This window comes from Arvicola amphibius, chromosome 5 (genome assembly GCF_903992535.2).
Source record: "Arvicola amphibius chromosome 5, mArvAmp1.2, whole genome shotgun sequence".
In the NCBI taxonomy this organism is placed as follows: domain Eukaryota; kingdom Metazoa; phylum Chordata; class Mammalia; order Rodentia; family Cricetidae; genus Arvicola; species Arvicola amphibius.
Window position 1 is genome coordinate 26,799,660 of NC_052051.1, and position 569,113 is coordinate 27,368,772.

Sequence of the window (569,113 nt, forward strand, 5' to 3'; positions counted from 1 at the left end):
ACGCAGTAAAATCGCTGGACCAGGCCACTCCACGGGTGGAAGAAGGCTTATTTGGGAAGGTCAAAGCTGCCATGGCTACCTCTTGGGAGCAGAGAGAAGCAAAAAGCATTTGGAGGGGTCCAAAGCTGCCATGACTAATCCTAGGGAGGCAGGGAGGATAGCAGAATGATGGGGAAAGCCTTGCGTATCTTTAAGAGGTACGGGTAGCTTCAGGGAGGGAGGTGTGCAGGCCAGAAGATCCTGGAGGGTTAAAGTAGTGGTGGGGGAGTTTGTGGGCCAGAAGAGACCAGGATCCAGCATGGTGCTTTGGGATGCTACAGGTATGTGCTACTCATGGGGTCCTAGATGCCCCATTAGCTGAGGCAGGGGGAGATAAGGGAATTGATAGGTCTTCCTGGCAGGCAGAATCCCATTCCACGGGTTTTTGAGGAATGCTGTGTGTACATAAGTAATCCTTCTGTTTAACCTGTCCAGAGTCTAGGCTGAGCTGAGCCCAGACTGTCAGGACACCATCAGTGGCACTGCCACTTTGGGGGATTGGGACTCAATATTACAACCCTTTGCTGATGACAAGGCCTGACTGTAGCCATTTTCTGACTTCTTCAAGCTGAACTGGGATGTTGTAGGGGTTCCAAGAAGGCTGGGAAGTGGCACCATCAAGGCTGGGGGTAAGGAGCAGGCAGGTGGGTGATAGTAGGGGACTCAGGGAAATTTTTTCAGAAGTGTCTGGTTTATGTTCCATGATCTAATTTCCCCAGTTTTCCCCTCAAAGAACCTGAAGAGATAGGGAGCAATCATTATTATGTGGCACAAATAGATTCCACCTGGGACAGCTTCAAGCATGGCAGCACTGACACCTGGGCAAAAAAACTGTTTTTTTTTGTTGTTGTTGCTTTTTTTTTTTTTTCAGGAAGCCTGTTGGCCTTAGGAAGCAAGGCTTGATTTAACATTTGACACCAGTTTTTGGCAAGCAGGTTTTAACCTCAGTTTCAAAACTTTTATTTATTTATTTAGATTTTTTCCAGATAGGATTTCATTATGTAGCTTTGGAGACTGTCCTGGAACTTGCTCTGTAGACCAACGTGGCCTAGAAGTCACAGAGATCTGTCTGCCTCTGCCTCCTGAGTGCTGAAATTAAAGGCATGTGCTTCCACCACCCACCAACATTTTTTTATTCAAGAGGCTCATGTAACTTAAACTTTCCTTAAAACTCTCAAATTTTTATCATCAGCAAGCGGTATGTCCATCTTTTGCACCCGAAGTTATTGTAAATTTAGCCAGAAAGTTTTTGAGGAGGAAGCACTTTCTATGAACGGACTGATCAGGCAGCTGCAGTCTCTAGAGAGGAGCTGGCTGAGGTCAATTTGCTGCTGTAGCAGCAGGTGGCCTGGCTGCTAAATTGTCAGGAAGACCCTAGGACAAGTTGGGATTCAACATCCCATTATAGAAATATGAGGATACACTTTACTGGAATAAGCCCGAAGGATAGACTAAATGCCTCCATATCAGTTAAAAATGACAGAGACCTATCTGTTATTCAGACAGTCAGCCGAGGCACCTCCATGGTGCTCACAGTGGTTTTGTTGGGGGCAGAGGTCCCAGGGCAGCAGCAGTTTTGGGCTACCAGGCTCAGAAGATCTGAGAAATTTTCCTGTGGAAACTCAGAGGAGGTGGGAGCCTGAGCTCCCTTGGCAAGGCACAGTCGGTGAGCTGACCACCAAAGTTCTGTCTGTCCAGAGTTTGCACATTTCCCAGCAGCAGGTAAAGTGTGGGGCAATTCTCTGCCCAGGTGCCAATGTTGCCACATTTGTAGCTGGTCTCAGGTGGAGTCTGTTTGTGCCACATCATCTTTGGAGGTGGCCTCAGGGCTGCTGCCAGAAGCTGGCATTTCTGTCTATTGGGGAGCTCTTCCCAGCTCCTCCCTTCCACTAAACACCATATTCAGCTGCTTTCTCTGAGCTGTTTGAGGGCCATTATCTAGTCTCTGATTTTGAATATTATTTTACATTAAGTAAACTTGTTTTCAGTTACTTTAGGCTTAACTTTGACAACATGAACATAAGGCCAATGCTTGTCCTTATAAAAATTACATTTATATTTATCATGACTACAAACATAGTTCTAATCATATTAAAATAGTTGATCATTTTAAGGTAACAGACCTGTAGCTTGTGTGTCTTAATTATCTCTAACAGTTTATGCGTTGGTACCTTTAATAAGATTAGGATTTTTTCATTGAAGATATTTGTTATCAAAATAAACTTTAAACTATTAATACAGTCCATGGAGAAACTGGGAACTTTATTTTTTTAGTTCTTCCATTGTGTAATTTTATAAAATATCACAACTTTATATGACTCAGTTTATCCAAACAACTAAAGCTGAACACAGCAAAGTCATAAGTGGTTAAAAATATATCTTTAATTCAGCTTTTGCCAACTTAAATAGATCTTAGAAATTTATCAAACATATATTGTTCCTTATCCAAAAAAATCTTAGAGGCCTCTTGATGCCTCCTTAGTTCAAAAAAAATCTATTTTTCTAAACAAGAGTTGAATTCAAGTCTATATATACATACACACACACATACACACATACATATATGTATGGTGTGCTGTAGCAAATAAAGATTACCTATACATATATCAGCCCCCCCCCCCACACTTTTGGTTTTTTTTTTTTTTTGAGACAGGGTTTCTCTGCCTAGCTCTGGATGACTTGTAACTCACTCTGTAGACCAGGCTGGCCTCAAACTTACAAAGATCCAGTTGCCTCTGCCCAAGGACTGGGACTAGAGGTGTATATCACCATTGCCCAGCAGTGTGATCAGCTGTTTTATTACAGATTTTAAGCTAACTTTTTGCTTAGGATCTTACAGATTTTTTTTACTTCTTTTTTTAAATTTATTTTTAATTAAAATTTTCTACCTCCTCCCACTTCCCTCCCCCCTCTCCAGTCCAAATAGTAGTCAGGGTTCCCTGCCCTGTGGGAAGTCCAAGGTCCTCCCCGCTCCATCCAGGTCTAGGAAGGTGAGCATCCAAACAGACTAGGCTCCCACAAAGCCAGATTTTTTTAAAAACAAAAAAAAAAAAACAAATGAACTTTAAAATCCTGGGATAAAGTCAAAATTTCAGCAAAAGTGTCAAAAATAGGAAAAAAAAAAACCAAGAAAAAGAGAGGGTATTCAGCAAGTTAAACAACTGTGATTTTACTTGGTCATCTGTAACCTCTGTTGGGAATAGTTTACCTCTTAGCCGTCTCAAGCACGTGGTCTTTATTCCGTGGTTCTGTTTTGTTCTGCTCCCTGACCCAGACAGGGGCTTTGGAGGAAACCTTTAAACAAACACGCTTGGGTCTAGAGTGAGCAAGCCAAATCCCAACTCCAGAGCCAGACTTTGAGTCGAGTAGACCTGCATGTGGGAATCTATGGTGAAGCTTTGTCCATCTCAGCCCCATTAATGTTAATAAAACTCTCCGATACCATACTTTTTCCTTTCTATCAATCAATCAAAGTTTACAAATGGTAATTGAGTAGCTTAGTGATATGATAAGAATTGTAAAAACCAAAAGAATTACTAGAGAATAGTAGAAGCAGTTTGAAAAGTCCACTACAGCATCATACATGTCTACTACCTAACTAGAATATAACACAATGAAGTATAATCATTATCCTCATTATCTTAAGTCCTTGTTATGGTTGGATGTGGAACGTCAAGGACAAGCTCATGTGTTTGGCTACTCGGTTCCCACCAGGAGTTGCTCTTTTCAGGAGTTGTGGGACCCTCAGGAGGTGTGGCCCAGATATACAAACAGGGTCAGTGAGGGCATAAGTGGTGTTATGTGACTTTTCCTGGAGAATCACAAGCAAATGTCTACTCATCTCAGATAGGGAACCAATGACAGACCAAAGTAACAATTCTACCAAAGTCCATCATGATAAATCAATGTGTTTATTGGGTTTAATTACAAGAATCTGGGGCTAATTACAAGCACATGAGTGACTCATAAGCAACTACAACACTGAAATGCCCATGCTTCATAGGTGATAACTCACAAGAGCCACAAACTGGAGCTTTCTACAGGGTTTGCAAACAGCTCCATAGGTAGGAGGATCTCTCCCCCAGTAGTTGTGTCTTATATTTGTAACCTTGGGGAGGGGGTCTTGTGAATCCTTTTAGCTTCAGGGACTTCCTCAGATTTGTGAATTGTTTATTTCTTGAGTTTGGTGAGCCTCCCACTCCCTCGTAGAGGTAACACTTCCATTCTGGGAAAAACAAACAAATGGTACACAATATTCTACCCCCTCCTCTGGCTCTTACAATCTTCCCGTCCCCTCTTCCGCAATGTTCCCTGAGCCTTGGAGAGGGTGATACAGATGTGTGCCTTTGATTAAGTATTCAGTCCCTACGACACAGTAATAGTCACTCATTCTCAGGATCTTCACCAGTGGTTATGAGTCTCTGTCACACATCATCATTTCCAAAAAGGAAGTTTCCTTCTGTGATTGATTGCAGATGACAGCAACAGTGGTCTATGGGGTAAGGAAGCACAAGTATTTAGAGGGCAGTTTAGGAGACAGACTTATGATCGTCCACTTAACCAAACAATAAGAGTTGCTTCCCTATTGGGGCTTTGGCTTTGCAGCCACAGGGTTCTGCTTTGGCTTATAGTACCAGACATGAATTTTTTCTGGTCAAGCAAGTCCTAAATTTAATCAGAAAGCTGTGGTTGTATCCATAATAGTCATCCAAATTGTGCCAGAAGGCAGATACTGGTATTGTAGCATACAGGGCCCATAAATGAACAGACACTTCTCCCCCAAACACCTTTCAATGCTATGAATGAAGGTCGGCCAGTGAGGAGGGAACTGCCAGGTCAGTCTCAGCTTTCTTTCTCTATGACCTGTAACTAAAACATATGGCGTCTTCAACAACAGGGCCTTATCAAATAGTTCTGGCATGTACTCAATAACAGTGCCAGAACCCTTTGTAATTTGTGTGCCACAGGAACCTCCCAGGTCAACAACCCACAAAGAGGTAGTCTACTCCTAGCACTAGAATTCACTCAAAATTCTGTAACACCTGGGAGTGCCATTTTTGACCCATGAAAGGTACTTCCTGTACTTAAACCACTTGGCTGCTGTTTTAAGAACCCATTCTTTCATTCAGTTACCCCAACCCCAGCAGAAGCAAAGTTGGTGGGGGTATCATTATGACCTGGTTGTCTTCATCCCAGTCCCATGTATCAGATTTTAAGAAACGACTATTCCTGTCACTGTCAATTTTCTGTGGGTGTGCAAGCCATGCTGAGTGGGGGAGACACTGATGGTGGCTCCACCTCTTGCTTGCTTGCATAAAAATGCATGAAATAAACCTGTGCTGATATCCATGCAGGTGAGGGTAGATTTGCATCCCTCACTGGCAAGCTTAGGCCCTAGAGAGGCTATTTGCCACTTACTTCCTGGGCAAACTTACATATGCATGGGCCCCATCATAGCATACATGTGCTGAGCCCACAACTGGGAACAGGATTCACGTGACAGGATGGTGCACAGTATCATGATGCTATTTTATAGAAATGCCAGTAGCTTTAGCTATTTTTGATTCCATGTTGACTCCCTCTGTGACCAGACTTTACACAAACCCAATGAGCAGCCTCTAGTGGCACCTGAGAGCAGACGGCCTGTACTTGGGTAAGGACATCTGCTTCCTGGTTCTCAGGATGTCTCCTTAGGCTGTGAGCTGACCCATGGAAAACTAGCACAAGTTCTGATTCCTGGTGAGCTCTATTATATTCTTCCTCCCACACCTCTTGTCCTCACTGTGGCTAAACCAGCACTTGCCGGTTTTCATTTTCCTGTTGGGCCACCTCTAAGTATAGCTCATCTGTCAGGACAGACTGACACAGGCCATGTCTCATGAGTGACTACTAAACTTACTGTTCTTAATAGACCCACGGGCTATACTTTCCTTCTTTCTACAGCCACACAAGGTTTATGTTCATTTGTATGCTACCGCTACCTGTTTCTACTGATGCTTCTACCCATACCATACCCGTGCCAGGTATTCACAGCATGGGGGTGCCCCTTCTAATGCATGAGCTGCCATAGTTGCTGACTCAGCTGGTTGGAGGTGACTCAGTGGCTTGGATGGAAACTGCTGCCGGGGCAACCACAGGGTGACAGGACTTCCAGACGCCACATTATTGTAAACAAGCAAACTACCATTGTAGGGTTTGATTCTGTGCCACCCTGGAAAGAGGCTCTATCAAAAGGCCTTCACTACAATTCTGAACTGGATAAGCTTATACAGTTCTGAGACGGAGCCACGGATGGACGCCATCTGTTGCTGTGCCTTCTATGCTGGCTTCCAACCCTCTTACTAATATTGTTAATAAACAATTTGTACTGCAGGAATGTATAGCTATAAATGTTTCTCCAAGACCCACTTTTAATTAAGTTTTATCTTGCATCACTAGTTGGTGTTGATACTACCATCAACAAAGATGAGGAGGTGGCAAAGAACTCAAGACCTAAAGTCCCACCCCTTTGGTGAAAAGGTTTTAAAAGAACACTATGAAATCTTGACAACACTTGGCTGAGTGAGGATTCAGGGAAGTAAAACTGGCTAGCCATCTACTTACCCACACAAGGGTAGCAGTAAAAATTCTTCCAAAAGGCAGAAGGAACACATTCATCAAATCAGAAATTGAAATTATGAAAAACCTTGACCACCCGAACATTATTAAACTTTTGCACATAATAGACACCACAAATAACATTTACATTGTTATGGAACATGCCACGGGTGGAGAGCTAATGCACAGGATTATGGAATTCGGCTACCTACCAGAAGAGGAGTCCTGGAGGCTATTTAAACAGATGGTATCTGCCCTCAAGTACTGTCACCAAAAAGGAATCACCCTCAGGGATTTAAAACCACAAAATATTCTGGTGGACCACAAAGAAAATATAAAACTTAGTGATTTTGGTTTAGGCACCAAACTTCTCATGGGACAGAGGCTGGCAGCTTTCTGTGGGATCCTCCCTTATTGTGCCCCAGAACTGTTTGAAGGTCAAGGCTACAATGGCCTTGCAATTGACATCTGGAGTCTAGGTGTTGTGCTCTACTATATGTCCACAGGGTGCCTGCCTTTCCAGGGAAATACTTATACCGGACTGAAACAGAAGATCATGGCAGGGAAGTATTCTCTTCAATTCAAGCTGTCACCAGAGCTTTGGGACATGATTGCCAAGTTATTAACTGTAAACCCTGGACAAAGACCAAGAATAGATGATGCTGTGAGCCTTCCATGGCTAAAGCATGGCAGTGAAGGTCCTTCAGAGAGAGTGCCGACAGCCACCCAGACCCCACTGTAATGGTCATCATGGGTGTAATGGGATATAAGCAACGGGAGATAAAGGAAGCTTTACAGGAGAAGAAGTTTGATCAGGTGATGGCTACCATGTCCTTGAGGCTCACTTCATGAGCAGCTCCTGGGGGGATACAGAGAGCAGCAACACCTCAGATAGAATATGTACCCAAATGTCTTCAGTGTACAAACCACCGGGAACTCACTGCAACCAGGCATCCCTGGATGTGTCCAAAGCTGACACCAACAATTCAGAGATCAAGGTGTCCTCATGGGATGCTTTATCTCATCACGCCTTTACGGAGAAAGTCCAGTGTGAGAACACCAACACGCCAAGTGAAAAGATGAGCCTATCTCTCCCACAAATCTCACCTCAGGAGTAGCTCAGGGGACAGTCCCACAGTATGACTGCAACTGGTTCAAAGAACAACATGAGCTCACGGGATAGACCACCTCCATTCTCCAGCAAGGAGGACCAGGGTGAGGGTCCTACTGAACAAGAAAAAGACCTCAGCTCACCCTCCCCAAAAACACCCCAGGGACGTATCAATAGCCAGTGCCGGATTGCACCCAGAGTCCCCTTTAAAAGGCGGGTTTGGAAGAGCATACAGAGTAGGATTATTAAAGGACTGAGAAGTTTATGTTGTTGCGTGACAACTGAAAAGAGGGAGCACCTAGGCAACAATAAAATCCTGCCTGTGAGCTATACACACTGTGGAGGCAGCCATGGTAACTGGTAGGTAGAGAGGCAACAATGCACTTCTGCATCTAGGCCGCACCCCCCCTTGATGTCTTTTTCTTTAAAGAAAAAATATTTACTGTATATGTATGGAAGTTAACTTGCAGGAGTCAGTTCTGTCTTTATACCATGTGGGTCCTGGGGAACGGATTAAGGTCCCCAAGCTTGGTGTCAAGTGCTGTGTCCATAGCACAGGCTGAAACTAAGGGCCAAGCATTCCTGTGTCTGCAGATGAAGACTGGGGAGGACAGGGCATGCCATGCCCTTCTCAGATCCCCTGGGACGCCGAGGACAGAGAAAGGGCTCTGGGAGGCAGGTCTGAGCTCATGACCATCCTGACTGTGCCCTCTAGGTAGATTCATGATGGCCGGTGACGCCACAGTTGTGCCAATAAAGTGAAGTGCTCCGTGGAACTCGGGTATCCTGTAAACAGGGATCCACGAAGTGCTGGTGACCATCAGGAAAACAAGCCTCAGAAGACCTTCCATGCACAGAGATGGTCAGCCCAGTTTCCTGTCTCCAGGGGTACCTGTCAGTCATTAGAAGAGAGAGCGCCACAGAAGCAGAGGACCCCCAGAGGACATGACCAGTTGGTATGTGTTCAAGATGAATATTGCTGACCAGCTTGGAGGCAGAAACAGAAGAATGAGATTACAGGAAGTGTCCATGTTGTGCTCACAGGGAAGGTAGAGTGTACGGGAACAGGTGGGTCCATTGGTTATGGTGCAGCTCTCAGCACCACCCTGGCTCATTGGACAGCTTGCTTCCTACACCCACCAAGATCAGAAACCTTCACAACTCACCCGGCACTATTATTGGTGCTTGTTGCTTTGCAACCTGAGTTATGTCTATGGATGCAGTCTTCTGTACTATTTATCTGGACAGACAGACACACACACACACACACACACACACACACACACACACACACACCTCCCAATGTACCTCATGCACAGTTGACACTAGTGAAGTTTGCTTGAACTAGAGATGACTTCCATTCCAAACAAGGTAGTTTTCATACTTCATGTGATTTCCCTCCTGGAAACGTCTCAAAATTCCTCTAACTCACCTTGTGCCTGTCTCCATCCCAGCCCCAAAGACTCCCCACCCTGTTCTACTGCTTCACAGGAGCCATGTGCAGCCAGCATATGCCATGGTGTGCACGTTGCCCCAGGGCATCCGGGAGTGTGCAGGTGAGGCCCAGCATCTGTGTGTTGAGTGAAGCAAGGTGAAGACTGGAATGTGTGAAGGTCGAACTCAGATGGAGTTGGTTCCAAGAACGGTCATGGATAAGAATCTATTGGTGGGAAAACAATGGAGACCCCCCCTGTCTGACAGCGAGGGTGTTCATTTGGGTGGTCCACAGTCTCCTGTCACATTCTCACCTTCTGGGAAAAGTCAGAGACACTTAGGGGGTCAGATTCATACCCCTCCTTAGACCCACACTCTAGTATACCCCAAGATACTATTTTCAACATTATCTCACACAAAGATCCAAGGTGTTTTCCTTCTGACACTCTGTTAGGACATTGATGCTGGTGACACTTTATGGCCCCAGGCAGCAGGCTGGCCAAGTTTGGTGCCTTTACTGCCTGTATGACTCTATGCTGGGCTACCAAAGAGACTCTTGGCACTACACTCAGCAAGGTACAAAGCCTGAGTCCAGCTTTGCCTGCATGGTCCTTGGGGCAGGAGATGCCACTCAAGTCCTAACACATTGGATGGAAGAGGGACACACAGGTGATGTTACCTTCCATGGGGAGGGCGGGATTGGTTCCAGGGTGACGGACAACTGAACATTTGGTAATTTTACCAAAATGCCTTGTTTTCAGGTCTCCTAGATGGATGAGGCTCCTTCTGATTTCCCACGTATGTTCCTCAAGGAGACCAGCTTTTTGTTGTTGCTGCCATTTTTGTGTCTTCATTAATTTCTACTCTGGGGCAACCCTGGCCTCACATGATGAGTCTGGAAGTTCCTACCCTTTCTATGTTTCAGATGCACTCATGAGAACTCTTCCAGGCAGTGGCAAAGCCCATCAGTGGCCCTGACTGAACTAGGCTGTTCTTTTTCGTGTGGTTTCTGTTCTTTATTTTGTTATTTCAATCTTGTTCGTTGTCACTTATCTGCTTGGGTATTCCATATCCTAAGGTTTAACTTTGGACTGTCACTTCTGTCTAGAAAGTCACCCATCTGTTTAAAAGCTTCCAGATAGTGAAGTATAAGTTTTCAAAATATTCCCTGCTGATCTGTGGCCTCCGCTGACACCCCTGTCCTGTCACTGTCTTCTGTGTCTGAGGCTACTAAACTTATGTCTTCTCTTGTTTTTAAAATTATTTTTTGCCACAAGTACGTTGGTACTTCTTATCACAGTTAGCAACCTCCTTTTTCTATTGATCATTGTGCTCTTGTGGATGGCATTTCATTACTTTCAATTCTGATTCTTATTACTTCTCTCTGCAGTCTCTGGGTTTGATTTGTCTTCGTTTTCATATGAGCATCAAGTACATCATTATGTTGTTTATTTGAGATATCTCTGATTTTTAGTGTAAGGATTTACAGATATAGACTCTCCTAGATCTGATTTTAATTTTCTTCATCTGCCTTCTTTAGCTGTTGCTGCTGCTAAATATTTCTGCCAAGGGAGGGATGGTGATGGAGAAGGACCTTAAGGCCAACATCTCTAATGACCACACCCTTGAAAACTATCATCAGCACTGGGCCAGGGAGCAATGGATAACTCGTCTGACTACGGATCAGAAGATTCTAGGTTTGATTCCTGGCTGGTTTGATATGTGCAGTGGAAGTGCACACCTTTAATCCCAGCACTTGGGAAGAAGAGGCAGGCAGACCTCTGTGAGTTCGAGGCCAACTTGTCTACAAAGAGAGTTCCAGAACAGACTCCAAAATTACACAGAAAAACCCTGTCTTGAAAAAACAAAACAAAACAAAAAGAACCCAAGACTGTTATCACAAAACTTGCTTGGCCCAGGTGCCTTTGGAGGGATGAAGTCGGCCTGGTCCTCCTCATAGAGACATAGGTAGCGGTGTGTTGAAACACGGTCAAAGGAATGACCCATGGTGAACAGTGACTTTGGGAACTGTTAGAGAGGCTACAGGAAAAAGGCAGAGGGCATTATTACCTCATATACATTTTGTTCTTGGATGTGATTTTGTTCCTCCTGTGTAAACATTTACATCCAATTTACAAGACAAGTTTATTCTTGTTGGATGTCAGAACATAACACCCAAATCTGGTGAAAGGAAAAGTTGAGTGTTGCCTCAGTTTACCCTGAATCTGGATATGGCCTTCAGTCTTTCTTTTATGCTGTCCCAGATATAATCTACAGTACACGCCAGACAATTGTGTTTAAACTGCTCTGTCCTGGGAAAGTTCTGGGAAAGGGCTGCTCTATTCATATTTAGTATGTGCTTCCTGGCATCTTTACATGTCTTTTAAATCAAACAACCTTCCCTGGATCATTGCATTCTTTGCTATATTTGTGTATAAAGTACACTGGAAATGAAGTAAAGTCTGCCCCATTCTTTCAGGTCCTCAGGCCCCAGGTTCAGCAGACAAGATCTACACAGGCCAACATAAGCTGACAGTGGTAAAATCCTGAAGTGGGAAAGAAGAAAGCCTGCTTTGCCATGTATGAGGTTGAGATAACAACAGCTTTAGACCATCCCAACGTTATCACACTCTACCACACCACTGACCTTACACAACACCTGTATCGTCATGGCGCATGCCTCGTAGGTGAGCCAGGTCAGTACAGAGTGCCACAACAGATGTACTATGTCATCGTTTAGATTCTGCAGAAGGATGAGGCCTATAGACAAACTATTCAAGCAGGTAGTATGCGTTCTCCAGTATTGTCACAAAAAAAGGAAAGAGACACAGGTAATTAACAACAGAAAACATTACGGTGGACAACCAGTGGGTATGAAATAAGTAATTTTGGTGCTCGCTTTAGCAGCACATATACTAAATCTGGAACGATACAGAGAAGCTTAGCATGGCCCCTGTGGAAGGATGACACTCAAATTCGAGAAGCGTTTCATGTTTTTTTAAAAAGTAAGTGATTTTGGCATGAGTAGCCAACTGAGTGCTGGGGAGAAGCTGGTGGCCTTCTGTGGTACTGCTGCATGTTGTGCACCTGAATTCCTTAGGAACAGTGTATGATGGGCTTGCTGGGGACATCTGGGGTCTGGGAGTAGTGGTTTACTTTATGGTTCCTATGTCTGTCTCCCTTACTTAAAAAAAAAGGAAATGTATATGTAGGTAGATTATAAAATATTGTATTATCCCTTCTTAACTTTCTCTAGAACTTTATGACATGATCAGTCAGTGGCTGGGCAGAGTCCCACCTAGGCCACATAATAAGACACCTGTGTATGAACCATGGTGATCAACTTCCCCTGGGTTCTGTAACAAACAAATTCCCAACCAACTAGAACCCTACATGAATTTACAAATAGGTTTGTGGTGCAGCCTTCAAAAAACCCAACCTCTTTAAGACAGAGAAGCAGGAGGAGATAGCACTTAACTGTGCAGCAGTTGTCTCCATGGAGAGGACGAACTGACAAGCATTTTAAGACTTGGAAGCAGGGTAGCACCATCACCTCTGCACATCCTCCCACCTTCCTTCTCTGCCTGAGGGGACCCAGTTTCCCTGCCACCCCACTCCCACCTTGCCCACTAAAGGCAAGCTTCCATCATGACGGAAAGGGAGAAACAGTGCACGGCATATCTGCAACTCTGTGCAGCCAGAGAGGAGCCAGCCGGCATCATACTCTAGCAGAGCATACCCGAGGCTAGCCAGGAGGCCTTGCGGTGTGAGCGGCAGCTGGAGGGAGATGGGCAGCACCACCATGCTTAAGGATGTACTATGGACCTGCCCATCTTCAGAGAGTTCATTATCAGAAACCTCCTTCATCAAGACACCCCAGAATGTGACCAGAGCTGGGGCTTAACACCCAAAGAGTAGCACCCACTCCTAGGACACAACACCTCCCATCTCCAGGAAGGAAGCCCAGAAGAGAACATGAGCACACAAGACACAGACAGCAGTTCTCCTCACAACCCTCTGCAGACATCGACTCAAGAACAGCTCCATGGCCAGCCCCAAGGGGTGACAGAGTCTCGCTAAAAAGGCATAAGGCCTAAAGAATCAGATTGCAAATTGCTTGCACAGATTATGTTACTGCCCTCTGACCCCAAAGAGGCAGCGCTGACCAGGAAGAGACACCTGTCAGTGAATCAGAAAAACAGTGGCAGCGGGGGTGGGAACAAATAGAGTGGCCACATGTATGTCTGCATTTTCTCTGGACACTTTTAATATCCTTTTCAAATACGCATATTTTAGGAATGGATTCACTTAACATACCTGTCCCCCAAGAAGGCAGTTCCCACAGCATCTCCCTTCTGAGGACCGTGAAGTAGACTAGACAACAGAAAATGGTGACCGCAGGCTAAACAAGAACAGTGGAGAAGCTGGTGAGAGAAAAGGCCACCCAGGAAGAGTCAGCCAAGAAAACCATCCCACTGCAGGGCCTGCATAGTCAAAGAGAAAGTCCATGTATTTAATGTCACCCAACATCCTTTTCCCATATCTCTCTGCTTTTAAGTGTTGGGGGATTGGCCGGGCCCCCTGGTGGCTGACATCTGGTATGGATACCGATAGCCACAGCAGAGAACCCAGCCTATGTCCAGGCAGCTGGTGCCTGCACCCTGGTCGAGAGGATCCCGTCTAGCACAAAAGGGATACAAACTACTGTATGCTTGTCCTCACAGAACCCCACTCACAAAATCATTGCCTCAGTGCTGGACCTCAAATATGTCCTCTTGAGAGCACATGTTAAGTCAAAAGGATGTCCACAGACATCTGGTCCGAAGAGCCCCTGTGAATCCCTGAACAGAGAATAGAACACACTGGTGCAGAGACATGTCCACCCGATACTCCTCTGTCCATTCTTTATGTTTCTGGGTAAAGGGAGATAGTTTCTGCATGAAATTATCCTTCCCAGTCAGACTATCCCACCATGGACAAGAGAGGCTACAGGCGATGCAGGCTTGCTCGGGCCATGGAGCTTGTAGTTGTTGGTTACAGAGTGATAGATAATTGCCCAGATTTCATCTCTTTGTGCAAATCTCCATCTTCAGATTCCCATGAGCAGTAAAGCGTCACTTTACTAAGGGAGAAAGAGGATCAGAACTAGGGAGAGAGAAGGTGGACAGGCAGGGAGATGGAAGAAAAATGACCATCCTGAGAACCCTCATCACCTTGCATTGGCCCTTTATGTACAACAACACGGTCAGAAGAATTGTTACCATCATGGAATCACACATAGGGACCCGAGGAGAACATTCCAAGTTATACATGCCTCTTGTGACACAGGAACCATTTTTTCTGCAAGGGAAATTCCCAGGAATCCACAAGGATGACCCCAGCTAAGACCCTAAGCAATAACGGAGAGGGTACCTGAACTGGCCTTCCCCTGTAATCAGATTGATGACTTCCTTAATTGTCATCATAGAAACTTCATTCAACAACTGATGGAAGCAGACGCAAAGATCCACAGCTAGCACTGGACTGAGCTCCCAGCGTCCAGTAGAAGAGAGGGAGGAGCGATAATATGAGCAAAGGGGTCAAGACCATGATGGGAACACCCACAGAAAGCAGACCTGAACTCGTGGGAACTCACTGATTCCGGACTGACAGCAAGGGAACATGCAAAGGCCCAAACTAGGCCCACTGAATGTGGGTGACAGTTGTATGGCTGGGGCTGTCTGTGGGGCCAGGATTTATCCTAGTGCTTGAACTGACTTTGTGGAGCCATTCTCTTTGGAGGGATCCCTTGCTCAGCCTAGATATAGTGGGGAGGGCCTTGGTCCTGCCTCAAAGTGATGTGCCAGATTTTGTTGAGTCCCCACAGGAACCCTTATCTTCTCTGAGGAATGGATGGGGAGGTGGGGTCGGTGGAAGGTGGGGAGCAGGAGGGGGGAAGGGGAGGGAACTGGGATTGATATGTAAAATGAGAAAAGATTGTTTTAAAAATAAATTTTAAAAAGATTTTCTTCTTTAATTTTCTTTTATGTATTTAACTACACACTCACACAATGGTGTGCTGATACGTGTGATAAAATACATGGCAAAATGTTTGATGCCAGAATATGCCCATAATCTCAATGTACCATTTGCCCTAGGGGACAAAAGCATTGGTAACTCACTATAATTTACTAGTCTTCATTATGAATATTTGATCTCAGACTTCTTTCTTCTACTTGCTTATCTACATCTCCCCACCCTATATTCATTTCTACATGTGTATCTAATATTAAGCAGGTTTGCAATATTTTTCTTATGCGCTTATTTTCCTTAGCAAAATGTGTTCAATGTTTACCGATTTTGCGATAAATGGCAGAACCCTCCCTTGGGTTTTCTAACACATGTTCTTGCAGTGTGGCCTAGGCTTGCTGAGAATGAGAGCTCTTTCTGCCTCTGCCTTCAGAGTGCTAAGCTTACAGGGGACTTCCCCTCCATTTATGTCTCAATAATGACCTTATTTGCTAGACATGTGGATGCCATAGGTGAGTATTCTAAAGATTCGAATCCTGCTTGAGTGGGCTTTGATTTGGTGAGAGCATTTCCATGGCTGGCGGTCCTCTGTTGATCTCCAGACTCATTATCTTCAACTGCTTCAGTGTTGATCTTTTGAAGATTCTCACAAGGGCCTAGGCTTCTGTCCCCAGGGCACTGTCCCTGAAATATAACCTTGCTTTCCCCTAGTTTGCAGGTCTCTCTCGAAGAGGAGGCCTAGGTAGTCATACAAATCCTGTTGAAGCAGCCCTTCTGTATTAGTTGGGGATCTATCTGTAAGGGAGCAGAATGAATAGACTGAATACATAGACTCAATCTGTTAGAGTGGCTTACTGACTGTAGGTCAACTGGTCCAACAAAGGCTATCTACCAACTGAACGTTCAAGAATCCAAGTGGCTGGATGACTCAGCTGGATGACTCTTCTGTACATTCAGATCCCAAAGAAGTAGGTTTGAAACATCAGTGAAATGGGGGTGGGGACAAGTAGACAGGGAGCACAGACTTTCTTCTTCATTTGATTTAAACACGGGCTGCCACCAGGACATATGATTCAAATATAAGGTGGGTCTTCTGACTTCGAATGAACCAGATTTATAGTGGGTCTTCCCACCTCTAGTGATCTGAATTTAAGGTGAGTCTCCATACCTCAAATGATCAAATTAACTAAAAATCCCTCACAGATATGCCCAGTGATTTGAGTTTTTAGCTAATTCCAGATGTTGTCGAGTTGACAACTAAGAACAACCATCACACCTTCCTTCAAGGACACAGTGGGGTCTGAGGTTAAGTGGTCTTGATCTCCTGATGCTCTAGAGAGTCCTAGCCCTAGCCCCTCTCATGTCAAACGATCCCTGTGGAAAGAAACATACGTCGCTCTGCCTGGAAAACTCCCTTATTACCGTCCAGAAACCTGGGACTCAAGATCATAGAGTGGTACAAGCTTTAAGGGAGGTGAATAAATGGGTAGAAACCATCCCCCAATTTCCCAACTCCCTATATCATACTCAGTCTGTTACCACCAGGATGTAAGGTTTACATAGTACTGGACCTGAAGGACACGTTTTCCCCATCCTTTTTATCAAAATGAAGTCGGCCCATCTTTATATTTGAATGGGTTGATCCTGAAATGGGGATATCAAGGCAACTAACCTGGATCGATTATCTCAGAGGTTCAAGAATTCCCCTACCATCTTTGATGAAGCTCTCAACAAGGAGTTCAGCCATTTTCACAGTAAGTATTTAAGTTCCCAGAAGTTACCCTACTTCAATATGTGGATGATTTTCTGTTAGTAGCCAAGGACAAGGAGGACTATTTAAGAGCTACTCAGGGTCTCTTAGAAACTCTGGCTCAATTACAAAGTGCCCACAAAGAAAGCTCAAATTTGTTCACTCCAGATTACCTATTTGGGTTATAATTTTAGAGAAAGAAAAAAGGCTTTAGTCTAAAACATGCCTAGAAGCCATAATGAAAATATCACTTCCAACCACTAAGAAAGGAATTCCTGGGGGCTACTGGATATTGCCACTTCTAGATTCCCAGGCTTGCTGAAATCGCCAAGCCTACACCTGAGTACAAAGGCAACACCCTCTTGAAATGGACTGAGGAACATGAACAGGCCTTTTAAGAACTTGAAAAAGGCTCTTGTACAGAACCTCTGCCTTCACCTCCCTGACATCACAAAGCCCTTCCATTTTACATACATGGAAGAAAAGGCATTGCTAAGGGAGTCCTGACCCAAACCTTGGGTCCCTCAAAAGGGCCGGTAGCATCTATCTCAAAAAGACAGATCCTGTGACCTCAGGATGGCCTCCTTGTTGGCAAGCCATAGCAGCAGCTGTGATCCTGGTGAAAGAGACAGACAAACTTATCCTGGAGTAGACTCTAACCACAATGGCCCCACATCCTACAAAGACCCTAGTAAGAGATGCCACTAACTGTTGGATGTCTAATGCCCACCTAACCCAATAACAGGCCCTTCATTTGGATAAAGACAGATTGGTTTTGACAAATGCATGACCATCAATCCTGCCATCTTGTTCCTGAATAACTACTCCGAGGAACACATCCATAACTGGAGATACCTGAAGATGCTGGATGTCATCCAGGAGACCTGACCAGACCTGACGGAAACTCCCTTCTCCAGCAGAGACCCTGACCTCTTCACTGATAGCAGCTTCATCTGTGAATGAATAAGGTACACAGGAGAAGTGATATTTACAAGTTAAAAGGAAATAATTTGGGCACAAGCCCTACCTAGAGACAGATCGTCCCAAAACACAGAAATAATAGCCCTAATGTAGGCACTGAAATGGGCCAAGAGATAGAAAGTAAACATGTATACAGATAGCCAATACCATTTTCCATGGCTCATGTTCATGGATAAATAAACAAAGAGGACTGCTAAACTCAGAAAGAAAAAACATTAAAAACAAATAGGAAATCATCTAACCATTGGAGGACATCTCGTTGCCCCCTGAACTGGCTTATTATACACTGGCTGGGACACCAGATGGATAGTGGCCTTCAGACGCAAGGAAACAATTTTACAGTAAAGCAACAAAAGAGGCAGCTCTTGGGGACCTTTGTCCCCAGACCATCTTGGAGCTATCAGGTGTCCCTGAGACCCCACTCCACTTCCATAAAGATACCCCCAAATACTCTCCAGAAGAGATGGAATTATACTCCAGCATGGGGGCCTGCCAATATTGCCATGGATGGTGGATCCTACCAGATGGAAAAATCTTCATTCCTATGCTATTAGAAGAAATTAGCTGATGGCTCTCCACACCCCCTTCCCATCCAGAAAGTCTCAGAAATTATCTCCCATCATGTTTGGTTGCCTGGACATTGGGAGATACACAAAGACATTTCAGATTCCTCTTTGACCTGCACTCGGGAAAATGACAAAGAACTTACGCCCATGAGGACAGCAGAGTGAAGGTGCCTGGTGAACTCTGGGACCTGGACTTTACCCAAGCCAAACAAAGACCATGGGACACAGATACTTGCTTGTCTTTGTCAGCACTGTCTTGGGATGGGTAGAGATCTTTACAACCCAAATGGGAATGGCTCAGATAGTAGAAAAATTAATAATTGAAATTATCCCAAAATTTGATCTTCCATTAACCCTGGGGTCCGACAATGGCCTGGCCTTCATGGCCAAGTTCTCTTAATCTCAAAGGTTCTCAACATGATCTACCGTATGCATCACCGTCAGAGTTCAGGAACGATAAAAAGGATGACTAGGACTTTAAAGGAAGTTTTAATTAAATGCACTCTTGTGACTGGTGATAACTGGGTTGATCTCCTGCCTTTTGCACTCCTAAGGTCCATTGTATCCCCTACTGGAAAAAAAATCATCCCCTATGAAATAGTACATGGATGTTTACTGCCATGATTTCCTGGGCACATCAAGAGTTGCTAAGAGAGTCTCCTGTCTCTGAATTCCTGAAAGATTACAATTAACTCTGGATAAGATCTTTTCTCAGGTCCAGACTGACCAATCTGTACAGCATGGCTCACCTGACCAGCTGTTCCAACCTGGTGATATTGTACTGAAATATCACAGCAAAACTTACTCTCAAGCCGAGGAGGGATGCCCACCACTGTTAAGGTTTCTGGTATTCCTGCCGGCATCCATCACTCTGATCTCAAGAAAGTACCTGAGGATCCCTCAGATAGAGAAACAGGTATAGATATAGGGTAAAACAAGAACCTAAACCTATAGGCCCCAACAGAGACCTCCTCCTGGTGCCTCAGGTTTCCCCAGTACACCCACATCCTAAGAGTCCACTAACTAACTATCTCACCTATTCTAATCTCTGTTGAGCCCCCTCCACCCACCTCTCCAATGGAAGTCCCTCTCCCAACAAGCTAACAGCAATCTTTCCTTTCCTCAACCACTCTACACTTAACCTGACACAGGACTGTTGGCTCTGACTTGACCCCAAACCCCCTTATTATTTAGGAATGACCTACAATCTGTCACTTGCACAACTGCTACAAACCACTGCTGATGCCTATTCCTGGCCCCAGCCCAAAATAACCCTAGGTGACTTATAAGGACAAGGACTATGTGTCATGTCAAAGGTATCACGTTGCTTGGCTTCTCCCTATTTGGATAATTGTGCAACTATTACCTGGAACCTAACTGCCACAGGTACCAACAGTCAACAGCTGTTCTTGTCCTCTCTGACACCTGATGGGCTTGTATCAAAAGTATCAGGCGATGTCTACTGGTCTCCCACAATGCTCATGAGACACATCCTGTCTGTTGTGTCCTTACGCACATCCGTCCACAACTTTATAACTATGATGAGGACACAGGCCACCTACATCTAGCCATGATGCCAGACCACTCTTGACTAAAAGGAGCAATCTCCATACTAACTCCTTTCTTAGTGAGTTCAGGGATTGGAGGATCTGATGCACTAGGAGCGTCAGCCCTGATACTATAAGATCAAGGGTTCAGAACCTTGAATGCCCAGGCTAGGCAAGATTTAGAGTTCTTAGAAGACTCGATATCCAGGCTGGAAAACCAAGTAGACCCCTTGATAGAAGTAGCCTTGCAGAATTGGAGAGGTCTCAACTTGCTCTCTATGAAACAGGGAGGACTATGTGTAGCCTTAGGAGAAACCAGCTGTTTTATGCCAACCAGTGAGGAATAATAAGCAGGGCCACCTTGACCATGATAAGAAACAATATAAAAACTTAAATACTAGCTGGCAGTGGTGGCGCATGCCCTTAATCCTAGCACTTGTACGCAGAGGCAGGCGGATCTCTTGTGAGTTCAAGAGCAGCCTGGTCTATAAGAGCTAGTTCCAGGACAGCTAGTACTGTCACACAGAGAAACCTGAAAAACAAACAAACAAAATTTAAATACTGAGACCAACAGGAGTGAAACAATTGTTATCAACCACTGTTACTGCTTGTTTCAGAAACCGCAGGTGCCCTAATCCTCCTGACGATGCTCCTCACAATCGTTACATGTACCCTAATCCTCCTGACGATGCTCCTCACAATCGCTCCATGTACCCTAATCCTCCTGACGATGCTCCTCACAATCGCTCCATGTACCCTAATCCTCCTGACGATGCTCCTCACAATCGCTCCATGTATCTTTCCACATCACATAAATTTTGTTTCCCACCAGAAAGAAAATGTTAAAATGCTTGTCCTCTGTCCTACACTAACAACAACTAGAAATGGAGTTCCCTATCAAGGATTTGAAAAGGACACTGAGAAAAGGGAAGAATTCTGGGCAGTGGTAGTGCATGCCTTTAATTCCAGCACTCAGGAAGCAGAGGCAGGCTGATCTCTGAGTTCAAGGCCAGCTGGTCTACAGAGGGAGTTCCAGGACAGCCAAGGCTACACGGTGGAACCCTGTTTCAAAACACACACACACACACACACACACACACACACACACACACACACACAAACCAAAAAAACTTGGGTGGGGGAGATTAGGAAGAGTCATTTTTGTATTCTACTTCTTTTTTTTTTTAGAAACAGGGTTTCTCTGTAGCTTTGGAGCCTGTCCTGGAACTAGCTCTTATAGACCAGGCTGACCTTGAACTCACCATTACCCAGCAATACTCTACTTCTTAACAATGTAAACTCAGGTTGAGAGAGAAAACACACAGCAGGTGTAGCTTTAGTGCTATCCGGTTTGACCCAAAAATGGCCTGCTCTGGTACAGACCTGCAAATGGCTGAATTCTATCAGCCAGATTTCAGACAATGACACATCCAGTAACTATCACACAGGTATACATCCTAACAGCAGAAGCAGAAGAGGATGCCATCAACAGTTTCTACATAAATCTGTAGAACAAGGTTAGCAAGGAGCATAAGAATGACATACTAATCGTTATGCAAGAGTGTGATCCAGAGAGAATGGACTGTTACAGCATCATGGGAACACATGGATTCGGAGGACAAAGGGACGATAGAAGGGAATGACAGCTTGACCTCTGCTGTGCAAATGATTTGTACAGATCCAACACAAAATTCAAGCAGGACAAACCATCAAGATGCTGATGTGTGAATCCCCTGACAAACGCACATACAATCGCATTGACTGCATGAGTACACTGTGGTCAGCAGGAAACTCTTAGCCAGCATCCAAAACAGCCAATCATTTCCTAGTGCTGACTTAGGGTCAGATCACCAACTTGTTACAGCCAACATTCAACTGAAATTTAGGAGAGGAACACCAGGCAAAATGAACCAGAAGATCGATCCTTAACAACTGATGAGCCCAGCTGTACAGACAGAGTATAAGAGAACCACTGGGAAAAAAAAGATTAAACAACCCTTTACAAATATAGAAAGCAAATGGGTTAAAATCAAAAGAGCTATACAGGAGGCTTCAAAGGAGATGCTTGGTTATGCAAAAAAGGGCAACACCAGTAGAATGCTTACTGCAGAGATAGATGATCAACCTGGTAGAAAAAGGAAGGAAGCTGAAGAGCAAATGAAGAGGAATCTGCGGGCAGCAAAACACCACAACCGTCTGTGCAGGGCAGTCAAAAGAAGAGTGAGGAAGGATGGAGAGCTGTACGTACATGGCATATGCAAGGAGGCCAAAGAGGCGAGACTCCATAATAAACCGCATCTTGTCTATGAAGCTATCAGATGTGCTCCTCAGATTCGGGTGATTATAGATGGGCAAGGTCATTTATTAACAGAACCAAGGGAAGTAAAGCAAAGACAGAGGCAATACTTTGACACCCTGTACAATAACCCTAATGCTGTCAATGTAGACTACAATGAGAAAGACTTCCGCAGCCACTCCAACACCAGAGACGATGGGGAAATATTAAATATTGACAGGAGCGAAACAGAGGAAAATATAAAGAGAGCGAACTTCAGGAAGGCCCAGGAGTGGATGACATCACGGTGGAGGAGATGAGGCAGCTACAATAGGCTCAGGGGTGAAGGTGCTTCTCGGGCTCTTCAGAGAGACATGGGAACACAAAGTGATTCCCATGGAATGGAAGCACTCAGCCATAATTCCCGTACACAAGAAGGAAGGACAAGCTGGACTGCTCAAATTACAGAGGCATTAGTTTGTTGTGCCATAGCAGCAAGATCTTCTCCTCCATTGTCCTGCAAAGGATCAAGGGCAGAACAGAGGCAATCCTAGCAGAGGCCCAGTGTGGATTCAGAGCTAACAGAACAATTGATCAGTTCTTCAGTTTGAGGCAACTGACAGAAAAATGTGAAGAATTTGGAGAAGACTATATGTCTGTCACATTGACCTCAGGAAGGCATTTGAGAGCATTTGGAGGAAAGGACTTTGGAAAACAATGAGGGTCTAAGGGACCCAGAGAAAGTCATAAGAACACTAGAAAACACCTATAAAGACACCTTTGCATCAGTCACAGTCTGTGGAGAACTAAGTGATCGTGGAAGACAATCGTGCTGCAGGGATGCGTCCTCTCCCCCCTGCTCTATAGTACAGTCCTGGAATTAACAACAGCAACAGCCCTGGAGGAAGAGGAGACAGGCGTGCAGACAGGCGGTGTGTGAATCAATAGCTGTGTTTCCCCAGTGACACAGCACTACTTGCTGAGAGTCCACACGAGCTGCAGGCCTTGGAAAATAGAGCGAGTGAAATGGTAATAGTAATGGTGATAGCAATAGTATTAGTAATAGTGAATAGTAACAGTAACAGTGAAATAGTACTAGTAATAGTGAATAGTAACAGTGAAATAGTACTAGTAATAGTGAATAGTAACAGTGAAATAGTACTAGTAATAGTGAATAGTAACAGTGAAATAGTACTAGTAATAGTGAATAGTAACAGTGAAATAGTACTAGTAATAGTGAATACTAACAGTAACAGTGAAATAGTACTAGTAATAGTGAATAGTGACAGTGAAATAGCAATAGTGAATAGTGAGTGAAAACCTTGGTATGATATAAACATGGAGAAGACTGAGATTCAACACATGGGAAGGGCACAAGGATTTTAACACTGTAATAAAGAATCAGAACCTCAAGCCAACAGTCAACTTTGTCTATCTGGGAAGAAACTTCCTCAGTTCAAAGGAGGGAACTATTTCAGATGTCAAGAGGTGGATAGGGATAGCGAGGGCTGCAATCCAGGCACTCGGAAAGGTTTGGTCAGCAAGGGATACTAACGACAACAACAAAATCACAAGTGCTTGAGACGCTTGTCCTGAGCTGCCTTCTCCACACCTCTGAAACCTGCGCAAAGAAACACAGGAGCTGCATATGTTCGAGGTGGCATGTATCAGGAGGATTCCAGGCATGACACGAAGAGACAGGCCGTGCAACGATGACATAAGAAACATCCCCACCTAAAGAAGGTGTACAGAAACTACAGGGTACGGCGATGATGCTTGAGATCCTTGGGCCATGTTAGGAGAATGAATGACGGCAGACAGCTAAAGACAGCACTGCTTGGAGGAGAGCATGGGACAGGTGAAGAGTAAGACCCCCAAAACCCCGGACAGACAGCATAAAGGAAGACTGTGGAACCTTGGGTATGACAGTAACACAAGCATCTAGGACTGCCCAGGAGAGGAACAACTGGAGAACTGTCATAAACACTGCCCATGTATGCTTAAGCATTGCTGGGGCAGGTAGATAGATGATAGATAGATAGATAGATAGATAGATAGATAGATAGATAGATAGATTAGATTCTGATGTTCTAGTTCAGCTAGGTTTCTGTTTACTGTACAACTTAAGTTTCTGTTTCTCAGAATTAGACTGTGCCCCACCCCCCATGACCACAGAAGGTTCTATAGCAGATGTTCCAATAAAAATTCCTTAACTTCCTGGTCTCACTTCTATAACCATGCTTTCCCCCACCTTCTGGATTTGCCATATAAAAGAGATATGGGAAACTGGCTCAGGGTTGTTCTCTAGAACCCCATCCTAGGCTGAGCCTGAGCTGCCAACCTAGCTCAGGCATACGCCAAATAAAGCTTGCTTTGATTTGGCCATAATTTGTAGTGGGTGGTCTTTCTCCTTGCATCTCTGGTATGAACAGCACCTGGGCACACCCTAGTGGCGATGCCTGTCTACAGAAACTTGACTAGGAACCAATCCCCTGACAGTCAGTAGAGACTCTGGCACACCGGAGAGGAAATCCAGAGATGCTGCTGCAAGTCCTGAGCCAATGTCTGAAGAGCCATCAGTATCTGAGGGAAGCAGAGGGTACAAACAGCTTGCCCTGAGAGACACCTGGCCTGCAGCTGTCCACGAGCTGCCTAAACAACCGTAAGGGCTGGCATGGCCCCTCACAGAATCATCACTGTAGATACTCATGCCAACAGACTATGTCAGGGCTAACCCAAAAGGACACCCAGGATCCTGGCTACCACTTTAAGTTATCCAGTCAGCTGAGGGACAATTGTAACCCCAAGAAACTGTTGGGCTATTTCAGCAGTGTTCACAGTGCACCAGGGTGGAGATGGGTGGTTAGTAACAGTGCCTCTAATCACTGAAAGGCATCTACTGGAACTAAAAAACCTAGGCTCAGAGCCCTGGAGATGAGGGTCCCTTTAGAAGTTAAGGAGACTTCTAGGAGGGTCTGTTGCATTAAAAACACTGGCTCTCATACAACTTCCTGAAATCAAAGCTTCAGGAAATGAACCCTTTGTTGAATCCCTGGCACACAGGAGAACCAGGAACAATATATGCAACTGGGAGGGAAACGTGCTATGAGCTAGCTTCCAGTATCTGCAGGAACGGGAACAGAGTCCAAGGTGTCAGGAGCAGAGGTGAGTGGTGGAAATTTAGTAACAACTGAAGGAGCTCGTTTTTGAGACAAGGCAAATAAGAGAAAAGGTTCAGGGGATGGAAACATAACTAAACAAATGCAGAAGCTAACTGTAGGTGTACACATGGGTATGTGAAAATCACTGAACAGTATATCCAACTTCTCTGAAAAAGGCTTAACCCTTTCTATAAAGAAATGTGGCAGGAGTTCAGTGAAGAACTGAGTCAGGGGAGCTTCCTTCCAGCTGGAAACAGGAGGGTCCAGGGATATCAAAAGCCAGTCCTTGTGGTTGAGCAAACACTTAAAATGGGTAACTTTGAAACCAGAGAAAGTGGCTCAAGTGTGGTCTAGCAAGAGAAGAGTAGAATCCATGCCTAAGCCTCATAGAAACCGCTGCTCAAGGACCAGTGAGGCCCTCGAGCTACAGTCTAGAGACTTCACAGAAGGACCCAGTAAGGCCTTCAGGCTGCAGTCTGGATAGAAACTTCACAGAAGGACCAGGGAGGGAGGAAAATTAAATGATTCTTCAAATTCCCCCAGGTTGGGCAATAGATTGGGTTATGTATACTGAAATGAGTGTCGGTCATTGTCAACATGACCAGAATCGACAAAGAGCCCAGGCAAGTGCAGAGAAACCCTTGGCCAACACTGTCCCTGGCTCAACATCAACTTCACCTATCGGTTGCTCCCAAACAACACAGCAATTATTGGCCAGGCACTGTGACAACAAGTACCCAGTCTCTCTCCCTCCCCTGCCTAAAGACATTTGCCACACACTATGACTTGGGAATCCAGGCAGGAATGACTTTTGTAATGAAGACCATAAATTAGAAAACCTATCTGATTGTACTTTGCTTTTATTGATAGCATGGCAAAGTGAAGCCGCTCACGGTGATCTTACTTCAGCTTCAGTACTGTCGAATGAATCTCTGCCCTATGGGTTAATAAATGCAAGCAGAAGTGATGCAGCTCAATCTTTTTGCATTGCCACATTTAGTCCATTAGCTACTATGGTAAGCCTCACGAATTTCCATTCATTCGCTGACACATCTTTGCGGGCTGCAATAACGCTTGCTGCTATTTTAGTCTGAAAGTTAGCCAAATCTCGATTACCATCCTATCCTGATTGCATCTGGTGATCAAGAGCAGACAATTCGTCAAGTCTACTTTGGGTTGCATCAAGACCGAAAGGCCCAATTTGAGTCAGCTTTATGGGGCAAGTGGGATCGGAATACCTTAACCACATTTTTAGGACAGCATTTATGGTTCTGAAATCTTGTCCCTGTGGAAGCTCACAAGCAGTGCAAGCTGAGGTAACACATCTCACTCAAATGTTGTGTCAGGCAAAAGACGATTCAACAAAATGTTCAGGGCATGAAACCTCCTCAACACCTGAGAATGTGCCACTAATTAAAAACAACTAACCTAGGCTCAATTTCTGTGAGGTTCACTTTTAAGATTTTTAATCCATGTGGTTTTGGTATACTTCAGATTAACCTGTTGACCAGGTTTAGAGTAAGAAAAAAATAGAAGGACCAGTGAGGCCATCAAGCTACAGTCTAGAAACTTTGTTCAAAGACTGTGGAAGCTGATGATGGAAAGGAAGGAGGAAGACACAGCCATTCGTGGTTAGTGACAGCACGAAACCAAGTCAACAATGCCCAGAGCTGCAGGCACTCCCGGTAAAAAGACATCCTAGGCTTCCTAACAGAAGGGCACTGAAGTAGAAGTGTCACCTCCACGAAATGAAGAGTCTCTGAGAACGAGAGAGCCACGATGAAAAGAAGGTAGAAGACACATCTGCCAGAGGCAGAGGACAGGGAGGCAAGCAATGAACAAAGGGTTAATTCCCAGGTCTTCACCAGAACTGCTGTTCCTGGGATCATGGCAACCTGGGGGCCTGAATTTTCCCAGAGAGCCAGTATGGGCACAAGGAAGGCCATCGGCAAAGGCACACAGGCACTGCTCCTGGTCTTCCACACCCAGTGTCTGCATGGGGTCCAGCACTTGTTGCTGGAGGTTCCTTTGCGACACTGGCCCCTCTGCTTACAGGGGTGGGTATGAAACAGCTACTAGCCATGAAGGGAACTGCAGAATGGTCTTCTCCAAAACCATCATTTGTTCCACCTTGGAGTGAGTCTTCCAGCTTGACCACTGGCCCGCAGATCCAGGGCAACATGCTGGGGCCTAATGGCTCCACTGCCAGATCCAGCCATATTATAGAGCAGCCCTGGCACTCTACCAAGCAACCCCCTGACACCTCCATGCTACAACCTTTGCTCATACTGTTTTCTCTGCCTGTGCCCCATCTCCCTGCCTTCCTGGAAAATGCTTTTCTAATATTTCTCAAAACCACACAAACATATCCTCTAAGATACTGCACCCCACTCAAGGACAAGATGGCATCCTGGGAACAGGAACCTGAAGGGAAGGAGTTGCAGAAACTCTGGGGCTCCCATGGGCCTATGGAGATGTTCTGCCATGAGCAGGTAGTCAGCAGCTCAAGAAAGCCTATAATCTTGAGTCAGCTAGCTCTCTTATGGCTAGAAGATTCCTTCAAGTGCCAAGTTTCCAGTAAGGAGTTAGCAGAATCAATGCCAGTGATGCCAAGTGCTAACCAATTAGCCTAGGCAAGAGCAGTTCTCCTGGTGACCTTATGAGTGGCACTTCTGGCTGAGCCTTGGGCATCTTGAATGGACTTTGGTTCACGCTCAGGGAAGGCACAGAGAGGTTGTCAATAGAGATACTGCCTCCTTTTCCACTTTTAGACTGGTGAGAAGCTGCTGTGTCTTTTCCAGTCTCTCAAAGAATAAGGTTGGAATGATACATCAGAAAGTCAAGGTAGCTGGCCCCGGATGACTCTAATAAGTCAGAGCTCAACCTCTATGGCTACATGTCAAGCCCAGAATCATGTCTTCAGGCAGGACAACATGACCTGAATAGGTTTGAGAGTCACAATTGTAAAAGGTAAGATGAGCAAAGAACCCTAGATAACAGGTGTGGCCCCTGTTCCAATGACCAGGACAGAGCAGCACTTGCTGTGTGGTCAGCTTGATTGACCAGAGCTCTTATTGGGGAGTTCATGGACGTCACTCTGTCCTACTCTGCTTCTCCAGGCCACCCAAGTGCACATTTGCCAGATTTAGAAGACAGTCATTTAGCTTTCCTGCTGAACACACTGGAGATGGGGGAGATTTCTAGCGTACAGTAAAGTCACACCCTGGCAACCTTAAATACCAAGGATGCTGGAAGCCCCACCATGCTTCAGATGCCTCTGAGGAAGCCCCACAGCACTAAGGATAGGCAGATGGGTTCATCAAAAGACAATTCCACTGTGGCTTGAAAAAAATGAACCGCGTGTGCCCAAATAGATCCTGGCACCTGGAAAGCTTCCTTCTCTGGGGAGCCTTGTCCAGCTTTTCTGTTTCTTTTATTTTTAAGCTATTGCACAGGATAACATAGGAAAACGAATCCTGGCTTGGGTGGATAAGTCTCATTCCTCATAGTGTTTTCGGACTCGTGGTAGAAACCAGTAGGGCTTGAAAAAGGATATCTGATACCATGAGTTGAGCTGCTATGAAGGCGATCAGGGAGAACAGAAGTCAAACTAGTGCTGAGCTGTGTGATTTTCTTAGGAATCTGGATGCTTCAGAGAGGTGCTGTTGGCCTGGCCCACCAGCACATAGAGGGAATTAGGTGATGTATGTGAACCAGAGACTCTGACCATGGGTTAGTCTCCAGGTTCACAGAACTTGCATGGCCGCTGGGTATCTCTGTGAGGAAGCTATTCAAAGCCTCCTGGAGCTGCCTGGACAGCAGGCCTGGCGATGGACAGAAGAGGCAGTATTTGTCTGCTTGTCAGTCCTTAGCCAGGTTCCAGACTCCTGTCTCCTGATCAGTTTGGAAGTTAGCCACCTAACCTGATGGAGAGGCATTCCAGGACCTTCCTTCCCAAGAATCTGGGACTTCCCCAGGGTCTTAAGACTGCCTGAAGAATTTGGAAGTGGAAGAGGGGTTTTGGTTTGGGAACGGATGGGTAGGAAACTGGAACATGGGGGACAATTATCCAGAAAGTCCTGGTACTATCACCCCTCACCAGACAGCCATCTCCCTTCCCAAACCTTTCTCATGGGAATCCAGGAAAATTGCTCAGGGTACTTTGAAAATCTATGGGAATAACTCTGAAATGAGGTCCTTCTTCCTGATGACAAACCAGGAAGAAGTACTTCCGCATGCCCACCACCCGCAGCCTGGCTGTTTAGAGCTCATCCCTGGTAATGAGAAACAATGGCTCCACGGCCAGGGTGGACAACTCATTTTCCTGGGCATAGAGACATAGCCGACTGCGAAACTCAGGAGTGGGAGAGCGTTCACACTGCGTATGTGAGTAAAGGGCACTAAACTAGCAAGACAACGAACTATGGGAATAACTGGAAGAACGGTTGGTGCCCACTGATGGCTTTCTTTGTAGTTGCAGCAGGGTTCTGTTTTTTGAGGCCAAGGAGTAATTGGTAACCATTGACAAGTTAGGTGTGCCCATACCTTCTGTACTTAGTTCTATGTAGTTGTCATTCCTGTGGTCTCTATTGAAAAAATAAGCCCTTGTGACCTCATGACAGAATGCTTTGCTTAGTCTTTCAGTCTAGAAAACCTTTGGTGCATTTAAGGTTCCCAGTTGCAAGAAAGACACATATAGCTGCTGCCCCAGTACAGGAGGCGAGTCTTATGGAGGTGGTGTGTAATGCATTCTGCCACATTGACTAGCAGTCAGAACACAGACAATATAAAGAATGAGTATGCTAAGACCTATTAGAAGAAGGGTGTCCTAGGATTAGGATGTCCACAATCAAATTACAAATCACTCACCAGTTAGAGTACAGCAGGTGTGAACACCTGACCTGTAAGACTGGCTGAGAAAGAGATGAAATAGATTGCGGTCCTCGGGCCAGAGCTGCGGTCAGGCTCTACCTGGGGTGATACCATGAGTTAGCAGAACGACAGGGATGAGGTCAGAGCATGCCCTGCACACATCTGGCTGAGGCTTCTATAAGGCTGCTGGGTAGCTTCTGCAATACGTTTCCCTCAAAGATAGAGCTGCTTTGGGGATGGAGCATTGTGTGTGTGTGTGTGTGTGTGTGTGTGTGTGTGTGTGTGTGTGTGTAGTAAGAGTATCTCCTATGGAGGTTGGGTAGACTCTCAAAAAGGGAAGACAGGGCAATAAAAGCTGATAACTTGGCCCATTTTCTCCATGCTCAGGGCAGGGAGATGAATGACACTCGCGGTGACTGACGCCAGCCTCCTCCTGGGTGTTGTGCTGATCAGGCAGTAGGTGGATGACGACAACTAAGGTGGCAGTACAGTTGCTGCCTTGGCTGCTCTCTTGTCAGCTTCGTGATCTGTGAGAGACAACTGGTCATTTTCTTTTGCGGGAGACTCGCAAGCAATGATCACCACCTACCTAGGAGTCTGAGAGTTTCCAGTAAAGCCATGATATTAGGTGGGGCTCTGGGTGGGCTATTTGGTAATCTTTCTGAGTGGCAGCATGGGCATGAACAACATGGGAGCAATAGCTAAGTGGTGTGTGACACCAAGTGTCCTGCTGGCTTGTGGCTGAAGCATAAGGCAGAATGATGGTCAGATTTCGTGCCACTATGGGTCTGGCTAGCCAGGGACGGGGAAGTGTTACAGGGAATCCAACTCCAGTAAGGCTCAAGGTAACCAAGTGTGGTCCAGGCTCTGGCCTTGGCCATAGGTGAAGCACAGGGGCTCAGGACCAGGGAGGATGGTCCTGGAAGTTCTGGCCTGGTTTCATTGGTTTCCAGATAAAGATTCCAGGCAGCAGTGTTGGGGTGAGGGGGCATAGCTTGAGCCTGGTAATGAGACAGCCGGATCAGGGTCTGACAAGGCCTAAGGCCCACTCCACACACATGTGCCAGCCCCAAAGCAGCCTTTTTTTTGTTTGTTTTGTTTTGTTTTTTGTTTTTGTTTCTCAAGACAGGGATTTATCCTGGAACTGACCAGGCTGGCCTTGAATCACAGAGATCCATCTGCCTCTGCCTCCCAAGTGCTGGGATTAAAGGTGTATACCGCCACTGCCCGGTGGGGGTCTAGGGATTCTAAAAGTCAGGTCTGGTGCTTGTGAATGTGGTTTCCAAAACTCATGGAAAAAGCCTTGGGCTTTACTGGATCTATTACCCAACAGGGTCTAAGAACCAAAATTCTTTGAGCTCCTACTACTTCGGAGGTTCTAGACTATGAAAGAAGCTGTGGCCAAGGAGACTCAGTATATAGAGAGCCATCTCTGTGATACTGGGTCTATATTTTTGATGGGTAAGCTACTGGGCAAGAAATTAATGCCAGAACTTGGATGAAGACCCCCAAAGCAACCATCCCCTAGGCATGACAACGCCTATTCCCAATGCTGATCCTTATGAAACTCCTGTCAGCTGGGTCCTTGTATGCAGAAAAACAAAATAAAAATGCAAACCCAATCTTAATGCCCTTAACAGGAAGCTGTCTGAAGTCTCAGGCACCTTGAACAGAAAGATGAGAAGTACAGCTAGACACAGTAGTGTGGCCTACAGTCCAGCTAGTCAGGAGGCTGCAGCAGACGGATCACTGTTGGCCAGGAGTTTGAGCCAAGCCGGGCAACAGGGTAAGACCCTGCTACAAAACAAAACAACACAGCATACTGAACAATACTGGCAATCAGGGAAGAATTACATCCAAATGCCTGGGAGCTGTGGGATGTTGTAGCTGGAATCTCAAGTGAGGGTCCTGTGACCCCATCAACCCCTCTATTAGAAAATGACTAGAGTACACGACCCTGCTACTGAACACCTGTTGCAAGCAGTCGCTGCTGTTCTGATGATGGTGCTGGCAGAGATGCTCAGAAGACAGCATTCTACAGTGACCAGAAGTCTCCAAAAACCTTGAAGACTGCAGATTCTTGATGCAGAGCCCAGCATCACCTCTCTCCCTGCCGCCTGGCCACTGAGCTCACAAACTCATTTGTGTAATGACAGGGTGGGTGGCAGGGATAGAAAGCTGACTAGCAGCCACAAATCAAGTCATTCTACTCACTCAATTATTAAATCCCTCTTCTCCCTACTAAGGCCACCTTTTGGGAACCAGTCATAGGGAACACAAGTAATTTTATATCATTTGCCACTCAGAGAGGTCCATACAGCATCTCATCCTCAAATGTCCTTATCATGCATACAGAAATCAAGCTGAAACTGACCTAAAAACTTCCTCATGGCAGACCAGTTCTCATGGTGCCAGAAGTGCAATGAAGGCCAAAGAGAGGAAAACAACAGTGGCATCCCTGAATGGCTACAACACCAATCTGCCAGGCAAGATGGGCCCACTGGTTCACTCAATAGTGACAAAGGTTTTACAGGTTAACCAAAGACTTTTAGCTTGGATTTGAGGTCTGCTCCACAGGCAGGAGTTCAGGCTTAGTGCTATAATTTTGTCAAAAGCCCGTGGCTTCTGAGTGTATAAGATAATGGCTGAGCCTACTTCTGTTGTTTTACTAAACAATGTATTATCAAACTGCTGTCTAAATAGTCATGCTTACACCCAAACATTAGGGCTGCCTTCCCTCAGCCAGAGAAGCTCCTCTGCAGTGCTCAGCAGTTAGTGCAGAAACTCCTAACTGGTCTAACTGGTCAAAATGCTGAGAATAAGTGTCAATTGAGTGCTCAGCACCAAAGGAGACATTTATATCAACTCCTCCCCCAGCTGCAAGGCTCTGGAAAGATCACAGAAGGAGGGAGGGAAGTTGTAAGAGCCATAGGCTGTCCCCAGAGTGCTGGGAAATGCTATGTCCTTAGGGCACTCTACCACTCAACTAGTGAACTCACTTGCACAAGCTAAGTCAACAAGGTCTGTCAGCACAGCAATAGGCAGCACTAATAAGAATCTGAGTTGTCAAACAGAAAAGGAGGGGACATGGAAGGAGAAGTGATGTGTTGGGAACACCGGGGGGAAAGGGAAGCTGTTGAGGTGCATATGCTGAAGATGCATGGTGTGTATGTATGGAATTTTTGAAGAATAAAAAATCCCGTTAAAAATTTCCCTGAAATCTACATTACGCTTATGCACCAGAGTCTGTGACCCTCCAGAGCTCATGAATTTGGTCATTTCTTCTTACAAGCCAATTGCAAACCAGCTTGTATCTACTGTGAGGAAAGAATATCCTAGGAAGGACATATGCCAAAAAAGGAGATGCTCTAGAAAAAAGGGAGTTCCAGAAATTGGCCGTGAATCTGCAACTAACTTCTTCTTGGTGGTGCCCAACTGTTCTGTCACACAGAACTATCTGTAGACAGGATGCAGGACTCTCTTCCTCTGCGAGATGGGGATATGAGACAGAAGGGAGTGGCATGGCATGTGTCAGGTTAACAGACTACGTGGCTGCCTCCTACTGTAAGGTCTGTCTCACAGAGAGTAGCAATCGTACTCTCCGTGTATGCTGGGACTCCCCTTCTGAGTCCTTCCTGCAACAGTGGTGAAAGCTGTGTCCTTCATACCCTTTATGTGGGCGAGTCTTAAATGACAATCCCCCTTAGACAACTCTCTGCCTGAGTCTTCGAACCCTTAAACCACAGCATGGTAAGCATTTCCAACTCACTGACTAAGGACCAATCTTGTGGTCTATGTATCAACCAACCTAATCTCATATCCAGTGGCCTGCTTAGACTTCTGCTATACACCTAGAAGCAAAGCAAGACTGCAAGGCTGCTTCTTGAGCACAGTCGGCACGGCCTTGCTTGGAGCTGCCTTAGAGAAGCCACGAGAGCTTCCCTAGGACAGACGGGAGACCCCTCTGATGGTGCTAGGCAAAATGCATCACTACTAAGGGAGGATGCTTCTGCCACTGAGGGAAAGAACAGCTCTCCCAAAGAGGGGGACAAACTTCGTTCACTGGCAAAGATTCATCAGAATGCTTCTCACCGCCTACATTGGTCAATTTCTTGATTGACAACTTGACTATATCTGGTATTAACTAAAACCCAAGTGGCAGGATATACCTGTGACCAATACTTTTTGATTAAATCATTTAAAGTGGGAAGATCCACTTTTAATATTTCATACAGATCTCTTGAGGTGAAAAGATACACCTTTAAATCCAGGTCTGTTCAGGTGTCACATCTCCGGCAGCCCATGTAAACGACGTGGAAGAAGGAAGCCTTTGCTCTTTGCCTGTTTGCTCTCACTCCCACTGGAGCCCATTCCTTCACTGGCAATAGAGCCTACTTACGTGGGATTCTGATGGACACTAAAGACCCAGCCCCGTGGACTGAGCAGCTACTGCATTCTTAGATTCTTAGAACGTCTGTGGGCAGACAGTCATTGTTGGACTATCTTATCATGGAAGCTTTATATCGCCGAAGCTCCCAGTGTTTCACCACAACTTCCCAGGAGGGAAGTGAGGCACACAGGTTGTTCCTAAGGTCACCAAGCAAAACCCAGAATTGCTACCTTCCTCTGCTACGCATTCTATATTTTTGCCAGAGATCAAAAGATGACTGAAGATTACAGAATTGTTATTTTTTAATTCAAAGTAAGTAAAATAATTTAAAAGATCTGGAGAATAGTGGGAAAGTGAAGAAAAGTTTTGAAATGAAGTGTAACATTTAAGAGAAATTGGTATCACCAACAACATATCCATTATTTAAAAAAGTCATTTCATGTGTTGCTGCATTATTGTAGTGTACATTTCTACCTCTGATTAAGATACTTATATATTGTTTATGTATTGATATATATTTACCATATTGCAATGTATACTTGTACATTGTTTACATTTGGAGGTCATTGTCCTCATTCATTGCACAGTTGTTTATTGTCTTAGTCTTTAAGTTAGATAGGTATTGAGAATTATATAGATCAATAGTCATGTTTGTCATTTATAATTAGACTAATCAGGTTCTTTAGATACATAGAGATTATATTCAGTATAGATAGATAATCTTCAAACTCTTCAAAGAGCTATAGAAAATGGCCTTTAATCTAACTCAGAGTTCCGTGGTAGTGAGACACAATCGCTCCAGGCAACACCGATCTATTCCCAAGAGAATGTTGAGCACCAAAGACACTCCACCTGGAGCCTTTCTTCTTGGCAGAACTGGCCTTTGGGCAAAGAAATGCCCATACCTCATTCTGACAGAGATACAGAGTATCCGTAAATGGATAAAACAGGACTGTCCTATCCTGCCAAGACAGGGTAAGATAGTTTTGAAAAGTTTCTTGCCTTTGAAAATGGTATGTCAGTTAAGTTAGGCCTTAGCCAAAGTTGGTTGCTTCAACGCTGCAAACATGACTTTGGGTGATTGCCCAGGTAGCCAGTTGTCTCAGTGATTTGTTGCATGTTTTGGAAGTTGTTTGATTGCACTTCCTAATTACTCAAGTAACATTATTTCCCTTCTCAGATCTTTGATGGGGTTGAAGACTATATAAATGTAGTTACTTTCCTCTCATGACTTGGCCAAGTTATTTATTATATAAGACTTAAGCTAATTAGAAGAGGATATTTGTTATTATTGTATATAATTTCGTAGTAGGTTTAGAACTCTCTTACTTAAACAAAAGGGGGAGGTGCTGCGGGAGCTCCTTCTGCTCCTTCAGCCAATAGCCTCTGAGATACCAGCCCACTGGGCCGTGGTCTCTGTCTCTTTAAAAAAGCAGTGACTGCCCTCCACTCGCTTCCGGCTGTGCTTCCCGATCCTAGACTCCTTTCCTGAGCACAGAGGGCTGTTGTCTGGGACAGTATCTGTAAGTTTTCCCCTTTAAATAAATAACCATTCTATTAATCATAATTCCAAACTGGTGTAGGATTGTTTGTGACTTACACCTTCAATGTGTATCCTATGAAAGTCCCTATTCTGGAAACTGAGGCTATACACATCCTTTCCCTGTTTGAACTGGCATTATGTTTAAAGAAGACAAATGACAAATGGTTCTCGTTTCGGTGTGGGTACTCATGAATTTTAGTTGCCAGAGTTTGTGTAACATTGGTCCAACACAAGGCTCAAATCCCCTTCCTCACGGCAGATGTAGTGTTGCAGGCTTCCAGACCTTAGTAGTTCCCCAGACATTAGCACAACTGATGCCATGATGGAAGTACCATCCAGGCCTTGGAAGCCAGCATGTGGGCAGCAGCACCACCTGCTAGAATGAGAACAAAGACGTGATCTATCAAAGTCCAAAGTTCTGGGAAAGTTCTTAAATACACAAATTTTGCATTTTGGCTTCTTTTGTTTGACTTCTGGCTAAATTTTCTTGCTAACTGTGGATTGTCAATCCAGGATGTGGTTTTCAGGCTTAAAAGCTCATTGCACTCAGATCCCCAACACCCAGTGTAGTTGCTGGCTGGCTAATAAAGGATTCTTATTGGTTTGAACATGCCTGAGAGGTCTCTCTGGCAGATACCTCACAAATATAGCATCAGAAATTCCACATGCGCAGACTTGAGTGCTGGCTCTTGACTCCACAAATCAACACACCAATGTAAAATGCTTATCACTGTCAGTGGCCAATCATATGATTTCCTCTAGTGCTGCTGGTAATAGGCTGGTCTCAGAGGGCGTCTCTCTCAATAGCTGCATAACCCAGGAAGCAATATTGTCCCCTTGTCACTCAATGGTGAGGCCTCACAGTGTTTACAGATGTAAACAATTCATAAAATGGAATTGGCAAAAAAGATGTAAGTTCAGAGAAGAAGCAGGAAGAGCTACTGCTGGGGTCAGATGCCATCTCGACCAGCGTGGAGTTAGGGACGGGTAAGCAAGTGACTGTGCAGTGTGGGCACCAACCCCCTTCAAGAGACTCTACTTGGGCAGCAGATAATGTCACGAGGAATGTGGTAGTAGCAAAAGAAGAAAGATGGCACTATCTAAACCTTCACATTAAAGAAACTATTGGAGAGATCTCCCAGCACCAAAAGTACCTACAAGGGATTAGGTGTTGATCCAAAACACACAGAGGATGATGATTAACAACATAGAAAAGATGCCTGCCTTACAGAGCGATGACATAAGAAGTCAATCCCTGTTCAAAGTATTCTTCATATGCTTTTCTCCATAAAGGTCAAAACTCACAATGTCTAAGATTTCAAACTGCAGTGTACTATACTAAAAATAATTGTTTTGTATTATTCTTTATTTACACATTTCTTACCCACAGTATGGTTTTTAATGATTTTTTATTTAAAAAATTTTATGTCTATATGTGTAAAGTGTGTGTGTGTGTGTGTGTGTGTGTGTGTGTGTGTGTGTGTAGGTGCACAGGGAGTCCAGAAGAGGGAGTGGATCCCTGGATAGCTGTAAGCTATGTAGAAGTGGAAGCTGGGAACTGAACTCAAGTCCTTTGCAAGAAGAGTATGCACTTTTAACTGCTGAGCCATGGCCCAGCCTTGAAGGATTTTAATGTTTGTAGAAGCTCATAAGGTTCACAGGGGCTGAGAGGACTCGGGGGTCAAGTGCCTGCTGGCCAACTGTGAGGACCTGACTTGTTTGTCACCACAACTCACATAAAGCAGCTCATGACAGAGGGAGTCTGTAAGCCCTGCTGTTCCTCCAGCAAAACTGGACCCACTTGTATAAAGAGGAAGAAGAATGACTTTTATTCCTAAGTTAGGATGGGGCTTATTTGAAAACAGCAACAAGGTTCTGAGAGTTTGGTTAAACAGGAATCCAGAAAATGGTGTAGCTAGGGAGCAAGAACTGTTGTGACAGTCAATCCCATGGTGAGCGTCAAAAGAACCCCTGAGGTGCTCAGATTGGGCTTATTCCTCACACTCTAGGGGGGTCCAGAGTCAGGGCCCAGAGCCCATTCCTGTGCACCTGCTCAGTACCAAGAATCTAAACCCACCTCTGGGGCATCAAAGCCTATGCAGAGGAACAACCAGATATTATGGGCTGGTTGCTGTCTTGGGAGGGAAGGCATTAGGAGGCAGCAGAAATTAAGGGTCCAATGCCACAGAGGAAGGAGAAATGAGGAAATATGTCCCATTTAATAATTTTCTTACCATTTGTGAATTACCCCTGAACTGATATGCATGCCCTCAGTAGACAAGAACCCCATGGCAGAGAACTGTCACTTCTGTCTCCTTCCCAAGTCATGACCATCTTTCCTTGTCACTTCTTGATCATAAGCAACAGAAACAGCCCTGAAAAGACCACCTATAACTTCTAAATATGTAGATTCCACTTGGTCCACAGACTCCTAGCCATCCACTAATCCAGAGACGGCCTCCACAGAGACCACGAAAGTCAGTGCTCCTTCCATCACCCCATGGTCCACCTCCTTCAGATCATCTAGGATGCTGTGAATACTGTTGCCAAGACCTTCACCTTACAAATCACACACACCTCCTGGGAGCTGGGAACTACCCAAGGTTTCATGAGACTCCTGAGTATGCAGAGCAATGTGTGATCACTCCTCCAGACTCCATAAACCTGATGTTGTGCGGTCTTACCTGACCCTCTGGCTGGCCTTGCCCCTTCTATAACAATCCTTGAACTACCCTCCCTCAAACCTACAGTCAGATCTTCTGTCTCCTGTGGACACAGACAGCAGAGACAGCAACTATCCTCAGGATCACGGAGCTGAGGAGCAGAGCTATGAGGACTGCAGCAGCAGATGCATCCAGATCTGGAAAAAGGGGGTGGGGGGCAGAATGAGTCATTAGAGAAGCAACCGGGGGCTTACTTCAGAGATGAGGACATCGTTCCCTGTTAACATGGACCTGTAGCAATCTATATGGGTTCGGTGTCAATGTTAGGATTGAAAGTAGGCAACCATGCAGTTCCTGCCACCAACATGCTTCCCCTATGCCATGCTAGGGTATGCCACTGTAAACGCTCTGACCCAGCGCCATAGAAGGGACACTATGGTTCTCACTGCTGCCTCTTTCTTGGTTGAATATGGGCTTCTGCCACCACCTGGTCTGTGGGCAGGTGCTTCAGGTATCTGCTGCTCCCAGGGCTGCAAGTGATAAAGGCTCCCACAGCTGAGCTCAGACCTACAGTTATTAAGGAAACATCATGACTAAATTGGTGGCACTGCGCCCTCAACTGTTGGTTCATCCACACGTGGGCATCCCATCCCTTTTTAATTAACTCTCAAATAGTACAGCTGGTTCATGGAACCAAACCCTTGCCTGGCCCCTGCACTACACATCAGTGAACGCCTATACAGAGAGAACTCACTTTCATGGACATCCTGAAGTAGTGGAGCTATTAATGGCAAGAGTTTACTTGGAGTTCACGCTGGTGCCATCAGTTACATTTCTATACTAAAGTCATTGATCATTACAGGCAGTTTCCTGTTTCTTCAGGTTGAACTTCTGAATTAGATGGATCCTTTTGCAGTGTGCACTGCCTCAGCACATCACCCAAACCCTTGAAGAGCTTGGCATCACTGTTCTGAGCGCACCCCAGAAACTGCTTGATCTCAAGAAAACAAGAACCACCAGACTGTTGCTCCAGCAGCTGGGCTCCCGAGGCTCCTAGTGAGTGATACCCACTCTTGTGAGCTTAGCATTCCCACCTCAACTGAAGGCTCCAGTGAGGTTATGATACAGCGTGTGCCCCACCACTTCACAGAGACCACAGTGAGACACACTGCAGTGGCTGCAGTTGAAGCTCAGGCCTGGCTGCCAGGGCCCAGCAGCAAGTGAGCCAACTGCAGACGGTGAAGCTGCTGCTGGAGACGATGCTGCAGGTGATAACCTGGAGCAGCTTTAGTCTGAAGGATCCAACTGGCCAGGGACCGCCCAGGAGGAGGAGCTTTGCTTCCACAACGCACCACAAGTGTTTGTATACTTAACTTCTAGAGACAATGAACTGAATTTCGTAACACAGAAACTATCATATGTGAGTCATGTACACCTTGAAACTCTAAACAGACCAAAAATGAGTGGCAAGATTGAGTACATAATGAACAGTTCAATAAAAAGAAAAATGGCTGTCTACCGTATTAGTCACTTTCTCTTGCTGTGACCAAGTGTGGTGGCTTGAATGAAAATGGTCCCCATAGATTCACAGGAGAGGCATTGCTGGAGGTGTGGCCCTGCTGGAGGAAGAATGTCACTGGGGCCATGGGCTTTGAGATTTCAGAAGTTCAATCCAGGCCCAGTTTCACTCTATGTCAATCCAGGTGTAGAACCCTCAGCTACCTTTCCAGCACCACGTCTGCCTCCATGTGCCATGCTTCCAGCCATGGCGATAACAGACTAAACTGTAAGTCAGTCCCACTGAAATATTTTCCTTTATAAGGGTTGCTATGGTCTTGGTGTCTCTTCACAGCAATAGAAACCCTAAGACTCCTAGGGAACTTAGAAGAAAAAGCTTGTTTGGGCTCACAAACAGGGAGAGTTCATAACTAGAGGGAGGCATAGCAGCTGGTGGAAGCTAAAACATCATGTCCTCAACTACAAGAGGAAAGGGGGAAATCAAAACAGGAAGAAGGAGAAGCTATGAACCCCTAAAGTCCACCCTCAGGGGCACACATCCTCCAGCAAGGCTGCACATCCTGAAAGCTCCCATGGCACCTTATGGTACCATGAAAGCTATACTTAAAAACAAATTTTAATGTGCATGGGTGTTTGATCTGCATGTGGGTGCTAGACCTGAATTGGGGTTCTTTACAAGTGCCCAACTGCTGAGTCATCTCTCCACCCAAATTTATCACACTTGCCAATTTCCGAAATATTGTAGGAGTGATCACTCGGTAGGGATGGCCTAGTGAGTTTTATTTTCTTCCTTTATAGTTAGTTCTTTAAGATGAGGCCACAGTTGAACAATGAGAAATTGCAAATGAAAAATGACAGAAGGAAAATCATCCAGGATTTTGCCACCCATAAAAAATTACATAATCATTTCTCTTTAATTTGTTTGAAATTCTGTATTGTTCCAAGTCATCCTGCCACTATACTTTTACTTGTATAATTTTTGATACAGTGTCAGCTGTAGCCCTGGTGTCAGGGAATGCTCTGTGTTGACTAGGTTGGAGATCCCTGAGACCTGAGACTGAAGGTTATGCACTGCCATACCTGGATAATGATGTTTTTTGGTTTTTGGCTTTTGGTTTTTTTGAGACAGGGTTTCTCTGTAGTTTTGGAGCATGTCCTGGAAACTAGCTCTTGTAGACCAGGCTGGCCTCAAACTCACAGATATCCACCTGCCTTTGCCTCCCGAGTGCTGGGATTAAAGGCTTGTGCCACCATTACCCAGCAATGATGTAATTTTCATAATGTGAAAAATTTTAGCCAAATTTCAAAATTTTAAAGATCCTAAACAAACTGAGAAAATTACAATGGCATTCATGGGATTCATGGGTGAAAGATAGTGCCACTCTAGTGCCACCCCGTATGAGTTTATGGGGGCCAATTGCATTCAAAGAACCACACCAACTGGGGAGGGGGGACTCAGAAAATCAAAACCAAGGATAAATTTTATAACAACAATTTACCACCGAGTTGTTTAATGTGTCATTGTACCATGAACTTTTACCATTTTTAAATGTGCCCCCAGGGGCTGGAGACCTGGCTCAGCAGCCCAGCACTTGCTGCTCTGTTGGAGGACCTGGGTTAGATTTCCAGAGTCTACATCAGAAGGCTCACAACTCTAACTGCCTGTAACTCCAGCTCCAGGGGATCCCTGCCCTCTCCTGGCTGTCATGGGCAACTGCACATATCCACAAGTAAACACACATACATAATTAAAAACACATCTTTAAAAATTAAATGTCTTTCTGTGGTAAGAGAAGACAAAATATTCTTCAGGCTGCGGTGAGAACACTGGTAGTTTTTGTATGCTTTGAAAAGACACTTAGTATGTCTCGGGGAAATTTGCACACAAGGGACTTCAGTTTACAAGATCTGCAATACAGCTGAAAACCAAGCACATTTTCTTCCTTGCAGAAACCAGATACTTTTACATGCAAAATACTACGTGTGTTGTGTAAGATATCATCACTTTTACAAGTCTGTGTTTTAGACTTAACTGTTTTCTCACTTTATAATGTGTCCTCTTTTACTGGATAAATTATTTTATTTATAAGTATCATTGCTTTATTTTATTTATAAGTATCAACTCATTGCTTTTTTTAAACAGTCTGGAGGCCCTCAACAACTGATGACTGGTTCCCTTATCTTAGGACAGTCTGTGTAGCCTGCGTATTTTTTAAATCAGAAGTGGTCTTCACCCTGTAATTCTAGGCTTACTGATTATAATGGATAAACACCGGCCTTGGTTTTCTTACACTGGCCTTGACCTCTACTGCAATGTGAATTAATTACCCTGCTAAGTAGGAAGCTGTGCACCTTTTATTTGTTGTTCTTCACATTTGACTTGTTCTGTAAAGACAATGCTATATTGACACCTTTTACAGACCTTACTGTAGCCTTTTCCATCCATGTAAACAAAATGTTTTCCTACTACACACACACACACACACACACACACACACAAACACAATCACACATGCACACGCACATGCGTGCGCGCACACACACACACACACACAAATACAGACATGCCTTAATTCAATGCGGAGATAAGGGTTGGCAGAGGATGGACTAATGAGCAGGGTAGTTTCCTAATGGGATCATTTCAGTGGTTACAGGTCCATTCTGACTATATACATGGATCAAACAGAAAATCCTCAGCCTCTCCACTTCCATTTCTTCTGCATTAGGCTTAAAATACTTACAGATGAAGAAGCAAAGCATCATGATTTATCTCCACTTTCACCGCTGAATTAACAGTTTCTTCCACCATAGAAACCTAGGAAAGAGTGCAAAGCAAATGAAATAAATTCAGTTTGAAATTATATTTAACAAAATTTATATGTAAATTAATCTCTGCCATGACTGATCTGCCATGATTTGTTAGCAGTCAGACTTATTTCTGTCCGCACCATAAACAAACTTCCACCCCTTGCCTGTCATTTAGCTGAGGAAGAGGCAAGGACAGGGGTCTTGACCCTATTTCCTAGTGATGAAGGAATACTCAGGGCTCTACCTGTTGTGTTCATGAATGCCCAGAGCACTAAGTACACTCTCCCCACAAAGTCTGGCTGTTACAAAGTCAGCCTTAACGTGGTACCTGAGAAACTGGTTTTCAGGAAAGTTCCAACCATTCACTCAGAAGAGTGGTGCACACCCTAAGCTGTGTGCATAATCAGTGTGCTTGTGTCGAACACCTGCTTCTGTGAGAGTCTGGGTTATTGGTGCCTTCTATGAACATGACACCTGTGTGACACATCTGCAATAAACTCTGAGCACTGCATTTGTTTCTAATGTTGTTCACGGGCTCCCACATCCCATGTGTTCCCACAGCTCACTGTCAGAGAAATTAAACAAGTTCTCTGTGACTCCGGAGGAGACCTTGTGGGCTTAGCTCTCCTTTCCTCGTAGGCACCCACCCTCCACTTCTCTGTAACAAATCTTATCCAGGTGTAACTGTGTGCTGAGTCCTGTATATCCTGCTGGAGAATCACCAGACCTGGCACCACTGTGGTGCATCATGGGAAGTGTCGGTGTCTCACCAGCGTCAGGAGCTTGTCATCTGTCGTCCCAGTCACTTCACTTGTGTTGTTTGTTCCTGTGTCTTCCTAGAGATCATGGGCAAAGCACATCATTCAGTGAGTTCTCCAGTGGTCCAGATGTTAGGACAATTGCTCCAATCTTCTCAAATGCTTTTGCTCAGTGTCTTCCTTTGGGTTAGATGATGACTGTGAATCAATTAGTTCTTGTTCATAAGACAGTTCTGGAACATTCTCCAGTTTATTGCTAGTGATTGATACATGTTTTATTTGCTGTGGGACAATGCTCTTGTACACTGTAAAGATTTGTCACTCATATTAGTTTAATAAAATGTTGATTGGCCAGTAGACAGGCAGGAAGTTTAGGTGGGGCAACCAGACTAGGAGAATCCTGGGAAGAAAAAAGACAGAGAGAGTCAATCACCAGCTAGCCACAAAGGAAGCAGGATGAGAATGCCTTATTGAGAAAAGGTACCAAGGCATGTGGCTAAACACAGATAAGAATTATGGGTTAATTTAAGTTATAAGAGCTAGTTAGTAAGTCAAAGCTAATAGGCCAAACCATTTATAATATAATATAAGCTTCTGTGTCTTTGGGACTGATTGTCTGCAGGAGTGGGCGAGAGAGAAACTTCTGTCTACATTTTGTGATGAACTTTGCTTCCAAATTATAGATAAAAAGTTTAATCCCTCCCTGTAAATAAAGCATTGAAAAGTTCAAAAGAAAACCCTATACTATTCAATTAGTCCACAAAATTGCTATTCTGAGCTGGTCAGTGGTAGTGCATGCCTCTAATCTCTGCACTCAGAAGGCAGAGTCTGGTCTATAGGGCGAGTTTCAGGACAGGCTCCAAACCTACAGAGAAAAATGCTATTCTGATTAAATTTACACACTTCATATTGTTTTGATAATTCAGCAATTGGTTCAGAGTACATCATGTGAGTTCTGGAAGTTATGATTATCCTTTTGATTATTTTGGTTTGTATTTACTTAAAGCAATAAAAATTATATCAAGTTATTTAAATCTAAGAATGATAACCAGAATAGTGAAAGATCCATCTATTTTAATCTAAATATGCCCTTTTATATATTTGCATCTTATGTGTGATTAAATCACATCTACAGAAGTCAGGCAGCCAGTTAGTAAGGATTAAGGTTAAAGTTGGAACTTTAAAACACCTACAAATCTTACTTTTATCACACTTTTTCCCAAGTGTTGATACATTTACTATTGGACATACACAAACTTTGTCTATGTGTGTGAGGGGGGAAATATGAAAAAGACTTCAGATTAAAATTATGGATGAATTATTGCTGTGAAGATGGTGACCCCAAAATTAACTCTGGGGAAATTTCAACATGAAGAAAACATTATTGGTGACAACTGAAAACATTTTTAAGCATAGACCAGAGGACTAGGTTGAGTGTTGTGCAAAACTGTCTTCCAGGCCTAGCATGGTTGTGGCGTGTTAAGTTCACAGCAACTGTAATGAATGCACAAGGTTGAGCACATCAACTTCCTACCATGGAGAGACAATTCCCCACTTCTTGAAGGTTCATAGGCAATTAATAGTTGCTACGGGGAAGGGCTCAGGAGACCATGACAGGCCCTAAGGATCTAGAGGCAGTTAATGTTTCTGCGAGAGGGAAATACATTTTCTTCGGTGGTGTGACCACAGGTTAAGGTGCCCAAAGTAATAATAACCTCTTACTTACACTTCTTTGAGAAACTCTAATGAAACTCATTTGAATACATATACGTACGCTCACATACAGGCACAGGTGGGGCACATGAACCTCAACCCTGGGGAGCGATTTACAGCTGACAGCGGCCAGGAGATAGAAACTCAGTTTTCTGTAGGAGTGTGGTCCATGGTGGTAGGCTGAGCATGCTCCAAGGGACAGTCCCACACCCATGTGAATATGGGAAGCACTAATTAAGCTCAATTATTATATAAAAATAGGGGCTATACTCAGTAGCACTTAGGAGCCTTTGCTCTTGCAGAGGACTGGGGTTCAGTTCTCAGCACCCACACAGTGACTCATAACCATCTGTGACTCCCTTTTCCAGTGGATCTACCCTCTGCAGGCACTAGGCACACTGTGGTGCGCATATGTACACTCAGGCAGAACACACACAAACACACACACACACACACACACACACAGAGAGAGAGAGAGAGAGAGAGAGAGAGAGAGAGAGAGAGAGAGAGAGAGAGAGAGAGAGAGAGAGAGAGAGAGAGATTGTTTTTAAAAAGCAAATACATCAGGTTGGGTTGGGGGGAAAGAGAGAGCACTGAGAGAGACTACTGGAAAGTGGGGGCATTTTGGGGTCAAGGTAAAAACTTGGTACCAGGGAATGTCCCAGGATTCTACAAGGATGATCCCAGCTAAGACTCCTAGCAATAGTGGGTATGTAGCCTGATCTGCCATCTCCTGGGACCAGGCAAGACTTCAAGTGGAAGGAGTGGAAAATCAACCCAGCCACATAATTTTCGATTTACATTCTGTCCCAAGTATGGGATGTGCTGGGATAATGGTGGCCTAGAGATTAAGGGAATGGCAAACCAATGACTTATCTAGCCAAAAACCCATACCAGGAGAGTAAGCCTACCCATGAATGGCCTGAAACACCAGGACCTACAGGTTGGGTGATGCAGACCTAGGATAGAACCAACCATGACTAGAGGACAAAATGTCAATGTAATGATACCTAACGATATTCTGCTATACACACAGATTGGTGCCTAGGTCAACCGTCATCAGAGGGGCTTCATCCAGCCACTGATGGAAACAGATGCAGACCCACAGCTAAACATTAGGTAGCGCTTGAGGAATCCTACAGAAGAGGGGGAGAAAAAATTGTAGGGACCAGAAGGATCAAGGCCACCACAAGAAAACTTACAGAATCAACTAACCTGAGCCCATAGGGACTCACAGAGACTGAACCAACAACCAGGAAGCCGCATGGGACTGACCTAGGGACTCTGCATATATGTTAACATTGTGTAGATTGTTCCTCTGTGGGCCTCCCAACAGTGGGATCAGGCAGGGGCTGTCTCTAATTCTTTTACTGGCTTTTGGAATCTTTCATACTGGATCACCCTGCCCAGCCTTAATACATGAAGAGGCTCTTAGTCTGACTGCAACTTGATATGCCATGTTTCATTGCTACTCATGGGAAACCTGCCCTTTCCTGAAAAGAAACGGAGAAGGAATGGTTGTGGGGGGCGACAGGGAAAAGGGGAGGGACTGGGTGGAGAAGAGCAAGGGAAATCTACTGCCAGGATGTAAAATAAATTCATTTAATTTTAAAAATAAAAAAGCAAATGCATCATATTTAAAGTCAGATGTGAGCTAAGCATACAGGGAGGCAGGAAGTTTGCAGGCAGGTGCATGGGCAAAGACCAAAGGTCAACCTGAGGTGTGTTTTTCAGAAGCCATCCACCTTGTCATTGCCCACCCTGTCTTCTGTGGCAGTCTCTCACTGGCACCTGAGTCACCAACTCAGCTAGACTGGCTAGCCAGCTAGCTCCAGAGAAGACTGTCTCCCTCTTCCCAGGGCAAGAACAAACATCACAAACTACCACACCCAGGCTTTACGTAGTTTCTGGGGATCACATTCAGGGCTTCATTCTCAAAACCAAGAACATTTTACCAACTACCACAGCTCCTTGGGTCCAAAGTATTCTTCATAAGAAAAGCTATTAAGATTGTGTGGTTTTGTAGGGTGAGTTGCATGCTCCTGAAAATGTATTAAACTCTAACTCCAGAACCTGATAAAGCAACCTTGTTTGGAATTAGGGTTGTATTGGTTATTCAGCATAACTGGGATAAATTCCTGATAAAAGTAACAAGAGAGATGAGTTAATTATTTCAGCTTCCTAAACCAGTGTTGGCACTGACTTGGCCATGTGAGCTGAGTGAAGGGCATGGTGGTAGGTGGTGGCGGCAGAGAGCAGAGCGGAGCAGACACCGCTGTGCGCACACATTGCAGTGGCCAAGGAGCAGAGGCCATCTATGAGATATGTCCATGGGTTAGAGCCATTAAGAGCTACTGTCCCTTGTCCGGAAGTTTCCAGAATCTCGCAAAATACCAAGGCTGGAGAGAAGAGCAAAAAAGAATTCAAAATATGAGTCTATGTGGGACATTTAGATTCAAATCATAATACAGATTTTTGCAGATGTAACCAAGATGAGTTCATGAGATTAGAGTGGGCTGTAATCTGGTGACTCTCCTATGCAAAGTGCAAAAAGACACACAGGAGGGTTTGACGGGAAGACCAGCAGATGACGTAGTGATGGTGAGTCTACAAACCAAGGGACCCCTGGAATTGCCAACCGGCATCTGACGCTAAGAGGGAGGTGCATACTCTCTAAGCGTTCATTTTACCCAACCCTGACAGGACCTTGATTTTAGACTCTTAAAACCCCAGTCTGTGAGACAGTACATTTGTTTTACTCCGCCAAGTTTGTTCCAGCAGCTCTAGGAAACTCAGTCTCTCCCTTCTCCCCCGCCCCACTCCACCCCACTTCCGCCATGGAAATGACCCCTGGGAAAGCAACAGGACTGCTAGGGATTAAACTGCCCGATATCCTTCAGTAATAAAGAAGAGGAAAACACGAGTTAACCTGCTTCAGATGTGCACAGGTATAACAGGCAGGCAAGGCTGCTTTACAAAACAAGTAAGCGAAGGAGACAGAACTACAGTGTCCCACACCTAGCTTAAGAAACTAAGGAGTGAATACAGGAAGTTCACAAAAAAAGGTGGGGGGCGCCCCTGAAGCGAATACTTGTGTTAGGTAGAAAACAAAGATTTCAGACATTCACTGCATTACCCCCTTTTCACCTAAAATAACAATGGCCCAGCGCCCACGGCCTCGAATTTCACCAAAGTCTTCCACGCCAAGCAGGAGCGCTGCCCACTAACTGCTTCATCCAGAGACCTTTGAGCCGAAGCAGCAGCTCGTCAACGGCTTCACCCAGAGGCCTTTGCGCTCGAATGTAACGTCCACCAACTGCTTTACCCAGAGACCAACTGTTGCTGCCTTGTGCAATACCCGCCCACTTTACCCAGAGGCCTTTGGGCCCCAGTCAGCATGTAGTGCCTATTTCTCCCAGATGCCATTGCGGGGAAAGACTAACGTTATCACTTCCGCCAGAAATGCACTCCAACTTGAGGTGGCAGCAAGCACACAGCGAGCCTCAGTTTCCCAGGGGAGCAAGAGGAATTGCATTGATGATTTCCTGAAAACCTTCAGTGACTTGGAATAAAGTTCATGCCCCATCAAGAGCTGAGTGTTCCAATGTTCTCCAGAACTCCAGATGTGCCAACTGCACAGCTGTTTAGGTTCTAGGAAAGAGAGAATTCGCTCATTTGTGGTAGAAAGTGATATGTTGGCAATCTAGCACAGAAAATGAAGTAAAGTTCCAACAGCATGGCAGAATAAGTGCTGGGCACAGATACACAGTTGAACGTGTGCGCTGTGCCCAGCCAGCGCTTTCTTCAGAAGAAAACCTAGTTTATCGAAAGCGGAGTTCCCAAACTGTTCAGTATAGTCTTTATTCTCAGAAAGGTTTGGAAGATCCAGACACCATGGTTATCGATTGTCACCATAAATAAACCATGGTTTGGAATACAAACACTTGGAGATGAAGACCGCTGTCACAGCATAGTCTCCGACATCTGTGGGGCCTGAATCCTGGGGTGACATTCTGGGTTGTCCACTAAGCAGCTATATGGGCACAGACAAGGTAACTGTCCTGTATTGCCCGGTTCTTCTTTATACTGTCTAAATGTAACCTACCTCCAGTGACGTTACCATATGCACAGTGCTTAGAATAATGCCTCACACCTGTATGGTAGGCCTTGGGAATGCTAACTCATTTTTTTCTTTTTCTTTTTAAATAAATAAATAAATAAATAAATCTTTATTAAATAGATTTTTTATTGATTTTTATTGAACTCTACATTTTTCTCTGCTCCCCTCCCTGCCTCTTCCTCCCCCCTTCAACCCTCCCTCAAGGTTCTTATGCTCCCAATTTACTCAGGAGATCTTGTCTTTTTCTACTTCCCATGTAGATTAGATCTATGTTCTCATTGTTGTCTAAATTCTCTGAGATTGTGGTTTGTTGGCTGGTTTTCTTTGCTTTATGTTTAAAAACCACCTATGAATGAGTACATGTGATAATTGTCTTTCTGTGTCTGGGTTATCTCAATCAAAATAATGTTTTCTAGCTCCATCCATTTCTCTGCAAAATTCAATATGTCCTGAGTGGGTGTGTCTGGAGCCCTCACTGCCCTGGCCCTACACAGGTCTGAGGGGTATTGCATGGCACAAGGAAGGCAATTATGCAGTTCCTGGAAAATCTATTGTCGGGGGGAGAGTGAGAGTGGTTGGGAGACACACTCCCTGGCCCACAGGGTGAAGGTAGGAGTTGCTTCCTGTGTGAGTTCCCTGGGCCCTCTCCTCTCCTGAGTCTCTCCTGCTGGCCCAAGTTGGCTCTGATGGTCACAAACTCCTTTGTGGCCTTGGAGATGAATCCAGAAAATCTCAGAAGAGGGAAGTTGGTAGAACGACAAGGCCAGTGGACCAGACATTTTGGGTGATCTGCTCTCATGGCAGTGACTTATACTCCTCCAGCACTATGGAGAGTATGAGGGTGCTGTTATAGTTTTTCTGGAGCTTAATCTCTGTCCGTTACTCTGCCCTGCCCTTCCAGGTTAGGTGAGTGAATCAGAGGACTCCACCTTCTACCTTCTAATCATTGAGTCTTTGTGGTAACTAGCCTTCCCTGAAGCTACCCATGTATGGTCCCTCAATGCACAGCTATAAATTTAGATGTGATCCAAGTGGGATCATTACAGGTAAGAAAACATTCCTATCCAAGGGATTAAGGGGACTCTGTAACTAGGACAAGAACAAATACATGATACAAGCAGTCTCCCAATCCTATGTGGGTAGGGCCACCCCGGGACTGGTGGTCCTGGGCTCTATAAGAAAGCAGGCTGAACAAGCCGGGTGGAGTAAGTTAGTAAGCAGTACTCCTTCATGGCCTCTGTATCAGCTCCTGCCTCCAGGTTCCTTTCCCGTTTGAGTTTCTCTCCTGAATACCTCCAATGATGAAACACAATGTGGGAGTATAAGCCAAATAAACCCTTTCCTCCCCAATTTTCTTTTAAGTCATGGTGTTTTATAACAGCAGTAGAAACTATGACTAGATAAACAACATTATATCAGTAAAACTTTGATCACTTCCATCCCAAAGGATGCCTTAAACATGACAAGTGTATACACTGTGTAATGTTTAATCAAGGTACAGGTAATCTCTCATCATTTTGAAACAGGCTCTACTGTACAGCTGGAGATGGGATCTAATCTGGAATCCTCTCATCTCAGCATCTGAGGGCTGGGATTGCAGCCATGGAGCAACTTAAAGAGTACAATCAACCCATAATTATAAAGATATATTCTTAAATCTTTAAGCAGCAAGCTTTCTTACACCCCTTCCAAGTCCCATCTCACATCATTAATACCACAATTCTGACAGGTCAGAGAGTTTAGACACCCTTTTCTGTACCAAACTTTTTCTTTTGGATCACCAACCAGCTCCCAAATCATGGACACAGAGACTTACTATGTTCTGAATCCTCAGCCTAGCTTAGGCTCCTTTCTGGCTAGGTATTTGAACTTAAATTAACCTGCTTCTATTTATCTACCTCTGGTCTCAGGGCTTTTACTTGTCTTTCCTTCTATATGTCTTACTTTCACTGCTTCTTGTATCTGGCTGGCTGGCTGGCAGCTGGCTAATTTCTTGCCCTGGGCATCTCCCTTGCTCTCTTCTTCTCTCTCTCTAGTCTAGATTTCTTCTCCTATTTATTCTTTCTTCCCACCAGCCCCGCCTATCCTTTCTCCTGCCTAGCTATTGGCTGTCCAGCTCTTTATTAGACCAATCAGATGCCTTAGGCGAAAGGTGAAACAAATGCAACACATCGTTACACAACTGAACACATCCTTATTTCATTAAACAAATGTAGCATAAACAACTGTAACCTTTGCACAAAGTAATATTCCACAATGTAAACAAATGTAACACATCTTTACGTAGTTAAAATAATATTCCACAACACTCCTCTGCGTTTGTACATTCTTAATACTTTTTCATTAGGTCTAGCCACTGTTCTATTGCTGTGAAGAGACACCATTACCAAGAAAACTATTATAATGCATTTAATTGGGGACTTGGTTACAGTTTCAGATTTAGTTTATTATCATGATGGTGGGCATCATGGTAGCATCAGGCAGGCACTGGAGCAGTAGCTGAGGCCCTTACATCTTGATCTGCAGGCCTGAGAAGGAAACACTGGACCTGGCACTAACCCGGTGACACAGTCTTTAAAATAGCAAGTAGTCCTTTCTTTCTTTCTTTCTTTCTTTCTTTCTTTCTTTCTTTCTTTCTTTCTTTCTTTTTCTTTTTTTCCCTAAGCTGTCTATTCAAGTCATTAGCCCACTTGTTGATTAGCAGTTTTCTTGTCTTGGTATTTAATTGCTATATTTTTTCATGACACACACACAAGCAAACATATGAATGGGTAGAGTATAACGTGTTGAAAGGATAACAAGAAAGGACAAATGTTAGATGGTAAGGAAGGTCTGAACGCAGATAACAGGCACTTCAGCCATAAAAGGTGTTATAAAGCTAACCATTTTTGTTGTTTTAACTGTGCCATGTTTTTGTGGTAGATGTCTTAGTTTGGGTTTTTATGACTGGGAAGAAACATCATGATCTTTATAAGAAGCAACTCTTATAAAGAAAACATTTAATTAAAGGGGCTCTCTTACAGCTTAATTGAGGTTCAACCTGAAGACCAGAAAAGCAAAACAGTCAATAGGTGGCTCTCACCTCGACCTCAATCCGAAAATGGTGATCCTGCCTCCAGGAATCTCAGAATGAGACGGTGTCTGAGAGTTGTCTCCTCCCATTTTATAATCCTCTCTAGGGTTGGGATTTAAGGCATGCACCACCCGGTTTCCATGGCAACTAGTGTGGCTACTCGGATTAAAGATGTGTTGCCACTGCCTGGTCTGTAAGGCTGACAAGTGGGGCTGTTTAACTCTCTGAACTTCAGGCAAAGCTTTATTTATTAAAATACAAATGAAATGCACTACAGTCTTCCCACATCCAAAGATCTGGACTAAAAGTAGACCTTTCCACTTCAAATGATTTAATTAAGAGATAAACTCCTGGTGCTGGGATTCGTCTCTACTGCATGTACTGGCTTTTGGGATCCTATTCTCTTTGGATGCATACCTTCCTAAACCTGGAGGGAGCAGGAAGGGCCTTGGACTTCCCACGGGGCAGAGTACCTTGCCCTCTCTTAGGACTGGGGGAGGGGGAGGGGGTATGTGGGGAAGCAGGAGGGAAGTGGGAGGAGGAGAGGAAGTGGAAATTTTGATTGGTATTATTTATAAAGTAATAAAAAAAGAAATAAACTGGGGCTGGTGAGATGGCTCAGTGGTTAAGAGCACTGACTGCTCCTCCAGAGGACCCGGGTTCAATTCCCAGCACCTACATGGCAGCTTGCAGCTGTCTGTAGCTCCAATTCAAGAGAATCTGACATCATTATAAATAAATAAAGTTTAAAAATAATAAACTCCTCACAGGTGTCCCCAGTGACTTGGGTTTTAGTTAACTCTAGAAATAGTCAAGTTGAGCACCAAGAATAGCCATCGCCCTTCTTATCCCCTCTCCAGCAGCACCAGCTTTGACTTTCTTTGCAGCCATGAACCGTTCTTTTGAATCTCGTGCCATATTTATATGACTCTGAAGGTGAGCATATCAGCCTAGACAGAAACTAAGGAGTTGTACCTAGGGTTTTAACCGTGGAGACACTGATTTAAGAATCTTTGAAGCCGGGCGGTGGTGGCGCACGCCTTTAATCCCAGCACTCAGGAGGCAGAGGCAGGCGGATCTCTGTGAGTTCAAGGCCAGCCTGGTCTACAAGAGCTAGTTCCAGGCCAGGCTCTAAAAAAAGCTGCAGAGAAACCCTGTCTCGAAAAACCAAAAAAAAAAAAAAAAAAAAAAAAAAAAAAAAAAAAAAAAAAAAGAATCTTTGAACTGTGTTTTGGGGCTGAAAGAAAATGGCAGCTCTCTATAAAACCTAAAACAGGAGTTTGTTCTTGGTATTAGATAAATTAAAGTTAGCATGGGAATCTGATTTTCACCCACCACATGAACCATTTTCTGAGGTTTAGGGCTTTTTTTTTGTTACTACATGTACATGCATGTACCTGTGTGTGTGTGTGTGTGTGTGTGTGTGTGTGTGTGTGTGGTATGTTTTCTATGTGCTCTACAAAACAGATTAGTTAACTCATATGGTAAAATAAAACCTTTGTTCCATAAATCCTTCTCATTATTAAACAAACAACCAAATTTTGGACCTGTGAGAAGGCTTAACTGGTAAAATGATGTTATCAGGCCATGTGACCTGAGTTTGATCCCCAGACCCCATGCTGTAGAAGGAAAGAACAGAATCTCACAGTGTTCTCCAGCTTCTATATATGTTCATGCATATATATATATGAACCATATGGTCTGGTTGCACATATATTAGTAAACACACACACACACAAAGAAATGATTAATGTGGATTGGAGAGATGACTCGGTGGTTAAAAATAAATACTGCTCTTTCAAAGGACATGGGCTTAGTTCTCAACACTCACATTAGACAGTTCACACTGACTGTAACTGACAGTCCCCAGGGAAATGACACCCTCTTCTGGCCTCCAAGGACACCTGCATGGACAGGCACACAAGAACGCACACATACATTCAGAGACACACACACAATAAAAATACATATTTTTAAAATGCACACTTTAGAAAAAACATTGTGGTTTCCTGTAGCCAAAATAGCACATCCCATCTGAGGAACATTGCTGGAGACATGGATGTGTGCAGCGCAGCCTCGGAAGTTAGCAAACTGCCACTGCAGAGCTTTGTGGAGAGCAACAGGTGACGCAGTGAGAGTTCACAGGAAGTTTCTTTTTCCTCTACCTCCTTTTCCTCTACCTCTTGCTACAGCCTCTTCCTCTACCTCTTTTTCCTCTACCTCTTTTTTCTCTACCTCTTTTTTTCTATCTCTTTTTCCTGTACTTCTTTTTCCTGTACCTCTTTTCCTCTACCTCTTCTTCGTCTACCTCTTTTTCCTCTACCTCTTCCTATAGCCTATTCCTTGAACTCTTTTTCCTCTACCTCTTTTTCCTCTACCTCTTCCTATAGCCTATTCCTTGAACTCTTTTTCCTCTACCTCTTTTTCCACTACCTCTTATTCCTCTAAGTCTTTTTCTTCTACATCTTTTCCTCTAACTCTTTTTACTCTAACTCTTTTCCCTCTACATCTTTTTCCTCTTCCTCTTTTTCCTCTACTTCTTCCTACAGCCTCTTCCTTGAAATCTTTTTCCTCTACCTCTTTATCTTCTACCTCCTTTTCCTTTACCTCTTCCTACAGCTTCTTGCTCTACGTCTTCTTCCTCTAGCTCTTTTTCCTCAAACTCTTTTTCCTCTAGCTCCTTTTCCTCTACAACTTTTTCCTCTATATCTTTTTCCTCTACTTCTTTTTCCTCTACCTTTTTTTCTCTAGCTCTTCTTCCTCTAGCTCTTTTCCCTCTACCTCTTTTTCTTCTACCACTTTTTCCTCTTCCTCTTATTCCTCTACCTCTTTTTCCTCTAGCTCTTTTTCCTCTACCTGTTTTTCTTCTACCTCTTTTTCCTCTAGCTCTTCTTCCTCTAGCTCTTTTTCCTCTACCTCTTTTTCCTCTACCTGTTTCTCTTCTACCTCTTTTTCCTCTACTTCCTACAGAGGTAGTGGAAAAAGAGGTAGAGGAAAAAGAGATGGACCAAAAAGAAGTAGAGGAAAAAGAGCTAGAGGAAAAAGAGTTTGAGTAAGAGGCTGTAGGAAGAGGTAAAAAAAAGATATAGAGGAAAGAGAGGTAGAGGAAAAACAGTTAGAGAAAAAAGAGTTAGAGGAAAAGAGGCAGAAGAAAAAGAGTTAGAGGAAAAAGAGGTAGAGGAAAAAGAGGTACAGGAAAAAGAGGTGGAGGTAAAAGGGGTAGAGGAAAAAGAGGTTGAGAAAGAGGCTGTAGGATGAGGTAGAGGAAAACGATATAGAGGAAAGAGAGGTAGAGGAAAAGTGGTAGAGGAAAAAGAGGTAGAGGAAAAAGAGTTCGAGGAAGAGGCTTTAAGAAGAGGTAGAGCAAAAAGAGGTAAAGGAAAAAGAGGTAGAGGAAAAAGAGGTAGAGGAAGAAGATGTAGAGTAAAAAGATGTAGAGGAAAAAGAGGTAGAGGAAGAGGCTGTAGGGAGAAGTAAAGGAAAAATAAGTAGAGGAAAAAGAGGTAGAAGAAAAAGAGGTAGAGGAAAGAGAGGTAGAGGAAAAAGAGGTAGAGGACAAAGAGGTACGGGAAAAAAGAGGTACAGGAAAAAGAGGTAGAGCAAGAGGTTGTAGGAAGATGTAGAGGAAAAAGATATAGAAGAAAAATAGGTAGAGGAAAAAGTGATATAGGAAATGGAGTTCGACAAAGAAGCTGTAGTAAGAGCTAGAGGAAAAGGAGCTAGAGGAAAAAGAGTTCGAGGAAGAGGCTTTAGGAAGAAGTAGAGCAACATGCCCTCTGCAAAAATATGGCTGTTAGCGGTCCAGAGCACACATGTTGCAAAAGCAAAGCTGGCAGTCGGGTTGTGGGTAAGCACTGGTAAGCACAGCCAACTGTGTGCCCACTGAAAGTGCCTTTTCTAATCCTCTCGCCTCATGTGGAAGGATCCTGGAGGACCCTTCTTCCCTCCCTCAGTTGTTTCTGGCGGTCATGCAGGCTGGCAGTCTCCCAGTTTGCTAGGCTTTGGTTATATTGTTTCGCTTGATGTTGAGGTCTCTGAGGCTGAAGTTCCATCTGTTTCTTGTACATTTGCAGAACAGTGGCGTTTCTGAGCAAGGCCTCATCTGTGCAGGTACAGCTTATGACCAGGATGTCTTTCCTACCTGGACACTTATAGCCAAGGTCACCATGACTGCCACGAGAGTGGTTTCAGAATCTGGGATGTCAGCTAGTGAGCCCCCTGGTGTCACCGGGGATGGTGCCTGGAACAGGCCACCAGGTTCTTCTGAACACGCCCCGAAGCAGGAGAGAGGAGAGGACAGGGTGCAGGAGGAGAGGAGAGAAGCACTCCCAGGGTATTTGACAGCCAAAAGCATGCAATCAGAAGACACCTTGCAGACTGGATGGGTACTTAAGACTTGGACCCTGCTCTGTCTCTCACCAAACTACGCGACTGAAAGCCAGACCCCTCTCCTCCCGAGGGAAGTCACTGCTCAGATAGCTGACCATCTGAACAGTCTCTCTGAGGTGTGTGGGCCCATTTGACGTCACCAGTTTCATTCTTTGTGAGTTCATGTGCCTGTTATCTACAGAGTGACTTTGTTATTTGTAGAATGGGTCCCTTCCCTTGAGCCAATAGTCAAGAACTGTCCCCACCAGTGGGTGACAATGAACCTCGCCTTGGCATGTGTCCTTTCAGATCTTTTGTTGTTGCTGTTGTCACACACTGGAGTCATTTGGGAAGTAGAACTTACAATTGAGAAAATGACTCCAAATGACAGGGCTGTAGACTAGCCCATAAAGCACCTTCCTAGTCAGTAAAGGAGGGCTCAGCCCATGTGGCTGGTGACAACCCTAGACTGGTGGTCTTAGGTTCTATAACAAGGTCGGCTGAGCAATCCATAAGGAACAAGCCAGTACGCAGCCCTCCTCCAAGGCCTGTGAACCAGCTTCTGCCTCCAGGGTCTCTCCCTGATGGAGCTCCTGCCCTGACTTTCTTTAATGATGAACAACCTGGAGCCCCTTGTCCTTATCACACTTCACTTCTCTTTGGGAGAAGAGGTAAGTAGCAACAGCAAAGAAAAGAAAGTAGAATCCCCTCTGGGAACGTTTGTAGCTAAAACTCTAACATTAAAAAGCAGAGGTGGGCTGGGCGGTGGTGGCGCATGCCTTTAATCCCAGCACTCGGGAGGCAGAGGCAGACGGATCTCTGTGAGTTCGAGGCCAGCCTGGCCTACAAGAGCTAGTTCCAGGACAGGCTCCAAAGCCACAGAGAAGCTCTGCCTTGAAAAACAAAAAAAAAAAACCAAAAAAAAAAAAAAAAAAAAACAGAGGTGGCTGAGAAATAGGATACACTTCAAGGGCACAGAAAGACAAGAACAAATCAAAGACAAACTCATCAGATGCAAAGAATGAAGGATTGAGCAGAAAAGAAAGAAAGGGAATGGAAAGGAAGATCTTCATTTCAAAGGCCAAAATATTGACACAGCTACCTAAGGAGCCCATCAACAAGGTGGACTCTAAGTTCAGTCAAATCAGAAGAAAGGGTGATATTCCATCAGATGTCACTCTGACCCAGAGGCTCCTTAAGTGCAGGCCCATATTTCTGTATGGTATGGCTCTAAGGCCATAGTTAGTATCTGAAGTAGTCACGTTACCTTCCAGACAGACTGTCGCTACCTAACAAAGGGTCAGGATGTTCTTTTGCTCATTTCTTTGTAATTTGGAGGATGCCTGAAAAGAGGTGCTAATTCAGCCTACGTGACAGCTGTCATACAGACCAGGAAGACGTGATAGCAAGCACAGGTAGATGTGGACGTGACTAAAAGTCATTCACCTGGTTACCTAGGAAACAAAATGCTAATGATTTTACCCCCTCAGTTTATGTTTTGATATATAAGGCTGTTTGGAGAATAAAGCAGAGGAATTCTTCAGCATGTGATCTCAGGACTTCATGAGGGATCACGGAGAATCTCCCTCCCGATAAAGCCATGTGAGTTGTGTTTTGGGGATCATGGGAGAGGATAGAAGAAGAGCAGGGAGAAAGGGAGGGAAGCAGAGAAAAATACTTAGCTCAATAAAAATTATTTTAAAGAAATAGAAAACACCATCCTGAGTGAGGTAACCCAGGCCCAAAAAGATGAACATGGGATGTACTCACTCATAATTGGTTTCTAGCCATAAATAAAGGACATCGAGCCTATAATTCGTGATCCTAGAGAAGCTAAATAAGAAGGTGAATCCAAAGAAAAACATATAGTTATCCTCCTGGATTGGAATTCCAATCCTTCTGATTGGAAGTAGACAAGATTGCCGGACAAAAAATGTGAACTTGGGGGTGGGGTGAGATGGGGGATGGGGAGAGAAAAGTGTGAAGTGGAGGATGGGAAGAGCTTGGGGGAATAGGATGGTTGGGGTATAGGAAGGGTAGATATGGGAACAAGGAATTATATATCTTAATTAAGGGAGCCATTCTAGGGTTGGCAGAGACTTGACTCTAGACGCCCCCAGCTAGTTCCTTGGGCAGCTGAGGAGAGGGAGCCAGAAATGTCCAGATCCTATTGCCATACTTATGAATATCTTGCATATCACCATAGAACCTTCACCTGGCGTTGGATGAAAAAAATGACAGAGCCCCACATAGGAGCACCAGACTGAGCTCCCAAGGTCCTGATGAGGAGCAAAAGGAGGGAGATCATGAGCAAGGAAGTCAGGACCGTGAGGAGTGCATTTACCCATTGAGACGGTGGGACAGATCTAATGGGAGACCACCAAGTCCAGTTGGAATGGGACTGATGGAACAGGGGACCAAACCGGACTCTCTGGATGTGGCTGACGGTGGAGGAGGACTGAGAAACCAAGGACAACGGCAATGAGCTTGGACTCTATGGCATGGACGGGCTTACTGTGAGCCTTGTCAGTTTGGTTGCTCACCTTCCTGGACTTAGGGGGAGTTGGGAGGACCTTGAACTTAACATAGTGAAGGGAACACTGATGGCTCTTTGGCCTGAAGAAGGAGGGAGTGGGGGTATGGGTGGAAGGGAGGGGAGGGAAGGGGGAGGAGGAGGGGAGGAGATGGAAATTTTTAATAAAAAAATGAGAAAAAAATTAAAAAAATAAAAAATAAATAAATAAAATTATTTTTAAAAAAGAAGCCTCAGGTGGTGGAGCACAGCTGTGACTAGCAGAGACTTAGAGATGCCCAGAGATCAGCAGCCAGTCAGTGTAGCACATCAGCGATCCCTTGGCTCAGTAAAAGACCCTGTCTCAAATGGGAATGTGGAGTGTGGGAGAAGAAGACAGTGGACATTCACCTTTGAACTCCACATGCACTTACATGGTCCCATGCATACCCTCATATCGACACACACATGCAGAGCGCATGCTCACACGGGGTAGACTCGCACTCACCCAGACACCAAAGAGAGTACTTACTGACTGAATAGTTCACTTGAAATCCAACAGCTCATAGAAGGCCACAGTTCAACATCAGGATGAGTTTACCCAGGATTTCATGGAAGGTAACCTAAACAAACTGACATGCAACGTATATGCAGGAGCGAGGGCAAGAAGCACACAGCAGTTATGAAAAAGAATGAAAATTTGTCATTTTCTAGAGGTACAGGAAGAGCCAAAGTGGAACAAGGGCTGCTTTCTAGACCTATCATGGCACTGGGTTGTGAGTTGCAACATGGTATTGAGAAGAACTGAACCCTGTCTCTCAGGCTATGACAAAGAGCCAGGGGGCAGAGTAAGATATTTACCATACATGATTAAAAGAAAAAACATCTGAGTAAAAAATAGGCACAACTGACAGAAAGAAGCTGGCAAATTCTGTGGGAGACTCATACCCGAGAAGGAATGGGGGACTTCTATAGGTGGGTAAGATTTATTCTATGTATGTATGACATTTTCAAAGAATAGCTTAAAAAATGTAAGAGATGCTATCTGACCTTGTCTCTTGTGCCACTTTTGGAGGGTCATGTTTGAGCAGAGCTGAGGAGCCCACCACATTGAAATAATAATTTCCTACCACCATGATCCTCTCTGTAACTGACTGGGATGAGACCTCAAGCAGCACCGGGACTTAGGGTCCAACTCTTCATTAAGGCATCACTAGGGTCTGATGGTTACAGAGGAGAGCTTTGTTCTGTTTGTTTCTTTTCTTTGTGTCTTTTCCCTCTCTATGAAGGTAAGTACTGGGACTGGAGGACACCCACAGGCCTGCCTGGTCTGCTTGGGCCGGGCAGGTAGAAGACAATCACCAGCCCATTATTGTGAGAGAATATATATGGTGGGGAAATAGGAGAGAGAGAGGCAGAGTGGTTCGTGCGCGGTGGAGCATTGGGGGTCTGAAGAGAAGACGGTGACGAGCACAGGCTGATGTGGATGGCCTGCTTGCCTTTCAGGGCCATAGTGATGCGCAGGTCCAGCTGCTTCCAAGGCCACATATGGGTCTGTAGCCTTGCTCCAGGCAGGGTCTGTATGGATGTCCGTGGATCCCACTACCACTGAAGGCTGCATGGATGCTCAGGATCTGGGCCACCACCGGTGGCCATGTTGGTGTTCAAGGACCATTGCCAGGGCCATGCAACTCTGAGTGACCTGTGCTGCCGCTGGAGATCTGGGCCCCAGCTGCTGCCAAGGGCCATGTCTGGGTTCACAGCCCTGCTTCAGCCAGGGTCTGTGTCCATGTCCGTAACTCCTGCTACCACTGAAAGCTGTGCAGATGCCCGGGTCGTGGGCCATCACCTGGGACCGTGGTGTAGTCCAGGGACCAAGCTGCCTCCAGGCCCATAAAGATCTGAGTGACCTGTATTGCTACCCTAGGTCATGGCGACATCTGGGCCCAGGCTGCTGCTAGGGCCACATCTGGGTCCATGGTCCTACTGAATCTGAGGGCTCTATTGATCTCCGTTGCCCATGTTAACATAGGGACCCATGCAAACCATGCATGTTGAAGTCTGAGACACATGCTGAGCCGGTCAGCTGGCCTCCTCACTGGCCCTGGGAGAGCTGGCCCCACCCCTCACCAGAGGCATGTGAGATCTGGCTCCACCCCTCACCTGATGGGCGGTCCCAACAGCCCAGACTGACCAACTCAGCTATCACCGGGGGACATATCCAGGACTCTGAGTTGGCCCATCCCAACATCTACCCCAACTATGACCTGCTGGAGCACGTGAAGGGACCAGTCCTGCGGAACCATAGCCTCGGGATCTCTGACTTGGGGCCACAGCAGGATATCCGAGAGGAATTTTGGTGAGCGTCCTGTATTGATGGTGTACCAGAAGCCAGAGGCCTTGAACCTGACCAACAACTCATTACACAATGAATGTTCACAAGTAAAGCTGTTTGGACAAAAGGGTCGAGCGCAGCTCCCAATGTCACTAAGACAAACGAAGAGGAGATGGAGAGGTGAGAAAAATGGGGGAACAAAGTGTTGTTTATTTGTTTGCTTTTGTTTTGCTTTTTGTTTTGTTGTTGTTGTTGTTGCTGCTGCTGCTGTGTTTTGTTGTTTGTAATTGACATTTTATCTTAATTTCTTTTTAATTTTTCATTGGGAGTAGCGGGGAGACACAAGGTCAAAATGTGAACATGGAAAGACTGGGAAATGTGTGAAATTGGGATGCATGGTGTGAAATTCCCAAATAATCAATAAAAAATTATGTTAAAAAAAGAAAATATATAAGCCGGGTGGTGGTGGCGCACGCCTTTAATCCCAGCACTCGGGAGGCAGAGGCAGGCGGATCTCTGTGAGTTCGAGACCAGCCTGGTCTACAAGAGCTAGTTTCAGGACAGGCTCCAAAGCCACAGTGAAACCTTATCTCGAAAAACCAAAAAAAAAAAAAAAAAAAAAAAGAAAGAAAAAAAGAAAAGAAAAGAAAATATACCCAAGATCTTTTATTAGAAAAACTATAAAACTTTGATAAAAGAAAGCAAATAGGTAAATAAAAGGAGAAATAGTCTATATTATAAACCCAGGGAGACTCAATATTGTCAAGAAGTCAGTTGTTTTGTTTATGAGCAAACCCACGAATTAAACATTCCACAGAAGCATTCTAAAAACAGTGAGTACTATTGTTTTTCACATGACTTATGACTCTAAGACTCTAAGGCATCCAAAAGTATTAGTCATCCCTGGTTGGATAAGATATATACAACTGCCCAATAACTGTGACTTCAACAGGTTGCCGAGGGAAGTTGGAACAAGGCCCTTCCTTTCTTCGTGGTGATTAATGGAGGGAGAACCATCAGGGGGTTCCCTTATGATGAAAAAACAAAGGAGAAAACAGGAATTCTACTGACTTCTATTGACCACACAGATCTATGGCTCATTTGACCTATACCTTAGGAAACGCCTGATATATTTTTCTGCACTCAAGCCTGGTCTGCATTTATAATGAGGCTGGAAAGCATGGCAGGAAAAAGCAAGCCTGTGTTATCCTGCAGTTCCTCTCTTTTTAGGGAGAAGGATGCTCATTTAGGTTGTCTGCTTCCATTGGTATGCACATACTAGCTAATTGTGGGTATAGGCTTGCAAACAGTTGGCAACTTCCAAATCCAGCCAAGGAGGATCTCAGGCAGGCACAGGAAAAGGCAGATGCTTCTGTCAATTTGATACTCCTTGGTCATGTACTTTCAAGATTCTCTAGCTAGGTCCATTGAGGGGTATCCCAACTGTTATACCCAACTGCTGGTGGCCATGTCAGAGGAGCAACAGGGGGCAATTAAATTTCAGATCAGCCCACTAGGAAGAAAAGCACTGCTGGGTGAATCTCAGATAGGCAAGGCCCAAAGGCTTTGGCTCCAGAATGTCTCTTGCTGCTGCTGTGACTTTACTGCTGCTTTTTTCTCTGGTATCTGGCACGGTGTGAATGGGTGTGGGGATCCTCACTTCCTTTAATGTAGTGTGATTTTTCTCACGGAAATATCCCCTTCTATTGGGCATTTTTACCTATGGGTTCTTATGAAGATGATTTCCTCTTAAGTTGTATTATTTAAGTGAAGTGATGATTTTATACATTATAATAGTGTTAGTTTAAATAGAATTTTGATGTTTATTTAACAAATGCAGTAAGGGATTATGATAGAGGTTAGTTTAGTCAGAAAATTAATATAGGTAAATCCTATATAGGATATATATAGCATTGCCCCCACCCCTGATCAAGCAAGGGCTACAGAGGGTAGAAAATAAGAAAACAGAAATAGAAGAGTACCATGAAGCTAGAACTTATGAGTTTATAAGTTTCTGTTGAAGAGCCATCTGTGTAGGCAGAGTTTTTGTCAGGACCACCAGCTCCAAAATAAAGACATAGAGACTTAATATTAATTACAAATGTTTGGCCAATAGTTCAGGTGCGTTACTAGCTAACTCTTATAACTTAATCTACATTCATCATGTGGAATTACCTCTCTTTTATCTTGTACCTCCTGTTTCCTCTGTGTCTCACTGGTCACTCCTCTGACTCCTCCCTTCTTCTTCCCAGTGTCCTTAGTCGGGTTCTCCCGACTAATCTTACCCTGCACAGCTACTAACCAGTCAGCTTCTTTAGTAACCCAATCACAGTGACATAAATTCACAGAGTGTAAAGGAATAATTCACAATCTAGATTATGGCTTAGGTTAATGGTTAAGGAAAACAATTGAGCCCCAGAATCTAGGCTAGCTCAAGTTCTTTTAATCTTAATGTTGGGAGATGTGTTCATGGGTTTCGGTGTGTATCATAGCTAAAACAACACTTTAAATATGATTTAAGTTTAGGTTAAGATGTTTTTGTTAATGGATTTGAGATAGAAAACCTTGGGGAATAATTTGAAGTTTAGAAAGATACACTTTCAATAGTTGAGAGAGGGACTTGTTAAGGTCAGGGAACAAAAGCAGTAGCAGCTTGGCTATTGCTGGCTGATACACCTTTCTTGCTAGGATAGGCTAATGATCAAATGTGATGATGAATTCCTTGTACCCATTTCTGCCCTCAGCTTCCTGATATAATTTAATAAAAAAAATGTTAATAAGTGGATATGTGCCCTTGGAACTTCAAATAGAGCTGACTTTTTCATATGTAAAAGTTAAGATTTGTGACTCTTTTAAGATTTCTTATAAGATTACCTTTTGAGATAAATAACAAAATGATTGTTCCTTTCTTTGTAACTGCAAAATGCAGCCTCCCAGTAAAAGAACTGGCTAAGGAGAATATCTTGCTTGCTTAAACTTTGTTAATCGATAACGAGTTGCTTGGACATGAATGGATGTGGGTTCTTGGGGATAATTTGTTTTTCACCTGTCATACATAAACTATTTAATAGTTTAAGAGATATAGAAAGCATGCTGCTTGTTACTTGTATTCATTGTAATCATTCAATTTGAAAAATAAAATGGAGCCACATTGTAATTCTTATATTGCTTGAAAGATTCTGCTGGGGGAAGATAAAGAAGCTAGAAGGAAGACATCAGACGGTGGTGAAGAAGGAAGACATCAGACGGTGGTGGAGAAGGAAGACATCAGACGGTGGTGGAGAAGGAAGACATCAGACGGTGGTGGAGAAGGAAGACATTGGGAAAGAGAAGAAGGGAAATAATCAGGGTAGAAGAACAGAATAGAAAAAGTGAGTGGATCAAACCTCAAAAAGAATACTCAAATGAAAAGCTAAGCTTGGGCCCTCAGAAAAGTCCTCGTGTGTCCGTTTGTCTGTCCACCTACTCTGCATCTACTCTTCAGTTTCTCTGGCCTGCTGAAGACTTGCATTCATCAGCGCCCAGAGAATTAAGTTTTACTCCCTCAGAATAAAAAGTCAATTGTGTGATTAATCCCCTGACTCCATGGCGCCCCTCCAATTCCTGAGCTGCTGAAGGACGGTCCTCACAGCTACATTCCAATTCTCTGGGATCAGCAAAAAAAGGGAAACACACACACACACACACACACACACACACACACACACACACCTCCAACACGCAAGTCTATATGGCTCATCAAGAAAAACCTCATAAGTCCCAGCTGCATGATACTTCCTTATTCCTATTTTTTACCCTCTGCAGCCCTTGCTTTATCAGGGGTGGGGGCCATACTATACCCTTCCTTTACCTGTATTAATTTTCTGACTAAATAACCTCTATCATAATCCTTTACTGCCTTTGTTAAAAGCCCTTACTCATCAGCCAGTCAGTGATGGCACATGCAAGCTTTTAATCCCAGCACATGGGCAGCAGAGGTAGGTGGATCTCTGTGAGTTCGAGGCCAGCATGGTCTATAAGAGCTAGTTCTAGGACAGGCTCCAAAGCTACAGAGAAAGCCTGTCTCAAAAAAAAAAAAAAGAATTAATTAAAAATAAAAAATATTTAAAAATCTTAATCATCAAAATTCTATTTAAACTCTATTACTGTATAAAATCATTTCTTCAATTAAACAGTACATCTTAAGAGGAAATCATCTTCATAATAGCCCACAGGTAAAAATGCGCAGTAGGATGAGATTTTTCCAGGAGATGATCACACTAGATTAAAGGCAGTGGGGATCCTCCACACCCATTCACATCTTGCCAGACACCAGAGAAAAATGGCAGCTGCAAGCATGTAAAGTCATAGCAGTAGCAAGAGACATTCCGGGAATGAGGCTCTCAGGGCCTTGCCTATCCGAGATACACTCACAGGAGCCTTGTTTCCTGGTGGGCCGATCTCACAAAGCTCATTAGCCACCTGCAGCTCCTCTGACATGGCCACCACCACCCAGTAATTGCTTCCAAGCAGGAAACAGTAAGGCCGGCCATCATCCAAATTCTTCTTCAGAAGGCTGCTCTGAAAGAAGATGAGAACATGACGTAAAAACTGGCAAGGCCCTAAAAACAGCAGTTCCAAGAAGGTCTATGAGCTCATTAGCACTTCTGTTCTTGTCAGAAATGTCAGAAGGAAGTCCGGGTTTCCTGCCCCCTCCACTGTTCCCGGTGTGACCAGGCATTTTACAGGTGTGCCAGCTGTGTGAATTCCCCGTGCCTCATCCCAGTTCCTTCTATTGGTGCTAGAAAAAGCAGATGCCTGATGGAACTACTTCTCGGACCCCGCTCCTGCCATCCAGAGCTCTGCCTTCTCTCTCCTAAACTCCCAGTAACAAACCTACTTTCTTGGGTTTTTTTTTTTTTTTTTTTTTTTTTTTTTTGGTTTTTCGAGACAGGGTTTCCCTGTAGTTTCTAGAGCCTGTCCTGGAACTAGCTCTTGTAGACCAGGCTGGCCTCGAACTCAGAGATCCGCCTGCCTCTGCCTCCCTAGTGCTGGGATTAAAGGCGTGCGCCACCACTGCCTGGCCAAACCTACTTTCTTAAACCCACCCTCTTGTCCATGAATTTCATTCCTCAGATTCACACAAGAACTTGGAGTTGTCTATGGAAGCTTCATAGGACCATGAGCTTGCAGCGCTCCTGAGTTAAAGTCCACCTGAATGGAGAGAGAAAGCCTCTGTCAAACTCAAAGAAACCACCACTTCTATCCACTTCAGGACCATGCGACAAGTCAAAACTAAAAGGGAAACAACAGTTGAAACCAAGCAATACAATCTGAAAAGCCCAGTGACCCATCCCAGAAGGTCCACAGGGCAGTGGAGGATAACCTGGGTATCTAGACTACCACAGAGGAACCTGAGTGTGCTGGACAGGGGTCTAGGCTTCTAACCCACCATAGAGACACCTCTCAGGTTGCTGGATAGGGTCAGAGTCATACCCACGTGGCATCTCTCTTGCTGTCCTAAATACAGGAACAGTACCAAAGCAGCTGCCTACAATGATACCTCAAGTGTAGATGGATTTTTCTTTCCTGCCAGCCAGCTCCCAAATAATACCACACAGAGACTTTTTATTAATTATAAAAGCTCATCCAATAGCTTAGGCTTGTTTCCAACTAGATCTTATAACTTAAATAAACCTATATTTTTATTACTCTACGTTCTACAACATAACATTTACCTCTATCCCATTTTGTGTGTCTGACTCGTTCTGCATCAATCTGACTTCTCCACCCTTCTTCCCAGCATTATGTCTGCCACAAAAATCCTGCCTAGCTATTGACTGTTTACCTTTTTATTAAACCAATCACAGTGACACATCTTCACAGAGTTTAAAGGAAAACATTTCCCCCTTTTTGTCTAAAGACAAGGGAAAGATTTTAACTCTAACATAATAAAACTATAAACAATAAGAACAATTATCAGGTAAGAATTGCATTTACAATGTCCAGCCCTCTGTATTTGGCATATTTGGAGAAAATACTCCATTATTTATTCTATCTTGATGAGTCCAAAGCTCTGTACCTAATTTACCTTTTCTTACAACCAAGCAAAAGCATAACTATATAGTCTTTAACTTCATCAAAGACCCCAGAAGTATATAATACTACTTGAGTAAACAGGAAGTAAAGTACGAGTCATTTCAAAACTATAGAAATGACAGAGACATCTGGCTGCCTGGACAGTCACCCAAAGTCCCTCTAATTTGGTACCATCCAATCTTTGGCCTACAGGCCTAGAATATCTGACAGACTTTTCTATAAAGCAGGAATTTTGAAGGACTGTCTTGTATTATCTTAGCAAAGTTTGACAGTCATTTTTCTTTCTGTCTTCCATGTCCAGTTTGTACAACAAACTGTCAGCATTCAAAACAAGAGCAATTTCTTGCTCAAATGACCAGTTTTGCCTCATTGAAAGTAAACTCCATATGGAGTTTCTTCAGTGCTCATCCTTTTATGAAGTAGATCAGTGATGACAGGAGCAAACAATCTCATTGTCGTGAAAAGCTCTATGTTAACAAAACATTTTAAATGTCATATTCTGTAGGTCTTTCAAGTGTTTGAAGACCATCTATCTAAAATATATCTTTGTGTGGTCTAGAAGATATACCTAACATGACTATAAACTTGACTGTTATAGATGATTTCTTTATTATCCTCAGTACCTTTCAAGGACTAACACTTTACATTTTTAAATGAGCTGCATAGGTAGAATATCTTAAACAAAAAAGAAACTTATATACAGTATAACAAAAAATCTTAAATTTGTATCAATATACAAAAATTCATATCAATGTAAAATATCTGAGACTAGTGGTTGTTCAAAAGTAGACTCAACAATCTACCCTTATATTCCATCATTTTTATACTATACCTCCCCTTTCTCTCTTCATAAAGAGATCCCTGAATCTAATCTTTTGTTCAGTTTTTTTTTTCTGACCACGACCAGTAACAATTTGTAAGCAACCCCCTAAATGATGACCAACATCCATAACCCATTGAATAACCAAAACCACACATCCCACCTCTTTGGAATGTAGGCATTGTGTTCTCTAGACAGCTTCCTGTTGTTTGAGGGTGCTGGGATCTTTAGGGGACCCTGAGAAATTTTAGATAATGGTCAAATCCTGGCTATAATCATCCATGAGGTTGGATCATCTCAACCAGCAGCCTTGAGGCTGTTCTGGATGTAGAACTCTAAGGAAACTGCAACAGAGGCACTCTGGATCACCTGGACCACCTGTTTTGATTGGTGTCTGGTCCCCTTGTTCTGAGAAAACATTAACTTCAGTAACACAAGTATGGAATGACATAAGTCAGTTAAAGGTGATTTTTGTTTCATGTTTGAGCAGGTAAAATATATGCCACTTGAAGTATTTTAAGTTTATTTCTTTATGTCTGTAGCCAGGATTTATCAGGGTGTCTCCCTCCATCAAACCTGATCATTTTTAACCGTGAATGAATCCACAGCCTTTTGTTTCCTATGGCAAAAGCAAAATCCTTCTCCAATGCAGCATATTTTTTACTTCCATTTTAAAGTTAAGACATTTTTAAGTTTATAGGTTGGTTTAATTTAGCAGTGTTTCTATAAATACAATTTCTCTTAGCAGCTATCGTTTGTTCATTAGCAATCAAAAATTCAAACACAACACAATAATATACAGGATCCAGACTCCCTGTATATTTAACATCTCTACATAGCTTGTTCTTTTTTATTACTTTAATCTTTCCTTAAAAACTCTATTTTATTATTTTTATGACTGTCTATACCTGTTTTCTTTTCTTTTTCTTAAGCCTATGCACATTGTTAAACAAACTGTAACCTGTTTAGGTTTTTTTTTTCCATCTGAACCTGTTTTATTGAGTATCTGTAACCTTTTCTGCATGAGAAAAAAACCTATAACCTGCCACATGGCTTAGCTCATAACACACTGGCAGCTTGAGCACACAGGCAGCTACAGGGAGACATGTCTCTGTACTATGTCTGGCATGAGAGACATGACACTACGAAGCCATGTTTGGCTCTTTTTTTGTGTGTTTAGAACCTTTTTTAAAGCTTTCTCGGGACTTATGTGGATATATGTGGCCGGATGTTGGATGTCATTTATAGGCAAATTTTTCTGTCCTACCAGCCAGCTCCCAAATGACCACATGGAGACATATTAATCTTGAAAGCTCATCCGATAGCTTAGACTTACTCCTAACTGGCTCTTGTAACTTAAATTAACCCATATTTTTTATTAATCTACATTCTGCAGCATGGCTTTTACCTTTATCTCATTTTGGTGTGTCCAACTCGTTCTGTGTCTGTCTGGCTTCTCCATCCTTTGTCTTCCAAGCATTCTCTCTGTCCCAAAAATTCTGCCTAGCTATTTGGCCATTTTGTGTGACATTTCATCATACAGTGTAAAGAAATATTCCACAACACTCAAGGATCTTCCTAGTACTCAGAGACATCATCCATAAAGGCCTCTGTCTAGATCCAGTTCTCTGGTGGCTGCCCACATGAGGAACCCTAGGCAGACCTAGTCTGAAGTATATCTGCTTTAACAGAACTCCCCAGGGCAAGCCTTTTACCAAAGGGGGTCTGTTATAATGCTCATGGAAGTGTCAGTATCCAGGGGGGCATAAGAGGCTGATTCCTAAGGTAGAATCAGTACTCAAGAGGCTTCTGTGCTTATCTGAGAGCAGCTTTCATGCTGGGAACAGTGAGGATCGGTAACAATGCTGTTGACCTCACATGGCCCAGACAGACCCAGTACCAAAAGGGTTATCTACATCTGCCCTTAAGCAAGTCCAGTACCTATGGAGTCAGCCTCCTTGCTGAATTCAGGGCAGGTATCTTATCCTGAGAGTCACTAGAAACTGAACCCCATGTTAAGCCCAGCATTCAGGGGTCAAGCTGCAAACTGCCCACCAGAGTACTGACTGGTACTTGTGGAGCCAACTGCATGCTTTTCAGTTTAAAGTCAATACCCAGGCACCCATGTGCACACTGCCTCCAACTGAAGGCCCAGGATCCAATAATTACAGGCTGGTCTACTTAAAGCCCAGAACCAAGAGGTAACCTCACACTTTGGCCTACTCCAAGCCCTATGCCACAAGATCTACAGGGCCACTTGCACTATGCAACCTATGTATGTGTAGATCCAGTAACTAGGGGATGACCCACACTGGCCAGTATATGAGCTTAGTACCCAGGAGGTTATCTGCATGCTGACCTAAGGACAGGCCCGGTACCTCGGGGACTTCACAGAGGCTGACCTTAATTTAGGCTCAGTACCCAGGGTTGGCCCACTGAGAAAACCACCTCTTTCACTGACAAAGAAGACCCATCAGAATTCATGGACTCACTATCCCTGATCCACTGGACTCTTCCCATATCCTCCATCCCAACCCACAGGATCCCATTCTTTCACATCAGTGTTCTCATTTCAAAAGCTTCCTGCAGGGCTGGAACTTCAATCCAGACAACTGGAGAATGAGATTGTGTATGTGATTTTTCAGCAATCTTAGCTTTGCAGCTACAGGAGACAGTTCTCCTCTAGGACTCCACGGTAGCTTTCTGGTCCTTTATGTAGCACATGGGCTAGGAACTCAATTCCCTGGATCACACTGTCCAGCAATGTGAAGACCAAGCAGCCAGTCTCACTTGATCTACTGCCCAGTTCCCACTTAGACCACTGATGCTCTGGTTACTACTAGAAATACAAAAGCCCTCTTCTATCCTTCGTGGCTATGCTCTGATATACAACCCCTCAGTGGATGTTTGAAACTGAAGTTAGCACTAGCAGTGAATCCCATATACATTGGAGATCTTGTGCCCCAGACCCTAGCAGCCAAAACTGAGGATCTCAAAGCCATTCAGGGAAGTGGTGTGGGAAGTCCTTCTGTATATGAGTTGCCTTTATTGCTTAATGAATAAAGCTGTTTCAGCCAGTGACTTAGCAGAATAGAGCTAGGTGGGGAAACTAAACTGAATGCTGGGATAAAGAAGGTAGAGTTAGTGAGACACATTGTAGCTGCCAGAGAAAGACAGGAATGGCTAGTTGGAATCTTGCCGGTAGGCCACGAACCTCATGGTAAAATATAAAATAATAGAAATGGGTTAATTTAAAATGTAAGAGCTAGCTAAATATATGTTTAAGCTATTGGCCAAACAGTATTGCAAATAGTATAGTTTCTGCGTGATTATTTCAGATCCAAGTGGCCAGGAAGGAACAAACAGTACCCAACAACAGGGAAGGGCCACGGGGGCTGCCATTAGAGGCACCGCTTACTGAACACCACTCACTATGCATAGCGTGAAATACCAAACTCCCAAACAACAAGCCTCAATGCACCCAGAAACCTAGTGGGACCTCAGACTATATAGCTTGTCCATGTCCCACAGACCCTGGCTGCTCTGTTTGAAATTCAGTAGAACCCAGCAGGACTCCCCTGGAGCAGAGCTTCCCCCTGAGCCTCCAGGGTTTGATTACATCTGTATGCCAGACAGTCTGAGAGGCCCAGGGGCCTCCTGAGGAGCAAGTGAGACCCTGTCATCCTTCCAAGCTACCTTTCTCGCCAAGCTCTGAGAGGTGAATGCCTCTGCACACTGAGGCCGCCAGTTAGAGCTTGCTCCACTCCTGCTGAGCCTTTATACTAAAAGGCTCCCGATTACTCCAGCACAGTCTCCCAGGAGGTAACTGAAGCACACGGGTTGTTCCTAGTCTAGTGACAGCAGGTGTCACGAAGCAAAGCCTGGGTTTAGATTTAGATAGCTGGCTACAGGCACCTACACCAAACCACGGGCTGGGCAGGAAGTAGAGTCATGGCCAGAATAAGACCTTTGTCCACACAATTTCCTCTCCTTGCACAGCTTTGAGCCTATAGTGGGCCATGATCCATAACTCAGCTCACATGGTGTGGGGTTTCTGTCAGAGGTACAGAAGCTACATGCCAATGCTCCTCCTTGGGAACTCCAGGAAGTACGAACAGCTTTCCTGCAAGTGAAGCCGCTCATACTAAGGGCAACAGGGTTTCTTGTTTCTCGAGGAGGGCTACTCAGAACGACAGGATGCAGCGGGTAGGGGAGGCTGTAAATTTAGAGGAGAGTCAAGTGATTCTGCTTCCAAAAATCCCCTGGGTTCTTCACACCAGCATCTCCTGCATGTGGTAGGCGGTGGAAAACTCCCTCTCCCCCTGGGCAGGAGGGAGGGTGCTTTGCTCACAGGTCTCACTTCTCTTCCTCCTCCCCCCTGCAAACGATCACAACTTGGCAACTTCTCTATAGGAAGTGGTTGTTCTTGTGGCCCCAAGTCCTGGAGATGAAGTGCTTCTGGTTAAAATGATTCAACAAGAAACCACGCCCCCCATCAAGGATATCCCACCCTGCCTTGGTCCTAGGGCTCTGCTTGCCAAGCACGTCTACCCTGTTAGCCTTGGCCAGCACAAGCTGCCGTTCACCCAGTCAACCATGTGGCTGGCCATTCTGCTTGCCCTCTGCTGCCTGACTTCCGACTCCCATGGGGCACACTCCCCAGGTAAGAGAGGGGTCATCTGGTCCTATCTCAGGGTGCTGTCCTAACCATCTTGTAGTAGTGGAGGCATGGGGACCCTGGCCTGCTAGTCTCGCAACCTTCCTAGGGCACTCTTGAATTCCTGGGAGAGACCCTAGGCAAGGGGCTGTGGATTCTGGCAGTAGCTACTTCCAAGCTGAGTAGATATGAGAGATTAAACATAGCAGCAGACGCAGGAATTGTGAGGACAACTTCTGTTCTGTTCTGGGCTAGGGCCCACCAGAGAGACAGGCAGAGGCAGAGGTAAGGGGCCTCGGTCAAACAGCCTGTATCTGAAAGCTTTTCTCTCCTGACTGTGACTTTACTACAGAGACCTCAATAAGACACTCATCTTTCCCACAATCAGCATGATGGTGGCCAGTAAGGGGTGAAGGCCGCCTGTGTTGTGAAGCTGAGGCACAGGCAAGTTAGCTGACTTGCTAGCCCAGCCATGAATGTCTGTTTGCCCACAGAGAGCTGGATAGTATCTGCCCCTGCAAGCAGATTCAGCACATAGATTAAGTTTGGGGGCCCTGCCTCTAATGGACAAGAAAGCTGATAGCTGACCATCTCCCACCAAAGGAGGACAGCACACACAAAGGCCTAAGACTTCTGTTATTCTTCCTGCCTGAAGTAGGCTAGGTCTAGTCACAGGGGATCGGGCAGAGGGTTCTGGGAACACACAATGAAAGGGAATCCCTAAGAGACACCAGGAATGTGGGATTCCCCTTCATAGCAAATCAGGTATCAAGAAGTCAGTGGAGTGTCTGTAGAGTACACAGCCTCAGGATTCAAGACCCAATGTGTTTGCTGTGAATCGAGCACTGTGGAAATAGCACAAGAATGGAGGGAAGGGGGGAGCAGCTTCTGCTCTGAGATAGGGACAAGCCATGGCAGCCCAAGGGGTGGTTGGCAAACAGGTAGTTAACAGCACTGGTGGGAGAGACAGATGAAGCATAGGTCAGGCCGCAGACCCTGCCTCCCTGTGCCCTGCTCCCTGCAGCTTTCATGCTTGCTAGGAAGCCCTTCCTGCCACCCCGTTCCTTCGTCTCAGTTGTCCAGGGAGAGACATAGGCAGAGTCTGGGCGTTCATTCTACAAAGCCCCCTCAGCCTATGAGAGAGGTCTGGGGAGGGCACTGGCGCCAGCTGTCTCACCTGTCCCAGGGTTTCATTATTCATACTCAGTGTTCAGAAAATGCTGTGCTTGCCTCCTCTGGGACCTCACCGGACAGAGCAGCCACATCTACAGTGCGATCATTAATACCGGTGGGCAGCCTTTGGGGGAGAGATCTGAGAGCTGCCAGTTCCCCATCTCTACCAGTTACTTTCCCACTAGTGTGTGAGGCAGAAAGGAGTCCTCCCCACTCCTCCTGCCCACAGCAGCTTCTCTGGGGCATCCGCTTCTGTCCTCTCCGCTCCAGACCTAAATGAACACCACCCACCCTCACACTGGAAGCTGAGAACATCACCACAGGCCCCCTACCTACCAGCTGGGGATTCTTGAACATCCAGCCTGCCCTTTGAAGTGACCAGTAAACTGGTCCTGACCTGAGAGTCTTAGAAAAAGTGGCTCAGTGATGACATTAAAAAGTGCTCGGAGGCCTGGGGTACGCCTAACCATACCCACCCTTGCTTGCAAGTCTGTGGTCAGGCCTTGGCTCTGCTGTGCTAATGAACACCACCTTCACCCACGGGTACCACCCTTCCTGACACTTCCAGTAAGGGCCTCAGCCACAACATGGGGTACGCTCAGGCCCCTCTCTTAGGACTCAAACAGCGGGGAACCCTGGCTGATGGTCATCACACATACATGCGCACGCGCACACACACACCACCTACCCTACTTCCTGTGGGATTCTAGAGCCTTCTATGAGCTCAAGGCAAGGGCAACAGGGAGGCTGATTATATCTGATCTAAGCACATGGCTTCATTCTATGCCCAGGAGTTAAACCGTCCATACCCACATGCAGGGCCCAGGGAGAGATATCCCCAGTCTTCAGAATTTAGGAAATTGCCACATTCACTGGCTGTTGGTGAGAATGGAGAACCTTCTTTCTCAATGTGTCACCTCTTCCAAGAAGGTTCCCTGCTGCTGCTCACCCGCTCCCTCATCCCATGCCCCTTTCCAGTAGGAGGTTTGTTTGCTTAGGCAAGAAACTCATAGTCATGCTGCCACCTGCTCTGCATAGCAAGGGCTATGGGCATGACCAGGCCTGGGGATGACAGATTCCCTCAGAAGGCTCTAGAAGCTGGTGCAGGCTGGGTCTGGGCCCGAGCAGACTACTGGCCCAGCCTGTGTACTAGGATTTTCAGTGACTACCTTTATCCTCAGAGATCCTTGCTGTGGCCATATTGTACCTGACATGGTACCGAATAACACTGGCACTATTGCTTCGTACCAACTGCCTCATTTATTCTTACCCCGAGAGGTCAGTGTCATCATCAGCCTTATTACAGATGGAACAGCAGAGCCAATAAGAACAGCCAGGATTCTAACACTGGTTGTGTCCCCGTTGGTAATGACAAAATTAACCTATGAAGTACCAGCATCCATGCATGAGGAGGCAATACTCAACAGGAGGGAGATCTGTATACCAGTATCTCGGGAGCCCGTGCACGAGAGATGATGGGGTCACAGGCTGTGCTTAAGGTGTGTCTAAGCAGACATGGACGCAGGCCACTCTGAGAAGGTGGAAGAATGCAGAGGGGCACTAGGGGAAACACAGCCAACCTCAAAACCCAGTCTGGGCAAATTAACACATGTCCTGTCTGGAGTTCTACTGCCTGGGGCCCCATGTCGAGAATAAACCTGGGTTCTGGAAAAAGCCATGTAAGCAGGGACTAGGGGACAGGAACTATGCTATTGTACAGTCCATGGTATCTGTCCTCAGCGTCAGATAAAGAACATAATAAGGATACACAATATTCAGGTGGCAGAGTAAACAGGAGGCAGGCACAGGTGGAAGAGGAGCGAGGGCCGCAACGCTGAGAGGAGTGGGTACCACCAGGGGATGAGACATGACCCATTGACCCAGTGTTTCGCTGACATCAATGTCTTTTTCTGGTTCATTTGTTTCTTTCAGACTTTTGTTGCAAAGATTTGAACATCAGTGTGAAGCCAGGATTTCCCAAAATAATAAAGACCAATGACTCAGAAGTGCTTAAGGCAGCCAGGCACAGTGTGGAAAAGTTCAACAACTCCACAAATGACATCTTCTTGTTCAAGGAGTCCCGGGTCAGCAAGGCCCTGGTACAGGTGCGGAGGACCAAGAGCTGCCACCTCAGGATGGCTCTGGCAAACTGTGTCACATAACACATTACCTACAGCATCGGGGCAGAGTTGCGCTGCAGCTGAGACCAGTGTCCCTCAGAGCTGAGCATGGCAGTTGGGGACCTTTCCTTAGCAAAATCACCAAGCCTCTGGCCAGAGTCCATCAACAGCAACAAGAAATGGTAGCAGAGTAATAAGGGTCCTACAAGGGTATGCAGAGGCCGACAGCCCAGCAGGGAGGGCACAGCAGGACTAATTGGAGCTGCCCTACCAGGGTCCAGGGTCTGGGCCACCTCCAGTCATTATCCCTCATTCATAGTCCACAAAGCCATTGTATTACTTTCCCACTGGATCCATTCATTTTCCTCCTAGAGCTGGGCCAACTCCCTTCTCAGACCCACAAACTCACTCTTCCTCCAGCCTGCTCAAGACTCACCATTCAGAGTCAGCCTTCTTAGTAACTGATATATCCACTCTGAACTTTCCTTCCCTGGCTACCCCAGAGGGGACAGCCTGCCTCACTAATCCTTGTGTCCCAAAACCAAGTGTTAACATCAGGAGGGAGACACCTGGCAACTTCTCATTGGCTATACATAAAGGCCCCATGCAGACCCTGCTGACATGTCAAGCTGGCTTTAGAAGACTGTGCTGGGGCCTGCAGAGAAAAGGCTACAGAAAGGCACTGCTCTGAGGATGATGATAGCGTTACAGCATTCGTGTTTGATCTGGGTTACAGCATCAGGGTGGCTTCTATACTCTACTTTTGGCAACTATAAACTTTTTAAGAGAGTAATGTTTTATTAGAAAGGGATTATCGGCACTCAAGGACCAGCCTCAGACAATGAGATCTCTGGGCCTGAGAGCTCAAGGTCCCCCACAAGGGACACGAGCATTCTCCTTTGTATTCTCGTGATGTTGGAGGCTATTTCACAAACTACTTGCTTAAGACTGGGATCAAAAGTTCAGGAACTTTCCTCCAACCATACAGAAACCACAAACAACAAAAGCGCTAAGTCATGGCTGGGTCCAAGAGGAGAAGGTCAAAATAATTAGTTCCCACAAGAGTGGAGAAGTCAGCAGGCTTGACCTCACGTTTCTCCAGAACACAGAGTTCCAGGCAGAAAGCAGCTACCTAAGAGGGGGTTCTAAGGCACTGCCAGCAGGCAAGGAAGGGGGGTGGCTGAAGTCTGGATCTGCTCATCTACAGCTTTCCCCTAGCAAAACTGAGCGTGCCTCCCCTGTGTCCAGCTCTACAGCACTCTCTTTACCTCACCCCTCAGCAGCTGGAGAGGCAGTGACACCCCCCCCACACACACACACCTTGCATCCTAAGCCAAGTAATCAATCTAGTTCTTGGGTCTTTGGTTTCTTCAGGTGGTGAAGGGTCTGAAATACATGCTGAACATGGAAATAGATAGAACTACATGCAGGAAGACCGCGCACCCCCATCTGGACAACTGTGACTTCCAAACCAATCCTGCCTTAAAGCGGGTAAGACAGAAGAGCCTGTGTATGGAGTCCTGGTCCCCATCACCCAACTCACCTTTCAGGACTGTGGTCCCTTCAGTAGCAGCGGTACCTTCACACCTCATTCCCAAGGAGATGCTCCCTCCCAGCCATGAACACGTGATAGCAGGGGCAGGCACTCTCTCAAGGGGCACAGGGCTGACAGGCAGGATCCTCCCACCCCTCACATGACCTAATCCACCTGGCTTTCACTTCCTGCGGCCTCTGCAAAGAAATACTCTGAATAGGGATAGGGAGATTACAGCAGGTTAAAGTTTTCAAATAATTCAGAAATCATACATAACACCTACATACATAGAACATTAGATATATATTAACCATATATACGTACAATTCATGTGCTATATTATATGATCTCTACAGAGAAAAAGCAAGAGCTGTGTGGGAAACTTCAACATTTCATAACTATAGGTGAGAAACATACACTCTTGAATCACTCCAACTTTTAGTAGGTTTGAAGATTTTTAAGATAAAAACTGAAGGTGGGGATGGGGAAAGCTGCCTGAGCACAGAGTATGTGTGCACACACAGTCACACAGATCCCAGTTGTCTGGCATGCACAAGGGGTACCAAAAGAGCTGCCTGGGCAGGCAGAGTCTCTGGCAGCTGGTTCTCAGCTAAGCCCTTTGCTTGTTTGTTTCAGGTTCTACACTGCTACTCAGAAGTCTGGGTCATCCCCTGGCTCCACAGTTTCGAGGTACCTGTTCTCCGCTGCCACTGACTTCTGCCTCTTCAGCAAGACCAGGGCTGTAATAAACTCACACACATGTGCCCCCTCCTCCTCACTTTCCACCCCAGCCTGGCCATCCTAAAACTGCAGGGCCTTCTTCCCAATGAGCAGATGGAAGAGCAGGCTGGTCATCAGGTGACCAGAATGGGAGATTGCAGTGCCCTCCTGGCCAGATTAACTGTATTCATATTTTCTTCTAAAGTCAACTCTCTGCTGGTACTGCACACCCAGAGTCAGGATGCGGGCATAGAGAGGCTCCTTTGATGGCATGACTGGAACATGGGTAGAGCAAAGGAGACCGCCAACAAGGCAGAAGTGTGGGGGCTTCCTGATACCTGACTGAACAGATTCTGTATCCATCTCTTGTCTACCATTAACATCAGACCACTGCTGTTCATCTCAAATGATGAGAATAGTTCGTCATAAATAAAAAGCTGATCATCTCAAAACAATACTGTGTATGCCACCGTTTATAGGAACCCAGGAATGTGGACAGCCTGTGAAGTTAGCCTCGGGAGGCTTCATGTAGTGATAAGCTATAAGCACAAGTGTGCTGAAGACCTAAGCACCTGGCCCAGACCTGGTCACCGACAGGGTGACAGCACCCAGAGAATAGAGAGGAGGGATTTGTGAGGGAACAGAGCCTCCACGCTCTCTGCTGCCATGAAGGCTAATAGTTTGGGAGTGTTCAACACCTGGGGAGCAGGCTCAACACAAGTGGGGTACATGATGGGACCCCTCAAAGCCATGCACTGGAGACAAATGGAGCCTAGATGAAGGGGGTCAGGGTGGGGATAGACAGGCTGTGTGGGGCCCTGGGAGAAGGCAACCAAGAGCTGCTGGACATTGGCAGCTTGGGAAAGACACCAGCGGAGCTTGAGCTGGAAGGTGCACAGACAGAGCAGAGGGTAGACCCAGAATGGGCTGGTGGCCAGGTCTCAGAGCCTTCATTCCCAGGGAACCCTGAGTACCAAGGAGCTCCAGGGTAGATGGGGCCACTCACTGGACTTCTTCTCTGGGCTCTCAAACTGTAAATGCAAAGCAGAAAGATGTGGGTACCTGAAGCAATACAGACTTGATAGCGACTGGGAAAGCAAATCTGCATCCAATGCGCATGGCAATGTAACCACTGTAGCCCTAAGACAGGACAGCAGTCATGTCCTGTGTCCTTCAAATTCCACCTCCAGGCTATTTTAACTCAGGACGGTGATAACCGCAATGCCACAAGGCAGTGACTTCACTTGGCATTTGTGGAGTCACTAAAGCCAATTCTTGAGAAAGATCCTTGATGCCACATATGAGAGTCACAGGGCACACAGCCAGAGCCCTTGGGACACAGCTGTGTGATGTCCATAGTAAAGCAGTAGGGGAAGGGTCTCATGTCCTGGTTTTCTCAAGTATCAAGGACAGCACATCAAGGTCTAGAGAATCCTGACAGAGTTCAACTCTGATGTTCCAGAGCTTTCTCCAGCCTTACCATTGCCACACATTCCTCACCAGATACAATGTACCAGCTCCTTGCCTGCATGCTTCAAATATCTGCTTCTGCTCAGCTTAGCATCCCTTGCAGGTGGCAGAGTGAGCTGACCTACAATTATTGTTCTATAAACATCACTCTCACCCCTGCCCATGGGATCGCCTTGTACCACTGCTGCCAGGCCACCATATGTTATATGATATTTTGTTTGTGTTCCGATAAATAAAGGGCGGAGCTAGCCACAGAAGCCAGATGTGCAGGCACACACCTTTAATCCCATCACAAGTGGAGACAGGAAGTGAAAAGGAGGGGTGCAGACAGGATCTCAGCCCTTTTGGACTGAGGAAGGAGACAGGTAGGAAGCAAGTGGCATCTGCTCCCAGTTCTCTGATCTTTCAGGTTCTCCCCCCAATATTTTTTATTGATTAAGATTAATTAGATTTACGCCTCAACCACATACACTCTAAGGCATCTTAAAGGACTCTGCTATCCCACCAAGGTCCTGGCTCAAACCTAAAAACTACAGCAGCCACTGCCTCCAAAGCCTTGGGAAGGCCACCTGCCTCCTGTCCAGCCTTACAGAACACTCTTCAATGATTAGAACAAGGACTCCAGCTTAGTCATGTCCTGTCTGTGACCCTGAGCGGTCACCAACCCTTGAGCCTCAGCTCTCATCCATACATGGCCATCCATCCCTGCATCACTGAGTCAACATGTACAAACTGGGTGTGTGGCACACACGGTTTTAGCTACGTAGGAGCTGAGGTAGAAGAATGGCTCAAGCCCATCATGAATCCAAGACCAGTCTGCACAAACATAGCAAGATCATGTCTCGAAAAAATTGGTAAGACAGTCTATGTGGAAAACTCTTAAAATTACACACAACTACTCTGTAAGGATGGATATGTTGACCATAAAAATCTCAAAAGGCATTTCATTACAACGTCAGGCAAAAAACTGACTCTTGACAGAGTTTTGAAACAGTATTGAGGCAAATTATTAATTACCTGATTAATCTTCTGAGCATATTAATAACTCTACGAGAAGATGCCCTTTATGTTCACAAGAAAAGCATGCCACACATTTAAACCTCCTAAGACAACCCTCTTTAGCACTTTGTCATGTCAAATAACCAGATGAACACAGGAAATGACACTTGGGAGCTGAGAGAAACTCTGAGTCAAAATCAAAAGTCCTTTGCTAAAAGTACAAGAAAAAAAAAAAGTATACCTTCACCAGGGAAAACTTAGTCCTAAAGGTAAAATTCTCTTCTCAAACCAACTGAGTCAACTTACAGGCCCAGGACATGCAGAGTTCTTACAGACTCGGCTATTCATGCAAACCTGATGGAGGGGACACGTCACTGCTATTAAAAGTAATCATATGATGTTCCACTTTCTTTCCTATAATGTTCTGTAAGCAGTACTGACAGTTGTTTAGCTGGTGAGACACAGGCTGCAGCCATTGCTCTGAAGTCCATCCTACCACAAACCTACTGACACTTTACTTCTACAAAGCCAGTCCCGGAGAGGTGACGTAAGATTAGGAAAGACAACTCATCAAACTCCAGCCGCTTCTCCAACTGAACATTAGTAGGGAGGGAAGGGGCCAGCCAATGGTTTTTATTTACCGCAGCTACTGACTCTTTTCAATTTTTCTATCATTAACTATTCAAACTCCCTTCCTATCAAGTGATTTCCAACACTTCAGAGAGCCAGTCTCTTCAGCATTTGCACACCAGGAGAAAAGAAAGGGGTGCCGACAGCAGATGACACCAACAGGAGAGAAGGCCACCACCAACTTACCTGAATCAAAGTGGGGAGGGCCGCTTGAGGACCCTGGGAGCCCTGAGGGGTCCCCTAGCTTCAAGTCTAAGCAAATTGATGGCTGTTTAGCATTAAAACAATCTTCTTACCAAAACAGTTTTCATACTGACACCGTTAAACAATTAAAGCAGAAAAATAGAAAAATAGAAAATTAAAGTAGAGAAGAAACTCCCAGGCCACTTCATCAAATAACCAGCAGCAAAGTGAGATTTATATTATTTATTCTTATCAAAATTAAGACCAGTGTATAAACATACTTGCCAAGAAATAAGCAACTCAGAGCTTATTACATCAGCACAAACATCATATTAACAGGCCGCTCCTCACATCTGTAGGTCTAAAGGTAAGAATCAAACCATAAAACCATAAAAAGGACATTGCGTAAGCACCCTGTGCAGGACAGGCTCGCCGGGTCACCCAATTCCAGCGGAGGAGGTAGTCTCAGAAAGAAGCCCAGTGAAATCCTCGGCCACTGAAACAGGAGTCTTGAAAACGCTCTGGCATGAAAAGAGGCTGAGTCACAGCATGCAGAGGTTCAGAGGGAACCCCTTTACTGTGGAGGAAGATCCAAGTATTCTCACATGGCCCTGAGAACAAAGTTTCAGCTTGCGTGATCCCAACCAGCAACCTCAACACACCTGCACTGGCACTTCCATGCCACCCCCAAAAGCATGACCCCACTTTAGAATGAAGACACTGAATGTGGCAGGCAGAGCCGATCACAGCAGAAAGGTCCCTGCATAGCTAATCTTCTACTCTTATCACCAAACCCTGAGCCCTGGGACAAGTGTCTAAAGTCTTCCAAGTCCTAGAGAATTTGTGTACTTAGCATAATTTTTGTAGAGGAATGGCTTCCATGAATTGTCTTCTCCACAGCAGATACACTGTTTCCCTCAAAAAGTGACATCAAGTCCAGGTGAGAGGCACTCTTGGAGACCCACACCTTCTCCAGGTTGCAGCAGCTACTCCCACACGTCCAAGGACTAGCAGGAACACAGGGACAAAGCTGTGTCCATGGCGCCCTCCAGACCGATGGAGGCTGGTGTGATCATTCCTGGCATGCACAGTGGGAGCAGCTGCTGGGCTGGCTAAATGGACTGGAGGCTGAGTCTGCAGATGAAGGGGGATCCGAAGGAACCCAAGTACAGGTGTCCGTCGTGTTCATGGGCCTCACTCACGTAGGTGACCACCAGTCCGTCGGGATCATGTAGGCTTCTCCGGAAGGCACCGCTGTCACTGAGCTCTAAGACCAGGCTATACCGTGGCACAAACTTCATCACAGTCTCCTGACTGAAGAGCTGGAAGAGAAATATCAGGGAGAAGAGCGTATCTTCTGACTGCGAGCAACTTACCACACAACTTCTCATTATCTAAGAGTAGCCCAGCATCTGGGGATAGGAGGTCCCATAGGGCAGGGGCAAAATCATGTCCCCCACTCCCATGAGGATCAGACTAAAGGTCAAACCTGCATAGGGCCAGCAAAGGCTTAGCTAACCACAGAGAAAGGCAAGATCACATTCTAAGAGATCACCACATTGAAGTCAAGCTGAGAACCATCTTTGCTCACCAGAATACTGGGTCAAAATCAGTACAACTTAACCCCAAATCCTCTAGATAGGTTTAAAATACTCAAAGAGTATAAGAGGCATGAGATGGGAGTTTTTTGGTTTTGTTTGGGTTTTGTTGTTGTTGTTTTTTTTTTTTTTCTTTTTTAAGTTTGGAGCCTGTCCTGAATGAAACTAGCTCTTATAGACCAGGCTGGCCTCAAACTCACAGAGATCCGCCTGCCTCTGCCTCCCAAGTGCTGAGATTAAAGGCGTGCGCCACCATCGCCCGGCTGGTGTTTTAAAAGGCTTTCACAGTCACAAAAAGGCCGGCAGGTTTAAGTGAGCAAGTCCATCCTATGATATCACCTCTTCCTTGAAGCCTGGTCTACAGTTCCTGTGGTCATGCCCCTGCACAGTGACGAGCTGAGCACCTCTGAGCACAGCTACAAACAGATGCAGCCTTGTGGAGCTCAGAAAAAGCTTAAGCAGAGAAATCCCTTGGAGGGACATGATTTCTGGCAGTAGAGAAAGACACTGGAGAGGAGCAACCTGTATAGAGTTAGGACCGGGCCTGGGTCTCCTCAGGGAGGGCAACAGCTATAGCATGCTGTACTGTGGGGAACTGGTTAAACAGTAAACACATCTATGCATGGCAGCAAGCACCTGTAACCCCAGCACTTAAGAGACACAGGGTAAAAAATGAGTTCTAGTCGAATCTAGGCAGTTACGTAGTAAATCCTGTCTCAAAAACAAAGGAAAGACATGCAAGACAAGGGGACCCAGACATCTCACTATACGACAAGGAAGGGACAAAGATGGGGAAACTAAGAAAACTAGAATAAAGCCCACAGGGCTCAGTTATACTACAAGTAATCTACATGAACTATGGCCTCAAAATTTAAACTAGCAGGATAAATAAATGTAGGTGCAAACATATGTTTGTTTCCTAGCTTTGCCCTAAGGAACTATAAACAGTGTTGACCAAAAGGATAAATACTTGGCACCCAGAAGCCCAAGTACTCTCCCAGAGAAATGGCCAATTCCAGAACAGGGAAAAATACAATATGGGTGTGTTCATTCCTCAGAATTGAAACATTCCCTTCTGGAGAGGAGAGAGAGGCTCATAAGATCTGGGAAGCCAAGGAAAGTCATGAGGCTCACAGGGTAGGAGGAGGGCAGAAGCAGGCTGAAATAGCCACCATAGACAGACAGCAGCAGGACTAACATGTAGGGGATGGCTCTGAAGTCAGGAAGGTGAAGAGACAAAAACACTCAGAGGCAAGGAAACAGAAGGAAGAGAGGACGAAGACTCAAATGTTTCAACTTGTATTCTAGGCTAAGGAATAAACCCTGTTGTTTATAGTACCAGGGGAGTCCCTTTGTCAGTAAAGTGCTTACCACTCAAGCACCAAGTAAAAAGCCAGAAGTGGCAGCATACACCCAATGCTGGGGACATGGAAACAGGCAGAGCCCTGAAGCTCAAAGGCTGGACAGCCCTGCCTACCCAATGAACGCCAAACGAGAGACCCTGTTTCACAAAATACAGTAGACGGTTCCAAAGGACTGACCCGTACGGTGGATATCTAGCCTTCACACACATGCACACACCTAAATGAACACATACATGTACTTAAAAGTAGGTGTGACAGGTACCAAATATTCTATCTAGAACTGTAAGTTTGAGCGCTATTCAGGCCAATGGAAACAGACCGTTAGACACATATCCATCTTGCTTTCTGGAATCAGCTTTCATAATTACCTTAAAAATCATTCTCTTAATAAAAGGCTTCTCGGATAAGAAATCCAACATGGAAAACCCAGGGTTAGCACGAATTGTCGCAGCAGCAACCCAGTACCCGCCAGAGCTGCTGGGCCGGATATTGTCAGGAAATCCAGGCATGTTCTCCACAAACATATCTGCCCCTCCTTTCATCAAGCCAGACACATAGACTCTGAAAAACATGCCCAAGGAGGCAATATAAAGGAGAAAAAAGTTTAAGGAAAAAAATTTAGGCAAGCACAAAACTGGTCTTAGTTCAAATATATGTACGGAAAATACTATCCATGTGCCTGTCGTGAATGCAAGCAGAGCGGCTGGCACACATCTTGAGGACCACACAGGCAGGAAGAACCAAAGCCCACCGAATAGGAAAATAGACTGCAGGCTACACAGATGGCAGGGACGGCATGGCATCAAGACACACTCTGGACTGTGACCTTCACAAAGGCTGGGGCGTGAGGAAGGAAGCCCACCCGAGAATGGACCCAAAGCATCCCAGACACTCATTCAACTCGCTCCTATCCTGCCACAGCCATGACAAGCTCTGGAGAAGAAGCGACAGCTCTGTTCACACCACACACACACCTTCGTATCCTGGCCATGGTTGTCTCGACAACCAGAACGAAGTCTTCCTCAGGAGACAGCTGAACGCCATTAGGGAACCGCAGCTGGTCCAACAAAACCTTGACTTCTTTGGTCACAGTATCATACTCCAGCAGGCTGGGGAGGGCCCGACACCGCAGTCACAAAAGGGAAGACCCGAGACCTCCCGTGGGCTTGGGGAAGGGGAGAATGACTCAGTTTCCCACTGGAGTGATAAAACCCAAGTCAGGGATCTGTACGGACCTGGTCCCAAGCTGGCTAGTAAGGGCCCTTCCTGTCCACACCAGATCCTGTATCCCTTTTCTGACCGGAGAATTAGGTCAACACAGTGAGGGTCAGCACACCAACCTTTAGGGACATGACCTGAAGCTTAGGCCTGCTGGGGGGCCTCAGCCACTCTGTCTAGAACCCCTACGGACAGACTTCACTGTACTTGCTCTGAAGACACTGAGCCATGACCTGACTCCAGAGCCACCACGGTCTTCTTCCTAGACGCTGACACTGTGCTGAGACCCTACTATGGCTTCCAGCAGAAACTGGGTCTGTTGCCGTCACCCATGGCTAATCTACTAGCTGAGGGAAGGCCTGAAAGAAAGACTTGCCGCCCGTCGTCAGTGCCCTCCATCACCAGGAACAGGAAGTCCCGCCTCTGCCACTTGCTGCTGGAGTCTGTGAAATAGATCTTCCTCCCATCCCGAGTGACGGTGAGATCATTCACAAAGGACATTTTCTTGCCCTCAATGGGCGTCTCAGAGGACAGCAGCAGTTTCACCGCACCTGAAGTTACAAAGAAACCAAAGATGTGCTGTTATTTTGGGAACTTGATCCTTGATAATGTCACAATGTTAATCAACCCAACCAACGTCAAAAGAAAAAAGTAAAATGAGCTTTTCTAGTCCCCAGTGAGAACAGTTATCAGCCATTACACGGAAATCTTATTTTTTAAGATAAAACTTTACCAAAGGCAGAATTATAAAGAAGAACACAGCCTTTAATTGATAACAATAAACTTTAAAAAAAAAAACTATTAAGAGTAATATGTAAAAAACATCTAGTACTATGTCAGTTGGAGAGAAAAAGAGGCAAAATATTCATCTGCTTTACATTAGGTAGCAACAAAAGTGAGTTTTTCAAACTAGCTAGGAATGAGGGACACAGTACAGTCCTAGGCAGGAGAGAAAAAGATTGGAGGGGGGCTTAAACTCAGTAACTGGAGGCCAGCTTGGCCAATGCAATGAGACCCCCCGCCCCAGTTAAAAACTCATATGTAGTGTGGAGCTGCGGGCCGCCTTCCCGCAGCCCCAGCTCCTGGCCACCGGCTAGCTTAAAACCCAAAATAACATCACACAAATTGTATTCTTTTAATCACTGCCTGGCCCATTATTTTCAGCCTCTTACTCACATCTTGACTAACCCATATCTAATAATCTGTGTAACACCACAAAGTGGTGCCTTACCAGGTAGATTCTAGCGTGTGTCCATCTTGGGCTGGAGCTTCATCGCATCTGGCTTCTCTCTGAGGAGAGGCATGGCAGTCTGTCTAACTTAGGAGAGGCGTAGCATCTTACTGATCCTTCTACCTCACTTCCTCTTCCTGTTCTGTCTACTCCACCCACCTAAGGGGCGGTCTATCAAATGGGCCAGGCAGTTTCTTTATTAGCCAATGAAATCAACTCAAACAGAAGACTCTCCCACATCACTCATATAGCAGAAGGGACATATATTGAGTGCCAAGCTTCCTATCTACACTATTATTTAACCCTGTGTAAGAATCTACAGGAAAGGTCCACTATTAATCTTCCCTACGATGTGGAAAAACAGGAACAGAGAGGCTACATAACCTCCCCAGTCTTAACCACCAGAAAGTGGAGACCAGGCTGCAACGCCCATGGTCAAGCCCCAAGCGTGGATCCTTCATGCTGTCCTCCATAGAGAGAGTACACAGCACGTATTATAAAACCAGTTCTAGAGATATCATGTCCAGTTGTGGGAGAGAAAGGAGAAGGAACTGTCTAAGGGGGAAAAAGATTTTCCAACAGGAGGCTGAGGAGTAAATGTTCACAACTCAATCCTGAAAGGCAGTGGCTGGAAAAGATGCCGAGAAAAGCTGGTCAGAGGTCAAGGCAGGCTCAGAAAGGGAGCTCTCTGCTGGCCAACACAAGTATCTGTAGGCAATACTTGTGCTGTTATGTAGTAAGAAAACACGGTAGTTGTCTGTAGACTATATTTAACAACCTTATTAAATTGCTTTATGTGTATACTGTTTAAAAGAGCTGAAAATATCGAAGAAACAAGTTGTCACATACGTTTCTGAGGATTTACTTCGAATAATCCCTTGTATGCATCAACCACAAAAAGAGTCCCATTGGGCCCTGCCCGGATGCCCAGGGGTCTTCCACAGGTAGGCTCATCATCTCGGGTTTCTGGGAAGATAAACAATAGGAATCAGTGGCCACTCCAAGATTCTACCTGTGCCCTCTTCAGTGTCCAGGTATCTCTTCCATACCTCCCTAAACAGACACCATGCTGTACAGAACAAAAAGACCACAGCGTTAGAAATGGACCCGCCCCTGCAGAGGCTCACTGCAAGAAGTTCGGCATGGGTGCTTACTGTAGGTGCTACCACGGCGTGTACTTACAGAATGAGCACACTATAATAAGGTGCTTACTGCAAAAGCTACTGCACCATAAGGGGTGCTCACTGGAGACACTGAGTGCAGGTGTTATATGCGCAGTAGAAAGGGGAGACTGAACAGGCAAATACAGAGTGTGAGATTGGGTGTCCATAGACACAACGCTTCCTGAAAAGGTCCCCGCTGAAACGGTAGACAGTCACTTCTCAGAGAACCCTAAGTGACTTTGATTTTGTATGTTTATGCTTCTTCTATTTTGAAACGAAAATGCATCATTTTCATAAAACATCCCAACTATCAAAAATAATAACTAGGCTATAAATCATAGTGGTAGAACACTTGCCTGGTAAACAGGAAGTCCTGGATTCCACCAGAATACCACAAAAAAATAAGAAATTTATAGTAAGTTAATTAAAAAAAAATGGTAAGAAACCTGTGGACCAGTTTTTAAACAGTGTGATTGTCTGCTCATCCTTTCCAAGTGTAAATGATTTAAGGATTCTCAGACTTGACTAACACAACTGAAATCCCTGAGGAGCAACTAAGGAATCACATGTAAGCCCCGGACAGTTACAAAGCCCCTGCCTTTATAGAAAGCAGCACCCACACCCACAGCAATGAACAGCTGAAGTTCCCACAGGGCAACCAGAGACTGAATGGGAAGAGGAGGGGGTACAGCACCAGAAAATACACAGCAGGTACGTGACCAAAGCCCAACTGGAAAGCTAGGACACCAGAGTGACTGCCATGGACTCCACTGGGCACTCTGAGGACAAAGGACCACCTGGCAATAAAAAATGGAGGTGACACCAGTGTGTCCTGTCTGCCAAATGGTCAGCAGTTTTCCAATTATACAAGTGACATCCAGGAGAAAGGGACATCCTTCTGAATGATGCGTCACCAACTTACTGCAAGGGCCTGAACCAAATCGAGCGATGGTCTCTACTTCCCCATTTTCAAGTTTTACAACTCTGCCATCTGCTGTGCCAGTAAACATCACATCTGTTTAAGAAAACAGAAAGGGAAAGATCATTAAAGGGCTGGCTGGAGAACTATGACCACACTGTCTCTTCTATACAGCAAGCAATTAGGTTGTGTTTCAACAGCCAGAAAGGAAACAGCAATTCTGAAGATGAAGGAGAAATGATGTATGGGAAATTTTTAAATCCTTAAAATTTAAAATAACAAGCCAGCAGTGGTGTCTTTAATCCCAGCACTCACGAGGCAGTGGCAGGCTGATCTCTGTGAGTTCAAGGCCACCCTGATTTACAGAGTGAGTTCCAGGACAGCCCAGCTAGGGATACACAGAGAAACCCTGTCTTGAAAACAAAACAAACAAACAAAATGAATAAAGTAACAAAACTATGGAGGCTCCCTCAAAGGATACAACTGTCCAAAGCTGTACAAAGTCTGTACAAAGGCAGTATGAACAGACCTATGTGTGTTAAAGAAACTGAATAAATAATTAAAATCTTGCAAGACAGAAAGTATCAGTCCCCAATCAGCTGACTCAGTGATGAATTCTCCCTTAAGAAATTATAGCCAGCCGGGCGGTGGTGGCGCACGCCTTTAATCCCAGCACTCGGGAGGCAGAGGCAGGCGGATCTCTGTGAGTTCGAGACCAGCCTGGTCTACAAGAGCTAGTTCCAGGACAGGCTCCAAAGCTACAGAGAAACCCTGTCTCGAAAAACCAAAAAAAGAAAAAGAAATTATAGCCAAATCTCTAAAATTTGCTTCAGAAGACCAAAGTTGAAATAACACATCTTAGCTCATTCTATGAATTGCAACTCTACATTGCCCTAAAGACTTTAAGAGAAACTACAGAGCAGTATCTCACAAACATAGATGCAAGAGGTCTTGAGACTGTATGTTTCTAATGCCACAACATTCTGAAAGGGCGAACAACGCAGAAATTCAAGTCACTAGTAGATGAGTTAAAGAGGGAGGAGAACACAGGTGAATTTTAGGATGGTGAAAATATCCTCTATGATGGCATCAGACAAGTGTCCAAATCCACAGAGCTAACAATGCTAAGGATGAACCCTAATTTAAAAAGACAGTGGGAATAATCACCCAACTATGGTGGGAGACAGCAACAGTGGAAAGGCTAACCCTGTGTGCTGAACCTAACACCCATTCTGATAAAATCTCTACTTTTTTTTTTCCATTACTGTAAGTCTAAAACAGATCTTAAAAATAGTTTGTTCTGGTCAAAAGCCCAAGGCTGGGGAGCTATTCATAGGTCCTAGAGGGGAACCTACTGTTGTTTTGATAAATAGAAATTGTGTCAGACTGCCTTCTAAATATGTATGTTTATACACATAGATTAGCGCTGCCCTCAGCCTTGGCCAACCTTTCCTTTGCAGTGGATGACGGCTAATCCTTCACTGGTGTTAGGGTTCTCAACTGGTCTGACTGCTGGGGATCAATGACTGCGGAGTGCTCAGCCCTCAAAAGTCATCCATATCGCCCCAGGAAACATCCCAGAAGAGGGGACAGAACGGGTGTAAAGCCACAGGACGGAGGAGAATATGCTGTGAAATGCTTTCTTCTGCATGCGGCATGGCTGCTGCAGTCATGAACTACAGTCACCTTCACAAAGCGGGGCTTGTCAACATTTCAGCATGGACGAGGGAGGAAGTCACGAGTTACTCCTGGAGGAGATACTGCAATTAGTGCCTGCTGAGGGAAGGGAGACGTTTTCTTCAGTGATGCAGTTATGCTGCCCACTCTCTCTAATAAATAAGCCCTGCCACGCTCTTTTAGTAAGCCACCCTAGTTAAGCTCAGTGGATCATTTAAAAAAATAAATAATAATAAAAAAATATGTGAAAACATCTTCCCAACTCACTGGGAAGAGCAAAGCTTTCAGAGGGAGTAAAAACAGGAGAAAGAGGGTGAAGGCGTAAAAATGGCATATATACATATGTGTGTGTGTTTGCAATTATTAAAGAATAATAACAATAAATATACAAAACTGGAACCATTTTGAGCATCTTTGACAGAGAGTAAGCAACCTAAGTTTTATAGGTGTTGGGAACCATGAGGCCTAGTATTAGATCAGCATATGAATGCCTATCCAATGGGTTTTCTTGAGGCAAGACCCATGGAGATGGCTTCTCACTTGGCAAGAACCAGTTGACCTGGGCAGCACAGGACACTGTTGGATTTGCGCGGTTGAAGGCTCTTTTCTCTTTCGTTATGATGTTGATTCTTTTTAATTTCACTTCATCGCATGAAAACGAATGTGACAGCTGTAATTGTCCCTGGAAATTCTGTCCTTTCTTGAATGTTTTCCCCCAAGACTTAGCAAGGGCTAATGCTTCTCAAATTTCTTATCTGCAATTACTAATTGCAAGTCCTAATCCAGAGAATTTTTCTAACTCAGTAGAGGCAGTTAGGATGATTGGGTCATGCTTTCATAATTGTTCTAAGGAAAGGCAGATGACACCACCTTGTGGAGAAAGGGACTCAGAACAGTACTGGCAGGAAACAATGGTACGTATGAGGAGACAGCACCTGGAACATTAGTCCTGTCTCACAATTCTGGGAAGATTAAGGTGATACATACACAGAAAAGGGCAAAAGCCTCAGGGACACACATAGTGCCAACTGTTGAGGTTAGGGGCCCTGGATACCAAGCATATGGAATCAATGGTGGGATCTGGTGTGCGGCAAGAGGAAAAGTGCAGTGCAAACTGTGGGGTGGGCGGATCTACCGTTACCATACACAGGGTGGATGGATCTACCGTTACCATACACAGGGTGGATGGATCTACCGTTACCATACACAGGGTGGGCGGATCTACCGTTACCATACACAGGGTGGATGGATCTACCGTTACCATACACAGGGTGGATGGATCTACCGTTACCATACACAGGGTGGGCGGATCTACCGTTACCATACACAGGGCGGGTCTATGGTTACCATACACAGGGCGGGTCTACGGTTACCATACACAGGCGCTTACACTGGGGGAAGAATAATGGTATGGTGGGATGGGAAAAAAGGCCTTGTCAAAGTCTGCCCTTTATAACTTATGCCAACTGGCGTAAGTGCTGCAAGAACAGGATGTGCCTGGCTTGATATTTAGTTAAGCTTGAAAAAATGTTAAACTCTATATCTGGAATGAGGCTATGTAGGAGGTGAGAAAATGTGTTTAATAAATAAACTTTGAGTTAAACAAACTCTCAAGGTTCATCTTGGACTCCTACTGACTCCTACGTGCAAGCAATTCAAATTTTACTGTCTAGAAAGAATTTCTGCACTATTTCTGCTACAGTAGTCGATATCAACGAAATAACAACTGCTGAAAAACATTTTTAAAAATGGATCACTTAAAAACAGATAAAATAAGGCACGCTAATTGGTGGCTCTTCTTGTTGAGCGCCTTCCTGGGGCAGTCAGCACCTGCCAATCTCCCCCAGGATACTCTCCAAACAAAGCTGCACCAACAGCAGCAGCAGCAGCAGCAGCAGCAGCAGGTGTTCTGGGTGCCAACATGTAGTTCACAACCACAAGAATAGAAGCAGAGAGGTCCCCTTGGGTTCACACCAAAAATGGCACCCAGTACATCCAGCTCCTCAATATGGAGAAAGGGAGAGGGCAGAACAGGGGCACTCACTAATGCAGCAAACGAAGACCACCAAGCAACACTTCCTACAACAGATGGGTTCCGTTCAGTGTAAACAGTGAGAACCACTCCTCTTCACTTGGAAATAAAACCTATGCAAAACAAAGACAAGGTGGCAAAGAACTAGGTGCTGTCAACACCTATCTAACCAAATAAATGAACTCAATGGCAGCGTCTGCATTGTCCTTTTGCCTCCTCACAACACCGAGTACAAGAAAACGTTCTGTGGAAACTCAAAATCATCCCCACCCACCCAGCATGGTGGTGCACACCTTTAATCCTAGCACTCAGGAGGCAGAGGCAGAGGCAGAGGCAGACAGATCTCTGAGTTTGAGGCCTGGTTTACAGATAGAGTTCCAAAAGTCAGAGCTACTCAGAGACACTGTGTCTTAAAAAACAAAACAAACAAATAAAACAAACAAAAATGGGATGCAAACCAGACAGAAGAAGAAAAGGGAGTGGCTCCCTTGAGATGTTCATAGCTGAGACACAGCCCAGAGCTCCCCTACCTGGGCGCTGTGTGCCGCTGCAGCTGATCCCACTCACCCCGAGTAACAGCAGCCTGGAAACCAGCCAAGTGCATTCCACAGATCCCTGTTTACTTACCCCCAATATTTACCATGGACTCTGGTCCACTAAGTTGGTTCTCAAATAGCCTTTCTGCTTGTCGCAACTTTGTATTTGGTTGCAGAACACCATACATTAAAGGGGGTTCTTTGTAGCTGTAAAACAATACAATTGCAAGGATTTGTGAATTAAAATATTCAGGAAAGAAAACATTTCCTGAGGAACCGTGGCATGTCTATCTCCCTGTTCTGACACACAGATTCCCATAACACCCTTGAATACCAGAAAAATAAAGGTTAAGGGGGGAAATTCAAGAATATCAGGAAAGATTATAGTAGGAAAAAACTGTGAAAATACAAATATTGCACGGCCCCATACCTCAAGTCACCCTGAGGATCTCAGGACAGACAGACCTCCTCACACCCTCTGATACAGAGAGCCCTCTAGCGAGTACCTACAGCGCGTGCTGTCTGCTGACCTTCCACAGCTGACCACATTCTTGCTTCACATGTAAGGGAAGGGAGGGAGCAAGCCACAGAACAACATCCAGAGCTCACGACCTCACACAGGTACATTCTGCTGAGCCCTGGACCATCCTCCCCTCCCACAGAGTAACTCCAGCAACTTTCCTCCAAACCCATTCCCATCCACAGGCAAAAGTGCCATAGTTCCCAGCTACTGCTCAGGCCACTTTTAAAGAGAGATGATTGCACCGTCCTCCCGGGTCCTCTGCTGCCTCTGCCCCGGCCATCTGCTTCCTGTCTCTACAGTCTATCCTCAGCCAAGCAGTTCACATCACAGCACCTGCCTGCTGATCCCTGCAAACGTCCCATCTCACTCACAACCAGAGTCCTTGGAGTGGCTTCTTATGCTGCCCAGGCTGGCCCTGTCACCTCTGCTACCTTGCTGTTTCTTCTGTTCCCCATGCCAGCCCCCTTTGTAGGGTCTTGAGCACCAGGTATCTTTAGTCCTTAACTCTCCCATAAACTCCTCTTTCTACCTTGGTGAAGCCTACTCTTAGCACCAACTTAAAGTCTGCCCTCCCTGGCCCTGCCCCACCCCTGCTCTAATCTTCCCGTCGCACTTAGCCTTCTCATGTACTTTTGGATTCACTTTCCTGGTGTGTTTGCCTCTCTGGCCCACTAGAAGGGATGCTGTGTGGACCAGGAACTCCTTCCTGCTTCCCTCTACTACATCTCAAGAACCTGGCAGACAGGGAGCTCCCAACGCACACTGCTAAGGAGGAGGAAGAGGAGTTCATCCTCCCCACAGCCTTGCCATTCAGCAAGGAGAGGCAGCTGCGAATGTGGGGATAAAGCACTCTCTACTCTGCCTGCCTCTCAGTTCACAACAATGTACTTTACTCTCTGTTGCCTCTTCTGACACCCCCACCCAGATTAAACTGTCTCTTCTTTCTCCCTTTGCTCAGGCTCTCAACCACGGCTTTCTACCGGCAAAAAAGACAAACCCTTTCAGCTGTTTAAAATCTCAACCTACCTCATTCCTTCACTCTCCAGGGAAACCACACAACCCTTCTACATGCAGTCCAAGTTCAGTGTCAGCAAACACAATACAAGCCTGACTGCCACGCTGTGGTCACAAACATGACTACATGGTAAGGGGTTTTTACCTCACAGACCTCCACTGGTGAATTATAACTTAGCAAAAACAGATACTAATTACACATCTTAAAAATTAATTACTTATAAAAGTTACATGAGCCGGGCGGTGGTGGTACACGCCTTTAATCCCAGCACTCAGGAGGCAGAGGCAGGCGGATCTCTGTGAGTTCGAGGCCAGCCTGGTCTACAAGAGCTAGTTCCAGGACAGGCTCCAAAGCTACAGAGAAACCCTGTCTCAAAACAAAACAAAACAACAACAACAAAAAAAAAAGTTACATGAGGTGAGTGTGCTTCTGCTGCTTCAAATGAGCTAAAATTACTTCTAATGCTTACGCTTCTTTAATTCTGATTTTCATAGCTGGTTTCTGTCACAATGGCAGGGACGATTTCACACATATTGAGTTTGTTAGTATTCAGGCATCTGTACTGGCTGCCCTTGGGGTCCTGGCAGGTTATGTCCTCAGCTGCAGCCACTAAGAGCACCTCCTGTGCACATTCACTATGTTCCCTTTTAAAAGGGGCCTTGCCCACCTCCCATCTCCCTTCCTCTCACCCATTACTCTTGTCCCCAGGGACAGGTCTCTGGTCCCCCGCCCCCTTCTCTGCCCCTTCGCTCTCCTCTTCCAATAAACTTTCTGTTGCATGGTGCGACTTCTTCCCACCGTTTCCTTTTTAAATTATAACAGTTATATCTAATTCAACATGAAACTCAAATGCTAAAGAAATAGAGTTCTCCTATACATAACCAAGTTCCAAACCACACTGATTCTATTGCACACTCCCACTTGACGGGGACGGGGACTCTTTCCCAACACTGCTGAGCACTTACCTGAGAATCTGGGGATCTATGGGGGACTCCAACAGCATCATGGCTCCAAGCAGGGGAATGACAAGGGAAACAGCCAGCATCAAGAACGTCATTCGGAAAACTCTGCCACTAAAGGAGCTGCCAGAAACCAAGCAGAGTGAAATTCAGCACAGCCACACAGTGACAAACCTCTCTGCTCTGAAGCCCTGCTCTGAAGCACACCGCTCACCCAGTTTCCCCACTGCAAGGTCACTGGCTTTGTGATTCATGGCTTAACTTTAGCAGTTTGTCAATCTTGGCAGACAGGACTATTTCTTTGTGTACAATCTTGCAGCTGTGTGCAATACTCTGGTCAGTTATACTCCAGATATTCTTTCTTTTAACAAAATTTCAAAAGAAAAAAAATTGATGAATACAAAATGCAATAGGAAAGCCAGGCACAGCTCACAATTTGTAACACCAGCACTTAGAAGCCTGGCGAGGGAGGGTTTAAGTGTAAGGCCAGCCAGGCCTACATCCCAAGACTCTGACTCAGGAAAGACAGGAGGACAGACTAGCAACGATGCAATGAACATAGTCACAGAGAAGATGAGCGAGGGGGGGTGTGTTTCCTAAGGAAACAGGAGTCCTGCCAACTGAGCCCCTAATTTCTCAAACATTTTATACTTGCCCATTTTAGGAATCAAAGGAAATCCTTGCGCTTCCTTTGGTGGAGCTCAGCATGTGTTCCTAGGGAATGCACATAGATTCTGCAGCTAAAATTCCAAAAAGCTTTATCAGTCTAAGAGGTACCTTTGGAATCTGGGTAGCTTCCAGACAAACAACAGGAGTGACCAGAACTCCTCACACACAGTACCAATCTTACTGATTCTAAAAAGTGACAGTCTTTAGCCTCCTGCTACAGAAACCTCAAAGAATCAGTATCTGCTTATATAAATTATACTGTAAGTCTACTAGCCACTTAATATCCAGATTAACTTAAGAAGGAGGGCAACAGAGGATAAAGGCTCTTGCTGCCAAGGCTGATAACCTGAGTTCAATCCCCAGAACCCACATGGCAGAAAGAGAGAACTACATGCACACTGTGGCACAGATGCCTAACACCTACACATTCACACATTTACACACATACACACACACACACCTTCACATTCACACATTTACACATACACACACACACCTACACATTCACACATTTACACACATACACACACATACACATTCACACATTTACACATACACACATACCTACACATTCATTTACACACAAACCTACACATTCACACATTTACACACATACACACATACCTACACATTCACATTTACACACATACACACACATACACATTCACACATTTACACACACACCTACACATGCACACATTTACACACACACATACCTACACATTCACACATTTACACACACACCTACACATGCACACATTTACACACACACACATACCTACACATTCACATTTACACACATACACACATACCTACACATTCACATTTACACACATACACACACCTACACATGCACACATTTACACACAACACACACAGACACTTTTTAAAAAACAGGTTAACTTGAGCAAAAAAAAAAAAAAAAAAAACTAAAACCATAAACTTCCAAGAAAGTTTCTGTCTGTAAAATTTAAATGTAGACTTAAAGAAAAAATGAGTTCTATCTGACAGAACAGATTGGAGGGTAGGGTTTTAGCTTTGATATGCAATGCCCACTGTCAAAACTGGAAGAACATTATCAGAGCAGAAAGGACTTGAGGCCTGCCCTTATCATTAGCAATTAGCAGAGAGTGGAAGATGCCTGGAACCCTGGAACCAGAGTCCTTAGGGTTTATTAAAAAAAAAAAAAAAAAAAAAAAAAAACTGTAAAAGGCCATGGTGCTGTGTCTCAAGAGTTATTCACGGTGCTGTTTCAAGACTCGGGTTAATGCAACCACCACACACATGACTTTGAGCACCTAGCCTCCCTCTCTAGGGATGCAACTTTAACCCAGAATCATTCACTCTGTTTCTTGTTAGCAGCTGCCACTTGTCCAGCAATTTGTGCAGATGCCTTGGCTCCTGGGTGTCAGCTTGCAGCCCCCATGTTAGTCCTTTCCCACCACTGTCAGTCCCTCCAGGGCTCAGAGGACGAGACAGGCCACACTCTTGAAGCCTCTACTGATGTGGCTGGCCTGATGCTCTTATGTCCTCCTTAGATCTCGGTCATAGAGCCAACTCCATCCCCAGCCCAGAGTTACAGGTGCTGCACTGTGGAAGCAGCTTGTGTGCAAGACCGATTCTCAGAGCAGGATGTCTATGCTCAGTCAGACTGCTGTGTTCACTCCTTCGGGGACTTTCAGGTTCCCGGACCCTTTGAGGACAGTTACTAGTGGTCTAATGACCTCTTGTACAGTAACACCAGGCATCATGAACCTCTGTGCTGCCCACCAAGGAAAGAGAGAACTTCTATGACGTGGCATAAGATCTTTCAGGTTCGTTCATGTATTCATGATATACTGGTTTTTACTGATAGAAGACAATCCCTCCCCACCGTGTATGTGTGTGTGTGTGTGTGTGTGTGTGTGTGTGTGTGTGTATGTGTACACCAAATGTGTTTATCTAGTCATCCACTTAAGGACATCTGTGTGTGAATGGGGAATAGTTTCTTTCACATGCTGTAACTGTGATTACTTATTGGATAAAAGGTATCTTAATGGAAGTAACTGGCCAACATTACAAACACTGTAAATCTACTGAGCGTCACACATTAAAATGCTAACTGCTGGGGGCTGTGGACCCCCAAACTCCGAATTTCCTGTAAACAACTTGTTAGGCTTGCAGCTGCTCTGAGCAAACAACTTGTTTTCCTGTGTTTGCAGCTGCTCTGAGCATGAGACCCTCGGGAGTTCCTGATAGCAAGGGAGTGGTTTCTAGTGGGTTTGGCTGGGGCATGGCTATCAGTTAAGGAAGGATCCCTATATAAGCTGCCCTGGAACACGATAAAGGGGGCATTCTTGTTTCAAGGATGACCCATGTCTCTGTCTGTGTGTTTCAATCTCCAGCCCCTTGCCTAGCTCGCAGATGATCCCACAGTGCAGGCTACAGGCGTAGTACCGTAGTGCAGGCGCTGCAGGACCACAGTACACGTGTAGCAGGTAACGTATGTGTCACATGAATTACATCTCAACCCAAAAAAAGATCTAAATTTATACAGTGGCAAATTGTTGCAAAATTACACCACTTTATAAAACAAACAAAAACCCACAAAATTGGAGATTTTTAAGTAAACCCTGTGATTTGTTCCCACTAAAGGAAAAGAAACTAAAAGTCAGTGGCTTCTCTAAGCAGAATCCACGCTAAAGCCTGGGACACTGAACAAAGGTAATTTTCTTGACGTGGCCAAAGATTTTGACCACAGAGAAATAAACTGAGGTAACTGCTCCAAAAAGCAGGGCTGATTACAAATACCAATGACAGAAAGATGGTTGTTTCAAAACAAGAGTCCCAAAGAGACAAACCTACTCAAAGCACCCAGGGAACATTCAGTCTGACCAGGATATTCTTGTCCCTTAAAGGATGCTAATGCAATTCTCTGCTTCACCTGAACCAGCGGACGAACACTATAATCCAGACCTGTGGTTGTCAGTTGTCACCAAAATAAGCAAGAAAATCTAACCAAAGTACAATTTTCTGTTCTTTATTGCCTAATGAAACAGATCCTCCTAACTTGTGTCAGACTGACATGAACTCTCCTTTACCACACTGCTCCTTACACTGAAAGAAGGGTGTTGAGAACAGAAACCAGAGCCATGCACGTGCTGAGCACGCGCTGTCCCGTTAAGGTCCATTTCCAGCCCTGTTGCTCACATTTCAAAACCCTTAACTTGGTGATTGAGAGCGTGTGATGCTCTACCTGAGTCACTGCCCCTTCACGTCATGGTAAAAGGTTCAATTGTGTCCAAAATAAGTTCAGCCAGGACTCAACACAACAGTGCTTATAGTTGCAAAAGTAGCCAAATTCCAGAAATGGCAAGGAATGGGTGTCCTACTTCTCCCATCTTGTCAAGATCTGGGCAAGCACCTTCTATTATTTTCTTTCTGTGGTCCTGGTGATAGAAGCCAGGGCTTCTTACATGTCAGGTCAACGCTCTTATCACTGAGTGACATCACTGGCCCCTCGAAAAGACTTGCTGGGATCTAACACTACTAGTTTCTTACAGTTAACAGGATCAAAGCTGGAGAAGAATTTAGAAGCCCCCTGTTGGGTGCTCCCACTGAACACTGTTCACAGTTTTGTTTGTTTGGTTTGGTTTGGGATTGGGGTGTTTGTTTAAATACTTTAAACAATGCCTGGAGATTCTCTCTGGGTCCAGAGTGGGCCTGGAAGCACATCTTCCCATCGAGGTTCTTATGAGGAACTGGACGTGGTTAATCTTCTTCAACTTCTGCCTGGACTTCATTATTGAGCTTCTACTAGTATTTTTGCTGGTCAAGTTTTAAGAAAACTCGAGCACCTCTGTCCAGTCTAATCTGCCACGGTGATGAAAATGAAGGCACTGACTGGGCATAGCTACTAAGCACTTGAGATGAAGAGGGTGTGTCACATAAATGAGGCAAACTGCTCTTGCACACTTATTCTGCACACACTTATTTTGGCCTAAGATTAACATTTTGACCAGCCTTCCTCGCTACTGATCCTGGGAATTCAGAGTCCACTTCAAGCCCTCCATGTTTTCTCCATGTGTCTTTCCTCAGAGACTGTGCCCCTGCATAAGTTCAGCTTAAAGAAAGAAGAACACCCCCAACTCTGGTCTCACTCACAGAACACCACACACTCCCCGCCTAAACTCACATAGTCAGGAAAGCTGGCAACTTATTTTCCAGGTGCAGCTTGAGCAACCTACTTGTTTGTCCAAATTTCTTAAGAAGAGCCTAGAGCAATACTTGCTCCCTTGAGGGCATGGGCACCCTGAACTGCCTGCAGTCCCTATGGAAAGGTCACAGTCACAGTGATGCAACCTGTTTTGACAACTTATGAAATCCTCTGCCATTTCACCAGCCAAATCTGAAGGGTATCCTCCAACTCTCCCCGTATTTGCACACCAGACCACAGGGCCTTGAATTAGAGAAAAAGACACCAAGAATCCAAGAAGGAACTGTGAACTCAGTAGGAAAAAAAATCCATAGGCTCCAAATCCATGGGGTACAAGCAACCGTGGGTGTCAAGAAGCACAAAAGCCAAGAGCAACAAGTCCACGGTTTAAGGGAGGAAACCACAAATGCACTCCTTTCACACTCCTTCCTCCTGGAATCACTTTTCCTTCTGAAAAAAAAAAAAAGAAATTACTGTCTTGATGGAGCAACTAGAGAAAAAATAAGTTAAAAGACCCATTTGAAGACACACTCGGGCAGTCCTGAGATGAAAACATCGTAATCCCAAGTCTCTTCTTCTCCATCTTAAATTGGAAAATGGGAATTAGACCTGACAGATACTTCTCTAAAAGCCCTCCACAGCTTACTGAAAACACCCGTTGTCAAATTCTCCATGTATCCTTCACTCCTAAGTAGGTGCGTGTATTAAAAAGCAAAGCCTTCTCTTCCTAGACAGAGAAGTGTTTCAGAAGATAATTTCATCGTGTAAGGATTATTCTTTCTATAAAGGTCCTGAAGCATTGGGAAACCAATGCCAAGCAGTAGCTCTCAAGGGCAGTGGCATGGTAAGCGCCTCGCTCATCGGTGTCCAGCACTGAACAATCAAATCTGCTGTGTCGCTCACTCAGACATCCCGGAGCCTGAGCACCAAAGCTCGCCGCCGAAGCACAGATCTGGAAGATGCCCCCCAACCACTGTCCAACCAACCGCCAGTTCCATCCCTCGTTTACTTGAATCTCATCTTTACACTCTGTGATGTCACTTCCCTCAAGCCATCTCACTCACGGCGACCTCATGACCTCTCCAGTCAAACAGAGTGAATGCTGCTCTTCCTGCAAGTCGGGGAAACTTCCCAAAGTACTGCTAAGGGCCCTTTTCACTATTAAGATCTTTTCTTCTTCTGTTCTGATAACCCAATAATCAATGTTTCCACTACTCCATGCTGAAGCAAGTCTAGCAGAGCGACACTGCAACAACATTCTCACTCAGCTGTGTAATCAAACTTAAAAAAAAGGGAAAGAAACCTCATACTGTTTTAATCTTGTGCTGGGCTTGCATCTTTTAGCAAGTCTACGGTTTAACTTTTTGTTTATACTTTCTTCAGATTCCTTGCTTTATTTTCTGCACTGGATCTGAGGTGTACTAGGCACGTGTCCTACATCTGAGCTCCCAACTTTCAGATATCTTTACTTCCCAAAACGTTCCTGATTCACATTGAGCCCTAGACCCTTATGGTAATCAAGAAGATAACTGGACAAATTACTAGAAATTACCATCAAAAAAAAAAAAACCCAAAAAACAGAACTGCTGATGAAAAAGACATATGGGAATGTTATAATAGCAAGTGTGGAAAGGAAGCTGGGTGACGAGAACTCACTTTAGAAGCAACCATTACAGATCACTAAAGAAGGATAAAAAAAATAATAAACGTATTTACAAACAGCAAATTCAAAACAGTGTAAGCACAAATGTAAGACACTGGAAAAGATCAAGTAGAAAGAGACAATTCTGGATCTAATTTGTAGTCATTAAGGAAGAAATCCCCATAGAGAACTTAAAAAAAAAATTAACCATGTCCCTTTGCCTGGGTCAGAAGTGTCACAGCCCATCTACCAAGGCCCCCAAGTACAGGGTGCCCCAGGCTTCACTGCACCTGAGCAGGCACTCAACTGCTCTATCCCTTTCCCTGGTTCTCCTAGTTTCCACAGCCAGGTTTGGTCGCTCCTTGCTTGGTTACATCCTTAAGACTCGCCAGCCATTAGTAATTAATTCGCAATGTCTACAACAAGCAGGGTGAGCAATCTGTCCCCAAATCTACCCACATTTAGCAAGGTGAATCCTAGAAAATGGGACCTCAAAGCAACCTAAAATGGCTGGTCTCCCTAGTCAAGACCCATGCTAGCACTTCCCTGTTCTTTCACCAACGTCTTTCCAAAGCCAAAGTATGGTCTGTGTTTATCTTACCATCATTAGTCAATAGAACCAACCATCAGAAGCAGAAACTGTCTCTCACCCAGTACGTACCACACGCCTCATCACACTGCTAGTGACCAAGTAAATACTTCCAACATTTCTATCACATGAGTTAACTGCACAACTTCGAGGCTGATCTGGAATTTCACAACATGAAACTCACGTCACAAAACTGGAAAGTGATTTTTAAATGTCTTATATTAGGGTTTAAGGAGCATGCTTCAGCTTTTAGCTAATAGAACGTTCTTTAAAAAACTAAAGGCTGGGGCAAAAAGGAAATTTAATAATCATCAGTAACTACTGTCCCTATCAGAAAAACCGCCAACAATGTCATGTCGGTTCTCTACTTCGCAGCGTGGAATACACACTGCGCAGCGGCAATAGGTGCAGAAGAGGATCTCCGCAGGAGGGAGACCCCGTATCTTTTCTGACTTCCCTTCAAGGAAATGAAAAATGGGAACGCAAAAGCGGCAGGCAGGGCAGTGGCCAGGTGGCTGTCCCAGGAGTATCAGAGGATCTAGCAAGGGCAAGTCGGGAAGATGCCAAAAGGCGATGGCTCCAGCAGCTGGGGTGCGAGGAGGGACAGGGAAAGGCCGCAGCAGCGCGAGGGCGGACAGCCCGGGTGCCCTCGAGGCCTCGCCCCGCAGATGCGTCCCGGAGGTCAGAGCCCCGGTCCTCGGTCAAAGTGGGGTTAATGAAGCGGGTTCTCGTCCACAGAGAGGATGGTCCCAGTCCAGCTCCGGCCTACCTGCCCTCCTTGACCTCCGGGGCTTGGCCATCATCCGTGACGACCTGCGGCCGCGGGGGCCGGCGCTGCCGCAGCCCATCTGCCTCGCTCATTCTGCAGCTGCACCACGGACTCCACCGCCTGCACCGGCAATGAGCGGCGCGGTAGCCAGAACCGCCCCCACCGGGCGCGCGGAAATGACGTAGCGCCTAGCGACGGAGAGGCATGCAGGCCCCGCCCCTTTTGGCACAGCGGTGCTGCACAGCCTTGGCGAACGGCGAAGGGGGACTTCTTCACCCCACCAAGTCTGGGTGCCGAAGCCGCAGCCGGGGTCTCCCCCACCTCTGAGTGTTGGCCTTGATGTCCGCAGTTGACACGCGTGCAAAGAGAGGATGCCACTGATTCTTAACGAACTGTGTGAAAAATTACGCGTTCGTCCTCTTGGAGTGCAATGGTCCCCGCCTAAAATCGTTCTTTCCTGAGACGATTTCAGGAAAGATTCAAAATGTTTCCTTTTGGTTAGGATCAAATACTGACTACTAGATCTTCAAGTGTTTATACAACAGAAATTTGATAAAAGACAGGCCCAAGTAGAAAAGACCGCTAATGGCAAAATTTTAGGGATCATGAAGCCAGCAGCCGGTGGTGCTTCCACAGTATTACAACGAGTCAAAAATACTCCAGGAGTTGGGGTGAGCAGACCACAGGTAAAGCCCCCATTTCTGGAACTAATGGGAGTCTGACTTCAATCAATATACATTTTAATACAGTGATGACTTTAAAGGAAGAAACTTGACCTTGTGGACGGGAATATGGTAGTAAGATTGGGAGGAAGAGGCAAGAAGGAGAAACGTCTTCCGGGCAGCAGAATCCAAGTCCTGTTACTTAGAGCCCTGGAAATGATCTCTAGGATACACGTGTTCAAAGTGCGGCCCCTGAAGTTTTCTTGTTGCACTTGAAGGTTTTGCAGAAACAGACATGGCGTTATCTTTTCAGCACTAGATGGCGCTAGAATGCCATCTTAATCTATTTTCCTTTTAGCTTGAGGGAAGTGGAGATTTCTTACACTTACTCAGTAGGGTTCCCGGGTTATATAATTCAGGCCTAGGCACCATCATTGAAGTCAGACAGTTTAAAAACCGTACCATGGGTAATTTTAACAAATGCTGTGTGGTCGGGAACCTTCCTGCTTGTCTGAATGGTTTACCATTTCTGATTCCATGTCTCTGACCTTGTCATATTCTTTTTCCTTATGATACATTTTTCTTTCACCTCCACCTAAGCCACTTGTTTCTTGAATTCTAATTGGTCTTAATAATAAAAACCAGGAGTCAGATAATGGGGGGGGGGGACTGAAAGACCAGAGAACAGAGCAGCCAACCACTAGTTCTTACCTCTAAGAAATCCTCAGACTGAATGGGGCATCCTGCTTCCATGAATCCTCAGACTGAATCCTGAGCTCCTGTCTCCTCTGGCCTTATATTCCTCTCTCCACCCAGCCATATCTTTTCCCATCTCCACCGCCCTAGTGCTGGGATTAAAAGTGTGAGCCACCACCTCTTGGGTCTGTTTCTTTTTTCGACTGGTTCAAGCTCACATTGCCAAGGGTGCCCTTGAACTCACAGAGATCCATCTGCCTCTGTCTCCAGAGTGCTGGGATTAGAGGTGTGTGCCACTACTGCCTAGGTTCTATGGCTAATTTGTGTGGCTAGTTCTGCACTATGACCTTCAGGCAAGCTTTTATAAAGCACAAACAAAACATCACTACAGCCATTTTTATCATCCAGAATTCACTTCAAGTATTGTTGCTGAAAATCTCTTCTTCAGTCCCCAGAGGATCTTCCTTTCTGGAGGCTCTTTGAACGTTCCTGAACTGTCACCAGAAGCCTATTGCATCCTTGATGTGTAGCCCCTGCCCAGTGTGAAATAAAAAGCACATGGAACAAAGCAGCCAGGACCATGCACACTAGAAATAATAAAAGAGTTGAATACGCTGAATTCACCAGAGAGCCCGTGAGAGCCCTTCCGAAAAGGGCAGCTATGGAAGGACGCTCATGAAATTTGGGGCTAAAGTTAGAGATGGTCTTGAAAGGGATTGGTTAGAATATATAAACCAGGAGGTCACCTGGAAGAGCCAGCTGTCTGTGTAGGCCTTCGTTTCAGTGGACGTAGGCTTCATCTTAAGTCCCAGGATAGGAAGTGGTCTCACCCAATGTTTCTCAACCAAGGGCTATTTTGTCCCTTAGAGAACAATTGGCAATGTTTAAAGATTTTTTAAAAAAAAAATTACATGTTTGTAAGCTCTTATTAGAGTTCTAGGTTGTAAGAGCCAGAAGCTCTTGTTTGTAAGAGCCTGTGGCCATATCTCTGAAACACAAGAGTCCACAAAGCGTTACTGGGGGACACACTCCCGGCCTTATCTTGGAGCACACGAGCTGACGGCGCCAGGGTTAGAGTAGGCTGAGCTTCGATCATTTGTGTTATGCAACACAGCTTAGGAGGTTTTCTGTTTGCGAGTCACGGGCAAGTCCGTTTTACTTGTGTCTTGTTTTTGTGCTCTGTTGTCCCATGTCACCCCCCAGCCCTGCAGCCAGTCAGCTTCGCTGTCTCATTTTGTAACAGTTATCTGCAGAAAGAGGAATGGAACCGCCATGCCTGCTTAGGTCAGCTTTCTCAACCTTTTGGACTGGATAACCCTCTGTTTTAGAGGTGAAGTAGAGGTTTCCTACACAGTATAGGATGCTTAGCACCACCCCAGCCTTTCCCCTTTCGATGCCAGTAGCGCCCCACCTAGTTTTGTGCTAGACTTAACCTGGGACTCCAATGGCCCATGTCAAAGTTTGGCCCTCAGCGTGGGTGGTCCTGGGAGATAATCACTGTACTGAGGGTGGAAGGCCTTGGGGTCACTGGATGCCCGTGATGAGACGTGTGGGACCTTTCCCTCTTCTCTCTCACTTTTTCATGTCTCCACACTGGAGCAGCAATTCCTCCACCGCAAACCACAAGCATAATGTACCACCACAGATCCAAAACAGTTGTGGCCAACCACTGATTGGCTGGAACCTCTAAACCCCAAGCCAAAGTAAACCTTTTTCTCTTGTCTCAGTGTATGTTATAGTGACAAGCGCTTACAAATATGTAATCATCTTTTTTGACATCTTTAAATCTTGCCAAATGTAGCCCTTGGTTGAGAAACACCGGGCGAGAGCACTCTCCATCCTGGGACTTAAGATGCTGATTGCTTCCACAGAAACACTGGCCTACACAGCATCTATCACAACAAAGGGGTCTATCCCAGCATAGAAGAAGATGCCCATGGTATGGAAGCTATCACCCAGTATGCTAAACTAGAAAAAAAAAAGCCAAAATAAACAAACCTGAATTCTAGTCCTAGGCTTTACCCCCTAATCCCTTACTATTTCAATTCCTTATACAGATACTTCCCAAGCCTGCCAGGTCCCAAGTGCTGTTACAAAACAAAGGGTCTAAGATGAGCCAACACTCATTGATGTGAACAGGGAGGAAAGATAGAAAGCATGGTAACTATTGTAAAGGATTATAAATATTATAAAGGGCTGCCACCTTCAGGGAGAAGCTGTGCTGACAGACAGGAATAACCAGAGGCACTTGTACACCAACTCTGCATAAGTGAGATTCCAGTTGGTGAACTGGGAGGATAGAGAAGGGCAGGAGACAAAGTTGGAGGGTTTGTGGAGCCCTGGAATTAATGATCAAGGAAATGATGACCAAGGGTAGGCTTCAGGATACTAATTGATCAAAGAAAAATGGTCTGAAAGATACAAATGATTATAAAGTGGGAAGAGAGGCCAGAGAGATGACTCAATGGTTAAGCACACTTACTGCTCTTACAGAGGACCCAGGTTCAGTTCCCCACAGCCTCACGGCAGCTCACATCTGTCTGTAACTCCAGTTCCAGAAGACCCAAAGCACTTTTCTCATCTCTGTGAGCATTAGGCACACATATGCGTACATACACATATGAAGACAAAATATTCACATTAAATACATAAATAAAAGGGTTTTTTTGGCTTTTCAAGACAGGGTTTCCTGGCTATTCTGGAACTCACTTTGTAGACCAGGCTGGCCTTGAACTCACAGAGATACACCTGCCTCTGTCTCCCAAGTGTTTGGATTAAGGATTGTGCCCCCATAGTCCATCTTAAATAAGTATTTTTTTTAAGTGGGAATAGCAGTGGCCTACTGAGAAAGAGCTTCCAGGAAAGTTGCCATGTCCTAATAGTAAGCTTTGGTTTCAATGCAGGTAGGGCAGAAGAGAGTATAAGGCTAAAGAACATAGAAGTTGAGACCAGTTGACAGAAACAGACAGTCACACGAACCAGCTTAAGATGAAGTTAGGCTAGGCCTGATGATGTATTCCCAACTAGTCAGGAGGCTGAAGCAGAAGAGTCACTGAAGTCTTGAGTTTGAGTCCAACTTGAACAACACATCAAAGTCCATGTCAAACGTAAATAGAAAAGGACAATTAGTAAGGTTTTATTAGCAGGACAAGGGTAGATGTTATAGAACCTGGACATAGAAAGAATAGCCAGGTCTCTTGGAACTGGACGGGGATATGAAGGAAAGAAGGATGAGGAAGAGGAGAGGGAAAGAGAAGAAAAAGAGGAGGAGGAGGGAGGAAGAGGAGGAGGAGGAGAAGGAGGAGGAGAAGGAGGAGAAGGAGAAGAAAGACTACAAAGAGCCAAGTTCCTCTTAACGACTCAACCACCAAGCCCCAACAGGTCTGGCCTTTGCATTTTCCCCATGCTCCCTGCTTCCTTGGCAAAGCCTGCAGCTTGGCTCCTCTCCCTCCATTGTGATGCAGTAAAATCTCAACTGCTGCCATTCTAGTCTGACAGTAAGGTGGCCACAGGTATGCCTCTTGCCTTAAAGTAAATACAGAGGTGTGGGAGTCCTTTTGAAAAGCAATGTTTTTACTTTGTTGATTTAAAAGAAAAGGCAAATGGGACCAATATATCATTGAGAACAGAAAGACCCATGGAATACCAACCCAGTGCCTTCATCACCAACTCTAGGTTTCTCGCCAGCTGAGGAAAACAGTTCCTGATGTCTAAGACAGTCAATAGAGAAATTCATGCTGCCCCTGAGAACATACCATCTGATACACTCTTTATGTGGCTTCAAATCTAGCATTCCATGGCTCTCCATTTCATGTCTCCCACAAGTCTCTGCACAAGTCCATATTACCGGGCAGAACATCTTGTTTCTCAGCATCCACAGAATTCTGTGACCCAAGGAACATGCAGTGAAAAACCCATAGAGCAGACAAGACGCTGCCAGTGCAGGCAGGGCTAGACTGGCAGGCCAAGTGATGAGCGATCCCCCAAGCCACAGGGAGGGGACAAGATGACAATGAAAATGGACTGCCAAGGGAAATTGCTGCTATTGTCCCATCTCTTCTTTCAGCAGCCAGATGCTTAGTTCATTCAGCAGGCGATGTCTCCCAGTGGAGCCGATATTTATGTTTGTTACCTTGTGGAGAAGTGAACTTTACCAGCCCCGCCGTTCTCTGAAATTTTTCTGAATGGCACCACTTCCTCATTACTTGTGTTCAATTACACCAAGAAACCATTTTGGTTTTGTGTTTTATGGTTTGTTTTCCACAGTGCTGGGAAAACAAGCTGTACCCCTGAGCTACATTCTCAGTTCCTGGAAGCCATGCTCTGCTTTGTTTTGAAACAATCTCTGATGGAGGAGAGTTATCTGTCTATGTTTCTTTTATTGGTTAATTAATAAAAAAAAAACTGCCTTGGCCCTTTAAGAGACAGAAAATTAGGTAGGTGGAGTAGACAGAACAGAATTGTGGGAACAAGGAAGTAGAGTTGGGGAGACGCTTCAGGCATTCGCCATAATGAGTCTCCATGCTTCTCCTCTCCGAGATGGACGCAGTTTAAGATCTCTCCTGCTAAGCCACACCTCGTGGTGCTACCCAGATTACTAAATATGGGTTAAAGAAAGATGTGAGAATTAACCAATAAGAGGCTGAAACTATGGGCCAGGCAGTGTTTTAAAAAAATACAGTTTCCGTGTAATTATTTCGGGTGTAAAGTTAGCCGGCGGCCGGGTGGCAGGACGCAGCCCCGCCGCTTCACACTACAAATCTCTCTGTATAGCCTTGGCTATCCTGGAGCTCACTACGTAGACCACCCTGGGCTTGAACTCACAGAGATCCACCTGCCTCTGCCTCCTGAGTGCTGGGATTAAAGGCGTGCGCCACCACCATCCGGCTTAGAAACTTCTTACAAGCAAATTATCGCTGTTATTTCGATGTTTACTATCCTGCCTTTTATTCTTTCATTAACCAACTGATTGACGTCTGTAAGAGTTCAGTGTTTCTGCGATTCCCGGCGATAAGGAGAGAGATGGTTTAGGTTAAGTAATGCCTATCTTTAGAAAAGGAAACTGTCTAAGGTGCGTTTGCTCGTCCACAAAACTGCCACAAATTTATAGGAACAGAGGAAGAGAACGCGGCATCATACAACTGGTAACATTTTATCAAGAAATTCCACCCAGCAGTAGAAGTTGGGGATGCCTGTTCTCAGCAGGGTTCCAGACTCCTCCGACCCTCACTGGCTCATAGATCTGTAATCTAGGAGGACAGCAAACACCTGGCTCTCTAACCTTTCCTACTTATAAGCTTATTGAAGGAAGGATTCCTTCCTCCTGGCTTGTCACCTCCTTGTCCAGTGTTGACACCTATGGCCCAAGTCCCAGAGTCACAACTTGGTGCTTTCATTAGCAACTACATGGCACAGAAAAAGTACAGTCAGTGTGACAAACCCAATCACAGACTCAGAGATCTGATCTGCACCTGGCCAGTGTAAAGGGTGACAGCATGCCTCCAGCAGACTCTCTGGGGAGCAAACCTGGGGTTCCCTGAATCTCCCCACATCCTTAGTAAAGGGAGAAGAGGAAACCCAACACCTATGAATGTGGTGGCCCTTGTCCCTACCCTAGAGAGAGAAATTGAGGCTTCTTCCTTGTTTCCTCCCCCTCTTTGCCCTCCAGAGAATAAGGCAGGTGAAGACAATAGTTCCCCTTTTGAGCTGATGAAGCAGACAAGGTTTTGGTGTTAAGCAGCTAGCTACAGGGCTTTGGTCCAATCGTTGTGTCCTTCACATGTCCGCCCTGTTCTCTCGCACGGTCATTCCCCCTGTATTGTCATATGATCCCAGTTCTCCGTACTAGGGTCACTATCTTAAAATAGAAGCAAACGGGCTTCTTGTTGAGCTTGATAGGTGGTCATCAACAGCTGGTTCCCAGCTGTGTGGTTCACCAAGGAGTTGTTAAAACACAAACTTAGAGACCCCAGCCTTTTGAGATTCGGTCTCCGTGACTACAATAAACCAAGGACAAACAGGGACCTCATATGATCCCTAAAGATATCTACAAGCTCCAAAGACATCTGCACTTCAGGACCAACTAAGGGACTTTGGCCTTGGCAAGCCCATGGACCCTAAATGCCTATAACTCTGAGAGCAGTAATCATTGAATAGCTGAGTTAGAGCTGGTTTGGGAAGGAAATGGAACTGTCATCAGTGTCTTAGTGACTTAAAGCAGAAATCTCCATCCAATGGTTCAGAGGACGAAACGGAGAGAAAAGTTACGGGCTAGAGACTGATCCTCTTACATATTATCGCCTCCTGTACAGCTGATGGCTGGTTTACAATGAGCCTAACTTTTGGGAGGTTGAGGCTGGATAAGCCCTACAAATTTGAGGCCAGTCTCAGCTACGTTAGTAAATTTCAGGCCTGCCTGAGCTACAGCGTGAAACCTCAAAAAAAATCAAAAGTCCAGGTTTCGTAACCCCTTCTCCTTAGATGACAGAGAACAGATAATCCAGAGTCATGTGATAGACAAAATATTTTAAGCATTCACTTAAAGACGCCACAAAAGCTGTAGAGTGGCCCTGATCAGAGCAGGACCTGGGACAGGCCTGTTGTTTGGAGCCACCTTTGCCCTGAGGGTCCAACAGCTAGTTCTGAGAGAGTTGGTTTGAGATACAGTTGATAAGCTCAGGAGTCTAGCAAAATGGAGCCTTGGCTAGGTTTTCCCTTCCTATTGACAAACCCTCCCCTACTCTGAGCCCTCTCCTATTCCCCTTCTGCTGTGTGTCATGCTTGTTCCTGGAATTGTATTCTTTTCTTTTTTGGGGGGGGGGGGTTGAGACAGGGGTTTCTCAACCCCTTTGGAATTTGCCAAGCCTGTCCTGAAACTAGCTCTTGTAGACCAGGCTGGCCTCGAACTCATAGGGATCCCCCTGCCTCTGCTTCCCGAGTGCTGGAATTAAAGGTGTGCACCACCACCGCCCGGTCTATAACTATATTCTTAAGTTACACACCTACATTCAAGCCTTTATCACAACATCTGTTTTCAGGGAAGAAAGAGAGAGAGAAAATAGGATGTGATACTTTCCAACTATGGGAAATCAGGGGTCCTAAAAATAGCAGGAGAGAATAAGCAATAACAGTATTCAAAGAAATGACATTCAAGGGATTTCCAAAACTGACATACATAGGTATCAAGCTAGAGGTCCAAGAAGCCCAAAGCCTAAGCAGGATAAATAAAAATGAATCAAAAGAGCTGTAGAGATGGGTCGGTGGATAAGAGCATCGCTCTTCCAGAGACCCTGGCTTTAAGTCCCAGCACCTACATGGTGGCTCACAATCACATGTAATTCCACTTCCAGAGCAATCCAACACCTTCCTCTGGCCCCACAGGCTCCAGGCTTGCACCCAGTGCACATAGATACATGTAGGCAAAATACATATACACATAAAATAAACCCTTTTCTTAAAAAAATTTATCTAGGTTGGACCGTATGTCAATTAGTCACTTTTCAATTTAAAAAAATTAATAAAATAAAACTGAAAAAATAAAAATATAATAGTGGCTAGAGAAAAGTAGATTGCCTTTAAATCACATCTGATAACTGGCAACAAGAACTAAAGGGGAATAATGGACTCCTTAATATGCTAAAAGAAAATAACTTCAGGTCTGAGTTATTCTTTCAGAGAGAATGTTTTTTTTTTTTTTTTTTTTTTTTTTTTTTTTTTTTTTTTTTTTGGTTTTTCGAGACAGGGTTTCTCTGTGGCTTTGGAACCTGTCCTGGAACTAGCTCTTGTAGACCAGGCTGGCCTCGAACTCACAAAGATCCACCTGCCTCTGCCTCCCGAGTGCTGAGAATATTTTTCAAGAGTGAGAGTAAATAGTTACTCTTAGGTAGACAAAAACTAAATGCGCGTTTTTACCATGACTAATATCACACAAAATATACTTTACTGCAAAAAAAGTAATGTATTTAAAGGACAAAGAGAAAAGTAATAACACAGAGAATAAGCAGAAACGTGGTGCACACGTTTAGGCCCAGCACTCAGGAGGCAGAGGTAGGAGGATCTCTGTGAGCTCAAGCCCAGCCTGGGCTATAGAGTGAGTTCCAGGGCTACATAGAGAGACCCTGTCTCAAACAAATAAACAAACTAACAAATAAATAAGTAAAAGGACAAAGAGGAGCACCTCTTAAAAAGAAATAGTGATTTTATCAAGATATTAATAATGGTTTAAAATAGCGTATAATATACAATGAACTACACACACACACACACACACACAAGAAAACAGACAAATGCACACCCATGGTGAGAGGTTTTGATTGTGTTTCATCCAAAAACTGCAAGTAAAAGAAAACACAGGCAATATGACTGGCAAAACTCACCTGGTAGATCTGTACGGAATGTTTTCCCCAGTCGTTGCAGAATATACTACTTCCTTTTCATCTCAGCTACGATTGTTGTAAAGAAAATTGTCAGTAGAAATTACATATGACAATGTGATATGGGACAGAAAGAAAAAGAATTTAGAAAGGAATTTACTTTTCCTGATACCTATTTTTGTCTCTATCATACCTTTCAATTTCATATGTCTGTATATGTCTATATAACCAATGTTTAAGTTTTCCACAATGAACAATGAATTTTCCTGCAGTAATCCTTTAAGTTTTCAGGAAGAAGATGGGGCCCCACAACAACTCCACCTGGTTGATATGACGTCATGATGCTGATAGCGCTACTACAAGACCTGTTTTGGGTTCCAGCTGCACAAGACGGTTCCGACTTGGTTAGCTGAAATGGTGAACTTTTTTTTTTACAACGTTCTAGTCAGAACTCTAAATAGGAACCTCAGAAAAACCCTACCGAATACTCAGAGACTATTTGCATTTATACCAGACAGTAATCTTGGAACTTAACCATCATTTTACTTTCATAATATCCCATAGAAAGAACATCTCCCGCCCCCATGACAGCTGGAAGTAATTCTAGAAGAAGACGTCCCCTCTCCCAACAAAGTTTGTCCTCAGGGTTAAGGACATCATTTAAGGGTTGATTATAATTGTTATAGGATTGGGGGTTGGGAAAAATTAGGTAAGCTCAGGGATCTCTTTTTTAAAAAAGGGAAATTGGATGGGCTAATAGGTTAGTGTGAGCTTACTCACACTAATAATAGTGAGTAATAGAGTGGATACTTGTGAGCTGTTATTTATAGGCAATTTACATTGGCATAGATTCTTGTATATTGATACAAACTTAAGTTATATTGAACATGTTCCTATTTTTGTCTACAATATTTGTATACATAGGCAACGTTATTTTGTCATATTGTATGCATGCATGCATACCTTTGCTTAAGACATTTTGTATATTGATACAATTTTAAGATATATTTATTACATTGCAATATACATTTCTACCTCTGATCAAGATACTTATACATTGTTTACATTTTGAGGTTATTGTCTTCATTTGTTGCACAGTTGTTTAAAGATTATTTAATATTCTAATATGAAGTCTTAGTCTTTAAGTTATATAGGTATTAAGAATTATAGGTCAATAGTCATCCATGCTTGTCGTACCTATAGTTAGAATAACCAGGTTCTTTAGATACATAGAGATTGTATTCTGCATAGATAGGTAATCTTCAGCCACTTAAAGGAGCTGTAGAATATGGCATTTAAATAGCTTAGGGTTCTGTTGACGTGAGACACGATTGCTCCTGGCAGCACTGATCTATTCCCCAGAGAATGTTGAGCACTGAAGACACTCCACTTGGAGCTTGTTTTCTTCTTGGCAAAACTGGCCTTTGGGCAAGGAACTGCCCATGCATCCACCACTGACAAAATGCATGATGTCCAGACAGGACAAGCAGGATACAAGAAAAAAGACTGTCAGATCTTGCCAAGACAGGGTAAGACAGTTTTGAAAAATTTCCTGCCTCTGAAAATGGTCAGTTAATCTAGGCCTTAGCCAAAGTTGGTTGTTTCAGCGTTGCAAATTAGACTTTGGGTGATTGCCCAGGTAGCCTGTTGTCTCTGTCATTTTGGAAGTTGCTTGATTGCACTTCCTGCTTACTCAAATAGTATTATTTCCCTTCTTGGGTCTTTGATGGACCTGAGACTAGATAGTTGTAGTTACTTTCCTCTCATGACTTTGCCAAGTTATTTATTATACAAGACTTAAACTCGTTAGGATAGGATAATTATTAAAACATTTATCACATGTTTCTTGCTTGATATTGTTTATGCTGGTTGTAATTTAATTTTTATGCCTGATATTTGTTCTTATTGTATATAATTTTGTATTATTAGGCTTAGAACTCTCTTATTTAAACAAAAGGGGAGGTGCTGTAGGAATTGCTACAGCCAATAGCCTTTAAGTTACCTGCCCACTTGGGCATGGCCTCTTATAATATCTATGCCGATGTAAAGTACACATCCGATCTCTCTTCTGGTGGCATGATTCGGTTCCTGTTCCCCATTCGTGCAGAGGACTATAATCTGTGAGTATACACCTAGATAAATAACCCTCTATTATACTCAGTTCTGAGCTAGTGTGGGATTTCTTTTAAACGTCCATCTTCAGTAATGTGTACCTGTAATCTCCAAAATAGTAGCACATGCTTGTAATCCCAATGCTTGGGAGATGAAGTACAAAGATGAGAAGTTCAAGGTCTTCCTATATAGTATACACAGTAAAATCAAGCCCAGTCTGGGCTATATCAGACCCCGTGAAACACACACACACACACACAAACACACACACACATACACATGCACATATGCACGTGTATTTACATACACTCATGCACACACATATTCACACGCATACAGACACACACACATAAGTATATGCACACACACAAAGAAAGGGAGGGAAGGGGCTGGAGAGATGGCTCAGAGGTTAAGAGCATTACCTGCTCTTCTAAAGGTCCTGAGTTCAATTCCCAGCAACCACATGGTGGCTCACAACCATCTGTAATGGGGTCTGGTGCCCTCTTCTGGCCTGCAGCCATACACACAAACAGAATATTGTATACATAATAAATAAATAAATAAATAAATAAATAAATAAATATTTTTTTAAAAAAAAGAAGAAAGGGAGGGAAGTAAGAGAGATGGTTGTCAGCTGATGCATAAAGGAAGCCTCTACCAACTTCAGAGGACTGAAACCCTGACACTGTATTGTCAGGACAACATGTAAATGAGCTAAACCACTGTGACAAAGGCTGGAAAATAGAGATAGTTACACACATCTGAGGCAGAGGTGTGAGGGTCACGTGTAGCAAAAGGAGTGCTGGGCTGCGTTTCCGCCAGGATCCCCGCTCCCTGGCTAGTTTACACCTGAAATAACCACACAGAAACTGTATTCATTTAAACACTGCCTGGCCCGTTATCTCCAGTCCCTTATTGGCTAACTATCACATATTGATCTAACCCATTTCTAATATCTGTATTGTCACTTGACTGTGGTTTGCCGGCATGAGTCTAACCACCGTCTTGGGTAGGAGAAGCATGGCATCTGCCTGACTCTGCTTTCTTTCTCCCAGAATCCTGTTCTGTCTACTCTGCCTACCTAATTTTCTGCCCTATCAAAAAGCCAAGGCAGTTTCTTTATTTAACCAATGAAATCAACACAAAACAGAAGACACTCCTACATCAGTCATGGGTTTCAGGAAAACTTATGCTACATATTAAGATCTCGTCTCAAATAACAACAATAACAAAGCCCTGAAAAATGCACACACTTAGAAATTTAAATGCTCTTCACCTGGTGACCTCACCTATCTCTCAGCACTTGGGAGGCTGAGGCAGGCTGAGCAGGAATTCAAGGCCAACCTGGGCTACCTAGCAAGTTCCACACCAATCTAGGCTAAAAAAGCATAAAAAAAAAAAAACAAAAAAAAAGATAAAAGGTTGTTTGGGTTTTTCCTCTTAGAATAGTCACTACATTAGTTACTTTTGTGTTGCTGTGAGAAAATGCCCCAAAAAAAATGGGGGAAAAGAGTTTATTATGGACTTAAGTTTCCAGAGGGATAAGAATCCATCACAGCAGGGAGGCACGACAGAAAGCAGGTGTGGCAACAGGAGCCGGGAACTGAGAGCCACCTACTCAACCTCAGACACACAGGAACTGGGAAGGGGTAAGGGAGACTGTGAAATCTCAAAGCTGGCCTCAAGGGATGGCCTTCCTCCATCAAGGTCACAACCTCCTAAACCTCCCTGAACAGCGCCACCAACTGGGGCCAAGTGTTCAAATACATGAGCTTCCAGGGGATATTTTCATTTAGACCATAACTGCCTTCTAAACAACCGATGGAGTGAAGAAATGGCAATGCCAGTAGAAATTTCAGAAAGGCCAGGTGCCTCTGCTGGCTGGGCGAGGTTGGAGACCAGGCAGCTCCTCTGTAGAAGGGCAGAGGAAGGGCATCAATACCAAATAAACACAGACAAGGAATCCTGGGCACTAGAAGGTGGAACCATGCCCAGAAGCCCAGAGCCTCTGTTGATTAACTCCATGGTAACCAAAGGAGCCCTGTTGCAGGCCCCCGGAATGTAAACAGTCATCCAAGTGTACATGCAGTTTGCCTGATAATTCCACAACGTCTTTGTATTGAAGTCCTTATCTATTTAGAGGGAGGCAGCTAGCTTATCCTCAGAATTTGAACAGTCTGGAAGCCATCTATCTCTCCGGCCCCCCTTTATCCCCAGTGCGGTATGAAGTAAAAACATTGGGTTGCTATAACAGAATGCTATACACTGCGTGGCTCAAATGGCAGTCATTTCAAACAGTTCTAGACACTGGAAAAGTAAGACCAAGACACTGGCCGACTGCATGCTTGGTAAGAAACTACCTCCTGGCTTGCATGTTTCAATGTCCCAGCTGTGTCCGGCACAGGGAGGAAGTAGGTGCTTCCACATCTTTTTATAATGGCACCGCTCATGAAGGTGTCATCTTCCTGACCCCATCAGCTTCCTCCTAAGACCACCCCTTTAGGTGTAGGGTTTCAGCGTGAGCATGGAGTGGTGTCACAGACATTTGGTTCTTAGTCAAAGTTGTTTATACCTATGTTTGATACCATGGTTAAAACTGAATTGGCAGGGGGCCAGGGCTGTTACTCACTAACGGAGGCTTAGCAAACCTAGGACCCTGGGTTTCATTCCCAGCACCAAAAAAGGAAAGGAGGATAGGAAGAAAAGAAAAAAAAAAGAAATAAAGTATCAACAGACTCAGAAATATCATATTTAATCGGTTTAATCTTGTTACACAACAAAATATTTGACAAAATATGTGAACAAGATCAGATTAGAGGTAGCTGACACTCACTGGCACATTTTCTCAAAAATTAATTAATTAATTAATTAATTAATTAAAAGAAAAATCACCACCTGTGGGAGGTATCCTCTTGGCTCACATCTCTAATGTGGCCATTTGACTAGATCTAGACTGCATTCCTTTGGTCCAGAGATAAAGGACAGCCCCTCAGTCTAGACCTAGAACATACTCCCTCGGTCTGGACCTAAAAACTGTTCCCTTTGGTCTAGATCTAGGCTACTTTTCTATCCAAATTAACCCATTCAGAAAGAACCTCAAAGTTCATAACAAGATACCTTTAAAAATCAAGCTTTTACTAGGGAGAACTGGCCCTGCCCCCCCACCAACTGCGCCACTCTGGAGAGTGGACCCTGCACCTCCCCCAGGGCAGCCCAGTGGAACTGTCCGTGCTGGTAGGGGTGCGAGTGAGCCAGCCCGGAACACACAAGAGTGGGAGAGGGAGATACCACCTTGCTCCTCGTTGCTCACCCCTTGCCACCTACCACAGGCGGGAAAAGCTGGTCGCCAGTCACGAGAGTAGGAGCTGTTCCTGCCCCTCACCAGCTGTGGGAGAATGGGCGCTGCACCTAGCGCAGGCAGCATCAAAGAGCTGACCCTCTGGCACAGGTGATCTCGCGAGTGGGCGATCCGGCCCCACCCTTCATCTACCATAAGCGGGGAGTTAGACGAGGGAGAGGTGACCTCCCCCGTCCCCGCCAGCGGGTGGGAGAGCTGGCCCTGAGGTTATGAGAGTGGAAGAATTGGCACATCCTGCCTCTGGCAGCAGCACTAAGGAGACCAGGCCCTGCTCCTTGCCTGGGAAGCACAACAGAGCTGAATCTGTTGTCGAGGGGGAGACAGGTGCGGGGATGGCCATGAGAGCAGGAGGACTGATCCTGCCCACCCCTCATCTGCCATGTGGTGCCATGGGTAAGGAAAAAAAATGACCCTGCCCCTGGGCCCTCGCCACCTGTAGCAAGGTGAGAGAGCTGGCCACCAGGGTGAAGGAACTGGCCCTGCTACCCCCCCCCCCCAGTTTCAACACACGGGGGAGCAGGCACCTCGCTTGGGCAGCACATTAAAACTGACCCTGTTGGCAGGGGTGCAGGTGAGCCAGGCCTGTGGGTGTGAGAGCAGGAACGCTCCCCTGCCCCCTCCCTGGTATGCCCTGAGATGGCAAGGGTCAGGGATCCTGCCTGGGCAAAACAGTATCGCTGGTCCTGGTGGTGTGAGTGCAGGAGAACTGGCCCTGAAGGCAAGAGAGCAGGAGAACTGGCCCTGCTCCTTGCTGTTGCTACACTGGGTGCTGGAGAACTCGCCTGGGTGCTGAGGACGAGGGAAAGCTGGCAGGCTGACCAACCCAGCTGCCATGCAGGCCCAGAACCAGGACTACAAGATAGCTCACCCTCTATGTGTTATGGCCAATAGAATCTTCAAGGGAGGAATTGCAGGAACCACAGACCTCTTTTTTACCATGACTTCAGCTGCTGTGGATATGCCAGGGATGGAGGCTCCCCAGCATTTCCTGAAATTTCCTTTCGTGTACCTCTGACAGTCAAGACATAAGTGATAGCCATTTCATCACAATACATTTTTGACATTTCTGTCCATTTGCATATGTGTGTCTCTCTCTCTCTCTCTGTGTGTGTGTGTGTGTGTGTGTGTGTGTGTACCACAGTGCACATGTGGAAGTCAGAGGAGAACCCACAGAGGTCTGTCCTCTCCTTCCACCGTATGGGCCCTGGGACTTGAACTCAGGTCATCAGGGTTGACAGCAAGCACCTTTGCCTACTAAGCCATCTCTTCAGCTTCCTTTATTAAATAAAGCCATACATTATTAAAGACTAACTAGGACTGTTAGTCGTGCTTAAAAAGCTGTATTTCCTGAGTGTAGTGGCTTTCGTTTTAGTGACTTTAAATAAAGCATCTCAGAAGGCACAGCTGCTTCCTAGGTCTGACCTTTTTTTTTTTTTTTTTTTTTTGAGACAGGGTTTCCAGGTGTAGCTTTGGAACCTGTCCTAAAACTCGCTCTGTAGACCAGGCTGGCCTCGAACTCACAGAGATCCACCTACCTCCCGAATGTTGGGATTAAAGGCATGCACCACCACTACCCAACCCGAGTCTGACTTTAATTTGCCTTTATGGGTATGAACATCACACACCATGATCTTTTACACTTCTGAGAGACTCTGTTGAGACTGACCAACCTTAAAGTACCCATCTCTACCAGCTGCCTGCTCTTCTCTGCACTGCAGTACCAAGAACTTGGATCTTTATTAGGAATCTCAAGGAGACAAAAACCCAAGAGAGGTAGTTCTCAGAGAAATAGGCAGGTAGCTTTCTAAGGTCGTCACTAATCTCTGGGTCTTTATTCAGACAGGCTATCATTTCTTGTCAAGCAAGTGGTAGATAATAGGCGACTTCCATGCTGTCTTTATGCATTTCTTAGTGACCCTGACAGTGTCACATGACCATACTTGAGCTTGTCACTTAGGCTGGTTCCCGTGATACTCAGGAATGAGCGTTATAATCTCATTCCTATAGACAGAGGTGGCCACTTAACAAAGTCAGAGGGTGATTTCCCTGCAGAAATGGTGGCTTTTCCAGAAGCAGCGTGATAATAGCTTGACTTCCTAAATTGTTTGCCTTGCAAGCATGGGGACATGAGTTCTAGCCCCAGAATCCATAGTAAATAGGCAGGCATGAATAGAATAGACAGCTGTTCACTTATAACCCCAGCAGTGAGGGGGTGGAAACAGATTCTCTAGGGTTCACTGGGCAGCCAGACGAGTCACTTGGTGAGTCCTGGACCCAGTCAAAGACACTGTCTTAAAAACAAAAGGCAGATGGTATTACAAGGAAGTCTGAGGTGAGTGCTGGCCTAGCATTCACTAGGTTCCATCTCCAACATCAGGAAAAAACAAAATAGAACAGCATCAGCTAAAAAAACATCCCCATGAAAAGAGAGTGAATAAAATAAAGCTTTATTTGAGTATTTCTGTAGATCATTCTGACAGCTTGTATCAGCAACCTGGAAACCTAGGCCATTTCCTAAAGGGTATAGTAACTACAGTCAACCAAGTCCATCACAAGGCATTTTTTATTGCTGATTGTAACAGAGGTCTATTTATTCAATATTTATGCATACTACAACCGCTCCACCTCCCGGAAGTGTCAGCGTATTTACCCCATTACCCAAGAAGTCAGCACAGGTTAAACTCACAGTAGGTATGCAGTAACTAAAATACCCCTGAAATACCCACAGAGCTAAGTGCTATGGACCAGATAGAATAGTCTTCCTCCGCCCCCGGGGACCCTGCTCACAGAGCTGTCACACCCTCAGGCCTCCCAAGCTTAGCCACACCTAGCTACAGAATAAGCTTTCCATGACTTCACAATTTGTATCACCCACCAACGTCCAGAGGACGTAAGGCACATTGAGAGAGGACTTGCTAGGGAGCATCAAGTGTCGTCATTGGACCACAGTGGTTCTTGCTGCCTCAACCATAAAAGAAGAACAGGCAGAGTCTTCAGGAGCCAGAACCTTAACAAGACACCTGAGTTTTAGCTGACTCCACGAACAACCTCACATATTTGAAGCGATAGCGATCTCCTACTAAGAAGCACCTTGGGGAAAGAAGCTCCTTCCAGATCACAGCTTAGAGAAACAAACCCAAATGGTTTCACAAGTGAAAGGGAGGACATTCGCCCTGTCTCTGGGGAGTGAGAGGAGCTGGTGTGTGGCTCAGAGGTAGAGTGCTTGCCTAGTGTGCAGGAGGCCCTGAGTGCAAACCCTAACATGCAAAACAGAGGAACTGTCGTGTTTGTTCTATGACATAAACCAAATGAACCGAATATGAAACAGGCACAGGAAGTGGATGTGACAACTAGGACTAGCAACTGTGTGTGAGACAGAGGCACAAACATCTCCGATTTGGGCTTCAAGCACACCAAATTCTAATAAAAAGCACACTCTGTTATCTTCATGTTTCCCTGGGGAGACAAGAAGGGAGAATTTTCCCAATTCCTCTGTGTGTGTACGTGAAAGAGAGAGAGAGAGAGAGAGAGAGAGAGAGAGACTAAATGTTAATGTTCACATTACACTCGAGTGTTCTGTTATTCTCCCCAAATAGAAAAGTACAAAAAATAAAACATCTGCATTTTATATCTCGACACATCTGGAGAAAGCATAACAGCTTTGGAGCTAAGCGGTGAACAGTCCTCTGGCCGCCCTGTGCTGGCTCACTGCCCGTTGTGACTTCACTCTGGAAACCAGATGTAGGACAAAGGCCTCCCCTACAGAATCAGCCCAATGGGCCCCAAAAGGAAAACAGGGGCTTTGGCCCCACATAGGGCAGCAGAGGGATCATAGAGAGGTCATGTGCTCAGATGGAACAAGACACCTTCAAAGGTCCTTTCCCTGAGGACTGCCAGGGGTCTGAGCAGAGACACAGGCACACCTCACTTGGTGGCAGCCCGCTGGTCTTCATACTTCTGGAAGGCGCTCAGGATTTCTGAGATGACACTGGGGTCCTCCAGGGTGGTGGTGTCCCCTAGATCCTGCCCCTTGCTGGTGATGATCTTCCTTAGCAGCCTCCTCATCACCTTCCCAGATCTGGTTTTGGGGAGACGCTTCACCACCTGGCAACGATAGGTGGTGTTAGGATCTGGACAGCCTCCCCTGAGCCGGCGTCTCACTGTATAGAGATAAGAGTTCTCCCGTGGAGGCCGACACTTCTCAATGAGAACTCCGCAGCAGCTGCCTGATATATGAGCCAAACAAGGTCTTAATCCCCCTGCAACCTGACGCTGAAGCGGAAATCAAGCCAAAGGACACAATCTAACCTGTGACAAAGCTTTGCTGACCCCCCCTCCACTCCAGGTCTGACTGCTGGACCTCCTTTGCCTACCACTATACTTGAGTGGGTTCCTCCTCATCCCAAACCTGGGACTTAGTTTGGGTAAAAGCCACTAAGCAGAAAATTTTGTCTTATAGTCTGATGCAAATGGTGATACTTCAAGAGCTGCGTTTGGAAGGTGTGTGTGTGTGTGTGTGTGTGTGTGTGTTTGTGTGGTGATGGCAGTATTAGCTGGAGACTGAATCCAGGGCTTCATGTATATAAGATTTTTAATAATGACTGCCTTTGAAGATAGTCCATGTCACAAGTCCAGCTGGTAGGCCAGCAGTGTGGGCAATATAAAGGGGAGCCGGACTCTTCCTGCCTCAGAGGATCCCAAACCCAGAAATCACTATGGAGAGGTGTCAGGGAAGGAAGGAAAAACCTGAAGAGACTAAGGGGTGGCCCGGGCCTTCCCGCAGGAACTGACCTCTTGCTGGGAATAGGAAACCACGTAGGGCTGGGGGACTCTGGTGCTTCCCATGTCTCTGGAATCTTTCAAATCTGGAATTCGGGTGAGCATAGCTCAGCAGTGGAGCGCATGCTCAGCATTCATAAGTTTCTGGGTTCAATACTCTCATGATTTGAATCTCAAGTGCCCTCCAAAGAATATGTTAAAGGTATGGTTGCCAGTTCATGTTGTTATTGGGAGACAGTGGAACTTTAAGGAGGTGGGGCCTAATGAAAGAAAGTTAGCTCATTCAGGAGAGAGCCAGGACACGTTAGTACCGCAGTTCCTCCCTCCCTCTCAGCTACCCTGATTTAAGCAGCTTCATTTTGCCACATGTTTCACACCAAAACAAGCAATGTGGGCACAGGCCAAAACACAGCCCGACCAACCAACCACAAACTGTCACTGTGAACCAAATAAAACCTTCCCACCACTTAAGTGAATTATCCCGGGCATTCTGTCATAGAGATAGAAAGGAAATACACACCTAGACCCACGAAAAGAAAAAAAGAACAAAATTCTATTTTCCTTACCGTTCAGCCCTGTACCTGAAGCCAGCCTTCAAAGGCTGACGTACAAAAAGCACCTAGCCTTGCCTAGGGCTGTGTCCTAAACAGGTGTGTGCTGTAAACTTCAAATGCTATGACCCTTTCCAGTCTCGGGAAAAACATGCGGGAAACCCAGACCACTGGGGACAGTTTTGACATTGGTGGAAAAGGAGCCCTAGGCTTGTAAAAGTTCACCATTGTTATTTGTGGAAAGCGGAGGAGACTCGAAGAGAGCCATGCTATCACCCCCCCCCCCCCCCCAGGGAGAGCTGACTCACCAGGATCTGGTCAGGCACGGCATACTTGGCGATCTTGTTGGCCACTGCCAGCTTAAGTTCGTTGACTACCACGCTGGTGTCCCTGGTGTCGTCTTTCAGCACGATGAAGGCAAACGCAGCTGGAAAGACAGCAAAGACTCAGCATGCTAGGTCCCAAGTCTGGTTTGAATCTGTGCTCACAGCTGCTGTAACCTAGAGGGTTGCCAAGTCCTGAGATGGCTACAGAGTAGCAAAGGCTTCCCTTCCTGCAACCCTGGAGAAGCACGCCACCGCACAGCAAGTGAAAGCAGCCCCAAGAGTAGCTCTGCCTGCGTCCCGCATGGGTGGTCATGCATGGTTGGGAGTGTGACACAGCAACAGTGCTGATGGCCCTATGTGACCTCAGACATGTGACCTAACATTCTTTCCCTCCGCTGTGAAAGAAGGCATGGTGTTCCGAATCGAGGACCAGGATATTAATCCACACACCTTCGAACACCTGATTTTTGACAAAGAAGCAAAAAATATGAAATGGAAAAAAGAAAGCATATTTAACAAATGGTGCTGGCATAACTAGATATCAACATGTAGAAGAATGAAAATAGATCCATATCTATCATCATGCACAAAACTCAAGTCCAAATGGATCAAAGACCTCAACATAAAGCCAGTCACACTGAACCTCACAGAAGAGAAAGTGGGAAGTACACTTGAATGCATTGGCACAGGGAACCTTCCTAAATACAACCCCAGTAGAACAGACACTGAGAAACAATTAATAAATGGGACCTCCTGAAACTGAAAAGCTTCTGTAAAGCAAAGGACACAGTCAACAAGACAAAACGACAGCCTACAGAATGGGAAAAGATCTTCACTAACCCCACATCAGACAGAGGGCTGATCTCCAAAATATACAAAGAACTCAAGAAATTGGACATCAAAAGAAAAAATAATCCAATAAAAAATATGGATACAAACCTAAACAGAGAACTCTCAACAGAGGAATCTAAAATGGCTAAAAGACACTTAAGGAAATTCTCAACATCCTTAGTCATCAGAGAAATGCAAATCAAAACAACTCTGAGATTCCATCTTACACCTTTAAAAATGGCCAAGATCAAAAACACTGATGACAACTTATGCTGGAGAGGTTGTGGGGTAAAGGGAACACTTCTACATTGCTGGTGGGAATGAGAGCTGGTACAACCCCTTTGGATGTCAGTGTGGGGATTTCTCAAAAAATTAGGAAACAACCTTCCTCAAGACCCAATAATACCACTCTTGGGTATATATCCAAAGGATGCCAATCGTGCCACAAGGACATGTGCTCAACAATATTCATAGCAGCTTTGTTTGTCATAGCCAGAACCTGGAAACAACCTAAATGCCCCTCTACCGAAGAATGGATAAGGAAAAATGTAGTACGTTTATATAATGGAGTACTACACCGCAGAAAAAAATGACATCTTGCATTTTGCAGGCAAATGGATGGAACTAGAAAACATCATTTTGAGTGAGGTAATCCAGACACAGAAAGACAATTATCTCATGTACTCATTCATAAGTGATTTTTAAATATAAAGCAAAGAAAAACCAGCCTACAAACCACAACCCCAGAGAACTTAGACAACAATGAGGACACTAAGAAATACTTACATAGATGTAATCTGCATGGGAAGTAGAAAAAGACAAGATCTCCTGAGTAAATTGGGAGCATGGGGACCTTGGGAGAAGGTTGAAGGGGAGAGGAGAGGCAAGGAGGGGAGCAGAGAAAAGTGTAGAGCTCAATAAAAATCAATAAAATTTTAAAAAAAGAAAAAGAAAAAATAAAAATAAAATAGAAAAAAGAAGGCATGGTGTGGGCTGCCTGGAGAGAGACACAAGATTGTGTTGCTGAGCACTGGTAAGCACGTGGGTCCGTGCTCAACAACACCAAAGCTACTCAGCAAGGTGGCTTTTTAACTTAAAAATGTGTTCCTTGAGGTTGGGGAAAATGGCTCATTCAGTAAAGTAGGTGCCACACAAGGATAAGAACCTGAGTTCAAATATGCAGCACCTGAATAAAAAGGCTGAACAGGCAAGGTGGTGGTGCATGCCTATAGTTCCAGCCCTGGGGAAACAGAGATGGTGGCTCCCTGGAGCTTGCTGGCCAGCCAGCCTAGCCAATCAGTGAGCTCCAGGTTCAGCGAGAGACCATGTCTCAAAAAATTCAGTGGGGGACAACTGAGCAAGACATATGACTTTGACCTCTGGCCTCACATGCATGTGCACTATACAAACATGCATGAGCGTGGCATGCACACATGTGCGCACACACACACACACACACACACACTCCCCCGTTTCATTGCTCATTGACCGTGCTGGGGCTACTGTGTTAGACAGTATTCAACTTCTAGCTTGAAAGACTCCATCATGGAAGAAAGTTCTGCCAGGCTGCAAGGCAGCCTGTGTCAGCACACACACTAAACAACACTTTTCAGGGTCCTGGAGAGGTCTAGAAAGGATGCACCCTGGGTCCTACTGCCACACAAAGATCTAACTTTACTGCTTGCCCTCTGTCCTGACACTATTTCTGATGGCTTGTCCTCCTGCTGCCCTGCAATGCCCCTCCCCTCACGAAGTGTTTGCATACTGTTCAGCTTTCCAGCCACTCATTTGTCTACTCTGCACCGGGTCCCATCTCCCGAACATTTCTTTCCCCTGGGCTTCTTGAACCTGCTTCACTGTGGAATGTCCTTGGTGACCGTGCTTACTGTTCCCTGCCCGTCCCATCCGGTGAGCCCATGATGGCAGAGGTCTCACCTTCTTCACATTCACTGGTGTGTCTTCAGCACCAGAAATCATGCCTGGAGTATGGTAGCTGTGTGTTAAGTATGTTGTCTAAAGGTTGCTTCCTGCACACACTATGTTTCATCTGCGTGTAGAGAGCTAAGCTGCTACTAGAGAGGCTCCCCATCTCCATCTGAAAAGCTCTTATTCATCCCTCAAAGCCCTGCTTGGTTAATTTAAACTGTGTGACCCTTTTCCTGACTCTGTCCATCAGTTAGAGTCTTTGGTCTCTGAGAATGGCTGATAGCTTCACTGTCCCCACCCTATCAGGTTGTGAGGTCTTCAGAGGAAAGAACTGCATTGTTTCATCTTGGCAGTTGACATGACATTGGAGAGAGACCTATATTATTGATTCCAGAGGAGGGATAAAGGGTGGTAGAAGAGCAGATTAAGACCCAGACAGAACTATGCAAGGTCCAAGCGGTCATAAACCAGCAAGACAAGAGACTGGCCAAAGCCCACAACGTTCAGGCCCTAGGCAAACAAGACCGAAGGGCTTCATCGTTCAGAGGGAGTCGGTACAAGCATGCAAGTATGTTCAAGCAGTTTGACATTAACCACAAACTGTGAATGGGTTACCTGTGAATTCCAAATCTGTTAGAAGCCCATGCAACACCTACCTAGCATCACACATACTATATGTAAATTTTCCTCACAGCCCTGTAAGCACTGAAGGACCGACAATACCTATGCTGAGAGCGGCTGCCAGAGCAGGAAGAGGCCAGAGGACCCAGGGAGAGTGTGAAGCATCAGACACCACACTGGAAGTGCCCTGAAGAGCCCACATGTAGGCGGAGAGCTGAGGCAGAGCCCAGCCCATCATAGCCTGCCCAATCTAAAGCTCTCCCTCTGCAATGCAGTTTCTTTGACCTTGTTCACATTTTCTAGGGTTCATCCAGGTACTACAGATAAGCCCCCAAAGGCAAGGCAGAAGGTGTCTGGGTCACAGGGTGCTTTCAGCAGTTCCTTGCCCTCTCAGGTTCAAGACTTAAGTATTGACACTGTCTGGAACCGCAAACTGAACCTTCACAGTTTCCAAATGCTGGGAGCACGCCAGTGCACTGCATATCCCTGTACCACAGAGGTGTAAAATGCTGGGGCCCCAAAAGTGGTCCGGATCCCTATCCAAGTAAGGTACCTTCCCAGCCACCCATGAGGACCTGTTCTCATTGCTAACCACGTCCCACCCTGCTGATATCTAGACACTGCCTCTGCTGGAAGCTGTCCCAACAGCTCTCCCACATGTCTGTGTCCCCCTAACAGAGCCACGGTCACATCAGCAGATTGGTTCTCTGGGAATGAAGGATGCTGTTCTTAAAGCACTTAATTGGCTTTTAAATTTTGCGACAGGCCAATTCAAAGGAAGTTTTTGATGGGGATAGAGATACGTTTGTCTTGGCAGTTAAGAACACCAGCCACTCTTCCAGAGGACCTAGATCCTATTCCCTATGGCAGCTAATAATCATTTGTAAGTCCAGGTCCAGGAACTCCAATGTCCCACCCCAGTGCATGTATGCACATCCCTATCCTCTGTGGGTACTGCACACACATGGTGCACAGACACACATGCAGGTAAAACATCCATAGATGTAAAATAAAAATATAAAAAGAAAAGAAAAGACAGTGTCTGAGGGGCTATGGCGCGGTGGAAGACTGCAAACTTGGCTTGATTGAGGGCTTGGGTTCCAGCCAGGACATGAAAAGAGTTCAAATGTTTGGGACAGCAGCACACACGTGTAGACAAGAAGCAGGTGACAATTGGAGCAAGCTGTAACGTGGAATGTCCCCAAGAGGAAAGAGAACATTCAATCCCAGGCCACTGGGCAGGGCAGACAAGGTCATTTTGTGGGGAAATGACCTTACGCAGGCTTAGGATGTGGCCAGGTCACACCAGTGTGAGGGCCTGCCGTTGCAACACTCAAGTGTCCTTTCCAGACACAGCCACTTAGGAACGGGCTGGCTCCGGGGAGGGGAAATTAAAAAAGGGGAGTATCATTAGTTTAAGACCATTTTGATACCTACTCTGCCCTCCCCTGTCATGTTGAAATGCAGTAGAGTCCAGGACAAGTTTCCCCAGTGTGTCAGGGCAGCACACAGCCTGCTGTAGCCCAGTGCACAGATATGGCCGCAGCAGAGCTGACATTAGTGCCAAAACCAAGCAGGGAGATAGGCAGGAAAACATGCGTGTGGTTTAGAAAGTGCCCCGGAGATATCAGGAACAGAGGTAACTTTCCAGGCTTAGTCAGGGACAGAATAGATCATGACTTCTTGTGGTCTAGTATCCTTAAAGGTCAGCAAATCTGGGCATTTCATAGCTCAGACCCCTAATCCTTACCTTGCTCAGTTTTCTCACCAGGGAGGCAACAGTGTGGCACATAGGGCCTGTCACTGCATCCTCAGAGAACTGTTGTTCCTTCTACTGGAGCATCCTGCTGAGAATGAACCTCCACAGGAGGGAGAAGAGGACACTTACCTTCTCCCTTGATGTCATGTGGGTACCCAATGACAGCAGTTTCTGGAACAGCAGGGTGGTCAGCCTGTGCAAAACAGAGGGCAAAAGGCCCTGGGGTGACTGGGGTGTATACTCTCGCCCTGACTCTGAGTGTATCCTTAGAGTACCAGGCAAAGTGAAAGGCAAGTTGAGTTTACCATTGCATCCTCAATCTCGGCAGTCCCCAGGCGGTGACCACTGATGTTGATGACATCATCCATGCGCCCTGTGATCTGGTAATAGCCACCCTCAGTCCGGTGAGCTCCATCTCCAGTGAAGTAATAGCCTATACCATAATGGGGCATTCAGTGCCAGGGACTCTGACCCTGCCCCAGCACAGTCCAGGTCCCAGCCCCACTCTGGAAGCTAACTCTGAATGTGATTGAGTTATTCTTGGTCTGTGATCTCCCTCCAGCAACTAATGTAAAAACACCTCTCTAGCAGATGCCAGGCTGTGCTCTAATGAGAGGGCAAGGGGCACTGAGACTACGTCCCACGAATGATGCCAAAGCTGCAAATATCCAGAGAGCAGAAAACAGACAGTAGCACAGCTGGGATGCCCCTCAAGATGAGTGTCCACTGTAACCTAGAGACTGAAAGCTGCTAGCTCCGGCTAGGCAGAGATGATAGCGGTCACACCAACCTCCAACCCAGGACCCAAAAGAAAAGTGAGAACAGGGGTATACACCGTGAGAGTGCCCAGTCTGTGTGACCGTTTCCAAGCATGTTTCTTCCCTCATCTCTCCCAGTGTACACCAATATGTCCATCCCAGACCAGAGCCATGTGTTAACAAATATACTCATGTCCACCCAGGCCCTACCGAGGCTTGGCACGGTCACCCTGCCCCCAGTCAAGATAAGGAAGGTCAGGGAAGCAGAGGGGGCTTCAGGGCCAGGCCCGCTTCCACAGAGTCATCACATGACACTCGGTTGCCATCAGTTTAACTGGTTCCCTTATTTATGGAAACATGATTCCAGGAATCCATGGAGAAGGTATGGGGATCTGCCCTAGCTCCTCACCTGGATATGCTCTGAAGTAGGCGTCTATGAATCTCTGGTGGTCACCATAGATGGTCCTTGCCATGCCTGGCCAAGCTTGAGAAATGCACAGGGCCCCAGAGACATCGCCACCCTCCACAACATTGCCCTACAGATGAAGGGAGACATTCATTAGAGACCTGGCTAGCTCTGGGAGAAAAGCAAAGAACTGACCATCAGCACAGTCCTGACTGCTTGGCCTGAGGCAGAAACTATGAAGCACTGAATGGAACTGTCCAGAGCTTTCCTTCTGGCAAAGTCTGATGAGGGCCCTGACTTGCAGCAGACGTCAGCAGGGCTCTTTGGGAAGGGGCTGCAGAGAGCGTGCGAGGACCTGGTCTTTACGCTAGGAACCAGACCCTGCATCTTAGCAAGGGACAGAAAGCAGGGCATGTGGAAGGCTTGTCAGATGAGCAGCAAGGCAGATGTGCAGGAGACAACCTCTGCAGGATCCCACACACCTTCTCATCCATGAGTGCTGGGACGATGCCGAAAAAGGGCCTCATGGCCATACCCGGGAGGATCTCTGCCCCATCTTCCGAGGGCCGTGGTGCGATGCAGATGCCGCCAGTTTCTGCAGAAAGGACGAAGAAACACCAATTGATGCGAGAACCAGGGATGGGTAGGTTCCAGAATATGTCCATCTGGGCTCCAGTGTGGGCACAAGCAGAGCTCTCAGCTCTGCATTCAGCAGACGGGTGAGGGTGCTACCCTCTGTATAACAGACCCTCCCTGGGTCAGGCCTGTGTTTAAAATAGGGAAGGGGAAAGCCACCTGCTTGCATGGGAAGACAGAAGAAATGAACTGCTTGAAGCCAGGACTATTTGACTCACAACAATGAATAGTGAGGCCGCGGGGCTGTTTCTCTGGGACCTGCATCTATCAGCATGTATGGCAGCATCTCATGAGGTCCACTGTGAAAAGTTCTCTGTCCCAAGACTTCCAGCACAGGCAAGAGCTACTCTTTGAACCTGTCTCCTGCTGGCTACTCGCAACACAAGACTAACGATGACTGTGTTACTGTGTAGTGGTGGCCTCTTCCCCTGAACATCCCAAGCAGCCAAATACTCCAAAAAGGACAAATTAAAACAAAACAACCACAGGAAAACTTCCTTTTCCTGCTAACGTTTAAATTCAGACTCTGGTTCCCTCGAACAAAAGGGCTTGTCCCCCTCAGAAATGGCTGTGTTCAGAAAGGGGTGGCTCAGTGGCAGGAAACTATTGAGCGTCTATGAGATCCTGGGCTTGACTCCCAGCCCTGCACCAAAATTAAAAAGGACGGAAGGAAGCCAGGAAAGGGCCGCCGCCTGCAAAGGAGAGTGAACTCCGAGAACTTGTCATCCACTGGCCTTAGGCCACTTGGCCTAGTGTGTCACCACAGTGTCCTCACAATGTAAGAAGCACTTGAAACCAAGGCCCAAGAAAGCATCACATGACCCCTAGAGCCTGGTTGTACCTCGGAGCCTTCTCTCCAGCTGTGTGCTGACGGGACACGGGCCTGGTGAGTGCCATCACAGTCCCTTGAGAACATGAAGAGCCCCTCCTCCAGCCCCTGACTGGTCCCCAGGCCTGTTCCAACCACCCCTCGGGGACACTCACCAGTCTGCCACCAAGTGTCCACCAGCGTACATCTGCCATCACCCACCACCTTGTGGAGCCACTCCCAGGCCTCGTGGTTGATTGGCTCTCCCACTGAAACCACACAAAAGCAAAAATTACTTTAAAATTCAAAACGAACAGTCTTCAGGAAAAGCTCTGTGACCTTGCTAAAGGTTACATCGAAAGACCTGTGTTCCTGTGTCCATAGTCATCAGAGTAATGTACACTATGAAGAGGTACAGTCACCACGACAGCCCAAGAGGCCAAAAAAAAATATTTAAGAGTGGGGGAAACAGACTATCACCCACAGTACAGAACTGAAATTGGCACAGGGCTTCTGAGGAGCAGCTGGCACTTTTGCTGCATTATTTAAGGGAGTAGACAATCCCATACAACCACTTTAGACAACTGTCAGGGGCAGAATCTATTAACGCGAAAGATGTCTTTACTCCATTGCCTGAAATTTTGTCTCCTGACATTCATTCCACAGAACTGAGAGTAGACACCAAAAAAAAAAAAAAAAAAAAAAAAAACCCACATGTACCAAGGATCCATCTGTGCCAGTCTTGCTCATCACATCCAGAGAGAGACTGTCTTTAAGGGCAGAATGGATACGGTGTGATATATCTATACAGTGGAATATCATACAGCCATGAAATTAGCAAGCCATTGCTACCCGTGACAACACACTGTGCGGCCCCATCCACATGAAGCTCAGAACATAAGAATGCACACTGCGAGAACTCCTACAGAGGGAGCCGTCATACCCTCTTCTACCTTCTAGTCTATATTCTTCTCTAGTTGATCTAGGTAGTGCTCGGCCTTGTTATGTATGAAAGGAAGTCTTTATCACCCTGGCTCCTTGGCATCTGTACATTTGAGTAGATGCTAAGCCTCTGAAAAGAGCTAGTCTGCCCTTGCATCCTGTGGCCTGACTTCTCAGTGTCCATCAAAGCTCCCAGGACTAGCACACAAGCCTTGCCCATCAGGTTAGAGCCACCACTGCTGAGACAACAGGGTGTTCCTCTTGCTGGTCACCGGTCAGGACTCCCCAGCCAGCACTGCCTGGCCCTCTGAGCCCCAGGCCCATGCTGAGCCACATAGCGCTGTGCTCACCTGACCCCAGTGTGCGCAGGGAAGAGCGGTCATACTTTTTTACCCAGGCATCCCCGTACTTCAGTAGCAGCCGGACAGCTGTTGGGGCACCATAGAACTGGTTGATCTTCAGCCTCTGCACTGTCTCCCAGTAGCGACCTACAAAAGGGTTATGGTCAGTCAAAGATCCCACTTAGCACGGCCTATTTTACACACATTCAAGCTAAGCTCAGAGTAACTAAGGGCTGGGTCTCTGTGTGTGAATGTAGAAAGGGAAGCTTCTAGACCCAACCGTGGATGACAGCCTCACGTAAGGTGATCCTTCCACGGGAGCCAGCCAGGGATCAGCTTCAGATGTTATCGCTGCAAGTTCTAAAAACTGACGTGGAACTTCGATGGATGGTGTTTAAATGGACCCTAAAGAAATGACGCATCTTCCCTGGGTAAAAACATAGCCACTCATATGTGTGCAGCCATGTCTCCAGGAAACACACACCTAATACTCATGACTCCGTCGCTCACACTATTCCCTGAAGCTGCATTTGGGCAATGCCCCTCAATCCCTGCTATCACCCCGTTATGCTCCTTGAGTGCCGCTGGCGGGATCAAGAGGCATCAAAGAGGAAGTTCATGCCCCAACACCCGAGCAAGAGCCAGCCGCAGAGCTGCTGAAATTTGACTACATTAAAGCAAATATTTGGGGATATTGTGTTGTGTGAGAGAAATACCAAAGAGAGCAGCATGAGGTCATATCCTCAAAGTGAATGAAACTTAACAAGGGTGGCTACAAGCCATGTATGGTCCCCAGGCTTGGGCAGTGAGACTGAGGAGGGTGGGAAAGGCGGGAGCTGGCCCGGGCTTCAAGGAAAGGCTAGATGTAGCCAAGTGGGGTGGTCCAGATATGAGATGGAGAATGTTATAGTGCAATGGGTGGTTTAGAGATAAAACTGTTCCCTGACCAACTCCCTCTGATCTTTCTGCACCCAGCACTAGGCTCCAGTTCCCCTAGTGGGGCTCAAGACTTAGAATCTCTAGTGTCCACTTGGCATCTGGTCAACGGAACCCAAGAACAGTTCCCTTGCCGGATCCAGGTTTCTGTGACTCTTTCCTCCAGCCTTGAGATCCCTCCCACACTACCCAAAGCAGGTCTCACCAGAGTTCTTGGCCCTCACCAGCATCAGGGTAAACCGGGGTGCTCTCAAAAAGGACCGTGGTAGCTCCATTGCAGAGGGGTCCATACACCACATAGCTATGTCCTGTGATCCAACCGATGTCCGCCACACAGCCAAAGACATCACCTGGCTGGTAGTCAAACACGAGCTACGGACACAGGAAAGGAAGGACCCTCAAGGACTTGCCTGACCCAAGTCACCCTTTTCCTACCCACCACTGAGACATGGTCATTTGCACAGCCGTCTGTAACTGTGACTCAAGCACCACAGATGCCAGGGGTGCAGTGTGTGACGGCTGCAGGTGTTTCCCACAGAGCCCAGCAGAAGACAGAACCACCAACACAGACAGCAATATGGCCATTCCAAGTATCAAACAGTCCATGGTACATGAGCCTAGGAAAAATACTCCAAGCCAAATAATGCTGAGCTACAGAAGAAATTTGCTCAGGTGTTTATCTGTGAGGTAAAGATGGCCCATGTCCTGAAACGAGCACGCACCAGGTGGTGCCATTTCACCCCATTAGATAGTTTAAGGTGTGGCAACTTGAAGTGGGAATGAACATTGGCAGTAAAGTTCAGGCTTGTCATGGATAAAGACCTCAAGAGAAGAAAGAAAAAAATCTGGCATATTTCTGAACTACCTTATACCACTGTCTTTTTTTAAACATTTAAAAAATTTTTAAAAAGTCAAATGCAAGCACCCACTGAACACCATCAACTTCCCTTGCTGATCTTGGGATCCTGTTGACCATTTGAGGAAAATAAAGTTTAGAGGGACCCAGTGACAAATGACTAGCAGCCATAGACAGAGCCCAAGGAAATGAAAGGGAGGAAGGGGATAAAAGAGAACCCACAGGTAAAGAAAACATCCAAATACTGCGATAAGCAGGAATACGTGTGTCTAGGGATGTGGTTTTGGGGTGAAGCTTGAAAGGAACATGGGGCAGTGATGATCACACCATAGAGGACGGGACTGTAGAAGGGGCTTCCGCAAAACTAATAGACAATCCATTTCCGCACTACAGTGATGCTCATTTTATAGTAACTCATTGGAACACAGATTGGGTTTTGTTAAGATTTGTATATTTTTGAAAAAGGCCTGAGCTTCTTAGCCATAGAAGTCTGAAGGTCTCTACACCCAATACTCTAAAAAAAATCTCTTAATTATTGAAAAAGATGTCCCCTTCCTATCTGTGTACCCCCTTTATGATAGTTTGGATAAGAATAGCCTATATATTGAAATGTGTAGTTACCAGGGAGTGGCACTATTTGAGAAGAATTGGGAGATGTGACCTTGTTGGAGTAAGTGTGCCCTTGTTGGAGGAAATGTGTCATTGGGGGTGAGCTTGGAGATTTAGAGATTTCAAAAAGCCTACACCAAGCCCAACACCTCCCCCCCCCCATTCACTTACTCTAACTCTGCCTTTGGATCAGGATGTAAATCTCTTAGCTACTTCTCCAGTGTCATGAAAACCACCCTGGCACCATGCTCATTGCCATAGTGATGATAATGGACTAAGCTTCTGAAACTGTAAGCCAGTCCCCAATTAAATGCTATTTTATATATACAAGAGTTACTTTGGTTGTGGCATCTCTTCCGAGCGATAGAACAGTGACTAAGACACGAAACTTGTACCAGAGACTGGGCTATGGCTATGGCAGGCCTCACCTTGCTGTTTGCTGGAGAAATACGGAAGACTTTGGACTAGAAAAGCACTTGGATGCTTCAAGCAGAGTTTAGTGGGACTTTCTAGCAGAAGCATGGAGGACAGTGCTGAGGGTGAGGTGGACTGTGATGGGCCCAGCTCAAGAAGTTTCAGAGGGGAAGCGCATTAGTAAGTGGCCTAGAGACGGACCATTTTTGTGATATTTTGGCAAAGAATGTGGCTGCTTTTTCACTTTTGTCCTAAAAATCTACCTAAAGCTAAATTAGGGCTTCAGATTAATGGCTTTGGCGGAGGAGATTTCAAGACAGCCTATTATTGACTCTGTTGTGTGTTTCTTAATCTCGTGTGTGTGTGTGTGTGTGTGTGTGTGTGTGTGTGTGTGTAATGAAAAGGAGCAAGCTAAATGAAGAGAAGTACAAAATGTACAGTCTGAGGGGAAAAAGCACAGAAAGGTGATATTGTGCTAAGTCTAATGCTCAAGGAGAGAAAAAGCTAAAAGAAAAGCCGGATGCTAAATAGAACAGAGTGGGGTAGGGCAAGACCCCATCCAGATAAGCTTCCAATCTTTGAAAAGGAATTAAGTACCAAAAGGAGCCAGCAACAACAGAGAGCTGATGCAAATATAATTGAAAGAGGGGGCCAAGTTCCAGTGCCAGCAAGCAGCGGAATTTAGCAGCATCAGACACTCGCGTGGTGTTGGTTTTAGAGTCAAGGACACAAGAAAGGGGTTGTGGAATCTCCCTCCAGCTAAGAAAAACTGCTGAGGCCAGGGGTGTGTCAGGATTTTCCCTGCATGGAGATCCAGAGAGGCCATTGCTTGAAGCTGTGAAAGTACAGCCTGCATTGTGTTAGAGCTTCCAAGATGTGGGAGCTGTCAGAGACGGGACACTTGCCAAAGAGAGCTGCTAACAGGAAACAGAACCAGTCCAAACGAGAGAAGTGTATTGTAGACAGCAAAGCTGAAAGGATTTGGAGATCTGAAAAGTGCTTTGACAACAAGCAGGGGAATACAGAATTTAGAGTTTGCCCTACTGGGTTTCAGTCTTGCTTTGGTCCAGTATTTCCTTACTATGCTCCCTTCCCTCCTTTTTGGAATGGTAATGTATATTTTCTGCTACTGTATGTTGGAAGTATGTGATCTGCTTTTTGATTTTGATTTTTTGGAGCATTTATGATTAAGATATTGCCATGTGTCTCAGAGTATTTGGACTTTTAAACAGTGTTGAGACTATAATAGACTGTGGGGACCTTAGAAGCTGGACTGAATGCACTTTTGCATTATGATATGACTACAAGCCTGTGGGGACCAGGGAATGGAATGTGGTGGTTAGGATGAGAATGGCCCCTATAGGCTCATGTATTTGAATACTTAGTAACCAGGGAGTAGAACTCTTTGATAGGATTAGAAGGATTAGGAGGTGTGGCCTTAATGGAGAAAGTGTATCATTGGGGGTGGGCATTAAGGTTTCAAAAGCTCTTGCCAGATCCAGTCTCGCTCTCTCTCTCTTTTTGCCAGTGGATCAGGGTTTAGAACTCTCAGTTACTTCTCCAGCACCATACCTGCCTTTTTGCCACCATGATTATGAACTATACTCTGTAAGCAAGCTTGCAAAAATGAGTCTCTGAAGCAATTGAAGATTCATTCTTAGTACTGCTCATTTCAAAAGTAATTAAAACACTTTTATAAAGAAATCTGAATTAGTAAGTGGAAATTGGACACCAGAGGGGCACCCTTTAGGCATGTGAAATGAAAGATCATGCTTTATTCCAATAAACGTGTATAAAGTGCTGATGTGGTGGAGGACTGTGATTTAACATGGGTGCCTGGTTGCCTCAGCGAGTAGCTGGCACTTCCCAGCTAGGGTTGAGTTTCTGGGTTCCGTTGGTGGACTGGATGCTCTGTTCCCAAGGTAAACTCAGCTAGGACTAGTGGCAACAACAAAGGGAACTAACTCTATGGCCAGGTGACCTGGAAGCCCATGTCTCTGTGAGCAGCCTTAGACACTGTTCTGGCTGGCAGCAACTTTCCTTGCTTGGTCTGTCTTCATGAGGCCAGAGTTCCAGCCAGGCTTCCAGAAAGAACCTTGAGTCCCAGAGAAATCTTGGCCGGTGTTTTAGTCATCACTGCTCTATTGCTGTGAAGACATCATGACCAAGGCAACTCTAGGAAAACATTTCGCTGGGACTGACTTACAGTTCAGAGGTTTAGTTCACTATCATCATGGCGGGAAGCTTGGTGGCGTGCAGGCAGCCCTGGTGCTGGAGAGGTAGCAGAGAGTTCTACCTTTAGATCTGCAGGCAGCAGGAAGAGAACTAGCTTGAGCTTCTGAGACCTGAAGCCCACCCTAGTGACACACTTCCTCCAACAAAATCACTTCTACTACAAGGTGACACCTCCTAATAGTGCCACTCCTGTAGACCAAGTATTCAAATGCATGAGTCCATGGGGGCCATTCCTATTCAAACCACCACAGGGTCTCTAACCCTCAACAAAGACATTATCTGCAATAGATACTCACTGGCAAGGGGAAAATCAGTTTTTTCCAACGGAGTGTCACTGGGTATATCAACCATACTCCAGGGCAGGCCCCATGCCCAGGCATAGTTGATGAAATAATATGAACTCAATGATATTTTTGTGGATTGTTCATTTTGCTTTTGTATTTTTCTTCTTTGTCTCATTGGTATTACCCTTTTTTTTGTTTTGATTTTTGTTTTTGTAGGGGTTTTGTGCTTTTTAGTTTTGTTTTTTGTTTTGATTTTTGTTTTTGTTGAGGGGGTTGCATTTGTTTCTTTTTTAAAAGAGAGAACATAAAGTTGGTTGGTTAGAGGGTGAGGAAGATCTCATGAGAGTTGGTGGAGGGGAAAACATGATCAGACTATATTGTACAAAAAAATTTATAAATAATATAAAAACAAAAAAGCTCTCAAGCAAACAGAAAGTAAAAATCAGAAAAAAAGGATGAACCATAAACTTCTGAGTGGAAGAAAATGTGTATTTTAATATATAATAGTGAATGCATTCATCATTATACCAGGACAGGGCTGAGTTTGGCCTGGCTTTGATTTTCTGCAAGCCTGGAGCTGGAAGCCAGGGCTTCATGCATGTCAAGTGTGTATTCTACCGTCCCAACCCTGGTAAGTTATGCTGTTCAGATCCTTTCTTTTTATAGTGCAGCTATAAGGTACATGTGTAGGAGCTCAAGAAGTCAGAAATGAAAGGGAGCCCACAGGGCCCCATCCCCCACACCTCGAGCAGAAGGAGCTGGAGCAGGAGAGAGGGGTTGATGGGCTACAGCAGGCACAGGTGCACCCAGTTCTCTCTTTCCCACATCCACCCTACTACACCATAGCTCACATCAGCCCCACAGGCCTGCATCTGTGAGATCCTTGCCCGACCCAGAGGCATAGCAGGGGCCATCCTCCACCTCTTCCCCTGGGTTCCTACCTTGTGCGTCGTGGCAGCATACAGTAGATAGCCCGCCTGCGTATGAACGAGTCCCTTGGGTGACCCGGTGCTCCCAGAGGTGTAGAGCATGAAGAGCATGTCTTCGCTGCTCATGCTTTCAGGAGCACACACAGGGGCCTCGCTGGCCATCTCCTGGGAAGGACAGAGCACGTCACTGGGTCAAGGCATTTAACCACTCCCTTCCAGCAGGCCCCTGGAGAGTACCGTTTCCCTAGCAGAAGTCAGGACTCTCCAAGTATACAATTCAAGTTACAATTTCAAATGCAAAGACTCAAAAAGATGGATTGAGGCCGGTAGTGTAGCTTGGTGTTTGAGCTCCTACTTAGCATATACAAAACCTTGGGTTCCACTCCCACTGTGGTGTAAGGAAAGAGGAGGGGGGCACATCCGGGAAACCCAGACCGAGTGCCTAACAATTCCCAGACACAGGTGACCTACTAATAATCTGTATCGCGTGAGGTTACCCACCTGCTCAAGAGGGATGTCCAGCTTTCCCATGTGAACCTTGGCATCTGTCCTGTGAGCCACCAGGACGTGCTGCACCGTCGGGCAGTTCTTCACAGCTTCATCCACTATTTTCTTCAGCTCCACCACACGCCCTCCCCGGAGTCCTTGGTTGAAGGTGATCACGACCTTGCACTTGGCTAAGGAACACAACACAGACTGTCTGGTCAGTGTAGAACCTCACAGCCCGAGCTGACTTTTTTAGCTGGATAATACAGGTCTAAGAGTGTGACAGACGAAGTCCAACCAAGTAAAAAGAACCCACAGGAAAAGAAAAGGTCTGCTTGCGGTGGAAGCTCAGGGTGTCACAGAGAAGTGCCCCATCTTTCTCAAACTCTGAGGGTGAGTGGGGAAAGAACCAGAAACAAGTGACCTTGAAATAAACTGTTCTTGCACAAGTCAGCAACATAAAGGCAGTTTCCCAGCCAGGCTTCGACCCTCTCACCTGCCTCAGAGTGAGCAGCTTTCCCCGAGTGAGGGATGGTCACACTGCCTAGGGTAACCACCGTGGCAGAGAAACAGCAAGAGATGGAGACCAAATCCCAAGGCTTTCACTTAGCCAGCCCTGCTAGTGACTTTTCTAGGCCAAGGCCCTTTGCTGTCTGGAGTATAGAGCCAGCAATCCAGGTGGGTGTCAGGAGTTGTAGCCCTGCCTTGCCTTCAGGAGGGCACTCACTCCCCTGTCACATTCCTCTCTTCAAAGTCCCAGCCAGGCTTCTCTCAGGACTCTCCCTGGAAGCCCACACTTCTACATTCGAGCTGACACCCAGGGCAGAGTGTGAGAGACACAACTTCTGAGGGCCCTCCCTTCACACAACATTAAGGGACAACCCAACAGAGTCCCGTATATGGATGAATTTTCAGGCTGCCACTGTGTAAGAGTCTAGAATGAATACTTGGCAGTGGTGTTGCCTGCAGGGGTTCCCCCACACCCTGGGGGTTATGGATTGAATTTCTCAAGTGCCTCCCACAGTTTTCCAAGCTGGGGGTGATATTTTTGAGAGGTTATAGAAACTCAGAGGGAGAGGCAGACTGATCTTTGAGAACTGAGGCCAGTGTGGTCTACATAGTGAGTTCCAGGATAGCCAGAGCTACATAGTAAGATCCTAACTCAAAAAAAACAAAAGCGGGGGTGATAGTAACCCCTTCATAAAGAAAAGACCAGGATCAGACAGGTGCACTGGCAAGTGAAGAACTGACATTTAACCTTGGACCTTGGACAAATGGAGTCCTATTCAACTAGCACCAATCCTCAAATTCTTTCAGAAATGGAAGGACGGTATGCTTCCAATTTCATTTTATAAGGACAGCATTATCTTAATGCCAATGTCAGAAAAAAAAAGCACTAGCTGGATAAATTTCTGTCCTGAACAATGTTGCAGAACCCTCAGTGCTGTATACCCCACAGGCAGGCAAGGACAAGCATGTCAGACACAATATTAACAGAATAAAGGAAAACCAATGTTTCAATGAGTGAAGGGGAAAGCATTTGACAAATCCAGCACCTTTCATGCTAGAAACATGAAACAACAAGGGGAGAATCCGACGAAAGGTCCTCAGCCCAGTAAAGAGCATCCATGCAATGCCACGGCTGACAGCATACTCAGACTAAAAAAATAAAGCTACAGTCTTCTCTCCCGGATCAGGACCAAGATGAGCATGCCAGCTTCCCCCACCCCTAGTCAACATGGTCACAGGACTTCCAACCAGTCCATTAGAGAACCACACACAAACCATCAAGAGTGGAAAGGAGGAGGTAATGCTATCTCTACCCACGAAAGGCAAGGACTGTAGGTAGGAAATCACATAAAATCCATTTGAAAGCTATGAACATTAATAAACATTAAATAAATGTACAGGATATAAGAATAAAATTTCAGTTACGTTTGATGGACAAAATGGTGTTCACCTAGAGTCCCATCTGAAGAGACTGAGGTTACTAAATTTCAAGTTCAAGGCCAGGGAGAAGACTGTCTCTCCTGAAGCACAGGTGGGGATGTGCTGACTCATCACACACAAGGCCTGGGGACTCCTGAGTTCCTCCCATGCCCGCCCATGCTCACCATCATTGATCCTCCCAGCCAAGGAGTCTGCACTAAAGCCAGCGAATACCACTGTGTGGACAGCCCCAATCCTGGCACAGGCCAGCATTGCCGCCACGGCCAGTGGGGACACAGGCATGTATATGGCCACACGGTCCCCTCGGTGCACTCCATGCCTCTTCAGCGTGTTGGCCAGGCGGCATGTGGTCTCCAGAAGCTCCCTACAGCGTAGAGAAGAGAAGGCCGTTAGGGACAAGAAAGAACCACAGTATAGCACAATGCAGAGCGGGATAAGTCACAGACTACAGATACTGTCTTCCAGCCCAGGGCGGAGGAGAGCAGCTGAACTTGCAGCATGGCAAGATAGCAAGTGTTCAACATTTGTACATCATCAGCTGCATCGCTAAGGCTGACCTCACAGCCATTTCAGTTTCTGAGAGGTCATGTTCCCAAGACTTCTTAAAATGTTGGCTTCCAAAAAAAAAAAAAAGTCAGAGTTCTGGCAAGAAAAAAAGGAGACTCCCAGTTTTCTCCATCAACAGAAGCCACAGCGCCAACAAACTCTTCTTCCACACAAGTGCTTAGACCTTGGTGGGACAGGTGTCAAATCTGTGAAGCCATAGAGACTGGGAAGAGAAAGCAACAGAAAGATGACTACCCTGCCAGTAACCCTCTGGGCAGAGTTGACAGGCAGAGATCCGTGTCAAGCACTGCTGGGCACAAATGACAAATTAGCAACACACACACACACATATACACACACACGCGTGCATGCATACACAAACACACACACACACCTATATCCACATGATTTATGAGTTCCTCACCAGGTCATAACACTTAGCCAGCTAATCAGAAGATAACAAGTTGGGTTGACTCAGAGTTAAGTAATGATTCTTTCATAATCATAGCCCCTGACTAATCATAGCCCATAAAACTAAACTCCAAGAAAACCAGGAGTAGCCGGATGGTAGCGAATGCTTTTAATTCCAGCACTTGAGAGGCAGAGGCAGGTGAATCTCTGAGTTTGAGGTCACCCTGGCCCCCCGAGTTTGTTCCAGGACAGTCAGCGCTGCATAGAGAAACCTTGTCTCAAAAATAGATAGATAGATAGATAGATAGATAGATAGATAGATAGATAGATAGATAGATAGATAGATAGATGAATATATGGATGGATAGATAGATAGATAGATAGATAGATAGATAGATAGATAGATAGATAGATGCAAGGGGGAAATTAAAGGAAGGGAGAAAAGAAAGCCAGGAGTAGAGCATAGGAAAGTTCTCTCACTGGGAAGGCAGAAGAGAAGAAAAGCAGAGTAGGGGACAGAAATAAGCTTGAGGTTGCTCTAACACCTTTTCTCATCAAACTTGGACTTGGAAAATGGATACCCCAATCATTTTTCCTCTTTTTCTGTACATTGTTTGATATTAATTAGCTATTTACAATTTAAAAAAAAACACAGAAAGCTAGAGTAAGCAGGAAAACAAAGACCCCCTTTTCTGGGTTGAGGGAAGCTAAGCATGGGCCACATTCCTGCCCTCTGAATCGCACAAAGATACTCCAAACAAGGCACAGCCAGGCCTGCAAGCAGGCCCAAGGGGGAACCCTACTGCAAGCCCCTCAAAGCCCCTGAAAAGGATAATTCCCTATCCATGGGACTTAAAGAAAGGCTGAGCTCAACAAGAGGCCTCTCAGTGAAAATGCAGCCCCCGTCTCAGGCAGTGTTCAAGGGGCCTTTGTTTCTTCTGAAGCCACCCTGCACAGGAGCCCAAATGAGCCTGACGCCCCGCCACCCTGCTATTGGCCCAGCTGCTGGCCACTCCTGGCCAGCTCAGTCCAGGGCCCCTTGCCGGCTTCCATCTTTTCTCCCTGAAGCTCTAAAGGGGACAAAGGCAGCATTCAGAGGTACTCTGCCTACCCCTTCCCTAAGTTAACAATGAAAGAACACTCCAAGGCCAAGGCCACAGAATCTAGGGCCCAGAAACACCCCTAAGCCTCTGAGATGCCCGCCCAGTGCTAAAAAAGCAATTGTTATCAGTAATGCGTGAGTAAACCAGGGCCCTTCCCACCAACTCTGCTTTCACAGCCCTGGGGCTTATGCCCTGGGCAGAGCTGAGAGAGACTGAGTCTAAAGTGCCATGCCTGCTGACCGATGGTATTGAAAGCCAGCCTTTACCCTGCAGCCTGAGGCAGCAGTTTAAAGAAAGGACTGTGGCCTGTCCTTATAAGCAAGACCTTTCTATAGCAGATGCAACCCGACTACAAGTTCTGTAATCAACCTGACACTTGCCTAAAGACACACAAAGTAAGTGCACCCTCCACCCACAGCAGAGTCTGAGATGAGCTCTAACGGAAACAGCTAGAAAGAGAGTTCAGAGGCAGGAAGAGAAGAAGCAGCTGTATCTACTTATTCAATTTTCTTTCAATCAAAGTTGGGTGTTGTTGTCGTCGTTGCTTTGAGATAGAACCACATAACCCAGGCTAACCGGAAACTCTCTATATAGCTTAGGTTGGTCTGGAACTCTCTACCTCCTGTCTCACCTCGTGTGCGCTAGAATCACAGGTGTGTGCTGCCAAGCCCAGTCCAAAGCTGTTTTTGTTCATGTGTGATATTGAAAGCGTCTTTCCCTCCTACTCATTTCCTGATGTCAGCCCAAGGAAGGAAGGTATTGGTTGGTGCGTGCTGTGTTTAGGAAACAACAAACTGACAGTGGATGGCTTGTCTGTTTCCCACACTGACTTTGGCTATCCACGTTCATGAAATAAACACAAGCTCATTCCCTTTAGTATCTGTCCCACTAGAGTACAAAGACTGCTTAGACATAGCATTGAGTCTTACTCATTGCCTTCAGCTCAGCATTTTATAATAAGGCTGGGTCATAAAAGATAGCCAGTAAATATCTATTATATGAACAATAAGTGAGAGCCGTACTGGTCCAAGGCGATAAGCTACACTCCCTGCAGCCTACTGGCAGGATCTCTACACCCGCCAATCCTTGGGGGGCTACCTCCATGACCTAAGAAGATGCAGAGGACTCTGCTACAATCTCAAGAATATAGTATTCCATTCGTTGCACTTGAGAGAAGAAAGGGCGAGTTTTAGTGATGTAGAATGATGGTGTGGGAAGTCCTTCTGTATACGTGTTGCTTTTATTGGTTAATAAAGAAGCTGCTTTCGGCCAATGGCTTAACAGAATATAGCCAGGCTGGAAGAGATATATATATAGAGAGAGAGTAGGCAGAGTCAAGAGACACCATGTAGCTGCCAGGGACAGACACATCCGCTGGAGCCCGCCAAAACTTTGCCAGTAGGCTGCGACCTCGTGTTGATGCACAGATTAATGGAGATGGGTTAGTTTAGGATATAAGAGCAAGCTAGAAATATGCTTAAGCTATTGGCCAAACAGTATTGCAATTAATACAGATTTCAGTGTGATTATTTTGGGGTCTGGGTAGCCTGGATACGAACAAACAGCCTCTGCCAACAGAATGGGACAAGACTGGCCTTCCTCTCCCAGCAAGGCACAGCAGGTCCCGCGTCCCATCTTTAGGAACCAGCCCAGTAGAACAGTTGCTGAGCCATAAAGCCTGGTCTCATGGAGAAGAGATTCGCTCACTCTGCTGCTCACAACCCCCAGAGAATGGAAGCCACAGAAATGGGCTGGACAGGCTCAGAAACCAGGCTCAGAAACAAGGTACCCTTGTGACCGCGACCTTCAGCACAGAGCTTTGACGAAAATACTGTGGAAAGCCCCCAAAGCTGCTGCCGTTCACCAGTGAAAACCCAAGACACCATCAGGGATCCCACGAGACAGCAGCTGGGTGGCTGGGAGGGATACCAGGATGTCTACTCACTGGGCCACTCTGGCTATGTCTTCTAAATTCTCTCAGAAAACAGATGTGCCTTCCTTGCGGTGTGCTACACTCTGGCAGAGGTACTGACTTCAGCCTTTATCCCCCAGAAGGGTATCTCCCTGGACACCCACTGGTGTCTGAGCAAAGATGAGGCTCTGTTGTGGAACAATGTCCTCTGAGCGTAGCCGCCATTGCCCTGTTAACTGGAGCAGCTGTGGATACCTGCAGAACACCCTCAAGACTTGGTCCTGATGCTTTCTCACAGAAGAGGATGATATCAGACCCTCACCAGAGACTCCAGCCACTCCCTCCTACACCACCATCCCTTCCCAGCTGTGTACAATTCTGCTCCAGCCACTTGTGCTAAAGTGTATAGAGATTGGAAAGTAGCCATCCATGCTGGAGGGGCACTTTTCAGCTATGCAACTGTTTGGGGGTGGGAGGGAGGCTGTAACCAACCCCTTTCCCATGCTTCTGAAAGTAACTCTGATAGGCTTACTGGTTCACCATGCTAGCCTGGGGTGGAACTGTTGTTTTGCCCATCTTCCGTGAGTAGACATATCTACCCAAGAGAAAGAAGCTAATGTGTGTGTGTGTGTGTGTGTGTGTATCAAGATCTCACTAGGAATATAATGACTTTTTAAAAAATATTTATTTAGCCGGGCGGTGGTGGCGCACGCCTTTACTCCCAGCACTTGGGAGGCAGAGGCAGGCGGATCTCTGTGAGTTCGAGACCAGCCTGGTCTACAAGAGCTAGTTCCAGGACAGGCTCCAAAGCTACAGAGAAACCCTGTCTCGAAAAACCAAAAAAAAAAAAAATTATTATGCATACAATATTCTGTCTGTGTGTATGCTTGAAGGCCAGAAAGAGGACACCAGACCTCATTTACAGATGGTTGTGAGCCACCATGTGGTTGCCGGGAATTGAACTCAGGACCTTTGGAAGAGCAGACAATGCTCTTAACCACTGAGCCATGTCTCCAGCTCCGGAATATAATAACTTTATAAAAGAGCCCATCACTAAAGGAACTACAGGACCTAGCTATGATGTCCCAGGCACCTTAAGGGTATCCTATAGATGGGAACGATAATCATTACAGAAAATGAGCTGAGAGGTAGGGAAGGAGTGTGAACACAGACAGCTCCTTAACTGCCTTTTTCTTTTCTGCACTGCGTACTGCACCCAGGACCTCACACATGAAAGGCAATCACGCTATCACACACACATACCCAGTTGAATAAAACTTTACTTATTGAGACAGACTATTTTAAAGATATATTTTTACACTGTTCTGGGGAGAGAAGTCAGAGCCTTACACCTTCTAGGCAAGCATTCTAACACTGACACACACCCTTAATGATTCTTTAGCAGAGATAGGCACCTCATGTGTCTCTTCCCGGGAAGGAGAACATAAAATGCCAGTGTGTCCTATGTAAGTTGCAGGGTCTGATCCTTGACTCTGAGCGACTGTGACCCAAGTGTTTGTGGGGTGACAGCTCACTTGAGTCGTCCACCCGCTACGTGACCAGCAGCCAGTACAACAGCAGGTCTAAGAAGGCTACAAGATCACCCACAAGCACAGCTGCTGCCCTCTGGGGTCAGGCACTAACTGGGGCCTGGGGTTTAGAGAAAGCTAGAGGAAGGCCGGCCCACCCTATACCATCTGAACAACCACCAGCCACCTGCCGTGTGCCACACCTGCTTCCCACTGTGAGCACAGGGAGCCTTCTCCCTAGGCCAGCCACAGCCACCTTCAGGCCCATCGTCTCCGCCTCAGGCTAAAGTGGCTGGCGCCCTTCCCCAAATTCTCATTTCCCTGCTATGGGACAGCATCAGCAGCTAACAACTGTAGTGAGCCCTGTACCCAAGATTGCTCCGAATCCTTCAGATGAAGGAGCTTTTGCAATAGCTTTCTGTTGCTGAAACAAAACACCTGAGACAATCATCTTAATAAAAGGAAAGGTTCATTTGGGGCTCATGGTTTCATACTAATTTATTATCTCGCGGTTATTTCTACTGCTTTGGACCTGTAGTGGAGGCTCAGTACTTCATGGTGACAGTGTGCAGCAAAATCTTCTCACCTCAGGGTGACGGGGAGAGTGGGGAAAAGATGGGTGGGGGGCACACCAAAGTCCCAATATCTCCTGCAAGAGCACACCCACAATGACCCAAAGACCTCCCAGTAGACTTTACTTCTTAAAGGTTCTACCACCTTCTAGTGCCACAAGCTAGACACGGCACCGTCAACATAAGAGTCTCTCAGGGTGGCGGTGGGGGCAGAACGGTCAAGACCTAACCTTCAACTGCCAATCTATGAGCTCTGTTTCTTCATATGAGTGTTGTGGGATATTTGTACACTGTGTGAAGATGTGTTGCTGTGATTGGTGTAATAAAAAAGCTGGACGGCCAATTGCTAGGCAGGAGAGAATAGACGGGACTTCCAGGCAGAAAGAGAGAAATTGGGGGGAGGAATCTAAGTGCAAGATAGATGGCTCAGAGGTTAAGAGCATTGCCTGCTCTTCCGGAGGTCCTGAGTTCAATTCCCAGCAACCACATGGTGGCTCACAACCATCTGTAATGGGGTATGGTGCCCTCTTCTGGCCTGCAGACATACACACATATTCAGAATATTGTATACATAATAAATAAATAAATATTTAAAAAAAAAAAGATTTTGCCAGCAGAGCAAGTTGGATATACCATACTAAGAAGAGCCACATGGTAGAATGTAGGTTTTTTTTTTTTTTTTAAAAAAATGGGTTAATTAAGCTACTAATTAACAAGAGCTAGTTGGGGAAAAGCTGAAGCTAAAGCCAAGCTTTCATAGTTAATACATCTCCAGGGCATTATGTGTGGGCTGGCAGTCCAAAGACAGTCCACCAAGGAAGTCCTGCTATGTGTGGGGAAACGAGGCACATGAACGCTAAGTCACATCTTCCTCAAGGCTATTCAATTAAATTAACCAGGGCAGGATGTAAGCCAAGAATTAGTTCTGAAAGTCCAGCTCTTACCCACCTCTTTCATGAACCCCAGTATCACAACAACTTCTTTTCTTTCCAATATAAAGCTTCCCCAGAGTCATGATTTCCCCCGTCGGCCATGTTAGTGTAATTACCATCCCCTTGAGTTAGTTTGCTTTAAATTATCTGTCAGTTTTGAAGAGGACTAGCTGAGAGGACAGCTCAGCAACAGCCTGTGCTCAGCATGTGTGGGGCTCTGGATTCTATCCCCAGCACAGGAGATGGGGAGGGGAGGGAACCAGAAGCTGACTTGTTCAAAAGGGGATTAAGGGACTGGAGAGATGACTCAGCAGTTAAAAGAACACACTGCTCGTGCTGCAGAGAACCCAAGTTCAGGTCCCACTACCTCCACCAGACAGCTCACAACAGCCTGTGACTCCAACTCCAGAGGGGATTCAAAGTCTCTTGACTCTTGGGTCACCTCCACCTAGGGGCACATATGTTCACAGAGATACACGCGACACACATAATTTAAAAACAAACCTTTTTAAAAACAGGGGGAGAGTAGCAAAAGAACGGATTAAAGTCCACTAACTTGGAGGTTAAAAGAAGCCTTTCTTTGAATCTACAGAATGGAGAAGAGGTGGGGGGGGGAGCACGTAAAACACCATACTCAGCGCCTTCTGCCCCTGGTGTTATCCCAGCCATGTCCAGGGCAAATCCCACAGCAGCCCTGACCAAAGTCAGCAGTCTGTCAGCCAAAAATATCCCCCTGCAGGATAAAAGTAACTAGTCAGACCAGAGAAGGACTCTGTTCTCATTAACGCCTGGTTTCCCTTTGGCCCACCTCTTGCTTCTGGAAAGGAAGTTCTCTCTCTTCCAGGCACAAAGCGCAGCTCACAACCCAGAGCAAGCAAGTGCCAAAGCAGTGAGCACTCTGAAGGCTCTCACTGGCCAGAGGCCCAATGAGCTGGTAGAATCCCAGCATGGAAGCCAGCAAAAACAGCTGGGCCTAGCAGAACACTTTACCCTGGCCTACAGACATGTTTGCTGCTCCAAAGCCATGCAAGGAGTCCTCTTCCTGGTGAGATGTGAAGAGGGATGTAGCTATTAACTTTCTGAAAACGTTCACTTTCCCTGTGGTAACAAATCAATAAATAAATCACCACAGGACGTGTCTCGGGTCATGTTCCTGGTTTGCATGGCTCCCGTGCCACCTGGTGGATTTCCAGCACTCACTCTGCACAGGTCCATGTGGCAAAACAGAGAAGCTGAGTTTCAACAGAAAGTTCCAGACTAGACACAAGCTGGGAGCCACTCTCTTTCGAGGCTTTTCGATGAAGTCCACGGAACACTGCAGTTTGACACTTAGAGAATGACTTCTGGGAAAGATACATTCCAGCAGACATGGTCACCAGGATGCTGCCCCAGGAGCCACAGACTGGGGTGCCTTTCCCTGCTTCTGGGAGTAGCTTGGTAAAGCATTTTACTGTGAGAAGGAGAGACCGCTCTCGTGACCCCATCATGTTGGCAAGTGTTCAAAAACCAACTTCCTTGGGAAAACAGTCCTGTAGTGTGTGCCAGTGCTCACGGCATAAGTCTTGCCTCTCTGGCTGATTTCAAACCTCCGACATGACTCCCTAAACGACGTGTTGAAAGCTGAGCATGGCATGAATGGCATGGGAACTCAAGCAAACTTGCCTTGCTGCAGCAGGCAGCCCCTCGGAACAGCCTGTGCCCTCCGACCTCCCTGAGAATGTGTTTAAAATTAACGTAAGCTGGTTTTTCTTCCCCTTCCCAAGAAGCTGTCAATCATGTCATACTTTCTATTTAATGCCTGGAATGTGGGGAAGAGTAACTGTATGCCTCTTTTTATTCCAGCTATGTTAACTCCTTTTCCACATGCCTCCTCACCCCGGCTTTCAGATAACAATGAGTTCTGTAAATACTGAGAGTTTGTACCCACTGCACTTGAGGACATAGGTGTAAGGGCAGAATGCCCCGTCATTTTTGTCAAGAAGCTCGTCCCTGCTGAGACACACTAGCCCCTGAATGCTGGAAATTTTACCAGATCTGGTACCCTTCCTTGCAGATCCACAAAAGCATCTCCACTTTGCACAGGTGGGAAAGGCTCCAACAACCTCACACTAAACAACGAAATCATCCCCCTCACCAACTAAAGACCCAGATCTCTTCTCCAGTCTTCTCCAGGAAGCTCAGCCAGCTTAGCTGATGCAAAATGCTGTCTCCTCACCAAATCAAGGCAGTGCCAGGCAGAGACAGGCCCCCGTTCTAAGAGAAAGCCAACTGACAAGGCCCACTTCTGCCCAGACACTATGAGCTCTGTTCTTCCTGACTTACAAAACGCTTTCACTCCCTTTGACCTTTGCCCTCTCCCACCTCCCATTCCTTCCTCAGCTAGCTCTCTGTCCTTTTCCAATGTCTCTCAAGTCCTCTGGTGCCATCAACCCTGCTCGCACCAACTGCCCTCCGTGCCTGCTTCTCCTCCAGGACCCAGTAGGTGAGCAGGACACTATGCGCACACAGGATGCTGACCAAGGGGTGTGGCCAGTATGCTAACTGTTTTTCTCATTGCTGTGGTCAAATACCTGACAAGAAGCAACTCAAGGGTAGAAGAGATGGTTTTGTCTTACAGGTGAAGAGATTACAGTCCTAGCAGAGAAGGCACAAGGTGGGAGGAGAGGAAGCTGGAGGGGCACTGCGCCTGCAGCCAGAAAGCAGAGAAGAGTGTGGTGTTCATCTCCTATTCTCTTTATACCCAGTCTGGGCCCCCAGCCTAGGCAACAGGTCTGCTACAGTTAGGGTGGATCTTCCCACTTTGATTAACCTAATCTCCAAACTTCCTTATAGACAAACCCAGAGGTACGTCTGCTAGGCAATTCAGGATCCTGTCACGTTGACAGCCAACACTAAGCAACACAGGCAGTACGTCCCTGAGCTGCAGAGCTGCCCTGAGAAAGGCAAGGGACACCAGAAGAGTTTCCTATGCCTTGCAGAGGTCAAGCTGAGCACAAACCTAATAATGACTTTTCCAGCTGTCTGACACTCCAACCAGGCCCAGAATTTCTCTGGGAGTCCAGGCTGGAACCTTGAGTAGTGACCTGAGGTCATCCCACAGCGGGGGCAGAGAGATCATAGGTTACAAGCAACCGGAGGAGAGCAAGGCTAGAGACTGGACACAAAAGAGATGATAAGAGACTTCTGGAGGCCAGAGGGCCAGGTGGCAGAACCCTCACAAACTGCCCTCACCTTCCCAAAGCTGCACCCTACAGCATGGCATGCTGTGTACCCCACATAAGAGGAGGGCAAGAGCGAGGGGGATGAAAAAAATGTCCCTGGAGGTGGAACAGAGAAGGCAGTGCAGGAGCGGGGACAGTTTCACACTTCTCGATAAGCAAGAGGTCTGTCTGATCCACTCATCTGCTGGTCTAAAGGGGACCCCGCTTGGCAGAGTCACAGGAAGCCACAGCTGCACACAGCAAAGCTGCCAGTCGGTTAACTCGTAAGCTATCGTCTATAGCGGCTGCAGAAAAAGGAAGAAAGACACAAAACAGGAACAAGGAAGCTCTCCACCACAGGCTTCTCAAGCAAGGGCAGAGGCCATGCCCCTCCCCTTGAGAACTGAGTCCCTCTTCTCTCCCCCAGCAGAAGCTTGTCCATCTCCTGCAAGCCGGCCACCGCCACTTGCTCTTGCATAGCAGAGGGGAGCTTGCAGCATGGAGACCCAGCTGCAAGGGAGCTCTTTGCATCTGTGTGCTCTTCAAACTGAACTTTGGTCAGGCCTGCCCCAGAGAAACCTCAAAAGGGCTCCCTCAAAGAGGTTTCCTAAGACATAAATAAACTTTCTTAGCGGTCCAAAGATCCTTCCATCTAAAACATAAACTTCTGGGACCCTTCGTGTCCAAAAGAATGACAAACAAAATACAGCAGTAGTCACATATAAGATTCAAAACATCTTCCAGCTTCAACGTAAGAAACCAAGGTATTGAAGAAAAGTTTGAAATCAGTATATTCAAGACTGACGAGTTGGCTCAGAGGTTAGGACTGCATACTGCTCTTGCAGAGGAACAAGTTTCCATTCCCAGCACCCACATAGCAGCTCACAACTAATTGTAACTCCAGTTCCGGGGGATCCAATGAATTCGTGACTTCCATGGACTCGTGCACACGTAGTGTAGATACACACACACACACACACACACACACACACACTAAACCATCACATGTGGTACACTCAGCACTCAACTCCATCAGACAGAAGCATGATCCCACTTTGCTACTGAGAAAACTGAGAGTCAGGGGACTGATGTGCCTTGGGTCACACACAGTAGGGGGAAAGGCAGCGCATGGATCTGGCTCTCTGAAGACCCTGGCACCAGATTGCCTGTGCAGACCCCTTCACAGTTTGTCTTCCTCTGTCTTTCAACCCAAGCCCTACCAGAACCTCCCCAATTGATGTCCAAGGAATGACTGCCTGTTTCCTATCATTTCAACCCAAAGAGACCAGTCTCTTCTGGTCACATTGGAAAACACTCTGGTCCAAGACAGAATAGGTTCTTAGGGAGATGACTCCAGATGAAGGTTCCCCCATCTCCATTCTGACTCCAGTATATGCTATATGTCAGTCCTGTCACCTGGATAAAGGAAGGTTCCCCCGACAGCCCAGACACCATTCCGCACTTCCCTACTGCCCTCTACAGTAATGCCCAATGCCCAGGCCAGCATGCCAGAAGGACACCCTCCCCTAGATGCTCACTGAGGCTTTGGAGGCAGGCAGGCAGCATCCTATTGGCCCCATTGCAAGTTTGGACCCTGCTGCCTCCTAAGAGTGTGTCCCACCTGCTACAAAGGCCCAGTACAGAATCACAAACATCAGCACCATGAAAACCATGGCACAGTCCCATGGGGCTTCTCCACATGTACCCTGAGTCTCTGCAATGCCCACCTGAGGTGTTCAGGGTTGTCATATGAGAGGCATCCAGGGGGTGAGAAGGGGCATTGTTCAAATGCCATCTGGCCACCTGCCTCAGGAAGGACCAGATTATCCACACTCTGCCTGGTGACGTCTTTCAACTGCTATTCACAAACGTAAGGGGAACTCAGCCTATTGTTTCCCTATGGTCACACAGCCAACTTGCTGGGAGGTGGACCCAGGACACCCAAACAGCACTCCAGTCTCAGGTGCCCTGGGGCAGAATGTTCCAGGGAACTGGCTCCATCTGCCTCACTACTCACAGCTCTGAGTTTATGGCCACATACAAAGGGCCACGTGAAGTGGGTTATTATAGGCCAGGGTGCAGAATACATATTCCTGAAGGGCACAGGTGTGTCTCCCCATAGGCAAAGGCTAACAAGGCACGCAGGGTGTGTCTTCTCCCAGGATGGTGACACAGCCCACACAAAGCACAAAGCAGATCTATAGCTATGCTGTGGGGGTTGGTCTAAAAGGTGGTGGGTGGGAGTGTGTGCACGTGTGAGTTCACATCCACACAAGGCACACTGTGGTGACTCCTGTGAGTTCCCAGGATGGTGGTGTGATTCAGGGTTGAATCCCACCTCCGGGGTAAAGGAGCTGCTAGCTCACCAAACCAGATTCCTCAGAATTACACTTGTCGAGAGGACTCATTAGAACCAGTGGTGAGAGGCCCTGGACACCTGAAGAAGGCAACATATCGGTGTCCATTCTTGACAAGCTTGATCCCAGACCAGATGCTGACACGGCTCATTCTAACAGGCTTCATCTCAGGATCCATCAAGCCTCAGAAACATCTGCTGACGTGGCCCTTAGCGCTTGATGTGGGTTCATGGCACTGAACTTGCTGATGCAGGGTCTAACTGTGGCTCCCCACCCACACCAGGCATTTGCCCATAAACAAACAATATCTCTCTGAATCTGTCTCTTATCTATAGGGTTGGAATAAAAACTATGCCAGAAAATAAAACCTGATCAACAGTATTTGGGGAGCTAGATAGAAAAACTAATAATCTCTGAGGAGTAATTTAAAATATAGGTTTGGGTTACACAGCAATTTCCTTGGCATTTTCCTTGGTCAAAATCCAGCTAAGGGGTTCATTGCCAGTAGATTTTATATCAGAGAAAAATAAGTGTGTCCTGGCTATCCTCTGGTTAATCACATGCATGTTGGAGAGCTTGGGAGGAGAGCACCCGACAGGCTCGAGTGACTATGGCATCCCCTCAGAGACTTGTGTGTTTGGACCCTTGTTTCCCAGCAACCGGTACTGTTTAGAAACATTAGAAGGCAGAACCTTGCTGGGGTAAGTGGGTCACTCGGGAGCAGGTCCTAAGGGTTATAGTCTGGCCCCACTTCCTTCCTGAACTCTCTCTCCCGCCTCCTGACTTCCACACAATGTGACTGTCTCAAGTTCCAGCCCCCAGAGAACAGCCCACTGCTTTTCCTTCACCAGCACGAGACTGTATGCCCTCAAATTGTGAGCCAAAACTAAGCCCCTCCTCTCCTCCTTTGTTTCTCGTCATATATTTGGTGGTAGTGATGGGGGGGGGGGGGAAGTGGCTAATGCAGTACTGATGTTCACAACTCACTTTGAAATGCATCAGAAAAGAGGATGGCTAACAGACAAGGGACAGAGATGCCACACCACGAAACAGCTGCAAGATCTGAATGACAAGTACATGACTGCACTGTCTGAAGTTCTTCATAACGAAATGTTGAAAACAATAAAGACTGGCATGACTATTCCTATCTAATCAAATCATAGTCTTTAAAGCAACCCTGTCATGGCGTTTTGAAGGCTACTCACTGGCTCGTAACCATGGCTAGCTACCATGGGTATTTCTGCAGCGCTAGGCATATGCTTGGGCCAGCTTCCGTGGGTCAAACTGGTAAAGTCATTTTCAGTCCAGTTTACAGAGAGGAAGGTGGTGCCCTGGGAGACCACACAGCTTTGTCAGATCATCGGCCAGGAGGATATTTTGAACCAAAAGGACCAAGATAAAAACATATGACAAAGACCATCGGTGCCCGTCAGGGAGAGTCTCTCTACAGATCACATGAGACTCCCAGGTTCTGTTTGCATGCAGCGGTCTAAGCCACCTAGAAGATTCGTGGAACCAGAAAAACATGTTGCCATCACCATTACCTGTAACAACTACAACCCCTCTGGATTCTCTCCTGTTTTCTTTGCAGTAGCAGATATTAAGTTCAGGGCCCGCTGCTCCACCACTTAGCTGCATCTGCAACCCTTGTGTTTTCTTTCTGTATTATTTTGGGGTGGTGTGTGTGTGTGTGTGTGTGTGTGTGTGTGTGTGTGTGTGTTGAGACAGCAGCTTTCCAAGTAACACAGCCTGGCCTCACACTTGCTGTTTTCCGGTTCCCTATCTTATGTGTTGCGGATGCGGTGTGCACCACCATCCCTAGCCACATGGCGTTTCTTTAAATGGTCAGGGGTAGAGTGTAGCTCAGTGGCAGGGCACTTGCCTGACCTGGCATAACCAATGTCCTGAATTTGACCCCTAGCAGAATAACACACACACACACACACACACTCACACACACACACACACACACACACACACACACAAAGTCTAAGAGTCTGGAGCTTGACCTTTGAGTCTACGGGGCTTGCGACTATCCTGAAGCACCTTGAGTGCCATGCCCCAGGGACATCTAGAAGGAAATCACATTATTTCCAAGGGAATATGCTAAATATGTATGTGTCTGTCTGCAAGTCAAACACCTAAAACGGCCCTGGAAAGCGCTAACTGGCAGCCGGCACACAGTTGCTGCAATTACAGAGTGTGTGTAGCACTTTGTCCTAACGATAGACACAGCCTTGTAGTTCTAAGCCATCAGAGACCAACCAAAGCACCATGAACAAACTCTGCATGTTTATAGAGGGGCAGCTTAGCAAACACTTCACTCGTACCTAGTAATGTGTCTGGCTGGCTGGGAGCTGCTTCGTTCCCATCAATCTCAAGTCTCTCTTGACTTTAATGAGCTGGCTGCAATCCTGAGCATTCCATGTGGTTTACCTTTAACTTTCAACCACAAATTTCAGGAGCTCACAGACTGCCAAGTACCGCTGCTTCCGGTCACAGGGCATTCTTTGTGGCCTGCCTATCAACCATTCTAAGCATACCTGGGATGGGGAGGCAGGGAAACACCAGTCCTTCAGACAGCATTGGGGCAGGACCCCAGCTATCTAGTTAGTGCCTCTGGCCTGCCACACATGACAGTGCCCAAGCGGCTGCTTCTGACCTTTTGTAGAAGGATGTATGTGGATATGCAAATGGAGTGGACCCAAAATCCTCACGAAGCAGCAGCTGAACTAGCCAATTCACACAAGCAGCATTCCCAATGAGCCCCTGTAAAGGAGCCACCCAGAAATCTCTTCATCCAGTCTGGTAGAGTCCAGGCTCCTGGTAGTAAAATCCTGTTGGTTAGGAGGCTGAAGCCAGGTACCAGAAAATAGAATCAACACAGGTCCCGAATTCAGCCCAGCAAGGGAGAGAGTGCCAAAGTCTGCTACAGCCCTGTAGCTATGAAGGCTACCCTATGCCTAAGGACTGGTGGGATAAGTGGATAAGGGATGAGTGGGCCAGTAACACGTGGGCCAGTAACCAGGGGCTACACGTGATTGAAACTGTCACCTTGGGCCTGAAGAGTTGGCTCAGTGCTTAAGGGTGGGCACTGTTCATGCAGAAGCGTTCCGCTCCTAACATCACATCAGGAGGCCCCCAACCACCTCTACCTCTGGCTGCAGGGGATCCAATGTCCTCTTCTGGACTCCATAGGGACCTGTATTCTCATGCACATACCCACACACATACATACATAATTTAAAAATAATTAAAATGCCAATTTTTTAAAGTCACCTTGCTTTCTACAAAAGGCAGCCTGAGCACTTATGCCAGGATTGAAGGTGGTCTGGACTAAAGCTAGAATTCCAGAAGCAAGTGGAAAATGAGTGTCTGGTTGCCCCTCGGTCACCTGAGTGTCCACAAGTAACTGCGGTGCTCAGAACCCTGGCCTGAAACTACGTCTATGCACACTCCTTCCGTGTCCCCCTCTACCAGCCCACCTCCCTGCCCCCAGCACACGGCATTCTCGTGCATCAGTTGAATCTCAACCTAAACAACCTCACTCTGCAGCCCGAGGAGTGCGCCATGCTTTGGTTGTTATTGCAGGCTATTCTAGCCAGCAGTAACTCACTAAAGGCATGAAACAAATCCTTGCTAGATGGCTGACTGGATTTAGAAAGTCTGAAGCTTCCTGGAGGAGAATACTCATACTCAGAAGACCTGATGAGGGAAAGACACAGAACCCATGACTTGAGGCACATGGTGGACCAGAGACATCACCAAACAATTAAACTGTGTCTTTAGCCAGAAGGATATTCTCTTCAGTGCTAGGGATAGAACCTGAGGTCTCATATCTGCTAGGCAAGCATGCTCTCGTTGGGTCACACCTATCTTCAGCTAATGAGACAGCAGTGACAGTGAAAAGGCAATCTCCTCCCTGCTGTGCCACGGCATCAGTGAGCAAGACAACCCAGAGGCAGCAGCTTCCCATAGGCAGTTATTCAAGGACTCATCTAAAGCGCCACCAGTCAGTGGTCATACTTCCCTGAATGATCCCTACTTCATCGAAAACCTTGATACTTTATCACATTCTTGGTACTCGGTGCCCAGATAGTAAATAGGCTCCACTTACAAAACCAAGGAGCAATATCGGCCTTTGAAAACTTGTACTAATTATCACCCCGCCCCCCCCCACATCAAAAGGCGTCTAGAGAAAGGTCAGTAGCTGGCATCGCTGACAGAGTAGTTCTTGGCTTCCAGTTTAGACAAGATAACAAAAGAGGGCAGGATGGTGGGAGGGATCCAGGAGCAAAACTGAGTCAAATCCAGGTCTGCTACCACGTGACTGACCTTGGGCAAGCCACTTAATCTCTGTGTAATTCACTTCAGTGATAAGAGATACTGATAGCGAGTTCCCCGAGGCTTCCGCCCACGTCCAGGCTCCCAAGGATGAATTTGCCTTGTCTCGTCTGGGTATCTTCAACCCAGGGATTCTGTTGGGCAGATGCTCTGTGTGCTTTGATTCCTGCCACAGCCTGCCTTGCCCACATCTCCTTTTCCTGGGATAACAGAACATCCCCAAAACTGAAACATCTTTCAATACTTAGACAATCTCAAGTCCTGAGACAGACACAGCAGCAGAATTGGGCCCATGTCTTCCCAGTCCCTAACATTGCTGCTACAGGAGTACAAACATCAGGTATCAGATATCTTCAAACATCAGATATCACAAAACACCAAGTCAGGGTCCTTCCAGACTGGGAACCCTTTGTGTTAACGGCTGCAGCAGGGGTCATGCACCTTCCCCAAAACCAAATTATAAAAAGGTCCAGGACCCCCCTGGGGTGCTGAGAGTCCCAGATGACACACAGTACCTGTAAGTGATCCTCACTTCAGTCCCAGGCTCATCTCGCTCCCAAATCAAAGCTACGGTCTCAGGGGACTTCCGCACGTGCTGATCCAGGCAGTTGACTACGCAAAGAAAAGTTAACAGATGTTATTCCTGTTATTCCGGATGCTTTAGAAGAGGGTGGAGTGGGATTTGGTCTGCTGTGGTTTACTACTCCTGCAGAGCTGGATCTCCTCCCTCGGGATAGAGTGATGGCCACAACAGCAAAAAATGGACACAATCAAGATCTGTTCTACAAGGTGACCTTCCCCACAGACTCTAAGGTCGTCACGGCATTCCAGCGGTCACCATACTGGCTGCACGTGGCATCACCACCCAAGACTCTCTGCGTGATAGGTACTAATCTAAACATACCTGGCAAGAAAGTTCTGATACCCTCCCCCTCTGTCACCCAAACTCAGTTCACATGACTTACTGGAAAAAACACAAGGTCAGTGGGCTGGTTTACCATAAACCTGAGGATTAGTGGGCTCAGTTCTGCTGACATCCGGTTCACTGATTATTTGATTGTAAAGGTGAGCTTAATCCAGGCTGGTTCAAACAGTGGCCCCTTCTCCCCAGCCACATTCCCACCAGTGGCCTCCAACCTTCTGAGGTGGACTGTGGCAGGTGTCACATAACTTTTTCCACTCTGGGGCTGAAGTTATCCAGACAAGACAAACCCACTCACAGAAGTTAAGAGCAACTTGCAACAGTAACTGCACCAGTCAGCACCTGGATGTAGACAGCACTCTCGGGGACCCAATGCCAGTATTTCTCGTCACCGACAAATGAACAGAGATTGGGCAGCCTGTCCAAGGTCACACAGTCACACCTGGATTTGACTCAGACTAGTTCCAGGGTCCCTCACACTGCCCTCCACAGTCTCCCTGTAATGGCTCAGACAGACAGTCAAGAACTGTTCTAGGCAGCAGATGGAAGCAAGCTGAACCCAGCCTGTGGCAAAGGGGAGAGGGGATGTGAAGAGGTATGATTCCACAGACAGATGAAATTTAGAACTGTGGAGAACAGCGAAACAATGGGCAGATGAGAACAGGTGCAAAGCTGTTGGGGAAGAAACTAGCAAGCTAGCTTCAGACGGCAGCTGACTGTGCTCCCAGGCTGAGTCTAGCTTACCCGTGTGGTGCGTTGCGTGCGTCGTGCGTGCGTGCGTGCGTGTGTGTGTGTGTGTGTGTGTGTGTGTTTCTGTCTGTGTGTGTGTATGTGTGTCTGTGTTTACACGGTTGCCCAAACACCAAGAGTTTTCATTCTAAACTCAGAGTTTTATGGTTTCTAAGCAGCCAGCGGAGAGGTTGCCACTTGGTACAGGGCCACGTCCTCAGCTGCCTGGCCATAGAGGTGACTCTGAGCTGGTCTTGACAAGTTGGAAAGGGTCACCTGAGAATCAATGCTACAGAAAGTCCTGAGAGAAAATCAGGACAGGACTGGTTAAGAGCAGGAAGTCTGCGCTGCTCTAGACACCAGGAAGCTAGCGACAAATTGAAGTCCTTCACCCTCCTAGCTGTGTTGAGAAGCCACAGATGTGTGCCCATATTCTCCCCAGGGAACCTTTGCTCTAACCCACCCTGATTTTTGTCACCCTGAAGAGTGGAGTGGTCAGATGCAACAGGAAGCAACCTTACAGAGGTCCTGATGTCCTAGTGAACCTGCCCAAACCCCAGTCATGAAGCCCAAGGAAGGGGCTCTGACACCACAGAACATTGCCTGCTCCCAGGACAGTCAGGGTACCGGGCATCATTTCTCCCCGGAGAGTGACTAACTCTGAATTGAGACCCTCAGCATTGCAAAGCCCAACAAGGTTCCCGCCTGTTTTATACCAAGAAGGAAGGCAGGTTGAGAAAGGGGATAAAGAAGGCCTGGCACAGGTGGTATAGCTGGGTGGTCCCCTGTACCCCTTCCTGGGGCTGATGGATGGCACAAATCTAGGCAGCTCAGAATAGATCCCCAAATCCAATGTTCCCCCAGAGGAAACACAGGAGCATTAGCCTGTGTTCCTCTCACTGTACATGTCCCAGTCTATGAACCCCACGCTTCTCACACTTGAGTGGCATCAGACTCCCCAAAGAGCTTGGTACCACGTAGGGGCCTAGGCCTCGGGCAGCACACCAGCCCTGGCAGAGTCTGTACATTTTAAGCAAACAGTCCTGCGCTAGCCTGTCTTAGGACCACACAGGGGCAGCTGCCTGTGTGTTTACATGTATACCCACTACATATATAGCTTCCAGATTCAGTGGGGCTTCCATTTCTTTCTCTTCCTGGTTGGGGGTGGGGTGTAAGCAAAGGTCCTTGCTAGCCCTGTGTGACACCTGGCCATGCCTTACTGCCTGGCAGCCTTGAAGCTGCCTGAAAAAAAAAATCCTTAAGTTTGGCCCCTGGCCAGGCACTCACTAACTATGGACAATGTCCTTGCCATTTGTATCAAGTCTCAGCTTTCTCATCCACAGGGTGGTATAGAAACCCCTGACTCTAAGTGAGCCTAAGAATTAGTTGCCCCCAAGTGTGTCTTAAGATTGGGTGTGAGGAAGTCACAGTGTTCCCGAGGAACATACCAACAGAATAATCCCATTCCTTAGAGCCACCACAGTATGGATCTGACAGAATCGTAGCCCTAAAATGCCATGCTCATGATGGTTTTCAGTACATATTTACGATTCCCTCTGCTTCCTCAGTTACAAGGGAGAAGAAGGGAGGGAAGGGGCAGAGAGAAAAGAGAAGAAGCAGAGAGGAAATAGGAGAGAGGAAGGGAAAGGGAAAGGAGGAAGTGAAGGAGGAGGAGAGAGAAGTAGGGAAAGAGGTAAGAGGAAAAGGGACTCATGGGGAAGGAGGAGTGAAGGAAGACATGAAGGATTTACCAAATCTCTACATTTAAAAAAGGTAACAATCCAAAGAACTGGGCAGTCAGACAAGAAAACTCCACCTTCAAGCATTTACAAGAAGATTGGCCAGGGCACATCTGAAGGCAGAACTCAAACCCCACCTCCTACTTTGAGCCTTCCAAGTCTGGAGCACAGAGTGAGCCCCTGTCCTCCCACTTCTTAGTGGCCCACACCATGTAACACTTCCTTCTTCTGCCCAGGAGTGCCCATTCTGGGGCCCAATGCTCCTCCTCCCACCATCTGGGTCATAAGAGCCATAAGGTTCCTTTCTCATGGGGACTGGTTGAAAGCCACAGTTCTTCCCCAGTCCTGTGGAAATCTTGAGCACATCATTCCAATACAGACTTATTTGCTTACTGTATTAAATAAAAATTACAGGAGACCACTGTTTTGGTCTAAGCTCCAGCATAAACCAGATTAAAAATCAAAATGGAGTTGTTCATGCTAAAGTTCACATCACCAAGCTGAAATATGACTGCTCATCAGCCTGTTGAAAAAAATCAAGATGGGAGACACACACACACATACACACACAAAAAAAAAATGGAGCCAAACTTTCAGTGTGCCTGGTTGTGAAGTTCCCCCACCTATATGCTTATACACAAAAGGAAAGCCAAGAGAGCCTAGGTGAGCTGTTCATTATTTTCATATTATCCTGTCTGCCTGTCTCTGCCTTTCAAGGAAAGTGGCTGATAGAGCCAATCGGTTTTCTGATCTCTGTTGGGCTTTTCTTAGCCCTTCTTTATCTATAAAAGCCAACTCTCATTATTTGATACATCCTATGAGACTAAGTGTTGTCCAACAGGGAATGTTAAACCACATCATTGCAATTCCATCTTCCAACCAGAGATTTGTAATCTGTTTCAGTTCAGGTGCTATGACAATGGGCATTTTCCACTGTTTCTGAGGTTGGGCCTTTGTGTCTCCATCTATATAACAGGACACTAACCATTCCATGTTTGCATCATCAAGAATGGAATATAGTCCTTGAAAGTAGGATAGGCACCCTACTACTCGGCCATGGACTCTGTCTCAGTCACTATAGCACATGGCCCAAGCCAGATCCTAACACAATCTATGAGCAGTTAATACTTGTTAATAAACCAAAGATTTTAGTTTTATTTTTTTTCACTTGGATGTTTATATTTTATTTCTTGTTCTCTTTTTAAATAATTTGCTTAACGCTGACCCTCTAGTTTCCTGGCAGTTCTTTTTTTTCATTTATTTATTTATTTATTTATTTATTAAAAATTTCCATTAACCACTCAAAAATTGCAGGAGTGTTGTTACCGCCTTTAGAAAGATGACACACAATAATGTACAAATTTTCAAACTCTCACCCCTAACTCTACAGGGCTAGCAATGGAATGCAGGATTTCCAGCACGCTATCTCAGTACTAAACTCCTAAGCCACACCCCTAATCTAAAAGCTCTGATTGGTTGTTTAAATATATCCCCCTCACTCCCAGCTCAAATTTAAGTGGACCCAGAACACAAAGCTTCAATCATCATGAAAAGAAACTGGAGTTATTACCACACTGAGGGTTCACAATGGCTTTCTTTAAATAGCGAGCTTCCCTGGCACATTTTGAGAAGTTTCGTTCTGAAAGTTGTGTTTGCCAACTTTCCAGAAGCAACTGCTATTTAAAGCAAGTCATGCTTCTGACAAGTGAGAAGAATTCAGATTCTTCCAGAAGCTCCACCTCCATAAGATTGGAGCTACATTTTCACTTGGAGTTCCTTAAAAATCTTAGACAAGCTTTGTCTGCCTTCGCAACATCTCAGCATCAGCATGACATCTGAGTCACTGCCATCGAGGAAAGAACATCAGCAACGTGACTTCTATTTGTGCAGTGTTCCTAAAAGATCAAGAGGGCTGTGGGTAGCACTCAGTGGCAGAGCACCAGCCTAGCCTGCCTGAGACCCTATGTTCCAGTCCCAGCATAAAAGAAGAAGAACAAAGAGCACTCAAGAAGTCTCAGTATTCAATGATTAGTTAAAATAGTTTATTTAAGCCAGGCATGGTGGTAACATGCCTTTATCTCAGTACTTCAGAGACAAAGGCAGGTGGATCTCCATGAATTCCAGGCCAGCTTGATCTACAGGTGAGACCTTGTCTCCAAAATGTTTATGAGCACACTCTTGCTAGTGTAAGAATGCACACATTGAAATAAGTCAGACTCAAGGTCTGGGATTTAGAAAATAGAACTAAGATGTGTGTGGCGAAAGCAACCATAGACACCATGACCCTCTGGTTTTGGATTTGTAGCTTCCTGGCATCCTGGGTGTACATACACAGAGCAAAAATTACTGTGAAGCCCTACAGAGAACAGAGCCAAATGATCAAGGCCAGAAAGAATCCCTTTTACAATGCGACTTTCCAAAGACCTTACTGTGAAACACTTTTTATAAAGCATTAGAGGCAAGTCAAGGAAGGGCCTGAAGACTGGACCATCCCCCAAGCCAAGGGGCTTCCAACATCACAGCTCACTGTCACAGCTTGGGGTGGGTGCAGTCTGTGGCTCCTTGAGAGCCATTCAGGCTCCTGCGTATCCTCCAGCCTCCTGCTTCCCACTCACCCCAGGCTATGGGGCTCAAACACATGGGATCCATTTCAGGTGGGCACAGTACTCAGCTGCATTCCTGAAGGACAAACTCAAGGTCACTGCTCCCACTGAGTGTTCCATTAATGATTACCAGCAATGGGTGACTAGGGTTGTAATGTGCTAAAGACAGTGTCAAGAGCTTTACAGGCTGAGTCTCCTCTAATCCGACCAAGAGCCCCAGCTGGGTATTCTGAGAACCACATCTGATAGGGAACAAGTGCAAACAAGTTCCCTCCCCACCTTCAAAAGGCTGCTCAGAAGAAGCCTTAGCTTCTGCATGATTCTCTTAGCCCTCCGGACGCAGAACCTAGCCAGTAAACTATGAAAAGCCTTGTGTGATTAGGGGAACAAGATTCAGTTGAGCCCAGCCTGAGGTTTCACCCATCACAACTGTAGGAGTCCATTCTCTGACGCCACGATAACAGAGGCTGACAACCTTTACAAAGGAAAACAATTATTTATATCACAGTTCAAAGGCCTGCATCTGGTGATTTTTTTTTCTGCCGACCAAGGGAGTTCTAAGCCAATGCTTCATACAGCATGAGACATCAATTATTCTTCTGACCTCTCCCTCTTATTAAACACCACGACCTGAACCTTATGCCTCTGCCCTGATAACCTCCCTAATCCTAGTTACCTCCCTCATAAGACCTGACAAAGGAACTTTACTGCAGAGTTCAGGGGATGAACCACGTTCTAAGCATAGCACCAACTCAGGCCCTGGTAGGAAGTGAGAAGCAGGCAGGCAGATGACTCCAGCTTTAGCAATCAGGGAGAGTTGACTGGGTGGGCCCTGTCCAGAGTCCTGACCTAGGACCTCCGAGGGCAATAGATGCTCTTGTATCCTGCAGCACCGCTAAATTCAAAGTATGAAGCAGTGATAACTACAATAGGGTCCAGAACACACTCCTCTCTTTAGTTCACAAATAAGGAAACGTGGGAAGCCCAGCACAGTAAGAACTGAGACGTCAATGTAGCGCAAAAGGCATTGCTGAAACCCCCAAACTCTACCTCCAGCACCTGCAGCTGGAAGATGCCCAGCCACTCGGTTTCTAAACCTAAGGGGCCCCAGAATTTGCATTTCTAAAAGCTCCCCGAGAAGGCTGCTGGTCCAGGACCAGGCTTTGAGAAGCATTCATTAGTCTGGAGATCCCTGAAAGGATAATAGTGTCACTCAAGACTTTTTGGAAGAAGTTGGCACTATCACATGTGACAAACAGATCAGTCCCAAACAGTTCAACCACTTCACAACTTTCTCGGTGACTCCCAGGGCAGCTGCAGCCTGTCTCCTTTTCACACTGTGACCTCTGGGCTTTGCAGACTGGTAAAGAACAAAGATGCTGCTGACAGACAGACAGACAGTTGGACATGTGGAGAAGCTGCCTTCCTGCAGGTCAGCTCACTGAAGCTCAGCCTCTGGCTCACACAGCTCTAAAGGTGGAAGAACAGAGGCCAAAGAATCCCTTGAAGACCACACCCAAGCCTCACCAGAAGGTCGACAGCAATCCTTATCAGCTGCAAACTTGGGTGTCCCAGTGCCCTTGGCCTCTTAGCCCTGGGAGGTTCCCAAAGAAGCTGCACGCTTTCTGCCCTCCCCTGTAGCAGGCTGTTTTATTCACTTCAAAGGCACATTCCATCAGTTCTGCGGACCCAAGAACTTCTTCCCCCCAAGTTCATGATATTGCTGACTCAAGTCTAAAGGCAACGCTTATCTAGCAAGAGATTCATTTAGATTAAACTTGTCAAGTAAAATATAATATAGGGAAAAATGACTGGTCCAAAGTTTCTGTAAGGTGGTGTGCTTGAAAATAAAAAGGCACTACCTATAACTTCTGAATATAGTAAATCAGAATTGATATGGCTTATTGATTACCAGTAAGCCTGGACAAGGTTCAGTGTCTCCCAGCGCTGTGTTAGCACAGCCAGCTTAACAAGAGAGCATTACTCTAAATATAAATGAGGACATTGAGATGCGCCAAATTTAATTCAAGTGAACCCGGCAGACAGAAGATTCCACCTCTAACTTTGGTCCCTGAACAAAGCATCACCTTGCCACGATGACCTTCAATTCCTTTCTGAAGCATCTCTCACCCACCCAACCCTCACACCCACCCCGTTGAAGGCAGAACTCCCTGAACCCCTGCTGTGCCCCGGAGGCTCATCTGTCTCTCCAGCCCCTCCTTTAGTTCTTGGCTCACTCAGTGCCTCAGTGACCTGTGTATGCCCCTGCCTCCAACCTTAGCAGTAGGGAATCCAGGCTCTTCAGGAAACAGACACCTAGCGACTGGTGTGTCTCTTGGATAACGAGGAGGAGGCTACATGGCCCAAGCTGGCCTTCAGTCAGCTTAGCTCTGCTCCTTCCGACTCAACCTCCAGAATGCTGGGGTTACTTTCCTTTGACACTGTAGACGTTTGTCTTTGGGGTGCAGTTCTGAGACCCAGAACTTCCTGCCCACACACCCCTAAGGGAGGAGATAAGCAGTTCCCTCCCAGCGGCTGGCGCTTTCTTCTTCCTGCACCCACCAGGGCACTGTTTACACTGCAGGGCTTGTCCCCAGGGGAGCCGCTAACGTTAGCTAGCACCCTAGCACCGTAGCTGATGGTAACAACCTACACAGTGCGCTTATCCCGCTGACCTGGGGGCTCCCGAGCAGAAAAGTCTAGGCTCTTGGAGCATGTGTTCTCTCTACCGAGGCCTATCTCGGGTCGTGAACTGTGTGCCCACCGCGCTGGAGATCTTCGAGGTTAAAGTCTGAAGAAAAGTGCCCCCCAGAATCTGCGCTAGAGTAGGCCACTCTGACCTCCAACCGGCCATCCTCAAGTTTTCCCGCTTGAGCCAGCACTGCAGGTTTGGGCGCGTAGCTGGTGCTCCGCAGGCTGCAGTCTCTAACCGGGTGGGATGCAGAACACGGTGACGTGGCACAAGGATTAGAGTGGGTGGTGAAGCATACTGGAGAAAGGGACCACAGCCTAGGGACAGCTGCTATTGACAGGGGGCCTCCCGAGTCTCGGCGGGACTGAGTTGGTCCCCAGCAACCCACTCACCAGATACATTCAACTGGCCTCCCAGGAACCAGCCGATCTTGCCCGTCCTAAAGTCGCAGTCCCAGACAGTGTGGTAGGGGGTGTCCCAAACTAGTGTGTCACGGGCCAGAGGCCCCCAGAAAGCGGCTGGCTCCTGGGCCGCCTGAGCGCTCAATGCAGGGTACGAGCCTGGCTGCGCTGCCGGGGGAACGCTGCCTAGGAGCCGGGTGGCGGTCGATCGGGACAAGTTCAGCAACCACCCCGATTGTCCGGAGCGCCCGTGCAGGCCACGCAGCAATCTCCCCACACCGCTGCCCAAGCTGCGCGCCGCCATCTCGCCCGACGCCCCACGCGGGTGCGGGAGCCTGGGCGCCCCTAAGAGTCTCCACCGCCCCGCCCCGGCTCCGCCCCCGCGGCCACCACCCACTACTCCCCGGCTTCAGGGAAGCGTTTCCTTGAGCCTGCCCCGGCCCCACCTCTTCGCCGGCCTGGAGAGGGGTGAACGCAGTGTGGGGGTGGGGAGTGGGGGTGGGGTTGCTGTGAGCCCACTGTCAGGCCAGCCCTGGCTCTCGACTTCAGGTTCCTGGGTTTCTGCGATCGCTTTGTGCAAACCAGAGAACTTTCCCCGCTCGCTGCAGCAGCCGCAAGTACTTGGTCTGCCCAGGCTCCCGACCTGGGACGCCGGCCGCGCTCGGAGCTAGGAAGGACCCGATTGGAAAAGCGACTGAGAGCGAAGAGCACAGATGGTGTGGCTCAGCATTCCAGAGACTGAAGTCAAATCTTTCCTCCCTAGGTGATCTCCTGAGACCGAACCCCTCTCCCAATGGTGCGGGCCTGTACCACCACGCCACTCACACAGAACTGACCCCTGGAGGGCTAAAGGGCTGATGAGCAAGCCTGCTGGCCTTCAAGTCGGGAAGAAAGTGCTCTGATGGCCAGAATCCGGTGACAGTTACTCACGTTACCCAGCTGCCGACCCCTGTCCTGGCAGGTGTCGCTTCTTACTCTGGAAACTTTTGCTGCTTGGAGGTGGTGGGAAGCTATGGTGAAGACTACAATCAATGTCCACAGCACGGCTGGCCTGGTTAACACTATGCGCCATCAGCTCCATCATGGAGATGAAGGTTTTATTATTGAAGAATTAAGAATAGAAAGAAATGTGTCTCTACACTAAGTCCTTAAGAAGTGGTATCTATCATGAGATGTATCAATTTCTTTTAGGTTTTCCAATTTTGTGTAGTATAGGTTTTTGAAGTATGGCTTAATGATTCTCTGGATTTTCTCGGTGTCTTGTTATATCCCTCTTTTCGTTTCTGATTTTGCTAGTTTGAATATTCTCACTCTACCTTTTAGTTAGTTTGGATAAGGGTTTGTCCGTCTTGTTGATTTTTCTCAAAGAACAAACTAAGAAATGGATACATAATAAAAACAAACACTAGGGGTGGGGGATTTTCAGAAACTGGTTTGTTGAGTTCTTTGGGCTGGCAAAGACTCCTTCCTGTTGGCTGACAGCTGCAGGATAGGTCATTCCCTTGGAGGGGGATACTGTGGGTGAGCTGCCGAGAAAGGAGGGCGAGAAGGCAGTGTCAAAAGGGAGAGCAGGCACCTGCCCTGCCTTCCCTCAGTCAAGCACTTGTTGCTAATTAGTCGGGCACAGTGGAGCACCCGTGGGGGTCCCAGCTACTCAGGAAGCTGCTGCAGAATTCACTCACTGGAGACCATGAGTTTGAGAGTAGCTTGGACAGTATGGAGAGACTCTGCCTTAAGAAGCAAAACAAAACTAAACCTTGGCGAGGGCCAAAAACAAAACATAGTAGAACAAAAGGTTATACCGTGCTGAAATAAACAAGGAAACAGTCCAAACTAATAAAAGAGACTCACAAAAGAACACGTGGCTGACTAGAGGAAGAAGAAGGTAACACCCAGCACCCCCAACTCTACCATCGAATCCCCTTTGGAAATGGACATATAGAATTATAAACAGGAGAAAGACCTGGCTCGGCCAGGCTGTCTGAGAGCTGTCCACCACAACACTTCCCCTTCTAGTGTGTACTCGGAATTTTCCTGTTCCATCAGGACAAGGAGGCTGAGTTAGGGGTGTGGCCCAGTTACAGAACTTAGGCTTAGCATGAATTCTATCCCCCATGCAGCTAACCCTCAAAAAAAAAAAAAAAAAGATGAGAATCAAGCCTTCCTCCCCTTAAGTCTGGGGATACACCTAGCTTTACTCTGTAGAACCTGGCAGAAGTGATGCTTTGACAGTCTTTGGATAGACCCTGAAGCCTCAGCAGCCCCGAGTACCACTTCTTTGTTTCCCAGTTGCCATGCCTTCTGGAAGCAGCGAGTCCACAGAGAGGAGGGATAGTGCTAGCTCATAGCCAGGACTAGCTCTGCACAGAGAGGCATCCCCTTTGATGCTCTCTACCAGGTCTGAGGGCCTTGCCCTCAGCACAAAATATCTTTCTGGCGATTGACACAGTTGGAAGAAATCTCAAACAGCCTTCACTTTCTGATTCAGCCATTGCTAGCTGACATAGAGATACTCCTAAACTGCAAAGTGCTCTCTCTCTCTCTCTCTCTCTCTCTCTCTCTCTCTCTCTCTCTCTCTCTCTCTCTCTCTCTCTTAACCAGCTTCTACATCTCATTCCTGTACTGGTTGCATTTTCTCTCCTCACCCTCAGAGTGTCAATTTCCAACTGCCCACTTTTCCTCCAGAACCCTGGAGACAAGAGTTAGCTCTCATTCTCCGACTTTTTTTTTTTTTTTTTTTTTGGTTTTTCGAGACAGGGTTTCTCTGCAGCTTTTTTTTTAGAGCCTGTCCTGGAACTAGCTCTTGTAGACCAGGCTGGCCTCGAACTCACAGAGATCCGCCTGCCTCTGCCTCCCGAGTGCTGGGATTAAAGGCGTGCGCCACCACCGCCCGGCTCATTCTCCGACTTTTAAGCTGGAACATGAAACCAGAACTTTTCCTCCAATTTCAGTTCCTATTCAGGTGTTAGGTTTTGGTTTTGGTGTTTTGGGGCAGGATCAGCTGCAGACTTGAATGACCTTGAACTTCTAACCCTCCTCCCTACCTGTATTTCTTGACTATCACAGGTATATGTTGCCATACTTTGTTAATGGGATATTGGTGACCAAACCTAAAGCTTTAAGCATACTTGGCAAATGTTCTACCAACTGAGTGCATCCGCAGCCCCTATTCAAATGTCTAATCAACCTCTTGGATATACAACATCCTGAAGACTCTTTCTCAAACACTGGGCTTCCAGATTCTGATCGGGAAGGAGAATATATTTTCTCATTGTTCAAGTGGCTTATCCCTTGTCATCCTGGACTCCTTTCTCATACATGGCGGTAGCAACATGGCAGCAAGCACCCCCCCCCTGGCTCCCTGCTCAGGGGATCACCTTCAGAATAATGCCCCTCACCCTCCCTCACCCCCTACCTCACTCATCCCCCACCTGAACCACACTCAACTTTTTTTTTTTTTTTTTTTTTTTTTGGTTTTTTGAGATAGGATTTCTTTGTAGCTTTGGAGCCCGTCCTGGAACTCACCAGGCTGGCCTTGAACTCACAGAGCCCTGCCTGTCTCAACATTGTTTTTAATTATCATTCAGTGGACTTCTAGTTGTGTTCACTCCTTCCCTCTATGGTCTAATCACCTAAGGCAGCTTGTTTAAAATAGAAGCTAAGGGCTGTAGCTGTCTGGAGCTGTGGCCCAGTGATAGAGCTACTGCCTAGCATGTGCAAGGCCCTGGGTTCCATCCCCATTATCAGGGATTTAAAAAAAGAAAGAAAAGTAGGATAGAAAAGGAAAGCAAGGGTCCGATGAGGTCTATCTGAACTCAGAACAAGCCAGTGTCTCCTCCCCTAACTCATAGCATCATGGTCCTCCTCTGTGAAGTCTGAGGCATGCAGAATGCCAGGCCCCGTCACAGGCTTGAGATTTACACCCAGCGTGTTTCCACAGTCCCAGAAGACATATGTGCACAGTCCAGTATGAAAAACGCCATGCTGGCCAGGGACAGAGGGTTATGCTTATAATTCCAACTATTTGGAAATCTGAGGAAGAAGGACCTCTTGCCAGCTAGACAATGTAGCAAGACCTTGTCTCGAATCGGAAAAGAGAAGAGAAAGAGAAAGAGAAAGGGAAGAGGTGCAAGAGAAAGGGGGAAAGGGTCTACCTGCTCCAGCCTCGCCTCCTCCGGGATGTGTTTTCTCTACCCTCAGTTTTCTCAGGCTGCAGCCACACTGGGCTCCTGTCCTCCAAGCAGCAGGCACACTGCTGCCTCAGGACCTTTACACGTACTAGCTGTCCTGCCAGGATCACTGTGTCCTAGAAATCCACAATGCACGCAGGCTACCTCCCTCCATTTCCTTCAGACCTCTTGGAATCCCCTTTACCCACAGGTCTTTTCTGTCATCTACATGGGACTCAACGCTTTCACCCACGCCCAGCCTCTGACATCACTGTTCTCTGTAGCACGTGGATAGGAGCTTTTTGTGTGTTTCTCTCATCTTGGAAGTGGGAGGTCTAAGGAAAAAAGATGCCAGTTTCTGTGTTTCCAGCATCCAGAATCTTCCTGGCACATATTGCACAGTCAGTAGATATTTGTCAAACAAATGAATGAGACAGTACAGATGGCTTCTCTGTGATTGGTTGCCATGGGACCCTCTACTATCTTTGCTTTCTAAAAAAAAGTCTTTTAACAATAATAAAAGTATGCTCTCTCTCTCTCTCTCTCTCTCTCTCTCTCTCTCTCTCTCTCTCTCTCTCTCTCTCTCCCCTCTCTCTCTCTCTCTCTGTGTGTGTGTCTCTCTCTCTCTGTGTATCTCTCTCTCTCTCTCTCTCTCTCTCACACACACACACACACACACACTAATTTTCACTAGGGAGTAAACCCAAGTTCTTCTGTAGGCTTACCATGCACTGTAACACTGAGCTACAATCTGGCCTCTGGCTCTATTTCCAAATAAAGAAACACCACCCAGCCCCTGTTTCCTCTTTTGATTGGATATGCACATGAAGCAGAATCAACCAGATGGTGTGAAATTGCACTTTCTACTGCCCAAGTGAAAGGCCATGTGGGGCCCTTCCTCCAGAAGGCAGCCTAAGGCCAAGGGAACTGTAAGAAGGGTGAGCCTTACCCACCCTGTGTCCACAGTTTTTTCCTGGGGCTCTCAGTTGTGAGAACGTGGGTCATCCAGGCAGTGTTGGCCACACTTTTCCCCTTCCGGAGTCTGGCTTTGAAGTCAGCAGAATCCAGGCCTGGAAGCCTCAGGGTGCTGCAGGAGCTGCAGAAAGGGAACCTGGGGCCTTGTCTTGCTTCTCAGCACTGGTTCTTCCATCAGCATTTTTCCTGAACCTTCGAGCCCCAGAGCTAGATGCACTTGTCCTCACTCTGCCTGGCGGCAACAAGGCCAGAAAGGAGGCAGGGGTCACTGGCAACTCTAGGCCTCCAGGGCTCATTGGGTAGTTTCCAGAGGTGTGCTTATCTATCATGATTCCCACTCCACATCATAAAGAGAGGCAAAGAATTCCAATCCATTTAGATATTAAAGAACAAAATCACAACAATGTAAAGATCTCGACCAGCTTTGTTTTCAATTCTTGATCTCTCCTTCCATGAAATACACCAGTTTTCCCAATGGGCCAGGAAGAGAAAGTAGGTTGTGTGGACAGAGAAGAGCTGGAGAAAAGCAAAGACAAAATTCAAAAGGTGGATTATCTTTTCAAAACCCCTTTTCTTGTAAAGTAGGGACAGGAATAGAGAACAATGGGTAAATGACAACAGTGGTACACCCCAAGCCCCTTCAGCTTCCTGTTCTGTGCAAGGAAGAATGTGGATGGAGCTTCACCACCAACCCCGCTAAGAATAGCCTGGGGTGGGACACATGGTTGTTTTCTGGCTGCTTCCTCTGAAGATCAGATTAGCAGCCCCGTTTCATCTTTGTGACATGGACTTTAGCATGAGTAACTCCATTTAAGCTCTACTTGTGGGTAGGGCTGTGGGTGTGTGGGCATGTACATGGTCAGGTATGAGTGATGCATGTGTGTACAAGTCTGCACGTGGAGGCCCAGAGCATGACTTCTCCTGTCATCTTCTGGAGCATCATTCATCCCCTTTGAGACAGAGTCCTTCATTGGCCTGGGACTTAGGAGATAGACTAGACTAGCTGGCCAGCAAGCCCAAGGAATTCTCCTGTCTCCCCAGCTCTGACATGACAAGCACACACACACAGCACACACCCACCATGCATAGCATTTTTTTTTTTTTTTTTTTTTGGTTTTTCGAGACAGGGTTTCTCTGCAGCTTTTTTTTTTTTTTTTTTTTTTTTTGAGCCTGTCCTGGAACTAGCTCTTGTAGACCAGGCTGGCCTCGAACTCACAGAGATCCGCCTGCCTCTGCCTCCCGAGTGCTGGGATTAAAGGCGTGCGCCACCACCGCCCAGCCATGCATAGCATTTTTATGTGGAGTCTAGGAACCAAGCACATGTCTTTGTGCTCGCAAAGCAAATGCTTTAGGGACTGAGCCATACGTGTGGCTCTTTGGGATTTTTAGCTTATCTACTGTGCCAGTGCAAAAGAATCGTTTTCCTGTGATGTTTATGCAAGGTAAGAAACAATCCCAGGCTAAGGCTATAGCACGGTGACAGAACATGTGCTGGCAAACAAAAAGCCCTGGATTCCAGCACTTTGAAAAACTAAAGAAATGATCAACCATTTTGGTTGGTCCTGGATTCTTCGTGATCCCCTCCATTATTAAGGCCTAGCATGGAGTCACCAAATCTGCTCACTCTTGAGTCAGCGGCCCGCAAAGAACTTCTAAAGTTCCTACCTCTTCTTTCCTGCATGGCCTCCATAGTATCCATCCTCCCACTCCCAGCCCACATTTCTTTCAATCAACGCTCATAGGATATCTATGGGGCACTCCTGTATACAGCACCCAGAGCTGCGGGGGCACCCACCAGGCAAAGGTCCTCCACTGTTGGGAGCAGTGAGACCCCAGATCCTGAATTTCTTGTAATCCCCTGATCTGAGTGCCTATAGCTGTTCTGAGCACGAGACCTTCAGGAGTTCTGATGGCAGGAGAGTGGTTTCTGGTAGGTTTGGCTGGGGCGTGGCTATCTCTATATAATCTGCCCCTGAACACAATAAAGGGGGCATTCTTGGGGAATTCAAGGATGACCCGTGTCGCTGTCTCTCTGTCTGTGTGTGTCTGTGTGTTTTAACCTCTAGCCCCCTTGCCCGAAGCTCACGAACTGGTTCCAGCGCACAGAGCACAGACACGGGGGCGCAGTGCGCGGCACTCCACTAGATGAGGTCATAATTTATGTTCAAATCATAGGGGTGCAAAGCAAAACCGAAGCAAGGAGTCCACGACAGAGCATGGGAAGGGGTCAAGGGAAGGAGAGAGCCAGAAGCCAGCATTCTGGGCAGCTTCCAGTTTCTCACAAGCTCAGTGATGATGTGAAGATATGAGGTGTCACCTTATATTCATGTGCCCTATGGTACTGGAGGCCTGGTGGTCCCCACCCAATGGTAGCAGCCCCAGGGTCTCAGCGTACAACACTGTGGGTGTATATAAGCTGTCTACACTCTGCAGGTTAGCCCAAACACTCAGTTAAACACAGGACAAGAGAGCTGACCATCCAGAGCAGAAGCAGGCAGGAGGTGAAGAGCAGAAGCAGCTTCAGGGAGAATGACTGAGTGATGCCTCTCTGGGGCCTGGATTCCCTGTCTTCATGCACTTCTGCCCCGATACTCTGAGAGTATTGCATGAGGCATTCCATGATCAATCAGCCCCAGCTCCAGACACACGCTCACCAAAGCTAGACAACACCAAAACATGCTAACTCTGTTAGCGCTGGGGCGGGGGAGGGGTGGTGTGTGGTGGAACCCAGGGTATTACACACGCTAAGCACATACTCTCCCATTGAGCTACACCCGTGCATGGGAACGCATTAGCTCACTAGCATCCCACATCAATCTATTCGCTTTGTCTTGTTCTCTGAGACAGGGTTTCTCTGTGTAACAGCCTGGCTGTCCTGGAATTCCATTTGTAGACCAGGCTGACTTCAGACTCACAGAGATCCACCTGCCTCTGCCTCCTGAGGTCTCGTGTCAAACTAAAAAGTCATTCCCCTATTCTGAGGACCTGAATGTCTCCCGAGTCAAGACCTTCATAATTTTGTGCTGGGGGGTACGCTTATGCAGCAGCCTGAACGCATGCATTTTTTTCTGAGTCAAAGGTCCTAATACTCACTTCACCCCACCCCCTCACCTGCCCCCCAGGTGCACTACTCAACTCTCTGGTAGATTCTTCTCGAAGATTTATTTTTGCAGCAAATTCCAAGGTTCCTGGGCTCCTCTGTGACAAAAGACTATAAAGGGGAAGGAGTTGACCCGGAGACAATGGAATTTTGACAGATCTGAGCTACCAGGTCAAAGTCTTGCTCCAAGTAGTAAAGGAAGCTGGAACCGCCATCACCTTACAGCCTCAGAAACTTTGGGCCTCCTAGCCTTTCAGCCAAAACCCAAGTAGGAAGATTTATATAGTGTGGGCACGACCTGAAGACAGACCACAGGCATGGACGAGCCAGGAGATGCCTGCCGGTTTTCTGGGCAGTCCCAGCAAGAGATTAAACATGGCCCAACCCTAACGACCTCAGCTGGAAATCCCTAGAGAAGGTATGTTTGCCTATCAGGAGCTAAACAAGTTGACATTTCCAGCCACCAAGGAATTGTAAAAATGACCAACACTGCCCCCAGGTGGTAGACGTCCACCCTTGCCTTCAAAACTAGCTGTGTCCCCCTAGACAAATCAACCAGAACATAAGGTATTCCTTAAAGGATGCCACCATCCAAAGGAGTCCTGGAGAACTATCTTAGTACTAGATGCCCTGAGAGAAGGCAGCTTGACAGTTCTGACCTCAAGAATTCTGACTGTGGGTAGCAGATGCAGGATCATTTCTCGAATGCTCAAGACACATAGTTAATATAGTCGACTGAGTATCTGAAATTTATCTAGTTAATAAATAGTTCATTTTATGCATAAATAATTGGATTTACTTTAAAACATGATAAATTGGGACACATGGACTCTGAGGTTGAAGAGAAACTGGAGAAATCCCCAGTGGGTGACAGATACATTTGGTGGAAAGAAAGAAAAAAGTGCATCTCGAGATGCATGGGGAAGCTGCAAGTGGCTTCAAAAGGACAGAGGTGAACAGCAGCAGAGGGCTTTTAGCTGAAAGTCTGGGAGAAGAAGCATGCCAAAGTCCTTTCCTTGCAGCTCTAGATGGTGAGAGGAGCAGGTTTGCAGGTGAAAATACATGCGTAACTCCTAGAAAACTGAAACCAGTTCACAACTTCCGAGCGGCCAGTGGAAAGACAGCAGCAAAGTTTGTAAGCAATAACGACGACTCGTCAGAGCCAACTGTGCAGGGGGCCGAGGCCAAAGGGTCCCCTGAGCCCAGGAGTTGAAGCCCAGCCTACGCTTCACAGTAAGAATCTGTCTCAAACACCAAACAAAAAAACCCAAGAGTGGCCAGATATGGTGTCACACGCTTTTACTCCCAGCATTTGGGAGGCAGAAGCAAGTGGATCACTGTGAGTTTGGAGTCAGCCTGATCTATGTATCAGTTCCAGGCCAGCCAGAGAATAACGGTTGAGTCCCAGCCTCAAAACAGCAACAACAACACAAAAGAGTAGGTGTAATGGGGCCGACAAGAAATAAGGATAGTAAGTTAGAAAATACAAAACAGGATTAAGAAACACATCCTAGCTCTAGCCTAGTAGTAACTATGAACAAAATAAATTTCCCCATCAAAGTCAAAAATATAGCAGAGTCAAAATGATAGAAACTTTGAAAGAGGACATAAGACACAAAATGTGGGACATACACATGCACATACAGACACATACACACACATTTAGAGAGAAAACACACAGAAGAGAGAAAAGAGAAAGGTTGAGTTAAAAACTGCAAAATTTCAGCTATCAATAAAAGACTTCAGAAATCATGGGCATATGTAGAGTGCAAGCAGGTTAAACACAACGGGAGCCATAGCCTACACACAGCCTAGTCAAAGTATCTAATGAGGGTATAGTCATAAAATCAGAGAAGACAGACTTCCAACCCAGGAACAGGAATTGGCTGGCAACCTTAGAAGTATAACTGTATCTTATATGTAGAATAATTTCATTTCTCCAGAATATCTATGAGGCACATTTTCAGACAAATAAAAATTAATGGAGTTTCCCCAGTCTAGACCCTAACAATGAATTACTTCAAAAACAAGATAAACAAGCCGGGTGGTGGTGGCACACGCCTTTAATCCCAGTACCTGGAAGGCAGGGACAGGTGGATCTCTGAGTTCAAGGTCAGCCTACAGAGTGAGATCCATAGCCAGGGCTGCACAGAGAAACCCTGTCTTGGGAGAACAAGGAGAAAGAGGAGGAGGAAAAGGAGAAGGAGGAGGAGGGAGAAGAAGAACAAGAAGAAGAACCACGAAAGGAAGGAGAGCCTGAAACGGGAGGGAGTGATGAGCAAGGGCATTGCTTCACTAGCGGATGAACAACATTAGTGACAGGAAACACCTGCCATAGCCACCGGGCTAAGTAAACCAAAACACAGGCAAAACCCTGGGCAGCCGAAGCACAGAAGGTGACAGAGGTCAGAGTGAGCTTCCTAGAATCCTTTTACAATTTGGGGAGTTCCCATCTACACTTAATAGTTCTGTGAGATCAGCCACATTTAATATGGAATGTATAAATTCTAATCTAGCAGAGATGGGAATGAAGGAGGCTGAAGGGTGGAAAGAGGAAGAAACAAATGCAAAAGAAACAAAGACTGGCAGGAAAGTAAAGTATGCACGCGCACGCACGTGTGTGCGCGCACGCACACATACACACAAGTTGATGAAAGCAATGTTTAAATGTTAACGCTTATAATTTACGTGATTGGACTAGATTCCCTTTTCAAGGTGAAGTTATTTATAATAGATTTTTTTTTAATCCTAACTGTATACTTTATCTAATTTAAGGCCTATTAAGACATGTTAGTGGGGCTGAACAGTGGTGGTGTACCTCTTTAATCCCAGTACTCAAGAGGCAGAGCCAGGCAGATCTCTGACTTTGAGGCCAGCCAGGTCTACAGAGCAAGTTCCAGGACAGTCAGGGCTACACAGAGAAAGCCTTGTAATGCCTGTGTTACTCTCTACTGTACAGTTTGCGCTACTATGCTGTGCGTGAGCCGGGCAGGGGCCTGGAGATTAAAGGAACACACAAGAGACCTGTGTCATTCGTGAGGAGAGAATGCCAAATGCCATTTATTCAAACTTAGAAAAAACCTTACATACCTAGCTGCTGCCCTATGAAACCCCCCCCCCCCCCGCAGGTGGGAAATTACCAGGCTCAAGAGTAAACAAAACCCCTAAGCTAACCACCAGTCAGGGAAGAGGGAACACAGGAACAAACACGATGTTTAGCCAGAAACTACAACAAGATGTATGGGCAGAAACTGTTCTCAAGATGAATCCCAGGAGGAGAGGTAGCCTGTGGGCCCTACAACCCTGTCTTGAACAACCAAATTAAAGAAGAAAATGAAGAAGGAGGAGGAGGAGGAGGAGGAGGAGGAGGAGGAGGAGGAGGAGGAGGAGGAGGAGGAGGAGGAGGAGGAGAAGAAGAAGAAGAAGAAGAAGAAGAAGAAGAAGAAGAAGAAGAAGAAGAAGAAGAAGAAGAAGAAGAAGAAAGAAAGAAAAGAGATGTTAGCATAAAGATGGCGCCGTGGTTTGAATGAGAAGGGCCATTAGAGACTCACGTGAGTATGTGACACCAAGTTGGTCAACTGCTTTGGAAGGACTGGGAAGTGTGGCCTTGTTGGAGAAAGTGTGTCTCTGGAGGTTTCAAAAGTGCCCCCCTCCACCTCTACTCTCAACCTCCTGACTGTCTGTGAATTAGGATGTAAACTCTCAGTTACTGCTCCAAGGACCATGCCTGCCTGCTACCAAGCTCCCCACCATGATGATCATGGACTAACCTTCGGAAGCTGTAAGCAAGCCCCAGTTAAAGTTTCCCTTTTTATAAGTTGGCTTGGTCATGGTGCCTCTTCACAGCAATGGAACAGTAGCTAAGACAGACGGAAAGCGTATATTAAACAAACCTAAGTTAAATATCCGCTCTATAAGAGAAAACCTAAAAGAAGAGAGGCTTGGAAGCAAGGCACAGGGAATGCTTACTGGACAGGCCAGGGCCTCCAACAAACACCCTACTCGAGAACAATGAGCAATGACAGAATCTGCAAATTGACCCTAACAACATTTTATTGCACGTGTGTATAATCCCAAAACTGGCCGCTGAAGCCAGACAATGACAATATCAACTATCCTTCCAGAATTGGCTGGCTCGATGGGTTCAAACTTGGCTGACAAAACTGAATTAGTTTGAATTAGCCAACATGCAGGTAGGAGGTTAGGCCTGATAGTCCCTGCAGGGTCTACGATCCCTCTGTCATGGCCAGGCTTACAAACCAGCTTCCATTTAACCGCAGTCCTCTTCCCACTCCCACCCCGTCTTTCTCGGAGGCTGCTTTAGGATGGGCGGCTTGACTTAGGAGGTGATTCAGGGGAAAAGAATGGGAAGCAGATGTGTGATCTGGGAATGAGGGAGCACCAAGCAAAGCCCTGTTCTGCAGCTTCTTCCCTCTCTGCTTAACTGGAGTTGGGTGCCACCAGAGCCTTCACACTGCTGTGTGTCATGACGTCAGACATCTCCAGAGCGTTCACCGCAGGATTCACCAGTTTGTTCGTGTGTTGTTTTTGTCTTAGTTGTTCTATTGCCAGTGAAGACTCGGGAGTCCAATATCAGGGTGAAAATGTGATAGATCAAAGAAGCAGCAGAGGGGTAACAAGTTGACCTCTCTCCACACTTTCCAGATTGAAGAGACCATGAAATCTCTAAGTCCCTCCCTACTCCTTCCTGTGTGTCTTCTCTATCCATATTCCTGGCTTCTCTATGGCTAATTCCAGTCAGCCAGTCACTAGCTCTGCCCCCTGATTCAAGGTTAACCTTATTAACAGCCTTGAGGTGTCGCAGTGCAACCAACTATCCTGCAACACTCACCTGCTGCACACTTTCCTCAAGGGATTTCTTCCAGGTCACTCGAGTAACTATACTAAGCATCCTCTGAAGGCTAAGGATTTGGGGCAAAAGTGGACCGCTGCAGAAGCAGCCAGAGTGACAATTATTCCTAAAGATACAATAGAAAGCTTAGGAGTGCTCCAATCAGAAGCCACGTGAAGGAGCCTTCATCATGTTCACTGATAAAATGAATGAGGATGCATACACATGTACACACACACACAAGCAGAGGTACATGCATACACACATACACACATGCACAAGCTCATACATGCCCATACACACACATATATACCACAAGTACATGTTCATAAACATGCACACACAGTAATTCCTCTGCAAAATTGGACTTATCTGGTAATTGTTACTGAATCTTTGGACCTACAGGAACTTCCCACCAAAAACTCAAAGAGATTTCCCAGAATGCCTCACCCAGCAACTTGGTCCCTTTGCTCGTTATTACTTGTGACTTTAGTATCAGCACAAAACTGGCGGTGTGGGCGAGGAGAGATGACTCAATGATATAGGTGCCTGTTGCCGAGCCTGACGACCTGAGTTCAGTTCCCAAGATGCACATGAAGGAAGGAGAGAACCAACTCTGGAAAGTTGTCCTCTGACCTCCATATCATGTGTTCCATGATGTGCAAGTGTACGTGCACGCGCATACACACTAAACACGTGCAAAGAGCAATCGTATTGAAGAGGGAAGCACAAGGGTGGTGGTGTGCCTGGTGAAAGGATACATAACTGTTTACACTGCAGTAACGATAGATCCACTGAACACTGCACAGCACAGGGACTATAGATAATGAACACCCATGCTCTCGAGATGACCACTGCTGGTTACTTTTCTAGCTGCAGTTTGAGGGTACTGGCCATCATGGTGGGGAAGGCATGATGGCAGGAGTGTGAGGTAGCAGGTCACATTCTGACTGCAGTCAGGAAGCAGAGATCAGTGGTGATGTATGGCTCACTTTCCCCATTTGATTTAGTCTGGGACCTCTCCCCACACCAATTAAAACAGGTTAGAAACTCCTTCACAGACACACCCAGAGGGTTTTCTACTAGACGGTTCAAGGTCTTGTCACACTGACAATATTATCCATTATATTGCCTAACGTGGATTTTAAATCATTACTATAAAATAGAATAAATATTGGAAGCAGAATTTACATTACTTTATTCCCTACAGGCAATCCGCATTGTACATATTTTGAAGCCTCATGCTTTCTCAAGATTAGATAATTTTTATCCTTTAAAGCTGTGGTGGTTTGACTAGGGATGTCTCCCATAGACTCATGTCTTTGCATGCTGGCCTATAGGAAGCGGCACTATTAGGAGGTGTGTGGCCTTGTTGTGGGAAGTGTGTCACTGTGGGAGCAGGCTTTGGGGTCTCATATGCTCAAATTATGCCCAGTGTGGTACATAGTCTCCTTTTGCTGCCTGAGGTCAAACTGCAGAACTCTCAGCTCCTTCTCCAGCACCATGTCTGACTGCACACTGCCACGCTCCCCACCATGATGATACGGGACCAACCCTATGACACTGTAATCCAGCCCCAATTAAATGTGTATGGTGTCTCCTGGCCTCATAGCAGCCCTAACTAAGACAGAAACGTAACTAACAAGGTGGTAAGGAGGTGGCTGGGTAGGTTCCCTTGCCGAGTTCCTAGTACCTATGTAGCTACAACTCCAGCCTCAGGGGATCTGCTGCCCTCTTCTGGCCTCTGGGACATTGCGTGCATTTGACACAGATATACACACAGACAAAAATATTCACATAAAATGAAAAGTAAATTTAACTAATTAAATCCTAGAAATAAAAAGAAAAGAGGTAGAATAGAGGGTCTTGCAGGAAGGGAGTGAAAGAGAAATCCTGAAATGCCAATATAAGACTGAACAAAATCTGCCAAGGGTGGAGGGTGGGTGATGGGCTGCACGTGGAAACCAGGACGTTTCAAAGCCTGGGTTTTGAAAACAGGCTTAAAGGATATCAGGGATCGGAAATAAAACACAGCTGATGGTGTTGAGGGTGACTCGGAGGAGTGGGGAAAAAAAAGATCAGAAATTTTCCCTAATGCCAAAAGTGCGACTTTAGAATGGCCACGGAGTCAAACTGGATGCATGTTAACTGGACCGGCCAGCAGGTGGTGCCAGTGTGCCATTTGCGACAAACTGGGTCCTAAGGCTTCTTCCTCCAAATGAACCTGCAAGATGGGGGCCCAGGAAAATTGATGGAAATTTGAGGTTATCTGTTTCTCCCGTTGCCTTCTTGGGTCTTGGTAGCCCAGGGCTATGGCCACCGAGAGGCGCTGCCCTCCAGACCAGCTTTCTACTGGCCTATTTGTCAGACGTGTGGTTCCATTCTGACAACAAAGTAACACAAGTGGGAACTAAAGAAAACTGAAGTCCCTGGCTCTCCGGCCTCAACCTGGAGACGCTTCAGCAATTTCAGAAAACCACAAAGGGAAATCGAAGGTAACGCGAGAGCAGGCAGGACAGAGCCCCAGAGCTCCAGAGAGCTAACTTCAGCAGCATTCAAGAGCTCTCTCAAAGGGGACTTTGTCAGCCAGCTTGTCAGTGTGACAAAAATAATATACGTCATCAACATATGGGAAAGGTAGCCTGTTTCTGCCTCCTGAGGGCTCGATTAAAGGCGAGGCGCCATGCCCACCCAGCTTTTACACAGAGTCTGGGGATCTGAGCTCTAATCTTCATGCTTGCACAGGGAATATTGTACCATTGAGCAATTTCCTCAGTTCCCTGTTTAATGCTTTTAATGTCTACCAAGATAACTTTATTTTATAGTTTGAGATGCTAATAAATCCATAAGTAATTTCCTTCATAATTTTAAAATACCTTTGCATTCCTGGGTTATGTATAACAATATTAAATGCCTTTGTGTGCCTGGAGTAGACCTGCAGTTCAAGCACATGCCTAGCGTTCTGGTTGAGTTGCAAATGTTGAGAGTTATTTGCAAATTTCACATTGCCATTTACGGAGCTAAATAGAGCTGGGAGGTGGGTGTGTTAACTTTTGGGGGTTCTAGAACTGGGATGACGTTAGGGTTAGAAATCCTACATTTATTTCTGTGTACAAGAGTAAAATCTATTTGACTTTCAAGAATTTACATGTGACTTTGCCATCCATGCCCAGCCGTATCACAGTATAATGTTTATGGAGTCCCTGTTAACTGATCTTTCACACTGTCTTAGTCACGGTTTCTATTGCTGTGAAGAGACACCATGACCACAGCAACTCTTACAAAGGAAAACGTTTAATTAAGGCTGGCTTACAATTCAGAGGTTTAGTCCGTTATCATCATGGTGGGACACGGCGGTGTGCAGGCAGACGTGATGCTGGAGAAGTAGCTAAGAGTCCTACATCTTGCAGGCAACAGGAAACGGTCTGAGACAGTAAGTGTGGCTTGAGCATGTATGAGACCTCAAAGCCACCTCCACGGTGACCAGTTCCTCCAACAAGGCCACACCTCCTAATAATGCCATAATAATGCCTAATAATGCCCCATAGCTTACGGGAGCCAATTACATTCAAACTACCACCCATTATTTGTACTTTTGTCAATTCAGTGTTAGTAATATGTATTTTCTCAGAAAATGCACCATTTGTAGAGTCTCCCATAATAAAAACATTATGTGTTTGAATTTTATTATTATTTATGTGTGTATGTTGTCTACAGATACCTCTGTGCACTTTGTGCATGCCTCGTGCCCACAAGGGCAGGGAGAGGGCATTGTGGATGGAGTCACAGATGGTTCTGAGCTTTGGTGTGGGTGCTGAGATCCGAACCTAAGTTCTCTGCAAGAGCAACAAGGGTTCTTAACCACTGAGACATCTCCATGGCCCATTTTTGATGACTTTTAAAAATTGACTTTTAAAGCAAATTAACGAATATACCAGTCATTTTAGTTGGGAATAGTGATTTGATTTTATTTTTTTTGAAACAAGATCTCGTGGCCAGGCCTTTAATCCCAGCACTTGGGAGGCAGAAGCAGGTAGATATCTGTGAGTTGGAGGCCAGCCTGGTCTACATAGAGAGTTCTAGGACAGATTGGGCTGCATAGTGAGAGCCCGTCTCAAAAAAGAAAGAAAGAAAGAAAGAAAGAAAGAAAGAAAGAAAGAAAGAAAGAAAGAAAGAAAGAAGATCTCACTCTACAGCCCAGGCTAGCCTAGAGCTTGAGATCCTCTGGCCCAGTGTCCCAGATACCTCACTGGGCTATAGTGTTTTCCTACACATTTAACATATTTTTAGCTGGACAATCGCACAATCGTGGTACAGCTACTGAGGAGGCTGAGGCAGAAGGATCTCTTTAACGGAGAAAATCAAAATAGCTTGGGCAACATAGCAAAAGTTCATGTCAAGGAGAAAAGATATATATATGTGTGTGTGTGTGTGTGTGTGTGTGTGTGTGTGTGTATACAAATATATTATTTTCCCCCTTTCTCACACTTATCTTCTCTTTCTTTACAATATTCCAGAGAAATTTGTCCATTGTTCATACGTTTATTTGAAACCAGTTGTCAAATGTTACTTATTTCATTTTCACTGTTCCTTAAGCATCTTTCTTTCTACTTGTGTCTCTTTCTCCCTCGAAGGGATTGCTCACGCAGCAACATTCCACCACAATCTCGCACAGGTTTCACGGGCAGCATTAATACTTTGCTAATACTTCACAAGTGTGATGCATGCAAGTTGCATGGTGGCATCCCGTTTCCTGGGAACATGTGAGCAAGTTTCTATTCGTTTCAAGTAGGTCACTGACAACAAAGTCTAGCTTAGTGAACCAGTGAGCTTATGGGATCACTTACAGGCAAGGGAGGACCCGAGGTCAGCGCCGCCCTGTAAGCAAAAAGCCCATCAGACATGCGCATTGACTCACAGAAGCTGCCCGCTGTGGTGCGCAGGCAGACCCTGCTGCCTGGACAATCTCTGCTTCCCTGAAACTATTTACAGTTTTCATAACCCGCGGAGGAGCTGCGTTAATTTTGTAACTTTCTGGGCTTCTGGTATCTACTCATTTTTTTTTTTTTTTTTTTTTTTTTTACGGGATCCCTAGACAGGAAGCAAGGCCTCCTTCCTTCTCTAGGAGGGAATGCTTCAGTTCTGAGGGAATCCGCAACTGTTACTGGATTCCTACCTCAAAAGCAACTTTTGATAAATTAAATGAAGGGTGGGAGCAAGAATCTGAGGACAGTGCATGATAAAAGTGTATGAGAAAGGGCTGGAGAGAAGGTTCAGCCGTTGTGAGAGCTGCTTTTGTGGAGGACCAGCACCCACAGGAGCTCACCACATCCTATTGCGCTAAGTCCAGGGAATCCAGTACTCTCTCTGGCCTCTATGGGCTCTGGAACATGTCTAATACACATAAATACATATGCACATAAACTAAAAATAATAAATTAATTTTTTTCTTTTTTTTCTTTTTTTTCTTTTTTTTTTTTTTTTCGAGACAGGGTTTCTCTGTGGCTTTGGATTTTTAAAGAAAAATGTATGTGAACCCCTCACCCACACTGTCCTCATGCCATAAAAGAATCCAGATGAGTGTGGTCCAGGGCTCAGAGCAAGGGCTGCCATCTCTAGGCAAGAAGGATGGAAGGACTTCTGGTTTTCACCAAGGTTCAGTCCCAGGACTCAGGCAGGATCAGTAACAACCAGAATAAATCAAAGTGAGAAGACTTATTCATTCTATAATATGGAGTCAGTAGTATTCAATCTCTACATCACTATAGAACTAACGTGGAGGGGCTGGAGAGATGGCTCAGAGGTTAAGAGCATTGCCTGCTCTTCCAAAAGTCCTGAGTTCAATTCCCAGCAACCACACGGTGGCTCACAACCATCTGTAATGAGGTCTGGTGCATACACACAGACACACAGACATACACATAGACAGAATATTGTATACATAATAAATATTTAAAAAATAGATCAAAGAAAGTGTGTGTGTGTGTGTGTGTGTGTGTGTGTGTGTGTGTGTGTGTGCTCAAGCTGATGGATTCCTGAGATAATTTGCAGAGGAAGCCACCCCAGACAGCCAATCCTACATTCAGACAATGAACTCCAAAAGGTAACCCAGCCAGAGCCACTGGCTCACAGTCCCCTACACAGGAGCCTGAAAGACAACCCGTTGTGCATGCTCCCAGGTTAAAAGGGACAGGAGGGAGAGCCCATCAAGGGACCAGCAAATAGTCTTGAGTCAGATACACCATGAATTTATTTTTAAATAATAAATAAATGACAAAGGAAATACAGGAAAGGAAACATTCATAAAATCAAGTCACTAAAGTGCTTCCAAACATAATTTCAAAAGGACCAAAGGTCTGACCTTCAGACAGTCCTCAGATATTTAACAGTTGCCTAAACATGGCTCCAGATGATCTCAGAGGAGGGGGGGGGTATGGTTTTCTTTGCAGTTTACACATCGAATATCCAAGGCCTATCACGTGACACTCAGAACACAAAATTACTGTGAAAACAAGAATGTCTAAGGCCCGGTTCCAGGAAAAGTGATACAGCATTCATTCATTCACTCACTCATTCATTCATTCATCTGTTTAGAAACTTCTGGTTTGTAAAACAATTGTATTCACACTTGTAATCCCAGCACTGGAGAGGCTGAGGCAGGAAATCATGAAACTGAAGCTAGCCTGGCTGCACAGCAAGACCCTGCCTGTCTCAACAAAGCCAAACCAAATCCAAATATTCTAACTTAGAGTGAAGAGGTAAGACCAGCGCTCTTAATGATTGAACAGTATCTCAAATAATGTAGGTAGTAATATTCTCTCTCTCTCTCTCTCTCTCTCTCTCTCTCTCTCTCTCTCTCTCTCTCTCTCTCTCTCAGTAGGGTCTTACAGAGTCCAGGTGGACTTCAAACTGAGACGCTCTTGAACATCTGACTTCTTGTGTCCACCTCCTGAGTGCTGGGTTTACAGGTGTGTGCCACCTACATCTGGTTTATGTGGCACCGGGGATTGGCCTCAGGCCTGCGTGGGTACTGTCAACTGAGCTACGTCTCACTCCATCCCTAAAACTGCCTTTGAATTTCAAATCTTTCCTGCTCAAATTCTACAACGGAGAAACAAAATTTTAGAGCAAATTGACTGGTTCAAGAGGTTATAAAACTCAATGGACTGTTCCCTAGATCATCATGTATCCGACATAATGCTGCCTTTCATCCAGATGTTTCAGGAAGAAAATCAAACTGAAGGTGTTTGTCTTGGGCCAGGTTTTGTCTCCCAAAAATTGCTGGTGATAAATATGCATATATCCAGTTTTGGGGGAGGGGAACAATCTGTTGGTCTCATGAGGCTCCCACCTTTGGGGGCTGGAGCACCTGCTGCCCTGGGGCATGGGAACACCCCTGAGCACTGGACCCTGGGGACATTTTCTTTGTCTCCTGCCTAGAAGAGCTGGACAGGTCAATGGCAACATCTTCCAAGCTGTCCTCAGGGTTCAGGCTCGTGTTGCCTGGGCCCCTTTCAAGTCCATCCTGACCCTTATTAGCACCTTCCTTGAGGTGGTCGAAGCCCCAGAGTCCTGCCAACTTGTCTTCACTTTCTGGTTTCTTCATCCCTGTAGACTTTCTATGCATCCCTGGAAAACAGAAAACAACAACAACAACAACAAACAACAACAAAAAGGGTTGATTTGTTTTGGGACAGGGTCTGTCTATATAGTCCTGACTGTCTTGGATCTTGCTTTGCAGACCAGGCTGACCTCAAACTCACAGAGATCCGCCTGCCTCTCCATCCCAGGTACTCAGCTCAAAAGCTTGTGTCACCACACCAGGCTCAAAAATATTTTTAAACTCAGCAATTAAGTGCATTCCTTCCTTTTTATCACTGTTCCTTCTGTCTCTAAAATTGTCTTTGTCAGTGTCCCTCTAGGGCCTAGGAGAGCCACCGGGACATTAACTCCCAGCACTAGGGCCTGCACACCAGTTGTCACTCTTGCAAAATTGCTTTGTTGGGTGACACGGTGATTTCACGTTTGTTTGGATAACAAAGTGACCCTAGATCAGCACTAAACCCAGTTGCTTGTGTGACTGAAGTCCCGTGCCAACAAGTAGCCCTATTTGTGTGACTTCAGAGGACTGGGCTTGGCTCTCCATCCCCACTTCTCTCTACTCTTTTTGGTCCTCAGGCAAAGTCTAGGCTGTATCTCCCGTTCCCAGCACAGCACATAGCCAGAACACTGTTTGCTGAGCTTTCCCCACCTAAAATCCCTCTATGATCCACCTAATTAATTTTCTGGTAGTGATTATCTTGGGACCCAAGCCTGCAAACTCTGAACCCAAACAGATCAGGAAGGGGTAAGCGCACCAGAAAGGGCACATTTGTTAAATCAGGACCAGGACCTGGCCTGTTATTTCCGCAGTGCAAACAGAAAGGCATGCCCTAGATTCTCCCTGCTCGGCACGGCCCTACTAACCTTGCACTCTAAATTGTCTAGTTTCTAAACTTCCCAGCAGCATTAACCTCTTCGAACATATGCATCAAACACGAGGCGAGTCTCCCTGTCTATTTACATTTGCCAAAGTGAATAGCCTAAAAGGACTTTCCCACACACTGCCTCCACACTTCCAACGAAAATTAAGGCTAGGAATTAAAGAGAAATTAGGAGTTCAGACTGGGCCTAAACCTGAGACCTCTCCTGCTTTGCTCCATAAGTCCACAGTGAGGACCCCGCCCACCTCCCTGGTCCGGTTCTCAGCCACCGGCTTACCCAAAAGCCAGGGCGCACAGGAGCCCTGCAGGCTGTCCGCGGAGTTGAGCACGGAATCTGGCAGTGGGATGCAATGGCGCACCATGGCCCCATAGAGTCCGTACTCAGCCATCACGCTGCTGCCGCCCCAGCGCTTCTCTCGCTTGCGCCACTTGGCCCTCCGGTTCTGGAACCAGACCTGGTTAGAGGCAGAGGAGGGACTCAAGGAGAGACCCTTTGAAAGGGACGCCTGGAGGAGCGTGCACACTCCGGGACTCCGGGTCTACAAAGGGCCCATTCCCCACCCAGGCCTGTGAGCCAGCCAGCGTGGCAACAGCCCTCCAAACCCACAAGGACTCAGCACGGTGGGGATAAGGCCGAAGTCGCTTCCTCTCAAGTTTTCTAAGGAGTCAGGAAGCAAAAATAAGGAATGAAAAGAACCCTTTCCTGCAGCGTGTTTATAAAGGGGCTGCCCACAACAAAGTTTCCTGACTATCCTGTTGAGGAAGTCTACAGAGGCAGTGAGTGGTCCCTTCAGACTTTCAGGGTTGATACACTGTAACATAGAGAGCAGGCTGTGACACCTACTCAAGCTGTGTATGGTGATTTCTTTAAAAACTAAAGAGGCGAGCTAAACATGTTTATTAATGTGCCTTCATGAAGTTTTCTAGCTCAATACACAATTGTCTGATTTCCTTAAACATCATTTTTATTAATTTTGTGTGTATGCGTGTAGAAGCTGGTGTGACACAGCACACACACGGCTGTCTGAGAGCAACAAGCAAGAATTAGTGCTCTCCTACCAAGTGGGTGGGTCCCAGGGATCCAACTCAGGTGTAAATCATTTTGGTGGCAGGTGCCTTAACCAACTAGGCCATCTCGATGGCTCACAATTGTGTAATGTTTGAGGATAGGTCAAAGATAATGATAGAAGAACAAAAAGCACAAAGGCCAGAGAGAGCCTTTTAGTGCCTTTAACTACGCCACTCAGCTCTCAAGTGAAGAGGACCGTGCAGGGCTGTCCTGAGTAGCTGTGGCTCGTTCGTGTGTGGGGGATGACACATTCTCTACCGCGTCTTTAGACGAGAAAGGGCACCACTAGACACCTGTATTCGGTCTTCAGGGAGCTCCGTTTTCACAGCCAGCATTTCCCGGGCATACACATCAGGGTAGTGAGCCTCACCAAATGCCTTCTCCAGTTCTTCTAGTTGATGGGCAGTGAAAACTGTCCTGTAGAGAGCCAGAATTACACATGAGATATGCCAGAAGGAGAAAACCCACTTACCAACCTATGTCTTCAGAACTGTACAGATTTCCCCATAGCCTTCTGAGAATGTCAACTTTGAAGATAGATGTGTGGTTTTCACTGGCCACCAGAGGACTGCTGGGCTCTCTATGCACTCTTAGACGCTGTTCTCAAAGACAGTAGAGTCGTGTCCATCTGAGGAAAGACAGGCCAAGAAGCCTGGACCCATACCTGTGCCTCCGCTTCTTCCTCTTGCCCGGGGCAGAAGGCATCTTCAGATCACTCTTTTCTTCAGATGGACTGTCCCCATCTATTGAGACAAGAAGAGAACTCTCTGAGAATGTGAATATTTTGAGCTATATATTTTGCTACATTTTAAATGTGAAGGTTAACATTGTGTGTTAAGAATATACTTAGTAAACCGGGAGGTGGTAGCCCACGCCTTTAATCCCAGCACTTGGGAGGCAGAGACAGGTGGGTCTCTATGAGTTTGAGGCCAGCCTGGTCTACAGAACGAGTTCCAGCACAGGTTCCAAAGCTACACAGAAAAACCCTGTCTCAAAAGGAAAAAAAAAAATAGCAAAACAAGAATGTATTTAGTGATATGCACAAACAAAGAGAGCAATTCTCACTTCCAGATGCTGTCTGCTTTATTTTTATAATTCCACATAAGATAAAAGGACAAAGGCAGCTGATATTGCTGCCCTGCCAGGTCACAAAAGGTCAAGTTGCAGTGATGAAGTCGGGATCTAAACTTCACATTCTGGAAAGCCAGGGCTACTTGGCTACTTGCTGTCTTTGCTAACCAGAGTCCGCAGCTGGCAGTCCACCCTGCTCTAGCTGCCTCTCAGTTCCCCTCAATGTCCATGTGGACATTTCTGAGATTCGGGACATCAGAATCTTTGTCAGAGCTCACCCTGCCCTGATGCTCCCAGGAAGCTTTTGCGTGCACGACATACATGTTCTAGTGATGTATAGGTTTCCTTGGAAACAATACCATTCGACTATTCAGTTCTCTGCCTGTATTCAACATAGCAAAAGCTCTCAGGGTAAGGAAAGCTAGAAGCCAAACTATTATCAGACTCATCATTCAAAAGTAGAATTGCCCCCAAAATATCTTGTAAATGAATAAAGTCAAAAGCAATGAAAGATCGTAAATTTCTGTATCCATGCTATCACCACAAAATGGCATCCCTGGATTATAATATTCTATGCTGTGCTGTGGAGTGTCCGGAAGCCACTGGATACTTGGGGTGAGGAAATGCATGAGAAGTGTCTACTAAGACTTGCGGCAGATATAAAACACTTTGTCAGTTTGGGAAACTTAATATCCCCCAAAGCATAATTGTCTTATATTGGTTACATGGAAATGATAATATTTGCATATATTGGATTGACAATCTAGTATTTAAGTCAACGTCAACTGTGTCTTTTTGCTTTTTAAGGCGACAGAATTTCCCACCAGTCACATGATGCTGTTTTCTGCATGAAATGCCCATTCAGGATAAAATTTACTTGCATTTTTACCTTTCCTTTTGTTACTATTTGGAGAAGTCACCCTGTGAAGATAGCCTTTGGATCTTAACGGCACAACAAATGAGGGGCTCCTTTCACACTGCAGAGAGGCGAGGAGTATGCGATGGACCCGTTTCCGGTTGAGAGCCCCAGAGACCGGCCGGTCTTTGCTCACCACACTCCACTCTACCTACCCAGCCGGGTACTGCTCTGCAGGAGTTTCGCTAGGTCCGCGGTCGGTTTTCCCGCATTATTCTGTCCCCCTCCCCGTCACATCTCCAGTCTCCCAGCTTTTTGCCCTGTGGAATGAATGTCTTAGGTTCCTTTTCTTGCCCCACAATCCAAGATTTTTTTTCCTGAGAAAAATAGGTGAACTCCGAACAAAACATGAGTGGAAAAAAAAAAATGAGGGGAAGAGAGAGAATGGTTGGATACCCGGAACTCCCTTCCAGGAGAAGCCAAGAGTTCCCGCTGACACCAAGACCTCTTCAACTACCGGTCAGTTCGGTCGATTCTGCCTTAAGGATAGACAAACAGACCCCTGGTCTTCCTAGCCACTAGCCTCTCAAAGACGCGTTCTAAGCGCTGAGAGAAAGGCGGCTGCTGGTCTGGACACAGGATCCATCGGAACCCATGGTGACTGTCCCCACTACCTGCGGGAATAAGGCTTGGGAGGAAAGGCAAGGGTTTGGAGACCAGCAACAGCAGGAGACACAGCGGGTCCCCTTGTCGGGACTGGGTTCTCTTTGGGATTCCAATCTCTCGAGATCTAAGGTGTCTCAAAGGACGACCAAGCATTACACTGGTGCTTCTGAATTAGGGTGGGCAAGTGTTGCCTCAAATTACCCGACGTGGAGACGCTCTCGCTGCGCTGCTGGCGGCCGATCGCAGGCGACGGGCGGACGGGGCTCTGGACGACGGCAGGCTCGGGTCCCGCGGGTGGAAGAAGCCTCAGATCGGCGAGAAGCAGGCAGCGCGCACGAGCAGCGACCGCGGAGGGGGATTGCGCCCCGAAGCCGCAGAAGAGGCCCAGCCCCAGCGGAAGAGCCCCGCGGGCAGGGCAAGAACCGCAGAGTGCTGGCCCGGGCCCCGCGGGCTCCCCTGCAGTTTCACAGCTGGATCCTAACTCGGGCCCCGCTGGAGTAGGCAAGTCCGCTTCCAAACCCAGCAAGTCGTTGATGGCGAAGCTTCGAAGGCGAGAGCCGGTGGGACAGCCTGGCGCCAGGGCTCTACTCTTAGAGCGCCCATCCGAAAGTACGTCCCGTCCAGTCATGCTTCTCAGCTCTCTAGGCCAGGCGCCAGGAGAGGGGAGTCGAGTCCCTCCCAGTCACCTGTGCAGAAGAGGCTAGCTCAGGCGAAGCCTTTTATGCTGGGTAGGCTGTCCCTGAGACCTAGACTGCCCAGAAGGCACCAATCAGGGAGCAGACTCATCCAGGCTCCCACCAGCGAGGTGCAGACGCCACCAGCTCCCTTCCCCTGAGTTGTTGGCCTCCCAACTGAGGTCCTCCTAGTCACCTCATTTCTCTCTCCAGCTGTCCCTTACCCACCCCACCCCCATGCTCTGGAAGGAAAGGTAAAGTGAGCAACGAGGAGTGTGTTGTCTGCCCACTCCATGAAAACCACAAGTTCCACATCCATCCTGATGAGCTCCCTTCCAGACACTCCCGGTCTTCTGAAACCTTCTCACAGGCCCAACCGCCCTATAAGGCCTTGGGCGGGTTCCCAACCACATCCCCCTCACTACCAAACCACGCTGGCCCGCCTGTTCAACTCCAGCGCTCAGCCTGAAAACCCCTGCAGCAAAGAAACTGACATTTTGTATTTAACTCAAGACCCACAACTCTCCCTCCAACCAAACCCTTCCCTCGCTAGATCCCCAAGGGCTGGAGAGGAGAATGCAACAAATTCGCAAATTCACAGCAGCTACGAAAAGAGGAGAGAGGAGGAGAGGCAGATGTGGAATAGGAGGGCTAAAACCGTGGGCAGATTAACAAAAATACGCGCAACCCAGAAAAATGTTAATTTCTTGTAAGCAATGGATATTGTTTTAGTATACCGGTGCACTGGCATTTAATTCAGCAATCCTAAACAGGTGGGGAGCGTGAGGTAAACAGGGCCGTCTACTGGGGCTCCTCACTGAGACTAACAAATTGCTGTCAGGTTTTATGATTATCCAAAGACAATCTGATTGGCAAGTAGGAAGTCCATATTTGTTGAAATTAGAGCTAATTAAAGCACGTGAGCCAGCCACTCCTGGCTCAGCCTCCAGCCCAGACGCCCATCCTCTCTTGGGGTCCTGCTCTCAGGCGCTTCTCAAAATCTCCTGGTTTCCAAACAATCTGATACCGCCAAGACAGCGAGCCACAACTTTTAGAGACCTACGGGGCACGGCGCGGCTTCCTCCCCCTCCCCGAGGAACCGGGCCAGAGCCCAGCCCAGCACGTCTCCCTTGCTGGTCGTCTTCGCTGTGCGAGGGGCGCCACCACTAAGCCAGAGGATTAAACAAGGGGCTCTAAGAAAGACAATAACAAGAGGCTGCGCATTAACTTTCCATTATTAAAGGAAGACCCAAATCTCCCTTCCAAGCTGTTCTGCTGGATTAGCAAACCTATAACTTTCCTTCACAATAATTGTCCTGAGTTGCTCGCGGGCGAGGAGGGGGGCGGGGTGAGGAGGGTCTTTTCAGTTCTGCTGGAATGTTGCCCAAAAATTCACCTTTGAATTTAGGGGAAGACATCAGAGATACAGAGCCCCGCGTGGTCCTTTGTAAATTCGGATTTGGGCTCGCAGTTAAGATACCCAATGGTCTGTAGCTGGGGTAGGTGATTCAGCCATGGTCACCAGCAAGTAGAAGAGGCTCCAGAGACCTCGCCTAGAGCCTATAGCAAAGGTTCAGCTCTAAGGTTGCCCTCTGGATGACAGACTCCCCACACCCCGAGTGGATGCCAGAGATACAAAGAAACCAAAAGGTTGGGGATGGGAGGAATGTCTGGGCTCAGCCACTGGGAACAGCCCAGAGCACATCTGATTTTCACCCCCTGAGAAAGATCTTACCTAATAAACCCACTTGGCAGATGAGAGGTTACTCATATAAATCAAATGGTCTCATGGAACATGAGAAGAGAAATAGGGAAAGTGAGGTAGAGCCTGACTTAGGAAGGCTTAAGGGTCCCGTTACTCCTGGACAGGGGCACCCCAATGCTGCTTGTTTCCCAATTGGCAGGGACTCTGGTAAGAAAGCTGGTTCTTTGGGCACTTTACTGGCAAGGGAAAGTGATAACAAGGAATCCTTTCATGGGGCCTTCAAGATGGCTCAGAGGATAAAGGCCAGACCACCCAAGGAGTCCAGAATCATGTAGTGGAGGGAGAGAAGCCACTCTCTCAAACCGTCCTCCGACTCTCGCATGTGCACCCCTAGCACACATGATCCCCTCCAACACACAAAATAAGAAGAGAATTTGGTTTTCATGGTCGCCTTCCTGCTAAGGAACCTGTGTCACTACACCCTCACAGCTGCAGCTGGCGCCAAAGGATGGAGACTCAGGAGCAAGAGAGGAGGAAGTGCTTACACAAATGACCTTCAAAGTGTAGGAAATCACTTCCAGTAATTTAAGAGACCGGGCACAGGAGGCAGCTCTGTCTACCCACACTGTATGTCCACCCTATGTCCAGGCAGATAAAGACATGGACAGGAAGGTCTGCACCTCGTCTTGATGCTTTGGCAGCCTGGTGCGGACTCCTCTTGGACTCCTCTCACCATGAGCAGATCTAGGGCCAGTGTCTGCTGCCTCTGCCACCCTCTTTGGAACCCTAAATCGGTTAAGGAGTCCAGATCCGCCTTCATCAGCCAGGATTATCTAGGATTTAACTAATCAAAGTTTTTCCTCTCACTATTTTCAGGGAATGTTTCCAGACCTTCTCTGATGCCAGCCACAAACGTGCCCGTCCACCGCTTCTCCTGCTTGCCCAGTTTAGATGCATTACAGCGTTTCACAGAACTAGGCTAGGGCTGGGACGATTGAGGCTGGTCCACAGACACTACTTCCCATCTTTTCAGAACTGCTGCTGGCCTGGCTAGCTATACAAAAACTTCAGATGTAACAGGAGTGGGATAGAACATGCTTCTCTGCCCCTTCTTAGATGCTGTTAGAGCCCAGTATATTGGCTCCTGCCTGTGATTCCAGCATTTGGAATGCTGAGCCAGGAAAATCACAACTCTGATGGAGGCCAGGAGGTCACCTGGGCTATAGAGTAAAAACCTGTCTCAAAAACAAAACCAAGGGCTGGAGAGATGGCTCAGAGGTTAAGAGCATTGCCTGCTCTTCCAAAGGTCCTGAGTTCAATTCCCAGCAACCACATGGTGGCTCACAACCATCTGTAATGAGGTCTGGTGCCCTCTTCTGGCCAGCAGGCATACACACAGACAGAATATTGTATACACAATAAATAAATAAATAAATATTAAAAAACAAAACAAAACCAAACAAACAAAAAAGTTGTAGAAGAGCTATTTTTCCTGTTCCTGTTCCTTTCTGTGGTCGGTTTGCCTACCCTCCTTAGTCTCCCAGTCCCACACCTCAGCTTCTTATCTTTTCCAGGGGATTCTCTTTGCTCTGAGTCTACCTTGCTAGCTAGCCACACGTGCAAAGAATTAGTATGTTCTGTGATGGAGGAGAGTTATCTGTTTATGTTACTTTCATTGGTTAATTAATAAAGAAAACTGCCTTGGCCCTTTAAGAGAACAGAAAATTAGGTAGGCGGAGTAGACAGAACAGAATTCTGGGAAAGAGTTGGGGAGACGCTTCAGGCAGTCGCCATAGTGAGTCTCCATGCTTCTCCTCTCCGAGATGGATGCAGGTTAAGATCTCTCCTGGTAAGCCACACCTCGTGGTGCTACACAGATTACTAAATATGGGTTAAAGGAAGATGTGAGAATTAGCCAATAAGAGGCAAAAACTATGGGCCAGGCAGTGTTTTAAAAGAATACAGTTTCCGTGTAATTATTTTGGGTAAAGCTAGCCGGATGGCGGGACACAGCCCCGCTGCTCCATCTACAGATTGGCGCCCAATCCATTCTACAGTTCTGAAAAGCCCTGGTTCACAGCACAACATAAGTGGATTATACACACTCTGTTCTACCACAAACATGTGCAGTGCACTCTACTCTGTCTCTGCAGAGTCTTGGTAGGACTGTCCCCAAGGTCTTGGTAGGACTGTTCCTGCTGGGACTATGGACCGTTAACAGTTTACCCTGCCTACACAGGACCTAAATTTGGTTCCCAACCCCCATGTCACGTGGATTACAACCTCCTATAACTCCAGCACTGGGGTAGCCAATGCCTTTGGCCTCTTCAGCCCCCAGCATTTATGTGCACAAACCCCAACCACCCCACAGAGACCTAGGGTGGGGGAGAATTTTTAAAAATAAATAAATCTTTTAAAAAACATAACAGATTTGGAGATTTGGGGTGTTGGGGAAATGGCTCAGTTGGTAAAGTGACTACCACACAAACAGGAGGACCTGAGTTCAAATGCTCAGTTCCCATGTAAAAAGCCAGGAACAGAGGAACATGTTTATAATTCCAGCATTGGGAAGGTAGAAGCAAGCAGGTCCCTGGAGCTTACTGAAACCAGCCTAGCCTGCTTGGTGAATTCCAGGCCAGTGAATGATCTTGTCTCAAAAAAAAAATTTTTTTTAAAGTGGGTAATGCCTGAAAAACAGCAAGAATGCACACACATAAACACAAAGAGAAGATTACATGGGACATTTCCAAGATAGACCTATTCTGGATTGTAAGACATGGTTCAACAAATTGAAAAGAATAGAAACCATACAAAGGACCAGCTATTCTCCTCCTGGGCATATGCATCCAAAGAATTCTATATTTTCAGAGATCCTTGCTCACCTATGTTCACGGCTATTCACAACAGCTATGATAATGAAACCGTGAGGCATATACATAATAGAATGCTATTCACCTGTAAAGATAAAAGAAATTGTAAAATTTGCAGGTACGTGGATGCAACAAACATACTTAGTGAGGTAGTTCAGACCCAGAAAGACAAATGTCACGTGTTTTCTCTCATCTGTAAATCAAAGTTTTCAATCTTTTAGATTTGTGTATTTAAACTGGAGTTCCTGGAGAAGCCAAGAAACCAAAGGGGTCCATGGTGGGGTGGATAAGGAAAGGGGTATAGTAGAAGTAGATTAGAGATGGAGAAAGGGAATAATTGGGGAATTTGAGGGTAGGGCAAAATCAGAAGTGTGGGTAAATTAGCATTAAATATGTTTAGAAAATCTGTATAGACTATGCAGTCTATGAACGACATAATGAGAGAACAAGCTACAGATTTGGAGACAATATTTACAAAACACAGATCTGTTTAAAAACTTGTATCTGATATATACAAAGAACATTTAAAGGCAGTGTGTCCATTTATTTCAAAACTACACATGATCTTATCATATGATGTGGCAATCATATTTTTTGGTATTTACTCACTTGCATTGGTGAGCATGCTCTCACAATATGAATATTCATAGCAGGTTTTTTAAATATAATAATCCAGTGTTAGAAGCAATCAACCTGGTCCATCCATTGAGAAATATACAAATTATACTACAAGCAGGCAGTGAAATATTGTTCTATTATCAAAACAATAAAAAGAGCCAGGCAAAGCTGGACAGTAGTGGTGCATGCCTTTAATCCCAGCACTTGGGAGGCAGAGGCGGATGGATCTCTGTGAGTTCAAGACCAGCCTGGTCTATAAGAGCTAGTTCCAGGACAAGCTCCAAAGCTACAGAGAAACTCTGTCTTGGAAAACCAAAAAATAAAAAAATTAAAATTAAAAAAAAAAAAAACGGGGCTGAAGAGATGGCTCAGAGATTGAGAGCACTGGCTACTCTTCCAAAGAATCTGAGTTTAATTCCCAGCAACCACATGGTCACTCACAACCATCCATAATGAGTTCTGGTGCCCTCTTCTGGCCTGTAAACATGAATGCAGGCAGAACACTGCATACATAATAAATAAATAAATCTCTGGAAAAAGAAAAGAGCCAGGCATAGTGGACCATGCCTTCAATCCCAGCACTTGGGAGGCAGAGCCAGGTGGATCGATGTGAATTCAAGACCATTCTGGTCTACAAGATGAGTTCCAAGCAGGGCTACACAAAGAAACCCTGTCTCAAAAACAAAAACAAACAATGAACAAATAAAGACCATCTGATTTACATACATAAATTCTAGGACAGCCAGGGCTACATAGAGAGACCCTGAAAAAAAAAAAGGAAATGAAAATGAAAAGACAGGGAGAAATCTTAAATGCCATTACTCAGTAAAGCTACATACTGTGTGATTTCACATTTGACATTCCAGAAGAGGCAAAGCTACGGTTGCCAGGGGATCAGTAGGAGGCAGAGATGAACAGGCGACATAAGGAGGCTCTTCCTGTGCAGTGAAACTGTTGTGTGTTGTGGGGAAGCAACAACTAAATGACCGAGTGCGGCTGTCCAGCCTCAGGCTCCATAATTCAACAGCCTCCCCACAGTGTGGTCTTGATCAATACAAAAATCATGAAAGATTTTAATGGCAGGAGGTCTCAGTGTGTATATGGGAACTCTCTGTACTTTCTGTTCACATTCTTAAAATAAAAGGACAAAATATAGTTCCCAAAGCTGGCAAGGAACAAAAAGAAGAGCCTGCTCTCAGTTCCTCTCACCACCCTGGTTTTCACCTTCATTCTGGGTCCTGGAAATTCCCTTTAGATGTCACAAGACAAATGGTGACTTTAAAAAAGCATATTTATCCAGCATTTCTAGGGGCGATTCCGTTTAGTCCATTCACAATTATCTTAAAAATGGAAAACAAGGGGCTGGAAATGGTTTATACAGAACTTGTCTTGCATGCATGAGGTTCTGGGTTCTATGTCAAGCACCATGTAAATCAGGCATGGTAGCACACACTGTAATCTCATTGATCTGGGGATGCAGACGAGGGGATCAGGAGCGCACGGTCATTCTTGGCTACAGCGTTTGAAACAAGCCTGTGTTGCATGAGACCTTGTCTCAAAAACAAAAACAACCGAAAAGGAGCAAAACAAATGTTTTCATACACATAAATTGTCAAAGAGTCTCTGTCTGGAAGTGCCAGGGCCAACCGGAACTAACGGAAGCAGAAGGGAACTAGCTCGTGGGATGGGACAGCAAATGTAACACATGGAACAATGGGATAAAACCAGGCCTGCAGAAGCTGTGTTGAGACCCTTCTCCTTCCCGCTCTATCTCTGAGTATTCTGATTATTCTTCACCATAGAGCACACTCCATGCCCAGCCACCCTTGCCTCTGGAGTGAGGGAGCGTTTGGTTGAAGTCATACTATGTACTGTAAGCATTGAGTGCATTGTATCTGCTCGTCTCTTTGGGGGATCCTGTTTGCGCTAGGATGTGACAAAATTGTGCTGGAGGAAGCTGATGGGTTCATTCAGAACCGTGCGGATGTCAGACCCATCTTCAGCATGACAACCAGAGCACAGTAAATGCCTGGAATGGAAGGAAGGGTGGGTGCTCTGTCTGCGAAAGCAGAGGCTCTGGGGCCAGTCCATGTGGAGAGCCTAAAGCAGTCCTGTCCTGATCATCTCTGTCCTGGCTTTCTCGAGACGCAGAATGAGATGTCACGATGTGTTGGAGCCTAGAGAGTCGGGAGTATTGGGACTGGTGTGCTGCGGGAGCTACTTCCGCTCCCTCAGCTAATAGCCTTTAAAATACCAGTCCACTTGGGCGCAGTCTCTTTTGCTTTAAAAAGCAGCAGTAGTTGCACGTGCATGCTCTCTCTCTCTCTCTCTCTCTCTCTCTCTCTCTCTCTCTCTCTCTCTCTCTCTCTCTCTCTCTCTCTCTCTCCTGGCTGTTAGACTTCGTTCCTGATTGTGCAGAGGGCTGTTGTCTGGGATGGTGATCTGTAAGTTTTTTCCCCTTAAATAAATAACCCTTTTATTAATCATAATTCCAAACTGGTGTGGGATTGTTTTGTGATTTAAGCCTTCACTGGTGGACACTGATTAAGGCTTGAGAGACTGAAGAACAGATGAGGGGCCAAAAGAGACTTCTCTGTCTTTCCCACATGTGCTCCTGGCCTGAGAGCCTTTGACCTGTGAGTGACATTACATTGCTTGTGTGTCATAGGCTAGGAGAGTACCCAGAGGACACCTGTGGGAATGGGGCTCAGACTCTGGGACTAGGAGAGCCCTGGCTCTATGAACCATCTGCTGCTCCTCCGAAAGTGTCCCATCAGGCCTAAAATCAAACATTTCCTCTGAGGGGCCTGGCAGTTGCTGGTGTTCACTCTGTCACCTGAGCATGTGCCAGAGAAGGTTCCGGGAAAGGGGATGGGGCAGGGGATGTGGGAGAGACAGGGTCTAAAGAAAAACATCTCTGGGTTTCCTGCTCCCATGTCCACTCTGGTGGCAGGAAACTATAGTCTCAGCTGCGCCCTATAAATTCTTGCTCACCCCCTACTGGTGGCTGGAGGGGGTGCAGGCACTGCTTACTCTGTAAGCTCAGTGGGAAAGAGCTAAGGGGACCCTGGGTCTGCACCAGGAGGCAGAGTCCCCAGGGGATGGAGGTGAGGTGGGAGGAAATGCTCCTGCAAGTAGGCTGCAGCAGGAATAAGAAAAGGTCTGGAGAGACTGAAATAAAAGAGCTAGGGGAACCTAGCTCCTTGACATAGACGGTTAGAGTCAGGTCCACATGTGCAGGTATATGCTGCGCACTGCTAGCCTGACAGCTGTCGGCCTCCTGCAATCTTTCTTTTCATTTTTCATGAGCTATTAAGATCTGATAATAATGAAGTAAATGGGCCTGGACATAGCTTCTCTCAGACAACTTCACTTAAATAGCTGTGTCTTTGTGTACAAGTGTGTTCATGTGAACCTATATGTCCGTGTGCATTTGCACATGGAAGCCAGAGGTCATCTGTGGGTGTTATTCTTCCCCCTTGTTCTTTGGGATTGGGTCAATCCTTCAGCAGCCTAAGGCTTGACGATCAGCTCTCACAGACAAATGTCAAGTTCCCCACACATTAATACAAAAAAGTTAAAGGAAAAGTCAAAATGCAAGCTCTTAGTAAGTTCCTAAAAATGAATATTCCATTAAATTTATTCATTTTGTGTGCCGGGGGGGGGGGGGTGCGTGCTCATACCACCGTGTTCATGTGGAGGTCGGAAGACAACTTGCAGGAGTCTGTTCTCTCCTTCTACCACATGGGCCCTGGGGATTGAACTTAGGGCATCTGGTTGCTGACTTTGCCCCTTGAGCCATCCTGCTGGGCTTTAATCTGCGTTTAGAGCCTTAGTAAGTTTTTATAGATGTTCATTTTGAGAATGCGCAGCACCAAGGGTGTTTCTCGGACCCATCAGCACCTGCTTTCCTTCGACTTAGATGGACCTTTTCTAACACATACCTAAGACCTGCTTTCCTTTGACTTAAATGGACCTTCTCTAACACATAGCTAAGCCCTGCTTTCCTTTGACTTAGATGGACCTTCTTTAACACATACCTAAGACCTGCTTTCCTTTGTCTTAGATGGATCTTCTCTAACACATATCTAAGACCTGCTTTCTTTTGTCTTAGAAGGATCTTCTTTAACACATATCTAAGACCTGCTAGAGATACTGAACTGTTCAAGGAATGAAACCATGGAAAATGAAGCAAAATATAAATATATGCACTTTAGAAATGCTTCTGGCAGTTCTGAACGAAGCCTAATATATCCAATCTATTCCTAGTTTTATGTGTCATCTTGCAATACTTGGTGAACAGCATCCTGCTGGATGAGCAGGCAGGCAGATACCCACGAATGCGTGCATACAAGGACTGACCGGCCAGTGACGTATGTGGCGCATTTATCTCAGCCTCTCCACAGATAAGCGAGAGAACTAATCCTGCTAAATGAAGCCGTTTTTCTCAGAGAATTGGTCCCTACACTATACCTTAGGAAGATATTAATCCTGCACGTGGATTCAACTTATGTTCTGCTGGTGGGAGTGAGACTTTGATCCTGGCTCACACTGTGATGCTAATGGCTTCTGCTAAGAGCACCAACTGTGGCACATCCCGCCACTCCTGCCCCAGTGTGACAGAGCCAAAAAAAAAGTCACTATAATTGTACAGCACTCCAGATGATTTTATTTTTATCATTATTATTAGTAGTAGTGCTAGAATATTGGACCAAAAGCCTCAGACGTGCTAAGCAATGCTCCAGAACTGACCTCCATTCCCGGAGCCTCATTCTAAATCTGTTTTATAGAGTTTCAATATTCTTTCCACAAAAGTCAGGGACAGCATTTCTCTCTTCAGGAAAAAATGGTTGCTTATGAATGTGTGAGATAGAGGGCAGGGGATTCAGCTAAAGTGGAAGAATGTGTGCCTAACTCACACAGAGTCCTGTCCCTAACACCAAAAAAGAATATAACAATAGACAAACTGAGAACTTACCCCTACTACACGTGCTCTCCTCGGTTTGTTCAGCTGCTTGTTCTCCCAAGTATCTTGGTGATAGCTACACAAAGAAAATGCGCTTAGATTTTCCTTCTGGTGGGCTGAGAGATGGCTCAGTAGTCAAGAGCACATCCTGTTCTTCCAAAGAATCCTGAATTCAGTTTCCAGCACTCAAATTGGACAGTCACAACAACCTGTAATTCCAACTTCAAGGAATCTGACAGCCTCCTCCAGCCTCCATAGGTACCTGCATACATACAACATATCCACAGAGAGACATATTATACACTCACATAAATAAAGACCATATCTGCAAAATATCCTTGTGACCTATGGACCTACAGTTGCTCATGGGGGAGACTAAGCTCTGGAGCACCCTCCTCTAATACCTTCCAGATGCTACTGAAGGATGGGCATCCCACTAAAGTCTCCTTTTCAAGAGTAAACACAGGAACTAGATACAGAGACGATCAGGAAGGACAAGGGAGCCCAGGGCCATTTGGCCAAGACTAGAGCTTTGCCAGGCCTTCCTTTGTTCACTTTTATGGATCTATGTATGAATGTGTGTATGGTGCCCATGGAGACCGGAAGAGAATATTTGCTGCATCTGGAGTCGCAGGCACTTGTGAGCTGCCTTATGAAGTGCTGGGAATTGAACCCAGGTGTTCTACAAGAGCAGCATATACTCTTAGTCACCTGGCCACCTCCACAGGCTCCCGTGTCATGCTCGTCAAGAGCACCAGTCAGAGCTCTGAAGTAAATCTCTCCTGGCTGGTGGTCCTGGGGCCGATGTGTGATTATTTGGGATCTGGCTTAAGTTTTCTGCTGTTCATTTTGTTTTTCACTTAGCAGCTTTGTGTTAATAGAAAGTCTGCTCACTGAAGGATTTGCCCGGGATTTCTGTAATAAACTAGAAGGATTTGCAGCAAACGCTGACAGAGCCCTCTGCAGAAGTGGTTTTTTTCCCTGAGCGATTATGAAGCCTGGAACATATTGTCATCCCAGGGCTGCAGGCATAGCTTCCTTACTGAAAGGCAGTGACAGATGTCCCCTGTTAATGTCCAGTGATTAAATGTCACTCTAAGCCCCTCCCTGTCTACACAACCTGTCCCTTGCTTTCTGCAGTCATGGTGGTACTGTTACCCACAAACCTCCCATTTCCTGCAAACCATGGGCCTTCTCCAGACAGGAGCTTTGTGTCCATAGTAGCCATTCCTTGCTTTATCCTATCCTCATTCTAGATGACACCTAAGGATAACAAGACCTGTGTTGCCAACTGGACATTACAATCTGCATGAACACAGCCTACGGAGAGGGCTACACTAACAAGAAATACAAGGAAAGAAAGGGCCATGAGATGTTAAAGATGCTGGCATTATGGTCCCCTCTGGGATTTATCCCCAAAAAAGAGTTAAACAAAAGTTAGTACTTCGATGATGGTTCGTTGCTGTAACAGAAAGAAGGTGGGAACATCTCCAAAGTCACTGGGCTGGATAAGATGTGGCCATTTGGTGAGCACTCACTTAAATGTGATCACCTGACCCACGGTTTTTGCTCTCATTACTCTCATCAAAATTAAAAAGAGAAACGCAATATAAAATAAAATAAATTTCAAAATCAGAGGAAATGGAAGAGGAGAGAAAAAGCAGCCAAAACAATGCTGCCCACAGAAATGCAAAGAGGTCAGAAGAGGGCATCAGATGCCTTGGAGCTGAAGTTACGCATGGCTGTGAGCCAGCATGTAGATGCTGGGAACCGAACCCAGGCCTGTGCAAGGGGAACCAGGCTCTCCACCACTGCGCCATCTCTCCAGCCCCTTAAGTTGAATTTTTGAAAGATGAAGACAGAAAAACCTTAAAATCAGCTTGTGAAAAGTGATTGCTCAAGGGATCTTCAGGAAGATGAGGTTTCCCATCAGAAACTTTGAAAGTCAAAAGAGAGATGAGTTGGGATGTTTCGAGCATGAAAAGAATACTGCCAACGGAGCGCCCTACGGCTGGCAGAACTGTGCTCCTTTGGAAGCACAGGAGAAATAAAAACATCTCCAGACAGACCAAAGCGGAGGCAATTAGTTAGCGCTAGATCTAGCCTGCAACAGATGCCCTCAGAGTGCCACAGGGCGAAGTGGAAAGACGCAACCCAACCTCATACGAGGAAACAGGAATTTCAATAAAGGTCAATACTATTACCCTAATAACAGCTTGTAATGCTACTCTGTTCTATATGATTTAAGAAACTATTGTGTATTTTGTTTTTAGATAGATCGACTCCAAACTCACAATCACGTCTCAGACTCTGTAGTGCAGGGATTACAAGCCTGTGCCACCACCTCCAGCTTGAGACAGATAGATACCTTTCTAAATTATTGATCTGAAAGATACTATCATTAGAACTTAGCTTCTAGATTCACATTGCTCTTATTGTTCATCTAGGGCTGGAGAGATGACTCAGCAGTTAAGAGCACTGGCCGCTCTTCCAGAGGTCCTGAGTTCAATTCCCAGCAACCACATGGTGGCTCACAACCATCTGTAATGAGGTCTGGTGCCCTCTTCTGGCCTGCAGGCATACATGCAGGCAGAACACTATGTACATAACAAACAAACAAACAAATAATAAATAAATAAATAAATCTTTTTTTAGAAAAAGAAATGTTCATCTAAAGGAACAATATATAATGAAAACCAACTTTTTGTGGTATCAACAACTGAAGACAAGGGGAACACGCCTGGAAAAGGAACATCTTTGTACTGCTGCTTCTGCTCACCTTTTTGAGTAGCTTGTTCTTCTCTTATATTGAAACTCAAGCTGAAGTGCTGAGACTTGGGTATGAGGGCTGGAGACGTGACTTTAGTGGTTAAGAGCATTTGTTGCTCTTGTAGGGACTCGAGGTTGATTTCCAGCACCCACATGGTGGTTCACAGCCACCCATAACTCCTGCTCTGGAGGACCAGACCCTCTTTTGACCTCCAAGGGCACCAGGCACGCATATGGTGCACACATACATGCAGGCAAAACATGCACACACATAAAATAAACAAGCAAACACCTTGAGTATGCTAAATGTAGTCTTCATGGTAACCACAGATGAAATATCTACATAAAAATGAAATTCCTAGCCGGGCGGTGGTGGCGCATGCCTTTAATCCCAGCACTCGGGAGGCAGAGGCAGGCGGATCTCTGAGTTTGAGGCCAGCCTGGTCTACAAGAGCTAGTTCCAGGACAGGCTCTAGAAACTACAGGGAAACCCTGTCTTGAAAAAAAAAATGAAATTCCTGTGGCCAGGTGGTGGTGGCACACTCCTTTATTCCCAGCACTTGGGAGGCAGAGGCAGGTGGATTTCTGAGTTCGAGGCCAGCCTGGTCTATGGAGTGAGATCCAAGATAACCAGGTCTACACGGAGAAACACTCTCAAAAATAAGCAAACAAAAAAAATTCCTATATGATCTAGCAGTCTCACATCTAGGCACCAGTCTCATTGGATTAAGGTCCAATTCTAATGACCTAATATAATCTCGATTGCCTTGTAAAAGACCCTGTCTTCAAACACAGTCATATTGGGGATGAGGTCTTCGACACATGCCTATTGGGAGGATTCAGCCCGGATTTGTAATAGTTATTTCTCTATCACTGTGACCAAAGTATCTGACGTAGACAATTTAAAGGAGGGTTGTCTCCTTTGGGTTCATGGTTTCAGAGCATTTTGTCCCTCAGGTGGGGGAAGGTGTGCCAGCTTGTGCCATGACAGGCCAGGGAGCAGAAAAGGAGGTTGCTCGTCATTCAGCTGACTTTCTCGCTTTTCCTCTTTTAATTTGTCTGACCCTCGGGCCACAGAATCAGGCCATCCACGTTCCGGATGGGTCTTTGGCCTCAGCTGATCCTCTCTCAAAAGATCAATCCTGATGAGGCAAAAGGTGCTCAGATTTCTGGGTAGGAGATGGCTCATGAGTGGCCCACAGTGGTCCCAAGATGCCTTAAATAAATCACTGGACAAAGAGGCTCAGGAAAGAGCATGGTGGCATCTGCAGCTGGGACAGAGAACCCCAGGCCCTACAGCTACCATCCCAGAGCTGAACAGCAAGTCCCCTTCAAGGGATAGCTGAGTACACCCCCTGCCGCTGCAGAGAGGTGGTTACACAAGAAGAAGGAACACATCTGTGGAATTTCCATTCTCTAACTCTGAATGCCACTGACTTTCGGTATCCAAGGAGCCAGATTGCAGGACCCGGGACATAGCCGGGAGGTGGCGGCAGTTAGTCCCAGTACTCAGGAGACAAAGACGGTGGAATCTCTGAGTTCCCGGTCAGCCTGGTTTACAAAGTAAGTTCCAGGACAGTCAGAACTATAAGGACAAATCCTATCTCAAAAAACCAAAACAAATAAAATAGGACCTGGTAAATAAGAAACATTTGTTAATGTTCAAGAAGGTGACATAAAGAGGTTTAGTGTGTGCATGTAACCCACGTACATCCTCTTGTGGACTGTAATCACTAATATACGGGTTGTAACACCCTGTACCGTGTCAGGACTACACAGGGCATTGAAACTGACCTCTTATTAATTACTGATTTTTCTTCAGAGAATATGTGTTAAAAGAGAAGTAATGTCATTGTTTAAACAAATACTGCATGAACACTGTCTTTAGTAAGATTGTAATCAGCTTTCCCCATTTTCCTTCTGGTCTGATTGAAGCAGATTTTCTACAAAATCTTTTTTTTTTATTTTGTTGCTATTAAAAGATCACCTATTTGGATTGGCCTCAAACTCATAAGTAACTAGGTCCAAAGTATAAGTTCACAGATGACCTAACCAGAAGCTAAATTAAAATAGAAAAAAAAGAGGGGATTTTCCTGTATAGTGGAATTTGCGGGGGAGCTGTCAGGTACGCATTATTGAATGCATTTAGCCTATTTTCCAGCTCTCTGTTGTAATTCGGGCATCATAATACCTTTAGGCCCTCTGCACTTACTCCATAATAATTATCCTTTAATACTCTTATAAATGAACTTTTAGCTTATCTTCCATTAATTCTACAGAACAAGCAAAGCCATCTAGATAAAACGTTTAACCCCTTTGTGTTCTTCTCTATCACAGAGGTAAGGTGGAAACCCCCTTGATGGGAATTTCACCACTTCCCCGTACGTATATGAACTTGAATTTCAGCTACCTGCCTCTCCTCCCAGTCCCACAGGAGACTCAAAGAGCGTGTGCTCAACAGCTCAGTTATGGCTCTTGCCATCTCCTATGGGGAGGGCACAGTCTGCATCTTCCTGCTGCTGCCCACGGTGAGACTAGCACTATCCAGGACATGGATGCTTGGCTGGAAGGGGCCCTTTGCAAGTAAGGTGCCAGAGACAGGTGTCTTCCCCCGTAGTCACCACACATGGGGAAGTTCCCAGTAAGACACCAAGCACCTTCGCAGTGGCAGGACCATGCTCGGGCCAGGCTGACTCGGGTCTCACCCACAGGGATGTGGTATCGTCCTGGGCAACAGTCTTGGCCTCCTTGGCTCCTCGCCTTGTAGAGTGAAAATGGTCTCCACACTTATTCCACAGGACTAGGTGTGGTATGGTCAGGGCAGGCTGAGCACTCGGTACAATGCCAGCAAAATCCGCTGTGCGGGTGCCGTCTGTCCTATCCTGCCTCCTTCATTTACCTGATCGCGCAGTTTTTCACCCAGGTGACAGAAGGATTTTGTCTGGTCTGGGAGCTCACTGAGAAGTAGTGCCTCTGGGAACAGCCCTCAACCACGGGCAGATATCTAGGCGGGATCCCTCTGCTGTGGGCTCAGGTCTCCAGAGCCGCTGACTTGCGGGGAACCTTGTTGCTCACACGAAAGCACGGTGATGGTTCAGGCGCTTCTCTCTTCTGTCCCACTTTACTTCCTACTAGAGCTCCCGAGACGGGAAGGATTTGTTAGCTCTGGCTGCTTCCCGAGCTTCACCCGCCTAGGCGTGAGCTCAGTCGCCTTAGCTGCCTCTGCTTTGTTTTCAAGCCTCACCTTGAGTGGCATCTCCCTGTTAGTCACCAATCACCACCTGTGATCAAATCCCACCTACAGCCGAGTCATTGTGCCCATAGGGAGCTAGCAGAAGCATCTACCAATTTACTCTGGGGTGTTCTGTAAGCGGATGCCGCATCTGCTTATCCAATGTCTCCAGTATCTCTGGATTCCACAGAAGTTCCACACTATGTTTGATCCTCAGGGGCCACAAAAAGGACAAAGAAAACAGTCAGCTCCCAGCTTCCCAGGGAACTAGAGAAACCAGAATAGCTCAGAGTGGATGTCCTGGACTGGGTACCACAGAAACAACAAAGTTAGGAATCTCTGTGTAGGGCTTTGTTGAGGTATATTCTCCAGGAAACAGAAAATGACCCAGACACCCAACCTGACAGGCAGAAGCCACAGCATCATGGAGCACTCTAAAGAAGCCAGCTTCAGTTTCCAGAGGGGTCCAGGAACAGGTGGCGGGAATGTGTTTTCACAGCCGCTGTGCATACAGCCTCTGATGGGGAATTTTAATCACAGGAAGTCAGTCCATCCATCAATATGCTTAGAGGTTCAAGCAGGTGTGTCCAACCTTTTGACACTATACCATTACATTGTCATATACAAAGTTCATGCTCAAGAACCTTGTAATTAGCCAGGTGTGGTGACTCACACCTTTAATTCCAGCACTCAGGTGGCAGAGAGATTGATCTCTGGGAGTTCAAAGCCAACCTGATCTACATGGTGAGTTCCAGGCCAGCCAAGGCTACATAGCAAGACTCTGACTCCAAACAACCTAATGATTGTGTTACCCCCCTCCAAAATCTCATAATGTTTTAAGTAAGTTTATAAAATGGTGTTAGGCCACATTTGGAGCCATATTGGAGTGCATGCACCTCACAAGCCACAGGCAACTTACTTTAGAGCATACTTATTCTGTCTCCATTGCTATAACTAAAAAGCTTAGACTGAGTAACTTAAAAAACAGAAATGTATTGCTCAGGGCTGAAGAGCTTAAGAGCACTGGCTGTTCTTCCAAAGGTCCTGAGTTCAATTCCTAGCAACCAAATGGTGGTTCACAACCATCTATAATGAGGTCTGGTGTCCTCTTCAGGCATACAGGCATATACACAGGCAGAATACTGTATACATAATAAACAAATAAATATTTTTTTTTTAAAAAAAAAGAAACGTATTGCTCAAAGTCCCAGAACCAGGCACTCCAAGATCAAGTGTTGACAGACTGGGTATCTGTTAAGATTTGTTCCTCATGATCATATGCTGCAGCCACAGACTCAGAAATGGTGGAAATGAGACCAACCCACAGACTATCAATAACACAGGCCAAGATTCTGTGTGGGGACTTCAACTGGACCCCATCAGCTCCAGGGAGCTGGTCTAGGCTAATGAATGAAGGCACAGGCATTTTACATATTTTCTGGGATGGGCTAAAGTTTGGTACCCGTCCGCTAGCTGTAGACATGGTTTCAAAAGATGCTTTCTCTCCTATGCGCAAAGACACCAAGCTAAAGCAGTAACTTGCTGAGTTATTTCCACAGCTGGCATCATCATCTTGCCTAAGCATCTTGGCCTCATGTAAGGCTGAGGGACTATGGGCACTTGACCTGCTGATATAAGGCATGGGCTATGTCTGCTCCAAAAAACAAAAGGCTAAGTTCACCCTGTATTACAGTCTCATATGTTGGGCATTTGTACATGCAGAGCTGAGTGGAGCCCAACTCCTGAGTTAAGACAGTAAAGGCGACAGACACACTGTGAAGACAAAGACTTTTATCCCGTTTTAGTTACCCATCATGTATCTGTAGACTCCACTAAGGAGTCAGTGTTGTTTTGCAATCAAGAATGGACTTAGAGCCGGGCGGTGGTGGCACACGCCTTTAATCCCAGCACTCGGGAGGCAGAGGCAGGCGGATCTCTGTGAGTTCGAGGCCAGCCTGGTCTACAAGAGCTAGTTCCAGGACAGGCTCTAAAAAAGCTGCAGAGAAACCCTATCTCGAAAAACCAAAAAAAGAAAAAAAAAAGAAAAAGAATGGACTTAGAGTTTTTGCAAATTAACCTGGGAATGGCTATAGTCTACATAGTAGAGCTGTGATCTGTACTGGAAGCTAACCACATAGTCAGCTGTAGGGCCTCCAAAAATTGAGATTTTTAAGTTAATGAAGGGCAAATGTTATTTTGCTCTGACAGATTGTCTGCCATTTGAGTTGATTCTGGAGGCTTATCAAGGGCATTTTTTCCTTGGTGATAATCCCCTTATCTTTGTCATTTGTGTGCCATCTCAGATACCACCAGTCTTAGCTTGCTTAGTCATAAGTGGCTCTTGATCTATAGACATTCTGGGCTTGTGGCTTAAGTGGGTATTTTATAACAAAGCTGTAGAAAGCATGCTTTTTTAGAGTCTCTCTCTCTCTCTCTCTCTCTCTCTCTCTCTCTCTCTCTGTGTGTGTGTGTGTGTGTGTGTGTGTGTGTGTGTGTGCAGCCATGACATGCCGTTCTTCATGTATGGAGGTCAGAAGATAGTCTCAGGTATGGGTCCTCATCTTCCAGCCTTGTTGGAAAGAGCATCTCTTTGTATACTGCTATGTACATCAAGATTATGGCCCCCAAACTTCCAGGATTCTTTTGTCTCCATCTCCCAGTCTTCTGTCTGAGAACTGGAATTGCACGATGCATGTGCTACCACACTCAACTTTTTACATGGGTTCTGGGGTTTTGAACTCAGGTTCTTACAATTGCATGGCAAGCACTACCCTTTGAGAGATAGCTGATTACACTGTGCAAAGGTATACCACTGTGATTGGTTTAATAAACAGTTAAACAGCCAGTAGCTAGATAGGAGGCATAGGCAGAACTTCCAGAGAGAGTTCTGGGAAGAAGAAAGGGGGAGTCGGCAGTCAGACATAGAAAGGAAACAGCAGGTGCAAATTGAAGGGAGGTAACACCATATGGCAGATCATAGATTAATATAAATGTGTTAAGTTATAAGAGTTAGTTGAGACTAGCCTAGGCTATAGGCCGAGTTTTCATTATCAATAAACCATCTCCATGTCATTGTTTGGGAATTGGTGGTACAGAGAAAGACTTGCTACAAATGGCATCTGAACACAGAAGATGCAACTTCCTGGTCCTGCTTCCTGGCAATCTCCATCTCTTGGGTAGGTTTGATGCACAGAGGCAGAGATCTTTTATGTTGTGCAGTTAAGCACTTGAGCAGCCAGCACTGGGAACAAATGCCTGCTACAGGCAGACTCAAATTCCCAGAGCTGGGGCAGGTAAATATGGCTCCAGGGCCAGTATCTGCTATGAAGCTAGGCTCTCACAGAACCAAGAGGAGTGGAGCCAGTCACTCTCTGTCAATAGCCTAACAGTTTAAGGTTTGTTTCTCCCAGGCAGAGAATGCTGCAGGCGCTCAATAAAGTCGGGTCCAGACAGAGAAAACCTCTAAACAGTCAGAAAATGTGTCACACTGGGGGAAAGGTTACGCTTTTGCTTTCACAGGAAACAAAAATGGATTCCTTCAAAATTAATAAAGATCAATTGTGACGGGGGAAACCCGAGGATCTTGGCTACAAACGTGAGGGAGGAAGCCAGAGAAGACTACAGGACAGGTGACGGGTATGCTGACCCCTCTGCATGGGAACAGCTCTGAGACTGGGTAAGGCATGATAAATCTTGTTGGCTACAGAGTCCGCATGGATTATTATCACATGTCATCCTTCCATATGGCATGGATGGAGATTTAGTTATACAGTCCAAATGGACCTACAAAGTTGACAGAAGCCTTTTACCTGCTCAAACATAAAGTAGAAAACCATGTTTAGAAGACTTGTACACGCTGCACATCTCATACTTGTATTAATGTGGGTTTATACGTTACCTTTAAAAGTTTGTGTGTTTTCAGAACAAAAGGACCAGACAACAATGAAGACGAGTAGCCCGGGTGATCCAGCCTCTCAGAATGCATCTGTTGCAGTTTCCTCAAAATTCTGCATTCAGAACAACTTCAGAGCTGCTTGCTGAAATGGTCCAGCCACACAGATTATCCAGCCAGGACTTTCCCATCACACAGAGACTAAACAAACAAACAAACAAACAAACAAAATACAGCTAGCTCTCCCAGGTCTTGATCATTATCCCAATTTTCTCAGGGTCCCCTAAAGATGTTGTTGCCCCCAGACAACAGGAAGTAATTTCAAGAACATGACACCCACATTCCCAAGAGGTAGGATGGGTGGTTTTTGGTTGTTCAGTGGATTATGAATGTTTATCATAGTTTAGGGGTTTGATTGCAAATTGTTACTAGTCATATTCAGGGAGGAAACTAAACAAAGGAAATTAGATTCAGGAATCTCATTCTGAAAAGAAAAAGGGGGTATGCCAGATATGGAGAGGAAACAGGAGGTGCAAGATGGAAGAGAGGTAACACCACATGGCAGATTGTAGATTAATATAAATAGGTTAAATTCAATTATAAGAGATAGTTGAGACAAGCCTAAGCTAAAGACTGAGCTTTCATAATTAGTAAGAAATCTCCGTGTCATTATTTAGGAGCTGGCTGTACAGAGAAAGACTCGTTACACTACCTCCTGAGAAATCTCCCTAGACTTAAAGCATGCTTCTAATGGGAAACAGATTAGAATCCTAGCGTTTGTCTGATTTTGTCCCCTTGTAGTGGTACCTAAGTGCTTCACTCTCGTATTATATTTTTTAAGCATCCTGACAGGATAAAAGTCAGTAGGAGGCAGACGCTGTATTATTGCGTGACAGAAGAGACTAAAAGACTTCCTCACAGCTAGTTTCAGTTATCAACTTGACACAACTCAGAATCAGCTGAAGAGAATCTCAGTGAGAGACTATCCACATTGGGTAGGCATGAAGGCATGTCTGTAAGGGATTATCTTTTTTTTTTTTTTTTTTTTTTTTGGTTTTTCGAGACAGGGTTTCCCTGTAGTTTCTAGAGCCTGTCCTGGAACTAGCTCTTGTAGACCAGGCTGGCCTCGAACTCAGAGATCCGCCTGCCTCTGCCTCCCGAGTGCTGGGATTAAAGGCGTGCGCCACCACCGCCCGGCTGTAAGGGATTATCTTAATTGAGTTAATTGACAGGGCAAGATACAGCCCACTGTGGGCTGCACCATTCCCTAAGCAAGGAGTCTTGAACTGTATAAAACAGAAAAATTGAATTGAGCACAGGCATGCAAGTACATATACATTCATTTCTCTCTGTTCTTGATTGTGGATATGGTATGACTAGCTGAAGTCCCTACCTTGACTTTGCCACAATGTTCAGCCTACCAGACCCTGAAACTGTAGGTTTAAAGAAAACTCCTTTTCTCCTAAGTTGCTTTCTGTCGATGAATGCTTCACTGCAGCGGCAGACTGAAATAAGAACAATGCCTAATTCCATTTGTGAGTCAGAACTCTCACAACCTCTCTGTCTACTAAAGACTTAACCTCTGTGTGTGTGTGTGTGTGTGTGTGTGTGTGTGTGTGTGTGGAGACATGGCTTCTCTGTGTAGCTTTGGAATCTGTCCTGGGACTTGTTCTGTAGACCAGGGTAGCTTCAAACTCACAGAGATTCACCTGCCTCTGCCTCTTGAGTACTGGGACGAAAGGCTGTGTTCCACCAAAGCCCAGAAAGACTTCATCTCTTAATTCTATCACACTGGGTCTTAGGGTTCAACATGTGAACTGGAGGAAACCAACACTCGGATCAAGACAAAGAATAAACAAAGCCTTATCCAGGAACTCCAGAGCTAGGCATCTGAAAACATCCACAAGAAGCAGAAGGAGGAAGACTCAGGGTCAAACTTAATCCAGAAAAAGAGCGTTTCTGACTCAACCATTTCTGTTGACCTGGAAACACTGTGTATAAAAGGTTCCATGAAACATCTTGGCATCCATGTCAGGCAGCTCACAACTGTCTATAACTCTAATTCCAGGAGTTCCAACACCTACCTGTGGCCTCCATTGGGCACCCCCCAAACATGGTACACACCCACACAGATACACATGAATAAAAAAGTAACAAAAATAAAAAAGAATAGTGAAAAATAAAACATATACAATGTGCTATGTATTAGGAGCCACATATTCAACTGTGTAAAAGAGCACAGAGAGAAACTCCACTTCTGATCTGTTGGTCAACAAATATTTATTTTAGTGGTGATGATGTGCTAGACTCTGGTCTTTGTATTTAGTCAACATACACATAATTTCTGTCTTGACGAGGATGTTTCTACCTTCAGTCTGAAATCCTTTGAGCCTCACACAGTAATGAAATCGTTCCCTTGTCCCTGAGAACTGGGGCCCCTAAGAACTGCAGAAAATGGCAATTCTATTATCAAGTCCCATCAGGTGTAAGTACTGGGACATGAAACCAGATGTGGTGGTTTGAAATGGGAATGGCCCCATAGGCTCATATGTTTGGGTATTTGGTCCCCAGTTGATGGAACTGCTTTGGGAAGGATTATCAGGCGTGTCACTGGGGGTGGCCTTTGAGGTTTCAAAAGCCCACACCAGGTTCAGTCACTCTTTCTCTCTGCCTTGTGCCTGTGGATCAAATGGAAGCTCTCAGCTACTGCTCCAGCGCCATGCCTGCCAACTGCCACGCTTCTGAAACTGTAAGCAAGCCCCCAGATAAATGTTCTCTTTCATAACTTGCTTTGGTTGTGGTGTCTCTTCACAGCAATAGAAAAGTAGCTAAGACACCAGGGATGTGTCCTGGGCTCTCTCAAGCAGCTCCAGAGAAGGACATCAGCGCTAGGACACCTTCTCTCTGGAAGCCTACGGGAAACATCTCCATTCTAATTTAAACAACCAACCACACGCTTTCAAACAGCGTTTACTATTGAACCATGAAGCTGCAATATACCCAGCATTGTGAATCTGGTTTTAAGATCTGAATTTCAAACCGTTTAGGGAATGTTCTGATGCCGGGTGATGAGACTCTTACCACTTGAGGAAAATCAAAGTCCCCACGAAAGGGACCAGGGCCAGAGAACCTTGCCAGCATACCATGAATAGCAGCATTCACCCCTTCAGTATTCTCTTCCTCCTTCAGGTAACTTTTCTCTATAGATCCTATGGCATACTTTTGCTGATTTTGAAGGCAAAGGTGCTCTGCCACCAAGCTCTTTGCAGATGTCCCCTGGCCAAGGTGACCCACATGTTTACTAGAAACTTAAGAAATTGTTAACTAGGAATCTTTCTAAAAGCATTTTCTGATCATTGTTAAGGAACTCAATCCTCTCTTAGCTTAAAGATAAAGTCCTGATTACTAGAGCAAAGAACCTAGCAAATTCCATACTCATTCCCCCAATGGCATAATCCCCATGCCAATCAACTGACCACAGAGCATACGTACCCCTGAAATGTCATGTGTTAATGTCAGGAAATTGAATAACAATCTGATTTCTTTTTCCCCCCATAGTGGGCAGAGCTCAAAGCAACATAACATAGCCACACAGTCACCAGACAGAAAATAAGCTGCTCATCCAAACCACAAGGACTCCCAACCGCATCTCAGTTTAACAACAGCCATGACTACGTTCTAAAGTGCCTCTTATTTCTGGTCTATTGTTTCTGCGTCTATTGTGGAAAAATGGAGGAAATAAGAAAATAACAGTTGCTTATAAGCCTTTGGTTTTTTTGTTTGTTTTTGAGACAAGGTCTCTCTATATAGCTTTGGCTGTCCCGTAACTCACTATGTAGACCAGGCTGGCCTCAAACTCACAGATATTCACATGCCTCTGCCTCTGAGTACAAGGATTAAAGGCACGTGCCACCACCACCCACCTTGGCATGTTGCGTTTTAATACTTTTCAGTCTGTGTACAAATTTATAATTAAATCACAGTGGAGGAGCAACTCGCTGTCTTCTTCATCTTTCATTTGACATTTTTCTTCATGTGTCCTTAGTATGCTTTTCATGTGTGTACATTCATGCTCATGGGTGTGTGCCCACATATGTGTGCAGTGTACATGCACACATATATGAGTTTATGCAGAGGCTTAGGTCGATGACCCTGATCACTCCTCACCTAATTCACTGAGGCAGGATGAGCCCAGAGCTTGCTGATGTGGCTAGCCTGGCTAGTCACCCTTGCTCTGGGTATCCCGTCTCTGCCTTCTGAGGACTAGAACTGGAGGTGGCAGCCATGCCTGCTCACATCCACACGGGTTCTGGAGATCCCAACTCCAGGTCTCACGTTTGTGCAGCAAACACTTGAGCCACTGACCCATCTCTCCAGCCTCTCTTCTATTGGCATTTTAACTGCTCTGAAGGCATATATGTTAAAGTATAAATGATAGCCTCTGGGTGGTAGGGATATTTTGCTTATTTTCTGTAATCTGTATTTTGAAGTTTCTTTCTTTCCTTCCCACCCCCACCACATCTTCCTCTTCCCTGGCCGCCCATGTTGGCTATCTGACACCCTGCCCTGTACCTTCTCCCCCATCCCACTCCCCTGTTGGAGTTGCCTGGGATTCCATCACAAACACGCTGTAGTCATCCCTCAGTGCGTGCAGGGGTTTGCTTCCTGGAAACCCTGCAAATACTAAAATTCATGGTCCCTTATGTAAACTGAGGGTTGTGACTATATATAATCTCCCTTCCACCGCCTATGTACTTGAGATCACCTCTACATAAGCTCTGGTGCCCGTAACCAGAAGCGCTTCTGAGAGTCTGCTCTCTATCCCTGGCACAAACACCTGAGACAATCAGCTGAGACAACGCAAAGACTTGCTTTGGGAGCCTTCAACCTGTGGTCATTTGGCCTCAGTTGCTTTGGGCTTGTAGTGGGACAGTGCATCATGGGAAGAGTACTCTCATGGCCAAGGAGTACAAGAGACCAGGGTTCCACTGCCCCTTCCAGGGCATATCTCCAGTGACCCAAGCCTTCCCTCTAGGCCATACCTCCCAACAGTGTCAAGCTAGGACAGAGCTTCTAACAGGAGCCCCGAGAAGAGCCACTAAAATTTCAAATGATAACAAGTTGTAAGATGTAAATAGCTGTAACATTGTATTCTTAGGGACTAACAAGAAAATTCTTTGGTATGTTCCATATAGATGCAATTTTTTTTCCTGAAATAGTTTGATCCTCAGCTGCTTCGGTCTGCAAACAGGAACTTGCAGATGCAGAAGGCTGATTATTCTTGCACCCAAATCCTAGCCTTTGGTCTACTAGGGAGAAATTGAACCAAAAGAGTAACTAAGCCAAAATCCACCCAAGCGCCACCTGAGCCAGGGGCCATATTTAACTCTGCTCCAGTCCTCAGCGCTCAGGAAAGTCAGCTCACAAGTGGCTCTCACTCGCGTGTGTGTGGCAGCCACAGGATATCAGCATGCCACTGGCTACCAATGTCACCTTTCTGACCTCTGACCTTTCTGACCTTGTGGATGACACAATTGGCATCCACATGCGAGGGGCACTGGGGACTCTGGGTACCTTTTCTGTCTCTCCAGCTGTAGAGAGACATGTAGGAGGGCAAAGGTCACGTCTCCACTGTGTAGCCAGGTGTGTGGTTGGGGGGGTGGGGTGGTCAGTGAAACAGATCTGGGAAGACAGCACCAGGCCAGGCTGCTCTTGTCCCCATTTCCAACTATTTTTCTAATTTCTGTCCCTGGCAACCTCTTGTGAGACTAGAAGCAGGTTTTTCTGTGTTTTGTTGTGTGTGTGTGTGTGTGTGTGTGTGTGTGTGTGTGCAGGTGCATATGTGTGCATATAGGTATGGAGGCCAGCAATCAGCCTCAGGTTTCATCTTCCAGTGCCATCTACCTTGGTTTTTTTCAAAATTGGGTCTCTCACTGGCCTCGAGATCTCTGATTTAGCTAAGAGCAGCTGGCAAGCCAGCAGGCCCCAGGGACCCACCACTCACCCCAGATTTTTACGTGGACGCTGAGGGTTAAACTTGGGTCCACATGCTTGCCCAGAAAATGCTTTGTGCACTGAGAAAGCTCCCCAGCCCAAGAAGCAGATTTTTGTTGTGGTGGTTTTGTTTTTCAAGACAAGATTTCTCTGTGTAGCCCTGGCCATCCTGGAACTCACTCTGTAAACCAGGCTGACCTTGAGCTCAGATCTGACTCCCTTGGCAGGGATTAAAGGCAGGCACCACCACTGCCTTGGTTCCCCTCCCCACCATGAAGCAGATTGAGTCAGAATGACTCAAAGTATTTTTTTTCCCAGCAAGAGTTATTAAATCCAGGAGTCTTTGCAATTTCTTTAATTTACTTAAAATTGTGAGTCAGGTGCGATTGTGTTGATATATATTTGTAATCTCATTATTTGGAAGGTGGAAACAGGAGAAACAGAAATTTAAGGTCATCCTTCATTACATGGCTATTTGAAGTTTAACTTGAACTACATGAGACGATGTCTAAAAATAATAATAATTTTTATAGTCAGGTATGGGTAGCTCCTGAGAGATAAAAGAGCCAAATCATCCTTCAAATTTCCCCTAGAGCCCTAGTATCCTAATCTTATGGTTCTTTAAATCCCCCTAATTAAATTGTCTGGATGGGTCCCTGCTCTTTGCATCCATTCCCTGCATGCATCCTCAGAAGGAGTAACTGGCAAAGCTGTCAGTGTGCAGACTCTACCCTCAACAATATGTGCCCAGACAGACTGCCCTGCCCAGGGCCACTACCCTCCTTTGTTAGAAGGCCAACTGGCAATGGGCAGTTGAATGTCTTCTAAGCAAACAAAAGACCTGCTCAAGTGTGCAGCTATTTGGGGCAGTGGCCACTCCCTCTGCTGGTAGTTAAAACCTGTCCTACCCAGAGCCAGCTGCTAAGTCCTGGGAACTGAAAAGAGCAGGCATGTGGCCTGGACAAAGGCTGTTGGCCCCAGGGCCCTCACCAGCCTCTCCAGTGGAGCGTCCTCAGCATATGGGTCCCCAGGGCCCTCCCCTCAGTTAACAATCATGACTTCCCTCTTCAGGACACAACAATATTCTGAGACCTTAAATGGGCCATGAAACTACATTAAATTCCCAAGGCAGCCTGAACCAAGATGCTAATTGGCTTGGCTCAGGGTTTTCTCTTTCCAGGAAACAGATTGGCTCATTTTTCAAATGACTAATTATTAATTTGAAGTCATGAATGGAAAGAGATGGGGAGGACCTGCCACCTCCTGCTTAGTAAACGTTAAAGCTTTGTGACCTGTTTTAGTCACAGACAGAGGCTGAGGGGTCTTTGCGTGGGCAAGAGGCCAGGCAGCGCTCCTGTGCAGACAGACTGCATTGTATTATGGCTTTCCTCTATAAAACGTAATGGGAGCCATTAATAACAAATGCCGCCAGCCAAGTATATGGTAGACAAGGACCATACTGTCTATGATCTCAACAAGTTGATGAAATCTCCAACGCTTATATAAAATTCCAGTTTGGTACAGAATGTGGTACAAGTGTGAGCTGACAGAATTTAAAAATGAAAAGCTGCTTCATCCAATGCTAACATTATGTCCATGACTACACCGCACCTTTGACACAACCACGTGTTATCAACACATCCTACAGTTATGTTATAGATGGATGGCACACTTTATTGCATTATATTTTGGCCTATTAAAGGCTTTGACATGTTAATTAATATGCCATAACTTTACAGTGACCCATATTTCAACATCATTTTATTTTTTTAAATATTCAAATATGTAGGGAGGTTGATAAAATTTATAGTGATTCTCCGGAGGGATGCCCCAGACCCAGCCCACAGGGCTCTATTCTTTTTTTCTTTATCATATTCAGAATCCTTTTCGCTATTTCTATTTTAATACATTGGAAACATCAATAAATGAAATGACCTATATTTTTCTTGACTCCTATAAACGTCTACTTTGTTTCTTTAAATCAAAAGATTGTTAATGTCTATTTATATCTAAGAAGGCTGAGGATTACTTCAAAACCAAAACTGCTGCTTTAAGTCCACCTGTGTAAGGTGTGATTTTCTGCACACAGACAGAACTTTCTCATGGGTCATGTCAGCACTGGCTGAGCCATCCTGTCCTAGAGAGCCTTCAGAACCAAGAACACAATAATACAGGTGCTTTTGAGAGCAAGAAAGAGCACCAATCAGTATTTGACGTTAATGGATAGAAGTTTAGGGAGTGGACGGGTATTCGCTGCTCTCAAAGTGTTTCCGCACGAGATATTGATTTCAAAGGGAAGTATGGAAACTTAACAATGGAGGGGTCTCACAAGGCCAAGCCGCCTTAACCACTAAATGAACCAATCCGTGTGTGAGCTAGTCAACTGTGGGAGGAGCCACACCACCTGCCTGCAAAGGAAGCAAAGAAAGGTACACGTCCCTCTTTAGGGTATTCTTGACAAAAAGGTAAAACCTGAATTTAACCTTCTCTGCTAGCTAGTTGAACCTAAACTAAGAGGCATTTTAAATCATTAACTCTTAGAAACTGTCTAGAGCTACAGTGTAGCTTTGATAGGACAACAGAAAGGCCAGTTCATCAAGGGAAAACTAGTTCTTTCTGCTCAAGAAGATGACATCTCTGGCCTGAGTAGAGAACTATGTACCAGACTTTTCCTTTTAAGCCACCAGCCAGCTCCCAAATCATGACACAGAGACTTATTATTAGTTTTGAATGCTCGGCCTAGCTTAGGCATATTTCTGGCTCTTTTAACTTAAATTAACCCGTTTACCTTTTTGCCTCGGGCCTTATTACCTTTCTACTTCTATACATCTTAATTCTACTGCTTCTCTGTCTGAATTCTGCCTGGCTTCTTGCCCCAGGCATCTCCCTAATTCTCCTCCTTCTCTCTTTCCTCCTCATTCTTCTTAATCCTGGATTTCCCCTAGGTATTCTCTCTGCCTGGCAGTCCCGCCTATCCCTTCTCTGCCTAGCTATTGGCCATTCAGTTCTTTATTAGAGCAATATCGGGTACCTTAGGCTGGCAAGGTGAAACAGATGCAACACATCTTTACATCATTAAACAAATGCAGCATAAACAAAAGTAGCACACGTTTACACAGTTAAAGTAAGATTCTGCAGCGTAAACAAATGTAACACATCTTTGCCTAGTTAAAATAATATTCTGCAACAACCTAACACCAAAGTTACTCACCCAGCCAGGGAACCATCCCTTGGGGAGGTGAGACTAGCCCGAGGAAGTTCAGCTCAGCTTATCCCACGCTAAAGAGATAGGTGGAATACTTATCCCGTTAAAGAGATAGTGTACCTTTCCCTCCCAGGATTGCCACTCCCTGGCCAGGTCCTAGAGCTCCCCCGAGGCTTGACTGGCTCCTGTCAGACTTTTGGGTCCTCAAGGAACTATTTCACTTTTCATTCTTATCTCTTTCTTTCTCTAAACGTCCGCTCCTTGCCACGTGACTGCTGTCCGCCAAGTATCTGACCTCCAGCCTGCTGAACAGGCTTCCCCTTCTCTCCTCCAGGCTCCTCCTCTGGCCAGCTGCTGAGAACTATGGCATCCCTGCCCTGTTTGTTTGTTTGTTTGTTTGTTTGTTTGTTTGTTTTCACTCTAATACAATTGCTCTTTTAAAATAAACTTTGGCTTTGTTTGACTTTTCAACTTATTTTTGCCTTTTGATTTTTTAATTGGTAGGGAAAATGAACTCACTCTGTTTATCCCGCCCATCAAGAATAAGACACTACCACAATTCAAAGTCAAATTTGAAGCAAGTTTTAATTAAATACTGGCCAGGTGAATGGGCTCTACCCACGTCCATCTCTGGTTTCCTGGGGAAAAAAGTGGCCCCAAATCAAGTTTTTGCAGCCCTTAAGTATTTCCCATCAGGTCCAATCGGGGCAAACATACATCCTGACACACATCAAGCTTATAGCCAATCAGGGGCAAGCGCACATCCTGATGTATTCCCTGCCTGTAAACCTCCTGCCCACTTGTGATCAAGAACATCCATGCAAATGGGTCAAACAAACATGTTAAGGGGAGTGAAACATGTGACTTGCTATCTCCCATAAACAATAACCTCCAGCATTTCAGGAACTATCTGTCCTTGGGCAAGGGGCTTGCAGACCAGAGGCATTTTTGTTTCGTGGATCTCTTAGGTATAGTAATTAAAACTTAAAATGTAACTTTGGCTCTCATAATTCCTACACCCCTGGACAGTACCGATTTTGTGGTGGAATGCACGCTTAATATGAATAAGAAACTGGATTCAATACCTAGCCCCAATAAAGAGGAAAAGAAAGGGGCAGAGAGAGTGAGAGATCAAGATCATGGAAAATAAAGGCTGGGAATTTATTCTCCATTAAGGGAGATGAGAAATAACCACTAATACATGACCAGATCTCCTTAGTTATAAAGACTTTAATGGAAAACTCTGCTTCCTGACTTTATAGGATTCACCTGTTTTCAATATTCCATATAAATAGAAACATCAATTGTGTGGCCTTTTGTGTCTGGCTTCCTTCACTGAGCACGACATCTTAAAGATTCACCCAGGTTGTAACAGCGATGCTTCTTCCCTTTCACGGCTGAGTAGCATTCCTTTGTGTGTATGTGCCGTGCTTTGTGTATCCATCTGCCAGCTGAGAGGTGCTTGGATGGTGTCCACCTTTCAGCTGTTGTGAACAGTGTTGCTGAGAACCTTTATGGACAGTGGGATGCTTGAGCATCTGGGTGTTCCTCTAACTGGGTATTTGTTTAGGACTTGATCTGCTTGATCATGTGGTGGTTCTTCAAAAGAAGTTGTCTTCCACAGCAGCTGCATCATCTTACATTCCCACTGGGAACAGATCAGAGGTCTAGCTTTCCCACATCCTCACCAACACGTGTCTCTTCCTCCATTTTCTCCCCTCGTAGACAACTAACGCCTCAAGTTTTGACTTCATTTCCCTAATGCCTAGCGATGCTAAGCTTCTCTCATGATTGTGGGCCATTTGTTTATCTTCTTACTAATGTGGTTGTTTCACTAGCCTAGATGTCATGTAGATTGGGAACAAAATTTCAATAGATAACGACATGATGTGGGCTGTGGGAGGTCCTTATACCAGTAAGAAAGAAGAGGAATGGACAGGAAGTTCCTGCTCTTAATATGTGCTCCTGAAAGATGCCCTTGAGAGGGCTGGAGATGGCTTCGCAGGTGAGAGCACACACTGTTGCTGCGTGGGGTCTGAGTTCAGTTCTCAGCACGCACGTCAGGTAGCTCACACCACCTATGACGTCAACTCCTGGGGATCCAATCCCTCTGGCCTTTATGGGCTCTGCATTCACATTCATACACCCACCTACAGACACATACATAAAAATAAGATAAAATATTAAAAATAATTAAATAAATAACACAAGACGCTGCCTTAGTCAGTGTTTTATTGCTGTGAAGAGATGTCATGACCAGACAACTCTTTATTTTTAAACTTTTTATTGATACTTGATGGATTTCATATCATGCATCCTGGTCCCACTCATTCCTTGCTTCGCCTTCTGCCCTGCAACCTCCCCCTCAAGAACAAATATTAAAGGGGGAAACACACACAAAAAAAAAAAAAAAAACATGGAAGCTGTACTGTGACCCAGTGAGTCACACAGCATATCCTTTTGTCCATACATCTTTACTTATAAGTGTTGATTGCAATGAATGCTCGGTCTGGTTCAAGGCCTCTGATTCTGCTACACTGTCAATAGAGGTCTCTCACAGAGGCTCCACTTGAATATCCTATTGTTGCCTGTGTCCTGGAGATCCTGTAGCTTTGGATTTATAGGCTCCTTCTCTTCACATGCTCCAGCAGTTGGTAGATGAGGTGGTTGTTGGGGTGGGTGTGCTACCTCGTAGTCCCGGTTCTTGGCCTGAGTGGTAGCTGGGCTGGTCAGCCTGCCAGCTTTCCCTCATCATCAGCACTGAGGTGAGCTCTCCAGCACTGCCTCAGCTAGCTCACCCAGTGTAGCAGACAGTAAGGAGCAGGGCCAGTTCTCCTGCTCGCTCACCCCTGGTCCAGCTCTCCTGCACTCACACCTCCAGGGCCAGCTCCACTGTTTACCCAGGAGAGGCTCTCTGGATTGGTGCACTCGGTGAGGGGCAGGGCCCACTCTCCTGTCACAGGCGGCGAGGGGTGGGGCCGTGGCAACTCTTATAAAAGAAAGCATTAAATTGAGGCTCACTTACAGTTTCAGAGATTTAGTCTATTATTGTCATGCAGGCAGAGAGACGGCAGCACGAAAGCAGGCCTGGCGCTAGAGAAGCTGAAAGTTTCACACCCTGACCACTGGCAGCCGGAAGAGAGAGAGAGCCACTGAAACTGGCTTGGGCTTCTAAAATCCCAAAGCCCACCCCCAGTGACACACTTCCTCCCACAAGATCACACCTCCTTTGTCCTCTCAAGTAGGGCCACTCCCTAATGACCAAACATTCAAATATATGAGCCTGTGAGGGTCAATCTTATCCAAACCACCAGAGATAACCCTTAGCGAAGTTGGTAAAACCAAAAAAGTGTGAGTTTGATGCTGATTTTGTGTGAGTGTTGAGTTTCTGATTTTGTTTTCTTTCCTGGGACAGGGTCTGATTATGTGGCCCAGGCTGGTCTTGAACTCCTCTGCTCTATACTGTAAGAGAGTGCTGCCATACCTGGATACTTTTCTGATCTTGATGAGCCATTGCAACTGCATAAGAGAGTGTCTTAGACACAGATTAACAAGACTAATTACAGCTATTAAAGCTCTAAGCAATTATAGCATGTCCACACAGTCTATTATTATACGTACTTTTGTTACCTAATGATTTGTGGCATGGATACTACATCCCTGCGGGTGCTCTGTGTTTGTAACAATCAGAAGGCTTAATATATTGGCAAATGTGTTTCTTTTCAGAACAGACTTTGGGTCACACATGGGAATGATAGAGATAGGAGAGTTGGCACTGCCCACTCTAGAATGTATCCACCCTAAGGGCTGAAGCTGGGAGATTTCTCAGAGGTAAGAGCAAAAAGGAAGCTGGAGATCTAAAGTAGGTACAGGAAGACGAAATGACCCAGTCTCTAAGTAAATAAATAGCTTTTGGGGCTGCAGTCGTGGATCCTTGAGAGGGCATGACCAGGAATGTCTCAAGGACGGTCATATGCCTCCGATGCAAAAGGTTGGCAGTGACACAGGGTGAACTTGTGTGAAAACCATTGAGACACTTTAGATTTGTGTTCTTTACCGCATGGGAAGGATAACTCAGTTTTAAAAGAGTTCTTGGGGCTGGAGAGATGGCTCAGTGGTGAAAAGCATTGCCTGTTCTTCCAAAGGTCATGAGTTCAATTCCCAGCAACCACATGGTGGCTCACAGCCGTCTGTAAGGAGGTCTGGTGCCCTCTTCTGGCCTGAAGACACACACACACACACACACACAGACAGAGACACACAGAATATTGTATACATAATAAATAAATACATAAATAAATAAATATTTTTAAAACATAAATAAAAGAGTTCTCAACGTTTAAAGAATTTTCTCCTGGGTATACAAATGAAACAGGTGCTGAGGGCAGGTATATGGAATGCAAGCTTTGACTGAGGACAGGGATCCCCGCTCCTATAAGGAAACAGACCAACCATCTTTGCCTGTGTCTGGAACTTTACTGGAAGACAATGGGAGAAGTAGCTAAGACAAAGCACCAGTCACAGGGTGGGGAGAGCACAGATGGGGAACGGGGCCAATTCATTTCTTTTTTCTTTTTTTTTTTTTTTTTTTGGTTTTTCGAGACAGGGTTTCTCTGCAGCTTTAGAGCCTGTCCTGGAACTAGCTCTTGTAGACCAGGCTGGTCTCGAACTCACAGAGATCCGCCTGCCTCTGCCTCCCGAGTGCTGGGATTAAAGGCGTGCACCACCACCGCCCGGCGCCAATTCATTTCTTAAGCCCAGGAGAAATACAAACACAAGTAAGGGTGATGTGGGATTCCCTTCTGTACGCTGTCAATGTGTTTTTGTTACCATTGGTTCATAAGGAAGTTACTTTGGGCCTATGACAGGGCAGAATAGAACAAGGCAGGAACTCCAAACAGAGACAGAGAAGAAAAGTAGGCAGAGTCGAGGAGATGCCATGTAGCTGCAAAGGAGACATATGCTCTAGAACTTTACCACGAGCCTTGTGGTAAAATACAAAATAAGAGGAATGGGTTAATTTAAGATGTAAGAGTTAGTTAGTAAGAAGCCTGAGCTGATAGGCCAAGCAGTGTTTTAATTAATATAGTTTCTGTGTGATTATTTTGGGTCTGGGTGACTGGGAACAAACAAGAGCCTCAGACAACATAAAAGAATCTCTATTAGTACTTAGATACTACAGGTTACCTGTCTGCATGAGTTTAAATCATCAAATACTAACAACTTAAATACATAAAGTTGATGATATCACATGACCTGGGAAGAATAATTAGGGAATCTGGTCAGGGCACTACTTGATCATTACCCACCTCCCGCAGGTTTTTCAACACAGACTTTCTCTGTGTAACAGCACTGACACTTGCTTTGTAGACCAGACTGGCCTTGAACTCACAGAGACTCCCTTGTCTCTGCCTCCTGAGTTCTGGGATTAAAGGCATGTGCCACCATGCCTGACTGTTTTCTTTCTTTTTTAAGGGCAATTTAAAAACATTTATGTATAGAAAACTTAGCAGTATATATGTTTTCTCCATAAAGTAAATACTTACGAGTACCCAAGTCAGTGCCCACAACTCATTTTATGAAAGATTTTTAACTCAGGTTTTTCCATTTAATTTTAATTTCCCATTTATTTTCTTATATGTATACTTACATGTATATGCCAGGAAGTGATGGCACATACCTTTAATCCTAGCACTTGGGAGGCAGAGGCAGGCGGATCTCTATGAGTTCAAGGCCAGCCTGGTCTACAAGAGCTAGTTCCGGGACAGGCCAAAGCTACAGGGAAACACTGTTTCAAAAAGCAAAACCAAAACCCAAAACCAAACATGTATGTGTGCATACTTATGTATTTGTGACATGACGCAGCAGATTCTACCATTTTTATGGTCTTATACTGCCACCTAGTGCTTGCTAAGGAAATTATCTCAGTCGGGCCTGGTGGCACAGGTTCACAGAGATAGGACGCTGAAGAAGGAGTGTTGGGGAATTATTTTAAGGTGTGCTGCTTTTGTTTATGCTGCATTTGTTTAACTCTGTGAAGCTGTGTTACTTTGCCTGTCTAAAACACATGATGGTCTCATAAAAAGCTGAACGGCCAATAGCAAGGCAGGAGCAAGGGCAGGTGGGGCCAGCAGACAGACAGTATAAATAGAAGGAGAAACGAGGAAGAGGAGCAAGAGAACAAGGAGAGGAGGATGTCAGGGGCTAGTCACCCAGCTACACAAAGCCATGGAGAAAGGAGTAAAGAAAAGTATACAGAAATAGAGAAAGGTAAAAGCACAGAGGTAAAAGATAGATGGGGTAATTTAAAGTTAAGAAAAGCTGGCAAGCAACAAGCCAAGTTAAGGGTCAGACATTCATCACTAAGAATAAACTTCTGTGTGTGATTTATTTGGGAGCTGGGTGGTGGGCCCCTCAAAAAAAAAACCAAAAGAATAAAACGTTGTACAAACAAGAAGGATAACAAATTCAACAGTCCAGGCTACATAACAAATTCCAGACAAACCTAAGCAACTTAACCATACCCTCCCAAAAGGAAAAGAAGAAGAAACAAGTAGAATACATGACCTCAAACAAACCATGCAAACAGAAAACATCTCTGAAGAACAAATTTACGTTGTTAGCAGTGGAGACCTCCAAAAAGAGGGCTAGGCGGCTAGGAAAATGATGGCGTATTATGACATGCCTTTCCGTGCTGAACCATGCTGGGTATTGCTAATCAAAAAGAATGATAAATTTTTAAAACTATTATTATATTTTATGGGTAGGTTGGCGAAAAGGCAATCCTTTCTTCATTCATTGATCCAAGTCTTTGACAAGGACAAAACAAGCACATGGGGCTGGAGGGATGGCTGGGGTTAAAAGCACTGGCTGCTTTTCTAGGGGACCAAGGTTCTGTTCCCAGCGCTCACTTGGCAGCGGTCGGAAGTGTGTAACCTCAGTTCCAGAAGACCCAACGCCCTCTTCTAGCCTCCAAGAACACGGTAAACACAGGACACAGGTGTGCCTTTCATCCCAGCACTTCAGAGGCAGAGGCAGGTAGATCTGTTCCAGGGCAGCCAGAGCTACAGACTGAGGTCCTATCTCACAAGCACCAAACCAAACAAAAAACACCACCTGACAAAAGCAACTGTTGCTGTTTTGCTCCGTGGTTATGCTGTTGTCAAGTTGCCTTCTAAACACTTATGCTTATGCCCATAGAATTTAGCTGATCTCCACTTTGGTCAGGTAAAGTTCTCTCTGTGGTGGGCAGCAGTCAATGAAGAGATGTGTAACTGGCCGAAGGACTGAGAACAAGAGACTGAATGCTCAGCCTTACATGGGACATCTGTATGAACCCCACCACCACCTAGGCTCAGGGAACATAACAGAAGAGGAGGTGGAAAGAAGGTAAGGGCAGAAGCACGGGGAGGTTGGGAAACGCTGTCGTCTGTATAGTGGTATTTCAATAAAGATGAAAAGAGTGAAGGGGGAACATTGCTATAAAGATACCAAAATATCCTGGAAAAGAAATAGAAAACGTGACCTTCAAAATGGGTCAGAAGTTTCAAATATCTCATGTAAGAATATGCATAGTCTATCAACTACTCAAGCCATAGACAGTTCAAACCTTGCAAACTTAAAAGATTTCAAAAAATACACTCCTGGCTAATCAAATTCAGCAGTGCATTTTAAAATGCCTTTTATTGGGAATGTAAAATAACTCAATGTTAGAACTTAAGTTACCATATTAATAATAAAAATAAATTATCAGGGGTGGTGCTGGAGAGATGATTTCATCGTTAAGAGAGAGAGTATGTACTGTTCTTCCAGAGGATCCAGGTTCAGTTCTCAGTATCCGCACAACATATTACAAGTGTCCATAGCTACAGTAACAAGGCCTCCAGCACCCTCTTCTGGCCTCTGTGGGCACAAGGAATACACACAGTGCACTTATATACACACAGGCAAATACCCATACACATAAAATAAAAACAAAATTTTAAAGCAATATGTAGTGGTTTGTGCCTTAAATTCCAGCACCCTGGAGGCTGTGAGTTTAAGGCCATTCTGGTTTACAAAGCCAGTTCCAGGCAGCCAAGGCTACATAGTAAGACTGTCTCAAAAAAAAAAAAAAAAAAGAAGAGAGAAAAGAAAAAGAAAGGAAGGAATGAATGAAACAAAAACAATTTTTTAAATTAATACTCCTGAATTATAAAGGGAAGAGATTTTTTTTACTCTGATAATAGATAACATGACACTTATGGGTACAATAATACTGCCTTCCTGGGTAGGAGACAACAGTGAATTAGCAGGACAGTTCCACCAACCTCCGCGCACCTAGACACTTAGTGAACCACTCAGCTCATTACAACCTGTTTTACAGCTGTCCTTCTTGTCTCAGCCAGGTTTGCGCGACACCGCAAGCTGATCTCTGTCAGACCGTGTCTCAGGGAGCCCACAGGAACCACAGATTCACTGGAGTGGCAGGTGAGGATAATGAGCAACCAGCTTCCTGAGAACAAGGGTAAAGCCCTTGCTTACAGTAGTAGGTTTCGTAAAATGCAAGGCTCACCATGAACAAAGAAGGCCTGGGTTTGGGGAGGAGTTAGGGATAATGTGTATGGTTAGAACGGCAATAATTTGAGAAAGAATCACAGAGGTGGGTTGGGGAGGTAGTTCAGTAGGCAGAGGCAGAGGCACATGCTGCCAAGTCTAACAGCTCAAATGCACATGGCGGAAGAAGAGAACTGATTTCAGAGTTATCGTCTGGCTTCTGCATGCTCTGTGGCATATGTGTGTACATGGCCATATAAAAATATGACGTAATAATTTCTAATATAAGAAAGAGCAATCTCTTTATAATAAGACTATATAAAGAATAAATTTGAGAAGCAATAATCACTTAATAATAAGAGCACTAGAAACACAGACTAGGGAAGTCAAGGTAGGTTATTTTATGATCTTACAAACACCCGTGTCAGCCTAGAATTACAGGCATGCTTACTAGGCAAAGAACAATCTTTATAAACCCTAACACAAGACCCACCTCCCTGTTTTAAACAACCTGGTGTGCAATCTTCGGTGTCATCTAGTTCTTATCTTCCCCTCTAATTGCTTACTTCTGTCTTTTCTCAACAAACATCACGGGGTTATCTCTGTGCTTTTACCCTCTGCTTATTTTAAAGTTCATCAGATGTGCGAACTTGCAGGCAAGCTTGGCTTTTAGTAGTTTTCCACTCTAAACTTCTGGTTTGTGTGGTGGGGGCACATGGAGGTTGCTTAGCAGAGTTTGGGTGGAGGGGACTAACCAGACTCTAGGGCATTAGTAGGAGTCTAGTGTCTTCTGGCAGCTGCACCTAAGCTGGCTCAAAGCATCTTTGGAAATGGACCATCAGATTTCATTTCTAACAAAAAAGAAATCAGAGAGGCGATGAGGTATTTTGTTTGGTATTATTATCAAATGACCTCTATTAGAGTCTATCAATCCCACTCACCCACTCAGCGACCTCAGAAAACACCAATACAGGGATGAGAAAGGCAGACATGGAAGAGGGCACAGCCATACTTTGTTACCACATGTTCCAGACTCCACATGCCAGGGACAGTTGTCTGCTTGAGAGGAAGCCAGAATCTACTCTCCCATCAAGCTGAAGGCTTCTCCCAGGATCATTTGCCCAGAATTTCCAGTCACTGGGCATTTCTCTGACTGATAGAAAACTCGTATATTCCAGATTCATGGGCACTTGTACTGGGATAACTCATGTGGGAAGACACCGGGAGCCCCTGAAACCAAGACCTTGCAGAACCATGTTACCCTATTTCTTTCGTTTGTCTTGTTCTTTTGCAATACTGGGGATTGTACTCCCAGCCATCCTCATGCTAGGCAAGTGTCTATAACTGAGCTACATCCTCCGCCCTTCTCGGACGGCTCTTATGAAATTGTCCAGGTTGACTCTGAACTTTCCACCCACCTGCTTCAGCCCCCTGAGAAGGCAAGATGGCAGGCCAGCACCCCCAGGCCCTGCTCCTGCTCCACTAAACAGACTTACAGCTGGTGTAACTCCACAAGCAAACCTAGCAGACAGAGCGCAAAACTGTGGCTCTCCTGACTCAGTCACTGAGTGAGCTAAGATAGGTTACATACTACTTTACTTCCCCAGCCCACAAAGCAGGGCTAGCCATGTCTGCTGCCAGAGCACACTTCTACATTCCTGCCATGACCACGGCTCTGCTCTCTGCTCCATCATCTCCTCCAGCCTCGGCGTAGATGCTTCTCAGCATCTTCCCTCTCAGAGGGACACTTCAGAAACATCTGGGTGAATCCATTTATCCCTTCAACGGACACGTTTGAATACTGTCTTAACTTGGATTTCCCCACATGTTGTCTGAAATAAGAGCTTATAAGTGGTTGTCTGACTGGTGCTCCCCCAGAAATATGTCTAAGAAAGAAGGGAAGGAAACCTGGGAAGAAGAAGCCATTGCTATGGGCAACCGAGGCTCATGCCTATTGTGTACTCAAAACTGCACGTCTGTAAAGGGCAGACTGAGGTGTTAAGAAATTAGCAATTAGCTGGGCGGTGGTGGCACACACCTTTAATCCCAGCACTGGGGAGGCAGAGGCAGGCAGATGTCTTTGAGTTCGAGGCCAGCCTGGTCTACAAGAGCTAGTTCCAGGACAGGCTCCAAAACTACAGAGAAACCCTGTCTTGAAAAACCAAAAGAAAAGAAAAAGAAAAAAGAAAAGAAATTAGCAATTAATAATGGTTAATAAATTTAACAATTAGTTAAGAGTTGCTATGAAGCATGTTTCCTATACACTGGTTACCACCTTGTCTCGGCCTAGTAACACACAGCACGTTAAGGCTCCACAAACTACATACATGTTAACATGTGTTTATATCCTGCAGATAGGCCACCAGGGACAACAGCCTCCTAGACACATTGCTAGCCATCTCCTCCTTCCCTAAGGTCCAGGAAGGCAGCCTAGGGTAAAAGTTGTCTTAACAGTACCTGCCATCTATAGTACCTTAGACTTGGAAAAGCAGACACTCTGGATTATATTATTTTATTAAGAGAACTCATAATGTTCTGGGCTAAATCACTGAAGAAGATACTGTTTCAATCAGAGTCCTAGCTCAAGCTCCCTCTTGCCTCAAGATGTTGCCTTCCTAGGGCACCGAGTTGCTACAAGACAATAGAGAACTTGGCTGCAGTTGCTTCCGGGGAAGTTAACCTTTTCTCCTTCAACTTCCGGGTTGTCACAGCTGTAGAGAGAACAGCAAAGAGATGGCGGCCAGCTTGGGCACTCTCTACTATCACCAGAATGATGGCATCGTAGGCAGGCTGGGGTTGTAGGGTCCATGTATTAAAATGACAGGTAATGAACAAGCCCTACTGCTTAGGGCAGCAGACTCTTTTACTCTCATGAAACTTACATTTCAGTAGTGAAACAGAGAATGAACTAATAAACAAGCCAACAAATAGAGATGGGTATGGCTTATACTGTGGAGGAAATAGACAAAGAATGACAGAGACTAGCTAGGAGAGGTCACTGTAAATGAACCGGTCTGAGAAGGTGGCATTGCGTTATCTTAAAAATGAGAAAAGATCTACAAAAGGAAACACCTGATAAAACAGCTTCCAGGCAGTAAGGAGAGCATATACAAAGTGAGACAAATTCTACAAAAGGACAAGCTGATGGGTGAGACTGAAGTAACTCCTAGTCAGTCAAGACAAGTCCGCCACGCCTCAAGGGCTCATCGGAGGATCCAAGAAGCGCTCAGGTTCCGACTCCGAAGCCCTCTACCAGCAGAAGAAAAACCCTCCGCAGGAGCACCTGGCTACCGCGCCTGCGTAGCCGGCAAGCGCCACAGCGCACGCGCCTCGATGCCGTCCCGCCCACCGGTGACGAAAAGTACACGTAGGCGGGGGCAGCTTCTAGGGAACTGCTAGTTCGGGATCCAAGCGTAAAGGCTGCGTTAACGTGGACCAGGGCTGGAGAGCTGAGCCCTCGGTGGGTGGTCTCCCTCTCTCTCTCCCCGGGTAAGCCACTGCCTCCGCAGAGGCGCTGAGGGCGCCGTGCAGGGTAAGCGGGGCCAGCGGGATGTGCTTGCCCGAGGTGACTGACTATGGTGGGTCTCCCAACGCACGAGTGACGGGGTTCCCTGTGGTGCGGATCCAAGTGCTTGGCACCTCCCAGAGCTAGGCGGCAGCTCCTAGGAGAGGCCTCAGGGTCACTTGCGCCCGGGTCCTCGCCCCTTGCTGCCTTAGCATCCCGGCTGCGTAGCCCTCGCACGTTTGCGCTACACGGTGGTCATTGTTGTGAGCTACTCTGTAGGCCAAGCCGGAGGAGTCTGAGATCGAATGTAGCCCACTGCTTTTCGCCATCCATTCATTCGACTGGAGTGTGATGACCCGCCCCCAGCAGAACCAGGCCCCTCCCCTCCTGCCCTGCCTGGTCCAGCTAGGAAGCTCAGGAAACTGGGGAAATCCTGTGTTCCGATCGTACCGAAGGTAGGACCGAAGGTGACCGAGAAAAGCCAGCCGGGGGTCGGGGAGGTTCTGCCTAAGTTGATTTGTGGCCACAGGTGCTTCAGGCTAAAGGAGGGAGAGGTCCTGATGTAGACACCCAGAATGTACAAGGATGGAGAATCAGAGGGAACAGGTTTTTATTTTAAGAGCAGCGGGAAATAATTGGGTGGTTTTGAGACTACATTGCTGAGTAGGTTACAGCAGACAGAGCCCTTCACACCGAGTCTGCCCAAAGGAATCAGTTGCTTGGGAATACCGAGGCCTTTTATGTCTTTGCTGGCACTTGTACCCCACGGTCATGTGTGGTAAGCCATACATCCTACATCACAGGGCGTTTTTTATAGCCGCAGTAGGAAATTCAGACACCTGCGAAGGGGAGCTCCCCCAGGGAGAGGTAGATGAACGTGATTATAGGGGCTCTCCTGAGGCGCTGCAGAGCCATGGAGGGGGCTGAATGGCGCTGAAGGGAGGTTTCCCTATTCTTATTACCAGTGAACTAACAATGTAGCCCTTTAAAAATGCAGCAAGCATAATGGTAAATCTAAAAATTGAAGGGCTTTTGTCTCTCTCCTTCTGCTCCAGAAGGAGCGTAGGCTAATATGGTGTCCCTCCTGAGGCCCTCCTGGAGCCTCACAGAATCTGAGAGGGGCACTGTTCTTTGTGTGCATAGGTCTGAGGTAGGTACCGGCCCATGAAGGCGAAGCAGCCTGCAAAACACCAGGAGGCCGTTCTCACAGGACTGACTGTTCGTGTGTGGGGTTTTCCTCTTCTCCAAGAAAAGATTTTTCTACAACCACCAGAAGAAGAAATCAGTGAGGCTTTGTTAGCGTTCTTTGATTTTTGGACACATTTAGTGTGCGCAGCTGTCGTTTGAGATCATGCCTTCCTTGTACTTCAGTGCAAACCTCGAAAAATCTGGCCGATGCCAGTTCAAATCAGAGGGTGCATATGCCATAGCCCCTCCTAACGCCACACCTACATTCTCTGACTCCAGCCTAACAGGAAGTGGACCTGTCCAAGCTACCTCTGTTTGCCCCTGCATGCTGCTTCCTGTTCTACCTCCTGCCCATTCCCCATCTGGTTTTATGCCTGTTGCTTACAAAAAAAAAAAAAAAAAAAAAAAAAAAAAAAAAAAAAAAAAAAAAAAAACCTCTGTTCTGTAAAGTGACAACTAAGGTTGAGTTGTTTTCTTCAGTACGCCTTTTGGGAGTCTGCGCAGTATACCACCATTGGGTGTTAGACATGGCTAATTGTGGTTGGTCCTTCCTGCAAGTACCTTAGCTATGGCCAGACACTTCAGTACAACAGAATAAAGTGAGTGTGTTTGGAGTTGGGCCTCTGAGACACAGAGGAGCCTGTGGACCAGTCTGTCTGGTCCTGATCCTGTGCCCCCGTATACGGTGTTGTGTTTGGGTTGTTACTGTCATCCTGAGCTGGCTAATATGTAAATGTAATGATTGTAGGTCTATGAACTCTCGTGTGTTGTCGGGCTGTCGAAAGTAGAATCTTGTATTTACTGGTTGGGTATAGGGCACTCAGGACATGTAGTGAAGACATTCAGGCTGGGAAGGCAGTAGAATTGGACAGTTGGACAAAGTTGGCCTACTTGGTGGCTGAGCATTCTGGGAAAGGGTAATGGTATGTATACAGGGCCTGGGACAGGGAACTGAGTTGTCAACGCAAAAAGAGGCACTGTGTTCTTGGAATGCACAGACGGCGATAAAAGGGATGGAATAAGCGGCAAGAGCCCGGCCTCGGCAGGTGATGGGGTGTGATCTTGAGAGCAGTGGGCAGCTCTCAAGTGCAGTGGGACCAAGTGAGACCAAAGGAAGGCAGGAGCCTGACTGGCGAGGGAAGTGTACTCCTTGGCAGCTGTCAAGAGAACTTTTCTGAGCTCTCTGTGGGACAGGAACTGGGGGGCGGTGATTTGTCTGTTTTCTTGTCCCCACTTTGGGCCTCTTCGCTGGGCCTGGGGCGCAGGGGCAGTGTTTATGTGCGCTGAACTAACAGTATTTGAGTGTGGCCAGAGGTGGAAACAAGGAAAGCCTGCTCTGTGTGCAGTGATACCCCACCTCTCTTCCACCTGGACCACCTGCCTAGGGCAGCCACGGGGTCCTTCCGCCCACCGTTGCCCCTGGTTTCCAGGGGATGTGTCCTCTGCCCATCTACAGAGCTTGTCTTCAGCTGATAGTCTCTGTGGCTATTCTTGAACACACCGAATTTCTAAACGCCATTGTAATTCACGTGTTAGTCCTCCACTAGCAGCCGCCTTGCAGAGGAGGCCCTTGGAAGAACTAGCCTGCCCTGGTCACACAGGGCTGCCAGCAGGACACAGTCCTTCTTGTAGCCCAGACCACCAAGCTTCCTGCTCTTCTAGGATTAACTGCTGTATTTCTATAACTGATGAGAGTACGGGGTGAGAAGACCAACAGGCATCCCTTGAGGACAGAGGCGCATTGAGATACAGGACCCTCACTTCTCATATTTTTTTTAAATCATCCTCTTTTTTCTTTTTTTAATATTTATTTATTTATTATGTATACAATATTCTGTCAGTGTGCATACCTGCAGGCCAGAAGAGGGCACCAGATCCCATTACAGATGGTTGTAAGCCACCATGTGGTTGCTGGGAATTGAACTCGGGACCTTTGGAAGAGCAGGCAATGCTCTTAACCTCTGAGCCATCTCTCCAGCCCCCACTTCTCATATTTTTAAGACTAGGATCTACTTTAAAAAAAAATTTAAATATCCAGAGATGATGGTACACACCTAGACTACCATCACTGAAGAGTCTGAGGCAGGAGAATTGAGGTTTGAGGCCAGCCTGGACTATAGAGCAGGAACCTGTTTCCAAAACCCTTTCAAAAAATTTAAAATTAAATTTCAAAAGTGAGTGAATGATTTTGTTTGGAGTATATTGGATCAAAATTGATGACATCAATTTAATTTATTTTATTTTTATAGAATGTTATAGGCTTTGAAAGTACCAGATATCATTTACTCCCTCAACAGGAATGTTTCTTGTAAATGAAAAGTGGCATCCATTAAACACCCAGAAAAATCAGGTCAATGTTTCACATTTGCCTCTGGTTCACTGAAATTGTTTGAATAATCATTTTTTTAAGGCCCTGGGGAAGTAAACTGCTGAAATTACAATCTGTGAATGGGGACGAGAGTAAAGATTTGAAGACGGGGAGGGCATCTGGATCTGTCACCTGGAGTGGTTTGTGGACCCCGGGCTCTTTGATGCGAGCAGCAGCATGTCCCATGGTTTCTTGGGAAGTTACTCAGTGTTCAGAACTCTCCGTTCTGGACCCTCTCTTCCACAGTTATCAAGAAAATCAAATAACCCTTCTGACTTCTGGGGGCGGGGGTGCAGACCAGTCTTGAGTTGCGTACTTTGTCCCCAGGCCTGGGGACTTCTGACACACTTCTGTAGGCTACAACCTATTGTGATTTACCTAACTCTCCTTCCTTCAGCCAGCAGCAGCTACCCAGTTCCCGGCAGACTGAGAAATGAGAAAAATACCAAACCATGGGACTCTGCGGATGACGAAGGTGGCATACCCCCTCGGGCTGTGTGTGGGGCTGTTCATCTATGTTGCCTATATCAAGTGGCACCGGGCCTCTGCTGCCCAGGCCTTCTTCACCATTGCTGGGGCTGCCTCAGGGGTACGGTGGACCCAGCAGGCCTTCAGCTCCCCAGGCTCAGCTACGCGCAGTCATGAGGTCTTCTATGGGATCATGTTTGATGCTGGGAGCACCGGCACGCGCATCCATGTCTTCCAGTTTGCCCGGCCACCTGGAGGTATCTGTCTGACCATGAGTCATTATGGGCTCAAACACAGGGTCTGCCTTCTCCCATCTCAGGGCAAGGCTCTCAACTTACTTCAGAAGACTGTCTGTTAACATGAAGTTATCAAGGCAGAGTTCAGCAGTAGAGCAAATGAGAGGCCCTGGGTGTGAGCACCAGACCACTTGGGGTGGGGGTGGGGATGCAGTTGCTAAGAGATACCCACGCAGTGAACACAAAGCCCATGCACCTAAATTCCCCAAGAGCCAAGGCTGTCCTCACTCTCTGAGACTACCAGTGACCACCATTGATAGGCAGCTAGGCCCTAGAGGGCATTTAGTGACCTGTGCCCTCCTGTGGCTGAACCTGTGATTTGGGCCATGTCACGTTGATGTCAGAAGGCCTCAAGGCAGGAAAACATCTGCAGACTCAGGCTCACGGGAGCCGGAGCCCAGGCAGGTTAGACCAGTAGTAGAAACGTGGGGCCGAGGCTTGCAGGACCTGCTACTGTGGGCCCTAAGAGCCTGGCATGGCACCGAGAAGGGTCCTGTACCTCAGGCCCTACCTGCTTTCCCTCCCAGGAGTGGGAACTTTAGACAGAAGGTGGAGGCTTCTCTCCAGGACCCCTTGGCTTCCTGGCTCTTTACTTGGCTCTCCCATCTGTTGCCCTAAAATCTGCCCTCTCTGTGCATCTGACCTTCAGCTAACCAGCTTCCAGCTCTCTGCTCTGCCCAACTCCATATCCGGATCCCTAGTGACCAGACACTATCCTGGCATTGATTTCTCTGTCAGCATGAGAACCCTGGCACCTCTCTTGAAAGCTACAGTAGCCTGTTTTACTTGCTTCTGATTTATTAATTTTCATGTCTTTGGGCCAGAACTTTGCTTTATGAGAAAAGAAAAGAAAATGTTATCAAGGATAATTTAGATAAAAAAGTTTGTATTCATTTAAGGTGTTAAATTTTAACAGTTAATCTGACTATGATGGTGCACACCTTTAATCCCAGCATTTGAGAGGCAGAGGCAGGTGGATCTATGAGTTCAAGGCCAACCTGATCTACATAGTGAGTTCTAGGACAGCCAGGGCTACACAGAGAGACTTAATCTGAAAAACAACAACAACAATAATAATTTAACAGTTAATTCTTACTGACTCAGCAGCATAAATGATGCTCTAGCCTTTTGTAATTTGTCTATTTATGCATTGATAACTTTATATTTATTGCAGTGGCTAAACATTAAATGCCAGCTCTACTGACCTACCTCCAAAATTGGTTCTGAAACCAAATTTAACAGATGTGGTTGGGAGAGTTTGCTTTGTGGTGGAACACTTTTCTACCATGTCTGAGGCCCCAGTCAATTTCTAGCACCAAATTAAAAAAAAAAAAGAATAAATAAATTTAAGGCAGTAATAACTATAATCAAATGTTTGCCTTTGAGAAACTTGTTCTAACGAGAACAGTTTTGTGAAAAAGTTTTGTTCCTGATTTTTTGGCCCTGTTTTTTCTTCCTCAGTCTTCATTTTCACATATTCCTATTTTGGACTGGTGTCCTTGACCACAGGATGCATCTGGACACTTTCCTTGTGGCAATATAGTCCATTCCTCCTGACATCAACTACCCAGCTTCTTAAGAAGAAAACAAATTTTCAAAAGCTTGTTCAAGGCCTGTATAAAGATAATTTTTTCGAGTGACGGACATCATTCTTATTTTACAGTTTAAGATCATTTATCTTGTTAAATCAGTAAGAATTATCTAAAAATTTAAGTAAGTTAGCCTCAATAAGTTCAAGGTGCAAGTTGATCGTTTATATTTTTGCAGTGCTGGAATCAGTTCCAGGGCCTCCAGGATGCTAGAGAGGCACATTCACCCCAGCCTGCCTCTGTTGTGTATATGTGTGTGCATGTGTGTGCATGTGTACATGTGTGTGTACATTCATGTATTTAATAAAGGAAAGGTCTGGTGCAAGCTTTAGTCCTTTACTCAGATGAACTGGACAGCAAAATTTAAGCAGAAATAATCCCTTTTAATTGGCCTCCATGGTTGGGCCTCTGCTCTTAACATCAGCTGGTCTCCATTGTAGATATTCCTACTCCTTGTATATATTCATAATTACATCTTTTAAAAATGTTTCCTTTTAGAAACTCCCACCTTGACCCATGAAACCTTCAAAGCACTGAAGCCTGGACTCTCTGCTTATGCTGATGATGTTGAAAAGGTAACTACTACCATCTTGTGTGCATTTGTCCTTCCTGTGTCCTCTGGTTTCCTAGCCAACCCCTTTGACACTGGATCAGTTGGTCATCTTCTGAGAGAAAGGCACTGCCTGAGGAATGCTGTATCCCGGAAGACAGAGAGGTGGGGAGAAATACAAGTCTCACCCACCAGGATGTTGACATCATGAGGCCCTGATCCTTACACAGTTCAGAAGCTCACACCCACAAACATACAGAAACATTATCTTTGGAGCTGGAGCAATGGCTTAGTGGTTAAGAGCACTGACTACTCTTCCAGAGGACCTGGGTTCAGTGTCCAGCATCTTGCTACCACCTGTAACTCCAGTCCCAGAGAATCCAGTGCCAACTTCTGACCTCAGTGGGCACAATACACATGTGCTCAGACATGCATGCAGGCAAAATACTCATACAACAATTAAGTTTAAAAAAAAAACTATATATATATATATATATATATATATATGGTATGAGGAGCAGTGGGCTGCTTGTTGTCCTGGCCACCGGGCTAGCTTAACCCCCGAAATAACCACACAGAAACTGTATTCATTCAAACACTGCCTGGCCCATTATCTCCAGCCCCTTATTGGCTAATTCTCACATATTAGTTTAACCCATCTCCATTAATGTGTATCGCCACTTGACTGTGGCTTACCGGCATGAGTCTAACCAGCATTCATCTCAGGCAGGAGAACCATGGCATCTGCCTGTCTCTGCTTTCTTCCTCCCAGAATTCTGTTCTGTCTTCCCCGCCTACCTGAGTTCCACTGATGTGGGAGAGTCTTCTGTGTTGATTTCATTCGTTAATAAAGAAACTGCCTTGGCCTATTTAATAGGCCCGCCCTTAGGTGGGTGGAGTAGACCGAACAGGAAGAAGGAAGTGAGGTAGATGGCTCAGTCAGATGCCATGCCTCTCCTAAGTGAGATAGATGCCATGCCTCTCCTCTCTGAGACAGACGCGATGAAGCTCCAGCCCAAGATAGACGTACGCTAGAATCTTCCGGTAAGGCACTACTTCGTGGTGCTACACAGATTATTAGATATGGGTTGATCAAGATGTGAGTGGGAGGCTGAAACTAATGGGCCAGGCAGTGTTTAAAATAATACAATTTGTGTGTTGTTATTTTGGGTGTAAAGCTAGCCGTGCGGGAGCAGGGCAGGATGAAAAGCAGGCCTGCCCGCAGCTCATCACTACATTCCACCCTATCAAAAGGCCAAGGCATTTTCTTTATTCAGCCAATGAAAGCAACACAAATACAAAAGGACCTCCTACACTATATATATATGTATATATATATATATATATATATATACATACATACATACATATACATATATATATATACATATATATACATACATATACATATATGAAAAAGGTTATATTTGGACTTTAAACTGTTTATATTAGTAATATATGTTTTGCATAGTACTCTGAGCAGGGAACTAGAGATGGAGCCCAGAACTTCCCAAGGCTAGACCAGTGCTCTGATACTGAGTTAAGACTCCCCATAGTGACTTTATAACTTTAATTTTTTATTGGAGTTCCTCTACTTGAAGATATAACATTTACTGAAACCAAATATTAGTGTTAAAACTTACGTTAGGGCTAGCAGAGAAGCTCAGTGGTAAGTGCTCGCCTAGCATGCCTGTTACCCTGAGCTTCATCTGCAGTGCCTGTCCCTCAAAAAAACACATAATATATACAGATCACAAATAATTTATGAAAGCCACAAACCAAATAAATGTAAACAAATTTATGAGGTGAAATGAGGATTTCTTTAGGTGTGTAGCATTTATACTTCTGATGTTTTAATGTTTGAATATGCAAACCCAGCAGCCGGGTTTCTTCCAGAGCAGAAGCAGCTTGCTCAGAGGTTGTGACATCCGTTTCTTCTTCTTCTTCTTCTTCTTCTTCTTCTTCTTCTTCTTCTTCTTCTTCTTCTTCTTCTTCTTCTTCTTCTTCTTCTTCTTCTCCTCCTCCTCCTCCTCCTCCTCCTCCTCCTCCTCCCCCCCCCCTTCTCCTTCTTCTCCTTCTTCTTCGCTGGGTATAAACCCAGGGCTTCCCATGTGTTAGAAATACCCACCACTGAGCCACATCGTGAGCTTGATTCAGCCTTCCTCAGACCCTGAACTTGTCCATTGTTCCTGCCTATTGTTGCATCATGGTTTCAGATAGGGTAGCGCAAGGCTTGGCTGTACAACAGAGGGATCAGCAATTCAAGGAGAGACATCCAGTTAAGACAACTTAAATTTCATATGCTTAGATTAATAAACTGGTGAGATTTTTTTTTTTAAATCCGATTTGTAGAGCCGGGCAGTGGTGGTGCATGCCTTTAATCCCAGCACTCTGGAGGATCTCTGTGAGTTCGAGGCCAGCCTGATCTACAAAAGCTAGTTCCAGGACAGGCTCCAAAGCTACACAGAGAAACCCTGTCTCGAAAAACAACCAAACAACCCAGTTCGTAGATAGGTGACATTCAGTGGGTGAGCGTCTAGGCTACCTCCACTCCATGCCCTGCTTTCTCACGGAGCCTTCAAGAGCCACTTTGTGTGTCCTTGGACAGATACTCGAGACTTATCCCTGTTTTCATTTTGCATACAGTAGAGAGGGACAGTCTGTCTGATACAGACTTTATCACCCATATGCACAAGGGCATCTTTGGGTGGATTTGTGGACTAAGCGTTGTGGATAAAAAGAAAGTGAGTTTTCCCTTTGGGCAGACTTTACCTATCAGTGCTGCCACCTTTGAGCTCTCTGGCAGGTGGTGTGACCCCTTACAGCGTTATTCATAGGACTCAGTTCTACAAGGGACCATAGGATTTATTTGTTTCCCCATGCTCATGACATCTAGGGAAATCGTGACCCTGTGAGGTCACCTAGTGAGGGGTGGAGTCTTAGTCAGGGTTTCTATTGCTGTTGCGGGAGCTCCTTCTGCTCCTTTAGCCAATAGCCGCTGAGATACCAGCCCATTGGGGCGTGGTCTCTCTTTTTAAAAATGCGGCCACTTCCCTCCGCTCGCTCTCTGGCTTCCGGCTCCGCTTCTGACGACTAGGCTCCCTTCCTGATTGCGCAGAGGGCTGTTGTCTGGGACGGTGATCTGTAAGTTTTTTCCCCTTTAAATAAATAACCATTCTATTAATCATAATTCCAAACTGGTGTGGGATTGTTTGTGATTTACACCATCATATTGCTGCAGTGAAACACCATTACCAAAAAGCAAGTTGGGGAGGAAAGGGATTATTTGACTTTTCCACATTGTAGTCCGTGAAGGAAGCCGGGGAACTCAAGCAGGGCAGGAACCTGGAGGAAGGATCTGATGCAAAGGCTATGGAGGGGTGCTGCTTGCCCTTCATGATTTGCTCAGCCTGCTTTCTTAGAACCCAGGACCACCAGCCCAAGGATGGCACTACCTACAATGGGCTGAGCTCTCCCCTATCAATCACTAGTTAAGAAAATGCCCTACAGCTGGATCTTATGAAAGTATTTTCTTTTTTTAGTTTTTATTCTCCCATACAATACATCCCAACCACAGTTTCCCCTCCCTCCACTCTTCTCAGCTCCCTCTCTCCCTCCAGAGATGAGCAGGTTTCTGAGAGGCATCAACCAAACACAGCACAATAGGATACAATAAGACCAGGCAGAATGCCTCACATCAAGGCTGGACAAGGCAACCCAGTGGAAGGAAAAGAGTCCCAAAAGCAGGCAAAAGAATCAAAAACACCCGCCTCTTCCACTGTCAGGGGTCCCACAAAAACACCAAGCCAACATCCATAACATATGCAGAGGACCTAACGCAGATCCACGATTGCCACTTCAGTCTCTGTGAGCCCCCATGAGCCCTGCTTAGTTGATTCAGTAAGTACCCTCTACCCCTCTGGCTCCCATGGTTCCTTCCATGGGTTCCCCAACCTCCGAGAGAAGGAACTCAATGGAGACCTCCAACCTGGGCTCTTTCTCCATCTAATTTTTGACTGGGGGGTGGGGTGTCTCTGCATCTGCGCCTATCAGCTGCCAGAGGAAGCCTCTCTGATGATGCCTGGACCAAGCACCGATCTATGAGTATAGAAGAACATCACTAGTACTAATTTCATTTACTTGTTTTTGCCAGCTGTGTTTGGTTCTCCCCTCTGTCTCCGGACTATCCAGTGGAGGTCTTTTCCTAATTGAGTTCACTCCTTTCACCTGCCTCTAGCTTGCGTCAAGTTGACACAGAACTAGCCAGCACAGGTAGTGAGAGGCCAGGGCATAAGTCCTGCTCAGAAAGCACGGAAGTTACTCTAAATAAAAGGAGGCTCAGCCCCATGACTCCTGACCTGTCTTCACCCACCACATTCTTTGCCTGTCCTCTATGTCCTGACCCCTTGTCTCACAAATGGTCAGTGCTGATACAGTGTTCCTGCAGATTTTGGAAACCAGAGAAAGGGACCAGGAGAGGGGTTGGTGGGTAAAAGCACTAGCTTCAGATTCCTGTGACCTGACTTTTAGTCCCAGAACCCACATAAAAAGCCCAGTGTGGTGAGTCAGCTAGCCTGTTGTAAGCCTGCAGCCGCAGAAATGAGAGATCCTGCCCACACAAGGTAGAAGGTGAGAGCTGATTCATGGAGGTTGCCTTCCTATCTCTATATGAGAGCATGCACATGCATGCACACACATCTCCCAAATTTAATAATTAGATAATGTGTTTAGTATACATTTGGAAGGGTGGTGATAACTGGGGACTGTGTGCACACACATCTTCCTAGTTTAACTTTTAAATTAGATAATGTGTAGCTGGGTGGTGGCGCATGCCTTTAATCCCAGCACCTGGGAGGCAGAGGCAGGAGGATCTCTGTGAGTTCGAGGCCAGCCTGGTCTACAAGAGCTAGTTCCAGGACAGGCTCCAAAGCTACAGAGAAACCCTGTCTCGAGAAAAAAAAAAAAGTCAGGCTAAATTAGATAATGTGTTTAATACACATTTGGAAGGGTGGTGGTTACTGGGGAGTGTGTGCACACACATCTTCCTAGTTTAACTTTAAAATTAGATAATGTGTTTAATACACATTTGGAAGGGTGGTGGTTACTGGGGAGTGTGTGCACACACATCTTCCTAGTTTAACTTTTAAATTAGATAATGTGTTTAATACACATTTGGAAGGGTGGTGGTTACTGGGGAGTGTGTGCACACACATCTTTCTAGTTTAACTTTTAAATTAGATAATGTGTTTAGTACACATCTGGAAGGGTGGTGGTTACTGGGGAGTGTGTGCACACACATCTTCCTAGTTTAACTTTTAAATTAGATAATGTGTTTAATACACATCTGGAAGGGCGGTGGTTACTGGGGAGTGTGTGCACACACATCTGGAAGGGTGGTGGTTACTGGGGAGTGTGTGCACACACATCTGGAAGGGTGGTGGTTACTGGGGAGTGTGTGCACACACATCTGGAAGGGTGGTGGTTACTGGGGAGTGTGTCACAGCCCTGCTTTGCTTTCATCCAGAGTGCTCAGGGGATCCAGGAGCTTCTGAATGTTGCTAAGCAACACATTCCATATGACTTCTGGAAGGCCACCCCTCTGGTCCTCAAGGCCACAGCTGGTTTGCGACTGCTGCCAGGAGAAAAGGCTCAGAAGTTGCTGCAAAAGGTAAGCTTAGCCATCGCCTGCACTGGAGGGTGGCTAAAGATCACTGAAAATGCTAACCCTGCTGGGCACGATGGTGCATGCCTGTCAGCCCAGCACCTGGGCGGCCAACAAGCCAGTTTCAAACCAGAGGCCACTCTGGGCACCAGCCTTCCAGCTAGTGTCAAGCAGGCAGGACATAGAAGTGTCCTGAAGAGAAAAACTTCGGAATGCCCACAGTGTCACAGTTAGGAATCATCTGTGTGACGTTTAAGAAAACAACTTTGGTTTAAAATTGTGTTGTGCTCCTGAAGGGCACTCCCAGGTGTATGAGCTGAGCTGGCGTCTTAGCCCAAGCTCAGATGTGACTGCCCAAGAGACCCTCGGTCTCTTCCCTAGTCCCCATACCTCTTAGGAGGCATGGTGTCCCCAGACAGTCACTTACTGGGGACACATCCTCAACCCTAGAATGCATTTCTGATTTTCTTCCCATCCACCAAGTTTGGGAAGAAACAGTTTCCCTTGACTTCTAGACTGCTCTTATACCATTTACCTGTAAGATGGTAGCACAGCACACCCTCTTAGGACACAAGGGAGGTAGGGGTGACAAGGTGCACTGAAGTTTCTATGTCCTTAGAAAATGGAAACATACCCAATCATTCACACCTTCACCTCCCTCTGCCATGCTCTAATGGCCCATGCCCCTGGATCAGTGGCCCCACCTATATTTACACAGGCCATATGAGTGGTCCCCAGGTTTAAGCCCTGATTCAGGGCTTCTTGCCCTTCATCTCTCAACCCAAAGCCAGGCAATGTTTGGGAACCCCGCAGGCTCAGTGCACACCAACTCTCCCTAGACCATCTTTTCTCTCAGAGCTCCCCTATCCCCAGCAGTTCAAGATGAGGTACCTGGAGTTGCATTTCTCTTGGCTATCCTAGGGATATCAGCCAAGGACACCCCTAGAGAAGACCACAGAAGCTTGAAACAGTTCAATCTTTGCCTCTCAGAACACCACAGAACCCTCAGTGTTCTGTCGCGGCTAGCTGAGCACACCGTGCCCTTGGAAGCTCCTGAACTTGATTCTGAAGAGTGAACACATCCTTGCCCTGGCTGGGGTGGAGGGTGAGACGCTTGCTGTAGACCAAAGTAACCTCAAATTCCAGATCTCCTGCCTCAGCCTCAGTTCTGATAAGTACAAGTTCCGTCCAGCTCCATGTCAAGATAAGAAATATTTCTCTTTGCGTTTAGGTGAAGGAGGTATTCAAGGCATCACCCTTCCTTGTAGGGGACGACTGTGTTTCCATCATGAATGGCACAGATGAAGGTAGAGTGGACAAACGAATGTCTCATCAGTGCATGTCCCCATCAGACAAATGACTCTGTGCCGCCGCTGCCACCACCACTGCCGCCGCTGCCGCTGCATGGACTCCAGGCCTGAGGCACTGTGGTTAGCCTGTCATGGTCCCGTTCAGTTTGTTAGGGACAGGATCTTATCTTGACCAGCTCCAAACCTGGTACAGATGAAGCTCGTTCTGAGACAGGCACTTACGGTTTCTCCCAGGCAGTGATTTTTTTTAAAATATGACCTTAAGAGTGAGCATGTCTGGAGGGCAGAGGGGACATTGGATTCTCTGCCTGCCTCCTTCAGAAATGGAGGCTGGTGACAAAGTCCTGTAGGAGATAAGGCATTTGGTAATGTAGTCTAGGTCTTCAGTGTGTGCCCAGCCCGAAGCTGCAGTGTTCTTAAGTGAATTCTGCTTCTACCTGAAGGCTGGGAATGGCGAACAGTACCCACAGTGCCCCTGAAATCTGGGAATAGGTAGCTGCCCTATGTGGTAAGAGTTAAAATGGGGTCTGGAGAAACAGCTGTTAAGATCACTTGCTACTCTTACAGAACCCACAACCATCCATAACTCTAGTTCCAGGGGCTCCAACCCCTCTTCTGGCCTCCATGGGCACCAGGCACACACAAAGTCCACAGATATACATGCAGAGAGAACACCCATACACAAAAAAATACATTAAAAAATTTTTATTTAAAGGAATTGAAATGTCTGTGCCCTTCTCTTACAGGTGTTTCAGCATGGATCACTGTCAACTTCCTGACAGGTGCGTGTCCCTGGATGCAAGGCTAGTGGCTCACCATCCCTAGGAAAGGAGGCCTGCCAGGCTTCCTGAAGCACAGAGGCCCCATTACCGTAACAGCCAGATTCAGTGTTGCTGGCCTGGAGGCAGACTCGGGTAGCCGCGTACCCAGACAGGTCAGGCGATGTGAGCCTGCGTGTGCGTGTGTTCATAGCTCCTCATGCCCTTCCGCTTCTCTAAGCACAGCCCTCACCAGCATCTGCTGGGGATCTGACCTGTTTTTTGTTTCTGAGAAAAGCAGCGAATTGAACCTAGTCAGGTCTTCAGATACCAGATGTAATGTGAGTGCTAGTCACCCATGCCAGAAGCGTCTGCCTCAGAGGCGGGTCAGAAAGAGATACGTGCAGATAGTTTTCAGTGCGGCCACTGTACTGGAGAAGGGCACTGTGTCTGTATGTAGACAAAGAAAGGGTTTTCCTGGCAGGACTCACCAACTTGAGGGCAGAAAGGCACTGGTGGACAGGATAGGGATCGCTACCTCAGATGCTTTGGGAGAACAGTCTGAGATGGAGCTAGTCAAGGAGAATACCTGAAGGGAGAGCCTGCATCAGACAGCATAGAAGTTGGTGTTCCCTGGGAGGTGAGGCTGGCCTTGCCAGAAAATAGGCCAAGTGTGAGCGTTTCTGTCAGTGGTCAGAGTCTACTGTCCTTCACATCAAAGCCACAGCTGGCAGTCATGAATCTTGGATACTTTTAAGTTGCAATTTTTTAAGTAGTTACAGCAGCTTCCCTGTTCCTCACCCCTTCCACCACAGTGAAGGGCAGCTTCTGACCTCTCTTTGATCTTCTTGGTGTTCTCATATCCTCCCTAACACAGCAGCACTGTCTTTACTCACTGTGATCTAGGCAGTCTGAAAACCCCAGGAAGCAGCAGTGTGGGAATGCTGGATTTGGGCGGAGGATCGACTCAGATCACCTTCCTCCCGCGTGTCGAGGTAACCAGCCCTGCCTGCCTCACCAGGTGTGTGCATCTCAGTCAGGGAGCTGCAGCCACCCAGAGGAGGTCCCTCAGAGAAGGCCCCTTGGCCACTGGAAGGCGCTCCACCCCCTCTGAGTTCTCACAGATAACTTCTTAGATTTTTAAGTCTCTGCACTAAAAACTAAAAGAGAAATCTGCTCTTGAGTGAAATGAAATCAAATGATGGCTCTTTGGGCTAGAGACTAGACACCTCCCACCCCCCACGAAGTTCCAGGAGCAAGAGTGGACAGTATGATTCATAGATGGGAGAGGGGTCAGCCTTCAAGATAAATGTTCTAAAGAGATAAAAACACTGGAATTTAATGGCATCTGCTATTTTAAACACCTCTCTTGTTACCCACACTGTATTAACAATCACATCTCATTTCCGTGGAACAGAGTGTGCAAGGCATACACATATATACACCTAGTCCCTGAAACTATGGTCCTACTCAGTCTACGGAAGGCAGATGCTTGTCTGGTCTGATGGGACTATGTGCATCAGAAAGTGCAAGATGCAGCTGGTCCGGTGTCCATCTGTAATCCCAGAACTGTGGAGGTTGAGGTTGGAGGATTAGGAGTTCAAAGCTAGTCTGGACAAGCTTGTCCTTGTCTCAAAATAACAATAAAAAAGAGTAAATAATAAATGCTGAGGGTGTTGCTCACTGGCCGAGAGCCTAGAAGCCCTGGTTTGATCCCTAATATGGAAAGAAAAACAGAAAAAAAGCTGCTCCTAATGGGAGAGCCATCACTCTGGATGGTTTTGTTTTTTTACCACTTGCTCCTCGCTTTTTCATAGCCAAAGACTTAATGAAAAGCTCCGTAAATGTCCCTGTTCTTCCAAACGATTCAGGGAGGAGGGCAGGGTCTTCTGGAAAGAGCAGGGCCACCATAGCTTCATGTTCCTCCCCAGGGTACCCTGCAAGCCTCCCCGCCAGGCCACCTGACAGCGCTGCAGATGTTCAACAGGACGTACAAGCTGTACTCCTACAGGTGGGTCTGCCCCTCCTGGTGCACCTCCCCCTGCTGCTTACGGTGGGGCCCTTTCCCCATGTAGATGCCAGATCCCAGAATCCCCTGTGCCAGTGAGTGCCTGGGCCCTCCTCATCCTGCCTCCCCTGCTTCTCTTCCCACATACTACATACTTATATTTACTGTAAAATCTCATCCTTTGTGCTTGCTCTGTTCTACTTTGGGGGACGCTTGGAAAAGACTGGAGGTGAGGACCACCTGCTGACCACATGGCACGTGCAGGACCCCATAAAAACAGATGGGATCTGTCTCCTTTGCTGCCGTGTACACAGCTCACGGCAGGCTCTCGGTTCAATTACTTCATGTCTTGGCCTTAGTGTAAGGGTTATAGAAGAAGCAGGAACGCCTTTCTTGCGCTCATGGAACCCAGGCAGGTGCATGTGTTGCCCAGCCTCACCAGGATTTGTCTCCACAGCTACCTGGGGCTGGGACTGATGTCGGCACGACTGGCTATTCTGGGTGGTGTGGAGGGGAAGCCTGGTGAGTAGAACACTTGCTCTAGGCTCTGCCCTACTCCCAGCGCCTCCCCTTCCCCTCTGCCACACACAGCGAATCAGCCACTGCTTACCCAGCCAGCGTGGGTGGGATAGAATATGGGATGATGTGTTTACCTGTGTACGGTCTAAGTTATCATTCCTTGAAGAGATGCTAGGAGGTTGCTAGAGAGGTGGCTTGGTAGCTAAGAGCACTGGCTACTTTTCTGAAGGACCCGGGTTTGATTCCCAGGACACCCATGGCAGCTCTAGGCTGTCTGTAACTCCGGACCCGGGTGATCTGATAGCCTCGTCTAGCCCCCACAGATACTGTATATATGTGTTATACCCACGTACATGCAGGCAGAACACCCAAGTACATAGTTTTTTAATTAAAAAAAAAAGAGAGATCATAGCAAAATAATTTCTGAGCTGTGTCTCCTGCACTTAGGATCAGCTCTTGCGCCAGCTTTCTGTCATCGACAATAGCTGAGACAAATGACTAAGGAAGGAAAGTTTGATTGGCTTATGACTTTGGAGGTTTAAGTTCACGATCACTTAAATCTGTTGGCTTTGGGCCTGTGGTGAAGCAGGATGACATCATGGTGAGAGCGCCTGGCAGAGGACATTGCTCACCTGGCAGACAACAGGAGGCAAAGGAGGAAAAAGGTCGGGCTCCAGAATTCCTACAAGAAAATGCCCCAACTTCCTCCTCTAGGCTCCGCCTACCAAGGGTTTCACCCCATCTCAGTAGTGCTAAAGACTGGACACAACCCTTCAGCACATCGCTTCTGGGCCTAGTTCATGCTATGCAGTACAGATTCACTCTGTAGCATGGTAACACCTGGTGGCACCTGTCCTTGCCTTCCTGCCAATCATTGCCAGCCTTGGCCATCTGTAGAATTGCGACAGTCTCCTCCAAATAGGGTCATTGTGATAACTGATAAAATAGCACTGGGCCCAGTGTATCTGGAACCCCAGATGCCCAGGGGACACGAGCTGCTGCGTTTCGCCAGGGCCAAGTGAGATTGGCTGCCACTCCTGCGACAGGTCAGGAATTCTCTCCAACTGACCTGGACTGTCCTGGGAGACAGGTCCCATTGCCCCCCAGCACCCTGTTACAGCCTGTAGCGTTCTCGGTCAGTCCCCACCCAGTCTCCTAAGCTCTGTCTGATGGACACAGCACCATTTCGTTCTTCCCTTCACGATTATCTGTTTCAGCTGAGAATGACAAGGAACTGGTCAGCCCTTGTCTGTCTCCCCGGTTCAGAGGAGAGTGGGAGCATGCCGAGGTCACCTACAGGATTTCAGGACAGAAGGCAGGTAGGTGGCATTGCTGTTCAGGCTCATGAGGGTCAAAGGTAGTCTGCTCCCCCTGTTCCTTTTCCAGATTCCTCTAAAAAGCAGACAGCAACACAGACAAGACTGCCCCTTCCCCTAGAGTGTGGGCAAGCAAGAGCCATGGCAGGACTGCAAAGGCTTTTGTTGAGAGCTGGGGCCTCCTCTGGCTACGTCCCTCTTCAGGGTCTCTGCACAAAGTCTCCTTGTCTGTCACCAAACACTTGTAGCCAAATAGCCCAGTTTCCCAACAAGCCTCCAATGAGGAAGGAACTGGCTGCCTTGGGGCCTGAGACAAATGGCCACATTTGGGCGCCTGGCCCAGAAGCTCTGCTCTAGCCAGTTCTGTGTGGAGAGAAATGAAGGCTGCTTCCTGCCAGTGTCCCAGGACACACAGCCTCTACCACCCTGTCGCTGGCCCTCGCCCTGCTCTTGTTATTCTGGGTCCTTTGAATTTCTTCTAGGAAAAATACTGGGTTTGTTGTTCCCAGGCTGGACACAAGACGTGCGCATATCCACCTTGGGTGTGTGGTCAGCCTGGTTCTCTGTCAGTTCGCATGGATGGAAGCTGTGTCTCCTACGTGCTTTGGGCTTGCTGACTTTGACTGTGTTCTCTTACCTTTTGCAGTGGGCCTCTATGAACTGTGTGCCAGCAGGGTGTCAGAAATCCTCAGAAATAAAGTGCACAGGACAGAAGAGGTGCAGCATGTAGAGTTCTATGCTTTCTCCTACTACTATGACCTTGCAGCGAGCTTTGGCCTTATAGGTAAGGGCCAGGGCAGTCTGGGCAGGGGGCCGATGCTAGCCATTAGTAGTTTTGCTGGTCTAGGTGAAATGAGTAGGCTTAGGAGGTAATGCAATAGAGAGGCAGGAAGTTATAAGCCCGTCTCATAGGTAAATTAGTTCCTTTAAGCCAGCTCATAAAATCGAAATTACCTGTTAGGAATACAGATTCTGCTAGAAGGTAGGGTTTGCTCTGCACTCACTCTCTGCGGTTTACTGCCTGCCCTTGCTCCTGTAGCGTCCGCTCAGGTAGCCACATTCTCTCTTCCTGAGGAAGAGATTAGACCTGCAATGAGGATCTCATCTTGGCCTAAGGACCTAAGACAGTATATCCAGTCAGCCAGTGGAGTTAGTTGAGGCTGACAGTGTCTATCCTATCCCCCAGATGCAGAGAAAGGAGGCAGCCTTGTAGTTGGAGACTTTGAGACAGCAGCCAAGTATGGTGAGTGGTACTGCACTTGTCAGGGTGATGGTCGGGGGATGGGAGCAGAGATCATCGCTGTGAATACAGATCCTGCTAGAAGGTAGGGTTTGCTCTGGGATGCGCAAGGCCAGAGCTGCTGGGTTCAGTCCTTATTCTGTCCATCAGCTGGTGCAGAGAGGTGTGGAAAGGCAGCGTTCACAGTGTTCTTGGACCGCCCAGGGCCTCAACCCCAGATTACAGCTTCTCATTGGAGGGTATCCCCAGATAGTTCCAGAGCTGCCGCAGGGCTCTGAGGTGCCAGTTCCCACATCTCAAATCTCTGACCCCTTTTCCTTGCTACCAAAGTAGCTCCAAGAGAATCAGTCTTCCTGGGATGGTCACAGCCACTATGATGGTCAGATGACCTGAGGAAGTTGGTTCCAGGACAGTGGAGCTGCTGTGGCATCTTGAGTCTTTCCTCTCCTCCCATGCCCTTTCTGCACCCGTTCTGGGTCACACCACGCTGGCACCCAAGACTGAATGTCATATCCATATTCAGCTCTTCTGATTGCTGCTCCCAGTTTGCAAGTCAGAGCAGTTAAGCTTTGTGTATGTCTCCATAGGAAATTTCCTTCTCCCTCTCCACCCTCCCATGCTAGAAAACATGGTGTTTTATGCTTTTCTGCCTAGCTTTTCCCTGGACATTAGGTATCTAGATGGATTTGCCCCTCTATCAAGAATAGATTCTGGAAGCTATAAAAATGGTGTTTTTGCTGTACAAGCATGAGGATCTGAGTTCAAATCCCCAGAATCCACATAAAATGCGGGTGTGGTTGCCTGTGCCTTCAAAGCCCAGGCTGTGGGGGAGAGGACAGAAAGATCATTGAGGCTTGCTGGTCACCGGCTGAGATCCAGGTTCTAATGAAAGACCTTGTCTCAAGGGAATAGAGAGTGACATAGCAAGATGCTGGATGTCCTCTGTGCCCACAGAAGGGCACACACACAAGAATAGATTTAGAGTCAGCTTCGGTGCCATTTTCATGCCTTAGAAAGACTGGATCCTAGTGGATGTTGACTTCTAGGAAGTGTCAAGGGTCTCAGTTACAGGGATTGGGCTAGGGGTGAGGGTTCCACTGCTAATTCAAGTCGCTCTTGGTACTGGTGTCCAGGCCTAGTGGACTGGCCTCTTGGTCTCCCAGTGGGGTCACTATACTTCAGTGGACAGTAAATAAGAAGTGAAGAGCAAGATGGGTCCCCACGGTAGGTGGGGTCGGGGTCGCCTCCTCCCCACCTGCAGACTGTCTATAACAGTGATTCTCAAACCAAAGGGGTCGTGACCCCTTTGACAAGCCTCTTTCTCCAAAAATACTTAACTGTGATTCCTAACAGTAGCAAAATTAGCTGGGTGGTGGTGGTGCACACCTTTCATCTTAGCACTTGAGAGACAGAGGCAAGTGGATCTCTGAGTTCGAGGCCAGCCTAGTCAACAGAAAGTTCCAGGACAGGCTCCAAAGCTACACAGAGAAACCCTGTCTCAAAAACAACAAAGTAGTAGCAAAGTTACTGTTAGGAAGTAGCATTGAAAATCATGTTCCGGTCAGGGTCCCCGCAACCTGAGGAATGGATTAAAGGGTGCAGCAGCATAGCAAGGTTGAGAACCACTGCTCTAGAGCATGACTAGGGGTGGGCATCTCTCCCAGTGTGCCGCATCCTGGAGACACAGCCACCAAGCAGCCCCTTTGCCTGCATGGACCTCACCTATATCAGCCTGCTGCTCCGGGAGTTCGGTTTTCCCAAGGACAAGGTGCTGAAGGTGAGCATTTCTTCCACCCTGAATTCCACCTTCCACTTGTGGACGGGATGCTGGGAACAGTTGACCTTCCTGCTCCCACCCTTAAGAAACAGCCCAAACTATACATAGCCTCCTCAGCCACTGCCCCCCTCCAGGTGCCACCCCATCTCTGCAGCTCAGGCCTGTAACGCTCTCTTCTCTTTTCCTTTCTCTTTTCAAGCTGGCTCGGAAAATTGACAACGTTGAAACCAGCTGGGCTCTGGGGGCTATTTTTCATTACATCGACTCCCTGAAGAGAGAAAAGATTCCTGCCTTGTAGCAGCCAAGCCCTAGTCCCCACCCTAGCCGGAATTCCAAGGCTCCCAACTCCACCTACTCCTCTGTCCAGGAAGTGACGCCTTCCTCGCGGAGCCTGCACCTGGCTAGGACCCTCCTCTGTGCCTGCGGTATTTGTCTGGGACCTGGCCCATCCGCTAGCCCTGCTATACCACATTAGCTGGGGCAGGGCCAGGATAGGAATGCTGCCTGGCCTGAGGCCATCTCCTGCCTTGCCTCCAAGTGGGCAGGGAACCAGGTGGGGCCCAGGGCACAGACTGAGATAGAGATGCAGCCCTGTTCTTATCCCGTCCATCTGCAGGACTGTGGCTGCTTTTATGTGTATCTATAACACGGGTCTTGTTTTGTCTCCGGCCCCTGTTCCTCCTTGAGCTAAGCCTCTCTCTGCCCTCCCTGAGTTGTGGGAGATGGAATAGACTGGCCCAGACACAGTGCAATCTCCAGGGGACTGCATCTGGAGTGCGTCCATCCCTTCCTCAGGATAGATGTGACATTACCTGGAGGTCTGCTGTTCCATCTCTGGATGGCATGGCATTAACTGATGTGGGGACACTGAGTAGGAAGAAGGTGGGACAATGCCTCTTCATAGCCCCAGTGTTCCAGCTTTGCAGAGCATGTGGTTAGGAGCGGAACTATGAGAATGTTCAGGGTCGTGTGCTCAAGCACTACCCTGTGAGCTGTGAGTGCTTTATGTTAAAACTGAGCCCCCTTTTTGGACACAACTATGTCCCAGTGAATGTATTACTGCTATGAGCCACTTGCAGACCAGTGGGGCCGATCAGAAAGCTCAGCCCTGGATCCATCCTGCCTCTTCCCTCACCCTTCTTACTGGGCTGCAGCTGGCTCCCTGTGGTCCCGTCAGTGAATGTACAGTCTATAGAATAAGCTGAGCCACCGCTGTTCTACTCTGAATAAAGGTTTACAAGGGTTTCTCTCCTTTGCCTCCTGAGTGAGCACCCAGCATTTAAAACTTGCCCAACTGGGACAACAGGTGGTAGCAGCAGGCCACCCAGGTGCCTAGACTGTTTCAGGGGCTTTCTATCTCAGCTGTCTGCTGAGCTCCTCCCTCTCCTGGGACATGGCTGACAGACTGGCTAGGGACAGCTCTGGGTACATCACCGCTAGGTCACTCTACTCAACAATGATCATGTTTGATTCTGGCATAGTCCTGAAGGGGTCACATGACAGGGAAAGGACACCTCTACACACACACACCCCCGAGCCTATGGTTCACAAGGTCTGGCCCTCAGGGAAAGGACGTGGGCCCAATGATAACCCAAATGCTCACAACCCCTCCCCCCAAGCCTATGGTTCACAAGGCTGGCCCTGAGAAATGCCTCCTATCCCTCACCTTTACAGCAAGAATGCCTCTTGGACTAGCCAGTGCACAGGGACGGAATTCTGCAGACAAAGGGGGCAGTGAGCACTCCAACAAGCCAGCTCTCAGTTCTCTGCCACCTTTTCCATACTGCTCAGGTCACTCCAAGAGGGTCTTGTCTCTTGATGGTCACATGACCCTGAAGAAGCTGGGTCCTTGTATAGTTGCACGACTGTAGCTGCCATCTTGGGTGACTTCTCACTACAGAAACAATAACTTCACAGGTGAAAAGTTAGAGGGAGTCTGGGTAAGACCTGACATTCCCTGGGGGAAAGGGTGGTCCGTGGGACCCAAATTCCAAGGTGGTAGGGAAACCCTAGAACCAGACCAAAGTAAGCCTGGTGGTCTCCCTAAAATAAAACCTTGGATTGCTTTGTGTCCAAAAAAAAAAAAAAAAAAAAGATAAAGCAGACTGGTAGTGATGATGTCACCCCGTTAATCCAGGAGGCAGAGGCAGGCCGATCTCCGTGAGTTCAAGGCCAGCCTGGTCTATAGGGCAAGTTCCAGGAGAGGCTCAAAAAAAGATAAAGCAGAAAGGCGTCTTTCCAGATAAAAAGTCACCTGGGACCAGAGCCCGGAGGGTTTTGATGGAGAAGGCATAGAAAATCCTGTCCTTTCCCACACTGCACCACTCACTCCTTGGCACAGGCCCCACTGCCCCTTTCTTCTATAGCTAAAGGCCTCCAGAGACGAAGCATCAAACCCGCAGGACGGAATACAAAAGCGGAATCATTGCAGGTTAGTGATCTCACTCATGAAAAAGTAAACAGCTGGATACTGCCCAAAAGAACACTAATAAACTGTGGGGTATTCTTAGGCCAGCAAGCCGTGCAAGTCACTCCACTCTTGGCATCCTTCGTGATAATAAAGAGGACTTTATTGTTCTCTCTAAACATCACTCTGGCCTTGTACGCCTGTGGGCCTCGCTGGGTCCACCTGACACCCCAAGCACCTCCTGCTGTGTCCCCTGCCCTACACTGTTCCTACTTGAATGATGGACACCCTGGCTGGATGCTGTGGTGGCTCCCACATGCATCCCACATCTAGATGACAGGACCGCAGGCTGTCCTGTTTGCATGCCCACGTATGCAATCCATCCTGACACTGTCCGGTCAAGGACGTTAGTATTTTAAATGGAGTGGACGTTGCCAGTTTCTTTACCCCACCGGTAACTGGGGCTGGCTTCCCTCACCAAGGCAGCGATTGCCCATGGTTTGTTGTTTGCCATCCTGGCAGTTTGATAAAATGGGACTAATGATTCCTCTAATTTATCTTTGTTTTTAAGTGCCAATTGTGTTTCCTGTGGATCATCTGTTTATATCTGCCATTTATCAAGAACACTGGTCATTTTTTCCCCCTGATTTTAGGGTCTTTACTTAGGAGATAGCCCATTGTGAAGAGGTAGGTTTTTTTTCTCTACTACCCCCTTTTGATTTTATGCTAGTTGTTAGTGTATATTGAAACTTTTTATTTAAACTGATCAAATCTATATTTACATACAGATTTATTGTGTGGCTTCTAGATTTTGTCATATTTACAGAGGCTTCCTCACTTAAACAGTTTGAAAGTTCTGGGGTTGAGGTGTGGTGAGGGGCAGTGTTCTTGCTGGGCATCCACAAGACCCTGACTGGGTCACTAGCCACACAACTAGCCCTCTCATTGCCACTGGCAAGCTGGGCCTTAAGGCGCTCAAAGGATTCTCTAGGGCCTAGTGAGTGAGACCCAGGCCCAGAGGCTTCCCTTCTCACACTAAGCCAATGATCTATCTCATTCCTTGTGGGAGGGGGGAGCGCCATCGTGTTCCTGGTCACACCAGCCCACATCCCACAGGCTGGGCTCCACCCGAAAGAGTCAGTCATAAACTGAGCAGTGGTGGCACACACCTTTAGTCCCAACATTTGGAAGGCAGAAGCAGGTGGATCTCTGAGTTCGAGGCCTGCTTGATGATCTACAAAGAGCTAGTTCCAGGACAGGCACCAAAGCTACACAGAGAAACCCTGACTGGAAAAAGAAACAAACAAAAGAGACAGTCATGGTTGTAGTGTGTTCTGTGATGCTGAGGAAACCACACGATGAGACCTTTAGTCCTTTCCCGTGTTGTTGGTTATGGAGACGAAGGTTTCTATGGCAGAGCTTCAGTGCTGCCTTGTAAATCCTGCTGTCAGCTGCAGGTTTTGCATAGTTCCCCAGCAGAGAGTTCCCATGAGGCTGCCTCCAGGAGCCGTCTGAAGGGTCAGAAGAGTGCCCAGCACAAGCATGCCTATTCTTCACTGAGCCACCCCCAGGCCCTGGTGAGGCTCCGTGGTACAGAGCCAGGCAATGGGATGTCTGCTTTACTGGGGTGCTCTGAAAACTCAGGGCTGGAAGCCACTCCTGGAGGGCAGCTCAGACATTTGCAAATCAAAGTGCCAAAGTCCAGAGGCCTGCCAGGATTGGTTTAAGGTGAGAGATGTGGGAATAAAAATAAGGGTTTCAACTTTCTGAGGAGTAGGGGATTTCAAAGAATTTTTTTTCTTAGATGGGGGGAAGGAGTGTGCACACATACCAGACAAAAACTCTGCCACTAAGCCATAATCCCAGACCTTCAAAGGACTTTTATTTTTTTAATGAGTACATTAGGGCTGGGGAGATGGCTCACTGGTCGAGAGCGCCGACTGCTCTTCCAGGACCCTGGTTTGAGTTCCACACCCACTTGGCAGTTCACCACTATCTGGAACTCCAGTCCCAGGGCATCTGATACCCCCTTCTGGCCTCTGAATGTGGCGTGCATGTGGTGCACAGACAAACATACAGGCAAAACACCATAAAATAAAAGGAGCACATTGGAATGCAATTCAGCCTTTAAAAAGAATGAAGTCCCTGGCTGTGATTAAATCTGTGGGGTGATGTCTAGCATGTGGAGAAAGGCCTTAGGTTTAATTCTCAGCACAGTGGTGGAGAGAAAGCAGGACTAGACACAAAGGATTACATAGTGTATGATTTGGCTCACGTAAAATACCCAAAATAAAGGCAGAATCAAGGTGATAGTTTCCCAGAGCAGATCTGGAGGAATTGATAGTTAAGTTCAGACTGGTACAGATGCAGGATTTGGGGGAGACAGTGAAAGGTCATTTACACTTAAATTATAATGGTGACACAACTCTAATAACGCTAAAATCCCTTTGAATTGTGCACTTTACACAGGTAGCTTATGGTATGTAAACTACATCTCAGTAAAGCAGTTTGAAAAGTGGAAGCATGAACTTGGGAATGAAGTTCAGGGGCTTCCACAGAGTCTGTGAGGTCCTATGTTCCTGGCACAACGCTGCCAGAGAAGTACAAACAACAGGTTTCTCGGGGCAGGTCTCTTTAGTCAAGCCTGACCACATGTGTTCTTTTGTTCTTAACTCGGCAGATGCTGTTGTTATTTCAACCCACAGGCCTTTTTCAGACCTGCAGTCTCACTAACCCTTGAGAGATGAGCCAGGCCAGCCTGCTAACTGTGATCCTAGGGGAGGGGCCCTCAATGGAAAGAAGTCTTCCCAGAAGAGTGAAGGAGATTGAGATCCCTGATGGATCCTGTGGGCCTTCCCTCCTCGTTCTGCTTGGCATTTCCTTGTAGGGTCTTCTGCTCCTCTGCCTTGTCAGTGGGTGCTCCCAGGCAGAGCTCCACCCAAATCAAACAGCCAGGGTTCAGCAGCAAAGCAAAGCAAATAGACTTTTGGCAAGAAGTCTTCCTTGCCTCCCCTTCTTAGCCACAGCTCCATGTTTGGCTCAGTCTCTGCTCGGCTTGCGCTGCTTGAAATGACAGTCAGCAGGAACTTGGGGGCTGTTCTGAGGGCTCGCTGTTGGCTATGGCTGCCTGCTTTGTAGAGGCTGTTTCTAGCCTTTACCAGTCCAGCTGTTTTCTCTTCATTACGTATCATTTCCATATAGTAAAAATGCACAGTGTAGGAGCTCCTTCTGTTTATGTGTTGCTTGCATTGGTTAATGAATAAAGAAACTGCCTTGGCCTGTTGATAGGACAGAACTTAGGTAGGCAGGGAAGACAGAACGAAACGCTGGGAGAAGAAAAGAGAGTCAGGGAGACTCCATGGATCCACTACTGGAGATAGACATGCTTTGCCAGTAAGCCACTGCCATGTGGTGATACACAGATTAATAGAAATGGGTTAAATTAAGATGTAAGACTTAGCCAATAAGAAGCTAGAGTTAATGAGCCAAGCAGTGTTTTAATTAATACAATTTCTGTATGGTTATTTTGGGGCTAAGCTAGCTAGGCAGCCGGTACAAACAAGTGGTTCACTGCAACACAGATTCTAAAACTACTACATAAATGATAGTGTGACTTGCTTGCCTTCATGTAGTTAATTCATACTCCTAAAATGTGTACAGAGAGTTTCACTCAGTATCCTGGAAAGCCTTGTCTGGTTTTCATGGTGACACACATCTGTTTTGGGTTTTGGAGATTGAACACATGCTCCGGAGCTACACCTCTGGCCCCTTTATGACACCTGTGTGTGTCAGCCCTCCAATGTCACTTGACTGGAATCTCACAGTATATGTTCTTCATATCTAGCTTTGTTTGTTTGTGTTTTTTGAAGACGTGGTCTTGCTATCCTTGGCTAGCCTGGAGCGTGCTATGTAGTCCAGACTTGTGAGGATTAAAGACATGAGTCTGACCCATCAAAATGACCACCAGCTTTGGCTCAGTGTCTGTCTTCAGTGACCACCTGCCCAGTCCCTCTGCTGCTGTTCCATGCCCAGCCACAGGATCTGGGAGCGGGCTACAGAGAGTGGTGTTGGGCCTGGCCCTTGCTAGGAAGTGGTGGTTTGCAGGAAGAGTCTAGGCTAGGAGCTTCCCTGAGGAAATGTGGGATCTGTAGCTCATGGAGGGTAACTCTAATGGAGGACATCCAAAGACAGGGGAGCCTGGGAGGAAACAAAAGCAGCAGTCGAGGGTGGCACCCAGGAGAGACTCCAGCATAGAGCAATGTGCCAGTAGCTTCTCCTGGGATACTGCTGTCTGCAACAGGTTTCTCAGTCACTTTGGGGACAAGGTGAGCCCACAAGCTGGCTGTGCCTGACAGCTAACTGGGACCAGCAAGCAGAACATCCAAGACCTAAGAAGTAGTCCAAGAGATTTTCACCCCTCAGATGTACCTACCCCCAAGGTTCTTGTGAGCTGACCTCTGCCAGAGCCTCATGCAGCAACATCACCCTGGGCATGCTCTTCTGAGCTGGCCTCTACCACACAGCACTACTTACCCGCTCTAGTGGGAATGGCTGTGGGTGTCTTGTGGCCATGCGACTATGTCACAGTTAGTGCCCATTCAAGTATTCATGGACGTTTACACACTGTTAGTAGCATTTTCTGCACGCAGCTTCAGGTGGACACTAAGCATTTTGTGGGATGTTTTCTTTGGAGTAGAATCACAAGGTCAGAATGAAAGGATCAATTCCCTTCTGTGCACACCACCAGCTGCTCAAATGCCTGTATGTAAAGAGCTTTATTGATGTAGAAACTGAAGAGGCTGAGATGCACCCTGAGGCAGTGGTCAGTACTGAAGCCATGAACATCCCAGCGATGTTAGAGTGTGCAGCCCAAGGGGTTCAGGGTCATTTCACAGAAGTTTCGGTATTATCAGAAGAAAACTTAAAGATGCCTATCCACTTGTTCTTATCTCCCTGGGGGGATCCCTCATTCTGGTGTGAGGCAGCAGCATTCACTGGTGATCCCCAGTGTTATGCCCAGATCACAGGATCCCCCAAAACCACCATGGAGTCCACACTTCTATGTAAAAGCAAAGAGCCTTTATTCAAGTTTAAGCTTGGACTCTTCATCTGTCTGACACAGCAGTTGAGAGCACAGAGTGTCAAGCTCAGTCTGGGTTTTTATCATAATAGAGGTTGGGGGTGAGGGGATTTCCAGACTTCAGGACCCCAATTGGCTGACATTTGTCTAGAGCTCTTGGCAAAAGGGGAATAGGTTGAGTCCTGGGCTCAGGGACATCTGGTGATCTTATCTAAAGGTTGGAATGTCAGGCACTTCTCTTCAGATGCTGGCCCTCCCTGGGTAGTCTCAGTTTATGGCTTTTCCTGAAACCCAGTGCTGCCTGCCATGGCAGCTGTGCAGGCTGGGCCCCACATGGCTTGGGCCCCATTATGTGGGGCCAGGTTTCCCTGCACGCCACACGCAGTACTCAGGAAGTTGAAGTAGGAAGATCATGAGTTTGAGACCAGCCGAGAATACAACAGCACCATGTCTCAAGCCAAGGGCAGTTGCCTAGCCTGTTCAGGGCACTGGGTTCACTCCTAGCGTGGAGGAAACAAAAGTCACTGTGTTGAGGAAATGCAGCTGGTCATTACCAGTTCCCATTAGCTTTCCTGAATGTGGGTTTTAATTGTAATGGTCTGTCCTGTCCCTTTAAGAGACAAGCCCCACCCACTCCCCCTTCCTCTGTGAGCCAAAAGAATCTTCCTTCTGCTTCCAGCCTGTGCTCTCTCTGTCCCTTCTCTCTTAGGAAAAGGTGGCTATGGCCTCTTCTCTTCTCTTCTCCCCCCCCCTCTCTCCTTATTCTTCCTCTTTCCTTTCCTTCCATAACCCACTGAATAAACTATATCCACTTTCTATGTATGGCGCCTTTCTGTCTCACCGCAGCTTCTTGTGGGATCAGCTACCCCACCCGAGGTCTCTCACCTGCCGCCTCCCACCTGCCTGGGACCCACAGAGGTCTCTGGTGGTGGGACCGGGCCACCCCAGAGTTTTATCTAAACGATTACAATAATGCTAATGGTTTTCTAGATTACTTTTCAGAGACTTGAAGGCCACTTGTGTAGTAATTTATTCTGGATAAAATATTCCATCTCATGATGCTCATCCCTAAAGGGATGTCTATATCACGCCCCTCCCTGCGAAGCTTAGGAATTATTGTGGAAGAGGGGGTGGAAAGACTGCAGGAGCCAGAGGCAGTGGGTGACTGTAGGAATCTGGTTTTGGACACAGCAGGGAAGTTGCACATACAGGACTCAGCAGCTGTGACAGCACACAAATGCTCTGCACCAGCTCAGGCTGGATAAGATCACAGCATGGAGACGGATGTGGGCATGAAGTCCCACCCCTACCCGAGGGGTTATTGGCAACTGATAGCTTCTGAGAAAGTTGGTTTTCTTTAATGTTGTGGTCCTTGGTAGGCTGGTGGTACTGTAGTGGAAGACCAAGAGTATATATGGACAGCACAGTTTGGAGTTTAATGGGTTAAAAAAATACAAATTTGGGTGGGTAGGGAGTGGTGGCAGATCTGGGAAGAATTTGGAAAGGGAGCAGAATATGATCAAAATATATTGTATGGAAATTTCAAAGAACAAAAAAAAACATTACAAATAAAGAGCTCAGACTTGGAGGGAAGCTGGTTAAAACTCAAGAAGTAGGCACTCTTCAATTCCAGCACTTAGGACTATATCTGTGAGAAAGGCCAGGGTGAGCTATGTAGTGAGAAGAGACTCTTTGTCAAAAACAAACAAACAAGCAAACAAACAAACAAAAAAACCAAACTGAGGAAGTAAACAACTCAGTAGCTTCAGAAAGTTCTGGAAACTAACCAGATTCACTAGGCTTCCTCCCCAAGAACTGCTGAGAGATCCTCCGAGATAGTCCAAGCTGCCTGGAAGAAGCAGCCCAGTCAAGCCACCTGGAAGAGGCTGCCTGGAAGGGACGCACTCCAATCTGTTGGGCATCAGCAGGTTGTAAAGTGTGCTCCAGGTTTCCAGTTTTCATGAATGTCACTCAAGCTGGGGATACTGTAGCTGGTGCAGCTGTCTTTGAGTCTTTTCTGCTTCGGTAAGTAATCACAATAAAACTGTTTCGCCAAGGTGGACTTTGGTGGTATCCTTACTTTAACCCCCTATTTGTGTAAGTAGGCATTTGTTCATGATCCCTTAGATTAGTGTTACATAAGACCACGTTCTCTGGCTCTTCACTTGAGCCTGCTGCAGTCTGATGGGTGCTGGTCTTTTGTTGTTGTTTTCTTTTGAGAAGAAGCCCCACTGTAGACAAAGCTGGGCTGAATCTGACTAGGTGGCCCAAGGTCATCAGGAACTGGTAATCCTCCTGCTTCGGCCTCTGCATTGCTATGGTTACAGATATGGTTACAGACAGGCATGTGCTGCCATGTCAGACTTGACGTCTTCACATTGTGTCTACCATCCTTGCTACCTTTACCTTTGGGTCAGATTTCACTTGGCTCTGCATGTTGACATGTCAAATCTAAAGAGAACTTGACCTAGATTTGCCAAGCCTCTCTCCCCCTCCCTTCAAAGCTAAAGACACCTGCAGCAAACTATGAAATAGCGAGACCTGGATTCCTGGAAGATCTCTGCCTAGTCCCAGGGAGGACATGAGAATTCTTTCCCCCGCTTAGTCTGCCTCTCCCCTCATTGTTCCTGTCTTACATCTTCGACCTCACACTTATAGAAGACGGTGTATGAGCAAAGTTCCTCTCCCTCTCATTTTTTTTTTTTTCCGAGACAGGGTTTCTCTGTAGCTTTGGAGCCTGTCCTGGAGCTAACTCTTGTAGACCAGGCTGGCCTTGAACTCACAGATCCAACTACCTCTGCCTCCGGAGTGATTAAAGGCAAGCACCACCACCACCTGACTTCTTTTTGTTTTGTTTTTTAAAACAGGGTTTCTGAGACTGGAGAGATGGCTCAGAGGTTAAGAGCACTGCCTGCTCTTCCAAAGGTCCTGAGTTCAGTTCCCAGCAACTACATGGTGGCTCACAACCATCTGCAATGAGGTCTGGTGCTCTCTTCAGGCATACACACAGACAGAATATTGTATACATAATAAACAAACAAACAAACAAAACAGGGTTTCTCTGTGTAAAAACTCTGGCTGTCCTGGAACTAGCTCTGCAATGAGGTCTGGTGCCCTCTTCAGACATACACACAGACAGAATATTGTATACATAATTAATAAATAAATAAATAAATAAATAAATAAATAAATAAATACAGGGTTTCTCTGTGTAAAAACTCTGGCTGACCTGGAACTAGCTCTGTGTACCAGGATGGGCTTGAACTCACAGAAATCCACCTGCCTCTGCCTCCCAAAGGCTGGAATTAAAGGCATGCGCCACCACCGCTCAGCTTCCTCCATTTCTTGAAAAGTCTGATCTATGGTTATTTAACACTTAATTGACCAACATAAAGAAGCCTGGAACCCAGAGAGCTTCAGTCTTACACACCTCTGAGTTAAGAGTAGCTAGAGCAATAGGGTCCCTACCTGACAAGGTAGGTGGCTGAATCTTTCCAGATTTTAGGTGTAATCTGTCACATCAGAAAACTTATCTTTGGCCAACTATTTGTTTTGAAATGAGTCTGCCTTTGAGCCTGGCCTCGGCCAGGACTGGGATTACAGGCACGGCCAGAACTAATGGTTTTGTCTTTTGAAGCTTGCAGTCTGTTCCACAGGCCTGTGCAAGTGGTGTTGTAGGGGCACACACACTGGTTTGACTCCTGCACCGCAAAGTCACTGACAAAGAGAGAACATTAGCCAGAGTTCCCAGCCTCCAGACTGTCCAGGAGTCCCACAGGCCCTGCCATCAGGCTGAAATCTGATCTTGCTGGCTTCAGCATTACAAGGATAAAGCACTGGAGTGAGTTCCAGAGCAGACAGGAGCAAGGCGAGGTCGCTCCAGTGTGTTGTCTCCTGAGAAGTCTGTAGATGAAGAGGTTGAGGTAAATTAACCCGGAACTATCAAACCAGGAAAACAACTAGTTTTGGTTTTGCAAACCACACCTATTACTGAGCCACACCTCCAACCCTACACCTGGACATTTTTTTTTTAATAGAAGAAAGAGTTTATTGGAGGCTTCCTGACAGTTTCAGAGGGTGAGAGTCCATGACCATCATGGCAGGGAGTCTGAGCTGGAGAAGTAGCTACTGAGAGCTCACATCTTATCTGCAAGGCGGAGGTGGAAGGAGAGAGGCTCCACAGGGTGAGCTTTTGGAACTTCAGACTACCTAACGGAGCAACCCAAAGCCTTGTTATGTGGGGGAAGCTTCTCCAGAACAAAGGAAATGTAGAGTTCTTCTGGGGACAGACGAGTTTACAGCTGGCCGCCCTGTGTGCTGAGGAGCAGTGGATCTTGTCTGCTCACTGGGAGACAGTGCTGAGCAGTGGCTTTGGAAGTGACACTCTGCATGAGTTGGAGAGGGCTGTGTCTCTGTCAAAGAGACTGAGCGCCTCCAGCCATAAGGTGTTCATTCTTTCTTCCTGCTTCAGATCAAAGGGCACTATGTCTGCTAGTGTGTAATTTAGGGAACAGGGGTTCTGAATGACTTGGTAGTCATTCAGAGTGATAAGGAGATGATATAGATACATACATTTATGTACGTACGCACATATTCATATATATGATATAATTCATATATGTGTGTATGGATGTACATGAATGTGTATATATTCTTCACACACATATGTGTGTATGTGCACACACACACATCCGTATTTTATGATAGCTTGGTCTATCACTGAAGCCTAGACTAGCCATTTGTATTTTGAGGCTCTCCATGCAATTTGTTCCCCAGAACTGAAGTGAAGTGTCATGGGGACCTCTGAATTTGCAATTATTGTATGAACAACCTTTTATTTTCTTAGGTGTATTTTCAGAACCACCTGTCAGCGCAGCGACAGGCCCCAGCAGGTGTTGGAGGCTGCCTGTCAAGCATGCCCTCTTGACATTTGACAGGACAGGGCACTTTAGCACCCAAGACAGTCCTAGAGGAGACATCTGGTGATTCTAGCCCAGCCAGCGACTCAGCCCCAGAAACTCCAGGAAGTCTCTGGATGGCAAGGGTTCCTGGATGCCCTCTGGTGTGGCAGGCACAGCCACTAGTTCTGTTTCTACTTTTGTCCCATAAAGTGTATAGATCTCAGGTATGGTGAAGCTGTAAGCCGGTCACTCCAGCTTCAGACACACCAGTAAAAGTGATAGACCACTTCCCTACGTTTGAACATCTATGCTGTCTTCCTGGTTTAAAAACAAACAAGCAAGCAAACAAACAAACAAACAAACAAAACAAAACAAAACAAAACAAAACACGGTCTCCTAAATCCATAGTCTTTTCTCCCCGCGGCCCTGCCTCTAGCTCAGGCCCTGCCCCTCGGCGCGGCCCTGCCCTCTCGAAGTGCGCACGCGCAATCTGTTTTAGCCGGCCTCCGCCGCAGTCCTTGGCGCCAGACACACCGCAGCATCCTAGAGGGTAGAGTCTTCTCAGCTTGCTCCAGGTCCATCCCTCGTCCTCTGCCTCTTCTGGTGCCATGGCGAAGCCGTTGACGGACAGCGAGAGGCAGAAGCAGATCAGCGTGCGCGGCCTCGCGGGGCTGGGCGACGTGGCCGAGGTGCGGAAGAGTTTCAACAGGCACCTGCACTTCACGCTGGTAAAGGACCGCAATGTGGCCACGCCCCGCGACTACTTCTTTGCGCTGGCACACACGGTGCGCGACCACCTGGTGGGCCGCTGGATCCGCACGCAGCAGCACTACTACGAGCGGGACCCCAAGGTGAGCTGCCCGCCATTCCCGGGAGGGAGACCCGGCCCTGGGCAGGGCGGGTTCCGCCCCCAAGAGTCGCCCGTGGGCCCTGGTCCCTGTTGCACCACGGTCACCGGTGACCGGCGAAGTGACAGTAGAGCTATGCATCCTCTTTAGAAGGACGCGTACACACCCTGCTTTTGCGGGTTTTGTTCTGATTGAGAGCCATCCCCTGGCTTCCCCGCCCGCAGCCCCCAATCCTGAGGATGGTTTTGAGTGGCACTCGTCTTCCACTGCAGTTAGTCCTCTGGGGTGTGTGGTCCCGAATCTTGACAGTCCAGAGGCAGGCCTCTGCTCAGCGGAGTCGCAGGTCTGCAAGAAGTGCGGTTGGGGTCTGCTGTTCCTGCAGCTGCCAGGCCCCAAGTCCAGGCTGATTTTCTGGCTGGTTTCCAGCTGCGAACTTTCGAGATGGCTGCAGAGTTGATGTTTCCACTATCCACCCCCTTTGTTTTTCTGCAGCCCCGAGTGGAGAACAGGGGACTGGAACCAGGCCCGGTAGTTTTATGAGTTGGAAAGGGGTGAGATCAGTCATCTTTTGCAGGGAATTGTGCCCGCCTCCAGCCCCCCCCCCCCAAGACTGATGAGAAGAAAATCATTTGTAATGCCTGCCTAAAATAGGAAGGTTCAGAAGGTTGTCTTTGAGGTCTCCACCTTGGCAAAACGTGTTTGGAGATTGCTTTAAAAGTTTTTTTTTCTTCATTTTGCAACTGTCTGTTCTCTGTAGGAAAAAAAAAATAATTGAAGAGAGTCTTTTGGCAGTTTTCTTTTCTCCTCTCCCACATACGCACATACATAACCCACTATAAAGCCCTGTGTGGCCTGTAACTCTGTGTAACTCTATGCATTTGAACTGTCCTCAGACTCACTGAGATCCACCTGCCTCTGTCTCCGAGTTCTGGGATTAAGGGCACAGGCGACTCCACCAGGCCCCACAGTCCTTGTTATTCTTTGCCATTTGTGCTTCCAGGTAATTTCTGTTCCTAAATACACAGGCGTGTAGATGTGTGTGTTGCACAATTTTGTGGGTTTTGTTTCATCCCAAACCATTTGTGGTTTCACTCATAAACAGGGTTCGAGATCAAAATACATACCAGTGTTTCTTCAGTTTATGGATGTATCTAATATTTGTGCACAGCCCCCTGTTGCCAGATCTTCCTTCCTTCTTCCTTCCTTCCTTACTCCCTCCCTCCCTCCCTCCCTCCCTCCCTCCTTCCTTCCTTCCTTTCTTTTTTTCTTTTGTTATGGAGAATTCTGCCTACCCTGTACTAAGATAGAGTGTAAATTAGTAAGGAAAAGACACTTGCTGATCTGGCCGGATAGTAATGATTTGATTGCAATAGAAACCTAGGCACCTAGCAGCTGTTTTACTGACAGAACTTTAGAGTAATTAATTTTTTATTAGGGCATTAAAGTATATTTGATAATTGCTAGGAGTCAAAACTAACTGCTTTCCACACTCATCCCGAGGCTTTTCCCTTTCTACAATAAAGATGGCGAGGACAGGCTGCTGGACTAGGGACTGGGCCTCTTCATATTTAGTATGCAAGACAGCTTCTAAAGAAGTGGCTCCAAATGGCTAAAACAGGTTATTACAACAAGGGCTTGGGATAACTGCCAGGGCAAGTGGCCAGGAGCAGTGGCTCCTCCAGAATGCCTTGTTAGTAGATTAGCTCAGAGTCTCTGCTGTTGTCCAAGCAGAGGGTAACAAGGGATACAGCTTCGCCTGCATGTTCATGGTCTTTTCCCAGGAGTTGGAGGACATTAGGGCTCCGGTTGTGATGGATCCAAGGATTAAGGAAATGTGTCTCCATGCAGCCATCTACCTTGCAAGTCTCCTGGTCCTCAGTCAGGTGTGATGGCTTGTCTGCCATCATCACTCTAGATGGAAACCTTCCTCCCCACTTCACATACGCATACCCATATATTAATTATTTTAGTGCGGATGGGTATGCTTAGGTGGTTTACACTGATAACCCCTTCATATACGGCGTGCTGTAGCAGGGTTCTTGTGATTGAGACCCTGTCTCAAAAACCAAAACATAAATAACCTGGCCAGGCTTGTGAATGGGAGACTGTTGTTTGTCAGATCCACATAGAAAAGCTGTATAAAATTGGAAAGCTAAGGGCTGGTGAGAGGGTGCAAAGGCATTTGCCACGCAAGCCTGAACTTGATCCCTAGACCCTTGGTGGAAAGAAAGAACAAGGTGAGTCGGCTGTGTTCTGAGTGCTGGAGCTGTCCTGTGGCAGTGTGCCTGTGCTCACATACATCCTACGAACATCAGTGAATTAACAGTGGGAGGTGGATCCAGACCTGGTGGTGTGCTTGTGTGGACTCAGCTACTCCAGTGTTTGAGTCTGGCTGGAGCCCAGGTTGGAGTGTTTGATGCCCTGGTTTTCGAGAGTTGTCCGCGTAACTGACGACAGTCAGCCAGTCCCCTCTCTGTACATGTGAGGAGTGGGAGTGGACAACCAACAACACACCTCAGAGCCATCCCTGACTCCGGCAGTGCCTGAGGGATGTGAACCTACACATCTCAGACAGCGGGAGCACGAAGGTATATTTGATAAACCAGTGCTTTATCAAATTTCTTTAACAATCATTTTTAAATTGTTTATTTTTTTAAATTCTTCTTTTTTCTCTTAAAAATATGCTGTGACTTAGCCGGGCCGTGGTGGCGCACACCTTTAACCCCAGCACTCGGGAGGCAGAGGAAGGGGGATCTCTGAGAGTTCGAGGCCAGCCTGGTCCACAAGAGCCTAGTTCCAGGACAGGCTCCAAAGCTACAGAGAAACCCTGTGTTGAAAAACAAAAACAAAAGCAAAACAAAAAAACAAAACAAAACAAAAAGCCATGACTAGTAGGGGATGTTGACCGTGGTTCCGCCACGAGGTGCTCACATTGGAAGTGTCATTCACTTTTTTTTTCTTTCACTTAGAGGCATTGTGTTTTTGTTTCTTTCTTAATTTTATTATTTTACAAAATAATAAATACATATTTATTATATAAATACATGTAAAATGGGTGTTTTGCCTCCTGTACATCAGTTTTAAGTCTGGTGCCGTGGAGGCTACAAGAGGGTGATGAATCTTTTGGGACCTGAGTTACAGACAGTTGTGAGCCACCATGTAGGTGCTTAGAATCAAACCCAGGTCCTCTGAAAGAGCAGCCAGTGCTCTTTACCGAACCATCTCTCCAACCCTAGCATTGTGGTTATTAGAAACTAGAAATTAGTAATTATAGACAAAGAGTGGATTCTTTTAATTCCTGACAAAGTCTAGAAGTCCATCCTACTCGTTGGAGGCCACTCAATTTAGGGACCAGAAGACCTGTATAGCAAAGGAGGCCTGGACCTGAGTCCAACTCCTTTTACAGTTTTTGTTTTCCTCATTGGTGCTGGAGGTCAAATATAGGACCTGAAGCATTCTGGGTAAACATCACTGAGACACACTTTCAGCCCCAAACTCCTTTCCACCCTGATTCCTGATTTTTCCGCTTGTCTGTGGTGTGCTACTGTCTGGGTTGACACCCCTGCTCCTTTTAGGCAGGATCCCTCCCTCTGTGTAGCCCAGAATGACCTTGAGCAACACCACACACCAGCTAGCTGGGTTTTTTGTTTTGTTTTTTCGAGACAGGGTTTCTCTGTAGCTTTTGGAGCCTGTCCTGGAACTAGCTCTTGTAGACCAGCCTGCCCTCAAACTCACAGAGATCCGCCTGCCTCTGTCTCCCGAGTGCTGGGATTAAAGGCGTGCGCCACTATCACCAACGGCTCAGCTTTTTTTTTTTTAAGCCTTTCTTAGCCTCACATTTTTTTTTTCATCTTTAAAATGAGGAGAGTTGAGCCAGGTAATCTATTGATGTTTTTTGTCATTCTGACAGGCTAAGGTTTTGTATTTGCATGTATAATGTTTCTACTTTATGTTGGCATTCCCTCTATCCAGACATTCTGGGAGCCAGAAGAGTTCAAGGATATCTTTGGTTACATAGCAAGTTTAAGATCAGCATGAACCATGCAAGAGACCCTGTCTCAAAAACCAAAACTTTACTGGGTGTGCTGGCACATACCTCTGAGGCACAGGCAGGCTAGTTTCTAGGTTCAAGGCCTGGTCTACCTAGTGAGTTCTAGGCTAGCCAGGGCTACACAGTAGAACCCCGTGTAGAAGAAGAAAATAAACAAAAACCTCCGTCCAGAAAGATCTGAGGATGGTTAAGCAAGGAAGGTGTAACATAAAGGGTTCAAATTAGTAGAAGGCCTCTGTGAAGTTGGGGTAAGGCATGGTGGTGTAGCCAAGCACAGTGAATCTGAATTGTAGTGAGTCACGAGCCAGACACGGTAGAAAAAGACTTACAGTTTGCAGCAAGCAAGGAGCGTCTGGAAGTTATTTCCGAAGCAGTGCCCTCCTAGAGCAGAGCCCACATTGGGTTGTTATTAAGGAGGCTTGTAGATACATTGGGACTGGCTCACTCCTGAGCATGCTCAGTTAAATAGTGGACTTCTGATTATACTCATTCCAAGGGTCAGGGAGCACAAGTTTAAAATATTAAAGTGTGAGGACCCCCCCCCATCTCCAAAAGAAAGAAAGAAAGATTTATTTTATTTTATTTTATTTTTTTCGAGACAGGGTTACTCTATAGCTTTGGAGCCTGTCCTGGAACTCACTTGGTAAACTTGGCTGGACTTGAACTCACAGAGGTCCCTCTGTCTCTGCCTCCAAAGTGATAAAGACCACTGCCCCCACTGCCCGCTGAATGAAAGATTAAAGTGGTGGTCGGTGCCTCTGGCCATTTGCAGCAGGTATTCCAAACCTTCTCTTGAAAATAAATGAACAGATACCTTGAACCTGCTTTGATTGCTGAGTCTGCTCCTAAAGGTGCCTTCCTTGCTTTGTGGCTGACAAGTGCAGAGGGTGGGTTAAATTTGGGTATGAAGTCAGGAACTAAACTTAGGCTCTCAGTTCTGGCCACGAAAACAAATGGCAAATGAAGTCCATTCACAGGCCCCACCAGAATCTTGCTGTCACGTGTGTTGTGTGCAGGTGCACCATCTCTATCGAGGTCTTTGGAAAGCCAGCTGAGTGCCCTGTGGCTGGTGACCTGCACTTTGGGGCCCCCTGGACTGTGGTTTGGCCCCATGAGCATGAGGCCTGATGATAGGAGGAGGCTGAGGAAACGCAGTTCTGAAAAGATCTCCGCAATGAATTTGCAGTCGGGCTGGACCGGCTTCTAAGGAGGTAGTGCAGCAGCCAGGCCCCTCTGTGAGCCCCACCTCTGGGGCTTTGTTAGAATTTATCAGCAATGGGAGTGAATGCTGGAATCTTCTGGGCATTCCTAGTCTCCTGATGTGTTTCCACTGGTGTGTGTGAAGGTGACCTTTCCCTTGGGCAGGCTTCCCCCACAGCAGATAACGAAGGTCTTTGGCCTGAAACTGCTAGCAGGCAGCTGTGCAGTGTTGACCAGATGAAGACTCCTGTCAGTGAGCGTCACCTTTGGCCTCTGCTCTGACAGGCTGTGATGGCTAATTTTATGTGTAAACTTGCCTGGGACACAGTGCCCGGACAGACAGCATTATCCCGAGTTATAGAACAGTGATTTGGGATTAACAATTAAATCCCTGGGTTTGTTTTTGCATTTTAGTTGTTTTGAGACAAGTCTCCCTGTGTAGCCCAGTTGGTTTTGAACTTGTGAGCTTCCTACCATAGCCTCCAGGCTGGGATTATAGGCATATACCACTCTGCTTAGCTTTAATTTAATTAAAATTTTAGTTGTTACTGTCTTTGTTCTGTTGCTACGAAGAGACTTCATGACCACAGAAACTCTTATAAAAGAAATCATTTAATGGGGCTTGCCTACAGTTCATAGGTTTAGTCCATTGTCATGGTGGGAAGCACAGCAGCGTGCAGGCAGACATGGTGCTGGAGGAGGAGCTTGAATGTTCTACATCTGGATCTGCAGGCAGCTGGAAGAGAGAGGCACAGTGCCCGACTTGAACCTCAGAGCCCACCCACAGTGACACACTTCCTCTGACTAGGCCTCACTTCCCAATAGAATAGTGCCATTCCCTGATGACCAAGCATACAAATCTGTCAGTCTATGGGGCCATTTCTAGTCAAACCATCACAGACTTCATTCAGGTTAATTTGGATCCTTGACTGCTGCAGAAAAGAATTTCAGATTGAGGTAAAGCCAGGAAGGTCATTAAGATTGAAAAGAGAGTCTGGAGAAGGGTCCATTTTGGTTTTAGAGTGCTTGCCCGACAGACAGACTGGGACTTGATATTCAGGCATTGTATGAATAGGGCGTGGTGGCATACACCCGTGATCCCAGCTGTTTAGTGAGGCAGGAAAATCAGACTCAGGGTCATCCCCAGCTACCGGGCAAGGTCAAGGCCATACTGAGCCTGTACTGCCCAACCCTTAATCACCTGAGTCACCTAGTGATTCCCGGCAGCCAGTGTCTACTCTTGTGACTTTCTCTAAGTTACCTCGTGAGCACAAAGTCAGATGAGGGTGGATTATAAAAGACACTCCTTGCCATTTGTTTTGTTTTGCTTTTTTGTTATTATTTGAGGCTGTAACCCTAGGCTGACTTCCACTTCCAAATCCTTCCATGTCCTCCTCTCTGCTGGGATTATAGGTCTGAGCCACCATGTCCTCAGCAATGGTCAATTTGCATGTATTATTCTTACCACTTAGGAAAATAATAGAAACAAAGCAAGTGTGTAGGCACTCTGGCCACGAAGACCAACTGCATATATCTTAGTGTGATTTTCAAGGGCCCGAAAGCCTCATAGAACGAATTCTGCTAACAGCTTGCTTATGGTCTGCGCTGCAGAGTCCTGCAGAGTTTGATCTTTTTTAAAAAAAAAATTTATTTATTTATTACATATACAGTATTCTGTCTGTGTGTATGTCTGAAGGCCAGAAGAGGGCGCCAGATATCATTACAGATGATTGTGAGCCACCATGTGGTTGCTGAGAATTGAACTCAGAACCTTTAGAAGAGCAGGCAATGCTCTTAACCTCTGAGCCATCTCTCCAGCCCCAGAGTTTGATCTTGTACTGCACAGTCAGTCCGCAGAGCCTCTTGTCCGGTGTGTGCTGTTTGTTGGTTTTGTTTCTCTGGAGATTTCCTACTCTATAGACCTGTAAATGTCTATAAGGGCCACTGTACCTTTATGAAATATTGTAACTCACCTCATCTCTACCTCAAGTATTTTTTTTTTTCGAGACAGGGTTTCTCTGCAGCTTTAGAACCTGTCCTGGAGCTAGCTCTTGTAGACCAGGCTGGCCTTGAACTCACAGAGATCCGCCTGCCTCTGCCTCCCGAGTGCTGGGATTAAAGGCATGCGCCACCACCGCCCGGCCTACCTCAAGTATTTTAAAATGATTTCTTTTCATTAAAAAACTAGAGGTGGTGGTGCTGGAGAGACGGCTCCGCAGTTAAGAGCGTGCTGCCTTTGCAGAAGACCCGAGTGCATTCCGGTACTCACACGGAATGGCTTCCGACTGTGGTAACTCCAGCTTTAGGGTAATCGGACATCTCTGGCCTCCACAGCCATGACATTCATGCACACTTACCTACACTCTTACCACATACATACACATAACTTAAAATAATACAAATAAGTCCAGATATTTGGGGGGGGGGGCTCAGAGAGATGGCTCAGCTGGAGGTCAGATTACAGCACCCATGTAAAAGCTGTGCGTGACCCTTTCCATGCATGTAACCCCAACATTGACGTGGGAGGCAGGAGGATTGCTCCGGCTGACTGGTTGCTAGCAACGCAGGCTCCAGGTTTGAGACCACGGCTCAGAGGAGAGTGATAAGACATAGGACACCTGATGCCTTCCTCTGGCCTCTTGATACACACAACGATGTGTACAGCTCCCCCATCTATGCACAACAACACACACGCAAATGGTTTTTGGTGCTAGAGTTGAACTTGGGCTTGGTCACGATCAACAAGCCTTCTACCCCTGAACAATACCCCCTGCCCTTTATATGGTGTTCACAACTGTATTTTACATGATTGTAGACTTAAAATTTGCAAGAGGCTGAATATGTTGTGCACAACCTTAGTTCCAGGACTGGGGAGGCAGCCTGTGAGTCCCGGCCAGCCTGATCTACGTAGTGAGACCTTGTCTCAAAACTAAATAAAATTTGCACGACGCATACCCAGAATTCCCCCAGTGTTGAACAGTTTAACGTAATTGGCAGGTCTTTTTGTCTATCAGCTCGGTGTTTCCGGTGAATTATCTGAAAGTTAGGTGCAGCCTTGGCATCCTTCATCACTCGTAACCTCGGTGTGCCCTTCTGGGTCTCGAGTCCTCAGAGCCGCTCACACTGTGTCATCTCCTAACGCTGTCCGTGATAAGGGGCTGCCCTCTCCTCGCTCTGCTCTACCAGCTGTCTCACCACTAAATACAAGACGATGTATAAGCTCGGTGTGGCAGTCCTCTCTCACATTTGGGAGACTAAGGCAGAGGATTGCTTCACGTTCGAGGCCAACCTGGGCTCCAGAGTAAGACTGTGGTTCAAAGACAGAAAATGGCCTGAGAAGGTAGCTCAGTGGTAGAGTATTTGCCTAGCATGTGCAAAGTCTTAGGTCAGTCCCTGTACCACACACACACACAGTAAAATGTAATGAGACAGTTATGGAAAAGAAGAAGAAGGGGGCTGGAGAGATGGCTCAGAGGTTAAGAGCACTGACTGTTCTTCCGGAGGTCCTGAGTTCAATTCCCAGCAACCACATGGTAGCTCACAACCATCTGTAATGAGATCTAGTGCCCTCTTCTGGCCTGCAGGCATACATGGAGGCTGAACACTGTGTACATTATATATAAATAAATCTTTGAAAAAAAAAGAAGAAAATAGAACTTAAGAATTAGAAATCCCGGGGGCTGGAGAGATGGCTCAGTGGTTAAGAGCAGTGGCTGTTCTTCCCGAGGTCCTGAGTTCAATTCCCAGCAACCACATGGTGGCTCACAACCATCTGTAATGAGATCTGGCACCCTCTTCTAGCGTGCAGGCAAACATAGAGGCAGAATGTTGTATACATAATAAATAAATAAATCTTTAAAAAAAAAAAAAAAGAATTAGAAATCCCTCACGTCTAGCCGTTAAAGGTCAACCCAGACTGCACAGCAAAACTCATCTCCAGAAAACAAAAGCTGAGTGTAGAACATAGCTGTAATACCAGCCAGGAGGCTGAGGCAGGAGGATTGCCTCAAGTCCATGGCCAGCCTGGGCTACATATAGCAAAAGCCTTCTCTCTCTCTCTCTCTCTCTCTCTCTCTCTGTCTGTCTATATATATATATATATTTATATTATATGTATATATATTTATATATATATATAAAATAAGACATGATTCTACTTGTCACTGGGCCAAAATACTTGATGGAAAGAACTTCGAGAAGTAATTCCAGTTCATGGCTCCACAGTGGGGAGGCATGCAGTACAAGCTTGCAGTGTGACCTGCTGTATCTGGGTGGATCAGGAAGCAGAGAGAGACTGAATGGGGCTGGTTTAAAAACTCCCAGTGACCTGCTCCCTCTAGCCAAGCCTATGCCCAAAGTTTGACCACCTCCCCTTGGCAGTGTTCCTGGCTGGGAAACCATGGTTTCAAACACAAATGAATTTAGGAGCTTGTAGGTCACAGTGCACACTCAAACCATAGCAGTCACGAACCAAATAACCAGCACAACATGGGGTGGCTTTTCCTCTGCCTTCAGAATAGGGTTCCGGGGATATAGTAATGGGAAGCTGTGTGAGCCCAGAAACTTGGTTTTGGTTTTTTGGTTTTTTTTGTTTTTGTTTTTGTTTTTTCGAGACAGGGTTTCTCTGCAGCTTTAGAGCCTGTCCTGGAGCTAGCTCTTATAGACCAGGCAGGTCTCGAACTCACAGAGATCTGCCTGCTTCTGCCTCCCGAGTGCTGGGATTAAAGGCGTGCGCCACCACCACCCGGCTGAGCCCAGAAACTTGGAAAGGCATTTAGCTTAGTGGCTAGTGTCCACAGCAGGATTTTGCTGAGGAGGTGTGTTCTGTATCTTGGTTGTAGCTCGCTGCTTTTTCTCAGCCTTTAAATGCAGTTTAAGGTGAAAACGGATATGGCTAGTTTGCTAAGAATTGCTGCTGGGCTGGAGAGGTGGCGCTGCAGTTAGAAGGCCTGGCTGCTTTCCCAGAGGACCCCCATGGTGGCTCACAGCCATCCATAACTCCAGTCCCAAGGGATCCCAATACCCTCTTCTGGGCAGGAATGTACAGACATACATGCAGATAAAGCACTCATACCCATAAATCAAATTTAAAAATAAAACTTAACAAAACAAGACAAAATCATTGCTGCCCATTTTCTGTATGAGCTGTGCTTAGCATTCAGAGTCACAGATAAGCAGGAGGTACTGGGTGGGCCCCTCCTCCCCTAGCTGGTGCCGTCTTCCTGCTTCCTGCCAGTCTCTGAGTTGGAAAGTTGCCAGCAGTCTGCATTCTGACTGTGCCCACCATCAGGAAAGGGCATTCTCAAGCCCTAGAATACTCACTAGATAAGGTAGGGGGTTGTAGAGTTGTGGCAGGCAGGCCACATATCCTATGGCAAATGCCATGCTTGGTGTGTAAGGCTGACCTAGGAGAGACACCCTCCCCACCCCCAGGAACCGAGATGATGCAGTGTGGATTCTGTGCTGCGGTTAGAAGGTGAGGGCAGGGCTTGTCTGGCAGGTAGGGGGTTCTTTTCCCCTGTCATTAGACCTCAGTTCTGGGTCTGGGCCTTGTTCATCTTATAGAAAGGAAACAGGAAGGCAAAGACCTAGCCCCTGGCTTGGCTCTGTATGTCTAAAGGGGCAAGGAGCCTTTCCAGGACCGGGCCTGTGGACACTGGCTCACTGGTCTTTAGTTGTATGCCTATGTCATGTTAATGCCACCAGACAGGCAGGGGTAGTCTGTTGATGAGAGCTGTCCTGTCATCAGTGAGTGCACAGAACCAAACAGACAAGGGGAATGTTGCCACATGATCCTGGAAACAGGAACAGAGATCTCAGACTGGCTGCAGCAGCCTTGGCTATCCCAATGAAAGCGGTTGCCCGAGTCTTTGTTTAATGCCCCAAATGTTGGAAAATTCTCTTTCCCTTTCCAGTATGGTGCCCAGACACTCTGCAAATGGAGACTACTAATTAAGGGTTTTTTTTTTTTTTTCAGAAGAGGGAAAAGGAGTTGGTTGAGAGTGGGGGAGGTGGTTTTGTAAAGGGCATCAGGCTAGGTGTGATGAGAAGGGCACACATCTGCTTGAGGCAGGAGAATCACAAGTTCAAGGCCAACCAGAGATACGCAGCTAGGTCCTGTCTCAAAACCCAAAGAGAAAACAATGCAAAGAAAAAAATATGAAGGCTCCATCTGTTGGTATTAAACTCCACTTCTGTAAACCCTTCACCTTCTAAGATGCCTTTGGGAGACCACTCACTGTGTGGTGTGGTATTCGTGTTTGAGTTTTACTTGTATGACTGGAGAGCTTCATTAGAGCTTTTCTGTGCTTCTCCTCGTAGTGTAGGCTTTGCTTATGGTAAATAAACCTGACTTTAAGAGTGGGTTGAGGAGTGTGGCTCACTTGTGTGTGAGCAAAGCACTGGAGTTCCATCCTTAACACTACAGAAGCAACCTCCACACAAAGGCTTCCACTGGGCCACTTAACGCTTGCTGTAGTCATACAAACAGATTCCAAAGGTCAACAGCCCACAGTGCGAGGGTTTGAGGATCCTGCTGTTCTCTAACTGAAACAGGCTAGTGAGTCTCTGACCCACAGCCCTGAGCAGGGAAGCGCAGAGCACCCTTGCCCTGGAGGGTGGGCAGGACTGAGTGTGGAGAGTCAGAGCATTGAAGGGTGACTCTCAGGTGGGGGAGGGGGCTGGACAAGTGTCCTCAGGCTGCTTTCCACAGCTGCCACTGCTGGCTAACTCATTTGCTTCTGTGACACCCTTTAAAAAGTGGTGTGAGGCTGCTTGAGCACCAGCCTGGCCTGGTAGAAACCCCAGGGTGGCTTTGTTGTGTTCAGAGGGTGAGCACCTTGTGCTCAGCACCCACTGGCCAAAGCAGTCTAGCCTGAATTGGGCCTCCATTTGGACCATCAAGTCTGTCCATTTTCTTGGCTGGCTCCTCTGGCTAGCTTTTGGTTAGAGGATTTCACTCAGCTATCTTAAGGAAATGGGAAAAACAGAATCAACACAGATGAGGAAATAAGACCATTCTTTTTTCCTTTTTCAAAGACAGGGTTTCCTCTGTGCGACAGCTCTGGCTGTCCTGGAACTCACTCTGTAGACCAGGCTGGCCTCTAACTCACAGAGATCCCCCTGCCTCTGCCTCTGCTGGGGATTAAAGGCATGCGCCACCACCGCCCTGCAAGAACATTCTTAAAATAGGTTGCAGAAATCCTAAACAGCAAGCACCTCCCAACTGTCAAGACTAAGGCTCTCATTACTTGACCACTGCTTCTGATTGTCCCTGGCCAGAGACTTCTCTGCTTATGTGAAAGAAATTGGTGATGATTATCTTGGCAGGAAAATGCAATCAGAGGTTTCAAGGCTAGGCACAGCGTGTGTTGGGTCCTCAGTGTAGTCTTTGGGGACCCACAGTTACATTTCCTTTTCACAGTGCTAGGTGGAAGGTACACATTTTGGCAGGAAGGACAAACTATCATAGATTTAAAAATATAGATTTGGTGGGCTGAAAGAGATGGCTCACTGGTTAAAGAGACTGACTGTTCTTCCAGATGACCCCGGTTCAAATCCCAGTACCCACATGTCACCTCACAACTATCTCTAACTCCAAGATCTGACACCTTCATATAGTCATATGTGCAGGCAAAACACCAATGTGCATAAAATAATAAAAATAAATTTAAAAATATATAGATTTGTGGCTGAGCATGATGGTACTTCCACACCCTTAATCCCAGCACTTGGGAGACGGAGGCAAGAGCATCTCTGTGAGTTCAAGGCCAGCCTCCTCACAGAGAGAGTTCCAGGACAGCCAGGGCCACACAGTGAGACCCATGCCTTCCTTTTTTCTTAAGATTTTGTGCTGGGGAGATGGCTCAGTGGGTAAAAGGGCTTACTGTTCAAGTGTGATGGCCGGAGTTCAGATCACTGGAGTTCCTGTACAATCTGGATCTGCTGTATAGATCTGTAATCTTAGTGCTTCTGTAGTGAGATGGGAGGCGGAAACAGGAGAATCACCTGGAAGCTCACGGGCAAGCTTGACTGAGATACGTAGTACAGCAGCAGAGACTCTCCATAAGATGGGAGGTAAGAACTGGTCTGAAAAGATGTCATTTGTCCTCCACATACACATCAGGGAACAAACATGCCCACACTTGAACACAGAATACATATATACCCCCCCCCCCCCACACACACACACATTTTTAGGAACAGCAAAATAGAACATTCAAAACGGATCATGTTCCCGACTGGTCAGCATTTTATAATTCTTCCGTTAGGGAGAGTTCAACAGTAGTTCTGTGGAGATACAGCGGCCTGTATATACAGTATACCCCACTGTACACTTTACCTGTGCTTTCAAAGTCTGTTAACTGTAGTCAGCTGCAATCTTAAGATGTTAAATGGAGAATTCTAGAGATAAACCCCATAACTTCATATATTCATATAAAGTATTTTGATTAAGTCAGTTGGCACTTCCTCTTCCCCATCCCCCCACTACCACCTTTCCCTCCCAACTTCATGTCCTTTTCTCAAACCACACGGCATGTACTTAGTACCATCTGTATGTACACAGGTGTAGGACCATCCACTGGAACATGGGTGGTCTTTCAGAGGCCTCATCGCTGAGAAAAATAGTCTTCCATCCCTAGCAGCCATCAGTTGCCAATCCCTTCTCAGGGGTGGGGCTTCATGAGTCCTCCCTCATGTCTGTGCTAGGCTTTTGGCTGGCTTGATCTTGTGCAAGTCTTGTGTTTGCAGAAACAGCTGCTGAAAGCTCATTTATGCAGTAGCCTTGTCATGCCCAGCAAATGGTATTCCACTGCATACCTCTGCACGGACCGCCACTCTGCTTCCTCTTCTGTGGTGATCCCTGCGCTCTGAGGGGAGTGGATGTGATCTAGATCTGTCCTCATGAGATCTGAGCGCCCTTATTCTTTTACTCTCTGTAAATGAATCTGTTATGGATCTCTATATTAATTACCAGAGAAGCGCCGATGGGTGATAAAAGTTGCATTAATGTATGGGCATAAAGAACGTAGGGGGCAGTTTATTGCTGTCCATTTAGCAGAATAGTAGGATTAGGTCCCCCACTCAGGCCTGGGGCCACATCACATAACTGCATTTGAGTGTATTCCTTGTTATTGTCAAAAAGCAGCATTATATTTCCTTTTCATTATTGCTATTAATTTATAAGTTGAGCTCATGAATATGCATACAGATACATATATGGGAAAACATGGTGCATATTGGTTGACAGTCTCTTCTCATAAATGCCTAGAACCAAAAGTGGTTTTAGATTTTGGAGATTGAAGTATTTGCATTGACCTGATCATTTTAGCTTCTCTCATTCAAAAAAAAAAAAAAAAAAAAGTGGGGCTGGAGAGATGGCTATGAATACCATCCATAGGAAAAAGGAATTTGTACGTGTGACCTTGAGCACTTGTATTTTCCTAGGCCGCTGGGATCTAGCTGGACTCTGTATGTTTCCATATTTGTTAATAAACCTCGCCCAGACAGGACTTGCAGCTTCCTTTGCACTATGGAAACTCTATAAAATAATAAGTGGGCTCAAGTGTAGTGCAAATAAAGCATAAAGGTGATTAAAAAGCAGGAAGCAGTGGACTGTAAACCAGTGATAACAGCAGGTGCAATTACAGCTGTCCGCGGACTTGCCAGTTCCCCCGCCTTATGTTTCTGCCATTTAAAGGATAGTGGAATTTGTGTAGAAATTCAATATTAGTTCATGTAATCAAATCAAGAATGGGGGTGGGGCAGAGACCAAATTCTGACTTTGTGACTTTTAATATGTTCTTTCAGTGGTTAGCTTTAGTGCTCTGGAATTGTCTTCTCTTCCGACATTATTATCTCCTTTTCTGGCACACCGAATCTGCCTGTGTTGTTCTTTCTCACCAATATCAGTATTTTTTCCACTAATTATTTTCTTGGCTCATTTTGTCTAGTTTTACTCAGCCACGTTTTTGTTTCCAGCTTTGCTCTTCCTTGCGGTCCATGATAGGCTTTGAGGCATGAGTTTTCTGCTTTTTGACCATGTCATGTTTCAGTACATAGATACATCTAAGCCCAAAAGTTACTTGTTCTACTTGGTGGTATTTTTTTTTAACACCCTGTAGCCCAGTTTGACCTTGAACTTGTGCTCCTTCCTTTGTCTCCGAGCCTGTGTGTGTGTGTGTGTGTGTGTGTGTGTGTGTGTGTGTGTGTGTGTGTGTGTGTGTGTGTGTGTTTACTCATTGCTGCAGGCGCTGGCAGAGGCCAGAGCTGCAGAGATGTCTTTCACCGTCTCTCGGTTTTTCTTGTCTGTGTTTAGTTGAATCCCTCGTGGTTCCTCGATTTTGTGGGGATGAGTTTGTGTTTGAACTTTTTGCATCCTATGGTAGATGCAGTATGGTTTTTGCCTATTATATTTTCTGTCCCATCTTCCTGCCTGGTTTTCTAGGGGAATTCTTTTTGTTTTTTTCTGAGGCAGGGTTTCTCTGTGTAGCCCTGGCTGTCCTGGAATTTGCTTTATAGACCAGGATGGCCTCGAACTCACATAGATCTGCCTACCTCTGCCTCTGGGATTAAAGGTGTGTGCTACCACTGCCCGGTTTAGGGGAATTCTTTGGTTTTTTTTTTGGTTTTTTGTTTTGTTTTGGTTTTTTTGTTTTTGGAGTTTTTGTTTGGTTTTTCAAAACAGGGTTCCTCTGTAGCTTTGGCGCCTGTCTTGGAACTCACTCTGTAGACCAGGCTGGCCTTGAACTCAAAGGGATCCATTTGTCTCTGCCTCCCAAGTGCTGGGATTAAAGGCTTGTGCCACTGCTGCCCGGTTAGGGGAGTTCTTTAAGGAGTCTGTGAGTTTGTTCTTGAGCGAGAAAGGTCATATTGAATTGCGTGTGCTTGTGAGCATCTGCTGCGAGACCGGGTGGATGCCTTGCTCGTGGGAGCCTATGAGTGTTCTCCTTGACTTCTAAAGGCAGGACTCACAGTGGACAGCTGCCCCTACTGCCCCTTGGTTGTAAGTGGCACGCACTGGAGACGTTTTCTAATTTTGCTGCCCATTGTCTGTTATCTTTTTATTTTTTAAATTTTTGATACATTTTTAATTAATGTATTTTACATCCCAGCAGCGGCAATTTCCCCTCCCTCCTCTCCTCCCAGTCCTTCTCCTCTCCCCCACCTCCTCTCTTCTTGCCCTCCAATCCACTCCTCCATTTCAGTTCAGGAAAGGGCAGGTCTCCTATGGATATCAACAAAACATGGCATTGAGTTGTAGTAAGACTTAAGCAACTCCCCCTGTATTAAGGCTGGGCAGGGTGACCCAGTATGGGGAGTAGAGTCCCAAAAGCCAGTAAAAGAGTCAGAGATGGGGCTGGAGAGATGGCTCAGAGGTTAAGAGCATTGCCTGCTCTTCCAAAGGTCCTGAGTTCAATTCCCAGCAACCACATGGTGGCTCACAACCATCTGTAATGGGGTCTGGTGCCCTCTTCTGGCCTATAGGCATACACACAGACAGAATACTGTATACATAATAAATAAATAAATATTTTTTTTAAAAAAAGTCAGAGACAACCCGTGCTCTCACTGTTAAGAGTGCCACAAGAGGGCCAAGCTACACCCATAACATATATACAGAATGCCTAGGTCAGCCCCATGCAGGCTCCCTGGCTATCAATCGCCATGAGCCCCTATGAGCTCAGGTTAGTTGATTCTGTGGGTTTTCTTGTGTCCTTGACTCCTGGCTCATACAATCCTTCCTCCCTTCTGCAGGATTCCCCAAGATCCTCTAAGGTTTAGCTGTGGGTCTGCATCTGTTTCCATCAGTTGCTGGATGAAGCCTCTCTGACAGTTGACCTAGGCACCAATCTGTGTGTATAGCAGAATATCGTTAGGTATCATTACTTTGACATTTTTTTCCCTCCAGTTGTATTTGGTTCTATCCTAGGTCTCTGGGTCATCCAGCCTGTAGTTCCTGGTGCTCCAGGGAATGTCAGGAGTGGGCTTACACGCCTGGCGTGGGTTTTAGGTTAGACCAGTCATTGATTGGTCACTCTCTCAATCTCTAGGCCATCATTACCCCAGCATATCTTACAGGCAGGACAGAATGTAGGTCGAAGGTTATGTGGCTGGGTTGGTTTCCCGCTCCCTCCACTGGAAATCTGGCCTGGTCACAGGAGATGGCCAGTTCAGTCTATATATCCGCTATTGCTAGGAGTCTTAGCTGCGACCATCCTCATATATTCCTGGGAGATTCCAGGTTTCTATGTGACCCTGAAATGTGCCCCTTTCCAGTAATCTGTTTCAGTAATCTCCCCTTCTATCCCACATCCCCTCCAGTTTTACTTTTTTGAGACCAAAGTCTCACCATGCAACTCTGACCTCTAATTTACAGTGATCCACCTGCCTCTGCCTCCTGAGTGCTGGGATTAAAGATAAGTCCTGCCAGGCCCTACTTTATCTGTTTTCTTATGGCCAGTTTTTTAAAGGATGTGTGATGGGAATTTTTATCCCACCATCCTTTCAATTGGAAGGTTTTTGTTTTGTTTTGTTTTGTTTTTATTAAACGTAAGGTCTTATCCTGTTGCCTCAGCTGTTGTGGGATTTCTGACAAAATAGCTCAGTGGATAAAGGCACTTACTGCCAAGCCTGATTCTCTGAGTTTGATCCCTAGAACCTACATAGTGGAAGGAGAAATTTGATTTATTAAAGCTGTCCTCTGACCTCCACACATGTGCCATAGCATGTGCATTCACACAATGAATAAATATAAACATATTGTTAGATTTAGTTTAACTTTGCTTTTCTAATACTGTGTTTTCTTTGGGTAAGAGCTATATTGCAATAAAATTCATAGCTATATAATTTACCATTTTAGATGTGCAAATTGGGCTGGGGAAATGACTGGGTGTGGGGGAATCGGACTAGCATATGGGAGGCCTTAGGTTTGATCTGCAAAAGTGGGAAAAGGGAGCTGGGGAGGGAGCAAGGAAGGGAAGACCACTTGCAGACTTGTGCATTCAGCCCCACAGTCAGAGACCTTGTGTTCGTCACACTGATGAGTGCACCATGCCTTTCACACACACCCATCCTCAGAGCCTTTGGCATCTGACATTCTACATTCCTCTGCCCTCCGCAGTCTCCCCAGTCTCCCAGGGCTTTATGTGTGAAGGTCAAGGGTGCTATCTCGGAGCTATATCCTCAGTTTTCTTTATTTAATGTATGAATATTGTAAATAAGAATATTTTGTATGTGCCTGGTGCTCGCAGGGGCCAGAAAAAGTTTCCAGATTGCCCGGAATTGGAGTCAGAGCCAGCTATGAGCCATGGTGCGGTTACTAGGAATTGAATCCAGGTCCTCTAGAAAGGTGGCAAGTGCTCTCCACTGCCAAGCGATTGCTCCAGCCTTTTAACTTTTTATCATTTATTTATTTGTTTGCTAGTTTGGGGTTTGTTTGTTTGTTTGTTTTTGATTTTCAAGACAGGGTTTCTCTGTGTAGCCCTGGCTGTCCTGAAACTTGCTCTGTAGACCAGGCCCGCCCCGAACTCAGAGATCTGCCTGCCTCTGCCTCCCAAGTGTTGGGATTAAAGGCCTGTGCCACTTTAACTTTTGTTTGAGACAGGGACTCACTAAGTTGCCCAGACAGGCTTTGAAAGTGTGATCCTCCTGCTGCTGCCTCGGCCTCCCGAGTAGCTGGGTGAGAGGCATCCACCACCAGGCCCAGTCAGGCCTGACTTCTGATAGCACATGCTGAAGGAGAAGTGGCAGATGGTGACGGCGTAAATACCCTGTGCACCGGGCAGGAAGTATGGTTACAGGAAAAGTTGCTTTGGTCTATAGACTCAGCAGCAGTTTGCGGGGTTCTCTGCAATGCTGAGTGGCCTGGGGAGAGGATAAGGTTGTCACAGAAGACAATCCCGTAACGTGACAGTCATTGTCAGTCTTTGTCCTTGAGGGTTAGTTCTTTGTGGCTAACACAAAGAATGTCAGGAAGGAGGGAGAGGCATCATGTTCCTCTTTTGGGGGACTCTCATCAGGTAGATAAGGGAACTTGGCTAAGAGCCACGTCCTGTCTTGGGATGTCACATTTTTTTTTTTTATATTTTTTTTTCTCATGGTTTATTTTTTTTATATTTAAAAATTTCCATCTCCTTCCCTCCTCCTCCCCCCTCCCTCCCCTCCTCCTCCCCCTTCCCTCCCCTCCCCTCCACCCATACCTCCCCTCCCTCCCTTTCAAGGCCAAGGAGCCATCAGGGTTCCCCACTCTATGCTAAGACCAAGGTCCTCCCAACTTCCCCCAAGTCCAGGAAGGTGATCGACCAAGCTGAGAAGGCTCCCACAGAGCCCGTCCATGAAGAACAATCAGAGCCCAGCGCCATTGTCCTTTGCTTCTCAGTCAGCCTCCGCTGTTGGCCACAGTCAGAGAGACGGGTTTGGTCGCATGATCCATCAGTCCCATTCCAACTGGAGTTGGTGATCTCCCATTAGTTCTGTCCCACCGTTTCCATGAGTGAACGCACCCCTCTCGTTCCTGACTTTCTCCCTCATGTTCTCGCTCCTTCTGCTCCTCATCGGGACCTTGGGAGCTCAGTCCAGTGCTCTAATGTGGGGCTCAGTCACCTTCCCCATCTGTCGCCAGCTGGAGGTTCCCTCACGGTCCTAAAAATATGGAATGCTTCACGAATTTGCGTGTCATCCTTGCGCAGGGGCCATGCTAATCTTCTCTGTATCGTTCCAATTTTAGTATATGTGCTGCCGAAGCGAGCACGGGATGTCACATTTTGAAGTGGCTTCCAAGATGTCTCTGCATGTTAGCACCTGTTGGTGGGGTATTGATTTCTGAGTCTTGACAGTGGCTCATAGGACCTGCCGGGTCTGGTAGCACTGTGTGTGGTCACAGTCACACCACACTAAGTCATGCACACACCACACACCCCACACCCCACACCAAGCAAGCCCATCTCACCACCGGTAAAAAACCAGGCTTTGCCTCGAAGGAATGTCTTCACTGGGTTGCCAGCATCCGCATTCCTGGCTAGTGTGCACTTCCTGTAGGCTCCGGAAGCCACCAGGTCACCCAGGTTGGCTTCACACTTAGGCTTCTTCAGTCATCCTGACCCTGCCTTAGTCTTTCAAGCAGCAGGAACAACAGAACACACACGATAGCCAGCATGTATTCAATAATTGGTAACCTTTCCTCTGTGGACTGTTTGATCCTATGTCAGAGCTGCAAAAGTAAGAGGCCAGTCTAGTTCACCGTGGAATCTGCCAGCCACGGAAGCCTGTTCCCAGCTTCTAGGATGACCTGGTCCTCTGTCCAGGTCAGTTCTGGGCACTGAAGACTCAGGAGGGTAGGGCTACCCTGCCGGGATCAGTATTGGGTTCCTGGGAGCTCCATGACTCTCTCTCTGCTGTGCCTTCCCTGTGTGCAGACAGAATGGGAACCTAAGTTTCTTTCCTTTCCTTCTTCAGCGAATCTATTACCTTTCCCTGGAGTTCTACATGGGCCGCACGCTGCAGAACACCATGGTGAACCTGGGTCTTCAGACTGCCTGTGACGAAGCCACTTATCAGGTAGGTTTAGTTTGTCCCCTGCAGAGTGTTCCCTGATGTTAGGACTTGTGCCCTCTGGGCGTGGACACCTGTGCTACTCGACCAGGAAGGGCTGTTCTGGCTGGCAGCATGCCGCCTCCTCCTCCGGGAAGAATGTAAGATTGTAAGGGAAGACAATAAATGGAACTATTGTGGGAAGACTGAGTTGAGCAGTGAGGCTATGGTTTGGAAGTTTCTAGGAAGAGTGCTCTCCGCTCTCATCCTAGAGGTGGGTTTTGAATTTGTCTTGATTCCTTTGGTTCCACTCCCCATCTCAAGACAGCCCCCTGAACTCGTACTGCATAGGTGTGAAGTGCCCCCTCTCGTTAGAAGCAGCCAGCCCTTCCTAAGGGTTCCTCCATACACCGTTCTCATTGGGATAATTCCTGCACAGGTCATCTGTAGCCTCGGCAGAGCCGAGCTTGTCTCCCTAGCCTGTCTTTGCCTTCTCTCGTCCTGGTCCCCAATGGGGAAGTTCTGTGGGAGACCCTGCAGGCTCCTCCCTGCTGGCATGGATGTACAGAAGTTTCTAGAGAGGGGTCCTCCCACCTACACTGCAGCACCCCACCTGCTTTGTTTAGAGCATGAGTTGAGGGAGTTTGGGGGGGCCTGATAGGGACTTACACTGTCATGGGTGTAAGTCTTGCTGGAGACCCATGTCTCTCCTCTGAGGCTGTGTTCAACACCATTCTATTGCTGTGACAAAATACTTGAGAGGAATCAATTAAAGAAAAAAAAAAGGTTTTAGCTGCCAGTTTCACTGGATGTGAGATTTGTAGAAAAATCCTTGAAGCCACCAGCCCAGTGAATGGCTGCAGTAAAAGAATCAAACAGGATACTGGGGTGCATCACCCGTGGGATAGACACACATACTGGGGTGCGTCACCCGTGTGTGTTCTTCAGACACAAGTCAGAAGCAGTGACATTGGCTACTGTACATGTCTTGGTGTTTAGAGCATGTGGCAGAGAAGACTCCCCTCCCAGAAGTCGGGAATCAAAGGTGGGGCTTGGGGGCAGGCACACTCTCCTAGAGTGCCTTCCCCGCTGTGACTCGGTTCTTGTAACTAGACCTCCCCTGGTAGTCTTAACTCAGCCTGTGAGTTCATCAGTTGCTCAACCCATCACAGCTCTCATGATGCAGTCACCTCTCAAGGTATGACATGCCAGAAGGTTCAGGGAACAGCTTACTCTCACAACTAGAACTTCAAAAGAAGCAGCTCTCTTCTGAGTGAACATAGCAGCAGCACAGTGGAAATCATTTGTACTATAGAAAAACTTAAGTACGTATGAACACTAATCTTATCAGGTTTAACTCAGGGGTTCAACACGATCTCTAGAAGAAACACCCACCCCATGATGCTGAGATATAAATTGCCTTAGAATTTCTTCTTTTTTCAATTCTATTTTTTCATTTTTCATTTTTTAATGTGTGTGCTTCATGTGCATGCAATGCCCTTCGAGGCCAGAAGAGGGCATCAGATCCCCTGGAACTGGAGCTGCAGACAGCTGGGAGCCACCAAGGGGTTGCTGGATACTGAGCCTGTTTCCTCTGAAAGAGCAGCTAGTACTTTTAACTGCTGACCTATCTCTCCAGCCACAGATTGCCTTAGACCTTCTCAAGCAGATTTTTTTGAAATGGATACATCTCCCAAATTTTCCTTAGCTTATCTGCATCTCTTTTTTGTTTGTTTCTCTGTTTTGTGATTTATTTCTTGGAAATGGACTTTTCTTGCAGAGTTTCTGTCATCTCCTTGTGTCTCCCATCTCGGGTTTAACCCACCTGTGTTAACAGCATAATGTCTGCTCATACTGTCTCAATGGTAGGTTCTGACCAGGTAGTTAGGCAAGAACTGGAAATCAAAGGTTATCCAGATTAGAAAGAGGTAAAGCTATCTACTTACAGGTGACGTGAACTAGAAAAATCATAAGAAATCCATAAAGACTACACAGAGAAACCCTGTCACGAAAACCAGCAGCAACAACAAAAGAACTACATAAAGAAATGCTGAAGCTGGCAAGAGAATGCGGGGTTTTCAGGATCCAGGATGCTTGCAGAAACCACCTGTATATCCATAAATGTGCGGATTAACAGCCAAATCGAAACAAAGATGCCACTTCTGTTTATAGTAGGATAAAGAAGAATGAAGTGGGTAAAAATGTAGCAAAGAATTACACCCCCCCCCCCCAGCATTTGTTCTCTGAGAGGAAGCTGAAACTAAGGAAGGCTTAAGAAATGGTGATGGATTGGACCGAGTATTAAGATGCAGAGTTCTGCACATTGATCTGGAGATTTGGTTCAGTCCTCTTCAGATTCTAGTCAGTTTCTTCAGAGTGTGACAAAATGATCCTCATGCCTGAGTGGTTTCCCAAGAGGTTAGGAATAGCCAAAACCATCTCTAAAGGGAACTGCTCGGGAGACCCGCACTTCCCAATTTCACAACTTCCTGTAGAACTGCAGTCACCAGGCCTGGGTCCTGCTGGCAGAAGGTCACATGTCTCAGCCACCAAACAGAACCGAGAGTCCAGAAGTGAGCCCGCATGCCATTTTAAGTGTGCTGTCAGGTGGCATTTAGTACGTTCTCAGTATTCTGCAGCTGTCAGTTCTGCCCGTCTGCAGAACCTGTTCGATTTCCCAAACTGAAACTACACCTTACCTGCCCCCCGCCCCTGGAAGCTACTGTTGTTCTTCATGTTTCTGTGGGTTTGGCTATTCCAGGCATTTCGTGAGTATAACTACAGTGTCCTTAGCCTGACACCTGTGCTGCAGTGTGTGTTGGTCCTCCGTTGCATTTTTTTTTGAAGTAACAATTTTACACTCATTTTTATGTATTTAATTGCCCATATCCTGAAGGAACACAAACATAGAGTGAACTTATTTAATTCACTTGCAAAAACCAAGATATTAAGTTGTAAAAATTAAATAATAGAAAAAATCCTTGGTACAGCACCTGAATCAGCGAGGCCAGAGAGTGAGGTGCCGCTCCCATTACCTCAGTGCTCCTGGCTCTCCTCGGGTCCTGGATCTCCCTTACTCTGTCATATGTTTCATTCACTCATCTGTCTATGAACATGGCTGCTCCTATTCTGCCGTCACAAATAATGGTGCCGGGAGCACACAGCTCTGTAAGACTCTGCAGTTCGTGTCTTAAGTCTGCAGCTACAGTGCAGTCACTGGAACATCTGTCTCTTTTGTCCTTTGTGACTCTGGGACTTGAACTTGAATCTCTGTGTGTGCCAGGCAAGTGCTGCACCACTGAGTGGCGTTTCCAGCCTCCCGGTGATCTGATTTGCCTTTTCTTGATGGTCAGTGGGGTGAGTGTGTTGTGCTTATCAGGAATTTGTTTATCCTTGGGGCAAAGTCAATTCAAATATAATTGCCCACTTTTGAGTCAGGTTGCTTGTTTCTGGATACTTAGTTTTTAGATTTCTGTTTACTCTGGATACTCTATGTGGATGGCAAATATTTACTCCACTTCTTGAGTTATCTTTTTATTCTGTTGATAGCGTCCTTTGACTCATGAGGTGTAAAAGTTATTTTGTTTTGTTTTCGTTTTTTAAGCCAGGGTTTCTCTGTTTAACAGTCCTAGTTTTCCTGGAACTTTCTTTGTGGACCAGGCTGGTTTCAAACTCATAGAGATCTGCCTGCCTCTATTTCCTGAGTGCTGGGATCAAAGGCATGCACCACCATTGTCCAGTTAAGTGTAAAAGTTTTATGCAGTATTGTTTGTTGTTTTGTTGGTGGTGGTGGTATTTTTTTGTTTGTTTTTCAAGTCAGGGTTTCCCTGTGCAGCTCTGGCTGTCCTGGAACTAGCTCTGTAGACCATGCTGGCACAGAGAGAGATCCACCTGCCTCTGCTTCCTGAGTGCTGGGATCAAAGGCATTTTGAACCTAAGATTGCCAGGGCCCCCCCCCCCCCCCCCCCCGCACTCTATGCTCTAGAACCCAGTTCTTGGGCTTCAGGCAAGGGGCTGGAGGTTGAGGAAACACACACAGAGCACACAGAGACAGACTGACACAAAAAGCCCCTCTTTAATAGCACCATGGAGTCTTAAATACCCTGCAGTCAATGGCCAACAGGTGAAAATCCCATCCTCTGATCCTCTAAGCTAGATACAGCTTCTAGTAACTTCAAATAGAAGGCTCTAGACAGGGAAGAGCAGCTGAAGGCCAGGACTTAATTGGTCCCAACATAAGATAGCAGCTCAGAAGAAATCATCGGAGTACCTCTGCAGGGATGATGGAGCATGCTGAACCATACTGTGGTGGTATAGCTGCACCACTAGAACACCAAGAAGGGCCTTCTGAGCCAGGCAGTGGTGACAAATGCCTTTGATTAGCATTAAGTTTTACCATTGAATTTTTAGTCTGAAGAAAATCAGACTCGAGCTTTAAATACTTTCAACTTGTTGGGGGGGGGGGGCAGTAGTAAGCAATCCTGAAATGTCCTCACCTTTGTGTGTGTTCACAGTTGGGGTTGGACTTGGAAGAGCTGGAGGAGATAGAGGAAGATGCTGGCCTTGGGAATGGCGGCCTGGGGCGGCTGGCAGGTAATCTGTTCTTACATCTCCCTAACCTGTTGGCTTGGTGGAGGATCACAGGGCAAGGCCAATGTCATGTTAATGCCTTACGCCCATCCATCACCATAAATTGGCCTCCCTCAAAGGCCTGGGCAGATGTGTTTGGGTCAGAATCTTGGCCATCATTAGACAAAAAGGAAAATGTACATTCTTTCCCCGTCAGGGCACTTTGTAATTATCATGAAGACCCTGTTTGCCAGCATTGGGTCAGTGGTGCCTAGAAGGTTCCCAGAGGTCCCCTCCCCCACCACTTTGCAGGATTCAAAAGCCCATGCTTTGGGAGTGTTGCCCATGTCCAGTGAGGCTGTGGCCTGGCTCTTGTTAGAATAGGGCCCAGCTCTGGGCCGCGCTGCTTTCTCTGGCTACATTTGAGCACATCCACAGCATTGCTGTCTTCTTTGAGGATTTTACAGACATTTAGGGACAGAACAAGCTAGGTAATGAACAGAGAGGCTGAAGAATCAGTATGGCTTTGTGGTGTGGTGAGTGAGGGAGGATATCCAGGTCCAGCCTTTTTGGAAGTTGCCATTTTGTAAATTGAGATATGCTCTAAAATGCACCTGTATGTTTTCAAATTTTAACTGAATTCTTTAAGATTTCTAAAGCATCATGCTTCTTTCAAATAAAACTGTACTTGAATCTACATAAATTACGTGCCCTGCCCACCTCACCCCCTACATTTCACAGCCCCCTCTCAGAGGCTACAGGTCAGGCCAGGCATAGTGCTGGCTTTGAAAACGAGCCCAGTCTTCAGGAGTCCCAGCTACTCTTTACCCAGGCCTCGTACCACGTAGCCAGCACTGTCTTGCCTTGTCCTGGCTCTGTTGATGCAGAGCCTGTGTCCTTCCTGGATGCAAGCTCCTATGTCCTTACCGGCCTTGCAACAGTCTGGCGAACCCAGGTGTCCCCTCTCTGCCTTGGAGCCCATTGCATGTTCTTGGATACCAGGCACCTTGTCAACTGCTCTGTGTAGCCTGAACCTTCTTCCTGTCCAGTCTCTTCATTGACCTGGTGTGAGTCCATGTGGCTTGACTGATCTGTTTTTTCCCCCGGAAGAATGAGTCTAGCACGGGAGTCCAGGCCTTCCTCGTTGCTCTCCCTTGCAGGTGTCTGCATTTGGTGATCTGCTAGTGTTCTCTGGAGCACCCTTCCTATCTTCTCTCTTGCTTCTTTTCTTTTTCCTTAGTCCCATCCTCTTCTCCAAAGCTGGTGATGCCTTACATATACCTGACAAACATTGTAGCCCCGAGATCTACCTCAGCCCTCCCTTTTAAAGCTAGAAGGTGCTTTTTGGTTTTTTGTTTGTTTGTAGAAAAGGTCTCACTATGTAGCCTTGACTGGCCTCACACCCACTATGTAAACTAGACAAACCTTGAATTCACAGAGATCTACCTTTCTCTGCCCCCTGAATGCTAGGATTAAAGGCATGCACCACCTCCCTGGCCTAAGCTTCTTTCTAACATTTTTATTCAAAACACTGTTTTTATTTTATCTCTTTCTCAGGAAGTTTCTTAAAATTGAGTTTTTGAAATATTAACTTTATGTGTATGAATGTTCTACCTGCATTGCATGGATGGATGCACAAAGCATGCATGCCTGGTACCTGTAGAGGGCAGAAGAGGGAGGGCATCAGATACCTGGAACTGGGATTAAGGACAGTTGTAAGCCATCATGTGGGTGATAGGAAGTGAACCTGGGTTCTCTGCAAAACCGGCCAGTGCTCTCAACTGCTGAGCCCCCCCTCCAGCCCCTCAGGAGGTTTGACTGAAACAGAACAAGAGGTCCATTTGCGGACCTGCTGCCACAGCTCACATGGGAAGCCTTGAGGCACTGTGGAGGTCCATTTGCGGACCTGCTGCCACAGCTCACATGGGAAGCCTTGAGGCACTGTGGAGGTCCATTTGCGGACCTGCTGCCGCAGCTCACATGGGAAGCCTTGAGGCACTGTGGAGGTCCATTTGTGGACCTGCTGCCGCAGCTCACATGGGAAACCTTGAGGCACTGTGGAGGTTGGCTGTTTTGTATTCTGGGCCATAGGGTGTACCTCAGTGGCTCCATTTCTGTGCCTGATTCCCGTGGATAGAGTCAGACGTGCCCTGCTGGCAGAGCCGTGGATTTAGAGGGCACAGAAGTCAAGCTGCTCATTTGCAAGCAGGCTGGCAGTGAGGGGACTTAGCCATGATCTCTGGCATTCCTCACTTTTGCCCTGTTTTGGGGTGAGGGGGACTGAAGTGTACCCTTTTGTGAAAACTGAGGTTACTATGGTTATCACTGGCTCCCTGACAACTCCCCAGCCAAATCCCAGTGGAACCTTGGTCTCCGGCACTGTGAGTTCTGGTGATGATTGGTGGTTTTTGGTTGGATTTTTCAGCCTGCTTTCTTGACTCGATGGCCACCCTGGGTCTAGCTGCCTATGGCTATGGAATCCGCTATGAATTTGGGATTTTCAACCAGAAGATTGTCAATGGCTGGCAGGTGAGTGACTTAGGTGTCTCCATTGTTTTCCAGTCCCCGTTCACACATGGAAGTGAGTGTGCACTTTTGGAGTTCATCTGGCTGTGCTCCACACTCTCCGGAGAGAGCCAGCCAGTTCTTAGCGCAGCACAACAGGAAGCAGCCGGCTCTGGCCAGGCTGAAGCTGTGTGAGTCCTTGGTAAACAGCTTTGTGGGGACAGGGAAGTCATGTGGGAGAGGACACACAGGTTCATTTGAGCCTCAGAAGACCCCAGACAGGTATACCAAAGTGGTGGCCAGGACACTGTGAGCTGTGTGCCGGTGCCTGGGATCCTTGTATTTGGGGGTGAGGGTATTGTGGCTGGGGTTCATCCATTGAGACAATTTAATAGCTAGAGAAGCAAAGCCAGGTATGGTGACTCATGTCTGTAATTCTGGTCCTTCAAGAGGCAAGAGACAGAAGGATTGCCACAGATTTGAGTCCAGTCTGGTCCACTTTTTGAGTTCTAGGCCAGCTAGGCCTACATAGCAAGATCCCATCTCAAAACAATAGGCTTGACTAGACTAGAATGAAGGCAGTTATTATAGCTTGGGTTCCCACCCTCCACCTTCACTCCCAGCACCACTGAGGCAGCGGTTGGATAGCAACAAGCGACAGGCCGGGCTGTGGCCTGTGGCACTCTCTGGTGGAAGGACTGAGGAGACTGACCTGAGGGTGGGCCTGCTGTTGCCTGCATTTGGGCAGGTTGCTGACTTTGGGACTACTCTGCAGGGTTACACCAGCCGTGGTACGGGGAGTTTTCAGTGGCGGACGGGGGACTGCCACCCTAGGGTCAAAGGCAGGACCCATCACCATGTGTGGAAGAGTCTTGTTAGGAATAAAAAGATGCATGGCGACTGACCCGTGTCGACTCTGTGTCGCCTTTCTGAACACCCTAGGTAGTCTTCTGTGCCGGAGTCATTAACGAATCCCTGCCCGGAGGAGGCAGCCTCGCTGGCTGAGTACTTGCCTTCCTGCACAAGGCCCCCGAGCTCAATCCCCAGCTCAATCCCCAGCGCTTTATAAAGTGGCCCTGGAGCCTTGGGTGAAGGAGACAAAAGGAGTAGGAGTTCAAGGTTACCCTCAGCTACTTACTGAGTTTGGGGTCAGCTCGGGCTACTGAGACTGTCTCGAAACAAACCTTCAGAGTCACATGTTGGGACCACTTATTTAATTCAAATGAAAAACACTTTCCATTCCCGATGGGAGTGGGGTTTGCAGAGTCACTGATCTAGCTGTGGGGAAATAGCTGATTTGAGGATGGGATGTCCAAGCAGCAGCATCCTCTAGAGCAGGGGTTCTCTACTGTATTAAAGGCTGTGGCCCTTTAATACAGTTCCTCATGCTGTGGTGACCCCCAAACATAAGATTATTTCATTGCTACTTTATAACTGTAGTTTTGCTACTGTTATGAGTGGCAGTATAAATGTTTGATATGCAGGATATCTGATATGTGAACCCCAAAGGGGTCAATTGACAAGCCACACATCAAGAACCACTACTGCTCTAGCGAGATGTGTTCGGACATTCCCATGGGGGTACCTCCCAGGCCACAGCTCACCTGGTGCACAGATTTTGCTCTGTGACTTTGGGGCTTGCCCTAACCCCCTTCCCTTCGAATTACTGTGGTGACAGGAGTGTGCCCCCATGCCTGACTCTGCTCTATGACTCTCCTTTTTTTATTTGAGGTAATTTTTCCTCCATTTTCCATCTTCGTGTGTGTGTTGTGTGCATGTTTGTATGCATGTTTTTTCGGCATATGTGTGTGCATACAAGTAGTTCCAGCAATCCATAATTTTTTGTGGGTTCTGGGGATCTGAACTCATCAAGCACTTTAACTGCTGAGCCATCTCCCTGGCAACCTCCTCTCTTAGCAGCATCTCTGGAGGTCTAACGTCATTCTTGGCAGGCTCACAGTTGGGAAGCCGGCCTTCCTTACTATCTCCAGAACACTTACCCATTTATCATTGTGACTAGTGTCCGACAGTTGTTAACCCTCTGTCTTCTGTCCTGTGAGTCTGCTTGCTCTAGACAGTTGCTGTAAGTGGAGTCATTCAGTATGTGGTGTGTGTGTCTGTCTGTCTGCCTGTCTGTCTTCTTTCACTTCTACCAGCATCTTTTTTCAAGATTCACCCATAGGGCAAGGGTATCTGTCCTTCACTGGAGTGATTTTTAGCGTCTTTTTATGTAATGTCTTTTTCTGAATAGTGTAGGACTCTGTAGCTTTAGTGTGTGTGGCCTGACTGGGTTGGAACTTTGACTAGGTGTTTCGGTACCAGGCACTGGGCGATCTCTGCATTTTGCATGCCCAGGCCAAGAGCAGGGTTGGCTTGTTAATATTATCGCCTCCATACTGAGAGCTTCCTTCCCGGCTGCCCCTCCAGGTCGAGGAAGCTGATGACTGGCTGCGCTACGGGAACCCATGGGAGAAAGCGCGGCCTGAGTACATGCTGCCTGTGCACTTCTATGGGAGAGTGGAACACACCCCTGACGGCGTCCTGTGGCTGGACACACAGGTATGGCAGCCCTGCCCAGGGACACACTGCTGTTGAGCGAGAGGGCTACCCTGAGTGTGGGCCTTTGTTATCACCTGGACTTCATTGTGGGAGTCAGGGCATGCTGCTTCCCTGGAGGACTTAAGGTAAAACCCAAGAAAGGGATTATTCTTGTACATATATCAATACTTGCACATTGGTGAGTGTTCTGACAAGTGAGTGTGTTCTGCAGGAGGGAGAAGATAGGAACATGGGCGCAGATGGGGGCAGAGACTGGGGAGCTAGAGCTGTCCTGCCAGGAAATGGTGGCTGGGCAGGAAGGGGTCTTTGCTGACCCAACCCTACGTGTGCTTTCTTATGGTCAGGTGGTACTTGCCATGCCCTATGACACCCCAGTGCCTGGGTATAAGAACAACACCGTCAACACCATGAGGCTCTGGTCTGCCAAGGCGCCCAATGACTTCAAGCTGAAGGACTGTAAGTTCCCACCGCGGCTCCTATGCGCTTGTCTGTTTAGATGTTTTATCCAAACACCGGGCCCTCACCACTCCTGCCCCTATGTTTACACTCTCTGCTGGGGTGGGGTGTCTTGTGAAGTGTGTGACCCTTACAGTCCCCCTGTAAGAGGTAGGAGGGTGGACAGGATGCCAGGCCCCAGCCAGCCAGGTCATGCAGACCACATGTCTCCCAGAAAAGAGCGGGGATAGGGAGTGGGGTTGGTAGCGCAGTGGGAACGAGGCTCGGAGAGAGTGTAGGGGGCTGCTCTGTTGTGATGAGACGAGGATGGCAGTGACCCCCCCCCCCCGCCCCCCGGAAGCTGCCGAGCAGCTGCAGCAGCCTTCCTTGTCGAGACTCGCAGGCCTGTGCAGAGGCTGCACTGACTGAGCTCTGTCTCTCCTTAGTCAACGTTGGGGACTACATCGAAGCTGTCCTGGACAGAAACTTGGCTGAGAACATCTCCAGGGTCCTGTATCCAAATGACAACGTGAGTGGCTAGCGTGACTCTCTTTAAAGTGCAGACATGTAAGCTGGAGACCTATGTGTACATGGGGTGGTAGCCCCCAACTTGGCAGCAATGCCTGGACGTGTTTACCACATGCCTGTCACGTGCAAGGTGGTGGTTACAGCTGGATTCTCTGCTCGCACCTGGGACTAGTGTCTGGTGGCTTGTTGCTGTCAGAGGAGCCCTGGAAGAGACATAGCTCAGTGAAAGACCCTGTTTAGCATGTCCAAGGCCCTGGGCTCCGTCCCCAACACCAAAAGTAAACCACCAGAATTGGCCTATCTTGATTGGTGGTGGTGCACTCTTTAAAAGTGGAATTTTTCTTTTCTCAAAGTAATCTGTGCACGTGGTAGCAGGGGTCATTGCAGGAGGTCTGTGCACGTGGTAGCAGGGGGTCATTGCAGGAGGTCTGTGCACATGGTAGCAGGGGTCAGTGCAGGAGTCAGTGCACGTGGTAGCAGGGGACCAGTGCAGGAGGCCGAAACCAAATGCTCCTGGCATTGGAAACTGGTTACATTCCAGAACTTCAGGTGTGGGGTGTCTCCTGATGTCTGAATTGAGAACTGGTTCTGAATAGCTATGGCACTCCTCATAGCTAGGCTTGACTCTCTCACTGATAGACCAGATACCTTATAACTAGGTGACCCTGCGCTGAAGGTGTACATGCAGGCCTTGCTGTCAGGCAAACTGGTTTTGACCGTGTAATCCTCCAGTCTGCCATCTTGAGGAAAGCACCTGACCTGGCCTTCTAGACGGATAAGCACGGGAGATAGGGGCGAGCCGCCCATCAGAGTCTTGGGGTTACTGTGTTGGTGTTGGGCGCCACGGCAGTGCTGTTTTGCAGTTCTTCGAGGGGAAGGAGCTGCGGCTGAAGCAGGAGTACTTTGTGGTGGCTGCCACCCTTCAGGACATCATTCGAAGGTTCAAGTCCTCCAGGTTCGGCTGCCGAGACCCAGTGAGAACCAGTTTCGAGACGTTCCCAGACAAGGTCTGTGAAAGGATTCATTGTCGTAGGCATGGGGCATCCTCAGGCTTCTGAGATTTCTTCCTTGTATTGGGGAGGGGCAGGAAGAAGATAGCGTTGTGCATGAGTCTCAGGGTCTCTTCCAAAGGCAGTGCAGCCCTGGTGCATCAGGGGAGGAAGGGAGGTCACTGGGAAAGGCTCCCGGTGCATGTGACAGGCTTATGGTAATAATCCTAATCAAAGCTGTCCCATCTGAGATGAGGGGAAAGTGGCCTGAAGTCCCTTCTCCACCTGCTCAGAGCATAGCTGCTCTAGGGACATGTCTGTCCACAGGTTGCAGATATGTGAGGGGACATTTGACTGCAGGTCACAGCTACCTGCCAAGCCAACAGCACCCTCCTGGCTCCTCTAAGTTCTTGGGTTCCCCCAGAGTGCATTCCTAGGCTGGTTCCTTCCCACCCTGGTTCACCACTTCCGGTGCCAAGGGTGAGACAACTGAACAGTACCCTCCTGAACTCCAGGTAGCCATCCAGCTGAATGATACCCACCCCGCCCTCTCCATTCCTGAGCTCATGCGAATCCTGGTGGATGTGGAGAAGGTGGACTGGGATAAGGTGAGTGTGAGAAGGGAAAGACGGTGTCCTGCTTGGACCAGGGTTGGGTGACAGCATCCTTGGTCCATCTCAATGGACTGAGCTCGTTCCAGGAAGCAGGGCCTTTTCCCCCAGCCTCGGGAGATTTGGGGATTCACCTTTGAGAGTGTCAAGGCCCTGGAGAGAGGGTGTGGCTCCAGGAGATGGATGCCCTGAGGGAGAGATGCACAGTGGGGCCAGGGTGGCAGACAGAGGAAACTAGTGCAGAGTCCCTAGGGGTCTTGTACCTGTCTTCCCCCTTGACGTTCAGCCAGGTATGGCAGTTCACGCCTTAATCCCAGCACTTGGGAGGCAGAAGCAGATGGATCTCTATGAATTTGAGGTCAACTTGGTCTACATAGTGAGTTCCTAGGCAGCCTGGGCTACATAGTGATACACTGTTTCAATAACAACAACAAAACAACCTCGAAGTATTAACTCTCAGAACTATATAGTAGTTGGCTGTGGTGGTACCTACCTGTCATTGAGCACTCAAGAAGTTGAAGGTAGTAAGTTCAAACCCAGCCTGGGCTAGTAGTGAGGAAGACGTCAGAAAGTCTATAGTGTTCGTATCTGAGGACTGTCTAGAGGCTCAGATTCCTTGGTCCTCACCTTTGGTACAGCAGCATCTTCTTGGCTGAGCTTTAACTAAATCACCAGAAGACCATAAGGCAGTTTTCAGACACTAGAGCCCCTCTCTGACCTGATGGTATACACTCCCTTTGAGACTCTACCCTGGGGGGCAGGCCACGTGGTAACCAGTGTCCCCTGCACTGCGGGTGTCACAGACAGTTTAAAGGAAACTAGCAGAAAACTGCTCCTTTGTCTATTAGTTCACCAATCGCAGAGATATTACAAAGGAGAAATTCAAAGGTAATTGTCAGTGAGTAGGTTCAGGGAATGGGGTCTGTCGTATGTATTTGCGTGTGTGGGATGTGAAAGCTGAGTGGTTGGTGTGTCAGCGTGGTGCCTCGCCTGGGGTGCAGAGAGCAGGGATGGGATGAGGGCCTTCCCTCATGGCTCCAGTGTGTCCCTGTGACATCTGCTGTTCTCGATGGGTAGGCCTGGGAGATCACCAAGAAAACCTGCGCGTACACCAACCACACCGTGCTGCCTGAGGCCTTGGAGCGCTGGCCAGTGTCCATGTTTGAGAAGCTGCTGCCTCGGCACCTGGACATCATCTACGCCATCAACCAGAGGCACCTGGATGTGAGCATGGGTGGGGGTTGGGATTGGACAACAACACACGGCAGCTCCACCACACTGGCCTCATCCTGCTTGGCAGAGGAGGAGCTATTTTCCTTTGAGGACTAAGGACTGTCCCTGGCAGTTCCTAGTTGACCTGTGAGACCCCTGCGCTGTATATGGGAAGCATGAATGCTTTTTAAAAGGTCCATTCTGAGCAGGCTATAAATCTGAGTGTCTTTTCTGGGCTGCACTGGAGGTGTCCTGAGAGCTCCAGGCAATTCAGAAACAGACCCTGCTATTCTGTATTACCCACAGAGAGGATGGTGGTACATGAGTAGCAAAATCTCTGGTTTGGGGTAATTGTCATGCCTTTGCATGTGTGTAGTACCGGGGATGAATCCAGGTCCTTGCGTTTGTTGTGCTATCATTCATTCTGTCACTGAGCCTTTTGGGGAAAGCACAGCTCTCCCCCTAATGAAAGTATAGCTTAATGCTGCTCAGGTCAATGGGCCATGGCCTAGCTCTGCCCTCATAAACTAGAATACACTCTCCTACACCACTGGTGTCCCCGACTACCTCAGAATGAGCTCTATTGGTCCCAGGGCCTCATCTGGGTGAAATGTGCAATTCGGGGCACAGCATCTGAGATGGGTTTGGGTGAAGACGCAGGGATACGTGGCTAGTTTCAAGGACACTGGTGTTCAGGGCTAGATGGCGCAGCTACTTGATTGGCAGCAGCAGCCCCTCCCGCAGGCATGGTGGCTGCCCTGGGGCGCTGGGGAGCATCTCAACTGCTGTGGGATGTCCAGCCTACCTCTGACGTGTGTTCTTGGCTCCAGCACGTGGCCGCCCTGTTTCCTGGGGATGTGGACCGCCTGAGGAGGATGTCTGTGATCGAGGAGGGGGACTGCAAGAGAATCAACATGGCACACCTGTGTGTGATTGGGTCCCATGCCGTGAATGGGGTGGCGAGGATTCACTCCGAGATTGTGAAGCATTCTGTGTGAGTGGGGGGCACTTTGCCAAGCCTGGGGTGGGGGTAGGGAGAGGGAAGGACTCCTCTCTGATCTCCAGCCCAGCTTGGATTTGTCTACTACACACACCATGACCAAGGTGTGGCATATAGCCACTGAGTCACTTTTGGACATGACAGAGGTGCCCAAAGCCCCCAGGACATCACGTCTCAGCAGTTCACAGGAGGTGACTTGGTGACATAGGAGAGGAATCTTTCCTTGCTGCCAGTAGTCGCTCCTCCTGTGCTCCTGCCTTCTTGAAGCGGCTGGTTAGGGTGCATCTGCTGCTGTCGGGTAATGTGGATGCCCCACATGGGCCTGAGTGTGTGGGTCCAGCTGACGAGGTGGGGAGTGTGATGCAACAGAAATTTCTTCCCCCCACTTTTTCACCGGCGTGCTGAATACCTGCCATAGTTACCAGTCTAGCAGCACCGCGGGCAAAGGGCCCTTAGCCGCATCAGCCCTGGGGAAGCCCTTCTGTGTCCTGGGGTCGGTCCAGCCCTTTGTGTATTCTTCCCGACACCCAGCTAAGCTGGGTGTCTTCTCAGCCTACGGGTATAGGAAGTGAGGCCCTGTAGCCTGCTCAGTTTCCACTCTCGTGACCTTGACTGTTCATTCTTGATCTGTGTGGAGACAGCCAGGTCCTAACACCTAGGACATGATAGTCACACAAGTCACAGCCATTGTGGTGACTGTCACTTGCTGCCTCTGTGCGGCTGCTGCAGCTCTCAGTGGCAGCACATCCTCCTCGTGATTCAGAAAGTCAAGGGCTGAGCTCTGGGGCCTTTTGCGAGACATCTGTAAAGATCTGACAGTTCCGGTCTCACCTGGTTTATACCATCCTTTGTGACGAGTCCCTGCTTTCTGTGTTTGCAGGTTTAAGGACTTTTATGAACTAGAGCCAGAGAAGTTCCAGAACAAGACCAATGGGATCACACCCCGACGGTGGCTGTTACTGTGCAACCCGGGGCTGGCGGACATCATCGTGGAGGTGAGTCCTGGCCTAGCTCTGTGTCCAGAGAGATACCAGGCCGAAGTCAGAAAAGGAGCAGTGGGCACAATCAGATGCTGAGGCTGCACCCCCAAGAGGCTCACCAGGCTTTTCTCAGAGTGGCTGTTGAACTGGTAGGGCTATTTTTTTCATGTCCAGCAGTGGCCCTGGCACATGAGCAGCAGAGACCCCGCCGCACACCATGATGGCCCAGCTCTGGCTATGTGCCAGCTCAAAAGCTAGCCTGGGCTTCAGGAAGGCCTGGGATGTAGCTGAGCAGCAGCCACCAGCCTGAGAGGACCAGATGAGGCTGTACCCCAAGTGTCTTATGTCCCTCATCACAGCTTTCATGTGTGAACCCCTGTGCTGCAGTCAGGACCTCAGAGGATGCGGGAGGCCTTCCTTGAGGGGCGCAGTGCCCTGGGGCTGGGAAAGACAGTCCACTTAGAACTGTGGGGGTGGGGTGCAGGGGGTTCTCTGAAAAAGCCAGGGAAGTCTGGAGGAGCTTCTCTGGGGACCGATCTGGTACAGTACCCATGTCCCCAAGGGGTCTGGAAGCCAGTACAGTGTCCATACAGCTCCAGGCCCCTTGTGGGGAGAGGCTGGGGGGACCCCTTGTGGGGAGAAGCTGGGGGGGGCCCCTTGTGGGAGGCAGACAGCAGGAAGACTTTTATTGGGGTGTGTTGGAAATGATTGTTGCTATGGTAATGAGAAGACAGCCTCTTTGTTCATGGTGGTGGAGGTTGGGAGGCATCACCTGTGATAGGGTATCTCACACAGGAGCGACCTGGAAGTGGTTGGCGAGGCTTGTGAGTTTGTCGTATCCTAGTGGTGTGAGAGGGGGTGGCATGAGGGCCCAGAGGCCAGGCAGATCCAAGGAAAGTAGGTGAAGGGTGGCAGATGGAGGGACACGCTTCATGATGGCTGAGGCATGAAGAGAACTCGTGTGTCCTGTTAACCAGAGAATCGGGGAAGGCTTCCTGACCGATCTGAGCCAGCTGAAGAAGCTGCTGTCACTGGTGGATGATGAGGCCTTCATCAGAGACATAGCCAAGATCAAGCAGGTAGGCATCCATGGCTTGCAGTCTGCCTCCTTCGGGCTCAGCACCTGGGACTTGGGTAGGCACCCAGGAGCCATTTATCTTCAGGGTCATGGAGCAAGTGGGCAAATGCAGCCCTGCCATGTGAACCTTCACCTCAACACTGCTCCTCCATCAGCAACAAGTTGAGAAGCCTCTGGAAGTCACTGCCAGAGGCATTACAGTTTCTTCTGGGAGAGCTGAGGTTGTGGCCTCTGGTAGACCCTGGCCAGGTCACAGGCACCTCCAGTTCAACAGAAACTAGGAAAGTCCCTCTGTGGTGGCATCTGGCAGGGGTGTTGGTATCAGCATTTGGGGCAGCAGAAAGTTGTGTCTTGGGTACCCATGGTAGTGCCGAGTTTCCAAGGCCCCTCCTGCCAGCCACTTGTCACCACTGCACCTCGCTCCCAGTGACCCTCTTGCTTTTTGTGCCTGTAGAACACACTTGTGGCTCCCTTTACTTTGTTCTCTTTTCTCTGCCTAGCTCCAGGTTTGTACTTGGCCCCTGTTTCTCATTTATTTGTGGCCAGTGCATCTGTCTTCATTGTAATCCATATTTCCCTACTCCCCACTCTCTGCTAATGCAGTCTCTGATCCCAGCTCCCCTCTCTAAGCCCCCATGCTGGTTTCTGGAGAGACAAGAGTCATCTTGGGTCAGGTGGAAAGTGGGAGAGCCATGGGCCTGGGAGAGCTTGTAGGCAGTTCCCTTGCCTGTATAGCCAGCATCTTCTGTTTCTCAGGAAAACAAGCTGAAGTTCTCTGCCCTGCTTGAGAAGGAGTACAAGGTGAAGATCAACCCAGCTTCCATGTTCGACGTGCACGTGAAGAGGATCCATGAGTACAAGCGCCAGCTGCTCAATTGCCTGCACATCATCACCCTGTACAACCGTGAGTCCCGGGCCACTGCCACAACGGCCTCCCTCCCTCAAGAGCCCAGGCGGCCTGGGACTCGATCCTCAACCCCTGCCTTTTGCACATATGTGTGCGCGCGTGCACGTATGTGTGTGTGTGTGTGTGTGTGTGTCTGTGTGTGAGAGAGAGAGAGAGAGAGAGAGAGAGAGAGAGAGAGAGAGAGAGAGAGAGAGATGATAAGTTCTTTTGAGCCACAGCTGGGTTTCCTAAGAGCTCAGTGTTGGAGCCTGAGGTTGGGAAACCTCAGGACGGAAACACAAGGCCCATAGTTGCCATAATTGCTTTGTTTGTTTTGCTTTTTTTTTTTTTTTGTGGAGGCCAAGAATGGTCTGTACAGGTAGAGCTTTGAATAGTTCCCAGGCAAGGTCTTACACTCATTTTAGTTTTTGCTTTAAGTTTATTATTTCTCTAATGAATTTTGTCTTGTTTGGAAAGACTGTACTTACTAGAGCCGCCATGTGGGTGCTGAGAACCCAGGTCCCCTCTGTAGGAGCAGCAAGTGCTGTTGACTGCTGAGCCGTCTTTCCAGCCCTGCTCTCTGGTTTTCTTCATCATGTAAACAGCTCTGTCTTTGCTGTGTCTTGGTGCTTGAGCCTGCAGGCGGCTGCTTCCTAGAGCTGGGGAAGAGCTGGATGACCAGGAGGATGCTGTAGGGAGTTCCTCTGCCAGGGCAGCTTTCTGCCTCTCCCCCTGGGTCTGAGCCATGTTTCCTTAGCACATGGCCCTTAGCCTTGTGGGTGGTCCAGCTGAGATCTGGCCCACCCTGAAGCAGGGCCTGTTAGATTTCTGAGACCCTGGAGCCCTCCACCGCCTGGTGTCCTTGATAGGAGTTACTAAGTAACTGGAGTTTGCTTGGTGTCTACTTCGGTAGTTTTGGTGAAGATGTCATTTGTGGGTTTGTTTGTTTTTGTTTTGTCTTAAACGAAGAGAAAGGATCTTGCTATTTTGTTGCCCAGGATGGCCCTGAACTCCTGGACTTAAAAAAAAAAAAATCCTTTCTCAGTGTTTCAAATGTCTGGCCTGTGGGCGTGGCCACCTGCCTAGCCTCCTGTTTTACTGTTTTTCTTCATGTTATTCTGCCTGATTCCCCGAAGTGGGGGGTTTAGAAGTAAAACAGCCATGATCCCACAGAACTAAAGGTAACTTCACTCCTTAGCTTTGCCTACTGAATGGCTGTCTGGGGGTTCCTGTTGTCGACACCTTCACCCTGACTGAAATGTGTAAGTGGGTGGGTATGAACTGGCCACTGTGGCTCAGTCCTCTGACCAGATCTCCGCGGGAAAGCGTCAGGTGCGAGCCTCTCAGCCACGAAGTGACCTCTGTGACCAAGTCCTTGAGAGAATCAGCTTCCAAGGAGGAAAGGCTGTTTCAGCTCACGGTTGGGCTTGTGGTTTCAGGCTTTGGTCCCTGGGCTCAGGAGTGGCACAGTATCTCACAGTGGGAACACATGGACAAAGAGGCCTGTTTATTTCCTGACCTCCAGGAGACAGTGACAGGAGAAGGCCTCTCAGTGCCCCTTCAAGGGCATACCTCTTGTAGTCTAACTTCTTCCACAAGCCTCACCAGGCTCCATCACTTCCCCTTGACAGTGCATGCTGGTGACTAGGCCTTTGGCACAGGGGCCTTTGGGGGGCCATTTCCAAATGATTGCACACACAAGCCATACACAGGCAGCGGGGAGACTTTCACACTTCAAAGGCTGATGACACCAGACCACAATCCTGAAGTCACCTCCTCCTTTCTCAGTATCATCAAAATGATGTGTCTACAATGTGTTTTAAGGACTGGTGAGGTGGCCCAGCAAAGAAAAGCATCTCTGCAGAAGCCTGAAGCCCAATTCCATCCCTAGCTATAGAAGGGGACCAGCCCCACCTGTGGACAGCAGCACATGCACACCCGCGCTCACACACACTGTGCACATAATAATAATAATAATAACAATAATAATTAATAATAGCAAAAAAGAAAAATATGTTTTGAGAACACAGTGCATGTCTCATACACTTTGACTCCTCATGACCACAGACAAACAGCCCCTGGGCTGAATCTTTTTGGAACATGTGGGTGGCTTTCCTCAAGCTCAGGATACTGCATCGTTTGTTGGCAGGGGTCTTGGATAGCCTTCTCCACCGGCCTGGTGTGCCAGGGCAAAGTCTAGGGGAGGCCTTGTTCCTCTTAGCGACAAGTTCCCACAGAGGTATTCACAGCTGTGTATGTCCTTGGTGAGAACACACAGCCCGATGAATGTGCCTCTCGCTAGGTCACCCTGGGGAGCTGAGCAGGGACCATCTGGTAAAGTTGCCTCTTCTGTTTGCCCTCCAGGAATAAAGAAGGATCCAGCCAAGGCCTTTGTGCCCAGGACTGTTATGATCGGAGGCAAGGTGAGGTTACTTCCTCCTCATTCCTTGTCTTGATGCTGGCCCTGGAAGCAGATGTGTTCCTGACCTGTCTCTGGGTAGCTCAGAAAGCAGGTGCCACTGTGCATGCCAGCAGCACCTTGCCACAAGGAGCCAGGCTGGGGCGAGGAGCCTTGGACACAACAGACTATGCGGGAAGTGGAGTCAAGCCTCCTGGCCTCACTCAAGGAGTTAGGGGATCCACAGCCTTAAGGGCTTTATGGAACACACTCCCACTGCTCACCCCAACCCTGCCACATCCTTTCTCTGCCTCCACGATTTCACAGTGCAGCGATGGTCGTGATTATTTCATCGGCCACACATGACGCCACACTAGGGTTAGCATGGTTTGAGTTGACTTAATCACTGTGACACATTCAAGGGGTAGCAGACATGCTTGTCACTTACTTGTGCTCAGCTGGCAGCTGGGTCTTGTCAGAGGATATGAGCTGTTGGGGTGCACGTTCTTTCTGAGACACTGCCCTGGGATAGCCTCACATGCACAACCGTCCACAGACAGCCCTCCTGCTGTTCCTGGCGTTCCATGGCTGGAATGAGGCAGACATAGGTGCTGCCCTTGGCCACAAGGCCATTCTCTTCTCTGCCATTAGGGTCTGGAGGGCCAGACTCAGCATTTGAGTGCCTCACCTTGTTTGGTCTCTGCCCACGCTCATCGCCTAGTATTTTAGAAGCAAATTTAGATCTGATACTGTTTTGTTAGGATTTTAGTATGTACAAGGCCAAAGCAATATGGACTTTGAGGAAGTCTGAAAGTAGTACAGTGAATAAACTTAAGACTAGAGGAAATCTGGAAGGACGGCAGAGCATCCCGCTCTACCGCTGCAGGTCCAGATCATGTACTTGATACTGTGCCTACTGCCCGTCTTCACAAGAGATGTTCTCTGAAACCAAAGGGTGCACCCTCTGCCGGGCTGCATCTTACAGTTTCTAAAACACTGACTAGAGTCAGAAAATCAAATTCAAGGCTGGCAAATCCAGAAGCGAGGTGACATGTGGAGTCAGGAGAAGTCAAGACACGCAGGCAAAGCTAAGCTCCTCCCTCTCCCCAACACCAGCAGGGCCACTGTAGGTGTGACCTCCATGGTCTGAAGTCTACTGGCCAATCCAGCATAGGTCTCTGTGGCCCACAAGTCCCTATCTTACATGCCCAAGAGCCAGTAATGCTACCAAGTGCTCCATGGACCCTCTTTATGCTAAAGTCACCTAACCTCACCTTCCTCTTTCCAGGCAGCTCCTGGCTACCACATGGCTAAGATGATCATCAAGCTGGTCACATCCATTGGAGATGTTGTCAATCATGATCCAGTTGTGGGCGACAGGCTCAAAGTGATCTTCCTGGAGAACTATCGGGTGTCCTTAGCTGAGAAAGGTAGTTCTGAACTCCTTGGCTGGCTTCTGCTTGGGCTGGGTGGGGGATTGGCCATGCTGACCCGGGCTGTTCTGCTCTGGACACAGAGGCTCTGCCAGGGTGACACTGTGTTTCTCGAGTGTCTGAGAACTTTTGCCTGTCATAGGAAGAACTACTATCGTTCTTGCCCACCCGGGCCTCCTCACGCCTGTCTGGATCTCACTGTTCCTCCCTCCTCGTCGTCCCTCAGCTTTGCCCGATGCTCTTGGGTCTCTCTTGGCAGCAGACTGTGACTCCCCTGACCTCCCAGAACCTTCTACCTCTCCTCTCCTCCTTCCCTGCTCACCAACACCAGCTCCTGCCACCTTCCCTTCCCCTGCCTCTTGAAGCCTGTCCTCACCATCTCTCCTCCCTCCACCCTCCTCACTGCTCATTGGTCATGTGACAGCACTGCTGTCATTGTTCCCTGAGGGCTCCTCATAGCTCGTCTGGTCTGGGCCGTCCCACTAGGGCTGTTACTGGGGACTTCTCCTAAGGTGAGGATGTTCACTGGCCTAGGTAGGTCTTTTTTGGTAGGAAACATGATTTTGTTTGTTTGTTTTTTGGTTTGTTTTCTCTGTACCTTTGGCACTTGTCCTAGAACCAGCTTTTGTAGACCAGGCTGGCCTCAAACTCACAGAGATCCACCTGCCTCTGCCTTCCAAGTGCTGGGATTAAAGGCGTGCACCGCCACGGCCCACCGCCCGGCTGGAAATATGTTTTTTAATCAGATGGATGGTGAGGAGTCTGAGCCTGGTCTTCCCATTCCCTTTCTGCCACTGAGGTCAGATGCCTGCATGTCCAGCTGCATAGTGCTGCTTTCAAGACTGTAGCTGTAAGCCCTGGAGCCGAGCTCAGACTGCTCCATGGTCTGGTCTAGCTGTTGCTGCCACGCTCCTGTCGCTGCCACCTCTCTTGGGTTCCTTGGTGGGTTCAGGGAACTGGGCTCCACCTATGTGTTGGCTGGGAGCCCTGGTGGAACTTATCACCAAACTGTCTTGTGCCCTTTCTGCTGCCTAGAACTCTGTTCACCTTTAGTTTTGAGACCATCTGGCTCTAGCTCACCTACAGAATCAGCCACAGGGCACAGTCTGGGCTTCAGGCGGGGTCTGACCCCATTTTCTCTTTGACTTGCTAGGAGACATGCAGCTATCATCAGCTGGACTGGGGGGTCTGGGGGCCTGTGGGGCCTGGGGGGCTGTAGATAACTGGTTCTGGGCCTTCCCCCTTTAAGGTTCTGGTATTGGCTGAATTGAGTCCACCAAGTAGCATCAGCAGCTCTGGCTTTAGCTGTAGATGCTCAGATGAGGTTTCCAGCCAGGTTAGAACCTGGGGCAGTGACCCAGCCCCAAGGATATCACTTCTAGCCTGCTATCTCATAAGCATAAGGAACCTGAGTGTGGAAGAAGCTGTGGTACTTGGCTGCCTGTGTGTGCCCCTGTGCACATGAATTAACTAACTCCCACTCTGTGAACCTCAAGTTTGGACCCAGTATAGCCCGCCATCTGGCTCTGCAGATCTAAGTTCTTCTCAGGCTAATCAGGAGTGTTTTATATTGAATAAGCTACCAGTGCCCAGAGGAAGAAGTATATCTGCAATGTCAGGAAACCAGGGCCCAGTTCTTCCACTGGACTTAATTGGCATGGTTCCTGGAAAAATCTCAGAATTGGCTGTCAAGATGGCTCAGCAGTTAAGAGACATTGCCTGCTCTTCCACAGGATCCAAGTTTGGTTCCTAGCACCCAAGTGGTGGCTCACACCCATCTGTAACTCTGGTTCAGGGGACCGAAAGCCTTCAGGCTTCTGTGGGCACCAGGCATGATTTAGTACATACACATGCATAGGAAAAACACACATAAACAATTTTTAAAATTATAAGAAAAATTCCAGGACAAAAATCCCTTGTCACTGTGGGGCTTCTCGAGGGTCTCCGTCTTAGACCCTCTGCCTTGTCTAACCTGGTTCAGAGAAGAGTGGAAAATTCAGGTGGCTGCTTTGGGGTCCGTCTCCTTGTTTGGTGGTGAGCTCAGCAGTTTCAGGGCTGATTCCTATCCTAGGATCACTCTCCATGGAGACCAGCTGCCTCCTGGGCTGAGCTGCCACCCTGTCTGTATCTGTCCCGCCCTCCCTGCAGTGATCCCAGCTGCTGACCTGTCGCAGCAGATCTCCACTGCGGGCACTGAAGCCTCAGGCACTGGCAACATGAAGTTCATGCTCAATGGGGCTCTCACCATTGGCACCATGGACGGCGCTAACGTGGAGATGGCTGAGGAGGCCGGGGAGGAAAACCTCTTCATCTTTGGGATGCGGGTGGAGGACGTTGAGGCCCTGGACCAGAAAGGGTATGTGTCCCTTCCCTTGCTGTTGAGGTATGTGGCAGCTTTGGGGAGGGGCCTGTGAAAGGGAGCTGACCGGAAGCTGAGGCAGGGAGTAAGTGCTCATTGAGTCCATTCGTAAGCACAAGACATGAGGTCCCAAGGAGGCTGACGGTTAGGAATCTGGCTGCCCCTTTTTGTCCCCATGACAAACATCCTCCCATCAGCTGAAGCCCTGGCTACGGGTTTCCTGCTAGAGGGGCATACCGCTCAGGGCCGGACAGAGCAGTCCACAGACCTTTTCATTTCTAAGTGGAATGCAGAAAAATCTCAAACAGTTCAGAGAGCTCCTGTCTCCCGCTCTTCCAGCTTCCTGCTGTTCACAGCGCAGCCTCCCAGTGGCATATTTGTTATTAAAGTCCATGTCGTGCTGCCCTTTCTTGCCCTTGGCGGCTGTGGCCATCACCTATTCCCATTTCTGATCTGAAAACACCCCCTTTTTTTCCTGACCTTGGCATTGATGAGGAATCCTGGCCTCTGAGTGTAAAAGGCGGTGTATGTAGTCTTATTACTTTTCAAAGCTCCTGGGGAATCACTGTGGTCAAACCGTCCTCATCTCCCCAAGAGCTCATGTGTTTCTCTCTCAGCGCTTCATGTGTCCTCAAGCTTCCTGGTGAGTAACAGCTAGCTTTATGTCATCTTGTCTGGCTTTTTCTTCATTCTATGGGCCAGCCAGTGACCCTCTCAGGCCTCATGTCTCTCAGAGTGTCCTTTGATTTTTTTCAGAGCCCAGGGCAGGATTTTTTGGAGGGGTACGCTTGTGGTGGGCTCTGTATTCTCTAGCAGAAAGATAAAGGGAGGCTTGTTTGTGTATAATACACATATCCTGGTGACATTTCTCTGAACAGTGAAGGAAGCAGGGGTTGATTTTGTCTAACAAGCTGCCTCTCAAGGAAACCACATGTACACAGTAACTGATGCCCTTGGTCACCAGGGTTGCCACAGCGTAGAGTCTGTGTCAAGCATAAGCTGGTCCTACCACATGACTTCGAGGCTGCTTGCCTGGGGTACCCAGTGCTAAGTGAGCTTATCTCCTCTAGGTACAATGCCAGAGAATTCTATGAGCGCCTGCCTGAGCTGAGACAGGCTGTCGATCAGATCAGCAGTGGCTTCTTTTCTCCCAAAGATCCAGACTGCTTCAAGGATGTGGTCAACATGCTGATGTACCATGACAGGTAGGACACGAATCCTATTACTTCGGCTTTCCAAGTTGGCCACCCACTCCCCACCATTGAGACAGTTGGGTTCACCTGGTAGACTAAAAACTCCATGTTATGAGGAGTATAAGACCTGTGTTTTTATGATCTCCTCTCTCCACCTCAGCCTAGGAGACCTTACCCCAGCCAGTCACAGCAAACCAGGGCCACAGTCTGCAGTGGCTTCTAGTGGCACCTTGGGAACCCTGGTTCATGGGATGGTGGCCAATAAAACCACACTGTCCAGAAAAGGAACTATGTCCCTGGTGAAATTACCTGGCGCAAGTGAGAAGAACACATGGAACACGCAACAAACCTGCTTAGGAGTTTATTGGGGTGGGTGGGTGGTGTACAGGCCTGGTGAAGGTCGGTGTGCAGAGAGAGAGCTGAAGATGGCACCCCCAGCTTTTAAGGGCTGCCTAGCTCATGCACAGGGTTGGGGGTGATGGTGGCGTGGTTACATCATATGCAGATGACGAAGCTCACATATGTGCGCAAGGGCTCACGCAGCTGCGTCATACGTAGATGATGCAACCATGCTGTACACGGGTCACGTAGGGTCCTTTAAGATTCCCAGGGCCATTAGTCACTTCTGCCTGACGGCTTTTCCGCACATGCATGGCCCTGGAACCCAGAAGTGTCAGCCAAGTCGTGTGGCTGAATCTTTACACCTGGGCTGTTGCAGAGGGTGCTCAGGAGTGCAGGCAGTACAGCCAAGAGCTTGCAGAGTGGTGGTGTCGGAGGCACAAAATACCACTTGGACAAAAATACCACTTACCAGGGTAGGGGCATGGCGATTAGAAAAACTATAAAGAGAACAGACGCGAGAGAAAATAATAAAACAGAGAACACAGGACAGCACCAGGAGGGGGCTCCAGTGAATGCTGAAAACCCTGTGTTTAATTTTCCATACACTCTTATACCCCCAGTACAATGGGGACGAAGACAAAAGACTGCTTTAACATGATACAAAGGACAACTAGAACAGTTACTTTGAGCCATCACGCCATTAGCATTTTGTTTGGGCAGTGAGCCCACCCTAGACCAAGTATCCACTAGACCAAGCAGCTACTTCCCAAGGTCAAACCTCCTATTTCAAAAGAAGCACGCTTGGCTTTCCTGACCTTTGGTCAGGGTGGAGTAGATCTACCTGTGACCAAGCAACCACACCCTAGGTCAGGATGTGTAATCACAGTTGTCAACAACTTTGAACAAGCTAAAACTCTCTGACCTTTAGACAAGATGGAAATAGGCTTACATTTTTGGGCCTCAACATGGTGGGAGGGAGGGTATGGATCTGTGGCAAGTGTTAGTCTACAAGGACATTCCCTGGTTAAAATGGAATCAACTTACTGCATTGCAAACTTGTTAATGTACTCAGTATTTTGTTGAGGTATCATATCATTTATACCTGGCGTGGTTATAACCAGCCTAGTTACATAGCCAAGTCTGCAAAGACATTGGTGCCTCAGGGTAGGGCTTACCCCTCTGGTAAAAGTTGAATCTAGTATTAACATCTCCACTTTCAGTGGCCTCTAGTTAACTTGTTTTTATTCTTTGAAGACTGTACCACGCATTGGCTTCAATTAAACTAGATCATGGCTCTACCCATGTGTCCAGCATGGAGTGGGATCTTGCTGGGGCCTGTGATGAAGGAGGGACTTTTTAAATAGTGAACCATGCCTCTGGCTTGCTAGTAAAATAAAATGCACTATGGGGCTTGCTGCTCTGAGTGTGCAGTTGCCTCTAGGCATGTTCATTTCTAACACCTGGTTTGGAAATGACAATTTCCTTAAAAGAAACTTTGGGTTAAAACTAGACTTCCAAAAACGCACCCCCAGAGAAGCCTGTGGCCACGTGGACCTGGTGCATCTTGGCACCCACAAGCATAACAGTCTCTGTCTTGGCACCCCAAGAGCTGGGTAGACATGAAAGGCATGGCCTAGGCTATTCCTGATCTGGCTGGGAGACTGTCTTCTGGGATGTTCCAGGCAGGGCTCCTCACCTGCTGCACCCGCTGCCCTGACCCAGCTTCCTCTTACTGTTTCAGGTTCAAGGTGTTTGCCGACTATGAAGCCTACATACAGTGCCAGGCCCAGGTGGACCACCTATATAGGGTAAGGCTCATGGGCCATCAAGACGGGTAGGATGTGGCTGGGTGGGTCTGTGCAGACCTATTGGGTTAGACCATTTCTCAACCAGACCAGGGAGGGTGAGGTGGTTTGTTATCAGTATATCCAGCCTACCTTTAGGTCAGCTGCCCTGTCATTAAGTACCATGGGGGAAAACCTAGGTGTCTTGCAGGGAAACCTTTCCGGATAGCCAAGACTAGAATGAGGGACCTGAAAACAGCATCCAGGGGGGCTGTCCCACAGGAGTCAAGCCCTTCCTAGAAGGCCCCTTCCACTGAGGTCTGGGTGCTATAGTCTGGGGACAGTTGTGAAGTTTGGAGGGAGTCGTAATGGGGCTGAAGTCTTAGACGATGAGTGATCAGTTTAGGACATTTGGTCTGCCTGTGGCATTTTTACCTGGCTGTGCTCCTTGCTTAATGTTGTAGGCCATGCTGAGGAGCCTTGAGAACAGGACAGTGGCCCTGCCTTAAGCTCCTGGGCTCTTAGGTCTGATGTCACTCTTCTGGCCAGTGAGGCCCCTTTTCTCCGAACACATGGTTGCAGTCTCTTATACCATCAGGCTGTCTCAAGGCTCAGGGCTCATTGTTAATAGTCCTCACATCCTGGAAGCTTGGGCTCCCTTAGGTTCCTTGGCTCTGCAAAGGTTAATCATCTCTTCTTCCTCTGACAGAATTCCAAGGAGTGGACCAAGAAGGTGATCAGGAATATTGCCTGCTCTGGCAAGTTCTCCAGTGACCGGACCATCACTGAGTATGCACGGGAGATCTGGGGTGTAGAGCCCTCCGACCTGCAGATCCCACCCCCCAACCTCCCCAAAGACTAATTACCCCACACAGTGAGACCAGTAGCTTGTTCGGCTGATCCTGTGCCCATGCCAGTCTTCAGGCACTGCAAGCAGCTGCTGGTCCCTGCTATCGGATGTGCTGTGTTTCCAGGAGGGGCCATGGGAATGGTTTTGAGGACCTGGATAAAGGAGTGTGTGGCATCCTCCTGGTTTCTTGCAAAAGAACTCTTGCAGAGTTCACAGCACAGATGGGCAGAGATGGTCCCCATAGAGGATGTGCAGGGAGTGGAGCTGAGCCCCCAAAACTATGCACATAGCTGAGTAAGCTTAAGTATTTAGTTTTGAACCTTTAGAATCTGGGCAGGGAACTGTCACGAAGCCTGTATTTCTATGTGTTTTACTGGTACCTGGGTCACTAGCTGTTGGGTAGGGCTAAGCCCAGTATGTGGCCTCCTTGGCCCTGCAGGATAATCATTTCTTCAGGTTTCATGCTCACAGCCTTCTGTCCTCTACCCTTGGCTATATTGGGGATATGGGTTGTTAACCCATATAGGCCATGCCTCTGTAGCCATCTGTGGAACCACGTGGATGTCATGTAGAACCCAGGACTTCAGGAGAGGAGCGCTGAAGAGGAACCTTTATCCCATGTCTGAGGTCTTGGTTAAGGACTGGCAATTTTATAGAGCTGGCTTGGTGTTTTGCTTTTTCAACAGGAAATAACACTTCATGAGGAATTGAAACTAGCTAAAGTTTTAGCAAGTAAACATTGTACTAGGTCAGTCTGACTACTTTAAGGATATATCTGCCTGGCTGAAGAGTTAGCTACTTGTCCTGTAATGGGGACCCCCCCCCAATACTTCTGTCCGTGGCCTGAGGTGCATTTCCTGTTGTCTACACAAAGACCAGGCACCATTCTGTCTCCATTTCCACCAGCCAGGTCTGGGAAAAGGGCCCAGTTTCCGCTCTGCTACAGCAGCCTACAGGACACGAGGTTGAGCGTTCCCACCCCCCTTATTACAGGGGCCATCCTCCTCGCGGGCAGAACCTGCCTTAAGTGCCGCCCAAAAGAGAGGGGGTTGTCAGAGAAACTGTGAGGGACTCTCCTCCCATAGGCGTCTGTCCCCTTGCACCGCTGTACTGGCTGGGGGTGGGCAGGGGACCCACTTACTTTCCTCACTCCAGAATTTGCTGGGAAGGGCCTGCTTTCAGGACTCAATTCGCCGGAGCCACTGTGGTAGCTTGTGGGGTGGGCAGGTTCTAGGGCTGGTCGTCTGCTGCCCTGTGTGGGGCCCTATGCATGAGGTCCCTGACGCCACAATACACGACCTTCACTCTACTACTTGCTGTTACCTCCTTGTGTGAGAAATGGATTAAACTTCTATGCCCATAGTTGGCCAATGTGGTATCTGTGTTTCTATCACAATATTCAGTGTCGGGTAACCCCCATGGGAAGCTGGAGGATGTAAGGGGTAGGCAACACACAGAGCAGTCCCTCTGTGACGAGGCCCAGGTTGCTGGCATAGACCACTTACAAGAGGAGGTCAAGGGCTCCCTGATGGCCATGTCCTGTTGACAGTGAACTGTAGATGGGCAACACAAGATGGGTACAGCTAGCTACAGGCCAAGAGAAGGAAGCTTCTTCTTGTCATGGGCTGGCTTCAGTAGGACTAAATCCCTGATCCTAGATGATGTAGGGAAGGTTTGTTTCCCATGTCTTGAGAATCACTTAGGGAGCCCTATGGAGCTTTGGGATGGATGAGTATAAAGTTCCAGTCATGGGTTCTTCATCTAAGCTCACCTCTGCTAATGCTGGGCCTCTGACCTCCCAGGACTGGTACCTGAGATTCCATAGATGAAGGACCTGAAGGAAGTCCACCATCAGAAAAGGCTGTGTCCTCAGTGGACTTGCACCCAGAGGATCTTGCATCACAGAGGATGCAAACGGTGCAGATACCTGTACTCAACTGCATGTACAGAACAGATACCATCGCCCCCGTGACTCCTCGTACCAGTTCTTGCTAAGCCTTGTGCTCCGACACTCTCAGCCCTGCCTGGTCTGTAGGTGCGTAGCTTCAAGTCAGGCTGCCTCGACAAAACAGACTCCAATCAAGACAACCTGGTGAAATGTGTCTGGCCCATTTCCAAGTCCTGGCTATGCAGCTCACATCCCCTGGAAGAGCAGTGCTTGTGTGGTGGCGCAGTCTCTGTCTAGGCCTGCCTTTTAGGAAAAGACTACCTAGCAGACATGGAAAAAGATGCCTCCAATCTCAGTGCCTGGGAGTTGGGAGCAGCCCTTATACTTCCTGTGGGGATCCTGCCTGGGAGAGTAAAGGAGGCAACAATGATTCCTGCTTTGTACAGAAAACAACACATAGACCACCACCAAGATTTTATTCTTAAATAAATGCTCAGTCTACAGCCAGGTTAGATGACAGACAGGTGGGCAGAATGGAAGGACTTGCAGATCCAGGTGCCCCCTACTGTGGGTGAGCAGATGCCATGAGAGGCAGGGTCAGCTGAGGAAGGCAAGCAGGTACACGAGCTGAAGGGGACAAACTGAACCACTTAGAGTCCACTCTGTACGCCCGGAAGGGCAGAAGGAATCACTTCCCCATAGTTTAAGTGGTGGTGCCAGAGAACCTGGAGTGGTCCCGAGCTCCTGGGCCCCTCCCAGGTTCCCTGTGCCCAGCACAAGGCATATGGGGTCCCAAAAGTTCAGGTCAGGGGGCCGCCTGCCTGCCACCGTGTTTTCCTCACAGATCCGTGTCTGTGGAGCCTCTGCCTGCTGTGTCTGAGTCCTCTTTCTAGGTACACACCGGGCTCCTGAGCACAACAGGTAGCGACACTCTGGGCTACTGGATGCCAGAGTGCTGGCCAGGGGAGAAGGGAAGGAGGGTGGGTCTTCATGCTCCTTCACAGGCCAGGCTCAGTGCTGGCGCTCTGTTTCCGACTTCCCTAGGAATTCCCTAGACCAAAAAAAGACAAGTGCATGAGCCAAAATGCTTAGACCTAAGATCCCACTCCCCACAATCCTCGAGTGGCTCTCTTAGGTACTGGAGGCAGCAAAGAACCTAGGTTGCCTGACAAGAGCAAGCCCTTGGTGAAGCAGACAGAGCACTGCAGCTCAGCTCCCAGGTCAAACCCCAGTGTGGAGAAGTAGAGACAAAAAGCTAGGCTTTGCGCTCCATGTTCAGTTGAAATTTTCTGCCATATTTCTTTTTATAATGAGAGGAAAAGATGTCAGTCTCAAACCTAACTTATTCAGCGCCCTTTCCCAAATGGCAAGGAATCCTTTACTATAATGTAGCTCTGCCTCCGAAATTCTCAAAGGAGCCAGAGTCGGGACTACAATGTTAAGCAGGATACTGCTCTTTGGGAGATAATTTATGGAACCAGTTTTAGTCACAGGTTGGAAATAACTGGCCTCTAAGCCACTTCTGAAGCCTACCAGCACAAACAGCAGAGCTGTGGCTGTCCATGCCCAGAGCTCGGGGTCCTGTGCTATCGAGCAGCCCAGGTATGTACCCTCCTGCTCCTTGGTGTATAGGGAGGGCTAGACTTGTGATGGGGCTGCTCTGAATAGTGGTGGGAGGAACCTGGGTCATCTGACAGGGAGCTAGGTGATGATCCCGGGAAATCAGCAGAGAAGCACGGAGGACAGGCATGCATGGAAGGCAGGGCCGGTCACCTGAAACTCTGCTACTTGTTACTCCACACTCCTACTTGGGTCCAGGCCAGATGGGGCCTTTGTCTTTCTGGGCTGCAGCCTATATTCTGCCCAAGAGTATGATTAGTGTGTAGTAGCCAGAAACATGGCCTCCCTTCGGGAAGCTGTGTCTGAGTTCTTCCTGTTCGGAAATCGTGCATATGCACACTGAAAGCTTTCTGGACGTTCACACACTCCTAAACACACACACACAGTCTGTAAGGACAGTGCATGTGCACACTGTTAGGTACTTCCCTTTACATGTTCACGTGGGTTTGTACAATGTGTACAGGGAGACTGTATGCCCCATCTAATTAGAATTATCCAGAAGGGGGGGGAAACAAACTTTGTAGCTCCTTTGTGATGTTAGCGGGAGGCTCTTGAATCACTGACCCTGTGGTAAGCCACCGAGCCCCTCACATGGCTTCAGTGGCTGCCATTTGCTGCACAGCTAGTTGTGAGGCATCACTATCCAGGAGAGGCCGTGGGTTATGAGGGAATGTCTCACCGCAGTATCCGTGGAAGCTCAGGGCTCTTGTAGATGTACTTATGTCTGTAACCAAGATCTGAGTGAAAGGGGACAAACTGAACTTTGAAGTCTCGGAAGCTTCGAGATGGTGCAGCAATGTTGTATAGCTGGTAAGAGGAGAGATGAATCAGCCCAGAGCCCAACAGAGCCCTCTCTTGCAACAAAGATTGCGTGCTTCCTCCAGAGAGCAGTGCAAGTGCCCATGAACACTGCTTCTGTCATTACAGCCTTCAATAGCCAAGGTTCAAGAAGCCAGAGTCTGGGCTAACGGGGACCAAACACTAGGCATGGCTACTCCTTACGTCCACCATTTAAGACCCTTTTTGCCCTTGTATCTCCAGAGTACAGCTAAGTGGGGGCAGTTCCAATGGCAGAGACAATGTAATCCCACCTCGGCTCCATGCATCACAGGTGCATTGCTGGGGAGTTCCCACTCTGAAATGGCTTCATTGTGTACTTGATGAAGCCTGCTCAAAGGGGTTCTAAGCCACATCTGCTAGGAAGGAATGGCATGCACTCCTCTAGGCTCACCTGCTCCTTGGCATATGAACACATGCCAAGAGCCCATATGGTGTTCTTTACTCCTCTCTTATCTCCTTTCATAAATCTAATCAAGCTTCTTAGCAGCAAAGTCAAAGCGATTAGTAGAAGCAAGTGCAAGGTCCTTGCAGTTTTATCCCCAAAGGCAAGAAGATAGACTGGATGTCTTCACATCAGTTCTGCCAGTTGGGCCAGGTGCTGTCCCCTCCGTCTTCCCTTGTCAGCCTGGGTTCTAATGCTTGTTTGTCATAGTTTCTGGTGGATAGGACAGCAGTCTGGTCTTGACCCTGACATCAGACCTTATAGCTGTCAAGCACCTGGAGAAGATGCAGCCTAGTGGGACCTGAACCCACACCATTTAGTATACAGGGGCTTCCACCCTACCTTGCATGCCCAACTTGATCCATACCTGGGGCCAATGCACCTACTGCACCAGGGGCAGAGTCACACAACACCTACCTTTCTGCCGAGATGAAAGGGCACAACGGGGTCATCCTCAGCATGCAAGATGAGCAGAGGACAGGAGATATGCTTCACACTGTAGGAGACCAAAGAGGGGTCATTTGCACCCCTCAGCCTGGGCAGGGATCTGGGTTTATGGTGTGTTCTGCCTTGGTGCTTAACAGTCTGAATGTAGCTGGGTTTCTTTTCACTATAGACCTAAGAAATAACTTCTCAGGGTTTTGTTTTAGTTTTAAATTAGTATGTATTACAGGGGTCAACATCTGACCCCTATGTATTTTATGAAAACTGAAAACCATTATATTTGCCAGTAGATATATTAAAAGGTAAAAAGACAGCCTTTATAAGTGGGAGTATTTTAAGTGCTCTAAGAAGCTTACTGCAAATGCACATTACTAGGAAATCTGTTGGTTGAAAGAATCAGAACTCTATTTAATCTTTGGTGTAATTGATGACATTGAAGTCACACTAACTTTGAACCTTTAACAGTAAATGGGACAATATGTCCAACAGAGCCAGAGTTCTTCCGCAAGCTGTAGTAGAAGGACAAGCTGACAAGGCTGGACAGGACCACTGAGGTAGCCACTTGACCCCCTGAGAGCAGCACAGTGCCATCCTAGCACACAGAGCTGGACCTAGCCCTGAGACAGCCTGCTACCTAAACACAATCTCCTGCTAGTAGCACCCAGCACACACATGACTCAGTGGTGGAACACTTCTTGTGCATACACCCACACATGTATGCACGTGTAGGTAAAGGCCAGAGGATAATCTTACACATCATCCTCAGGTGTCCATCCACCTTTTGTTTTGAAACAGGATCTCTCACTGACCTAGAACTCAGCAAGCAGGGCTAGATTGGCTGGCCAGTGAACCCAGGGAAGCCTGTTTCTGCCTTCTTAGCATATTATCTTGCCTGGCTTTTTTTTTTTTTTTTTTTTTTTTTTTTTTTTTTTTTTTTTTGGTTTTTCGAGACAGGGTTTCTCTGCAGCTTTTTAGAGCCTGTCCTGGAGCTAGCTCTTGTAGACCAGGCTGGTCTCGAACTCACAGAGATCCGCCTGCCTCTGCCTCCCGAGTGCTGGGATTAAAGGCGTGCGCCACCACCGCCCAGCTGGCTTTTTTTTTTTTTTAAAACATGGGTTCTGGAGCTTCAACTCAGGTCTTCATGTTTGCAAGACAAGCATTTCACTGACGAAGCTATCTCCCTAGGCAGTGGTGATCATCTGATGAGCTGGGCCCTTCAACCTGAGCCTCCTCAAGACAAGTCCTTGGTACAGAAACTGCCCATCTGAGCCTAGGAAGGTCCCATCCACACATGAGGCTGATGTGAAGGTTAAGGGTTCCATTGGGGCATGGTCCTGCAGCCACTCATATGCTAACTACTGCTGTGGGAAAGCTGCAGCAAAGGCAGCTTGCCAGGTCACTACTCACTTTTGTTTTTAAAGAAATTTGTTTTATACAGATAACTTTCCTTTAAGATCTACAATGGCAATACTTCAGCAATGGTGCTGGAGAGATGGCTCAGAGGTTAAGAGCCCTGGCTGCTCTTCCAGAGGTCCTGAGGTCAATTCCCAGCAACCTCATGGTGGTTCATAGTCATCTATAATGAGATCTGGTGCCCTCTTCTGGCCTGCATGGATAAATGCAGACAGAACACTGTATATATAATAAAAAAAATTTGGCAAGGGACTTTGTTTGCAATGATTTACTGAAATTTTAATCTGGTGCATTTTTACTTTTAGAACAAAAATAAATATTCGAAGGAAAACTTTGTTTAAACATCTATTTCAAAGTGTTCACTGTTAAATTTAAATACTGCGGGCTGGAGAGATGGCTCAGAGGTTAAGAGCATTGCCTGCTCTTCCAAAGGTCCTGAGTTCGATTCCCAGCAACCACATGGTGGCTCACAACCATCTCTAATGGGGTCTGGTGCCCTCTTCTGGCGTGCAGGCATACACATAGACAGAATATTGTATACATAATAAATAAATAAATATTAAAAAAAAATTTAAATACTGCTTTAATGCCTTGCTTTAATTCAAAAGTCCTGATTTAAAGACTGAAAAAAGAATTATACAGGCAAAAATGTGCTATTAAGGCCGGGCGGTGATGGTGCACGCCTTTAATCCCAGCACTCAGGAGGCAGAGGCAGGCAGATCTCTCTGAGTTCAAGACTATCCTGGTCTACAAGAGCTAGCTCCAGGACAGGCTCCAAAATCTACAGAAAAATCCTGTCTCAAAAAAAAAAAAACCAAAAATAAACAAACAAACCAAAAGAAAAAACAAAAACAAAAAAATGTGCTGTTAATCTTTTAAAATTCTTTAATTCTGTGCCAGTGAGAAGACTGTTCCTTTTATAATGAGTATTTTCATTATCTACTTGCTCACTGTGCAAGCCTGACAAACTAATTTGATTTCTGGAGTGTGTGTTAAAAAAGATAAATGTGATTGCAGGCATCTAAAATCCCAGCACCCCTGTATTACGTAAGAAAGGAGACAGAGGCAGGAGCATGGCCCAGAACCTGTGGTCAGCTAGCCTAAAGTATGCAGCATGGCAGAAACAGCAAGAGAAACCTGCCTAACAACAAGGTGGAAGGAGAAAACAGACACCTGAAACTCTTGACTCCACACGCATACCCTGGCATGCCTGTGCCCCTGCCCTGCCATTTAATGTTTGTCTCATTTCTAATACAAAGCTCCACTTGATCTTCCCTTTCAAAAGACACCTTCTTAGAAACCGCCCGTAAGTCTCCCGAATCCCACCGCAGTGAGTCACGTGGGGCCCGACGTCTGTCTTTCCACTCACTCGGTCACAGTACTCACTTTTCGTCATTTGCAAATTTAATTCCACTGCTTGTAATGGGGTCCAGGAAGAACCAGTCAAAGCCAGGGAAGTATCGATATATCTGAACACAAGACAAGACAGAGAGCTTTTTTCAGAAGGATTAAGACAGCTGCACAGACACAAGAGCCCAGGGTTCTGGCAGTTTAGGTGCAGGGAGTTAGGGGGGTGCAGTTCCTTTCCATTCATTCCCAACGTTGTCTTAGCTTTGTAGGTGGGGACAGGAGACTCATCTGCCGGCCCCAATGATCAGATGGGGCCTCTACACCTCAGGTACAACCAGAATCCTGCTTAGAAACCAAACTCCCTACTGACAAAAGACCAGTACCCACCAAGGAAATAGGGATCAAAGGCTGGCTTCCTTACAAGATGTCAGAAAATAAGCAGTACCAATGATATGAGAGGTGGTAGCATGAGATCATGTCAAGAGGCAGACTCCAGAACACACACTGGTCAGGAGCTGAAGTGGGAAGGGGGAGAGCAGGCCAGAAGAAGGATGGATCCCACCTGATGAGGGAAAGGTGGGACTGGACTAGCCTGCCCTAGAGTCCCTAGCAAGGATTACCTATGCTTTACTCTGAGACACTGCTGGGAAGTTCAACTCTCCTGTGCACCAAGCTTGGGTTCCAATCATTCTCTAGTACCCAAAGTATAGGCTCCACTCAAGGAGAGAGAGTCTGCAGCCTTCCACAGCACCATGGACAGTGATGCTGTGAGATCAGGGTGCAGTGAAGCCACATGGGTACAAGGTATACAATAAGGCCTCAGGGCAAGGCCTCCTGTAGTTCCAGTGTCCCTGGCTAAAAGCTATCCCCCTTCTCTGGCAGCTCTACAGGCAGGTCAGTGCCTAGAACTGGGAGTTCTTTAGTAATGTCAACCTAAACTATTTTCATCATCTACTTGATCTCATTCTCATGGCAATTATGTCAATAATGAAAATAAGTTTTCATAAAATCATGTACTTGCCACTGAAAATGGATGACTCTTTGCTTCTTCACGGATATTTGTGAATGGAGACTCCAATATGAGGGCATCGGGCGGCGTCTCTAGATAAGCAGACACAGAGAGCTGACAGTGGGTAAGAAGTGATAGAGCCAGTGGGGTTGAGTGGCTGGGAGCTTAGACAGGACAGGGAGCCCAGGTACCCGTTCTGCAGGCCTCCCACCACCATCAGTCCCAGCCTCCAAGGGGCCCAGATGACTTTTGAGGATCCTGTTGGGAGGGTAGGTTGGGTAAACCCTGAGCACACCTGGAGCCCCACCCTTGATGGTCAGCTCATGCCATCACTGTGCTGCCTGCCAGTTAGAACTTGCTTGGCAAGAATGTGTAGCAGAGGCTGGACCATTAACATGTGCAAGGTACCCAGCCATGGTGCCTGGCTCTCTCACCTCTCTCACAGAGGCGCCGTACCAGATTCGTTGCCACTCTGGGAAGAAAAAATAGAGTTCAGCTGAATTATAATGAAAATGCTTTTAAATAAGACTGCACAGATCCTGGAAAGTGCCCAGAGAAACAACCTGAAGCTAACTTGGGGCTCAGGGTAAGTGGGAGAAACAAGGTGAGCCATCAGTTGACCCTTCTTAAAAGGTGACAACAGCCACCCTCCTGTCCTCATCATGTGATCTCTCTCCAGGAAGTCTCCCACAGGTTTCCCTGCCCTCTCCCTTCAGCTGGCACCCTGGTGGGTGACAAGTGCCACTGTCATGTGACTTCCTGCTGTCTTAGGATAACACTAGGCAGATACTATGCAGACTGCCACAGAGATGGCCAGTATCCTTCCATGGCATATTCTCCCTCCAGTATGCCTACAGGGAAAGGTATCAGGAAGGCTGAGGACCAAAGTTCTTTTAAGAACACCTGGGACCCTGCTGAGCAGAATCCAGGTTGTCCATAGATCTTCTTGCTCCTCCCTGCTAAGCTGAACTTGGCAAAGTAACAATGCTGCTCCAAACATCTCCACATAGCGTTCTTGGACCCAATGGCTGGTAAGCACACACTAATTCATACCTGACACCATCTAGGTGTTCTATGGGCATTCTGAAGAAGCTCTGGGGGACAAGAGCTCCCTGCCACACTGGCTGCCATCTCCGATGCCCATATTGGTTCTAAGGCACTTCTGAATTGAGGAATAGCTATAGAAATCCAGTCTCTCCTTAGTCCCTCATGGTGCTTCACTCTCTTACCCTCTACCACAGGGCCAGGAACCAAGACTGTAAGAATGGATGATGCTATAGGCTCAGAGGCATTGGGCTGCTTCAGAAGTCACAAATTATTCCTGCCTTCACCAAGTCTTCTTCCTGCCTGAGAGTGCTTACCCAGTGCCCAGTGAATGGCCCCAAATATACACAGGGTTGTCACCACTTCTTGCTTTGATCCAGTCAAAAACATGGAGTGCATCATACGTCATGCCTCGCTCCGATGGTGTTCCCACTGAGTCACCCCAACCTGAGAAAGAAGAATGTCAAAGGCAGCCTGTGAACGGGAGCAGCCACAACAGAAGCTGCCATGTAAGCATCTGTAGTCCCACATCTGTGCCCTCATTTCTGCTCCAGCTTTGGTGGCAGAGAGACAGGCAGAGAGGCCTGGAAGTGTACCTGTCCTACTTCTGCTGGCTGATACACCAGAGGCTCTACATGCACATCAGACTAGTAACCAACAGAAGAAAGGCAGCAAAGCACACACCAGAACCTCAAACACATGCCTTGCTAGTTCCTGCCCACAGGTGTGAACATCCTCCTCCAGGCTAGTTCTTCCTCTACTCTTATTGACAGGCCAGCACTGAAGCTCATAATGACCAGGACAAAGGCAGTGCCCCTAAGAGAGCCCAGGTGGCCCAGGGCCCACAGAAGGACCAGGTCAGAGAGGAGGAAGTGGTGGAACTGCAGGGAAGCAGGGAGGTTGGAGAGTCCCCTCCTGAGGCAACTCAGTCTCCAGCAAAGATCAAGCACAATTGCCTTTCTAGTAGCTCAGCACTGAGTCATCATCACATGATCTGCATACATCACAAGGCTCAGAAATGCATTCTGCTGTGTGAGCAAACCCCACAATTACCACGTCAGTCTCCCAACCCCAGGAAGAAGAACTGAGGAGGGACTTGAGTAAAAGCTTAGGCTATCTATCTTATGGGAGACAAGAAGAGAGAGACAGAGTAACAGAAAATAGGAGCAGAGTCAGAGACAGACTGGAGTGGTCCCATACCACACAGACAGGCAGCCTGGAAAGAGATGCCTGGGATATCTTAAGAGAACACAGAAGGAAGGAGGTGTTCTTTTCATCACCCTAGGGTCTCAGCATACATGAGGAAGAATATTTCTAAAAACCTGTACAGCATGGAGAAGGAAGAAGACAGGAAAAGGAACAGGGCTTTTCAGCTCTTCAGTAAATTTTTCTGAGCCCAGAACATTCATCCTTGTTTTGTTTTGTTTTGCTTTGAGACAGGGTTTCTCTGTCTGGAATTGTTGCTGTCCTGGAATTCCCTCTATAGACCAGGAGGCCTTGAACTCAAGATCTGCCAAGTGCTGGGATTAAAGGTGTGTGCCACCACTGCCTGGCTCAGAACAGTCATCCTGATGGAACATTCTTTATTGAAAGCTATCACTGTAGTCAGCAGAACAGTGACTCCTGGAGAAGCCCACATCTTAACAGAGTTTGTAAACACATGACCCTCACGCCAGGAGTTAAGCTGCAGAAAGAAAGCAAGCCACTAGTGGGCTATGACATTATCACTTTAAGAGTTTTTATTAACAAAGAGGAAGGAAAGGGGGGAGGGTGCACAGACCTGTCTGAAAGAAACATGGCAAAAGAGAGCATGGGTGGGCATGTCCACCTTTTAAAAGCATCTCAGCACATGCATATAGGGGCTTATGTAGTCACAGAACACATATGTATAGATTAGGTGGCCATGCTGCACATGCACATAGATTATGAAGGGCATAAGGCCCTGGAGTGACAAGGCAGTTTGTCTGAATGCTGATGGTGCATGCGCAGCTGTGGAACCCCAGAAATGCTAGCACCTAGAGTGACTAAGCGTTTTGTCTGAATGCTGCCTGCCATGGGATCCCAGATATAATAGAAATGACAACAGGACAACCTTGAGATAGGGTGATACTGGATCATCTGGGGAAGCCCAATTATTCATAAACATTTTAATAACAGAAAGAGAGGTCAAATGCCAAGGTTCAGACAGCCATGAGCCAAAGAGTGTACTGGCCTGTAACATGAGGGCCTGCTTTGGGCTGGTATCTTAAAGGCTCTTGGCTGAAGGAGCGGAAGGAGCTCCCGCAGCACTGGCCTCTGCAGCTAGGAGAGGCAAGGAGGGGATGGGGGCCTCTCCAGAAGTCACTGAAGAACAAAGCCCACAAGATACTTTAATTCTATTATAGGGACTAAAGATTTTATATTTCTGATCTCCATAACTACAAGATAATAAATTTGTCTTGTTTTAAGATATGCTGCTTGTAGTAATTTGTTACATCAACACAAGAAAACTAACATTAAGTCCCACTTGCAGGTGGCAGTGGCTTCCACCCCTTCCCAGTCCCTTAGCCAGAGGACATCTGAGTAACTGCCATCCTCCAGAAGAGTAAACAAGCTAGCTAAGCAGCCTTTGTCCTTTGAGCTCTCCAAGTAGCGATCCTGTGAGGAATAGTCCTTTAAAACAGCTGCTCACTGTTAAAAAAAGTATTTCTGCTGCTCATTAATCGGAATGCTCGTAATGCACACCAGTGGCAGCCCTGACTAAATACACAAAGAAAGAAGCGAGAGCATCAAGACAGAGGGATCTGTCTGTTCTCAGTGACCCGTTTCCCAGTTCTCATCATCTCACCAAGACTAGCTGCTACTAAGCCGGTGTCTAATGTCCAGCTGCAGGGAAAATCCTGAGTCCAATAAGGAGAAAAGACAGTATTTTCTGTATTTAAATGCTACTACCAGGACACTGACAGTAAAGTCAGCCTCCAGAAGCTACAGCAGGATGCCTACTACCCTTCCGCCCACTGACAGCACAGCCCTGCAGGCCTAGAATTACACAAACAAGCTGCCTGCCTGGCTTCCAAGCTCTCTCTCAAGTCTGTCCATCATGTATAATCAAAAGCGAGGGCATGCCTGGATACATTCTTTTGTTTGTTTTTGGGTTTTTTGAGGGATACATTAAAAAAGAACCTCACCTCTGTAATCGAAGGTGACTACATGGTAACCAAGGGAACTCAGCACCTGTGAAGTGGAAGACATCCATCATTGGCAACATGACTTGGACTGAGCAACTTGCTTCCTGCTAACCCCTCCAGAGTTCTGTCCTGAGTCTTACATACAGTGGGAACTTAACAGACTGCTGACATATAGCTCTTGCCTGGGCCTGTTGCTGTAGAATGTAGAACTTCCTCTGGCTGAACAACATAGGAAGGATGCCTTTTCTGCTGCTGCTTAGACAGCCAAGTGGCCAGCTCCTACAGTTCCCAGGATGTTTTGCAATACAGTGCAACAGACAGCTCTCAGATACTGTCAGCAGGCCTAAGGCAGTCAACATGTTGGTGGACCTCAGAAACTTCATTTGAGGATCCTCACTGCAGCCTAGTATTTTTCTGATTTTGGTGAATTTCTCTATTATTTTTTAAAATTTCTACAGACTAACTAGTTATTGTTGTCCATTCTCATTAAGATCATTGCTCAAGTGCAGTGTCCAATACTGACTAGAACAATGAAAGAGACTCCACATCACTACTGTCACCTCAAGCCACTTAGCATTCCACCCTCAGGGAGACATGGTACTGTCCTAGGCAGCCTGGTGACTCCTGCCCTCTCCTAGCCTGCACTCAAAGCCTCGTGGGCCTGGACAAGGAGATTCTTTTCTACTACAGAAACATCAAGTTAACTGCTAACTTCTCAGTCACTTACCTTTCCTGCCTTGATCCAACTGACTCAAGGGAATAAAAATTTCCCACTACCCAGATCAAAATAGGCCCACATATCTGTGTACATTCTCTTCTGCCCTATTAGATACAAACATCTCTCTAAGGAGAGGAGGGCATGTATGGTGAGCCAACCATGCTGCACCAAGATTCCAAGACCCAAGATCAAGAACAAAACCACAGGGCTGGTGGGATGGCTCAACAGGTAAAGATACCTGCTGCAGAGCTCGATAATTTGAGTTTGATACCCAAGACTCACATGGTGCAAGAAAAGAAACAACTCTCCCAAGCTGTCCTCTGGCTTGAACTGTGGTGCGTGCACGCATGCATGCACATGCATACAAATAAAAAACAAAACTATAAAAATGAAAGGAATTCTATGTCATGCCTAAGGCATGAACATTTACTTGCAGGGGCTACTATCAAGCCTGTCTGGAACTTGGCTCAAATCCCACCTGCCTTTATACTCCCTACACCCCAGGGGTGATCCTACAATAAGCTCCCACAGCATTTCTGTGTTTGAGAAACACATCATGAAAAACAATGGCAAATGCTTTTCACCTCATTAGCAAATGCATGTATGCATTGGTTCTGGAACCCACCCTAGAAGCAGCACAATGGAAGACCCATGGGAGAACTGGCCAGGCATCACCTTCAGCAAGTCCACGAATGGTGACTTTTCAGAGTGGCTAGTTCAAGCAACCCCTTCTATTCCAGCACTGCTCCTTTGGGACATGGGCACTCACCTTGTACAGCTCCACACGGTGGTCGCCTCCTCTGCAGCATGAAAGGGAAGGAAACAGAAGTGAAATTAGTGCCCCTGCTCAAGGTAAGGCACAAGATGGCCCTCAAGAGTCTGGATGTCAGAGCTAGAGAGATGGTTCAGTAGTAAAGAATGCTTACTGCTCTTGCAGAGGACCTGGGTTGTTCCCAATACCCACATTAGGCAGCTTACAACTGTATAGGCAGCTTACAATATATATATATATATATATATATATTTTTTTTTTTTTTTTTTTTTTTGGTTTTTCGAGACAGGGTTTCTCTGCAGCTTTTTTAGAGCCTGTCCTGGAACTAGCTCTTGTAGACCAGGCTGGCCTCGAACTCACAGAGATCCACCTGCCTCTGCCTCCCGAGTGCTAGGATTAAAGGCGTGTGCCACCACCGCCCGGCTATTTTTAAAATTTTAAATCTGAGATCCCAAACACCATTTCAAAGAAGGATCTATGGTAGACACATGACTCTCTGGATCCCCCTAAGTTGTATCAAACTTCTCTCCAACATCTTAGGGATATTTTTTAATTCCTGTGTGTACTTTAATTTTTTAGTAGGAATGCACACTTACTGCCCAGATTCAAGAAAACACCCTGCCTGCCTGTGCCACTCAGCCCTCGCCAGCTTTCTAGGGTCAGGGCTACCTATGTGTATGGGAGTTGTATCCCAAGGAATCTGTCTCTGTACCTTCCTATTTCAACCCTCATTTCCTATCTAGACCCCCAATCATGGGAGCTCCTTTCTGCCTGCTGCTTCATCAGGATATGATGGAGGAATGTCTATAGATGTGAGAATTAACCAATAAGAGGCTGAAACAAATGGGCCAGGCAGTGTTTAAAAGAATACAGTTTCCATGTAATTATTTCGGGTGTAAAGCTAGCCGGGTGGCGGGACGCAGCCCCGCCGCTCCATCTACAAGGCTACACTGATATCTCTGCACATACATGTGCCATACACACATATGGCATATACCTAGACACAGGTGAGTGAGCCCTGGACCCAGCTGCTGGCCCTTCATCAGGAGGCCCTTGTCTCTCATCATAGTGTATGGAATGGTTAGTTCCCTAGCAGACAAGAGTCCTATTAAGCATTTCTTGTTCATTCCTTCATTCTTCAAAGCTATTTTTCTTTTATAATGAGCACTGAGGCCATTTCAGATATATGGTGAGTGGGGATGCCATTGTAGGGACACATGAATGAGTTAGAGGAGAGAAATCAATACGTTGCAGCACAAAAATGAAATGTATTCAAGACCAGAAGGAAATCCTACCAGATGTTTTTAGTTATCTTTGGAAGATAGTTTTCTAAAACCCCTAAATTCCCTCCATTGACTGAAAAAAGAAAGCGGGACTGAGAGCTCAGAAAGTTACACCTTTGGGGGACTTCAATGCTATGACTGTTGAGACTGAAGGGACCCTGCTTGGGGAGGGAGGGATAGCTAGAGAAGAGTCTCAGAGGTGAGCCAAAGCCTTTGAGAAATGAGGGTGTAAGAAGAACTAGACAGAATGCAGGCACTATAGGCAGTCTCTGGGAGTAGGAAGGCACAGTAAATCACTGAATGTCACCATATTTCTTTCAGACATAGTTACAGAAAAGCTTTGTCCTTTTCATTTAACACATGACTACCAGAAACATGTGTCACAGCCAACTATATTGTTTTCATTTATGGAAGTATGCAACAAGAGCTGTTTATAGCTCCTTGGTCTTTGAAAAGCAGAAGAGAAACCTATTGCAGCTTGTCCCCAACAAAGCAGACTGGAAACTGTGCAGAGCATGGGTGAGTCAGTAGCCAAGCATTCTGCTCCTGGCACAGAGACCAACCTCGTGGGCTGTGCTTCTGGGTTCTTTCTACAATGCCCTCTGCATTGCTGCATAGCACATAACTACCCAGGACTGCCTTCCCCACAAGAAAGACCCATACATTGTTCTTCTTGCTGTTTCTACCTATAAAAAGTTTACCCTGCAGCTACCCTCACACTGCCCTGCTGGTGAAGGGCCTACCTCCTTTCTGGCTCCTTCAGATTCTCTCATAGGCAACCCAAAGAAACATAGAAAAAGGGGCCCTAGAATTTTCAAACAAAGCTTTCCTTAGAAAATGTACCTCCCCACCTCCTCTACGCCTTTTGAACAACATGCTGTGGTGTAAAAAACGCATGAGCTTTTTAGGTGGGAGAGCAAATCCAGCCTAAGCCAGCCTGAAGTCCAAGGCATCAAACACACTCACGAGAAGCATCTGGATAAACCAGAAAGGCCCAAATGCACAAAGTATGTACTTTTTCAACAGCCCATTAGGATACACTGCCACTGCCTGTGTCAAGACTGCTACAGACAGCTCACCCACACAGGCAGTCCAGGACATGCCCATGCATGCTCAGCCTTCAGCTTCCTCTCTGGCCACTTTTAAATGCTGCTTCTCTTTTAGACATGGGAAAAGAAGAAGAAAAGGAGGAGGAGGAGAAGTGGTGTGCCTCTTCCTACAGCTGTGTAGCCCTAGTCTACACCCTGGGGCTCTCTCACTGGTAAGACAGACTTGCTTGCCACTCTTCAGACCAGGAGTGACAAACACAGAAAGGTGAAAGGGAGCCAGCATATTCCTCAAGGTGTACTGAGGCCACCAACAAGGGTCATCACCATCCCTTCTTTGAATGACTACCACTTCCTTAAAGAGAAGCCCTGCTTCCTAAATCACACATTAGCAGACACAGTGCCCTTTGATCCAAAGCAGGAGGAAGGAACACCCTATGGCTGGAGGAGCTCAGTCTCTCTGGCAGAGGCACATCCCCCTCCACCTGATTCAAATTCAACTTCCAAAGTTGTCTGATGCTCTGCACTATCATCTCCCAGGAGCCTCTGGGTAGAGACCCATTGGTCCTCAGCACATTGGGGTGTCTCTAAATTCTCCCAGCTCCAAAAGAACTTTTGTAGATGGAGCGGTGGGGGCTGCGTCCCGCCACCTGGCTAGCTTTACACCCAAAATAATTACACGGAAACTGTATTCATTTAAACACTTCTTGGCCCGTTAGTTTCACCCTCTTATTGGTTAATTCTCACATCCTGACTAACCCATATTTAGTAATCTGTGTAGCACCACAAGGTGGTGGCTTACCAGGAGAGATCTTAACCTGTGTCCGACTCAGAGAGGAGAGGCATGGTGACTGCCTGAAGCGTCTGCCTGAATCTGCTGTCTTTCTCCCACAATTCTGTTCTGTCTACTCCACCTACCTAATTTTCTGTCCTATTAAAGGGCCAAGGCAGTTTCTTTATTAACCAATGAAAGTAACACATAGACAGATGACTCTCCTCCATCAAACTTTACCTTCCTTTGTTCTGGAAAAGTTTCCCTTGCATGCAGCAGGTCAGTAAACCTGATTGTGTAGACCACAGGCCCACTTCAGATAAGAAGGAGCCAGGCGCTATACGGAGGTCACACCACATGTGTGGGCTTACCTGGTGCCTGCATTCCCATGCAGGTATAGAATGATGGGGTGGTTAGAAGCCAAAGCATCCTCATACCACATCTGGTCCTTCCCTTGGGCATTTTTCCACCAGATGGAGGGGATGGTGTGCCTAGAGACAGAAGTAGAGAAAGATGCAAAGTCAGATGCCCCTTTGGTATAGACAATAGCACTTATATGAAGGTTTGTGGAAACAAAGCAGCAGGGCTCCTATCTATATACAAAGTGGACAAGCAGGTGGGTAGCATATTATCTCATCCTTCAAATAAGTAACTAGAACTGTAAGCTGCAAGGTCACTGCTGATAGCCTTAGAGAGAGCAAAAGAACCTCTTGTTGGTCAAACAGCTTGTTTTGGTGGCCTTTATCTAGAGAGGAGAGAAATATATCCTGCATTAACTAGAACTTCCTAGGTAGAACCTTCCTGCATTCTAGAGCCACAAATACATGTGCAAATTCATCATCAGCCAGGCTGACCCAGGATCTTAGATACTGTTATTCTATTTGGCCAAATTCTCCTTCAGAGATAATACAAAGGACAAAATGAATACTGACAATCACTGGTGAGGGTCTAAATTGATATCTACTTTTCCTCTAAAAATCTTAGTCAAATTCATTCTAGACACCAATGACATAAATCTTTAAAAAAATCAAGTAGCCAAGTTTGTTCTCTCTCTCGCCCCCTTTTATCTTCCCCACCCCCATATTTCCCCCAGCTTCTCTGTCTCAGTTTTTTCAAGATAGGGTTTCCCTGTGTAGCCTGGCTGTCCTCGAACTCAGAGATCTGCCTTCCTCTGCCTCCCAAATGCTGAGACTAACGGTGTGCACCACCACTGCCTGGCTATTTTCTCATTTTAATGCATCTCTCTTGTTTATTCATGAGGATCATGTTTTTGTGTTTCTGGCCACCATAATTATCACTATCATACAATCACAATACCAGATACCTGAGAGGCTGAGCAGGAAGATTGCTAGATTATAGGAGTTTTCAGCCAGCTTAGGCAATATATAGCATTGATGGAGTAGTGGAGAAAAGATGGCAGCCCATTTTAGACGTCTGGAGCTGATATTCTTCTGATAGAAGCCAGACTACCTCATTTCGGATCTCTTGGCAGAGATCCAGTGTACACACCTCCCACATGTCAGTAGAGGGCGGCTGACACTGAGCTGGTACTAAGAATGGTGCTTGAGTTGCACTCAGGTCTTTGCAGAAGCTGGTGGGGGCGGATCTGAAAAGACGTAGTGAGGGCAGTTGAGAGTGGAGTCTGTCGCCTCTCGAGGCCCAAGGTTATGGAATGGTCTAGGTGGACAGGCAGCAGCTGTCTACTACCTCGAGATTTGCATGGCCATCACTCTAACTCTTGTGGGAACTTAATAGTGTACAAAGGGGCTGTCAATGCTTTCTGCCTAAGTACACCATTATACTCCTCTTGCACAGGACAGAACCTTGATCCTGGTTAAGGGACCAATCATTCTACCCTCACACAGCTCTGGACAGAGCAGGTCAGATTCTTCGAAGTCCCAAAAGCACACACGGGTCAGCTACTGCCCAATTAAATAAAAAAGGAAATGACAAAAAGACTCTACTCCCAGTGTCCTCTGCTGAGAACAAGAGCCTCCCTTCTTGTTCTCCCTTCTTTACCACAGACTGTCAATGGAAGCATCTGAAGGTCCCTCATCCACACTGGCAGCCTGCTCACTGGGTTCATTTACAAACATCTCACATACATGGTGGGTCTCTAAGGCTGCAGAAAGAGACTTTATGGAACTGAGAAACAGACCGGCTAAGATAAAGGGGCAGTTATTGAGAGCTGCTTCTGAGAGAAAAAAGAAACGCTGATGCAGTTCTGGTCAATTTTGACCCAGTTGTTTAGGGATCATCACTGACACAAAAAGCCACTAAAATATATCCCAAGGAAACCACAGAGAAGTCACAGGGCTTATGTCCAGTGTAAATTGATGGAGAAAAGTAGACAGTAGGCATTCACTTCTCTGAAGAGGTACACTCAAGTCTGTATTTCTGATTGTGTGCTTACATTCCTTTTTTCCTCTAGACTGTTTGGTTAAAAAAAACAAACTTGGAAATAAGACTCTAAAAACAATGTGGTTACAAAGCCTTTGCTGTTTGAAGGACCTCAGCAGAGAGTTTGGTGCCATCCCCCTCTGCACCACTGAGATCAAATTTAGCTGAGTTCTTCCCTTGGTCTTAAGGACAGATGAAGACAAAAACAAGCCCAGCACCACAAGCCTAGTGTCCCGGACACCACCTGACCTGAGCAGGACAGCACCCCGAGCCGATCAGAACAGCACCCTGAGCCTGGTGTCCACAGACCACCCAAGCTGAGCAGGGCCCTCATAGCTTCCTGAAGAGGTCAGAGAAGCTCATGCCTCTACCCTGCAGGCTTGGCTGTAGGCACTTACCAGACTCCAATAGTCACATCATCCTCTGGCTGGAGGTAGTAATTGCAGGTATGATTCAAACCTTGATCCTGTGGTTTTTTCAAGTCAATGAAATAGGGGACCCTCACTGTAGGGGACAAAGAGATGAAGTCTGGGTTAATGGGAGAGGATGGGCACACACAAAGAAACACCTCACCTTTGTATTAACATGCACTCTTGAGCACACACCACACACACACCACTGCAATACATAACCACTACTCCCCCCACATATACAGAGACACACATGTTGAGAAGCACACACCCCATCCCCACAGCATAGGAGAAACTCTGAAAAGGCACTAAGTGTTTTTCTATCGGGATTTTGTCACATGAGATGCATACTTCAGGGAGGGAGTAAAGCTAAAACCTGAAATACAGCTTGAAAACACTGGAGTAAGGGCACAGCCTAAGTGGAGCCTGAAACCAGGAAGGGCTGCTCAAGGGGAAGACGGAAGCAAGGGAAAGGACCGTCTTTAACAAGATTAAGCTGGCACAAGATAGGGGAGATACAGAGGGGACAAGATCCTGCAGAAGGGCTCACCTAAGTCACAGCTGAAAGCTGAGGTCAGGGTGGCTGGGGGACACTGGAAAGGGGCAGTGGATAAGATGACAGGTACAAGAGGGAAGGAGGTACAGAGGTTCTCAAGTCTCTGCGACATCACTTAAGCCAGTAAAGACATCAAAATGAATGAATACAAAACTCATCCGCAGTGAACTCAAGGCTACTATGCAGAGTCTTACAGTATAGTCATCTCCCAATAGGGCCCCAACTGGATAACTGGAATGCCAAACTACAGGAGATCATGGACACATGTGCTATGGGAAAAATGCAGGACAGGGCAGATAAGAGGGACACTGGCCTACTGTCACTGCAGATACAAGCTAAGGACATCAACAACTGTGACCACACCATGCGTGGCTGGGAGGAGGGATGCAGAGAGACACATGCCAAGTGTGAGTGTGCAGTGGGACTTTTAAATTTTTTTCCCTTACATATCAATGTACTTTACTGCAATGGCAAACATCTTTTGAAGAAAAACTTAATGGAAATACAAAAAACTTAAATGAAATTAAACCAAATTAAATTAAACCAAAAACATAAGCCCTAAGGTGTAATTTACCCTTGCCATGGGGGAGGAGCTACAAAGAGCAGGATGGTCCTGACTTCTGGGTCATCATGAGCTCTAGAAGGAATCCATTCACAGCTTTTTGGGGGGAGATAAAGCAGGAGTTTCAAGACTAACTTCACATATCATCTGGCAGGTCTAACTCACTTCCTGAAATGCCTCTTGGCCTCAATGAACACTTGCTGAATAAGTGAACCATCGGATTCATGAAGACACAGGATGCATGTGCTCCTTCTCCAGAAATTCCTCTGAGCATCTCCCCCAGGTCACATTGGGAGAGGAATTCCTCACATCATTACCTTCCTAATCCACATCTCCCTGAAGAAGCAGGCTGAAGTTTTAAATCTCCTCTTAAATTTCTGTTAAATGCTGAATAACATCTTCCCCCCAACTCCTAGAACCCAAGACTCTGACCTTGCTTAGAAACCAGGTCTTTTCAGAGTAACAAAGCTTAACTGAGGCTTCCAGAGTAACCTCTAACCCATCATGTCCAACAGACTTCTAAAAGGGGAGACCACATAAAGATTGTGAGTAGATGGGTAGAGGTTTCTACAAGCCAAGCCATATCAAAGACTGCAGGTCACTGGCAGCTGGTGAAACAGGCAGGAGGTGGTAGAGTGCTTGCCCACTATGCACAAGGCCCTGGAGTTCCATCCCTAGTACAGAATAAAGGGAGGCAGGAAAAGGAGAAGAGGGAGAAAGGATGGACTCTATCCAGGTGCCTCAGAGGGTGCAAACACTTTGATCTTAGACTTTTGGCCACTGAGACTGTGAGACAGCATTTTTGTCTTAAGCCACCCAATCTGAAGACCTGTCAGGAAAATGGACAGTCATACTAAAGCATTCAGATTTTATCGTGCCAGTGGTGTTACTGGAGACTTGGAAGTTGTCTGGCATGGAAGCAATAGAAATGAAATGAAGCAAGGAATGCATGCAAGGCTTTAGTGGGGTTCCAGCTTGCAAGTAGAATGGAGCCAGCACTGGTTGCTCTCTGAACAAGGGGAGAAGCAGGCCTTTACTGGCTGGCCTGAAGGTAGAGTGGAGGCTGTTCTATACACTGCTGGAAATCTTCGGGGGCTGAAGATCAGCTCCACGGAACATCAGCAGGTCTGCATGAGGACTGAACAGAACCTGACCTGAGGGCAATGGCAGCACAGAAAGGAAGATAGAAATGCCAGGTCTTTTGTCCTGTTACTTAAGTTTTCCATTGGTAACAGTGGGGCCCATGAGGGCTTCAATTAGAAAGAAGTCTACTTCCTGTGCTGTACAAGCCAATCCCGAGCTTCCCTCTATGACCTGACCACACTGGAACTTGAAAGCTGCAGCCTCAGTTGCAGGTGAAATTAAAATGGAAAAAAAAATCCAACCAGGCAGTGGTGGCTCACACTTTTAATCCCAGCACTCAGGAGTCAGAGACAGGTGATCTCTGTGAATTCGAGGCCAGCCTGGTCTACAAAAGTGAGTTCTAGGACAGCTAGGACTGTAACACAGAGAAACCTTGTTTTGTTTTTGTTTTTATTTATTTATTTATTTATTTATTTATTTATTTATTTATTTATTTATTATGTATACAATATTCTGTCAGTGTGTGTATGCCCACAGGCCAGAAGAGGGCACCAGACTTCATTACAGATGGTTGTGAGCCACCATATGGTTGCCGGGAATTGAACTCAGGACCTTTGGAAGAGCAGGCAGTGCTCTTAACCACTGAGCCATCTCTCCAGCCCCGAAACCTTGTTTTGAAAGACAAAAATAAACAAACAAAAAACCTGAAAAGAGAAAAAAAATAAAGGGCTAAGAGCAGGAAAAAGAGCCTCTCACTGACACCCAGTTTGCCTCTGTGGCTGATGGGGGCACTGAAGTCAAAATTCAACATAACTGATGGAGCCAAAACTGCCCACAGAGATAGGTGTCTTCCTGAACCTTCAGATGCCATCTCAGGCAGGATGTTAAAAACAGCAAGTGAACTGTGCTTACATAGGACCCCATCTCGACACTAAATCTAAACAATGCACATCAGAAAGCCACTTTACAATTTTATTCACAAAGGTAAATTCTTTAAGAAAAAGTAAAAAGGCTCATATATTTTCACTTAGGCCTTTTTTTTGCATTTGAGCTTTGCTTAGTCTTTGAACCTTGTTTTAAGTTACATCCTTTGACGAATGAAACCTAGAAAGTCACAGGATTATATGCAGCCATTGTAAAAACACTTAAGTATGCTTCTTTCTTTAAATAAAAAAAACATTACTGTTGTATATGTATGCTTATGTGTGTGAATGCGGGCATTTGTGCACGTCCCACGGAATGTATGTGGAGGTTAGGACAACTCATTCGACTGTGGGTCCTGGGGACTAAACTCAGGTCATCAGGTTTGTGCACTCTTTCCTACTGAGTCACCTTGCCGACCTTAGCATGACTCTCCTGAGAAGCCTAGGCCCATAGGCCCATGTCTTGGGATTATGCATTATTCTTTTTCCTACATGACTGTGGTGATTTGAATGACAAATGTCCATTGTAAGTTCAGCTATTTGAAGACTTGGTCCCCAGTTGGTGGCGCTGTTGGGCTGGGGTGTGTGAGAGGGATAAATTAGATCACTGGAGGTGTGGTTTGAGAGTTCATAGCCTCAGCACACTTCTGGTTCTCTCTCAGCTTCCTGATGCTGCTGCTATGTATCCTCATTGTGATGGACTCTTACCCCTCTGAACCATAAGCTAAAATAAACTTTCTTCCATAAGTGGCTTCTGGTCACAGTGTTTTATCGTAGTAACAGAAAAGGTATTAATTCAATGATTTTCCATCTAAACACTGAGATAACTCATATACTTTGCTTCACTCTGGCTCATGCTAAAATTCTTTTCTGCAGCAAAGATCCAAATCAGATGCCCACTGGTAACCTGAGACTCACAAGTCAGTTCCGCTTATTTATCTGACTGCAAATTTAAGAGAAATCTGCTATACATTCATGACTATATTAACCATGCTGTGAGCCCTAAAGATTGTCAGGATGGAGTGAAGCAAGTCCTGACTCCCATCTGGAAGAGACAACAACTTCTACATGCACAGGCCTTCCCAGTTTGAGGTAAAACTCCAGCCTCAAAGCCTCTAATGCTTCAGCCAAAAGGGGAGACAGGCACAGCAATTAAAGTTGTCCACACTGTAACTAGAAAACCAGCAAGCCCTGAGCCATTTGCCCTTTCCTCCCAGGAGAGCAGGCCTCACAGTGCAAGCATGGCAAAGAGGGCCAGGCCAGCACTGCTGTGGGAAAGGCTGTGCGATGGCTAACCACTGCCCTAAAATGACACCCATCTGTGCCAAATTCTTGAGTAATTTAAAAACATTATTTATTCTTTGTAGTGGGCGGTATATGTGTGTGCTAGGGCATAGTAATTTAAAAATTCATTATTTATTCTTTGTAGTGGGTGGTATATGTGTGTGCTAGGGCACAGTAATTTAAAAATTCATTATTTATTCTTTGTAGTGGGTGGTATATGTGTGTGCTAGGGCACAGTAATTTAAAAATTCATTATTTATTCTTTGTAGTGGGTGGTATATGTGTGTGCTAGGGCACAGGCATGAAGGTCGGAGGACAACCTTGTAGAGTTAGACCTCTCCTCCTTCCACCTGTATGTGAGCTCCAGGCTGGCAGACAGCAAAGCTTTACCTGATGAGCCTTTCTCTGGCCCTTGAGTAACTCAAAAATTCTTTTATAATAATTTTTTTTGGACTGTGTGTATGGAGGTGGAGGACTATGCTTGCTCAAGCAGAAGCTGGAGATTAATGTCAGGATATCTTTCTAAATGATTTTTCTATTTTTTTGAGGGTGTCTCACTATCTGGCTGCCCTGGAACTCATTATATAGACCAAATGAGCTCTGAAATGATAGAGACCCATCTGGCTCTGCCTTCCACGTGCTGGGGTAAAAGGCTTGCACCCCCATGCCTAGCCTCTGCCTTAGTTGTTTAAACAGACTCTCACCCATTTCCGCTAGGCTGGTTAGTCAGTAAGGCCCAGGATCAGCCTGTCTCCACCACCCAGCACCAGGGCTACAGACATACTCAGCTTTTATGTGGGTGCTGGGGATCCAAACTTAGATCATTATTCTTAAGCACCAAGCACTTTATCTACTGACCAACCTCCTCAGCCCCTTGAGTAACTTAAAAAGCAAAGCAAACCAAACAAAACCCAGCAACCCAGAGAAGATTTTTATCCCATTATCTCTTTAGCATCACTGCCCAAGGAAGAACTCACTGGTAGAGTGCATGTGAGGCCCTGTGTTTAAATCCCACTACTCCAAAATCAGCACAATACCTAACCAAACCTGCCCCCGGCCCTTTGCCCACAAGCAGTGAGCAGTGGAAGAAAAACATTAGTGGGGAGCATCAGCCTGGGCAGCAGTCATTACACATCCTCCTCTCTTGACACATGGTCAAACTAAGAACCCAAAGTTCTAAGCCTGTGGCAACGGTTTCTATCTCTTCAGAAAACCTGCACTGCAAAACCGAGGGCTATGCCTAAAGCAGACCACAGAAAAAGTCCAATCCAGATTTTTGCTGGCACCAGACTGTGTGCCAAACAGCAGAGAACACAGAGCCCTAGGCTGTATGGGTCAGTTCTAATGATTACACCAATAAATTTACAGCTCTTGTGTCTTTGTGTCTGTAAACCCACCATCTTTTCTGTGCCTTCTTTAAGGGACACTAACTCAGAAAAATAACCTGCCTTGCTTTTCCTAATAATTTTGTTTCTTCTTAAGTTTATTACTTACATGTTACCTAACTTAGAGATCATAAATTCTTAGAAGTTTGAGGACCTTCCACTTGAATAACTGAAGTATCTCTTAATAAACAACACACATATTTCTGTTTCTCTTACTTATTAAAAAATATAAATTCTTTGTTAGTATCTTTCTACAGTTAAGTCTATTATAGACTGAACATTCAAAATTTGTAAAACCAGACCTTACAGAGCCTGGAATTCTATTACTACTGGGGCTTTAAGCCTGAGACATGCCTTCCAACCTGCCCTGCACCCTCGGCTCTCTCATGTCCTGGGCTACACTCTCACATAGACTGGGCCCTCACAGTCCCTCTACCTGCTGTCTCACAGCACTGAAGTGAGGGGCAGTTGGACCGCGTTCCCGCTGCCCAGCTCCCGGTCACCGGCTAGCTTATACCCCGAAATAACAACACACAAATTGTATTCTTTTAAATACTGCCTGGCCCATTATTTTCAGCCTCTTACTCACATCTTGACTAACCCATATCGAATAATTTGTGTAACACCATGAATGGTGTCTTACCCGGAAAGGTTCAGCATGTCTGACCTGGCGGCTGGCTTCATCACATCTCGCTCACAGAGAAGAGGCACGGCAGTCTGACTAACTTAGGAGAGGCGTGGCATCTGACTGAGCCATCTACCTCACTTCCTTCTTCCTGTTCTGTCTACTCCGCCCACCTAAGAGCTGGCCAATCAAATGGGCCAGGCAGTTTCTTTATTAGCCAATGGGAATCCTCCATCACAGCACCAAGCCAGTTTCTGAGTCTCAAGCCCCCAAACACACAAGGGCCCAGAGCTCACTCTGTAAACCAGCCTTGCCAAAGATCTGGTGAGGAGTCCACCTCATCCCATCCTAACATTGACCATAGCCATTTTCACGGCCAGAGTTAATGCCTCGCACCCTCATTTGCCTCAATTTGGGTACAAAATGATATTTCTGAAAGGACTGTTTCTAGAACACACCTAGAGCCCTCTGCTTCCTGTCTTATAGCACAATACTTCCTCACTTTCCCTTCCTCTTCCACCCCAAACAGCTTTGGAACCACACAGGATCCATGTTAACTCAAGGTCCCAATATATTTTGTAAACAGCACACAATTCCACAAAAATCAAAATGTGTCAGCTTCTTTTTCTTTTTATGAAAAACAAAACAGATTTTTTTGTTTATTTGTTTGTTTGTTTTTAAAAGAAAGGACCAGTTAGGTAGTGATGGCACACACTTTTAATCCCAGCTTCAGGAGGCAGAGACAAACGGATCTCTGTGAGTTTGCGGCCAGCCTGGTCTACAAAGCAAGTTCCAGGACAGGCTCCAATGCTACAGAGAAACCCTGTCTTGAAAAATAAAAACAAAGACAAAGAAAAAAAGAAAAAGAAAAAAAAGAAGAAAAGGATCAATAATAAAAATTAAAAGAAACCCATAAGGCTTTATCATTATTATTTTTAAAGATACTGTTCTTTTCTATGGTTTCAATTAACCTGCACTATACAAGTGACAACATGTCTCTAACATGACAGATTCAGACAACTGTTCATGCTGTCAACATTTTTATCTGCTTTGGCTCGGGAGAGATAATCACTTCCAATGCAGTACTGTCACCTAGAGACCCAAATGCAGCACTGGATGGTAAGCCATCGTCGCCATGTCTCTCAACTGGACAAAAAGTGCAGGGAACTTCCCAGGTCACAGACCATCCTGAGTCTGGGTGGTGGCTCTACCTCCCACCGCACTGTACACTTAAAATCTATACATCGTACTACATGTAAGTTCAATCTCAATTAAAATAAAAAGACATCTCTTAAAGTCAGCTACCACAGTGAAAATAAGCTCTAAGTAAAAGCAAAGAAAAATTGATACAAAGGACTTACCAAAATTCAAAAAAATCAGTTTGGCCTGTATCCCAGGACACAGTTTGACAAGAAACGGAATGGCAATGTAGAACCCCAGAACACAGAGAATTATCTTCCTCAGTCGGAACCACAGGCTCTTTCGTCTACGAGACAGAAGCAATATGGGTCAAAAGGCAGTAGATACGATTCTGCCAGCTTAGTAATAGCACCTCAGATCTCTAAACAAGTGCCATAGGCATCTTTCCACACAGAGAACACTGATAAAAGTGACCTGCCATCTGCTTTTGTTAATTAACTGATACAGTCTTTGAGTTTTCAACTGTACTAGAGGGAATGTTTTATTTCTTAAGAGTCAAAGGCAGTCCTGTAAATTTGTTGTACTGGCCCTGGGGTAAGAACTGAGCAGAGACAAAAGGCCCTCAGAAAGCATCCCACCTGATATCAGAGCCCCGCTTCCACCTCATCCCGGCAGTGTCTGGCTTCTTTGGGCCTTGAAGCCTCACTGCACCAACCTGCTCTGGGCCAGCTCAGTGCTGAGTTACTCATTAGCTGCTCGTGGGAAGCAGGAAGTCCCTCCACCCAGGACATCAGCAGAACCTGCCCAACCAGGTCCTGGAGACTGCAGAGGCTGAAAATGAGACCAACCCTTGCACCCATCCCACAGAAGCCCACAGAATCCCACATCTGTTCTCAACACTTCTAAATATATTTATTTAATTTATTTAACTTTATTTTATGTACATTGGCGTGAAGATGTCAGATCCCCTGGAACTGGAGTTACAGACAGCTGTTAGGTCTGGGTACTGGGAATTGAACCTGGGTCCTCTGGAAGAGTAGTTAGTGCTCTTAACTACTGAGCCATCTTTCCAGCTCAAAACACTTCTGATTTTTGAGTAGTACCGAGAGGCCCTCAGTCTCTTCTCAATCCCCTTTAAAAGGTGTCTCTAAACTTTTCAAACTTATAGTCTTAAACTATCTCTACTTAAAAAAAAACATCAACAACAAAAACGAGGACCCTAAGACACATTTATTTATATTTATTGCTGTCATCCAAGGAGTTAAAACAGGGCTGTCCTAGAGGGCCTGAGTAGCTCATATAGATCCTGAGTTCCAGCGCCACTCACACCAGAGAGGACTGCTAAGTTCAAGGCCAGTCTATGCTGCACAGTGAGACTTTGTTCCCCACCCTCACCACATCTTTTATTTGGTTTTAGCTTCTTACTAGTAAGTTCTTTTAACATTATAAAGAGTAGATAATTCTATCTTATGTAAGCTGTTTCAAAGCGTAAAGAAAAAAGGGCCCAGTAATAGAGCATGCATGAGGCCCTGGGTCCAATCCCAACACCAGAAAGGAAAAATGTGTTTTAAAACAAAGAAGATAGAGTTATTGGTTTTACTATGTGAAGAAAGCATCGCACTAAAATAGCACATGAGGATGAGTAACTTCTAGATGTTTGCATGCAGCAGTGATTTTCTCCATGGCTTTGCCTCATTATGTTTTAGTCTGAGGATACCACGGGTTTGTCTGTCCATTTACCAGCTGGTGAGCACTGATACAGTTTCAGTTTGGGAACACCATGGATGAGTCTTTGTGTGGATATGCTTTCTATCTCCTTGGGTGTAAGATCCCAAACCACTAAATACTTTCCAGTAGAATAAAAGATGAGTGAGAGGCTGTGGGAGGGACACAGTGAAGAATATTTCCATTGCTCCAAAGTCCCTTGCTCCACTCAGTCATTCTCTCTCTGACCTAAGCCCCCAGCATCACTATTCTACTTTTCTGTCCTCCAGTTTTGTCTTTTCTAGGCGTTCAGGAAGTAGCTGTCTTCCTAACTTGGCACAGTGCTTCAAGGTTCATCTCTGCTGTTACATGTGCCAGCAGTCCAATGAAGCTTTCAAAAATCATATTAGGTATTATTTAGAAACAGCCCAGAAGTAAGCAATTGGCCCCAGCAAGGCTTATACTGACATACTGTGAGAGATGCCAAATGAGACGCCAAGTGACACAGCAGTTCCCCAGGTGCACTGCAGGCTCATGTGTTCCCAAGCTCCTGCAGAGGCCCAGTGAGATCACTGATTTTCATAACACTGACCTGAAAATTGGCCCTTTCCTGTCTAAGTAAAACAGATATAATGTAAGTTTCTAGATGCTGTACCTCATTTGGTATTGGTAGCCTTGAAAGCAACAGATAGGAGGAGCCACCTTGCTCAGCAGTCTAGCTTTAAGAAAGCTGTGAAAGAGGCAGGCGGATCTCTGTGAGTTCGTGGCCAGCCTGGTCTACAAGAGCTAGCTCCAGGACAGGCTCTAAAAAAGCTGCAGAGAAACCCTGTCTCGAAAAACCAAAAAAAAAGAAAGAAAGCTGTGAAAGCATGGGGCCAGTGAAACGGTCTAGTGGGTGAGGGTGGCTGCTGCCATGCTTAAAGACCTGGGCCCCACTCCTTCAAGTTCCCACCAATGTCCAACCTGAGTTTATAACTAGTGATGTGTAAACTAATGTACTTTTGGCAAGGCAGTGATGGAGCACGCCTTTAATCCCAGCACTCAGGAGGCAGAGGCAGGCGGATCTCTATGAGTTTGAGGCCAGTCTGGTCTACAGAGTGAGTTTCATACACAGAGAAGTCCTGTCTCAGGAAAAAAACAGTAGTTTCTTCAACGTCCTGGGTGTGAGGATTAGAGGATTACAGCCGTAAGTCATAACATTGAGAATTCCTTCAGCTGTAATTTTCATCAGTGCCTGTGCTGCTGTTTACAGTGAGTTCCTGCAGTGAGCAGCACAGCATGTCCTTGATGGCTGGCTGGTTGAAAGGAAGGCTGCCCTCAGGGCTTGGGACAGCTTTAAGGAACAAGTCCCTTCCTTCAAGACCCTGAATGGGACCTTGTGTCCTCTTAGAGGCTCGTGTTTCTCCAAACTTCACAGACCCAAGTCCATGGTCACATATCCCCCCCCCCCCCCCACCATAAACTGCATTATCATTCAATGTGTTTTCATTAAAAGCTACTTAGTGCACAGAGAAGACTCACTGGCCATGAAACAAAAGGGAACTGTGAAAATATGTGCAACTAGATTTCCCACAGGGCCCAGAACCGTACTCTAAGGCACTCTACTTCTACTGCATAGCAGTATTCGGGTAACTGTGGTGGTGAGAAGACAGTGACGACGGAACTGCATAGTCTGTGTATCTGTCTGTCTCATGTACACACACTCTCGCCCTCTCATGCACACAAGCAATGTACCTGAGTTGGCACATCTAAAACACTCTAGGGATTGCATAGATAACCCTGCCCTGGGCTTGATTTTTGCAACATGATTATATAAGATGCTACTTAGTGGGGAGGGTGAGAGAAAGGAACACTGAAATGCTTGTAAATTTTCTTGTAATGCCTGCTCGGTAAGGGTGTGAGATGGTAGCTGAAGGAGCTGTGTCCTGCATTTGAGGAAGAGAGAATAGGTAGGATGGCTCAGTGGGTAAAGGTGTTGCCAAGCCCGTTGATCTTAGTTCACTCCCAGATGGTAGAAGGAGAGAACCAATTTCTACATGCTGTTTTCTGACCATATAAGTATCATAGTAAATGTGTGCATGCACACACACACACACACATAAATAAATAATGAAATCCAGGAAACAGAGTGGAAAAACATATATATATATATATATGTATATATATATATATATATATATATATATATATATATATATATCATAAGCAAGGTCTTGGAGGGGGAAACTTCAACATGTAGTCGTAATAATAAAAACTTAGTGAACAAGGAATATAGGAAGAAGGCACTCCCCCTTGACATAGAGAAGTTCATATCCACCTCATACCAGTAATCCAAACAAAGCAGAGCTTCAGAGTAAAACACCAGTTACAGGGGTATATTCATTGCCATTATCATAACTGAACACTATCATGCACATGTATGTTAAAACAGCTAAGCAAGCCGGGCGGTGGTGGCGCATGCCTTTAATCCCAGGAGGCAGAGGCAGGCGGATCTCTGAGTTCGAGGCCAGCCTGGTCTACAAGAGCTAGTTCCAGGACAGGCTCTAGAAACTACAGGGAAACCCTGTCTCGAAAAAACCAAAAAAAAAAAAAAAAAAAAAAAAAAAAACAGCTAAGCAAAGGGAAACACAAATTATAACCCTTGAAACTAAAAAAAATAATAGCTGGGTGGTGGTGGTGCACGCCTTTAATACCAGTACTCCCTCCAAAGCTATAGAGAAACCATGTCTCGTAGAACCAAAAAAAAAAAAAAAAAAACAAAAAAAAACCATAAAAGTGGCAGATAGTTTCTAACCAAAGTATTCAAGCTATAGATGTAACCAGGGGTAGAGTATCTGCCCATCATGTGTGAAGTTCTTCAAAAAAAAAAATCAACTGAAAGTCATTAAAAAATTTAAAAGTCAACAAGAAAGTAATTTGTTGCCCAATAAATTCCAACAGCTTCCTCACAGGTCAGGATTTACACATTAAAGCATATACTGGAGGCTAGGATATAGAGACTTGCCTAGCATGTGTGAGACCCAGGACTCAATCCAACACTGCAAAATAACAATATAACAATAAAAGAACCAAATCATAATAAAAATTCTTCAAGAATCATCTTAACAAGAAATGAAGAAAACTGGGCTTATATACAGCTTACGTAGAGCTGTAACCTCAGATACTTGGGAGTTTGCAGCAAGAGAATCCCAAGTTCAGTGTCTGCTCAAGTTATAGAATAAATCTGAAGCCACTCTGAACAACTCAGTGAAATTCTGTCTCAAAAAAAAGATTGCATATTTCAAGATGCCCTTCCTCTTTTTTGATACTAAGATAAATGGAATTATTTATCTTCATTACTATAATACTATAGTATTAAATTTTGGTATACTACTCATATCCTGTACCATTGCTGGTCTTGTTTATTGTTTCTGATAGTTTTGTTTTGTGCTGTGTCAGGGAGGGTTGGTTGGTTGTTGTAAATTCATCAGAAATTTCTGTATATAAGTTATCTTGGCTGGGTATGGTGGCTTACAACTCAGCACTAGGGAGGTTGAGGCAGAGGATTACCAAGGTCTAGAGGCCAACCAGGGCTACAAGATGAGTTCTAGGACAGCCTGGGTTACAGAATGAGACCCTATCTCAAAACACATATATATGACTATATGACATGGTGGTACGTGCCTTTAATCCCAACACTTGAGAGGCAAAGGCAGGTGGATCTCTGAGTTTGAGGCCAGCCTGGCCTATCGACTGAGTTCCAGGACAGCCAGGGCTGTACAGTGAAACCTTATCTTGAAAAACAAAACAAAACAAAACAACCCAAAGGATTATGCCATCTGAAAACAGAATTACGTTTTCTCTCTCCCTATCTAACCTGGATATTGTTCACTTCTACCTTAACCACCCTGACTAAAACCTTAGTACAATGCTGAGTAGGAGTGGAGATAAAAGACATTCGTGATTCTGACTGTAGGAGAAAAGTATTCTGGTTTTTTACTATTTATGAGTCTGAAATCAGATATGGGTTTCATTTATTTCATATTACTTATGTGTGCGCACATGCATGCGCGCGCATATAGAGGCCAGAAGAAAACTTCAGCCATGCTCGTCAGGTGCCATCTCTCATTTTTTGAGACAGTCTCACTCACCTGGAGTTTTGTAAGCAGGTGGAGATGGGATCTTTAGCAAGCCCTTTAGATCTTCCTGTCTTTGCTTCCCTGTCTTTGCTTCCCTAGTATGAAGATTACAAGCTCATACTATCATCTATCTATCTATCTATCTATCTATCTATCTATCTATCTATCTATCTACCTACCTACCTACCTACCTACCTACCTACCTACCTACCTACCTACCTACTCACAGAGATCCTGCCTCCCTGAGAGCTGGGATTAAAGGCATGTGCCACCACCACCTGGCATCTGCTATTTTTTGAAGATTTATTTATTGGTTCATTTATGTCTATATGAGTTTGTGTATATCACTTACATAAAGGTGCCATGGAGGCTAGCAGAAGGTGCAGGAAGGGCTGGAGTTATAAGCAAGTGTGAGTTGCCTGGTGTGGGTACTGGGACCTGAACCTGGGTCCTCGCCAAGAGCGGTAAGTGTCCTTAACCACTGAGACATCATCCAGCCTAACCCTGCTATTTTTTTTTTGTTTTGTTTTGTTTTGTTTTGTTTTTCGAGACAGGGTTTCCTTGTAGTTTCTAGAGCCTGTCCTGGAACTAGCTCTTGTAGACCAGGCTGGCCTCGAACTCAGAGATCCGCCTGCCTCTGCCTCCCGAGTGCTGGGATTAAAGGCGTGCGCCACCACCGCCCGGCTCTAAGCCTGCTATTTTTCCTATGAGTTCTGACCATCAGGCTCAGGTCCTCACACTTGCAGAGCATACACTTTATGGACTGAGCTATCTTCCCAGCCCTACATGCGTCTTAAAGGATATATTTCTATTTTGAGTTGGTTTGGGTGTTTTTATAATGAGGAATGTTGGAATTTTTCAAATGCCTTTCTTTCGATGATTGTATGATTTCTGTCTTTTAGTCTATTAATATGGTAGGTTCCATTAGTTGATTTTTAGATGTCAAACTCACTTATCTTCAGGATAAAATCTTACTTGTTTATGATGTAGATACTTTATGTGCTGCTAGATTTGATTTGCTAGCATTTTGTTAAGGATTCTATTATCTGCAATCATGAGAGACATTACCTGCAGTTGTATTGTGAAATTCTATCCTTATTGTTGGGATAAAATTTATAAAAGTCCTATAGGTGGAATGGAACATGTAAGAGTTTGAGGAGACAAGTTGTTAGTTGGTCTCCAGAGGTTTGGTAACATTTTCCTGTGAGGCTACCTGGTCCTTCCCCTTTCTCTGTAAATTTTAAATAATTAACCCATCTCCTTGCTGACCTTAGGTCTACTTAGTGTCTCTCATCAGTCAATGACAGAGCCTGGATGATTCCAGGAAGCTGCCCATCTCTCCCGCTCTGTTGTCTATTTTAGGCACATAACTGCCCATGATGTTCCTTCATCATCTCCCCTGGCTTTTTTTTTTTTAACTTCTGTAAAGTTAGCAGTCATTTCCTTTCCTTCATTTCTGATTTTAGCTATTTACAACTCTCTCTCCCCCTTCTTATCTCCCCCCCTCTGTTAAACTAGCTAAAGGTTTCTCAATTTTATCTTTTCAAAGAACCAATTTCTGGCACTATTGTTTTTTCTCTTCTCTTCTCTATTTCATTAATTTCTATACTACCCTTCATTTTGGTTACTTTATTTTTCTTCTTGTCCTAGGGTCTTAATGTTGAAGGTTGCCTTGTCTGAAGTCCCTTTTAGAAAGATGCAGTTCCCACTGTGAGATTGCCATGACCCACTGCTTTAGCTTTGCCCATCAACTCTGCTTTGTTGTACCCCCACTCTCATTCTCCTAAGTGTTTGGTAATATCCCCTGTGACTTCCTCTTTGAAACACTGCTTTTTACATAATCCATTCTCATAAGAAAAAACTTTCTTTCCTTCAAGACAAGGTTTCACTGTTTAACAGCCCTAGCTGTCCTGGAACTCACAGAGATCTGCCTGCCTCTGCCTCCTGAGTGCTGGGAATAAAGACATGTGCCACCACACCCAGTTCATAAAATTATTAATAATCTTTATTATAAGAAATGTCATTTGACTATATAAAATGCTGGTTGCTCTCACAGACAGTGAGAAAAGTATCAAAAACCCTCATTGACAGAAACTCACTGAGCTGATTTCAGTGAGATGGCACAGGGCTTCCTAATGACTAGAATAGGCTTATCCTGTTCATTTGAGCTTCGTCCTCAGGTCATAAAGCTGCTTTGAAATAGCTTCACAGAGACGAGTAGATGGGTGCTCTAGGTCTCAGGGAACAAAACCTCTGACCTGTAACCCCTTTTACCCCCTTCTTTTTCATCACAAGGCAGTCCACATTCACCACAACTTCTCTTCCTCAAGGCAGATAATGTAAACTACGGTCTCCCCGACCTTCCATAAAACTCTTATTTCGGCCGCGTGGTGGTGGCGCACACCTTTAATCCCAGCACTTGTGATGCAGAGACAGGCGGATCTCTGTGAGTTTGAGGTCTACAAGAGCTAACTCCAGGACAGACTCCAAAGCTACAAAGGTACAGAGAAACCTGTCTCAAAAAAAACAAAGAAACAACAACAAAAACAAAAAAAAAAAAAAACCGACCAAAACCATAGCAAATCAAAACAAAAAAACTCTTATTTCAGATGGAGTCAAAAAGCTGACAGATAGGCTTTCTGGTGTTCTCTCCTTCTTGTCCAATCCTGTTTCTATGTGGTTGTCCATGCTTCAGTCATGCCTATAGGAAGAAGAAAACAGGAACCAACTGGAAAGCTGGACAGCTGATCACATGGACTTGTGGGAAAGTGAATGAGAACTTGTCCTCTGCATGGAGAAACCCAGCTCCATGGAGATAGAAGTTCCTACACTCAAAACCCTTTTAGGTCTTGTCCAATGTATTTTGTCACTTTGCTCATTATTTATATCCTTAACACATATTTTGTCATAGGGCTGGGGTATAGCTCAATAGTGGAGTGTGAACCAGAGTTCCAACCTCTGTAATGTACACACACACACACACACACACACACACACACATGCGCGCGCACGCCACCAAGTATCTGTTATTTATATTTCAGCATGCTGACCTTCCACCACTTTGAGCTGTGACATGGAGACAATACTAAAAAACAAGGCTGGGTCTGTTTTTTTTCCTGGGAGAACAAAAGCTAGTCCAATCACTATGGGGGCCTGAGTGGTAGCAGGGTCATCTGTATGATGAAACTTTCAGTGAGTACAACCAGGGTCAGGCCTCCTGGTAACTACTGATTTCTGCTCCTGCACCAGAGACTTCAGATTTCACTCCCTTAAGGCCCTCACATTCCCTTTAAGTGGCCATATATCAATAAACACCAGAGTTTTCAAATCATCCATCAACCAAACCAGGGAGTGGTCACTCTCTGATCAGCTTCTTCTAGAGGACAGCACATAACTCTCCTAGACCCTCTTTCCTAGATGCATTACCTCAGTCACTGCAACCCCACTGGCTCTGCCTGTCAGCTGCCTGCAATGTGGTAGACCCCAAGAGTCCAAGACCACTAGTGAGCTCCCTGAAGGAGGCAGCGAGTGAAAGTTTCAGAGCCTGAGGCTAGGGAGAGGCAGACACAGCCCGACAAGGCCCCTTTGGACAAACCCGTCATGCTGAGCTGAGCTTACACTTCCTGTTCTGGCACATTTAAACTACTGCTCTTCAGCAGCACTAGTGGCTTGAGACTGCAGAGATCTCCAGGCAAGTATAGTCAGTAGCAACTTCATTCTGAGGACACCTGTGCCTGCCCAGCCATCAAAAACTCTGCTACAGTGTGTTCTATCTACGATTCCCCCAGGGCAGGCCCAGAGCCAAGTGGTTTGGGGTAAATTCAAGGCCGTTCCCCACTATACCTAATGGCCGGTGCACCAGTGGGTCTTCTGAAAAACTGCCAGGCAATGGCTAGAGCTGTTCCCTGTTTGAAATTGTGGAAAAGTGGCATGCTGTACTCTTCCACTTTAAGTTCAGGGAGGGCCAACTGTGCTGTTCAGACTAGGGACATGAGCAGAAAGGTCTATCTTGAGAGGTGGAGGAAGTATGTGTGGAACTGTGGCAGGCATGGCCTGGGCCCTGACCGGCCACAACAAAAAAGCTGTCATACAGCAGGAATAAGCAGCATGCTTCAGTGGACTTGGTTCCTCAGCAAAATCTATGCCTGCACTATTTGAGTTTCCTTACCTATCTCCATCTGGATCCTTAGCGGCTTTTTTCTCCTTCCCAACACCTGTTCTGTGCCACATTTTCCATCTTGCAAGCACCACTTGCCCCAGCGCCTGGCAGCGTCTGCCTCCTTACTCTTCTTGCAGCCCACACCGAGCCTTCCCTTCAGTCACCTCAGTTACCACTCTCAGTCCAGACCAGACTAGCCATCCCCCGCACATCAGACAAAATTAATCAACTGATTACATTGCAAGGGATGGAATCTAAGGCCTTACACATAGTAGGCAACTATTTTACCATGAACCACACGCCTTTTCTTTTTGTTTTGCTGTGTGCCCCCAGGCCTGCTTTAAATGTGTGATCTCCCTAGCTCCACCTCCAAAGTGCTGGGATTATGGGTTTGTGCTGTTCTGAGTGTCAACTGTCAATCCTGCTCCGGTATACCCGTGGGGACCTGATTGAGGTGGGAAAATCAACTGTGCAGGTTAGTTTTTGTCACAAATTAGAGTCATCTGGGAAGAAGGGTCTTTAATGGAGAAGACATCTCTATCAGACTGCCTGTAGGTAAGTCTGTGAGGCATTTTCTTGATTGATGATAGATGTGATAAGCTTCAGCCCAATGTGGGCGGTACCACTCCTGAGCAGGTGATCCTGAGTTGTGTAAGAAAGCAAGTAAAGCAGAGGCAGGTGGATCTCTGAGTTCAAGGCCAGCCTGGTCTACAGAGCAGGTTCCAAAATAGCCAGGGCTACACTGAGAAACTCTGTCATGGAAAAAAACAAAAACAAAACAAACAAACAAAAAATCAAAAACAAAAAAATCTTTGTTGTGGCACACATCTTTCATTAGTCCCAGCACCGGGGAGGCAGAGGCAGGTGATCTCTTTGAGTTTAAGGCTAGTTTGGTCTACATATCCAGTTTAAGGATAGTCAGGACGACATAGAGAAACACTGTCTCAAATCTAAGGCTAGAGAGATGACTCAGCGGTTAAACGCATTGGCTGTTCTTCCAGAGGACCCAAGTTCAATTCCCAGCACCTACATGGCAGCTCACTACTGTCTGTAACTCAGGTTCCAATGAATCCTACTCCCTCACACAGACATGAATGCAGGCCAAACACCAAAGCACATAAACAAATAAGTAAGTAAATAAATAAATAAATGAAAGTAAAGCAAGTTGTAAGTAGCAAGCTGGTAAGCAGCATTCCTCCATGGTCTCTGCTTTATTTCCTGCCTCCAGGTTCCTTCCCTGATTTCCCCCAATGATGGTCTGTAATGGGGGAAATATAAGTCAAAAACCCCACTTTCCTCTGCAAGTTGCTTCAGCTCATGATGTTTAGCACAGCAATAGAGAACAAATTAATACACAGCCCACTGTAGGCGGCACCATTCCCTAGATGAGAACCTGGGTTGTATGAATGGAGAAAGGGAACTGAGCTGTGCATGCATTCCTTACTCCCTGCATCCTCTTGACTATGGATACAACGTGACTGCTGCTTCTGAAGTCTTCCTGTGACTCCAGTCTAATCTGAGCTTTCCTTCCCCTCCACAGTCTGTAAGGGAATAGTTAAATATATATATTTTCAATCTGTTTTTTCCATTATCTATGTTATAGTTGACACTGTCACCAGTACCTAGTACATGGATGCTCATAAAATATTACTTACAAAGTTCATAAATTAAGGCAGAAGTCTTCAGTTTCTATCAAGAATCTTTTGATGAGACAAAAAAAATGAGTTCAGCAGGGCAATAATATTTTGGTGGTGCTGGGCATCAAACCCAGGACCTATTGCTTCTTAGGTCACTGAGCTATATATACCTCCATCCCTAGAAGTCAAGTTCTTGTTGTTTTTGTTGTTTTTCGAAACAGGAGTTTTCGTTTTAATAGTTCTGACTGGCCTCAAGCTCACAGAGATCCACCTGCCTCTGCCTCCTGAGTGCTGGGATTAAAAGGGTGTGCTACCACCAGCAGCCAGCTAGAAGTCAAGTTCTTATAACAACTTCCACTAGCAAAATATTTTCAAAGAAATAATCTATAAAATTTTGCAAGGTTCAAATTAAATAAATATGCACTATATGTATCAAAGGAAAGTGTCACATAAAATTTTATTTTCATCCATAAACAGTCAGTTAATCTTAATAATAGCTAATGAAGGTGAGAATGGTCCATCTGACCATTCCAGGCAAAGGGATAAAACATTATAACCTTGTCATGGGTCATCTTGGCAACAATGTCAAAATTGCAAATATTCATACTCTGACTCACCACATCTCAAATTACCCCAAGTAACAAGGCACCTTTTGAAAAAGGAACAGATTGAACACTAGAAAACTGCTAATAATAGCAAGAAGCACTGAGAAAAGCCAGATCTGTAGGAAGCTGATTAAATAAATGATGAACTCATGTATTATGAAGATGCTGGGTATGTATCATACTGAGTCTTGACTGAGAAAAGCAGTAACTATTCTTTTAAAACTCCCCTGACGTCATGAGGGGTGGCTGCAGGTTCCTCTTGTTCCTTCAATGGTCATTCTATCCTTGGGGCAACAGAGGTTTATGTAAATGTATGCTACCATTCCTGTGTCATCTCCAGACTGCATTTAATTCCTTTCTTTTGTTTCTGCATATGCAATTTGGACTAGGACCTGTACATCCTTCTTCATATGTGTCAAAACATGGTAAGGGGCAAGACAAGGCCAACCAGAAGAAATCTCACACAGAGCAAGCATTATCAGGAGTAGGCAAGGGTCTTATGCAAAGTACACAGCAACTGCCTGCAAGCTCTGGGTTCCTTGATATTCTCCCCAAGTCAAACCTCCATATGGGCATGTGGTGCTCTTAAGTAATTAACTAAATTTGTTAGTATTTCTAAGTCTCAGGTAAAGTCAGGTACTGATCCATGACCTGACTTATTGCCGCAACTGCTATACCTGATTATTACACCCACAACAACTTTCTGAAAATTATAATGGAGGTAAGTTAATTTGGTTAATAAATAAATTTGAAAATTGTGAACCAACCCCAAGATAATTGAAGACAATATTGCTATCCAGGAAATTAGCAACCTTTTTGTTTCTACTATGAATGGAATTCTGCAAGAGCTATATGCGCTACCTTGTACATCTATTTTTGTGATTATGATAGATATTAGCTTTGTTCTTCATATCATATCCTTAAAGAAATGGTTTGATAGCAGAATCAAGAATGAGAAACTTTTAGAAAGTATACAGTCTTTAGCTGAAAGGAGTCATACTATTAAAAATGATCACCATAATTTGGCAGGCAAAATTCAATCCATGTCAATGGGCTATGAAACCTTACAAAAGGGTACTGAGAGATTATCTGAAAGGATTCATATTGTTGAGTTTGACAATCAAAATCTGTTTTTAAAAAGTTATAAGTTAGCAGATAGAACATCTCTCTGGGAAGGCAACCTGCACATCATCCAAATAAAATCCAAGGATGAGAAGTTATCATTAAGAGAAAAATTTAATACCTTAGAATCACATTGCAGAATGAGAACCAGAAATTAATTGATTTGATAAAATCATTAGAAATATTCACAGGTCAAGAGATTCAGGCTTTACAAAAGACAGTGATAAAAAGAGTTGAATCAACTGAACAACTTATCAGAACTGATAAGCAAGGACGGAAGGTACAGGCATGTAGTAGGAGCAGTGGGCTGCTTCCCACCATCCGGCTAGCTTTACCTGAAATAAAGACACGGAAACTGTATTCGTTTAAACACTGCCTGGCCCGTTATCTGTAGCCTTTTATTGGCTAACTCTCACATCTTGACTAACCCATTTCTAATAATGTATGTAGCACCAGGAGGTGGTGGCTTACTGGGAAGATTCTTAACCTGCATCCATCTTGGAGAGGAAGAGCTATGGCGTCTGCCTGACTCTGCTTTCTTTCTCCCACAATTCTGTTCTGTCTACTCCGCCTCCCTAATTTTCTGTCCTATTAAAGGGCCAAGGCAGTTTCTTTATTAACCAATGAAAGTAACACATAGACATATGACCCTCCTCTATCACAGGCAAAAGATTTAGTATGACCTTTCAAAGTCAGAAGTTACTTACCAAGAATGTTAGCTACTTATCCTGTTATTACCTCTGAAAAGCCAGCAAATACTCAATACCCAAACATATGCATAGAATATAAATGGGAACCTATAGGTATGAAAGATCTAAAAGAAATTAAGCAAGCAGTCGTATCTTATGGCATGCATTCACCATTTGTTAGGGAAATGGTAAAGACATGGGCTTCAAGCAATGATTGACAGGTGCAACTGCAGAGAGGAGATTAAAGCCCTAGAATAGTAAGGTAGAGTCAAAGGATTTGAGGCTTCCCAAGATCAAATTCTTTTTGTGAGGGTTGTTATGCTGATCTACAGAGTCAAGCTATTTACAATGAATATATCTTGTCCCTATATCATACAGCAGCCTAAAATGCTTGGAATAGGATTCAAGAACCAGAAAAAATAATTGAATCCCATACTAAGGTTATACAAGGCCCAAGAGAACCCTTTAGTGACATTTACAAAGATTAACTAAAGCTGTACAAATAAGGGTAATAGATCCAGAGGCTAGATGAATACTTATTGAAACTCTGGTTTTTAAAATGCCAACTTAGAAACAAAATGATACTTGGGCTTTTTTTTTTTTTTTTTTTTTTTTTTTTTGGGTTTTTCGAGACAGGGTTTCTCTGTGGCTTTGGAGCCTGTCCTGGAACTAGCTCTTGTAGACCAGGCTGGTCTCGAACTCACAGAGATCCGCCTGCCTCTGCCTCCCGAGTGCTGGAATTAAAGGCGTGCGCCACCACCGCCCGGCTTGATACTTGGGCTTTTAAAGGTCAAATCAGCACCAATGGATGAATGAATCCTGAACACCGTCAATGTTGAGGCATTTGACTATAGTACTGAGGCTTGGGTAGGAGAAACAATTTCCAAAAGTATGAAGAGACATCAGAATACCAAATCTTTTAATTGTGGTAGAATAGGACATCTGAGAAGAGATTGTAGACAAGTCATTCCTAGAAATAATGTTTCCTCTGGGAATGATGAAAATAGAAAGCCTCAACCTTCTAGATTATGTAGAAGATGCAGCAAAGGCAGACATTGGACCAATGAATGTAAATCAACAAGAAACAAACAAGGAAACAGGCTACAAATCAGAAGATTTAAGTAAAGTGGAACAAAGCCCTTATGATGCTGCCCAAAAGTCAGAATTATATGCTATTCCCATGGTACTAAGGATTTAAAAGAACCTCTCAATATAGTTACTGATTCAAAAAATACAGAGAGTTCTTTTGCATACTGAAATCACTGAATTTATAACAGATGATACAGAATTGACTTTATTATTTATTCAGGTTCAAGATATAATCAGGAATCGGCTTTGTTCCATATACATAACACATATATGATCCCATATGGGTCTGCCAGGTCCTCTAGCACAAGGTAATGCAATTGTTAAGGTAAATAAATTGATGGACTGTTGATTGGAAATGTGCTGAAGGCCTCAGAATTTCATTAAAAAACATGTCAATAGCAAAGGTTTTAAAAAGGAGTTTTCTATCACATGGCAACAAGCTAAAGAGATTATAAGGAGATGTCCTACTTGTTCTTTATTTAACCAAACAACACTACCTACACGAAGTAACCCAAAGGGTACTCTAAAGAATGATATCTGGCAGATGGATGTGTTCCACTTTGTAGAATTTAGAAAATTAAAATATGTACACCACACTATTGACACGTATTCGGGTTTTCAGTGGGCAACCATTCTGAGTTTAGAAAAGGCTGATTCGGTAATCACATATTTACTAGAAGTTATGGCCATCATGGGTATACCAGCACAAATAAAGACATACAATGGTCCAGCATGTGTCTCTAAGAAAATGAAAGGTTTTTTTTTTTTGCTTATTATAATATAAAGCATATTACAAGTATACCACACAATCCTACAGGTCGGGCCATTATAGAAAAATCAAATTGAACTATAAAGGATATGTTAAACAGAAAGGGAGGAAAAATACCCCCAGAAATAGACTGCATAATGCTTTATTAACCCTGAATTTTCTTAATGCTAATGAGAAAGGAACAGCAGCAGCAGAGAGACATTGGATAATAGAAAAAAAAACTTCTGAATTAAATCAGTTGGTGTATTTTAAGGATGTGTTTGCCTCAGAAAGAAAACCAGGAGAACCAGGAGATGTGCTATGTTGGGGAAAGGGTTTTGCTCTTGTTTCCACAGGAAAAATATACCAATCAAATGGACCTAAGAAACAAGCAGCTGTAGCTATCCTAATATCTAACAAAATTGACTTCAAGCTAAAATTAGTCAAAAGAGACAAAGAAGGACATTTCATATTAGTCACAGGAAAAATCCATCAACAGGAAATTTCAATACTGAACATCTATGCCCCAAATACAAGGGCACCCTCATATGTCAATGAAACACTTCTAAAGCTTAAATTATATATTAAACCCCACACACTAATAGTGCAAGACTTCAACACTCCCCTGTCACCACTGGACAGGTCAATCAGACAAAAAATGAACAGAGAAATAAGAGAACTAACAGATGTTATGACTCAAATGGACTTAATAGACATCTATAGAATACTCCACCCAAACAAAAAAGAATATACCGTCTTCTCAGCACCTCATGGAACCTTCTCAAAACTTGACCACATACTCGGTAACAAAACAAACCTCAACAAATACAAAAAAAATGGAATAACCCAATGTACTTTATCAGATCACCATGCTTTAAAACTAGAAGTCAACAGCAATACTAATTCCAGAAAACCCACAAACACATGGAAATTAAACAATGCTCACCTGAATCATCAATGGGTCAAGGAAGAAATAAAGGGGGAAATTAAAGACTTCGTAAAATTCAATGAAAACGACCACACAACATACCCAAATTTCTGGGACACAATGAAAGCAGTGCTAAGAGGCAAGTTCAGAGCACTAAATGCCTACATAAAGAAGCTGGGAAAATCCCACACTAGTGAATTAACAGAATATTTGAAAACTTTAGAACAAAAAGAAGCAAACTCACCTAAGAGAACTAGACAGCAGGAAATAATCAAATTGAAACAAAGAAACAATACAAAGAATCAATGAGACAAAGAGTTGGTTCTTCGAGAAAATCAACAAAATAGACAATCCTTTATCCAAACTAACCAAAAGGCAGAGAGAGAATATCCAAATTAACAAAATCAGAAATGAAAAGGGGGACATAACAAGAGACACGAGAAATACAGAGGCTCATCAGGTCATATTTTGAAAACCTGTACTCCACAAAACTGGAAAACTTAAAGGAAATGGACAACTTTCTGGATAAATATCACTTACCAAAATTAAATCAAGACCCAACAAGCAAATTAAACAGACCTATAACTGCTGAAGAAATAGAAAGTCATCAAAAGTCTCCCATCCAAAAAAAAAAAAAAAAAAAAAAAAAAAAAAAAAAAAAAAAAAAAAAAAAACCCACAGGTCCAGATGGTTTCAGTTCAGAAGAAATAATACCAATACTCCTCAAATTATTACACACAATAGAAACAGAAGGAACATTGCCAAACTCTTTTTATGAGGCTACAATTACCCTGATACCCAAACCAAAGAAAGACAATTCTAAGAAAGAGAATTACAGACCAGTCTCACTCATGAACATTGATGCAAAAATACTAAATAAAATACTAGCAAATCGAATCCAAGAACACATCAGAACCATCATCCACCATGACCAAGTCGGCTTCATCCCACAGATGCAGGGATGGTTCAACATACGAAAATCTGTCAACGTAAGCCACCATATAAACAAGCTGAAAAATAAAAACCACATGATCATCTCATTAGATGCCGAAAAAGCATTTGACAAAATACAACATCCCTTCATGATAAAGGTCTTGGAGAGAGCAGGGATATAAGGAACATACCTAAACATAATTAAGGCAATAAACAGCAAGCCAACAGCCAACATCAAACTAAATGGAGAGAAACTCCCGGCGATTTCGCTGAAATCAGGAACAAGACAAGGTTGTCCACTCTCTCCATATCTATTCAATATTGTACTTGAGGTCCTAGCTAGAGCAATAAGACACCAAAGGGAGATCAACGGGATACAAATTGGAAAAGAAGAAGTCAAGCTCTCACTGTTTGCTATGATATGATAGTTTACATAAATGATTCCAAAAATTCTACCAAGGAACTTCTACAACTCATAAACACTTTCAGCAACGTAGCAAGATACAAGATTAACTCAAAAAAATCAGTAGCCGCCGGGCGGTGGTGGCGCACGCCTTTAATCCCAGCACTCGGGAGGCAGAGGCAGGCGGATCTCTGTGAGTTCGAGACCAGCCTGGTCTACAAGAGCTAGTTCCAGGACAGGCTCCAAAGCTACAGAGAAACCCTGTCTCGAAAAACCAAAAAAAAAAAAAAAAAAAAAAAATCAGTAGCCCTCCTGTACACAGATGATAAAAGGGCTGGGGAAGAAATCAGAGAATCAACACCCTTCACAATAGCCACAAATAGCATAAAATATCTCAGAGCAACTCTAACCAAACAAGTGAAAGACTTGTATGACAAGAACTTTAAATCTTTGAAGAAAGAAATTGAAGAAGACACCAGAAAATGGCAATCTTACCGAAAGCAATCTACAGATTCAACACAATGCTCATCAAAATCCCAGCAAAATTCTTCAAAGACCTTGAAAGAATGGTACACAGTTTCATTTGGAAAAGCAAAAATCCCAGGATAGCCAAAACAATCCTGTACAATAAAAGAACTTCTGGAGGCATCACAATCCCTGACTTCAAACTTTACTACAGAGCTACAGTACTGAAAACAGCCTGGTATTGGCATAAGAACAGACAGGAGGACCAATGGAACTGAATAGAAGACCCCGATATCAATCCACACATCTTCAAACACCTGATCTTGGATAAAGAAGCAAAAAAATATCAAATGGAAAAAAGAAGCATATTTAAAAAGTGGTGCTGGCATAACTGGATATCAACATATAGAAGAATGAAAATAGGCCCATATCGATCACCATGCACAAAACTCACGTCTAAATGGATCAAAGACCTCAACATAAAACCAGCCACACTGAACCTTATAGAAGAAAAAGTGGGAAGTACACTTGAACGCATTGGCACAGGGAACCACTTCCTAACTATATAATCCCAGCAGCACAGACACTGAGAGAAACAATTAACAAATGGGACCTCCTGAAACTGAAAAGCTTCTGTAAAGCAAAGGACACGGTCAACAAGACAAAACGACAGCCTACAGAATGGGAGACTATCTTCTCTAACCCCACATCAGACAGAGGTCTGATCTCCAAAATATACAAAGAACTCAAGAAATTGGACACCAAAAGAACACATAATCCAATAAAAAAAAATGGAGTACAGACCTAAACAGAGAATTCTCAACAGAGAAATCGAAAATGGCTGAAAGACATTTAGGCAAATGTTCAACATCCTTAGTCATCAGAGAAATGCAAATCAAAACAACTCTGAGATTCCATCTTACGCCTGTAAGAATGGCCAAGATCAAAAACACTGATGACAACTTATGCTGGAGAGGTTGTGGGGAAAAGGGAACACTTTTGCATTGCTGGTGGGAATGCAAGCTGGTACAACCCCTTTGGATGTCAGTGTGGCGATTTCTCAGAAAATTAGGAAGCAACCTTCCTCAAGACCCAGTAATACCACTTTTATATATATATGTCCAAAGGATGCTCAATCGTGCCACAAGGACATGTGCTCAACTATGTTCATAGCAGCATTGTTTGTCATAGCCAGAACCTGGAAACAACCTAAATGCCCCTCGGCCAAAGAATGGATAAGGAAAATGTGGTACATTTACACAATGGAGTACTACACAGTAGAAAAAATAACGACAGCTTGGATTTTGCAGAAAAATGGATGGAGCTAGAAAACATTTAGAGTGAGGTAACCCAGACACAGAAAGACAATTATCACATGTACTCACTCATAGGTGGTTTTTAAACATAAAGCAAAGAAAGCCAGGCTACAAATCACAACCCCAGAGAGCTTAGACAACAATGAAGACACTAAGAGAGACTTATATAGATGTAATCTACATGGGAAGTAGAAAGTAGAAAAAGACAAGATCTCCTGAATAAATTGGGAGCATGGGGACCTAGAGGGATGGTTGAAAGGGGGAGGGGAGAGGTAGGGGGAGCAGAGAAAAATCTAGAGCTCAATAAATATCAATAAAATAAAATAAAATAAAAAATAAAAAAGACTAATGTATCTGCAAAAGAAATACAATAAACTCCATGTTTGTGGAGGTTTCTGATTCTAAATAACCACATATCTTTAATCCCAGCAATGGGAGAGGGGACAGTGGCAGGCAGATCTTGTTAGTTTGAGGCCAGCCTAGTCTACACAGTGAGTTCCAGGACAGTGCCGAAATCTCGGCCCCAGAATCTAAAATACCATCAAAGCCTTTTCCCTCTATTGTTATTTTAAGTTGGGGCCGTACATTTAATTGTGCAACCCAAAAAGCAGCTATTCCAGGAGATTTTTTACACCGAAATCTTGGTGGAGACCTCCAATTGCCGCGCACCATTCCCCTGTGTCTGCGTTCGATGTGCTTTTACCCAGTTACCGAGCTTCGGGAAAGGGGCTGGAGGTTAAAATACACAGACACTCACTGACAGAGAGACAGCGACACGGGTCATCCTTGAATTCTCCCAAGAATGCCCCCTTTCTTGTGTTCAGGGGCAGATTATATAGAGATAGCCACGCCCCAGCCAAACCCACCAGAAACCACTCTCCTGCCATCAGGAACGCCTGAAGGTCTCGTGCTCAGAGCAGCTGTAGGCACTCAGATCAGGGGATTACAAGAAATTCAGGATCTGGGGTCTCATTGCTCCCAACAGGACAGAAAAACTCTGTCTCAAAAACAAAAGAAAACAAAACAAAAATTTTATGTCACATAATCACTTGATCTGAGAAACTCAAGGTCAATATAGGAAACACAATGAAAACCCTTCTCAAAAGAAGGGAGTTGGAGAGAAAACTCAGTAAAGTGGTGAGTTTGCACAAGGACATAAGATCAATCCTCAAAACCCACATTAAAAAAACAAAAACAAAAATAGGGAGCCGGGTGGTGGTGGCACACGCCTTTAATCCCAGCACTTGGGAGGCAGAGGCAGGCGGATCTCTGTGAGTTCGAGACCAGCCTGGTCTACAAGAGCTAGCTCCAGGACAGGCTCTAAAGCTGCAGAGAAACCCTGTCTCGAAAAACCAAAAAAAAAAAAAACCCCAAAAAACCCAAAAAACAAAAACAAACACAGGTATCATACAAGTTTGTATTCCTAGCACTGAGAAGATGAAGATGGGATAGACCCTAGGGCTTGCTGGTCAGCCAGCTTAGCTTACATGGCAAGCTCAAGCCAGTGATAGACCTTGTCTCAAAAATCAAAGAGGACAGTACCTTAGGAATGACATTAGGAATATGCACAAACATGAGCATGTATGCATACACACACACACACACACACAAATAGGGTTACATATCTCTTACCAAGAATAAAATTACTTGGGGGCTGGAGAGATAGCTCAGAGGTTAAGAGCATTGCCTGCTCTTCCAAAGGTCTTGAGTTCAATTCCCAGTCAACCACATGGTGGCTCACAACCATCTGTAATGGAGTCTGGTGCCCTCTTCTGGCCTGCGGTCATACACACAGACAGAATATTGTATACATAATAAATAAATAAATATTTTAAAAAAATAAAATTACTTGATCTTTGATACTATTTGTATAGCACACATACAAAATATGTTGAAGAAAATTCTGAAATCTGTGGTTAATGCAAAAAATTCAAGGACATAATCTATGCTAACAATGCATAACAATATTTAGCAGCAACATAAAATTTTGGTAAAGCCAGGCTTGATGGTGCAGGATGGAATTCCAACTACCTGAGAAGTTGAGGCAGGAGGTTTGGAAGTTCAAGTCCTGCCTGGGCTACACAGTGAATTCAAGGAAAGTCCAAGTACAGAGTGACACCAAATATCAAAAGAAAAAGAAAGTAGGACTGAGGCTGTAGCCAAGCAGTAGAGCTCTTGCCTAGATTGTACACCCCAACACTGGGGGGCTAAAACTAGGCAAAAATAGGTGTTTCTTGTGAACTTCTTTTACACTTCAGAAGTAGATGGGGTAAACAGATGGGCAAAACAAACTAGAACTTTATCGTACATACTAATGATAGAATCTTGCTGAAATCTTAATACATCCACCAAGGGAGGAAACAAAGATCAAGCTCCCATTATATAGAACTCATGCTATCAAGTGACATGCCTGGGTCTGGTCTCTGCTTGGCAATGAGCTCACATCCCAGGCCTTGAGGTTAGCCCACTCTTTTCATTCCACTGAGCCTTCATTTGGAATAAAAAAGCATAATCAGAAATACACAAAAATGCACTAAGGAAACTTGACCTTGCTTTCTCCAAGGTGTTTGAGATTACCTGACAAGGCTCACAAATACCATAAGCTAGTAGGAGTAAAACCCAGAATCCTAGTGAGTCAGTATTTTCCTTCCAAACTCTGTTTTTACAAGTGATATATGTTTAGTTTTAAAAACTGTTTTATTGAGACAAATTGACACAGACTAACTGTGTAAAGGTGTATAACCTACTAAGTCTGAACTTCAATTCCTGGGAAACCAACAGGCCTGTCTGACATTCTGTTTCCAGCTCTTCTCATGCCTCCTCTCAATCCCTCCAGTTGGCTCCGACTTCAAGTGTCTATGGATCTGTCACTAGAGAAAACTTTCATTTTTTTGTCTTCATATATCATGTTTGAGGATTCAAGATTTTCACTCATTGTGGCCCCTATCAATATTCATTTCTCTCCTTTAAACCCTTAATTTTATTAGAGCAGCTTTAGGTTGACAACAAAATAGAGCAGAAGCAACACAGATTCCCCATATACTCCTCTCTCTACATCTATAGGGTATTCAAGACCTGGTGGCTAAACTGGGCAGTGGTGGTACACGCCTTTAATACCAGCACTGGGGAGGCAGAGGCGGGAGGATCTCTGTGAGTTCGAGGCCAGCCTGGTCTACAAGAGCTAGTTCCAGGACAGGATTCAAAGCTACAGAGAAACCCTGTCTTGAAAAAACAAACAAACAAACAACAACAACAACAAAAAACTTGTCTCAAAAAACCAAAAATAAAATAAGAAGCGTTCATAATTGTTTTTCAGCAGTATCTGTAGTGATGGTTGGCTTTCATTGTTGGCTTGACTGGACTCAGAAGAACCTGAGGAACTGAGGCACTCCGCTGAGTACATCAGAGAGAATTTGCTGAGGAGGAAAGACCTATCCTGAATCTGAGCAGAATCATTTCATGAGCTGGGGGCCAGGATGGGCTAAAAGAGAAAGTGAATTCAGTGTCAACATTCACTTTGTTTCCCGTTTGGTGACTTGCGCAAGGCAGCTGCCACACTCCTGCCAACCCAACTGGCTCCCTCCTGTGACAGAATGTACCCTCTGAGATTGTGAGTCAAAATAATCTTCCTTCCCTTCAGCTGGTCTGTCAGATATTCTGCCCCACTGATAAAACAGGTAAAAAAGTAACTAAATACAGGAAATGGGTACTGACGAGCAGGGTCTTGCTGTGATAATCCTAACCATATGGTTCATAGGCTTTGGGAACAGGTATGTGGCAGGAATGTGGAAGAGGCTGAAGAAACTCTAGAGCGTTGTAAGCATAGCTTAGTGAGCAGTTCTGGTGGAAACTCAAGGGATTAGACTGCCAATAGAAAAGCAGATAAGAAAAGACGGCTCATCAGGTTTCGGTGAGAAATAAGGATTCTATCAGGAACTGTGATGGAAACTATTTGTAGTATAGTCTAGCAAAAGATCTGTTCTTTGTTCAAAATTAACTAGAAGGCTAAATTAGAAGGTAATAGGTGGCTTTTTTGTGTTTTTTGTTTTGTTTTGGGAGGGATTTTTTGGGGGAGGGATTTTTGCTTTGGTTTTTTGAGACAGCATTTCTCTGTGTAGCCTTGGCTATTCTGGAACTCACTCTGTAGACCAGGCTGGCCTCGAATTCACAGATATCTGCCTGCCTCTGCCTCCCAAGTGCTGGGATTAAAGGTGCATGCCACCACTGCCCGGCGGTAATAGTTTGTTTTATGGAGGTAATTTCAAGATTGTACTCAGTCTAAACCATGGTTACTGATCTCTGTTCTTAGACTTTACAGTGAGATTGCATAAGTGGAGCAAAAAGATGTGAAAAACATACAGTTTTGTGAACAGAGGATATTGAGCAAATTTTAAAGTTCAGACAAAGTAGCTGAAGACAAAGTCATTGTAACTGACATTCTGGTTCAATTAAAGAGAGCTCACACTCAGAACTGGGACAACAGAAAAGATGTCATGAAGCCAAGACCCCAATCTATCAAAAGCTCCAGGGCATAAAATGCAATTAATCTGAAGGAAGAATGCCTGGATGAGAATGCCTGAGAAGACAGAGCTCCCAGGACACCCTATCGCAGCAGGATACCTTAGAAGAATGCTTTCCTGGAGCTGGAGACATGGCTCATCAGTTAAGAGCACTGGCTGCTCTTCTAGAGGACCCAGGTTCAATTCCCAGCACTCACACAGTAGCTCACAACTCTCTGCAACTCTAATTCCAGAGGATCTGACATCCTCACACATACACACATGCAGGCAAAACACCATGAGCAGAGGGGCTGGGGGAGAGAGAGAGGAAAGAGAGAAAGAGTGGGAGAGAAACAAAGGAAGGAAGAAAGGAAGGGAGGGAAGCTATGGTTCAAAGTAGCTAAGCTACATCTCAAGCCACTTGAAGGCATGAAAAATACAAGTGTTGTAGGATAATGATAACCTTGAATCAAGGTTCAGTCAGTGTATGGCAGGGTGGGATTCCATGACTGGAGCTCCTGAGTAGGTATTTGTAAAGCTATGAATGTGAAGCCCAAGCAGCAATAGATAGACTCCAGGGTGTTGCAGATGCTAGGATGATTACTAAGTGGAGTAAACTCACGACAGATGCAATGCATCTCGCAGGTAATAGAGCTGGAGGGTCGTGTGGACACCACATGATGGTACCATGAGCCCTAAATGCTGAACCTGGAACTATAAAAATTTGTGTTTTCCATCTGGGCTTTGGTCTTGGCTAGGTCTGATAATGTTTTTGCTGTGTCTTCTCCCTTTTAGAATGGGAATGTGTACTCTGTGCTACTGTATATTGGAAGTATGTAACATTTTTAAAATATTTACAGTGGCTCAAGAGAATGCTTTGAGTCAAAGTATCAATTCAAAGAGGAGACTTTGAACTTAAACTTCTGAATATGTTTGAAGATATTCTTGAAATTAGATAAATCTTGAGCTAGACAGGAGTGCGTTTTTGAGAGGGATGAATGGGAACGCGAAGGTAGGGGGAAAGTATTGCAGATCTGAGTAATGTGTTTGAAAATTGACAAGGAGTGAACTCGTGATAATTAACGCTCAGTGTCAAATTTAGGACCTCCAAAGAAATTGAAGCATTTACCTCTGAGTATCTGTGAGAACGTTTTAGAGAAGATTAACCGAGGAAGACAGACCTAACGTGAATATGGGACTAGCCCACGGGCTGGGGGCTTGGATGGGATATGAGGAAAAGGCTTCTATCCAGCTACAGTAAAACAGCTGCCACACGAGCGATCAGCAGCTCTGGCCACCACACTTTCCCTGCCATAGTAGATCATACCCTCTGAAAACTGAGCCAAAAAACATCCCCTTTCCCGAAGCTGTTCTTCTAATGTTCTCTCACAGCACAAGAAAAGTAACTACTACAATTCTATTACTGCATCATCGAAAGAGCTGCAGTGTTTTCTTTTTGATCTTATCATAAGATATTTTCTTAGAAACTAAAGTATAAGCCCATTAGTAAAGATTAATTTCCCAACACTAGTAGCTGAATTAAATTTTTTTTACATAGAAATTTGTTTTTTGAGACAGAGTTTTGTTGCAGAATACTCCTTTATACTGTGAAGATGTATCATTGTAATTGGTTTAACAAAGAGCTGAATGGCCAATAGCTGGGCAGGAAAAGGTTAGGTGGGACTTCTGAGGGCAGAGAGGACTTAGAGAAGGGGAGTTGCCTTCTGGACTCAGAGAAAGCAGGACATGTAGAAGAGGTAAAAGCCACAAGCTGCAAGCCACAGTAACAGCACATAGAATAAAATAAATGGGTTAATTTAAGTTATAAGAGCAATGGGACAAGCCTAAGCTAAGGCAAAGCTTTCATAATTAATAAGAAGTCTCTATGCTGTTATTTGAGAGCTGGCGGTTTTCTATGTAACAGCTCTGCCTGTCCTGGAACACGCTTTGCAGACCAGGCTGGCCTCTAACTCACAGAGATTTGTCTGCCTCTGTCTCCTGAGTGCCGGGATTAAGGGCATAACTACACCTAGCTTGGAGGAAATCTTAACAATGTTCAAAATCTTATCCCAACACAATACAATAAAATGTAGGTGCAATTACACTACTCCCGCTGAAAACGTCAAGACCTTAATGAAACATGCAACAACCACCTCTAATGCCTCTTTGTTTTCAAAGAGGAAAACAAAAATCATGAGGAATTTGTTGGCAGAGTTGAACAGCTGAGTATCCCACTATGGAAAGGTCTGCTTTGTGTTTAGTGGCAGAAAGAGGACAGGGAGGGGTTCTGGTGATAACAAAATTAAAGATTATCAGAGGTGGGGCTCATTTTCAAGGCTTCATACCTGGCCATGTTTCCTCTCTTGTTCTTGGCTTTTTGTTTCTGTTTTTCCACAGTACTTCACCCACACTGTTGAAATTTTACTTGGTATTTATGTGCATGTAACCTTTTTTTGGCTGTGCTTCTTCTTCACAAGACTGTTAAACTCTGTAGAGACTGAGACTAACCCATTCTTATGCCATGTTTTAGTTGAATTATCTAGCCTTCAAGGAAGGCTAAGTGAAAGCTATCTGTTAAACAAATGAGTACAAATCCCACTTTCAACACACATACACACCACACAGTTAAAACTCTGGAGAATTTCACTTCCCCATTTCCTTCTCTGCTTCATTCTCACTACAGGATCTTTATTACTTTGGAATCAGATACAAAGTAAGGAGCTGAGAGAGAATGATAGCCCCTGAGACAGCCTCTCACCATAGCGATGGCATCTCCTGGGTAAGCTCACACCTAGACTCCTTCCCTGGGCCCCACAGAATTTTCAGTTTTCTCCTGAGGCCTTTGGGAGGCACTGGCAAGCTTCTACATTGCCCACACTGGCTTAAGAGGCTCTTCTGGAATCTTAAGCTAGATATTAGGTGTTCTATAATGGTGGTCTTCTTGGTTATTCCTCAGGGTCCTGACGTGACATACTTTGTCAGAGTGCCTTGTGTCCCTAACTGCGAGACTTCCTCTTCTATTTCTCGACTGCGTAGCTGGTCAGTGATGTTCCTTGCATTATAGCATTTGCATGAAGTGAGAGGTCAAATGACGGGATGCTGTTAACATAAATCAGCACATAAAACATATTGCAATAAATTGGTCTTTAAGAAAGATGAAATGCCTGACAGTGGTGGCACACACCTTCAATCCCATAACTCAGAAGGCAGAGACAAACTCTGAGTTTGAGGCCAGCTTGGTCTACAGTGCATACCTATAATCCCAGTACTTGGGAGGTAAAGTCAGGAAGATCAGTAATTTGGCTACAAAAGATCCTATCTCAAAATAGAAAAAAAGGAAGGAAGGTCATCAGGAAATCAAACAGTGATGAATAAATGCCTACTTACTCAGGAAGCTGAGGCAGAAGAAAGTCATCTTTGGGTTTCTATTGCTGTGAAGAGACACCATGACCATGGCAACTTTTATAAAGGCAGGAAGCAAGTGAGAATTCTTACATCTTGACACTTGGCAACAAGAAGTGGTTTGAAACACTGGGCATGGCTTAAGCATCTATGAGCCCTCAAAGCCTGCCTCCACAGTGATACATTTCCTCCAACAAGGCTTTACATACTACGCCAGCAAAGCCACACCTCCTAGTAGTGCCTTTAGGGGGCCTTTTACTTTTTCTTCCCCGAAACCACCACAGAAGGCAAGTTTAAGGTCAGTTTGGGCTATACAACAAAACTCCGAAAGAAAAATATGAATGTGAGAGCAGACAGACGGTCTCCAGTCACTCTTGTATTCTCTCTGAGCCATAGCACTGATCAAAACATTTGAGTGTAAGACTTGATGGCTGCCATTCATAAAAGCTGAAAAACAAGATTCCCTAGGGGCAAGAATCCTCTCATCACATTACCACTTGCTTTCATAGTTCCTGGGAAAGCTTAGTGACTGATGAATACAATAATGTATAGGTACCTGACACTGGCGTTATTTTTAGGCAAAGCTTTGTGGCTATTCCATGATCAAGAATGGCACAGGTCAAAGATGAAAGGGCATAGTGTATCTGCTAAACACATTATTAAAAGCAATGAAAAAGCAAGATCAACATCTTGACCTTTTCTAGGGTCATCTTCTCTGCAAAATAATTGGCATCAATTCTACGTTTTTACCTTTCCATTATGAGCAGCCAGTCGATATATCCAATTAGTCAGATAACTTCCATTAGTCAGATAACAGCTGAAGACAATTTAACTTTTTTTCCTTCACTTTAAAGTGCAAAACCACTTCTAAACCATGCCTTTAACCCCAGCACTCGTGAGGCAGAGGCAGGTGGGGGGGGGGGGGAGATCTCTGAGTTCAAGGCCACCCTGGTCTACAGAGCAAATTCCAGGACAGCCAGGGCTACACAGAGAGACCCTGTCTAAAAACAAAACAACAACAAAAAGATCAAAACACTCCTGGCTCTGCTTATATTTCTCAACTGACAGACTTCCTCTATCTCCATCTCTCTCTTTTTACAGCACTGTGAATCAAACCCAGGGCCTGGAAATGCTAAGTGCTCTACCACTAAGCCATAGCCCAGTCCTCTACCTTCATCTTAACAAACTGACTGAACAAAGTGGCTTAAAAATCAAGTAGCTTTGTAATAAAGGTGACAGGGTCTGGCATGTGATTTCTTCCTTGAAGCTATTCTACTTCCTGAGTTCTCTTTCTTATGGTGCCTTCTAGCATGTTATATATAACACAGCATGAAGGCCCTTACCAGATATGATCCTTCATCTTAGAATTCTCACATTCTACAACCATGGGCCAAATAAACTCCTATTTGTTCATAGTCTTCCCAATCTGTGGTCTTCTGTTATAGCTGTAAAAACAGACTAAGAGGCTGGAGAGGTGGCACAATGGTGTAGGAGTGCTTGCTCTGCAAGAATGATGACCTGAGCCTGAGTTAGTTCAAGGACAATTAGGGCTGTTACATAAAATTTTGTCTCGGAAAACAAAACAAAAACAACTCTCTCTCTCTCTCTCTCTCTCTCTCTCTCTCTCTCTCTCTCTCTCTCTCTCTCTCTCTCTCTCTCTCTCTCTCTCACCAAAAGCAACTTAGGGAAGGACAGAGTTTATTTCAGCTTTTAAGCTACAGTTCATCATTGAAAAAGTCAGGGCAGGAACTAGCAAGAACTTGAATAAGAAACCATGGAGGAGAGCTTACTGGCTGGCTCACTTGTAGCTTCATGTTTAGCTAGTTTTCTGATATAGAATAAGACCACCTATCCAGGGAATGGTGCCACCTACAGTGGACTGGGCCCTCCTACATCAATTAACAATCAAGGCAATTCCCCACAGATATGCCAAAATGTCAATCCGACCCGGGCAATCCCCCATTTAAGACTTCTTTCTCAGATGACTCTAGGTTTAACAATCAACTCAAGCTGACAGAACTAACCAGGGCAGATAAAAATGAGGAACTATCTTGGAAATCAGAGTAAAAGTCATCCTTGTGCAATCTCAAAGTGTGACGCTATAATGCTTAAAATCAGAGCAAAGACCATCCTTGTGAGATTTCAGGCACAAATGAGGAACTATATGGGAAATCAGAGCAAAGATCACTCGTTTATAAAGTTCAAAGACTTTAGCTCAGTTTTGTCCATGCTCTAGAACATTGTGAGAGCTGTCAACAGCCAAGGAGACTAGACAGAGACATCATGAGGCAAAGCCACCACAGAAATAGCACGAGGAGCTAGGCGGTAATCCCAGCACTTGGGAGGCAGAGGCAGGCGGATCTCTGTGAGTTCGAGGCCAGCCTGGTCTACAAGAGCTAGTTCTAGAAGAGGCTCCAAAGCAACAGAGAAACTCTGTCTTGAAAAAAAAAAGAAAGAAAAGAAAGAAATAGCACAAGCGCAAATGCTCAGCAAAGCTACAAGGGCGGGGCCACCAGAAAGATCCCAGAACTGTAGAGCTACCAGTGAGTCTCCAACTGTGGAAGAACTGAGGTAAAAGACTCCAATTTATGATCGCTGGTAAAAGCCCACAACACTACGAAAGCAGGAGTGCTACAGACAGTAAAGTCTCAAGCACCCACTGTTACTATCCTATAGGTACCTTAGGCAGGCAAGGTGAAACTAATGCAACTCATCTCTACAAATTTAAAAACACATCCTTACATCATTAAACAAATGCAGCATAAACAAATGTACCACACCTTTATATAGTTAAATACTCTGCAGCATAAACAAATGTAATACATCTTTACCTAGTGAAAACAATATTCCACAACAGATTCCTGCAAGTTATTCTGACCTCCACATAGTATTTGAGGGCAACCCGCCGCCACAAAACCACAAATAAATATATGCTATAAAAAGAAATACTAAATGCACAACCATGAAATGCTAGATTAGGTTATAGTCTGGGGACAGGAATGGAAAGTAGGAATAAATTCTTGACACAAGCTAACAGCTTTCTCAGTCCCTTTAGCTTATAACATTAGCAATAACAATGGGATGGTCGCACCAGAAGATGCTACTGACTGATGTTCACCAGGTGCCAGGAATTTCCCACACACCTGGGCTTCACCACAATCCAACTGGGAGACATTCTTATCCCCACATTACAGATGAAAACAACAGACTCAGAAAGTTAAGTAGCTCATGCCACGCCACGCCACGGATTCTGAGAAGACTCACTTGAAACTCAGGTCACTATGCAGCATCCTATAAAATACGGACTTTAGTCCAGGGGAGACTAAACGCAAATGGCAGGTCCTTTAGTTAATGGACAGTTTAGTCCCGGCACTCTGGCTATCATCTTCTCTATGCTGGCTGGCCGCTCTGTTCTGTAATTCCACGAGCCCATCACAACATAGGATGGAACAAGTCACTTGCTGTGCTGACAGAGTCACTCAGAAAGCACAAACCCACTGAAACCTAAGTTTTATGGTAGCAACTGTAGACAAAGAGCACTGACCTGAAGCTTGTCTCAACTGTCATTACACAGTCTTCTGCATATTTTATTCAAAATGCAAATGTTCTCTTGGGAGGAATATCAGGAAACTGAAACAGGATCCCAGTTTTATTAGCAGAGACCTGATAAAATGACTATCTTCCTTGACTTTAAGTATTAAAAATGTATGCGCACACATGCATGCCCAATTGTATGGGGTGTGCTTGCCATGGCATGCATGTTAAAGTCAGAGGACAGCTTTGTAGTGTTCTCTCCTTCTGTCAATACATGGGTTTGAGGGATCAAACGTAGGTCACCAGACTTGTGCAACAAGCACCTTTACCCACTGACCCATCCTACTGCTCTCCCCACCCAGTCACTTTTAAACTTTTAAAAAATTTCATGACTTTTTCTAAGGCAGCCTCCATGAGCATGCCAAGAACTTTCAGTTTGCCCAAAGTCATCTCCACAAAGTAGACCTTGGAGGACTCTAGTAGGCCACAAAAATGGCTGTGGCAGGCCTTGCCATTCCCCTAGTCCCTCTGACTTGCTAAAAACCATTATATCACATTCCTAAAGCTAGCCACCAAGGTCTATTCCCTTATTTGGCCACTTCCTCCCCCTGAGGCTGACTACTAAGGTCCAGCTATTAAAGTACTGAAGTCCAGCAATCAAAAGCCCTCTTTTTGCTGCCCTAATTGACATGCCCAATCAAAACAAACCAACTCATGCTAAAACTGGTTCCCCACTTTAACCTTTATAATCTGCCATTTGCCTATGGACCACATCTGTCTCCTTTCTATGCAGAGGCAGTCCTTTGTCCCTCTAGGACAAACACCCCTTCCCCTTGCTCCTTTCCCCTTCTCCCTTGTTCTCTATCCCCTGCCCTTTGTCCCTCTGGGGCAAATACATCTCCTTTGTGCTACAAACTTGGTCTTGGGATGTCTTGGTCCATACTAATCCTTTCAGACCTGTCAGAGTTACCTACCACAGAAAGCTGCCTTGGGTAGGAGTAGTAATTGTGAGTTGAAAGGAACTTTGAATCAAACAAAAATAAAAAACGCAGTCCTAATAACATTTGGTGTCAGGCTATATAGAACAACCATGACAAGGCAGGGCACAATGGGAAAAGGCTGATCCAACCAAGGTCCTGATTAAGCACACCAGACAAAGCCAACTTGCTACATTGTAACCACTGGGGCAATTCTGTTGTTTCAGGTGCAGTAGAAAAAAAACAGAAGATTAAAAGCTGGCTCTGAAACTAAGCATGAAAAGACAGACACCGGGATGCACGAAGTGTGAGCTTCGGGTTAACCTTGAAAGGGCTAAAGGTGAACAACATGGACAGTGGCCGCAGCCACCTGCCTTTCTGGGCTACAGTAAAGTCAACAGCTTCTTGGATGAGGGCCCTTCTCTGGACCAAGGAAAAATGAAGGGTGTTGACTGTGTTCTTTGGTATTTACATGAACAGGGATCTGACTAGGAAACCTCCCATGCAGCTCATTGGTCTCTGTCCATCTCTGGATTTGATCTAAAGGCTGGGAGAAGAAGAAAGATCATTCCTGTACATTTCATGCATCCTTCTCAGGGTCTATGTTAGACCACTTGAACCTTTCATGAACACTTTCAAGAATCCCAGCGCTACAAGAAAAAAAGTGAAACTCCTACAAAATCCCTCATCTGCCCTGTATCTCTGCTCATCAGACAAAGCAAATTAATATCATTCCTCTTCCTAGAGACTACAGAGTTCCTATATTAATTATATCGATATTTACCTTTAAAAACCACCCTTTCACCCACCCAGAACTTAAAACAACAAAATGGGGGCTTTTGATTTCAAAAACTGTTTCCATCTAAATTAGCTACAGTGGGGTTTTTGTCGTTGTTGTTTTGTTTTTCTTGTTTTTTTTTTTCTGGGTTTTGATTTTGATTTTTAAAGCTGATGATACCATGTACAAAGCACAAAACCCACACAAACAAACAAAACCAATAGACAGGGCACAATGGCTACTGCACCCTTCACCAGAACTTCTAGTGACCCTCGGCATCCTTCAGCCCTCCTATGATAAAAAGCAAGTATTGTCTTGGGGGCATTTTCTCAAATTCCAGTGTACATCTGTATTAAATATATCATTATTTAGTCTAAATCAAGGGGGAGGGCAGGAAGCATTTAATAATTTGAGGAAAATAGCCTCAGATAGAAAGAGGCAGGGGAAGCTAAATTAAGTAGATGATTTAATGATTTTCCGTGAACATGTAGTCAGCAGAAGTGAATCCAGACAGTAGCAGAGTCTAACACTGATGGCCTAGAACAGTTCGCAACAGGTGAGCTCTGTACGCTGAAAGAGCTCCATACTTAGGCAATTTTACATGGCAATTCTACAGATCTTAAAGGAACAGACAATTTTCAGAGTATTTTAAATTGAGCCAGGTCTGGTGGCAGAGGCCTGTAGTCCCAGCACTTGAAGGCTGAGGCAGGAGAACCAAGAATTCAAGGTCATCCTTGGTTATATATAGCATTAGAGAACAGCCTGAGCTACTTAAAACTCCGACACAAAGTAGTTTAAACTGACTTAGAGGAAGAGATAGCCCTGTTCCCAGTCCCCTGCCGCCCAGGCTGACCCAAAACTCCTGGGCTCAAGCACCTTCCTCAGCCTCAACCCCTATAGGCCACCACGCCTGGCCAGAAAAAAAAAACTTTTAAATAAGCTATAGACAACGCTGAAACAACTGATAGAGACAGCAATAAAAAAAGAAGTGTGGGGGGCTGGAGAGATGGTTCAGTGTTAAAAGCATGTACAGATCTTTCAGAGGACCTGATCAGTTCCCAGCACCTTGTCAGGTTGCTCACAACCGCCTATAACTCCAGCTCTTGGGGATCCCACGCCTCTGGCCTGGGCACCTGCACTCATGTAATTAAAAATACAATAAATCTTTTTTTTTTCTTTTAAAAACTGTCCATTATCCCAGTACTGCAAAAAATAAGGAAATTATAGATAAGCCTTATGAATAATGATGTACAATTTCTAAATATCAACATACTTTCTAATACTTATCCCCAAAATGCAATGATTCTATAATTTAAAAGAATCTATCACCTGTTATAGTAAAAAGAAAAGCACTATGAACCTGCCACAAATGCTAAAATGGCACTTAAAAAAATCTATCCACCTGCCGGGTGGTGATGGCACACGCCTCTAATCCCAGCACTCGGGAGGCAGAGGCAGGCGGATCTCTGTGAGTTTGAGGCCAGCCTGGTCTACAGAGTGAGTTCCAGGACAGGCTCCAAAGCAACAGAGAAATCCTGTTTCGAAAAACCAAAGAAAGAAAGAAAGAAAAGAAAAGAAAGAAAAAAAGAAAAAAATTCCAGCTATCATTTTTTTAAATTAAAAAACATCACCAATAACCTCTTACCAAAATAACTAGCATGACACTTAATGGCAAAAAACACCAAAAACATCAGTATAGTCATGAAGGTGCTTGGTATCACCCATAGTACTTGGATGTCAGTAAAGTTATGAACTAATCAAGGTGCCCAGGGTCTCCACAGTACTTGGCTATCAGTAAAGTCATAAACTAATTAAAGTATCATTCATAGCACTTGGCTGTCTGTAAAGTCACGAACTAGTCAAAAATGTCTAGTATTATCAACAGTACTTGGCTTTCTGTCTAGAAATACCATGCATTAGAAAAGATAAAGAAACAGGTGACATAAATATTGGAAGACAAGGGACAAAATTCTTACTACTTGCAGCCACCATGCAAAAACTCAGAAAACAAAGTGAATCAATTGTAAAAAAAAAAAAAAAAAAAAAAAAAAAAAACCTATCAGAAACAATGTTACTAGTTATGACTAATACAATAAGAATACATGCTATGATAAAGGATTCTATTTTCAACAACAAAATCAACTAATTAGAATGAAAATGTATAGAAGAGGCCAGGAAGATGACTCATGCAGTAAAGGCACTCGTCATTTGAGCCTGGAGAACTGAGTTAGACTCGAGAACCCACAGAAAGGGAGAAGGAGAAAACAGATTCCATGAATTTGTCTTCTTATCTTTACATGCACTTCCACATACACATACCATACACACACAAAATAAAATATAAAAGAATGTATAGAATTTTTCTAAAAGAAGTAGATAGGTAGGGAGCAAAGAAAAAACAATTTTAAGATACAATAATCAAGAGGACATGTCTGAGAATTTAGGAATTTGAGTGCAGACTGGACATTATACATAGTTGACATATGGTACTATCACTACTACATCGTTTCAAATAAATTTTTTTGTTTGGGTTATCCTAAAGTACTTAAAAATAAAACTTACAAACTGGGTGGTGGTGGCGCACGCTTTAATCCCAGCACTCGGGAGGCAGAGGCAGGCGGATCTCTACATTTAAGGCCAGCCTGGTCCACAGAGCGAGTTCCAAGATGGCCAGGGCTACACAGAGAAACCTTGTCTCAGAAAATGAACCAACCAACCAACCAATCAATCAAATTTGCTCAAAAATAGTCTAACCCCCACCCCGAAAAAAAAACTGCAGAGAGGTAAGATGATTCAGTACCGCTAAACAGTGAAAGTTTAGAGTGTGTGTGGCAGACACAATGAACCGTTATGTTTGCCTCACTGTCGTGGAATTCAAACAAACAGGCAAGGTCAAAATGCGGTAATTACACTGTTTTAAGTGCAGGCAACTTAAAATGGCGGAGGTCACAATCAGTACTAATTCTTCAGTGCACGCTTTGGCTTTACCAGTCAGTTATAGACACATCCTTTGGCCCAGTAATTCCACTTCTAGGAATTTATTCCATGGATACTCATTCATTCAACAAGTATTTTTTTTTTTAACCACCTACCATTTGGCAGGCACTGGAATACAGAGGTGGAAAGAACCTGCTCTAATTGCAGCTCCATTCTTGTAGGGGGAGGAGACAGGTAAAGCAAGTCCACACGTCTGCAAGGTCAGGTAAGTGATAAGGTAAACAGGGCTGGGCAAGGCTGGGCTGGGTGAAGAAGCACCAGAAAGTCTTGTAAAGGCAACCAGAAAGAAAGCTATGGAGAAATACTCCAATCTGGCCTTCCTTCCTTATGCTTTATTCTCCTAAAGCCTCTGTTCATTCAGAGGATGTGGGCACCATTTGAATGTGTCTCTGTCTCACAGTATTAATCAGGTCCTTTTAATACAAGGAAGGTATCAGGGCAGAAGTCCCGCCCCTTGAACATTACTGTGCATAGCAATTTGATTTTTTCTCAAAGGAAGAACTTCTAAGTTATCTAAGTTATATGAAAAGCATATAAATAAAAATGTATTTATTTGAACTATCAAGAATTTTTGAATGCAGGTAAACTTAAAAGAAAATATAGAGTATATCAGTTTTACAAAAGATCACCTGCTAGTTAATTTTTAATTACATGTAATACATTTATTTTCTGTACATGTATGTAGGTAGACTGCAAGGAGGTCAAAGGCCAACTTTCAGGAGACAGTTCTCTCCTTCCACCATCGAGTTCTAAGGATAGATCTTAGGTCATTAGGCCTGAGCAGGAACCTTCACCAGGTAGGCAATCTCCCCCCCCCCCCTTGCTTGTTAATTTTACCCACACACAAAACAAAATCAGTCAGTTCTGGCCCTTCCACAATACTGAGAATCACTGATTTAAGACATTGCTATGTTTGAGTTCATGATCTTTTACCACAGAGTTTCAAGCTCTGGTTTTCTTTCTGTTTAGGTAAATGTTTTACATATACGTAAGGAACGTTCAACTGACGTTAAAAAGAAATGACTGCCACAATTCCTATCTCGGGAGTATTGCAAAGCAACATCTCTGGTCATGAATTATCAAGACTTCAGAACTGTCAAGAAAGATAATCTACAAATTGGCAAATTGTCAGATTAAGAAACCACCATAGAGGGAAAGAAACCTATCCCTATGAAATATGCTATTTCAATTTTGAAATCAGCTTTACATAACTGTACTCTTCTCCATCCCAAAGGGAGGATACAAAACTAACTAATCGACCAACCCCAGAAGACTTCAGAACCATACAAAGTGATTCTCAGTGACAATTCCTGTGCAGGTTTCAAGTGCCTGCAGCCACCTGCACAGGCAACCACCGGTTCTCTCCTACAGCCTAGGATGAATGCATCCGTCCTTTCCCTTAGACACTACAAAACGGCCTAACCCTCGAAGGAGGGTTGGCGAACGCTGCTCTGAAATAGTTACCCGGGATGATCAACTGAAGGGAAGGACCAAGCATCCGTAAATTTCCAGACAAGGGATCGCTGCTACTGAGCTCCGTTTGAGGTCAAGGCAAAGCAAGTGAAGTGGCTAATAACACTTGCGGGGTCTGCTGTCCTCCCTGCGCGGCCCTCTTCTTACACATGGCCTTCCTAACTCCTCAGGAGACTCTTCCAGGGCCAGTCAGGACTACTGGACTCCTGACTACTACTGACCCAGTCCCTAAGTATCCCTGCGGGTTAAGCTAAGGGTCTCGATGTCAGAATGTTGGCTGGGTTAGTGAGAAGCCCGTAGGGTAGGGGTGGACAGCAGGGAAGCGAGGGTGGAAGCAGCAATTCAGAGACAGGTGCCTGGAAGAAAGAATGGGGCTGGAAGACCCCTGCGGGCCAGACCAGAGGAGGAAGTCTGAAGAAGGGTCGAAGAGGACGCCGGGAGGATGGGATGCTGTGAGGATCCCACAGCAGATCACTCAAGGTGGGGGCCTGGGACTACCTGCCCGCCAGGTGAGGGGCCCATGAGTACCCGCGCCGCGTCTCACCTGCCCAGCGCCCGCTTCATGCCCGCGTCGGCTCCGTTGCTCGGCTCTGTCGTCCCCTTGCCCGCCAAACGCAGGTTCTGCTTCAAGCGGCAGTCGGCGTCCAGCGCCGCGGCGGCCGAGCCGGAGGAGGACGAGCCTGAGGCGGCGCAGCGCTCATGCTCCAAGGTGACGGGCTCTGTCCGCTTCCTCATCCCGCGGCCCTGTCGGCCGGCAGTCCTCGGTGCTCTGGCTTCGCCCGCCTGCCTACGCCGCCCTGGCTGCAGTCGCCGCCGCTCGCAGCCGTCACCGCCGGGAGCCGGGAGCCCACTGCCGGTCACATCCCCAGCCCCAGGCCGCGGCGCCCGCTATGGACCAGCGCCGGAGGCCGGTCGGCTACCGCGGCCAATCAGAGCAAGTCTCCACACAACTCCGCCCACCTCCAAACACGCCCCCATCACCTCCCCCTCCGGTCCTCGCCCAGCATCCCCAGCGCCAACAACAGCCATCTTGGAGAAGGGCAGAAGAAGCTCAAGCTGCGGGTCATTTTCCGGGCAGGACTGATCTGAAGGGTCTCGCCACATTTACGCTGTGGTTTGGGGTTGGTTTGGGTTCTCAGGCTGAGTTGCGTTAGGTGCCAGGTGTCGTCTGCAGACTAACTCGGGCATGCCCCATCTCAGTGGTCCAAATGATGAGGACACAGGGAGTGCGACAGCCAGAAGGGGTCCTTGAGGGAACTAGCTCCATTTGCAGGCCAAATAGGAGCCCTCCACTCCCTCTGTGGGGCCTTTGACTCCCCTAATACGCGAGAACCCTTAGATATTCTGAAGGTTTGTTATACTCATCAAAAAGCTTTACCTTAAAAGAAAAGAAAAAAGCATACTCTTTTGTAACTAGTGTATCGTTTAAAACAAGTTTGTATTTAGTTTTTGTTCTTTGGCTGAATGTAAGGAAATGAACTGTCTACATATGCTTTGAGATCTCTTATTAAAATCTGGATCTTCACAAAAATGATTAGAAATGGTGGAAGCCAGGAAATCCGTTTCAAAGATGAATTTGTATTTATGACATCCTAAACTAAGTAATGATTCAATCCACCAGGAAAAGGGAAAACACATTTTCATGAATGTAGCTTTTTATAGTTTTTGATATGGTGGCACTGATTTTACTAACGGCCTGCAACCAAGAGATACATAGTTGACTACTTATTCCGAATTTACTTTTTAATTTCAACACGTGTGTCAATCAGTTTGAAAACTTGGCAACTGATAAAGATTAAATAGGAATTTAGAAATGTAAGGGGTTAGGGGGCTGGAGAGATGGCTCAGCAGTTAAGAGCATTACCTGCTCTTCCAAAGGTCCTGAGTTCAATTCCCAGCAACCACATGGTGGTTCACAACCATCTGGAATGAGGTCTGGTGCCCTCTTCTGGCCTGAAGGCATACATGTAGACAGAATATTGTATACATAATAAATAAATAAAATTAAAAAAAGAAATGTAAGGGGTTATGTTGACTTTGTAAAGATATTTTGAAGTTGTCCAAGAATTTGATCATTTTGCTATATCACAACCTGTGTTCATACTGTGTGAATGAATATCTATAGTCTTTAAAGCAACAACAAAAAGAGTACTATAGATTTGAAGATTCAAAAAGCAAATAAAATGCTTTTAAAAATAATTTCCTACCTATCAATTATAAAATCTTTATAGAAAAAACAAAGAGCAGATAGATCTAGTAGGACATGCCTGAAGTTATTAAAAAGGTTGACAGCAGGAAGTTGCAGGTTGCAGGCCGACCAGGCAATTTAGTGGACCCTGGGCCTCAAAATAACAGAAATAAAAAGAGCTGGATATAGCTCAGCGGTAGCACTTCCTTAGTGTACTGAGGATCAGGGTTCCATTACCCAGAAAAAAGGGGGAACTGGAGGGAGGATACAGAAAGAGGGGGTGGGGGTCTAGACTTTGTCCATATGATCCTCATTTCCTGGTCTTCTAGTGTTTAAATACACTACCACCCTGGGTATCTCTGGGTCATACCCTTCCTGGAACTAAGGCTCTTTATGCAAAGGTCTATGCTTTGCTGACTACTACTTCATCTTTATCTATAGTCTTTCCCTGCTGAGGAATGGGAACTCCATCCTTGTCCTTCTTGGAGTCTTATCCTTGATTTTTCCCTACGAACATCACACCACACCAGTCATCAAGTTTTGTGCCAGGCGCAACTCAAAATTCTATATCTAACCATGTCCCATCGTCTCTACCAATCCCCACCCTGGGTTATTTTAGAGGTCTAAGGGTCACTTGTCTTCACGTCTGTTTTTCTTCCTTCTGTCTAACTCATCTGCCACAGGGATTTCCTTTTTTAAGTAGGTCTGGATATGTCACTGAAAACACTTAAGTGAAAGAGGCAGAGCCTACCTGGCAGAGCTCCAGGCACACGCTCAGGTGCCAACCGCTCCCAGGATCACTGCCTCCTTGCTGGTCCTTCATGCCACTCAGCCCCTCTTTAAAACCTGGGCATTTTGATTCTTGTTACCCCAAAGCTCTGCTTCCCTAAAGCCCACACCAACAGAGTTACTTCCCTGCCCTCTGAGAACTGTGTTTGCTGAACACTAACACAGAACCCTCAGACCCTCTCATCTTTGCTGGGGTCACGTTCCTTGGTTTATTCCTGTTAGTGCTGATCATCAAAATACTTGACATGGATACATCTATCTGTATTGGTGTTTTCCACCCTGTGAGATAGACTCCAAGAAAGTACCTTGTCTACTGTATTATCTTCAGTATCTGGACCAACGCTTGGCTCATTGTACACACTTCATAAATATTTGCTGAAGGGAAGATTGAATCATCAAGACTGCTTACAGGTATGCCGCTGTTCCCATTTTAAAAGTAAAGATGTCTAAAGGTCAATAAAGGACTTGCCTCCTCGCTGAAGTTGAAAAGATGCATGGCTGAGAAGGGTTGTAACTACCAGCCTGTGACTCACAATCCTACAGCAGTATAACTGGGTGTTTAGTACACATTAACCTAAGTATCTCTAATAGGGAAAAAAGGAACAGCCCTACGTACTTAGCTATCTACCTCCCTACCTACATATCTATTGTTTTCTGAGACAGGCCTGGAACTCTCTGGAATGCTCTTACTTCAGCATCCGGAATGACAGAATTACAGGCATGAGCCACAACACCGGGACAAGTAGTTCCTATTTGAAGTGGGGACATTCCCACACCCATTTTGCAGATAATGTATGTCCTTGTTAGATCAGGAGCTGTAGCCTCACAGATCAGGCCACACTCCGGCAGCCTCCCTCCCTCCAGGATCAGCTACAGGAAGATGATAGGGCTGTGTTATGACTTGGAAGTCACAAAAGGCAGAATCTTGCCTCCTTCCCCAGTTGGCCCAGAAATGGAGACATGGTGTAGGAGTTCCTTCTGTTTATGTGTTGCTTTCATTGGTTGAATAGAGAAACTGCCTTGGCCTTTTGATCAGGCAGAACTTAGATAGGTGGAGTAGACAGAACTGAATTCTGGGAAGAAGAGCAGAGTCAGGCAGAGTACCATGGATCTCCTGCCTGAGATGGACGCTGGTTAGAATCTTGCTGGTAAGCCACAGTTATGGGGCAATACACAGATTAATGAAAATGGGTTAAATTACGATGTGAGAATTAGCCAATAAGAGGCTAGAGATAATGGGCCAGGCAGTGTTTAAATGAATACAGTTTCTTTGTGATTATTTTGGGTGTAAGCTAGCCGGACAGGACAGAATAAAAGCAGCCCACTCCTCCTGTTACAGATACAAACCGACTTCAAGCAGCCAGCATGTAGTACAGGCTCCTTTTCATGCCTATGCCTTCTGGCTTTGGACCACATGCCTCTGAAATCTTTTAGGGAGGACCTCTACTTAATTCAGAACCCCACCATACTTGTATGTGGCATTAATAATGACCAAAGTTTCACCTGAAGGGCAGTTTGTCTCAGTACTTGTCTCTGAACCATGTCTCTCAACACTGTCCAGTTCCTCTAGCAATCCTGTGATCTACATTTGCAAAAGAACACCACAAAATCCATTATTGATTTATAGAAATTTATACCGCTGGACTGGAGTGATGGCTCAGAGGTTAAGAATACTGGGTGCTCTTCCAGAGGTCATGAGTTCAATTGTCAGCAACCACATGGTGGTTCACAATCATCTATAATGGGATTGGGAGCCATCTTCTGGCATGCAGGCAGAACACTATATACATAATAAAATCTTAAAAGAAATTAATACCACTTTTTCAAAAATCAGCTAAATAATGTGGCGAGGTGGCACACATCTAGGAGACAGAGGCAGGTGGATCTCTGTGAGTTTGGGGTGGGCCTGGTCTACAGAGTGAGACCCTGTCTTAAAACAAAACCACTAAATAATGTGGTTTTTATCTTGCATTATGTAAGGTTAGGAAATCTCCCATAATCATGTAGTTAAATGTGCCGATTGGTTTTGTCAGTTTGACACAAACCTAATCACATCTGGGATGAGAGAATCCACCCTCACCCCCCAGAAATACAGGGTTTCTAGCCTGTCTTGAAACTCCCTTTGTGGAGCAGGTTGGCCTCAAACTCAGAGATCCACCTGCCTCTGCCTCCCTGAGTGCTGGGATTAAAGGTGTGCACCACTACCACCCAGGAGGAGGGACTCTTGAGGAATTGCCTCAATCAGATTGGCCAATCTATGGGCATTTTCTGAATTACATATTGATTTGGAATGGCCCAGATCCCTGAGGGGAGTGTCACCCCAGGCTGGTGGTCCTGGGTAAAGCAGGGTGAGCATGCCATGAGAAGCCAATGAGCAGTCTTCTTCCAAGGCATCTCCTTTAGCCCCTGCCCTGAATTCCCTTCCTGGTGGACTATCACTGTATCCCGAAACTAACCCTTTCCTTCCCAGTTTGCTTTTGGGCATCCTGTTTGATCATAACATATCACACCAACAGAAGGCAAATCAAGACGGTATATTTTAACTCAACTTTTTTTCCTTCCTTTTTTTTTTTTTTTTTGGTGGGCTCCTACCAGGTAATGGTAGCACACACCTTTAATCCAAGAATATAGGAGGCAGAGGCAGGTGGATCTGGGCGAGTTTGAGGCCAGCCTGGTCTACAGAACAAGTTCCAGGACTGCCAGGGTTGTTACATAGAGAAATCCTGTCTCGGAAAACAAACAAAAATAAAAAAGATTGGCTCTTTTAGAATTCCTGGACTGAAGTAATCTGCCTTTCTCAGGCCCAGAAGTGCCAGGACTTCAGGTATTCACCCACAGTATAATGCTTTGAACTGCTGTTATCTGTGACATTTTCCAGTTTGCAAATATTGTGAAATAACTTCTTTAAAATCAAAGAGCTAAAAGTGCAAAACATAGAAAGTAGGTTTTAATTATTTTATGAGCTGTGTAACCTTCAGTGAATTAACTGTTCTGGTTTCCTTATCAGTTCTGCATATTAATAACCCTTACAGGAATTGTGAGAATTAACTGAAATACACACCATAGTCCCTACGACACAGAAGTACCCAGTAAAAGATGGTTTCCCTTTAATGTCAAACAACCGGCACTGCCAAACTAAAACAAAACACTGCGTCATAACTAGTTTCTCGTCTTTTCCTCTTAACCTAAAGGTGCCCCTTGGAACCTAAAGGTAACTAATTCAAATGGAAAAAATAAAAATGAAGGAAAGAATGTACACTTTACTTCGCGGAACAATCGAAAAGAGCTTAGTGTCTTAGACGCAACTGACTTCCCGGGCTTTTCCAGGAAAGAAACCATCTTCTTAACCCCCCACTTCCCAGCCTCTCAGTACGGCTGCTCAAGGAGGTCAAGTGTCCTTTCTCGGCCGCCTTAGGAACTCCATCCCTACCCGACAGCGTACTTCTATTGGTTGAGCCTGTTTGGCGCCAAAGCGAGGAGGCGAGGCTGCGCGCTTTGGAGCTCTGAACAATAGAAGTGCCGCGGCCGAGAGCCCGGCGACCGTTTGGCGTGACTTGGCAGTTGACAGGACCCCGGGACTCGGGAGCGTCGGTCATGTTCTGCGAAAAAGCTATGGAGCTTGTCCGCGAGTTACACCGCGCGCCGGAAGGGCAGCTGCCGGCCTTCAACGTGAGCAGCCGGGGAAGGGCGTGTCCAGGACCAGGCCTCGGGCGTAGGGCGGGGCCTCTGGCCTGGGGGCGGGGTCTCAACCCTGGGGGCGGGGCCAATGCGGACCTTCCCTGGGCTAGTCTGCTGTGGCTTGCCGAAGGAGGGTTATTTTCACGTGTTTCTTGCTGGGTTCTCTTTTCCAATTGGCTAGGTTCCGAGGTCGGAAACAGAAAGTTTGAAACTGAGCCAAAAAAATTGTAGGAAGGAAAAGAAAAGACTAATGCTACTCATTAACTTGGTGAATTTTCCATCTGCTTCTTGATTTTTGAGACAAGGCCTCATGTTGTCCAGGCTGGATTCGAACTCTGGTTTTATTTTGTTTTGTTTTTTTTTTTAAATATGTGTGTGGGTTACCTGCGTGCAGGTGCCCCGTGGAAGCCAGAAGAAGGTGTGGGAGCCTCTGGACGTTTGTGAACTGCAGGATGTGGGTTCCAGGAACCAAGGTCCTCTGCAAGAGCAAGTGCTTTTAGCCACTGAGTCATCTCAGCTCCACGTATATATCTTTATAGCCAGCCTTTGATGTAACTGCAGTAGTTCAGAGTCCCTGTGAAGCCAGGTCCCACCCGCAACCTTGGGAAACTGCTGAATCGCTTTCCTTGTATCTAAGAGCTGACACTTCTATAAAGGGTCTGATGCCCCGTAAAGGGCCGTATAGATTCATGTAGTGTGCGCTTTTTGCAGCTGTATCTGGCCTCTTTTGCCCAGGATAATTTATTTAAGACTTTTTTTTTTTTTTTTTTTTTTGGTTTTTTCGAGACAGGGTTTCTCTGTGGCTTTGGAGCCTGTCCTGAACTAGCTCTTGTAGACCAGGCTGGTCTCGAACTCACAGAGATCCGCCTGCCTCTGCCTCCCCAGTGCTGGGATTAAAGGCGTGCGCCACCACCGCCCGGCTTTTTTTTTTTTTTTTTTTTTTTTTAAGAGACAGGGCTGGCTGGCTTCAAAGAGACTATTCTTATTGTGGTATATGTTTTCAGTAGTTCAGTAGTTTTATTGAGCTTTTTATTTTAAAAATTTATTTATTGCCTTTTCGAGACAGGGTTTCTTTGCATAGCCTTGGCTGTCTGTCCTCTGTAGACCAGACTGCCCTCAAACTTAAGAGAGACCCACCTGCCTCCGCTTTCCAGCTGTTGGGATTAAAGCCATGTGCCACCATCACCTGGCTTAAAGATTTATTTTTAAATTTTGTGTTAATGAGTGTTTTGCACGCATGTATGTATGTGGGAAAATAATAAAGCCAAAACTAAACAACAAACAAACAAAGGAAACGCGACTAGGAGTGGAAGTGCTGGGTCAGATGGTAGTTCAGTTTAACTTTTTTCTGGCCCTGGGGATAGAGCTCCAGGTCTTATGCAGGCTAGGAAAGCGCTCTTCCAATGAGTTCCGCAGTCCTTTGTTTAAGACAGGGTGTCTTTGTAGTGCATGAAGACCCTGAAGTCCTGATGCTCCTGCATGGCATCCTGGGTTCAGGAACTATGTCCATTCCTTTTAAGTGTTTGAACAGCTGTGGAACTGATTTCCACAGGCTATTCCATCTCATGTTCCTTAGCAATACCTAGCCATGGAAATATTGTGAAGCCTATCTTTTTGGCTAAGGTATGTAAATGAAAGATAAATATAGTACAGATTGAAATTTATCAGGAAATCAATGAATTTATTTATACATTTCAGGAGGATGGACTCAGACAAGTTCTGGAGGAGATGAAAGCTTTGTATGAACAAAACCAGTCTGATGTGTAAGTTGTGATAATATCAGTGTTTTAAAAATAAGAAATGAGATGTTAAAATCAGAACTTTTTATCTCTTTGGGGATGCATTTTTTTTTTTATTTTTTCTGAACCTGATCTTACCCTAGATGTACAAGTGAACACAGGACTTGAACTTAAAGGGTTTTCTGCTGCTCTGTGGTTGGGCAATGCTTCACATATGCTAGATGCTCAATACATCTTCATGATGTATTATGATGTATGACTTCTAAGCTGAAAGAGTTAAGGTAGATTTAACAACATGAGACAGGGTCAGATAAAACTCACAATGCAAGTAAGTCCTTAGTTCCCATTCTTCATTTTCATTTACAGACGCCTTAGTGTGTTTGAAGGAGAAGGGTCCATTGAGTAGGAATAGCAGCAATTTCTGACATTAGTAGAGTTTCTTGAGAACTGGTGTCACAAAAGGCCTACCGCGTAGTAGGACAATAGAGGGCTATAGATTTATTGGATATTTAAAGTTAGTCATGGTATTCATACAGTGGAGAATCTGGTCAATGTGAACAGACTTCAGATTGCCATCACATGGTAAGATTTTTAAAAAAAAGTGCTGAAAGCTGGATCAAAGCTGAGGTAGTCAGAACCTTTTCTCCCTGCCTTTTCTGAGACAGGGTTTCTCTGTGTAACCCAGGGTACCCTGGAATTCACTCTGTAGACCAGTGTAGTCATGAATTCAGAGATCTGTCTGCCTCTGCCTCTGGCTCCTGAGTGTTGGGATTAATGCCCAGTGGTAGTCAGAATTTTAACAATAAAGGTTTATGAGTTACTTGGATGTAGAAATTAATAATATGGTGATAAGATCTGTGGGGCATACAAAACAGTTGGAACATAACACATGTAGATAACAGAAAGATTTTTACCAATAGAACGAGGAACTGAATCTCAACAGGACTGTGGTAAATGTGAGTCTGATGTCAAGTCTTGAACTTAATTCTTCAGAGTTGTTCATTAATCCATCAACAGACATGCACCGAATAAATTCACACTGATAAATACTTCTGGTATTTCTATGGTAGATAACATAGCCTAGATTTCTGTTATGACCCTTACTGTTTAAGAGTACAGGCACATCATGATGGAGATTGCACTAAAGGAAGGCCTCAGGAGAGAATAATACTAAGAACCAGTATGAATTATAACTGAAAATGAGGAGTTGGGAGATTCCTGTAAGGAAAAGACGTTTTCAGCTGAGGCTTCAAGGAGGAGGAGATTTTACTCACTGAAACAGTCCGGGTAAGCAGAGAGCATTCAGGCAGTGGCTACAGCATATGCCAAGGATCTAAAAGGGTGGGTACCCAGGAAACTTGACTTAAACACCAATGTGGCTGCAAGTTAGCAAGGAGCAGAGGGTGTCATCAGATGAGGTAATTGTGTGTGGGTGGCCAGTCTGTCTTAAGGTCATCCTGGTTGCTGTATGTATTTAACAATCAGAAAAGAGGGGACACAGTGGTCATTCAGGTTACTAAAAAGTGACTTGAACTATATTAAACAATAAAGATATATTTTAAAGTTTGTCTATTAGGTCTTGGTCCAGTAGGGGACTGAATTTTCTATACTCCTTGTATTTGTGCTCTATGTAAATTAATGATCCAGAAATTTGTCCCTTACTCTGTTAAGTTCTCTCTGGAGAGGTGACCATTGTTATTAATTACTGCTTAAAATTATTTGTAACGAGGCTGGAGAGATGGCAGTGATTAAGAATACCAGCTGCTCTTAAGAGCACCTGGGTTTGATTCACAGAACCCGAGTGACAGCTCACAATCTGTAACTTCAGTTCCTAGGGATCTGACATCCTCTTCTGGCCTCTATGGGAACTCCATTCATGTGTTGCAAGCACCTATACATATAAAAAGGGTTTTTTGTTTGTTTGTTTTTAATTTTTTGAGACAGTATTTCTCTGTGTACAGCTGGTTGTCTTTGAAATCACCTTGTAGAACAGGCTGTCCTTGAACTCAGATTTACCTGCCTCTCAAGTGCTAGGATTAAAGGCGTGTGCCATTACCTCTCAGGCAAATAAAAAGATTCTGAAAAAAAAAATAGAGCTGGTGAGATGGCTCAGTGAGTGGAAGTACTTGCTCCTAAGTTTAATGGTTTGGATTTGACCCTCAGGACCCACATGGTGAAAGGAGAAGGTGAACTCCTTATAGTTGCCCTCTGATCTGTTCTCTAGAGGAGCTGCATGCACACATAAGTAAATGGAATACAAATTTAAAAAATACCTTGTGAATAGAAGCAAATCCTTCAACTAATGTGTAAATGTGAAAAGTTTTACATCTACTTTCTACATTACTCTGCTATTAAATTTTCAAATCTTTTGAGAAAAGATGTCTTTGTAGTTTGGTCTTATCTAATGCTTTTTATCCTGCCTTGCCTCCCAAGTGCTGGGATTGTAGACATGGTGCCACCATGGCCTGCTAGATCTAGTGAATTATATTGGCTCCTTATAATCCAGGAATTATACTGTGACATTGTAAGCAGTTGTTAGGAGTGTGATTTTAACCTGACGTCCACAGGGTGGCAGAAGTATGTAGAATGGCTCCGTGTGGCCAGGGGAGTAGCTTAGTCTAGGCTAGGGTTCTTGTCTAGAATGTGGGGCCCTGGGTTGTTTGAGCTCCAGCACCACAAAAGCAAAACAACCTAGATACTCAGTATAAGAACAGGGTCTCACTCTAGGATGACCTTGAACTCAAGAGATTTTTCTGACTGCCTCCTGAGTGTTAGGAACAAAGGTGTGTACCCAGACCTGGTTTCTTTATCTTTTAATATACTAATGAAAGAACTGTCCTGGAGGTAGCTACTCTGCTAGGTTGACTGTTACTAACTTTAAATGGGCAAAACAAGCATGTAAGCCAGTCATTCTGGCTTTGAAATTATTACCTACACTGGAACATGTATGTTTCTTACTCCTTATATGTCCTTACCAGGAATGAAGCAAAGTCAGCTGGACGAGGTAATTTGATACCAACCATCAGATTTCGGCATTGTTCTTTGTTAAGAAATCAACGCTGCACTGTAGCATATCTGTAAGTGTCTTGGGCTTTGTTTGAAGTGTCTGGGAACCTAGGAGTTTATTTTCCTTTTAGGTAGTTTGGATTCTCAGTAGGAAGCAAGGAAAAAGATCTTCTGTTGTTCCTTTTTAAGCTTTGTTTTGTTTAGTCTTGTTTTTGAGATAGGGTCTTACCTACATATCAGTGGCTGGCCTTAACTTGCTATGTAAACAGTCTGACTTTGAAGTCACAGAGATCTTTCTGCTTTTCTTCTTGAATGTTAGGATTGATGCCATATGCAATCACACCTGACTCTCCCTGCGACCCCTTCCTTTTTTTTGACATGGTTTCTCCATCTAGCCTGGCTGTCCTGGAACTGGCTCTGTAGATCAGGCTGACCTTAAATTTACAGAAATATGACTGAAGTGCTGGGATTAAAGGTTTGTGCCACCACCACCCGGCTCTGATTTCCTATCAAAACATTTTTTCTAAAAATTATGAAACACTAGTGTATTCATAAAAAGAGTGAGGTAATATAACTTGCCCTGTGGAATGAAGCTCTTAGATCTACTGCTCTGCCACATTTACTTCATTGTGTTTTGTTTTTATGCTGTACTGGTTTGGATTATCATGACAGCTCACCACTCAATTCTAAATACTTTTCTAAGCAGCAAGGATCTCTTGGCTTCTGTAACCACTGCATATTGTCAAACTTAGAGAGTTAAACAATGCCTGAGGTTCAAACAGGGTATCATTATGTAATCCTGGCTAGCCTTGAATTCACAGAGATCCTCTTGCCTTTCAAGGCATTTGCTACCACAGCACTCTAAACAGTTCTTATGCACATTTTCCCCATTGTCCCAAGGATGTCTTGTTGCTATCAGTAGCCGAACAAAGTTCATATGTTCCATTTAGGTTTTGTGAGTCCTGAGTCTTCTCAGAAAAATGACTTTTGACCCCTTTTATTCCTTTATTTATTTATTTATTTATTTATTTTTTGAGACAGGGTTTCACTGATTTAGCTCTAGCTGTCCTAGAACTTGCTTTATAAATCAGGCTGGCCTCAAACTCACAGAGATCCACCTGCCTTTCCCTCCCCCAAAAAAGTATGTGCCGCCACCACCCAGCGACCCCTTTTATTCTTATACCATCTAATCCCTTCATGTTTTAGGTATGACCGGTTACTTCGGATTAGAGCACTCAGGTGGGAATATGGCAGTGTCTTACCAAATGCTTTGCGATTCCACATGTCTGCTGAAGAGGTAAGTTAGCACTATTCAAATGTATAGAAATGCTGTCTTCTCTAATAGTAGTTACCTGTGTTTTTCTTTTTCTTTCTTTTTTTTTTTTAATTATCCAGCGATTTCCAAATTGAACTAATCTGTCATATACTATAATAGGAAGTATGTGGTGGGGCATGATTCTAAGTACTTAACAAAACAGAGTCCCAATAGTTCTTTGTTTGTTTGTTTGTTTTTTGAGACAGGGTTTCTCTGTATAACAGCCCTGGCTGTCCTAGAACTGACTCTGTAGACCAGACTGGCCTCGAATTCACAGAGATCCATCCACCTGCCTTTGTCTCCCAAGTACTGGGATTAAAGGTGTGCACCATCAGCATCCTGCCCAATATGCTATTTATTACTGATCACTCTTTGGAATTAAAAATAGGTATTATTACTTGAGTGTTTTCTATATAATGTATGTATATATGTATGTTCTAATCAATATTAATAATTCATATTGGTAAAAAGTCTTGATTGATCCAGTAACCAAGGCACAGGATTACTTCAGATACTGGATTTAGCCACATAAATTTAAATCCCTACTATCCAAGAACTGTCTATCTCAAGCAAGTAACTTGACCTCTCCCTATGCCTAAATTGTCTCCTTTAAAAATGGCACAGGTTTACAAGGACTTCGATAGTAACTGCCTGAAGTTAACACTACTCTTCACCTAAGTCTTCCATAGGACTTCCCCTTACTCTAGACAACAGTTACAAGTGCCATGATTCCTGTAGATCCAGTACTTTACCAGAGTGAGTCACAAAACTCAGAGAACCATTCTACTTCATACTTCAGTGTCTGGAAGCCAAATGGATACAAAGCAAAGTGAATACAAACCAGAACCAGTCAATCAAGTCTCAAGGGCTGAAAGCGTTGGAGACTCTAAGCTTCTGGCATCTTATCCTTGCAAACCAGAGCATGACACCCCCTTGTCACATTCCATAATGGTACATAAAACACTGCCGTCCAGGTACTCTTACAGGGCACTGGGGTTTTTACTCCAGAGACATGACCATTGACTTGTCAGCTCTGTCACAGCCAGCCTTCTCCCTTCCCAGGAGACCACACTGTCAGTGAGGTCCGAAGCCCAGTTACTGATCATGGTGTCTAGCCTCCACTCTGTGTCATTAAGTTAGCATAAACTGTCGAGGGTCCACTGTGAGTCACCTCCTTAACAACTCTTGATATGTCTCTGCATCAGTGATACGTGATTTTTGCCCTTAACTATTTATATATTGTATTACACCTATTGATTTGTGATTTGACCTTGTGTCCTTGGAGTGAAGTCAGCATGGTCATGATCTGTTCTTAATGTGTTCTTGAAGTCTGACTATTAAGAATTTATTGAGTTTTTGTGTCTATGCCCATCAGAGAAATTTGTCTGTAGTTTTTTTTTGTTGTTGTTATTGTATCATTATGGGATTTTGGTGTCATGGTAATGCTGGCTTTGCACAATGAGTTTGGCATTGTTTCTTTCCTTCTGTCATGGAATAGTTTAACAGTATTTGTGTTAATTCTTCTTGAAAGGTTTGTAGGAGTTGACAATGAACCCATCTAGTCCTGAGGCTTTCCTTTAATTGTTGCTTCAGCCTCACTGATTATAACAGATTTGTTTCCTCTTATTTTTGGCAGGTCATATGTGCCTAGGAATTTATACATTTTTTTTTATTGTGTCTATATATTATTTCTTTAGTTTCTACTTCATTAATTTCTGCCATGATCTTTATTATTTCTATTGTCCTCCCGCATTTGGGTTTGGACTGTTCTTGTTTTCCTAGAAGCTTGAGGTGCATTGCTAGGTTATTTATTTGGTATGTTATTGTTCAATGTAAGACCTTATAGTTACTACCTTTACTTTGAGAATTGCTTTAGCTGTGTACCAAGGGTTTTGGTGAATTGTATTCTCACATTGTTAGATTCTAGGAAATTTTCAGTTTCCTCCCCAATTTCCTTCAGTGATTCAATGGTCATTCAAAAGTGTACTGTTGAGTCTCCAAGTATTTGTGTGGTTTCAGTATTTTTCTTCTTGTTGATTTCTAGTTTTATGGCATTAATTTGATAAGATACAAGAAGCTATGGGGGGGCGCTGAAGAGATAGCTTAGCAGTTAAGAACACTGCTCTTCTAGAGGTCCTGAGTTAATTCCTAGCAACCACATGGTGGCGCATAATCATCTGTAATGAGATATGGCACTACCTTCTGGCCTGCAGGCATACATGCAAACAGAACATTGTGTACATAAGGGAAGGAAGGAAGGAAAGAAAGAGGGAAGGAAAAGTTTACCCTGTCCTGGAACTAGCTCTTGTAGACCAGGCTGGCCTCGAACTCACAGAAATCCTCTTGTCTCTGCCTCCCGAGTGCTGGGATTAAAGGCGTGCGCCACCACCACCTGGCTTCTCTTGTATGTTTTTTTAAAATTTTTTTTAATGATTTATTTAACTTTTTATTTTATGTGCATTGGTGTGAAGGTGTCAGATCTCGTAGAACTGCATTTTCAGACAGTTGTGGGCTGCCATGTGGGTGCTGGGAATTGAACCCAGGCCCTCTGAAAGAGCACTCAGTGCTCTTAACCGCTGAGCCATCTCTCCAGCCCCTCTCTTGTATGTTTTTAAGACTTGATTTGTGCCTAGAATGTGATCTCTCTTCTAGAAGCTTATCGGCTGCCAAGAAGGATGTATATTCATTACCTGTTAGATAGCTATTCTGTGTGTATCTAATAAGCTCATTTGATTTACAGTGTAGTTTGATTTTTTTATTTTTTAGATTTATTTTATGTGTATGAATGATTGCCTGTGTGTATGTATGAATACCATGTGCATGCCTGTTTTTTTAGGGGTTAAAAGGGGTCAGATTCCATGAAACTGGAATTAGAGGTGACTGTGAGCCACCATGTTGATGCTGGAAATAGAACTCAGGTCCTCTGCTAGAGCAACTAGTGCTCTTCACCACTGAACCTTCTCTCCAGCCCCTGCAGTATACATTTTTAAATCTTATTTATTCCTATTTTTTTTATGTGCAGTGTTTTGCCTGTATGTATGTCTGTATGAGAGTATTAGATCCACTGAAACTTGAGTTACAGGCAGTTATAGCTGTCATGTGGGTGTTGGGAATTGAACCCTGGCCCTCTGGAAGAGCAGCCAGTGCTCTTAACCACTGGGCCATCTCTCCACCCACCTCCCCGCCACTGCAGTATAATTTAATTCTGAGGTTTCAGTTTGAATGAGAATGGTGTGTTAAAATCACCTACTCTATTGGATCAGGACTTTTCCGACCTTTTATAGACTTCAGAATTTGATTCTTCAACATGTTTCCAACTGTTATGTCATCTTGTAATTCTATTTTGCTTTGCATTTTTGACATTTTGACTATAATATGTCATAGAGAGGTTCTCCTCTGGTCATGTGTCTTTAGGGTTTTAATACCTCTTGTGTCTGATATTTTTCTCTAGATCTGGGGAATTTTGTTATAATTTCACTGGGTGGAATCTCTTAAGCATTTAACATTTATCTTAACTTCTGTCCTGTGGATTCTTAGGTTTGGTCCTTGATTGTGCGTCAGAGTGCTCAATCATCGTGTGGTGATGCTTGTTTCCTTGTCGACGCTTGAATGTCGCGTTTCCTCTTCTGCTCCGTCGGGTTTGTTTTGTTTTACTTTTCCCCCTACAATTTCAGTTTCTTTGCTGACATTTTCTTCTAGGTTGCTGACTCTTTTTTTCTTTGTGTAATAGCCCTGGCTGTCCTGGAACTTACTTTGTAGACCAGGCTAGCCTCGAACTCACAGAGGCCTGCCTCTGTCTCCCAGGTACTGGGATTAAAGCTGTGAGCCACCACCACCCAGCAGGTTGCTGACTTTTTGTCCCTAATTCATCTGTTTTACTACCTTACTCTCCGTATTGCTGACTTTCTTCTCTTTAGGTTCTGAATTTAATTAAACCATTTGTTTGTATTATCTTAGAAAACATTGGTCAGTTTTTACTGGTAAACTTTTGAAATCGTCATCTAGCGTTATGGCTGTTTCACTGTCCCTGAGCTTAGTAGTGAATCACCTACAGCCCTTTGGAGGAGCCAGTTTGCCACACTTTCTCATGGTTTGGGGTCTCTGTCTTGTGATGTATATATCTGCTGGTCAGGAACTCTCTTCCTGCTTAATCTGGGGATCTTCCTGGAGGTCTCCAGTACTCTCATAGAGAGAAAGGAAATTTCTGTAATAGCAACAAACCAAGAAGCCATGCAAGATACAGAAATACATTTAAAATCGAGTACAGCCCACTAATGGATCATCAGTGACCACCAAAGTCAAAGTGGCAAAGCTACTGTAGGCTGTAGGACAAGGTTAATCTATGGAGTGAGTGCGGAAATAGTAAATGGATGACATAAAAGAAGGAGGCGGGAAGGCGGGAAATAGAGAAGCAAAATTAAATGCAAAAAAGGGAAAAGAAGCTAAGTGAAAAAATGTTATTTACGGAAAAGAGCAAGAAATTAGAAAATAAAAGCAAATGATATCTCAATCATGAAAAAGTTCAAAAATTAGACAGTCATAAGGATAATAAAAAATAAAAATATAATGAGTACTTAAAACCAGTAATGTAAAGTCAAAATATATAGAGGGAACAATTAAAAGGGGAAAACATGGGTAGAGAGAGAGAGGGAGAGAGAAGAAAAATAAAAAAATACTGCCTAATAGTGAAAAAAAAATCTATAAACCAAATTAGATGAATCAGAAAAAAACCTTTAAGGCTGAGGGAAGATTGTGGAAGACAGTGCAGATTCTAGGAGCTAGAGGAATCTGCTGTAAGACTGTCTTCTAGAAATGACAGAAAAGCTTCTCCCATGACACCTCAGCAGTACGGCTGCCTACCAGGACCTGAAGGAGGACAGCTAAAGTAGACAGACTGCTAACAGAATGGGGAAATTTTGTGGGCTCCACCCATAGACAAAGCACTGTAGGAGGCAATTGTCTTTCCCCAGGCTAAGCCCTCCTAATTGATTATCCAATCCAAATAGTCAGCCCTGAAATCACGTACATTCAAGTAACACTAACAGACTGAGCAGGTTTTATTTATATATTTAGGAATATGTAACATATGTATATAACATGTATTATTTATATATTTGTACATGTATATACATATACATATATGTGTAACAATAACAAAAAAGACTGATTTTGAGAAGGAGCAGGGAGGTTACAAGGGAGGGATTGGAAGGAAAAAAAGAAAGGGAAGAAATTGTATAATTATATTTTAATTTTAAAAAATTAGTAATTTTTTATTTTTTCAAAAACAAGGTAAAATCAGGTAGTGGTTGCACACACTATTTTTTTTAAATTTTATTGATTTTTTATTGAGCTCTACATTTTTCTCTGCTCCCCTCCCTGCCTCTCCCCTCCTTCTTCAACCCTCTCCCCAGGTCCCCAGGCTCCCAATTTACTCAGGAGGTCTTGTCTTTTTCTACTTCCCATGTAGATTAGATCCTGTGTATTTCTCTTTTAGGGTCCTCATTGTTGTCTAGGTTCTCTGGGATTGTGATTTGTGGGCTGGTTTTCTTTGCTTTATATTTAAAAACCACTTATGGGTGAGTACATGTGAAATTGACTTTCTGGGTCCGGTTTACCTCACTCAAAATGATGTTTTCTAGCTTTATCCATTTTCCTGCAAAATTTAAGATGTTGTTATTTTTTTCTGCTGTGTAGTACTCCATTGTGTAATGCACACACCTTTAATTCCCGCACTTGGGAGGCAGAGATAGGTGAATCTTTTGTGAGTTCGAGGCCAGCCTGGTCTACAGAGTGAGTTCCAGGACAGCCTGGGCTACACAGAAAAACCCTGTCTTCAAAAACCAAAACAAAACCCCGAACAAAAAGTAAAAGAGGTAAAAGTAACACTAAAAGTGTACCAAAAAGAATAAAAGGGTGGGGGCTTCTATAGGATTTGAAAGAAAGCATAGGTGAGGTGTACTAGAGCATCTTTTTGGTCGTTCTTGAGGGTCCTCTGCAATTGGAGCCTGCCAATTCCATGCACGGTGGGCAGAGCTTGTGGGCCCTTATCTTCCCTATGGTTTGTATTGCTGTTGCTCAGATCATACTGGCTGAGTTTCTGATGTCTGCCAGAGCTGTCTTTACTCTGATAGTTGTGACAGCTTTGTTAACTTAGTACAACCTAAAATTCCTGGGAAGACATCATTGGGCCAGTAGGAATGTCTGTGAGGGATTTTCATAATTAAGTTAATTGATATGGGAAGATCCAGCCTTAGGATGTGTTGATTTTGAAATGGTAGTATATAGTTTGTACAAATTTTCTTAAACCTTTGTCAAATGACCATTTTTATGTTCACAGATGGAGTGGTTCAACCATTACAAAAAGTCTCTTGCTACTTACATGAGGTCACTGGGAGGAGATGAAGGCTTGGACATCACACAGGATGTAAAACCCCCCAAAAGCCTATATATTGAAGTATGTATACTAACTTTAATGCACTCATTGTGCTGTGCTACCCTTTATCAAAGATGAGGATTTACTAACTTCTCTTAAAAAGAAAGAAGAAAGGGAACTTGGGACCACAGAGTGGGAGGAGACAGTTTCCATGGTCTCTAGGATGGCAACTAAAATTTCATCAGCACACACCCATTTTAGTAATTTTGTGTTTGGTACACAAAGAGATTGCCAAAATGAAAGAAAAAGTTTTCAAAGAGGGATAAAAACTTAGAGATTGAAAGGTAAGATATAAAATACAGTGTGTGTAGTTCAGTCACATTCTAGTTTCAACATGAAAACCTAGAAGACTATCCATGAGGAACTCAGTGGTAACTAGCACTAGCTGCTCTTCCAGAGGATCCAGGTTCAATCCTATCACCTACATGGCAGCTCACAACCATCTGTAACTCCAGTCCTAGATCACCCAATGCCCTTCTGTCCCACTTGGACACTTGTGGTATACAGATATACATGCAGGTAAAATACCTATAGTCATGAAATAAAATGGGAAAAAAATTAAAATACGTATGAGACAAGGGGTAATGTATAGATATTAAATGAGTAATGACATGAGGTAGTATTTTTTTCTTTTCTTTTTTTTTTTAAATATTTATTTATTTATTTATTTATTATGTATACAATATTCTGTCTGTGTGTATGCCTGCACGCCAGAAGAGGGCACCAGACCCCATTAGAGATGGTTGTGAGCCACCATGTGGTTGCTGGGAATCGAACTCAGGACCTTTGGAAGAGCAGGCAATGCTCTTAACCTCTGAGCCATCTCTCCAGCCCTTTCTTTTCTTTTTTTGATATCTACATTTTTCTCTGCTCCTTTCCCTGCCTTTCTCCTCCCCCCTTCAATCCTCCCCCAAGGTCCCCATGCTCCCAATTTACTCAGGAGATCTTGTCTTTTTCTACTTTCTACTTCCCATGTAGACTATATCTATGCAAGTCTCTCTTAGTATCTTCATTGTTGTCTAAGTTCTCTGGGATTGTGGTTTATAGCCTGGCTTTCTTTGCTTTATGTTTAAAAACCACCTATGAGTGAGTACATGTGATAATTGTCTTTCTGTGCCTGGGTTACCTCACTCAAAATAATGTTTTCTAGTTTCATCCATTTTTCTGCAAAATTCAAGCTGTCGTTATTTTTTTCTGCTGTGTAGTACTCCATTGTGTAAATGTAACACATTTTCCTTATCCATTCTTCGGTCGAGGGGCATTTAGGTTATTTCCAGGTTCTGGCTATGACAAAGCTGCTACAAACATAGTTGAGCACATGTCCTTGTGGCACGATTGAGCATCCTTTGGACATATACCCAAAAGTGGTATTGCTGGGTCTTGAGGAAGGTTGTTTCTTAATTTTCTGAGAAATCGCCACACATCAGTCTCAATTTGTTCTTTCAGGTGCGGTGTTTAAAAGACTATGGAGAATTTGAAGTTGATGATGGCACTTCAGTCCTGCTTAAAAAAAATAGTCAGGTATTTTCCATCGTCATAGACGTTAAAACTTGTTAAGAATGTGTGTGAGGAAATGCTGGATTCTGTAGCAAAATGAGTATCCTTGTGATGTTCCTCTGTATCGTGGACCTTCCTGGACTTCTTCTAAATAATACTCGAAGCAAATGTTTCACGTGGCAAGAAAAGTTGGTTTATTTACTAGGTTGCTGCTTATAGTTAATATTAAGCATTTTCCTGAGTAATTATTATAATGAGTCTTATTCTGACTAGTTGTCACATTATTTGGGGACTACTAAAGTGTTGAATTTAAGGGTTGGTAATCCCATCTACTCAGAAGGTAATCCCACTGAGCATGACCAAAAATTGAAGGCTAACCACATATAGTGGTGCTTATCTTCATTTTTTTATTTCCATTTATTTATCTATTTACTTTTTTTTTTTTGGGGGATTTTTGGTTTTTCAAGACAGGGTTTCTCTGAAGCTTTGGAGCCTGTCCTGGAACTAGCTCTTGTAGACCAGGCTGGCCTCGAACTCAAAGAGATCCACCTGTCTCTGAGGTAGTGCTTGTCTTTAATCCCAGGACTTTGGGAGGCAGAGTCAGGCAGATCTCTGCAAGTTCCAGACCAGGTTGGTCTACATAGCAAGTTCAAAACCAACCTGGGCTACAAAGGAAATTCTACGCCATTCCTGGCAATTTAGTGAGATATTGTCTCAAAAATGAAAAGTAAAAATGGGCTGGAGTTGCACCTCAATGGTGGCACTTGTCCAGCATGCATGAAGCTGCAGGTTCATATCCACGGTACTAGAGTAGGGAGCAAAAGAATGTTGGATTGAGCTTGTCCCTGAATTTCTGAAAATTCTTGTTTGTTTGTAAGACAGAGACTTCTCTGTACATATAATAGAGAAATCCACCTATTTCTGCCTCCTGAGTGCTGGGATTAAAGGCATGTGCCACCACCACCCAGCTAATTTATGAAAATTCTTAAGCAAAATCATGGTGTAGATGAAGAACTTAAAAGTACTTAATATGTAAGCAGAAGAAGTTAGTAGGGTAGGATTGTCATTGTGAAGAGCGGTGACGTCATATTAAAGCAGTTCATTCTACCCTCTCCCCATTTTCTGAAATCACAGTAAAGGAGGAAAGGGCCTCATGGGGCCACTCTTTCTTCTTTGTCTGCCCTGCCCTGTGTGTAGTGACCAGTTAGTGTCTTGTTCCTAAATTCTGATGTGTATTGTTTACATCCTGGAACAGAATGCTTTTGGCCATCTGGTGTTCTGGCTTGAGAGGGTGACTGATCTGTTTTATCAGCATGCAGCTGTCATTTCCCAAAACTAGGTTTTTAGAACCAATTTTGAAGATACCCTAAAACCTTTATTAAATCAACTGTCTTTTCCCATGTGTCTCCTTCTTAAAGATATTGCATTATAACTACACGATGATTTAAGGTGCTTTTAAAAAAAAAATCTGTGTTCTGAAGGTACCATGGGAACCTGTAGCTGCCAAGAGCAAAGTTGTCCTCAGAGCAAGATGAGTAGAAGTGCTTTCAGTTTGTTGAGGTTTCTTGAGCTCTGTGGTGGTCTGCCCACTGTACTGAGGCAGTGAGGCCTGAGCCTGTTCATCTTCTCCTGTGTGGACATTGTCTGTGCTTGAAACCTCTTTCTACTTTTTTTTTTAAAGATTTATTTATTTATTATTATAAGTATACGGTGTTCTGTCTGTCTGTATGCTTGCTGGCCAGAAGAGGGCACCAGATCTCATTACAGATGGCTGTGAGCCACCATGTGGTTGCTGGGAATTGAACTCAGGACCTCTGGAAGAGCAGTCAGTGCTCTTAACCTCTGAGCCATCTCTCCAGCTCTCTTTCTACTTTTTAATGTGTTAAGGATCTTCTAAAATACCTGATCATGGGCCAGCAAGATGGCATAGTAAGTAGAAGTGCTAGCACATAGGCCCAATGACCCTGGATCCCATAAGATGACACGAGAGAACCAGCTCCTCAGAATTGTCTCCTGACCTTCACATGCATGCATACTAAATTAGTTAATTAAAAACTGACTGTGTATCTGTGTAGATCATCCACATAGTTCAGACACTAGTGAGGAAATACTTAACATGTATTCTTTAACACTTATAAATATGGTGTCAAATGTGCCACTCAGTGTGTGTGTGTGTTTTCTTTTGAGACAGCGAGAAAGATGGTTTATTGTACATGAGTTACACTTGGCCACAAGTGAGAACAGAACTAGTCCAGAATGCCACACGTCCAGAGCAAAGGGCCGGCAGAACTGTTTTGGTTAGTTAAGTCTCTAGGTGGTCTCTGTGAGCAGATGGCGAGGTTCCAGGACCACTGAGGCTAACACCGACAGTAGCACAGTCCAACAACTTGTACCAGCGTCCCCCGCCTTCATCATCCCTTACTTACTCTCTTTTGGTCTTCCTGTGTGGACACGCTAGTCAAGCCTCTGCCTCATCTTCCTTCTCTTGTGCTTCAGCCTGTGTGTCCGCTTCTCCCTCCACTGCACTCTCATGGCGTAGGAGTTTCAAGGAAGATGGCGCTAAGGCTGAGAGTGTGTGTGTATGCTTAACTTTTAATAACTTTTAAAAAGTTGGTGAATAAAGGAGCTGGAAAGATGACTTGGTGGTTAAACACACTTGCTGCTTTTGGGCTCTATCTAGTCCAAGGTGATCTAGTGCCCTCTTCTGGCCTCCACGGGCAATAGGCATGTATGTGATACACACAGATACATGTAGGCAAAACATTCATACTCATAAAATGAATAAAGCTTAAAAATTATGTAGTGACTTTTATAAAAATAACTTTACTAGTAGTGTTCATCTACTAGTATCAATTTACTTGGTTATAACAGCAAATTTGTTAAGTTTAGCTTTTATCTACTTAGCTATAGATTTTGAATGTATATACTAACTTGCTTTTTATTGATGCGGAATATAATTAAATTTTTTCCCAATGATCTCTCTCACTTTTCCCCTTCTTCCTTTTACAGCACTTTTTGCCTCGGTGGAAGTGTGAGCAGTTAATCAGACAAGGGGTTCTAGAGCACGTGCTGTCCTGACTATCCGTGATGATAACAGCCGGGTACTTCAGGCTCTGCCAGGAGTGAAGTTGAGTCTAGCTCATGTAAATATCCTCACTGGACCTCACCCTCCTTCTTTAACTTTAAATTTACAGACATGTTCTAAGATAACCAAGAAGGGCGCTTGGGGTGTGGCTCAGTGGAAGAGCACTTGCTTAGCATCTGAGAAACCCCAGCACCTCAAAAGACAGGACAACAAAAGTCAAAGAGCAGGCTAGACCAGGAGCACTTGGCCGGTAGCACCATCTGCCAACTGTGAAGCCTTTGTTACAAGCTGTGTCTTCTGCTCGTTCCATTCCCATAGTAAATGCTCTACTTTTATAAATAAAAGTAAAGTCTTTAGTTTGAATCTGTTTTCATGATATATTTTTTTTCAAAAGTAACAAATATTTATTTAGTAGATGTTGATATCCAGGAGTAGGAAAATAAATGCTTCCTTAATAGTAGAATAAGCCTCCAGGAAAGAGTTATTTTGGCCAAGTGAAGGTTTCAGTAGGCTAAAGGTGAGGCTGAGCCTTCTTCAGGAGCTGTGGGAGACTGGAGGCTGGACAGTGCTAAGCAGACAAGTTATTCTGTGTATATGGAGAGTACATTTGTAAAACTAAAAATAAATTTAAATAACATTTTTATTAATTATTTTGAGAATTTCATACAATGTGCTTTGATCCTATTCATCTCCCAAATAATTTTTGATTAGCATATACAGTATTAGATATCACGATGATAGAACACATTTGATAGAGCTTCAGTCTTTGTAATTTTTTGAGACTTGTATTAAAGCCACAAATAAGGTCTATCATGGTAATCGCTACAGGTTTATTTACTACTGCTTAGTTTGGGGGTGGAATCAGTTTTCTATAAACGTTGGCTGATCACGTTTTAAGGTCCTTAGCCTTACTTTATGTGTGTATATGTGGTTGCTAATGCACATGGATGAAGAGGCCAGATATTGAGTGTTGGCTATCTTTAATTGCTTGTCACCTTGGCTGGCCTCAAACTCAGAGACTTGCCCGCCTGTGTCTCCTGAGTGCTGGGACTAAAGGTGTGCACCACCACTGCGTGGCTTTCGCCTTCTATTTTGAGTCAGAGCCTCTCACTAAACCTAGAGCTTACTGATTCAGCTAGACTGGCTGACTAGTGACCTCCTGTGATGGGATCACAGGTCCACAGTGCCAGCTTTCTATAAGGGTTCTGGAGATCTGAACTCAGGTCTTCATCCTTGTGCAGCGGGAACTTTACCAGCTGACTCATATCTCCTGCCCTCTTACCCAGTACTTCAGTGCCAGGCAGAAGCCCAAAGTGAAGAAGTGCACCCACGAGCTGGGCGGTGGTGGCGCACGCCTTTAATCCTAGCACTTGGGAGGCAGTGGCAGGCAGACCTCTGTGAGTTCGAGGCCATCTTGTTCTACAAAGTGAGTTCCAAGACAGTCAGGACTGCTGCAGAGAGAAACCCTGTCTCAAAAAACAAACAAACAAACAAAAAAAACAAAAAACATCAAAACCTAAAAAAGAAGTGCATCCAGTGGGAATGGTTTTCTTGTAATCCTGGATGTCCTAGAAAACTTGCTCTGTAGACCAGGGTGGCCTTGAACTCACTGAGACCACCTGCCTCTGAGTGCTGGGATAAAGGTGTGCTCCACCACTGCCCAGCCCCACCGGTTTTGGCAGTGCCTATACTGAGTCTTAGTATTTTACCGTTAGTAAAACTAGTCTCTGCATATCAAGAGTGTTCCTTTCTGGGGTGTGAAGAGCTGACTGGAGTAGAGAATCTGTGTTTTTTGGTTTTTTTTTTCAAGACAGGGTATTACTGCTGTATGTATCCCTGGTTGTCCTGGAACTGGCTATGCAGACCAGGCTGGCTCAAACTCACAGAGATTCACCTGACCCGGCTTCCTGAGAGATGGGATTAAAGCAGTGGTTCTCAACCTTCCTAATGCTGTGACCCTTTAATACCCTTTAATACAGTTCCTCATGTTGTGGCAAACCCCAACCATAAAATTATTTTATAGCTACTTCATAACTGTAATTTTGCTACTGTTATGAATCAATATAAATATCTGATATGCAGGATATGTGATGTTATCCCCAAAGGGGTTGTGACCCACAAGTTGAGAACGACTGGATTAAAGGCATGTGCCACCACACCTATCGATCCCTGCTTGTATTTTTACTGGAAGATCCAAACTCAGGTTTCCATATCATGCACTTTGTCCACTGAGCCTTGTTCCTACCCCCAGTGACTCTTATAAAGCTATTTACTTATGTGTAAAATACTTTAAAAAACTCAGAGTTAAATCAATTTTAATAGAAAAGAAGTTATTGAAAATACAGTAACTTTTCATATCACAGTAGAATACTCTGGTAAACCAAATGGTCATAATTTAGGCATCTCAGTTATAAAACTACACCTTTAAGAATACATGTACAGTTTCCAGTGGGACAACATTTCTGTAATGAGATTGCACTTGCACAACGAACACTGCTGTCCCTGAGCGCACCACCTCCGATGCCTCCTCCCTCCCACCTCCAGGAGCAGCAGAGGACTGCTGAGAACCACCTCTTCCTGGGGGTGTACTGACCCACATGGAGAGCACCTGATCCTGCACTTCAGTCTTCAGCCCAAAGCACAGCACTCAAAACTCTGCCACTTTCCCTCTGTTGCTCTCTGCTGAGAGCCTGAGTCTTTCAAGAGGATCAAACTTGAGGACGTAACCCAGGACGTTACCCGAGACTCACTTCCCCAGCACCTGGCACGTAGGAGACAGTCATCGAATGCTTGTAGGGTGAACAGGAGCCAGTCCTTACGTGTCCTGGGAGTGTGGCTAGTGAGCCGTCGGAAATTATGGCATCAGGGTAGAATTATTTGAAACTCTAGGAATAAGCAGCTTCTACACAGAAAGTGACGCTGGTGCCATCTTACTGATCAGTTTGTTGAGTGCTCGAACTTTTTCTTCTAAGACGCAGTTTTTCCGCTCAGCACCTCGCTGCTTCTCTTCTGTGAGCTGAACAGCTTTCATGAGGTGGGCGTTTTCCACATACAGTTCCTTGAGCAGCAGATCAGATCTGGTGTTCTTCTCCAACTAGACAGGGGAGAAAGTCACACTTTTCTGTGAACTGCTGCAGGCTGCTAGGCCAGCCTGCCCCTCATCCCCAGCTCGTCCTACCCGTAGTGAGCTCTGACACACATACTGGATACAGTGACAGTTTCTGCTCCCTGATGTAAGGGAGGAAAGATCTGCAGAACTATGTGGAGAAAACTTAAGACAAGGTTATGACCATCTTTGCACAAAATAAAAAAAACCCTGCTATTCAGTGAAGATTGAAATCTTCACTTCTCCAGAAAACTTGGTTCATGTCTATGTGCTCTGCCTCGGTGACGCCACACAGGGCACACCGAATTGCTGCAGCCGCCATGGGAACCAGGTGTGTGAGTCCGTTTAGTATGTACAGGGAGACTGGACAGACTTCAGTGATGGCAACAGGCAGCTCCAGGCAGTGGTCCTTGCCGTGTCCTTGTTTAAGACACACAGACACAGAGATCTGAGCACTGGGCTCCATGAGCCACACGGACGACATGGACAACACCAGTTCTGTGGCAGAGCACAGTGGGATGAGCGGGGTGTGGCCTCTCTAAGGACACAGAGAGAATCCAGTCAAAAACTTAGAGCTGGGCACGAGCCCTGCAAGCAGAGCAGAGGATACGCACAAAGGCCCTGTGGCTGGCGGGTGCCTGGGAGAGCTATGGTGGGGGAGACTTGGAGTAGAAGTGAGAACAGGCTGGCTTGCCCCCGCTTACTCTCGAGTGAGTGGCAGCTTTCAGACTGTGCCCAACTGTGGATGGCTCCATATTAAAAAGCAACAGCCTTGACTGGAATGACTGTGTTTGGAATATAAGTGGCAAGAAAAGGATGGCTATGCCGTTTACTCAAGCAGAGAAGCCATCTGCGGCACACCAGAGATGCCAACTGAAATGGTGTCACCAGTTTATAGACGCCAAATCAAGCCAGAAACACCAGGCACGTCAGCTCATGGGCCACACCATCAGTAACCTCTCGCCTGAGACTAAAGGGAGGGGTAGAGCGGGACTAGCATGTGGCAGGCACACTTCTAGTCATGAGGTCCCGCAGGAAAACCGCCACAGTGAAGGACGTCTGCCTCTTTCCCAGGTTCCAGTGCAGGTGCAGGTTTCTTGCATGTGACACTCAGCTACCACAAGCTGACCTGACACAGTTGCAGTGTCCAGCTCTGCGCCTGGACTCCTTGGAGGATCTTCCGTGTACCTGTATCAGCCCCATCTTCAACTGCGGGTCACCCCCTGAACGCTGCACACTCTGACCTGTTCTTTCATCCTGTGGCCTACATGGCTGTAGATTACTGTGTGGAACGCGATGTGTGGCACGATGGTTAATATGAGTTAAGACTGGGATCAAAGAACCTAGGATTGCCAAGTGGGCAGTTACCATGGGAAACCAGAAGTGCTTGTTAAACTGTAGCCTAGCCAAGGACATAGATATAGCAGCTTGTGAATTTATGATTAATCCAATCAGTTCTGACACTGTAGAAAGACACAAACAAGCCCATATGCTTGACATGTGACATTCATGACAAGGAGGCAGAGGGCTCAGAGTTATGTAATGGGGAGCAAGGCAAAGGAAGGGAATTTCCATCAGCAGAACTTTGAGTTTGGGTGTGTGTGTGGGTGTGTTTGGGTGTGTCTGTTGATGTGTGCACACGATCATGGGGGCCAGAGGTTGAAGTCTGGGGTCTTCTTCAAATGCTTTTTAAGTTTTTTTTTTTTGTTGTTGTTGATTTTTATTGAGTTCTATATTTTTCTGCTCTCCTCCCTGCCTCTTCTCTACCCTTCAACCCTCCTTCAAGGTCCCCATGTTCCAAATTTACTCAGGAGATCTTGTCTTTCTCTACTTCCCATGTAGATAAGATCCATGTATGTCTCTCTTGGGGTCCTCATAGTTGTCTAGGTTCTGTAGGCTGGTTTTCTTTTTTTTATGTTTAAAAACCACTTATGAGTGAGTACATACGATAATTGTCTTTCTGGGTATGGGTTATCTCATTCAAAATGATGTTTTCTAGCTCCATCCATTTGCCTGCAAATTTCAAGATGTCGTTATTTTTTCTCCTGGATTAGTAAATACTAAAGAAAAACTATGCACTTTCTGCCTGTGGTTCTAAATGAACCCTTCATGGACCTCCAGGTTCTGGAAGCAGAGCCTTGTTGAGCCATGGGGAGGGCAAGAGGCGGTACTCGCCTGTTCTCGAAGCTCTTCTACCTTCTCCTGTAGCAGCCACTCCACATTGCGTAGCCGAGCCTCGACATCCTCCACCTGGTCCTCCTTGGCCTTCAGTTGCTGCTTGTATTCTTCCTGCACAGAAGTTACACACCAGTGTTGTACTCAAACAGAGCTTCTGGGTTTTTTATTTATTTATTTTTTATTTATTATGTATACAATATTCTGTGTGTATGCCTGCAGGCCAGAAGAGGGAACCAGATCCCATTACAGATGGTTGTGAGCCACCATGTGGTTGCTGGGAATTGAACTCAGGACCTCTGGAAGAGCAGGCAATGCTCTTAACCACTGAGCCATCTCTCCAGCCCCGTTTTTTTTTTTTTTTTTTTTTTGAAAGATTGTACAGAGTGTTGCACCTACATGTATGCCTGCATGCCAGAAGAGGGCACCAGATCTCATAATAGGTGGTTATGAGCCATTGTGTGGTTGCTGGGAATTGAACTCAGGACCTCTGGAAGAGCAGCCAGCATTCTCAAGCTCTGACCATCTCTTGAGCCCCCCTGGGTTGTTTTTTAAGTGAAAAACGGCTAAATGCACAAATCTGAGCATGAGAGGGATGATGGGCTACCTGTGCAGATATCAGCAACGTCCCCACAGGCTACAGTAACCACCTCTTGCGCTAGTTCAGGGAGACACTGTAGACTACTGTCATAAGTGACCAGTACCAAACGAGCTTCCAGAATGCTGTCACTCTTCACCTGTGATGACCTACTATGACGGTGTGACCTGAAGACACACTGGGTTTGGGAGAATCTGTGGACCCTGGCTGGAGGGGTCTCTGGGTTGGTTGGCTTCCTAGACTTCAACTAAGACCCTGGTCTACCGTCAGCATCTATTACATGTCCCTTGCTATTCCAGCCTCCCAAGCAGCCAGCCTGAAGTGGCAAACCCCACTCACCTGCAGTGCGTTTAGTCGTCTCCCAGCCTCCTCCTCAAGCTTGAGCTGGTGCTGTAGCTCGGCTGCGTGAGCTCCAGGAACCAACTGACCCATCCGCTCCTGCAGGCACTGGACAATCCGGCCATGCTGGGACTGTGCAGCCTCCAGCGTCAGCTGGACACTGTGCAGCTAGGAGGACAAGTTTTGGCATGACTGATGACTGCAGAGTCATTACCAGACATAGTCAAAGTGTTAGCGTTATATTCTCTGTTAGGGTCACCCCAGGGAGGTGATCTGTGGTGTAGGACCTGCCTGTGTGTACGGCAGTCCTCAGGGACTCAGAGCCAAGTTCTCGCTAGCCACAGTGTCTCCATGCAATGCGGTAGGGAAAGATTGTGTCTAGAACCCTCAGGGCAACAGCTCTGGTCCTCGCTGCTGGATGAGGTTCTGGTCCATTCACTGTCTATCACAGCCTACTTCACGGGACCAGAGTGGGGCATAAGCCATGTGGGCCCCACCTGGTTTCCTTACACGGCAGAGGGAATTCTCAGTTCTGAGACTTGGCTATGGCTCAGGTCCTGGAGTGTCATTAATACACAAGGCATTGAGAACTTTGGGGACAGGAATGGAATCTGTCCCCAAAAGGACTGCAGCATAAGGTCCTAAACCCAGGGGACCAGGGCCACAGAACTCAGCATGGCTAAGAGCAGTCTCTGCTATTAATGCATAATTTAGCCAACTCCTTCAATCAAAGGTAAGACTGAAATACAAGTTCAATGAGTTTGATGCTGGATGTCTTATCTAAAACACAGAACATTCTTTTTTTTTTTTGGTTTTTCGAGACAGGGTTTCCCTGTAGTTCCTAGAGGCTGTCCTGGAACTAGCTCTTGTAGACCAGGCTGGCCTCGAACTCAGAGATCCGCCTGCCTCTGCCTCCCGAGTGCTGGGATTAAAGGCGTGCGCCACCACCGCCCGGCAACACAGAACATTCTTGACAGCGCAAAAGAACTTGCTGCCTCCGAGACCCCAGAGGCAGGAGTGGGAAGACTGGTTCCATCAGAGATCCCGTTTGATCTCTGATCTGTCCCTGTTACCACGAAATGGAGATGCCTCCGAGCCTGCTGAGTTCCTGGTCAGCTGTGGAGCACCTGGCTGGCCCAATAACATCTTTGGGCTGGATGCGTCATGGCAACTGTCAGCCTACTGCTGATACTACTCAGAGCCTAGGACCGGACCAAGTGTTTCCGGTCACCTCACCTACCCACCTGGCCTTGACTCTCTTTGAGGCTTTCTGTCATCTCTGCGTGAGACAGTCGTAAGCCCTGGCATTCCTCAGTTACACGTTCAAGTTCAACTTCAAGGTTTTGGATTTGGACACCCTGTTTGTAAAAACAACAACAAAAAACCATTTTTATAATTATGAGCAGAGCCTGAAAGAAACCAGAAAGTTATGGACAAGAAAAAAAAAAAACGCAGAATTTTTATCTCCCATGACCCTGAGAGGTTGAGGCCCACACCTCATTTCTTTACTCTCTTCTATTCAAGCGCACCTCTACTGTGAGCTTGTAACAGAGCACACAGCGTCCTGCAGTGCTGTCCTTATGGAACCTGGATCGTTCCCAAACACTGCTATTTGAGGACTTGGCATCTGAAGGCTGCACCATCATTTACTCATTCAGCTACTGCTGATGACTGATTCTGGTCCTGTTTTCTATTATAAATAGGACATCAATAAAAACACTTCCAGCTAAATCCATATTGCTTTTAGGTACACTCTTCACAAGCAAAATTATAAGGCCAACATACAGGGGTACTCTCAGGCTCTTGCTATTTATTCTACTCTGAGAAAGCCGGAGAACCCCACCATTTGCTCCCTGCCACCTGCAGTAACACAGTTTGTTCCCCTTTCTACATCCTGGTGACTTTACCAAAGCTGCTCAGGCTGACCCATTTCTCCAGGGCTTGCCCTTTACTTCACTTCTGGGGTACCCTCCTTCCTCCTTGGCCTCCACCACCCATAGGCCCTCCTTCCAGCCACTTCCCAGGTACAGCCTGGACCCTGACCTGCTGCTCCTCCCGGCACCCTGCCTCCTCCAGCTTCCGCATCAACAGCTCGATGGCAACGCGATTTTCCTCCTTCTGGGTATGGAGGGCAGACGTGTCCCCTTCCAGCTGAAGGATCCTGCAGCTGAGCTGTGACAATTCATCCTTATACTTCTGAGTCTACAGCAAAAAGAGTTAAAACAATTCATCCTTATACTTCTGAGTCTACAGCAAAAAGAGTTAAAAAGAGTTGATACAATTATATAGGATCCAATGCATAAGCAGCCAGTAAGGGCAGGTATAAAAACTGGAGATCCAAATAGGCTAAAAGAGTCTTATCGGTATCGTGCCTTGGCTGTGACATTGTTAAGGGCTGAGGCAATGTCCTCCCCAAAATTCAAATCTTGAAATCCTAACCACAGCACCCCAGAATGTTGACTAGACTTGAAGAAATGCACTTTAAAGGTGAACTGAGGTGATACTGGAGTCCCCGTGAGAGGAGGTGAGGACACAGGTACTCACGGAGGGACTACCATGCAGAGACTGAAGGAGACTGGATGGCACGCATGGCTGCTAACAGTGAGGATAGCTGCCAACCTAGGAGGGGCCTCGGATCCTCGCCAGGGGCCTGATGAGGAGAGCTGAGGTCGGCTGCAACTGGATTTTGAGGAGGAAAAAAAAATTCTCTACTCCCCTTTCATTAGAGAGAAATTTCTTCAAGACACTAAGAAAGGGAGGTGATACCACTCATGCCGGTCAGTACCCAACCTGTGTGCTGAGCTCTTCCAGGTCAAAGCAGGCCTGTTCCTTTTCTCTCTTTAAAAGCTCAATCTCCTCCCTGTTGAAGAAGCAGATTAAAAACATCACTCACAGCCTGGGCTCAGCTTTGCCTCCAGCTCTGCCTCACTGATGTGTAGTAGGTAGTAAAGGCTGGAGAAGATCACGGTGGGCCCTGTTCCCCTCCAAACACTGGCAGCCCCAGCCCCTCCTCAAGTGTCATGTGGGCTATTTCTTCAGGGCTAACAAATGCTATGTCCTGAGCTGTGGGTGGGGATGCCAGGCAAGTGGCAGCTTGTACATAGACTAGACCTCTACTCTGCTGACCCATAGACGGCAGCTGGAGTCCCCAAGCTGTCACATCCCCCACCGTCCTGCCCCTCCTAAGCTCACTCGGGAGTAGCATCAGGCTGCAGCACACAAGTCTAGGGAACCATGAGCCCCCCTTACCTCTGTGTTTCATTTCTGCTCTCTGAAGTTTCTAGTTCCAGTTGAATCCTCCCCAGGTCACTTTTCAACACCAAGTTTTCTTCAGAAAGCCTCTGAAACTCAGCCCTGTGGTCAAAGTTGAGGAAGCCAGTGAGACCTGGAGGGGGCAAGCTGGACACAGGCTCGCAGCCAGTGCACAACAGGGAGTGCTGAACACTGCGGGCTGCATCCTCTCTCTGGAGACCAGCACGAGGCCTCCTGTCTCCAGGGAGCAAGCGCTGGTGCCTACTCCCTGAGGGCCAGGTCCTTTGAACCACACCCACACCTCCTCCATGCACTCAGCACCCGGATCCTGCGGACATCTAGAGCCGGTGAAGAGCCAAGTCCCACGTCGTGTATGCCTTCTTCACAGAGGCCATACTCCAAGGGCATCAAACCGAACAAAAACCTGGAAGCTGAACTGAAGCTGCGAGCAAGCAGGGTGCCTCATGAAGCTGGGCCAGCCCAGGGCGCAGTGTCTGTGCCGGCAGCACAGCCAGCAGGGCAGAGAAGCCATACTGTGGGCACCCGCACAGCTGCGGCACAGAAGGAAGCCCAGGCTGTCTCAGGTATCTCATTTTGCACTTCTCTGCAAAGGCAATACAGCCAAAAGCAGCCTCCACTGAGGCTCTCAAGATCCCTTGAGGTTAACCTCATGCAAATATGAACACACAGAGATTAACAGACATTTGCAAAGGCCACCAGGAATGACAGCAGAAACAACAAGCTGACCCATAATCAGATCCCCCAGGAACCTTAGACACTAGAAATATCTGAAGCCAGGGTACTCAAGACAATACTCTACACCTGCTTAGGAGGCAAAGGTGTGGAGAAACACCTATAGACATCTGCAGGAAGTAAAGAGCCCTTTGGGTACAATGTGGTCGGCCTGGAGGGTGCCAGGCTTCTAGCCCGTCAAAATGTCTGGCATTGTTCTGTTTTTTGCTTTATATATTTAAGGGAGAAACACATATCAGTGTTATTTATTTACTGTTTTTTAGAGATAGGATTTCTCTGTGTAGCCCAGGTTGTCCTGGAACTCACTCTGTAGACCAGGCTGGCTTCGAACTCAGATTCACCTGCCTCTGCCTCCCAAGTGCTGGAGCAGGCTGGTTCAGCAGCTGAACCCTGCTTCCTTTCCCTCTGGTGTCCTTCTTTTTCTGACCACTTTCCTCCACTTGGCAGGTTCTCTCAGCTCTCACAGGACAACTAATATGCTCAGAGTGTACATCAATGCTCTCGGCAAGGCTCTTGCCCTTAACTCGCATGTTTACAGCAGTGCCAGCAGCATGCTGGGTAACATTTGCAGACTGACACTTCCTGCCCAACCATGCTAACATTTATGGGGTATTCCTTTTTGAACAATACCTTTGATATCTACAGTATTGTCCTTCTAAAGGATTCTTATATATGTGGCCAAAGGAACCACTCCATGTTTTTTAAAAGCCTAGAAAACATATATTGGTGCCTTTCCTCTTACCTCTGGGTTTTTATTTTGATGAATTCTTGGAAGATAATGTTTCCTGCTGAAAGCCATGTCTACTTTCTTTTGTTTATTTTTTTTTAAATATATTTATTTATTTATTATGTATACAATATTCTGTCTGTGTGTATGCCGCACGCCAGAAGAGGGCACCAGACCCCATTAGAGATGGTTGTGAGCCACCATGTGGTTGCTGGGAATCGAACTCAGGACCTTTGGAAGAGCAGGCAATGCTCTTAACCTCTGAGGCATCTCTCCAGCCCTCTTTTGTTTATTTTTAAAGGTTTATTTATTTATTATGTATACAGTGTTTTGTCTGTATGTGTGCCTGCAGGCCAGAAGAGGGCACCAGATCTCATTACAGATGGTTGTGAGCCACCAACTGGTTGCTGGGAACTGAACTCAGGACTTCTGGAAGAGCAGCCAGTGGTCTTAACCTTCGAGCCATCTCTCCAGCCCACCATGTCTACTTTCTTAAGTTGTCTATAAAGTGATATTTGCATGTCTAAAATTCTGCTCTATCTATCTATCTATCTATCTATCTATCTATCTATCTATCTATCTATCTATCTATCTATCTAGGTCCTGGGTATAGAACACAGGGCATCACACATACTAAGTACACGCTATGTCACTGTGCCATACCTAAACCCCACATTTTCCCCCAGAATGAAAGCAACTGTAAGCTTTTCCCCAGTGAGCAGGAGTTCACCTTTTATTGAAAATGGTTGTATCATTCATATGTGACCACACACAATCCTGGAATACACCCATGTGCCTGTGTGTCACTGTGAGCCTGGACTTCCTGTAATGACCTGTCTTTACAGGGGCAGATACCTCCTTAGTGTGCTGAATGAGGGTTGGTGGGAGTAAAGAGAAACATAAATGGTCCACCATAATGTGCCTGCAAACATCTCCTCCACTACCAGAGAAGGAGCCAACCATGGCCTGTAGCTTAGGCAAGCCTTCCCAGATCCTGGCATCTGTGACAGAATTGGTACCCACCTACATCTCACCTCCTCCCTATGGATGGTATCCCAATGACATTGGCTACAGCAGTATTTCCAGCCCTGTAGCAATGAGTCCCCCGGATCCCTGACAGTGCTGAAGCCACCCAAAGCACTACAGCCCAGGGGCCCATCCCACAGAAGAAGCCTCATTGGCTGCTGCCCACCAACCAACACAGCAGACTGCTGATTCACTTTCATCTCAGAGCCTGGCACAGAGGCATGCTGCAGCCCCAAATCCCTGCTTCTCTTAAACTCAGAGGGACGAGGGTTCACAGACGACCTGCAACTTACATGAAACCTCCAAAACTCTTATGAGGTGGGGACACTAGAGTCAGCTGGGCTGCCTCAGGAAGGCCTACCCTTCCTCTCTTGGCCCACTTGCTGATACCCAGGGATCAGGAGAGCCAGGAGACAGAAGTGGGCTGTGATTCCTGCACAAATAAGAGGAATCATACAGATACATTGACAACCAAGAGCTAGAAATTGGGGGAACTGTACAGTGGTCACCAGGGACAACTCTGAGGGCTTGTGTGCATTTTATGACCAGGAGTGACAAACCTGTAATTCTCTCTGGAATCCGCATCCCTTTCAAGAGCCCGGACAACGTCTTCCAGCTGCAGAAGCTTGGTCTTCACATCATTCATCTCACTCTCTGACATCACTGATGTCACCCTGGCCTCCGTTTCCTCCAGGGTGGCAAAGTGCTTGAACTTGACCTCTTGTGAATCTGGGAGCTCAGAGCAGGGCAGTGAGGACCTCATCGTGGAAGCTTCTCCGGTGAAATGGAGCCAAGTCTGTTGGATACCCTCAGCATCCCCAGTTGGCCCCTCTGAAACCTGTCCCTGAACCCCAACAGGGGCTGGATTCCTGTCCAGAGCAGCTGGGCCCAATCTTGGCTCCAACATCTGGAGCTTTCGGCTCTGGCCTGTTAAGGCCCTGGCAGGAGGCTCTAGCTCTTTTGGAAGAGCTCCCTCCTCAGAACTGAGTGGACCTTGATGGTTGTCTCTGACACCCAGGCGTTCGGGGGATCTTCTGGACACTAGGGTAGGGGTTGGGCCTGGCATAGCAACTATACTGCAATGCTGGCCAGGAAGTTCACTCCCCTTTGCTCTCCCTTGGCCAGGCCATTCTGCTGGTGCTCCTGACAATCCATCAGGGCTGACAGCTTGCCAAGCTGGTAGCTGTTGCCTGCTGTCTGGACCCAGGGACATGGAGCTAGGTGTCCTCTCCTGCTGGCCACTCACCACAGTGGTTCCATTCTTCAGGAGAGCACGCAGTGCATCTGCCTCCTGCACAAGTCCCTCTACCTGATCCCTATAGGTTTGTTCCAGCTTCTCCTTCTCCAGGGTGAATGACCTGCAGATGCGCGCTTGCTCCTCGCTCATCACAGCCTGCAGCTTTAACTGCTGCCTCCGACAATGGGCCAGGACCTCCTGTTCCCGCTCCTCCCTCCAGCCCTTCTCCAGGGCAAGCTGAGCAGCCAGGTCCTTCACTCGCTGCAGGTGTGCCTGCAGCAGCTGGTCCTTCTCACACTGATGCTGCAGGGACAGACTCTCGCAGCAGGCTGCGTGCTGGGCTTCCAGCCACGACAGCTTCTGGTTCAGCTCTTCTTCTGCCTCTCTCCTGCAGAAACACAGCCATGCACTTCAGCTTCTGCCAGCTGAATCCCAGGCCTTTCCACTCAAAGAAGAAAAAGTCACTGGAATTCCTGCGCTAAGTGCCTAACTAGCCCCTCCCTCCTTCCTGTAGACTATTTTGTGTCGAATGCCCAGTTCCTTCTCTGGAGTCCTTTGTGGAGTCTACAGTCACAGAATCATTCACCATGTCAGACAGCTTAAAGGTAATGGGGTTACTATTAGGTAGAATTAAAATTCTTGTCCTTGGCCACACTGCAAGTGGCCTTGGAGGCCTTGCACCAAGTGCTACTGGGTAGCGTTGGTCCCAGGGGTTAGCGAGACAGATAAAACTGACCCCCACTCAAAAATCCCCTTGAAATCCCTATAAGCAGTTTGGCCTGGGGTTTCCTGAGCCTAGAGAGAGTGGGGAGGATGTGGGTGTGAGGTAAGGGCTAGACAGACACACCCAGCTTGGTGAGGCATGCTGTGTACCCTGGCAGGGGACGTAAGTACAGTTGGGCTAGCTGTGGCTCCACCCCCACGGACAAGCTACCAGGTGCCCTGCGCAGCTCCCTACAAAAGAGGAGCCTGGGATCCTGCATGCTGCAAGAAAGAGGGCTCCCATGCCCTAGCCTTTAGGTACCATACCAGGCCCCAAAGCAGCTCGTGTTGAGGAGATAGCTTAGGATTTGGGGGGAGCATGTGACTTGAAGATGGCTGCTTCTGCCTGTCAGGAGTGCCACAGTCAGTGCCCGCAGGTCTCCAGCAGCCCCGAATGTCTCTGCTGCTATCATCCCCAAAGGGAGGGAGCAGGGCTCTGATTCTCTCTCCTTCACACCCTATGTTTTCTGGCTACTCTCAATTCTGTCCCACTGAGGAGCGTGCCCACTTCAATCGGAACTGACGCCACGACAGTGGCTTGAGTTGCAGCTGTCTACACAATGACAGGAATGTGTCCCTTTGTCGTCAACATCTGGATCCAACAAGATGACACCAACTGAACCATCTGCTCGGTCTAGCCAGTGGGAGGCTCTGGCTCCCAACATGAGGGTGGCCAGCTTAGGAGGCAGGAAGGACCATTTTTTGTGGGGTAACAACCTATACTAGCTATGTGTCCCCAGTAGCTAAGTACTGACTCTACCAAGTTGGCCTCAGGGAAGAGAGGGCAGGTGACACTTCTCAGATAACTGACACAATGCAACCCGCCACATTCAGGTTTTCCAAGTGACCCTTTCCTTCCAGATACAAATATTTTAGCTTTCCAAGACTTTTCTCACTAATCCAAATTAACTGTCTATTTAGAGGGGCTTCTGGATTTTTCTTCCTCTATAAAATGGCTAATATTGTTTGTCAACTTTGCTACATTTGGAATCAACTAAAACCCAAGCACCTGGGTACATGTGTGAGTGATTATTTTTTTAAAATATTTATTTATTTATTACGTATACAATATCCTGTCTGCGTGTATGCCTGCAGGCCAGAAGAGGGCACCAGATCTCATTATAGATGGTTGTGAGCCACCATGTGGTTGCTGGGAATTGAACTCAGGACCTTTGGAAGAGCTATCTCTTAACCACTGAGCTATCTCTCCAGCCCATGAGTGATTATCTTGATTGGATCATTTGAAGTGAGAAGGCCTACCCAAAATCTGGCCACACCTTCTGGTTGCAGCCCACATAGAAGGACATGGAAGAAGGAAGCTTTTGCTTTTTGCCTGCTTGCCCTCATTCTCACTGGCAAAGTCATCTACCCTGTTGCTGAGGCCTTCCTTCACTGTATTAGAACCTACTTCTTCAGGATTCCACCACAGACCAGTTGAGACATTCAGTCTTATGGACTGAACAACTACTGGCCTTTCCTTTGAGAGAAAGCCACTGGACTAGCCAGTCCACAGCCTGTAAGCCAATCTAATAAATATACTTCTAATATGTTTGTCTGTCTGTCTCTCTGTTTTTCTCTTCTATCAGTTCTGTTCCTTTAGAGAACCTGGACTAATACACCAACTTGTTAATGTCCTCAATATTTAGTGATGGGGAATACATTATCTTGCTATCAGACAAGCGAAGAGGAGGAGGAAAAACAGAGTCTAGGCACAACCCAGCAAACTGCTCCATGACCCAAGGTGACCTGGAAATGAAATTCTTAGTTAGAAAAGTGTTCTCTGGGCCCTTGATGAAAGGAAACTTCCCTGTCACTAGGCACTGGATCCTGACCAGTACATAAGTCTACGGTCAAGTTTTGGTTCTTGGCAAGCATCCCTGAACAAAACCCATCCCAAACCTTATCTGTTGCAGCTGGTCCTGGTGTCGCAGGTGCATCTCCACTTCTAGTCGCTGGGCCAGAGTGCACAGTGCCTGTGCACAGCAGTGGGCCAGCCCAGCTGAAGCAGGCTCAGGGCTCCGTGCTGCATCTTGCAACTGCTCCTTCAGGCCCAGGATGACCTCCTGAGACTTGGCATACAGGGCCTCTAGATCTGCCTTCTGGCCCTCCAGCACGCTGACCTCAAGCTGGAATGCCTGCTCCAACTCCTTTTTATCTTTCTCAAAGTTTCTCTTCATGACCTCAATTTCCTTCTCATAGTAATTTACCTAAAGAAAGATGGGCAGTGATAATTAGGAAGTGCTAGCAGCGTAGCGCATAAACAAGAAGATATCAGGCAGGATGCTCAAAGGAGCTGGTGGCCCAGACCTGACCAGGTCCCAGGACGGAGGAAAGGGGATGGCAGGGTAGTGATGTTACCAAGGTGTGCAGTGTGCCTATGTCACCCCTTCACAGAAACCCTGTGCTAGGTTTAGGGGGTGAGCTCAGAAGGCTTGGGACCAAGACTGGCCAAGCACCTGGCAAGTACCATGAGTCTAGAACATATGACAACTAAGGAGCCTTCACAAGACCAGTAGGGTAGCACTCCACAGCCTGGAAGCCCTAGGGGATATACAGGCAAAGCCATGTCAGAAGCTTCCAGCATATCTACCAGGGAACACGAGGATACAATAGTAGAATAGAACGGCCTGCCCTGACAAGCAGTCTGAGGAGCTGGACACATGGCTTTGCAGCCTGAGGTCCCAAATCCCCTCACCTTGGTCTCCAGTTGCATCCTGAGCTCCTGGTAATGTTCCTTCATCTGCTCCACCATTATCTCTGTCTCCAAACTCATCGGAGCAGAGTCACCCACGAACAGATTGCCTGCAAGGAGGACACTCTATGACATTATGTCTAGGATACCTACAGTGCCTTCTTGAGCCTTCCATCTGACTTCTAGATGGCAGCTTTCCAACCTGGAACACGTGAGTGCAGGTTGGCAAGACGGTCTCTCTGCCCTCCACCAGCACTGTATAAAGAACACGGGGTTGGTGGTAAGGGTCACTCTGCCCTGCAGGTACACTGTGGTTGAGGATTCTGGGACAGAAGGAAGAGTCAACTGCAAGTTGATACTACAAAGAACTCAGAGGTTTTTCTCAAAAAAGATTTATCCATATTTTATGTGTTTGGCATATATGCCTGTGTAAGGTGCCCATGGAGGCCACAGATTGATGTCTGATGCTCTGGAACTGGAGTTACAGATGGTTTTGTGGGCTACATGTGGTTGCTGGGAACTGAACCCAGGTCCTCTACAACATGCGCTTAACCTCTAAACTATCTCCCCAGCAGGGTTCCAGTCTCCACCGTATCACTGGTTACTAAGAGAGAACCAGGAAGCTCCAGCTACATTCACCAGGCCCTTTAATTCTCTGAAAGATCCTTGTCAGACGGTGGATTCACTGCATTTAAAGTCTGGTTCCAGATGATGCCAGGAGCACAGAGGAAACGAGAAGACAAGGCAGAATGGCGACAGCTTCACAACCTCCCTACTGTGTAAAGCTTCATGCCCCAGTCTCCACACTCTTGAACATGTTCAAATGCATGGGTTCACATATTCAGTCTCTGTCCCAGGGATTCTGGCAGCCATTCATGTCCCACATAGGTAAAGTCCCTACTAAGTTCCTCTTGAAGGGTACATGATCTTTTCCTGCTTTCCAACATAAACAACTGTAGGGTACATGGAGACTCAGGAGCTCTCAAAGACTGCAGAACAATGCTGAGGGGCGTGGACTGCCACAAAGCAACAGGGTAGGGGTAGTGAGGGCTGCTGGATTTCATGGGCAGCAGAGAGATGGGGGCCATGAGTGTCACACGATGCTGCTGAAGAAAGCAGAGCTGGGGTGATTGCACTGGTGACGACAGCCTGGTACAACCAGTGGGAGGGTAGAGACTAGCCCAGTACCCTGTCCTCCACAAGGGCTGTGACATCTCCACAAACCCCCCACCTTGGTCTCTAGAAAAGACCAAGAACACTTCAACATGGCCCTTGTCTTAACCCACTGCCCAACAGCCAAAGAGCCTCTAGTGTGGTTTCTACAAGACCCAGCAGCCAGGACCTTGCTATATGACATTCCATGCCAGTGACCTTCCATGTCTAGCCCTGTCATACCTGTGATCTCATAGGATCCCCTGTGGAAACAGGCCCCAAGGGCAAACCTGTATCCTCCAGGGTCAGCTAATTATAACGTCTGTGATTTCTACAAAGGTAACAAAATCTTCTACCCTCTCCTTATCTCTGACCTCTGGGCTGCCAAATTAATGTTCAGTCTTGTGGTCATGTCCAAGAGATCCACCCTCAACTTACCCTCAGGACTGAGCTCCTACCTGCTGGGCCACATCCAGGGAGCCGCCTTCTATGGGTGCCTGGGGTCCCTGAGGGGCTCTGTCGACTCCTGGGAAGCCGTACCCGCAGGCCTTCTAGCTCCGTTTGCAATTCATCATTGCGGTCCTGTAGGTCCTGTGTAGGCAGAGCGAGACGCCTCCTCCAGCTGCTGCAGCCACTCAGCCTTGAGAGGCCAAACCCAAGACTAGTCCCATCTGCAGTCAGTGTCCACTACAGGCTAGACATGTAGACAGGTGTAGATTCTGGACTTCCAGCATGTAACACTAAACCTGGTTTAAGACTCTCCTATATAAAGGTCCTAGCAGAACTAGTGAAATCATGTCTTGACTTCCTTGTGCTTACATCACTGGATATATGAAAGGGGCTCAAGGGGAAAAAGTTGAGGCTGGGCAGAAAACAAGAAAATTTTCAACAGGTATTGCTCACCACCAGGGTGGTGGCATAGCACATGCCTGGGGACCAACATCTCGGGTCATGTCTGGGGCTAAGTTTTGCTCTCTTCTGACAGCTGCAGTGGAACTGGCAGGAAATTCTATAGGTATAGCTGTCAGGCCAATTGTTTAGATTAAATGCTATAGAGTAGGATGCACTTAGCAGAGAGAAAGGATAGCATCTGGGAAGCAGAAGCCTGATGAGGTACAGGCTGCTGGGCAAGAGGAAACTGAACTGGGAGAGACCCCTTTGGTGAGGATGAAGAGTCTGCCTTTGTGACAAGCAACACCTTGTTTGCACTTTAATGACGTAAGTCTGGATGAGCAGGCTAAGACACCTGCTTGTTAAAAGCACAAGAAAAGAAGCTTCTAGGACATGTTCCTGGGAGGTCTGGAGTCCTGCAGAATCCTGGGAAGTATGATAACAATCAGTTCTGACTGTAGGTTCATATGCCCAGTTCTGTGATTGCACCAAGCAGAGGGTCCAAAGGCAAGGCCACATGTTTTCCCAGAACTTTCATCTACTCAACTTGTAGGGCACTCCCACTGGAGGAAGTTCAAGATGTATCACAGGAAAAGGAACCAAGGACACACGTAAAACAGTAGCAGTTCCATTTCTGAGTTTGTTTCTGTCTATTTCTTTACAGTCTTTGCAATGTGGGAATCAATTTCATACCATGTAAAACTATATTATAACTCTTGGTGTCATAACCGTGCCTATAATGGCATCCCCAGAAATAGATATGTATTTTCAGCAGGAATTGACTCAGAGCAAAGCCTTACGGTCAGTGGAGCTGTAAAGAATCACACAACCTAAAACCAGCTGTCTGCTTCATCAACATCCTTTAGTAATATCTTAAGATAGCTATAAATTACCATTTGTCATATTTTTATTATTGTAGTAAAAACATGAGAAAAATAAATGACTGACTAGTAAACTCTACTGATTTTAGATTTCCTATCTCTGTCGGTGGAGTTTATTATTGAGTGGGTTTATTTTGGCTGTGGAGACCAGACTTATATATGGTGTATATGAGGGTTCTCTAATGAATTACAACCTTCTGTAAAGTTTTAAGTGCCCATTCCTTGAGCGCCCATTTTACTTATCCTTGGTCACTTGGCAATGTTGTCTATGAAGGGTTTGCCTATGAAGGTGATTCTAGAATCACCAGTGTTATTTCTAAGACTATGCAAAATTTTAGCTGGGTGGTGGTGGTGCACACCTTTAATCCCAGCACTTGGGAGGCAGAGGCAAGTGGATCTCTGTGAGTTTGAGGCCAGCCTGGTCTATAAGCCTAGTTCCAGGACAGGCTCCAAAGCTAGAGACACCCTGTCTTGAAAAACCAAAAAACAAAACAAAACAACAACAAAACACAAAACAAAACCTATGAAAAATTCTACTAATTTAATAGTCACGACACCGAGCAGCAGCTACTGATTTACTCTCCTTGATGCCTATGATATAAAGGAGCAAACGGGCCTGTGGGCTCTTATGATTTTGTTGTTTGTTTTTGAGACAGCTTTTGCAACATTGCTCGTGCTGCCCTGTATTTGTTTTCTTGTGGGTTTTGGAGGGTACTGTTTTTTGGAGACAAAGTCTCAGGTAGCCCAAGTGAACTTCCAACTGGCTATGGAGTCAAAGATGAATGGCCCCGAACTCCTAATACTGCTGCCTCCACCTCCCAAGCCCTTGAATTATAAGCAAGCATGTGTTTGGCTTAAGACCGACCTTTAGTTCCTGGGTGCAAGCAATCCTCCTGCATCAGCTCCTGCATTCACTGAGACAGCACACTACTACACATTCCAGTTTCAGGGGCAGGAGTTTTTAACCACACATATGCCTCTCTTTGTAAATAATGTTTCTGGTAATTTTTATATAAATTAATTTTTGGTAAATTAAGCTTAACCAAAGGCTGACTAAAAGATTTGTGACAGACCACTTTATAAATCAAAAGTCTTTTCAGTATCATTAGTAATGAACCATGTCAATTCTGATTCTCCTTTCTGTTCTCACACTGAAACATCTTTAAGATTCATCCTGGGAGTACAGTCAGGGACACCTTCTGTCCTGGGATTTGACTAGTCACTGGGATATCTGCTGCTCCACAACTAAGCAACGGCCATGCATGACTGAGCACAGCCTGAATAAGAAGTTCTTGCTGGAAAAGATGCTCCTGCTGTCACTTGTAGGTCACCCTGCACCTATAGACCAAGGAAGGGAGAGAGCTTGAGGCCTCACATGGCCTCCAGGGTCAGAGCCAGGGAGTTTCTGAGAACCCGCAGTGCTGGCCCTGTGGCGCTGGTCCTCCCTTCCTGTCACTGCTATGGGGAAGGCTACAGGAGCAGGACTCAGGGATGCTCAAGATGGACAAGCCGACTCAGAAAGACACGCACCCTGCACTTGAGCTCATATTCTTTCAGGATGGCTGTGAACTGCTCTTCTTGGGCCAGGAGCTCCATGCTCTGAGGCTCGAGCTGAAAGTGAGAAATGTGTACACATCAGCAAATCAGGGTTCCCGGGAAAACAGGCACTGATGCCCTGACTATAACCCACCACCCACGGCCACTTCTCTGAAAACCCAGAACAACAAAAAGGCTCACCTTGTCCTTCAGCACAAACTGGATGTCACCCTGCAGGCGCAGGACCAGCTTCTCTGAATCGGAAAGCTTTTCCACCACTTCCATGATCTCCTTCTGTAATCGGCTATTTTCCTAGGAGACGTGGGGGATGGACAGGGTTCAGGACACAGAGAAAGACAATGACAAATGTCCACGTCTCTGTATGCTGGAGGCTTGTTCCTGGCAGCATTTCTCAGAAGGAACCCCGAGAAAGGCAGGGAGGGCATGTGGTTGTGTGCTGTCGCTGCATCAAGCAGGCAGAGTGCGCTGCTGGAACCCACAACGAACGTCCTTTGGCACACCCAACCACTCCAAGGTGATTGCTTCCCCACTGGTTCCCACTCCCATGTTCGGAAAGCTCATGAGTGACAAAAGAACGGTCTGGTAATGCACCATTTTTGAGCTGCTTTTAAAATGATGGGTTTGAAGTTGTGTCACTACGGCTCAGAGGTCAAGTACAATGGGAGTGGGTGTCCGTAGACAGGGCTGTGCTGGGAAGTGCCAAGATAGCAGCATCACACTAGGGTGATGTCAGTTACGTCCAGATACTCCTACCCCATCAGGCAAGGACTGCAGGACGCAGGGTGGGAGGGGGAGAGACCATAGAGGTCCTTAGGCATTGGGGCAGGAGAAGAAGCTGGGCGCAGAACAGCAGGAAGGCTCACAGGTCAGTGCTTCTGGAGCTTGGCTGTCTAAACAGCTCAGACAGCTTCTGGGAGCCAAAGGCAGGGTAGGTACAAGGCATCAACATTCACCAAAACCCTGAAAGCTGTGTCTGCTCGACAGGCCAAGGGGGCAGTGTCTAGAGGTGTTCCCAGACCCTAGGGAAACAGCCACGCTGGCTGCAGAAACTGACTCACTCTGATTTTGAGTTCATAGGACTCAGAACAGAGGAGGATGGAGCAAAGCCAAAACCTCTTACTCTGAGTGAGAGCATGACATCACCCTGCTCTGCTGTGGCGGTTTGAATGGGTATGGCCCCTACGGATCACATGTGTGAATGTGTGACCCATAGGGAGTAGTACTACTAGGAGGTGTGGCCTTGTTGGAGGAAGTGTGTCACTGTGGTGGTGGTCTCATATATGCTCAACCACACCCAGTGAGACAGTTCACTTCCTGTCACCTGCGGATCAAGATGTAGAACTCTCGGCTCCTTCTCTAGCACCATTGTCTGCCTGCACACTGCCATGTTTCCTGCCATGATGACAATGGAGTAAACTCTGAATTGTAAGCGGGGGGGGGGGGGGAGGGGGCATTTTTCTTTATAAGAGTTGCTGTGGTCATGGTGTCTCTTCACAGCAATAGAAACCCTAAGACATCTGCCAACATGTGCCTTCACAGTTTACACCAGGGATGCATCCCACCTACCTTCAGGGCCAAGGTCAGTTTCTCTCGGAGACTGGTTTCTTCAGCCTGGAGGCGGCCCACGTCCTGCTCCAGCGCAGCTCTCTGCCTGCGGGCTTGCTCCCAGAACAGCTCCCGCTCCATCTCTACCTCCGACCGCAGGAGGCTCAGCCTTCCCCTGTACTCTTGCTCTAGGTGCCTACGACACAGCACAAAACACACAGTCCCACTTGGAAGTGTAGCTCTGCCTCTCTGGACACCTGTCCTCGGAACTCCCCCTCTGCGGAACCCAGTCAATCTACTCAGAAGACGACCCGCGGATGCTACAGAAAGGTCCATTGGTGGGTTGCACCTCTCATGGGCTGGCAGAGGGGCCACCCAGTCAAGGGGGCTGGGAGGGTGGTGGTACACATGACAAATATTCAAAGCTTTCTGCAGAGCCCTGGGGTGAGCAAGTAGGCAGAGATCTCTGGGCAGGTACCCTGTTTGTCCTCTGCCTCTCTACCTCCTGCACCCATGTTGTACCACACCATACAGGCAGCCCTGGCCCACAGCAGCCCCATGGCAGGCCTTTGAACCCAGATGCACATCAAATCAGCCTCCTTCCGGGGAGCCAGGCTGCACGAAGCCTGTGGACAGTGAAGTCCTAACAGGTGTGGGTACTTCTCCCTTAGGCTCTGCTCTCATCTTCTGCAGCTGCTGCCAACAGTGGGCAAAGTGGGCCAAGCCTAGAGTTCCCGCTCTAGCAGCAGCTGCGCGGGGTTTCCAAGTCTGAACTGCAGGGGAGCAGGGCTCCTCAGCAGGAGCCTTAGGCAGTGATAACACCCAAAGAAGGTGTGAGTTTATCCTCCAGCTGACACAACCTGGACGGACTTGTATCTAAACCAAGAGCTTTCCAGAAACAATTTTCAAAAAGGAGGAAGACGGAGGAAGGGCAGCTGTGACTCGGGAAAAACACAACAAATCTGATTTTTTTTTTTTTTTTTTTTTTTTTTTGGTTTTTCGAGACAGGGTTTCTCTGTAGCTTTGGAGCCTGTCCTGGAACTAGCTCTTGTAGACCAGGCTGGCCTCGAACAACAAATCTGATTTACGCTCAAAAAAACAACTCGGGGAAATTTGTTCTTTAAAGATATTTTAAAGGTTGAAGATTTTAGCTCAGTGGTAGCTTGATTAGCACACACAAGGCTGTGGGCTCATTACTCAGCTCTGGAAAAGAAAAGAGTAAAGAGATATTTCCACAATGTACTTTATCATATTTGACCCTATCACCCTATTTAAAAACCTTGGCTATGGACAACAAAAAGGAAGTGGATAAAAGATTGCACACTCGGGATCTCCGCAGTCATCAGGAAAGTGTGTGTGTGTGTGTGTGTGTGTGTGTGTGTGCATGCGTGTGTGTGTTGGGGGTGTTCATGTGTGCTCTTGCTTTATGTGCATGCACATGGAGGCCAGAAATCAACATCAAATGTTTTCCTCAGCTGCTTCCACTCTCGCAGAGCCTGGAGCTTGTGATTCTGATAGGTGGCAATGGCCAGCAAGCTCCAGGAATCCACCTGTGTCTGTCTGTTCCCAGTGCTGGGGTTGCAGATGTGTATTACTGTAACTAGCTTTTTATATGGGTGCTGGGGATTTGAACTCAGGTCTTCAAATTTGTTTAGTAAGCATTACACTGAGTCATCTACTCAACTCCCTGTAATGCTATCTTGTAAGTAATGAAAGTTTATAAAAAAGAAGCAAAGATACTCTCTAGAAAGTGAGATTTCTGGTTTTACCTGTGTTTTCTTTAACAAATATATACTCCTCACTAATTTGTACTAATAAAACTCTAAGCTGACCATGAAAAGTTTCTGCAGGAACCTACTGCTAATTGCCTACTGCTATGTGATGGGATCCACAGGCAAGGGCTTCACTTAGCATCTCCATGAACCCCTCAAGCAGGTTCACACACAGTAACACTGTTCCAAAGTTTATGTTCCTCTGTGCCTAGGGAGACAGCTCTGTCAGCTAAGTGCTTGCTATGCAAGCATGAGGATCCCAGTTCCCCAGAACCATGCAATAAGTCAGGCACAGTAGTGCACACTTAAAATCCAACCCCAGGAAATCAGGGACAGGAAGATCCCTGGGGGATATTTGGGATCCAGCCTATCCTAATCAGCCAGTTCCAGGCCAGTGAGAGACCATCTCATCAAACAAGAGGGGCAGTCTATAGCTGACCTCTGGTCTCCAGATGTAGGTACATCTGCAGGCATATGCAGCCTACCACCCACATTCACTCCTGTATAAACACACACACACACACACACACACACACACACACACACACACACACAGAGAGAGAGAGAGAGAGAGAGAGAGAGAGAGTTTATGTTCCTCTGACCCCTCCCCCACAAAAGACACACCACCAAATCTTCCCAGATGGCTAGGAGAGAAACAAGTCCTATAAATGCTGACCAGGTAAATCATTTCTTTCTCTCAAACTGCGATCCAAAATCAGTTTGCTTTCAAAACCAATTCGGAACACAATGTTTAAAGAGGAGACTCTTCTGTGAACACCACTAGCTCAGGGCTAGTAAATGGCTGATGTGTGACCCTGAGGGGATGGTTCTTGGAGGCAGAACTGTTCCCCACACCCCTAGCATGAAAGGATCTGGTGAGGAAGCACCAGTGTCACTCCCAGTGTCACACACGAGGAGCAGCCAGCAGCAAGCCCTGCACACATTCTGGACCCAACCCTTGGGCGTAGTGTAAACGTGTCATGGCTATGTCAACCCACTGGACATATCAAGGGAGAGAGAATGACACTCAAGTGACTGCACCGGCCTGTCTTAGCCAACTGCCGGTGTTTCTCTATGTAAGCACTCTATCTAGCTCTGAACCATACCCAGTGCTTCTCTACGTAAGTACTCTATCTAACTCTGAACCATACCAAAAGCCCTTTCTCCTCTCTAACAACAGTTTCGCTCTGAAAACAGAGACTTCATGAGCAGTTCTGAGAAAACACAGAAGTGAAGAGAGGTTCTTAGAGTAGCAAATGCCAACACTGTGAAGATGAGCGGTAGCCTGGGCCAGAGCACTGTGGAAGAATTCAGAGGCAGGAAGCCCGTAGTCATCAACTGCTCATGAGAGCGGAAACCTAACAAGCCATTTCTTATGGCAACACCGTCCTGTGATAAACCAAAGTGGCCTAGCCAAGGGGAAGATGTGCCTGAACCAGGAAGTCAAGTGCACTCACTCCACCACTTAGTGGGTCTTATGCACACCCTCCTATGATGAGGCCACAGCTCAGGTGTGCCTGGAAACACTTAAAAGTAGATACTTCACTTCTAGCTTCGCTGAAATTACCACCGTCCTATCAAGGCACTGGTGCTGGGGGTGAGCGTGCAGCCACGCTCACACACACACACACGCATATCCATACATCCACATGCCTCTTCTCGGGTCTGCACAGAGCGAACGGTCTCACACGCATTTATCCACACTCATATATCTCTCCACAACCTGGCACTTGCACACTCGTTCTCAAACACAGCCGCCGTCGAGACTCACATCCTTATCTCCATTATGTCAACTGGCACACAACCCTCCTCACACATCTAGCCTTCCCCAGACCTCAGAGGGCAGGGGCCCATGTGGACACAGCAGCCCTGTCCTACCAGAGCTGGCCAGTGTGGGGCAGCACTGGCTGCAGGAAGGGAGGCAGGACTGTTCTACATAGCAGCAGCTCTATGGGAACTCAAGGGCACAGGCCATGGGGAAAGGGGAGCGGCTGAGACTTCACAGGGAACCAAAGGCCACAGCTGACTCCGCCTGACAAAGTGTGCAGACTGCACTCCTTGACACTCCTCAGACCTAAGGTTCTTAACACTCCTAAAGAAATAAGCTATCTCTGAGATGCAGCCGGACTAGCCAGGCACGTTGGCCCAGGCTACTGCTTATAACCACAGCTACTCGGGAGACTGAGACAAAGATTCCAAGTGGGAGGTCAGCTTCGGGAGATTAATAAGACTGTCTTAAAATGACATAGATTTCATTTCACTATATAAATAAATAAATATAAATTATATAAATAAAATGTAAATTATATAAATAAAAATATATACGTAAATAGCTTGGATGTACTTCTGTAGTACAACACTGGCTAAGTATACATGAGACCCAGGAAAAAGAGAGAGAGAACCTGGACAGAGAATACTTGGGTTTCAACTGCATACACCTGTGAGTAATTGTGGACAAGTTATGAGCTCGTCTGACTCTCCATTTCCCTGCCTGAAATGGGATTGAGATGGGTGTTGGGGGTTAGGTGAGGCAGCACCACAACAGCCTGAAACCTCACCTCCTTCCCTAACCTCTGGCTTTGGGCTGCCCTACAAAAGTGCCAGGACACCTCGGGTAGGAAGTTAATGGGCTTGTGGTTTAAATCTAGCATTTAGAAGAATACAATCAAACTGACAGGAGGGAGGGGCTGGTTCAGTAGCGTGGAGATCATCCTGAAGAGCCTGTGGTACCTGAAACCTGCTGTCCTCAGCTACACAAGGTGTTGTCTAGGCTGCTGTGGCTCCAATCTGACCCTGTGTTGTTCATCTCTTGTCCCTGAGGTCATGGGGGACTAATAGGCCCCTGGCCAGGTGGACTCAGGTACCAAAGGTGCATACAAGGTAAAAAATCCCTGTGAAATCCCCTGAACTCCCATCAAGCCTGTGTGGGAGGCTTCTTCAAGATCTTGAGTAAAGGCTCAGGGAGACACGACTCCACATTCCCAAGCTGTCAGGACTGCTGTGAAGAAGCATAGCCTTCTGATGCCACAGTACACACGACAGGATACACAGACTCCTCAGCAAGTGGACGCCCATTCCACACCAAGCACCTTCCCTTTTTCTCCCCTCATGCAGTGCAGGCCACAGTGATACAAGCGGCACACTCAATGTTAAGAACACAGATACTGGACTGGCCCCACCCAGCACACGGGAAGAGCTGAGTGAAGGATTTAGGCACAGCAGGACTGGGACTCTGGCCTTGGACAGGTCTCTCTAGCTGAGTGCCCAACCAAAGATGGAGAAGAGGGAAAAGCAACCAGTCTCTCTGGCCCACATCCTGACACACAGCTGGAAGATTAAGAGCGTCAGGCATTCAAGCACATAGCAGAAGCTGGCCAGGAAGCCTAAGACTCCCACAGTGGAGCTGGGGATGCTCCTTCCATACTGTAGCCCTTCAAGTCTTCATGCCGGGTTTTCTCCAATATCTGGTTAATAAACCCAAGAGCTAATTTTGTGTTTTTCTTCTCGGCCCACCTGGCCACCTCTCTCACTGACCCCTATGGGCAGTGCAGGTGCTGTTCTTCCAAATCACTCACCATCTTGAAATACAGGCAACTCGAGTTAAGGGAGGAGTCTGATAAATCCATGGATAGAGCCAGGGTTTTCCCATGGCTACAGGCACACGGGGGACACCAGGGGACACCAGGGGTCACTGTACCCACACCACTGCTTATCAGATGCAACCCTCCCTTTTAGAAAAGGTGTTCCCCAAAGTTGTCCCAGCTTCCACTGGCTCCAGTCAAACGGCATCCTTGGCCCTTGGCTGGTGCCCCCCAAAGTGGGGTTGCTCACCGCTGTGGCAGCCCGGGAACCGGAGCTGTGGGCTCACACCTACTTGATTTTCTTTTCCGTGAGCTGTTCCAGGGCGGAGTGGCAGTCGTCCATCTCTCTCACGAAGTCCAGGTTCCTCTTCTCAGCTTTCTCCAGGTCCTGCCTCGCCTTGTCCCGCTCACGCATCAGCTGCTCCACTTGCCCTCTGCCATGGAAGGACAGATGGAACGCTGCTGTCAGCCTGACAGACTTCCCTGAGCCTCACAGCCGAGTGTGACCTCACTGCCCCCCAACCACCTCCATTGGGCACTCTAACTATTGTTGTGGTCATTTTACCAGTGCGCATGTTAAGACGGGCAAATGACTTCCTCAATGGTAAGCTAAACCAGATCCCAGCCCATCGGAAAGGTTAGCATTCAAATGGACTTCCTTTTCCCGTTGCTAGCCTTACTCAGGAATCCCTTGGCTGCAGATCCCTCTTAATGCACAGGGTTTCCGCCTCCACAACAGTGAGCCCCTTTAATTTTGGGGACACATAATCCAAGCAGGAGCAGCAGTGAACAGCTATGGGCCCTCAGGCCTCCTCTGCTCTGTACATCTGAGCTCTGGTTACAAGGGCAGAAGAGCAGGGAACAGGTAGCCTGGGAGCCACCAGAGGAAACTCAGATGAGGCAGGGAAGGTGTGACCTAAGTTCCCAGGTGGACCCGGCCAGCGGGACCCTAGTCCCCATTCCCTGGTGGGCTCTTACTGCTGGTAGCTCAGTTCTTGGCGGTAGCAGGCCAGGGCTGCCTGTTGGACGACACCATCAACTGTCAGGAGTTCATTGTCAAGGGCCCAGGTCAGCTCCAAGAGGTTCACCTTCTCATCCACACTGAAGTCCAGGCTCTGGAATCAGCAAGCCCCAGAAGGCAGGGGGAAGTGAGGAGCTTGTCCAAATGTACTCTGTTAATCTTTGGCAGCTCAGGGACCCATACCCACAGTGGCAACTAGCACCTGCCTCTTCCCTCTTGACAAGTGTCTCTGGTTCTTGGGGTCTCCTTCTTAACCCCAGTAATTCAACACTGGGCTTCCCCATCATGCTGTGGTCCCTAAGACACCATTTCATAGGTGGATACATCCCCAAGATGGACAGAATTCTTCTTTCTGCCTAAACAAATAGAAGATGCAGTAAGGAGCATCTCACCTCAGCATATCACATGAACTGAGGAATGGGGCCCTTCCCCTTTGAAACCAAGTTCCAGACTGTTTTCTCTGTACTTTTACTTTCTGAATTAAATTTTCCTACATTTTCATTGCAAAACCTGATGGAAAACGTTCTTTTGGGGTTCCCCTGTATGGGGCGGGGGTTCGTCAGTACCCAGCACATGCTCTGCTGTGTTTATTCTCTGTGAACACATGGCCTCTCATGCCCCTTGCTCAGCCCCAGGGTTCTGGACACCACAAGCAGTGCATCCCAAACCTGTAAGATCTCCCTGCCATTCTGAATGCCCTCCTGGGCCCATGCGGATATGACTTGTTCGGGAAAGGCAAAGCCACTGCCATCGTCGACACTGGAGAAGAGGCGCAGGCCTGAGCACACGGACACGAGGGACGAGGTCGTGGCTGTATGGCAGCCGTTCTCCTCCTGTACATCAGGAAGGAAGATGATCTGAGTACTTGGGTGTCTTGAGGCTGTAGTTTCTGTGCCCTCTAACACATATCTCACCTTGCCAGCCTATGTTCAGTATCCTGTCTTCTCAGCCAGGCTTAAAACAAGAGAACACATACCCGCAATGAACTGACCTGACCCCCTTCGCTTGGGAAGAAGCATAGCATAGCCCGAGATTTATCTGGGATCACATGGTTCTACAAGGGATAGAAGTAGGCCCCAGCACCTGGCCTTGCAAGGATCCCTGGGTACCTGCTTTTATCTATCATTAGCACCTCATACCTGTTAGGCCTGAGTCAGCTCTGACCAACACAGCATCTTGTACAGAAGGCCAACAAAGGGAGCTGGCCATTTCTTCCCATGTTAAGAAAGTACATGCCAGGAAAACCCAGACTGAGAAAGGAAATTACAGACAGGTCCAGAAGGAAGGCAGAACAGCTCAAGAAGAACCGTACATTTCTCAGAACTCAGACCCACAGGCCAGCGCTAAGCAGTACTACAGAGGTTTATGGGACAGTAAAGTTGTCTTCCAGAGGGAAAGCTGCCCGCAAGCCTTCTTTACTACCTGAACCCAAGGGCAAGAATGTCTTCCCACCCTCTCCTGTTCCACCTGGGGTTCTTCCCGACCAGTCTCAGCTATAAGAGACCTTGGGAGTGAGGCAGGTAGTGCTTCCTTTATTCTAGGCCTGTGGTCGGGAACTCTGGGCACCCATTGGACCCAGGACCACACCCCATGCCCTGCATGATTTCGATGGGCTGCTGTGAACTCTCCTCATCACCTCCAGTGCCTGCATCTCCTTTTTCTTTTCAACATTCTTGTGCTGAAATATGTTCTCCAACACTTATCATCCCGTCCTCGCCCCATCCTGGTTTGCTCCTTTCTTGGACTTTGCTTTGACAACTCCCCCAGACCAGCCTGAAGATGCCGCATCAACGTGCAGCACCTGGGCAGAGCTTGCTGGCAGTTTTCTCATCACCTGCAGCTCGTCTCCCTTTCACCCCATACAGCTGCTCTTTCACCTGGCCCTGCCTCTCCTGCACACCCAGGGAGAGCTCTTCCTGACCTGTGTGGCTGTCTTACAACCCTACGAAACATACTGTCCCATTTGCAAAAGGAAACATCTCTACCAGGCCTAGTGATGACCACCTGTGCATAAGCCCTGATACCCCAATGCACCGAGGAACTGCTCTGTGCTCCAGCAGAAGGGCAGGGCTGACATGAGTCTCTCTGGAGCTGACACATTCACAAAGCCAGCAGAGCCCACACAGGACATGGTACGCTCAACCCTGCTCTCAAGCAGGTCACTCTGCTGAAATCCTTGGAGTCCTGAATGCTGCCCAAAGTAGGAGGCAGGCATTCTAAAACAAGAGACATAAGAAGGGCAGGAATTTAGTGTTCTACAAACTAAAGTCAGAATCTGTCCTCTCTCCACCTTGGCAGCATGTGCCATAATATGCTAGAGCAGTGTGTGCACGTATGCACTACGTACAATGAATATAGGCTAATGTTAATATTTACATACATTCATGTATATATTATGAGTAGGCGTGAATATGTGCTATGTATGCAAACGCACAGTAGGTTTATACGATAGATAAATATCTGCTGTGCTTATGGATGTGTCTACAGCAGGCACATAGCTACATTTGATAAACACTTACAGAAGATCTGGTTATACAGTGGGTGCACATATACAGTGAAGAGCAACTGTTTACAGTGGCTATGTATGTACAAAGCCTGCACACATGCTTACAATAGAAGTGTATATAATAAGATATGCTTGTACATGCATTCGCAAGAACAATGGATGTGCGCATGTCTACACTGGATGCACATATAGAACCTGTGTATGTGTCTACAATGGATGTGTATATATAGAACCTGTGCATGCCTTCAGCAGATGTGTACATACAGAAGGTAGAGTTACCAGTAGATACAGATATATACTGAATGTGCAGAGGCCAATAGTAGGTGGTGCAGAGACAAGACTAGTCACTCATGTACACTGGGTATGCATGTACCATAGATGTGAATGTTTCCCCAGGAGTTTCAACACACACAGTGGATGTATAGGTATGGTGGACTGAATGTCTCTATACTGGGTGAGACATGTACAGAGCCTAAACACATCTACATACAGTGGATGTGCAGGTAGAATAGATGCACACAGGTCTACATCACATGCACACATATAGTGGATTCACATGTGCCTTCAGAAAGTTCAAATGTACTATGGATGTGTACATGTCCAGAGAGGGTGTTCACATACAGAAAATATGTGTATATAGTCGATGAGTGTATAGTGAACATGTAAGTGTACAACTGGTGAGCATATACATTGTGAGTACATGGCAGATCTATACATAAAATGGAGGTGCTAGGTCTAAGCAGGAATTGCATGCATGGTAAATATGTGTGTACTCAATGAACTGTGCATGTACAGATGATGTGTGTACAGTGAGCACAGTACACTAGGTATGGATGTATGCAGCTGAATGCCTGTGTTGTACAGTGGTATGCAGGTAGTTTGTGAGCAGAGAAAACAAGATGGGAAGTTGGTCTAATATCCGTAGTGCCAGGAACATGGGAGCAACTTACCGTGTGCAGGAAAGAAAAAGAAATAAGGTATATGGAGAGGAGCTGCAACTTCTAGACCATGATCGCTGCCAAAGGTGAGACTTTGCCAATGAAGAGGCAACTTCTGGGAAGTACATGGAACACACAGTCCTCCTTATATGCTAGCCTTGGGTGTACAGGTAGCTGTTGGGCCTTCTAGAAGGCAGTTCTGACTCTGAGATCCCATTTGATAACAGTTGCCAATGATATCAAAGCACAGGAAAGATGGCCTCACTCAGAGGGGATCCAGCTGAACCAAAACTGAGTATGGCTCGGGAAGCCTCACCTTCAGGCTCTCAGTCTTGATTTTTGTGTTTGTCTGTAGCGCTGAGAACAGTGCTGGGATGGCACAGGCTGGGCAAGAATTTCACCACGGACCCACAACCAGCCCCTGGTATTTCTGACTTTAAGGGCTGATGCCATCTTGCAGTGCTTGCCCTGAGTTTCTTTGCCTATCTCCAGTGATTTTAGTTAAAAACTGAGATTCCCAAATGCACCTGCCCATACCAAGGCCTGTCCCCAGAGCTAGCTGGTACTTTGTCTTGGTGCTAATAAATAAGTGTTGGGCCAGTAGCCTCTGAGAAAAGTAAAATTCAGGACTTCAGGTCAAAAAACCCTCAATCCATACGGAAGAAGAATCCCAGACAAGCTACTCTACTTTCTAATCCATCCTCAGTGTGTAACAGGAGAGGGAGATGGTTGTCTCACTGAAAAACACCACTCAGTTGCACGCCTGAGAGGCCATGCTGAGGAGCTGCCATGTTCCTTACAGTGCATTATTCTCCAGAATGTCCTGAGGTTGATGCTCAGATTGTCCCCATGTTACAGATGAACACAGAGCCCATAGAAGGTGAAATATGCCGTCAGGAATGCTGAGGTCTGTGAACACGCTTACGCAGCTTCTGGGCTCAGGACCGTGACACTGGCACAACCACCAAGAAGCACCCTCGTCAGATCAAGGACCAATACCAAGTACTGCTGGCATTAGAATTTAATTCTCCCCTTTTACCTGATAATGAGACCAAGGCCTGTTTGGTTTGACCAGACTGGAAGCTTCTGGAACCGGAGGCTCATGCCCGAACAGGCCAAGCTGTAACTCTGCAAGACTCACTCTGCCATCTCCATCTTGATCCAGTTTACTGAACAGTTCTTCAAGTTCCTAGACAAAAAAGCCACCACCCTTCAGGCCTGGAGAGTTGCCTTGCTCTGTCCTTCTCGCTCTAAGTACCCAACAAGGGCACTTGGCTTATCCCAAACTAAACTGTCTAGCTGCTTAAACGAAGGCTGCTCAGCTGGTCTGAACCCTATTGTGGCCTTGTCAGAAGGGAGTGGGCAGCATCTGAATGTCCTAACTCTACAGATACTCAAGTGTCCACTGGGGACAGGACCTTGCTGGAAACCCAGCCTGAGCCTTATAGTTCATGGTCCATCATGGATACAGGGTAGGAACAATGACAGAAGGGACCTATGCTATCACCACAGCCAACTTCCTGCCAAGCCTTCCCAGAAGAATGGTGCACACACCGGGGGTGTAGCCAGGTCAAAGGCGCTGTGTTGGGCTGGGCAGAAGAAGAAGGAAGGGTATTTGTTCTGGGTAGAAGCCCGAGTGAGGGTTTTAGAAGCAGCTGAGACCCTTGAGGGCAGCCATAACGTTGTGAGGATGGACTGTGTGGGTGAAAATGGACTCTCAAAGGAATCTCAAACCTATGGCCAACAACCCTGAGAGCCATCAAAAGATTTGAGATTACAAATTACAGAAGCAAACAGCTGTATGGAGGTGAAATGCTTTTCCAGACCCAGCACTAAATGTGCCCTCTACAAATACCAAGTCACTGGGGCGGCCTCAGGCCTTCACCTGTTTCTCAAGACCGTGCAGCCCGATGCTTTGGCAGACCACAGCCAGTTCCTGCTCGTTCAAGTGACCAGTGCTGCCAACCCCCAGCTCATGCCAGATGCTCTGGACCTGGTTCTCAGGAGTGTTGAAGGAGGGGCTACAGGATTTCTGGGGTGTCCCGAAGACCTCACAACCCCAGGATTGCAGCTGGCCTGAAGCAAGGGAGGGTCACAGTTAAACACTGATAAATACACCCAATAACAAAGAAACCAAATGGAAGATTTAGCCTTATGGGAATTAGTTACTTTCATAACTAAACAAGTAACATAAAAGTCACTGTCCTCCAAGGAGAGCCAGGTCGAGGACTCCCAAATGACACCACGGGCTAGGTAGTGGAAAGCACACCAAAGGACCCGTGGCCAGTGCAGCCTGATCCAAGACATAGATAGCGAGATGTTCTGCCCAGTGTGGTGGACTGCTTTGAACAGGTTAATGAGGCCTAGAATCTACCCATGGCCCATGGGTAGTTGGAGCTAGAAGTTTCGTGTCTTCACAGATGGCCTAGTGTTTTTTTCACAGCACAGGCCGGCTCCACAAATGCATCTACTAGGCCCCTACCAGTCCCTTACAGGTGGCTTGGGGCTTGGCACTCGGCAGCCAGAAGAGTACTCAATCTCTTCACCCAGCTCCAGACTCCTCCCCGCTGGCCACTGAAGCCTAACACATAGGTTCCTTTCACCACGGGACTCTCCAAAGATTTACAACAGCTTCCTGTTGCCCTCGGGTCTCACGGGTCTATTTTTTCTTATGGTTTATTTAACTTTATTTTATGTGCATTGGTGTGATCCCCTGCAACTGAATCTTTAGACAGTTGTGAGCTGCCATGTGGGTGCTGGAAATTGAACCCAGATCCTCTGGAAGAACAGTCAGTACTCTTAACCACTGAGCCATCTCTCCAGCCCCCACAGGTCTGGTTTTAAAGAGCCCCACAGTGTGCTCCCCACTTGCTCACTGAAGCATGTGCCACACTCATGTTCTCACTGTTCCTCTTCCGAAATGCCTGCCCTCGTCTTTTGGGCTTTCCCCATGAAGCAGTGTAAAATCATGACTCCAGACTCTGACTCTTTCTTCCATCAATACCCAGGGTCTGTGGCTTCTCACCTCCTACCTCAGAAGCCTGGAGACAGCTTTCACCAACAGAACAAGAAGTCATGCTGTGTGGTTGCAGGGTAGGCTCTGATAACACAGAAGACAAGTCGCACAAAGTGAGAGGTGCTCAGACTGCTTCCAGCCCGTTGAAAGGCTCAGAAAAACCTGGGCAGTCCCTTGGCCAGCTCCTCAGGGCTTGCACAGTGGCCAGGAACAGACGTCACCCCCATGCTAGCAAGCTCCTTTCATCACTTCTGCAAGCACCACTGATGGTGGCAGTTAATTATACATTGTCTTTTGACTTCATGGTTTATTTATTGCATATGCACTGGGGTTTTGACTGCATGTATGTCTGTATGAGGGCATTGGATACCCTGGAATTGGAATTACAGACAGTTGTGAGCTGCCATGTGGGTGCTGGGAATTAAACCTGGGTCTTCTGGAAAAGCAGCCATTGTTCTTAACTACTGAGCCATCTCTCCAGCCCCCTACATTTTCTTCTTGCTTTGGAATTGTTTGCCATGGGCCTTGGTCTCATCTCCCCAGTTAAATTCCAGGACTCAATTTTTATGTGTGTGTGTGTGTGTGTGTGTGTGTGTGTGTGTGCACAAGTGAGCACATGTGCACACATGTAAATACATGTTCGTTTATATCTGTCAGTGTACACATGCTTGCTGATACACAAACATGTGTGGCGATGTCAGGTATGTTAGTCACTTACCACTTTATTCTCCAGGACAGAGTCTCTCCATGAACCTGGGGCTTACTGACTGGGAAAGACTAGGTAGTCAGTCAGTCAGCTCTAAGGATCCCACTGTTTTTGCCTCGCCAGCGCTAGAATTACAGTTGTGTGCTGACAAACTCAGCTTTCAATGTGAGTGCTAGGAATCTGAATGCAGGTCCTCTGGTTACATGGTAAGAACTCTCCTCGTGGAGCCAACCCAACTCATAAGCACTATTTCATTATCTTTCATTACAGAAGCAATGTAGGCAAAAGCGAGTTTATATATCACTTCCCTATAAGGCCTCCGTACTGTCTCTTAAGGTACTACTATAAAAAACTTTTTATGAATTTCTATACCCCCAGGAACATGTAATACAACTGCCATCCCAGAAAGGTGCAGATGTATTGTCCATCCGGCTCATCCCCGTGCACCCAGGGGCTGTCTGGAGCTCAGTGTCATACACAGACCGCAGTATCTCCGACAGCCAAGAACCCCTGGGCCAGCCACACTCTCCTGAAACTGATTTGCTCCAACTGTGGGAATCTGGTGGCTCTGTGAGGCTCTCCCAGAGCAGGAACACATGCTACTCTCTGCTGGGGAACAACTCAAACCCTGGTAGGGCCTGAGGAGACCCCTTCACAGCATGAGAACCTGCAAGCAGGCCAAGCAAAGCCCTTTGGTCTGAGACTCCTGGGCAATACCTGGAACCCACAGGCCATGGATCAGAGCGGCAGGACCCTGCAACCTCAGCCAGAAGCCTCTATCTCAGGAACTGGTCTCGGGGAAAACTGAAGACCGAGTGACCGTCTCATGGCTGTGACACCAACATTCTAGCCACTTCTGGAGAAGGAACCAAAGGGTTCACATACACGAAACATGTAGGTCTCCAGACACTGCCCTGTCCAACGATGGCTCTCAGAGCTCTAAGCAGACACAGCATGAGCCATGAAGCCATAGGTTACCTTGTGCTTCAAACAATTCATTCTGAGGCTCTTTAGCACTCTCAGCATCGTCATCTGACTTGAGGCTCTGCGGAAGAAGTGGAAAAGGGTGTGAGTACCCAGTGGGTGGCACAGTGGGCGAACCATCGGGAAGAAGCACAAAGGAGAGTGGGGTGGGAGGGGCCACTGAAGATGCATGCTGGGATGGAACCCTTCGGCTGACACTAACAGGTTGGGGGCCCACTAAGCGGAGCTTTGTGTGTTATGAAGACTCTCTCGAGAGCAAAGAGTCCAGATACTTGGGCTCCTTAGCATAAACTACCAGCAGGTAACAATGAAAACACAAAAAGCTCCTGTACCCCACAGCAGAGCGTGGCCAGTTTTACACACCAGCATTCGACAGGAACTGTATAACATCCCACTCGTGGGCCACCTACAACCAATACTGCGGTATCGTGGCCGTGTGCACAATCCTTTACCATCCCTACTAGTTCAGAAAACACAAGGGCTAGCCACTGACCCTTTAGGGGCTCTGTGGACAATACAGTCCATAGTAAGCACTGACGCCCCGGCCTGGAAGACAGGGCCATCAAGGATGTGTGATTTAAGTGAAAGCCTTACCACACCAGCAGACGGGAGCTAAAGCCAGTTTCTGAGCAAGTGCTCTGTGACCCGTTAGTTCCCGAATGAACACCTGGGCGACCAAAGCTCTACCCCTTTAAAGCTGCCCTAACTCTTGGAGGTCAGAACCCAAGGTGGCGATAAATACGCAGTTCCATTCTTGTAAGGCATTTAACTCGGCTGACAACAGAGTTCTCCGAGTCTGCACTCTGAGTCAGAGACGAAGGACCACAATGAAGGTGGAGAGTTGCAAGCTCGGACGTGTGTTCACCTCGCCTCCCCAGTGCACAGATTGCTTTACACACAGCAGGCAAGGCTCCACTGCTAGCAGCAAAAGGCTCAAGGGCAGGGGAAGTGTCAGCTCCCACATCTAGGAGGCACCTGCCGGCACCATGCCAGACTACAGATGTGTGGACTCTGGTATATCTGAGGCAGACAGCACTATGGATTCCAAACTCCCACATTCATTCCTAACCTGGAGGCTCACCAAAGGCTTTTTTTTTCCATTCTTTGGCATGTAATGTTCCTCGGTCGGGAAGTCCTAACTTGAACTTCCCACAGTGAGAGGAAGGAGTGGCTGGTGAGCCACGAAAGAGAAGTAAAGGTCATCACAAAGCTCCCACTGCTCCAAGTCTGAAGGGCGGTGGCCTGGGTACCATGGCTGCCCCAGAGAAGAGAGTTTCAAATGAAGCTCAGCTGCCACGCATACCCAGGCTGCTGACATCTCAAGGACCAGGAACTTGGTCCCCTGCCTGCATCCTCCAGGACCATGTGTACAGTGACAAACTGACAATTATGTCCCTAATGCTACTGGACAGTCTGGGTGGGGAAGGTGGGCTGACTCACCTCCACACTCTCTAGGGATGCAGAACGCCTCAGAGGTGACTTCACACTACCCTTGGCCTGCTGCTGTTCTGATCCATATTTGGTTGCAGTGGCAGAGTCACAAAGCTCAGGTTGGCTCCGACGGCCATACCACTTAGAGCCACTCATGTACTTTGGAGGGACAGCACAGGAAATAGCTGGAAAGAGAAAAGGAGACGGGGCAGAGAGGATGGCTGTGAAGCAGGCTGCAGGGCCTGCATGCCAACACGACCCTTTCTTAGAAGCTACAGGTCAGAGCACCAGTATGGCTCACAGGCACACTGTCGAGCACATTAGCCTGGGGACGCAAGGACACCGGCTGTCCTATTACTTGAAGCAAAACCGGAAAGCCAGCTTGGGCACGGAAGACTCCTGCTAAACACCGGGTGCTCTTTTCTTTCTCTCAAGCATATTTTAGGAAAACACCAACAGTCTAAGAACATGTAGCTAGAGAACTCAGGGTATTTTTCCAGAACTCCTTCCTTAGTGTACTAGACTCAGGGCCACAGACTGTGCTCCAACAAGCCAGGCTCAGCCACCATCGCAGTAAGTCAATTAGAAGAGCCAAATTAACAATAAAAGTAGGTGTACTCAATGTGGTCACATTAAGAAAGGGATAAAGAGACCCAGTATATAACCCCCTTGAGTCTATCTGCAGGGTCCTGCCTTGAGGTTACGGTTTAAGGCAAGAGATATGCATAATTCGGCACCCTGATCAAGGTATGGTTCTGCCTATCTGTGATCCATCACTGTCTTGACTCAAGTCTCTCCTGCAAGGCAGTCTGAAAACCTGCCAGCACTGTGTGAACTCCTTCTGCTTTCCTAGAGACAAGACCCCTCCACACACAACTCATACCAGGATTCAGCAACTTCCTTCCCTCAGTATGAGATTTCCGGGGGAAGTCCCAATTCCCTTAGCACCTTGTTCCAAAGGTCATGACAGCCCAGTGAGGGGCACATGTGTCTCTCTAGAAAATCTCCACTCTTGCTAGGTTGCTTTAGGATCTCAAGTCCTTGGGGCTGGAAGAGCTCTACAGGCAGGCATGGGCAACAGAACAAGACCAACTCTGCAGTCCTGTGCAGTCTGAAGGCCCACAGCAGAAGCAGCATGGACTACAGTCTCCAGACTGAAGGGAATACTCCAAACCTTACACTTTCTGGTGACTCCTTCTTTCTTCATCCAGTGGGCACATCTACACAAGCCTAACTGAGCACACGTGGAGAAGAGAGCGCAGGGAGGGCAACAAGAGAAGCAGTCATGGGATGTGGATTCAGGAGAATTCAAGATCAGGATTCTGAAGGAGGCCCCTAAGGAGACCTGGATGAACCCACTGAGGCCAGGCCTGGCTAGGATGTTGAGAAGCCCTTCACAGCACACATTATTCAGGTTTTATCAAACAGAGGGCAGCTTCATAAGACCAAGAAACATCTGGACTCTTTCCTCTGTGCTGACGGTCACTACCTGTCGGCCCTTCGGCCATCTGAGGAATCTGGATGACCTGAAGACACACGGTAACTGGGGATGAGGAACAAGGTTTAGTGGGGCCAATGCTGAGTTCCGCTCTGGATCTGCTGAACGTGAAGCGACAGTGTAGCGTTCAAGGTGTCTGAACACACACAGGGTTTGTTTCTTCAGGACACCAGACAGTCACCATTGAGTGTCGCTAATAACTGCTCTAATACAATAGACATTGGCAGGCTAGACAGGGTCCTTGAAGGGACAGAAGTCACGGGGCATGTTGATAGGAAGGAAAAATATCCATCCCACAGAAAGAAATCAAAAGAATATGTGAGAAAATGACCTGAGCCCAGAGTCAACTCCCCACAGGCAGAGAGAATAAAAAAAGCGGGGGGTTGGGAGGAGAGGGGGGACACAAGGTAAAACTTAGGCATGTCACTCACACTTCTTTGAGGGCTGTGGATACTGTTTCAGAGTCCACGCATGCTCTTTCTGGTCCTGGAGCCTAAACTCCATTCAGAGGCCCTGCAATGCTATTGTCTATCTGTGGTGTCAATAACTCTTTTAATGAACTTCAATATCTTCTGTCTCAGTGTCTTTAAGCCCCACTAAAGATCTTTTAGTCACGTAAACAGAAGAACAAAGGCAGTACAGTTTAGTTGGCAGCCAGCAACATGCCAACCAAGGCTAGAGAGCAGCAACACTTGCAAGGTCAATAGTCAGAGTTTCGGCCAGGGCTAGCAGCCAGCAGAAGTCAAGGTTAACAGCTAACAAGTGACCACCCTCCTATCTGAGAGAGTGGGGCATGGTCATCTCCCCAGGTGATATGTTAAAAGCATTAAATATCTCAATTGAAACTACCTCAGTCCTTGTCCAGTTTCTGCCATAAATCCTACTAAAAGCCCCTACAACATCTATCTGCAGTTTCCTTCCCTTGGGACCTCCTCCACCCTATGGAGCTACTCTTGTTTTCCCTTAAGAAATCTGGTTACTTGGCTCTCAAGAAGGAGCAATCACAGAACAAAGCCTCTCATCATTGACTGGCTTTCATTTGTAGGCAAGGTGTGGCTGGGTATAGTTCTCCTTCCTGTCCTTTGGGGAAGCACCTTCTGGTAGAACTAAGACGGAACCCCATCGTGTGCTGTGGAAAGCACACGACACCTGGGCAACCTAAGGCCACCAGGAGGCCTGCCACAGAAGAGACTCCAGGCCATGGCTACAGCCCTACCCTCGAGTTTGTCAGGCACATCTGAAAACGGTGCAACTTGCTATGCTTCTCTTCCTCATGGCTTCCTCGTGTCCGACGGCCCCGTTTATATCTCTGTTGTCCATAGTCAGGCCCCACACAGACCTAACACTGCAGTGACTCTCCATCATTATCTGCAGACGGGTGCACTTCCCTCACAGCCGGGAACCATGGAAGAAGACACCTGCTCCTCTTGCAACAGTCCTACGGATCTCACCCAAGCAGCCCAAGGAGAACTCACCCTCCACGGGCAGAAGCACTACTCAGGAAAGGGTACCATTGGGCTCTTCAGCACAGCAGCAGCAACGGCAGAGCAATGGTAACAATGACTGGGCAGTGTCCTGCGCCTACAGCCGCACAGGCGCTCTCCCATGAGGTGGGAGCAGAGCAAGTCACTCGGATCCAGCATATTCCACCAGTCCATTCCAACATCAACTCGATGTGCATCCCATAAGATCCTGCAGAAGCCTCACTGTCTGGCCAGAACTCTGGATACCTTTGTGCCACTACTAAGAGTACAGACTATGGAGAAAGTACAACAGAGTTGGAAAGTCAAGTGCATTTAGTTACATGATCACCAATGGCCTTTAACAAAAGAAATGGGGAACAGAAGTACAGGGTGGCTCTTCCTAATCTAGGCATTTGGCCACATAAATACATTCTAATGGCAAGGAGGTGGGCACTGGGAGAGAAAACTGGAAATCAGGATGAAGACGGTGCAACTGGAACCAAAAAGGTAAGCGGAGAGTCAGACGATAGAGGGACAGTCAGGCGTGAGGCACAGGAGACAAGAAAGTCAGAGAACTATGAAAAAGACTGGACCAGACTCAGCCTGGAGAGGGGAAGGTAGGGCAGACACAAGGTCAGTCCTGGTAGCAGGCAGACGTTTCTGGACTGCTGCATAGCTAGTTCCTCCAAGTTGAAACATTCCTTCCTCCAGGGAGGAGGGAGGCTCACAAGACTGGCAAAGCTCAAGAAACTTATCAGACTGAGGAAGCTCAGGGAGGTACAAGGTTCACAAGACTTGAAGCTCAAGGTTATATCAGCCCTAAGCAGCAGCTTGGGGAAATTGGCTCGTAGGGGAATCATCCATGCTCCTGTGAGTAACCCCACTAATCTAGAGGTCACACAACACAGATGGGCAGCGTTTCAGGAAAGGCATGGAGCTGCTTCGTTGAGAAAAACTTGTCAAATTCTATCAAAAGGAAGAAAAAGAACTGGTACTGGGGAGAAGAAATGCAAATCAAAGCGGCTCTCTTCTTGGGGAAGACAGGGCTTGCTCCAAAGAGTTTCAAGCTGTGAAGTGTCACATGGCAGGAGGTCACATGGCAGGAAGTAGGGTACCTTTTATCTTTGGTCCAACATAGGGGCTGGGTCTCACTTTCCAAAGTGACATTCTGATATCCCAATTACCATCCAAACTCTGGATCAGGAAAGACTACAAGCCCTCTTCACATGTTTGGAGAGAAAGGTATAAGACAAACACTTGTGTATGCAGTGTGGGGCTGACACAGACCCCAGGGTCCTGTGCCCGGAGCCTCAGTGATCAGAGAGGAAGTGACGAAGGGGCTGATGATGTCATTCAGAGCAAGAAGCACAGTGTCCTGACACTGTGTGCACAGGGCTCAGGGATGGTGGACAGCAGGGACACAAACCCAAGTCACCAGGTACTAACGACAGGTCAGGGATAAATGTCTTCTCGGTTCAACTGTGGCTATGAGGGGACCATGGAATTTCTAAGAGGGAAGAAATCGATATAAAATACACGTGACGCTCAGGCCTCGCACCTAGAGGACGCTTGGTGCGACTTAACACTGTTACTCATCTCCATGCCTCTGTTCCTGACCAGGGTCCTTTAACCTGCTACATGGCCATTCAGCATTCCAGAGGGGATACTTGTTTCCAGTGAGCCCTGAAATCATCGCTGTCCACCTGCCTCCAGCTCCGTCCCACCAGGCCCACTGTTCTTGGACCTCACGACCAAGACCTCGGGCCTGGTAGCTTCCTGCCACGATGCAGTAGTACTTATTAGTATGTTCCTGCTCCACAAGTATTTCCACAATGGGATTCCTGTTAGCCGTGTTAGCACACTGTAACACCACCGGCTATGACTGTAGACTCTATAGTCCAGAACAGAAGGTCAGGCTACGCGCTTTGTACCGCAGAGCCCTGGGGATCCACCTCTCCCAGCTCCGCAGCCCTCAGCTCGCTTGTCAGTGGCCCCTACCAGGAATGCACGTTACAGCCTATGACATTCATAGAAGAGGAAGTTCCAGGTATTTTGCTCAAGTCCACACGATTTGACGGTGACACAGAGACAGGCTAGACTTCAGAATAGTGAAGCTATGCTCTCAAAGACCACAGATAAACACAGGAAAGAAACTCAAGCACTTAGAGGAAATCCTCTTACCTGACTCCGAGGAACTACCTTCTTCATCAGAGGGTCCTATACCAGAGCCAGAGGATAGCACGGCCACAAAACCTTCCTTAAATTCCTCGAAGTTGACCTGCAGGAATTTGGGTAAGGAGAGGACACCGTTACTTTCCACAGATTCATATTTAATTTGATGGACAAAACAAACAAGCAAAACAACCCTGAGTCTTTTTGTCTCAAAAGACTTCTGACCATTGCCTTCTGTAGTGAGAACATTGACTTCACTTTCCAAATATGTACTTAAATCATTTTCACTAAAAGCCTCTAAGACAGAAGGTAAATGTGAACCACATACCACCACTAAATAAACCACTTTACAAAACCAAAGCAAACAACACAATTAGAGAACACCAGCCGGGTGTGGTGGCTCACCTACACATGGTCGACGTGGCTGCTTACATTCCCTCAGGTTCTTTCTACAATCCCCGGAACAGCCCTGGTTCATTGCGGGTGGCTTTCCTTTCACAGTTATCTTTCTATGGTGCCCATGTCAGTGGCACAGCTCTGCACTCTTTCTCAGGACGAGCCCGCACTCACCCTGGCCAAGCGGTCATTTCCAAGAAGAATCTGAAGAAGTGCTGGCAGCTGCTCTTCCAGGCCAAGCTTAGTGCAGAGCTGGGTCAGCTCTTCTTGGTCCAGAAACCCGGTCCCTGTGGTATCGCAGCTGTGGTAGACGTCCCTGAGCTGTGAGACATAGTGGTTCTCTTCTTCGTTGTCCATCCCATAGCAGGCTGGTCACGAGGGAGAAAAGTATATTGTCAGGATAGGCTTCTTGGCCCCATTCCTCTCATGCCTACATGTTGGACAAAAGCAGGTCCCAGAGCTACTGTGTCCAAAGGCATCAGGAGCCCTTTTGGGGTCAAGTGCAACTGAAAGAATCAGCTTCTTTTTGCAGTAGATGCTAGTGTCTATGACAGGGGTCCAAGTCATTCATTGGCCAGCAGTTACAAGAAAAGGGGTTTTGTTCTTGTGTTTTTTGTTTATTTGTTTGTTTGTTTTTTTAGAAAAACTGTAGAATATCCAGAAAACTGATAAAGTCTAGTACTATGGCTTGTGCCTACCAACCTATATGGGGTTGAAGCAGAGGACTGCTTGATCTCCGGAGTCTGAGGTCAGCCTGGGTAACATAGCAATATCTTATCTTCAAGAAATAAAAGAGAAAGGGAGAATGGAGTGAGGGAGAGAGGAAAGAAGAAGGCAGAGGAGGAGGTAAGGAGGAGAAAAGAGATAAGCACAAAAGGAGCTCAAGCCATTCACGATTCCAATACCTAGAAAAATTGTTAGCAATATTTTGGAGAGCAAAGACCATTTTTCAACACACACACACACACACACACACACACACACACTTTCCTTTTACTTTATAAACACAAGGTCTCTCCTTTATACATAAAAATACCTACCTAAGAATTAAATTTGCAAACTCCACCCTAAATTTAACTAAATAAAAGGGCATATAACAAGAGAAACTCCAATAAAAAAGACGAAGTAATCCTGGATGCTGGGGAGGCTGGGGCGGGAGGACTAACACTTTAAAGCCAGCTCCTTCTCATGAGACCTCCTAGGCGGCTGGCCGTGTCAAGATGAAGCTGAATATCTCCCTCCTGGCCACAGGCTGTCAGGAACCTTGGAGTGGACAGTGAACTTGAACTTCTACTTTCTAGGAGAGGTGTACAGCCACAGAAGTAGCTGCTGATGTTCTGGGTGAAGAGTGATGGATGGGTAGTAATGAAAACTGGTGTGGCTGCTATGGAAACCACCACAGAGAGATGCCACAAAAAAGCAGAGTTATTCTATAGCCAGCAATGCCTTTTCTGGGTATACAGTCCAAAGAACTGGAAGAAGGGTCTAGAAGAGGTATCTGGACTTCCACATTCATCACGGCATTAACCACAAAATGTCCAAGAGGAGAATCAATCGAAGTGTCCATCAATGATAATAAAGATGATAAAGAAAACACAGGGCGGCCATGTGTCTTGGTTAATGTTTTAAGAGGCCGCTTGTTAGTTCCATGCTGCCCAGACTTAAAATAACCACATAGAAACTGTAATATTTAAATCACTGTTTGGCTAATCATTTAAGCATATTGCTAGCTGGCTCTTATATCTTATTAAAATCCATTTTTATTATTTATATTTTACCATGAGGTTTGTGGCAAGGTTTTAACTAGTAGCTTGCATCTTTTTCCTCTGGTGGCTCCAAGGCCTGCCCCCCCCCCCTCATATCCTCTTGGCATCCCTGGCTAGACTGGGATATAGATGAGCTTGCCCCTGAACTCACATAAATGCACCTGCTTTTGCCTTCCTAGTGCTGGGGTTAAGGCGCATGTCTACACAAAGTGATCAATTTTCCTTTATAAAACCCTGGTCTTTAATCTATTTGCCTTAGCTGAATCAGCATTTAGTTATTATATACGCAAGGTACACTTCCACATTACCTTTTTGCAAGGACTGTTGCTCTTCTCTACAATTGTAAGGGACCTTCATTTTTCTATTATCAGTGTTATAGTCATATTATCCTAAAGATCCTGAATTTTACTTCAATGGCAGAAGCTGTCTAAATAGCTGGCGGATTTTGGTGTACCTCTTCTGCAGAATGATGCTAACTGTGGCTGGTTCTTTTATTCAATGCTTAGGAAAAAAACTTCCCCAAAGGCATTCTCTAAAACACAATTGTTAGCAATCTAACCATTTTAGGTTTTAAGCTTGTATAATACTGTTTTATGACTATTTTCTTTAGCAGAAATAGTTAAATAGGATCTCACACTTGACACCCTAAACGATGGCTACTCACAATGAACAAATCTGACACTTTCTAAATACACTGGTGGAAACATCAGGGAGGGAGTTACAAGAAGGCAGGGGAAGCCCAGCTAGAGGCCTCAGGTGCTGTCTGATGGCACCGGTAGCCTTTGGTTGGTGGAGGTGAGAGGTCTATCTGTACACGGTGAAGGGTTTACCTGCTAGTCAGGAAGATGTTAGGCCACATACAGAGGCGGGTGATAAACAGCTACTGAGGGCACTGACCATGCCCAGGATAACGTGTCTTTGGAGCTGAACAGTTCAACCTCTCACATCTCTGTCAATCCGTGCATCACAGCTTCTTGTGGGAACCCTCCTTCACACGAGTAATCCACTGCACAAACTCCCACAGCATACAGCCATGCATACACCCCCTAAGAAGAGCACCCAGAGAGAGAAAGCCGCGTGACTTTTTTTGTGCATTGTGCTTCTGGGTGAAGATCAGCCAGGCAGGATGTGCACAGAGAGCTGGGGACCACATGGTGCCTGCAGAAGTGTGCCCAAGAGTGTCACACAGGGACCTGGACAAAACATTTGTATCTGTGATACAAACATTCTTTTCTTTCCAAAATGAATCTTATTGTATATTAAAGCCACCAAGTGCCACCATTTCATGATACATTTTTCTCATCATACAATTTCCCCCGGTGACAAGAACCACTGTGATCCACAATAATCCACCACAGTCACTGTGTACAGTAGATCTCTGGCTTGTTCCCACTACAAACTGGCTCATTTCCATCCTAGCCCAAAGTCTATCATTTTAGCATCTCGCTTTAGGCCTCTATACAATATTTTCCTCCTCTTGTGGCTTCCTTTGCTAAGCATGTTACCCTCCTGTTTTACCCATATTGATATAAATGCAGAATCTTTCCCCCTTTCTTTCTCTGAAGCAGGCTGCTGTTTTGAAGAGCAGGCTGGACAGTAACTCACCATCCCTCTCAGGATCCTGCATTACCGTGGTGACAGGTTTTCTCATCCTGCATTTTTATGCCTAACCCCATTCCTCTTTCTAGACATGTGGGTGTCTTGGGCTTCCAACCCTAATCTACCAACCCAGGAGAATGGAGCCCTAAGTAGAACCAGAAGGGAAGGAGTGTAAATGTGTTTGCCTATCACACAGTTGAAAATGCAACATCCAAAATCTTATGGGATACAATGAAGAGAGTCCCAAGAGGGGATTTTATAGCTCTAAGTGTCTACATAAAAAAATCAGATCTAACAAAAAGCTTGGTGATACAACACGAGGCATTAGAAAAATGAAAAGCAAGTCAGACACAGAAGCAGTGTACAGGGAGAAATAAGATCAGAGCACAAATAGCACAGATACAACAATACAAATAATTAATGCAACAGCTGGTTTGCTCTTTGAAAAGATGAACAAAACACAATCCTTGGCCAACTAAATCAAAGAGAAGACTCAATAAAATTAGAAATCAAGAGAGATACTACAATAGATAACAGAAAGTCCCAAGGTCATACCTTAAAACATATTCCACCAAAATGGAAAACAAAAGGATGCATTTCTAGACACATATGACACCGAAGTCAAATCAAATTGAAACAAGGAATTTCTACGATTCAAAAAATCCAGTAGTGAGAATGAGTCACTAGCAAAAAATTTAAAAGCTCAACACCAGACATACTGCAGGAGTCTACCAAACCTCAACAAGGAACTAATACTAACTAATACTAACCAATACTACTCAAATTATTCCAAAAAGAAAAAGGAGAATGCTGTCAAACTGTTTTTATGAAGCCAGTACTACCCTGATACAAGACCAGATAAAATACAGAAGAAAAACAAAAAGACAAAGAAATTATACACTGATCCTCTTGAAAATGAAGGTACAATTCCTCAATAAAATACATGCAAACCCAATTCAAGATCACCTTTAAGCCCATCCATAATGATCAAGGTGGTATTAAACACACATGAATCTATATATGTGATTTACTGTGTAAACACACCCAGTGACAGAAATCATATGATTATCTCAATAAACATGGAAACGTCCTGTGATAAAACCAGTACCTCTTAATGACAAAAGTCATGGAGAGGCTACGGTTGGAGAGAACATACCTCAACATAAACAAAGCTATATATGACAAACCTATAGCCAACATCACCCTAAACAGATAACAAATATCACAACATTCCCCGCAAGATCAGGGACAAGTCGAGGGTCCACACTCTCACCCTCCCTGTAATACAGAGCTTGTAGTCTTAGCTAGAGCAATGAGACACAGAACAAAAGGCATACAAACAGGGAAGGAAGTCAGATACCCCTTTGTGTCAATGCCGTAACACTATGCATGAGACCCTAGAGCCTCCACTCACCAAGAGCTCTAGGAACTACCGACACTGCTTCCTGCCACGGCTTCTTTCTCTCTCCAGATGCTCCAGTTTAAATAAAGAAACCTAAAAGTTGGAAGCCAGTTTAACATACGAGAGAGAACATGTAAAGTCTGACCTTCAGGACCTGAATTACTTCATTCAATATGATTGTTCTAGGTCCATTCACTTACCTGGAGATTCCACAATTTCATCTTTCTTTCCATTGTGCAAATGTACCACATTCTTATTAGCCAGTCATGAGTTGACGGACATCTAGGCTTATTCCATTTCTAAGCTACTATTAACATTAGTGCAATAAGCATGACTGTACGAGAATCTCTGTATAGGACATGAAATCCTTTGTGGGTATAACAGGCCTATAAATACAAGCAAATGTGTCTCAGTCCTGTAAGCTGCCCAGGCACAGAGTCAGGAGGAACTGTATAGTAACATGTCATAAGCACGGCTTACAACCTAGAGTTTGTAACTGGCATCTGACAGTTTGTCCCAAGAGTGTGCTGCCCCTAGGGAGTCCCTGTCAACCTACATGAAACTGTAGGACACTCAGGGAGTGTGTGTAGAGAATCACTAGATCTGCAAAACCATGCTTCTAGTGTTGCCAGAGGGCTGACAAGGTACTTCCTGTTCTACCTCATTTTACATAATTGCTTACTCCAAGACCCTGTTTCTAAAAGAGCCAGATTCTGAGGTATGGAGGGTATTAAAGCTTCAACTTAGAATGTGGGTGGGACACAACTCAGTCTAATGGTGACTACGCCCCTCGCCCTCGCCCTCTGGTCTCCCAGCAGCTCACACAGGCACCCTCCCCACGTCTTCTCCAGGATCTGCTCAGCAGTCTTCTCTAGGTGTCTTATAATGTCTAACTCAAGGGGGCACATGATCCTTACAGTCATGCACTTTCTGCCATGACAATGCTCATGATGACAGCCACCAACTTTCATCCTGGCCTAGTACGGCTGATGTTTTCCTGCAACCCCTAGAGTGGTATACTTTTGGTGTGTCCACTCTCTGAGAAGCTATATGGCCTCAGTCAAATACCTTAATTTCTCTGGACCTAGGCTTCCAAACATATCAAATGAAGAAGCCAAACCTGATCCAAGGCACCTCTGTGATCCAAAGTTCTGACTGTCTTGTGCTGAGGACAACACCTTCTGAGTCCCTGTCACCACTGAAGCTCTAGGGGAGTGGTGACCATAAGGTCACAGGGACAGGGAGCGGCCTGATCCTACACAGGGCTCTAGAAGCAGTCACTTGTGTGTATAAGACGCAGGCTGAGTGCAGCTCCCGGGTTCAGCACTTGGTCACAGTCATCCACTGACTTGCTCAGTAGAAGCCTGGCTCCCAAAGGATCCTCCAGCAATGGCTCCTTTCCCTCGGTTACTCTGTGCTAAGAAGAAAGCATTCTGATTCTTTTCTCTTCTTTGCAGACACGGGCTCTGAGAAACTCCTGCCCTCTGTGCACACTGCACAATGACTAAGCAGATAACCCTCAATGCCAGGATGACAGGCACTCCAAGGCAGCTCGGTTTGTGTCATCCTTTCCGAACAGCTTCACTAAATCCTGAGTACAGCAAACATGTTCTGAAAACTGTTTCCACATGTACAAAACCAGATTTGGGTCTGTTTCAGGACTCATGGTGTTTACCAGCTTCTAGCTAAGCTTGCTATACACATCTGCTGGCAAGCATGCCTCTAGAAAGGGAGGCCATGACAGTCAAAGGAAATACAACAAGCAGTGTGGAAATGAACACAATGCTGACCTGACAGAGAACGAACAGTCAGCATCTGCAGAAAGGAAGGACCTGTATCCACCCAACAGATGCAAAGGGAGAACACAGGAAGTGATTTCCAATAAACCTTTTCTCATTTTCCCCCATTTTACCTCTCAAGTCAAAAACTGACAGAACAGTAATACAGCATCCTCTGCTGTGTGAGTCCATCGGAGCTTCACCCTGAGTCAAAAGCACAGGTGTACTCCAGAGCCTGGGTTCCAGTCCTGCTGGCACCGCAAGATGACACGGCCGCCTAGGCTCTTCTACCAGAGAACCCAAGGGGCCGTGAGGAGAAGATATTTGGCAAAGGCCTTCTGATTCTGACTGGTAAGCAGCCAAGTCTAGAAATGCCCCTTTGGGCGGATGAAGCTCTGAAAAGATCCGCTCTCCAAGGTTTGTCCAGGGAGAGAAACAGGGGCGATGAGCAAGCAGAAAAGGAGACAAGAGGAATTCCCAGGAGCCACTGTTTGTTGTTAGAGCTTTGTTCATTTACTTGGTTTACAGTTTGTTTCTTTGCCATTTTGAGACCAGGTCTTACACTATGTGGCTCTAGCTGGCCTTGAACTTGCAATGATTCCACTGAGTGTTAGAATTAAAACAGGTATGTACACAGTACAAAAGGGCCATTCTCGCAACTCTGATGGCTCTGCTCCTCTGTGAAGATCAACAGCTCCTGCTGGACGACGAGCATGGATGAGCGGAGTCTGGGTCAGTAAGTGATACCCAGTGGAGTCAGCCCTGCACCAGCAAGGTCCCGAGTATCTCAGGACTCCTCACAGCAGCTCAGTCTCGACTTCCATTCCAAACCCCACTACACCGAAAGCCATTTCCTATATTTATGTGAAAATCTTAAGTGGCTTCAAAATGCTACTGGAAAAGACGTTTGTGGTCTAAAGCAAGGGATGGATGGAGAAGTGGCATTTTAAACAGGGTCATGCACTGCCATGCACGGGCCAACAGTGGTCTCTGCCAGGGATGGGGACACTGAGGCGCTGCCATTGGTGTCCTCTCTCCTCTGTGCTTTGGCATCTCTAACAGCTGTTGGGTGACATACAGAAAGCCATTTTCTGATTTCCTTCACTATTCAAGACAATTGTAAAGAAAAATAGGGGTCGTGGATACGACTCAGCGTCTCGAGTATTTCCTTGGCACGTATGAAGCCTGGGGTTCAATCACCAGCAGCCCATACATACTGGGTGTGATGGTGGCGGCACATGCCTGTAACCCCAGCACTCCACAGATGGTGGCAGATGATCAGATCAAGGTTATCCTAGACTATACAGCAAGTTTGAGATCAACCTGGGCTGAATGAGACTCTATCTCAAAAAAAAAAAAAAAAAAAAAAAAAAAAAAAAAAAAAAAAAAAAAAAAAAGGAAAATGAAGTAAAGAAATAATAACTAGTCATTTCCCAGAGTAAAGCAAAATAATTTCTTCCAAAGTCCAGAGGAGACAGGAGTTAGCCTAAAATAAAAGGCTAGGTCAGCACTAGCATCTGCCTGAACTAGAGAACTGGAGTCTGGTAACTCCTTATTCTTTTACACCAAACACAGGCATGTATCACCCAGGAACCTGGGTGGGGAACATGGCCTGCCATAGGTTTTCTCCACCAGGATGGCAGTGAGGGGGGGTGAGTCACTCAGAGGGACACACATGGAGCAGGATATGATTCTGACCTCATCCATGGTGCTTCTGAGTCCAGCAATCCTGCCTTCAGACAGAAAGGTCAGAGCAGAAAGACTAAGGGAGACGCTCCTTTGTGTGGGAGGCTCAAATGCCCAGTTCTTGAAAGATGCAAGGAATTCACAAGTAACACTCCCCAGAGCAGCTGAGGCAGACCACCGCAAGGGCTTTAGCGAAGCAAGAATGCCGCTTCCAGGCAGAGCTGGGGGAGGGGGAGACCAGCATGAGATGGGTATGTTTATAAACTCAAGGGATGCTTATAAAGCAAATGCACTCATAACTACCCCACCCAGAGAAGGGAAAGACATGCTGACAGCACACCCAGGAGATCCCACTGTGCCACTGCGACAAAAGCAACTGGGTGACGCGGTGTTGAGGCGTACTTCAAAGACTGTAAAATTTCTCTCCAATGTCTTTAAAAAGCATCTTTTGTGACCTCAATATTTATAGGCATTCCCTTGGAAAGTGACATTTCTCCTGGAAATCACAAAGCACGGTATAATGAAGTACCTTACATTTAACCTTATTTTCTTCCTTAGTTAGAACTCAAAGGTTAATCATCCATGCATGGCAGCATACTCCCATAGCTCATAGCTACCTGGAAGGCAGATGTGGGAGGACCACTTACATCCAGAAGTTCAAGACCAGCCTTGGCAACGTACTAAGACACACAGTCTTGAAGAGAAAATGTCACTCTGCCACTTCAGTTTCATATAATCCACATGCGCACACACACACAATTTAAGATGCCATAAATGAAGGTACAGGTCTAAGTTTATATTTGAATTATATCACAAATCTTCTACACTATAAATCAGTGCCTGGCCAAAGAAAATTCTAACCTATAAAGTTTTATGAAACACACACACACAAAACTGAATACATCTCAAAATCACAGGGATCTGTAATCCAATCAAAGTGACCCTTTCATAGATGAAGACTGGTGTCGATGAAAGCAACAGCTCTCATCTCAAAGAAATGAAAGACACGGTTTATTCTAAAGCCCAATGTGAGTGATCATGTCCTAGGAATACAGACTGGGGTCTCCCCAAATATTCCAAAGAGGTAGCAACATCATAATTTTTTAGTAAGAGGACAAAGCCATGAATCAAGACGCTTTTAAAATATATTGGTGGGCACATCAGGTAGGCAGGTCATGGCAAGATGGAAGAACTCTGCAATGGGCCTTGGATCCTGCAACACTCCTACCCCTTTCTTGCTGGAAGATCAGGGTTTGTTAAGCCACTACATTCCAGAATGCTTTATCTGCTAGTCACAGGATGTTAGGTATGAGTGAGGGAGGCAAGGAATGGCTATGCAGTGGCTTCAAGACAGTCCGAGATACATTATAATCAGGCTCTGGGTCTGCAACACTGCAGCCTTTCCACGTCACTAGCGTCTAATAAATCAGCCTCTGCAGACACGGCTCCTTTCCAGGAACTCTGATTCATGGCTTCTCCTGTTGGCCAACCATCAAATTTTGTTCAGGCTGGGGATATGTGCTATTTATTAAATATTATAAAGTCCCGCATAGCTAGGAACACTCATTTCTAGGATGTGATGGAGATAGGGTGAACAGAGAAAGAACAGTCTTTAGGGAATGGAATAGCGGGTAAAGCCATTGAGAAACTCCTGAACCATATCATAAGTACTAGCCATCATTATAGTCACTGGACAAAACACAAAAGGCAAAATACAAAGAAGAGCCTCCTCAAGAAAGCACCTGAAGGTAAGCAAAAACAGGATTCTGGAAGTGAGCTATAGTCACAGGGGCACTGAGAGAGTCCCCACATTCACACAGCTGAACACTGATGGAAAACCAGTCCTGAGTGTGTAATTCCTGCACTTGGGAGTTGGAGTCAAGGAAAGAAAAAACCTGTTTCAAAAATGAGGGGGCAGAGCAGGGGACACGTATAGCAGGCTTTTCCTTTTAGGTAACCAAAAGGAAAGTCTGACATGTCATGACATGGAGACTTAATGTTAGTTAGGAATGCTTGGCCTTATCTTATGCTCGTTTCTTGCTAGGTCTTATAACTTTGTTTTTTTGAGACAGGATTTCTCTGTGTAGCCTCGGAGCCTGACCTGGAACTTACTCTGTAGACCAGGCTGACCTCAAACTCAGAGATCTGCCTGCTTCTGCCTCCCGAGTGTTGGAATTAAAGGTGCCCAGCCAGTTTTCTCTTCATTTACATTTTATCTCAGGGCTGTTTACCTGTCCTTCTCTGTGTTCCACTCTGTTTGCTGGCTGGTAACTGCCTGGCTAGCCCCAGGCATCTCTGTCTCTTTCTCCCTCATTCTTCTCTAACCTAGATTTCTCCTATTTAATCTCTCTGCCTGCCAACCCTAACTATCCCATTACTGCCTATCTATTGGCCAGTCAGCTTTTAATTAGACCCAATCAGGTGCCTTAGGTAAGCAAAGTGAAACAGCAACACATCTTTACATAATTAAACGAATGCAGAATAAACAATGTAACACATCTTTACACAGTTAAAGTAACATTCCACAACAGAAACAAATGTAACACATCTTTATATAGTTAACGTGATTTCCATAACTGATACCGCTCAGCAGTTAAGAACACTGGCTACTCTTGCAGAGGACCAGGGTTCAGTTCTCAGCATTCATATGGTGGATCACAACCATCTGTAGCCAGTCCCAAGGGATCCAATGCCCTCTTCTGGACTCTGTGGGCACCAGGCATGCGAAGGCTTGCAGCTTACCACCTGAGTTTCTGGCCCTCCCTCATCAGGCAGGCAGAGATCCACAGCCCTTCCTTCCATGTGAATAAAAACAAAAACAGTTAATAACACTCATCTCAGCTATCAGCAGGACCTGAGCAGGACTCAGGAAGCTGTGACTGTCCACCCCCTTGCCTAGAAGACAGATGTAACTGGCTGCTGAGGGCTGAGGGCACAGGGGAGGATATGTGTCTAGCTCTATGCTTCCCAGAGAGCTTTAGAAACATGTTAAGGGACAGTTCTAAGCAGGTGAACAGAGGTACTGAGTATACTGAACATGCAGTTTTAAGAGCTGCAACACAAAGCAGTAAAATGTAGATTCAGCCGTGACGCCATTTCATAGAACAGAAGGCTCTGGCCACTCACTATGCTCTTCCCCAGATCATGCACCAGAAGCAAGTCACAGGCTCACAATTCCTGTTTTGCTCTACAAAGTCGTTTTGTTTCCAAGGCCTTGTATTACTCTCCAGGGCCTTATGTTTTGCATTATTTTTAGTTTCCAGCAATTACCAGTAAGCAGTATCTGTCTCAAGAGACCTCAGCAACCTCATCCTATAGAGATGACGATCTGCGATGATTTTCTCTGAGCCACAGACAGTCGAATCCAGGGTGCTTCTTTCATATGAGTGAGTCAAGTCCACAGGGCTCCCCAGCCTGATGACCCAGGGCCACAGAGCACTTAACAACTGTCAATTCACCTTCAGATGAAGAGAATGCTCTACTGGGCAGGAGCATAAAAGATCAGTGGTACGCTGTAACTTGCTTGGGTAAGCCACCGGGGAAGAGGTACAAAACCGTGTGCATATGAGTCACAGAAAGCCGTGCTCTAGACAGAGAGGCCAATGCAGTCTGCTTGCTACCTGGTGAGCTGATGCGAGGAAATCACTGGAACGCAGGAACAAAACAGCCAGATCCTGTCTCAAGCTTTAAAAGGGGCCAGGAGAAGCAAAATACAAAACATTCACTCACCGATGGGCATTTACTGAGCACCCACTGTATATATCTCATGGCATCCTAAATCCTTGGAGGTACTATAACTAACATGGCATACAGGTGGTATACATACATACACACAGGCAAAACACCCATATACACAAAATTAAATTAAATAAATATTTAAAAATAGGGGCGAGGAAGGGAGGGAGGAGATGGCTTAAACAGTTTTAGTAACTAAAAAAGTCAAAAGTCTGGGACTTTGGTCAGTTGGGTATGTTTGAATGTGCCCATCGGAAGGTCACATGCCGAAGTTTTGTACGAAGTAGGGCAGTGTTGGGAGGTGGCAGAACTACTAAAAGGCGGGGCCTAGTGTAAGGACAACAGTTCACAAGGGTTATGCCATCAAAGGACATTAGTGCACTTCTAGTGAGACCCCAGCAGGTCCCTGAGGGAGTAAACTTTTATGAGTGAGCCCGGTCCCTTTAAATCTCTCTTTTGGTCTTAACATGTTAATCTCTTCTACACTGGCTCCTGCTATTGTGATGTCACTACCAGGATGCCCTCACCAGAGGTTTAAGTGATAAAGTCACCTGAGGTTGAACTTATAGCCACCAACACTATGAGCTAGTCAAACTTATATTCTTAAAAAAAAAAAAAAAGAAAAGAAAAAAGAAAACCAGCCTCAAGCATTCTCTCATAATAACTCAAAACAGACTAACAGCTAAATATAGCAACTGAAAATGGGAGAATACTAACATGTTGCAACCCACGAAGGGAAAGGCTCACATCCTGTGGATGAATTTTGCCTAACTCTTTAGATGGCCCTAAACCTTGCCTGTGGGGAGCAGCTCCCCCCACTCTGCTAAGAACGAAAACTGGAATGAGCCTGAACCGTGAGCAGGCGGTTTCAAGCTGGGGCCTCCTTCCCGGTGATGGTAAAAATCAGTGTTTGCCACGAAATTCGAAGAGAACCCACAACATCTGTGCTGCTCATTTAACAAACCAAGAAGTAATTCAAAGTCTGTCACAGAAGTGCAAAGTCAAAAAGCAAACAAAAAACCACTCTCAGCCAGGCGTGGTGGCGCATACCTTTAATCTCAGCACTCAGGAGGCAGAGGCAGGCGGATCTCTGTGAGTTCCAGGCCAGCCTGCTCTACAGAGCTAGTTCCAGGACAGGCTCCAAAGCTACAGAGAAACCCTGTCTCTGAAAACTAAAACCAAAACCAAACAACCAAACAACCAAACAAAACAAAAAACAAAAACAAACAAAACAACAGGAGAAACACATCCAGAGGACTTTTCAGAAGATCCAGAGGTTGAACCAAGTGGCTTTCAGCTACTGTGGCTACTGTGGCCGCACAGCGGTGCGGAGGAAAAGGTTCTGCATAGAAGCATGCACACCGGGAATCTTGGCAGAGAAAGAAGCTATGTTAAAAGGACCAGATGGAAGTTCCAAACTGAATGCCAGTGTCTGAAACTAAAACCTCACCTGATGGCTCAGCAGCAGTACGGGGGTGACAGAGGGAGGAGGTGTGACTTAAATTCACCAAGTTGAGAAGCCACCCAGTCTTCAAAACAGATAAAGTGGTCTGAGCTGCATGCATGCACATAAGCATGTGCACACACATGCATACATGCACATACATGTAGCAGTAATTAAAGCAAAAGAGGTTATGATTTGAAAGAGAGCAAGGGGGAAGTGCAAGGGAGGATTTGAGGGAGCAAAGGGAAGGGAGAAGTGATGTAATTATAATCTTAAAAAAAAAAGAGCCCTGGGGCTGGAAAGATGGCACAGCAGTTAAGAGCACTGACTGCCCTTCCAGAGGACTCAGGTTCAATTCCCAGCACCCACATGGCAGCTGACAACTGTTTATAACTCAGTGCTGGGGATATAATGCCCTCTTCTGGCTTCCATAGGCACTGCAACCAAGTGGTTCACAGGTACACATGCAAGCAAAACACCCACACACATCAAAAAAATTTTTAGAGGCCAGCCTGGTCTACAAGACTGAGTTCCAGGACAGGCTCCAAAGCTATACAGAGAAACCCTGTCTCAAAAAACAAAACAAAGCAAAGCAAAACCAAACCAAACCAAACCAGAATCCTCTTCTTGGGCTGGAGAGATGGCTCAGAGGTTAAGAGCACTGACTGCTCTTCCAGAGGTCCCGAGTTCAATTCCCAGCAACCACATGGCGACTTACAACCATCTGTAATGAGATCTGGTGCCCTCTTCTGATCTGCAGCATACATGTAGGCAAAACACTATACATAATCAATAAATAAATCTTTAAAATAAATTTTTTTTAATCTAGAAAAAGGAAATTAACTCCAAGAATAAGGAGTTAATTTCTCAAGAGTCCCAAACACAAGATGAGAAAAACATAAATACAGTCTTTTCCCCAAATGACCTAAGTTTCTACATATTTTGCCGTTCTCACCAGGTGGTTTCATTTTGTTTTAGTCAAGTGACTTTAAAGGTTGAGTTTCTGAACACTTGCCTCTCGGCATGCAGGTTCTGGGATTCCCCTCAGTAAACTGAAACTTGGTGGAACTCTTGCTAAATAACCTTTGATAAACAAAACATTTCTTAAGCATGAATATCCTGGGCACATTCCTAAGCACTGATGCATGGAGTCTCATGAGTCACCAAGACTGTTCCCAACCGACAGGTGAAGAAACTGAGGCCTAGAGAGGCAAGCAATTTGTCCAAGGTTGTCGCAGGGAAAACCTTCAGTTGACTTAAAGGCTGTTCACCGGCTGGGGAGATGCTTCGGTGGGTGATAGCCTTAGCTCTGCAAAACACAAGGACCTGAACTGAGGTGCCCAGCACCCACATGAAGCTAGGTGTGGCCCAAAAGCACAGCCAGGGTTCTTGGGTTCACTGCCAACCAGTCTAGCTAGGGATAAATCAACAAATCACCAGTGAGCTCCAGGTTCGGTGAGAAACCCTGTTCTAAGGGAATAAAATGGCAGGTAGAGCCAGCCACCCAATGTCCTCCTCTGGCCTCTACATTCACACATGCACATGCACCATTGATATTATCATCAACACACACGCACACGTGCACACACACACACACACACACACACACACACACACACACACACACACACTGTTTTCCCACTGGCTTTGCTGTAGATGTTCCTCGGACTGTTACAATGAAAAGCTACATTTTACTATCTTACTGAAGAAGTTGCCTTCCACGGACCTCCCATGTCCTCTACAGGAAGCTGCTTGTCTCTGCTTCCCCTGTCCTTCAGGGAGAAGTAGCCTTCCGTTATCTTCTCCTGATGGGAAAATGAAGCTTTTTGGTAACTGCACTGGAGCCAATCCAGAGAAAAGGAGCCAAAAAGATGTGAGTTCTAGAACTTTCTATCAGAAACTTTTCTTTAGATTCTCAGAGGCCAGAACCTCCATGACTTAGAGCAGCCCTGCCTGGTGTCAGAATAGCAGACCTCCCAAAGTTTCTAAGTACCCTGCGGCAGCCTACCTTCCTGACTCCCTCTGCAGGCCTTGTACCCATAACATGCCAGCAAGGTGGCCATGATAACTGTCCTAGTCAGGGTTGCTATTGCCATGATGAGATCATGACCAGAAGCAAGTTTGGGAGGAAAGGGTTTATTTGGCTCACACTTCCACATTGAAGGAAGTCAGGGCGGAAGCTCTACTAGGGAAGGAACTTGGAGCCAGGAGCTGATGCAGAGGTCATGAAGGGGAGCTGCTTACTGGCTTGCTCTACCTGCTTTCTTATAGAACCCTGGACCACCAGCTCAGGAAAGGCACCGTCCATAATGGGCTGGGCCCTCCCCATCAACCACTAATTAAGAAAACGCTTACAGTCAGATCTCATGGAGGCATTTCTCTTTTCAGATAACTCTAGCTTATGTCAAAGCTTATGACAGAGAAGCAGCTAACACACTAACTTCCCACATAAATCTTTTTCCTTGCCCAAACAGCTGGTCCCTCGAGTAGCTGGACCTTTCCAGTGGTGACAAATATGGGTCTTGGCAATGAGGCCATAGAGCTGATTAAATGAGTCCTAACTCCAGTTACAAAACCAACATTAAAAAATTGTTCCTCATTCCTGCCAACAGTGCACAAACACATCAAGAATTTTTTTTTTGTACCTAAAAAATGTTTCGGGAATTAAGACACTGGGTGCTCTTACAGGAACCCAGATTCTATTCCCAGCATCCACACAGTGGCTTACAATACCTGTACCTCAAGTTCCAGAGGACTCAGTGTCCTCTTACGACCTCCATAGCACCAAGCACAAGACTGGTGCACAGGCCTACATGCAGGCAAAACACTTGTGCACATAAAATACAACATTTTAAAACCGTTTCTATGAAGCATAGGGATTTCATATCCAAAATATATAGGAACATTATTTCTTTCAATTTCCTACCAAATGAAAAGTCTTAATAGCATGCAAGAATCTGCATTAGTACCCCTAACTACAGGGAAAGGCCATTAATGTCAAAAGTTCACCAAATTAAGAAAAAGTTTCAACCAAGCACTTCACACCCCAATTCCAGTAAGATGCTTTCTCTTCACCAGAACCCAGGTGTAATGTTTTTTCACGTTAGCTATAAAGGAAATAAGAGAATAAAATAGTATGAGCTATAAAAATCTAATCAGGCAGGGCAGTGTTGGTGCATGCCTTTAATCCCAGCACTTGAGAAGCAGAGACAGGCGGATCTCTATGAGTTCGAGGCCAGCCTGGTCTACAGAGTGAGTTCCAGGACAGGCAGGGTTGTTATATAGAGAAACCTTGTCTTGGAAAACCAAAAAAATCTCACCAGAAAACCCTAGGAATGTTCACATACACACGCTCTTCTCATAACTACTCTTTCCTATCTCAAATTCCAGTCATGCAATGGGGAGCCTGAGGCACAACACACTGTTGACTGTTTTGTTTAATCTCTGTACATAAACAGTCCAGAGAATCTGGACAGAATTACTATTTTGGATTTCTACTTCTAAAGAATGGACCTGCTGTGATGGTCAACACCAATAACTAGAAGGCACCAAGGGATTCAGAATTGCCCCAAACAAGTTATCCTAAATGCAGATACACACCCGGTCAAGAAACCAGTCAATGAGGAGATCACTGATTTCTCTACCGTAGCTATTTAAAAGACATGCCAAATAAAATAACCTAACAAGTTACAATTTTGGGCTGATGCAAAGTTTCCCCTTAGCCAAGCAGGAATCCAGAACCACTAAAAATGAGACTTGGGCTGGAAACATTGCAGCGACACACAGAGGGCCTCAGTGTCTAAAGAAACTACAGTTCTGAGCACTACAGTGGCAGGAGGCCCAGGGAGACAGCAGACCGAGGGACACTGTAAATACCGCACAAAGTACATGCTCCTTGAGGCCAGGAGTAAATTACCCAGTGAAAACAAACTCGCCAGGAACTTGCAGTGAGTAAGGAAAAGGAACTTGGAGGGAATGCTGAGAGCCAGGAAGCAGAACAGCTCAGGTGCATACCTGGTCCAGAGAGAAGCTCACACAGCTGCTGGCCTACTGTGCACTGACATTCTCTCACTCTGACTTAAGCACTCCTATCGAAAGCCCTAGAAGTCAGAACTTTAGACTACCTCATCCATTATCTTGGGAACCATTTTCTCTTGACAAATGGGGCAACTGAGGCTCAGGTAGGTGGATTCCAGTTATTCCAAGAAATGAGCTGAACCAAACTCAGCACAGGAGGCTGAGGCAGGAGGAACTGGCTAAGAAAAACTGCATATTCAGCGTGGATCCCAGTGGCACCATAGTGGGTTTAGATTGTGTACCTACTCTCTGTGGTATTTGCACAATTGTGAAGTCACATGCTAAAGCATTCGTTGAACATGATCCCATCCTTCAGCAAATCTATACAGGGGCATGTCTGGTTGAAGACCTTGGGGCAGAAAGCAGAAATCTAAAGTATCCGTGTGTGTAGGAAGTGAAGGGTGAAACAGTCAAGGTAGGAGACCAGACTGGGCACAGATGTTGGCATGAGACAGAAAATGTTTACACCTGATGCGCCTCAGAGGACCGTCATCTTCCCCTGCTTTTTAGACCCTGAACCACGGAAAGACACTGCCCTTCACAAAAACCTAAGAGACCACTAATTCTATGGCAAATGACAAAGAAAAAGAGAGTCAAAATCTGATGGGTGCAAAGGTAACATCAATTGAGGTGCGCCCCAAATTAAAAAATGCTATCATAAGGAAGGCCCATTGTGGAATAAGGGGGATACAAGGGGCTTTTCTGAGTCATAGACAGTGGATCACTGTGAATAGAGGGCAGATGCTTTCAAGATGTTAATACTTTTTCTTTAATCTTGAGGATTTTGTATTTGTATAAAATGAAACATGATCAGACCCACCTTCCACTTCTCCCTTCCAACTTCCCCCAAATCCTCCCTAATTTGGTCCCTTTCCGCTTAATTTCCTTTTGTTTGTTTGTTAACCTACTAAAAGTCCAATTATTGCCGCATTCATGCACAGTTCAGGGACTTGGCTGGGGCAGCAAGGGAATGAGATAAACAAACACACACAGACAGGAAGCGGGGGTCAAGGGATCTGGGCGTTCTGCTGGAGAAACCTCAGCACCCCAGAAGTTTGACAAGATTATTAGATAGAGTTAACAGAGAAGTGGGGTTAAAGCATATGGCTGGCTGCACAGGAGCTGGGGTATAACGTACAGATAAACAAGGAGGCAGAGTTTACACAGCTCAACCAAGGAGACAAGATTAGTTAACCTGGTAAGAGGGCAGTCTTCAGAGGCAAGCATGGGTTGGAGAGAAAGCTGGAGTGGGTATTTTCTGCACACACTACCAACACTCACACCAGCACCCCGAGGAAAGCTTTACCGTCCCTCTGAGCTCGAGGGAACCCTATGGGGTCCTTATGAAGCTATGCCCATATTAACAACACACATTTGTTCAAGACTTCAGTCAAGGCTTTCTGAGCGCCCTACAAGCGCTGCCCACCTGTGTCCACAGGCTCAGAACAGAATGATTCTCCCTCCTCTAGTAACTATCAGCTGTCAGTAACCCCAGGTAAGGGATGGGACCTGGAGAGCACTCCCCATCTATGCCAGAACTGGGCAGGATTAGCTTATGCAGCTGACCATGGCTGCTGTTGAGCTGATGAGTGCAGCAGCCATGTCAAGTCCAGAAGACAGCACTTCTCGGCGTTCCTCCCCATTACCCAGCTCTATCTGAATCATCCTGGGAAATGTTCCCAGAACCCAGAGGGAGAGAGGAGGTGCCATAGATGTCCCATCTATGACTGAGCCCTTGAAATCCCTTATTCTCAGCATTCTGAGTTGTGGGAGCCTCTGCCCTAACCCTACTCACGGCATCAAGAAGCTCCTCTTAAAATCTTAACACCTTATTCTCTGTGTCTGTGTTTGTGTGTCAGTACAGGAGCAAGCACAGGTGCATGCAAGCATCAGGTTTGCATGCGGAGGTTAAAAGACAACCTCAGGGGCTCATCCTTCCCTTCCACCTTGCTTGACTCAAGACTCTTTACACTGTACACACCGAGCTGTTGTCCTGTGACTTTGGAAGTCTTGTCTCTATCTTGTCTTGACAGAGGAGTGCTGGGAACACACTCTTACTGCACCATGTCTGGCGTTTATGAGGAATTTGGAGATCTAAACTTAGGCTCTAACACTTGAGCATCAAGCACTGTACCACTGAGCAATCTCCGGACTCATTTTTAAATCTGCTATCAGACATTTCATCAATATCATTTCCTTTTTCATCTGTTGCTAGAGAATTATATATTGGGAAGCCTCAAACCACCTTGTTTTTCTCCTGTGCTCCTGGGCTGAGATTTGTGCATCTGATGGATCAGTTATCTAAGCCACACTGATGAAGGGTTTTCATGGCAAAGGCCTTTCTCATAAAGATGTGTCTTGGGGTGTCTGTTTGATACGCAAATTTAATTTTGGCTCTGGCCAAGGAGTATGGCGTAGTCTCCCTGCAGCAGGTTTTAGAAGGTGTGGACAGAAGAGAAAGGAATGTCTTAGGACTGATGTATACAGTAAAAGGGATAGGATGCCCATGTGTGAACATACCAACAAAAGGATCCGAGTCTGGTTGCCAACCAGGCTAGCTGAACTGAGGAGGGTCAGGTTCAATGAAAGACCCTGTCTCAAAACAGTGGGATGACAAGTGATTGAGGAAGGCCCCTGACACACACATGCACTTTCTCTCTAAACTTTAGCCCCAAATTCTCAGCAACCCAGGCTCTATTTCTGACAGATTCACAATCAGGTCATACATAGGGCCTTATACAGCTCACCCACTACTCCTGTAATGAGGCCTACACAAGCCCACCAAGAACCAGGCATCTGAAGTCTGTTTCTCCCGTGCTTCCACAGCATCCTGCCTCCAAGCACAGGACCTACCCCACAGCTAGGGCTTGTCATCCAGGAAAGCCAGAAAACCCTTGAGACCCAAAGACAAGGCTCCCCTGCCTCTCCTGGTTCTAATTTCTGTCTTTTGCTGAGTGACACAAAGAATTCTGACATAGTTGACTAAGCTACCTGCAAAGAGCCGTGCTCCACTGGACCAGAAACAGCACAAACAACACCGCTGAAGCAGCCAGTGGGCCATGCCTGCAATCCACATGCCTCGGAACACAGGTAAGCCTTCCTGTGACCCATGCTTCATCTCTACTAGCTCTCCCTTCTCCAGTCACAAGGTAGCACAACGTACCTAGAAAAGTCTTCGCTTCAAACACAGATTCCTATGAAATAGGAAAAAGGGCCGTAGCCGGGCAGCGGTGGCACACGTCTTTAATCCCAGCACTCGGGAGGCAGAGGCAGGCGGGTCTCTGTGAGTTTGAGGTTAGCCTGGTCTACAAGAGCTAGCTCCAGGACAGGCTCCAAAGCTACAGAGAAACCCTGTCTCGAAAAACAAACAAACATACAAACAAACAAACAAAAAAACAAAACAAAAACAAAAAAGAAAGAAAAAGAAAAGCAACAAAAGAAGAGGAAAGAAAGAAAAGAAAGAGAGAGAGAGGGGGGGGCTATACCAGCACATCTCTCTCTAATGTCTAATCTAGTTGCAGAATCAAGCCCCTTAATCACACAGGCAGCTGCTACTGGGGCACTGCCATATGTTTCTCTACACACTTGACTCTTCACGTGTGTCTTGTCTTTCTGCTTCATCAACACTAACTGCCTTACTCATCCTGAAATTTTTGTTGAGAAACACACACACACACACACACACACAGAGAGAGAGAGAGAGAGAGAGAGAGAGAGAGAGAGAGAGAGAGAGAGAGAGAGAGAGAGAGAGACAGAGAGAGAGACAGAGAGGGAGGATGAAGTCCTGGGTGAATGTGTATTATTGACATGGGCACAGCCATGTCAAAGACCCTAATAACTCAGAAATATGAAAGCAAAGTCTTACCCGGGTGACACTCAGAGGAATAAAAAGGAATAACAAAACCTTCCCCTAGCCCAAGGGTTTAGGGAAGACTGGCCAGTGTGTGCAAAAAGTGGAAACCATAGCTTCCTCCCCGTTCCTCCAGGACAACTGCTCCCTGAAAGCCACCGCCTACTGAGACTAGCTAATCCCTCCTCCCTATTGACTGTAGGAGGTGTTTCCAACAGTGAGCACATCCCACCCAATCACAGCTTTTCTGTAAGTTTGTCTGTGTTCCTTCATTCCTACCAAATCAAGCCACGCAGAACTCAACACTCACATCCACAAACACATGGGCCCTGAGAGTCCTCGGGCTGTATGACAAAACCCTGAGTTGTAGCTCCCACTGCTGTTGACAGTTCCAACGAACTAGATTCCACGTTTTGTTCTTTGTTTCAAGATCGATTTTATTATTTGTGTGAATGTGCGAGTGCATGCATGTGCAGACAGCCAAACTCCTTGTTCTTAAAGAGAGTCATGGAGATCAACTTTCTCTTTGCAGAAATGATGCACCTTTACATCTACCCTGCATACTGCTATGCACAGAGGAGCAGGAGAGTAACTCAAGTACCCTCAGCTGCCACTGATGCCTTCAAGTCTTGTCCACCTGATTTGTTTACACTGTACTTCACTAGGCTTCCTGTCACTGGCAGCTAAAACAACTTAACTGACATACATCGGTATGTGCAAAACTCTTACAAGACTTAAAACCCAGAGCTTTTGATTTTCCTAATAGACAGTGATCCTCCCTTTAGTGAAACTCCAACATATCAAAATCATTGCTTATTACATGAAGCAGATCCCCAAATAAGGTAACTGGGATCTCAGAGACTGTAGCACATCAGACAAAAAAGAAAACACCATTATTCTCTAATGAGCTACAGAACAATGCACAAAAAAATGCACTCTTTTCAAACTTGAGCAATCAAAATTATGTAGAGGATTCTGGTTTCGTCGAGAAACAAAACATGACTTGAACGCAAGGGAGACCACACACTGGCCCTTGGGAAACAAGAAGTCTCACAGGCTCTCCATCACTTAAGTCCGAGCCGGTGAGTCCATATCAGAGAGAAAGGAAAGTGCAGGGCTACAGATATGTCCCACAAATGCGAGATAGCCTCCAATTGGTCCCTCGGTTCCTGGAAGACTTCAGCTGTCAGACGGTGGTAGGCTCAAGGTCACCCAGGAGGATGGGGGTGGGAGCAACTGCAGTCACCCTCCAACAGCTCCAGGTAGAAAAGGATCCAAAGTTTTGACCTCCTGCTGTGAATAACCAAATTTCTGGCACTGAGCCTGAATCTCTAATTCATATTTGAAGCCAAGGACTGAGTTAAACCCAAACCTAGAGTCACTGCCACTCAAACAGTGCTGAGCAGAAAAGTAGCAAAGCACACAGAGAACCCTTCCAGGCCAGGAAACTTTGAGTTAGGTGTGAGGCCAGCAAGGCGCCCCAGAGTTTATATCCTGCCTCTAGATCTTCACTGAGCCTGGAAAAGGATAGGTAGCTCACAGCTCCCTAGTCATGGTGTTACTCAAAGGCAGGTACCCACACTAGGAGTAAGGCGCTCAAGCGGGATCCTCAGGTATTTCAAGTCTCAAATGTCACATGTATTATCTTGAAAATTTAGAGTGTGCCACTCACCAAAGGACAACCAAACCCATACTTTACTGTTAGAATTCTGCTGGACATTCCTAAAGATGCAAATTCTAAGGGATTTCCACCTGGCTATCGTCAAATGACCCCAGGCCACCCATGTCCTGGCATGTCTTCAAATTGCAAAGTAAAATGAGTTAGAAAAAGCCCATTTTCTATAAGTTTATACAGATTTTTAAAACTTAAATCCTAACTTTTCCTTTAGCAAGTGTTCTTTTTCTAAGTCAGTGTTGTAACATCTTATCCCACATTCAAATTTTTGGAGAAGGCTTTACTATTTTCTCATTCTGAAAAAAGAAAGAAAGAAGCAGTTATCAGCGTTGGGGCAAGCCGGGTGGTGGTGGCGCACGCCTTTAATCCCAGCACTAGGGAGGGAGAGGCAGGCGGATCTCTGTGAGTTTGAGGCCAGTCTGGTCTCCAAAGCAAGCCCCAGGACAGCTAGGGTTGTTACACAGAGAAACCTTGTTTTGAAAAACAAAAAAAGCACTCGGGAAGCCACACCAGTGTTCCCGATTTTCTGGGGTGCTCTTGGACCAAGAAGGGTGGTCAGTACCAAACTCAGCATGGGCTGTAACTGCCACCCCAAACTTTGACGAATTTGGAGTGTGGGTTGCAGTACCCTCCTCCAATTTTTACTGACTCTCCATTTTATGTAACAGAGAGATCCTACTTTACCGTATGAAGACTGGTGTTGCTAAAGTGAGTCATTTGCCAATTTCATGACTATGCTAACATCACCGAGTGCACATACACTAGCTCAGATATCGATGATTAATAGAGGCCTGAGTGGCCTCTCAACCAGTTCCACACACGAGATGCTTGAGGCTGCTGCTGGCACAGCAGGGCATGCTGTCTTACAGGAAGCTTTCTGAAGAGAAAACTAAAGTCACGACAGAAGTACAGTTACAGTAAATACGTGAACGAATAAGAGCAGCTTATCCTTGTTATTGTTACTGGGCTGGGGATGTAGTTCAGTAGAGCTTGGCATTCCTGAGACCATGGGCTCCATCCCAGCACCCCCAAAAGTAAACATTACACAGGATGTCAAACTGCGTGCAGATCAGACTGATAACATAAGCGATTCCTTGAACTAGGACGTAACAATCATTACAAGGTTACAGGAATGACATCCCTGATAGGGTTTTTTTCCCCGTTCTTATTAGGGCCACCTTCACATATGTGGTTTGTCCTCCATCAAAGCATTAGCATCTGGCAAATGACTACAGACTAGCCTGATCTATAGTAGTTTAAGCCGCTAATGTAAAATGAACAGGGCGGGCAAGCTGCTGCCGTAAAGGCCTCCACCGGCATGTTCCCTCTCATACACACCTGTTCTTGTACAGTTCATAAACTGCTTGGCTTAGTGTTCTGTTGAACAAACCCATTTCCTTTCTATCTTTTCCTCTCTCACCCCCCCCCCCCTTCAAAAGTAGTATAAATCCTTATCAAGAACCTGGAAATCTCAGCCAAAAGCCTCTAAGAAGACACATCTTCACCATCCCTCTCGGCTACCTGCATTGTGCAATAGTTGACCTCTGCATGGGCCCTCTCGGGACCGCCTCTCCGGTTCCAGGGTTGACTAAATCTTGTAGCGTAGACAGCTGACAGTGTGTGTGAACAAGAAACCATGAATTGGACTCCCACCGTCGGATCTGTGAATTCAAAAGACAACAACTAGACTGAACTCAAACACGGGGTCACTGCCACTCTATACTGACGGACCGGTCTTGGAAGTGCACAGCCAAGTAGCAGAACGGGTGCGCAGCCAGGGACGACCTTGACACAGATGCAACAGGCTTCTCCGCCCCAGAGAGGTGTCCCAGTTTTCAACAACTGAGTGCAAACTGATAATACAACCAGAGATCACAAGGACGTCTTCACGAGGCACAGGAGAGACCGACGCGCAGTAACAACTCTAGCAGGTGCTCCCAATCAAGTACAGTCCCCAGCTTTTCCAGGGGGACTGGTGGGCACGGACCCAGGCCGGGCTGGCCTCCCGCTCCGGTTCCCCTCGTCAAAAGAGGACGAGGGCGGGAAGCGCGGTCCGCCCATGCAACACGCGCTCTGAGTTAGTCAAAGTTTGGGGCGGCGGCTGCACCCCACGCCGAGTTCGGTACCGACCCCCCTCCCGGTCCAAGAGCGCCCCAGAAAAGCGGGACTCCGGTGTGCCTTCCCGAGCGCGCGCCAGCATTCCAAGCATCCGCTCCACAGTGTTCTGGCCGCAGCATGAGGATCCCGACCCCCGCGGCCCCGCTCGGCCCTCTTCGGCCCCGCTCGGCCCTCTTCGGCATCCCTCGGCCCCGCTCGGCTCCCCTCCCCTCAGCTCCTATCCCCACGCCCTACTCACCTGGGGAGTGGGAGGCTCTGCTCTCCGCGCGTTGAGTCCGCGATGTGGACGCCGGGAGCCTATTGCAAAGCGATCCGGGTGGGCTCCCCAGTCGCGCGTCTCTCGGCCGCTCTTTGTGTCTGGCGCCCGCCGCGCTCCCTTGGGCTCCCAAGGCCTCCGGGCACCGCCCCCTCGTTCTCGCGGGGCCTCCCCAGGGAAGGGGAGGGGCGGTGTCAGAGGGCGGAGCCTTAGGGGCGGGGCAAGGAAGCAAGCGGAGCTGGACCAAGGGGCCTCCTTGGTCAGGAAGAAAAGGATACAGTAAAAAAGTTAGGCTCTGGGAGATAGGGTGTCATAAAAACCAAGTTATTTAGGTCCTTTCAGGTGTAGAATTCTACAGAGTGGAAGGCAGTCAGGGTCCTGTAAAAAGCCCATTCCATACTCTGATCAGCCATACTTTGGCTATTTCCCTTTTGATGTGTCATAACTTGTCCCAGCCAGTGATGGAGTGGACAGCTATGCACACCCTGTGGCAGTGGAGTAGCTGTGGGACATATAGCCAGGGCCCTGATTCCCTCTAGATTGTAGTATGAGGTTCCCAATTGCGCTATGCCATAGTTGCTACTGTGAAGAATGTGTTTTCTTGGGACTGGGGAGATGACTTGGGGCATAAAGACACTTTTCTTGCAAGCCTGATGATCCGAGTTCAATCCCCAAACCCATGAAAAGGTGATCGGAGGTGCTGGAGAGTTGGCTCAGCACTGAAGAACACCAGCTGGTCTTCCTGAGGACCCAAGTTCAATTCCCAGTACCCACATGACAGCTTACAGCCATCTGTAATTCCAAGGGATCCAATGCCCTCTCCTGGGCTCAGTCACCAGGCATGCATGCAGTGCAAAACACCCGTACACATACATGGACTCCACAGAGCTTTCTTCAGAACACACACACACACACACACACACACATGCAAGCATCATGCACACACACATTCACACAATATTAAAGCGTTTAAAATATTTTGACCATACGTTCTATCTCCTTACACTCTGGTTTTCATGTACTGTTAGAGAACAGGCTTGGTATTAGTGAGAATCACCATGCCATTTGCTGAATGTTGAACTTTTTTACTATCCAGTTATATAGTCTTTAGGATCTTTACTTAGCTAAGTCATCGCACAGGCCCCAAAAGGAAGTATGTTTTAAACAATAATTACTTCCTATTTCTTCTTTTAACAAAAATGGTAGAACACATGCTCCCAAGACGTCACTAAAGGGGTGGCATTCAGACCAGGTTCTGAGACTACCTGACTTCCCACATAAAGACAGTTGCTTTTCCCAATAGAGATATACATTTTTCCCCTCCAAATCTCTCTGACAGGCAGATGACACTTACCTTCCCAACAAGAAAAGTTGCATTGTCACTGGACAAAATGGGATCCCCTTTCATTTGTGGATATAATGTGTAATTTTAAAGCCAAGGATCTAGGAAACAAGGCTTCTGCCCCAGAGTCTATGGGTTTAGCAGCCCACGCTGGTACCTTATCTATTCTCGCTCAGGAAATGCTGAGCAACTGGGTGGCTCACACTCCAGTGTGGCTGACTCACACTCATTTTAAAATTATCAGTTGTCTGTGTGAGGGCCACAGCTCTCCCTCCATTTTACGCAGTTGTTTTGGCAGTAACTCAGTAAACTCTTGAACTAATATCGCTATTTTCTTTTCTTTTGTCTTTTAATTTAATTTTAATTAATTTATTAATTTACTTATTTATTTTGGTGCTGCGCATGAATTTACAGCCTTCAGCTGGCTGAGCATGTGCTCGAACTGATCTATATCTCTAGTCTTAACATTGCATTATCAAGGTATGATAAAATGAGAAGCACTAATAGAATTTCTTTCTGGTCCTCAGACCATATCTTCTTCTTTGAATTTTGTCTTTTTTTCCCGACTGAACTAGAGGAGGAAATGACAGAACCACTGCAAAGGTTTCATGGTGTTCTTGATCAATCTGCCATTCTAAAAAATCTCTTTCTTCACCATTTGATATGAGTGATGTCGGGAATTGAACCCAGGGCCACGTGCATGATAGGTATGTGCTCTATTACTGAGATTCACTCCCAGCCGATAATGACTTTATGACTTCCTGCCTACATTTTCTCCTCCCTCCTCCGTCCTTCTCTTCCTCCCTCCCTTTATCTACATCTGCACCCAGCCTTCTTGCCCAGTATTTTTGATATCAGTTGGCTTTGTACTGTGTGATTTCTTCCTGCTTCCCTCGTTCTTCTTCTCCTCCTTTTGTGAGACACGGTCTTTCTACATGGGCCAGGCTGGTCTGGAACTTGGCAATCCTCCTGTCTCAGCCTTGCAAATATCAGGATTATAGGTACATGCCACCACACCTTCCTTCCTTCCTTCCTTCCTTCCTTCCTTCCTTCCTTCCTTCCTTCTTTCCTTCCTTCCTTCCTTTCTTTCCCTTTTTGGTAGTCTCATAACTGGAGGGCATGGCATGGAGGGAGATGAAATGGAACGATAGTTCAGCTAAGATGCTGCCTTAGTCCAGTTTTTGTTACTATAAAAAATACTCGCAGTTGGGTAATTATAAAGAGAAGGGTTTAATTGAGTGCACAGTTTCAAATACTGATGGTCTTTAAGATTAGGTGCTCCCTACTAGGGTCGGCCATGCTTCTTCACATACGTGCTGTCAAACTCTTTTTTTTTTTTTAATGGTGAAAAAAGATGTGTAGTTAAAATTAGCCAGCTGGACTCACTTTAGGTGATCCCAGTTTTGTTGAAAACATACAAAGCTAGCAGAATATTTCTTGGCAACATCCAAAGGCATCATATTCAGAAGCTAGGGGAGCATTTGCTTTCTTCTCTTCATCAGCCCTCTCAGGGTATCAACTTCAGTAACAACATTGCTGCAAGAGTTTCTCCACTGCCTGTTTCATCTGGAGCTTGTTGCCTTCTCTCCACAATTGACACAAATGTGTCACCGTCTATCTTCATGGCTCTGTGATCAGGGAGAACTTGATTTTCCCACAGTAGTCAAGCTAGTTTCTCCCGGAGACACTCATGAAAGGGTATTTGGGCCTTATCTAAAGGCACAGGGTCTTGAGCCTCTGACGGTGAGTGACCTGTAGATCTTCTTGTGACTGGGGATGCCTTTCAGTACTGTCTTCTTAACTTTCAGTTCCTTTACTTGGGAGGGGCAAGAACTTCCTTCTTCACTTTCATGGACCTTTTGGTGAAAAGGGTTTCTTTCTTTCTTTCTTTCTTTCTTTCTTTCTTTCTTTCTTTCTTTCTTTCCTTTCTTTCTTTCTTTCTTTCTTTCTTTCCTTTCCTTTCTTTCTTTCCTTTTCTTTCTTTCCTTCTTCTTCTTCTTCTTCTTCTTCTTCTTCTTCTTCTTCTTCTTCTTCTTCTTCTTCTTCTTCTTCTTCTTCTTCTTCTTCTTCTTCTTCTTCTTCTTCTTCTTCCTCCTCCTCCTCCTCCCCCTCCTCCTCCTCCTCCTTTCTCCTCGTCCTCGTCTTCGTCCTCCTCCTCCTTCTTCTTCTCCTTCTCCTCCTCCTCTTTCTCCTCGTCCTCGTCCTCCTCCTCCTTCTTCTCCTTCTCCTCGTCCTCCTCTTCCTCCTCGTCCTCATCCTCCTCCTCCTCGCCCTCCTCCTCCTCCTTCTTCTTCTCCTTCTCCTCATCCTCCTCCTCGTCCTCATCCTCCTCCTCCTCCTCCTCCTCCTCCTCCTTCTTCTTCTTCTTCTTCTTCTTTTTTTTTTTTTTTTTTTTTTTTTTTTTTTTTTTTTTTTTTTTTTTTTTTTTTTTCGAGACAGGGCTTCTCTGTAGCTTTGGAACCTGTCCTGGAACTAGCTCTTTAGACCAAGATGGTCTCAAACTCACAGAGATCTGCCTGCCTCTGCCTCCTGAGTGCTGGGATTAAAGGTGTGTGCCACCACTGCCTGGCGGTGAAAAGGGTTTCTGATCTCAACCTACTCTTGCTAGGACTAACCAGGAACCCACAAGAACAATATTACCATCTTCTAGGGGCAGTGGCCACAGTGATCTAACCACCTTAGACTAGGTCTTTCCTTTCTAAAAATTTTTTTGGCTTTTTTTTTAAACAGGAGCTTAGCTATATGGCCCAGGTTGGCCTGAGAATTGGAATTCTCTAGCTTCAGCTATTTAAATACTGGGATTTCAAGCATGGAATTCTGTATGCAGCCTACCACTGTAGGCTGAGGCTGCTTGTTTGTTCCTGACAAACAATCACACAGAAACTGTGTTAATTAAAACACTGCTTGGCCAATCACTTGCTAACTAGCTAATATATCTTAAATTAACCTATTTGTATTATTTTATATTTTACCATGAGGCTCATGGTTTACCAGTAAGGATCCAGCGGGCTGGCATCTTTCTCCTTTGTTGGCTACATGGCATCTCCCTAACTCTCCTTACTTTCTCTCTCTGTATCTCTGTTCATATTTCCTGCCTGGTTTTACTCTTTTAAGCCATTGGCCTACAGCAGCTTTATAAACCAATGGCAATAAAACACATCCACAGCATACATAGGGAAATCCCACATCAAACCACCTCTAAATACCACCAAATCAGTAATAAATACCACCAAATCAGTAATAAAGCAAGCCTCTGGCCTATGAAGCTTCGGAACAACCCCATGTTCAAACTGTATTAGAAGTGTACTTCTCACAAGAAAATGACTGGATTAACTTAGGTTTGAGAAGTGACCAGTCTCAGTTTCTATCAGAGATGGCCGGGCCATCCCTAAGAGGACATACTAAGACTTCAGCGACAAACTGCATCCAAACAACAGCAGGTTTATTGTACCCAGATCAGAGTATATTAGAGTGCACATTATTTGTGTATTTCCCAAGCATAGGAGTGGGATTAAGCATCAGCAAATTGAAAAATAAGGTAGAGATGTAGTTCAGTTGATAGACTGCATGCCTAGCAGGCACAAAACTCTGTGTTTAACTCCCAACAATGCCTAAGCCAGCTGTGGGGGCTCATGCCTATAATCCCAGTACTTAAGAGGTGTAGAGAGGAGGATCAGAAGTTCAGTCACCTTGGCTACACAAAAAATTCAAGGCCAACCTGGGATACCAGGCAAGATAGAGAAAGGAGTACAGAGGGGGTAATTAACACTAAAGACCTTTTTGAAAACGTCATATGGAAACTTACTACAGCAGAACCATCCTAAAACACATACATAAATATATAAAATGAGTTTAAATTGTTACCCTATAATAGGGAGAATGATAGCAAATAAAAACCCCGTGCCAAGAATCTTTTGGAGATGCGAGCCAGTTCAGTCCCATAAGCCCTCAATCATCGCAGGCTGTTACCATGACTCTTGGTAACCCTCTGGAACTTGATGGCAATACCTTGTTGCTGAAGATACCACATACCTGAGTCATAGAACATGAAAAAAAAATCAAGCTTCCTTGACTAGCTTTCACAGTGTCAGAAGGTTCCATGCATACTACTGAAGGAGAAAAGAAATCATCAGTCTTTCCCAGTTGTGAGTCCTGCAAGTTATAGTAATGCCTGGCCTGGCAAGACATGGCCACTGGTGCAATAGATGCACAGACATTAGAGGAGTAACCAATACCTTCTGGTTGGATTCATGGCCTGGACCCCAGATATCTGGCACCACATCATCATTAAGAACCTGTGGCAATCAAGAACCCCCAGGGATGATCCCAACTGAGACCCTAAGCAATAGAGGAGAGGGTGTCTGAACTGATCTTACCCTGTAGTCAGACTGATGATTATCTTAAATATCACCATAGAACCTTCGTCCAACAGCAGATGGGGAACAGAGGCAATGACCCACATCGGAGCACTGGACTGAACTCCCAAGATCCAGTAGAAGAGTGGAAGGAGTGAGAATATGAGCAAGGAATTCAAGACCATGAAGAGGTCATCCACTGAGACAGTTTGCTTGAGCTAATGGTAGCTCACCAACTCCAACTGGACTGGGAGTGAAGGAGCATGGGAACAACCAAGCCCCCCTGAAGGGGGTTGACATCTGGGGCAGTCTGAGGGGCCACTGATAGTGACACTGATAGTGACCTGTGGCAAGACAGATCATAGGACCTAGGGGACAATCCACTGTTGTTTTTTTCTGAGACGGGGCTTCTTTATGTAGCTCTGGCTGTCCTGGAACTCTCTCTGTAGACCAGGCTGGCCTCAAACTCATAGAGATCTGCCTGCCTCTGCTTCCCGAGTACTGGATTAAAGGTGTGTGCCACCATGCCCAGCAAACCCACTGCTATTAACCAAGTCGTGATTTATTTCTATACCCATAGACTAGAGCATCTCTCCACTTTATCAAAAGAGCTTCTTGAAAGTAGGTGGCAATAAATAGAGACCCACAACTGACTAAGATGCAGAGAATAAGAGGCTTTGGAGTGATGAGTCCTACATGGGGCATCTATCATACCTGCTCCTCCCAAGGCTCAAGGGTTGTTGCAGTAGAGGAACAGAGAGCCAGAGGCAGTGGCTGACTACGGTGACACAGTATTTTCTGGACACAACAGGGTAACTGTACATATGAATCCAAGCCAGATAAAACCTGAGCATGAAGAGGGGAGGTGGTCCCAAAGCCCTATTCCTAGCTGAGGAGTTATTGGCAATGGATAGCTCACGGAGTAGGAGACTCTGTTTTCTTAAAGGGTGTGGCCCCTGGTAGGTTGATCATGCTCCAGGAGATGACCCCACACCCAAGAGTATTTGGTAGCACAAATTGGAATTGATGTGTTTAAAAAAAAAGACCTGAGGTTGGGTGGGTAGGGAGGTATGGGGGAGATCTGGGAAGAGCTGGGAGAGAGACAGTCAATGTGGTAAAAACAATATGAAATTCCCAAAGAACTAATTAATTATCATTTATAAAAGAATCAATAAATAGTGAATTAAGTAGTTCAGTAACAAATAAAAGAATCAACAGATAGTGCATTAACACTTTTTTTGGTTAGTATTTTTGCTGGTTTGTCTTCTTTGAAACAATGTCTCATTCCGTGTTCTACACTGGCCACAAATTCATGATCCTCAGCTCTGCTTCCCAGCCTGTGTGCCACCACACTTGGTTAATACAAAGTCTTTATTCAGAATGACTGCAAAATAAGAAAGTGAATACTGAGGGCAATGAATCCTCTCCAGCACAACAGTATGCGGATGTTCAGGTCTCTTACCTTGGGCTTCATATCCATTAAACGGATTTCCCTTGGGTTGCTAAATCCATCTGTTCCGGTGTCTCTCTCATGCAGCAGCTGTCCTGAATTAATCACACAGATCAAACTGTCTGCAGAGCTGAGCTTTCTTCCCTCAAGTGACCCACTTTGCAGATGTGGGCATTGTTCTGCACACTTCCAAAGGCCAGTCGGAGAATCTGAACCTGACTGGTAGAAGCCACGTGAGCCAAATAATGAAGATAGGGAAGGAAATGTTGGGCTCATAATGCTAGTGACAGACTTAGCAGTATAACTGATCAGGAAGTAAGCAGACGTGACATTTTAGCTGGGGAAGGAGCCAGAAAGGGAGCTATACCTGGCTTATAAGACCACGCGTGGGAGGCTAGAGAGCTGTCGCGCTGGTTAACACACTTGTAGTTGTTTTCTCTTTTATTTTGTTTACTATTTGGGGATCTTTGCTCTTTGTTCTTTTGTCCTTTGGGGTGTCCACCACCATCTCCCAAATAAATCATATGGAGGCTTATACTTTCTTATAAACGTCTGATCTTAGCTTGTTGTGTTTTTTTGCCAGTTTTTTTTTTTAACTTAAATTATCCTGACTCCCCTTTGCCTCTGGGTTTTTTCTTGTTCTTACTTCTGCATGTCTTACTTTCACTCTTACTCCATGGCTGGCTGGGTAGCTGGGTGGCCGGCTCTTCTTCTTGTTCTCTAGCTCCTTCTTCTTCTCCCAGATTTCTCCTCCTTTTTATTCTCTTTGCCTGCCAGCCCCATTTCTCCTTTCTCCTGCCTCGCTATTGACCAACCAGCTCTTTATTAGGCCATTAGGTGTTTTAGACAGGCAAAGAATCACAGCTTCACAGAGTTAAACAAATGTAGCATAAACAAAAGCAACACACCTTAAAATAATATTCTACAACACATACTCTCCTTTCAGAGGACCCAAGTTCTGTTCCCAGCTATCATAAGGGGCAACTCACAACCACCTGTAACTCTGGCTCTAAGGAATCTGATGCCTGTTCTTTCTAAAAGCTGGTTGAACTTCTTTCCCCATGGCCATTAATGGATCTGCATTTAAGACTGTGGGAGTCAACTGCACTAACCTTCATCCCGCCTCCCCCAAAACATCATAGCCCTGTGGGTTTCCTCCTCCAGGAAAATCTTGCATTGATGATTCAAGAGAGTGTACTTCATGCCAGTGCACCAAGCTTCCCTTCCATTGATTTGAGTCTGTCCATCTTATTGGGTTGTATTCAGATATGCCCACATAAAAAACTATCATTTATTCATTTATATGTGTGTGTGGGGGGGGGAAGGGGTGTTAGCACATACACCACAATGTATGTGTAGAGGTCAGTTTTCCCCTTCCACTGTGTGGGTGCCAGGGATTGAACTCAGGACTTCAGGCTTGGCTGATAAAGACCTTCACCAGATGAGCCGGCTCACTAGGCCCAGCACCTGCAAATCCTGTCAATTGAATAAACTATCCTACTGTTTTGTCTTGCTCTGTTAAGACCTCTGCTGCTAAAGCCCCTCTGTTAGGCTTCACTTTTCCCAACTAAACCGAAGGTCTCCACCATGAGGAAAAATTGTGCACTACACCTCCACAGCACCAAGCAGGAAGCCTGATAAACAGTCAGGTTCCATGTTTTACTTAACTCAGTGATAAATTATATGTGCTCCGGCAATGATTTCAATGACTGTGGCTTGGCAACACAGTTTCTATGAAACAGACATTCTTTTTTTTTACAGTTACAATATTTATATCTAATTTACCTTTTATCATAACTAAGGAAAACTATAACTATAAATTTTTTAACTCCATCAAAGACTCCAGAAGGATATAATATCACCTAAGTTAACAGGAAGTACATTCTAAGCAACTTTTTTGTTTGTTTGTTTGAAACAGACATTCTTTTCCTCGTGAAATTTCTATCACCATGGGATAAATGGAGTCAAGACCGACCAGCAACCCTCAGAGAGTTGTGCTTTGACAGACAGCCACAGGCACCACATTTTGTCTTTCATTTTTTGTTGTGCTGTCAGCTCACATTCATCTTCCATAGTTAGATAAGAGCAATCAGAACTGTGTGCTTTAAAACACAGAACTTTATTATTTGAAAGCAAGATTGGCCGGGAGTGGTAGCACACACCTTCAATCTCAGCACTCAGGAGGCAGAGGCAGGTGGATCTCTGAGAGTATAAGGTGGGCCTGATCTACATAGTGAGTTCCATCACAGCGGGGGCTACATAATAGACCTGGAATGTTCCTCAGTTTGAGACTGTCTGGTGTTATCTGTTCTAAGAGCTTTGAGGAAGAACACAGAAAGATGTGCCTTTGTCGTCACACCATATCAGGTAGTATCCCAAGTCCATGGGATTTCTTGGAGATGTTTTGCTTTGTTGCTAGACTGGTCTTAAACTTGTGAGTGCGCGCAGGGCTGCTCGTGTGCACTGCTGCTACCACAGGTGTGGTCTAGCTACATGATGTTATTGGTGATGTTAGTCTTGACCTCTTGGCTCTCTTGGTTCAGGTGTTGACTGCTAGGTTTCTTCTCCACTATAGAATCTCAAGGTTGCTTTCCATATTCTATTCTTTGCTAGCAAATCCAGCCACCCTCTAGGAGAGGATTAAATTCCTTCTCCTGGAGGGGGAATTATTTACATATATTATTTAGTATTCTTTATAAGGAAGGCCTATCTCTTATTCCCCATTCATTTGTTTTTTTTTTATCGTTTATTTATGTCAGCATGGACGCCTATATACTTATTTTATACTCTTTTATTTTTCTTTTTTTTGGTTTTTCGAGACAGGGTTTCTCTGCAGCTTTTTTAGAGCCTGTCCTGGAACTAGCTCTTGTAGACCAGGCTGGCCTCGAACTCACAGAGATCCGCCTGCCTCTGTCTCCCGAGTGCAGGGATTAAAGGCGTGCGCCACCACCGCCCGGCTTTTATTTTATACTCTTGATTAGAATCAAAGGCTGTTATTTCATAGTGCAAATTATTCCAGCTTTAGCCACTAGGGACCCATTCAAAATGTTTGCTTGAGATGCCCTCATTCTTTTCCCTCTAGGAGGGCGTTTCTCAATTTTTGGCACTTCCAGTGTTCTAGGCTCGTCATATTTTCCTTGTCTCAGTGCTAGCATCAGGCCAAGTCTTTAAAAAGCCTGGAATTTTCACTGGAGAATCAGGGTTAGAAACAAAGGTCGGAGTGAACGCGGTTATTGAGATGGCCATCATCTTCATACCAACCTATCCTATCTATATACACTATATGTTAAATAAATGAGCTCATACTGAAGCCTCCAATTTAAATGATACCATGGGCTTTAATTAGGAATTCTTTGCAAAATTATATCTTAGTGTGTAAATTAATGGTTCTCATTGTATTTTTACACACATATCATTTTACCTCTCATATTCAATCTCTCATTACTCCAATGTGTCTCTTCCTACTGTTCATCTTTCTTGCAAATAATCCATGTTCCTTCACATCATATGTAAATATATTTAAATGCAGATTCTGCATGAGAAAAACATGCTATTTGCTTTCCTCATCATCCTTAACCACGGAGCTATCTCGCCAGCTCATTATCCTTTCTTTTGCACTCTCCTCGGTTCTCTCCCCCACCACAGTGGCCCCTCTATTCCCATGTCCTACATATATTATGAAAATTAAATCTGCATTGCACATATAAGACAAAACATCTCTGTCTGAGTCTGGTTTGTTTGGCTTAACATCATGATTTATTGCCCCATCCGCTTTTCAGCATTTAGGTCAGTTCCATCTTGACTACCAAGAAAAAGAACTGCAATAAATGTGGACGTACAAGTATTTTTGGTTTTTAGTGACTTTGATTCCTTTGGGCATATATCCGGGAGTGATATAGCTGGATCACAAATAGTTCTTAGGTTTTTTTGTTTGTTTGTTTTGTTTTTTGTTTTTTTGTTTTGTTTTTTGTTTTTTTTTTTTTGAGACCAGGTCTCACCTGGAACTACTTATGAGACCAGGTTGGCTTCAAACTCACAGAAATACTCATGCCTCTGCCTCCCAAGTGCTGGGATTACAGGTGTGTGCCGCCACATCCAGCTTTGTTTTCAGATTCTTGAGGAACCTCCATAGAGGCTGCACCCATTTTAATTCCTACCAACAGTGTAGAGGGATACCAACATGTATTATGTTTTCTTTCCTTTTTTCCTTTCTTTTAAAATATTTATTTATCTTTATTTTATTTTGAGACAGGGTCTCACATAGCACAAGCTGGCCTTGAACTTACTACAAGGCAAAGTATGGCACTGAACTCTAGAGCTTCCACTTTTACCGTGCCTGGCTTTACTTTTTTTTTTTTTTAAATATAATTCCAACTACAATGAAATGTATAGTCTCAACTGGCATTTCCCATGGCAGCTAAGGATGCTGTACTTTTCCCGCATATATTTACTCACCATTATTTTTTTTCTTTAAAACTATCCAATCAATCTCCTCACTTATTGCTTGGATTCTTTTGTTTACGCATTAGTCCTCATATAGAAATGATTCCACTGCCAGATGCATCATAGGCAGAGAATTTGCTTCCATCTTGTGAGCAGTCTCTTCATTCTGATGACTGCTTTCTTTGCTTTCAAGATTCTCAGTTTCATGCATTTCCATTTGTCAATTGTGCATGCACATACGAGCGTACACACAAATGCGCACACACACACCCATGCACGCTTGAGGAAACCCGAGGAAGACCTCAAGTGCCCTGCCTCTCACTATCCACTTTGTTCTCTTGAGACGAGGTCACTCATTGCATGCGAGCTCTCTCTTCCAGCAAGGCTGGCTGGCCCATGGTCACCTGTCTTTGTCCCAAGGCTGGGTTTACAGGCACTGCTGTGAAAATCCCCCCACTGGTGAGACAAAAACAGCTTCTACATCCTCCTCATAAAGTCCCAACAGTAAGCCCAAGTATTATTTTGCTCAAGTTTACCCTGGGGAGCCAGAGAGTTTATTGAGCTTACGCACAGAGCATGGGAAAGGGGCTACTGGAGGAGTCTGGATGACGCCCCAAAGCAGCTGCACTTAGGAAGTCTTCAGTCAGCATGGATGATGGCTTTCCTACAGGCACATAGATGGAATCCCATCTCAGTGAATCTTCTCAGGCCTATATACCCTAGCATCTTGCAAGAGGCTAAGGCCACTTGCAATGAGGGCAGAATTGCATACAAATGTCTGGGAGAAGTAACTGGAATCTCAGGTGAGGGTTCAGCGACCCTCCCCGCCCCCTTCTATGAGAAAATGTCAACAGTTGACAAGCCTCATCATGATGGACTCTTGCAAGCACATGTTGCTAACCTAATGAGGGCGGGAGTTGTTTTGTTTGAGGGACCATAATCTGTAACAGGAACATGCGGTCATGCCCAACTTTTATGTGGGTGCTGGGGACTGGAACTCTGATCCTTAGTTCTGCACAGTAAGCATTCTTACCCACTAAACCATCTCTCTAGCAAGCCCACATTCGTCAATTCTTGTCATATATATATATGTTTTAGAGCAACAAGCATCTTTGTAAGGAGTCCTTGTCTGTGTCTTTGTCTTGGAGCGATTTTCCTATGCTCTCCTCTAGCAGTTTCAGCCTTTCGTCCAGTTTGCCTGAGAACTCATTATATATCCCAGGTTTGTCTCAAACTGTAGTGAGCCTCCTGTCTCAGGCTTCTGAGAGCTGGATAAAAGCTTTTTTTTTTTTTTAAAAAAAAAGATTTATTTATTTATTGTGTACACAGTGTTCAGCCTCCTTGTATGCCTGCAGGCCAGAAGAGGGCACCAAATCTCATTACAGATGGTTGTGAGCCACCATATGGTTGTTGGGAATTGAACTCAGGATCTCTGGAAGAACAATCAGTGCTCTTTACCTCTGAGCCATCTCTCCAGCCTGATAAAAGCTTTTAAAAGATAATTGCCAGGCATAGTGGTACACTATAACTCCTAGCAATCTGGAGGTAGAGGCAGGCAAAATTCTGTAATTTCCAGAATAGCAAAAGCTACACAGTGAGACCCTGCCTCTAAAATAAGTAAATTACTACCAAAAGAATAAAATAAAGAAAAAAGTTGTAATAAAGAAAAAGATGAAGTGTTGGAGAAATTTCTCTCTTTATCTTCTAAATTTGGGGTTTCTTAGGTAAGGGGGGGCAGTGGGGAGAGAATCTATCAGATGTCCACTTAAGCTATCCTCCCTTTAGCAGAGTTCCTTCCTTATATCAGGAGCGTCTGCTGGCCCTTAGTTTTGCAGTATGTGGGCCAGGCAGGTTCTCCCAGTCTCCTCTGACTCCTCAATTTATGCACCCTCAGATGGCTAAAACAGCCAGAGGGTGTCTCCCAAGAGCACTGGAGCTGGGGATGCAAATATCCCCAAATGCAGCACTGAAACCCATACAGAAAGACCAGTTTCTGTGCTTTTAGAGCCCATGCAGCATTACACATCCTCCTGGGGGAAGGAGCTGCAGAAGTACATGCACACACCTCTAACAAACTCCCACTGCATACACAAACCCTCCTATGGATCCATAAAACTGTACACATACAATCTCACTGAGCACACCCCCCTGCACCCTTTTCCATGACACTAGAACTGCTCCTTACGTTGGGTACCCAAAACTTCACTATGCATATGATTACATACACAGCCCTTGTCTCCATGGGCCACAAGGCTTTATTACACATGCTCACACAGTCCTTTTCTGAAATGTTGATGGCAGCTTTCTTTACCAATTTTGGACCCCCTATCAGAGCCTGTTTGAAGGTCTAGTCATCCTGTGCAAATTTTACTTCTCCGTCTCTCATGCAGATGCCATTCCTCAAGCAGGCTGACATTACCTCTTTGGAGACAGTGACATCCTCCTGGCTGCTGAGGGCTCCATGCACTGGTGCTGGGCTGAATTCATTCTCTCTGGAAATGGTCTCTTCCTTCTCTGTCCCCATCAAATGATTTGATTCCTTTAAACCAGCTTAGGAATTAGGACCTGCACAGTAGCTGTCCTTTGGCCTCTGCATCTATACAGTGCCTGCTTGCTTATGCACCAGAATATCCAGTCAACACTTTTTGGTACATACAGACGTCAAAGAAAACCAGAGTCCCGGGAGTTCTCAAAGAAGCTGTTAAGAACATGTTTTTTTCCCCCCCAGAACTTCTCATACACTTTTTAAGAATATGAGTTGAGAAAGAAAATGATGCGAGGGAATTGCTGGGAGATTTTTAGTGCTGGGGATGCCCAGGACCACACACGTTAGACAAGTACTCTACCACTGATCTGGAACTCACTCTGCTCCAGTTCTATTTCCCTGAAGAGCTTCTAGTGCTGTGAGCCCCTTGATCGAGCCGAGTGTGAGTCCAATGGTGGAACTTGGGGTTGGGGACTAGGTGTGCCTCGCATGTATGGCATAAACGTAAGGGGGCTGTGACAGGGGCATGAGAGACAGTGGACAATGTGGGTGGGATAGACCTCAGTTCTCACTGATAACAGACAAGGATACGGAACATCTGCAGTCAACTAGAGCCCTTTCCAGACTCACTTGCAGGGTCCAGTGATGGAAGGGGGCACCTTGTGCAACACGAAGACAACAATCCATGCCTGTAGCTGTCTAGTAAGGGCAGTCCACATATTCAGTAGGCTACTGGAAGCTGTGCCGTTAACTCAGGACAGGGGCTGGCTCAATCCTCTGTCCTGCTCCTACGAACCAGATGAATGTGTTATGTGTGTGGCGGGGAAGCAACCACCTACTCTTCATCCCTCAACAGTGCCTGTCTTGAAGGTCTGATTAGGCTCTGAGAATGTTCACTGCTACAGTGGAGAGTGGGCCAATCCTTTGGGCTGGGCCCTTCAGATTGCTGAGTCATTTCTTTGAAAGTGACCAAGTAGTTTTCTGGGAACAAGCAGAAGACTAGTTTGTGTTTTGTTTTTCTTGGAGGAAGGCTTCCTCCACTAAGTAGATATGAAAGGAACAGCAGGTAAGGAAGAGAAGAGATGGCTAGGTTTTCCTTGCCTCGGGTCCCTTCCAGATGGCCCAGCTGTGATGCACTGTCCTCTGCTTCCTGAGTGTGGACGGCATGATGACCAGCTGCCTCCTGCTGTCACATCCCGACATGATGGACAGCACGGCCTGAAGCCAAAGGTGAGAACTGCCCTTCATCCAGCGAGGGCTGTGTGCTAGCATCCATGACTAAATGTTACTGAGTTGACGATCTTCTCTGTAAGGCAAGGCTGACTTTCAGGAGTAGGGGTGGGAATCAATGACTTCTTTTGTCCACTGGGAAAAGTAACATTCAGGAAATCTGAAAAAGCTCTTGAAGACTTTAAGTAGTCGGGGGAAGGGTTAGAAAGACTGCAAAATAAAGTTGAAGAAACATCTCAAAAAGTTAATAACAGACATGGGAAAAGGAGCACAATGAAGTGTGGGAGGTCGTGGGGGGGGGGTCTAACATCTGAACAGTTGGAGCTTCATTAACAGAAAATAACAATCCCCACAAAACCCAAGGGAGTAGGAGGGCACTGAAAATAAACAGGGGCTGGAGAGATGGCTCAGTGGTTAAAAACACTGGCTGCCTTGTAAGATCTGGTTCAGTTCCTAGCACTCAGACAATGGCTCACACCATCTCTAACTTCAGTTCCAGGGAATTCGAGGCCCTTGTCAGACCTCTGCCCATGTGGTGCAGATACATGCATGCAGGTAAACATTCATACACACCCATTAGCATTTCCCAGGATCAAAGAGTAAATTTGAAAAGGTTCAGAGGGCCAAACAGAGAGAAACATAATTCTCATCAATGGACTGCCATAGTTCCCAGAGCTGCAGGAGAGAAGAACCTCAACACAACAGTCTGGTGTCGGCTGTTATTTTAATAACCATCTACATAATTATTTTTGTAGATTCAACAATTTTTAGATAGGTATATTTGATGAAGGTCATATAGGCACTCTACTTAGAACATTCTACTTCACAGCAGCCACACTGTAGGACAATCAAGGAAGGACACAATAATGTTCTAAAGACTAAAAGAGAGAGGCAAACACAAGAGGACATCTGTGTAAGCAGAGAATCTGGTTGTTATTCACAGACAGTGAACAATGGTTATTAGGTTCACGACTAGGGAGAACCTGGATTTGATGGTCCCACTCTTCGAGTCAAACACACATTTCTCAGTGTAGTCTAATATTTCCCTTTGGTGCTTTCTTCTAATATTTAAAGCCTACTCAAACCAACTCCAGTATTATCCACTTCATTTTTCCCTGATTAGCCACCCATTCCAAGCCTGGTTACGAAATCATTAGTCTGTTCAGTTTAACAGCCTGGGGGGAATTCTCTGACTGCCAATGCTGCCATGGAACATTAATCAAGCTCCAAACAAGCACTACGGGGTCTGAGACACAGTGCTTCCTCTGTGGGAAGTAAATTCAAGACAGAGGTAACTGTGAGAGCCATTCAAGTTGTTTTTCTTGCTTTATTTATTTATTTATTTATTGAGGCAGGTTCTCACTATGCAGCCTTGAGCTCAGAGATCCATCTGCCTCTGCTGACTGTATGCTGGGATTAAAGGCGTGCGCCACCACACCAAGCTTTCAACACCTAACTTTCTCTACTAGTGTGGTCATCTGGTCACCAGAAGTCAGACCAGGAGAGAGGCTGCCTGGTCAGAACACATGGAGGCAATTCTCTTCTTGTGGATCCATAGAGCCTTTCGGTGTCATGTGCCAGCACTTAACCTAAGCACAATGCCCAGTCCTCTCCACTGTGTGTCCGAAAATAGGTAAGTTTTACTCTTTAGGAATAAAGACTATGGAAGTCACAAGCTCGCTCTAGAAGTATGAAAATGGTGTGGAAAAGGAGCACCATGGGTTCATTTTTAATAGTTTTTTTTTAAATTATAAGAATTTATCATGTTCACACCACAGAAAATTTAGTCCAAAAATCATGCAGAAAAATTAGATAAGAACATTCACACTTGAAGTAGGCAAAATATTTTAACAAAAAATTTGTCTAAAATATGTAGTTTCACTATGAAATGCTTTGATTTGTATGATTTAGTACTTATACCAACCCAATTCAGTTGATTGAATCTCTATTTTAGAATATCTATTTTTTTTTAAAAAAAATATCTATGCTATAAACCAGTGCCATGCATGTCCACATGTAAGCTACCCTGCCTTCTTCAAGTTTTCTGGACTACACAAAAAACCTGGATCTCAGATATGAATACAGCCTATGGCTATCAACAGCAGCAGGGCCGGGAGGCTCTTCACAACATGGCAGCGAATGCCTCGCTCACACTCTGAACCAAACACAGAGTGCCTTGGCCTTTGTTAGTTCTAACCCTGCAAACTGGCTCTGCACTTGGTGGCTGTGTTCTTCTGTGTGTTACACAGACATGTTGACTTTGCAATCTATGCTTTGTAAGAGAGCAGGTAATTCCAGCACTGAGGAAACCATGTAGTGAGGCATGGGGGAGGATGTCAGCGGCACCCTTCCGCTCCTGTTGATCCAGACCGTGGCCTTCAGTCCTGCATTGAGGCCTCCTTGTATATCGGTTTCTAGTGTGTCACCGACCATCACGCAGTCCCCTGGCTGCACTCCAAGGAGATCACAGCAGTGATAAAATATGGAAGGTGCTGGTTTCTCCTCTTTCTGCTCTCCGCCTACAACAATAGCATCAAAATAAGACTGGCAGGCGCAAGCCTCGATCTTCTCCCTCTGGGTCTGTCTGTCACCGTTTGTTAACAAGAGTAGGCGGACCTCTTTGCGAAGTTCAGCGAGCATGGTTTTGACGTCTTCCGCTAGGGTCATATGCTGTAAACGCGTAGATTTCCACAGAAAATAACATTCTTCTGCCAATTTCCTATGGTTAGCACCACCTTTGGTCTCCTGGATGGCTTCTTCCCAGTGTGCAGTCCTCACGTCTGTAATGCAGGTACTGTAAGGATGAAAGCATTCCTTGCTGAGTTTAACTTGAACTTTATCACAGATGACTTTCGCCTCTTCTCTGTAGTGGTATTTTGATTGTAAGAGCTTTATCACCTAGGCAGAAGAGGACAACTTGGTCAGCATATCTTGTCTTTAGCAGCCATGTCTTGAAGCAGAGATTTCTTCCCACTACCACACCTTCTCTCAAGGAACTGGCCTTAGTTTTAGAGATACCAAATTAAGAACTCTCCACCCCCAGAGACAATCAATCACACACATATCATCTGTCTGTCCCCTACCTCCACCCTGTGTCCCTCTCTGTCTCTTATTCCCATGTTTAAAAATCAGCATCTGAAGCCGGGCGGTGGTGGCGCACGCCTTTAATCCCAGCACTCGGGAGGCAGAGGTAGGTGGATCTCTGTGAGTTCGAGACCAGCCTGGTCTACAAGAGCTAGCTCCAGGACAGGCTCTAAAGCTGCAGAGAAACCCTGTCTCGAAAAACCAAAAAACAACAACAACAACAACAAAAAAAAAACACCAAAAAAAAAAATCAGCATCTGTTTTATGAAGCCCAAAACAAGCTTCCACTGGTTCAGTATGCTACCAGGTTTCACGCTGGTCATGAAGGCACAAAAATAAGAATTTTGCTTAAATCTAGTAGAATATTTTAATAACTTCTGAAAAGCACTTCTATCACACACGCACGCATGCACACACAAGTACTGGGAACGGAACCAAGGGCCTTGTCTACATTAGGTATACCATACCACCAAGCTACAGCCCCAGCCCTATTGTACCCATTTGATCTATCTTAACATTTACTGAGGACTGAATTGTGGCTAGCTTTATGGCTAAATTAGTACCAATCTTCTTAACATTTGCTATAACTCTACAATTTCCCCTTCAAGACAAGGTAGTATCTTGAAAACCTTAAAATTGCTAAAAAATTTTCCTGAGTTGGGATCTGCATCCATACTTGCCCGCTTCCACAGCAGACATGCTGGCCTGGTAGTACGTACTGACCCCTTGTGCTTGGGGCATCACCACAGGAAAAGGAAGCAGACGGACAACTGTTGTTCATTGATGCTGGTTAGAGTACCACCAACAGTTAAACAGACAAGGACTATGGAAATAAAACTGAATTTTTGTTTTGTTTTTTTGTTTTTCAAGACAGGGTTTGTGTGTCCTGGAATTAGCTCTGTAGACCAGGCTGGCCTTGAACTCAGAGATTTGCCTGCTTCTGCTGTAGGATAATGCTCTTGTACACTGTAAAGATTTGTCAAACGCTGACTGACCAGTAGCTAGGCAGGAAGTATAAGTGGGACAACCAGACTAAGAATTCTGCGAAGGGGAAAGGCAGAGAGTCAGTCACCAGCCATATGCAGAGGAAGCAAGATGAGAATGCCTTACTGAGAAAAGGTACCAAGCTATGTGGCTAAACATACATAACAATTATGGGTTAATTTAAGTTGTAATACCTGAGCTAAAAGTCCAAACAGTTTATTATTAATATAAGCCTCCGTGTGTTTCACTGGTGCTAAACAGCTGTGGGACCAGGCGGGAGAGAAACTTCTGTTTACATGCTCCTGCTTCCCCAACCTTAAGATTAAAAGCATGTGCCACTACCACCTGGTCCCTGAATTCATCCTTAAGAACAGCTGAATAAGGCTTGGCAAAGTCATCCCTAAAACAAGAGTTGACAGGTAGGTAACATGGACATGGGAGCTTAATTCATTCCACACAGATAGCAACAAGGGCATGGATTTCTGACCCCAATGGGGCAAGCAGGTTGAGCCAAAATGGAAGGCATAAGGAAACAAGGATATGCTGGAGGGCCCTTGAGCAGACGTTGCCCAAATCCCTTCTTCACCCACTTTCCCTACACAGGCTTATCCATAGATGCATCTAGCATGCAGACTAGGGCTCAAGTGTTGCTCTAAGAGCAGTATTCAACCAACAAGAGGCAGAATGGATAAACAGCACACCTTCACTGCTTCCTGTACAACGGAGGCAGACTCTACAGCGTCATTCCGGAATGATGTCTCATGCCAGCAGCCACCTGATCACTGCTATACTTCATGATAGCCACCCCCACCCTTATCTCCCACACCCTACCAACCAACTACCTATACTGAACGACCTGCTTCAAAAGTCAGCCATACCATGGCAAATATTGATCTTCAGCAGCGAGAGCAAGGCATTGTGCTATGGTGGCTGGGAGTGGTGCTTGACAGCAGAACAAGGGCCTTTCCTGCACCACCATCAAAAAACATTTGGAATGGCTTATGACAGCTGGCATATTACTTTGGGATAGGTAAAAATTTATAAGGACTGTTGTAACCTTATAAGATAAAGTCTTTACAACATTTAACTGTGCTAATTTCATAGACGATTTATAAATAAAAGAACCAAGACTGGAGATTTGAACTCTTGTCCACCACCCACTTATTTAATTCCTGTCAAACAAAGACAATTAAGACAGCTCATTCCCTTTCAGGAAACCCAGGAGTCAGCCACAGGCACACCCTCTGACGGGTGCAATAAGAGATAGCATAAGAACATGGCGTCACCACTGTAGAGAAATACAGCGGGTTGGTGGTGTTGCTTTGAGATAGGAGTCTGTGTTGCCTAGATTGATCTCAAATTCTGGAGCTCAGGCGATGTTCTTGCCTTAGTCTCCCATGTAAATTTTGTTTTAGAAAACAAAACAAAACAAAGCTCACCAAGGCAGGAATGTGGAGGGTGAACTGGATGTGGTCAGCTTGGAGACAAGATCACAGTACAATTCGACAGAGGTCAAGCGTTTCTGCAATCAAGGCAAGAGTAAGGGGGTCTGGGAGGCAAGAGCGGATGAGGGCATAGTTCTCTGAGCGAGCACTGGGTGCTACATTCTTCTCATGCACTGTATCGAAACTACCTGATGTTTAACACAGACTAACACTCACACTCTACGAGGATCTGAGCCTAAGCCTAGACATGGGGACCTGCTGAGGCACTTGGTACCGGGAAAACGTGATTTAAACTCAAGGTAAGGTTTTCGAAGCCTGTAACCAGAAACAGCTTAAAACAAAAACCGAGTTTCCAAACACTGGGCTTAGCTGGGTAAGAATGTGGGTTAAGCATTGACTGTCTGCAGGTAGAGATAACGGAGAGGGTGTCAGAATACAAGAGACAACCAACAGTGTGGAAAAGCTTCCTTTAAGACTGATTCCAAATGTGGGGACAAGCAGCTCCGTGGAAAACTCTTGTTTAGGATGGCAAGGCCTAGGTTCAAACCTCAGAACCAGGAAAGTGCGCGTGTACACATGTACACACGTACACACACACCCAAAACCAATTCCAAATACCTAGTGACGTTGGCACTTTGGGAGTAATCTAACCACTTGGCAAGCCTATTGTACTCAAGTGGTGGAGACAAAAGCTACCTGCCAACAGATTTGGAAATACAGAGGAGAGCCCTGATGGAGATAAGGGGCGTAGATTTTTCTAAAAACACAGCTGTGCAGAAAAGCACAGTCCAAGAGGGAGGTTGTGCAAAAATTAAAAAAAAATAAAAATTAAAGTATGAGGTAGATACGAATTGCATGTGTGAAATGCAGCAAGAAAAAATGGGAAAAGTTTATGATCTGGATAAACAAAAACTACCTGATGAAGCATAGGACCCTTATATTGAAAGGGCTGGCTTTTATAAGTGTGTTTTCCACATCTGGTACGCCTTCCCTTTCTCGCTGAAGCTGAAGGCAGAGGAAGGAAAGTAGGGGTGGGTTAAGGACTGGAGAAGACAAAGAAGGTGTCCGACAGCATCTGCAGCTACAGCAAGAAGGATGCGGATCAGCAACGCCGCACTAAAAGAATGCCCACTCAGCATTTTACGTCCCAGGGGTCTCAACACCAGAGAGCCCTGCCAGCCAGACTGAAGCGTGCAGTGAAAAATGACTCTGCTGTAGGTTAAGTCCAGACCCGCCTCTCAGAGTTATGTAACTTCCTGGGCCAAAACCTTGTCTGAGCCTCTTTCCCCGCAACGCACCGCAGCCCCTCCCACGGGGGACTGCAGCGAGAGGAGGGCACGCAGTGTCGTCCCCGGCCGTCCGAGCCCGGGTGGCCACAGGTGGCGGCGACTCTGCAGTCGTGGCAGTTCAGAGTCCAGCACCCCGCCCCGCGCGCGCGGGAAGGAAGAGCAGCTCCAGGGGCGAGCAGCGGGGGACCTGCGGATGAGGAGCCGACCGCGGAATGCTGGCCCGGCCGGGGAAGGCGACGGCGCGGGGACGTTACCTCCATCATGCCTCTCCGGCTCGCCTCGGCCGTGTCGATGAGCGTGTTGTCCAGGTCAAAGAAGACCGCGCGCACCCGACTCAGCCCCATCGCTTCGGCTGCTCAAGCCGCGCGCGAGCCGCCCCGGCCGCACCGCGCATGCGCGAGGCCGGCGGGGGAGCTGTGGGGCGGGGTTGCGGGGTCACCTGACTCTCCTGAAGCGCCGGGGCCTCTCGAGCATGTGCGGCCGAGAGATTACGCGAGAGTCGGACAGTATAAATTTTGTAGAAGGTGCGCGTGCGCGGGATGGGCTAGAGCATTTTATGGCTTCGTCTTTGGTGTGTGGATGGACGGTTAATGGCGCGGTTCTCTTCTTTAATGACTTGGTGGGCTTGCTTTCCTTTCTCTGCGGTACAGGCTGAAGAGGACGTCCGGACCACACCAGAGGAGCTCTCCAGGCACGGGGCTGGTCTGTCTCTGGTGACTGTACAGCCACCATCACAACCTGGAGCACCAGGGGACGCGGGGGTGTGCTGGATAGTCTGCAATCTGTGCTGCGCTTTCCAGCCTCGGAACCCTGCTGCCTGGGGTCCTCAGCGCTTATCGCTATGACTGTAAGAGAGACTGTCTTGATAAATGATTGATTTGGGAGGGCCTAGCCCACTGTGGGTGGCCCCATTCTTAGTAGGCAGATCCTGGATTGTTACAGATATGAGCATTGTAAACAACAACAACAACAACAAATGGATCTAACTGTCAACTGCCATCAATTTGCACCTCAAAGACTGGTATAGGAAGCTTAGGGATAGTGAGGTGATAGAACTGGAGTGGACGTGCTGGACGTAATTAGGCCACTGGACTCCACCCTTTTGATGGACTAATGCTGCACTGGTAGAGTGGGCAAGGCTCGCAGGGCTGAGTTAATTTCCTGTTGTGAGCTTGATGACTCCCACTGCTTACTTCTTTTTTACTGCTTCCTCTTGCTGTGATTCCATCTACCATGAGGCTCACTACAACCCATCCCAATGCTGACGTCATGAACTTGACTCTCCAGAACTGTGGATGCACAGAAATTCCTTAAAAAAAATAAAGTGCCTAATTTGTGTATTTTGTTAAGCAACAGAACATAGACAGAGAGAGACTATATATTGAACTTTGTTATAGCCATAGATTGGAATAGTACATAGTCCTAAGAAAACTTTCTTTCAATTGATTATATCCCCACATTTTTGAAGGAGACTTGCCAAATTGCTATCAGCCAGGACAATGTACTTGCCAGATGTTCCTTGAAAACAAGAGGATGTTTGCAGAGTTTTGGTAGAATACTGCCTTCAAACTCCAACATGGATTTCTTTGGCCAGAGGTCATGACCAAACTGGGAAAAGGCTCAATTAGTGATGTTGGACTCCCCTCTGTATGCTGTAAATACGTTTTATTACCATTGGTTAATAAAGAAACTGCTTTGGGTCTATGGCAGCAAGAATAGAGCAAAGGCGGGAGTTCCAAGCAGAGACAGAGGGGAAAAGAAGGCAGAGTCAGGATGATGTTATGTAGTCACCTAAGTAGCCCACTGGAACCTTACTGGTAAATCACAAGCCTCATGGTAAAATAGAATAGAAATAGGTTAATTTAAGACGTAAGAGCAAGCTAGGAATATACTAGAGCCATTGGCCAAGCAGTGTTGCAATTAATAAATTTCTGTCTGATTATTTTGGGTCTGGGTGGCTGGAAAATGAGCAAGCAGCCTCCTTCTACAAATAGTAACATAAGAAAAGCTACTCTTTGTCCAGGAAGAGAAAAACAAGCATTACAGGTTACTGTCTTACACAGTATGTATTTTGAGATCTGAGCCGTGACAGTATAATATGGCTAAGAATAAAGACTCTGCGCCCTGCTTCCCAAAGAAGCTGAGTCCTTTGCTGTTCTTCATTTTGGTGTCCTGTGATCTCCTTGACCCAGATCTTTCACACATCATATTTACATCCACCTTTTGCTTTTAATGTGCTCACAGACAATTAGAACACCCTAAGCAGGAGCTAAATAGCAATGTTTGTAAGCAGAGTGACATTCTAGCTCTATATCCAGTCAGTCAAACCTCCTCCTGTGTTTACAAAATACAATAGCCAAGATGCTACACTAAACCAGTGCATCTGAAGATTTTCCATTTATTCTCAAAGACAACTAGGCCAAGGCAGTTTCTTTAATAATCAATGAAAGCAACACAAATACAGAAGGACCTCCTACATCATTTCTGGATAGCTCTTTGAACTTAAATTAACCTGTTTACCTTTTACCTCAGAGTTTTTTTTTACCTTTTCTTTCTGTATGTCCTACTTTTCCTGCTTTTTCCATATCTGTCAGGCAGATGGCTGCCTGACTCTCTGTCCCTAGATGTCTCTCTTTTTCTCCCTTGTTCTCTCCTCCTCGTCTTCTCTCATTCTTCTTTCTACCCATTCATTCTATCTGCCCACCAGCCCTGGCTATCCTTCCCCTTCCAAGCAATTGGCCATTAGACCAATCAGGTGCCTTAGGCAGGCAAAGTGAAACAAATGCAGCACATCTTTACATACTTAAACACACATCCTTATTTTGTTAAACAAACAACATAAACAAATGTAACAGGCTTCTACACAGTTAAAGTAATATTTCACAACATAAACAAATGTAACACATCTTTACATAGTTAAAACAATATTCCACAACAATCAAGATTTGATTTTATATAATAGTTAGAAAAACATCTTACAAGGCCTGCACAAGTTCAAGTCAGATGGGGTTCCAGCACTGAGAGGGGTAGTTGACAGAGGCTCCTGCCACTAACCAAGAGGCCATCTCCAGTTGTCATCTACATAGAAAACTTAGTTTTCTTCAATGGAGTCCCTCTGGGTATATTAACCACACTTAAGGGTGGGCTCCATGTCCAGCAGTAGATGGACAAAACAAGATGAACTCAATGTAGGGTTTTTGTCTCATGTTTTGTTTGGGCTTTTTTTGGTCTTATCAGTCTTTTGCTTGTATAGTATATTATGGTTTTTGATGTGTTTTTATGGGTTTGTATGTGTGTATTTTTTGTGTTTTTTTCTTCATTAAAAATTCTGGTTTATATTATTGTTTGTTTTTATGGAAAAACATTAACACTGATTGTGGTGCTTTGAATAAGAATGGACTGCATAGGTTCATCTATTTGAATGCTTAGTCACTAGGGAGTACAACTATTTGAAAAGATTAGAAGGGTTAGGAGGTGTGGCCTTGTTAGAGGAACTGTGTCACTGTGTTAGTGCTAGGTTCAGTGTCTCCTTCTCAGGCCTGCAGATCAAGATGTAAGGGTCTCAGCTACTGCTCCAGTGCCTGCCTGATGCTACCATGATCCCGACCATCATGATAATGAACTAAACCTCTGAAACTGTAACCAAGCCCCCAATTAAGTACATTATAATAGTTTTCTTGGTCATGGTGCCTCTTCACAGCAATAGAACAGTGGCTAGACCTAATGAAAAAAATATTAAGAATGTACAAACGCAGAAGAGTGTTGTGGAATATTATTTTAACTACGTAAAGATGTGTTACATTTGTTTACATTGTGGAATATTACTTTGTGCAAAGGTTACAGTTGTTTATGCTACATTTGTTTAATGAAATAAGGATGTGTTCAATTGTGTAACGATGTGTTGCATTTGTTTCACCTTTCGCCTAAGGCATCTGATTGGTCTAATAAAGAGCTGGACAGCCTATAGCTAGGCAGGAGAAAGGATAGGCGGGGCTGGATGGCAGAAAGAATAAATATGAGAAGAAATCTAGGAGAGAGAGAGAGAGAGAGAGAGAGAGAGGGAGGGAGGGAGGGAGGGAGGGAGGGAGGGAGGGAGGAGAGGAGAGGACGGGAGACACCCAGGGCAAGAAATTATCCAGCTGCCAGCCAGCCAGCCAGTCAGATACAAGAAGCAGTGAAAGTAAGATATATAGAAGGAAAGAAAAGTAAAAAGTCCTGAGACCAGAGGTAGATAAATAGAAGCAGGTTAATTTAAGTTCAAATAGCTAGCCAGAAATGAGCCTAAGCTAGGCTGAGGATTCAGAACTTAATAAGTCTCTGTGCCCATGATTTGGGAGCTGGTTGGTGACCCAAAAGAAAAAGTTTGGTACAGAGAAGGGTGTCTGAACTCTCTGACCTGTCAGAATTGTGATATCAATGATGTGAGATGGGACTTGGAAGGGGTCTAAGAAAGCTTGCTGCTTAAAAATTAAAGAAGATATCTTTATAATTATGGTTTGGTTATATTCTTTAAGTTGCTCCATCCAATAATATTGCTCTTAGGCATACATATTTCCTGTCAGAATTGGAAATAAGAGCTTTTAAGGAAATAAGAGCTCAGCATGGTGGCACATGGCTGCAATCCCAGCCCTCAGATGCTGAGATGAGAGGATTCCAGATTTGATGCCATCTCCAGCTGTACAGTAGTTTCAAAATGATGAGAGATTACCTGTACCTTGATTAAACATTACACAGTGTATACACTTGTCATGTTTAAGGTGTCCTTTGGGATGGAAGTGATCAAAGTTTTAGTGAAATAATGTTGTTTATCTAGTCATGGTTTCTACTGCTGTTGTAAAACACCATGACTTAAAATTGGGGAGGAAAGGGTTTATTTGGCTTATACTCCCACATTATGTTTCATCATTGAAGGTATTCAGGAGAGGAACTCAAACGGGAAAGGAACCTGGAGCCAGGAACTGATACAGAGGCCATGAAGGAGTACTGCTTACTAACTTACTCCAGACGGCTTGTTCAGCCTGCTTTCTTATAGAGCCCAGGACCACCAGCCCCAGGGTGGCCCTACCCACAATGGACTGGGAGACTGCTTGTATCATGTATTTGTTCTTGTCTCTGTTACAGAGTCCCCTTAATCCCTTGGAGTCGCCTGAGTGATAGGAATGTTTTCTTACCTTTAATGATCCCACTTGGATCACATGTAAATTTATAGCTGTGTGTTGAGGGACCATACATGGATAGCTTCAGGGAAGGCTAGTTACCACAAAGACTCAATGATTAGAAGGTAGAAGGTGGAGTCCTCCGACCCCCTCACCTAACCTGAAAGGGCTGGGCAGAGTAACGGACAGAGATTAAGCTCCAGAAAAATTATAACAGCACCCTCATACTCTCCATAATTCTGGGGGAGTATAAGTCACTGCCATGAGAGCAGATCACCCAAAATATCTGGTCCACTGGCCTTGTCCTTCTACGAACTTCCCTCTTCTGAGATTTTCTGGATTCATCTCCAAGGCCACAAAGGATTTTGTGACCATCAGAGCCAACTTGGGCCAGCAGGAGAGACTCAGGAGAGAAGAGGGCCCAGGGAACTCACACAGGAAGCAACTCCTACCTTCACCCTGTGGGCCAGGGATTGGGTCTCCCAACCAATCTCACTCTTCCCTGGCAATAGATTTTCCAGAAACTGCATAATTGCCTTCCTTGTGCCATGCAATACCCCTCAGACCTATGTAGGGCCAGGGCAGTGAGGACTCCAGACACACCCACTCAGGACATCTTAAATTTTGCAGAAAAATGGATGGAGCTAGAAAACATTATTTTGAGTGAGGTAACCCAGACACAGAAAGACAATTATCACATGTACTCACTCATAGGTGGTTTTTAAACATAAAGCAAAGAAAACCAGCCTACAAACCACAATCTCAGAGAACTTAGAGAACAATAAGGACACTAAGAGAGACTTACATAGATCTAATCTACATGGGAAGTAGAAAAAGACAAGATCTCCTGAGTAAATTGGGAGCATGAGGAGCCTGAGGGAGGGTTGAAGGGGGGAGGGAGAGGCAGGGAGGAGAGCAGAGAAAAATGTAGAGTTCAATAAGAATCAATAAAAAAATCTATTTAATAAAGATTTATTTATTTAAAAAGAAAAAGAAGAAAATGAGTTAGCATTCCCAAGGCCTACCATACAGGTGTGAGGCATTATTCTAAGCACTGTGCATATGGTAACGTCACTGGAGGTAGGTTACATTTAGACAGTATAAAGAAGAACCGGGCAATACAGGACAGTTACCTTGTCTGTGCCCATATAGCTGCTTAGTGGACAACCCAGAATGTCACCCCAGGATTCAGGCCCCACAGATGTCGGAGACTATGCTGTGACAGCGGTCTTCATCTCCAAGTGTTTGTATTCCAAACCATGGTTTATTTATGGTGACAATCGATAACCATGGTGTCTGGATCTTCCAAACCTTTCTGAGAATAAAGACTATACTGAACAGTTTGGGAACTCCGCTTTCGATAAATTAGGTTTTCTTCTGAAGAAAGCGCTGACTGGGCACAGCGCACACGTTCAACTGTGTATCTGTGCCCAGCACTTATTCAGCCATGCTGTTGGAACTTTACTTCATTTTCTGTGCTAGATTGCCAACATATCACTTTCTACCACAAATGAGCGAATTCTCTCTTTCCTAGAACCTAAACAGCTGTGCAGTTGGCACATCTGGAGTTCTGGAGAACATTGGAACACTCAGCTCTTGATGGGGCATGAACTTTATTCCAAGTCACTGAAGGTTTTCAGGAAATCATCAATGCAATTCCTCTTGCTCCCCTGGGAAACTGAGGCTCGCTGTGTGCTTGCTGCCACCTCAAGTTGGAGTGCATTTCTGGCGGAAGTGATAACGTTAGTCTTTCCCCGCAATGGCATCTGGGAGAAATAGGCACTACATGCTGACTGGGGCCCAAAGGCCTCTGGGTAAAGTGGGCGGGTATTGCACAAGGCAGCAACAGTTGGTCTCTGGGTAAAGCAGTTGGTGGACGTTACATTCGAGCGCAAAGGCCTCTGGGTGAAGCCGTTGACGAGCTGCTGCTTCGGCTCAAAGGTCTCTGGATGAAGCAGTTAGTGGACAGCGCTCCTGCTTGGCGTGGAAGACTTTGGTGAAATTCGAGGCCGTGGGCGCTGGGCCATTGTTATTTTAGGTGAAAAGGGGGTAATGCAGTGAATGTCTGAAATCTTTGTTTTCTACCTAACACAAGTATTCGCTTCAGGGGCGCCCCCCACCTTTTTTTGTGAACTTCCTGTATTCACTCCTTAGTTTCTTAAGCTAGGTGTGGGACACTGTAGTTCTGACTCCTTCGCTTACTTGTTTTGTAAAGCAGCCTTGCCTGCCTGTTATACCTGTGCACATCTGAAGCAGGTTAACTCGTGTTTTCCTCTTCTTTATTACTGAAGGATATCGGGCAGTTTAATCCCTAGCAGTCCTGTTGCTTTCCCAGGGGTCATTTCCATGGCGGAAGTGGGGTGGAGTGGGGGGGGGAGGAGAAGGGAGAGACTGAGTTTCCTAGAGCTGCTGGAACAAACTTGGCGGAGTAAAACAAATGTACTGTCTCACAGACTGGGGTTTTAAGAGTCTAAAATCAAGGTCCTGTCAGGGTTGGGTAAAATGAACGCTTAGAGAGTATGCACCTCCCTCTTAGCGTCAGATGCCGGTTGGCAATTCCAGGGGTCCCTTGGTTTGTAGACTCACCATCACTACGTCATCTGCTGGTCTTCCCGTCAAACCCTCCTGTGTGTCTTTTTTCACTTTGCATAGGAGAGTCACCAGATTACAGCCCACTCTAATCTCATGAACTCATCTTGGTTACATCTGCAAAAATCCGTATTATGGTTTGAATCTGAATGTCCCACATAGACTCATGTTTTGAATTCTTGTTTGCTCTTCTCTCCAGCCTTGGTATTTTGCGGGATTCTGGAAACTTCCGGACAAGGGACAGTAGCTCTTAATGGCTCTAACCCATGGACATATCTCATAGACGGCCTCTGCTCCTTGACCACTGCAATTTGTGCGCACAGCGGTGTCTGCTCCGCTCTGCTCTCTGCCGCCACCACCTGCCACCACGCCCTTCACTCAGCTCACATGGCCAAGTAAGTGCCAACACTGGTTTAGGAAGCTGAAATAATTAACTCATCTCTCTTGTTACTTTTATCAGGAATTTATCCCAGTTATGCTGAATAACCAATACAACCCTAATTCTAAACAAGGTTGCTTTATCAGGTTCTGGAGTTAGAGTTTAACACATTTTCAGGAGCATGCAACTTACCCTACAAAACCACACAATCTTAATAGCTTTTCTTATGAAGAATACTTTGGACCCAAGGAGCTGTGGTAGTTGGTAAAATGTTCTTGGTTTTGAGAATGAAGCCCTGAATGTGATCCCCAGAAACTACGTAAAGCCTGGGTGTGGTAGTTTGTGATGTTTGTTCTTGCCCTGGGAAGAGGGAGACAGTCTTCTCTGGAGCTAGCTGGCTAGCCAGTCTAGCTGAGTTGGTGACTCAGGTGCCAGTGAGAGACTGCCACAGAAGACAGGGTGGGCAATGACAAGGTGAATGGCTTCTGAAAAACACACCTCAGGTTGACCTTTGATATTTGCCCATGCACCTGCCTGCAAACTTCCTGCCTCCCTGTATGCTTAGCTCACATCTGACTTTAAATATGATGCATTTGCTTTTTTATTTTTAAAATTAAATGAATTTATTTTACATCCTGGCAGTAGATTTCCCTTGCTCTTCTCCACCCAGTCCCTCCCCTTTTCCTTGTCGCCCCCCACAACCATTCCTTCTCCGTTTCTTTTCAGGAAAGGGCAGGTTTCCCATGAGTAGCAATGAAACATGGCATATCAAGTTGCAGTCAGACTAAGAGCCTCTTCATGTATTAAGGCTGGGCAAGGTGATCCAGTATGAAAGATTCCAAAAGCCAGTAAAAGAGTTAGAGACAGCCCCTGCCTGATCCCACTGTTGGGAGGCCCACAGAGGAACAATCTACACAATGTTAACATATATGCAGAGTCCCTAGGTCAGTCCCATGCGGCTTTCTGGTTGTTGGTTCAGTCTCTGTGAGTCCCTATGGGCTCAGGTTAGTTGATTCTGTAAGTTTTCTTGTGGTGGCCTTGATCCTTCTGGTCCCTACAATTTTTTCTCCCCCTCTTCTGTAGGATTCCTCAAGCGCTACCTAATGTTTAGCTGTGGGTCTGCATCTGTTTCCATCAGTGGCTGGATGAAGCCCCTCTGATGACGGTTGACCTAGGCACCAATCTGTGTGTATAGCAGAATATCATTAGGTATCATTACATTGACATTTTGTCCTCTAGTCATGGTTGGTTCTATCCTAGGTCTGCATCACCCAACCTGTAGGTCCTGGTGTTTCAGGCCATTCATGGGTAGGCTTACTCTCCTGGTATGGGTTTTTGGCTAGATAAGTCATTGGTTTGCCATTCCCTTAATCTCTAGGCCACCATTATCCCAGCACATCCCATACTTGGGACAGAATGTAAATCGAAAATTATGTGGCTGGGTTGATTTTCCACTCCTTCCACTTGAAGTCTTGCCTGGTCCCAGGAGATGGCAGATCAGGCTACATACCCACTATTGCTAGGAGTCTTAGCTGGGATCATCCTTGTAGAATCCTGGGACATTCCCTGGTACCAAGTTTTTACCTTGACCCCAAAATGCCCCCACTTTCCAGTAGTCTCTCTCAGTGCTCTCTCTTTCCCCCCAACCCAACCTGATGTATTTGCTTTTTAAAAACAATCTCTCTCTCTCTCTCTCTCTCTCTCTCTCTCTCTCTCTCTCTCTCTCTCTCTCTCTCTCTCTCTCTGTGTGTGTGTGTGTGTGTGTGTGTGTGTGTTTGTGTATGTTCTGCCTGAGTGTACATATGCGCACCACAGTGTGCCTAGTGCCTGCAGAGGGCAGATCCACTGGAAAAGGGAGTCACAGATGGTTATGAGTCACTGTGTGGGTGCTGAGAACTGAACCCCAGTCCTCTGCAAGAGCAAGGGCTCCTAAGTGCTACTGAGTATAGCCCCTATTTTTATATAATAATTGAGCTTAATTAGTGCTTCCCATATTCACATGGGTGTGGGACTGTCCCCTGGAGCATGCTCAGCCTACCACCATGGACCACACTCCTACAGAATACTGAGTTTCTATCTCCTGGCCGCTGTCAGCTGTAAATGGCTCCCCAGGGTTGAGGTTCATGTGCCCCACCTGTGCCTGTATGTGAGCGTACGTATATGTATTCAAATGAGTTTCATTAGAGTTTCTCAAAGAAGTGTAAGTAAGAGGTTATTATTACTTTGGGCACCTTAACCTGTGGTCACACCACCGAAGAAAATGTATTTCCCTCTCGCAGAAACATTAACTGCCTGTAGATCCTCAGGGCCTGTCATGGTCTCCTGAGCCCTTCCCCGTAGCAACTATTAATTGCCTATGAACCTTCAAGAAGAAGTGGGGAATTGTCTCTCTATGGTAGGAAGTTGATCTGCTCAACCTTGTGCATTCATTACAGTTGCTGTGAACTTAACACGCCACAACCATGCTAGGCCTGGAAGACAGTTTTGCACAACACTCAACCTGGTCCTCTGGTCTATGCTTAAAAATGTTTTCAGTTGTCACCAATAATGTTTTCTTCATGTTGAAATTTCCCCAGAGTTAATTTTGGGGTCACCATCTTCACAGCAATAATTCATCCATAATTTTAATCTGAAGTCTTTTTCATATTTCCCCCCTCACATAGACAAAATTTGTGTATGTCCAATAGTAAATGTATCAACACTTGGGAAAAAGTGTGATAAAAGTAAGATTTGAAGGTGTTTTAAAGTTCCAACTTTAACCTTAATCCTTACTAACTGGCTGCCTGACTTCTGTAGATGTGATTTAATCACACATAAGATGCAAATATATAAAAGGGCATATTTAGATTAAAATAGATGGATCTTTCACTATTCTGGTTATCATTCTTAGATTTAAATAACGATATAATTTTTATTGCTTTAAGTAAATACAAACCAAAAATCAAAAGGATAATCATAACTTCCAGAACTCACATGATGTACTCTGAACCAATTGCTGAATTATCAAAACAATATGAAGTGTGTAAATTTAATCAGAATAGCATTTTTTTTTTTGCGACAGAGTTTCTCTGTAGGTTTGGAGCCTGTCCTGAAACTCGCCCTATAGACCAGACTCTGCCTTCTGAGTGCAGGGATTAGAGGCATGCACTACCACTGACCAGCTCAGAATAGCAATTTTGTGGACTAATTGAATAGTATAGGGTTTTCTTTTGAACTTTTCAATGCTTTATTTACAGGGAGGGATTAAACTTTTTATCTATAATTTGGAAGCAAAGTTCATCACAAAATGTAGACAGAAGTTTCTGTCTCGCCCACTCCTGCAGACAGGCAGTCCCAAAGACACAGAAGCTTATATTATATTATAAATGGTTTGGCCTATTAGCTTTGACTTATTAACTAGCTCTTATAACTTAAATTAACCCATAATTCTTATCTGTGTTTAGCCACATGCCTTGGTACCTTTTCTCAATAAGGCATTCTCATCCTGCTTCCTTTGCGGCTAGCTGGTGATTGACTCTCTCTGCCTTTTTTCTTCCCAGGATTCTCCTAGTCTGGTTGCCCCACCTAAACTTCCTGCCTGTCTACTGGCCAATCAGCATTTTATTAAACTAATATGAGTGACAAATCTTTACAGTGTACGAGAGCATTGTCCCACAGCAAATAAAACATGTATCAGTCACTAGCAATAAACTGGAGAATGTTCCAGAACTGTCTTATGAACAAGAACTAATTGATTCACAGTCATCATCTAACCCAAAGGAAGACACTGAGCAAAAGCATTTGAGAAGAAGATTGGAGCAATTGTCCTAACATCTGGACCACTGGAGAACTCACTGAATGATGTGCTTTGCCCATGATCTCTAGGAAGACACAGGAACAAACAACACAAGTGAAGTGACTGGGACGACAGATGACAAGCTCCTGACGCTGGTGAGACACCGACACTTCCCATGATGCACCACAGTGGTGCCAGGTCTGGTGATTGTCCAGCAGGATATACAGGACTCAGCACACAGTTACACCTGGATAAGATTTGTTACAGAGAAGTGGAGGGTGGGTGCCTACGAGGAAAGGAGAGCTAAGCCCACAAGGTCTCCTCCAGAGTCACACAGAACTTGTTTAATTTCTCTGACAGTGAGTTGTGGGAACGCATGGGATGTAGGAGCCCGTGAACAACATTAGAAACAAATGCAGTGTTCAGAGTTTATTGCAGATCTGTCACACAGGTGTCATGTTCATAGAAGGCACCAATAACCCAGACTCTCACAGAAGCAGGTGTTCGACACAAGCACACTGATTATGCACACAGCTTAGGGTGTGCACCATTCTTCTGAGTGAATGGTTGGAACTTTCCTGAAAACCAGCTTCTCAGGTGCTAGGTTAAGGCCGACTTTGTAACAGCCAGACTTTGTGGGGAGAGTGTACTTAGTGCTCTGGGCATTCATGAACACAACAGGTAGAGCCCTGAGTATTCCTTCATCACTAGGAAATAGGGTCAAGACCCCTGTCCTTGCCTCTTCCTCAGCTAAATGACAGGCAAGGGGTGGAAGTTTGTTTATGGTGCGGACAGAAATAAGTCTGACTGCTAACAAATCATGGCAGATCAGTCATGGCAGAGATTAATTTACATATAAATTTTGTTAAATATAATTTCAAACTGAATTTATTTCATTTGCTTTGCACTCTTTCCTAGGTTTCTATGGTGGAAGAAACTGTTAATTCAGCGGTGAAAGTGGAGATAAATCATGATGCTTTGCTTCTTCATCTGTAAGTATTTTAAGCCTAATGCAGAAGAAATGGAAGTGGAGAGGCTGAGGATTTTCCGTTTGAGCCATGTATATAGTCAGAATGGACCTGTAACCACTGAAATGATCCCATTAGGAAACTACCCTGCTCATTAGTCCATCCTCTGTCAACCCTTATCTCCGCATTGAATTAAGGTATGTCTGTATTTGTGTGTGTGTGTGTGTGTGCGCACACGTGTGCGTGTGCATGTGTGATTGTGTTTGTGTGTGTGTGTGTGTGTGTGTGTAGTAAGGAAACATTTTGTTTACATGGATGGAAAAGGCTACAGTAAGGTCTGTAAAAGGTGTCAATATAGCATTGTCTTTACAGAACAAGTCAAATGTGAAGAACAACAAATAAAAGGTGCACAGCTTCCTACTTAGCAGGGTAATTAATTCACATTGCAGTGGAGGTCAAGGCCAGTGTAAGAAAACCAAGGCCGGTGTTTATCCATTATAATCAGTAAGCCTAGAATTACAGGGTGAAGACCACTTCTGATTTAAAAAATACTCAGGCTACACAGACTGTCCTAAGATAAGGGAACCAGTCATCAGTTGTTGAGGGCCTCCAGACTGTTTAAAAAAAGCAATGAGTTGATACTTATAAATAAAATAAAGCAATGATACTTATAAATAAAATAATTTATCCAGTAAAAGAGGACACATTATAAAGTGAGAAAACAGTTAAGTCTAAAACACAGACTTGTAAAAGTGATGATATCTTACACAACACACGTAGTATTTTGCATGTAAAAGTATCTGGTTTCTGCAAGGAAGAAAATGTGCTTGGTTTTTAGCTGTATTGCAGATCTTGTAAACTGAAGTCCCTTGTGTGCAAATTTCCCCGAGACATACTAAGTGTCTTTTCAAAGCATACAAAACTACCAGTGTTCTCACCGCAGCCTGAAGAGTATTTTGTCTTCTCTTACCACAGAAAGACATTTAATTTTTAAAGATTTGTTTTTAATTATGTATGTGTGTTTACTTGTGGATATGTGCAGTTGCCCATGACAGCCAGGAGAGGGCAGGGATCCCCTGGAGCTGGAGTTACAGGCAGTTAGAGTTGGGAGCCTTCTGATGTAGACTCTGGAAATCTAACCCAGGTCCTCCAACAGAGCAGCAAGTGCTGGGCTGCTGAGCCAGGTCTCCAGCCCCTGGGGGCACATTTAAAAATGGTAAAAGTTCATGGTACAATGACACATTAAACAACTCGGTGGTAAATTGTTGTTATAAAATTTATCCTTGGTTTTGATTTTCTGAGTCCCCCCTCCCCAGTTGGTGTGGTTCTTTGAATGCAATTGGCCCCCATAAACTCATACGGGGTGGCACTAGAGTGTCACTATCTTTCACCCATGAATCCCATGAATGCCATTGTAATTTTCTCAGTTTGTTTAGGATCTTTAAAATTTTGAAATTTGGCTAAAATTTTTCACATTATGACAATTACATCATTGCCGGGTAGTGGTGGCACAAGCCTTTAATCCCAGCACTCGGGAGGCAAAGGCAGGTGGATATCTGTGAGTTTGAGGCCAGCCTGGTCTACAAGAGCTAGTTTCCAGGACATGCTCCAAAACTACAGAGAAACCCTGTCTCAAAAAAACCAAAAACCAAAAACCAAAAAACATCATTATCCAGGTATGGCAGTGTATAACCTTCAGTCTCAGGTCTCAGGGATCTCCAACCTAGTCAACACAGAGCATTCCCTGACACCAGGGCTACAGCTGACACTGTATCAAAAATTATACAAGTAAAAGTATAGTGGCGGGATGACTTGGAACAATACATAATTTCAAACAAATTAAAGAGAAAGGATTATGTAATTTTTTATGGGTGGCAAAATCCTGGATGATTTTCCTTCTGTCATTTTTCATTTGCAATTTCTCATTGTTCAACTGTGGCCTCATCTTAAAGAACTAACTATAAAGGAAGAAAATAAAACTCACTAGGCCATCCCTACCGAGTGATCACTTCTACAATATTTCGGAAATTGGCAAGTGTGATAAATTTGGGTGGAGAGATGACTCAGCAGTTGGGCACTTGTAAAGAACCCCAATTCAGGTCTAGCACCCACATGCAGATCAAAAACCCATGCACATTAAAATTTGTTTTTAAGTATAGCTTTCATGGTACCATAAGGTGCCATGGGAGCTTTCAGGATGTGCAGCCTTGCTGGAGGATGTGTGCCCCTGAGGGTGGACTTTAGGGGTTCATAGCTTCTCCTTCTTCCTGTTTTGATTTCCCCCTTTCCTCTTGTAGTTGAGGACATGATGTTTTAGCTTCCACCAGCTGCTATGCCTCCCTCTAGTTATGAACTCTCCCTGTTTGTGAGCCCAAACAAGCTTTTTCTTCTAAGTTCCCTAGGAGTCTTACGGTTTCTATTGCTGTGAAGAGACACCACGACCATAGCAACCCTTATAAAGGAAAATATTTCAGTGGGACTGACTTACAGTTTAGTCTGTTATCGCCATGGCTGGAAGCATGGCACATGGAGGCAGACATGGTGCTGGAAAGGTAGCTGAGGGTTCTACACCTGGATTGACATAGAGTGAAACTGGGCCTGGATTGAACTTCTGAAATCTCAAAGCCCATGGCCCCAGTGACATTCTTCCTCCAGCAGGGCCACACCTCCAGCAATGCCTCTCCTGTGAATCTATGGGGACCATTTTCATTCAAGCCACCACACTTGGTCACAGCAAGAGAAAGTGACTAATACGGTAGACAGCCATTTTTCTTTTTATTGAACTGTTCATTATGTACTCAATCTTGCCACTCATTTTTGGTCTGTTTAGAGTTTCAAGGTGTACATGACTCACATATGATAGTTTCTGTGTTAAGAAATTCAGTTCATTGTCTCTAGAAGTTAAGTATACAAACACTTGTGGTGCGTTGTGGAAGCAAAGCTCCTCCTCCTGGGCGGTCCCTGGCCAGTTGGATCCTTCAGACTAAAGCTGCTCCAGGTTATCACCTGCAGCATCGTCTCCAGCAACAGCTTCACCGTCTGCAGTTGGCTCACTTGCTGCTGGGCCCTGGCAGCCAGGCCTGAGCTTCAACTGCAGCCACTGCAGTGTGTCTCACTGCGGTCTCTGTGAAGTGGTGGGGCACACGCTGTATCATAACCTCACTGGAGCCTTCAGTTGAGGTGGGAATGCTAAGCTCACAAGAGTGGGTATCACTCACCAGGAGCCTCGGGAGCCCAGCCGCTGGAGCAACAGTCTGGTGGTTCTTGTTTTCCTGAGATCAAGCAGTTTCTGGGGTGCGCTCAGAACAGTGATGCCAAGCTCTTCAAGGGTTTGGGTGATGTGCTGAGGCAGTGCACACTGCAAAAGGATCCATCTAATTCAGAAGTTCAACCTGAAGAAACAGGAAACTGCCTGTAATGATCAATGACTTTAGTATAGAAATGTAACTGATGGCACCAGCGTGAACTCCAAGTAAACTCTTGCCATTAATAGCTCCACTACTTCAGGATGTCCATGAAAGTGAATTCTCTCTGTATAGGTGTTCACTGATGTGTAGTGCAGGGGCCAGGCAAGGGTTTGGTTCCATGAACCAGCTGTACTATTTGAGAGTTAATTAAAAAGGGATGGGATGCCCACGTGTGGATGTACCAACAGTTGAGGGCGCAGTGCCACCAATTTAGTCATGATGTTTCCTTAATAACTGTAGGTCTGAGCTCTGCTGTGGGAGCCTTTATCACTTGCAGCCCTGGGAGCAGCAGATACCTGAAGCACCTGCCCACAGACCAGGTGGTGGCAGAAGCCCATATTCAACCAAGAAAGAGGCAGCAGTGAGAACCATAGTGTCCCTTCTATGGCGCTGGGTCAGAGCGTTTACAGTGGCATACCCTAGCATGGCATAGGGGAAGCATGTTGGTGGCAGGAACTGCATGGTTGCCTACTTTCAATCCTAACATTGACACCAAACCCATATAGATTGCTACAGGTCCATGTTAACAGGGAACGATGTCCTCATCTCTGAAGTAAGCCCCCGGTTGCTTCTCTAATGACTCATTCTGCCCCCCCCCCCCTTTTTCCAGATCTGGATGCATCTGCTGCTGCAGTCCTCATAGCTCTGCTCCTCAGCTCCGTGATCCTGAGGATAGTTGCTGTCTCTGCTGTCTGTGTCCACAGGAGACAGAAGATCTGACTGTAGGTTTGAGGGAGGGTAGTTCAAGGATTGTTATAGAAGGGGCAAGGCCAGCCAGAGGGTCAGGTAAGACCACACAACATCAGGTTTATGGAGTCTGGAGGAGTGATCACACATTGCTCTGCATACTCAGGAGTCTCATGAAACCTTGGGTAGTTCCCAGCTCCCAGGAGGTGTGTGTGATTTGTAAGGTGAAGGTTTTGGCAACAGTATTCACAGCATCCTAGATGATCTGAAGGAGGTGGACCATGGGGTGATGGAAGGAGCACTGACTTTCGTGGTCTCCGTGGAGGCCGTCTCTGGATTAGTGGATGGCTAGGAGTCTGTGGACCAAGTGGAATCTACATATTTAGAAGTTATAGGTGGTCTTTTCAGGGCTGTTTCTGTTGCTTATGATCAAGAAGTGACAAGGAAAGATGGTCATGACTTGGGAAGGAGACAGAAGTGACAGTTCTTTGGCATGGGGTTCTTGTCTACTGAGGGCATGCATATCAATTCAGGGGTAATTCACAAATGGTAAGAAAATTATTAAATGGGACATATTTCCTCATTTCTCCTTCCTCTGTGGCATTGGACCCTTAATTTCTGCTGCCTCCTAATGCCTTCCCTCCCAAGACAGCAACCAGCCCATAATATCTGGTTGTTCCTCTGCATAGGCTTTGATGCCCCAGAGGTGGGTTTAGATTCTTGGTACTGAGCAGGTGCACAGGAATGGGCTCTGGGCCCTGACTCTGGACCCCCCTAGAGTGTGAGGAATAAGCCCAATCTGAGCACCTCAGGGGTTCTTTTGACGCTCACCATGGGATTGACTGTCACAACAGTTCTTGCTCCCTAGCTACACCATTTTCTGGATTCCTGTTTAACCAAACTCTCAGAACCTTGTTGCTGTTTTCAAATAAGCCCCATCCTAACTTAGGAATAAAAGTCATTCTTCTTCCTCTTTATACAAGTGGGTCCAGTTTTGCTGGAGGAACAGCAGGGCTTACAGACTCCCTCTGTCATGAGCTGCTTTATGTGAGTTGTGGTGACAAACAAGTCAGGTCCTCACAGTTGGCCAGCAGGCACTTTACCCCCGAGTCCTCTCAGCCCCTGTGAACCTTATGAGCTTCTACAAACATTAAAATCCTTCAAGGCTGGGCCATGGCTCAGCAGTTAAAAGTGCATACTCTTCTTGCAAAGGACCTGAGTTCAGTTCCCAGCTCCCACTTCTACATAGCTTACAGCTATCCAGGGATCCACTCCCTCTTCTGGACTCCCTGTGCACCTACACACACACACACACACACACTTTACACATATAGACATAAAATTTTTTAAATAAAAAAATCATTAAAAACCATACTGTGGGTAAGAAATCTGTAAATAAAGAATAATACAAAACAATTATTCTTAGTATAGTACACTGCAGTTTGAAATCTTAGACATTGTGAGTTTTGACCTTTATGGAGAAAAGCATATGAAGAATACTTGGAACAGGGATTGACTTCTTATGTCATCGCTCTGTAAGGCAGACATCTTTTCTATGTTGTTAATCATCATCCTCTGTATGTTTTGGATCAACACCTAATCCCTTGTATGTACTTTTGGTGCTGGGAGATCTCTGCAATAGTTTCTTTAATGTGAAGGTTTAGATAATGCCATCTTTCTTCTTTTGCTACTACCACATTCCTCATGAATGTGCCCAAGTAGAGTCTCTTGAAGGGGGTTGGTGCCCACACTGCACATCACTTGCTTACCCTTCCCTAACTCCACGCTGGTCGAGATGGCATCTGACCCCAGCAGTAGCTCTTCCTGCTTCTTCTCTGAACTTTCATTTTTTTGCCAAATCCATTTTACGAATTGTTTACATCTGTAAACACTGTGAGGCCTCACCATTGAGTGACAAGGGGACAATACTGCTTCCTGGGTATGCAGCTATTGAGAGAGACGCCCTCTGAGACCAGCCTATTACCAGCAGCACTAGAGGAAATCATATGATTGGCCACTGACAGTGATAAGCATTTTACATTGGTATGTTGATTTGTGGAGTTAAGGGCCAGCACTCAAGTCTGCGCATGTGGAATTCCTGATGCTATATTTGTGAGGTATCTGCCAGAGAGACCTCTCAGACATGTTCAAACCAATAAGAATCCTTTATTAGCCAGCCAGCAACTACACTGGGTGTTGGGGATCTGAGTGCAATGAGCTTTTAAGCCTGAAAACCACATCCTGGATTGACAATCCACAGTTAGCAAGAAAATTTAGCCAGAAGTCAAACAAAAGAAGCCAAAATGCAAAATTCGTGTATTTAAGAACTTTCCCAGAACTTTGGACTTTGATAGATCACGTCTTTGTTCTCATTCTAGCAGGTGGTGCTGCTGCCCACATGCTGGCTTCCAAGGCCTGGATGGTACTTCCATCATGGCATCAGTTGTGCTAATGTCTGGGGAACTACTAAGGTCTGGAAGCCTGCAACACTACATCTGCCGTGAGGAAGGGGATTTGAGCCTTGTGTTGGACCAATGTTACACAAACTCTGGCAACTAAAATTCATGAGTACCCACACCGAAACGAGAACCATTTGTCTTCTTTAAACATAATGCTAGTTCAAACAGGGAAAGGATGTGTATAGCCTCAGTTTCCAGAATAGGGACTTTCATAGGATACACATTGAAGGTGTAAGTCACAAACAATCCCACACCAGTTTGGAATTATGATTAATAGAATGGTTATTTATTTGAAGGGGAAAACTTCCAGATACCGTCCCAGACAACAGCCCTCTGTGCTCAGGAAAGGAGTCTAGGATCGGGAAGCACAGCCGGAAGCGAGTGGAGGGCAGTCACTGCTTTTTTAAAGAGACAGAGACCACGGCCCAGTGGGCTGGTATCTCAGCGGCTATTGGCTGAAGGAGCAGAAGGAGCTCCCACAGCACCTCCCCCTTTTAAGTAAGAGAGTTCTAAACCTACTACGAAATTATATACAATAAGAACAAATATCTTCTTCTAACTAGCTTAAGTCTTATATAATAAATAATTTGGCCAAGTCATGAGAGGAAAGTAACTACATTTATATAGTCTTCAACCCCATCGAAGATCTGAGAAGGGAAATAATGTTACTTGAGTAATTAGGAAGTGCAATCAAACAACTTCCAAAACATGCAACAAATCCCAGAGACAACTGGCTACCTGGGCAATCACCCAAAGTCACGTTTGCAGCGTTGAAGCAACCAACTTTGGCTAAGGCCTAACTTAACTGAAATACCATTTTCAAAGGCAAGAAACTTTTCAAAACTATCTTACCCTGTCTTGGCAGGATAGGACAGTCCTGTTTTATCCATTTATGGATACTCTGTATCTCTGTCAGATTGAGGTATGGGCATTTCTTTGCCCAAAGGCCAGTTCTGCCCAGAAGAAAGGCTCCAGGTGGAGTGTCTTTGGTGCTCAACATTCTCTTGGGAATAGATCGGTGTTGCCTGGAGCGATTGTGTCTCACTACCACGGAACTCTGAGTTAGATTAAAGGCCATTTTCTATAGCTCTTTGAAGAGTTTGAAGATTATCTATCTATACTGAATATAATCTCTATGTATCTAAAGAACCTGATTAGTCTAATTATAAATGACAAACATAGATGACTATTGATCTATATAATTCTCAATACCTATCTAACTTAAAGACTAAGACAATAAACAACTGTGCAATGAATGAGGACAATGACCTCCAAATGTAAACAATGTACAAGTATACATTGCAATATGGTAATATACATATCAATACATAAACAATATATAAGTATCTTAATCAGAGGTAGAAATGTACACTACAATAATGCAGCAACACATGAAATGATTTTTTTAAATAATGGATATGTTGTTGGTGATACCAATTTCTCTTAAATGTTACACTTCATTTCAAAACTTTTCTTCACTTTCCCACTATTCTCCAGATCTTTTAAATTTATTTTACTTACTTTGAATTAAAAAAAATAACAATTCTGTAATCTTCAGTCATCTTTTGATCTCTGGCAAAAATATAGAATGCGTAGCAGAGGAAGGTAGCAATTCTGGGTTTTGCTTGGTGACCTTAGGAATAACCTGTGTGCCTCACTTCCCTCCTGGGAAGTTGTGGTGAAACACTGGGAGCTTCGGTGATATAAAGCTTCCGTGATAAGATAGTCCAACAATGACTGTCTGCCCACAGACGTTCTAAGAATCTAAGAATGCAGTAGCTGCTCAGTCCACGGGGCTGGGTCTTTAGTGTCCATCAGAATCCCACGTAAGTAGGCTCTATTGCCAGTGAAGGAATGGGCTCCAGTGGGAGTGAGAGCAAACAGGCAAAGAGCAAAGGCTTCCTTCTTCCATGTCGTTTACATGGGCTGCCGGAGATGTGACACCTGAAAAGACCTGGATTTAAAGGTGTATCTTTTCACCTCAAGAGATGTGTATGAAATATTAAAAGTAGATCTTCCCACTTTAAATGATTTAATCAAAAAATATTGGTCACAGGTATATCCTGCCACTTGGGTTTTAGTTAATACCAGATATAGTCAAGTTGTCAATCAAGAAATTGACCAATGTAGGCGGTGAGAAGCATTCTGATGAATCTTTGCCAGTGAAAGAGGTTTGTCCCTCTCTTTGGGAGAGCTGTTCTTTCCCTCAGTGGCAGAAGCATCCTCCCTTAGTAGTGATGCATTTTGCCTAGCACCATCAGAGGAGTCTCCCGTCCGTCCTAGGGAAGCTCTCGTGGCTTCTCTAAGGCAGCTCCAAGCAAGGCCGTGCCGACTGTGCTCAAGAAGCACCCTTGCAGTCTTGCTTTGCTTCTAGGTGTATAGCCGAAGTCTAAGCAGGCCACTGGATATGAGATTAGTTTGGTTGATACATAGACCACAAGATTGGTCCTTAGTCAGTGAGTTGGAAATGCTTACCATGCTGTGGTTTAAGGGTTCGAAGACTCGGGCAGAGAGTTGTCTAAGGGGGATTGTCATTTAAGACTCGCCCACATAAAGGGTCTGAAGGACACAGCTTTCACCACTGTTGCAGGAAGGACTCAGAAGGGGAGTCCCAGCATACACGGAGAGTACGATTGCTACTCTCTGTGAGACAGACCTTACAGTAGGAGGCAGCCACGTAGTCTGTTAACCTGACACATGCCATGCCACTCCCTTCTGTCTCATATCCCCATCTCGCAGAGGAAGAGAGTCTCTGCCAGCACCATCATCAGAACAGCGGCGACTGCTTGCAACAGGTGTTCAGTAGCAGGGTCGTGTACTCTAGTCATTTTCTAATAGAGGGGTTGATGGGGTCACAGGACCCTCACTTGAGATTCCAGCTACAACATCCCACAGCTCCAAGGCATTTGGATGTAATTCTTCCCTGATTGCCAGTGTTGTTCAGTATGCTGTGTTGTTTTGTTTTGTAGCAGGGTCTTACCCTGTTGCCCGGCTTGGCTCAAACTCCTGGCCAACAGTGATCTGTCTGCTGCAGCCTCCTGACTAGCTGGACTGTAGGCCACACTACTGTGTCTAGCTGTACTTCCCATCTTTCTGTTCAAGGTGCCTGAGACTTCAGACAGCTTCCTGTTAAGGGCATTAAGATTGGGTTTGCATTTTTATTTTGTTTTTCTGCATGCAAGGACCCAGCTGACAGGAGTTTCATAAGGATCAGCATTGGGAATAGGCGTTGTCATGCCTTGGGGATGGTTGCTTTGGGGGTCTTCATCCAAGTTCTGGCATTAATTTCTTGCCCAGTAGCTTACCCATCAAAAATAATAGACCCAGTATCACAGAGATGGCTCTCTATATACTGAGTCTCCTTGGCCACAGCTTCTTTCATAGTCTAGAACCTCCAAAGTAGTAGGAGCTCAAAGAATTTTGGTTCTTACACCCTGTTGGGTAATAGATCCAGTAAAGCCCAAGGCTTTACCCATGAGTTTTGGATACCACATTCACAAGCACCAGACCTGACTTTTAGAATCCCTAGACCCCCACCGGGCAGTGGCGGTATACACCTTTAATCCCAGCACTTGGGAGGCAGAGGCAGATGGATCTCTGTGATTCAAGGCCAGCCTGGTCAGTTCCAGGATAAATCCCTGTCTTGAGAAACAAAAACAAAAAACAAAACAAAACAAACAAAAAAAGGCTGCTTTGGAGCTGGCACGTGTGTGTGGAGTGGGCCTTAGGCCTTGTCAGACCCTGATCCGGCTGTCTCATTACCAGGCTCAAGCTATGCCCCCTCACCCCAACACTGCTGCCTGGAATCTTTATCTGGAAACCAATGAAACCAGGCCAGAACTTCCAGGACCATCCTCCCTGGTCCTGAGCCCCTGTGCTTCACCTATGGCCAAGGCCAGAGCCTGGACCACACTTGGTTACCTTGAGCCTTACTGGAGTTGGATTCCCTGTAACACTTCCCCGTCCCTAGCTAGCCAGACCCATAGCGGCACGAAATCTGACCATCATTCTGCCTTATGCTTCAGCCACAAGCCAGCAGGACACTTGGTGTCACACACCACTTAGCTATTGCTCCCATGTTGTTCATGCCCATGCTGCCACTCAGAAAGATTACCAAATAGCCCACCCAGAGCCCCACCTAATATCATGGCTTTACTGGAAACTATCAGACTCCTAGGTAGGTGGTGATCATTGCTTGCGAGTCTCCCGCAAAAGAAAATGACCAGTTGTCTCTCACAGATCATGAAGCTGACAAGAGAGCAGCCAAGGCAGCAACTGTACTGCCACCTTAGTTGTCGTCATCCACCTACTGCCTGATCAGCACAACACCCAGGAGGAGGCTGGCGTCAGTCGCCGCGAGTGTCATTCATCTCCCTGCCCTGAGCATGGAGAAAAGGGGCCAAGTTATCAGCTTTTATTGCCCTGTCTTCCCTTTTTGAGAGTCTACCCAACCTCCATAGGAGATACTCTTACTACACACACACACACACACACACACACACACACATGCTCCATCCCCAAAGCAGCTCTATCTTTGAGGGAAACGTATTGCAGAAGCTACCCAGCAGCCTTATAGAAGCAGCAGCCAGATGTGTGCAGGGCATGCTCTGACCTCATCCCTGTCGTTCTGCTAACTCATGGTATCACCCCAGGTAGAGCCTGACCGCAGCTCTGGCCCGAGGACTGCAATCTATTTCATCTCTTTCTCAGCCAGTCTTACAGGTCAGGTGTTCACACCTGCTGTACTCTAACTGGTGAGTGATTTGTAATTTGATTGTGGACATTCTAATCCTAGGACACCCTTCTTCTAATAGGTCTTAGCATACTCATTCTTTATATTGTCTGTGTTCTGACTGCTAGTCAGTGTGGCAGAATGCATTACACACCACCTCCATAAGACTTGCCTCCTGTACTGGGGCAGCAGCTATATGTGTCTTTCTTGCAACTGGGAACCTTAAATGCACCAAAGGTTTTCTAGACTGAAAGACTAAGCAAAGCATTCTGTCATGAGGTTACAAGGGCTTATTTTTTTTTTTTTCAATAGAGACCACAGGAATGACAACTACATAGAACTAAGTACAGAAGGTATGGGCACACCTAACTTGTCAATGGTTACCAATTACTCCTTGGCCTCAAAAAACAGAACCCTGCTGCAACTACAAAGAAAGCCATCAGTGGGCACCAACCGTTCTTCCAGTTATTCCCATAGTTCTTTGTCTTGCTAGTTTAGTGCCCTTTACTCACATACGCAGTGTGAATGCTCTCCCACTCCTGAGGTCTGCAGTCGGCTATGTCTCTATGCCCAGGAAAATGAGTTGTCCACCCTGGCCGTGGAGCCATTGTTTCTCATTACCAGGGATGAGCTCTAAACAGCCAGGCTGCCGGTGGTGGGCATGCGGAAGTACTCCTTCCTGGTTTGTCATCAGGAAGAAGGACATCATTTCAGAGTTATTCCCATAGATTTTCAAAGTGCCCTGAGCAATTTTCCTGGATTCCCATGAGAAAGGTTTGGGAAGGGAGATGGCTGTCTGGTGAGGGGGTGATAGTACCAGGACTTTCTGGATAATTGTCCCCCATGTTCCAGTTTCCTACCCATCCGTTCCCAAACCAAAACCCCTCTTCCACTTCCAAATTCTTCAGGCAGTCTTAAGACCCTGGGGAAGTCCCAGATTCTTGGGAAGGAAGGTCCTGGAATGCCTCTCCATCAGGTTAGGTGGCTAACTTCCAAACTGATCAGGAGACAGGAGTCTGGAACCTGGCTAAGGACTGACAAGCAGACAAATACTGCCTCTTCTGTCCATCGCCAGGCCTGCTGTCCAGGCAGCTCTAGGAGGCTTTGAATGGCTTCCTCACAGAGATACCCAGAGGCCATGCAAGTTCTGTGAACCTGGAGACTAACCCATGGTCAGAGTCTCTGGTTCACACACATCACCTAATTCCCTCTATGTGCTGGTGGGCCAGGCCAACAGCACCTCTCTGAAGCATCCAGATTCCTAAGAAAATCACACAGCTCAGCACTAGTTTGACTTCTGTTCTCCCTGATCGCCTTCATAGCAGCTCAACTCATCGTATCAGATATCCTTTTTCAAGCCCTACTGGTTTCTACCACGAGTCCGAAAACACTATGAGGAATGAGACTTATCCACCCAAGCCAGGATTCGTTTTCCTATGTTATCCTGTGCAATAGCTTAAAAATAAAAGAAACAGAAAAGCTGGACAAGGCTCCCCAGAGAAGGAAGCTTTCCAGGTGCCAGGATCTATTTGGGCACATGCGGTTCATTTTTTTCAAGCCACAGTGGAATTGTCTTTTGATGAACCTATCTGCCTATCCTTAGTGCCGTGGGGCTTCCTCAGAGGCATCTGAAGCATGGTGGGGCTTCCAGCATCCTTGGTATTTAAGGTTGCCAGGGTGTGACTTTAACTGTACGCTAGAAATCTCCCCCATCTCCAGTGTGTTCAGCAGGAAAGCTAAATGACTGACTCCTAAATCTGGCAAATGTGCACTTGGGTGGCCTGGAGAAGCAGAGTAGGACAGAGTGACGTCCATGAACTCCCCAATAAGAGCTCTGGTCAATCAAGCTGACCACACAGCAAGTGCTGCTCTGTCCTGGTCATTGGAACAGGGGCCACACCTGTTATCTAGGGTTCTTTGCTCATCTTACCTTTTACAATTGTGACTCTCAAACCTATTCAGGTCATGTTGTCCTGCCTGAAGACACGATCCTGGGCTTGACATGTAGCCATAGAGGTTGAGCTCTGACTTGTTAGAGTCATCCGGGGCCAGCTACCTTGACTTTCTGATGTATCATTCCAACCTTATTCTTTGAGAGACTGGAAAAGACACAGCAGCTTCTCACCAGTCTAAAAGTGGAAAAGGAGGCAGTATCTCTATTGACAGCCTCTCTGTGCCTTCCCTGAGCGTGAACCAAAGTCCATTCAAGATGCCCAAGGCTCAGCCAGAAGTGCCACTCATAAGGTCACCAGGAGAACTGCTCTTGCCTAGGCTAATTGGTTAGCACTTGGCATCATTGGCATTGATTCTGCTAACTCCTTACTGGAAACTTGGCACTTGAAGGAATCTTCTAGCCATAAGAGAGCTAGCTGACTCAAGATTATAGGCTTTCTTGAGCTGCTGACTACCTGCTCATGGCAGAACATCTCCATAGGCCCATGGGAGCCCCAGAGTTTCTGCAACTCCTTCCCTTCAGGTTCCTATTCCCAGGATGCCATCTTGTCCTTGAGTGGGGTGCAGTATCTTAGAGGATATGTTTGTGTGGTTTTGAGAAATATTAGAAAAGCATTTTCCAGGAAGGCAGGGAGATGGGGCACAGGCAGAGAAAACAGTATGAGCAAAGGTTGTAGCATGGAGGTGTCGGGGGTTGCTTGGTAGAGTGCCAGGGCTGCTCTATAATATGGCTGGATCTGGCAGTGGAGCCATTAGGCCCCAGCATGTTGCCCTGGATCTGCGGGCCAGTGGTCAAGCTGGAAGACTCACTCCAAGGTGGAACAAATGATGGTTTTGGAGAAGACCATTCTGCAGTTCCCTTCAGGGCTAGTAGCTGTTTCATACCCATCCCTGTAAGCAGAGGGGGCAGTGTCGCAAAGGAACCTCCAGCAACAAGTGCTGGACCCCATGCAGACACTGGGTGTGGAAGACCAGAAGCAGTGCCTGTGTGCCTTTGCCGATGGCCTTCATTGTGCCCATACTGGCTCTCTGGGAAAATTCAGGCCCCCAGGTTGCCATGATCCCAGGAACAGCAGTTCTGGTGAAGACCTGGGAATTAACCCTTTGTTCATTGCTTGCCTCCCTGTCCTCTGCCTCTGGCAGATGTGTCTTCTACCTTCTTTTCATCATTTGTCTCTCGTTCTCAGAGACTCTTCATTTCGTGGAGGTGACACTTCTACTTCAGTGCCCTTCTGTTAGGAAGCCTAGGATGTCTTTTTGCCAGGAGCGCCTGCAGCTCTGGGCATTGTTGACTTGGTTTCGTGCTGTCACTAACCACAAATGGCTGTGTCTTCCTCCTTCCTTTCCATCATCAGCTTCCACAGTCTTTGAACAAAGTTTCTAGACTGTAGCTTGATGGCCTCACTGGTCCTTCTATTTTTTTCTTACTCTAAACCTTGTCAACAGGTTAATCTGAAGTATACCAAAACCACATGGATTAAAAATCTTAAAAGTGAACCTCACAGAAATTGAGCCTAGGTTAGTTGTTTTTAATTAGTGGCACACTCTCAGGTGTTGAGGAGGTTTCATGCCCTGAACATTTTGTTGAATCGTCTTTTGCCTGACACAACATTTGAGTGAGATGTGTTACCTCAGCTTGCACTGCTTGTGAGCTTCCACAGGGACAAGATTTCAGAACCATAAATGCTGTCCTAAAAATGTGGTTAAGGTATTCCGATCCCACTTGCCCCATAAAGCTGACTCAAATTGGGCCTTTCGGTCTTGATGCAACCCAAAGTAGACTTGACGAATTGTCTGCTCTTGATCACCAGATGCAATCAGGATAGGATGGTAATCGAGATTTGGCTAACTTTCAGACTAAAATAGCAGCAAGCGTTATTGCAGCCCGCAAAGATGTGTCAGCGAATGAATGGAAATTCGTGAGGCTTACCATAGTAGCTAATGGACTAAATGCGGCAATGGAAAAAGATTGAGCTGCATCACTTCTGCTTGCATTTATTAACCCATAGGGCAGAGATTCATTTGACGGTACTGAAGCTGAAGTAAGATCACCGTGAGCGGCTTCACTTTGCCATGCTATCAGTAAAGGCAAAGTACAACCAGATAGGTTTTCTAATTTATGGTCTTCATTACAAAAGTCATTCCTGCCTGGATTCCCAAGTCATAGTGTGTGGCAAATGTCTTTAGGCAGGGGAGGGAGAGAGACTGGGTACTTGTTGTCACAGTGCCTGGCCAATAATTGCTGTGTTGTTTGGGAGCAACCGATAGGTGAAGTTGATGTTGAGCCAGGGACAGTGTTGGCCAAGGGTTTCTCTGCACTTGCCTGGGCTCTTTGTCGATTCTGGTCATGTTGACAATGATCGACACTCATTTCAGTATACATAACCCAATCTATTGCCCAACCTGGGGGAATTTGAAGAATCATTTAATTTTCCACCCTCCCTGGTCCTTCTGTGAAGTTTCTATCCAGACTGCAGCCTGAAGGCCTTAGTGGGTCCTTCTGTGAAGTCTCTAGACTGTAGCTCGAGGGCCTCACTGGTCCTTGAGCAGCGGTTTCTATGAGGCTTAGGCATGGATTCTACTCTTCCCTTGCTAGACCACACTTGAGCCACTTTCTCTGGTTTCAAAGTTATCCATTTTAAGTGTTTGCTCAACCACAAGGACTGGCTTTTGATATCCCTGGACCCTCCTGTTTCCAGCTGGAAGGAAGCTCCCCTGACTCAGTTCTTCACTGAACTCCTGCCACATTTCTTTATAGAAAGGGTTAAGCCTTTTTCAGAGAAGTTGGATATACTGTTCAGTGATTTTCACATACCCATGTGTACACCTACAGTTAGCTTCTGCATTTGTTTAGTTATGTTTGCATCCCCTGAACCTTTTCTCTTATTTGCCTTGTCTCAAAAACGAGCTCCTTCAGTTGTTACTAAATTTCCACCACTCACCTCTGCTCCTGACACCTTGGACTCTGTTCCCGTTCCTGCAGATACTGGAAGCTAGCTCATAGCACGTTTCCCTCCCAGTTGCATATATTGTTCCTGGTTCTCCTGTGTGCCAGGGATTCAACAAAGGGTTCATTTCCTGAAGCTTTGATTTCAGGAAGTTGTGTGAGAGCCAGTGTTTTTAATGCAACAGACCCTCCTAGAAGTCTCCTTAACTTCTAAAGGGACCCTCATCTCCAGGGCTCTGAGCCTAGGTTTTTTAGTTCCAGTAGATGCCTTTCAGTGATTAGAGGCACTGTTACTAACCACCCATCTCCACCCTGGTGCACTGTGAACACTGCTGAAATAGCCCAACAGTTTCTTGGGGTTACAATTGTCCCTCAGCTGACTGGATAACTTAAAGTGGTAGCCAGGATCCTGGGTGTCCTTTTGGGTTAGCCCTGACATAGTCTGTTGGCATGAGTATCTACAGTGATGATTCTGTGAGGGGCCATGCCAGCCCTTACGGTTGTTTAGGCAGCTCGTGGACAGCTGCAGGCCAGGTGTCTCTCAGGGCAAGCTGTTTGCACCCTCTGCTTCCCTCAGATACTGATGGCTCTTCAGACATTGGCTCAGGACTTGCAGCAGCATCTCTGGATTTCCTCTCCGGTGTGCCAGAGTCTCTACTGACTGTCAGGGGATTGGTTCCTAGTCAAGTTTCTGTAGACAGGCATCGCCACTAGGGTGTGCCCAGGTGCTGTTCATACCAGAGATGCAAGGAGAAAGACCACCCACTACAAATTATGGCCAAATCAAAGCAAGCTTTATTTGGCGTATGCCTGAGCTAGGTTGGCAGCTCAGGCTCAGCCTAGGATGGGGTTCTAGAGAACAACCCTGAGCCAGTTTCCCATATCTCTTTTATATGGCAAATCCAGAAGGTGGGGGAAAGCATGGTTATAGAAGTGAGACCAGGAAGTTAAGGAATTTTTATTGGAACATCTGCTATAGAACCTTCTGTGGTCATGGGGGGTGGGGCACAGTCTAATTCTGAGAAACAGAAACTTAAGTTGTACAGTAAACAGAAACCTAGCTGAACTAGAACATCAGAATCTAATCTATCTATCTATCTATCTATCTATCTATCTATCTATCTATCTATCATCTATCTACCTGCCCCAGCAATGCTTAAGCATACATGGGCAGTGTTTATGACAGTTCTCCAGTTGTTCCTCTCCTGGGCAGTCCTAGATGCTTGTGTTACTGTCATACCCAAGGTTCCACAGTCTTCCTTTATGCTGTCTGTCCGGGGTTTTGGGGGTCTTACTCTTCACCTGTCCCATGCTCTCCTCCAAGCAGTGCTGTCTTTAGCTGTCTGCCGTCATTCATTCTCCTAATATGGCCCAAGTATCTCAAGCATCATCGCCGTACCCTGTAGTTTCTGTACACCTTCTTTAGGTGGGGATGTTTCTTATGTCATCGTTGCATGGCCTGTCTCTTCGTGTCATGCCTGGAATCCTCCTGACACATGCCACCTCGAACATATGCAGCTCCTGTGTTTCTTTGCGCAGGTTTCAGAGGTGTGGAGAAGGCAGCTCAGGACAAGCGTCTCAAGCACTTGTGATTTTGTTGTTATCGTTAGTATCCCTTGCTGACCAAACCTTTCCGAGTGCCTGGATTGCAGCCCTCGCTATCCCTATCCACCTCTTGACATCTGAAATAGTTCCCTCCTTTGAACTGAGGAAGTTTCTTCCCAGATAGACAAAGTTGACTGTTGGCTTGAGGTTCTGATTCTTTATTACAGTGTTAAAATCCTTGTGCCCTTCCCATGTGTTGAATCTCAGTCTTCTCCATGTTTATATCATACCAAGGTTTTCACTCACTATTCACTATTGCTATTTCACTGTCACTATTCACTATTACTAGTACTATTTCACTGTTAGTATTCACTATTACTAGTACTATTTCACTGTTACTATTCACTATTACTAGTACTATTTCACTGTTACTGTTACTATTCACTATTACTAATACTATTGCTATCACCATTACTATTACCATTTCACTCGCTCTATTTTCCAAGGCCTGCAGCTCGTGTGGACTCTCAGCAAGTAGTGCTGTGTCACTGGGGAAACACAGCTATTGATTCACACACCGCCTGTCTGCACGCCTGTCTCCTCTTCCTCCAGGGCTGTTGCTGTTGTTAATTCCAGGACTGTACTATAGAGCAGGGGGGAGAGGACGCATCCCTGCAGCACGATTGTCTTCCACGATCACTTAGTTCTCCACAGACCGTGACTGATGCAAAGGTGTCTTTATAGGTGTTTTCTAGTGTTCTTATGACTTTCTCTGGGTCCCTTAGACCCTCATTGTTTTCCAAAGTCCTTTCCTCCAAATGCTCTCAAATGCCTTCCTGAGGTCAATGTGACAGACATATAGTCTTCTCCAAATTCTTCACATTTTTCTGTCAGTTGCCTCAAACTGAAGAACTGATCAATTGTTCTGTTAGCTCTGAATCCACACTGGGCCTCTGCTAGGATTGCCTCTGTTCTGCCCTTGATCCTTTGCAGGACAATGGAGTAGAAGATCTTGCTGCTATGGCACAACAAACTAATGCCTCTGTAATTTGAGCAGTCCAGCTTGTCCTTCTTCTTGTGTACGGGAATTATGGCTGAGTGCTTCCATCCCATGGGAATCACTTTGTGTTCCCATGTCTCTCTGAAGAGCCCGAGAAGCACCTTCACCCCTGAGCCTATTGTAGCTGCCTCATCTCCTCCACCGTGATGTCATCCACTCCTGGGCCTTCCTGAAGTTCGCTCTCTTTATATTTTCCTCTGTTTCGCTCCTGTCAATATTTAATATTTCCCCATCGTCTCTGGTGTTGGAGTGGCTGCGGAAGTCTTTCTCATTGTAGTCTACATTGACAGCATTAGGGTTATTGTACAGGGTGTCAAAGTATTGCCTCTGTCTTTGCTTTACTTCCCTTGGTTCTGTTAATAAATGACCTTGCCCATCTATAATCACCCGAATCTGAGGAGCACATCTGATAGCTTCATAGACAAGATGCGGTTTATTATGGAGTCTCGCCTCTTCGGCCTCCTTGCATATGCCATGTACGTACAGCTCTCCATCCTTCCTCGCTCTTCTTTTGACTGCCCTGCACAGACGGTTGTGGTATTTTGCTGCCCGCAGATTCCTCTTCATTTGCTCTTCAACTTCCTTCCTTTTTCTGCCAGGTTGATCATCTATCTCTGCAGTAAGCATTCTACTGGTGTTGCCCTTTTTTGCATAACCAAGCATCTCCTTTGAAGCCTCCTGTATAGCTCTTTTGATTTTAACCCATTTGCTTTCTATATTTGTAAAGGGTTGTTTAATCTTTTTTTTTTCCAGTGGTTCTCTTATACTCTGTCTGTACAGCTGGGCTCATCAGTTGTTAAGGATTGATCTTCTGGTTCATTTTGCCTGGTTTTCCTCTCCTAAATTTCAGTTGAATGTTGGCTGTAACAAGTTGGTGATCTGACCCTAAGTCAGCACTAGGAAATGATTGGCTGTTTTGGATGCTGGCTAAGAGTTTCCTGCTGACCACAGTGTACTCATGCAGTCAATGCGATTGTATGTGCGTTTGTCAGGGGATTCACACATCAGCATCTTGATGGTTTGTCCTGCTTGAATTTTGTGTTGGATCTGTACAAATCATTTGCACAGCAGAGGTCAAGCTGTCATTCCCTTCTATCGTCCCTTTGTCCTCCGAATCCATGTGTTCCCATGATGCTGTAACAGTCCATTCTCTCTGGATCACACTCTTGCATAACGATTAGTATGTCATTCTTATGCTCCTTGCTAACCTTGTTCTACAGATCTATGTAGAAACTGTTGATGGCATCCTCTTCTGCTTCTGCTGTTAGGATGTATACCTGTGTGATAGTTACTGGATGTGTCATTGTCTGAAATCTGGCTGATAGAATTCAGCCATTTGCAGGTCTGTACCAGAGCAGGCCATTTTTGGGTCAAACCGGATAGCACTAAAGCTACACCTGCTGTGTGTTTTCTCTCTCAACCTGAGTTTACATTGTTAAGAAGTAGAGTATTGCTGGGCAATGGTGAGTTCAAGGTCAGCCTGGTCTATAAGAGCTAGTTCCAGGACAGGCTCCAAAGCTACAAAGAAACCCTGTTTCTAAAAAAAAAAAAAAAAAAAAAAAAAAAAGAAGTAGAATACAAAAATGACTCTTCCTAATCTCCCCCACCCAAGTTTGTTTGGTGTGTGTGTGTGTGTGTGTGTGTGTGTGTGTGTTTTGAAACAGGGTTCCACCGTGTAGCCTTGGCTGTCCTGGAACTCCCTCTGTAGACCAGCTGGCCTTGAACTCAGAGATCAGCCTGCCTCTGCTCCCTGAGTGCTGAAATTAAAGGCATGCGCTACCACTGCCCAGAATTCTTCCCTTTTCTCACGTGTCCTTTTCAAATCCTTGACAGGGAACTCCATTTCTAGTTGTTGTTAGTGTAGGACAGAGGACAAGCATTTTAACATTTTCTTTCTGGTGGGAAACAAAATTTATGCGATGTGGAAAGATACATGGAGCGATTGTGAGGAGCATCGTCAGGAGGATTAGGGCACATGGAGCGATTGTGAGGAGCATCGTCAGGAGGATTAGGGCACATGGAGCGATTGTGAGGAGCATCGTCAGGAGGATTAGGGCACATGGAGCGATTGTGAGGAGCATCGTCAGGAGGATTAGGGCACCTGCGGTGGCTGAAACAAGCAGTAACAGTGGTTGATAACAATTGCTTCACTCCTGTTGGTCTCAGTATTTAAATTTTGCTTGTTTGTTTTTCAGGTTTCTCTGTGTGACAGTACTAGCTGTCCTGGAACTAGCTCTTATAGACCAGGCTGCTCTTGAACTCACAAGAGATCCGCCTGCCTCTGCGTACAAGTGCTAGGATTAAAGGCGTGTGTCACCACTGCCAGCTAGTATTTAAGTTTTTATATTGTTTCTTATCATGGTCAAGGTGGCCCTGCTTATTATTCCTCACTGGTTGGCATAAAACAGCTGGTTTCTCCTAAGGCTACACATAGTCCTCCCTGTTTCATAGAGAGCAAGTTGAGACCTCTCCAATTCTGCAAGACTACTTCTATCAAGGGGTCTACTTGGTTTTCCAGCCTGGATATCGAGTCTTCTAAGAACTCTAAATCTTGCCTAGCCTGGGCATTCAAGGTTCTGAACCCTTGATCTTATAGTATCAGGGCTGACGCTCCTAGTGCAGCAGATCCTCCAATCCCTGAACTCACTAAGAAAGGAGTTAGTATGGAGATTGCTCCTTTTAGTCAAGAGTGGTCTGGCATCATGGCTAGATGTAGGTGGCCTGTGTCCTCATCATAGTTATAAAGTTGTGGACGGATGTGCGTAAGGACACAATAGACAGGATGTGTCTCATGAGCATTGTGGGAGACCAGTAGACATCGCCTGATACTTTTGATACAAGCCCATCAGGTGTCAGAGAGGACAAGAACAGCTGTTGACTGTTGGTACCTGTGGCAGTTAGGTTCCAGGTAATAGTTGCACAATTATCCAAATAGGGAGAAGCCAAGCAACGTGATACCTTTGACATGACACATAGTCCTTGTCCTTATAAGTCACCTAGGATTATTTTGGGCTGGGACCAGGAATAGGCATCAGCAGTGGCTTGTGGCAGTTGTGCAAGTGACAGGTTGTAGGTCATTTCTAAATAATAAGGGGGTTTGGGGTCAAGTCAGAGCCAACAGTCCTGTGTCAGGTTAAGTGTAGAGTGGTTGAGGAAAGGAAAGATTGCTGTTAGCTTGTTGGGAGAGGGACTTCCATTGGAGAGGTGGGTAGAGGGGGCTCAACAGAGGTTAGAATAGGTGAGATAGTTAGTTAGTGGACTCTTAGGATGTGGGTGTACTGGGGAAACCTGAGGCACCAGGAGGAGGTCTCTGTTGGGGCCTATAGGTTTAGGTTCTTGTTTTACCCTATATCTATACCCGTTTCTCTATCTGAGGGATCCTCAGGTACTTTCTTGAGATCAGAGTGATAGATGCCGGCAGGAATACCAGAAACCTTAACAGTGGTGGGCATCCCTCCTCGGCTTGAGACAGTAAGTTTTGCTGTGATATTTCAGTACAATATCACCAGGTTGGAATAGCTGGTCAGGTGAGCCATGCTGTACAGATTGGTCAGTCTGGATCTGAGAAAAGATCTTATCCAGAGTTAATTGTAATCTTTCAGGAATTCAGAGACAGGAGACTCTCTTAGCAACTCTTGATGTGCCCAGGAAATCATGGCAGTAAACATCCATGTACTATTTCATAGGGGATGATTTTTTTCCAGTAGGGGATACAATGGACCTTAGGAGTGCAAAAGGCAGGAGATCAACCCAGTTATCACCAGTCACAAGAGTGCATTTAATTAAAACTTCCTTTAAAGTCCTAGTCATCCTTTTTATCGTTCCTGAACTCTGACGGTGATGCATACGGTAGATCATGTTGAGAACCTTTGAGATTAAGAGAACTTGGCCATGAAGGCCAGGCCATTGTCGGACCCCAGGGTTAATGGAAGATCAAATTTTGGGATAATTTCAATTATTAATTTTTCTACTATCTGAGCCATTCCCATTTGGGTTGTAAAGATCTCTACCCATCCCAAGACAGTGCTGACAAAGACAAGCAAGTATCTGTGTCCCATGGTCTCTGTTTGGCTTGGGTAAAGTCCAGGTCCCAGAGTTCACCAGGTACCTTCACTCTGCTGTCCTCATGGGCGTTAGTTCTTTGTCATTTTCCCGAGTGCAGGTCAAAGAGGAATCTGAAATGTCTTTGTGTATCTCCCAATGTCCAGGCAACCAAACATGATGGGAGATAATTTCTGAGACTTTCTGGATGGGAAGGGGGTGTGGAGAGCCATCAGCTAATTTCTTCTAATAGCATAGGAATGAAGATTTTTCCATCTGGTAGGATCCACCATCCATGGCAATACTGGCAGGCCCCCATGCTGGAGTATAATTCCATCTCTTCTGGAGAGTATTTGGGGGTATCTTTATGGAAGTGGAGTGGGGTCTCAGGGACACCTGATAGCTCCAAGATGGTCTGGGGACAAAGGTCCCCAAGAGCTGCCTCTTTTGCTGCTTTACTGTAAAATTGTTTCCTTGCGTCTGAAGGCCACTATCCATCTGGTGTCCCAGCCAGTGTATAATAAGCCAGTTCAGGGGGCAACGAGATGTCCTCCAATGGTTAGATGATTTCCTATTTGTTTTTAATGTTTTTTCTTTCTGAGTTTAGCAGTCCTCTTTGTTTATTTATCCATGAACATGAGCCATGGAAAATGGTATTGGCTATCTGTATACGTGTTTACTTTCTATCTCTTGGCCCATTTCAGTGCCTACATTAGGGCTATTATTTCTGCGTTTTGGGACGATCTGTCTCTAGGTAGGGCTTGTGCCCAAATTATTTCATTTTAACTTGTAAATATCACTTCTCCTGTGTACCTTATTCATTCACAGATGAAGCTGCTATCAGTGAAGAGGTCAGGGTCTCTGCTGGAGAAGGGAGTTTCCGTCAGGTCTGGTCAGGTCTCCTGGATGACATCCAGCATCTTCAGGTATCTCCAGTTATGGATGTGTTCCTCGGAGTAGTTATTCAGGAACAAGGTGGCAGGATTGATGGTCATGCATTTGTCAAAACCAATCTGTCTTTATCCAAGTGAAGGGCCTGTTATTGGGTTAGGTGGGCATTAGACATCCAACAGTTAGTGGCATCTCTTACTAGGGTCTTGGTAGGATGTGGGGCCATTGTGGTTAGAGTCTACTCCAGTCTACACAGGATCTGTCTTTTTGAGATAGATGCTACCGGCCCTTTTGAGGGACCCAAGGTTTGGGTCAGGACTCCCTTAGCAATGCCTTTTCTTCCATGTATGTAAAATGGAAGGGCTTTGTGATGTCAGGGAGGTGAAGGCAGAGGTTCTGTACAAGAGCTTTTTTCAAGTTCTTAAAAGGCCTGTTCATGTTCCTCAGTCCATTTCAAGAGGGTGTTGCCTTTGTACTCAGGTGTAGGCTTGGCGATTTCAGCAAGCCTGGGAATCTAGAAGTGGCAATATCCAGCAGCCCCCAGGAATTCCTTTCTTAGTGGTTGGAAGTGATATTTTCATTATGGCTTCTAGGCATGTTTTAGACTAAAGCCTTTTTTCTTTCTCTAAAATTATAACCCAAATAGGTAATCTGGAGTGAACAAATTTGGGCTTTCTTTGTGGGCACTTTGTAATTGAGCCAGAGTTTCTAAGAGACCCTGAGTAGCTCTTAAATAGTCCTCCTTGTCCTTGGCTACTAACAGAAAATCATCCACATATTGAAGTAGGGTAACTTCTGGGAACTTAGATACTTACTGTGAAAATGGCTGAACTCCTTGTTGAGAGCTTCATCAAAGATGGTAGGGGAATTCTTGAACCTCTGAAATAATCGATCCAGGTTAGTTGCCTTGATATCCCCATTTCAGGATCAACCCATTCAAATACAAGGATGGGCCGATTTAATTTTGATAAAAAGGATGGGGAAAACGTGTCCTTCAAGTCCAGTACTATGTAAACCTTACATCCTGGTGGTAACAGAATATGATATAGGGAGTTGGGAAATTGGGGGATGGTTTCTACCCATTTATTCACCTCCCTTAAAGCTTGTACCACTCTATGATCTTGAGTCCCAGGTTTCTGGACGGTAATAAGGGAGTTTTCCAGGCAGAGCGACGTATGTTTCTTTCCACAGGGATCGTTTGACATGAGAGGGGCTAGGGCTAGGACTCTCTAGAACATCAGGAGATCAAGACCACTTAACCTCAGACCCCACTGTGTCCTTGAAGGAAGGTGTGATGGTTGTTCTTAGTTGTCAACTCGACAACATCTGGAATTAGCTAAAAACTCAAATCACTGGGCATATCTGTGAGGGATTTTTAGTTAATTTGATCATTTGAGGTATGGAGACTCACCTTAAATTCAGATCACTAGAGGTGGGAAGACCCACTATAAATCTGGTTCATTCGAAGTCAGAAGACCCACCTTATATTTGAATCATATGTCCTGGTGGCAGCCCGTGTTTAAATCAAATGAAGAAGAAAGTCTGTGCTCCCTGCCTACTTGTCCCCACCCCCATTTCACTGATGTTTCAAACCTACTTCTTTGGGATCTGAATGTACAGAAGAGTCATCCAGCTGAGTCATCCAGCCACTTGGATTCTTGAACGTTCAGTTGATAGACAGCCTTTGTTGGACCAGTTGACCTACAGTCAGTAATCCACTCTAACAGATTGAGTCTATGTATTCAGTCTATTCATTCTGCTCCCCTACAGATAGATCCCCAACTAATACAGAAGGGCTGCTTCAACAGGATTTGCATGACTATCTAGGCCTCCTCTTCGAGAGAGACCTGCAAACTAGGGGAAAGCAAGGTTATATTTCAGGGACAGTGCCCTGGGGACAGAAGCCTGTGAGAATCTTCCAAAGAATAGCACTGAAGCAGTTGAAGATAATGAGTCTGGAGATCAACAGAGGACCGCCAGCCACAGAAATGCTCTCACCAAATCAAAACCCACTCAAGCAGGGTTTGAATCTTTAGAATACTCGCCTATGGCATCCACATGTCTAGCAAATAGGGTCATTATTGAGACATAAATGGAGGGGAAGTCCCCTGTAAGCTTAGCACTCTGGAGGCAGAGGCAGAAAGAGCTCTCATTCTCAGCCAGCCTGGGCCACACTGCAAGAACATGTGCTAGAAAACCCAAGGGAGGGTTCTGCCATTTATCGCAAAATCGGTAAACCTTGAACACATTTTGCTAAGGAAAATAAGCACATAAGATATTACAATATTACAAACCTGCTTAATATTAGATACACATGTAAAAATGAACACAGGATGGGAAGATGTAGATAAGCAAGTAGAAGAAAAAAGTCTGAGATCAAATATTCATAATGAAGACTAGTAAATTATAGTGAGTTACCAATGCTTTTGTCCCCTAGGGCAAATGGTACATTGAGATTATGGGCATATTCTGGCATCAAACATTTTGCTTTGTATTTTATCACACATATCAGCACACCATCGTGTGAATGTGTAGTTAAATACATAAAAGAAAATTAAAGAATATAATCTTCTTAAAATTTATTTTTAAAACAATCTGTTCTCATTTTACATACCAATCCCAGTTCCCTCCCTCTCCCTTCCTCCTGCTCCCCACCTTCTATCCACCCCACCTCCTTCTCCCCACCTTCCACCCACCTCACCTCCCTCCCCATCCATTTCTCAGAGAAGATAAGGCTTCCTGTGGGGACTCAACAAAATCTGGCACATCACTTTGAGGCAGGACCAAGGCCCTCCCCACTATATCTAGGCTGAGCAAGGGATCCCTCCAAAGAGAATGGCTCTACAAAGTCAGTTCAAGCACTAGGATAAATCCTGGCCCCACAGACTGCCCCAGCCATACAACTGTCACCCACATTCAGCGGGCCTAGTTTGGGCCTTTGCAGGTTTCCTCACTGTCAGTCTGGAATCAGTGAGTTCCCACGAGTTCAGGTCTGCTTTCTGTGGGTGTTCCCATCATGGTCTTGACCCCTTTGCTCATATTATCGCTCCTCCCTCTCTTCTACTGGACGCTGGGAACTCAGTCCAGTGCTAGCTGTAGATCTTTGTGTCTGCTTCCATCAGTTGTTGAATGAAGTTTCTATGATGACAATTAAGGAAGTCATCAATCTGATTACAGGGGAAGGCCAGTTCAGGTACCCTCTCTGTTATTGCTTAGGGTCTTAGCTGGGGTCATCCTTGTGGATTCCTGGGAATTTCCCTTGCAGAAAAAATGGTTTCTGTGTCACAAGAGGCATGTATAACTTGGAATGTTCTCCTCGGGTCCCTATGTGTGATTCCATGATGGTAACAATTCTTCTGACCGTGTTGTTGTACATAAAGGGCCAATGCAAGGTGATGAGGGTTCTCAGGATGGTCATTTTTCTTCCATCTCCCTGCCTGTCCACCTTCTCTCTCCCTAGTTCTGATCCTCTTTCTCCCTTAGTAAAGTGACGCTTTACTGCTCATGGGAATCTGAAGATGGAGATTTGCACAAAGAGATGAAATCTGGGCAATTATCTATCACTCTGTAACCAACAACTATAAGCTCCATGGCCCGAGCAAGCCTGCTTCGCCTGTAGCCTCTCTTGTCCATGGTGGGATAGTCTGACTGGGAAGGATAATTTCATGCAGAAACTATCTCCCTTTACCCAGAAACATAAAGAATGGACAGAGGAGCATTGGGTGGACATGTCTCCGCACCAGTGTGTTCTGTTCTCTGTTCAGGGATTCACAGGGGCTCTTCGGACCAGATGTCTGTGGACATCCTTTTGACTTAACCTCTACTCTCAAGAGGACACATTTGAGGTCCAGCACTGAGGCAATGATTTTGTGAGTGGGGTTCTGTCTGGACAGTAGTTTGTATCCCTTTTGTGCTAGACGGGATCCTCTCCACCAGGGTGCAGGCACCAGCTGCCTGGACATAGGCTGGGTTCTCTGCTGTGCCTATCGGTATCCATACCAGATGTCAGCCACCAGGGGGCCCAGCCAATCCCCCAACACTTAAAAGCAGAGAGATATGGGAAAAGGATCTTGGGTGACATTAAAATACATGGACTTTCTCTTTGACTATGCAGGCCCTGCAGTAGGATGGTTTTCTTGGCTGACTCTTCCTGGGTGGCCTTTTCTCTCACCAGCCCTTCTCCACTGTTCTTGTTTAGCCTGCGATCACCATTTTCTGTTGTCTAGTCTACTTCATGGTCCTCAGAAGGGAGATGCTGTGGGAACTGCCTTCTTGGGTGACAGGTATGTTAAGTGAACCATTCCCAAAATATGTGTATTTGAAAAGGATATTAAAAGTGTCCAGAGAAAATGCAGACATACATGTGGCCACTCTATTTGTTCCCACCCCCGCTGCCACTGTTTTTCTGATTCACTGACAGGTGTCTCTTCCTGGTCAGCGCTGCCTCTTTGGGGTCAGAGGGCAGTGACATAATCTGTGCAAGCAATTTGCAATCTGATTCTTTAGGCCTTCTGCCTTTTTAGCGAGACTCTGTCACCCCTTGGGGCTGGCCATGGAGCTGTTCTTGAGTCGATGTCTGCAGAGGGTTGTGAGGAGAACTGCTGTCTGTGTCTTGTGTGCTCATTTCTCTTCTGGGCTTCCTTCCTGGAGATGGGAGGTGTTGTGTCCTAGGAGTGGGTGCTACTCTTTGGGTGTTAAGCCCCAGCTCTGGTCACATTCTGGGGTGTCTTGATGAAGGAGGTTTCTGATAATGAACTCTCTGAAGATGGGCAGGTCCATAGTACATCCTTAAGCATGGTGGTGCTGCCCATCTCCCTCCAGCTGCCGCTCACACCGCGAGGCCTCCTGGCTAGCCTCGGGTATGCTCTGCTAGAGTATGATGCCGGCTGGCTCCTCTCTGGCTGCACAGAGTTGCAGATATGCCGTGCACTGTTTCTCCCTTTCCGTCATGATGGAAGCTTGCCTTTAGTGGGCAAGGTGGGAGTGGGGTTGCAGGGAAACTGGGTCCCCTCAGGCAGAGAAGGAAGGTGGGAGGATGTGCAGAGGTGATGGTGCTACCCTGCTTCCAAGTCTTAAAATGCTTGTCAGTTCGTCCTCTCCACAGAGACAACTGCTGCACAGTTAAGTGCTATCTCCTCCTGCTTCTCTGTCTTAAAGAGGTTGGGTTTTTTGAAGGCTGCACCACAAACCTATTTGTAAATTCATGTAGGGTTCTAGTTGGTTGGGAATTTGTTTGTTACAGAACCCAGGGAAAGGTGATCACCATGGTTCATACACAGGTGTCTTATTATGTTGCCTAGTTGGGACTCTGCCCAGCCACATGACTGATCATGTCATAAAGTTCTAGAGAAAGTTAAGAAGGGATAATACAATATTTTATATTTTCTACCTATATATGCATTTCCTTTTTTTTAAGTAAGGGAGACAGACATAGGAACCATAAAGTAAACCACTACTCCCAGACCCCAGATGTCCACAGCAAGCCCATCATACACTGTTCCTAAGGAATTCAGGTGCACAACATGCAGCAGTACCACAGAAGGCCACCAGCTTCTCCCCAGCGCTCAGTTGGCTACTCATGTCAAAATCACTTACTTTTTTAAAAAAACATGAAACGCTTCTCGAATTTGAGTGTCATCCTTCCACAGGGGCCATGCTAAGCTTCTCTGTATTGTTCCAGATTTAGTATATGTGCTGCTAAAGCGAGCACCAAAATTACTTATTTCATACCCACTGGTTGTCCACCGTAATGTTTTCTGTTGTTAATTACCTGTGTCTCTTTCCTTTTTTTGTGACAATACTGGAGAACGCATACTACCTGCTTGAATAGTTTGTCTATAGGCCTCATCCTTCTGCAGAATCCAAACGATGACATAGTACATCTGTTGTGGCACTCTGTACTGACGCCATGACTCTCTGTAACCTGGCTCACCTACGAGGCATGCGCCATGACGATACAGGTGTTGTGTAAGGTCAGTGGTGTGGTAGAGTGTGATAACGTTGGGACGGTCTAAAGCTGTTGTTATCTCAACCTCAGACATGGCAAAGCAGGCTTTCTTCTTTCCCACTTCAGGATTTTACTGCTGTCAGCTTATGTTGGCCTGTGTAGATATTGTCTGCTGAACCTGGGGCCTGAGGACCTGAAAGAATGGGGCAGACTTTACTTCATTTCCAGTGTACTTTATACACAAATATAGCAAAGAATGCAATGATCCAGGGAAGGTTGTTTGATTTAAAAGACATGTAAAGATGCCAGGAAGCACATACTAAATATGAATAGAGCAGCCCTTTCCCAGAACTTTCCCAGGACAGAGCAGTTTAAACACAATTGTCTGGCGTGTACTGTAGATTATATCTGGGACAGCATAAAAGAAAGACTGAAGGCCATATCCAGATTCAGGGTAAACTGAGACAACACTCAACTTTTCCTTTCACCAGATTTGGGTGTTATGTTCTGACATCCAACAAGAATAAACTTGTCTTGTAAATTGGATGTAAATGTTTACACAGGAGGAACAAAATCACATCCAAGAACAAAATGTATATGAGGTAATAATGCCCTCTGCCTTTTTCCTGCAGCCTCTCTAACAGTTCCCAAAGTCACTGTTCACCATGGGTCATTCCTTTGACTGTGTTTCAACACACCGCTACCTATGTCTCTATGAGGAGGACCAGGCCGACTTCATCCCTCCAAAGGCACCTGGGCCAAGCAAGTTTTGTGATAACAGTGTTGGGTTCTTTTGTTATGTTTTGTTTTTTCAAGACAGGGTTTTTCTGTGTAATTTTGGAGTCTGTTCTGGAACTCTCTTTGTAGACAAGTTGGCCTCGAACTCACAGAGGTCTGCCTGCCTCTTCTTCCCAAGTGCTTGGATTAAAGGTGTGCACCTCCACTGCCCAGAAAGTAATCTGCACATATCAAACCAGCCAGGAATCAAACCTAGAATCTTCTGATCCATAGTCAGACGAGTTATCCATTGCTCCCTGGCCCAGTGCTGATGATAGTTTTCAAGGGTGTGGTCATTAGAGATGTTGGCTTTAAGGTCCTTCTCCATCACCACCCCTCCCTTGGCAGAAATATTTAGTAGCAGCAACAGTTAAAGAAGGCAGATTAAGAAAATTAAACTCAGATCTAGGAGAGTCTATATCTGTAAATCCTTACACTAAAAATCAGAGATATCTCAAATAAACAACATAATGGTGTACTTGATGCTCATATGAAAACAAAGACAAATCAAACCCAGAGACTGCAGAGAGAAGTAATAAGAATCAGAATTGAAAGTAATGAAATGCCATCCACAAGAGCACAATGATCAATAGAAAAAGGAGGTTGCTAACTGTGATAAGAAGTACCAACGTACTTGTGGCAAAAAATAATTTTAAAAACAAGAGAAGACATAAGTTTAGAAGCCTCAGACACAGAAGACAGTGACAGGACAGGGGTGTCAGCAGAGACCACAGATCAGCAGGGAATATTTTGAAAACTTATACTTCACTGTCTGGAAGCTTTTAAACAGATGGGTGACTTTCTAGACAGAAGTGACAGTCCAAAGTTAAACCTTAGGATATGGAACACCCAAGCAGACAAGTGACAACGAACAAGATTGAAATAACAAAATAAAGAACAGAAACCACACGAAAAAGAACAGCCTAGTTCAGACAGGGCCACTGATGGGCTTTGCCACTGCCTGGAAGAGTTCTCATGAGTGCATCTGAAACATAGAAAGGGTAGGAACTTCCAGACTCATCATGTGAGGCCAGGGTTGCCCCAGAGTAGAAATTAATGAAGACACAAAAATGGCAACAACAACAAAAAGCTGGTCTCCTTGAGGAACATACGTGGGAAATCAGAAGGAGCCTCATCCATCTAGGAGACCTGAAAACAAGGCATTTTGGTAAAATTACCAAATGTTCAGTTGTCCGTCACCCTGGAACCAATCACGCCCTCCCCATGGAAGGTAACATCACCTGTGTGTCCCTCTTCCATCCAATGTGTTAGGACTTGAGTGGCATCTCCTGCCCCAAGGACCATGCAGGCAAAGCTGGACTCAGGCTTTGTCCCTTGCTGAGTGTAGTGCCAAGAGTCTCTTTGGTAACCCAGCATAGGGTCATACAGGCAGTAAAGGCACCAAACTTGGCCAGCCTGCTGCCTGGGGCCATAAAGTGTCACCAGCATCAATGTCCTAACAGAGTGTCAGAAGGAAAACACCTTGGATCTTTGTGTGAGATAATGTTGAAAATAGTATCTTGGGGTATACTAGAGTGTGGGTCTAAGGAGGGGTATGAATCTGACCACCTAAGTGTCTCTGACTTTTCCCAGAAGGTGAGAATGTAACAGGAGACTGTGGACCACCCAAATGAACACCCTCGCTGTCAGACAGGGGGGTCTCCATTGTTTTCCCACCAACACATTCTTATCCATGACCGTTCTTGGAACCAACTCCATCTGAGTTCGACCTTCACACATTCCAGTCTTCACCTTGCTTCACTCAACACACAGATGCTGGGCCTCACCTGCACACGCCCGGATGCCCTGGGGCAACGTGCACACCATGGCATATGCTGGCTGCACATGGCTCCTGTGAAGCAGTAGAACAGGGTGGGGAGTCTTTGGGGCTGGGATGGAGACAGGCACAAGGTGAGTTAGAGGAATTTTGAGGCGTTTTCAGGATGGGAAATCACATGAAGTATAAAAACTACCTTGTTTGGAATGGAAGTCATCTCTAGTTCAAGCAAACTTTACTAGTGTCAACTGTGCATGAGTTACATTGGGAGGTGTGTGTGTCCCTGTCTGTCCAGATACATAGTACAGAAATAGTACAGAAGAATGCATCCATAGATATAACTCAGGTTGCAAAGCAACAAGCACCAATAATAGTGCCGGGTGAGTTGTGAAGGTTTCTGATCTTGGTGGACGTAGGAAGCAAGCTGTCCAATGAGCCAGGGTGGTGCTGAGAGCTGCGCCATAACCAATGGACCCACCTGTTCCCGTACACTCTACCTTCCCTGTGAGCACAACATGGACACTTCCTGTAATCTCATTCTTCTGTTTCTGCCTCCAAGCTGGTCAGCAATATTCATCTTGAACACATACCAACTGGTCATGTCCTCTGGGGGTCCTCTGCTTCTGTGGCGCTCTCTCTTCTAATGACTGACAGGTACCCCTGGAGACAGGAAACTGGGCTGACCATCTCTGTGCATGGAAGGTCTTCTGAGGCTTGTTTTCCTGATGGTCACCAGCACTTCGTGGATCCCTGTTTACAGGATACCCGAGTTCCACGGAGCACTTCACTTTGTTGGCACAACTGTGGCATCACTGGCCATCATGAATCTACCTAGAGGGCACAGTCAGGATGGTCATGAGCTCAGACCTGCCTCCCAGAGCCCTTTCTCTGTCCTCAGCGTCCCAGGAGATCTGAGAAGGGCATGGCATGCCCTGTCCTCCCCAGTCTTCATCTGCAGACACAGGAATGCCCCAACAGCACTTGAAACAGACACAAGAAAGCGGCCTCTTAGGAGAAACATGCAGGACTTCCCTTTGACTGTGCTGGCTCTGGACTGTGCTGGGCCCTCAGTCTGATTCCTCCTGAAAGCCTGCCCCCATTGTTCCCTCTACCAACCCTTCTCCCACATCCTTGCCCAGCCTTGGGCCACTATCCTCTGCTGTCTGTCTACATCTAGGGCAAGCTTTTTAGGAAGGATACTGTGGGATTTGTGTGATAATATATTATCGACAAACCCCTAAAAAGGGTATGTTTATAATCTGCTTATTTAAAAGCATATGTAGTCCAGGAAACAGCTTAGCCAGTAAAGGCACATGACACCAAGCCTGGGGACCTTAATCCATTCCCCAGGACCCACATGGTATAGAGACAGAACTGACTCCTGCAAGTTAACTTCCATACATATACAGTTAAAGAAAAAGGCATCATTAATAAAGGGGGGGCCTAGATGCAGAAGTGCATTGTAGCCCCTCCACCTACCTGTTACCATGGCTACCTCCACAGCGCATATAGCCCACAGGCAGTATTTTATTGTTGCCTAGGTGCTCTCTCTTTTCAGTTGTCAGGCAACAACATAAACTTCTCAGTCCTTTAATAATCCTACTCTGTAGGTGCTTTCAAATCAGCCTTTTATTTTTTTATTTTTTATACATTTTTATTGATATTTATTGACCTTTACTTTTTCTTTGTTCCCTCCTTGTCCTCCCCTACCCCCTTCCACCCTCCCCCCAGGTGGGGTATTTCTGGAGAGGATGGGCTGAGGTCTTTTTCTTGTTCAGTAGGACCCTCACCCTGGTCCTCCTTGCTGGAGAATGGAGGTGGTCTATCCCGTGAGCTCATGTTGTTCTTTGGACCAGCTGCAGTCATACTGTGGGGCTGTCCCCTGAGCTCCTCCTGAGGTGAGATTTGTGGGAGAGATAGGCTCGTCTTTTCACTTGGCGTGTTGGTGTTCTCACACTGGACTTTCTCCGTAAAGGCGTGATGAGATAAAGCATCCCGTGAGGACACCTTGATCTCTGAATTGGTGGTGTCAGCTTTGGACACATCCAGGGATGACTGGTTGCAGTGAGTTCCCGGTGGTTTGTACACTGAAGACATTTGGGTACATATTCTATCTGAGGTGTTGCTGCTCTCTGTATCCCCCCCAGGAGCTGCTCATGAAGTGAGCCTCAAGGTCTTGGAGGCAGATTCTACAAATGGGGGCTGGCTTCTCGCCTGGGCAGTTCAGGGTGGGAGGCATAGTGTACCTCCTTCTATACTTTCTGCCATTCTCAGGGTTTTCACATAGAGGGGGCAAATTGAAGGTGGCAAGGGTAGGGACACTAGACCCCCTCTTTATGGGCACTTTTGGCATCGTGGGAGGCCCTGTAAGATTCAAGGATCCATCTGAATACCTCAGCTTAAGTTTTTTTATAAAGTTGTTCTCCCAGGGTGACTGTTGTCTATGTATCAAATAGGTAGCCATCACCTGATCAAACTTCTTCTCCTGTAAAGCTTCCTTTATCTCCCGTTGCTTATATCCCATTACACCCATGATGACCCTTACAGTGGGGTCTGGATGGCTGTCGGCGCTCTCCCTGAAGGAATTGTGAGAACCTTCACTGCTATGCTTTAGCCATGGAAAGCTCAACATCATCTATTCTTGGTTTTTGTACAGGGTTTACAGTTAATAACTTAGCAATCCTGTCCCAAAGCTCTGGTGACAGCTTGAATTGAAGAGAAATTTCCCTGCCATGATCTTCTGGTTTAGTCCGGTATAAGTATTTCCCTGGGAAGGCAGGCACCCTGTGGGCATATAATAGAGCACAACATCTAGACTCCAGATGTCAATTGCAAGGCCATTGTAGCCTTGACCTTCAAACAGTTCTGGGGCACAATAAGGGAGGGTCCCACAGAAAGCTGTCAGCCTCTGTCCCATGAGAAGTTTGGTGCCTAAACCAAAATCACTAAGTTTTATATTTTCTTTGTGGTCCACCAGAATATTTTGTGGTTTTAAATCCCTGTGGGTGATCCCTTTTTGGTGACAGTACTTGAGGGCGGATACCATCTGTTTAAATAGCCTCCGGGACTCCTCTTCTGGTAGGTAGCCGAATTCCATAATCCTGTGCATTAGCTCTCCACCCATGGCATGTTCCATAACCATGTAAATGTTTTTTGTGGTGTCTATTATGTGCAAAAGTTTAATAATGTTCGGGTGGTCAAGGTTTTTCATAATTTCAATTTCTGATTTGATGAATGTGTTCCTTATGCCTTTTGGAAGAATTTTTACTGCTACCCTTGTGTGGGTAAGTAGATGGCTAGCCAGTTTTACTTCCCTGAATCCTCACTCAGCCAAGTGTTCTTATGATTTCATAGTGTTCTTTTAAAACCTTTTCACCAAAGGGGTGGGACTTTAGGTCTTGAGTTCTTTGCCATCTCCTCATGTTTGTTGATGGTAGTATCAACACCAACTAGTGATGCAAGATAAAACTTAATTAAAAGTGGGTCTAGGAGAAACATTTATAGCTATAAATTCCTGCAGTACAAATTGTTTATTAACAATTTTAGTAAGAGGGTTGGAAGCCAGCATAGAAGGCACAGCAACAGATGGCGTCCATCCGTGGCTCCGTCTCAGAACTGTATAAGCTTATCCATTGGATCAGCAAGCTTATCCAGTTCAGAATTGTAGTGAAGGCCTTTTGATAGAGCCTCTTTCCAGGGTGGCACAGAATCAAACCCTACAATGGTAGTTTGCTTGTTTACAATAATGTGGTGTCTGGAAGCCCTGTCACCCTGTAGGTTGCCCCGGCAGCAGTTTCCATCCAAGCCACTGAGTCACCTCCAACCAGCTGAGTCAGCAACTATGGCAGCTCATGCATTAGAAGGGGCACCCCCATGCTGTGAATACCTGGCACGGGTATGGTATGGGTAGAAGCATCAGTAGAAACAGGTAGTGGTAGCATACAAATGAACATAAACCTTGTGTGGCTGTAGAAAGAAGGAAAGTATAGCCCGTGGGTCTATTAAGAACAGTAAGTTTAGTAGTCATTCATGAGACATGGCCTGTGTAAGTCTGTCCTGACAGATGAGCTATACTTAGAGGTGGCCCAACAGGAAAATGAAAACTGGCAAGTGCTGGTTTAGCCACAGTGAGGACAAGAGGTGTGGGAGGAAGAATATAATAGAGCTCACGAGGAATCAGAACTTGTGTTAGTTTTCCATGGGTCAGCTCACAGCCTAAGGAGACATCCTGAGAACCAGGAAGCAGATGTCCTTACCCAAGTACAGGCCGTCTGCTCTCAGGTGCCACTAGAGGCTGCTCATTGGGTTTGTGTAAAGTCTGGTCACAGAGGGAGTCAACATGGAATCAAAAATAGTTAAAGCTACTGGCGTTTCTATAAAATAGCATCATGATACTGTGCACCATCCTGTCACGTGAATCCTGTTCCCAGTTGTGGGCTCAGCGCATGTATGCTATGATGGGGCCCATGCATATGTAAGTTTGCCCAGGAAGTAAGTGGCAAATAGCCTCTCTAGGGCCTAAGCTTGCCAGTGAGGGATGCAAATCTACCCTCACATGCATGGATATCAGCACAGGTTTATTTCATGCATTTTTATGCAAGCAAGCAAGAGGTGGAGCCACCATCAGTGTCTCCCCAACTCAGCATGGCTTGCACACCCACAGAAAATTGACAGTGACAGGAATAGTTGTTTCTTAAAATCTGGTACGTGGGACTGGGATGAAGACAACCAGGTCATAATGATACCCCCACCAACTTTGCTTCTGCTGGGGTTGGGGTAACTGAATGAAAGAATGGGTTATTAAAACAGCAGCCAAGTGGTTTAAGTACAGGAAGTACCTTTCATGGGTCAAAAATGGCACTCCCAGGTGTTACAGAATTTTGAGTGAATTCTAGTGCTAGGAGTAGACTACCTCTTTGTGGGTTGTTGACCTGGGAGGTTCCTGTGGCACACAAATTACAAAGGGTTCTGGCACTGTTATTGAGTACATGCCAGAACTATTTGATAAGGCCCTGTTGTTGAAGACGCCATATGTTTTAGTTACAGGTCATAGAGAAAGAAAGCTGAGACTGACCTGGCAGTTCCCTCCTCACTGGCCAACCTTCATTCATAGTGTTGAAAGGTGCTTGGGGGAGAAGCGTCTATTCATTTATGGGCCCTGTATGCTACAATACCAGTATCTGCCTTCTGGCACAATTTGGATGACTATTATGGATACAACCACAGCTTTCTGATTAAATTTAGGACTTGCTTGACCAGAAAAAATTCATGTCTGGTACTATAAGCCAAAGCAGAACCCTGTGGCTGCAAAGTCAAAGCCCCAATAGGGAAGCAACTCTTATTGTTTGGTTAAGTGGACGATCATGATAAGTCTGTCTCCTAAACTGCCCTCTAAATACTTGTGCTTCCTTACCCCATAGACCACTGTTGCTGTCATCTGCAATCAATCACAGAAGGAAACTTCCTTTTTGGAAATGATGGTGTGTGACGGAGACTCATAACCACTGGTGAAGATCCTGAGAATGAGTGACTATTACTGTGTTGTAGGGACTGAATACTTAATCAAAGGCACACATGTGCATCACCCTCTCCAAGGCTCAGGGAACATTGCGGAAGAGGGGACGGGAAGATTGTAAGAGCCAGAGGAGGGGGTAGAATATTGTCTACCATTTGTTTGTTTTTCCCAGAATGGAAGTGTTACCTCTACGAGGGAGTGGGGAGGCTCACCAAACTCAAGAAATAAACAATTCACAAATCTGAGGAAGTCCCTGAAGCTAAAAGGATTCACAAGACCCCTCCCCAAGGTTACAAATATAAGACACAACTGCTGGGGGAGAGATCCTCCTACCTATGGAGCTGTTTGCAAACCCTGTAGAAAGCTCCAGTTTGTGGCTCTTGTGAGTTATCACCTATGAAGCATGTGCATTTCAGTGTTGTAGTTGCTTATGAGTCACTCATGCGCTTACAATTAGCCCCAGATTCTTGTAAATAAACCCAATAAACACATTGGTTTATCATGATGGACTTTGGTAGAATTGTTACTTTGGTCTGTCATTGGTTCCCTATCTGAGGTGAGTAGACATTTGCTTGTGATTCTCCAGGAAAAGTCACATAACACCACTTATGCCCTCACTGACCCTGTTTGTATATCTGGGCCACACCTCCTGAGGGTCCCACAACTCCTGAAAAGAGCAACTCCTGGTGGGAACCGAGTAGCCAAACACATGAGCTTGTCCTTGACGTTCCACATCCAGCCATAACAAGGACTTAAGATAATAATGAGGATAATGATTATACTTCATTGTGTTATATTCTAGTTAGGTAGTAGACATGTATGATGCTGTAGTGGACTTTTCAAACTGTTTCTTCTATTCTTTAGTAATTCTTTTGGTTTTTACAATTCTTATCATATCACTAAGCTGTGCAGTTTCCTTTTCTAAACTTTTATTGACTGATAGTTAAGAAAAAGTATGGTATCAGAGTGTTTTATTAACATTAATGGGGCTGAGATGGACAAAGCTTTACCATAGATTCAAAAGAAGAGCCTTTGTAACTTTCTTAATTTATTTGTGTGTGTGTGTGTGTGTGTGTGTGTGTGTGTGTGTGTATGCATGAGAATGTGCAAATGTATATGGGTGCCCAGGAAGGACAGATGAGAACGTTAGATTCCTTGGAACTAGAGTTATGGGCTATTGGGACACTAGACATAGGTGCTGTGGAATCAAACTCTGGTTCTCTGCAAGACCAGACAAGTGCTCTTAACTGCTGAGCCACCTCTCTAGCTTTCTCCATTATGTTTCTCACTAGAGATCCAGAGTTCCAGTGGGCTGCCACATTTTAAATGATGAAGAAAGAACTGAGTCCAGAATCCCACAGAGAACAAAAGTATCCTTCCCATGGATGTGGGTGATGGGCCCATGTTTTAGTTATGGTTTCTAGTGCTGCGATAAAACCCCATGACTAAAAAGCAAATGAGGTAGAAAAGGATTTGTTTGGCTCACACTTCTTTGTATATCACTATTACTGTTCTTCATTGAAGGAAGTCAGGAAAGAAACTCAACCAAGGGTAAGAATCTGGAGGCAAGACCTGATGAAGAGGCCATTTAGGGAGGCTGTTTACTTACATGCTCTCCATGGCTTGCTCAGCCTGATTTCTTATAGAACCTAGAACCACCAGGCCAGAGATAGCAGCACCCATAGCACCAACGACAATGGCTTGGGCCCTCCCCACTGAATTGCTAATTTAGAGAACGCCTTGTAGCCAGACCTTTTTGTTCGTCTTTTTGTCACTCCAAAGTAATTTGGTTTTGACATCTCTGACTATGGAGGCCCAGGTAGCCTTCAGATACATTGTTTACAGCTCAAGACCATCTGCCTAGGGGAGACACTGCCCAAAGTAAGCTGGTCCTTCCCACTGCATACACGAATCAAGACTGTGGCCCACAGATGTTCCCACGGGCCAGACTGATGGATGCAACTCTTTAATAGATGTTCCCTCTCCATTACTATGTAATGCCAGTCTGTGTCAACTGACAAAAACTAACCCACACACTGAGTATATGAGGAGATCACCACTCCCTGACTTCTGGGCAGGCCCATAGCCCAGGCAGTCACTACTAGGGTGCAACCAGGCCAAGACTAAAGACTCAGAAGGTTGTGTAGATGCTGACCTCCTCAAAGGTCATTACCTAGTCTGTTGACCCTGAGGTGTGTCTAATACTAAGGGGAATGCCCATAGGTTTCTGTAAAAGTCTATGCATACCCATGCCCTCTTGCTTCTACACAGTTCAAAACCAGTGCCCACTTCCTTGCTTCTTCCAGTTTAAACTCTGTACCCAGAGGAATGCCCACACTACTTCACAGTGTAGGGATGGTACCCAGGAAAACATTTAAACATTGCTATCAAGGCAAGACTGCTTGCCCAGGAGTTTAACCCTTTGTTGACTTCAAACAAGGCACAGAACAAATGTTTCAACTCAGTTCATACATAGTAACCAGGGACCCAACTATACTTAACTCCTATGCCAAATATCAAGTGGATGTTTGTACTGCATCTCCATATCAGGTCTGTAACACCCAAGGGGCCATCATGCACACAGGCCCAAGGGTAAGCCAAGTGGCCAGGGGCTGGTCATGTGCTGATTTTGACAAGGCCCGCCCGGATCTGAGAGCCACATCAGGCACTGGGGCAATCACAGTACCCAGGAGATTTTCTGCACACTGCTACCAGGACAAGCCTAGTATCTAGGAGGCCACTGAAAGCAGAGCACAGGACAGACCCAGCATCCCGGGGCTGAGTAAAGGACACACCCACAACTGCTTAGTATCCTAAAGGTTGAATGCATACTGGATCTCAGGGCAGGTCAAGGTCCTAGAGGTCTACTCACATACCGCCCTCCTGTGCAGACCCACTACACAGGGGGCAGAAGCCATACACTGTCTCCAGGACAGACTAATGACCACTTAGTAAGCTCAGTAGCCACGAGGCCACACAAACAGTGACCTCTAAGAGGGCAGTGTCCAGAGGACCCTACACATTTCATTACAAGGCTGGGCTGTTACTCAGGCAGCAATACTGTTCCCCAAGGTATGAGAACAGTGCCCAGGGTTGGAGCTGTAGGTTGATGCCAGGACAGGCCAGCACCCAGGTGGGCCACAGAAATGGCAGTTTCCAGGAAAGAATAGTCAGGAACCAATTGCATTGTACCACTATGTTGGGGAAAGTATTCAGGGCCTTTCCCCTGACTGACCTTAGGAAAGGCACAATGCCAGGGTCTGGACCTTGGGCTTGTACCCAAGACAGATCAGTGCTTACTGGGTACTATCACATTTATGGCTGTTTAGACTCAGTAACCACAGACCCCGCAAGAATGGTCTAGTATCCTTGGTGCCAACTACATGAAGACCTTAGGTCAGGCCTTGTGTCAAGGGGGCCACACCAATGATGGCACATGGCAGTGTAGTACAGGGAACCCTTTAGGGAAGGTTCAATCTCCAGGGGCCATTGTCATGTTAGGCATGAACAGAGGCCCTCTAAGATTTGATGGCAGAGGGATGGGACTCCCACTTCTGTCCGAGGCCCCTCCCATGATTCCAATTGAGAGGATTTTTTTTCTGTTCAAATGAAGTTTGAGATTATTATTGTATCATATATTCCTTACAGCAGGGGCCAATCTCTATCTGCCTGCCACTTTCAGTTTTTCTGCCTGGACCTTCTGTTAGGATGAACAATTATTTGTCCATCCATGGAATAAACACCATAGTATCCCTAGGTGAATACCCAAGACGCCCATGACAATTGTCCTCTTGGGAATGCACATCCCATTTCATGATCCCCAGACTGCGCCCACGTAACCAGAGTGCAGAGAGTGACCAGTGAATAAAAAAGTGCTCTCCTCTGCTTAGATCACTCTGGAGGATGTGTAAGACAGGGCCTCTGTCTCCTGTTCCAGAGGGAGACACATATACTGGGTGTGAGCCAGACACTGGAAGAAAGGGCCTTGGCATCCAAGTCTGGGCTCTTGTGAACATCTTCAAACCATCAACTCTTTTAGGTGGTAAAGGCAACAGGTGTGTAAAGCAAACAAGAAGCACAGAGAACATTCCAGTCACAGTGAATATTTGTCAAGGAGTCAACACCTGTGTGGTGTGGTAAGGGTTGGAATCCATGATGTGCCTGCCCAAGGCACCCACATGTCTAGGAAGAGGAATGGCATTAGGCCGAAAATGGGAGGATGAGAAAACCTGTCACCACAGCCCCCAGGATCCTGAGAGGGATGGCGAGATACTGGCCCGCCTGCTCTTCACAACAGCAGCCTGCTTCAGAGAAAGAAAGGGGAAAGATCCCGCATTTTTGTCAACATGGTCGAAACAGGAGGGTAACATGCTGAACAAAGGAAGCCACAAGAGGAGGAAAATACTGCATAGAGGAACCTAAAGCGAGATGCTAAAGTGACAAGAAGACATTGTTCTGGGACGGAAATGAGCCAGTTTGTAGCGGGAACAAGCCAGAGATCTACTGTACACAGTGACTGTGGTGGATTATTGTGGATCACAGTGGTTCTCGTCACCTGGGGTAATTGCATGAAGAGATGATGTATCATGGAATGGTGGCACTTGGTGGCCTTACTATACAATAAGATTTATTTTGAAAAGGAAATAATAATCTTAGTATTGCAATACAGGTATTTTGTCCCAGTCCCTGTGTGCGACACTCTTGGGCACACTTCTGCAGGCACCGTGTGGTGCCCAGCTCTCTGCACACATCCTGCCTGGCTGATCTTCATCCAGAAGTGCAATGCACAAAGTCAGGAGTCACGCGGCTTTCACTCTCTGGGTGCTTTGGCAATGGTTCAGTTCTGCAGGTATTGGCTGATGTCACCGCTGTCGTTGTGCAAACAGAGAGAGTCCCCAAAGTGACTGTCAGTGTTCTGTATGTCTGGCCCTCACAGCTGGCAGTCTTTCTGAGCCCTCTTACTGGGGAAGTGGTGTCTGTGCCTAGGTGACCACAGGGACAGTAAGGCTAGCTGACTCTCCATGCCCCATGCATACAGCAATAGAGGTGGAAGATGGAGGGGACTCGAAAGGCACCTTCCCCTCCCTTGGCTCCTGCCAAGACAGAGCGGAATTGCTCTCAGCGAGGAAGTTCTTCAAGCTGCCTCAGACACAAGGGGTCAGGGTGAGGTGCTGGGTGCTCCCGAGATCAGAACACATTGTTCTTGTTCTCCTCAGCCCATCCATTTGTGAGTCTGGCTCTGGCTTTACTTCTCTGTCAGTCAGCAGGAGCTTCGTCCATCAAGGAGACAGGAATAAGGAGGAGTTTGGTAAGAATCACAGAGTTCAGTTGTGGCCGTCACTCCCTGATGGCCTGAGCCAGGGAACATCACCTGTGAGCCTCTCTTCCATTCAGGGTGTCTTGCTCCGGAAGCAGGCCCTTTCCCAGGTCCCTGCAGATGAGGCTTGCTCCATGTTGAGTGATGTTCCTAGTGGTTGTCTGCAGTTTCCACAGCATGGGGCTTTGGATGTTCACACATTGGCACCCGAAGCACCTGGCCTTTCCCAGCCTGCAATGGAGATAACAGTGTAGCAGCAGCAGCAGCAACAACAGCAGCAGCAGCAGAGGCAGAGATGGCAAGGACCTGTGCATGCCAGGTGCCCACTGTGTTGTAAAATGGATGAGAATGACCCAAACACTTTGCACTAGAGAGTGGGGTCAGGAGGTGGAGGAATCCAGTTCCTCCTTAACCACATTTGAGGGTCTCCGGGTCTTTCTACTTGGTGGGAATATGGCAAGACACTATGGGCCTCCCAGAGGAGAGCCCACACTGTCAGAGCAGGGGATCTCATGGGTTTTCCCATCAACATTCCCCTGCCCCCTGCAATATTTGTTACCGGCTCCTTCCCTTCTCTGGACTCAGGTGGCGAACACTTCAGACCTCACCTTGGGTCTTCTCAAAGGACAGTCAGTAGGTCAGCCTCTCCTTGCACGTGGCTGGATGCCTGGGGCAAAGTGGGGAACAAAGAGCATACTGGCTTCACGTGGCTCCCATGAAGCCCACAGGCAGGATGATTAATGCTTCAGGTGGGGGTGGAGACAAGAGCAAGCTGATTTGAAGGGACATCTAGGTGTTTACAGAAGGGGAAGTCACATGCAATATGAAATTACCTTGTTTGAAATGCAAGTTCTCTCCATTTCAAGCAAACTTCTCTAGCATCAGCTGTGCACAAGGCAGGTTAGCAGGAGTGTGTGTGTGTGTGTGTGTGTGTGTGTGTGTGTGTGTGTGTTTCTGACCAGTTATAAAGAGTAGAGATCAGATGACTCGTTTCAGAGCATCATGCACAATCAGAGATTAGAGCTGGGATGCTGTTAAAGCCTGCACCCGAGCCATGGGGCTGAGCTGTTCCTGCCACTCTGTCTATACTTCTGAACTCCAGATGGACTCTCACTGTTGCTTTTCTGTCTTCTATTGCTTGCTCTGACCTGATCAACAGCTTATCTCCTAGACACACCCACCAGGTCAGGACCCCTGGGTCCTCTGCTTCCAGAGCCACTGTCACTTCAGCTCACAGGTACACCTACACCTGGAGACAGGTAGCTTGGGTGACATTCCCACTGTGCATGGAAGGTTCTCTGAAGTCTGGTGTTTCTTCTCAGTTTCCACAAGAATTGCCAGTACTCCATGGATCTCCTTTCTCAGGGTTTCTGAGTCCTGCGCAGAGCAATGCACTGGCCCCATCACTATTCTGGGATCGTTGCCCAGCATGGAGCTCCCTACAGGAGATAGGCAGGACCATTAGTACAGATGATCTTCCTAGAATCTTACCTCAGTCCTGACAGAAAAACAATGCTTTGCCCCTAGTTTCAGCCTGTGCTATGGACACAGCTTCCCACTGACACAGCCATTTGAACTTCTTACCTGGCTCTCTCCTGCGCCTGCAAGCATCCTCAGCATGCTGCTCTCCACTCCCGGGTATCAGCTTCCAGGGAGCACAGTGCCTCCAACAGCACTTGAAACAGACACAAGAAAGGGGTCACTTAGGGCAAACATGCAGGACTTCATTTAGCTGTGCTGGCTTTGGGGGCTGGGCCCTCCCTCTGATTCCTCCTGACAGCCTGCCCCATTGCTCTCTTCATCAACCCTCCACCCACATCCTTGCCAGCCTCCAGCCACTGTCCTCTGCTGTCTGTCTACATCCAGGTCAGGTTCTGGAGGACTTCTAATAGGAGGGAGGGCAGGATAGAATTTTCTCTCTGGGGTGATAGACACAGTGTCACCAACCCACTAAACATGTATGTGAAGACTATATTAAGGGAACAGGAATGAACTGGAGAAGTGTGCCATTTCGATCTCACCTACTTTTAGCCTGTATCTCTGTCTCCGTGACCATCCTCCTTTGCTGCCATGATTTTCATCTTGCCAAGGTGTTTTCTCTTTCTCATTTTGGGGCAGCAACACAGGCTGCATAAGGCTTGGGAAATCCTCTGCTTCAGCCCCCGGCTACCCTGCTGTCTCTGTGGGACTCTCCGTACACCCTGGCATTGGCCTCTAAGGTGCTCCTGAGGTTCTGTTTCCATGGAGTATGGGCTGCTGTCTTGTAAGGATTTGCTGTCTGTGCTGTCTCCCTGGACTTGCTCACTGGATGTGTACTCCTGGAAGGAGATGTTTGTATCCGTGTCTGTCATCTTGGTCTCAATGGTCGCATCTCGGGTGTTTTCGTAGCTTGAGACTTCTGAGGATACAAACACTGAGGATGTTGTTGTTGATGAAGATGTGGACTCCGTGGTCCACTGAATCTCTCTGAATGTTGCCATTTTAAGGTGAGGCATAGGTTCATGCTGGGGGGAGTGTTTTTCTGGGAGAGCCCTCTTGGGGGAGGAAAGGGTAGGAGGCTCACTATGTGCCTGGCATCCCTTCTTCTTGTCTCCAGACAGCCCAGGGAGAATGGGCAAAGTGAAGGTGGGAAGGGTAGGGACACTGGACGCCCTCCTTAGAGGCAGAGGGAAGTTGGGAGATTTTTCTGGTGCCATTGTACCATCCTGCTCTCCATTTTGGTCACTTTTGTGCTGCCTCTGCTTCTTTTGAAGAATTAAATAGGTTGCCATGACACGAGTATATTCTTTTTGGTTCAAGGCATCTTTGATCTCTTGAATTTTGTACCCCATTGAAAACATTTGTAAAGCAATGTCCGGGTCTGGTTCTCTTGGGATTTCTGCCAAGGAAATCAATGAGTCTTTCTCATGGCGCAGCCACGGATGTGCCATGACTTCCACGATGAGGGGCCTCTGTGTGGGGTCCACTGTCATTAATTGGTTTAGTAGGTCTTGAAGCTCTGGGGAGAGGTGATGTGGGATCCAACAGTTTCGGGATAGAATCTGTGCCTTTATCTTGGAGAGCTCCGTGTCTCGGAATGGGAGGTATCCAGTCACTAGAAGGTAGAGGACCACTCCAAGGCTCCAGATGTCAGTGGGAAGCCCTTCATATTCTGTGAGACCAAACACCTCGGGGGCACAATATTCAGTTGTGCCCCAGAAGCCCTTGACCTTTTCCCCAGAGGCGAATCTTTTTCCCAGACCAAAGTCACTGAGTTTGATGTGCCCCTCCCAATCCAGTAGGATGTTCTCAGACTTGATGTCTCTGTGGGCAATATTGTGACTGTGGATATATTTGATGGCCAAAGTCAGCTCCCTAAACAGAGTCCGTGCCTCGTCCTCCTCCAGATGTCCGCGTGCAGTGACGCGTTTCAGCAGGGATCCCCTGGCGGCATATTCCATCACCAGGTAGGTTTTCTGCTTGGTCTCGATGACCTGCAGCAGCTGGATGATGTGAGGATGCTGTAAGGCTTTCAGGAGCTCAATCTCACAGCTGATCAAGGGTTCGGTACTTGTGCCCTTTTTCAATATTTTGATGGCGACCAGGGTCTGGGTCACAAGGTGGAGAGCCACTTTGACTTTTCCCAAGGATCCTTCACCGAGGGTGCCCATGACATAATAATCCTTGGCCAGGGTGTGCCCTTCAAAGGAACTGGTGGTGAACTTTCTTGTCATCGTCATTGTGCCTCGCTTCTCTTGGTGGAAGTGACTAGTAGCAACAGCAAGGAAAGGTGGCAGAGAAGAGAAATCAAATCCCTTCTCGTAACTCTTATCATCACTGTAAATTCTAAGATTAGCCATCAAAGACACCCCAAGAAACAGTAAGGATATGCTTCCTGGGAACAGGAAAACAAGAAAACAAGGACAAACACAGTGGATGGGAAGAATGAAGGATCAGGGCAGATAGGAAAGGAAATGGGAAGACAAGAGAGTCAGGAAAATGAGGATCCCCATTTCAAAGGGCAAAACATTGAAACTCTTGGCTAAGGAACCCACCAGGAGGGGAAGGCACTGAGTTAAAGGCCACAGTTGAGTGTCAAGATAGGTTTATCCAGGAATGCATGGGATGCGACATGCCCCAGCTGAAAGACTGACAGTATATAAACAATATTAGGGGCCAGACTCGCACATGAAGAAGAATGGAAATGGATGGAAATAGAAAACACTATTCTGAGTGAGAACCTCCACCTGGCGATAGATGAAGAAAATGGCTGAGCCCCACATTGGAGCACCGGACTGAGCTCCCAAGGTCCTGATGAGGAGCAGAAGGAGAGAGAACATGAGAAAGAAAGTCAGGACCGTGAGGGGTGCGTTCACCCATGGAGACGGTGGGACAGAACTAACAGGAGATCACCAACTCCAGTTGGATTGGGACTGATGGAACATGCGCCCAAACCCGTCTCTCTGAATGTGGCTGACGGTGGAGGCTGACAGAAAAGCCAAGGACAAAGGCGCTGATCTTTGACTCTTCTGCATGGACAGGCTCTGTGGGAGCCTTCTCAGCTTGGTTGATCACCTCCCTGGACCTGGGGGGGAGTTGGGAGGACCTTGGTCTTAACATAGAGTAGGGAACCCCGATGGCTCCTTGCCCTGAAAAGGGAGGGAGGAGGGTATGGGGGGAGGGGAGGGGAGGGAAGGGGGAGGAAGAGGGGAGGAGATGGAAATTTTTAAATATAAAAAAATAAACCAAAAAAGAAAAAACCCAAAAAAATAAAAAAATAAAAGTGGAGGTAATTTGAGGCTACTGTATTACATGTAATAACCTAGCCCAACAAAGACAAATATCCCAAGTTATTCTCGTTATATTATGCAGGATCTGGGCAGTTTGGGGCTGGACTGAAAGGAAAGGGAACTGGTAGGGACCTCGAGGATAAAAGTTGGAATGGGTAGGGAGTAGCAGAAAAGAGCAGGCTCACACAGTCAAAGTGCATGTGTGCACAATGTCAGTGAAGTGAAGCACAATTAATGCACACTAAGGTCAAGTTGGAAAGAAAAAGCGAGTTACAGTTTTAGCGTGACCAAGGGAAATAGGAAGTTAGGTAAAGAGAAACGGATGTTTGCCAAGTGGTGGTGGCACAGGTCACTCAGCACTCAGGACAGAGGCAGGCCAGTCTCCAAGTTGGAGGCTAGCCTGGTCTACAGAGCAAGTTCCAGGATGGCCAGGGCTACAGAGAGAAACCCAGTCTCTAAAAACCAAAAAAAGTCAAGAAAACAAAGAAACAGCAAACAAAAATGAATGCATATGACGGTTAAGTCATGAAGAAAAGTAAAATAAACAAGTCAAAGGCTGAAATCAAAGCACCCAAATGAAAAAGGTCACATACACAAAAGCCCCAAACTTCTGAGCTTGTGCAAGCAAAACAGCAGGAAAGAATGCACTCTTTAAGTGTAGTAGATAGGTCAGTCCAGCCAACCACCAACCTCCAAGTCCTACGGTCACCACCAAACAGCTCTCTGCACAGAAGGACACAAACCAGTCCTAGGTGTTACAGGGACAGCTGTCTGTCATTGCTCACAATGGCTCTTGTGAGGTCAGAGCATTAGTGAACCAATCCCAGCTGGCACAGCCCTCAATGGCTCTTCTCACATTTTGGTCCCATGGGGCTAGCTCTACCTGCCACTTTTCATTTCACTGAGACTCATTCCCTGACAAGAAACACCTTAAGGGAGGAAGGGCTTTATTTAGGCTCATGCTGTGAGGGGGCTCGGGGAGGGCTGGGGTTCCTCTTCTTGCACTTTTAGTCTCATAAATAAAAGAATTCAGTAAGGGAAGAAGCTCCTACACAACTTTGAGTGTGAGGGACAGTGGAAGGGGGTGGGGGAAAGCCCTCCCTGCTGCATTGGAGGCCAGCAAGTCAGCCAAGTGGAGGAACTGGGTGTAGAGAGGCTTCAGAGCATGTGGGAGAGGATCCAGGGTGTACAGGAATACATCTCAGAGCTGTGACTGGTACTTTAAAGAAATAGAATCAGAAGGGAAAATTACTCGTCTCTGAGATAGGACCAAAAAGCTGAGCAGGCTCTGTGGTACTACGTGAGGGAAGCTGCAAGCATCAGTCAGTTTTGAGGAAGGCCTTTTGGAAGCATGACTACCAGCAGGGGCACAATTATTCCTCCCATCTTCCTAGCATGGCTTCAGTTGAGCCAGCTCTCATGGGTGAAGATCTCTTGGCCAAGGCCAGATTTCCTACAGGCCCAGGCTGCATCCCTCCCCCCCTTCTTTTTAAGAATGGGAGAATAGGATGTAACATTTTGAGGACTTAACAATGACAGGACTAAGTGGGGCCAGAGAGAGAACTGACTTGGTCCACACCAAAGCGCAGATACCTACACTTTCATATAGTGTGCAGCTGAGTCTTATCCTTTTCACGTTTCCAGGAAAATAGGAGGTGGCATCCACAGGTGACAATGGGGAGCGGCTTTGGGCCACAGTGGCCTCTAAGGCTTTCATCTCTGTGACAAGGCAACTGATAAGGTGGGGAAAGTGATGGTGACCATAGCCGAGGTCCAGGAGGGGGCTGGTTAGTCAGCTTTGGAGTCACCCCCTCCTGCAAGGGGGTCCTGTTCTTACAGCTGTACCACATCTCCCAAGCTTCCCAAACAGCACCTACTACAGATTGTTCAAACACATGAGCTGGTAGGGACGTTCTGCAACATCCAAGCCATGACAGAGATGCTCTCCACTCCACAATAACTGTTACAACAAGGATAATGATTGTGCTTCACTATGTGTGCCACTGGTATTTAATAGTTACTGAATGTGCAAAATGCCGTAATGACCTTTTCAAACTGTCCCTAACGCTATGTTGTCACTTTTCAGGCATTCAACCCGCATCCTATCTAAACTCATGTAGGTAGCTTCTTCAAACAAACAACTCAGATTGATGAGTGTAGTTCCTAGCTGGTTTTCAACTTGCTCTGTAGAGCAGGCTGGGCTGGCCTCGATTCACCTGCGTCTGCCTACAACTCTTACACTGCTGCTTCTGCTTTCTCCCAAGAGAGGCCAAGGTAAGACCTGAGGCAGGACCTGAAGCACAGACCACAGACTAATGCTTGCTTGCTTGCTACTCTTGGATTACTCAGCTGCTTTGTTATACAACCCAAGACCTTCTCATCTACCTAGGGGTGACACTGCCCACAGCTGGCTGGGCCTTCTTACATCATAAATTAGTCAGGAAAATGCCCCACAGATGTGCCCACAGGCCAATCTGGTGAAGGCAACTCTTTGGTAGATGTTCTCTCTAGGTTTCCAGGTTACCAGTTTGTGTCAGATTGACAAAAACTAACTGGCACACAAAGTATATGAGGAGACCACCACTCCCTGACTTCTGGACAGGCACATAGCTCAGGCAGCCATGACTAGGGTGCAGCCAGGGCAAGACCAAGACTCAGAAGGTTCCTTGGATGCTGACCTTCTGGAAAGCCAGGAGCCAGGGTTGACCCAGAGGCATGTTTAGTACTAAGGGAATGCCCACAGGGTTCTGTGAGGGCAGATGTGTATCCATATTCCTATCCAGTTCAGACCCAGTACCCAGAGAAATGCCCACATTGCTTCAAAAGGTAGGGACAATGCCCAGGAAAATGCCTTCCACATTGCTCACAAGGCAGGACTGCTGCCCAGGAGAGTGAGCCATTGTGGACCTCAGACTAGGCACAGACCAAGGGTTTCAGTCCAGTTCATGCCCAGCAACCAGGGACCTCTAGGTCAAATATCAAGTGGAGAGATTTATTTTATTTTATTTTATTACTTTAAAAAATACCAATCCAAATTCCCACTTCCTCCCCTCCTCCCACTCCCCTCCCACTCCCTCCATATACTCTCCCCTTCACCCCCTCCAATCTTAAGAGAGGGCAAGGTACCCTGCCCTGTGGAAAGTCCAAGGCCCTCCCTGCTACATCTAGGTTGAGCAAGGTAGACATCCAGAGAGAACAGGATATCAAAAAGCCAGTTCATGCAGTAGGGACAAATCCCAGTGCCATTGTCATTGACCCCCTCAGTCTGTCCCAACTGTCAACCACATTCAGAGGGACTAGTTTGATACCATGCTCGTTCACTCCCAGTCCAGTTGGAGTTGGCGAGTTCCCATTAGCTCAGACAAACCATCTCAATAGGTGAACCCCTCATGGTCTTGACCTCTTTGCTCATATTCTCCTTCCTTCCACTCTTCAACTGGACCTTGGGAGCTCAGTCCAGTGCTCTGATGTGGGACTCTGCCTCTGTTTCCATCTGTTGTTGGACAAAGGTTCTATGGTGATATTTAACATAATCATCAGTCTGACTACAGGGCAAGGCCAGTTTAGACACCCTCTCCTCTATTGCTTAGGGTCTTAGCTGGGGTCATCCTCGTGGATTCCAGGGAATTTTTCTAGAGACAGGTTTCTTGCTAGCCCCAGAATGGCTCCCTCGATCAAGATATCTCTTTCCTTGCTCTCATATCTGCCTTTCCTCCATTTCTACTATCCCATTCTCTCACGTTCTCCCTAACCCTCATCTTCTCCCCTTCTCTTCCCCTTCTCCCTTTTCTTCTACCCTCCGCCCCCATGCTCCCAAATTTTGTCAGGCGATCTTGTCTGCTAAGTGGAGAGATTTATACTGTGGCCCCATATGAGGTCTCCAATACCCAAGAAGCCACTTTTCACACAGGCCCAAGGGCAAGCCCAGGTGGTCAGGGGCTGATCACCAGTGGAGAGTATCAATAGCATGCTGGCCTCAGGGCAGTCTCTGGAGTCAGGAGTTTTTCTAAACATTGATTGACTGACCGATCAAAAATCCAACTCAGCCAGGGATGGGAATCATGGATCTTGGATCAGCATCTCAGATCTTGGGAGAAGATGATGGAGGTCTGTGTGTTTGAAGCAAGCCTGGGCTGCTTCCTGAGAACCTGATAAAAACAACAACAATAAAGAAAGAAATGGAAAGCTCATCTTGAAGGGGGGGTTTGCCTGTCTAAAGCCTGATGGGAGAAGAGACCCCCAGGCTTGTTTTAGGCACCCCAAATGCTTCTTCATTTTATCCTTTTTGGATAAGCAATAAAACTTATTTTCCCCTATTAATCCGTATGTTTCCAATCTATTTTATAGAATACAGTTGTCAAAACCTTACTATTAGGTAAAACTTTTGCAGTATTTGGGGAAGCCACGAGCTCCCGCCCATCCTAAAGCTTGAGATAGCAGGTGAAACCTACATCAGAGTCTGTCCACATTTCCTGGCACGGTCACTGGCATTTGGCTCCAAATACAGTTTCTCACTCTGTGGAGAAAGACCTGTTTCACTTCAGCAACATTGGCCACTAGGTGTCAGGGCTGGCCTGAAAATGGCCGTATTACAGCTTTTAAATGAAGCTTACAGCAGGCAGAGAAGCAGAAGGCAGAGAAGCGGAGGCATAGGGTGAGTGAACACCCTATGCTCTGTCTGTTCGTCAAAGAATAAAAGCCACAAGGTGTGTGTCGTGTGACACTGCTCATGGGGAGACCTGAGCAAAGGCTGACTCCCTGCAGAGAGGGAACAGGCAGCAGATCATAGTAACCACCAAAGTCCAACATGGTGAACCGATGACTTCAATTGGGAGGACAGGAAGGGCAGAGGCCTCCCACGGAGCAGAAGGGCAAAGGCTCACTTGATCTTGCTTTGCTGTAGGAACAGAGACGGGGAATGTGGGAACCAGCTCTCCTTTGCTGCAGGACTTGCATCTTCAATGGAAGTAAACATAAATGAGTGGGGTTCACCAAGCACCCTCATCCATATGGGAGTGTTCATTCCTCAGCAATGAGGGATGGACATGTGACACCTGACCAGGCAGAGCTAACCCAGGTGACTTTCTGATGGCTGCCACCCTGGGGAGCTTATCTGCACAGTGAGATCTCCTCTGCCCCGCCTTCTTTCCTTGTCACCACCTCTCGCCGGCAGCGTCGGGTGTCTTTCTGTATGTTTATAACAACACATTTCTCTTTTGAGTTTCATGCCATAAGTATATGGCTCTGAGCATCTACATATCAGCCTTGTCAAAAGCGTTGGAGCTGTAATTAGGGTTTTAACCAGGGAGACACAGATCCAGGCAGCTTTGAATCGGGTTCTGAGGCTCATAGAACGTTTGAGATATTCCTTGTAATTCTTTTTTTCTTTTGATAACTCTTTATTCCCAGTCCATTTTTGAGTGGTTCCTTTATCCTTTTCACTTTGTGTTTTGAGTTCTGTGTATATCCTGTTTATTGAACCTCTGCCATATGTAGAGCTAGCCAAAGTTCTCTTACATTCTGTGGGCTTCCTGTTCATCTGGTCGATTGTTTCTTTATCCTTGCAGAAGCTTCTTAGTTTCATGAATTCCCGCCTATTAATTTTGGCCCTTATTCTTGGGCAAATGGAGTCTGGGGTCTAGCTTTCATGGTACCAGAAAGTGTCATGTAAAGTTCCAAAGTAGGGAAGCAAGCAACAGTCCTACCCAGCTATGGTATCTATGAACCACATTAGGAACCATGGCATAATAAGCGCAAGGGTGCAGTAGGGGCACACATACCTTTGCTGTACCTAACGGCTAACTGGACTTTAGACCCACCAAACAGGAGGAAGACTGGGCCTGATACTCGAAACCCAGCAAACTACTCAATGTTAGTGAAGTGATTATTGAGTGAGAACCTAACCCCCTTATTTACTAAATCAGTATAACCTCTAATAACAATTTATAAATATTTGTCCTTTTACCCACAGATCGGTGTAGTCATCATCCCTCATCAGGGGAAATTCTCTTTGAAGCAGATAGAAACCATTACAGAAATTGACATCCCACCAAAATACAGAGTTGTGGAGCCCAGTCCCAAGGGTTACAGCTACAAAATACTCCCACCCCTAAGGCTTGGGGAAGGGGGGGGGTCTGAAGGATTGTAAGCGCTGCTGGATCAGGGATTTTGCTATGAGATTGTGCTTCGTAGTAACACAGAACTTCTACTTGTCAGGTCTCACAGACATGACTGCCCAAGTGTGAACTGAGCAAAGATGACACCCCACACTGGGTGGGGGAAAGCCTAGGATGTCTCAGTGTTACACAAAGAACTCTAGCACCCAGCCCCTGCCCCAGTTGTGGCATGTCTAAGGCCCTCTTTCAACTTTCTGTTTGATACAGAGGCACCTGTACAATAAGCACAAAAGAATATGTTTAAACATATTCTTTGTAATTCTATATATTTATTTTATGCATCAAAACATTCTTCTGAGAAGGGATCTGGGTGGGATCCCAGAAAATATGGTTGACACTGTCAGCCAGGAATGAAAGTAACTTCTAGGCATCACTTCCCTAAGAATTGGGCTCTCACAGCCTCTCAGTAGCATGTCTGACATGCATTGTCTGGGATGTTTTTGGGTCATGTGCAGCTGCCAACCCTAGAGTTATAGAAACATTTCAGGCTTCAGTTTCCTACCATGCAAAGTAGGCTAAGACGAACACACATCTCCTAGTCACAGAGAGTGACCCGACTGAGCCCGAGTGGGTTCACACTGGAGCCATAGCAACAGCATGGATTTCCCTTATGAGCATGATGGGACTGAGAGGTTGGGAATCTCCTTAGTAATGCATGTAAAGTGTGTGTGTGTGTGTGTGTGTGTGTGTGTGTGTGTGCCATGGAAGGATTCAGAGATGGAAAAGGATTGTGCGGAACTTGAGGAGCTTGTGTATGGTTCATACGTGCAAAGAAGGACGGTAGACACTGTGGGGGAATAGGTAGGGATCAGATAGCTTCCTGCTGCCATATACCTCAGCATCACCTCAGGATGGACAGGTGTACTCCCAGTGACTTTAACACCTCAGGATGCATAGGGTATACCCTGAGGACTTCAGGACCTCAAGAAGGACAAGTTCATATGACTGCTCATAGCATGGCAGCATAGGTATGCCCTGATGACCATAGCACTTCAGAATAGGCAAGTAAGCCTTGCTGATGGTGTATCTCACTCACTGCCATGGCACCTCAGGATGGACATGTGTACTCTGCTGACTGTATAACCTACTGATCGTGGCACCTCGAGATGGGCAAGTGTAACCCACTGATTCCAACACCTCCATACTCTGTTTACTCCAGGACCTTAGAATGGATAGCTGTACTTTACCGACTATAGCATCTCAGGATGGACAGGTGCACTCTGCTGACCACAGCACCACAGAATAGACAGGTGTAGTCACTTAACATAGCACCTCAAGATGGGTGAACTTCACAACCCACAACTCCACAGGCCAGTGTGCCCGCTACTGACTGAGTATGTTGTCAGCACCATTGCTCTGAGGTTAAGAGTGGATGTCTAGGTTGAACTGTAGAGAGTCCGTATCAAATACCAAGATTATCTTCCTCTGCCCGACACAGTGCAGCTGTCATTTCTGGTAGCGGGCCCTGATGCTCCTGTGTGGTCAGAAGTTTACCAGGGGTGATCTGGGAGATCCAGAGGACAGGGATCAGACACAGGGCAGGGAAAGGGACCTTTCCCTTCAAGGGAGGAAGGGGAAGCAGTTAGAGAGTGCTATCACTAGTGCGAGCTATGCCCTCTGTACCCACACACTTCCGGACTTCTCCAGAGAGAGCTATGACTGAATCTTAGCAGGGTCTCTCTGGAAATGGAATCATCACAGTTTGCCCCATAGGTGTATGAGGTAGAGTGGTGTGGCTGCCATGTGTACTGAGGTGTGCGGAGTGGTACAGGAAGATTTGGATTTTGGGGGTGGGGGAAATAGCCTAGGAACTATGGGTTCTGAGGCTGGATGGAGTGGTCTGGAAGTG

General features: G+C 46.0%; 12 protein-coding genes, 3 non-coding genes and 1 pseudogene across 22 annotated transcripts; 6 read left to right on the forward strand and 10 right to left on the reverse strand.

The window, feature by feature from the left end:
* The first annotated feature begins 6,504 nt into the window (after positions 1-6,504).
* LOC119815162 (sperm motility kinase-like) lies at positions 6,505-7,488 on the forward strand. The gene is given in 3 exon segments (XM_038331347.1): positions 6,505-6,597; positions 6,599-7,343; positions 7,346-7,488. Coding segments are annotated over 3 exon segments (981 nt in total).
* A 4,584-nt stretch (positions 7,489-12,072) lies between these two features.
* LOC119816003 lies at positions 12,073-12,179 on the forward strand. The gene has a single exon (XR_005285662.1). It is a non-coding gene; the product is annotated as a U6 spliceosomal RNA (small nuclear RNA).
* Positions 12,180-73,543: 61,364 nt separating this feature from the next.
* Positions 73,544-79,613, forward strand: Cst7 (cystatin F). 2 transcript variants are annotated; one of them, XM_038331744.1, is made up of 5 exons: positions 73,544-73,704; positions 76,804-76,976; positions 78,366-78,482; positions 78,882-78,929; positions 79,162-79,613. In XM_038331744.1, the coding sequence occupies exons 1-4, from the start codon at positions 73,638-73,640 to the stop codon at positions 78,921-78,923; spliced, it is 399 nt and encodes a 132-aa protein (XP_038187672.1). In that variant the 5' UTR covers positions 73,544-73,637; the 3' UTR covers positions 78,924-78,929; positions 79,162-79,613. The 2 variants fall into 2 exon arrangements, with proteins under 2 accessions (XP_038187672.1, XP_038187671.1); XM_038331743.1 differs by lacking the exon at positions 78,882-78,929.
* A 3,142-nt stretch (positions 79,614-82,755) lies between these two features.
* On the reverse strand, positions 82,756-104,783 carry LOC119815396 (adipocyte plasma membrane associated protein). The gene is made up of 9 exons (XM_038331503.1): positions 104,627-104,783; positions 96,769-96,885; positions 94,357-94,472; positions 90,024-90,116; positions 88,788-88,904; positions 87,084-87,258; positions 86,464-86,598; positions 85,858-86,050; positions 82,756-83,849 (listed from the first exon to the last, which is right to left on the reverse strand). The coding sequence occupies exons 1-9, from the start codon at positions 104,716-104,718 to the stop codon at positions 83,640-83,642; spliced, it is 1,248 nt and encodes a 415-aa protein (XP_038187431.1). The 5' UTR covers positions 104,719-104,783; the 3' UTR covers positions 82,756-83,639.
* A 17,473-nt stretch (positions 104,784-122,256) lies between these two features.
* Acss1 (acyl-CoA synthetase short chain family member 1) lies at positions 122,257-169,533 on the reverse strand. The gene is made up of 14 exons (XM_038330283.2): positions 169,193-169,533; positions 160,631-160,727; positions 143,374-143,573; positions 141,275-141,450; positions 140,786-140,938; positions 135,671-135,818; positions 134,520-134,657; positions 133,404-133,496; positions 132,266-132,378; positions 131,787-131,913; positions 130,925-131,052; positions 130,749-130,812; positions 125,465-125,583; positions 122,257-123,930 (listed from the first exon to the last, which is right to left on the reverse strand). Exons 1-14 carry the CDS (start codon positions 169,503-169,505, stop codon positions 123,751-123,753), a joined length of 2,049 nt encoding a protein of 682 aa, XP_038186211.1. The 5' UTR covers positions 169,506-169,533; the 3' UTR covers positions 122,257-123,750.
* A 19,055-nt stretch (positions 169,534-188,588) lies between these two features.
* On the reverse strand, positions 188,589-195,112 carry Vsx1 (visual system homeobox 1). Its single transcript, XM_038330852.1, has 5 exons — positions 194,644-195,112; positions 192,514-192,592; positions 192,143-192,266; positions 191,058-191,235; positions 188,589-189,926 (listed from the first exon to the last, which is right to left on the reverse strand). The coding sequence occupies exons 1-5, from the start codon at positions 195,068-195,070 to the stop codon at positions 189,634-189,636; spliced, it is 1,101 nt and encodes a 366-aa protein (XP_038186780.1). The 5' UTR covers positions 195,071-195,112; the 3' UTR covers positions 188,589-189,633.
* Positions 195,113-236,278: 41,166 nt separating this feature from the next.
* Positions 236,279-258,701, forward strand: Entpd6 (ectonucleoside triphosphate diphosphohydrolase 6). 5 transcript variants are annotated; one of them, XM_038331676.1, is made up of 15 exons: positions 236,280-236,391; positions 236,687-236,874; positions 240,361-240,688; positions 242,815-242,891; positions 248,391-248,534; positions 249,760-249,835; positions 250,585-250,620; positions 251,503-251,591; positions 252,528-252,607; positions 253,062-253,126; positions 254,341-254,442; positions 255,086-255,223; positions 255,626-255,682; positions 257,344-257,456; positions 257,656-258,701. In XM_038331676.1, exons 3-15 carry the CDS (start codon positions 240,397-240,399, stop codon positions 257,752-257,754), a joined length of 1,368 nt encoding a protein of 455 aa, XP_038187604.1. In that variant the 5' UTR covers positions 236,280-236,391; positions 236,687-236,874; positions 240,361-240,396; the 3' UTR covers positions 257,755-258,701. The 5 variants fall into 5 exon arrangements, with proteins under 5 accessions (XP_038187599.1, XP_038187604.1, XP_038187601.1 ...); XM_038331673.1 differs by having other exon boundaries at positions 236,687-236,862; XM_038331671.1 differs by lacking the exon at positions 236,687-236,874 and having other exon boundaries at positions 236,279-236,391.
* Positions 258,702-270,357: 11,656 nt separating this feature from the next.
* On the forward strand, positions 270,358-320,546 carry Pygb (glycogen phosphorylase B). Its single transcript, XM_038330396.2, has 20 exons — positions 270,358-270,695; positions 291,400-291,501; positions 295,989-296,067; positions 298,469-298,572; positions 300,976-301,107; positions 301,452-301,563; positions 301,989-302,071; positions 302,934-303,077; positions 303,575-303,667; positions 304,748-304,894; positions 305,713-305,876; positions 306,763-306,877; positions 307,840-307,941; positions 308,697-308,844; positions 311,191-311,249; positions 312,513-312,654; positions 314,806-315,013; positions 316,087-316,221; positions 318,293-318,359; positions 319,045-320,546. The coding sequence occupies exons 1-20, from the start codon at positions 270,453-270,455 to the stop codon at positions 319,195-319,197; spliced, it is 2,532 nt and encodes an 843-aa protein (XP_038186324.1). The 5' UTR covers positions 270,358-270,452; the 3' UTR covers positions 319,198-320,546.
* LOC119816000 lies at positions 290,589-290,695 on the reverse strand. The gene has a single exon (XR_005285659.1). It is a non-coding gene; the product is annotated as a U6 spliceosomal RNA (small nuclear RNA).
* Positions 320,547-321,532: 986 nt separating the features above from the next.
* Abhd12 (abhydrolase domain containing 12, lysophospholipase) lies at positions 321,533-385,834 on the reverse strand. Its single transcript, XM_038330397.1, has 13 exons — positions 385,482-385,834; positions 347,583-347,707; positions 339,792-339,897; positions 337,365-337,484; positions 333,890-333,920; positions 332,403-332,448; positions 329,553-329,682; positions 328,626-328,663; positions 328,204-328,283; positions 327,219-327,301; positions 324,393-324,471; positions 323,373-323,500; positions 321,533-322,124 (listed from the first exon to the last, which is right to left on the reverse strand). Exons 1-13 carry the CDS (start codon positions 385,670-385,672, stop codon positions 322,085-322,087), a joined length of 1,197 nt encoding a protein of 398 aa, XP_038186325.1. The 5' UTR covers positions 385,673-385,834; the 3' UTR covers positions 321,533-322,084.
* A 5,552-nt stretch (positions 385,835-391,386) lies between these two features.
* Positions 391,387-409,314, forward strand: Gins1 (GINS complex subunit 1). 2 transcript variants are annotated; one of them, XM_038331168.1, is made up of 7 exons: positions 391,387-391,583; positions 393,291-393,355; positions 396,310-396,408; positions 397,544-397,634; positions 403,990-404,106; positions 405,532-405,606; positions 408,592-409,314. In XM_038331168.1, the coding sequence occupies exons 1-7, from the start codon at positions 391,509-391,511 to the stop codon at positions 408,658-408,660; spliced, it is 591 nt and encodes a 196-aa protein (XP_038187096.1). In that variant the 5' UTR covers positions 391,387-391,508; the 3' UTR covers positions 408,661-409,314. The 2 variants fall into 2 exon arrangements, with proteins under 2 accessions (XP_038187096.1, XP_038187097.1); XM_038331169.1 differs by lacking the exon at positions 391,387-391,583 and adding an exon at positions 391,982-392,065.
* A 1,730-nt stretch (positions 409,315-411,044) lies between these two features.
* Positions 411,045-478,345, reverse strand: Ninl (ninein like). 2 transcript variants are annotated; one of them, XM_038330373.1, is made up of 24 exons: positions 478,213-478,345; positions 453,019-453,212; positions 452,458-452,554; positions 447,325-447,500; positions 445,879-445,945; positions 443,064-443,254; positions 442,218-442,367; positions 438,403-438,567; positions 437,692-437,828; positions 437,007-437,147; positions 431,382-431,556; positions 429,996-430,106; positions 429,789-429,869; positions 426,945-427,077; positions 425,338-425,444; positions 424,542-424,849; positions 421,204-422,268; positions 418,135-418,239; positions 417,676-417,745; positions 416,929-417,087; positions 416,130-416,243; positions 414,886-415,053; positions 413,949-414,062; positions 411,045-411,761 (listed from the first exon to the last, which is right to left on the reverse strand). In XM_038330373.1, exons 2-24 carry the CDS (start codon positions 453,199-453,201, stop codon positions 411,570-411,572), a joined length of 4,209 nt encoding a protein of 1,402 aa, XP_038186301.1. In that variant the 5' UTR covers positions 453,202-453,212; positions 478,213-478,345; the 3' UTR covers positions 411,045-411,569. The 2 variants fall into 2 exon arrangements, with proteins under 2 accessions (XP_038186301.1, XP_038186302.1); XM_038330374.1 differs by lacking the exons at positions 447,325-447,500; positions 478,213-478,345 and having other exon boundaries at positions 453,019-453,134.
* Positions 478,346-494,242: 15,897 nt separating this feature from the next.
* Positions 494,243-500,736, reverse strand: LOC119815744 (N-acetylneuraminic acid phosphatase). The gene is made up of 2 exons (XM_038332024.2): positions 500,592-500,736; positions 494,243-496,433 (listed from the first exon to the last, which is right to left on the reverse strand). The coding sequence occupies exons 1-2, from the start codon at positions 500,679-500,681 to the stop codon at positions 495,777-495,779; spliced, it is 747 nt and encodes a 248-aa protein (XP_038187952.1). The 5' UTR covers positions 500,682-500,736; the 3' UTR covers positions 494,243-495,776.
* Positions 500,737-542,589: 41,853 nt separating this feature from the next.
* Positions 542,590-542,696, reverse strand: LOC119816005. Its single transcript, XR_005285664.1, has one exon. It is a non-coding gene; the product is annotated as a U6 spliceosomal RNA (small nuclear RNA).
* Positions 542,697-547,597: 4,901 nt separating this feature from the next.
* Positions 547,598-548,909, reverse strand: LOC119815163 (annotated as a pseudogene).
* A 10,314-nt stretch (positions 548,910-559,223) lies between these two features.
* On the reverse strand, positions 559,224-560,158 carry LOC119815164 (sperm motility kinase-like). Its single transcript, XM_038331348.2, is given in 2 exon segments — positions 559,224-559,403; positions 559,406-560,158. Coding segments are annotated over 2 exon segments (933 nt in total).
* Positions 560,159-569,113: the final 8,955 nt, after the last annotated feature.

What these genes read in the sequence shown, in the direction of transcription:
- Cst7 (XM_038331743.1), top strand. Translation starts at nt 73,638, where the DNA reads ATGTGGCTGGCCATTCTGCTTGCCCTCTGCTGCCTGACTTCCGACTCC. An exon ending in CCATGGGGCACACTCCCCAG is followed by an intron (nt 73,705 to 76,803) that starts GTAAGAGAGGGG and finishes TGTTTCTTTCAG; the next exon opens with ACTTTTGTTGCAAAGATTTG. An exon ending in TCAGCAAGGCCCTGGTACAG is followed by an intron (nt 76,977 to 78,365) that starts GTGCGGAGGACC and finishes TGGTTTCTTCAG; the next exon opens with GTGGTGAAGGGTCTGAAATA.
- LOC119815396 (XM_038331503.1), bottom strand. Translation starts at nt 104,718, where the DNA reads ATGAGCGAGGCAGATGGGCTGCGGCAGCGCCGGCCCCCGCGGCCGCAG. An exon ending in ACCATGGCCAGGATACGAAG is followed by an intron (nt 86,051 to 86,463) that starts GTGTGTGTGTGG and finishes CATGTTTTTCAG; the next exon opens with AGTCTATGTGTCTGGCTTGA. An exon ending in TTAAGAGAATGATTTTTAAG is followed by an intron (nt 83,850 to 85,857) that starts GTAATTATGAAA and finishes TTTCTCTTCCAG; the next exon opens with CTCTTCAGTCAGGAGACTGT.
- Acss1 (XM_038330283.2), bottom strand. Translation starts at nt 169,505, where the DNA reads ATGGCGGCGCGCAGCTTGGGCAGCGGTGTGGGGAGATTGCTGCGTGGC. An exon ending in GGCTGGGAGGATCAATGATG is followed by an intron (nt 141,451 to 143,373) that starts GTGAGCATGGGC and finishes TGTGTTCCTTAG; the next exon opens with CCAAGTGCAAGGTCGTGATC. An exon ending in TGGACATCCCTCTTGAGCAG is followed by an intron (nt 140,939 to 141,274) that starts GTGGGTAACCTC and finishes TGTCCTTCCCAG; the next exon opens with GAGATGGCCAGCGAGGCCCC.
- Vsx1 (XM_038330852.1), bottom strand. Translation starts at nt 195,070, where the DNA reads ATGACTGGACGGGACGTACTTTCGGATGGGCGCTCTAAGAGTAGAGCC. An exon ending in CGAGAGCGTCTCCACGTCGG is followed by an intron (nt 192,593 to 194,643) that starts GTAATTTGAGGC and finishes TTGTCTCAATAG; the next exon opens with ATGGGGACAGTCCATCTGAA. An exon ending in AGGAAGAAGCGGAGGCACAG is followed by an intron (nt 192,267 to 192,513) that starts GTATGGGTCCAG and finishes GGCTCTCTACAG; the next exon opens with GACAGTTTTCACTGCCCATC.
- Entpd6 (XM_038331671.1), top strand. Translation starts at nt 240,397, where the DNA reads ATGAGAAAAATACCAAACCATGGGACTCTGCGGATGACGAAGGTGGCA. An exon ending in AGCGAGCTTTGGCCTTATAG is followed by an intron (nt 255,224 to 255,625) that starts GTAAGGGCCAGG and finishes CCTATCCCCCAG; the next exon opens with ATGCAGAGAAAGGAGGCAGC. An exon ending in CCAAGGACAAGGTGCTGAAG is followed by an intron (nt 257,457 to 257,655) that starts GTGAGCATTTCT and finishes TCTCTTTTCAAG; the next exon opens with CTGGCTCGGAAAATTGACAA.
- Pygb (XM_038330396.2), top strand. Translation starts at nt 270,453, where the DNA reads ATGGCGAAGCCGTTGACGGACAGCGAGAGGCAGAAGCAGATCAGCGTG. An exon ending in TCCTGTATCCAAATGACAAC is followed by an intron (nt 302,072 to 302,933) that starts GTGAGTGGCTAG and finishes GCTGTTTTGCAG; the next exon opens with TTCTTCGAGGGGAAGGAGCT. An exon ending in CATCATCACCCTGTACAACC is followed by an intron (nt 308,845 to 311,190) that starts GTGAGTCCCGGG and finishes TTTGCCCTCCAG; the next exon opens with GAATAAAGAAGGATCCAGCC.
- Abhd12 (XM_038330397.1), bottom strand. Translation starts at nt 385,672, where the DNA reads ATGAGGAAGCGGACAGAGCCCGTCACCTTGGAGCATGAGCGCTGCGCC. An exon ending in GATGTGACTATTGGAGTCTG is followed by an intron (nt 337,485 to 339,791) that starts GTAAGTGCCTAC and finishes TTCTGTCTCTAG; the next exon opens with GCACACCATCCCCTCCATCT. An exon ending in AAATTTGCAAATGACGAAAA is followed by an intron (nt 324,472 to 327,218) that starts GTGAGTACTGTG and finishes GGTCTCCTACAG; the next exon opens with TGTGAAGCATATCTCCTGTC.
- Gins1 (XM_038331168.1), top strand. Translation starts at nt 391,509, where the DNA reads ATGTTCTGCGAAAAAGCTATGGAGCTTGTCCGCGAGTTACACCGCGCG. An exon ending in TCCACATGTCTGCTGAAGAG is followed by an intron (nt 397,635 to 403,989) that starts GTAAGTTAGCAC and finishes TTATGTTCACAG; the next exon opens with ATGGAGTGGTTCAACCATTA. An exon ending in CCAAAAGCCTATATATTGAA is followed by an intron (nt 404,107 to 405,531) that starts GTATGTATACTA and finishes TTGTTCTTTCAG; the next exon opens with GTGCGGTGTTTAAAAGACTA.
- Ninl (XM_038330373.1), bottom strand. Translation starts at nt 453,201, where the DNA reads ATGGACAACGAAGAAGAGAACCACTATGTCTCACAGCTCAGGGACGTC. An exon ending in CTCACGGAAAAGAAAATCAA is followed by an intron (nt 431,557 to 437,006) that starts GTAGGTGTGAGC and finishes GCTGTGTCGTAG; the next exon opens with GCACCTAGAGCAAGAGTACA. An exon ending in GATTCCAGAGAGAATTACAG is followed by an intron (nt 418,240 to 421,203) that starts GTTTGTCACTCC and finishes CTTTGACCACAG; the next exon opens with GGCTGAGTTTCAGAGGCTTT.
- LOC119815744 (XM_038332024.2), bottom strand. Translation starts at nt 500,681, where the DNA reads ATGGGGCTGAGTCGGGTGCGCGCGGTCTTCTTTGACCTGGACAACACG. An exon ending in GCCGGAGAGGCATGATGGAG is followed by an intron (nt 496,434 to 500,591) that starts GTAACGTCCCCG and finishes TCTTCTGCCTAG; the next exon opens with GTGATAAAGCTCTTACAATC.